The 514,544-nt window shown below is 41.0% G+C and overlaps 17 protein-coding genes, 1 long non-coding RNA gene and 24 other non-coding genes across 70 annotated transcripts; 31 read left to right on the forward strand and 11 right to left on the reverse strand.

The window, feature by feature from the left end:
• Positions 1–223: 223 nt before the first annotated feature.
• On the reverse strand, positions 224–6,212 carry puraa (purine-rich element binding protein Aa). The gene is made up of 2 exons (XM_049592374.1): positions 6,033–6,212; positions 224–1,215 (listed from the first exon to the last, which is right to left on the reverse strand). Exon 2 carries the CDS (start codon positions 1,133–1,135, stop codon positions 278–280), a length of 858 nt encoding a protein of 285 aa, XP_049448331.1. The 5' UTR covers positions 1,136–1,215; positions 6,033–6,212; the 3' UTR covers positions 224–277.
• Positions 6,213–8,223: 2,011 nt separating this feature from the next.
• Positions 8,224–94,743, forward strand: LOC125898908 (pro-neuregulin-2, membrane-bound isoform-like). 3 transcript variants are annotated; one of them, XM_049592963.1, is made up of 11 exons: positions 8,224–8,865; positions 46,337–46,502; positions 48,302–48,420; positions 74,630–74,750; positions 79,868–79,926; positions 85,548–85,571; positions 87,241–87,343; positions 88,265–88,388; positions 88,537–88,664; positions 88,902–89,123; positions 93,488–94,743. In XM_049592963.1, the coding sequence occupies exons 1-11, from the start codon at positions 8,457–8,459 to the stop codon at positions 94,140–94,142; spliced, it is 2,130 nt and encodes a 709-aa protein (XP_049448920.1). In that variant the 5' UTR covers positions 8,224–8,456; the 3' UTR covers positions 94,143–94,743. The 3 variants fall into 3 exon arrangements, with proteins under 3 accessions (XP_049448920.1, XP_049448921.1, XP_049448919.1); XM_049592962.1 differs by lacking the exon at positions 8,224–8,865 and adding an exon at positions 33,792–34,014; XM_049592964.1 differs by lacking the exons at positions 79,868–79,926; positions 85,548–85,571 and adding an exon at positions 79,361–79,437.
• A 6,318-nt stretch (positions 94,744–101,061) lies between these two features.
• On the reverse strand, positions 101,062–110,551 carry slc22a6l (solute carrier family 22 member 6, like). The gene is made up of 11 exons (XM_049592965.1): positions 110,121–110,551; positions 109,502–110,018; positions 109,316–109,419; positions 108,947–109,101; positions 108,668–108,836; positions 108,409–108,532; positions 108,198–108,313; positions 107,887–108,101; positions 105,471–105,579; positions 102,549–102,752; positions 101,062–101,563 (listed from the first exon to the last, which is right to left on the reverse strand). The coding sequence occupies exons 2-11, from the start codon at positions 109,904–109,906 to the stop codon at positions 101,476–101,478; spliced, it is 1,689 nt and encodes a 562-aa protein (XP_049448922.1). The 5' UTR covers positions 109,907–110,018; positions 110,121–110,551; the 3' UTR covers positions 101,062–101,475.
• Positions 110,552–122,283: 11,732 nt separating this feature from the next.
• pygma (phosphorylase, glycogen, muscle A) lies at positions 122,284–134,500 on the reverse strand. The gene is made up of 20 exons (XM_049592961.1): positions 134,142–134,500; positions 132,136–132,237; positions 131,946–132,024; positions 131,733–131,836; positions 131,389–131,520; positions 131,189–131,300; positions 131,013–131,095; positions 127,451–127,594; positions 127,136–127,228; positions 126,803–126,949; positions 125,852–126,015; positions 125,583–125,697; positions 125,399–125,500; positions 124,807–124,954; positions 124,593–124,651; positions 124,368–124,509; positions 124,044–124,251; positions 123,340–123,474; positions 123,024–123,090; positions 122,284–122,836 (listed from the first exon to the last, which is right to left on the reverse strand). Exons 1-20 carry the CDS (start codon positions 134,382–134,384, stop codon positions 122,687–122,689), a joined length of 2,529 nt encoding a protein of 842 aa, XP_049448918.1. The 5' UTR covers positions 134,385–134,500; the 3' UTR covers positions 122,284–122,686.
• On the forward strand, positions 129,010–328,578 carry nrxn2a (neurexin 2a). Of its 9 annotated transcripts, none has more exons than XM_049592953.1 (22): positions 129,010–129,523; positions 193,124–194,270; positions 196,219–196,239; positions 204,270–204,299; positions 204,537–204,548; positions 210,377–210,678; positions 218,651–218,812; positions 224,638–225,067; positions 225,759–226,142; positions 226,990–227,193; positions 231,753–231,779; positions 239,268–239,387; positions 239,473–239,854; positions 243,087–243,277; positions 245,026–245,199; positions 246,282–246,401; positions 300,298–300,479; positions 311,444–311,615; positions 316,274–316,363; positions 319,390–319,718; positions 322,963–323,047; positions 326,040–328,578. In XM_049592953.1, exons 2-22 carry the CDS (start codon positions 193,568–193,570, stop codon positions 326,840–326,842), a joined length of 4,923 nt encoding a protein of 1,640 aa, XP_049448910.1. In that variant the 5' UTR covers positions 129,010–129,523; positions 193,124–193,567; the 3' UTR covers positions 326,843–328,578. The 9 variants fall into 9 exon arrangements, with proteins under 9 accessions (XP_049448910.1, XP_049448909.1, XP_049448913.1 ...); XM_049592952.1 differs by lacking the exon at positions 129,010–129,523 and adding an exon at positions 153,373–153,759; XM_049592956.1 differs by lacking the exons at positions 129,010–129,523; positions 316,274–316,363 and adding an exon at positions 153,373–153,759.
• A 7,830-nt stretch (positions 328,579–336,408) lies between these two features.
• Positions 336,409–369,984, forward strand: LOC125898193 (pecanex-like protein 1). Of its 6 annotated transcripts, none has more exons than XM_049591915.1 (36): positions 336,409–336,791; positions 337,817–338,304; positions 340,267–340,475; positions 340,579–340,684; positions 340,837–340,876; positions 341,014–341,109; positions 341,382–343,127; positions 347,154–347,283; positions 347,655–347,824; positions 348,902–348,959; positions 349,077–349,224; positions 349,379–349,536; positions 349,752–349,905; positions 353,233–353,265; positions 353,368–353,539; positions 353,869–353,979; positions 356,045–356,136; positions 356,302–356,411; positions 357,641–357,746; positions 357,858–357,950; positions 358,057–358,207; positions 358,784–358,928; positions 359,336–359,513; positions 361,187–361,295; positions 361,402–361,531; positions 361,640–361,698; positions 361,796–362,011; positions 362,463–362,716; positions 363,077–363,307; positions 363,721–363,824; positions 363,917–364,064; positions 364,166–364,396; positions 365,766–366,040; positions 366,141–366,310; positions 367,806–368,212; positions 369,285–369,984. In XM_049591915.1, the coding sequence occupies exons 2-36, from the start codon at positions 338,152–338,154 to the stop codon at positions 369,435–369,437; spliced, it is 6,846 nt and encodes a 2,281-aa protein (XP_049447872.1). In that variant the 5' UTR covers positions 336,409–336,791; positions 337,817–338,151; the 3' UTR covers positions 369,438–369,984. The 6 variants fall into 6 exon arrangements, with proteins under 6 accessions (XP_049447872.1, XP_049447870.1, XP_049447874.1 ...); XM_049591913.1 differs by having other exon boundaries at positions 336,409–336,756; XM_049591917.1 differs by having other exon boundaries at positions 336,409–336,756; positions 359,339–359,513.
• A 6,812-nt stretch (positions 369,985–376,796) lies between these two features.
• On the reverse strand, positions 376,797–383,468 carry zgc:165604 (uncharacterized protein LOC792578 homolog). The gene is made up of 7 exons (XM_049592180.1): positions 383,355–383,468; positions 381,084–381,238; positions 380,738–380,804; positions 380,471–380,602; positions 378,136–378,291; positions 377,275–377,397; positions 376,797–377,173 (listed from the first exon to the last, which is right to left on the reverse strand). The coding sequence occupies exons 1-7, from the start codon at positions 383,416–383,418 to the stop codon at positions 376,968–376,970; spliced, it is 903 nt and encodes a 300-aa protein (XP_049448137.1). The 5' UTR covers positions 383,419–383,468; the 3' UTR covers positions 376,797–376,967.
• A 5,098-nt stretch (positions 383,469–388,566) lies between these two features.
• dlat (dihydrolipoamide S-acetyltransferase (E2 component of pyruvate dehydrogenase complex)) lies at positions 388,567–400,786 on the reverse strand. Its single transcript, XM_049592188.1, has 14 exons — positions 400,355–400,786; positions 398,008–398,109; positions 397,798–397,922; positions 397,134–397,299; positions 394,188–394,314; positions 393,792–393,985; positions 393,500–393,641; positions 391,947–392,014; positions 391,416–391,529; positions 390,976–391,083; positions 390,739–390,857; positions 390,023–390,185; positions 389,734–389,870; positions 388,567–389,649 (listed from the first exon to the last, which is right to left on the reverse strand). The coding sequence occupies exons 1-14, from the start codon at positions 400,607–400,609 to the stop codon at positions 389,520–389,522; spliced, it is 1,950 nt and encodes a 649-aa protein (XP_049448145.1). The 5' UTR covers positions 400,610–400,786; the 3' UTR covers positions 388,567–389,519.
• A 1,849-nt stretch (positions 400,787–402,635) lies between these two features.
• LOC125898146 (dixin-A-like) lies at positions 402,636–417,265 on the reverse strand. 5 transcript variants are annotated; one of them, XM_049591842.1, is made up of 20 exons: positions 417,003–417,265; positions 416,135–416,264; positions 414,827–414,952; positions 414,251–414,482; positions 413,902–414,003; positions 411,139–411,352; positions 409,680–409,763; positions 409,347–409,400; positions 409,156–409,206; positions 408,940–409,044; positions 408,754–408,807; positions 408,540–408,611; positions 408,223–408,264; positions 407,981–408,046; positions 406,813–406,962; positions 406,535–406,598; positions 406,354–406,453; positions 406,052–406,160; positions 405,285–405,364; positions 402,636–405,205 (listed from the first exon to the last, which is right to left on the reverse strand). In XM_049591842.1, the coding sequence occupies exons 1-20, from the start codon at positions 417,063–417,065 to the stop codon at positions 405,196–405,198; spliced, it is 1,908 nt and encodes a 635-aa protein (XP_049447799.1). In that variant the 5' UTR covers positions 417,066–417,265; the 3' UTR covers positions 402,636–405,195. The 5 variants fall into 5 exon arrangements, with proteins under 5 accessions (XP_049447799.1, XP_049447798.1, XP_049447797.1 ...); XM_049591841.1 differs by having other exon boundaries at positions 406,813–406,959; positions 411,139–411,358; XM_049591840.1 differs by having other exon boundaries at positions 411,139–411,358.
• A 1,691-nt stretch (positions 417,266–418,956) lies between these two features.
• On the reverse strand, positions 418,957–465,660 carry LOC125898144 (cilia- and flagella-associated protein 54-like). 7 transcript variants are annotated; one of them, XM_049591838.1, is made up of 58 exons: positions 464,815–465,656; positions 462,560–462,665; positions 462,116–462,265; positions 461,730–461,895; positions 461,179–461,237; positions 460,585–460,728; positions 460,101–460,214; positions 459,595–459,690; positions 459,309–459,501; positions 459,065–459,136; positions 458,814–458,926; positions 458,563–458,677; positions 458,059–458,144; positions 457,797–457,934; positions 457,037–457,178; positions 456,735–456,790; positions 456,404–456,532; positions 456,146–456,227; positions 455,981–456,046; positions 455,687–455,820; positions 455,350–455,547; positions 455,160–455,252; positions 454,867–455,055; positions 454,437–454,555; positions 454,189–454,336; positions 453,816–453,971; positions 453,551–453,673; positions 453,251–453,367; positions 452,890–452,998; positions 452,258–452,362; positions 452,046–452,172; positions 451,742–451,844; positions 451,180–451,271; positions 450,876–451,073; positions 450,400–450,569; positions 450,163–450,317; positions 449,151–449,360; positions 448,752–448,951; positions 448,000–448,135; positions 447,521–447,650; positions 447,152–447,313; positions 446,845–447,054; positions 446,204–446,291; positions 445,865–446,035; positions 445,696–445,762; positions 445,340–445,525; positions 445,161–445,247; positions 444,948–445,067; positions 444,543–444,590; positions 443,945–444,086; positions 442,627–442,790; positions 442,333–442,487; positions 442,115–442,238; positions 441,656–441,815; positions 441,078–441,235; positions 420,801–420,947; positions 420,584–420,695; positions 418,957–419,676 (listed from the first exon to the last, which is right to left on the reverse strand). In XM_049591838.1, exons 1-58 carry the CDS (start codon positions 464,958–464,960, stop codon positions 419,588–419,590), a joined length of 7,575 nt encoding a protein of 2,524 aa, XP_049447795.1. In that variant the 5' UTR covers positions 464,961–465,656; the 3' UTR covers positions 418,957–419,587. The 7 variants fall into 7 exon arrangements, with proteins under 7 accessions (XP_049447795.1, XP_049447794.1, XP_049447792.1 ...); XM_049591837.1 differs by having other exon boundaries at positions 450,163–450,314; positions 452,258–452,347; positions 455,981–456,227; positions 464,815–465,657; XM_049591835.1 differs by having other exon boundaries at positions 450,163–450,314; positions 455,981–456,227; positions 464,815–465,657.
• On the forward strand, positions 423,377–423,449 carry trnar-acg (transfer RNA arginine (anticodon ACG)). Its single transcript has one exon. It is a non-coding gene; the product is annotated as a tRNA-Arg (tRNA).
• LOC125898147 (uncharacterized) lies at positions 423,683–439,195 on the reverse strand. The gene is made up of 3 exons (XR_007450589.1): positions 439,109–439,195; positions 425,563–425,743; positions 423,683–423,735 (listed from the first exon to the last, which is right to left on the reverse strand). It is a non-coding gene; the product is annotated as an uncharacterized LOC125898147 (long non-coding RNA).
• On the forward strand, positions 425,204–425,276 carry trnar-acg (transfer RNA arginine (anticodon ACG)). Its single transcript has one exon. It is a non-coding gene; the product is annotated as a tRNA-Arg (tRNA).
• Positions 426,141–426,213, forward strand: trnar-acg (transfer RNA arginine (anticodon ACG)). Its single transcript has one exon. It is a non-coding gene; the product is annotated as a tRNA-Arg (tRNA).
• trnar-acg (transfer RNA arginine (anticodon ACG)) lies at positions 427,792–427,864 on the forward strand. The gene has a single exon. It is a non-coding gene; the product is annotated as a tRNA-Arg (tRNA).
• trnah-gug (transfer RNA histidin (anticodon GUG)) lies at positions 428,344–428,415 on the forward strand. Its single transcript has one exon. It is a non-coding gene; the product is annotated as a tRNA-His (tRNA).
• On the forward strand, positions 428,622–428,694 carry trnar-acg (transfer RNA arginine (anticodon ACG)). The gene has a single exon. It is a non-coding gene; the product is annotated as a tRNA-Arg (tRNA).
• Positions 429,355–429,426, forward strand: trnah-gug (transfer RNA histidin (anticodon GUG)). The gene has a single exon. It is a non-coding gene; the product is annotated as a tRNA-His (tRNA).
• Positions 430,180–430,251, forward strand: trnah-gug (transfer RNA histidin (anticodon GUG)). Its single transcript has one exon. It is a non-coding gene; the product is annotated as a tRNA-His (tRNA).
• On the forward strand, positions 431,283–431,355 carry trnar-acg (transfer RNA arginine (anticodon ACG)). The gene has a single exon. It is a non-coding gene; the product is annotated as a tRNA-Arg (tRNA).
• trnah-gug (transfer RNA histidin (anticodon GUG)) lies at positions 432,662–432,733 on the forward strand. Its single transcript has one exon. It is a non-coding gene; the product is annotated as a tRNA-His (tRNA).
• On the forward strand, positions 432,940–433,012 carry trnar-acg (transfer RNA arginine (anticodon ACG)). Its single transcript has one exon. It is a non-coding gene; the product is annotated as a tRNA-Arg (tRNA).
• On the forward strand, positions 433,492–433,563 carry trnah-gug (transfer RNA histidin (anticodon GUG)). The gene has a single exon. It is a non-coding gene; the product is annotated as a tRNA-His (tRNA).
• On the forward strand, positions 434,324–434,395 carry trnah-gug (transfer RNA histidin (anticodon GUG)). Its single transcript has one exon. It is a non-coding gene; the product is annotated as a tRNA-His (tRNA).
• trnah-gug (transfer RNA histidin (anticodon GUG)) lies at positions 435,153–435,224 on the forward strand. The gene has a single exon. It is a non-coding gene; the product is annotated as a tRNA-His (tRNA).
• Positions 435,431–435,503, forward strand: trnar-acg (transfer RNA arginine (anticodon ACG)). The gene has a single exon. It is a non-coding gene; the product is annotated as a tRNA-Arg (tRNA).
• Positions 435,983–436,054, forward strand: trnah-gug (transfer RNA histidin (anticodon GUG)). Its single transcript has one exon. It is a non-coding gene; the product is annotated as a tRNA-His (tRNA).
• On the forward strand, positions 436,261–436,333 carry trnar-acg (transfer RNA arginine (anticodon ACG)). The gene has a single exon. It is a non-coding gene; the product is annotated as a tRNA-Arg (tRNA).
• On the forward strand, positions 437,091–437,163 carry trnar-acg (transfer RNA arginine (anticodon ACG)). Its single transcript has one exon. It is a non-coding gene; the product is annotated as a tRNA-Arg (tRNA).
• On the forward strand, positions 437,642–437,713 carry trnah-gug (transfer RNA histidin (anticodon GUG)). Its single transcript has one exon. It is a non-coding gene; the product is annotated as a tRNA-His (tRNA).
• On the forward strand, positions 437,920–437,992 carry trnar-acg (transfer RNA arginine (anticodon ACG)). The gene has a single exon. It is a non-coding gene; the product is annotated as a tRNA-Arg (tRNA).
• Positions 438,750–438,822, forward strand: trnar-acg (transfer RNA arginine (anticodon ACG)). The gene has a single exon. It is a non-coding gene; the product is annotated as a tRNA-Arg (tRNA).
• Positions 439,577–439,649, forward strand: trnar-acg (transfer RNA arginine (anticodon ACG)). The gene has a single exon. It is a non-coding gene; the product is annotated as a tRNA-Arg (tRNA).
• On the forward strand, positions 440,408–440,480 carry trnar-acg (transfer RNA arginine (anticodon ACG)). The gene has a single exon. It is a non-coding gene; the product is annotated as a tRNA-Arg (tRNA).
• On the forward strand, positions 446,562–446,634 carry trnar-acg (transfer RNA arginine (anticodon ACG)). Its single transcript has one exon. It is a non-coding gene; the product is annotated as a tRNA-Arg (tRNA).
• Positions 465,661–466,684: 1,024 nt separating the features above from the next.
• On the forward strand, positions 466,685–467,947 carry LOC125898536 (alpha-crystallin A chain-like). Its single transcript, XM_049592365.1, has 3 exons — positions 466,685–466,979; positions 467,380–467,502; positions 467,600–467,947. The coding sequence occupies exons 1-3, from the start codon at positions 466,800–466,802 to the stop codon at positions 467,789–467,791; spliced, it is 495 nt and encodes a 164-aa protein (XP_049448322.1). The 5' UTR covers positions 466,685–466,799; the 3' UTR covers positions 467,792–467,947.
• A 1,289-nt stretch (positions 467,948–469,236) lies between these two features.
• mia (MIA SH3 domain containing) lies at positions 469,237–477,466 on the reverse strand. Of its 2 annotated transcripts, XM_049592367.1 has the most exons (5): positions 477,357–477,466; positions 470,777–470,896; positions 470,453–470,586; positions 470,214–470,324; positions 469,237–470,123 (listed from the first exon to the last, which is right to left on the reverse strand). In XM_049592367.1, the coding sequence occupies exons 2-5, from the start codon at positions 470,892–470,894 to the stop codon at positions 470,100–470,102; spliced, it is 387 nt and encodes a 128-aa protein (XP_049448324.1). In that variant the 5' UTR covers positions 470,895–470,896; positions 477,357–477,466; the 3' UTR covers positions 469,237–470,099. The 2 variants fall into 2 exon arrangements, with proteins under 2 accessions (XP_049448324.1, XP_049448323.1); XM_049592366.1 differs by lacking the exon at positions 477,357–477,466 and having other exon boundaries at positions 469,238–470,123; positions 470,777–471,276.
• Positions 471,420–479,446, forward strand: bicdl2 (BICD family like cargo adaptor 2). 2 transcript variants are annotated; one of them, XM_049592363.1, is made up of 10 exons: positions 471,422–471,554; positions 472,233–472,733; positions 474,569–474,784; positions 475,030–475,146; positions 476,503–476,649; positions 476,886–477,032; positions 477,399–477,473; positions 478,794–478,876; positions 478,964–479,078; positions 479,165–479,446. In XM_049592363.1, exons 2-10 carry the CDS (start codon positions 472,488–472,490, stop codon positions 479,327–479,329), a joined length of 1,311 nt encoding a protein of 436 aa, XP_049448320.1. In that variant the 5' UTR covers positions 471,422–471,554; positions 472,233–472,487; the 3' UTR covers positions 479,330–479,446. The 2 variants fall into 2 exon arrangements, with proteins under 2 accessions (XP_049448321.1, XP_049448320.1); XM_049592364.1 differs by lacking the exon at positions 476,886–477,032 and having other exon boundaries at positions 471,420–471,554.
• Positions 479,447–480,918: 1,472 nt separating this feature from the next.
• si:dkey-71l1.1 (uncharacterized protein LOC569883 homolog) lies at positions 480,919–485,810 on the reverse strand. 2 transcript variants are annotated; one of them, XM_049591966.1, is made up of 10 exons: positions 485,651–485,810; positions 484,984–485,183; positions 484,779–484,846; positions 484,565–484,657; positions 484,352–484,453; positions 484,121–484,226; positions 483,774–483,896; positions 483,610–483,686; positions 482,810–482,912; positions 480,919–482,711 (listed from the first exon to the last, which is right to left on the reverse strand). In XM_049591966.1, exons 2-10 carry the CDS (start codon positions 485,165–485,167, stop codon positions 482,572–482,574), a joined length of 996 nt encoding a protein of 331 aa, XP_049447923.1. In that variant the 5' UTR covers positions 485,168–485,183; positions 485,651–485,810; the 3' UTR covers positions 480,919–482,571. The 2 variants fall into 2 exon arrangements, with proteins under 2 accessions (XP_049447923.1, XP_049447922.1); XM_049591965.1 differs by having other exon boundaries at positions 480,920–482,711; positions 485,655–485,810.
• A 246-nt stretch (positions 485,811–486,056) lies between these two features.
• On the forward strand, positions 486,057–490,309 carry fdxacb1 (ferredoxin-fold anticodon binding domain containing 1). Its single transcript, XM_049591967.1, has 6 exons — positions 486,057–486,083; positions 486,392–486,580; positions 486,659–486,815; positions 488,226–488,429; positions 488,590–488,748; positions 488,844–490,309. The coding sequence occupies exons 2-6, from the start codon at positions 486,403–486,405 to the stop codon at positions 490,102–490,104; spliced, it is 1,959 nt and encodes a 652-aa protein (XP_049447924.1). The 5' UTR covers positions 486,057–486,083; positions 486,392–486,402; the 3' UTR covers positions 490,105–490,309.
• A 2,044-nt stretch (positions 490,310–492,353) lies between these two features.
• alg9 (ALG9 alpha-1,2-mannosyltransferase) lies at positions 492,354–501,009 on the forward strand. The gene is made up of 15 exons (XM_049592807.1): positions 492,354–492,501; positions 495,424–495,559; positions 495,691–495,825; positions 495,917–495,987; positions 496,137–496,225; positions 496,621–496,756; positions 496,866–496,953; positions 497,253–497,358; positions 498,378–498,500; positions 498,949–499,103; positions 499,205–499,334; positions 499,437–499,584; positions 499,702–499,831; positions 499,917–500,047; positions 500,267–501,009. Exons 1-15 carry the CDS (start codon positions 492,362–492,364, stop codon positions 500,388–500,390), a joined length of 1,842 nt encoding a protein of 613 aa, XP_049448764.1. The 5' UTR covers positions 492,354–492,361; the 3' UTR covers positions 500,391–501,009.
• A 2,529-nt stretch (positions 501,010–503,538) lies between these two features.
• layna (layilin a) lies at positions 503,539–509,210 on the reverse strand. The gene is made up of 8 exons (XM_049592181.1): positions 509,135–509,210; positions 508,996–509,016; positions 508,472–508,769; positions 506,474–506,631; positions 506,346–506,390; positions 506,173–506,235; positions 505,961–506,057; positions 503,539–504,259 (listed from the first exon to the last, which is right to left on the reverse strand). The coding sequence occupies exons 1-8, from the start codon at positions 509,208–509,210 to the stop codon at positions 503,539–503,541; spliced, it is 1,479 nt and encodes a 492-aa protein (XP_049448138.1).
• Between the last annotated feature and the right edge of the window lie 5,334 nt (positions 509,211–514,544).

A 514,544-nucleotide genomic window follows, 5' to 3' on the forward strand; every position in this document is an offset into this window, starting at 1 on the left:
TAGGAAACAATGTTCAAATATAATGTTATTACTTTGTTTAGCAGCCTGTTAACTGTATTAATGGTGGATAAGTGGGGTAACATCCAGCGATGAGTGACAACATGTCATAACTGTCAGGTTGTGGAGGTTTCTTATATTGTGGGTGATGCTCCCTTGGAGTTAAACCAATACAGTTAAATCTTTAGATTTCTTTCTTTATACAGTAGAGTTTTTAATTATATTTCTCTTGTTATTTTCATTACTCTTGCATGTTTTTTTTCTTTTTTTTTGCTATCTATCAATCCTCGTCTCCATCGTCCGCCTGCATCTCCTCTTGTTGCTGCAGCTCGCATGCCCTTTTCTCCCGCTGTTTCTCCTGGATCTTCTTCATCTCCTCGGCATATTTAGAGAAAGTATTCCCAAATTTGGACCACACTTTGTAGGGCACCGTAATTGAGTTGCGGTACGTTGGCTTCACCTCGCTTACCCTCATGAACACACCATACTTATTGGATCCGACGTCGAAGAAAAAACGTTTGTTGTCCACAGTCAATGATGACCCTTCGGGCAACTCTGCAGGTTCGTCCTCTACACCGTAATCGTCAATAAGTTTAGCCAAAGCGTCACGAAACTCAATAAGTCCCTGGGCAGGTAGAGCAATCGTCTGGCCTTGCGTGGATCCCAAACCGGGCCCCCGGTTAACGGTCTGTCGAATCCTCAGAAACCGTCCCCTCTGGTTCTCTTTCAGATCCATATAGTATTTCCGATTTTCTCGAACCAAGAACTCGCTTTTGAGTGCTCGCCGGGGCTCGTCTTGTACCAGTCCCGGGTTGCTCGGACCCAGCTGGGCATAATGTTCGATGAAGTCCCCCAAGTAGTCTCGGAACTCGACCGCCACGGACATGGAGAGAGTGAGGCGGCTCTTGTTTCCACCGGCCCCGACTTCTGCTATCTTTAAGAAGCGGCCTTTCGCGTTCTGCTTTACGTCCAAATAGAAGCGTTTGTTTTGGATGTCAACCCGCTTCGACGCCAGCTCCTGTGTCTCGTGCTGGAGCCCGGAAGCCGTGCCCGCCCCTCCTGTCGCTAGGTGCATGGAACCGAAGCCTGGGCCCGTGGCTGCTCCTCCCTGCTCACTACCACTGTCTCTGTCCGCCATGATGCTGCCTGCCTGCCTTCTCCCTCTGTCTGCTGCAAAGCCTCGGCCAGCCTGAGCGACCGCCGGAGCTCTCGCGAGATCTACACAGAGAGGTATAAAAAGGCAAGGGGAGGAGATGTTAATGCAGAGCGGGGACGCTGGGTTTTCTCCGACAAGGTGTAAACTTAATGTCAAGAGCTGTCATTGTGTTTTTGAAAGCGAAACCAACAGTTGTTTGGCAGAAACGCATCATCCGCAGCCTGGTTAGGTTTCGTTTTATCGAAACAGTCCCTAGAAATGACGTCTTCTTTTCCTGCCAGACTACCTGGAAAGACCCTAGCTTGCCCTCTGTTTAAAAGTAAGAAAAGAAAGTATTTCTTCCCAAGCTAGCCCTGGATACAAGTTTATCAGTTAACATTTAATATGCTAATGATTTTACAAACGATAAATTACATGTGGTGACCTGACACAGTAATTAACTGTTAATTTTAAGCTTCAGAGTTTAGTGTACGGATACCAAATTGGGCCAAACTCATTGATTTTCTTGCGACTCTGTTCACAACAAAATCTAGTCATAGGAATTAAGTCTCTAAAGTATAAATACTTAACCTTCCGTGCCCTTTGCAAGTCATTAGGCCTCATCACCAAATTAAATATATTTTCAAATATCTAAAGGCATTGTTTAATGAAATAATATTAAAAATCAGACTAAAAACAACGAGTGAATCGTTTTTTGCTCAATATCTGTACAGCCAAAGGATGCATAATAATTCCTGGTTTAACTAGTCCATCTTAACCTTTCTCAACTTTATGGCAGACGCATAAATAACATATGCAGAAATGACACAGCATTATTTTTAATGTATTTTTCTTACATTCCAAAACACTTGTGAATTATTATTCGTTTTTAAACATTTGGCTTCATTAAAATTTGTTCTCTCTCAGCTGAAATTAAAATGTGCTCTCCTGGCATGGCAATAAAGTGCAGCAATTATCGAAACGTGTCGGGGCAAGGTCCGATTAACTCTTAAGGAAAAATATTTAAGGATACAAAGCTCACCTCATGCCACTGTCTGTCATGAAAGCAAAGTGTGCCCATCCTTACCTCTCGTTAAGCGTTACAAATATCCACATTTGCGGTTTGAAAAGAGGGCGGGTAAAAGCTGCAGTATCTTCCGTTAATGAGCTGTAGCTGTGATCTGTGTTAATTAATTTAGTTAATTTGAAATGTAAAATTTTATTGAAGGAAAAATGCATCAAAAGACACTTTTAAAACGACTTCATCCGTATGCTCAGTAGGCCTATGGTGCACATACACAGTTGCGCCGACTTATGAAACACTATATGGGCCTTAACGTGCAGCATCCTGTGCCTGCAGACCACCAGCGCGCTCGCAAGAAGCACAAATGAACTAATAGTATTATTTGTAATCTTTGGCCCTGGGGCGACCATGAAGCCAAGTTATTTTTGATTCATTATCTTCAAGGACATCTGAGTTATAACAGTCATGAGGCTATTTTTCCAATGCGTCCTCACTCAGGTGTCCAAACTGTAGCAGTGGCGTGGCTATGCTGCTAGGCCCACTGCTTCATTATTTATCCGCACATTGTCTGCCAGGCTGACATGCTGCCAATCCATTTAGCGACAAGGGATGTTAACTGTGTCAGAGCTGGGTTTTTTTTTATCCTACACCAGCACAGTAAAATGTATAACCTTGATCTGTGTTGGATAAGCGTGCATAAAGTGCTCATAATGTGCTGTGCTCTTTCGTGAATATTCAGACGTGTGTGCTGCAGCATAGACTCTTACTAATAAACGAGCAAAACATGCATGTTTAAATGTAGACCCACGCATTCATGGGTTATTTTCACCTATTGGACCTTATTATAGAATATGATGTAGTCTGACTGTTGTTCATATCCAATGTGATTACAAAACGCACACACACCTGAACTATTTCTTGCCTGTTTAAAAGAAGAAAAAAAGTCAAGACATGTGAACACGCTTTAATAGTCTACACACAACATTTACCTGTTATTGGTCACATGTAAAAATACCGTTCCCATGCTGGCGAAATTTTCTCCACAGTTATTAATCTTCCTTCTTGTCCACCTGGAAACAAATTTATTGCGCAGACCTTCTTCACTTGAACCTTCTATATGCTATAGGCCTTTACAGAAAAAAAAAATAAAATAAAAAAATTAAAAAAAGAGGCTTGTTTATTTTTTGTGTCATTTTGCTTTGATTTTATAAGCGTTTTCATTCTGTGAAAAAAAACTTTGTAATTCCTGGTAAATCATATAAGAAAATAATAAAGTAGCTCAGGTTATTGCTTTATTTTGAAAACTGCTGAAAGACTGACGCCAGAGTTTAATATGAGGTCATTAAACCAACATTTTGTTATTTGTTTGCATGTGAAAAACAAACATATTTCTTATAATTCAGCCTGGCCTTTACATGCTATAGGTTATTAATTCCAGTCGATAAAGTCGAATTTAAATATTCACGAGAGAAACCGATAAAATGTCTACATTAATATATGAAAATGTCACGTGCATTTTATTCAGCCTATATAAAACAGCTTTTATAACTTTCCTGTACATGCAGGATTTTAACATTTTTGCAAAGCACGCATTTCTTCTCTCTTTGTAGGCTGATATGGAGAAGTTTGAGTGCGTAAAAGCGTTTATGTTGAAAAAAAAAATAAACGCGTATTCATAACTCTTTCAGTGAGTATTCGTTATGCACTTCAAAAATATGTACTTTAAAAGACTGAGCGTTGATCCTTAACATTTTATTCAGAATAAAACAAGTCGTTTATTATACTAATGATAGAAGGACAAAATCTGCCATATGATCAGATCTTTTCAAGATTTGTCATCTTAATGTTTAAAGATGCATATTATTTTAATTTTCTTCCTTAAAAAATAAATTAAATCCAGCTTATTGACATAATTCTTCATAATAAATAATAAAGGTTGACATTTCCTCCATGTAGGCTCCCACAGGCTGCCTGCAGGCCTGCATGGACTTCATGCATAGGGGAAATCCAAAAGCTAAAACACTTAAAATCTGTTTACATTTATAGATTCATTTTTATTTCTACTATATAATACAATAATAACTCTTGATTATTGTCATAAAGTCGAATATAACACACAGTGATTTATATTTATAATGATTTTATATGTCAAATGTTGCTTTGTAGGCTACTTATAAATACTAAATAACACAATAAATACAATCAAAACACTGAATAATCTTTTGTATATGATACAACTTGCCTTAATAAACCGAGTAAACACTGACATAATGGTAAAGTTAATGAGCCTATAATATAAAATAATATTAAGTGGGCTAGTATAGATTGTGATATCGAGTCAGAATGCTAAAGAAATGCAAAGTTTAACTATTTTTATTTATTTTATGCTCGCAATTGTCAAGTCAAAGCAATCACATATAAAGTAAAAACATTTATTTATTATATTAGAGATGTAAAAAAAAAAAATTATTGATAATATAGCAATCATTCGGCTTAAAACAATGTAATAAACATTCTTAAAAATAACTGCGTTAATTTATTGAAAAACCAGAAGTCAAAAATAAAGTTTGGGTTAAAACATGAAGCCCTCCCTGCTCAGTCAGTTCAACCTTCACGTGAGGCGACGTGAGCCTGCCGGCCTAAACCTTTACCTGCTTTTCTCTTATTTAACTTTCTTCTTTAACCTGCCTCTGCGTTTAGATTTGTTTTATAAAATTATTCACATTTGCCCTGCAAAGGTCGCAAGGCCTCCTGATGAGCTCTGCAGCAATCATCCCGCCCTGCCTGACAAAATCCAGTCATATTTAGAAAAGGAAAAAGTAAGTAAATTACTAGTGATCTGAATAAGATAAAAGGGCATTTAAATAAGCAAAAAGAAATTAGAATTAAATAAATAAATTTTAAAAGAGGGCAGTTAATATACCTTTTATCATTCTGATGGTCAGTATGATGCAGGCCTGCAGAGGCTCTGTATGCTGAAACGTATACATGCTACTCATTTGGTCTTTTATTCTCATCTCAACATATTAAACTGCCTTTACTTATGTTTTTCATTCTTTGCATTAATTTACTTATATTTTTATTGTTAAATCAAAGTTGCTGCTGGCCTTATTGTTCCAATCTTTTATAATGCGCCCTTTCTTTCTTCCTTTTTTTCTCAACAAGGTAAAATCCGAGTCTGGATGCAAAATAGGTAAGTAATCAATATAAATTATTATATTGACGCTCAGACGAGGTCTTGTTTAGGTATTCGATGTAGGCCTACATTTTCTCTGTGTCATGCGTACAATCTAATACCCCCCTTTCATCTCGGGCCTCATTGCTTATAAAATAAATCCCCAATTTAGAATTTCTTCCAACTTTCTAATCCAAAATCTCACCAAAGGGCATATTACATTTCTGTCTACTTACCTATAGACAATATAAACCCTGTTTCTGTGCCGTCGTGTCTCAGCTGCTCCGACACACCACAAACAACCTGTCAATTTAATTAATTTTTTCCCATCAATGAGTTTTCGACCAATTTTTTAATCATGAAAATGAGTCAGTAAAATCAGTTGAATTCGGATGTCTAGGCCACGTCCAACGCAGATTTCAGCCTCCGAAGGTGTCGTCGCAGTTTGAAAAAGGCAGCCTCACAAAGTTTTGCCCTACATCCCAACACCGGAATGCAGTGGCGCTGCTCCAAACGCAGCTCCATTATTATTTCAGACGCGCGGTCTTATGCTGTATACCATGCTTTCTGTCAACTCTGCGAGACAATGACACATGCTTGGCTGCACCTTAGGGCACTTAAAATGCTGCAGGACATTTAACAATCCGGATGACATGTAAATTAAAAGCGTCATTCCAACCAAGCGAGATCCCGTAACCTACCTTCCGCCGCTCAGTATGCAGACAGAGCGCTTTAAAGCCTCGACGGCGAGCTGCAGGAGACGAGACAAGGGAACAGACACATGTGAATGCGCTCGGAGCGGAGGCCTGTATGACAACACAGCGGGCTGCTGCTGCTGCTGCTGCTGTTGCTGCTGGCTTCACAAGATGGACAAGAAACGGCGAGTCGTGGCACGGAGAGCGACACACGCACAAGTTCAACGCCGCACGCCTCACCGCTGATGTCAACACGCACTGTGGGAAGATGGAGGACGAGCGCCTCCTTTTGGCGCTGGTGAGGTATTGCAGCTCTGCCTTGTGATGGTAACAGGTAGGGCAACAATTTTTGCAACTGTAATGGAGGGCAGCGTCTTAAAGAAGTAAGTGAGCATCAGTGTCAACACATCGGGCAATAATCAGTCCATATTATGACACGTGTCACTCTGCATGGTTGAATCCTTCAGGGGAAGAGCGCACAAACCCTGTGCTCCATTCTGTGATGATGTCACGAGTGTTTAAAATGCACACTGGTGGTTATTGTGCAGAAAAGAGAGCCTCACTTCACACAGCAATACATGGTTTTATTCCCATGTCTCACATCAGCACCCTATAGGCTTAATTTATAGGCCTTGCAGCATTTCAGCACCACGGAGAGCAGCCAGGTCTGTGTCAGGTCTGCAGGACATGCGCGTAAATGAAAACCTAACTAGATGAGTAAGTCTGAGTGTACTTTACAAATTTACTACACATTTTCTTTGCTCTGAGATTACCAGCTTTGAGTTTCAAACATATATTGACCCAAACTGTGTAGGCTGGGTGCTTATTTGAGTCCACACTGTGCGTATTTTATGGCACAGAATTCAAATCTGGCACCCTGCGTTCCCCCAGTTTACTACATTTGCTGTTTGATTTACAGCAGCATTTACAGCAAGTATGTGTCAAATAGCTCATAAATACACTGTGGTCAGCAGATGTCGCTCTTTGTGAATGCTGTCAGCACAACATCCTGTATCCGCATTCTATTTGGCGTTTGGGTTAAACCAAAGCACACCATTACAATCATAACTTGGCCTAAACATTGCCAGTCATGATATTCAAAGATGTTAATATTCTTATGTTAAAATATATGTATTATTTCGGTCTGGTCATGTGTTAAAGTGCTTCCTTCAGATGTATATATCATGTGAACACGTTAAATTATAATATTAAAAATGCAGGGAAGCTTACTTTGATAGATTTCCCCCTCTTCTGGAGTGATTATAATGTTTTTTCTCTGCTTTGGAGCCCAATATTGCAGCTGTTTTAGCTGTATGGATTTAATGCGGTGCTTCAACATCAGTTTTTTTAGAGGCAGAACAGCGAATGTGACCTGAATGCAGGGCATGACTTAATGGGATGAGACGCAAAACTCATTCAAAACAGTCTCTTGAAGAATCTGAAACGCTTTCGCAGCCTTAGTCATCGCAGCCATATGATTTTTTTCTGGGCCCGCCGGACTATATGCGGCTGCATTTTCCAGTGTGAATGTATTTGATTCTTTTTTTTTTTTTTTTTTTTTTTTTTTCCTTCGGAGGAGGAATGCCTTGGCTACAGTAAGATGCGATTTTGAGGAGGGACAGTCATGGATTTAGGATTCCGTTTGTTTCATTATAACGTGAGATCACCGCTGATAAAACACCATGGAGTGATTGACGTACAGTAACTGGGTTTTGGGAGAGAGGAGATCGACCCTTTGGTCCATCGGTTGCCTGTATCTCAGTGCTCCAATCCTGCGTTTTTGTTGACGGAGCCCCTTGGCAATCGGCATTATTTTCTCTCCGTCTGTGGCTAGTGGGGGAGGCGGAGAGAGAGCCACGGTGGAAGGCGCCGTTTTAGCGTTCTAGCTGCCGACCAGAAATAATGCTTTATTTTTTGGAATGAAACGTGGCTTATGTTTTGCGACCGGACTACCAAACTTGTGGTTCACTGCAGCATTTTGCGTCTTTTCCCTCCGCTGCAGATGATACAGAAAACCATCATAGCGGTACCCCACCACTGCAATTTTTGGGCAAAGATAAGAGTGGCGTCGTCTTGCAGTTAAGGCTACTATGGCAGCATAGGGGGCATCTTCTGGAGGGGAGAATCCGCCGATTCCTTGCTTAGCCTGTCTACAATGCCTTATTATTAGCAGAAAGCAGTGACTGGATCTGAAACCCAGCATCATCCACGCGGTCCCCCCGTTTCAAAGCTGCTGTTTACCCATTGAAAATCACTCGAAAAAGCAGCGGATCCCGATGGCATGGACACTTATGCAAGGTCTGCCGCGCTGCCGTGCTACTGGAGCCTACTTGCTGTCTCTTCATTCAACCCAGCTCCATCGCCATCGCCCTGCAGCCGAGAGAGCCCTGCCGCAACGCGACCAGCGACCACCGAGCCAAAGCAGGCGGCATGAGGCTTGATTCAGTACATTTATCCATGCTGGTCATCGGGGTCTCATTCGCCTGCTACTCCCCGAGTTTGAATTCCCTGCAGGACCAGGTTTACAAATCCGCCGTGGTGATCGAGGGCAAGGTGCAGTCTACGCCTGTGAACGTCTCCGCGGAGCCGTACCGTGTGAATGTCAAAGTGCTGGATGTTTGGCCCCAAAACAGCGGGGGTCTGGAGCGAGAACAGCTCGTCACCGTGGGGGAATTTGGATCTGAGGCTCCGTGCACCAAAGTGAAGAAGAACCACAAGTACATTTTTTTCATGGACCCCACTGACGAGCCCTTGGTTTTCAAGGCATCGTTTGCGCCTCGGGACACGAGTGTGAAGAACCTAAAAAAGGATGTTGGGAAGATCTTGTGTGAGGACTGCGGTAAGTTAATGTATTGTGGATTACCGGTGAAGTCCAACCCGGAAGAATGAACGGTCTGTTAACAGCCCCCCTGGCTGAGGGGCTTTTGGTAACAGGCACTCTGGTGAATTGTGGTTATTACGGGCACAGCATGGTTTGGAGTCAGTGGGTACCAGATAGGTGCCTAAGGGGCGTCTATGCAGCAATTTTCGACAACTCTCGCAGGCTCCCATAGCCCACATGATCAATCAAACTCTCTTTCTCTCTTTCTCTCTCCCATTCTCTCTCCCCTGAACTGCATCAGACATGCGCCTCGCACTGTTGCTTGTGAGGAATTGCAGTTTGTGTGTATTGAACTATCTGCATCCTGCAAACCCGCATTACACTTTAAACGTTTCAGGCACATTCTCATGCATATTCCACTTCATATGGTTCATGCACATATTTCTGTTTTGCAAAAATTATAGTGGCTTTTTATATGAAGATCGAGCCCATGCATTTAATGGACCCGGTACAATTTCAGGACCAGGGACAGCGGCCTGTATCACCGGCATCACGTGTGGAAAATCACGCTGCCCTAAGCAAATTGGTTCCTGGGCTATATTTAGGCTCACGCCCTGCTTTAATGCTTTAATACCTCACACTATGGCATAGCCTATCGTAGACCAAGTGCTGTGTGTGCACACATGCATCTTCAGTGCAAGCAGGAGGGTAGCAGTGTGGTTGTGGTGTAGTCCTAACTTGAACGATGGGGCTGTTGTTGGAAATATCACAATACCAACTTTACCAGCCTACACTTTAGGGTTTTCTCTTTTTTAGATTCATGAGTGGTTCAGGGATGGACTTTGGTCAGTAGATGTCGCCCTTAGGGAGTTATTTTAAAGTCACAGTAGGCATATTTTATATATAATAAGCCATTATTTATTTCTGTTTTAGTATATTGAAGTGTATTTCTATTATTTCAAAGAACAATGGTTTCTTTTTCTCTCTTAATCTCTGTCTGTCTTCCACAAATTAAAATCTAGGCTGCTAATTTTGTTTAGACTATGCAAGTTATTGATTAAGAACAATGCAGCATACAAGGCTGCGCACATTCATTGCCTTGCACGTGTACATGGATGCACACACACATTAGTGTTTAACAAGTGTGCAGATTTGCTAGAGCCACTTCTCAACAGCTCAAATGCCACATGTGTCTCTCCTGCTCTTCATCCAGGTAAAAGGAGTCTCCACTACTTTAATTATAAAGCAGCATCAGTGTCTGTAACTGGAGCTTAAACACAGTGCTTGTCAGGCATGCACTCCTTTACTTTGGTCTACAACTAATGTCCCATGCTGGTCAGCCTGCAGCACAACTTCAACATGTGAGGCAGCTCGTCCTCCATACTTTGAATGTTTTGAGTCGCTACACGTTTAATTTAAAAAAAAAAAAATCTCTTTTCGTGGCATCGTATGGTACACAAATTTGTACTTCCACTCAAGTGTTGTGGCCTAGAACATGATGTGTGCCCTGTGCCGCCGCCGTCTTAAATCCTCTTAGCCTGTACTCATGAGACACAAATGCTCCCCTCTGTTCTTGATTTTGCCACACTCACTCTGGCTTTTAAACTCATCATCCCATTAGAGAGGTAACACAAAATGGACCTTATTACCTCTCGAGTTCTTTAGACAGCCCAAACATCCCCCGTCAATTCTTCTGCCACTTAGCAAAGCTTGCCAGTGACGTGATCAAACTGGCACGGCCACCTTACTGTATTACCTGAGGGAGTTGCCACGCCCGCTTCCTGGGCCTCTGTAGATCTCTTTTATTTAGTTCAAAGCACCCAGCAACACAGCTGATGTTGCTGTGGTGGGTCATTGTAGTTGAGGGGCTTCTTACTCAGTGTAATAGATCTCATCACTGTGTCTTTACTGACCCCGCCTCCTCCCTAATCGTGTCATTTTAAACAGCCTTTCATACAGACAGATAAACAGTCAGTCCCTTGACATCTTGTCCCGCTGAGCTCCCTCCTCCATTCAGCAGGGACTCAAGATCAACAATGTTCTGTTGACTGCTTCTTTCCCTCCTATTAAGTCCCCTAACACCGAATCAGCGCATCCACATGTTAGGCAGTTACATCTTGGCCTTGAACCTTGAACTGCTGCATAAGCAGCTTTGTCCGGGCCCAAATATTGCCTCCAGGCCTGCTCAGCACACATCTCAAACTTGCCTCGAATCCCTCCCGTGGAGAGGCACACAAGCTCCCAAGTGTATGAGCAAGGGGACTGAATGTACATACTGTACAGCTCTCAAAGTGATGCAGTTGTTGTCTTCCTGCTGCCGGAAAAACAGGCTACCTACAGTGCTTGCCACCTGCACCCCTTCCTCAGGACTCAGTTGGGAGCGCTCGGTTCCTGCCAAAAAGAAACCCCCAAGAAACACTGTTGTTTTGATATAGATTACAACCAACATATGCAAACTCAGGCTCATGCTAAGCTATCAAATCTGTCTTCTCATGCTGGCTGCCAGTATCTCAAGCAGGTCATGTTGTATCTGAGTGGAACTGCAACATTGTCTCAGACATTATTGGAAAGAAACAAGAGAGACTGTAAACACCTCAGTCAAGATGTAGTGTGTCTTAACACATGGCAGCAAGTATTTCCTGGAAGTCCAGTGCTGCTTTGTGACAAATCAATGATGACAACAAAACATCATCACCTTTAAAAGAAAATGTGCACACATTTAATCCAGGCACAACATATTTGGCATATTTGTGTGATAGAATAAGGCAGTTTACACGCAGTAGACCATATGCTGTATGATTGCAGGCACCTGAGATGACATTACAAGGCCCTATGACCTATTTCTCAGTGCACACTTTGTATTCCCCCCCTTTTTACCTTGTTGAGTAGATGTTGGCAGGCTTGGTGTGGAAGTACTGAACCAGGGGCCAGCCAGTTAGCATATCATTATTATCTTCTATTACCAAACAATGTTGATCATGTGCTGTGTTATATACTGTTTTTTATCTACACAGAGTGTAAGATGAGTTGACAGTAAAAAAAAATAACAACTACCTTAGTGAGATATAGTGGATATGTACTAATATAGAACAGAGCAGAATTGTGGGACTCGAGTCACATGACTTGACTCCAGTCAGACTCGATTCACAAATATGAGGACTTAATGCTATCTTGACGAACACTAATTAAAGACTCCATGTTACTCTGACCTAGTATTCATGACCTGTGACTTGACTTAGACCTAAGACAGATGACTCGAAAGGACCTGACTTTTTAAAAAAAATAAATATTAATAATTTTTTAGATTCTGAGTTGTGTTTCTGAAACATGATTAAGTGATTTTTACTGCAGTGCATGCAAACCTGGCAACCTACTAGGCCACTACAAAAGCCACAAAGAAAGGTTCGTGAATGTGTCATTTTAGCTAACTTATTAGCTTATTGGCTAAATGTTAGCTAGTAAGCTAGCTACAAAGCTAACATTTGACCAGATCATCAGAATTTTATGCGACTTGACTTGTGACTTGGCATTTCCTGAACTTGACTTGTCTTGCTTGATTCTTACCACAGTAACTTGAGACATGAAGGTTAAGACTTGAGACTTGCACATAGGTGACTTCCTCCCACCTCTGGAACTGAGTCTGACATTGCTGTGTGTAGAACTGTGATTTCAAGCGTGGCACATCTGTGTCCATAGCTTTTCTTATTTAGCACAACAATAGTGTTTCTGTCCCTCATGGCTCAGTCTAAATCTGAAGTCTGTGTAATGAAACAAACGTGATAGGTGAGGTCCCTTGCTTTTTGTCTATCCATACGCCTCATGGAGGAGACCTACATCATTTGCATTTTGTGTGTGCATGCGTGTGGGCGTGTGCAGACTGGTGGGAGCATTGTATCAGTAAAAATCGGTGCAACACTTATGCACATAAAAAAGGTCATCTGAGTTGAGGAGTAACACATCGCCCTAAAACCGCCTTCATACCTCTCGCTCTTGTGAATTTATTAATTGCTCATTAAGCCTGTTTATTTCTCTGAGGTAAATGTAACAGTGTTGTTGTGAGTGCACACTAACACTAATCTGTCACCATGAAGTTGTACTGTATGCAGGCCGCAGCTGCTGCATTGAGGTGGTAGACAGGCAGAATTTTGCCCCGAGCTATGCATCTTTCTGTGAATTGTGAGACTTCCTTAGAAGAGCTAGACATAGAACATGAATGACAGCTGCTGATGGCTACTGGATTCTGCTGTTACGCCACAACTTCACCTGGAAGCAGTGAGAATCAACAAGCATCCACAGGCTGGTCATTACACCCTAATAGCGCACTCAAGGGCGATGTAGCAAACAGTTGTTGATTGTGACAAAGGTGCTCATTTACAGTATTTCACCACCAAGATTACTGTCGTGTACAGGATGTGTGTTTGTTTAGATAAGAATGATTGAAGTGTTTTCAACAGTCAATGGCGTAGTGTCTCCAGCCCAGGGCAGAGGCACAGACTAATGAGATTGACCAGCAGGAAGCATGGATTTGTTTCGACTGTATGTTTGTGGGGATTGTTCTCAATGTTCACTGGGTCATTTGTGTAGACTTTCTGCCCTGCTGAATCTCCGCTCGGCTACTCTACTCTGACAAGACAGCTTGATGTATATTTATAAGATGTATGAAAAAAGGGCATGGCCATTTTCAGTAATTGGCCACTCATTTTCTTGTCCTATTAGGCACTTTCTCACAATCACTCAGACTTTTACTCCACATTTCCAAAGACAGAATTTTACAAGCTATTATTATGACGGCGCGAGCATGGTCTCTATCTTTTGTGTCGACAAATGTCACAATTCTGCAGCGACAGAGCCGTTTTCATGGTAGAATTGAGGTGTACCGATTCAGGGTCTTGGTTGATACCTGTTTGCAGAGCACAGATTTGTGTGTGTGGTAGTAGTATTGTGTGAGCCAACACTTTGTCTCGTCCACTACAGTGTCAGTTGATTCATTGGATCTGTGAAGCATTGTGAAGCTCTTAAGAGTGATGCATGTTTGCTGAGGTTAGATGACTAATACAGGAGTGAGGATTTAAATTCCTGTTGTGCTCCAACTTTGGTCTTCTCAGCATTTACTTTGAAGCACTGTACATTCAGCAGTCCTCTCAGATTGCATCAGACTAAGCTTCATCATCCACCCAAAATTCCAGTGGAGTTTAACTCCATATAGTATAATGGTTGGTCTTAATATTTCATCCTCAAATTAGTTGTACTAAATACTATAGCATACAGTAATTGCTTTAGCATGTGTTCTACTGTGTGATTTTTCCTACTGTTCTTTGTATGTCACCAAATGCATAATGCTATATAGTCCCATTGTGCTCAGCTATGTTTGCAGCATCTACTGCTGCTTTATAGCTCGAACTAATACAGCCCTGCAATAATCAGGGTAAAGACATGGTGTGTGTTAAGAGGATCTAGTCTACTGTAGAGCTATGCATCTAGTTAAGCTGTTTTTCACTGTCAGAACACACTAATCAAAATGTTTTGCTGGCATCGCCCAGCATCAATTCATTTCTACACTTTCATGCAAAAGTACCATCAGTAGCTCAGAGTAGTTCCTACTGAAGTATTTGCTAAAAAATACTATTTTGTCAGAAATGTATGTTACTCTGTTCTGTTTACCCACACTCGATTTTGGAATTGTACTTGCAAAGCCATGCCTTACGTCAAACAAGTAGCTTATAACAATATGCTGATGAATGTTGCATGCTCACCTCATTTGTTTGATGTCACTGTATTTTTCAAAACAGTAAATGGCATCTTTGTAATATAAAAGTGAAAGCAAATAAAAAAATGTAAATTGTTTTAAAACATAGATAAAAATAGTACTGTTAAAGAGCTTTGGTCCAGGCTAACCAGTGGGTCTTCAGTTACAAGCCGTCTTAGCATTGTGCTAGCAAATAGCAAAAATACCAAAGCAAAGTTCCACAACTGCAGGGTGAGTGTTAGATTTAGAAATATAATTAGCATCAATATAACTTAGTACTAGAGGGTTTAAATTTATTTTAATAGGTCTTTTTTGGTGGCACAGTAGTACAGTGGTTAGCATTGTTGCCTCACAGCAAGAGGGTCCCCGGTTCAAACCCAGGGTGGGGGGGTTTGAACCCTGGGATGGGGGAGCCACTCTGTGCGGAGTTTGCATGTTCTCCTAGTGTCATTGTGGGTTTTCTCTGGGTACTCCAGCTTCCTCCCACAGTCCAAATACATGCAGGTTTAGTGGTGACTCTAAATTGGCCTTAGGTGTGAATGTGAGCGTGAATGGTTGTCTGTCTCTATAGGCTCGTTTCTACCACAGGAACTTCGGGGTAATTTTACGGGGCTGGGGCCGTTGGTGTGTGTCTCCACTACAGGAACCACCACCGAAGGACAGAGTTCCGGAACTTTTACAGGGGCTAAACAAGTCCCTGCCTCGGAGTAGGTACTCAGAACGGCCCTGAAAAACTCCTGGGTGGGGCTTGTGGTTTACTTGGTGCTGATTGGATATACTCAAGGTGGGATGTGACGTCAACAGAAAGCGACAAAATAGCTGCCATTTTTAAAACTCAGCAGACGAGGAGTCGCATTTTTAAAAGGAGTCGTAAGAAGAAAAGCAAGCTTTGTTTATTTCTTTGGTCGAGCAACGATTATGTCACATCCAGAGCCCGGTAACTTTACAGGAACCTTCCTCCTACTCCGCCCTCTCAGTGGAGACACGGCGGTCGACAGGGCCGAGCGAGAGGATGTTCCTGTAAAGTTCCTGCCCCCCAAATAGTACCAGGAACTTCTTCAGTGGAAACGGGCCTTATGAGTGAGCCCTGTGATAGTCTGGTGACCTGTCCAGGGTGTACCCCACCTCTCGCTGAGTGTCAACTGGGATAGGCTCCAGCCCCTGCGTGACCCCCTAACAGGATAAGCGGTTATGGAAAATGAATAAATGCATGTTATACTTCTTTGTCTTCCTAACCTTAACCAGTGATTCATTTCCACTGCATCCTTTGGCTAAACTTGACTCTCCTCCACTCATTTGTAGTACCAGGTGCTTTTCTCTGTTTTGTTTTCTACTGCAGATACTACCTGGTCAGTGTAGGCAGGACTCTTAGGTGACCTTCTTAGCAACACCATGTGAAACTACCATGACATCATCTCAACACAGCGCAGTACACGTTACAGGGTTGTCTCCCCTGCAACAGTCTGGCGACATAAACTTTGTTTAGCTATGTGTGAGCAAACAGTTGCCTTATACATCCAGCTAACATGCGGTAGTATCAGCATTTGTTTAAAGTCGTATTTCTATCCATTTGAATTTAAGTCCAATATTTGATCTCCTTGTTTGTTTGTTTTGGTCTCTACCCAATCTCAGAATGTATCCGCTTTCATATCATGACAATAAAGCCTCTGGGCATCAACGTCCAATATTTCAGGGCTTCCAGTGTAGCCAGTGGATATCTGGGTCAAGACTTCCTCTTTTGTGCGCTGGTCATTGTTTGCAGTTTTATTAGAAACTTCAGACAGGTGCATTTCGGTGATGTGTTCCACCTCTTTTATTCTCCACATGGACAGTTTACCTGCATGCAACCAAAGCCTGCTCAAACTTGATTGGTCAATGCTACACGGACGACGAACAAACTACAAACCAAAACCAGAACTCTTCTGATACCAAAATCTTGTGTCATTGCCTACAGATTCTGCATACATATGCAAATATATGTTTATAGAGATTAGTCTCTACCAAGCGCTGCAAAAAATACAGTATTTGGGTTTTTAGCTCGCTAGCTTGCTCTTCAGTAGTTATGTGCTAACTTTGTCTCCTGTTCGGTGCTGGGCAGGTGGAGTACATTGAGTGTGCTGAACCTTTTGCAGTAAGAATGTCTACGTCTACTGTTTGACTTGTCACACCAAGGCAAGCACAGGTGTAACAGTTAGCATTGATTGCCCTGAGCTAAATGTAATGCAGACATTATTAAGGTAGTTGTGCAAAATGTCTACCTCAAGAAGAACTCTGATGAATAGATACAAAATGTGATAACGTCACAGATAAGATCATGATTATAGGAGGGTGATGAGGATCCATAATTATCCTGCCACATGCTCATGTTTAAGTTAGAAATTTGAGATTCATCAGTATGTTTTGGGTTGCTGAAAAAGCACTTAAATTTGATTATACTCAGTTTTATTTCCCTTTCATTTTTATTTCAACATACGTTATGTTGCTCCAAAGTTCATATTGAGCTAATGGAATCCTAAGAACAGGAGCTGTTTGAGATTTGTGGAGATTTTCAGGATTACACTCCTAAAAGACTTACAAAAATTGAAGTGAGAACAAAGTAGTGTTTTGACAGACTACAGCAAGGCAAAAACCTCGGATTATACTGTACATACTCTTATCACAACAAAAGCTCCACATCTGATGAAAAATGACTCCATTTGATGAGCCACAGTGCTGTTTGCTTGTGAAAGCTCTGGACATGACACAAAACTCAGTTGTTATCACTTTCTAATTCTGCTCTAATGTGCCTCACCACAGAGCTGAAGCACTACCAGCCTTTATGAGTGGTTTAACATGAGTTTAGTTCTACATGAGTGGTTTAACCACTCTACTGTGACAGATATTTTCCACAGTTTTGAATGTCTGTTTAACATGCCCTTTGATTTCACACACACCAAAGCAATGCTTTGGATGATTATAAATTTCCATGCTGTAATACAGAATTATGTCTGGGCTCATGGAGAATAATGGGCTTACTCTAAGTTCAGCTGGATAAGAACTATGAGAACAAGTCTGCAGTGCCATGCAGTTTAAGGCTTGTAATGTTTTTAATCAAATTAATCATATGCTCCACAGAACTGCAAACGGCTTCAGTGAAATTTTCAAAGAATTTAAAATATTTGTTAGATGTTGAGACTTGGGCAGTAACAGCCAGCAAAAGGTCATGCCAGCAGAAGTGTTAAGAAGGGGGTGGATATGGCAAATATGCACTGTGCTTTTAAAATATGTTTTATCTCCTTATTGTGTTGTATTAATAATCAATAATAATCATTTTTCTGTCTATGTCAGGCTGATAATATATAGTTTTGTTCTATTTTTAAGGTTATTCTGAGGGTACGAGAAATAAAGCAAAGGAGGAAATATATGATGCATCTGCTAGTTGGACTGCTCCGGCTCTTCCTACCAGCTCTTCTCAGCGTGCATTACTTTAGAAAAAACCAACACTATTCTCTGTATGATTACAGAAACATTTGTGTTTTTTATAACACCTCGTTTCTAACATCACTGGTATTATCTAGAGTCCTGCTGCAACGCTGCAGCTTGCAAACAGCTGGCGGAAATCCGCCATCAGACAGAGGCGCAGGATTGGGTCGGCTGCTGGTGGTGTGAATGCAGATTAGTCTTACAGTTAGTACATAATGTCACAACCAATAATCTCCATTAATCTCTGGCTTGAATTTATAAAATGGAATAAAGCTGCTTTTGGAGCAGCAAAACTATTTAGAACAGAATTTCACTATTTTCAGAGAGGACACATAAATTCATGTCTGACGGGTTCGGTGGTAGAAATGCATTTGCTTTTCTCTTATGCTGTCTCTATTAAGCCATGTGATCATTTGGTATTTCTGTGCGATTTCACAGCTACATCCACAACACAGTCGCCAGGAGAAAGCGTTGTTATTGTATGTTTCTGCAACCACAGACACGTTACATTTGCATGTTTTATATGTAGCGTAACAACATGTATATGAGCTGCCATCAGGAGGTGTGAGGGATGGTGGATGGTGCGACACCTCGACAAGATGGCTGCCAAGTGAAAGATCACTGTTCAAGACCAGCAGCTAACAAAACTGCTTGTTGTTTAGCAAGACATCGGTGACTGTGGCACCAAAAGGGAGTGGTTTAAGCTATAACACATTTTTTGTGCCTAAACATAACCACGTTAACCCTAGCGCTGTTGAAACATAAAGAAACGTAAAATTTCAACATATCTGCTATACATGAAATGTGCACATGTAACATATCCGTGGTTTGCAGAAACACACAATGCCAACATTGCAGACATACACCCGATCTGAATGAAGTATATGCTTTACATCAAAGTAATGAACAGTGGGCCTGTAGCTGGACAGCAGTCAGTGGCTCTTTTTATGTTCACTTTAAGAGATGACCTTGATATGACTATATGAACACTTTGATGAAGATGGGGGTCATGTAAACATCTTAAAGCAATTATACCACCAGGATCTTAGTTATTTGTAAAATGATTATTATGGAGTTTAGATTCGTTATCGGATGGTTGTTTGGTCTTTTGATTCCTGCTGTGTGTTAGCCTTTCCATCACAGGTGTCACAAGTTGCATCGATTGCTAAATAACTTGAGGTGGATATGATATTTGTAGAGTGTCGGGAGCATCAAACTGTATTTACATCTAGCATGCAATCCTTAATGCTCATCATCAAATAAAATGTAGTCAAGGTTACAAATGAACTTGCAATCGGAATAAAATAACACTGTAATGATTGATGTTTTTGTAGTTGCAGAACTGAAATGACTGAATTCTTAACCCCTAATATAATTAGTTAATTTAACTATGTCCCTTTTGTATTACTGTAGGTTACTGTGACTGCCCAGCAGCAAGCAGTGGTAACAACTTTACTAGCTACAACTGTAATCTGAGACGACAAAGAATAATTTACAGTAAATTTCCTACTAAATAGAACAGCAGTCTAAAAAAAAGAAAGAAAAAAACATTACAGTATTTTGGCTTTAGCCTCTGTGACCACATCATACACTCTGCATCTCTGCTTCTCCAACAATTAGGACTCTGGATTTTTCAACCCACTGAAGAATGTTGCCTTCACCACAATGAGGCAGTATATGATCAGGATCAGGAAGCAGGAGAAACACCGAAAAGTTGAAAGGGATGAGTCCGCTGGGAATGTCACAGCAGTTGTTAGACTCCCTGCCCCTGCGGCTGGAGCTGTGTCAAAAAACACTCAAAAGCCCACAGTCACTGCGCAGCTTGTGAGATATGTACAGGATAACAACTGTGAAAGTCACTGCCATTTGGATTTTACTTTGTTCACAAAAGGAAGCCGTCTTTCTTTGCTGGTAATACTGTAGTCAGCTAGAAGCCAATGTGTTCTTTTGACTAAACTAACCGTAATGGTGTCCCTCAGGGAGAAGTCATCATGTACAGTGTTGGACTGAGGTCAGAAAGATGACCATTAATAAATCTGAGGAGTCGTGTATATAAAAAACATACATAGCTGCCCCCAGAGCTGGATATTACCCCAAAAAATAAAGTAACTTTTAAATACAGCAGCACCTCACAAACACAGTGTCCTGACACAGTTTCTCTACACTAAAAAATATAAGGAATGTGCCAATATTAAAATATCACTACAGGCGAATCACAAAAAATATAAGCATAAGCCAGCTTGATGATACGGCCTATTCATTTTCCCATCTGATACCACTGTTTAATGTGTTTATATTGGCCCACCCTTTACGTCTTGTATCCTACCGCTTTGTGAAGGCAGTTTAAGTTTACCCTGCCTTTTGAATCATTCAGTAATTTGCAGCTATCTTGGGCTGCAATACTCTTCCTTCACAGGCTGCAGCCAGTGCATGTAATTAAATATTTAAAACGTTTTTTTCTGCGCGCAGCATGAAAGGTTGTTGACAAAATTAACCCCTTAAAGTCACAAATAGTATCAGAATCAAACAAGGAAACAAGCGGCCAAAGTAAAGAAGAAAATACACGTCAATAATGAAACCTTAACATACACTGTGTACTGTACAGTGCATGAAGGTGTGCAGAATAGAAGCTGGCTCTGTCTTGTGCTATATTTAAGCATTTCTGCACCACGGATTTGTCATTTTGCAACCAGAAAAACAACAACGGATCCGAAAACAAATCAATCATTCACCACCATTAATAAAACATTATTGTCCGTCTGTTTTGGCATGGAGTCTGGAATGTGGTATCCTCAGAAAATAGTTTTAGGCCCTAAATCTGTACCACATATACGTGGCCAACAGATTCACTAATACCTGTGTAGATAAAGCTGCCAACAGTTTCGTGCAGGGCCGTTAACCTGCTTTCATATGCGTTTGGCTTTGTTTACATCTATCGGCAGCTCCATTATTAACCCTGTTTAGTCTGGTAATCCAGCTCTGGATCAATGCATGTAAATGGCATGACTCTGAAAAACCCAAGTAAGCTCATTTTTCAGTGATCTGAAACCTTATTAAGCTGCTTTGCTCCCTCTGATATTAAACTGGTTACTGTGGCATGTAAAATCTTTTTCTCTACCCACTTCTGGTGCTTGTTATCTCTGCAAACTCACACAGACACAGGGTTAGACTCACAGTTGATGGATACTTTTTATGAACAGTATAATTGGCCGTAACACCAGGCTTGTTGTCAGGAGTGTCAAGATCACACAAATTACTTGGTGAGATCAACATTGTTTTGGCATGCTGTAGAAGGAACCTACTATTGCTCCGTCCAAGGAGGGAGGGTGAAGCTGGCGGGCATAAATTTTTGTGTTCCTTCTCTTGTAGATCTTTCTAGCTGTGGGCGTTGCACCACTGAAAACACATTCCATAATATTCCATAAACTGGTTTATAGATGTCAGTAGTGATCCTCAATCGCAGGGTATCAAAGGTTTGTGTAAACAGCTTAAGGTCTTCAATGTCAACCCCGGCTTTGGTTTATTTATAGTGCAATGCCACACAAAATTTGAAATAATATGTGCATTGTCTTGGTGCCAGTGTCAGTGGAGGACACGAGTTAAAACTTGAGCAATGTTGCATTTTTTGGTATGGTACGTGTTTACATTTTTGACGTGCCTCTTTTTGCGTTGGGTCACAGATGCTTTCGTGAGTCTCATCGAAAGTGCATGTAAGTCAGTGCTGTTTAGAATATGCATGTAGAACTGATGCATTACAGTAGTTTGTACATGAAACACACTCGTCACTTATTAATTTGTAGCTCTGGGTGCTTCTTCATTGCAGCGTCTCCTCACTGAGGTGTCAGGTAGATTCACAGGAAGCAGCATGACACTGAAGGACAGTGCAGGAGATAACCTTTCACTGCCGACTTATACTCTGGCATTCATTTACCACAGGCCCCCCCCCCAGGCCACTGATTCACTGTAATCGTGCACCAGTTTCTGTGCCCTCTCCTGCTTTTCTCCGTAGATTTGAGCATGTTATGATACGTCATGATTTGGAAATGGCAGCAGTGTTTTTAGGTCATGGTATGGTAGTAAAGTTTGTTGTTCCACCACAGGAAACAGAGCATTTACTGAGACTGGCATGCCACTTATTCTCTGTTACAAAACTATGTTTACCCACGTATTCTAACTTTACAACCTTTTTAAAAACACACATAAACTAAAACTTGAAAGGTAGCCTCCTTCAATTCTGTCTGTCTGCATCAGGTTTAGCTTCAGAGGGTTTCATGAGTTATGCACGCAATTTAAGTACATTTCTTCCCAGGTCTGTGTAGACGCTTGCCAGTGCTTGGGTGTGTTATTCTCTGGGTAATTGTCTGAATTTCTGTAAAGTGCATTTGCTATAATTCAGTGTCGGCAAGCATATGCATGTTTTCCTGCGTCAGTTGTGAGATGGCTAGTTTGTCTACATTTGCGCAGTGATTCAAGCATAATCAGCGCCATGTAGTCCCGGAGAAAGTATCATACATCAGAGTGAGTCTTTGTCCAAAAGTGCAATATAACTGGCAGTTATAAATGTCCAGAGAAAGCTGACAGTGTCCATGACAGGAACTTCAACAAAACGATAGGGAACAAAAGGACCATGGGAAGGGCAACTGTGTTTGTGTGCAGCGTGCCGAAGTGTTGAAAAGAGGGGCTGCCGGCACTCCCGTTGGGCGCCTCCCGGTGTGTTTAAGGGACGTGTCCGGCCATGTTCACCCCACACACACAGCACATATCCTGAGAGAAGGTTTGTTTCCTCAGGTATGTTGTAGGTGTGGATTGATGTGTGTCTTAACATGAAAAGACTTTAAACAGAATGGAATGGCTTGTTAGCAGTGTTTGGAAGTGGACCAGGAGAAAAATCATGTTTCCTTCACCGGTGAAGGGGTCTCCTGCTTTGAGCCAGAGGTTTGTTTCAGCCGAGTTGAGAGAAAACATGCATTCATGGCAGAGCCGGGATGAATTGCCTAATCCTGTGGTCCGTGATTGAATGTGTCCGTTTCGAATGTAACACAGAGGAGGAGCTGATAAAAGATTATGACACTGCTGACTCACAGAATAACTTGTAAACAACTCGACACACACATTCCTGAGTATTTACACTATGTATGTGGATAGTCAGACACAACTCAACTCACCATCATCCCACTATGAGATGACCAAGCTACTTGACACCCACAGCTACTCATGCGTGCCGTCTGTGTTTCTAAAAACTGTGACGCCATCAAGTTGCAAATTTTGAAGCTTTTCCCGGAGAATGATTTGGGAAAGTTAGCAAAATCCCCACAGGGGTTTATCCATATTTATAAGGGACATTCTTAAACTTCACAAATAATACACCTGAATGGTGAAATTAACGTGCAAAGTACAAGGGACACAATATTGCTGCTAATTTAGACAATATTAAGTTCTGATAATTAAAGATAAAAGCATGCGTGTCTGTCTGTGATTACTCCGGCATGTACATGTGCGGGGGTGTGTGTTTTGGTAGTAGGCTGTTACTCTATCCTTTACCCTTGCTTTCTTCTGACCTTCCACCAGTGCTTCTGCTCATTATTGTGTTGCTCTAATCTGGAGGGGACAGGACTGGGTGCAGAAGTGTATTTATCTTCCTGCACAAATAGGACCTCTTTCCGTCTGGTCCCTGCTCAGCTTGTTGTTGAAAGATAGTGAGCAGCGTCGAGCAAGCTTCAGTATGCGTGTGTGTCTGTGTGTGTGTGGATGCGTGTGTGTGCACGGGTGAACTGAGATGTGTCCCAGCTGGCCCACAGACCAGCACACTAACCATCACCTCACTGCAGCAAATGCAGACAAAAGAGGAATATATCTCCCTTGTGATATTGATACCCCTTAACTCCAGGGGTGTTTTACCCTAAATGAGAAGGCAACATTCCACACAGAGGTCCTGTTGTACTTGTAAAAGCCAGTAAGATCAGTGTTACAGAAAGTCCCTGTAGTGTGAGCCCTGTAGCCCCGTTAACGCTTTTCCTCCATCACATCTGTTGGGATGTGTACTTTTGCTATGCATTGTCTAGGCATGTTTCTTTTCATTCCCTTGTTGTCTCCATGACATTAGGCTTGCAAGCCGGCAGTTATCATACAGCGAATGGCCATGGGCCAGGAAACCACTGTAAGTAAGCCAGCATTACAAAACAACACAAAATGTACCATGAAAAATAATACAGAGGATGTCTTCTCTTTCTGTCCTGTCAAAACGCTGCAGTGCCAGTCTGGTGAAACTACTGGTCAACAGTTTGAGCTTGGTTTTTGCGGTCAGTGAGTTTACTCTGACCTCTGCTCCCCTGTCTGCAAACATGGTTTAGTAGTATATTACTACATGGCTTTTTGAGCAATAATTAATACTCTGTTGGCTAAAACTCAACTATTAGATTTTAGGCTAAAGCTCTCTTACTGCTCCTCCATCACTAAGCTGCTCATACTGGCGACTGGTGGCTTGCCTATTTAGAACAATTACAGCTTTAGCTAGCTTTGACCTCCTTCTTAGTACTGGGGTTGTCAGTCACTGGTGCGCTTGGCGCTGAATTTAACTGCTTCAAGAGGACTGGAGAGGGTTTTGTGGGCCTGTGCAGTCATCCTGTCGCTCCAAGATGACCCAACCACAGTCCTGGCTTCCTGTCAGCCATGTCTGGCTTGCCAGAGCTCAGTGTGAGGCCATCCTGGCACCGTCAGCCGGGGCCACTCTCTTGCCCACTTATCAAGCTCACTCAGTTTGAGACCGCCTTGATCTGGGCTTATGCCGCCAAAGCGTGATCTAAGCTTACACATGCGTAGTGGCCTGTTTTCCAGGAAAAGCCTACATTGGCGAAAAACAAACAAAGAGATAAGACGGACTGATGATAAGCGCGAGCTCAGCCATGAGAGGAGAAAGGAGAAATGCAAATGATTTGACCAAGAGGCTGGTTTCACTCTGTGTGAAAACTCCTCACAGTGTCCTCATCGTGACATGTTTGTGCTGCTCTAAGAGCACATTCTGGAGATAAAGGACAAGTGCAGAGCGCAAAAGGAATTTGATTTGATGCGAAGAATGCAAAGCAGAGAGCGGATGCACGCATGTTTTTGAAGGGGGACGGTTGCTGATAAGAGCACAACCTTCCCTTGTTTTCCCCCGTGTAAATTTACATTTCTGCAGTTTGAAGTCATCTTTAAACATGCATAAAACATTGATTGATAGACTGCTTTTCAGTAAAGTGACATTTATGATTGATTTATTTCAATCTGCAGTTTAAAACTTTACTGCTGTAGTCAAAGGTTTGCTCAAAGCAACATGTGAAGGCTGGGGAATCATTTTCAATCTCTCCTGAGATTAAGATTGTGAATAATATGGCATCATCGTGTCCAAGTGTGCACGTACTGGCGACAAAAATGATAACATTCATGGCTATACTGACCTTTTAAGACTCATGAGTTTCCTGGACTTATATTCACACATGATGTGCAATGACGACATGTTAGATGTATTAGTCAGTTGGGTTTCCAGTGAAAAAAATGAGTGCGCAATGGAAAAAAACACACAACAAGCCTGGTGTTATGCTGTGATTCAGATGTAGTGTCTTAAAAGACTCTTTCGTAAATGAAATACAGGGGAATGGTTTGTATTAGGTACACTGTGAGTGGAAAACAGGTCCATTTTGAACGCATCAGTAACCCACGTTCTTCTTTTATTTACATGTGGATGCACCTGTGTGTTTGCATGCGTATGCGTACGTGCGTGTTTGAGGGGCTATGTTTGTATTTGAGTGTGACAGTGTATACTTTGTCGGCCCGAGGACACTTAGATTGAGTGTGTGTTGTTCTCTCTGGTGAGAGCACACATATGTGTTTGCATGAAGACCTGGTTCTATGTGGGTGTGTGTTTGATAAACTGTGAGAGCATGTGGGAGACTGTTTGTCTATTCATCTGGGTGAGAGCAGGAGAGAAAGAGCAGAATGAGGAGGTGGAAGAGATCTGCTTCCAGCCTCTATCTTCAAGTCAATCTGCTCACAGTCACACAAACCTCTTTATCTCTCTCCCTTAGACAGGAGGGAGGGAGACAGGCAGAGAGAGACAGACAGAGAGGGAGAAAAATAAATACGTTAAAAAAAAAATACAGAGAGATTCAATCAAGCAGCCTTAAGAAGATGGAGCGGATTTTTGTTTAAGAGGATCATCAAAGTCATGCACAGACAGCATCTGTCATTAAAAATATTTGTGCTATTTCTGTATCACCACAATGAGCTATTATTGTCCAATTGAGGAGCTCTTTGTTATCAGTGAAGAAAGATATATAGACAGTGAGGATGTCACACATCAACTTTGATACACACTTTTTTTTATCAGCAAGTGGAGAATTATTTTACAGTGTTCGCTACTTTAGCCACAGTGGAAGTTGAGTGGCAATTGACATCCTCTACAGCTTCGACTGTGTCCTCCTCACACACACACACACATACCATGCATACAGGGCACACACGAACTCTGTCTCCCTCTCACACTTCATCACATAACCATGACTGATGAAAAGAGGCGTCAATTTTCAGTCATGAAACCGAAAAGCACACAATTGTGTCTCAGCGTGGGTGTGTCTGTCTGTCTGCCCGCGGAACGAGCAGAAAGAGCAGAAAAAGGAGAAAAAATCAAATAAATCAACCTCTGCTTAATTGCAGGTCTGACACAAATGTATGGCTGTCATTTGCGGTGCAGCTCTGGCAGCCGTCCAGATAAGGAAGACGATCAGTAAGAGTTTGGAGTCACAGAGATCACATCTGGCTGCTTGTGTGTGTGTGTGTGCACGTGTGTGCGTGTGTGTGTGCGAGGCTGTCATGGTGGCTGGCCTGTTATTGCAGTATCATGCCCCATTGGCTGATGAGTTGCTATGCTCATCTCTTGTTCCTCTCAGCCCCAATCAAACCTGTCACAATATGAGTCAGCGTGGCCATAAGTGGGAAACATGCCTCTTACCATTAGATCAATCAGTTATCTGACACATCAGTCAGATTTTATCCAGCGTGGGGCCACATCTGAAGCACAGAGAGGCCCTGGTGTTGTGATGTGCTCATGAAAGCTGGATAGTGACAGATGGAGGCTGGAATAGAGCTGGAGAACTGAACAAACTGAGAGGCTAAAGAGCTGAAATCTCATTTTCTCAGTGGCCTTGAGAGTGGAGCATGCTCAGTGCTGATGTTTGTCATCTCTCCCTCTCTGAGATGCTACTGCAGTGCTTTCCCAGCAGGCTTGGCACAGGCTTACTCATGGACATCTCTCTTATGGAGCGATACAGTGGCCAGGCTGCAGCTGCTCAGTGGATCCCTCTCTCTCTCTGTGTTTCTTTGTTTCGCTCTCTGTTTCTCGGCTTTGCTCCGTCTCTCTTCGCCGCTTTCCTGTGTTACCTTTTCTTTTTTATTTCCGCCTCTCTCGCTCTTCCTCCCATTGTATTTCTTGCACATTATCTCCCACTTTCTCGCTTGCATCCTTTCTTGTCTCCCTCTCCCTGTCTCTCATCCTCACTCCGCCCTTCTACATCTCTCTCACATACTCTAGTTGCTACCCTTAAGACTGTGGTTACCATGGTGACAGCTATGTGCTGCGGAAACGTCAAAGAGCTGAATCCACCCAGGATCACTTCCTTGTTTTAACACTTAAAGTCTTTCTTGCTGTTTCCCTTTGATTTCTAAACACCTAGAACAGCCGTGCGTGATTTGAATTCACCCATCCATTTTGTACGCTGTAAATGAGGCAGTGAATGTGATATTTGGTCTCCCCCTGTGATCCTGATCTCAGCTGTTGCTGAGCAGAGTCATTAGTAACACTCAGATTTGGAATCTCTGTTGACCTTGGCACGACTGACCTTGAGAAAATAGCCCCTTCCTCGGGCCTCCAGATGTCACTGGCATTGATTTGTGTCGTGTCTGTCGTTAAGGGGGCTTCACCAGCACGCCCAGTGACATAAATCTTCAGCGTCTCCTCACATGCCTTCTCATCTTTTGCCTGTCATGCATACAGACAGCCTCTTGCACAGACACTCAGAGTGCATACATACAAATACATGTGGAAAGCAGCCAGACTGTGATCAACCAGATTATATTTATGTGTCGTACGCAATCTCCTTGGTCTGTACTCACGACAGATCCTGCTGCTTGATGAGCAAGGTTTTATTTCAATGATCAGGCAGCCACCTCAGTGCACGGTCAGCTGCAGAAGCAGATGCCTTGTTAAAAGGTGAATATCAGCAGGTGGGGCTTTTTTCCTGTCATCTGATGAATTATTTTCACTCCTAAATCTCTCTTTCACACTTTTACCTTCTGTCCTCCCCGTTCCTTCCCTCCTCTCTTTTTCCCGTCCTCTACATTTATCCTCTTTCGTCCCTGTTTGTCTTAGAGCTTGTGTCGTCCCCCCCCTCCCCCCACTGCCCTTGCCTCACCTCTGAGAGTCAAGACTATAGACATGTGTTAAAAGCAGGCACTATACCCTACTTTAAGCCCCCCACCCCAACACCCATATACACTTTGTTGGCAAAAAAGCAGACAGATGTAAACAACACAACCTAATGGCTGTTTAAAGCCATTATGTCTAAAAAGATAAACTCTGGTGCCTGTGAAAGGGCAGGAGTGCTGTTGAGCGGTATCAATGTGATGATGTGCAGGTATGCTGTTGTTAGGAGGGAGCTGCTCAGCTCCATCATACAGGAAAGCTGTCTCCCCTTTTTTGGGGGGCAGCGAGGAGGGATTAGGAGGCAGGCAGAGATGGGGCCTGTGGAGCATTTATGAGCAGGGCATACAAAGGATCCATGTCAGAACATTTAGGGGTTGGCTCCATTTTTTTTTTTTTTTTTTGAATTTGCTTTTCAAGTGATGCTCCTCCCACACTGGCCCACTGTGCCCCTCCACCTCCAGACCCTGATCCAAGGACGGCCCACGGCTGTTGAAAAACAGCAGATGCTTTCGAATCGACAAGGAAAAAAGAAAGATTTAGATGCACATGTCCATGACCATATTTGTGTCTGGGTGTGAAAACGGAGTTCATTTCTTGTTGTACTCCGCAAGCTCATAAAGCTCAACCTTGTCAGAGCTCTAAAACACAATCTCATGGAAAAAAAAAAAAAAAATCTAACCTAATTCTCTCACAGTGTGTATTCTACTATGACTCCATTTCCTTCCCCTTTCTTGTGTATGTGCATGCACTTTTTGCATATCCATGTTTTATGTAACTCTGCCAGGTGGGATACAGTTGTGGCAAGTCGTGATTGTGAAACTCGTCCATTTTTGTATCCATACTGCTGCATGATGCAAATTCTAGAATTTGTTCGCAGTTCAGCAGCAGCTCAGCAAGTTTGCTAGAAACTTTGAGACAAGAGCTACATATTGATGTCCACACTAACCCCGAGGTTAACGTGCTCCCAATGCTCCTACAGTACACCCTCATAACTCATGTCAGCTAATGTTACATTTCACTCATTTGCATCTTGTGTGGCTCTGTTGGAGACAATTGTGGGATCTTGAAGGAGCAGGTTGAGCAATGCTGTGATAGGCGGCACAGGCAATCTAAATCAACATCTCATCATCTTGAAAGTGGCGTTTCTTTTGTCCTGACGTCACAGATATTCGCATTTCTGACACATACATAAACCGCACGCCCACCCACAGACACACGGGCCTGGGAACGAGTCTCATCTTGTTGAATTGTAGAGGAGGAAGTGAGTGTTGAGGTTGGGGGTAGGAGGCAGGGGCAGCTCTTTTCTCTGACACACCGTAGCCCCTGCCAGTCCTCAGTTACCTCTGCTGACAGATTAGATCATCAAGAACAACCACTGGGAAGAGAGAGGAGAGGGGAGGAAAGAGCAATTCGTTTCTGAAGTAGGAAAAGCACTGTATTAGACCTGATTGGCATGTCAGACCTTGGCCTCGGTTTGACCCCTTTAGGTTTGTTGCCCACAGATGAGGTTTATGCTATTGAGTGCGCTGACCTGTTAAGACATGACCCTTCTGCTGCCCCCTTTTCAATCCCTGCTGCTGCCGCCTCCTCCCAAGAAACGTCAAGAGTCCTCTGAGGGCTGGACTGAGACAAACCCCGGGAGGGCCCCGCAGATGACTCATCTACAGATTTTTTTTAACATACCAGTTTCATTGAGAGGCACTCTGCTGTTATTTCGGGGGGTGTGTTGTTTTGGGTGTGTGTGTGTGTGTGTGTGTGTGTGTGTTTGTGTGTGGGTGTTTTGCCACTTAGTTCAGTCAGCATGAAATTAGAAAACCTTACTTTGATATAGCATCCTAAAATAATACTGTGATCACCATGTAGTCACAGTTTGGGCTATGTCAAATGAAGATACACAGATTAGCTGCAGCGTTGTTTTTGTTGTTGTCGTTGTTGTTTTTGCATTAGACATTGTTTTACACAAATCTGAGTGACATATCCTTTCCTATCAAAGGGGACCTACTATGCCTTTCCTTTTTTCTGTCATAAATATCTTACAATGTCAAAAATGTGGCCAAAGTTTAAAATAATGAGGTAAACATAAGTAAAAGTAATCCACATGAACAAAAACCTCAGACTTCAGACCGTTCTCAGTGCTTTCTTTCCAATGTTTTTTCTACTTTCAAGTCAAACTGACATCAGCTTGTGACCGATTTCTTTATATGGTCATTTCCAGGCACACTACTTCAGGTGTTTACATTGCGTAACCTAAATTCTAACATCAGAGAAACATGCAGTCTTGGTTGCTGACGTTAATTTCTCTACGATTTCTGATCATATTCCTGCTGCAACATATCCGGTTGTAAAGATTTTGGTTTAAAACTTTTATTGGTAATTTTTCATGGTAGAAAGTGTCGTTATGTTCTGTTACAGTCATTTCTTGGCCACAAGTACACTTCTACATGTAGCTACATGCCAAGTCAGAGAAACATGTAGCATTGGTTGCAGATGTTGTTAATCTAGCCCCGATTTTAGATCATAGTCCTGCTGGAACATGTTCAGTTGTGAAGATTTTGATTTAAAATGTTATTGGTAATTTTTCATGGTAGAAAGTGCCGTTATTCTCTGTTACAGTCATTTCTTGGCTTCAAGTTCACTGCTACATGTAGCTACATGCTAACATTTGGGAAACATGCGGTCTTGGTTGCAGATGTTGTGAATCACTCCCTGATTTTAATCATATTCCTGTTGAAACATATCAGTTTTGAGGGTTTTGTTTTAGAGGCCTTTCATGGTGAAAATGCTGCCATATCCTGTTACAGCCATTCCTTAGTTGCAAGTACATTGCTACATGCTAATATCATGTAAAAATGTAATCTTAGCTGCAGATGTTGTTAATTTCTCCCCGATTTTTGATCACATTCCTGCTGGAACGTGTCCGGTTGTGAAGATTTTAGGTTAAGGCTTTTATTGGTAATTTTTCATGGTAGAAAGTGCCATTATGTTACGTTACAGTCATTTCTTGGCTACAAGTACACTGCTACATGTAGCTACATGCTACATCAGGGAAACATGTAGCCTTGGTTGCACATGTTGTTAATCTCCTCCCCTTTTTTTCCTGCTGGGACATATCCAGTTATGAAGGTTTATTTCAGTGGCCTTTAATGTTCAAAATGCTGCTTTACTTACAGTTACAACCATTTCATGGCCGCAAGTACACTGCTATATGTAGCTACATGCTAACACTAGGGAAACACATAGTCTTGGTTGCAGAAGTTGTTAAGCTCTCGCTGATTTTAGATCATATTTCTGCTGGAACATGTCCAGTTGTGAAGATTTTAGTTTAAGGCTTTTATTGGTAATTTTTTAATGGTGGAAAATGTCGTTATACTCTGTTACAGCCATTCCTTAGCTGCAAGTACACTGCTACATGTAGCTACATGCTAACACTAGAGAAACATGTAGTCTTGGTTGCAGATGTTGCTAAACTCTCCCCAATTTCTGATCATAGTCCTGCTGGAACATGTCCAGTTGTGAAGATTTTTGTTTAAAGCTCTTATTGGTAATTTTTCATGGTAGAAAGTGCTCTTATACTCTTTCCTGTCTTTCCTTAGCTGCAAGTACACTGCAACATGTAGCTACATGCTAATGTTAGGGAAACATGTTGTCCTGGTCGCAGGTGTTGTTAATCTCTCTCTGATTTTAATCATATTCCTGCTGGAACGTATCCTGTTATGAATGTTTTGTTTTAGAGGCCTTTAATGGTGAAAATGCTGCTATACACCATTACAGCCATTCCTTAGCCGCAAATACACTGCTACATCTAGCTACATGCTATCATGTAAAAATCATGTAAAAATGTAATGTTCATTGCTGATGTTCTTTATATCTCCCCAGTTTTGGATTATAATCCGGCTGGAACATGTCTGGTGATGAAGACTTTTCTTTAGAAGTTTTAATTCGGCTGCAGTGACGATGCTGAAAGCGCAGATATGGAAAACACAGAAATGTTGACCAGTCACAGCAGTCTGGGCTTTTTTTGGGAGGGGGGCTTCAAGAGATAGGCACTAAAACAGAGTTTTCAGACAAAGGGTGAATAACGCAGGTGTTTCAGCACAGACAATATGAAAAAAACAGTTGTTATTTTTTTTAAACATGAAAGCATATAATTATGTTCAACTAGAGACCAAAAATATAAGTTTTAACCTGGAAATGAGCATCGCAGGTTCCCTTTAAAGTCAGACAAGGAGTCAATTGCCGCTTTTAGAAAGTTCTGTACTAAGACTCTTTTATCTAGAGCCACATATGTGCCCCTGCTGGCCTTCAACTCAGTCCTGCCCTACCTTTATATGTGTCTCTCCTTGCCCTATTTTCCTCTGTGCTTTCAGGCTGTCTAAGGTGAGATGCCCACTCACTGGATTTGACTTATTTGCAGAAAGCCAGGGTCTTATGCATAAAGGTCAGTTTTTAAAAGATACAAGCTTATTCTAAAGGTTCTAAATCCTACTGCTGCACGGACATTGATGACACCTCGCTAACAGCGACAGTGAAAGAGCGAGATACAACCACAGGCATGTCAGAACTCGCCTGTAGTACTGAGAGGGGGACTGACAGACGAGAGAGGTGAAGAAGGGGAGCAGCTAGGGAAGCCAGGGATGATTTTGTGTAATTTTGCAAGAAGCAGTCTGTCGCAGATTGTGATCTGACATTCGGCACCTCACACAGCGCTCTCTTTTACACATATCCACAGAATCTAGTGCTCAGCAAATCTGAACCAGATGTGAAGTGTTTTGGGACCCCAACATCAACCTGGCAAGGGCAGGTCTCCGCCTGAATTATCTGGGTGGGGTCAGCAGTGTAGAGGGGACAACTTAAGTGGTCTCGCTGCACTTTTGCACGGGTCATTAGAAAGGAGAAGATGCTCCCGAGGTAGGAACAGAGTTGGCTACAAGCAGGGCCATGGAGCATGAATGGGCAGACTTCAGATTTCTGTGGGGATTGCTCAGGACCGGGTCTCTCTCCGTCCTCAGTTGTGGCTGCAGGGCCTGGAAGAGCCACTGCTTATCTGATAGATCCAGTAAGGGAACAGTTGATTGCCTTAAAGCAATGGGAAATGCCTTCCTTGCTCCCTCCCTCTTTCTTCCCTCCCTCCCTCTGTATTCTCTCACTTTTCCCCTCTTAGTTTCTTGAGCAGTGCCTCTCTACCTTTCTCTTCCTATTTTTCTCCCCGCTCCCTCCCTCCCTCCCTCCCTCTCTCTCTCTCTCCCTCTGCCCTGCTGTGAGTAGGTGGTTCCTTGCTGTACTTGATTGGTGTGAGTCTATATAGGAGGAGAGACGCTCTAACAGGCTCAGAGTCTGGTGGTGCCCACTTGCCACACGTTCCCAGTAGGACTACCTGTTTTTTTTTCCTGAGAGGATTTACTTTCTTGTGACAGCATGACGGAGAGCAAGAGGAAAGATAAGAAAGGGAGAAAGAAGGGGGGTAAGAAAGGACAAAAGGAGAAAGAGGCCGATCCTGCTACAGGTAAAAAGAAATTAAAGGTGGTTTCTGTGTAACATTTTACGTATATCCATATGTATTTACGTGTGAGTGAGACAGAGAGAGACATGGAGAGAAAAATGTGTGAGACTGAGTTTGTGTTACTGTGTCACGGAAGTGTGGGATAAAATAAGTATCCTCTTGGCTTGTCAAAGCTTGCCGCTGAGTTGTCACATGGACTGGTCTCCTAATGTGGACAGCGTGTAGAGGCACATCTGGTTTTGGCAGCACTTTGGAGCTGTAGGGAAGTCAAATGATATGACTTGTGTACAAAATCAACTAAAGTTTCAGCTAAACCAGCTCTGGACCGCACAGAGCAAGTTGGATTCTCAGCTCTCTGAAAACGAACGACCGGCTATAACTGTGCATTAAAGATTTTTCGTTAATTCATTGCATGGTCACGTTTTCACAAATGCTCTGCCACATTTCACAGGTTTGAAAAAAGTCAGCTTTCTTTTTTCAAACCGTTTTATTATGAAGTGATGTTTGTATGAGAATACAATATTCCATTACGCACTTTTCCGACTGGGTTAATAACTCAACAGTTGCTACAGTTGCTTTCTCCTTAATTATGAGTATGTGGTGAGTCATCCTACATAAAAGCATGTGTGTATATTTGCTGGGAGCTACGTTGACATAGGAATAGTATGGGAGCTGCTCGTCTCTCGGAGTCACAAACGTAGCAATGTGCTTGCTCAGTGGTGGATCCTACAAGCTGCAGCATGTCACTGTAGTTTGACCTCAGGTCATGGGGGAAGCTCAACCCCCGTCTCAGTGACACTTTAAGGACAATATCATGATTATCACTGTGGCCATTCATTCTCGGTGTGATCAGATACTGTATCTTAGTCAGCTTTTCTTTTGATGCTGGTGGCCATTTTGTACCTGCTGATGTCACCTCTGTCAGCGTCCAACAGATAACCTCAAGACTGGGTTTAGCTCACATCTTCACATTTTCCTGTAGATAATTGTATGTGGGTCTTTTCTGTATTTGAATTCTGCCCCTTATCAGCTTCACTGTGCTACTGTAGTTGTTTTTGGCATGTGTGCTTAATTTTCTTGTTTTATTACCCATGAAAAGTTTAATATATGAGTAATTACTGGTCCACGTTCCAAGTTTGATTGTGATCTATAAACATGTGAGATAAACAGCTTCCCAAACTACACGGGAATGCAGAATATTTTTTGGCATCTTTGTTAATCTACAAGCACAGCTGCCGCACAGAGAGAGAGAGAGAAAGAGAGAGGAGCTAGTCGGGTTTATTTTTTCCACTTTTCACAAAATGACACAAATGAAAATAAACTGTTTATTGTTGAATTTTTATCAATATGAATTTTAACAGTGTAGCTGCTGTTGTCCGTGTGTCAGCTGGCACGGGTGATGTCAGCTTTAAATAAGAATCTGATCTTAAATCACATCATTGTCCTCGATGAAAATGCCGTTTATTCATCACAAAGCTGTGTAACCTGTGTGAAACTATGACCACACGCTCATGTCTGATGCCTGTTATGTCTGCTCTAATGGAAAACTTCACGCCCAACCACCTCAGGTGTGTTCTTGGCCTGCAGCTCCAAAATGGGTCATCCAAAATAAAAAGAGAGGAACCAAACACCACCTTTAAAGATGAATCCTTTATTCACTACGTCAACCTGATCTGGCTCTTTAATAAATGCTGCCAGCTTTGTAATTATCCACCAGTGACATCACTTTGTGGAGAATGCGGTTTATCAATAAGTCATGTTCAAAAGAAGTAATCATTTGCAAATCTGGAAACAAGTCTGCACAGCCAGAAGTGCAGCGATGCATGATATATCTACTAATTAAAAATTAATTAAATGAGTATACATGTATACAGCATCAGAACAGTATGCCAGCTTCCTATATCTACTATGCTTGTTGTCTGTGCCCACTTCAAAGGATAACCATAGATCTCTTAGTGAGCTAGCTTGATCTGTTGGCGTGTTGACTAAGCAGCACAGTTGCACCAAAATGTACTGAAATGTGCTCAGACAGGCCAATGGAGATTAGTGGCTGTTTTGCTGTGTTTGAGCTGAGTGGAGGTATTACATGGGGATTGCATGTCTACCAAAATATGGATATGGGCAGTTTCCCAGTTTGTCACACAAGTGCTGCCTGACAGTGACATTTAAGCATGTGACCGTCCATGTGAAGGAAAGACCAATAAAACAAGAATGTAAGATAATATTTTTGTGTTTAAGTAACTAAAAAGTCTTATTATCGATGTTAAAGTTTGCTGAATATCCACGGTTGGTCTCAGAGCTTCCAAAATAGATAGATAGAGATAGCTTGTTCATCACTGATTTTTCACAGGGTTTATCTGATGCCACATATTGATTTAGGTGCATTGTTGGAGAATACATACCGTTAGGTTATTCATTGCACCACACTCTCGGGGTGCAGAGCCCACTCTGGACACATACGGAGCAGCAGAACGCCAGACGCAGTGAAAGTTTGCTTTCACTCGCCTCTGCAATAGCTGCTCCTGTCATCCATCGATCTGATCTGATCAGCTCTGATCGGATTGACTGATCACTTAACAACCCTGCTAATCAAACTCCACAAACTGCTGCTGAGGGACCAAAAAAAACTGCGCTACATTCATGGACCCACAAAAATCTCTGAATCTAGGGAGGGGACACACAATGATATAAACAAACAGACAAAAAAAAAAAAACAAAAAACAAAATGTGTCGACCCCATCCCTGATACCTCCCTGCCCGACGGCATCAGCTACTACTACACATAGAGTCTAATTCTGTGGGAAACACATAAAGGTTTCCTTGTAGTCATGGCCAGTGACGCATATTCCTGTAGGCAACATCGTCAGCTGCCCAGAAAAAATGCTTTACATTTTTAAGTTTGTTTGAATGCTATTTATTTCAACTTCATCAAGATGCTATTTCACATCCACTTTTTAATCTCTGCAGCACCGTGCTGTGTTGTGCGTAATACGTTATACAAGTTCCTGTGTGGATGAGGTGTGTCAAAATATAATTGTATGTAATCCAGCCCATAAGCGCTCTGTGAAGGTTGTTAGACTGTCAGTCAGCCGTCACCGACATCCCAGGAACAAGACAGCATTGTCTCGTGTACCATACGTTCCCTGAGAACTTATTTTCCTCACATTTATTTAAGGAGATCACCTAACAGCAGGTACTTCTCAGCTATTATTGCCCCTTCACTGGCTATGACGTCTCCAGCATTTGGACCAGAAAGTATTCCAAAGTGTTGATTTATTGCACTCTGCTGCTGCAATGTTACATGACGATTTCCTCTCACGTCTCTTTTTTTGAACGGTATGCATATCGAGGCTGAAAGTTGACACTCTTCAAATAATGTTGCAGGACTTTTCTAATGAAACAGTCCCATGGTTAGAAAAGGAAAACTCCTGCAGACGCTAACAAAGACGTTTGTGCAAAAATGTTGGTCTTAACTGGAAAGAAAAGACCCCAGAGGGATGGAAAACTCTGCAACTTAGTTGTCTTTCTTATGAATAAGACAAGGAGAGCAAATGGCTGCAGGCATTTCATCAAATCTGTCATTAACAGAATGCAACGTGAATGCATGTCTCACTTTTTTTCATCCGTAGTTAGAAATCCCTGTACAGTCTGCCTGACCTGCATAAATATTCTCTTGGAAGTGATGATGTGGTAATCCAGAACTTCTGCCATCCATCTTGTATTATGTCAGGACAAAGCACAACAAGTTCCTTTCTGACTGGATTTGCGTGCATAGTCAGAGTGGTAATAATTAGTTATGGAAGTGAAGAGTTGGCTCCTTCATTTTGTGCCAGATGCGTTTTTCTCATGTACTAACACCTACCACACCTTCAGAATTCAAATTGAGCTACTGAAGTTATTCAGCAACAAAATGTTTTATAGAGACTAGTCGTCATATGAGGTGGCGGTGAAGCCTCAGACAACCTCAGCTTCCAATTCAGGTATGATCTTGCTTCATATAATTGCTCTTACAAAATTGCCCTGTAGTGTGCTCGTACAAACAACAACTGGAGAACGAATCACAAAGCCAGCGAATTCAACTTCAACTGACCATATAAACAGCATTATAGTGCCTATAAACACCTGGAAATCAGCGCAAGTAGAGATTTTTTTTTCGACGTCAGTAACAGTCTTAACATGGCTAATTAAAACCACAAATTAGTAAGCAAACAGAAGCCTCTTGATGGGCGGTTCTCAAAGAAAATATCTAGAGACAAATCATGACAAGCTTTTAATCTGAAAGCAATCTGCAGATGAAACTTAAGAAATTGCTGGTTTATTAAAGAGCTTCTGTGTAATGTTGTGAGCACTTAAGTTTGCTGTGATGTCACAGTGTTAACCATCTCCAGCAATTACTTTACAAGTGGCCTTATATATACACCAACAAAAAATATATATTCATACAAAATAAAAGCAAAAAATTACATCAAATGTAGCATCTTGGTTGTGCCCACTTGTGCATGATTCCCCTACCCCTCCATTGTTCTCTACCTCTAATTAACCTGTAAATAAATCATCATCCATCCATCCATCCATCCATTTTCATAACTGCTTATCCTCTTGAGGGCCGCGGGGGGCTGGAGCCTATCCCAGCTGATATTGGGCAAGAGGTGGGGTACACCCTGGACAGGTCAACAGACTATCACAGGGCTGACACATAGAGACAGACAACCATTGACACTCACATTCGCACCTACAGCCAATTTAGAGTCACCAATTAACTTGCACATCTTTGGACTGTAGGAGGAAGCCGAAGTACCTGGGGAAAACCCACGCTGACACAGGGAGAACACGTGAACTCCGCACATAAGAGCTCCCTCTTGGGATTGAACCAGTAACCCTCCTACCCACCCTAAATCATCAGTATTTAGTAAGATGTATTCAAATTAATGACTGTTGACCAATGTTAGGAGCCTGACAGGAGGACAGATGTGTCTGTCTGAAAGGGTATTACACATCTAGCAGAAACTGAGTAATCCCATTGGATTCCTCTCTAACTGTTGAAGTGTAATACAGTATTCGATCTGGTTTAATCTCCCAGCTCATGAGAAACATAACTCTTTGGCTTTTTTCACAAGCCCGTATTTAACATTGCCTCCTTCCAGTGTGTGTGAGTTCATGTGTTGGGAGCGTCTGTTCACAGTGTTGAATTGGGGAGTCGGTGAGAGCCAAAAGGAACCAACCATGGTGAAATGCCATGTAGAGCTTTATACTGGGGTGGTGATCGTCAGTGGAATCAGTAGTTTTAAGAACCTGTTCAATTTACAGGTAGTGATTTCATTAATGGTTACTGTAAAAAATAATAGTGGAACAAACACAGTTGCTAAAATTGGCCGTGTAACTTGCGCAACATGTTAATTTATTTGTACATCGTGTGGCTGCCAGTAAGAAGCAAATTTCAAGGAAGTGATCAGCGATGTACAGTATTTGCATGCAGCTGCTTGTAGCACAGTCAGGTCATTCAACACCACAGTGTACAAAAATAGTATGAAAATTTCCCGAACATAAAAGTCATTTAGTAGGCAGTCAAACCAGGACAGAGCAGGCAATGAGTTTCACATGACTTTTCTTCCCCAGTAATGCTTGGTTCTTTATGATAAGTCACAACAGTCATTATTGCAAAAGAGCAATGAAACACAGAGATCACAGACAAAGACGTGGGGGGGGTGGGGGGTGGGGGGGGGGGGACTGTCATAGATTTCTGAGAAAAAAACTTGAAATTCTCTGAGAAGTCACAAATTTACAAGAAAAATGCCCTCAGAGCCTTCTGCCAGAAAGTCAGGTGATGTAGCAAAGAGTGACAAAGTCCATGTAGGCGGGAGGAACAGCCATCGTGAGCAATATGGGGTTCAGTGTCTTACTCAAAGATACTTCAACATACGACTGGAGAAGCTGGTTTTTGAACCGCAGATCCTCTGGTTAGTGAAACTATAGTGGAACTGTTTTTAATGACAACAAGAGGTCTTGATTGGACGTTAAAACAACCATCAATCAATGTCTTACTGTTTCCTGGGATTCCGTCTTTACCAGTGGCGTCTGTGTTGTGATGAAGTCAATCCAACCGTGCAAAGTGAAGTGAACCCACAATTTTTCTTAGATTTTTTTCTCACACATTTTTTTCTGAATATTGCCCCCCTCCCTGGGACAATTTTTTTAAACCTACGATGACCCTAGTTCACCACTGTATTAAACAGTTTGCATTAAAATCTACTGTGTTGTGCTGAAATGATATCGCTGGAAAAGTATAGATATTGTGAAGCAGACTTCAGTTGTGAACTCATTATTTCCCATGACGGTGATTTAGGGCCGACTGTAAACAAAGATGTCCGCACTTTGGTAATAACAATAACTTGTTGTCATCCAGCGGTTATGTCCACCAGCTCTTTCACACAGTGAGCTATTGAGTGACACTTGTACACAATTTACACTCTTGTTTCAACTGTTGTCAGTAATCCAGTTTGAAATGTGGTCGATCTGAGAGTGCAAGGCCAAAAATTTATATCCTATTACAAAATCAAGTCGGTTAATTGGCAGCATGTCCTATTGCAGTGTACTGTATGCTATGGCACTGCAGATCTGGACAAGTAGCTCAGTTACCATATGCATGAAAGTAGAGGTTTATCTAAGCACCAAAAGTACTACACGTCTGTACATACTGTCTTGCAAAAACAATAAGTTAAAGTAATCTAATAATAACCAAATGTAGACGCAGTTTTGTGATCACTCAGTGTGGAGGAAGACCTACTCTCTAGAAGGGGTGGACAGAAACACAGCGATCGTGACCAGTTGAGAAAATGTTAGTTCCAATATGTTCAGGGCACCAAACTGTTAATGGAGACTAGTCCTGCTGCTTGTAAGCAAATACAGATGATTTGGCCTCTTCACATCTGGATACAACCAGGAGAAACCCTGGATAGTAGGTTAAAAGTTGAGCATTGATCAAATCAGAATAGCTGAGATGATTAAAAGTTAACAGGCAGTGTTGGTTTTCTTCATGTGTTTTACTGTCACAAAGAAACACAAAACATATGCTATTCATTTTAATAAAAGAAACACTATTAGTAGCATGTCCGAAGAGTTTAGTGAGAGAGAGGTAGAGTGTTTCGAGTCACATATAAACAATGTAGCAGATAATTATTTGGGGAAAGTGTATTGGTTGTGGTGGGAGGCTGTTGAAATGATCTCCTTGAACAGATGTTGTGTTACAGTGACTAGTGTGCGGTGTCTGAAGACCATTCCCACATGCAGAACCCATTTCTCTGGCCGTCTCACCATGTAATTTGTCTTTTGACAACGTGCAGCGAAGTGACATAACACCAGAGTAATCAGGGATACTTTGTCTAGAAGGGGAAACACAAAGGCATGCCTCGGATTCCTTTTCTAAGCTCCTGGAAGTAAAACAGAAATGTTAACTCAATAATATGAGCAATGCATTGTTAATTCATCAAGTGACTTTGTTTTTGAACCTCTCTCTCTGGGGCCGAGGTCTCCAACTGTTACCCAAGGCATGAGCTGTTGACACGCCGGTTAGGCTTCTATTCTCAAATTTGGTTTTTATAGTCCATGTCTGCAGCTGCCCCTCCGCTTCAAAAAGAGAGAATCAGGCTGTTGTTGAGGCGAGGGTTTATCATTGCTGCCTGACACTTTTTCCACTGGTGTAATGGAAAATGAGATAACCATTTGTCTCAAAGAAATGATTCTATTTCCAGTGATTATCAGCCTTTATTGTGTTGTCGGAAAACATTAATTGCACTTGGTAAAATTAACATGCTTTATGCTAAGCACCGTGAACTTGATTGTGCTATATTTAAGTTGTGTCCATCAAACTTTATAATGCTCTGCTTTTTTTCACATCTGTCATTCCAATCACGAGCGACTGCTGTGTATTGCTGACCAAGCCGACAAAGGATGTTCTTTTTTAATTTTTAGAAGTTTATGGATTTGTTGTGTTAAGTTTGTGTCACGCAGATTAAGCAGCTGGAAAGATACCATTAAAATTATTCATTAATGAAGACATAATTCAACATGGACATGAAGATTATTCTCCAGTGCGATATAATGTTAAACATCTGCATGTCGAGGCAAGAGCGTCTGATGGACTCCTGTGTCTTCATTAGAAGTGTATCCTGTAGATGGAGCAGACCCTCTCACACATCTGGCTCACTGTCTTGATGAGAAGTGCAGTCCTGTGTTTCTGTATCTTTTCCAGGCAAGGACAAAGCTTGTTTAATTTGCTTGGCAAGGACAGAACTGTGTCCAGGCAAAGTACTAAATATTCCTTCTTTATGGTGCAACCTCATTCCTGCTGTTCCCCGACTATGACTGACAAGGCTTTCCTCAGGCAGTGTGCTGGGTTTAGTCTGGCAGAGCACAGTGTGTATGGGAAGCATGTACATATGCAGACGAGAGAGCATAAGTACTTATTTATAGCAGTTTACTAATTAGAGTCAAATAAAAGTTTTTGTACCAAATTAAATTTTGTATCTTAAAGGGTTACTCTGGTGTTCAGCCTGGACCCTATTTTCCCATGTCTTTGTGTCTAAGTGACTAATGGGAACAACCATTTCTGAAACTGGTCCAGTATTGAGTGAGAGCGCTGCAGCCAGCAGCCGCAGAACAGGCTGCGATGTAACCACAGCATCCTTTTCGTAAGTCCACTAAAAGTGCTTGTTTTGCCACTGACAATCTTAGTGTGTTATTTTAAGTGTATGGAAAGGATCCCTACAGAGATAGACCTCTGTCACTGAGTAAGATCCTTTAGGTTTGACCAGACACAGCCCCGAAATTGCTGTCGCCAATGTCACCAGACTCCATTAAAATAAATAGTGATTTTAGTGTGTATAGAGTCAGCATATTTTCACATCTAACTGGGTGAATTAAGGGTTTATTTCAATCAAACCAGACTTGTTGATTGTTGGAACAGTGTAAAGACAAACCAAGACAGTATCTGTGGGTTTATTTTGTGTCTGCCGACTTGGAATGAAGTGTGTTTTTACAATGATAAAATTACTGTTTATTTGGATGGAGTCTGGTGGCTTTGGCAAAAGTGATTTTGGGGGCTGTTACTGGTTAAAAAAAAAAAAAGGATCCTACTCTTTTACAAAAGGTCTTTCTCTGTAGGTATCCTTTCCATAGTGTTGCCAGACACTTAGAATAATAATCTGAGCCTGTCAGTGACAAAAACAAGCACTTTTAGTGGATGCAAATGGATGGGGTGCATAGGCTCAGAGTGGTCATACCGCAGCCGTCTCGCTCAATACTGGACCGATTTCAAAAACTTTTGTTCCCATTAGTTACGAAAACATAGAAAAACAGGGTCCAGGTTAAAAAATACAGAAGTTGTCCTTTGAGAACAGCTAATGAAAATATGTGCTGAAGCCGGTCATCAAACATTCCACATGCATATATATTACAGTCATGTAGTTGCAAAACTCTGTGTCATTATGAACAGAATAAATGATTCAGTTCTGGTGAGTAGCCATTAGCCAGTGTAATGTGAAAATTAGGGAGATCAGTAGACCATAGAGCATTTTGCAGTCTGATCTTTATTTAACATCAAGTCTCATAAAGTACATTACATTTGTTAAATAACAGAAAATATTTAATGAAGAACATCTGGAGCATCAGGAGTCTCATGTTCAGTACATGGTCTTGCTGGAGGCTATCAGCAAAGGCACACTGCTTGCAGAGTTGATTTGAAATGGCGATACAAAGTATGTGTGCAGGCTGTGTAATGTTATGACTTTTTACAATTTCTTACTATCCCAAACCCTTTTGAGATGGTGAAATCTTAAGCTAACTGCTGGAGCAATCTTAGCACAAAGACCCATCCTGAGAATAAGCTCATTAAGGTTACTGAGTGCCACGGCACAAAGGCACGTCTCACTTGTGTTAGAATCTTTGTCTTTATTTTCCAAATGCCATGAATATCACCACTCACATCACTCACATTTTCCAGCAGGAAGCTGTTCACAGATAAAAGTCCACTGTCTCAGCAGCTTCAGAATAATTTTAGTAACAAATAGCTGCTATTGAACTAAGAATAGTTGTTTTTCCATTGATCTGAGCTGTTTGTGAGCTATTTTAAATTTGACATTTCACTATCTGTGATTCCAGTGGAAATCAGCACAAAGTGTACATCAGACAGAAAGCTCTTTTAGTGTACGGGGTATTCAGTATTGTAGAATGATCGTGCTTTTCTGTAATGTAAATTAACTTCGTATTTCATCTCATTTTTGCCTCTTAAATTGGACACATGCATGCTGCTTAAGTCATAGTTTTGAGAAATTATTATCATTAGTTTTGGTCTAAATGTCAGTAAACATCAAAGGTCTTCAGCGCTGTCAGTTATCACTCTACGATTACTTTTCCGATTAAGCTAATTCCATTAATATCATGTATTTCAAACAAAAAAAAAATCAAGACATCTCCTTCTATAGGCATCAGATTATTAGGTGAGACAAAACATAGATACACAAGGATGGATGGATTGTAGACTTTACTCAGCATCAACTGAGAAGTTTTTCAATGCCTGGTATCAAAGAGATCTATGGCTGATACTAAGAGCTGCGACCTCCGGCTCCTATCAGGAGTATTAGTGCCAAGTGACCAAAAGTGTCAGGGCGCACAAGACATACACGTGAGGTACTTGGTTGCTGTAGACAGAGCTCTTCAGTGTCCATCTCTAAAGCCCTACGTTTTGTTTCAACACTGAGACACTCATGAAATGGGGGATTTGGGGTTCCTTCGCTAGAAAATGTCTAGTGTCAGCGTTAATTTCCTGCATTCTGGTGAAATTTTTGCACCAGTTTGTGCTTTTTCCTCACCAATTTATGGTGTTTGCTACTTTCATGTTTTTATTGGGAGGGACAAATGCACATATTCTAAATAATGAGAGGGATGTGTCCCTTGTGTCACCCCCGCAATGTTCACATCTGCCAGGCTTGCAAAGCTGTCTGCGTGCGATCACCTGTGTATGTGGCTGATACGTTGAGCTGATTTAGGATTAATAATTAACAACAGGGACTTCTGCAGAATTTACATGGCCTTCAAAACACCACAAAAGAATACACAAACAATAACTATATAATTATATAATTGCAGGCACGTATCACACTGTCATCGACAGTGGCAAATCTGAAGTGTGAAATGTTGCTCTAGACCCAACCGTACCCTGAATCCATCACAACTGTCCACTTAAATCCACAAAGAAAATGAAAAATGCAGCATCATTAAGGTTTTTCTCTCTGTGCAGACATGTCGCCTTTACCAGGTCAGTGAAGTAGGACAGCCTCTCAAAAAAGAGGACGACAGGGGATAATTTTGGTGCACCTCTATTTCAATGTTTAATTGAAGTCATTACCTATGCATCCTTCACTTTGCTTGTCACGCTTTGTTTGTCTTCGTTCTGCCGTCATCCTTTGGAGGCGATGCACAGCAAACAGCCGTAATTTGCGGGACTGCTCAGTTTAGCATATGCATGAAATTGTAAATGTTACACATGGAGAGAGAGTGTTTGTGTGTAAGGCGGAGAGAGGGGGGGTAGCCCCTGGTTGACCCCTGTTCACCCCTTCTCTGTCACTCCGCCCTGGATGAGTCTTCTCCTAAACATGTGTGCAGCTGTCAGCTGGCAAGTGTTTGCGAGCGTGTGTGTTGTGTGTGCATGTATGTGTGCATTTGGACAAAGATCATTTTTCATATATCAATTAGATTTTTTCCGCCTGATAAAAAAAGTTACAAGAAATTACAGAATGTACCATCACACATATTAAATACCATGATACATCATGTTTGAACATAGCTTATATTTTTGCGAGGTAATGCAGCAGATGAAAGGGTTATGATAAAAGATTTTCTTTTTCATGATGTCATCACCACAAACTAGTTATTATAGTATCAAAGTTTTATTGGCTTTTCGTGTTTACCAGTTGCCGTTTATTGCACATGAGTTTGTGGCCGCAAATGTTCTTCATCAGCTTGTCCATGTTTGCTAAATATTGCTTCAGGTGTTTTTATAGCAGCAAAGCTGGAGTGAAACTCAGCCTGTTTATTAGTCTGAGGCAAAGTTGATAATGTCTCTAGTGACAACATCTGGTGGTCACATGAGAGAGTTGTTGGCTCGGTCCGTAGAGATGATGATCGGCTCTGCTGCTCTGTCCTTCTTTGTCTCCCTGTCTCTCCTAAAACACCAACACAATCATAAACCAACTGTGCAAACCAAAGTATAATCAAGCTCGAGTCCATGGCGGTTAATAACACTGAGTTTTTCTCTTTCTCTCCTGTTTAGCTGCGGCTCCAAAGTTAAAACCGATGAAGAATCCAATAATAGTGGATGAGGGGAGAAAGCTCATAGTAAAGTGTGAGGCCACAGGGAACCCTCTCCCCACCTACAGATGGTTCAAAGATGGCAACGAGCTGAAGAAAAGCAAAAAAGTCCGAATAAGGAACAGCCTGTGAGTACAAGTCATCCATGTCCCGCAAACCCAAAACAAACAGTGTCAGAAGAAAAGAGATGGAGGTGCTCCAAAGTCAAAGCAAGGTTGCCATTATCAGCAGACTGTGCTAATGCAGTTTTTCAGGAAACTGCAGTTTGAAGCTAATTTAAAAATCAATATCAATGTGGAAGTTGAATAAAAAAAACATTTATTCAATATTTGGAATTACAAAGACTTATTTCTGCATTGAAATGTAGTTTAATGATTTATACTAGATCAAGCCAATTTATCACCCCTGCTTATGGCTGCATGTTTTTCTCATACAGATAGAAAGTTACATTTAGAGGCAATAAAACATACCCACTCTCTATTCAGTACATTCACAAATTACCATGTTTGACTTGATGGAAAGCAACCAGTGGCTAATATCAACTTTAGCTAGACAAGACCCTGTATATAACTGATCTTTCAAGGTTCAATTACAAAAGTACAACAGGACAAAGGCCCACAGTACCCTGCACAATTGTTGTTTCCTGCTATGATCCTATTCCATGGATGTATTGTAAGAGCTGTGCACAATTCTCCATGATGGTGCCAGTTCGTTTGAATAAAAAATGCCCAGTCAAACAAATTTTCTCTCTGTCGTGCAGCTCACACTTCACATTAGACTGACACCACACATACAGATGAGCTCTTTTACACTTCAGCAAGAGTCATAATTGACATTGCATTGACTTTGACAGGTGTCCTGTCAAAAGTTTTACATATGTCTCTTTAATGATAGCGATCTGATGAGAAAAAATGCTTTTTAGGCTGCAGGGGATTTTTTTTGTTGCAGTTCCACAGTTGGCCACTGGGGCACATTTGCAGCATGGCTGACTGGCACCGCCATATCCAGCTCTCATGGTACCACTCCTATGATATGCCAATGTTTTCCGACTCATTTTGGCTCATTGCCAGGACAAATATATACAGATATTTTTGACGACTTCATTGTAGAGAACATCAAGTTATTCCTATAGTGAAGTAACATATTACTGTGCATACTCATATGATGGTCGACTGGCAGACGCAGACATAAAACACAATGCTTTTGAAAATTTGCACATTCCCAGGGGGAAAAAAAGACTACATGTAAAAATGTCATATTTGTTTTTATGTTGCATTTTCAAACAAAACTGTAAAATTCATTCTCCTTTTAGCCACAGCAAGAGCAAATTTGACCTATTTTGACAAATTAAAGTCGCAGAATGAAGGCATCATCTTATTGGCCTGTCACATCGGCAGAAATGCTTATTCTTGATATTATAATCCCAATTTTTGGCCTATGCGGGTATTTCATTTTAAGGCCTTTCTCCTGCCAAGGCCGATATCTTGCCAGTATTATCATGCATCCCTCCCTCATTATATGATGATATAATTAAGGCAACTGGTTTAAGAGAATATCTGAAAATATTTTATTGTTTGGTATATCTTAAGAAAGAATAAAAAAGCTTAAGTAGACAGTATTGTAATAAAACCTACCGATGTAAGGGTATTGACACGGGCTGTAAAACCAACAACCCTTTTTATAATACAGTATACTAGTGTTACACTTGCTTCTATGCTTTCCTATTGTAAGCAGTTTTTTCCCCCTCAAATTTGGCCCCAGACAAAGCGAGTCTGTATCCCTATCAAAGCAAAGAGCTGTTGCCATGCTGCTGCTTGCCCTGTTGTCTGCCTCTCTGTCCCCCATGTTTCCACTTGTTGCGTTTCCATGCTATTTCCTCCCTGCCCTGATTCCCCTGACTCAGCTGTGTGAGTGTTGTCTCCCACAGGAAAAACTCCAGAGTCCAGATCAGCAGAGCAAAACTGGAGGATTCTGGGAATTACACATGTGTGGTGGAGAACCCGCTGGGAAAGGACAACTCCACTGGCACTGTCAACGTCCAAAGCAGTGAGTACTGACTCCTAAGCAACAAGTGAAGTGGCACAGATGTACACTGTTGATGTTGTCATGACTGCTCTCTTGCCAAATGAGAGATGAAAAGGAGCCATCGCAAACAGGCATGTAACAATGGTAACATGCATGAAGAGCATCTGTCCACACATGTGGCTGTGGCCCATTAATCAGTGGGGCAGTATGTCGTATGTGGAGATGAATGGAATTTAAATGCAATGTATGGTGAGGTGTCTCAGTTTCTTATTCACTGCAGTCTGCCGGCAATGTGAAATCCCACAAAACTACACAGCACAGTGTCTTTGACCGTCACTAGCACACAAAAAAGCAGCAGACTATAGAGTGTAAAATGTAAAACACAGCTCGACAGAATATGAAAGTTGTAAGAGAAAAAAAAGTGTCTTCAGAGTGTGTGATAGAATCTAACAGGCTCCTTCAGTGGTGGTGTGTGTGCATTGCTGAGTTTTGCAAAGTACTGTAGCAGATGAAAGAGTTTTGATAACAGCTGCTTCCATTTGGTGGGGTGGTGAGTTTGTGTTTGTTCCAAGCAGTGCGGGTAGTGAGTGTGTGGCTGCTATGGGTAGCTTGTTGTCTGGGTGGATGGAGCCAGTATAAAAAATATATTTAAAGACCTTACAGAGCAGATACGATTCATGTAGCTGTGCCTCAGCCTCGATCAAGGGAGGACTTGATGATTATCTGGTTCTGGACTGACAGAGAACTATACGGCAGGTTGTCTGGCACAGTGAGTCAGAAACTAGATGTTCACCTGGATGAAAACGGCTACGTAATGTCTCAAGACTTTGATGCTGTGCAGACAAGGGGCTGTGATGTTGAGCAGAGTCAGTGCAGATTTTTTTCAAATCAAACTTAATATACGTGACAGCATGTCCTTACTATTGCAGCTGAACTGTGTCTGAGTCTCATATATTCATTATACTTTAACTGCAAGAACTAGAACTGAAACAGCCCAGGTGCAAGAATAAAACGTTGGCATTGAACATGTCTGCAAACCATGGGTATGTTACATGTGTGCATTTCATAGTATGATGCTCAGATTACATGTATATGAGCTAAGTTTCTCATCAGGAGGAGGGGATGGATGTAGTTAGTTAGTTAGACCAACAAAAACAGGTATTTTTTAATGACTGGCCAGGTTATTTCCAGCCATGTTTGTAGCATCAAAAGTAGGTATTTTTTTGGAAAATGTTTGGGACATTTCCAGCAGTGACAAAAGCAGGTATTTTTTAACGTGAGTTTGGGGCATTTCCAGCCGTGTTTGTAGCAACAAAAGCAGGTATTTTTTTTAATCATGTTTCGGGAAATTTCCACCCATGTTTGTAGCTACAAAAGTGGGTAATTTTGATAACCGGCTGGGACATTTCCAGCCATCTTTATAGCGACAAAAGCAGGTATCTTTTATTGGAGTTTGGGGCACTTCCAGCCGTGTTTGTGTTGACAAAAGTGAGTATGTTTTAATGAGAGGGCATGACATTTCCAGCCGTGTTTGTAGCCACAAAAGCGGGTATTTTTTAATGACAGACTGGTACATTTCCAGCAGTGTTTGTAGTGACAAAAGCAGGTACTTTTTAATACCAGGCTGGTAAATTCCCAGCCGCCTTTATAGCGACAAAAGCAGGTGTTTTTTATCAAGGGTTTGGGACATTTCCAGCCGTGTTTGTAGCTACAAAAGCGGGTATCTTTCATCAAGGATTTGGGACATTTTCAGCCATGTTTGTAGCTACAAAAAGGTATTTTTTAATGAGAGTTTGGGACATTTCCAGCCAAGTTTACAGCGACATAAGTGGGTGTTTTTTTAACATCATTCTGGTAAATTTCCAGCCGTGTTTGTAGCAACAAATGTGGGTATTTTTTAACAAGAGTTTTCCAGAGATTCCAGCAGTGTTTTCAGTGACAAAAGCAGGTTTTCCTTAAATGACAGGCCAAGATATTTCCAGCCATGTTTGTAGTGACAAAAGCAGAGATTTCTTTTAACAAGGGATCAGGACATTTCTTGTCATGTTTGTTTCAACAAAAGCGGGTACTTTTTTAACAAGGGTTTGAGACATTTCCAGTTGTGTTTGTATCAAAGAAACCAGTATTTTTCAATGCCAGGCTGGGACATTTCAGGCTGTGTTTGTAGTGACAAAAGCAGATATCTTTTAACTAGAGTTTAGGACATTCCCAGCCATGTTTGTGGGGACCAAATCTGGTATTAAAGCCAACATGATATTTGCATAGTTTGCAGAAACATACAATGCAAACATTTATCTGTAATGAAATAAAGTGATGCCATGGGAGGTTCCTAATCCTGCACCAGAGGGGAGATACTCTCATTCTCATTGCTGACCTTGACAACAGGAGGATTTCTGTAGACATCCCACATTGGCATGAGAGGTATAGCTGGTAGGAAAAGGGAAGGACTGGAGTTTAGCGATCACTCAGTGTGCTTGTATTCACATTCAGGCACAATAATCACTCCCCCTTCTCTCTTTATATTTGTCAAGGCCACCTTTTAGCGCTTTTGTTTACAGTTAGCAGACTTAAGCTGAGCTGCATTATTAGAGGAGCAGCTCTTTTCAGATAAAGAAAAGGCCCATTGTGTTTGAAAACACAGAGATTCTCAGTGGTTCCAACATGCAAGTTTGATTTCCAGCAAACAATTGTGCAGAAAAAGAAATCATCCATCTTGTATTTAAATGGAGCAGCACATCGCCTCTTTGTTTTTTTTCTTCTGACATCTAAAAAGCTTCAGTTGAGTTTTATAGTCGGATCGTATGACTTACAGTGTACTGTAAGCTTGTTATGACACCTGGCTTTATTCCAGTGCAATGATATATTCCTTTCTACTCATGAGCGTGTAATATTTAAAGGGTCAGTGATGCAAGATCCAAAGCCCCAGACATGCAGTGCTAACATTATGAAAAATTAAACGGTAATCACTGAGTAAGAATCATGTTTAATGGCAATTAAATAAAATAGGTTAAATCATGCTGTACATCACGCAAAGGTCGGGGGAATCCCTGGTGGTAGCACCTGTTTGCCTGAGTGTTTAATGAAGGCTTACGAACATGTGACTGGTGTCCCGTGAAACTCTATATGATGATCTTAGCAGGCAAAAGTGCTTGTAATGCAACGATATCAAAGAAAATATAATATTACAAAGCAGTGAACAAGTGGGCTGAGACCTACAGTAGCCACAATGGATAAAACATGACTGAGCAATGTTACGGTACTCTAGACAGTGTTTTTACTTAGAGCACACACTGTTTATAACATGATATCCCTACATCTGGTGCAAAACCTGGGGTACTTTTGATAAAGTGAGTGCTAATAACGAAAGCAGAGAGAAGAAAAAGCTTAAAAGAGTGTATGTTTATGCCCATTTCCCTGAATCTCATACACATTTCCTCACATATTTGTGTGTGTTTCTTTGCGTGGCCATCTGTCAGCACTGACACTTCCTTAAATCGCTCCTGGATACTCAAACAATGGCATCACTGTACGTCCTATCGTGCGGCGTGATCATTGGATGCCTGTCTCTGTGTGTTTTTGTTTGTGTTATGTGCGAATGTGCCTGTTCACTGTTCAATAAAGAAAAAAAAAAAAGTCCCATTGTGTTACAACAGCATGCCTAGTTCCATCATGCTTCAGGGGAGAAGGCAAGACAGGGCGAATCAGGGGTGGTATGTCCATGGCAGGGGGAGGGCTCCGCTGGAACTACATACGTCAATGAAAGGAAACGGCAGCAAACAGTGTATGTTTCTGTGATTGTCATATGCTGATGAGAGGCTGAAATCAGCAGATGTTGAGGGGAAAAAAAGACACGTTACGTTTCCAGAGAATGTTTGTGACAGTAATGCTCTCTCCTCCTATGAAACAGGTTGCATTTAAAATCATCTGTTTTGCTAAACGTGCTATTAGCTTGATTTTTGATGCAGAGGGCACATAATTCATTTAGACCAAGAGCAGCTTTTCATCCTAAGGTCATAAGAGAAATGGCTATTGTGCTGTACAGCTGCAGTGGAGTATGCTTGCCTGCTGCAGTATGTTGCCGAAGCAGCATGTAGCCGCAGTATTATCTGTGTATGTGTGCCTTCTAGGGAGGAAGAGAAAGGGGAGGGGTGCAGATGTAGATGGACAGAGAGAGCAAAAAAAAGAAGAAGAAGAGAGCGTGAATAAAGGGGGGGGGAAATACAAAATGAGGGAATGCATGACAGGAAGCAGACAAAGACATTAGGGCAGAGAACGAGAGGGGGATACAGCAAGAGAAAAGAGAGGCAGACAGTGAGGGAGAGAGGGAGAAAAGTATGAAGAGGAGGAAGACAAGAGCCCGCTGTGTTGCAGAGGAGACTTTCACACCCATTTTAGAATGCAGTTAGTGCTTTGCTAGCTTTGTACGAGCCACATACTGTATCTGTATGTCAGGTGCTGTGGAGCATGGGCTCTTTCTACCTGTGTTGTACCGAGCATGCTAACACAGCTCGAACCTGCCGTATCAGTGTGAAGTCTCCGAGGAAAACGCAGTCATTAGAAATATCGGCTTCCGTACCAACTTGCGCAGACAGAAAGTGAAAGCTAACGATGGTAGATGATGAAGTCAAAGCAGCAGCAGCATCCTAACCCTCACATCAAGAGGGAACGTAGCACATGGCTGTGTCTGTCTGTTGTCTGTTCTGGTGAAGGCAGACTTTGGGAAACCATCACTCAGCTCCACCACATGGTGAACACAGGCCACCACAAGCTCAGCAGCTCACACAGACTCCTGCACTGTGCCGGTCACTGATTTGACTTCTTGCTGTGTTTGTGTGAAGGAGGAGGGTGGATGTTCTTGATCATTTTTGTCATCATCATTATGATTAATTTATATGTTGATTTTTTCTTTAATTTCTTTCTTCATTGCTATTTTTCAGTGAATATAGGTCAGCTAATACATATTCCTGCTGCACACACCAAAACATTTAATCAGCGAGTTTAAACATACTTTGTGTTGATGTGCATTGCATCAATTACACAGGGAGTGCCAGAAAAACCTGACACGTAGCCCTGAGGTGTGATTAAAAAGGTGTTGCCCAAACATCCCTTTAACAAAAAGTGATAGCTCCACTTAATGCAAAACGTGTCACATAAAGGAGTATGTACTCTGGAGGGGAGGAAATCACTGCCACTTGCCATAAAAAGCAAAAACATATAAGCCCCTCATTACTGATACTACACATTACAGCTGGTCATTACTCAACCCAGCCAACCCATATCAATATTTGTGTAGCAAGACAAATGCGACACCCTTGTAACTCTGCAGCCCTGGATATGGAGCATGGTGTGCAAAATTGCCCTGGGCGAGAAAAAAATAACCAGCGTGTTCAAGGCTGAACCTAAACTCAAAGTGAACCCCGCGTGCATTTTATAGCATGCAGTACATTTTGGCTTCATGCCAGCCGCACAGTCCGCCAGTAACATTGAATGATTGGACCCGTGTGGGGATTTTACTCGTGTCTTTTTGTTTGACCAGTGGAAGAAAAACGCACACTGTCAGCTGACTGAGTGCCAGTTACTGTGCAGTTATTCAGCACAGATGGTTGGATGTTCTGCTGAGTTTAAGTTGCTTGTTATCAATGTTTCAGACTCATTTTCATACTCTCTCCTCCGTGGCTACATTTAAGCTGCTTTGGAAACATGATATCTATCAGCGGAGCAATTTTGACATTCTTTCCTGAATCCAGAGACTTTCCTCCCTGTTTTATTGTTTGTGTTTTGCCAACTTCGGCATTGTGACAGAATGCATAAGAACGCACAGCATGTGTGTGAGCGTGTGTCTCCTGGTGGTCTGGAATATCATATGTCCTTTTTGCAGTTTCTGTAACAATTGCTGCCTTTTCCAGAGTGGTGTTTCCAGCCTTATACCCAACCCCCAGTGTAGAGGACCAAGGACCATTTGTTGTCCATTTGGTCTGACCTCTACCCTGTAATCAGTCTGGCATGGGAAGACCTGCTGGCCTTCTGCAGAACGGTGTAGTATATCATCGACTGTTTTCTATAAGGCCAGTGTGAAGGAGCAACACCAGTCAAAGTTTGCTTGGCTCCACGTGGCTTCAGATTAAGGCCTCCCATTATCCTACAGGCTGCTGTGTTGTGATAAGCGCTTGTGAGGCAGCCATGTGTCTGCAGGCTGCAGGTCACATCCTTGGGGGGTGCTGCGCGCAGCTCCACTGAGAGAGTGTGTGAGCGTCCAGGAATGTGTTGATGGAAATCACAGCTGAACATATGATTGCTCCAACCTCAGCAGTCATGCTGGGGCCCACCAGCAACAATTTCGCGCATGCATGCACGCAGGCCCACACACACACACACACACATATACACACACACGCATACGTGTGCACACACCTTTACATGTTTTTACTCCCCATGCTGAAGCCAAACATAGTGCCCCCCCCCCCCCCCCCCGTCACAAAACTAATGCTGAACTAACTACAAGACACAACTTTTATAACTGAGTGGGTAATCACCATTGAAGAATCTCATCAACACATTGGTGTGATCAATTTGTGGAGATATGGGGCTCTAGTTTCCCAGCGCAGTGCAGGTGGGGCAGGGTGGCGAACCCCGCACAGAGCTAGTTTCGAGCAGCGCAACCCGAGGCGCGCTCAGTTTGGTAGTTTGGCAGACCGAGGTGCGCTGAGATGGGTGTGGCGGCGCAGCAGGGGGAGGTGTTGACAGATCCAGCTTGGCGCAGTGACAGTTTCGTGCCAAAAGGCTTTGCCCAAGGTGCGCTAAAAGCTCGCCATCTGAAACCAGGTCTACTGTCAGCGCAGGGGGAGCGCAGCCGGTGTAAGCCGAAGTTTGGCTGACCGGCAGACAGTGCGCACACATCACCAAAACCTCACAGGCAGGTTTCCAGAATATCAGGCACATTAACGATGCAATAAATAGCCACAAAACCACTATTCAATGCAACTATCTGCAAACAGCACATAAATGTATCTCTATATCAACTGTCCCGTCACATCTGATGTCAGATCAAAGGGGACTGGCACCGTTTGGCACGTTTGGCACGCGTAATGGAAACCCAACCTGATTTGATTAACACAGCTGCAAACGATTGAGTTCACATCCCTCTCAGCCAACCACAAACAGCCACAGCATCAGATAGGGAGTATATATTCAGCATCTGTCATCTTAGAAAAGTCAAAAGAAAAGAAACAGAGTGAGACTGCGAGAGAGAAAGAGAGAGAGCGCGCGTGCACGAGAGAAACGCAACATTGATTTACAATTGTGGTGACCTCTTCCCAGGCTACCTTTGCATCATCAGCCCGTGGAGGTCTGCTCGCAGTTCCGTATATTCGGACACTGCGAGCCTGGACCTCCCAGACCAAAACATCAGTTTCCTGCTGGGAGAAGTTTGGCTGACGCTGCTGCTCTCTTCTGCCATGGCGAATTGAGTAAACTCTCATTACACCTTTGCGCGGTGCATTTAAGGGCGAGGAGAGGGGCTCATTTGATTGGTGTGATGTGTGTAAAACCCACTCCACACCTTCTCTCCTCCCTCTTTCCAACTTGCGCCGATAGGAGGGACGGAGGTGGGAAAGAGGAGTAGCTGTGCCAGGCGCACGGTGTGCCAAACTTACAAAATCCGCCTGGCCACACCCAGTTGGCGAAGCGCAGGTGCGCTGCGCCTAACATGGATGGATCTTTGCCTCAAGCATAAGTTTGTTAAAGGGATAGTCCACACCAAAAACATACCTGTAGTGCTGTGTATCAGTCTAGATTGTTTTGGTGTGAGTTGCCAAGCGTGCCCTTCCATAATTCATGATGCGGTTACTCAAACAATCCACAGACCTTGTTGTGTGCAGTTTCATGCGGGAACTATTTTCTTTCTACCAAGCCAACTGTATGATTGCGCAGAGGGTAACATGTTTCTACTGCTATTTCACCTAGCACCACTGAGCTAGCTGACGTTACAGCTCAGCCGAGGAGGATGCTATTCATGTTTACATCTCGCACTGTCATGAGCACCAGCCTCTCGTCCATGAGTAGATGCACTCTTCCTTCTGTGGGGTGATACGTTTGGCAGCTGAAGCTCGGTAGAAAGAAAATACAGTAAAACTTTAATTAATAGCCCAGGCTATTATGTATTAAAACCACTGAAATCAACAGGCCTATATTTGGGACAGGCCTTTAATTCCTTCCACACAAAACTGTTGCACTGCAAAGATCGGGAAATATAGTCAAATTGTTTTTTAAACTACTATGAACAATATTTGTTTAAAAATTACACTTCAGATAATTCATCAATTATGAATTGTTCATTTGATCTAGCTCCAATAGACAGAGCATCAGAGAGACAGGATAAAGTGGCATAAAACCACTTTATCCTGTTAAAACAATACTCACAACTTCGATTGATTTTTATGGAAAATCCTTTTGATTCTTTTAATCTGAGGACCCTTATGGACAAAAGGAATATCAATAACTTACAGGGTAATCAAGCAATGGACACATAATTTGAGGAAAAAAATGAACTGCTTGGCAACCACACCAGGCGTCTAATTGAGACAGGCGTTTATATGTCAAAATGTGTAGCTACACGGGACTGGTTAAAGGGAGTGGGCCTTTAATTGAAGTTTTAGGGTAGCTCCTACATGAAACTGCCCACAACAAGGTCTGTGGATTATCTTGACTAACTGGGTCATGATTTCTGGAAAGAGACATTGCTGTTAAGTTTTTCAAATCTACTTTTTTGGCGCTTCGAGCACCACAAGCTGAGTGCCATCTAGTTCCATTACATAAAGAGAAGGCAGACATCCTACGGCCGAGATCTCCAACACTTGGTAACTCACACTAAAGCAAACTACACTGATAAATGGTACTGTGGGTAAGAGGAACAATATGTATTTTTGATTTTGGGGTGAACTCTCCCTTTAAGTATGTCCCTTCACATCCCATACATGCTGAATCTGACCTCAGTCCACTGCAAAAAGGTGAATTCACTCTCTCATGTCTCATTGCACACCATTCAGCTACAGAAAATCCACAAATTTCTCAACTAAAAGTTATTTGTTGATGTGTACAGCACCTTGAAAGAATAAAAGGATGATTCTGATTGGCAGTGATCTGGCACTACAGTATCACGCTGTCGAGTGTACGCCAGAAAACAAGACCAACAACAGACAAACATCTGAAAGTGATAAAGAATCAGAACATGTTGCACTTTTTGTGAGCAGTAAACTCATCATTTGGCCATTACCAAAAATTTCATAAAACTGTGCTGCACATACAGCTGCAACGACTCTGTAACTATGTAGTTCAGGCTAAGCTCAGTTGTTACAGCAGATGTTTTACACTCCAGGCATCCTTGAGTAAGAGATGAATTTTATTGTTATGATCATTTAAAACCAGTCAGTTTCTACTGTAATTATTTTTTAGTACAGTTTTAGTGGAAAATGAGGCTTTTATCAGCCGTAATTGTCTCTTCACAATTTAGACAGGTGAAATAATGTTTAATGTCCAATTATTGGCTTCATTCCTCATACATGCTGAAGACAGTCGCTGACACACATGAAGAAGTATCAACAGATATGAGGATTCACTTTGACCAATGTTTCATACAATGTGACTCAGAAAACCTTTTAGCCTTGAAATGAAAAGCCATTATTTTTCTTTCTTTTAATTAAAAGTAAATGTTACAGAGAACCTGAACTTACACAAACAAACACCAAACAAAAAAAAGTCCCTCCGCTTTTTCTCTTCCAGTAATTTGTCATATCTGTCCTACGTAAGCGAAGCATTACAGTAAGTACTGCTCTGAACAAGATAAACAACAACTTCCTTCGCTCCTTCTATGTCTCCACTCAGTCTGCGTAGTAAAAACAAAACTTACTCACTCTTACTACGCAAGCGACAAGATAAACTCATCTCTAATGACGCTAAAGGATGTTAGTTGTGGTCGTGGCTGAATGTGAAGTATCTGTACGCCAGTCAATTCTATTGATTGGTGTGGGTAAGCAGCAGCAGCAGCCGCAGCAGCCATGTCTGAGAGGAACAGGCCCTCACATCTGCCAAGCGTTCTGTATTTACAGGCCACGGGAGAACAGATTGTCGGGTTCTGTGGATCGAGCTGCCGTGCTATTAGTCATGCCCACTTTTTCAAAATTATCCTCAGTCCTGGGGTCTGGACAGGCATTCCTCCGTGGTGGCTGTCTGATTGCACCAAGAATCTAAGTTCTTGACAGTTGGCGGGTTTGACCACAAAATCAGGATCCAGTTTGTGCTCTGTGGAGCAAACAGGATGTTGTAATCTAAAAGACACACAGCATGCAAACCAGTTCTTGTTAGCATTGACACTGTGGTTTTGGAATGCTGCTGAATGTGTGCCATTTCAGAAGAACAATGATGCACTAAATTGATCCTGATCTTTGCATCTGGAAGCAAAACAACAACGTATCTCAATAAGCTGCAGTAAAATCCAATACAACAAAGATCTGCATAGTGTTTATAACAGCCTGCAGGCAAATTAGCAAAAGATGTTATCCAAGATATATATATTTAAAAAAAAAAACTAGAATCTATGTTGTGTTAAACGAGTGTTAAAAAATAGACTGTTTTTGTTTACACCAGCTTCACAAAGCACAAACAGGAAAATGAAGAAGTTGCAAATAATTGTGGTGTAAAGGTCAAATTTTAATATCTAAGAAAATGACCACAGAAAACTAACTAATTATTTTCACAACCCAAGCCCAAGCTCTTCATCAAGCGAAAGGAGAGTGTTTGTTATCGTGTCCGACATGACGTCTTACCTCACGACAGCTGCAGTGTGTCAGAGTTCCGACCTTGTTTTGATCTTCACCCACAATAATGTTTAGTTCTCGAGGCAGTCACAAAATCGTCACTTCGCCCACGCTGCATTTTGTTTTTGTTTATTGTTAGGGCCTTTCTGTATTAGTGGGCAGCAGCATCCGGCACAGTGGGAAGATCCAGAGTAGATGGAGTTTATGTCACGAGCGGATGAACACCCACAGTACGCACACTTAAGCACGCATTGTGCAGCATCACTGGGTTTAGTGTATACATACAGGAGGAGGACTTGAACCTCACACTTCATATCATCCAAAGGAATAATACAATAAGGAGAAATACTGATTCATGATTAATATCAACCAACTTATTAGGACACTACAGCTCGGTTGTTGCATGCTTGTAATGCTTGTAAGGAAAGAAACACTTGCATGTTTTGGCTGCTTTTTTGGCATCCAGGTATGCACATAACCATCAAGCCTGCGGCATGCGTGTGTGATTTGTTTATGCATGCAATATTCATGTTTGGTAACACTTTACATGTACGCCATGTTTCCTACACCCTTTTTCAAACCTTAGCATGTATCAGTTTTCAGATGTATTTTCTGACATAGCAACAGGAGCACTCCACAACCTCAAGCTAAGGTGGGAGAAGAGATGTTAGGTGGATGACACAAAACATAAATCAGCTCCATTATATGATGGTAATTCATTGCTTTTTGACAAGTGCTATGCACGGTGTGAGTTATTGGCTTTGTATGTGCTAATGTGTTGGAGAAGATGCAGCTGCTGAATCATATCATTATCAGAATCAGAGAAAAATTACTTTAAAAAAAAGTTATTAAATAAAACAACACAGGAAAGTTTCTCTAAGCATCATTACGTTTGGCTCGCTTTCCTAATTCACTTTAATCCCGTCGATGCGACGCGATAAGTGGCCGCCCCTCAATCAAATCTTTGCAAAAACAACTAAGTTATTGAAAATCAAAACGCATCTCACTCCGTAGGATATCCAGTAATCTGGCTGTGTTATGTGGGACAGTTAAGCCCTCAGTGTGAATGAGTGAGGATATTGCTATGTGTGTGGAAGGAAGCAGCTGTTACACTTGAAAAGCTGAGTGATGTGAGCAGGAGGTGACATGAGGTTTTGCTGTGTGCAGGGCTTTGTTAACTCTTCCAGCACCCGGGACCAAACTTATCTGAGACTTCATTTAATAGCAGTATAAAAGATTCCCTTTCAGGCCCCCCTCAGCTGTCCTGGTGGTCTTTCCCCGGATGGTGACCCCAACTGCGGGTGACTGTGCAGGATGCTGCTTCGACTTGCCAAATAACTAACAAGCACTGCGATGTTTGTTAATACTTTCAAAGGGGAAAAATTATTGCCTAAAAATGATCCATTGCATCATAAAGGCTTGCTTGTACTGACTAAGTAATAATTAGTAGTTTCTTGGAAGTCCAATGAACACAGCCAGCACGCTAAGAATGGGACTGTGAGTAAACTATTGTTCACCCAACATCAAACGAAATCCCTGCTCCTCCTATTCCTTTGCATTTTTCAGAATTAGACGTGAGCAATCCTGTGTGTCTTCACACTTTTTAAAGTTTTCTTTGAGCACAAGGGGAACATATACTTACCATTCCACTGCTTAAAGCTCAGGAGCATATAGTTTGGTTGCCACAGCTGTCTCTCATCCCTAAACCTCCCATTACTCCATCACGCTGCTTCCTTTTGTTGGCAACTGCATTTTGCAACTGTATTCATCACATCACGTCTGTTGGGGTGAGTAAGGCGAATCCCGGGGATTCTGTGTGAGGCACGGAGTGGAAGCCATTTCCTTTAGAGTGTGTAGGTGTGAACTGTGGATGGACAAGGCCTCACTTTAATCACAGATACACTCACAGTGAACTCATCCTTTAGTATACAGAGGGCCGACAGCCTATAACAAAACAGCAGTGCTCCGTTGCCCCGTTTTCAGGACGTACAGCGAGTGTGGGTGGTGTGTGTGTGTATACAAGTCAAGGAGCTCTGCGGCACACACACACATACACACACTCACACATACAAGCAGACTGTGTGCTTTCTGGCTTTCGGGGAATAGCAGAGGGGAAACCTTTAGTCCTAGCAGCTGGCCACTACTGTAGCTGTGAGCACAAGACCCAAATATGGAGCTGTGGTATATGTCTTCTGTATCTGGTACAAGGTTGCAAAGTCTGCCTTTCCTCAGAAATGAGGACCAGCTGTTGAAGATGAAGGGCAACGGAGAGATGTGGATGCTTCAAGTTTTGTCCTTTTAAAGTGTTGATTATGAAGAATAATTTTGCGAAACTAATATATTGTTTCCTTTTTTGGCAGTATATGGAAGTTGATGAAGTTTGGGTTTCTGCTTCTCATGTTCTAACTTTGTATGTAGATGACTCTGGGTTGTAGTTGGAAGTAGACATTACTACAGTGGCACCTTATAAACCTTTATTAGACTGTATGATGTGTGTAAGGATTTCATTTTGTGAGTGCCTTTCCCCAGAACTCTGTCCAGGAGATCCTGTAGAACCAGTTATATGTAGAGCTACAGTCATCAAATGTCATGTAGATAAAGGTTTAACTTCACTAAACTTAGACAGTTAAATTCATTTAAATCAAGTTAAATTCATACTATGGTCACCCATCTCCGTCAGTGTGATGAAACAAAAATAAAAATCTATAAACTTACTCATACTAAAAGACATTTTCTTAAAAAAATTAATTAATATCTCACAGAATAATGAGAAACAATATTAAATCATTGCATTTATTTTACCTGTATTTAACCAGGTAAGTCCCGCTGAGATCAACAATCTATTTTACAAGGGAGACCTGGCCAAGACAGCAACACACAAAAAGTTACAGCCAAACAACCACACAATAAAAACTTAAAAGATACACAATCACATGTTAGTTGACACTAACTCACAATTTCGAAAAAGCTTGTCATTGTTTTGAGGTAACTCATTATTTCAAGTCTCATCACAGTGACTTACAGGATGTTTCAATACACTGGTGCGAAAATTGGCTTCCATAAAATCAGACAAACTGATTTGTCATCTAATCATACATCAGTCAGACTCGGCATTTAGCCACTTAATGTAGTGTGTATACCCTCCATGATGAATCCTTGCGCCTCAAATATTACATTTTCTCCAGATTAAAATGTATGCCTCCTGTAGTTGGTCACTGAGCTGCTTCAGCTGAGCAACATTTTGCTAAATGACACTGCAGCAGCAACAGATGCTAGCAGAACAAAAGAGTGTGTTTTTTACCATAAGAACTTTGCTCAGATTCCTGAGATAATAATCTCCTGAATTCAGAAAAACAGGGCAATCATTTTTTTCTCAAGTGAATAAATTGCCCTTCCGTAGCTGTCTGTCAGATGACTTTAGACAAAAGATGGCACCAGGTTCAGTGGCTCTAAAGTGGATGACCATATGTAGCAGAAACGTGGTGAATTTTCCCTTTTTACCAGATGATTCTGTGATTTAAATCTTTGGCAGCTGAGCATTATTCGTGATGTATTTCTCAGCATACGTCCCCGCTCGGAGCTGTCGTCGAAAGTTTTCTGCAGAGGTGTCCTCTCGCTCCTCCTCACTTTGTGCTGCTCATGTGTGACTGCAGTGGCCTTACAGTTGAGATAGATGCGAGCGCAAGGATGCAGTAAACAAGAGCTTCTCAGGTCAGAGTGGGAAAATGAAAGCAACAGGCGTCCTCAGACTTAAAGCGAGGAAGCAACAGCAGCGGGAACACCACGCTGAGCTTGAGCTGTTTCTGAAAGGACAGAGCGGGGAAACAGCCCCCGTCTGGAACTGTGCCGCGGAAAACACCAGGTGTCACTTTGTTGCCAACTGCACACATACTGGTGCCCGCCAGTGGCCATACCAGCACACGTTTATGCGCCCGCACCATACCCTGCCCTTCCTAAGTGCACTTTACTTCGTTGCTGTGCATGAGCAGCTGTTGTGCAATCACACACTGGGCCTGCTCTTTGATTTCACTTCAGTGCTGAGACGATTGAGGCAGGCAAGACCAGGCATATCAGCTATGTGACTGAAAAATGGTAATAGGAGACAAGAATATAAAAGAAGACACACTGGTTGTGGCGGTGGCAGTGTTGCTGAAGAGTGGGTGGTAGATTAATGTTCCTGGCAGGCTCCATTTTGTTCATTTCTAAACATTCCTGTTTCATACTGAAGGTGTTTGAACTGTGGATAATTTTCTATTGAAAAAAAAAAAGCTTTAAGTGCACCCTCATTCATAATGGCTTCTTTCGTGTGTCCTACCTACAGTAAATAGTAATTTAATTCTTCCCGGGGTATTTGACATGAAATCTCTCTTGCTCATTTTCGACTCTGTTCAAAGTGCTGGAAGACACAGATGCTGGATATTGCCATTGATTGGGTGTGCCTACAGTATACTGTATGTGTGGAGGTCGGTGCGTGCTTGTTTTTTGTTGGCTTTGGCAGGCTGAAATATTTTCCAACTTAAGATCCTGTCGACAAACCTTCTTTTCTCAGCCCTCCTCTTCCCTGCATTACTCCTGTATCCATCTCTTTTTTCCTTTCTCCTCATTTGTTTCTCTTTTTTTCTTCTTTCATTGCTGCTACATTTGTCTGGACTTGAGTTTCTGTAAAAATATGTCGCAGTTCTAAATCTGAAAATGAATACATGCTTTGTGTTCCACTGATTATTAGATTTAGAAAATTCGAATGAAGTATCAAAAAGCACAGATCCTGCACATGCAATGTCTGCGAAAAAGTCCAGGTGTTTATTCTGCTTTGTTATTGGTGTAATTTGTCTCCACCTCCACTTTCTATAGAGCTATAATAACACCATTCAATACCACTATTCCTGCAATATAAAAAGCTAAAAACCACCGTCTCTCTCATGCATGCATCATCTTAACCCTCACTGCACATCCTCTTTCACCACATCAGGCCCGGCTGTCAACAACTTCTTATTGAACCAAAACCACACGTACCAATTTGGTCTTTTCTACTTTTTCCTTATCTGTTTATCTTATTTATTCATTCCATCTAGATAGGCAGTCTTTTTCGGATTGCAGAGAGGAACATAATGCAGTCCACACAAGTGTAGCAAGAATGCATGCAATATGAATTAGCCTCTAGTATAGAGATAAAAGATCTCGGTCCCAGCTGTAACAGGAGACATGTCAGACATTCCCTGCCAAGAGTCGGGGAGGTGGGGGGGGTGCTCCTAGCTTTTTTTTTCTGGTACATAAAACTGACTTGTGGAAAAGCATGTCTGGGTGGCAGAGCTATTACAGATATCGTCCTCTTTATGTGTCTCCTGAAGGGTCTGTACTTAAGACATTTATCAGTTTCTCATCCAACCCACACACCACTGCCTAGAACGCACTTTGTTTAATTGCCTTGGTTTGGTCAAGAATATGTTTCACTCAAAGATTTTTGCACGTATCTTAGGCCATAAAAAGTTACATTTGGAGTATAATTAAACATTTACTGATAGGTTCAAGATCTTTAAGGTAAAGTGTGTAAGATTTAGGGGGATTTAGTGGCATCTAGTGGTGACGATTGGAGATTGCAACCAGCTGAAACCTCTCCTGGTTAGAATTCCATCAGTGGTCGTTTTTGAGGAGGTTTTACCAGGAGCCAAATTATCCACAGAGGTCTCTTCCTCTCCAAACAACCCAGTAAAAGCACTGAAAAAATCAGTTTCATGTTACAAATCAGTGTATCTCTGGCGCTGTTTGACTGTCAGGGACGGACAGCTCGCCCACCACATGCTAATGTGTGCTAACCCATTTCATTTGTGCTCATCTTTTTTTCTGATCCAGACAATCAGGAGGTTTTTACCGGGAGCCGAATTATCCGAAACAAACGGACCGGGTGATTCAAACCAGTACAATCAGAGAATAAAGCAGTTTCATGTTACAAATCAGTGTGTTTTGTGATGCTGCTCAATGCAGATGGGCTTCTAACTATGGTGGCCGATGCCAAAATGCGGAAATATGAATGTCCCCATCGGAGCCAGTGTTAGGTTTGTCCATTCTGGGCTACTGTAGAAACATGGCGATCTCCGGTAATGGGGACCCACTCCCTATGTAGATCTTAATAGCTCATTCTAATATTATTTAATATATATAATATTATTTTCATTTCATATTATTCTCATTTCTTTAGTGATTATACACTGAAGAAAATAAAATATGCATTATATTATATTACATTTCTGCCATTATATCCCACTAAATCCTGCACTGGACCTGTAATATCAGGTATGGATTTCAGTTGTTGGACCCTCGTGTCCCGTTATCTTACTTGTTTCACTGCAGAAATGCAGTACTGGCAGAGACGGACCTGGTCTGCACACTGTTCCCACTCTCTGACACACTCCCAAATAGGCTACATAATTTATACTTTTTATCCTGATAACATTGCTTTTAAGAGTGAAAACACAAAGCCATAACAGAGTCCAGATGGAACCGATCCGCCGCTGCTTGAATAACTGCCTTGGCTTTCTCCCTGCGCGGAATCAGATTCGGCTTCGTGTTTTGCGATGCCTTTCTGTTCAATTGCAGTGCAGAAGTGAAACAGATTAAGCCAAGCTGTGGTAAATTATCAACATTTGTCATAAATTAGGGCGACATGTGTATAACTCTGCAGCATGGACAGACCAATTGAAAATGTATTTCGTTACACAATTCAGTGTTTCGGGGCTGGGTTGTGAGGTGCAGCGCAAGGGCTAGGATTCAGTGAGAGCGCTTTTCTGTTTGCTGCATATGCACACAGGGTGCCTCAAGAGGAAGAAAAAAAACTGTGCAATAGGGACCTCTCTTTTCATTTTTACGATTTTCCTAGAATCCTTTGGAGAGCGTGGAAAGACAGGCATGTTTATGAAGGTTTCCAGATGGTCCTGCCTGCACCCCCAGCTTTTCTTTTCAGTTCTTGGGCCATGAAGGATTAATCAAAGTCAGTGGCAAGGGGCTGATGGCTAAACACTGTGGCTCTCACTAACCTAGAGGAAACCCCTCTTCAACTCAGACTCAGATTCAGCCCCTGGGCTACAGGGGCGGATGAAAGTTGAAACCCGACGTTAAAGAAAATCAAGCGAGTTTAACTAAACTTTGGCCACATAAGTGCAGATAAATGAACTCTGTTTAGCAGCTGATGTCCTCCATGGGTTAAAGGAATTTGTTTCCAACATCAAGCCAGGAAAGCAGAGTCAACCTTGACGAGTACACCTGAACTCTGGTCCCCTCTGTGAGGTGGGGGATTGTGCTGCATGATATTTATGGATTCCCTGTTACATGTAAAGATTTTAACGGAGTTTGATGTCATTCCGGCCATGACTGGAATGCGTCCACAGTGATTGAATGCATTTGCACTGTAACGCAAGATGAGTATGAAACACCCAGATTGCTATGATCAGGGTACAGTCTCTCTTTTATCAACCATTTTTAGCCTCACCATTACCGTCTCGCCTCTTGGGGATAGATGCAGATAAAAGTCCCTGGAAAGACGATGACAACCTATAAAAAAGGTGTTAGAACAAACCTGTTAATTTCCAAATAAGACAAATCTATTTTTGTTAATAGTGCTGCCCACTGTTGTCCTTCCTTTAATTATCACTTCAAAGAGTAAAAACAGTCTTTGAGCTGACAGGACTAACTGGAGCAGGTGGAACAGAGGAGCGCTCAAGTGACGGAGTATGTGTCTTGATTAGTTCGTAAAATAAATTGTTTGAATTACACTGTGGCTTTTTGGAGGTTTGAGACCAATATATATAACACATGCATGACGGTTCAATGTACGTTCTTCATTAGACACATACAAGAATTACTGCCACTCTAACCGTGCTCAACAGCTGCTCCACATGGCAATGATGAACACGCACAGCATTCACTACACATGTTATTATACCAACTGTCAAAAGAAATTGTTGTTGTCTGTTCACAGCAGCCTCACTATATGATTACAAATGAATCATTCAACATCAGCCATTCAACAGTGTTCACATACAGTAACAATATAAAACCAAGGCAGAGCAGCATATAAAAGATGTGTTTGCACAATACTGTGTGGAGATTTTAGTCCAAAAAAAAAAAAAAAAAAAATCCTCCCGAGACAACAGTTGACTGATCTACAACTAATGCGATTAAATATTTAAAGGTCTCATGTGTAGGATTTAGTAGCATGTAGGGGTGAGGTTGCAGAACTGAAACTTTTCTCATGTGCCAAGCGTGAAGTATAACTACGGAGGCCAAAAATGCAAAAGGCCCTATCTCGAGCCAGTGTTTGAATTGTCCGCGCTGAGGTACTCTGTAGAAAAGGACCATCTCCGTATGCAGATATAAACGGCTCATTCTATGGTAACGATTCTTGGTGTCAGGTGATTACACGCTAATGAAAACATATTTATGAATGTTACATACCATTTTTGCCAATAGATGCCCCTAAATCCTACACCCTTTAAAACAAGTGCAATGAATTTTAAAGAAAAACAAATTGTTTTCTGAATCTGTGTTTGACCATAGAGACAACAGCTGACTCATCTACAACTAATGCGATTAAACATTTAAATGTCCAGTGTGCAGGATTTAGTGGCATGTAGTGGTGAGGCTGCAGAACTGAAACTCTTATGTGGCAAGCATGTAGGAGAAACATGGTGGCCAATGCAAAAATGCAAAAGGCCCTTTTTAGAGCCAGTGTTTGAATTGTCCGCTCTGAGCTACTGTAGAAACAACATGGCAGACTCTTAGTGTGTCTCAAATCACATACTTCCATTAGTACACTTTCATGTAGTATACTGTGTGCACTATGTACTTACTGGCATAGTGCGCAAATTTCAACAGGGTAGTGTTGTCTCAAACCAAACACGGCCGTTGTGCGCTTACCAGAAATGACGACCGCAAATTAGCTTTAGCATTAGCATTCACGTTATCGTTCGCAGTACCAAATCATTACAGACTGCTAAATTAACCCAATAAACATACTGCTGGCTTATATCCGACAACAGTATAGTGGTGCTTACTGCAAAAAACACATGCAGCAACGTTCACGGTCACACAGTCCTCAGCCGCCATTTCCAGTTTGAAAAGTGGTCCCTCCCCTTCTGCTACGTAGCCAAGATCTAAAAGAAAGAAGAAAATGGTGCAAAATAAAGCTTCTCAGTTGGCAAACACAGATTCAGAAAAAAAGACAAATAACTCTTTCAGAGATTGCAGTCCGTGGTTATGTATATAACCCAGGTTCTCTCGGGAAACAGCATAGAAATGTGATGTCATTTTCAGCTGGAGACAGCGTATCACCATGGGTCTAAAGTCATTTATAGAGCAAATGGATTCCCACCACTTCTTGCCAAAAGTTATCCGTTTTAAAACCCACACTAGTACAATAATTTAAATATAATTTTTCATCTACATCAGAAGCCCCTAAAATGAGATGTTTCTCTGTTGTTTGTGTTTGTATCTCTAACCATGTCAATAAATTTTTTGGCCTTGTCATTAGTTTTAATCTGGGGTAAACATGTGGTGCAGCCTGAGTAAACACTGTATTGGCTGAACCAGATCACCTCAGGAAAAAAAACAACACTGTTCTTGTTTCATAGTGGGGACGAGGTCTGTATGTACCTCTCCTTGTATGGCCTTTCCATAAGTGAGAAAACTACTACCGGAAAAATCTTTAATAATTTCTTATTTTCTGGTTTGTCTTGTTACAGTGTCAGACTCAAGTCAAGGGGCCAAACAAAGCTCTGTGGGTCACTCCAACTCTTGCTGTTCACCCATTGTCAGACATTCAGCTGTTTTATGTTAAAATATCAAAGGGGAAGAGAGACGGAGAAAACACTTGTGTTCACAATAAAAGTGCAAGTTTTCTCTCTTAAACTTTAAATGCACAAATTAGTTTTTCAGTCAGTAAATGCCCCTCCGTCTGATTTATTGCACAATAATTGCTGAATAAGGATTTTGCAACAGAATGTGCTTTATTGGTATTGCAAAACATTACTTGTTGGAGGAACACATTATATATGCCAGACTCTAGGAGGCACTTGGATAGTGCGTAATCCATGGATATCTCTCAAATCTAAATTTTGGCATCCTGAGTCCCTTGTGTGGTTATGTTTAGGGCAACAAAAGCACATTGGTTGGGCTAGGGAAAGAATGTGGATAAGGTTAAAAGTTACAGAATAAACTCAACACCTTGAAGTCTTTCAAGGTTTTTCGATATTTAATCCAGATCTTTTTTTTGTTTCGCAAACCTTAGCCAAAAGCTGTGAGCGCCTGAACATAACCATGAGAGAGTTTCATTGAGCAGATAAAGGTTAACAGGTTCAGCATCCTTCAGATGTGTCTCTTGTAACATTGCCACATCACAATCAAGGGATTTCAAATGAGTAATAATTGTATATCTTTTTGTTTTAGGCTAAGAAATAAACCTATAACCAGGAGATATCCATGTTCGGGTTGTTTGCGACAACAGATTCACTGGCTGGTCACAGCATTATTATGAAGACGCGGGCATTCACTCGCTGCAGTCATGGACTCTTGTACAGAAAAGTCAATGGTCACCAACATTTTACTGCTGCTCGGCAGGTGTCAATTGTCAAGTTTTAAGTTTATTCTAACACCTGAGGACGGTTCACATGTTTGATTTATAGATGCTTCGTGCACCCCCTTAGTTGCACTTCCTTTGCTTTGGCCTCTGGCTGTTGGATCAAACTGAAAACATCATAATCTGACTGTGTCACTAGGTTTGTGTGCGTCCGATATGTAGGCTACTCACATGGGAGGCGCCAGCCACAAATATGACGAATATCATCAGTATTTGATATTTGTACTGAATTCTGTTTACAGATTAGTTTTTTGTGTCCAGGCTCTGCACGCTGTCCCGCAGCTTGTATTATATGTGTTTGTGATCAATATATATATGCTTAGTAATTAAATATTTCTAAGGTTTGTTCTTTGTCTCCATGAGTCGTACTGAAACCACAACTTCTCCATGCTCCCCTGTGTGACAACGCCATGTCCACTATGGGGGAGTCATTGGAGGACACAAAGGAAAGAAGGGCAGATGGCAGAGAAAGAGGAAGAGCGGAGAAAATTGGAACACTGTGTAGTGTCATAGATTAGATGTCAGTTGATGACCGCAGGCAAATATTCTCAAATGGGTTGTCTTTGGGATTTGTGCCACTGAAAGATAGTTGAAGCAGTTAGCTGAATGCTTCCAAGTTGTGGGAAAACAATCTGAAAAATCCTTGTAAATATATAAAGCTGATTGATATATACTGTTTGGCATTTATCTGGGGATGTTATCAGGAGAACGTCACAGGTTGAGGTTTTTTCACCCTTCAGGGACTGAACCTAGTAACCCTTCACCAGTCTGACTTTTAAGCACTTGTGCAATGCCTTCATTGTTTGTAGTGCTGCTGAATCTTTTGTGAGATGTCTGTCGAGAAGATTTACAAATGAATAGGTTCAGATACTAACAATATGTCATGTCTCAAAAAGAAAGCAGCTCTCCAGGAAAAACTGGCAACACAAAACAAGACTCCGGTGACAGCTGTTTGGATCGAAATCCAAAGTTTTTCTTAGACTGTAGATATCAATCATATTTTGATTTGCAGAAGAACATGTCATCATCCAGACAAGGATTTAAGTATTTCTTTAAAGCGATGGAGAGGAATATGATGAATTTGCAAAATTAAGTTTAAAAATTTCACCACAAATACATTTTAAAATGCCTTCTTACTGAGTTTCACCAATGGCACCAATGTTGAGTCTTCCTCTGGACATGAAATATTAAAAATCAAACATATATTTTATATCTCTTAATGAAAGTATTGTACCGTAATGTGGTTTTGGATCATTTTAATCCCAAATTTCATGCAGAGCTGGCCGATGAAGTGCACTGGGTGGCCCGCTGAATATTTGATGAATCACAGAAATGTGATGGAGGTATCCGTGATCTTAATAGACAACAGAAGGTCGTGGTCAATTAGAATATATTTAAGCTTAAGCACTAGGTGATGTCGCTGTCCTCTGGTGACAGCAAAGTATCATTATGAGGTTCTGCAATAAGCTAATTTGGGGCAATAATCACCTAAACTAAAATGCGTTCTCCAGAAGCTCCAGATTACAGCAGTATCAGTATCTGTTTGACTGACAATGATGCGCCTGAGTGAAAAAGTAAGACTACAGTGAAACAGGTTTGGTGTGACCAGTAGCCAAATAAACTTGTCCAGGGTTCAGCGATCAGCCTTGATCCTTCCTGTGTGAAGTTTACATGTTCTCCACCTCCCTGTGTGGGTTTTTCTCCGGGTCGTCTGTTTTCCACCCACAGCCAGTCCACCCACATGTAAACCAGGTGGACTGGAGATTATGTGTGAGCATGATTGTCTGTGTGTTAACCCGCCCCTGCACAGGACTGATGATCTGTCCAGGACGTTCCCCTCCCTTCCACTGGTGCATTCTGGGATGGGCTGCTGCCCCAGATAGAGATTCACGCAGCTTGTTTTGCCGCCTTTGTGTTGCGTGTTTTAACAGTTGAAGACTGCACAAGGCTTCTATTTTGAGCGTAGGAGGGCCTTTTTTTTTTTTTTTTTTTACAATGTTTTGAGGTTCCTTCCTCCCCGACAGCTATGTCTGATCTTTTTTTATGAGGCGTTTTACACTCCTGTGCTCTGAGCGAGAGGTCAGGTGTGAAGATGAGGTAGTTCTGATTAACTGGCAAACCTGGAAATGTTCTTGGAAAAAAATTTTGAGGTGACAGTGGATGAGTGTTGTGTTGGAAACATTAAATCATCTTTAGTGAACTCTGGCTGAAGAATAACATGACAGCTTATGACTTCAACACAAATATACCCTTTTTATTCCAAAAATAAAAGGTCAGTTATAAATCACAACTCATATCAACGTGTCTCATCAGAAAACAGATTTATGATTTACAATTTATGACTTGGTTTGTTGTTTGGATGGATCTTATTAATAGGAAACCTTTATGTCTGCCAGAGCATGACAACCACCTGAATACAAGCCAACAATAACATTGAGAGGAAGTCGACATCCTAGTTCTGCATGAGTGATAACTAAATAATTAACATAACATTTTTAGTTTTAGTTATAATATTGTGTTTGGACTAAGTGAAGTGCTGACTTTGTTCTTTACTCGCGCACTCTGGCAAGTGAAGCGCAGACTGATGTCATCTGTTTGCTTTGTTTTGCTAACTAGCTTGGGAATTAACCTCTGTTGTTTTAGCTAAACCAGAAGTGTGCTTCTGAGCAACACAGAGCGCACTTCTCCAACCAGAGGAGAGAGTGTCAAACCGACTTCTTCAACTGTGTTACAAATTGGAGTTGTGAAATCTTGTCCCGGTGGCAAACAGCCTACTATATGTCAGAGCCAGTGGCCCAGTTGAGGAAAGATCCTTGTGCAATTTCTTGTCACAACACTCTGCAAGACACAAGCATCAGGCTGCTGAAGCCCATGCAGTTGTAAGGAAGGTCCTCCAATCAGAAAACTTCTGTGTTCCTACCAGCAAACTGTCACATTTTGCCAAGGTGCGAATAGCACCTGACAGCAGGTACACAGTTGCGATCACGTATCAACATCTGACACGAGATGCGCAGTTTTCCCTCCTCAAGCCCGATCCTGCCGCTGTACACCTCTCTCAGCACTCCCCTTCTTTCAAACGTCCCCTCTTTCGTCCCGATAAGCAGACATATTATATCTATTCAGTCAGGAGGGATTAAGTGCAGATACATGACATTTTGGGCCATTCCAAGGACCTGAGTCAACGTGTAAACAACTCCTACGCTGTGTCAGGGAAATATTTATCTTTGCTCATAGAACTTCTTGAGATAGTGTCAACACTGCTTAGAGGCACAATTACATTTGTGGATGGAGAACTAAGAGTTCTCGTGGAAATACAAGTGTATAATATGAGCAAGGCTGAGAACGCTTGTAGAGATGCAAGACTATCACACTGATAAAAATAACAAGGTTATTAAATCAAAATCCTGTGTGTAATCATGTATCATGATGCCTCCTTATTTTATTTTTGAAATAATCAAGTATGGAAGCCCTAAAAGGCAAGTTGGAAGTTTTCTCTCCTGTGTTCATGACTTAAAAACAGGTAAAAAAAAAAAAAGAAAAAAAAAAGGTTTAGAACAAAAGAGTGCTTCACACCTCTATTTCAAAACAGCTGCGTAGGAGAGGGACAAACAGGACACAGCTTGCACTAAAATTCCAGCACACTGTCCAACTTTGAAATATATTAAATTTATGAACAGTGTCGCATGCCTGATGAAGGTCTAGTTACCAAAATGTCGCCATAAACCTATTAATTTTGCAGGCTAGACAGTGTGTAGGAGTTTGTCTGCAAGTTATTAAAAAAAAGGGCGCCAGGGTGATCTTTCTAAGTTCCGTCATTTTTTTTGTTTGTTTTTAGGGCTAAAAGCAGTCATGTTTTCATCAAAACAAGTTTTATTGTCTCCATTCAATCTTAACACAAGATGCACTACATATATTGTGTGTTAGCAAGTTATGTAAAATTACTGCCATGCCTGTTTTTTGGCTAGAAATGTATTTTTATTGGCGCTAATCTGCCGTTAGCATCAGCTATAATGACACTGGCTGTTAGCCCATGAGCTAACAAGTGAAAAACACATTGTTCATGGCTAACCAGACGATTAAGTGGACCGCATAGCTAACATTAGTTTACTGTAACATTAGGCACAGTAATGGGGACACTTTACCCCTTATGAGTAGGATATACTGTGTGTACCTTTAGTTTAGAGTTCATGGAGAATTCAAAACCACCCTGGGAGAAAACGTGAATGTTTGTAGCCCTGTTGGGATTTTGGTGGACTTCACCTTCTTGTGGCTGAAATGATCCTGACAATAAACAAATATCACCTGCCAAAACTTCATTCAGCCGTTTGTACAGACGAAAAGCATAAACATAAACATCATAAACACAGGAGAGACAGCATTATAGATCAGTGGTTCCCAACTTGTGAGTAGTGGTCCAAAAGTGGGTCACAGGTCCATTCTAAATGGACCGCAAGTGACTTGCAAACTTATTAAGCTTGAAAAACCCACTTTATATTTAAGTATACTGAATTTTCGGCACAGAACTTTTATTTTAAGGTGCCGTTTCCTGCTGTAGGGTGAGTGACTAATGGACAGCTACTTGACCAAGACAGCAAACTAGTTCAACAACATGGCCGAACCCAAGTATGAAGCTGAATATATTAAACTGTGTGGACCTTGAACTAATGACAAAGGAGAAATCTGGACCCCGTGGCTGGACCAGTTGGGAACCACTGTTTCAGATCATACTTTGAAAATGGATAACCAGGATTTTTCAATCAATTAATGTGTTTTATCTCTTTGTTTTTCTCAGTAACCACAACGCCATCTCCAGGCTCAGGCCACGCCAGAAGATGCAACGACACAGAGAAGGCCTACTGTGTGAATGGCGGCGACTGTTACTTCATACATGGTATAAATCAGCTCTCCTGCAAGTGAGTTATCTCCTTTTTTGTTTTTGAGTTCACATTTAAAATGTTCCCTTGTCAACTCCCTTTCTTTCGCAGCCTTAATGAAAACTCCTTTCATAACGTTTGTGCTCCAGTAATATTCCTAACTACACATTTTTTATCCTGCTGTTTATTTTCCTGGTAGCACTTGATCCCCGCTCTTCTTTCTTTTCAGCAGCAGCAGTAACACATCACAGGGAAATGCTGCCAGTCTGCCTAACTACCCACCTGTTGTGTATTTTAACACTAATAATGGAGTGAGGCGGCGGTGTGCTCATCCTTTTAAGTCATGTTTAGTGTACAGGAGGGCTGCACATTAAAAGCCTTTTCAAAATGTCATGAGTCACTGGTTTAGTAGTGAGCAAATATTTATGCCTGTTAGAGGCCCCCAGTGAGGTAAATAGAATCATTGCTTACATTTGAGGTCCTTGGCAGAGGGGATCAAGACCCATGTGTAAAGTGCGCTGGAGGAACCATGTATCTCAGCTTTTCAGGAACAAACAGGTTGACATTATCACAGAAACAACTTTTTTTTTTTTGTACTTTGAGATTTACATTTTAGTTTGTATTGGACTCGAGGTCAAGAAACATTATTTGGCACGATGTCCAGGAGGAGTTATCATTTAAAATAAACAGTTTTGTCTCTTTTTTTTCTGTTTTTCAGAACACTGACTTCACTTTTACGTGAAGAGATGCAATTATTAGTCAACTGGCAGAAAATTATTTGCACCTATTTTGTTTTTTTAACAGAAATACAAAACATTCACAGCTTTTCAAATGTGAATGTTGTCTGGTTCCTTAGTTTTCTGTCATATTTAATCAAATATCTTTGGTGTTTTGACTAAAGGTTGAACAAAACAAGCAATTTAAATAAGTCAAATTTTGCTTTTGGAAATTGTGATAAACATTTTTAGATATTTTCTGACATTCTACAGACCCAAAGATATCAATAAATCAAGAGAATGATAAAAATCACTGTTAGATGCAGCCCTAATTGTGCTGTAATAGTGTACTTACAAAACAAAATTACATTATCTCTCTCATGGTTGTCAAATATTATGTTGCATGTTCTGTTTGACCATATGTCATCGCAGCACAAGTCCTCTGACTGGTTTGATATAGTGCTTCTGTGCCCAGTTGGCCCACGGAAGAATGCTCGACAAGCAACGAGGACATGGCTGCAACAGCCGTTCAATACGCTGTGTACAAATTGGAGGCAGCAATAACTCAATTGCTGCAGCTAATTCACTCACGGCCGGGGCATGGGTCCAGAAAAGTTGGATAATGCAGTGAAGGCCTGCAGGGATTTGTTGCCCCACAGCCATCTCATTCAATATAGGCCAGGCTTCAGTGGGCATTACTCACTGGCTAAACAAGTCCTGCAGACAGCTAGCCCTACTTTAATGCCCCGCTCCTTCACTTTGAGGCATAAACTTTGTTTTGGGGAGAGGTGAGGTTAATGAATGACCCACAGTAAGTAACTCACTGAGGTAGAGGATTTTTTTTGTCTGATAATTTCCTTTACATTAATTAATTGAAAAAAGGAATTTAGCCTCTTGAAAATATCAGTCATTAACAAATAATTGTCATTTTCACAAAAAGCATAAACTTTTTTTAAACGTCTTTTCGCATTTTAACATTTAATTAGACGTTTTTTATCTATTATATTTCTTTTTCTGTCTATATGGTGTGACAATAGCAGAATTTATAAGAATTAAATAAGATTTTAGTTTTCACTATTTTTTTCTAGGGGTCAATTGATTAATCATTTTAGTCTATGAAATTTTTTAAAAAGAGTGAAAAAATTAAATTGGAATTTCCTTAAGGTTTGGGTGATGCTTTGAATTGTTTGAAATTGATTGTTTTGTCTGACTGACACTCAAAAACTAGAAGATATTCAGTAAAAGAGAGAAAAGCTGTACATTTCACACCGTGAGAACCTGAAACTAGAGAATTTTTGTGGATTATTAAAATTATTGCAGATTAATTTTCTGTCAAACAATTTATCGATTGAACGACTGAATGTTTCAGCTCTGTAAAAATGTTAGAAGTACATTAGCAGTCTTTATTAAAAGGAAATTCATTGAAAGGAAAGCAGAATTCTCAGCAGCAAGAGTATGTAGACTTTAGATACAGTCCCTGCTTTTTGTCTCCTAACACATGGTAAAACTTTCTTTTTCTTCTCCCCTAAATGTTTATTTTTGATCACAGAATAATAAATAATGGTTCATTTATTTTAAACCAAAGATAAAACAGCGGTAATAGAGTTTGCAGCTGCACCACCGTGGACATTTGCACACTCATCTGATTTTTAAATTATGCAGTGACAGTTTATTTCTTTCATCTTTCAGCCAAGTTTCCTTGGTCTAGGTGGTGTTATCCCCCAGTTAAACACCATCACTCAGGATGAGTAATTTAATGCTGAATGTTATGGTGCTCCTGGGAGGCGTTGTGTGAGACCAGTAAATCACGAGCAATGACCTTTGTTGGACTGGTGGTCTAGTTGTGACTGCGAGTGGAATGTCGGTGCCCCTAAAAGACCAACTGCTCATCCTAATGGGATTATAATGAGGAAATATGGTTTGGCTCAACGCACTTGATGGTGATGATACAGTAGTCTGTTACACAGCTACACGAATATAGACCTACATGTCAGAAAATTTTCTCTTGACTCTGATTTATGTTTCATTCCAGACGTAAAGAGAGTTGTCCAGTCATGTTTTCCCACTGAGAACATCTCCATATTTAAATCATTCTTTTCAAACTGGACATTCAGGATTTTATTTCCTTTTGATTTGAGTACTTTACCTCCCTGTCCGATGATATCTGTTATAAAACTGTCACATTTGGAGGTTATGAACACACACCAGGCTCTGGACAGGCACCGAGAGAAGAAACCACATTACCCCATTTTCAGCTCCCCAGGATTGATTTATTGATCACGTACAAAGCAGTGCATGGCACATACCACCTTTTTGTCCATACACTCATAAACGTCCCTATTCTCTCATCCCTCAAAATACAGACTGAAGGCCCCAATGCACTGAAAGCGTCTGACGCACGCATTTTGAATTACACCAATTTTTTTTAAATGGCCAAAACATGCACAAAAAGCGTTTTGAGGCACATCAGACTGCTTTGACGCCCATACTCTGACTTTGTTTCGATTTTCGGGCGTCAAATTAGCACCCAGTGACCAAAGTCAGTGAGGCAGAGATAGAGGGACAGACATGTAGTGAGAGTGCATAGCAGTTTTGGGCAAGAGCTGACGTTAGCTCTGTTAGCTTAGCTTAAAACTTTATAAACAATGAAAACAACCACCATTGCCAACAGCTCTATTACTATCAGTCTTAACTACTGCGTTGTCACATGTCAGACACTAAAAATAAGAACAATAAAAGCTTAGATCCTTAGTCATTATGTTAGCTTAACAGACCTACCTTGAGTTGTCTACCATGACATGTATACTGACACCTACTGGTCATAAAACTTGCTACATAAACCTAACAACAGCATTTAATTAACTTGGTATAAAGTTATGATTAGAGAAAAAAAAAAGATGAAATAAGATGGCTGCACAAACCCAACAGTTCCTCTCCTGCCTTATGTAACATTAGTCTACTCAGATAGAGATATATGGAACATTAATGACAGCTTTAACACAGGTTTGTGCATGCCTACATAAAAATAGCGACCTTTTCCTAAAATGCTGCTGGTTCTTTGATGTTGTAATCTAAAATCCGATGCCTGCAGTGCGCCGCCATTAATCAACACGCGTCAATTATCAGTTATCGCTCTCAGTGTGTTTGGGCCTTGAGGTCAAAAAGACAAAAAGAAGGTGGGCCTTTGTTGTCAGAGCCCTTGGAGCCTATATACTGCCTTTTATATCCTCATCTGAAACCTGGTTTTGTTAACTTGCCTTTTATTTACTTTTTAAAATGTTTTTTTTAGTTTTATTTCTATTTTATTATCATATTTTGTAGTATACAAAATACTACCCTTACTTAGCAGATTTTATTTTTGTTACTTTTCTGGGTAAAACAATTCATTGTTGTGTCTTAACTTTATTTTAATTGATTTTTTAATGGGAATATGAGCAGGTGTCCACAGTCTTTACTACTGCTGGGTTACTTTTGGAAGTGATAAAGTTCCCTGTGTCTCTTTTTTCCCTTTCTTTATATTTTTATTTATTTGTTTATTTATTTAACGGGGACCAGAGTTAGCTGTAAGTAATTTTCATCCGTAGTCCCTGGGCAGGAAACAGAGAATAATAACTCTGCTAAAAGACACTATTATATAAAAAATTACAAATAGAACATACTCATGACACAACGGTTTCAACAATTACAATAGCAAGACAACACAACATTAACAATAGCTACAATAAAACTACAACATTAAGATATGACAAGATTTCATAATGTTAGATCAAGTGTTTGAGTTCATGTGTGATGGGATTTTTTCTTTTTGCTTTATCCATATGGCTTCACTGTGACCTTTAACAACATTTGTGAGGAGATCTAATCCCATAATATTTACAATGCACCTCACTTCCTGTGTTTTCCTTTTCATAACACCTGTCTGCTCCTTCCCAGATGTCCGGACGGATACTTCGGCCCACGATGCTTACAGACTGAGCCGCTGCGGTTGTACATGCCCAATCCTTTCAAAAGTATGTCCACTTGATATGAGCAGCTGAGAACAGAGACACAGTTGTCACTGGATTACCTCTGTGGACTCCTGCTGCCTCCCCCCCACCCTACCCCCACCCCAAGTTCTCTTCCTCTTTCTCCTCCTCTTTCTCTTCCTCAGGTCAACACGCAATGAGCTGTGCACTACACCATGCACACGGTGGTGTCATCCATGGGAACACTCTGCTTCTGCTGTCTGTAGTTGTGCTGTTGATCTAATTCTCTGTCTCTCTCTCTCTCTCCCTCCCTCCCTCCCTCCCTCTCTCCCTCTTCACTTTTTTCTTACGCATACTCTCCTTTTCACTCCACCCTCGCCCTCTCTCCCTCTTTCTGTTTTCTTTCTTCTTTCTCACTCACCCACCACCCTCTCTCTTCCCTCTCTCTTTTTGTGGCTTTGTTTCTTCCCATCAGGTGTCCAAATGACTTTACTGGTGATCGCTGTCAAACCTACGTTATGGCCAGTTTCTACCGTATGTCAATTTCCTCTTCTGTCACTCTGTCAGACTGTCCTCGTGTCATGCGTGCATGCTGGGTGTAGAGAGATTGCATTAATTTCCTGTTATTACCTAATAGTTGTGTCTGTGCCTCCTGCGATGACTCATTCACAAGCTGGCATAGTTTAGCAGAGTCTGTTATTGTGTTTGGTCTGCATGTAATCTTGTGTGCCCTTTAACTCGCAGTGTGTTGCATGCGCGCACCCCAAATACAAGCTGATAGTAAGTTAGAAAGCAACAAGTAGGCGGCTGAATTTAGATGCTTTGTGGAAGTTGATTTGCACAGAAAGTCAGCTGCATGTAACGACACGGTCTAATGGCAAAAAAAAACGATGACTAAAACCCTACCTTTATCTCACGTACTGATGATGCTTGTTTATGCAGTCAGCCGCAAACACAAGCATGTATGATTTACAGCTGATAGAGAGACAGGCCTGAACAATTACCATCAACTAATAGGCATGACAAATGATTGAATCTGTTAAGTGGTGCTCTGGCTTAACTGATAAAGAAATGTTTGTTGAGGGCTCAAAACTTAGTCTCTCTTTTTTAAGATCTAGGCATTTGATTACGTGTTCCCTCCAGACCAACAAGAAACATCATCAGTGTGAAATTGTGACCCCCGTTTAAAATGTGCATTCATCAGTACATAGGCCATACATGAGCCAACATGACAAAAATCCACTCATGTTACTCCAAACTAATTTGATTTGACTTTAAACATAATAGGGGATTTCCCAAAGCTCCAATTATTTACAGCAAATGTTTTAAATGTTAGTGTTCTCGCTCTGTGGATCACAGTTGCGACCAATTTTTTAAACTTTCAAATCAGCTGCACAACTCCCTTAAGACCTACGACCTGTAGCGAGACTCTAGTAAACATCAAACATTGTCACGTCCACACCAGAACGTTCAGCAAATTGCGTTTGTTGCTGGCGCTGCTTCAGCGACACAGTGGTGCTCTCGCAGCAGACGTCATCAACATCGAGTTCACACGCTTCCACTAGAGAGCCGTGTCAAACTTTGCTAGCCTGGGGTCAGAGACGCCAACCCGTCACCACGCCGCACGGCAACATCAGAAACACATCCATCAAGTGCGAAATTATGCCAAGATTAGATAAAGGGCTCTGGAGAGCTACGGTTTGATAGATCTCTGCCCTTGAGGTGTTTCGATGTGAAAACCACTGTTCAGCTGTTGGTTGCTGACTTGTAAAGTAGCTCATGTGATATTGAAAGGAGTGACCTGACAGGTATGAAACATAAACAACTGAGATCTCGTGTAGATTAGACCCACTGGAGAAAACATCAGCTTAAAGACAGAAATGTAAGAAATAATTGCGTGATATGATCTTTTGTGATACTGTTTTATTGATTTTTGATTAATAGTTGACATGCAGAGACTTGTGGCAGTGGTTCATTTTATGTTGCGTTTAAACCCCCCAATGCTAGACAGCAGTGTTGTAGTCTATCTTTGGCCATTTGACTCTTCCACTCCAACATAACAACACGTCGCTGGAGTAACCACAAAGAGCACAGGCCTGTGAAACAGGCAGAGTCATAAAGCTTAAACTGCTAACTTCTTAAATTAGATTGTAATAAATCACAATATATAGAGTATTGCAATGTATCGCAATATATTGGATCGTAACCACTGTACCATGATATGTATCTTATTGCCAGCTTCTTGCCAATAGCTTTTGTGCATATGACGTCATAAACTGTTGCACTGTCAGATGAAGGGCAGGCAACTGGATGCAGACTGCTAATACTGCACGTATGGCTATGCTTTGCGCTGTTTATGGCTCATCCAGTTGATCACATTGGGAAAACAAAAAGGCCACGTTAAGTCCTGAAAACAATAAGAAGTAAAGGGAAGAAGTAAATTAAAAAAGTGGATCAAAAACCTCCGTCTTCAGCCTGGAGGAGTGAAGTCAACTGACTTCGCTCCTCCAAACATTAACGCTTAACGTCAAAGCCTTGTGTTAAACATGCCTCGAGCTGGATGCAATTACAATGAGCTATGACAACTTCTCAGGTGTGTTTAGCCACTACCCAGATTTTTAACGGCGTTTCACCAGACCTCTGGAAACATTTGACCCTGTAAATACGGAAGAAAATAGGAGCTAAAGTTAGCTAACAAAAGCTAGTGAGTTGAAATATAAAGGACAGTTACACCCAAGCACATTTACTCATCTGGCCAAATACAAGATGGCAGTTGTTTCAGTCGTGGACCCAACCACATACAAAATAGTTATAGTCCACTAGACTCTTGTACGCTTTCATCAGCTCACCATGTAGCATTAGAAGCCTAATGTTAGGAGGACTGGAGGGCAAGGATATTTGTAACAAAGGTTGTGTCCTTACTAGGCAAAAATGATCTAGGTATCGGAAAAATCCCTTTTACTTTATTTTGTATGAATCGCATCTAGTGTGAGTTTTAATTTTCTGATGGTACCTGCTGCTGGCAGGTTCATCCAACCCTTTCATGTGGTCACCGCCCACTAGTTGCAATTTACGCAGTACATCGATTTATCACTTCCTGCCCTCCATCTGAATTTCGCGCATCATAATACTGACGTGATTGCAAACAAGCTGCACACAGCCCAGGTTAAAGATAGTGTATGATAATAATATAGAATTAAATACAAAGCCTGTAATTCATGTTAGATAATAGCAAAGAATCTCCTGGTATTTTGCTGCATATTTGTCAGCGTCATGTCTTTGCAAGCCCATGTGTTTTCAATTCAATGTAACTTTACAGTTAAATAACTAACTTCATCTGCTTTCTGGAGTTGCCTGATGTTGCCTACAGAGTCTCATCCCTGTAGTGTGACTTGCGAAGCTTACACACACACACTGTTTGTTGTATGTTTGGCTCAGAGTACAATGCAAAAAACCCCCTTCTTAACTACAAGTAATTTCATCTCGCATTAAGTCGTAGTGCACTGCGCTGAAATTACTTGTTTTTTTGGCAGAGTAGACCGTGTGTGTGGGAGCTCTTTTTCCTACACTGTTTTCTGCATCCTGTCTAACTTCAGTGCAGCTGTGCAACTGCATCAAGGACAGCGTTTAGTTTCTGTTCTCATCCAGACACATGAACACAGAGCAGGCTTTGATTACTCAGTTTACGTGCAAATCCGTTCAAATCAATAACCTGAAAAAAACATTCAGTGCTCCCTGTCCATGATGAAAGCATCATCTATCAAAAACTTGCGTGTACTTTGTAATTCTGTGTTTTATAGGCCTCACCTCTAAACTTAATTAAAGGCTGTTATTTCAAAAAGAAAAGATTAAGCCTCTACTCAGTCCAAGAGTATGATGTAACATCATCTCATTGGCTCCAAGATGCACATCTACAGTAGAAATCACTTTTATGAAAGCCACATTCAGACATGACAGATGCACTCGATGTAGCCTTTTAAAGTGAGCTTTGTTTTTTGGGAAACTACACAGCAATCACTAATGGCCCTTTCACATATTTCACATTTTCTCCAATCAATTAAGGAGAATACATCACATTTTCTCTCAGAGAGCAGGCACATGTGCATATACACACATCCATTCCGCACTTAAAGACCCCGCCTCCTGGAGGGGCGCCTCCCATCCCCAGGAGATACCAAAGAGAAGGAGGATGGCTTCTGCTCCTCAGCCATAAGAACTTGGCTTAACAAGAGCATGTTGTCATAAGAACAGCTGGGACTCGCTTCAACCCAAGTAAAGCAAGTGAGCTGCCAGAGATATGAACTCAGCTGGTTGGTGCAGCCTCCCTATGGCCTCGCTCTGCCATATATTATAAGGTCGAACTGTGATTTCTCTTATTCAGCATGATTATTCCGATGCTGTACAGATACACTCCTTTTAACTTGCCTGTTCATGTGATGGGTGTGTTCGGGAACTGACAATGTAGCGTTCCGAGAAAGCAGAAAACTGAAAGCACAGGTAATCTCAGTGGATGATGCATACTATGAGAGTGGCTAAGCGCCTAATATATTCCCATTAGGAGATTTTGTGTGGTTATGTAACGAAAAAGCACTCTCGGCAAGACTGAAACCAGTGGTGAAAGAAGTGCTCAGAACTTTTACATAAGTAAAAGTAGCAAAACTGCAGTGTAAAAATACTTAAATTGAAGTATAAAAGTATGAGCATTAAAAAGTACTTAAAGTACCAAAAGTAAAAGTACTCATGATGCAGAATGGCCTGTTTTAGAATCTTTTAAAATATTACTGGATTCCTGATTATGGATTTATGAATGTATTCATCAGGTTAATGTCACAACTGGTAAAGGTGGAGCTAATTGTAATCACTGTATGTACTGCTGGGTAGTTTAAACCAGTGGTTCCTAACTGGTTCAGCCCCAGGGTCCAGATTTCTTCTTAGTCATTAGTTCAAGGGCCACACAGTTTAATACATTAGGTGTCACACTTGGATTTGCCCTTATCGTCAAGCTAGTTTTCTGTCTATGTCAAGTAGCTGTCCATTAGTCACTCAATCTACAGCAGGAAATGGCACAAATGGCACTTCAAAATAAAAGCTCTGTGTCGGAAATTCACCGCACTTAAAAATAAAGTGTGTTTTTTACAAATATGACACTTTAGCAAGTCACTTGCGGTCCATTTAGAATGGACTTGCGACCCACCAGTGGGAACCACTGATTTAAACTACATAATATATCACACTTAATTAGTTGATTTATATTTTGAAAAACAAGGTAGAGACTCATGCAGAAGTAATCCCTCTCAATTGTCACTTATGACCCACTGGAAGTTTTCGGTGGTGGTGGAATTATGTGCAGAGACTCTGCCCTCTGCCTGTATTTTCTTATTTTCTTATGATTTTACTGTGTTCAGGATTTTCATTGGCATAGTAGCGACCAGATGCCATCAGCACAAATCCAAGAGAAAGTAACAAATATCGCGGACACAGTGACGAAAATACGCAAATAAAGCGAGGCGAATACCTAAGCAGACATTGTCAGTTTCGCCGGCGATAACGCTAAGAAACATTAACAGAACAACTAAAGTTATCAAATAAATGAAGCAGAGTAAAAAGTACAATATTTGCCTCCAAAATTAGAGTAGAAGTATAAAGGAGCATAAAATAAGAATATCCAGGTACAGTACAAGCACTTTGAAATCATACATGAGTACAGTACTTGAGTAAATGTACCTAGTTACATTTCCACTGCCAGGAGCCTCTGTCAAAAGTCACTTGTTAAATGTAGAAATGATGTGAAAGCAACAACATCAGACTGTGTTGAGACATACAGTACATAGAGGGGTGGAACAATAAGGAATGATGGAGCTTCATTAGAATATTTTAGACATAAAAATCATAAAAAAAGAACTGAAATTAAAATGTGTAGTCATGTAGTTGTATGTAGTGTGGTCTGAAGTGTGTGTTGCATGTTGTAAGTGTGTCCTCGTCTTTGCCCGCGTCATGCTGACAGTTACTGACCAGTGTTTGTTGTCTCAGTATCTGTAATGCCGATGTTTTGTTTGCTCCACCATATATTAGAAGGTGCCACTCTCCTAACCTGGTCTTTTGTTTCTTTTTTTTCTTTTTTTTTCTTCCAACTGTCCAACCCTCTGCAATGGCAGAGCATCTTGGGATTGAATTTATGGGTATGGAACAATCCATTTTGACTCTCAGTCCTAGCATAGCTACTAAATACTGTAGATGTCCTCAGTTCTGACTTGCTCCCGTTCCGTCTGTGGTGTGGACTGTTAATCATATCGTTTAACCAATCAATCAATTTAACAATCTCAACCGATTGTACCATAACTCATGATCATGACAAACCCTCAGCCGATGCAACTGATCCTCCATCAATCATTATTAACATGGATGTCATCACTTGCACCCCTCATACATGTGTAACGGAAAAAGTAGATCTATTAACTGAGTTTCCGTCTGACTCACAGTAGCATTTTTTTCCTTTTTGGACTGATTTTTGGTTCTTCATTTCATCTGTAACAAGCATGATGTATCATGTTTGTGGCTCCCAGATGCCTTTCCTCAATCTTCAACTCTGTCTGTCCAATCCTTTTGGTCCCAAGCCTCCACTGTCTGTCTGTTCCCTTTGACATGCCATCTCTTCCCTTTAATTTATGTGTGATCTTGTCCATGTTTCTTGCATCACCCCGTCGTTAGCATAGCTGAAATGTAACTTTGACGTATGAAATATAATACCCGTGTTACTGGTTTGAATTATCCTTCAAGGAGTAGATGCTGTGATGTGAGCATGCAATGCTATATTTAGAACCTACAGTCATGTGTTTTCTTCAACCTGCCGCTATTTCCATCCTCCTTCATTGTTAGCTCTTGTTTTCTGCTACCTTTTCCAGAGAAGCGCTTCAGTGGTTGAGAGTGTATAGTGGATGCTAAAGGGGTCTTTTCACAGGTCATGTAATTACACAAGTACATTTAAGTACTGGACCATGAGGACATTGTGTTGTTACACCAGCACCATTATCATGAGTATGATTTATTTACCGTGTCAGAAACTTGACACAAATTGGTATCCTGTTGTAAAACTGGGCTGCTTCAGATGGAGGGAGATGGACAAATTCAATTCATTTTTATTACATTATTTATCAGCGACCACGCTGCCTCTTTGCTCCATCATTTTCTCCAGAGACACAAAAAGTCTACCTCAACCTCGCACAAGCTCTTCTCTGGAAAAGCAAAAAGCATCAGTCGAGATTTCTCCAGTTTCATTTTTAATGATATTTCATTTCAAAATTCACTTGTTTCTTAAATTACTGTAAAATAAGATCTCATCATTGTGCTGACTGAACGCCTGAGCAGATGGAGACTTCTATAAGTGCATGTCAAACATTGCACATTTCCGAATCACATGTGCACTTGTGCTATACTGCACAATTTGCAGGTTCCGCTAGTCACCCATGAAAGGCCTGAACCATTATAGTATCATATATAATTTGAAATCACTTCAAGTTTTTAGAGAATACAGTTGCTTAATAGATCAATCTGAGTCCCTGCCCCCACCCACGCTGCCTTACCGCAGCACAGGCAGCAACAGCATCTGTTGTATTTGTGATTATGTGCGAGGAAAGGTTTGACTGTGAAGTGAGTTGTCAGAGGAAGATGAAGCTTCATACTGCTCAGGATTTAGTCCAAAAAGAGAAAGAAATGCAGATCTACAGTGGAAAAAAAAAAAGTGGGAACCTGCACCTTCAAGACACTAATTTTTTCCCCTGTTATTTCTCTCACTGTGTGCATGTGGTGTGTGTGGGTGCGTCTGTGTATTTGTGGGTGTGATGTTGACAGAGGCAGAGGAACTCTACCAGAAAAGAGTCCTGACAATCACGGGTATTTGTGTGGCTCTGTTGGTGGTGGGCATCGTGTGTGTGGTTGCCTACTGTAAAACCAAGTAAGTCCTGCTGATAAATGGATCAGCTCATGTCGTCTTTCCTTTCAGATTTCTATCATCAGCTACATTTTATTAAAAAAAAAGATAGACTCAGATTGATGACTGATGACTGTTTGCAGTGCCTGTAATTGGTAGCATGTGGGAATAATAGACATACTTACTATGTTTACTGTCTTAAAATGTAGTTTTTTTTTGTCTTGTTGACTGGTAAAGTAGTTAATTGAGCAAGTAAGACAAGAAAAATGTTAAGTTATTACTTAAAACATTACATATTTTCCCTCTTACCTGTAGTGGTATTCATCAGTCCAGATTGTTGGTGAGTGTTTGAGATGTCTGCCTTCTCTTGATCGTATTGGAACTTGATGGCACTCGGCTTGTGGTGCTCAAAGCGCCAAAAAATACATTTGAAGAACTCAACAGCAATGTCTCTTTCCATAAATCATGACCTGCTTACTTGAGTTTCATATGGGAGCTATGTTCTTTCTACTGAACTACACCTGCCACCCATATGCAAGATGTAAATATTAATGACGTCCTCATAGGCTGAGCTGTAACGTCAGCTAGCTCAGTGGTGCTAGGTGAGCTAGCAGTAGATGCAAGCTTCCTTCTGCGCTTTGATACAGTTGGCAGGTAGTTCGGTAGAAGGAAAATAGTTCCTACGTGAAACTGCCAACAACAAGGTCTGTTGTTTGTCTTGAGTATCTGGGTCATGATTTCTGCGAAGACATTTCTAAATATAATTTTTGGCAGACATCTCTGAGGCCAGTGTCTCCAACTCCCAGCAACTCACCAATCTGGTTTGATAAACAGCACTACAGGTAAAGGGAAAAATATGTATTTTTGATTTTGGGGTGAACTGTCCCTTTAAGGTATCTCAACAATAAAAAAAGAATGCGAGAATGACCAAGATTTACTCTACAGGAAACAAAGAAAGAAGATGCACAATCATCTGCGACAAAACATGTGTCCAGAACATCCCAATCGTAACCTTGCTAACGGACCCAATCACCCAGGACCAGGCCCAGAGGAAATCCCTATGGTAGATGTGAGTTTCTGAAAGAATTCCTAACATTATTAAAGTACACGCACACAGATGTACGCCAAATGGTTTTATGATTAGTTACATAATCAAAGCTTGTCTTTTTTTTGTCCACATTCTTCCCATCTGCCAAATCCATTTCTCCCCGACACAGTACATATCAAAGAACGTCCCTGCAACTGAACGAGTCATACGGCCTGCAACAGAGGGATCGTTCCCTGCCAGCCATGCCTCTTCCAGATCTCACAACTCTTCCACACGAGCCCATTCATCAACTCACAGGTGAGCATGCACCATATGGTATGTGTGTTGGCCCTCATGCCTTTCTCACATTCAGCACTATCCTCTTATATAAGTACAGAATCTCACACTAAGAGGTTGATTTATTCGAATTTGGCTAAATGCCCTTCCTCTGAACAGGTGCTTCTTTTTTAAAAGGCATACTTCTTTGGGGGAAAAAAAGAGAGTCATATTACACGCTGGGCTGTGTGCGTGTTAACACCTTTTTTTATTTGTCAGACATGAGGAACGGACATGGAGCCTGGAACATTCTGACAGCATCCTCTCTGACTCGCCGGGAATGATGTCATCATCCGTGGGGACCAGTAAATGCAGCAGTCCTGCGTGCATGGAGGCACGGGCCCGGCGCGCTGCACACTGTGGTTACTCTGACCCCCATCGGCCGGGCTTGCAGTACGGAGACTCCTTCGACTCGCTGGGAGACTCTCCGCACAGCGACAGGTGGGAAACAGGCCCGTGTGGCTGATGTGGCACTGGGTTTGTCGTGAACATTTTGAGAAGTTTCCTCTCTCTGCTGGTTCTCTCTCAGCCTCGAGAGGCCAGTCAGGGCACTCTGAGAGACTCAGTGGAAACTGGCATACAGCAGGCATGATGATGAAATACGCTAAGGTAGGCAAGAGTAAAAAACAGTGCTTATTTCAATGGGACCTCTGTGCATACAGCTACTGTAACATCACTCCCTGGCCAGTATTTAATTCTGATCGGCCAAAGCATTCCCTTTAATGTCCTCAAAGAACACTGTGACATTTTAGGAAATACACTTATTTCCATCTTTCCTAGAGAGACATAGGGATATCAGTTCCATCTTTGTGTCACAGAGAAAGGTCCATGATGAGTTTAGCCTAGCATAGCACAAAGAGTAGAAGCAAGAAGAAGCAGTTAGTCTGTCAGAAGTGAGGAAATATGCCTTTCAACAACTCCAAAGCTGACTATATTTATCCTGCACCTATTTCTGTACTGAAGGCACAGAGATATCAATTGTCCCATGTGACTCTGGGAAAGATGGCAAAGATGCATATTTCCCAAAAAGCTAGTGTGCTCCTTTAACATCAACCCCAACATGACAGCTCAAATGCAGTTGATTCACTCCAAATAACGCGCTTTCAGGTCTTCCACATGCTCTCTTTTTTAGTAGTTCTTAATGTCACCCATGGCCTGAACTTGAACTTGCTTTTTTAAATGCCTAAGGTACACCTCCGGATTTTGTTATAGGGCCCAACAGTGATCCTCCAAATCCCAAAATGCTCCTCCTGCTCACTGCTGATCTTTTGAATTCCAACACATTGCACTGCTAAGCATCCATCACTCAACAAGTCTGCGTTATCATTGAGCTGGGAGGAAATCTGGGGTTATGGGAACACAATTGGGCCCTTTACTAAAATTATGGAGTGTACGCTTAAGCAAAACAGTTGGTTAGGGTTTTTTCTGCTAAAAGTACAGATATTTTGTTAGGGACGGGAATGATGGCCCACTTATGAAGAGGAAGTCTGTCTTTGTTGACCCTGTAATTAAAGACCCTGTGTTTAAGGTTTGAAAAAACATGCTAAAGGTCGCTGTACATCTTCTTTTGTATAGCTGACACACAGAGCCTCATTCACCTTTGTTAAAACCTTCAGAATGACTATTATTAACCCTAATGTCTAACATTATGGAATTTTGATTATGCTCAGTCCACTTCAGATGAGTCACCTTAGAGTGAAGCCACACGAGTTTCTGTGGACAGGACAGTATGACATTCACAAAATCTGATCCAAGGTGGCCACAAAGCTGACATCCTTAACTGAGATTAATTCTTAACAAATCAAAAGGTGGTCACATTCTCAGACGAGTGGGACATTTGAAGTAATCAAACCCTTGCACAAGTTTGTCATTGCAAACAACTGATTAAGCAAGTGCAAAGCCAGGTCACAAGTATGAAGATGCCTTTCCGTCTCACAAACAAAAAACGGAACTGAAAAGATATCTAGGTCAAATTCATGTTGTGCAGTTTAGAAGCATCTACTGGATCCCAGATCATCTGCAGCGAAGGTGCAACTTGATGAGCCAAATGGTGCCTGCCTTCCTGCCGTTTGACTGCACCATACCATTACATATACTTTCTATTAGTACATAACATTCAGGCCAACCAAAGACATACTTACAACCAGATGTAGACCTTTCACACCTAGCGCATTAACTAATGCCTGTTATTGCTGCAAAATGCATACCTGAGGTGCTGAATGTGCAATTCTGCACATGTCCAGCCTCAGTCGTGCTAAAACAACTGAGCCAAACTAAAAATGTAAAGGAGCAAGGAGGTTCCCATTGTGTTCATAGCTGCATGTTTCTGTTAAGTATTATAACATTTCTAGAACTGACATGACTGACAGAGTGTCCAGCACCAGCTGCCTGCTGCAGCAAAACACAAATATGATATCAATCAAAAGAACCTGAAAAAGAAATTGAACTGTGCAGTGCTGGCAATTGTTCTCTGAAAAACAGTATTTAAATCAAATGGCCAGTACCTATAGCCTGTCAAAACCTAAACAGACGCGATGTGTCTTGCTTATATGCTTGAGCTGTAAGGTATCAACAATGTCAGCATACAACAAGTCTGTATACACGAATAGGGCCTTGGCCAATGAGTTGTTATGCAGAGCCAGATTGCATAACCAACATCCCCTCAGAGTCATTCCAGGTAACAAGCGCCTCTTCCATCATGGCGACAGCTCCTGCATCAGCTGAATCAGCACTGTTGTGGGAATATCTCAGGCTTGTGTCTCACACAGCATGTTGTAGTTCCCTAAAGGCATTGTGCATACCGTACAATCACTCTGATCCACAGTCGGTGAAATGTGAATTATGAGTTGCTTTTCAAATGTACTGACATAATGTTTAGTTTGGTTATGATTATGACTGCAGGAAAACATGTTACTAACAACACCAATAAGTTTCTGATGTTTTGACAATCCAGACAATACAAAATTTGGGAAATAGGGTTTTAGCTGAAGTGGAGGAGGATGAGAAAGCGACAACCATGACAACCGAGTATGAAGCACAGACTGTCAGTCAAGAAAACACACTCAAAAATGTACCTGTCTTTAAAGGTTAAAGGGGCTTTATGCGACGTTCAGAGCATTAATATAGCAGTTTGCTATGTAAAGATGTAGTGGAGTAATGGCGTCCTGGGCAGACAATCAAGTCACACTCCCTCTGTGTGTGTTGCACACACAGGGGTTCGTTTATGTTAGTGCATGCAAATCCCTTTGTGTGTATCGCATTGACTAGCCAGTGGCCGCCACTCTACACTGTGCTCGTACAGCTGTTACTGCTGGTAACACCATCCTGCCTCATGGTATCGTCGCAGAAGCGTAGTGCCCAAACTTCAGTTCTCCCCGGGCAACACGATTAGCTCTGTCTGCGCTGTTGCAGTCGTTAGCGCTGTTCATGCTGTTAGCTCTGTTAGCTGCCGGCCGCCTCCACATTGAGAGCCGTTCGCACACAACCTGAATCAAACTCTGAATCACAGATATGCTCTGAATGTTGTATACAGCTCCTTTAATATTGAGTTTCTACTTAGAGAGTCAGCCAAGTTTTAAGAGTCATAAGTGGTTCTGCATCTTTAAGAACCTCTACACTGACATAAGCATCCAGCCATGGTGCCCACACGACCATGGCACATGTTTGAACAAAGCTTCCCTGAAATGACAACAACAGTAACAAGAGTTCATCTGAGTGTAATATGGGGGTGAGGATTCAGGAGGTTGCATCAGGACACTATTCAATAGCTGACAGCTCTTTGTGCAGAGATATGGAGTTGGTTAGGGTATTGGAGAGGATTAGCAATAGTATGATCTGCATACCAATAAGCCTACACACTAACATGTGCTTAGAAAAAAGATAGAGTGGCTTAAGTGCTGCTTCAAAGCATGCTTGATATGAAAACAAGACCAGCAAAGTTTGAATCTTAGTTCCAAGTAACAGCTAGACATGAAAGGCTTGTTTTTGACTGTTCTAAAGTAGGACACTGGGTTGGCTGGGCGATCTTGTTGGGCAGGTTGGTCCAGAGCCCGGGGGTGCAGAGGATGACGGTTTACTCACTGTCAGTTTTCAGTAGAGTCTAAAGGGCAGCCAAAACAGCTGCTCCTGCCTGAGGACCTCAGGCTGGGCTTTGGTTTAAACTGTCTGAGGAGCTCAGATATAGGCAGGTGATCGTCGAAGAACTGCTGCAAATGCTGAGGAAAACTGTAAACCCTTTTGTTATGCAGAGCCGTGAAAACATGTCTGTTTCAACCCCAGTTCATGTCTGAAAGGTGAACATAAGTTTGAATACAAAAGGTTTACCAATATTAATGGGGATAATGATAATAATTGTACTTTTAATTAATAAAAGAAGTGGATCTAAAATAGATCCTTGTGGGACACCACATGGGCATGTTTTGCCATAAAAAGTAGAAGTGAGTATGCTTACCCACCTTACAGCAGTTCAGTTCAAAGGAAAATCTAGGTTAAATCTATGTATGGAAAAATATTTTTTATCCATTGAATATTTTAGTGCCCATTGACAGTTTGCCCTTGTAGGCCTTTTCCAAGAAAGCCTTTTCTGACAGAAATGTATTCATTTTAGCTCAAACCAGTACTTTTTTCCTAACCTTAAACAAGAGATCACTTTCTGGTAGAAAGCCCTCAAGGAGAATTTCTCCAACTGTGGTGCAATGTTCATTTAGTTAACAAAATGACTGAGTTCTGTACACGCCTCCTCTTTCTTACCTCTGTTCTTTACTCTTCTCTACTTAACTATTTACTTCATTCTGTATTTGCTACAGATATGTGTCAGCCCTGACGACACCAGCCCGCCTCTCGCCAGTGGATTTCCATTACTCATTGCCCTCGCAGGTGCCTACCTTCCAGATCACATCCCCCAATGCCAGCCACGCCATGTCTCTCCCTCCTGCTGTCCACAACCCGTACCCTCTGGAGGATGACCAGCCTCTGCTGCGCCGTTACCAGGTGCCCCTACACGATGCCCAGTGCCAGGAGCCCTACCGGCAGCAGCGTCGTACCTATCTAAATGACAGCAGGGGCAGCCTGCCCTCCAGCCCCTACCGGCTGGCTGAGGAAGAAGACTATGAGACCACCCAGGAGTATCTCTCCTCTCGGGAGCAACCAAAGAGAAGTGGGTCCAGTGGAACTGGTAGCCGGCGCTGGCGGAGATCCAGACTGAATGGCCACGTGGCCCCGCGTGGATACGAGGCATCTCGAGACTATGGGTCTCGAAGCTGCCTAACAGATAGTGAGTCAGAGGAGGACGGTGAGAGCACGCCCTTCCTCAGTATGCAGAACATGAATGCCGAGCCCTCCACCATCTACAGGCCGGTGGACAGTCGGACTTCTCACTCATCGGGGCGGCACAGTGGGCATGGGAACATGCATACAAGACTGACACACTCACGCTCCAAACCGGACAATACACCCCATTAAAGAGTGAAAATGAACCAACAAAAATCAATATAGTATAGACCTGCATCTATAAGAAATATTTTTATTTTATATAACTGACAGATATTCTAAACAAATGAAATATTTATTTTCATTTTAGCAAAAGTTGTCTACTAGTTAACAGCAAAGACTTTTTTATAGGGAAAACTCTATTTATATGTACATTTTGATTTACAGCATAAAAAGATGTGCCAGTTTTTTCACAACGTAAAAAATAGAGTAATATTGTGGTGCCTTTTGCTGTATGCCGATGCCAGAGGGCCAGTGGAGGTTTTTGTAGCCTTTCTTATATGGACGCCTCATTTTTTATACACGATTATGTTTTTTTTTTCTTCTCTGGTTTTGTTTTACTTTCTTTCCAAGTTGCATTTTTTGAGGAGTCTAACCCCACTGGAACATAACCCCTTCCATGTCACGCAATATAAACCACTTCAACATAAAGTGTATGTTTACATTAATATGATTCGCCTGTAGGGTTTATGATTTGGGATCTAATAGAACTTCTGATAAATACAGATACAGAAATATAGATCCTTTTTGCCCTCTGACTAATGTCTACAGAGAGAGAGAAAGAGAGAAAGAGAGAGTGAGAGACTGTGTGGTTGTGTATGTGTGTGTGTGTAACTGACCGTGTGTGAGTGTGTGTGTGTGTGTGTGTGTGTGTGTGCGCGCGCATGTCAGTTTGCTTGCATGTATTTGTGATTGTTAGATGAATTTCATTGTTTGTTGTGGTGACATCAAACATGTGGGTCTTCTGGTGTCACAGCAGAGCTGACAGAAGAGAGTGTGTCAGAGGTTCACAGAATAGTGCTTTATCAGAACAGTGACCCCCCCCCCCCCCCCCCAGTGTAGGTGGACAGGTAAGGCTGCTGTGTGTTATGCAGGTCATTGCTTGATGTGTTTACAGCTATTCTGCCCCTTTCCCCAGCCTACCCCAGTTAAGTCCCCTTTTATTTCCCCAGCAGGTTTTCCTCATGTTAGTCTGTTATGAGGCCAACAAAACACTGAGCCGCTTGGCACAGGGTGACCCCTGCCATCAGAGGTGATGGCAAAACAAAAAGATTGCATCTGTTTTCACTCAGCTCAGCCCCTAATCCCATGCCTCATCATCCTTCTGTGTCCATTCTGTTTTTGTGGCTCGTGTTAAAAGGCCACACAGTGTCTCAGGATTTCCACATGCCTCCCCCCAACTCCCTACCCCCTCCACCTTAAACCCTGCTCACCCTCTTCCTCAACTTAAGGTCTACCTAAGACTAAAGTTCTCAGATAATGAAGGCCTAAATGTTAACATACAGCCTACCAGTTCCCTGAACACTCCCATACAGAGAGAAGGAAAGTGGAAGCAGCTCGGCAGAGAACAGTGCAGAACACACTCGACAATAGAAATGAAATAGCTGTGAAACGTTGGAGGATCATACAATGCAAAAATATGCAAACTTTCTATTTTGCTGTTTGATTACATCATTTTCTAAGAGGTGACTGTAGTGTGTTGTGTGTGGGGAAAAAAAACGATGTGATGCCTATAGTGTAGAATGAAATAACATGATATAAATGCATATTTACATGAGTTAGTTTTTAAAGCCATTATGCAGCCATCTATAAAGTTGTCGGCCTTTCTTGTTCACATACTCATGTCCATCGAACGACTGTGTCCATGAATTGTTTTATCACTTGCTTTAGACCGCTCCACTTTACATGCACATTTCCAAGTAACGTCGAATAGCATCCAAATAGTGTCTCCTCCGATAGTACTGTGTACTGCTTTGTCTCGTTGACAGATCTAGTCATTTCAAATTTACTCCGTGAATGATGATAATTTTGAAATAAACAAAATCATTTAAGCCCCCCCGTCCTCCACTGAAGGAAAAGTAAATATTTCAAAGGTATTTCATGAAATGTCAAACCCAAATTGACTCAGTGAGAGGGAACAGTTGATGCTTCATCACTGTTGGTGTGTTTCTACTCCTCGTTTTAAAAAAAACAAATGTATGCTGAATTATGAAATGGTCTTAAAAAGATTGATCTGCAATCTAACTGCTATATGGTAAATGCACAGTGGTATTGTTATAGAGAAAGGTCTTTGGTCACACCTCACTTGCAGATATTTCATTGAGTTTCTCACCTCTGGGTCTAATTTTGTATGTCTAAAAAATGCAAAAGAAGACAGTGCTCCTCTAGTTTAAATGTGATACTCCCTTCACTTTGCCAGTCCTCTCACCAAAATGAGATGCTACCAGGCACGACCTGCCAGTCTCTTCTGTTTAATTTTATGACCCCACCCCACCCTAACCCCCGACCCCGAACCCCCTCACCTGACCCCACCCTCGCTTGAAATGTTTGAACACCTCTCCTCTGCATGTCCTTGTGGTCACGGTTAGATGGGTGCATGGTAAAAAAGCAGCAGACAATTCTTTTCCAGTCAGTGAAAGTGTATTTCATTTAACATTCAGCAATAAAAAAGAACCTTTCCCTCATGTCATTCCTGAAATATGCTAGAAAAAAAAAAGAAAAAAATGCGAGATTGTCATAGATTGTAAAATAAAATGAAAAATGAATCCACCTGTTCATATGAGAAAATAAATCTTTATTCATATCATTTTACGATGTAGTTATTTCTGTAGAAAGCTTTGCTCTGCATTTTGACTCATCTTTTATCGTGACTTAAGGTTTGACTCGTCTGACGTGATGCATACAACACACGCTGTGTCTCCAGAGTACACACATAAAATCCAATAGTGATATATGTTTAATCTGGTGATTGAAGGGTTATAGATTAAAAAAAAAACTGCTTCACGTGGCAGTGTGCTCAGTAAAGTCATAGCTCATACAGTGGCTTAAGTGCAAGGACAAACACAAGCAAATAAAAACACACAGCCTGTGTGAGAGATGAGCAGTGTGATACATTTTTAGAAGAAAAAAAGTATGGGGCACTTCTTGAAATTAAAAAAGAGGATAGCTCCACTGAAGTGCTTAATTTTTTAATCAATTTAAATCTTGATGTTTCTACAGCATTACTTTAATAAAAAAAACCCTATTGCATATATATATAAAGACGAATTTGGCCAACTGAATAAAAAGCCTTAATATATTAAATTCTTTAAGAACAGGTCAATATTTCATGATACATTTTAGCTTTTATTATGTAGGCTACAGATTCTCCAAGTGTATTTTCATTTAGCTTCTGCAGTAGCACAGATTTACCACTAGATGGTGTCACAACAGCAGGATTCATAAGTCACAGCAGAAGAGTTCAACGTTTGCAAGGCATGAGTGGGACTCTGCACTGTGTATAGTATAGTTCCTCATTTGATACAAACACAAATATTATTTTTATGCAATTATTATTTTTTTTTTTGCTTTTTTTTTTTTAGAACAACCAGGAAACAAGAAACATGGAGCATATACACTCTGAACCCACAACATCCAAACCCACACCCGCTCCCCAAGACTGGCCAGCACAGACAAACAAATCAACCCCACTAAATACACTTAATACACATGTGTGTATTTAGTGGGGTTGATTTGTTTGTATATTATACAAAATATACTGTCAAGATTGAGTGATGATAATAATCAGGTATGCCAAGTGAATTAACAGCAACAGAATGGACCTGATGGAATTCACTGACTGATCTTTGAGTGGTGTATCTGAGCTTTTCCACCTTCAAGTGAGCCATGACATCATCAACCCAGCGTCCAAACAGAGAGGTTAGACTTCCAGTTACACAGAATGAGACGGCTTGCTAGCAATGATGAAAAGGCCAAAGCACAGGTCTGGGCTTGGGAGAGACACAGATCGCTTTGGGCCACACCAAGTATTGCCAACTGCAGCTCTGGGTCTGTACGAAAATACCTCAAAAATCTTGTCCCAGAATTGTTCCATCCTTGGGTATGCCCAAAACATTGTGCTAAATATAGGCCTGATAATTAATAATTATTAATTTTGTGCCATAAGACTATGACATTGAAGTTGCATACAGTAGAAACTCAGTGTCATCGTATTTAAAGGGGAACACCATCTAAATTAAGAACTGCAATGTTATATCCACAGCTGAGGAAAGTTCAACTGATATTTGTGAACATGAGCAACTCTCTCTCAAAGCTAGAAACCAGAGAAGTAAGTCTCAACCTTCTGAAGTCATAAGGTAAAAAGTCTGGAGCTGCTCCACAGACAATGAATAGGAGACTGATTTTATGGACCCACAGGTTTTCTTTTTTTATACCCAAATGAGCTTTAGTCTTTTGTAGTGTTCTCAGTGCTGAAACAGAAAATATACCCATATACTCAGAACATTCCCCTGGGTGCTCTCAGTGTCATGTAGATCAGTCATTCCCAAGTGGTGGGGGTCCATTCAGAATGGACAAGCACAAACACGTCAAATGTGTAATAAAAAACACCTTATTTTTAAGTACAGTGAATTTCCGACACAAAGATATTGTTTTGAAGTGCTGTTTCCTGCTATAAAGGAAAGCTATCTGACAAATGCAGCAAATGAGCTTGACGATATGGCCAAACACGACTATGACGCTGAATATATTGAACTGTGTGGACCTTAAACTAACGACTAAAGAGTAAACTGGATCCTGTGGCTGGACCAGTTAGGAACCGCTGATCTAGAACATCCTCCCAGTTTGCCGTCTGTGGAGCAGCTCCAGACTTTATACTTGACAACATCTCAAGTTTGAGTTGTAGCACTCTAGATTTTACATTTGGGAGAGAGTTGTTCATGTTTACTAATATTTTTGTACTGTCTTAGTCAATAGGAATAACATGCATGTATACATTTTGAACGTGGGTATAGTTCCCTTTTATTTTTACATTAACCACTAGATGTTTATTTTATTCATGTACAGCATTTAAGGTAAATCTAGGCTACTGACCACCAGCAGTTTATCGGCTGCTGCATATTTTAGCTATATCAAACACACTTTCCATTTTCACAATAAAAAGAGGCAATGAGTGTGTTCTGAATCATATACTTTGTATTTTACTTTTAGTACTGCAGCTGCCCTTAAAAAACATGTACTGTTGCATGCTGTATGCACACAATTGGGACATACTACTTCCTCATGACATTATGCTCTGAACTTTGACCCTCTTACCCATATATCTATAGAGATAAAACAAAATGCGTTCACTTTTCCGGTGAGTTATAACTGCATACACTGTAGATTAGTAGTAGTAGATAGATAGTATTAAATACTAAAATAACATAGGCAATATATTTCTCTACCATTGTTATTCAATACTTATGACCTTTATAATTATTCTATTCAAGTAAACAATTAATAGTACTATTATCCATCCATCAATGAGACTTCTGACAGTCAATGTGAGGAAGCATGCTGGCTTGCACACTGCAAAATCAGACCAGAAGAAGGAGAACATCCTGATATTTTTTGGCATACTGCATTTGACACACTATGTATTGGGACATACTAAATGTTAATAGTAAGGTAGAATGGGTATTGGAACACACAGAATGTTTTGTAGGTGGCCCTGAGAGCTCAACACACTGTCAATTAGGGAAACACGTGCAAATAGACACAATGTAAGCAAATGAAGAAACATAAATGCGACAACACGTGAAGCATTGGGCCTACAAACATCAATTTGACGACATATTTGACGCAGCATTTAGAAAAAGCTGCCAAAATCTTACCAAAGAAGCTGTTTCCGGGGGACGATCAAAGGTGACGCACCGGCCTTTGTTTATGTTTGTGGCTTATGGAGTTAATGACGTCTGTCAGTGCTGCTGGATAATCACCAAAAATGTAAGTTTTCTTATTTGTTTGTTTTTAGTTTAGTTTAGTTTTGTTCTAATTTAACATTGCTAGCACGCTAGGTTAACAACAGGTATCTACTGTAACACCTGAGGATGACTGCAGGAACAGAGGAATGACGTTCAGAAACTTTTCTGCCATGACACTGCAGTGTTGTCAGAAGTAGAAAAAAATTAGATTAAAAATTGAAATATTAAATTTTGCCCACATGTATTCATTGACCAGAGATACCCACTCAGTTTGTCCATTAAAAGGCTTGCAGACATTATGTAGACTGTCTGTCAGACTGGAAAGTTTAATATTTAAAGAGGGACTAACTGGAGTAGTTCTAAGGGTGACTGTGTGATAGCTGAATCCTACTTTGCATGCTTTCTTTGGGGAAAAGCACGCAACACCAGGTAGGTTTCCAGGGTGTCTACGGGTCCCCAAAAAGTCATTTAATAGTCTTAAATTTAAATGTGTGAGGTCTTTACTACTACAAACATTTTATCTAATTGCATTTATCAACTTTGTTTTTTGTTTTTTGTTTTTGTGAAAATGAGTAAAGCCTTTCAATGTAAAAGTTCACATCTCTAATGTTAAAAATCTATATTGCTGCCATTTTACTTAATACTTGCACTTCCTGTTGGCAAAATGTAGATTGACTTAACTCACTCTAATATCCATATTCCTAAATTACACCTACTTCTGCACAAGACCACATATATGACTTGCCTGCAATGCTTACCTGTGATGCTTGAATAAGTAAAACATGATTTTGTTTAAAAAAAAATCTGTCCTAAATTTGGTTCAAATGTGTCTTTAATGGGTCTTTAAAAGCATTAAATTCAACTGTCTGATACCTGTAGGCACCCTGACTACTCATTGATTGATTTCTCAGTAACAGGCCCAGGCAGCAGACACAGATCAATGACCCTTTTTTTTTCCAGCTGTTGCTGTTGTATTTCTGCCTCCCATTGGGTGGCACTGTTTCCTGTGTATTCAAATTTAAATCCTTGATTTCTTGTCCAGGTCAAGCAGCTTCCTCACCTGACTTGTTTCAGTAACTTTAGCTGACAGTGGCTCAGTATTTGGGTTCAACAGGCCGTGAGAAAAGAAAAGACACACAAGACTTGAATGCATAGACGTTGATTTTAATGAAAATATTTTTTCTTCACAAATAAAGGATTGTATAATAAGAAGTTATAAAAATACCAGTGAAAGGAAAGCATAGAGTTTAACCTGTAGAAGGCTTATACATAGATGTTCTTTTTTAAAAACACAGACATGAAACATATAAAACATAATTGGCCCAAATTCAGATTAAAGCGACTGTATAACAAACATAGGTCTGATTTCTGTTTGTTTGTTTGCAGCTATTCATTTCACTGTATTGACCTATTCAAGAATAACATTGCAACTCCATTTGTCCAGCAGTCATACAACACAATAAACTCTTATGTGGAAATCAAAGACCTAAACAGGCTGGAGAAAAAGCAGTATCCACTCTACTTTCATTAACATGTCAGCAAAAACATCAATTCAGATGCCCTCAGGCAGCCTGCTTCAGGAGGTTCGCCTCAGTGTCTTGCAGGATTATCGCTTCCTTTGGTGGCTTTTTGGAGTTTCTCCCAGTTCCCCTGTGGTTAAAATAGAAAATGCAAATAGGCTATGGATAAATCTGTTTTCTCTTTCTCTCTGCCTGTCTTCCTCAAGTGTCTGCCTTTTTTCCTGAGTGAACCATGATGATGGACTTAGTGTAAATGCCTGACCTAGAACCCACCTGTGTACTGTTTCTAAAATGTATTGTCGGCTACAAAAGGAATGCTTAGGGTGCAGGTTTCAGGCTATGATTCCCTTAATTTAAAGGAATACTTGACCTGCAAAATTGTTATAGCTATATCAGTTACTTACCGCATTTTATCTTGAATTTACAAATTTGTTTTTCTCGCATGCCTCCAAGGTGATTGGAGAATCCAAAAAAGGCAAACATTCTTCATTAATGAAAGTAAACTGGGTCCATGTTTAATATCAGCAAAACTATATCAAAACATCCATTTACAAACTGTCACGCAACTTGTGCAGTAAAATCCAAGTTTCATTTATCCAGTTGTACACTCAGTACTTCTCAAACACATGCATTTTTGCCATAACATTAGCATTAACATTAAAAATATGTCTGTACAAACTTAATTCAGAGCCATCACACTCAGGTCTGCCACTCTCAGGCGAAAGTGTTTTATATCGCAACAAAAATGCATGTGTTTGGGAAGGACTGCCCGTACGACTGGTTAAATGAGACCTGGATTATACTGCATGAGTTGTGTCAGTGTTTGCACACAAATGCTTTAATTTAGTTTTACTGTTGTCAGACGCAATCCCCCTTTACATCAATTCCTGAAGGATGTTCACCTTTTTTGGATTCTCCTTTCAGAGTGGAGACGTGCAAGAAAAACAAAGTTTTCTTCACAAATTCATTATAAAACATGGTGAGTAAGTGGTCGTTTTTATGGGTTAAGTATTCTTTTAATCTACCATTAGCTCTAGTTCCTGATGGGCTGCGTATTATTTATGTTTTGATTTGGGGACAAGCAGAGAATATATGAAGAGGCACGTCAATCTTACCTCTCCTCCACGTCTTGTATTGTGTCAGGGAGGGGTGAGCCAAGTGTTTCAGGAAGAAACATTCCAGCCACTCCGCTGAGAATGGGAGCTCCTCCGTAGATTAAACCTGGTATCCAGGGTTGGTAGTCACCCATGAGAAGCACCATAGGGGCCACCATGGCTCCTACACGAGCCATCATGGATACCCAGCCCATGCCATTCTGACTGAAAGACATGACAAAAAAAAAAAAAACAGCCATAAGTACACTCATCCTTAAAAACAGTGATTGGTGGTGATTGTAGTGTAGTGTGAATACATAGGTAAACTGGTACAGGTTTAGAGAAGGGTTGGGAATCAGCAGAAGATACGATACGATATCATCACCTTACTTAATTCACGATACAATATTATCACAATTTTAAAAATGTGCTAAAACGTATCATATGCCCATCAAACACAATCATTTACATCAACTCACAAAAACAACTAGAATATGATTTGACCATTTTATTTCTGAGCTCTTCCAGATATCAGGCATTTAAATGAAAAACAGTATTATTCTGGAACAAAAAATAATAAAAAATAGACCTGTTCACTGAAATGGTGACACAGATGTGCTATGTGAATTTCAAAATAAAGGTGTATCTTTAAGATGACAATATGGATCGATGTTTTCATTTTGCATCGATGTAATTGGATCATTAATCAATGAATCGATGTGGATTGATGTACACCCGTATTTTTCATATGTAAATAATGTCTCCAAAGGAGACGTTAGACCTTTTTTTGCAACAAAATGTACCTAGTGGACTGAAAAAGCAATCAATTATATTATATTATTGGGCTACCTGAAGTTTAATTTGTATTGCTAATATTAATAATCTATATAATGTGTTACAATGCGATATTGCCAGACAAAAAATATCGCGATACTATGCTGTATCGATTTTTTTCCCCACCCCTAGTTTAGAGGCCCCTCTTTGATTTACTAAAACCATTGCTGAAGATGAACAGTAGATACCACATCAGAATGTTCAAAATTGGACATTCAGTCAAACTGAAACTTTTTTTAAACATTAAATTGAAAAACTCAAGTAGACGTTTCACAGAAAAAGCTAAAATGGTATAGCAAGCAAAGACATGCAGTCAGCAGCGTTTCTGCTGCAACACATTCTGTCAACGGGAGAGGACAGCAAATAATCGCCAGACATAGGGCTGGGCGGTATACCGGTTTGTACCAAAAAGAGGTATTTATTTTCGTTATAATATGAATTTTTCATATACCGCAATACCGGTGAATAGCCCAAACAACGTCCGGAACATGTGCGGCGGGAAAGTGTTTCAGCGGGGACCCATTTCACCGCTGCACACCACAGGCATGCTTGAGCGGGTGAGAGTGAGAGCATAGAAAAGTTTAGAGGCGAGAATGGCTGCCAGAGAGAGTCCTGAAAGTAAAGCAACTGTACACGATGACCCAGAAGAACTCATACCAAAAAGAGCAGTGTTTCCCCTATATGCAACTAGCAGCGGCGCACCGCCGTTTACAATTCTCCTCTGTCCTCTGTATCGCGCATGGCAGAGTTTCGCCCCGATGCACGCGCGCGCACGCACACACACACACACACACACACACACACAGACAAAGCGCACACACAGGTGAGCACACTAGAGCACGGCTTGGGCCGTATTTTCCTGACCGAAGACGACCAGTCCCGAGTCCGAGACAGTTACAGCCGGGCTCCACTGGGCACGTAAGCGGTGCGACACGTCTGCAGCACGAGTCCCATAACAGCTCGCCCCCCTGTTAATCAGCGGCTCCACCGACAACAGGAGCGGCGCGACAACCCCCGTCTGTCGCACGACAACTCTCTATTTTACGCGGCTGTTCTGTTTTTGTCGCGCTACGCTCCCCTACGTGAGCAGATAAAAACTACGTGAAATAGTGTGCTAAATGAGCACAATGTGTTTTTAAATGAATAAACCATTATCAGAGGTGATATGTGATGAATTTTTTTCACGCATTTACCCATGTTTATCCGTGACATTGTGTAAATGTCCGTGGCGGACATTTGAAAGCGAGTAGATGACAAACAATACAGTAAACTTGTAGATAACTCAAACATATGTAATAACTTGGGTGGGAAATGCTTTAACATTTCATGCAGCCTACATGCAGCCTCTTGGCTCGGGAAACCGTAAACAACCCCGCTGGCTTCTCTACGTGTCACTTCCCTATGCAGTCATGAGTCAATGGAGCGGAGCGTGTATTGTGTTCAGGCGTTGTCAGGTAAATAACAAATTCCGGCACTTGAATAGGCCATAGCACAACACAGCAGCATGCCAAGTTGGCCGAACCTGAGCAAAATACCGTGAAACCGATATGATTTTTTCTTAAAACCGTGATATGAAAATTTTGTCATACCGCCCAGCCCTAGCCAGACAATGTGTAAATAACAGCTAAGGGCCAAAGTGATATTGATCAGATAATGAGCAGAACACGATGAGCTGCTGCTGGTAGTAAAGTCCTAATAAATTCCACAAACACGAACTGAAAGACCTCAGATTTTTCGAAGACCTTGATATATTAGTCGTTTAAAGAACATTTGAAGGCAAAAAAGCATTTACGTGTTACAAAACAATCATTAGAAAGTGGTCAGCGAGTTTCTAATGGTATCAATGTTTAGCCATGACCAAATTTGGGTAGAAGGTCACTGTTTGACACCATTAATCTTTATCTACCCATCTGACCTCTGACAATGAACTACAGACTAACAAAACACACATCACACAGCCAACCTATTTCTGTCTCAACACAAAGTAAACTCAACTATGCCCCATGTATGTGGGCTATTTGTTGTCATTTGGACATTGACATCTGATTTCCTCAAACACAAACTCAAAACAAACTCACGGGCACTCATTTTTTGCCAAGTAAGACTTACCGAATGATGGTTGGGTACAGCTCTCCAGAGTAAAGGTAGCAGCAGTTGAAGGAGGCAGCGAGGCAACCTTTACCCATTACAGCCATACAGGTGCGCACAGTCTGTTTATCTGCACAGGAGTGGAACATGCATCAGATCACTGTGTTGTTTCAGCAGTATATTATTTAATTTGTATGCATGTGTTCTGGCAAGACTGTCCCCCCAAAAAACTGACCCCACAGGAGGTTTTTACAAGCAGCTGATTACAACCCATATTTACGTATATTGTTAGGCAGCGACCTTTAGTGGGTGAAATAATTATGATGGGGGCAAAAAAGCAAGTCAGGTGATGTGTATATAGTGTAAAGAGTGACAAAGTCTGGTTGTGGAGGAGGTCAGGGTGGATGGATTGGTCAAACAAACGCAGGACTTTGACTCAGGAAGACTGCTGTTTGTGTGCCAAAGAAAGCCAAAGTCAACATTCAGTGATTTTAACTTGTTTACATACGTTTATTTACGTAACCTACTTAAGTCTCATATGTAATGCAAGTTAACTTACGTACATAACTTAAGTTAAAAGATATACCTATTTTAACCCAAAGCATGATCTTTTCCTGAACCTAATTTTGGTGCCTAAACCTAATCAAACTGTGACACAACCTCAACCATGTATTTAAAACAGCAACAGATAGGGGCACTACTTTAGAAAATGCAACTGTGGGTCGTATGAAGACTCATTTATATGCCCTTTACGTATATGTTAATTTTAAATGTTGTAAATGTCACTGCCTCTTCCATGCGTACTTTATGTTGGCATATATGCATCGATTAGATGGCACAAGGGGGCAGAATCAAACATTTTTGACACCACAAACAAGGCGGCATTGCAGGAAGTTGTAATAATGTACCTTTTAACTCAGGCAGCGGTGAACCGTGAGGCCAAAATACATCGCGACATATGAGCTGTGTCTCAATTCAGGAGCTGCAGCCTTTGAAGGACACCACCTTTGCGGTTAAAGAAAATGGCCACTTTAGAATGAAAATAGAGACAGTCCTTACTGACCCTCATGCCGACAAGAAGTCCAGTGTAGTTTTTTAATCCACAAAACTCGTTTGGGGTATCAGGGGGTAACAGCTAGCTGGAATAACAGCTACACTTGAAGTGCACGGAACCCACACTTTGAAAATGTAAATAAAACTCTGCTAATGCATTTCAAAAACCTCATAACGGCTCGTCCGTCATAATCCAAGTGCCCTGAAGCCGTGGCATGCAAAATTGACTTGAAAAGACGTAATTTACTCAACTTTTATAGCATAAATTCTCGCCACGTGCTTTGAAGCCCGCATCAGCCAAACCGATCATTCTCTGAAATGGGATGGTCAGGTCTGCGGAGGATTTCCTGGTTGAATCACCAATTAGAGAGTAAGCTTTTTTTTGTCTCTTTCACGCCCTGACGAAGACCCTGTGTGGTCGAAACCGGTCGGCGTTTCGTAGTTATTTTATATTGACATGCCCTAATTAATAAAGGCATTTTATAATATCCTTGGCTCTGTCAGTGTGCCTGAAGCAAGCTTTGTGCTTTTTTGTTTTTCTATAATTGACTATTTTCAACTTCAAGAGCACCTGGCACTCATCTGGAGTCCACTACCTCTCACCTGTGAGCACTCGGTAATTTGTCGTTGTTTGCTCTTAGAGAGTAAGCTAGTAGGTTAGTTAGCCCCAAATCATGGTCCCAGAGATTGGTATTACATATATATTGTTTTATTTGATACTTGAGGAGATGATTCACCCCTGGAGACACCGCCGAAATAGTTCAGGCTGACGGAGGACTGTTTTCAGGTAAACTTATTAAATTAAGATTGTTTAGGCTGTCTGCTTTTAGCTAATAGCAATGTTACCAACAGTTAACCGTTAGCTAGCTACTTAACAGCTGTTAGTTAACTTAACTTAAATAGTGTATAATGCATCTTGGGACAGACTTGGCCACGAAGGATTAATTCGTTGCATCCTCCAAAGTCCGGGAAAGAATTTCTCGGCCTTTGAAATGGGACAGCCTTGGTTGTGCCAATGTGACGCAGTCAGTCTTCAGATGCAGGCTTTGAAGGCTGCAGCCACTGAATTGAGACACAGCTATGGACAGACAGTTCTTTTCACTATATTAAACATTCGGCCCATTGTCGTGTCCTATTGTCATATCTCACTTGAACTACACTATGCTGCCCCCACCATTTTCGGTGGTTCTACTTTGTTTTGTCCGTATCTGTAAGCTTTTAGAAAATGTGCACAAATATGGATGAATGAACGCAGAGTACAGACAGAAGGCTCCGTCTGTGTCCGTATACATATCTAATGCTGAGCATAAATGAACCCTAAGAGGGTAGGGACAAATGACCTATGCAGTTGTATGGGTTGGAGAATTTGTTAGTTTTAACATACCATTAGGTACCAGCAGGTTGATCAAAATAGTGATTCCAGCGATGATTAGAGCACCACATTGTGATGGACGCCGGCCAATAAAACTCATAGACACAGTTATAACGACTTTAGCAGGAATGTCAACAGCTCCGAAGATCACTTGGATTAAGTAGATGTCCACCCCAAACTTTTGCAGATCCATAGCAAGACCATAGTAGGCAAAGCTCGTCGATAGCCTAAGGTATGTTAAAAAAAAATATACGTGGTGTCACTGCAGTTTTATAGAAGGCACTTAAAACTGTCATTTGGTTTTTCAAGAGTGGGACATGTACCAGACAGCACTGAGGCAGACTGTCATAGTTCTCATTACGGGTGTGCGAAACAGATCCAGGACAGAGTAGGACCCTTGTGTACAGGACATCTCTTTCTTCATGGACTCATGTAGCATCTGTGTAAAAAGAGAGAGTTCTCTCAATTCAGATTTATTTTCTACAGTTATAAACCGAGATTGTGCAATGATACAAACCTGCCGTGTTCCCTTACTTTAATGTCGATTTTATCTCCCTCATCGCTCCGTCCGTTAAATTTGGCCACACTTTTAAGGTTCTTGATGGCTTGTTCAGGCTTATTACTCAGAGCCAACCATCTTGAAGACTCGTGAAACCACCTGTGTGAGATGTTTGTTTAGTTTATAAGTGCAATAACTATATCTACTACTGCTGTATCTACTAAAACTTTAAGCATTATTCAGTTCTGGTTGCAACCTTAACTTGTATATGCTTGTGAGTACTTGGCATCTCACCATGCAATGAGGAAGAAGACATAGAAGGGCAAAGACACAGCCAGGGTTAACCACCTCCAGTCCCGGATATAGTAGGCAATGACTGCCAGGAGCAACTGTCCCACTGTGTAACAGTAACCCGTTATTGTTCCCACCACAGTTCGCACACGAGTCGGAATCCACTCCACAACTTGAAATGAAAGGATCACAGAACAAGAGATATTTTATAGAATTTCATCAGCATGCATGCAGACTGCGTTGTTTCACACTGATTTTACGCTATCCAACTAAATATCTTACTGAGCGAGAAGGTGTTGAGGCCCAGGCCAGACAGAGCCATGCCACAACCAAAGCGGGACAGGCAGAAGAAGGTGAAGGAGGTCGAGAAAGCAGCACATGTTCCTGACACTGCCATCAGCAGGTTAGAAATGATCAGGAGCATGCGTCGACCATATCTAGGAGCCAGGTGGATTTGCAAAGAGTGACGTCAGACTATTGAATAAGTTAATATTTTTGAACAATACTGTATTAAGAAGAGGCAAGTTGTCTTATGAGATATTCTGTCATGTTTAAAAGTTACATAGATTACTGACTGCACCAGCTAATTGCCTTATTAGTGAAAAAATTCTACTATAACTGTAAAATTAGTTAGGGTAAGATGAACGTTACCGGTCTGCAAGACCTCCAAAGACAAGGGCTCCCACAAGCACACCTCCCATGTAGACCGTTTGTCCCATTTGTTTCAAAGGCCGCAGATCACACACCAAGTGCCACTGATAAAAATGTAATAGAATTTAACACACATGACAGGGAAAAATATACACATGTGAGAAGAAAAAAGATATGAAGTCCTACATCAGATATGATCGTGGAACTCATCGCAGTCATATTATAGGACCATCCATCTGTGCATCCCTGCAGGTGAGCATCCAAACCATCCTGAGTGTCTCCACCGGCCCCTGAACCAGAGGTCCCGTTCTTAGCCAGAAGGTGCCACTGTGGAGCAACGTAACGCTGGCACCTGTGGGGCTTCCCATTCTGGTCCAGCGGCACTGTGACCAGCAGCATTTCCTCTGGGCTCAGCTGGGTCTGGGAGAGGTTTGTGTGCGCGCTGCAGAAGTGAGGAGGCACCGAGGCTACAAAGTTCTGCAGCAGGTTGTGACTGGCCATCATCAGGACAGGCACGCAGAGAAGGAACACATGCAGGATCTGGAAGCGTCCTGTGCCCCCCACCTGCTCTAGGAGGTCACCAAATGCCATAGTTTTGCACAACCAGAACTCCACAAGGTGACTTGATGTTTATGGCACTAGATCCTGTTGTTTGGTTCCTTGATTCTTGGATGTGCAAAAACAAAAAGAGATGTTCTAGCCCCTGTTAAAATGTTGAAGAAAACATCAGTTGCAAAAAAAACTAAACAGTATTTTTGTAGTTAGAATTTAAAGGTGATAATAATACACAATTTGAAAGACTTACCTGCTGAATTAATCTTCTCTTATTTCATAAAATATCTACAAAATACAGTAAGAATGCTGGCTTGCAAAGTGTAGCACCTTCATTAAAGCAATTAAGATGATACCTTCAATTCAAATAAAATCCTGGCAAAGTGTTCCCAAAAGTGGTCCTTTTCAAAAAAGCACAACAACAAAAAAAAAAAAAATCAAGAAGTGAAAGTCATCTCGTTGCTGCAGTGTGTTAAAGTGAGTAATCGGCTCTCAAAATTCCAACGGCTTTTCAGAACTTTGGATTATTAGAAGTGCAATGTAACCTCTTGAGGTATTAGCAGCTCGTTCACTGAACACTGAGGTAGAATGCTGAGTCCTTACTGTGCAGGAACAATGTCTGGTTGAAGGGTTTCAGTGCAAGTGAGCTCCAGCATCAAGAGTGGGCACATAACTATGCTGAGCTCTTTCCCTCTTAGCACTGAGATGCACTCCCTGCCCTTTATTGGTTACTTAATATGAAGGACAGGGTGATATAGGGTCTGTGTGTGAGTGTGTGTGTGAGTGAGTGTGTATGTATTTGCATGCACACTTTTGCATACACATTTGAAGTCAGCCAAACTAAGTTGGTTTCATTAGTTTTCTTTGTCAGTTTTTGAATGTTTTATTTGTCCACAAATGAGTACAGATAGGTTTATTGGATTATTTTATTAATTTGCATTTTAACAAATAAGATTGTAATACTGGAGTTATGGATCATAACAAGAGAGAGATAGAGACGTAAATAAAAATTTAAAAACAAAATTAAAAGAAACATAAAAAGAGAAAAAAATTCAAATAACTAATCGCATAAATAATAGTTCATAGGATACAACTAATAACTGATAAGTTCAAGTCAGAGGATACATCATACTAACATAGGTAACAACACACACATACACACACACACACATTTCTCTTTACAATTAACACTTGAAATCATGAGGGCACTTTCAAATGTCAAGGTAGCCTCTGTGTTTACCGTGTTCACATCCAGCCATCAGTTGTACTTTACTGCAAACCAAGTTGGCCGTTAGCTGGCTCCCCCAGATAGTTAGCTAGCACTGTTGAGACGCAAGTAATGCAACAAAAAATTCCTTTGCATCCAATTTGAGCACACCACAACAGAAAGGTCAGTGGAAATATTGTATCTTGTATATACCCTTTTACTGTTAGTAAACAATATGGTGTTTTTTGGTGGGCGGGGCTTAGCTAGAAGCAAAACTGTTTTCCACAGACATCAGTTAGCACTAGCTAGCAAGTTCTGTTGGCTTGTTTTAGACAATGGAAGAAGATTAGAAAGTTAGCATTTCGGAGAAATCCAATATTTCCCTCAATACCTTCCCAATTTCTGATTAGGTGGACATGATAACCTTTAAAACACATAGCGTTTTTGTACAATAGTAAATACTTTTTCCGTAACCTGATATGAAGTGTGCACTGCACATGCGAGCATTTTCGATGATCACCTCCGTCCAGTCCTTTCGTCTTATCGCATTTAACTCATAGTGGTCCTCATTTTTGTTGATAGGCAGTTTGGAGTTTTCTTGTTATCTTCAATCAGTTCCTTGTTTTTTTGTTTAATTGATGCTTCCCTTATTACTTGGAGCAAGTGAGAACCTTTCCTCATGATCTCTTACTCGTACTGCAGTCAGACGAGGGGGGATTTAATTAGAGAAATGCCAAAAATATTTCTAATAGATTTTTTCCAGAAGCTTCTTATAGCTTAAGATCACTGGATTAAAGGTAAACGAGACATTCAGCCAATTAAAAACAAAAAACAAAAAACAAAGTAAGTGTTTAACACATAAATTGCAAAAGATGCTGATAAAAATTCACCATGAAATAACTCCATGACCTCCACGGCTCCTTGGTCACCTTTGTGAAGATTTTGCAGTAAATAAGTGACTATGTGACGACAGCTCAGTCATCAATAGCTGTAGGAGCTCTGGCTCAGTCACGTTTTCATTGCCTGAGCCTTATGAAACAGAGCCAAGAATAAATGGTAAAAGAAGTACAGCAGAGCACTCCAATTATTTTTATTTCACGTTTATAATGTGAGCACATGTAGCTAAAATCAGAGACCATTCTGCCTGGTTTTGTGTCCTGATGATTAGCTTTGAGGAATGTGCGCTTGTGTAATGATCAGCATGAGATGTCAGGCTGAATGAAGCTGCAGCTGCACCAAAGCACAACAATAAACTTTCAGTTTTTTCAGCTGCGAGACTCTGATCGAGGAAAGCTTTATCTTTTTAAAGTCGTCCGTCTTTAGGATGTTTTGTAGTTTGAGCCCTAAAAGTACGGGTATTTGACAAAATATATGAAAGACTGAAGTAAAGACACAGAATCACATACAGACCTTCAAAGGGCTCTGTTTTTTTGTTTGTTTTTTTTTGGTGAGATTTGTTCAACAGAGAAACAGTAAAGTTGAGGGTGAGTTCAATGTTTTACAGAGAAGGTCAAGACCATGACAATGCTCTGAAACCAGCTGATATTTGTCCATTCTGGATTTGAATGAGTAACCAAAAACAGGAGAGCAAACAAGATAGTACATCTAGTACTGAGATCAGGTGTTCTCTCATGTAGTGCTTTGTTTAGCTGTGAAAAAATCATGTAAGAGTAGCCGTGGCCAGAAATCAGAGTAGTTTTTAAATGGTCAAATTGACACCACTGGAATGGCATTGCTTCACTCATTAATTACCTGTAGTTGAACTGGTTTGGGTACAGAGACATGTGCATAACTCATGTTATCACATCATTACAGGAGGAACTCCTGTTAAATAGAGTTATACTGCAAAAGAGTAATTTAACACCAGGCTGAACGGATGGCTGTCACTTTAATTAATCTCAGCTCTTTCCTAAATGTTGCTTTCAGGAGCTTTGTGAACTGATCTTAAGAGAAAACTCTTAGTTCGGAGCTTTTAGCCCCATTTCGGCTTAGCCCTGACGTACACGGGTGTTTTTCAAAACATTTTTTCCTCCTTTGTTAAAAAAAGCATTGCTTTAAAAAAAAATCTCCATCCAAATGAAAACGCAAGAACACAGCTGAAGTGCTGTCAAAAGCACCTGAAACCAAACAGCTGCTATGTCCTCCTGAGACCTGAACTTTTGTTTGGTATGCATTTTTAATTTCTCCTAGCTGTTTGGAATTAGAAGGACTCGATAAGTGTATATGTATATATATATATATATATATATGTATATGTATAAAAACATTGTCCCAATATCCTCAAACGTGTACATCCTAAAAACAGCGTCTTATCTTGTTACTGCCATATTAAACTACAAACATTGTTAATCAAGAAACTGGTATCAATGATAAAATCTGATAAGAGTTTTTACTTTGCCCACTTTGTGTCAGGATTGGCTGCAGACTGACTTGGCAAAGATGGCTGCCATCCTGTTTATACATGAATTACTATATTGTGCTCCTACTACCACTAGGTGGCACAAAAAAGTGCCCACGAACAAGGACAACAGGTCTAAGTTAAGTAGAATGAATTCCAGCTCCTCCTGGGCGACCCCAAGGCGTTCCCAGGCCGGATGAGATATGTAGTCCCTCAAGTGTATCCTTACCCAGGGCCTCCTACGAATGGGACATGCCCAGAACACCTCTAACAGGAGGCATCCTGATCAGATGTCCGAACCATCTCAACTGACCCCTTTGGATGCAAAGGAGCAGCAGCTCTACTCTGAGCTCCCTCTGGATGTCCGAGCTCCTCACCCTATCTCTAAGGCTGAGCCCAGCCACCCCACGGAGGAAACTCATTTCGGCCTCTTGTATCCGCAGTCTCATTCTTTTCATTCTCTCATTCGCATTCAGTTGGAGTGCATGATGGTTGTGAAGCCATCTCTACTCCGAAAGTTCAAGGGCAACAAAGGCTTTCTTGCGGGCGTCCGTGTTTTTTTTCCGACTTGTCCACCATTGTCAACTAGAATGCAAAAACTGTTGTCAACTCAGAGGTGACGTCATTCCCACTTCCGACCTCTGAGTACAAAACGAACACTCCAGTTGATGGACCAGTAAATCAAAAGCTTTGCCTACCAGCTCAGCTCCCTCTCCACCATGACGCTCCGGTGCAGTGCCCGCATCACTGCAGAAGCCGCACCAAACCGCCGATCCATCTCTTGCTCCATCTCAAGTGAGGGAGCTCAAGTATCTCGGGGTTAGCATGCTAATATTTGTTATTCAGCACAAAACCCAGTACAACTAAAGGTGATGTGAATATCATTAGTTTTGCAGATATTTGGTCCTAAAACATAGTTTCAAAATGTGAATATATTAGAGGTGGGACGATTCATCAATGTCACCGATTACGGAAATACGTCGATTTGCAAAACCCATGTCGGCGCGCAGCAGTAAAGTAAGCTGGGGCCGATAAAAGCATGGATTCCTCCGGGGAACAAGCTGCAGCTAAAAATCACGCCTACAAAGTGAAAATTTCTTCTCATGGGAGTGTAAGTGTAGCGCACAGACACTTGAAGAGAAAGCATCTCAGAGCGCTTTGCTAAGATGGCAGCTAACAGCCCTGTCCTGTTTACATTTTGTTTCCATCCAGGCATGATATATTAGAATTATCAATATGCTGAATGTGTTTCTGTTTGTATCGCTCACTTAAACTTTCTGCACCGCTGCTAACCTTACACCAGGCATCATCTGACATTTGGATTTGTGTATTTTCTGTTTACTTCAACAGCCATACTGTTACAGACTGTGAATTGTTTCAGTGACTTTCCTTGCCCCACGCTGATGCAAATATACATCTGCCAGCTATTATCTCAACTGCATAATACAGTAGTGATCAAAGGAATCCATGTCATAAGCATTTAAAGTTTAAAATTAACACATAAAATCATTATTGATTATTGTTTATGTTATCACAGCACAATAGTGATGAGGAAAACAATATGCTACTATGGTAATTGTTTTAAAGAGAAGATGATTGAACAAAGTATTCAAATATGCATGAGACAAGTTTTTTGCTATTTATTTTAAGTGTTATATTAATCGAGTTGTTAAAAAAAAATCTTTAGAATAAACAATAAATGAAGTGTTTATTAGTCGGTTTCATTATTATTTAAGTCATTTATTTTGAATAGTCGACTTGTTGAAAAAAATAGTTCTATGATTAATCAATAAAAAATTAATCGTTAGATGCAGTCCTGTAACATATTGACCTGATGATGCAGCTGCTAGACAAGAAGTTAAGGGATCACCAATTTTTACCTATAATCTAGATAAACACAAAACTGGCGGAAAGAAAAGTCAATTTTTTGTTAATTTTTTTCCCACACCACCCACATCAGCACCAACATTTCCCTTCTGCTGGTGCCTACTGAGCTGCAGACAAACCCATGCAGCTACAGTATTTTAAATTTGCAAGGAAGGGCCCTGTCACCTCCATTTCTCCAGAACCTGAGCCCCCAGACGCCTCTGCGTTAAGTAGCTGTCGGGTACTGCGAATATTTTAGAGGTGAACTGCATTTTCCTGGCATACGTGGGCTCAGCTTACCAACACCCTCAACTCATAACATCGGACACATTCTTATGATAATGGACGTCAGTACCTCTTTTATCAACAGACAGCCGTGAAGTGAAAAAATTTGTTTGGTGTGCCTCCGTTACTAAATTTCAGCTCTCTAGAGACTGAATACTAAAAAGAGATTCCTTTAGGGATCCATTTACAGACTCACAAAGACTCTACAGTGCAGTGATGTGCTATTTAAACAATTGAAGGCTATGGCTTCTTTTACCTCTGCAGTTATCTAAAGATGTCAGATGTTTGATGCGAGTTTGGACTTTAAACTCGCTAAACTGTCAAACAGGCCCTGAGGAGTTATCTTACAGTTTATTACACCAGTAAACCCTCGGTTAAACACTGCAATCACGTTGAAAATAGTGAAACATTACAAACATCCTCTTGCTTCAACCCTCTTGCTCTGTTAATAGTTACAAACAAACACAAGTGAACACATAACACTTTGACCTTTTATCTCAAAGCAGAGGAATACTATAAATGTTGAGTTGGCAGTGCAGGTTCAAAAGTCTCTGTTAAATACCAAGAACTGTTTTGATGTTTATCCACAAGCTAGATATGTGATGCTTCATAATTTGCTACTGAAAGACAGTCTGCTTTAAGAGTCCGTCATTTATTTCTCAGTATTTGCAATCATTTACTTTAGTTCGAGTTTTCTTTGACGAAGCTTTGTGTCGTGCTGCATTCACGTGCTCCTCAGGTGGTCCCATCTCCTGAGTAGGGAAGTTGATCTTCCGACTTTCGTGTGTTCATGAGCTTTAAGTCATCAAGTGGAGACAACATGGAAGCTACAAAGAGGATGTGTTGTATTTTATTGCTCATAACAAGTTGAGAGCAGTTTAAAGCTGTAGATTATACAGTGACTTTGCCCCAGATTTGTTCTTGCACTACATCTCTATAACTAATAAAATATGGAGTTACCTGACCAATGCTGATATGTGACTTTTCTAACTAATCTTGGTCACTCTACGTGAACAGCAACTAATAATTACAACCTAATACCATGTTACAAATTATATGTGAGCAGAATTTTGACATGCAATATATGAATAATGAAACATTTTCATCCGCCATGTTTCTGCATATATGACGTCAACTCGCTGACTTTTCGCTGACTCCCAGAGTCTTTGTTTCAACTTGAGGGGGCATTTATGTGAACTAATTTTTCCCATTATTCCGACACCACAGGAATGCAGGGTTAGTTCAGGCAGAGCACCGAGGTCGCACTCATATTGGCTGTTCAGTCATACATGCTTTACAATCACTGGCTGGTTCTCAGCTGTGTGGCTAGCCATTCTAACCTGACACATCACACTTCATCTCCATTACTCTGCTCATTATCTCATGCCAACGCATTGTGTTGTTGACTTTATTAAGTCTATTAGGATTGATGTCATTGGGAGTTTTATAAGAGCTTAGTCATAAGAGCTCCACTTCTTGGCGAACACAAAGAATACAGTAGTTCTGTATTTGGTGTTATAACAAAAGTACATGCCAAGGGCAGAGATTTTGTTTCAACATGGCAGGGGCACATATGAAACAGAAAGTTTGGGGGTTCTCTGCAAAACAGCTAAACATTTTGAGGATTATTTTCCTGCATTCTGGTGAATGTTAATGCGCCAATTAACATATTCTCACTCTGACCTTGTCACATATCAACATTTGGTCACTTTCCACGCTGACATGTGATGTGCAAGGTACCCTGGGTGTGCTGGTTGTTGATGTTCTGGGACGCAGTGTCAACTTCAGCCTGTTATAAGCGTTGTCTGTTTTCAAAGAACACTTCCGTTTTCACAGGAAATGTACAGTTTGCATGCAGTCTCTTTCAAAATAAACACACTACATCAGTCCAACACCGTGAATTGGCGTGCTTTTCCCTTAACAACAAACGCACATGGTTACATTTCATCAACACACACACGTGGTTGAAAAAATGAGCATGTCCTTACCACAGCAGCTGCGGGTTTAAATCCAGCCTACGGCCCTTGCTACATGTCATCAGCTCTCTCCCCCTTTAAAGCTTAGACTGTGTTATCTAATAAAGCCAAAAAAAAATCTTAAAAAGAAGAGAAATAAAACAGAGTTTGGCTTTACAATCATACAGGAAGCTACCACCGGCTTCTTGGGTGAAAGCCGGTGGTTGTTGGATCCATCCACCGCCTCTCCCACTCGCCCTACTCAGACTTTTACCCCGTAACTTACATTGTGGCCCGCTGCATTTCCCCCTGATGCCGCCAGGTGCCGTTACACAGTAACAGTGTGAAAGGACAGCTTTTTTTGTCGTTGTCTGACACCGGAAGTCACTGCCCAAGCGCCGATACTCAGTGACTTCAGAGTGAGACTGAGTTGCAACAGTTTGTGCATTTACTGCATCATTTTTGTTGTATTTATTTTAAGTTTTGTCAAATAAAAGTCCTCTGATACTTCCATGTTTTTTTGTTTATGTTCTAAATATCGCATCCCCCCTGCCTGAAATCTGCGCCCATGGTTCATGCTCATTTCTGCAAGTCCAGCGTGTGTCAAAACAAAGGGGTTATCACTTCAATACTATCCTACATGTCTCCTATTTGCTATCTTTATTTGTTACTTTAGTTTAATTTATTTTTTTTTTGAAGGAAAATTGACAAAAATTAACAAATACAAAACAACACAAAAACAAAAATCAAAACAGCCCAGACTAAACAGAAGCACAGCGTCATCTCTGTGGTGGTCCTGAAATTAATGATTCAGAAGTCCATCAGCACAGCACACATTCTTAAAGTGTTTATCGAGTGGCCCGATCAAAAAGCAAATAAATTAGTCAAACATCCATTGTCTCGTTCCTATGACATGTTTACTCCTTTACACAAGACTAAAACTCATTCCAGATAAGTAAACGCGTATGTTGGCTACCATTAACTCAAATGACATATTCTCTGTCATCACCTACACCCATCTTAGATCTTATGTAAACATGATCTGGTCCCTGATAGATAAAGCTGAACTGATTCAGGTGCAGGTACACCCAACCACACATTGTTTTAATTATCTCTCTCCAGAAAGTCAGAAGTAGAGGGCAGGCCCACACTGCACACACAAAGGTGCCCTTATGCCTTTTACATCTCCAGAACAAATGATTTTCTAGTGAACCCATCGTATGAAGACAAAATGATATTGATGAATTATCTTATAGTGTGTGAATTTTCCCTGAGCTCCTCTTGTAACCCAGCCTGCACTCAAAAAGATCTTTTCCCAAGAGTCCTTATCAATGTTCAAATTCACATCCCTCCCGCCAGATAAGCCAGAGGTTCTCACAGTTGCCATATATTGCGTTAGCAGTTATCTTATAGCGTTTGCTATTATTATTATTATTATTATTATTATAAATTTTACACATACAGCAGTGCAGTCTGTGAGATCCCTAGCAATGAGGAAGAAAGCCAGTGTCAACAAAACATGAGGATTAAGAACTCACATTATTTCAGAAATTAAAGGTCAGTGTTTTTTTGGATAAAGTTCAATTTTATCCTTATTATCCTCAGTAAAGTGAATTTTAAAGTAAAGACTCTCTTTTTGTCTCTCTGTGGAGCTGTGATAGTAATACAAACTACAGGTTTGACCATTTCTAAACCCCCTTCTCCTATTTTTTTTCTTTTCTATATGTAAGACACATCTTCCAGAACCTTCCTGTATTACTCCAATGACGAAGTACCCTTCAATATATGGAATTCTGACTTGCAGATGTGGCTAGAGGGGGTGAGGAACGATTGGGAGAAGATTGCATGTCGTTTTGTGTTAAATTGATGCATCTGTTGTGCACTCCTGTGTGTATTTTGTTCACTTGTTTAAAACCTAATTACAATATTCTTGAGAAGAAAGAAATGCATTTTGGACTGCTTGTGTCCGCATTCTCTTTTAGTAGTATTTGCCCCACTGCTTTAGTCTTTTGAATGCAGATGCTTTTCTGCACTGGCTTGGGACAAACTTGATCTGTGAAAATATTTCCATCTTAAGAAGTACTTCTTCACATAGTTTCCATCATTATTAACAGGGAGACATTGTGTTTGTGTGTCATGACAATCATCTATGTTTTACTGTCACCAAAGGAACCACTGAAGCATGAAACTAAGTCACAGGGTAGCAGGGCAGAGTGTCACCAGGTCTGGTTGGTTTTGTTCCACCTGCCTAAGGCAGCAAGAGCTCCCCCAATGGGCGACTTAAAGAAGTTATCACTCAAGCTGCTTTCTATCTGCAGCACACATGGGAGTGTTTCATTTCAGTCACTGGAAAGATTTCAAGATCTCTCACTAGCAGATGTGTGTTTAAAAGTGTTTACAACAACTTCAGATAACCATAAATAATATCTGTATTACCATGAAAAATGTATTTTGCCAACCATGAATAACCTACTAGGTGACACTCGGGCTAATATGCACGTCATGATGCATTTTTCTGCCCCGATGACCCTGGCAAACATTTGTACAAAGAAAACATTTTCCATGTAATTTAACACAACGCCTGTTATTCATGGTGGTGTTGTGATTGATTGTTTTGGAGTGAAGTCTCCTGGGTGGATACTGTACTGCGACAAAATGTCTGTGTGTTATCTGGCCGTGGAAAGTCCATGACCAAATGTCGATATGTGACGAGGTCAGAGTGAGAATGTGTTGACATGTTGACCTTCCCAAGATTTCTTGCTGAATTTTTGCAACCTGTTAGCCAACAGTTCTCAGCTGGTTTCAGAGGAGGGGAAACCATGATGTCACAATCTGTAACTGACATGCAGATTATAACTGCATTTTCTGTGCACATCACATTTTAGGATTACTTTGGTTACTTAAGTTTATGATGCTAATTTATGTCTTTACAGGATACCGTAAAAAGATATGTATTAGTAGCAGACTTACAGTATTAAGTTGTGTTGCTACGTATTGTGATTAATCCATTATCATAAATATCCCTTGAACTATTGTTTTATTTATATATTTGCATGTGTAACATTTAAGTTACTACTCAATGTCCCCCATAATTATAGTTCCTACCTGTCATTGTTTGCAGGGACAGGTGTGAGCGTAGCAGTCACCTCAGTTGCACACTGTCTTGCTGTATAGGTGTGAATTAAAGAAGATTATCTAAACACAAGGGAAATTGTAGCCCACGTATTACCCACAGGCCAGGAGGGCTGGAGACTGAGAAAGTAGGGTTACAAGATAATGAGAAAAGGTTAATGTCTTACTTAGGCTTATATACATAAAATAGGTTGATCTGTATCTAAGGATTATGCAGATATGAAATGAGTGTTGACTTAACACTCAGCTCAGGCAGCCTGCAGCTTGGTCGCTGCTGTCTGCTGATCTCACCGCAGATTTTCTGCTTCTTGAATCTTGCAAATTTAATTTAATTCTAAATGAGATCATAAAAAAACAACAAAAAGCCTATCTTTGACTAACTGCATAATCACTTGCATTCGGGATAATTACAAATAATCGCTGATGAGGACGTGTTGCACAAGAGTAGTGAATTTGGCTTCACCTTGACAGATCATCCATCATCTGAGAACAGAGTCAACAACAACCCCACACATCAGAGCAAAACGTGGAGGTGTGCATTTGCACTGACGTCACTGTTTCCTCAAATTACAGGCTGACAGAGTGTATTCAAAAGTATATAATTACACTTTAAACATGTTATTTCCCCTTTTGATTTTTTTTTTCACCCATCTGTTGATGCCGTCATCAACCGGCACTGACAAATATTGACCTTCCAAATATGGTTAAAGACCTGATTCAGGTCCTTTGCAGAGTCCAGAAGTGTACTGTCCTCACACCATGGCATTAGCCCAGATAGGTTTTCCTTTATAGTCAATATACCCAGATTGGATTGCAAAAATATTAAAATCAAACTTTTGTTTGGTATGCATTTTCAGTTTTTCCTAGCTATTTGAGATTAGTAGGACCTAATAAGTATAAAAAAAACTAAATATTGTCAACGATAATAAGTAAATAAAGTCCCAATATCCTGAAACGAGACAACAATAAAGCCCTAATGTCCTCAAGGGAGAAGATGATAAAGTCCCAATGGCACTCACCTAGCTGATGAGAAATTCCCAATGTCTGCAAATGAGTATTTTCTTATTAACAGCATCTTACCTTTTTACTGTTGCTGTAAGTGGTCAAATGTATATGATCAGGTTTTGGACCAGGATCAGCTGCAGACTGACTTGGCAGAGATGGCTGCCTTCTTGTTTTTACATGGATGAATGTATTGTGGTCTTACTATCACTACTTGGCACAAAAAAAAAGTGTCCATGAAGGAGGATTAGAGGTCTGAATTGAGCAGAATGACGTATAAGGTCCAGTTCACCCAAAATGTAATGTCCTTATACGAGGACACAAGGTCTTTGGAAGTTAAATGTACGTTTGATTATCAGAGTGCACTGAAGAGGGTTTTCAGGCTGTAGTTCAAATGGCCATTACTTGAGTGTGATGATTGGAAGTGCAATTTTACCCAATAATAGTTTCATTTGCAACGGAATGTATTATGTGTATCTGTGTTCTACAATACTTTATTAAATGACCTGAAAATACCCGGCTATCCCTCAAATAGAACACGACCAGCTGGAAAAAGTCACCCAGGCTGTCATGGTATTTAAGATAGATTTTATGCAGAATGGGTCTGAGTGGAAATACAAGAGTTTCTGTTTTTTAATAAAAAAAAAATCACCAACAAATTCACAAAGCCCACCACAAAGCTCTTTTATCCACTTTATGGCAGCTACACAGCAGTTTCTAGTTGCAACAGCAGTTTTGTTAACACCAGTCTGTAACCTGGATAGTGTGAATCTGCAGGTATGAAGAATGTAAACTGTGCCGGAGCCAAGAGTGTGTGTGAGACACAATGTAGTCATACAGGAGGCATTTAATTCTAATCCCTTTTGGATGCAGGTTTGTGGGGGCTTTCACCAGACGTACATGGAGGTTCTTAAGGCATCCGTGTTATGATGGAAGCAGGGGAAGGCTTGGATGGTGGCTGTCATGTGGACAGTTTACAAGTGCCCGTCAGGGTTGGGGAGTTTCTCGAGCGTAGGCTCCATGCCCCAGATCTCACGAGCGTACTGGGCAATGGTGCGGTCACTGGAGAACTTGCCACATCCGGCGATGTTGTAGATCACCTTCTTGGTCCATTCCTTGGGGTTCTGAGGTGAAGATGAAAGTGATTGGTAAGTGAGTAATAAGATGTGTGATTAAAGGGATTAGCAGCACTGAGTCCCCTTCCATTAGCTGTGGTGCTCATAATATACCCACACTAATTAAGGTCTTACTATAAATGCAGGAGAGACTTCTATGAACCATGTGGCTTATGTGGCTCTTAAATGAACAAACCTTGTAAAGAGCGTTGACTTTCTCCTGGCATTTCATATAGTCTTCATAGTCAGCAAAGACCTTAAATCTGTGCAGACAAGAATGCAATTAACTCACTGAAAAAAAACAGCAGATTGTGCAGTGTGAATGCATCTGTGTTTGTAAGTGCATGCATGTGTGTATTCTTATACTGAATGTTGGTGTGCATGCAAAAGGCTGCCAGTTGTTTTCTTTTTTTTTTTTCCCCCACCCCAGCATGCAAGTTCATGCATGTTCTTATTTGTATGTGTGTACGCATGTGTGCGCCTCAGGCTGCTAATGTTAGATGTGTCTTTACCTGTCATGATGCATGAGCAAGTTGACAATTTCTTTAAACAGGTCAGGCTGCTTTGGGCTAAAGAAGCCTCCAGCAATCTGGTCAATAGCCTGTTTCAGCTCAGGCAGGCGGTTGTAGTAGTCCTCGGCGTGGTATCTAAGCAGGGCCGAAAATAAACAATACGCACGTTGAGAAAAAACAGAAGCACAAGGTTGTTGCTGTAGTAACTGGGTCATTAATAATGGAAGTGTAGTAGTCGGTGCCTGCACAGGTTCCCCAAGGCCACACCTTTTACTGTGGAAACCCTCAGCTTGAGTAAAAGAAAAAAAACAACAGCACTTGGGAGTGTTGAAGTGATCATTATTGTGAAAGAGTGAAAAGGTGCTGGATAGTGAGAGCGCATGGAGCACAGTGAAGTCTTGACAGTTGGACTGTCTTGGAGGTATTTCACCAAATGGATCTGACAATAGGTAACAGTGTGTTCTTATACGCAAAGACATTCCATACTGTAGTGGCACAAATAAAAAGGCAGGGATGAGCCTTTTTTCCCGTCTCTGCTCCCTTTCATGTCCCCCTAAGGGATCAAGGTCAAACTATTTCTGAGTTTGTGGAAAACATGTTTGGGGACTGTGGAAAACGTGTGGTACAGAGGTAATATCACTCATTTTACCTGCAACAGAGGAGAATATGTTCGAGGTAGAAGTGGAGATCAACTCAAGCCTTACCCGATCTTGTCCATTGCATCGACGTCATCCACCCTCATGCCGAAGATGAAAAGGTTGTCCTCGCCGGCTTCCTCTGCCATCTCAACGTTGGCTCCGTCCATGGTACCGATGGTAAGAGCACCGTTCAACATGAACTTCATGTTGCCGGTGCCAGAGGCCTCAGTGCCGGCTGTGGAGATCTGCTCTGACAGGTCAGCTGCGGGGATGGCTGAAAGATGACACAAGTAGAGGGTTGATGACTCTAATAAGCGTTTGTTGCATTTGTGTTTATGCTGCGTATGAAAAAAGTCCTTAACAGGATGAGAAATGTGATTTTGTAACTACCTCTCTCTGCCAGTGTGACTCTGTAGTTCTCCAAAAAGATAACTTTGAGGCGGTCTCCGACCACTGGATCATTGTTGACCACCTCTCCGATAGCAGTGATCAGCCGGATAATCATCTTGGCAGTGTGGTATCCAGGAGCAGCCTGCATGACAGGAGCAGTTTGAGAATGAGTTTGTGTTGTGATGGTGAATTTGCTTTTGAAGCCCAGATGCATAAACTACACACCTTTCCTCCAATCATGATAGTTCTTGGGGTCCACTGCTTGTTGGGCTCCTTCTTGATGCCTGGCAGAGATATGAAGAGATTACAAGACCGAATCCGTGTGTTTGTGTGTGTGTGTGTGTTCAGGCTCTGACACAAACACAATGTGCCCTGAAATCATCTCAGTATTTGAATTGGAGAAAACGTGTGAGGCAGAAGACTAAAAATGTGTTCTCACGGTTATAGTAGGTGATGATGTGCAGACAGTTCAGCAGCTGTCTCTTGTATTCGTGGATTCTCTTGACTTGAATGTCGAACATGGAGTTGGGGTTGATTTTCACCTTGTAGTGTTCCTCCAAGTGCATAGCAAACTTCATCTTGTTTTCCTACTTCATCAAAACATAGACTTAATTATATAAAAGTCAACAAGTTCTACTTCAGATTGTTGGTTATTTCTATATAAAACACTCAGAAATCTGATCAAACTCTTCTGTGAGATACAAAAGGAAAACACACAACGACACTAGGAATGAAAACAACATATGTCATGTGTCAGAGAAAATAAACTCCCTGACATTTTCATACAATCAGACTCCTGGTGCAGAGGCTGCAGTAAAAGCTGTTAATTGAGGTTGTGAAATTGATCACAGAGCCCTGCAGATTGGCTCTGCTGCCTGATAGTATGTGAAATATCTGTGAATGTTATCATTAAAAGATTGCTTTGTGCTATCACCAGCTACAATAAAGCCCGGTTATCTATTCACACGCATCTCCAAACTGACACATAACTGTAACTAAGTTGATATAAAGTAATGCACAAATTACTTCACCTGCTTCACTTTGGCAATATCACGAATGAAAGCGTCATCATTCACAAACTTGCGGAGGCCCTGCAGCTGGTCGAGGTCACGGATGAAGTCCTCACCAATCCTCTGATAGAAAAAAATGACAAAAAATAATTAAATAAAAGGTATTTACAACGATTTTTTGTGTGTGTGTTAAAACACAGCTAACCTCGGCGATGACCTCAGCCAGGCCGGGGTTGCACATGACCAGCCAGCGGCGAGGAGTGATGCCGTTGGTCTTGTTTTGGAACTTATGTGGCTCCATTTCATAGAAGTCCTTGAAACTGCAGGCAGAGTGAAGCATCACATGAAATCACAGAGGCTGGGTGTGTATGAAACAGACACTACTACATTTACTACACAAACATTTACTGTATTTTGGTGGTTTCACCACTGTAGAGTGTTACAGGCGAATGAGTGTTTATTTTAGGGACGTACACAGTAGCTTTGAGGATGTCAGAGTGTATCTGGGCCACTCCGTTGACAGCATGGGAACCCACAATACACAAATGGGCCATGTTGATCCTCTTCTGTCCTCCTTCCTCAATGAGGGACATGCGGCGCATGCGATCGACATCACCAGGATACTTGGCAGCAACTCTCTGCAAAGTGGAAAAAAAATCATGAGGCTAAAAATAGCTCATAAATTGGATTTTTTAAAAATCTTGCTGCTGAATTGTAGATTTCTCTTGTCACATATTAAAGTAGGCCAACACGGCGACTCTACAATCAATCAAATGAGCAGCAACAGGACAGTTTCCATGAGTATGTAGGTAGATAAATAAAACCCAAGTGTTTTATTGAGCTACAGCTCATATAACCCACCCATAATTTCACGTCAGGAATATTTCGCTTTCCATTCAGCAGGAACGTGGGCCATCATGGAACTTAGCTCTGACAGATGTTGCAATTAAAAGCCAATAAAAGCCATTTTGTTTATGACTTACAACATTTAGGTCCTCGTGCTGATCTCTAAAGTCATTCCATGCATTTTAATAGGTTTTTCTGTAGTCGCTTACCACAGTCACAGCAATCTAAACATATGACTTGTAATCAAAAAAACATCAAATATCTGATTTCTAATTATTGTGCTACTTCTATTTTTTTCTGCGTTTCTAGTCACATTTTTCTCTATACGTTTAAATGTAGTCCTCAACCAAATGCATTGATTGCACCAAGCTTTGACATCATCCACCTTCCTTAACCTACATTAAGAACCTTTATCTCAACCAGGCAAATAAAGGTACAGAAAGCTTTTCTATTCCAAGACTTATTTCTATATTGGCACTTAAATACAGGGAACAGTGTGTGCTTCCTCTGCTGCCATAAATACACATTGTAAGCAATGCATTATGGAAATGATTACATGTTGCAATGTGCAGTACCGACCTCCAGGTGGCGACGGTTGATCTCATAGACGATTTCCAAGTGACGAGGCAGCAGATGAGCAAACAGCTCGACTGGCCAGCGCTCCAGAGCTTCAGGAAGGACGGTGTGATTGGTGTAGGCACAGGTGCGCACACAGATGTCCCAGGCCTGGATACATATCAATATTTTAGCCTACTGTATGATGATGGTGGTAAATGGTTCAAGAAAATGATGATGTCACAATCAAAAACACTGCAGCAGGAAGTAAGAAATGGTTTTAAGCACTAGAATAATTTCTAGATTTGAAAAATAGGTCTCTGAAGCTATGCAAAATATAGTGCTGCTCTTCCTCACCTTGTCCCATTCAAGCTTCTCCTCATCAACCAGAACCCTCATCAGCTCAGGGATAGCCATGGCTGGGTGAGTGTCATTCAGCTGGATGGCAACCTGAACATGCAGAACATTAACAAGTCAGTACAGAATTAGAATACACCATATCGTTCTTTGTAGATACTGTTCATTTCAACTATTCTCCTAAGATACAATAAAACCCACCTACAACCTGTTCAACACACTGACAGAGGCAATTTAACAAAAGCACAGAGAGAACATCAGAGGGGAATCTTTTCATTTCTGACAGAAACTATTTTGTTGAGTTTTTCGCTTCACCTTGTCAGGCAGTTTGCTGAAGTCTGTGCGAGCAATCTCCCTGGAGCCAAACTTAGAGACCTTGAAACGACGGATGATGTCTTGCAGGGTGGCAGACACCACAAAGTACTCCTGCTTCAGACGGAGCTCCTTTCCTTCAAAGAACTGAGGGTAAAGACACATATTTGTCTGTTTCTGCACTGCAGGCAAACATGAAGGGCTGTTTTATTCATTAAACATAGCCTCTTGCATATTAGTGACTTGCTTTCATGCATGGACATCAGAAATCTTTCTACTGTATTTTACTAAAATAATCACCCAAACCTAATGGAACACAAAAATGGTGGCACCAGTAGCTTTATATATCTGTGGTATAATTATCATGCAATTCTGATCATTTTACTGTAGCATCAAACACCTGTATATGATATATAGCTGTATGCTAATACAGTTAATCAAAGTATTACATCTGTGCATTGAGTGAATGTTCCCACTAACATTTTTTTGAGATAATTATGGAAGTTGAATTTCCTGTTTGCACCAGAGTATCCTTAAAAATTCATGTTTTTTCCTCCCAAAAAAGTGATTTTTGTTTAAATTGTCATTTATTTAACCGCAAAAACAGTACAAGTGACCAGTGATATGTTGAAGACAATGTTTTGTTACCAATTAAGGTGATTTTTAAAAGACAGCTAAGGAAATATAACCTTTGCTCCGCCTACTGGCAACAGAAAAATTATTGTTTTACTGGTACGGAGTGATTTTTAGAAATTGATTTTCCAGATTTGGAGCAGTGGTACATTGTAATCATGACGTTTTTTTTTTTTTTTACCAAAGATTTGTGCAGTATATTAGCTATGACAATTTTATGACCGTATGATGACAACTAGCTAAAGCTTATGAGATTTTCCTCGCCTCATGCATTGCAGGGTCAATTTCCTGTTTGAATCTTGCCCTACCCACCTATGTAAAGTCACACCTTAGAGGGCATGCAATTTTGATTATGTGGTTTCACAGCGATGGCTTTTTGTTTTTTTACTCATCAGGTGAGAAAATAAAATCTGTAGTTCAACTGTCCCATTTGACCTTATGTCCCAGTCACCCTTAATTCACCCTCTATTTGTTGATCAAGGCAGTGGTTCTCAAATAGTGTGCCGTGGGATTCTGTGAACACCACACACTATTATTGCAATATTCAACTGGGCAAACTCTACCTAAAAAAATGTAATTTACTTTAATTCAAAATTCTTCACAGGGAGCCTACTTGTCACTGTTTGCAATTAAGAATTATGCGTGTGTGACCAATCACATTATCTCACATTATTTCCCATTTAAATTGATGTGTTATTGGTGCTTTGATGTAACTTTAAAAACTTTAAAATGAATTCTTGAACCATTTTGTTAAATATTTCACAAGTAATGTTTGGTTGTTATTCTATGTTAGTCAATAAAGACAAAGACTTCTGTTGTGATAAGAGTGATGACACACCTTCTAGGGGCTTTTGTGCACAGATATACAGGTGTGCACAGAAAGTTTGAAAACCATTGGATGAAGGTATGGTATATATATCTTTGGTTGCTGTTATTTATCATAACTCTATCATTTAAGGTCAGTGGTTGGATGTAAAAGTTTTGAAATAGGGTTTTTATTTGCCTCATCTTCATAGTGGCAAGTGTCCAGTGTGGGAAAACAACAGTGCGCATGCGTAAAGCCATTTGACGCCAGGTGTAACTGATTACCTGTTGCCCTGCTGCACTCTGATTGGCCATTTGCCAAGTCCTGATGTTACTGGCTCGTTGTTGGCGGAAGTTAGCGCGCTATTTATTTTAAAGATGATAATTGCAGTCGAGATGAAACCGACCACCGGATATTATTATAAACCAAACCTCTGTTAAAAATGATCCGATTTAATGAAGGGCAGTGCCAGCTCGCCAGAGAGGGCGCTTCCTGTGCGTCCCCTGTGTGTTATTTTTCGGTGGAGATGAAAAATAAAGACTGTCAGAAACTCGAGCATCTCTTTGAGAGGATGCAGCAGGACAACGCTGTGAAACTGGGCTTTTGGCAGCCATGTACAGGCAAGCTAAGGAAAACAGGTATGTGCTCTGTCACCTGTTTTCACCTGTGCAAAACTGCGTGGGACATGTGAAACAGCAGTCAACATTTGTATGTGGGACACACGTGTGCAGTTAACAGGCTAAAAATAGGCCCTGAATGGGACTGTTGCCAACCATGCCAACTGCCCACATGAGTAGGTTTACCCAAGTGGGCCCCTGGGAACATGCCCATTTTTGGCCCATACCCACTTGGTGCCCAGGTAGCCTTGGCATTACCATGTGGTGCCTGCTTGGGCAAAGCCATCAGTATGGACAACTGGCTTGAGCCCAATATGGAGCCCATGGGCACTCCCATATGCAGTAGGACCATTTACTACCCACACGGGCCCCATATGCAAGTGCTGGCTGGGGCATTATGTGAATAGAGTAGCAATAATCATAATGATAATTTTGTTTGCAGTACGCCTCTCTATAGTATCTGCCTTTGCAAGGCAACACTGTGTAAAGTGTTCTTACATTGTTTTTGATTATAAAACTACACACTATGTGCAATTATTCTGTACAGCTGTCAATATATACCCATACATATATTCAAATATACTTATTTTTTATATGTGCATAAGTGAAATGTGTATATAGTGTAAATAGTATTGAGTGTATAGTTGTGTCTTGATTTAGTGCTTTATATTTTTTCTAATTCTGATATATATCTTTTTGTATTTTATCTTTATTCTATAAGTAGCCTATTCTATTGCCGTTCAACTTGCTTTTCTATCTGTGCTATTTGAGCTGCTGTTACATGTGAATTTCATCATGAATTTATCAATTGGTTAGTTAAAGCAGTCTATTAAAATAAAATACATAATGGGAAATTAATCTGTTAAGTTACCAGACCTTGATTTGATGTCTTTAATGATGTTTAACAGAGAAAGGGCACATTAGAAAAAGTGAAACCTTCTGATTTTTATGAGTGAAATGTTTGTAGCCTATGTTGCATTTTGATGAGCTAATCACTCAATAGACTAACTGTTCAAGCATGTCTGTATTAATAGAAATACACAGTAGGATAGAGCAGCAGTGTGACACTGACTGAACCGAGTTCAAACAAAGCGGGAATATAAGGTCCACCGCTGCTCCTGCTCTCACTTGCTCAGACATAAATTACCAGGCCTGACGTGAGTTATAGCTGGAGCGAGATGGTTATCATCCAAATCCTCCTTCTTGAGCCTTCAGGGATTCAGCACATGGTGGGCAGTTCTTATGTCAGCTATAAAAGACAGCTTCAGAGGAAGCTGAAGGGGCACACAGTGGTTCTAGCTGAAGATAAAGGGCACTAGTTGGGGTCCAAATTATGGAAATCCATCTTGAGTTAAGACAAGCCCTTCAGGCATAGAGGAGCCATACAGTCCACAGCTCCTACATACCTTTCAACACTCAGGTATTTCCTCTAATCCAGGTTTACATGTACATGGCCGTCCTATGAGTGCAGTTCTGGTGGATTAAAAGATAATGTAGTCATTATTCTTACGTTGTCGTTGGGGTACAGCACACGGGAAATGTTCTCAGCCAAGTTTCTGTCCAGAACAGCCTGGATGTAGCCACCAACATTGACTGTAAGAGAAAAAAAAGACAATCTCCTTTCATTCGAAGTTATGTAGCAGCTGTTGCATGATTTCAAATGTTTGATCTGTGCCAGACACGTACAGTCTTTGAGGTTAAACTCGCAAGGCGCCTTCGCTGACCACAGCCTCATGGTGTTGACAACGTTGTTTCTGTATCCAGGGACAGGGGTGTCATATGGCAAAGCCAGCACTACCTGTCAGTACCATCACAGGGAGAGACGTTAATATATCATCTCAGGAAGCATATATTACTCTTCTTATTACTTTAAATCACATCTTCACCTGTGTGTCAACCCATTTGACACCATCGGGGTGATGCTCGGTCCTGCCATAGAAGTGCACTGGACGCATGTACTCAGGACGTGCCTTCTCCCAGGGGTTGCCAAAGCGCAGCCAATCATCAGCCTCCTCAACCTGGATAATGACACATATTTTATATGGAGAGGAAAAAACACTCATTACTGGCTTCTGTGCTGGTCTAGACATAGCGAAAAATAATGAACCTGAGATCAGGAAAATAAAGGAAACTTTTGCAGCAGGGGATTTAAGGTGAAAAGGAAATGGCAGCAGCTAGTCTTACTCACTGAGACAAGAACATAAAGCTTTACATTGTGTAAGTTTCTAACCTGCCAGCCGTTGATGATTTTCTGATTGAAGATACCGAATTCGTAGCGAATGCCGTAACCATAGGCAGCCAGACCCAGTGAAGCCATGGAGTCCAGGAAACAGGCTGAGAGAAATCAACGTTTGACAAGCTCTTGTGTAAAACGATGCATTATTTAAGTCAGGGGTAAACGTAATTCGAATTCAATGAATTTGACGGGTGGAAAGATGTTTACCGGCAAGACGTCCTAGGCCACCATTTCCCAAACCAGCGTCTTCTTCCATGTCCTCCAGTTCCTCCATGTCCAGGCCCAACTACAGAGGACAAACAGGAAACAGTCATTTTGAGATGCTGCCACTTTTACAGTAATTGGATAAGGAAACTTCACAGTTATAAGAGGAATGAATGAAGCGCCTTCGTCTCACCTGGTACGTGGCCTCATCACAGGCGTTCTCCAGAGCGAGGTTCACCATGGTGTTTTGGAGGGTGCGGCCCATGTAGAACTCAAGGGAGATGTAGTACACACGCTACAGTTGGGGATGAAGGGGCGAAATAATCAGTATCAGGCTTATACAGTCTTATGAAGACTATAACAGAGATATTTAAGGGTGTCATTGTGTGATTATTACAGACAGGTCCCCTGAAGTGTACAAATCTGTGACATCATACACCAGATGTCACACTAACATCCACCCCAGACTGTCAACGAATTCTTCAAGTTTAATTATTTAGCGTCATGGTTGGGAGCGCATAAAAATGTGCCACCTGAGCCTGTGTTTAGCCTTTGCCATTTAGTTGTTTTTTTCTCCGCTGACACGAAGGGGGCGGACACAGGCTGAGGAGGAGAGGCAGAGGAGAGGAGAGAGGAGAAGGGACTCGGGGACAGATTGCTTTGGGTGTTACATAACACCAACATTTTGGCCCGGGCAAAAATAGCTCCTGTAGAGGTCGCTGTAAAGGTCAGCCTGAGCCTGATACCCTTTCATTGTGGGGTTCATGTCTGGAGCGGAGTGGTTCAGATAGTGAAATAATAATGACTACAACTGACAGGGCCATATCACTGAGTAGCTAACAGGATCTCTTGAATTATATATGACTGCATGTTCCCAATCTTATCGGATTCAATCCTTCTTTTGTCTCATTATGCTGATTAGCTGTTTTTTTTATTCCGAGAATGCATATGAGCTATGTGGAAAATGAATCTTGTTGCAGTAACACTCACTTTGCAGTGTGTGATCTTACATTTCGTCCTGCCCTCAGATTTCTGTTCAGACCTTTAAGGGACTCACCTTTGACCTTTTCAGTCTGGAGCACCGGAACAAGGTGATAGAGTTAGGAGGTCATATGGTTTGTGAGTTAAAGGGTTGCAGCAAACCAACATCTGATCAAACAGTTTCTGTGAACGAGCTTAATGAGAGAAGTACACGTCCCCCTGCAGAGATTAATATGTAAGGGCTTTTGCACTTAAGTCACAGAACAATGACCCTTCGGAGTAAGCCGTAAGCGGAGTAAGCATGTTAAGAAAAGAAAAATCCTCCTCTTTATTCAGCAGAGTTATTAATGATCTTGCAGGGAACATTTTTCCTGCTAAGTAAATACAATTTTCCCTCTGCCTCTGAACTCTCTATCGTGATTACACACAGTTTTGTGTGACATTTCCAGGTGATAATGTGGTGTGGTTTGCTGCTTTAGTCTAGTGACGCCAGCCTCCCATTGTTGTTTTAAGGTTCTTTCTGTAGCTGTTGGTTAATAACGACGCAGTTGCTGAGATACGGCTTCTCTCATAGACTATGTGTCTGCTTATATATGAACTCGGACGCCCTCAGAGGCATGTGCTCCTATGACATACAGTAAGGGCTATGTGCTTTATGGTGATACGGGATGGGAACAGAAGGTCATGGGTAGGGGGTTAATGTTTCAACACACTATAAGAACGGCAGCATACCAGCAGAGTGCTAAGAAGCCCTGATGAAGTTTAAATGCCACGACCTTACACTGACATCAGGCTGTTCAAAGTACAGTGGAAGAATATAAATCCCTTGCTCTTATGAAAATAAGTCATGGCCTTTAGTCTAAAATGTGTCAGATGTGCTGAGTTAGTTCATGAAACCGTATAAGAGTCAGGTTATGGCACAGAATGCTAATGAAAACAATGACCACTGTGTAGTGCTGGGCAGGCAGGGAGTTCACAATGCAACAGGCATCCATAAATGTCACCATAAAGGTGTGAACCAGTTCTTAGATGAAATATAGTCGCCTGTATTCCCCCTGTGCTGTGTGTGTGTAAAACTGTGATGGAGTACAAAATGTACCTTGTATCACAAATGCAAGATGTGACACTGTTTATGCTGTTAACAGAATTGCACTTTAATTAATAAATCTATATATTCATAGAATTTCATATTACTGAAAATCTTTCACTTGCACTTACTTTGGGATCTTTCTCATAGTAGTGCTGCTGGGTTCTGATCCACCTGCCAATCAAGTGGTCCCGCACAGTGTGGGCAAGAGCAAAGTAGTAATCCCTTCTGGTAGCCACATTTCTGTCCTTGACCAGCGTAAAGTGGAGATGTCTGTTGAAATTCTGCTTCAACTCGGCAACGTTCTCAACGCCAGCAAGGCCTCGCACTGAAATCTGTTTCCTTCTGTCATGGTCAGACAAGGGCTTAGACATGGTGGCACGAGTTGTGGCAGCTCAGGGCTCCGACTCTGGCAGGATGTAAACAGTAAGACAGCAGGCACACACACACACCAGGCCCAGACACACAGCAGGAGAGGCGCCCACACAACAGGCTCGAGTTCAGCTTTTTAAAGGCACGACTATGAATATCAAGGAGAGGGTGGAGCAGGTTGTATATATTAGGCAAAGGGTGGGTCATGTGTGGAGGATAGAGGTTGCCACTTTTTAATTATGTAACTCGTGACTAGCTGAGGAGCCCATCTTGGATTGAAGATGTAAGTGACAGCACTACATGGCATCGTAGAGGATGATGGCGTCATTCAAAGTTTATGTATTCATCATTTTTCAGTCGTCACCTTTTGTGACCTGACCCACCAGTGGGGTCTGTGGGGAATTCAAAGAAAAGTATAAAGTGGCCATTTTAGAGCATTTTGAAACACAAATCTTAGATCTTGGCTTCTCAAAGTTGAAAAAAGTACTAGAGCCAGTGCTACTAATACTGGCAATTTCTTCAGTTTATTCATTTATTTTATATACAGTATGTTGGCTGCCGATGTGTGGTTGCCTTTCGTAACACAGCAAGAAAATAAATAATATTTTTTCCTAATAAGTGAGGGCATATTATATACTATATATTAATACATATAATATACCAGTACAATAATAAATGGCTGATCATTTCTAGCCAGCCTGATCAAAGCAGTGAGAACAATCTGTATCTTCTTACTCAGAAAATCTGTATTCTCTGCCACGCTTGTGTTTCACTGTTACATAAAGAATGAATGTGACATTTACCAAGCTGACAACCTACAATGATTTGAGTAATCCGGCATTATTCATTATCATCATTAAAATAATGGCATGACATAAAATCTTGCCCGGATGTGTAAAGCATTGTCTGATGTTGTAGAGAGAAACACATGCTGCTGATAATATCTGGCAGCTACAGTGGCTAACTTGTTTTTCTTCCCCGTACTTGGCAGGGGTGTCTTGGCCAGCAGATGGTAACACTGTATTAGATTTTTAAAAATTGTATTTTGTTGCACCTAAAAAGCAAAGCACTGCACACGTCAGCTAATTCCTATATTGCAGGATGACACGTTATTTATAAGTATCTGCATTAGAGGGCAGTTACAGGACGTATTTTGTTTTAGCGCTCCACACTGGATCAGGATGCACTTGTACCTTAGCCTGCTCTGAAACCCGAACAGCGGTACTGCAACGTTCCATGCTACTGTATCACTTTACAAGCACAGTAAGTAGCGGTAATGTAAGTAGTTATAAACCAGTGATCCAGAGTCTATGTAGATCACATCTGTTCAAGAGCCTGCAGCAATAACAGACACAAAAGCAGCTGCAGAAGAGCTACTTAAACCCGCTCTATTTTCAGTTATCACTGTAGCGAGCCAAACTATCATGAAGTCTTGACCTTCTATAAATAGTAACTCTGACCCAGTCCCAAAGGCCATGATATTTGAAAGGCATATCTTGTTAATGTCAGCAAGAGCCGGCAGACAACGCTAGTATATTACTATGAATCGGATGGCGGCATAAGGGAGAAGGCGGTGTTTGCTGAGCTGTTCTCAGTGGGATGCAGTGCTCCACGCTTATCATTAAATTGTTAAAAAGGGGGGTTGTGCTTTTGGACTAAAATTGGTTAAAAGCTGGATGAAAGAGTGACTGTTACTTTAATGCCAAGATGTACGAGATTGCACTGCACTTTGGATAAATGTTGACAGGAAAAGTACTGGGAGTAACATCATCACGTCTCTCTAACCATTTGCCACTTTGTTGTATGATTGAATAAGATGCAAAGAAGGGTGGGGTGGGTGCAGAGGGTGGGGGGCGGGGATGGAGGGACAAAAGATGCTACTGTCAAACACCACAAGAGCTAAATAGAAATCAAATTGCCAGTGGTGGTTGAAGTGGTTGGCAGCGCTTTGTGGCCGTTTCTGCATCATTTGAAGAATTTTTAGAACTTACACAGTATATAAATGCTGTCTACACCATTTCCTGTTATGTTTCCTTTTAATATTCCCGCATGCCAAATGACCCCCAGAACAGAGGAACCATCACACAACAGATGACAGAGATTGAAGCTGGCATGCCCCCGATTTGTCCATTATGATGAGCAAATTATGTTCTTACATGTCTACTGGCTGTTCTGTCAAATGGTACATCAAGCATTTCAAGACCACACTGAATGAATGCGCCGCCTGATGGAAACCGTGAGGGAAAAAAACAACAACAACAACAACAATAATATTCTTGATGTGGAGGCAAATTTTCAACAACAAATGGAGTTGTTACGACAGTCTAGCCACTGAGACATGTCCATGTGCCAGCACGCAACGTGACCAGCTTTTTCCTCTTTATTTTCTGTATCTGCAGTATGTGTCTGTCTCGTCAGCCAACGCAGTTATTTATGATCTCTCTATCATGTAATCATGAAGACGCATGGAAGTTTGATTAATTTCAATTTTAATTTTTACTCCTTGGAGAATATTAAGTCAATTAACTATGATGTTAATGAATGATCTGATTGCCCAACTGTAACCACAGTTATTAAGGCACCTGTGTTGTCAGGCAGGCATTACAAAAGGGTGTAGATGGCAATTGACTGATGCTGGCTGGTAAGAGCTTTGTAGGCTGGTGCACACTGGGATTTATGTGACTTACAGTTTCTCACTTTTTTTTACAGTTTCTCACTTTTTTCCCATCTTCAACATGTATGTTGTTTTGTGGCTATAAAAATAGATAGACAGTATGCATGTAAGCATAGCAGTGAAATATACAGAAGGAATAATGTGTTGATTGGTCTCTGTTGACATTTAAAGGGATAGTTCACCCCAAAATCGAAATACTTGTTCTTCCTCGTACCTGTAGTGTTATTTATCAATCTATATTGTTTTGGTTTTAGTATTCAAGATAATCCACCCTTTGCTAAGTCCCGCCCCTGGACGCAGACTGGCCAATCATAACATAGCATCGGGTCCAACAACAACACAGCTGTGCTCCATTGACTTTAATGCAATCTTTTCAGATTTCTTTCATGTTCGGGCTGGTTTTGTGGATTTGGAGCTAAATGTTGTGCCTGGGGCACATTGTGTATTAATGATACTCGTTACCTGGAGAAGTTGGAAAAAGATATACGTTTCTTCCCTGTTCCAAAACCAAAATCAAACCCTGAAAAGTGTAGGGTTAGCTAGCTAGTTACTGAAGATATAGCCTACTGAATGTATACACATGCTGCTTTTGCTTTTTAATGATTATAACAGTGAAAAAAAGACCGACCCTGCTGTACAGGAACCAGTGAAGCAGGGAAACTTTGCTGATATTCAACCAGCTGTGGGTCATCACATTGTGCGCAGATGAACGTTGTTTGACTTCCCCCAGAGATACCTGCCCGTCTGGTGGTGGAGGTCAGTGTGCCAAACTCCATTCATCTGCACACACTGTGATGCCACACGGCTGGTTCAATATCAGCAAAGTTTCCCTTTATATTCATTGTCTTCTGTGGCGATCAGCAGTGATGTGGTGGTTCACTTTTACACTGTGATCTGTAGCCTATAGTTCGGCTTTAGCTTCTAACTATCTTTGTCTTTTTAACCTGTTGTTGCTGCTGAGTCAGTTTGACATCCTGGATATATCCTTCAAACACAGACTGTAGACCCCTCTGTCTGCTTCTCTCTGGAATCACTGTTTCATTTTTCCAAAATTATGATATTTCTTCAGGGAGTGCAGTTAGTTACAGTGTGGGCTCCATGCTTACTCTGACATCTTGTCGGACCATCACAAAGGGGCGGGGCTTGGGCAAAAGGTCAATTCACAGAGTTTGTTTTGAGCAGTTTCAACGTAGGAACCATTACCTTTCTACTGAACTACCCCCACCAATCACAGCACAGGGCAGAAAGAAGCTGGCATCTACTGCTAGCTCACCTAGCACCTCTGAGCTAGTTAACATTACAGCCCAGCCGAGGAGGGCTCCATTAATTTTTACATCTCACACTGTCACGAGCACTAGCCTCTTGTCCATGAGTAGATGCACACCTCCTTCGACAGTATATTACACAGCATACTATGCTATGTTGTTATTAAAAGAAGTCAACGTTGAATTCAAGGCAAGAACATCGATCCCCTGGGTGAAAGTCCTGTGCTTGTTCAACCCATACACGATTTATACTCCGTCACCTTGCTTCCCCCTCTGCTTCTATAATAATTACAGCCATAAGAGTGCACTGCCTCACATAAACATAAGTATAGGTCGTAATCAGCTTCTTGCACAGTCGAGAGCGGCCTGGCTTCCTTCTGTGCAGTGATTCGGTTGGCGAGTGTAGTTCGTTAAAAAGAAAATAGTTCCTACATGAAACTGCTCACAACAAGGTCTGTAAATTATCTGAGGAAGTGAGTCCTGATTTATGTAAAGAGACACTGTTGTTGAGTGTTTAAAAGTTGATGGGTTTTTTTGGCATTTTGAGCAACACAAACAGAGTCATGCGGCTCCGTTATATTCAATAGAAGGCTGACGTCTCTACTGCTGTTATCTCCAGCACTCTGCAACTCACAGCAAAACAACCTAGACAGATGAGTCGCTCTACAGGTGAGAGGAAAAACATGTATTTTTGAGTTTGAGATAAACAGTCCCTTTAAAACATCAAGATTAAATGTGCGTTGTGCAGAGGCATCTGGATCTTTTATTGATGTTGGCCATATACTTAACTGAGCCTTTAAAGCGCATTTTAAAATATTTTTTGGGTTCTTTATTTATTGATCAGGCCCGTTGTCTTCTTTTCGCCACTGAACAACAAAAGCAGGGGAGATTTTTGTTCTTTTTCAATACTTCACTCTTCAGAATCTGAAGCTGACAGTACAGCAAAACCTCCCTTCACACAGCCATTAATGTATCTGAAAGCTGTCACGCAGAATAATGTGTTACATTTTCAGGTGCAATCTACGTCTGGCACCTCCATGTCCTAAACATCATGTTGCACTGCATCCTTTTCATAAGCATTCGATTTTTTCCTCATTGATTTCTTTTTTCTTTCTTTCTTCTTTTTTTTTGTCCTGCTCTCAGTTCTTTGGGATTCTTGCATCTGGCTAGGGGGTGAATTCAGCTCTTTCCAGGTGAAGAAAGGAATTAATTTTTCATCTCAACAACATCAGCATTCAGGAGTCATGGGATTGGCTCCAGAGGAAGCAATGCGTGAAAAAAATAGAAATGAGACTTGTCAGATTGATGTGAGATCCAGTAATAAACTAAAAGGTAGCACAGGACACGTGGTTCAGGGGAAACGTGACAACACACTCTGAATAAGGTCAGATGGATATACAGACTGTGTGCCGGAGCCAGTTCAAACGTCCCTTTTTTATTTTAAAGGTTTTTCTACATTCAGCAAAAACACCCCGCTGCTGTCCAAACATACACTGTACAGCAGCTAAGCAGACAAATAATTACATCTCAAGTTGATCTGGTTGTAATTTCTCTCTTGCCTCATTCACACATTGACTTCCAGGCATCCTCATTGTTACACACAGTCTGTTGGTTGGAAAGCTGTTTCGCCTCCATTGCCTGAAGGGAATGAGCATCTTTGTTTACATCTCACCAAAATTATGGACTTAAGGTATTACACCTACTACTTGGCACACATTCATTTTTGCACATGAGGCTGCAGCAAGCAATTGTTCCCCGGCCTGAGTGTGTTCTTATTATATTGTATTCCATTTAATTAAGTTACTAAGTTCAAAAATACGTTCTACTAAAGTGTAAAATCGGAACTTGCTGAATTAAATTTCATGCACTGTGAAATCATTTATCTCCAGTTTCCCAGCAATGATCTCTAATAGTGACAGACAAGATAAGTATTATTGTTTTTTTGTGTGTAATACAATTTTATCTCTGATGGTAGGAAAAAAAAGCATTTAATTGCATCCACACTGAACATTTCTGTTGTGTGGAGTTAAAAGGCTGCTGTGTTTGCAGAATACCAATCATCTGATTTGCATTGCCTTTCTTGATGGCAATGAATCACAGCACAGTTGGTTCAACGGGGACGCTGATAAGTTGCAGTTTACTCAGGTCATATGTTTTATTTTGCCTCCATGTGAACCTGTCAACACGGGGCCAACACAGGAGGAATACTGTCACCTGGTGGTACATCTGGTAACGTCACTGAAAACCACCAGCTTTGTTGTGCATCAAGTAGACTGGAGAAGAAAAACAGCACTAGCAACTGCACCTAATAAGGAGTGAGGATTGTTAGCTAATTAAATATTTTGACTAATTAACTCGAGATGTATTAACTAATTAATGAGGATTTTACACATTAAGTTCAGTTTACTCATCACAAGGGGTGCTCACTTAGCCTGTGAAAACAGATGTCGAATGTCGTCTGTGACTCCGATAATAAATGCTCTAATAAATAGTCCTAACGATGAATGAATTCCATTATAGGAAGTGTAAGATAGTTCAGGACTAAAGATCAGGGTATCTCGGCCTCTGTTGCTTCCATTTTGACCATGCTGTGTTTAATCTTTCTCCTGTGAGTCCCCCAAAGTTTTGAAAGTGCGATTTGAAATCGCTGGAGTACACCTTTAACACAGGGAGTTATCAGTGTATCTTGTATCATGATATTTTATAAAGCTTACCAGCAGTCAGTCGTGTTAGCAGATTTTTTTTCTCACTTTTGCAAAGAAAAAAAAATTGATTTTCCTCTCAGTTACAAATAATTCTCTCACACATTTTGTGATAAAATCAATTTTTGTAAAAGACACACAAGGAAAATGTTCATTTGATATGAAGGGAACGGGTGAGAATTTGCAGGAAAGCATCAGACATCACTCTTTGACACCTTTTCAGAAGCAGAATCACTTTAATTGGCCAAGTGTGTGTACACATAAAGAATTTGACTCAGTTAATTGCTTTACTAAGAGAATCACAGAGCACACTGACACACATTTTAACTTTTACCTGATTAGTCAGGACAGTGAGGATGTGTAGACTGTGCTCGATGGACAGCTCCCTCACTCACCTGTTGCACCTGTTAAGGCAAGACAAACTGTCTCCTAGAAAGGATGTGTGTATAAAAACGATTTAAAACAGCAAACACATTTTGGGGGAAATGTAATGTAGAGCAAATAATGTTTGCTATGAACACAATGAGGAAATGTTAACATACCTGGCACGTCGCAAAAATGTTACTTAACATATCAGCAAAATGTTCACAACATATTTCACTTGATTTCCACCAAAATAGGCAATTTTGCAGTACAGTGGTGACTCATAACTACAGCATTTTTTTAGTACCTTTTTGATTGACATTAACCAAAACCATGATCTTTCCCTAACCTTGACCAAATGCTTTTGTTGCCTAAGAGTCTTTGTTATTATGTTTTTAATTAAAGGTCCAGTGTGTAGGATTTAGGAGCATCTACTGGCAGAAATGGAATATAATATTTATAAGTTTGTTTGCCCCCTAAGTGCAGTTTGTTTGGACAGGTGTGAACACAGCAATGGCACTCGGGTGCGCACAAAAACAATTGGACCGGGACGTTCTTGAAGAGGTGGTTTCCCGAACTCTGGTGCGGTTTGTTTGTGGTGAGAACGTGTTCCGACCTCGATCCAAACCAACTGCAGTCACATGACGCATTGTTTGGGTTAAACATGAGCATGTTACAGTCCTGGAGGATTATTAATGTGCACCTCCTCCTGTACTGCCTTAATATGCACATTCAGCACATCCAATGCATCAAAACATTGTTTTCTAGTTGGAGCCGCGCCTCGTTTTCAAACTGTATGGTTTGACTAAAATGAACAATGACAGCAATATAGTCCACGATGAGCAGCACTAAAATCAACCTGCATAGTTGTCCCTCCATTGTGACATTAGAAAGTGTTGCATTTATCTTGTACGTGTACTCTTCTTCAACGTTTTGTTTACTTCCTGGATTTTTTCCGCATCGAAATTCTGACCAACAACAACATCTTTCTAGCGCTTGTAAATCCTGCCATGAGAACATGAACCAACTCTAGGCAATTATGCATCTGCGAAACAAAATTAGTCCCTGATTCGGACCAAAGCAAGCAAACTCTAGGTATGAAAGCAGCCTAGGATCATCTCAAGGCAATTGAATTGAACGCAACTGGACTTGGTTTTGTCTTAGAAGACTAGTCTGACTGATTCGTCAGACTAGTTCCAGCCTAGTCAGACAAGCATGAACTGATGAAGCCTCTTGGATAAGAGGTGAAACGTCTTCTAAGACAAAACCAAGTCCAGTTGCGTTCGATTCAATTGCCTTGAGATAACTATGGCCTGGATGAATGAGAATATCCACAGGCAGCCTAGGATCATGTTTTTCTTACCATAGAATGAGCCTTTTATATGTACGTATGGAGTGGGTTCTCTTCCACTGAGTCGGCCCAGAATGATCAAAACAAACACTGGCTTCACATAGGGCCATTTCAATTTTTGCATTTTGGTTCTGCAACCTCACCACTAGATGCCGCTAAATCCGACATTCTGGACCTTAAAGCCACAGTGTGTAGGAATTTCTCCCATCTAACGCTGAAATCATATATTGCATTCAAACAGATGGCGCACTCTAGCGCCTCACTGTTTCAAACACGTATTGCAACAACTGTAGCAGCTGTGTACCAAAAAGCTATGATAACACTGATGAAACCATGTCATCCGATACTACATGGAGTATTCATTCAGGCTCCTACACAGACACACGCGACGCGAGTTGACAAACCCCCTCCTCACCATGCTGGCTGTGTTTACAACGTAGGACGGTTGGGGCGGATGTAAATTGAAACAAACCAATCATGTCTTGTCCTTTGACAACTGACAAGTGGCTCAGCCTCACACACCTCATCTGGTAACAGCTGTTAGTGGCCAGTGGCACTACTGCCGCATAACAAAGTCCCACTCTTTGAGCATAATGCAGGATTATGTATTATGCAGCATCACGAGAGACGGAATCCTCGTCACCAACAAAGTGCAAAAGGGAATCAAAAAGGCAGCGTGACCGGCAAATTATAAAAACAAGGGTCAGCATTGAGGTTGCATTTCCCAGGTGGAGAGAGCTGCTGAAGGAAAAAGGTAATACAATCACAGGCCAGCGCTAACAGCGGCGCAGTGATGCGAGGAGAGGGATGAGGCTGTTAGCGACTGGCTGCTAACAGCGGCTAACAGCCAACAGCGGCGCTGGCCTGTGATTGCATTACCATTCTCCCTCAGCAGCTCTCTTTACCTGGAAAAGGCTACCCCGATGTGGGCCTTAGTTTTTTTAATTCGCCGGTCACGCTGCCTTTTCTAAAGATATTTTTTTTGGGGGGCATTTTTAAGCCTTTAATTGATAGGACAGACGAGTGTGAAAGGGGGAGAGAGAGAGGGAGGGACATGCAGCAAAGGGCCACAGGCTGGACTCGAACCCGGGCCGCCGCAGCAACAGCCCCGCACATGGGGCGCCTGCTCTACCACCAAGCCACCGACGCCCCACATGCTGCCTTTTCTATTCCCTTTTGCGCTTTCTTGGCGACAAGGATTCCGTCTCCCATGATGCTGCATATGCATGATCCTGCATTATGCTCAAAGAGTGGGACTTTGTTTCAAATTTGCCAGGGTAGTAGCGAAGCGCCTCTTGCTCCTCTCCTTCGGCTCCTCAGTCACGCAGTGTTGGCCTGGCTCTCAGGTGGTGCTGTATGTCCCTTGCTGGCGGGTGTATTCTCAAGATGGCGAAACGTAATGGAACCCCACAAACGACTTACCCGCACAATGTACAAACAAATCCGAAATTCTCCTTTTACGAGAATAAGTCAGATTATTGGGGGAGGTAATAGTACACCAGTGATGACATATTTATGAATACAGACATCAATTTTTGCCAATAAACAACTGAAAATGTTACACAATGTCCCTTTAAAAATGTAACCCAAATCGTGATCTTTCCTTAACCTTAACCAGAGTGATTTTGTTGCCTAAAAATCAGACAGGATTCTAAATTTAGATGTTACCCAGGGATTCTAGTGTTAAGGTCCTGCACTTTGTACGCCCACCATCCTTCATGCAAAGCCCACGCGGTACATGAAAACAGTGTTTTGTTCCCTGAAAGACACATCTCAGAACATAATCCAGGCATCAATTACATTGCTACAATAATGTTATTAAGAAAAACATTAAGTAATGTGCAAATTTAATTTCTAGAAGACAGGGCTGAGCAGGACAATATACATCTTCATCCCTGTATTTCCAACATAGCTCCACCCATCTCTAACCTGGGGAAAGTTTTAATCAACCAGAAGCCGGGCCTTTTTGCACATCACCAACATAGTCCACCAATAACACACACTACCTATAAAATATAATAAGGGGGCTTTCACACCTGAAAGTCTGGACCAAGGTCCATGTTTTTGCTACATTTTATACATTTGGTCTGGCTGGTTTGGTTTCACACTACATTAAGGCGACCGAACCAAATGACATATTGACGTTAACTACGTGGCCTCTAGTTTCGCAGACCGGGCGAGGGGGAGGCGCAGCGCACCTGCGCTTTGCCAACTAGGTGTTTTGTAAATTTGGCACACCGTGCGCCTGCCGCAGCTACTCCTCTATCCCACCTCCGTCCCTCCTACCTGCGCAAGTCAGAAAGAGGGAGGAGAGAAGGCGTGGAGTGGGTTTTACACAGCCGATTCACATCACACCAATCAAATGAGCCCCTCTCCTCGCCCTTAAATGCGCCGCGCAAAGGCGTAATGAGAGTTTACTCAATTCGCCATGGCAGAAGAGAGCAGCAGTGTCCTCCTCCTCCTCGCAATAATGTACTCCATCTTTGTAGATCACGTTAAGCAAGAACATTTTAACACTTGTATAGGCAATCACATGAAGCACGTAAACCCTTAAGACACCGAACATAACTTACAATTTGTTGACAGTGTTTCTCTCGTGTGCGCGCGCGCTCTCTCTCTTTCTCTCTCGCAGTCTCACTCTGTTTCTTTTCTTTTGACTTTTCTAAGATGACAGACGCTGAATATATACTCCCTATCTGATGCTGCGGCTGTTTGTGGTTGGCTGAGAGGGATGTGAACTCATTAGTTTGCAGCTGTGTTAATCAAATCAGGTTGGGTTTCCATTACGCGTGCCAAACGTGCCAAACAGTGCCATGCTGCAGCAGCAGGAGGAGGAGGATGAGCTGGGCGAGCTGGGCGAGCCAGGCGAGCCGGCCGCACAGCCAGGGGCACAGCCGGGAGCAGCTCCATTACACGTGCCAAACGGTGCCAATCCCCTTTGCTCTGACATCAGATGTGACGGGACAGTCGATATAGAGATACATTTATGTGCTGATTGCAGATAGTTGCATGAAATAGTGGTTTTTGTCTCTCTCAATGTATATGGTGACAACCGCCCTGTCATGCATGCATAATTAGGCTACAGTTGTCTGGATGCGCAAAGGCAGAAAGCTACTATTCCGCTGTTTCACGTGATATGCACATTGTTCTTGCTATGACACACAGTCGCAGAGAAAATCCACAGAGAAGAACAGGTGTGAATTTGGACGCCCTATGCATCATTCGGGCCCATAGGGTTAAAGGTTTTAAAATCCGAACTATCGAAAAATAAGCTTTCACACTGCAAAAGTCCGAACCATGATTTTGTTTGGTCCGGACCGAGACCACCTATTTTGGTCGGACCGAATTTTGGGTCTTTGGTCTGGACCGTGGTCCGGGGGAGCTTTCACACCTGTAAATTTGGTCCGGATCAAACGGAAAAGTCCTAAAGTCCGGACCAAACGAGGTAGGTGTGAAAGCACCCTAAGTTGCAACATTGGGGCCAGGTATACACTCTAGTATTTAAACTCTTGTATTGATTTTTGTTTTGCTCAATAGGCATTCCACAGCTGGTATTTTGACTATAGCATAGGTGCTACCAACAGCATTAAGCAGCTGTATGAAATTCAGCCAGCATGAATCTTATTATTTTCACTGGTGCTTTTCCTATGATGTTAAAATGTCCTCAGTGGAAACCGGCCTATTCTTTTTTTAATTTTCATTTGTCTATAATTAAGTCCTATTATTATCATATATCACTGTTAAATGTATTTTCAGTGCAATGAGAGGAGCCAGTGCGAATAGTAAAATGAAACCTCAATAATTAATGTTTGATTACGTGCCATGTTATTAAGAGCTACAAATATATTCATAGTATGAGCGATACTGTACATTGGTGAGACTTAAAACGTGATCTGCTACACAAATCCAACATTAACATGAATAAGTCATCAATATTCAACCCGTGTTCACCCATTCATCAATATTGCACGCTACTGCGAAGCAATTTATACAAACACAGATTAGCTTTTAGTCAGTTGGGTACTCCCAGACTTACTATGAGACCTTGTTTACTTGCACCGCACTTGTGCTGACTATATGTTATCTGGTTTGTTTTGAATATTAACTGCTTGATTATACTGAGCAAACTGCTTGAACTGCACAACAGAGCGTATCACAAGAAGTGCACAAGCCACAGGAATGTTGTGAGCCGGTGGACGAGTTATTCTTCAGACTCAAAAAGAATAACTTGCAGTTTGCTGCCGAATCCCAGAAAGCAGGTTCAATAACATGCATGCTTTACTTTAGTCCCCAGGGCTTTCTCATAATACGGATGTTGCTCAATATTTTATTGCAATTGTGGATGTGTATCTCGCCGCACAACAGATGAGCACCTCTATTTCCTCATGTAGGCCGCAGAGCTTCACTCTGCCTTAGACCAGAACAAAAATCAATAATTGCCTTAGACAGGTCACTAAAACACACACAACTGTTTGGTAAGGTGTTTTGGGGGCAGAAATACCACTGATGTTGACAATAAAAGCGTGTATTGGATGGAATATGATTGTATCCCAGAGGGAGGGACAAAAAGATAACAGCTCTGTGATATAATTATGATTTAGTGCATTGACGTAAAACACGCATTTCTCTTGTACTTGTATTCTCTTTTCATTTGATGATGCTGCATTGCACAATAGATCTGCTGTGCAGGTTTTGTTTAGAAACACAACATATAACCAAAGGCCTCATATGAAGTCATAAGCCTAAGAGTCTACAGACGTGCTCTGTAGGGTTGTAAGGCATGTTGTCTGATGCATGTTAGCATGCTACATTTGCTAATTAGACACAAAGTACAGCTGGGGCGGATGGGAATGTCATTAGTTTTGCAGCTATTTGGTCAAAAGCTGTAGTATTGAGCAAATTAAAATTTTAACGTGTCCTCATACAACAGTTTGAATGGTATCTAACGAATTAGTGCCTAATGAATGCCATCATCACGCTATTTACTTGACTTAAAGTTATGTACTTAACACAGAATTACTTACAGTAAAACTTCAACTACAAGCCTAGTCCTGATTAAATGCCTAGTCCCTGTTACTAGCCTGGTGTGGCTACACATTTTAACAATTAAACACCTGTGTCAATTAGAGGCCTGGTCTGGTTGCCAAGCAGTTCATTTTTTTATAGAAGGTCTTGGGATGTATGAAACCATGCTGTTGGCTATCTTGAATTATGTGTCCGTTCCTTGATTGCTCTGTAAGTTACTCATATTCCTTTAGTCCATAAGCGTCCTCATATTAAAACAGTCAAAAAGGTTTTATGTAAAAACTGTTTTAATAGGATAAAGTAGTGTCAAGTGGCGTTACTGTCTCTCTCTCGGATGCCTTGTCTGTCGGAGCAAGATCAAATGACTGATTTGTAATGGATTATATTATTTGAAGCCTAATTTTGATAGAAGTAATATTCATACTGGTTTGAATAAATAATTTGATTATATTTCCCGATCTTTGCTGAGCAACAGTTTTGTGTGAAGGGAAATAAAAGCCTGTCGCATATAGATGCCTGTCCCAAATATAAGCCTGTTGATTTCAGTGATTTAAGCAAATAATAGCCCGTGGTACTAATTGAAGTTTTACGGTAGGTTTGGTGTAGGCCAATAAAGTTACGTAGGTTATGCTTAGGAAAAGAAATATGGTGATGATATACCTTAAAATAATTAAAAGTTTACTTGGTTCCACATGGGACATGACCATCAGTCTCCTGGGGGAAAGTCCTGTGTTTGTTTGCCTTCTTATGTGGAGTTTTGCACTTTGTACTACTTCCTTTTTTACTACCATCAGTGCATTGGTTAGGTGATCACAGTCCTCCCAGCCTCAAAGTTTTTTCCCTGATGGGGGAAAAAGTGAGGACAGGAGAAAATTGAGGGACCACCAAAGGTACCAAGAATAATCCTCTGGGAAACATGAATGTCTGAACTAAATTCCATAGCAATCCATCCTGTAGTTGTTGAGCTATTTGGCTCCAAATGAAAAAAAAGTCAAGCTGTTAAGGGATTAGTAAAGTCAGTAGGAGTAATCCTCTGAGGACTATGAATGTCTGCACAAACTTTCACCCAATAATTGTTGAGATATTTCAGTCGGGACCAAAGTGGTGGACGAACTAATCATTAAACTCTTATAGAGCTGCATAGAGAGCTCCATAGACCTGCACTACTAGTTTGTCCAAAAAAGAGGGGACAGATGGCCAGAAAAGACAGAGTGCTTCACTTTTACATGAAGAGAAGTCTTTTAGAAAAAAGTTTCACTGTTCCCATATTGTGCATTGTTTTGTTTAACAGCTTGCTTAGGAAATCTACAAAAATACAGCAGAGGCTGTGTGTATAATTCATGCAAAGCCACATGCTTAGAAAACACACCCATATTAACACAGAAAGTCGCTTGTGTTTGGCACATTTTCCCTGCAACATGCTGTATATGTGATAATTGCATGCTAGGTGCAACAAAGTTGCTATAGCAGCTTTACCAATTTCAGAGGCCTATGTGTCAGAGGTGTGGCCCTGATTTCATCTTTAGACTCCATTGACGACTAGTAGAGAGAGAAAACATTTGAAAATGTAGCATAACTAACCTCAAACTTACAATTCAAAGTGTGTACTGTACAGTAACTGCATAACACATTCTCTGGAGTCTGCACTGTCAAATTGTAATACAGAGCCAACAGTCACAGCTGAATCATTGTACAGATATTGAAATGCAAAAGGCTGAGGAGGGAGGCTTAAGGTAAGATAAGATGACCACGATGAAGACAGGAAATTCATAACCACTCGACCTCTGTGCTAAGTAGCAGCAGCAAACCATCCACGGACAGTTAACCTCTAAAATGTGTATGAACTTTACTCTTCAGAGGAGGATTTGAAACAATCAGCTCTCTGATGAGGACATTGTTTGGATTTCAGTACACCGTCTCTGCTATGTGACCAGCAGGCAGATGGGCTGTGCACATGCTTTTAGTTTGGAAATTTCCTTTTGGGTGCTCGGCTGAATTTCTAATTTTGAGATTTTTGCTATTACTGTAATATTTTAGTTTTGAATATACCACAGAATAATGTTGAAATATTTCTACCCCTGTTTTCACAATATGCTCTTCTCTATCATATTGGAATGAAACACTTAAAATTCCCACCAGTGTTAAATTATAAACACTGGTGTTGATTTTTAGCAGTGAGGCTTTTGAAATGTGGCTGTAAAAGTATTCAACCCCATTTACTCGCTCAGGCTGAATTGTTTCACAGGCAAAAAACATTTCAGAACATTAATTTTTCATACCTCATCCTCAGATTCAAGATTGGTTTGATTTTATCTCTCTCGCGAGGAAGGCTTAGACCCATACTGGTTCACCTTAACAGGCTTTTAGAGGGTTTTGTACGGGTGAGTCAACTGTCACTGATAAGTCAAATATTCTACACTGACTGCACAGCGTATCCTACACACCAACATCCCTTTACCGCATCGACCTTGTACAGTATAAGACAGTGAATGTACAATGTTCTCAAAAGATAATACATTTGAAATGTTTCTGGATGGTTTAGTACCAAAATACATCAGTGACCGAACATCTCTCAGGGTTGTCTCAGGACATCTGGTAGAAGTCTGTTTCAGAGTCCAAACTAAACACTGAAAAGCAGCTCAGATATAAAGCTGGAACAATCATCCCTCCAAACACGACCAGGTTCTACACACCTTATCTTGAACTCTTTTATTTCTGCATTTTTATCTTGCACATTTCTTTTTGAAATTAGTTTCCATTCTTCCTTTTCTGTGTGTTTTAAATCTTGTTTCCCATTTTATGCATTGCCCTGTGTGAATGAAATGTACTATATAAACAACCTTCACTTGCTTCATGAATAACTTAGAGTTTGAGCATGATTTACAGGAATAACAAATTTGCAGCGATGTTTGTTTGGTCATAAAATTTTACCATTTCAGATTTTACATTTCTACACATCATTTATCATTTCAAAAATCCTAAACATTAATTAAATTAAATTAAAATAAATTAAATGGATACTTTGCCAATTTTCAACCAAGTTTATGTGACCGTGGTGTGGGAAATGTGTGCAGATGAATGGTGTTTGGCTTCCTCCCATGCTGGTGTTGATTTATGCTGCCTTGTCACACAATGCTACCGTAACAAAAATCGATAGTAGAGTCTCGCTGCTCGATTGAAAAATAATTTCAAATAGGGGTACACGTACTGTAAGAATGGAAAGCAGTGTTTACATTAGTGGACAAATGTCAGCTTTTTGCCAGTATCACATGTAGTAATTCACTGATAGCATATCAAATAGCGTAGTATTGTGTGCTATATATGTATATGTGCTATATGTTACCAAGACAACTTGAAAATAAATTCTTATTATGAAGACAGGATTTTAAGTACTGATGGATCTATTTATCCACCAAAGGCATACAGGCCCCGTCTCTTCAGAGCATAACCCACAACCATTACAGTCACGGTCTTCCTCTTAGCGTTCTCGATGCAGTTAGGTGACGCCATCATGGATCACATTCTCCAGGAAGACCTCCAACACACCACGGGTCTCCTCGTAGAACATACCAAAGATCAGCTTCACTCCACCACAGTGAACACAATGGTGGAGAGCGGGTTTGGTGATCTATGGTGACGCTTGGTACAGCAAGTGTTTTTCCTCCATTGACTGTACCACCAAAACTGTGATTCGTCACTCTGTTCAATAGACTGCTTTTTCATTTCCTTTTAATTTGAGGTGTTTTACTTCAGTTGAAACGTGGGCTTTTATATGGCTATTTATTTAAAACACGTGCAGTAGTTGTTCTAAATGTCAGCTATTCTAAATGTCTGGAATATTAACAGCTGTATTGGACATTAAGAAAAAAAAAGTGCAGCGTAAACACCGACTGGGAGCATATTTTGATACTTGAATATAATTACACCATTATTTGAGATTTCAGGTGTAGCATATTTTGATATCAATATCCTCTATTTAATAACGCTCCCATTACAGAATCATTTTATGTACACCACTACTCAGTCCATCTAAGAACGCACAGAACCATTGAGGAAGCACCTATCAACAAAATGGCAGCAGCGCTAGAAACTCAGACCCTGGCTGTGAGTAGAAATCTGCAGGATGACAGCAAACTGCTCATTTCGCATTTTCAGTGACGCATTTCGAATCATCTAGTAGATTGCGGCTGGGGGACAGATGGGGATCTCTAGGAACTGGCAGCACTGGGGCGCCTTAACACCATTCGTCTACACACACTGCCTACACCACAGTGACATAGACCTTGTTGTAAATTGGCAAAGTATCTCTTTAAGTGCTACAAATCTTAATGTCAGCATCATCCTTGATCCCTTTCCTGTCTTTATTGTGGTAGGTGAGACCCAGGGGTAGCTACACTTCCTGTCTTTGTAACTCTATGGGCCATTACAAATAGCACATCTCACTATTACAGTTATGTGATGCTCTAACAAATACAAATAACCTACATCACCTACCTGCTATTGGGATGATTGGAACTAGAGATACTATGTCATTTCTTTGTTAGAATTTCAAAGAATGTTCCAATGATATAGTTTCTGATGAAACTGATGTGGTTGTAATAAAGTTGAAACAAAAAACTTGAAAACAACACAAATTTTCCCCTTTTCAGTTACACCAAATGAATATGTAGGAACAGGGTGTCTACAGGTCCTTAAAAGGACTTAAATTGTCTTAAATTCAGGTTAAATATGTTCGGTCCCATTAAAATTTCTCCAGCCTGACAGACCCAATGACTGTTTACAATCATCGGACAGACTGAAGAATTGCAAGAACTGACAGCAATGAGATTTTGTTGGTGCCGGACACTATAGGACACCACCCAGAGGTCCTGTGTTCATGCCTTAACAGGTCAGAGCCAAGTGCGGTCCAAGGAGGACCCACCGTGGATCGGCGGTACCTCTGGGGCACCAGCACATCCCTCAAATGTTCGATCAGGTTGGGATCTGGGGTGTTTGGAGGTCAGGTCAACACCTTGAGCTCTTTGACACGTTCGTCGGGTCATTCCTGAGCAGTTTCTGTGGCGTGCCAGGACCCAACGTTTCTCGCTGGAATATTGCAAGACGCTCAATATTATTGACTTCACCCGCCAGTGGTTTTAATGTTTTGGCTGACTGGTGTAGCTAATAGATAGATGGATAGATAGATAGATGGATATCAGTAAGAATGCATAAAGGGCTCTACATCATGGAGACACACCTTGTGGAAAAGGTTACAATTACAATTCACTGTACAAAAGATCCAGCACTGTGAGTCACTGAAGCATAATGGACTTGTCTTCATAAACATGGGGAAGTTTTTGAACATTACCTCACATGCTCAAGGACACTTAGGCAGCATTAGGAGAGGGCAGGGTGGGGCTGATGAACCCGCGTCTGTGTTACCTCCAGGTCCCCTCTTCTATCCGCCTTTTAAATAAGACGCCACTCCTATGTTGAGATGCTCCTTATAATCTGATAGCAGGCTATATATACCTGCTTTACTACCAAAGGTTACGATTGTGTGGTTAAACGCCGTTTAATCCCCCATGGCAACGCTGCTGTTAGTTTGATGGGGAGCAGGATTGGTCAACGGCAGCTGACCGCGCCCTCAACCCATATAAGCTACCTACCAAACTATTACCATCAAGTGTCGGGGGAATGACGGCTCTGCTGCTGCTGCCGCTGCTGCTGCTGCTGCTGCTGCTCTCGGTGCGGCGGAGGAGAGAAAGCATCTTTGTCTGTACGGAGGAGCTGTGGGCTTCCCTGCCTGCCTGCCTCCATCGACACAGCAACATCTAAAAGATAAGAAGACTATCCTTTCTGAAGACAGAGGTCGCATATTCATCTGCCGCATTCATCTCTGCTCAATTTAGGATTTTTTTCCCCCCTCCTTCCTCTTTTGTGCTTGTGTTTGCCTGGCTGGAATAATCAAACCCCTTCGCGCCGTATCCATGTGTCGGATCGCTGGATGATGCACAGGTAAATGACACCGCACACCTCCTACACAGAAACGACCTTATGGATAAGGTAATTAGCTTTAAAGCGTGCTGCGGTAGAAAGCTACAAGATAAGCCGAGCCGTATCTGTGTGTGTGTGTGTGTGTGTGTGTGTGTGTGTGTTTTTCAATGTCAGTGGTCCGGGATTGTTTGTATTCCAATTCGGGGGATGTTGGAGCTGCTGCTCACCAATTATTGACACTTGTCTTGAGGTGTCTTTTGGAGATTTCACTCAATGCAGTCAGAGATAATCAGCTTTCAAACCAACCATCTTTGCTGTGAGTGTTTACAGTCAGTTGAGGTGGGTGGAGGAGAGGTATGGTTTCCAAATTCAACACGGTTGCGGATGAGGTCGCTTAATTGCGTGCCGGAAGACATGTCCTGTGGTTGGGGCTACAGCACCTACAGTGGTGGTTTTCCCTTTGAATAAAGGGCTGCAGCCCCGGCACAAATATGGAAACGAGACCTATTGTTTGATTCCGCCAGATGCCACATGCCGGCTCGGCTCTGGATTCATTTTTAATATATGTGAAAGTGAAGTTAAGGTGGTCTTTGAGTCATGCAGCATGCAGGGCCCTTGTCTCTGAGATGCTTGAGGTAGCCTATTTATTATTGAGAGGGATTTCATGTTCTGTGCCAAAGGATTGGGCAGTTTAAAGATAGGAGGCAGAGAGACAGACGCACAGAGGGAAACAGAAGCAGTAGTTGAGTCAAGCAGATGCCACATCGTCTTCAACAAAGGAGGCTTCGCTGTCTAAATATGATCCTTGAAATCAGGAGGGGGAAAGTTGTGACTGGGAAGGAAAAAGGTTTCCTACCTGTGTGATAAGATGATGCTTCTTAAAACCTGCAGCCCAGTCTCCACGCCCCCATAGGAAGCTGCTGCTGCCTCCATACAGCAGATTATCTGGCACCAGTTCAGCAGGGTTGACCACTGAGGAGGTGGTGTGGTTTAAATTAAAGCTCCAAAACACAAAATGTTTTGAAAGAGACACAAATATCAGTCAGTCCTTCACAATCATTTGTAACACTGCATATTTTAAGTGGAGGGATGTGAATGAACAGCCGTCTTCAATCATTGTCTATTGTTCATGGATTGCATAAACTGGCGTGGACTTTTTATTATCATAATATCATTCAATTGTGTGTTTTGTTATTGTTATTATTATCATTGACTCTGTCTTGTTTTGTTGCTTGAAATGGAAATGAGTCCATGGGGGGAGGTGCCCAAGATTCTGAGCTGCACCCCTGCACATTTCGCATACACACTGCTGCCCTTCCTGCACCTCCTGTAAACCTATTTGCTTTGCAAATTCTTCTCCAACAGTAACACCGCACGTTTTGTCACTGACTTCTCTGAGTAGGGAAACCTCTGCATTCACAGGCAAAAGCACTACCAGCTCAGATTTCCTGTTCACCTGAATTAGGTGGCTGCCTCTGCTTGGCTGTTGCTCGCTATCTTTCAGCACCCCACTTGTGGACAGCACACAAGTGTTGCGTCTCAGAGCCGTCGCACGTTCTCTCATTACCACTCGCTGTTTGGCTGCACTCTTAAATCCCCGCCGGTTCAGCTGACAGACTCATTTGAATGCTGTTGCATTCTTTGGTAAGCCACTTGGTTTCCTAAACGAGAGCCACATCGACAACACGGAAGTCGTGGCTCGCAATGCTTAAAACATTAACGATATACTCGTGCAATGCTGAGCAGGACTTTATGTGCATTATAGTGTTGTTATGGTGATATTTTTAGGCAGCAATACAACAGCAGGGTGTGTCACAGTCTTGGCTTTTTTTTATTTCTTTCTTTCTATACTGCATTTTATTTTCCCTCGGTCATGCTTCATTTATACGTGCAGCTGAGTGTAATTCACATGTTTATTTTTATTTCTCATCTGCTCTATTTTGACACAGGAAACGCCACTGCCAAGATTTTACTCACCACTTAGTATTTTTGGTGCCTTCAGTGCCATCTCCACCACACTCGTGTTGCTATGGTCTGACTCACAAGACATCTGTCTCCATCACTGCTTCCAGTGAGATTTAAGGGTTTGGGTAGAGTTAGCATTTCAAAAAAAGAAAATGGTGTCACAGCTGCCACAACAACAACAACAACAACTAATACATCACTACTAGTAATAAATAATATTACAAATAATTCTGTAGCTCTTACTAGAATGAAGCTGCATTACATTACTTTAATGATTGAAATTCTTTAAGCCTTTGTCTGGTAAAGCTGCACTTTTATATGAACCCTGCAGCTGCACAGAATGAAAAAGAAATAATATTTGGAATTAAGATATCTGGTACAAAGCACCAGCCAATATGCAAAGAGAGATGGATGATTGGATGACAGGAAGGCGGAGACTGCTTGAAATAACGACAGGGCAGGAGTTGACATGGTGTGTGTGTATGTGTGTCACAGCTCAATAGCTTCAGCATGCGTACTGGGGAAGTGGAAGGTTACAGATATTGTGTGGCATTGCGAATCGTGTCGCTTCCTCTCTATCATACCCCATCAAGGTCATATCCACAGACTGAAAGTGGTGGCCCTGGCCTTTTCCACTCCTGGCTCTGGCAGAGGAATGGGGCCCGCGGACCACTGCTGCTTCTAATCAGGGCTGACGCGTGACTCAGTTGCATGCCAGCTGCACAGCCAAACAGGGATTATGTCCCTGGATGGTGAAGAAAAAAAAAAAGGTCACTGTTGAGATCTTTGTCTCTCTACACCTTTGGCGAGTTTGGGTTATTTAATTATTTGTGCGTTGTTTCGAATGAAAACGAAATACTTAAATAACACACCATACCAGTCATATAGCTGGGAGCCTTATAGTCAGAGTTGTGGCACCAGCGGCACACTGTTGGTTAAGTTACAATCTGGGTCATTGTGCCACTTGTTTTGTAGAGTAGATAGAAGGTTGTAAAAGAGTGTTAAAGTCCAGATATGGGCACCCACAATTCTAGAACAAAAAATCTGCATATACAGTGGCAACAGTTTCGGAATGCTTGATTGATATTGTTATATATCTGTGAAATAATAGTCAGTAAAATTGCCAGTTATTTTCACCACAGGTGGTGCAGTAGGTGGAATGAAGCGGAAGGTGGTCTATAATTTTCTGTAAGCAGAATGCTACTCAGCATTCAGCGCAGGTTGCTACATTGGAGCCTGTCATACCGGGAGACACGGTGACAGAAATGTTCTTTGAAAAGCTCAGCTGTGATTTATTAAATATGTGCATGACAAAAAGGTACCAGATCAAATTTCAGCTTGAGACAATGAGCCATTATGAAGAACGAACAGAGTTACTTGTGTATTTCGTTCACAGTTTTTCGCTTAACTTTAAATATCCTTTGTTATTTCAGTGGAGCAGGACAGTTCAGGAAGTAGAGTGAGGAGAAGAATGAGGAAACGTCAAACCTGTGATATTATGATTTCTCACATAGGGCTGGGGGATAGGGAGAAAATAAAATATCACTGTATTTTTGACCAAATGCCTCGATATCAACATTGCAACGATATTGTAGGGTTGATTATTGGTGCTCTCACAAAATATTCACACGATGAGATTTTTGATAAATGATCATCAATAATGTGGATATAATGACTAAAGCCTTGTTCTTTTTAAGCCTTATCCAGATAGTATCCACATTGTTTTTAGGAGGTCTGGACAGCAAAAAAAGAACACATGAAATGTGATTTTTGAAAATCTGATCCAAACCACAGTCTGAGGTGGTCTGAAATGTGATTCCAGTCAGATTTCTAGATCAAGTTGTGTCTCAGTGCGGCTGCTTTGGCCGCTCAAATCGTATTTCAAAGTGTCTTTGAACACAACACACAATGACGACATCAAATCCAGAGTGACCGGCGTGCTGAGCAGATCCGTGCTGCTACGAGCAGAGCGCCAAATAAGACAACGTGATGAACAACAGTCTGTGGACAGACTCCAAAATAAATTGTTTGCAGGGCAAAATGATGGACCTCTCTTTCTTTTGTTTCGGTGTTGGAAAGCCCCGTCACAAGCTATGAGCTGATGCCTTTGTTGTTACCAGAGTAACCCATGCAGATACAGTGATGATGTCTGGACACACAAATCCAAACTGATTAACTGCAAAAAACAGTGTGCATAATCTGTCTATAAGATCTGATTTGAGAAACAATGCCTGCAGTCTGAGTGTAGCCTTAGTGGGTACGCCGCAAATCGCAACATCGGGGGCTGAAAAATGAAGCCGACACGGCAGTGCCTCATACTGCAGTTCCTTGAACAGCCACTTGAGGATGGCTCCAGAGGCGAGTCAATGCCGAAAGACCCTCCATGTTAAAATGCCCAACTTTACAGCCGACATACAAATGTTTACAGCCTGGTACAAAAAGGTTTTGGTGTCTATAGCTAATTTCTCCCTTCATGACAACTGTACAGAGGGTGAATTTTTATTTAACTCACCAGCTGACATTTTATTAAGGCTTAAAGTTATGCATAATTAAGGGTGAGTTACAGACTGTCTGCTGATAGTGTCTTCGGCTCCTCAGTCAGATCCACCCCTCGCTCCCCCACGGCACCAGCCTCTCGTCCAAATATGGTCACTTCTGGCTCCAAACAACCAAGATGGTGACGGCTGAATTGTGAAACTCGAGACTTCAAACGGGCGCCCATAAACCAGTGGGTGATGTCACAGTAGCTGCGTCCATTATTAGTTCACGGTAAAGCCAAATAAGACAAGAGCAGTCTGGCAAGCTCAGAAAATAACATCACTTTATTGTCATGCAGCCCATAAGACCTGAAAAAGACAACACTTACAAAAAATGATATTCAGAATCTAAGACCATGTCTAGTCTCATATCACATCACAATATAATATTGATATATTGCACAGCTCTACATATACTTGAGAGACTAGAGCATTAAGGGTCTTTCCATCAGGAATATTGGCATATTCTCTGCTGCTCAAGTGACTGTTACTATAGATAAAAGCTCATTTGGGTACAGCAGAAACAACAACTGATGGTGAACTCCTCAGTCTCCGAATAGCTTCTATATTTTATTAAAAGGATATTGTAGACCAGTAATAACAAAGGAAAACAGAAATGAAGAAATGTAAGTGTTCATAATCACACAGTTTAACGTTGCGCAGCTCTGTTGTAATTCGACCCAAATAGCATACAGAATAATGAGTTCTTAGAGTGCAGATAAAAGCCCCTGAAGGTGATATTTCTAATAAGCATTCACTATTAAACTTAAGATACGTGACCCAGCAGTTAAAGAAAGTGGGGTTGTCTTTCTGCTCCGTTCAGGTGTCTCACACACTCCGAAGTGTTGCATTGCATTGCAAATGTAAGTATTTCAGCTCATCCATTGTTGTTACCGTGTGACAGCATGGGAAAAGGAAGCTGAAACTGCACTGTTAACCAAAATATGCCCAGGCAGCATAATCAGTGCCCTTAGAGATATAAAACACAGTATCACCCTGTCAGGATATACATTATGCAGTTACAGTGCTCAGAAGACGGCAACGCAACGAGGCCCAAATCTTACAACACAGCACTGATAGGGAAAATCTGTACAACTCTGTGTGCTCTAGTTACTGTATCATCTTGAATCTGCATTTTTACTTCAATACAAGCAGAGCTAAGCGGCGTGCTGTAGGACTAGATACTGTCTGGGCTTCTGGTAGTGGTACAGTAACATCATGATATACTTTGTGTGTGTTTTTCTCATCCCAAAGGCTAAATTACAGCTAAGTGGCCCAAATTGGGGAGCTTAATTGACTGTGAAAGAACCAGTCTTTCCCAAAATATCACATTACTGTATACTGATATACTGTACAACAATATTTAAGCAGTTCAACACCAAGTGAAAAATACATGTTTTTACTCTTACCTGTTGTGCTATTTATCAGTCTTGATTATTGTGGTGTGAGTTGTCAAATGTTGGAGATATCGGCTGTAGAGATGTCTGCTTTCTCTCCAATGTAAGGGAACTAGATGGCACTCAGCTTGTGGTGCTCAAATCGGCAATAAAAACTCTGAAAACTGAAAAAAATGAAAAATGTCTCAGAAATCGTGACCTGGTTACTCAAGATACTCCCCAGACCTTGTTTCACGTAGGAACTATTTTCTTTCTACTGAACTACACCTGCCAACTGTATCACTGCACAGAAAGAAGTGTGCATCTACTGCTAGCTCACCGAGCAACACAGAGCTAGCAAATATTACATCTCAGCCAAAGAGGAAGCCATTAAAGTCGAGGTAAAGTAAAACCAGAGATTTCTTTCTTAACACATTTTACATGTAAGAAAAAACTGGGAACGATACAGCAGTGGTTCCCAACTGGTAGGTCACGGTCCGCAAGTGGGTCCCTGGTCCATGCTAAATGGACCACAAGTGACTCGCAAATGTGTCAAGTTTGTAAAAAGCACCCTTTATTTTGAAGTACAGTGAATATCTGGCACAAAGCTTTTATTTTGAAGTGTTGTTACCTGCTGTAGAGTGAGTGACTAACAGACAGCTACTCGACAGAGACAGCAAACTAGCTCGGCCAATCACAATTATGATCCTGTGTGGATCGTGAACTAATGACTAATGAGACATCTGGACCCTGAGGCTGGACCAGTTGGGAACGTCTGCTACACAGTATTGCTCACCATTTTCATGTGGGCAGGTTTTGGGCGGGCCTGAAATAATGGCTTGATGATGCATTGTCGCAATCCGTAACATAACCCCTCCAGAAACTAACGTTAGAGCGCATTGATAGCATCAGCGTCATTTTGTTCCGCCCCATGTTGGTAAGCAGTGAGTTTGGCATGTTCTACAAGCTCTTTAGGCTCTCTCAGGTGAATACATGAATAAACCACTCTGTTAAATGACATTGTTAAAAGAAGATGAGCAATGTAGCTGTCAGGAACATACCTTACAGTCTTTCAGCCCGGTCAGGCAGTTGCTGCTCACTGCTGTGGGTGTGAACTTTGTGCTAATGTTAGCTGATGAATGAGCTGCGCAGCACCTCACTAGTATAGGGGTGTGTGTGCTCTATGCCATTGGTTAAGCTGCTAATGAGAGTCTGTTGTTTTGCGCCATCAGTGGCACAGACCCCAACGTTTCAGAGCAAAGAATACTGCTTATGTTTCATGACTTTGAAACCTAATTTTATATAGGCTACTCAGTAATATTTTTAATTATTTCATTAGGCTTGGTGGTCAAAAACACACATTTTTGTGATTTTACAAACTCAGAACACATTTTTATTTTTGCTTCACCTGGAATATAATGTCTACATCGCACCCTGTCATGAGCATGAACCTCACGTTCATGAGTAGATGCACACTTCCTGCTGTGCTGTGATGCAGTTGGCAGCTGTAGCTCGACAGTTCCCACATTGAACCGCCAACAATAAGGTCTGTGGATTATCTTCAGTAACCAGGTCATGATTTTTGGAAAGAGACATTCCTGTTGAGTTTTTCAAATATATTTTTCGGGCGCTTTGATAAGCCGATGGGCATCTTGTTCCATTATGTTGTAGAGAAGGCAGACATCTTTACGGCTGATATCTCCAACACTCAGCAACTCACATCAACTCAACTAGGCTGATAAAAAGCACTACCGGTAAGAGGAAAAATGTGTCTGTTTGATTTTGGGGTTTCCTTTTAAGGTATTTGATGGAGAGTGCTGTGATACTTGGGTGTGTCTAGTTTCATATTTGGTTTTGCCATCCCTAAATGCAAGTTGTGCTTTAGTGTTCAATAACAAACTGGATCATACTGCAGTATTCATAACACCGCAATTAGCTTCTTTTACGGTGCATCAGTGTCATCTTTAAAGAAATGTGTGTATAAGCCGATTTCTTTTACTAAAACGCCGGTGACATAAGGAAGGTCAAACATTCACCTTGAGTGACTGTCAGCCTGATAATACGCTTTATCTACATCACCTCAGCAGCCGCCAACTTTGGAAAAAAAAAACCTCGACCACAGTTTGGCCAGTTGAAACGTTTTGATTGAACTTGCATCAGATCTGTTGCCAGGGACTTCTGACGAGGCTGCTGAGGTCTTACACTATCTTAGTTGCAGATCGCTCAATGAATCTTTCTCTTTCATTCCAGACGTTGCTCTCACCGGCGCAGGCATTCATCTTTTCGGCGGAAATATCCACGGGACTCTCACATGGGAGGTGTGTGAGGGTTCACGATGAAAGGTAGCTTGTGTGCAGGGGAAAAAATAAGAGCAAAAAAAACCTGGTCGGCCATTGTAAATTGTTGTAAGACTTGAGGTTAAAGGAGCCACAGTCCTGTGAGCATTCTCCCTTCTTATCTTGTCACATTAAGGCGGATGGCAGATTTACGTGGACGCGATTGATCAGTGAGTGGCATATCAGGCTGGGCGTGGATCAAGAGATTTTTACCAGCTGCCTGGCTGTCCATCCATCACGCTGATCTCTGCCGTGCCTGAACCGGGCCTGTCACACTTAGATGGCCAACTGAGTGCAGCATAGGGGGATGGTGCGGTAAACACTGGGACAGTCATTTATTTCAATTCACTCTGTGTCTGCAGGCATCTCTCATGGGGAACAGATTCATGCTAATTCGTTATAGTATGCATCGGAAATCTCATCTAATACTGCATTGCAAAATCAATCTTATCCTTGCCCGGGGCTGCTCCATCTATAAAGGCGTTTGTCTCGTGTGTCCTACCTGTGTGAGGAGGCTCCGTGCCGTATCAGTGTCAGCATTCATTGGGTCTTAGTGGAGCTCTCTGATCCCGGCCAAGGAGCTGTTACCCAAGATTAACCCAGGCTGTTCTGTTGCATAGCTGCTGAAGAGGAGCTGTGTGTGTGTATGTGTGTGTTGATGTGTATATGTGTGTGAAAAGAAGAGAATCAGAGAGAGTAGGATGCTTGCTCGCTCCCACTCTCCGTTTTGTCTGGTGGCATCCTCCTCAGGATGAGATGTGACAGCACTGGATGATCTAATCATGGATGTCATAGCATAGCTGCTTATTAACTGAGATTTCAAGGGCAAACATTTCCATCATTAGGAGTATACTGTATAGTTCTGAGTGATGGCTGCTGCTAATGTCACTGAAGCACAGGAGAGACTAGTTGTCTCATTAAATTTTTGGCGCATACATTTTCAGAAGTGCCTTTACGAGGAGCTAATTTACAGAACACACAGTGATACGTAGTGTTCAACTAGAGGACACAATCTTAGCTGCTATTTAAGCATTCTTTGAGAGTTGCGGTAGAGGGAACTGTCATTTGTAGTAAAGATCACTTGCTTTCATGATGGTTATGTTTTAGGGTATTTGCATATTCCAAATCCTGAAGAGGCAGTCTGAAAGATGTGCAAATTTATGAAGTTTCACAGTAACAGAGGGGCTTCATTGATCTTTGATATGTGTACTGTAAATGTTAACTCCCCGCCAGTGTATTTCCTCTTTATTGCTTTTGGATTAGTGTATGTTTTGACAGTTTAAATTCAAATATAAAGAAAACCAACAACCGCACATCTCCTTTTGGTGTGTGTGTGTGTGTGTGTGTGCGTGTGTGTGTGTGTGTATATGTAGTTGCTTGAGTTCATCTTTTAGAAGCTTCAGGGATCTCCCTGTGAGAATGTTATCCCACATTACCTCTCTGTGAGCCGCAGCATACTGGTGTGAACTGACTTAACGAGCTTAATAAATGCTCTCAATGTATTTGATTTTGTCTTCTGAAGTTTTTTATTTTTTCCTTTGGCACCATACGCTAACCTCTGTTACATGATAAATGAGAAGAGCAAGCTTGTAATAATTAAAAACCACCTATCAACAAGAATCTCATTAATTTTTTATAATCTTTGATGATAGAAATTCACTGTGCTGTCTTTTTTTTCCACAGGCGTTCTGGTATCATGGCTTTATAGAAATTACAGTCAGTCAATCTGTCGGTCCAACACTTCGGTTTGGAGAGAAATATCTCAAACAGTAAAGTCATTTTTCAAACACAAAGAGGGCAAAGAATAAGAGATAGTTTTATATTCTCAGATGTGGGATTTGCTGTTTTTTGTAGTCTAACATTCTAATAAATAAATAGGTGTTGGACTGATATTTAATCAAGTCTCTTTGGGCTCTAGGTTATTTTGTGATGGGATTTTTGCACTAATGCCGTTTTTTTTTTTTAAAGACAAATCAATTAAAAGCACAATATGTAATTTTCTGCTACAAGGGGTCTCAATAAAGAAACAAAAACAAGAGATGGAGCAATGCCATCATAAGTGTCAGTTTATACTGTTTAGAATTCCTTCAGTGTCAGTCGTTTAGGAGGTTTTTACTGAGAGCCGAATTATCTGCAGAGGTTTCCTCCTCTCCAAAACAAATGGATCAGGTGAATAAACACGGGTAAAAACACTGAATAAAGCAGTGTCAGGTTAAAAATGAGTGTTTCTCCGATGCTGTCCGGCTTGCCGCAGAGGGGCTGCTAGCAGCTTAGCTCATGTGTGCTCACCTTTTCTGTGATGACTTGAGACGTTCAAGAGGTTTTGGCTTGGACACAAATTATGTGCAAAGGTCTCTTCCTTTCTAAAACAAACAGACCAGGTGATTTAATTAACCAAAATCTCAAAAGTATACAATAAAAAAATCAACTTAAAACTGGATGAATAGTTAATTTATGAAAGCTTCAACCCTGACACATGCGCAAAGGGGATATGACACCACTGACAGGACACGACGACCAAATGACACAGACTTGGTTAAAACAACCGATTTTTCTGGGTTTGAACATTGTTGGAAATATTTGGGATAATGTAGGTACACAACTCAATATAATATATAAAATTGGTGTAGTCGCTTTAAGGCATTTTAAAATATGAAGTAACTGCAGCCATAATTCTGGCATGAAAAAAGGCGACCTCCTTATTCATTTCAGTGAGGCAAATCTGGCAGTGCAGTGGGGGTGCCAACGCAGAGGGGTCTAGCGTCAACGTCATCTAGGGCTGCCCCCCACCAAGAATTTCCCTTGTCGACCAATAGTCAGCATTTATTGCCATTAGTCATCTAGTCACCCGCATTTTTACCAAATTCATTTAATTATTTAATGATATATTTTGGGCGGGGCAACACAATGGTTTGATTTGAAGGTGTGAGAAAGAATAGTATCAGTAACATTGTTAACACTGTGCTACATTACAGAGAAATACAAAACCGTACTAATGAACCTTCATTAATATAGGCCTATATTTTATCTACAAGTGCACGTCACACACTGAGCGAGCCGCCTGTTAATGACGCTGTGGGCTAATGGGTATGTAGCTACTTCCATGTTTCAGATGATACGTCATGTTTGTAGTCGACCAATGAAGATGAGTTTACATATCACCTTGGGTTCGTCCTTCACCTTCTCAAAATGATCCCACACTTTGGATTTCCTGCCCGACGTGTTATTTACTAGCCTGTGGAATAACCGCAAATACCAGCCCTGGAAATTAGGGGCCGTACACATGTTGTCTTTAACCACCTGCAAAATGCAAGGTCGGGTGCTGGGTGCTACTGTTGTGCCTTTTTTGTGCCAGCTTTCAAGAGAGACGGACGGATATGCCTGAGGTTGCTAAGCAACCTCAACAAGCACTGTATAGCCTATTTACCTAAAATCCTGAGTGCAGAGCTGATCTTCTTCCAGGCGCTGTTTAGTGTGTAGACCTATTGTCCGTGGGACAGATGTAAAGCTCTGGGTAGCCCTGCACTAACATGATCAACTTTTCCGTGTTTATCAGACTGAGTATTTACAGAAGAAGGGAAAGATACATTTGGGCTGTGATTGGTTTGTAACCTGACTCCTGTCTGACTGCTGAGCGTGGCCTCTGCCTGTGTCCGTCCATTCAAATTAAATTCCCACATGGTCCAGTCATATAGGTTTTGATTTGTTTGACTAGGTGTAGCTCCTAATAGAGATTCACATTTGTTTGTTTTCACTTTCTGCAACTAAGCGACCAATGAAATCTTGCCGACTAATGACCTTTCTGGTCAGCTAACGTTTGGTCGACTTTTAGGGGGCAGCCCTAATTTATTCTAAGAAACGCTATCGATTTTTAATTTATAGTTTATAGCCAAAGATTTGTGGCAGTGATTCATGTGTTGTGTTAAATCTCCTAGTCGCTAGATGTTCTATGTTGTTGTAGAGGAGTTGTAATCTATCTTAAGCCATTTGACTCTTCCACTACCTCATAACAACATATCCTTAGCAGAAACACAAAGAAGATCAGCCTATCAGTCATAGTCATAGGACGCACCGCTAGCTTCTAAAATTACATTAAACAAGAGCAATACATCACCTTGCTTACAGTATCGCAATAGATTGAATTGTAGCCCCTGTATCGGGATTCGCATTGTATCGCCAGATTCTTGTCAATACTCAGCGCTACTAATAGCATTATATGCCACCGCACAGTGTTATCTGAAGAGCAACACACCCCCTACAGAGCAGCCCCATGTGTTGCGGGCTGATTTGGATCTGAACACCTGCAGAGACAGGAAGGATTTTCCTGACATATCAGCACACTATCATGAAAACATCAAATGCATTTATGAGGCTAAAAGATTTTCCCACTCATTCCTACTTTGGCTTACCTGTGTGAGATTGACAGCGTCTGACTTAATTGCGCTCCACGCCATCCTCTGCTCGTCCACACACATCACTCATGCCATTGTGTGCTGAAACAGAGTTGAGTGGGTGGCAAGCGGACAATGTCAGTCTTTTTTTTTTCTTTTTTCTTATATATATATATATATATATATATATATATATATATATGTATAGCCAAGACAAATAGTTCTGTTGAGTGGGGATCATGTTCTGTATGTAATAAAACACTGAAGCATGACTGAATAAATTCAGTGTTGACGGTAGATATGCCTGTGCTGAGCTCTGTCTAATGATGTTTGGGAGTCTTTGTGCCTCAGCTGAGCCCCTGATAGCCACCACCCGACCTCCACCTCTGAGTGTGATAAGGGTTGTGCTCTGATCCTGCCGGACTGGACGGAGACTTTGATTATGGCAGGTTCATTTTGCAGCGCCCGACCATGAATGCTGCCTGCTGTCTTGTCACTTAAATCACTATTTTTTTTTTAGCTGTGGGAACTCGACCAACTTGCATCTCTGAGGAAAGCATTTCAAATGGCATTACAGCCACAGCTATGTAGCAAACAGATGTGCATGCATTTCATCCTTTACTACGCCTACAGTACATTCACGTTTAACTAATGAGGGTACTGTTTGCAGCAGCATGTTTATGCTTGTAGCTAGTGTTACGTAGTTAGCTACCTAATTACCTGCTTGCTGGTTTGTGGAAAATGTCAGCTGTTACAGTGCCCTGTGTCACTGAGAAAATGGAAACTCCTGTTTTGTTGACATGCACTCACTGTTAGGTATAGTATAGATGCTTTAAATTGGTCGTTCCGCCTGAAGTTCACACCACAGCTGCATATCTGCTCATATTTATCACACTTAAATCTACAGGTGCAGTAAAACCACTGTTTTTCTCTATATCTGTGAGCTCTCTCTGCAAGACTAATTGGCAGTTTGTGAAGGAACAAACATAAATTCCATAAAAGCAGCACGACCATGACCACAAATGTTGCAAAAAACGGTTTACACAATTGTTATTGTTGAATATCTACAATTAAAACCAATAGCTTCAAAAAGGCTACTTTCATGTGACTGGTGAAAACAATTTGTGCAGCACACAGTGTGAAGAGAGTGCCAGTACAACATCTCATTTTCAGTACTACAGATATTGGAAGGGTTATACGTCTCTCTGTGTATTACGCAACGTATAAATCATCAGGAGAACAGCTGATGCAGAGATATGAGTTAACGGTCAAGGAGAGGATCAAGTGGATGATGAAGATGAGGATAATGTCGGCTGTGTGCTGATGATGAAGACTGCAGGCCTGATGGCAGGGGTGATGATGCTGCTGATGCAGATGTTGACGAGGCTGGTGATTATATCTCTTAAGCTTGCAGCTGAAATAAAAAGCATTCGACAAATCCAAACATGTGAAAATGATATGCAGAGAAAATCACGACTAAAAGCAAGTGTTTATAGCTAGGTAGGTATGATTTGTAATTTTACTGAGGCAAAGCTCTTGCTTCTGTGTGTGTTGGGGGGGGGGGTGTTTACATTACAAATTATACCTCATATTTTTTCTCATTAATATTAAACCATGTTGTTCATTTGTGAAAAATGATTAATCTTTTATTAAACAGATGTAGAAACATATGGCACTGACCATGGGGCAAGATCCCATCAGGGTAGCGTCAAATCTTTCATCTTCTGTTAGACAATGACAATGTCCAGCTGCAAAACCCCCTACTGTACTCTACTCCTACTGTATCAATTCATCATCACTGATGGAACAACTTGGCCAGCTCCCTCACCCCTACCTGCCAAAGACGGCACATTCACAACCAAAGAATAAATAGTAAATGCCATCTATGAGTAGTTAAAGTTTCAAGTCTCACACCAGCCACTATGCAGGAGTGCGTGCCCATCATAAAAGATTGAGCTATTCCAATGAAGCTGCCTCCAAAAAAAGACTGGGGACTGAGGAAAAAGTAGGAGCAGTAAAATGTAAGATTCATAAAGCCAGGAGAAGAAGAGTGTTGTTTGCAACATGACATACATTTGAAGTCGGGACACTGTAATGCACTGTGGAAAATACCTCACGACAGCCACAGAGAGCCTGAAACTGCGAGGCAGATGCCCGCAGGAATCCTGAAACAACATCAGCGTGTTCCAATTACGACCTCTACCAAATAATCACGCTTGCCTACATGTCAGGTGTAAAGGGGGTAGTGTTTACTAGGTGAATCACAGCATACAACAGAAGCTGTGTCACAAAAAGTCAAGGTGACACATGAGGAGGAGTAGCATCACCTTGGTGTTTCATGTGCACACGGCTGGAAGGAAAAGTGGATCTGATAATTGGGTTGATAATTAGAATCCAAATTAAAAGCTGGCAATGTTTACACTTGTGTTGCACTTAATGAATGTGAAATGTATCAGTGCGCTATTACCTTTGTTGTTGATAGCTAGACAGGAAGACAAGATGCTGAAATAGTCTTGTTTTGCCAGATCTATTTTAACAATTTATTTTAGAGCTGTACCAGCGCTGGAGAAAGGTCTGGCTGGGCTGTTTGTATATCTTCAAACCAATCACAATCGTCAGGGGTGGTGCTAAGCCCAGGATGCAGCAACTAAGCCCTTGCAAAATAATGTAGGGAGGGAACTAATTTTGATGGAAAATTTATACGTTGGGAGGGAGGCCCTAGCACTATTATGGCTAAATTTTCACAAAAGAAAACACCACATAAAACATTAAAACACCTTTTAGCCATAGACTGAACAAGAAATATTGGATGTAGCGACTGTGATGTCACCCCTTGGACCGTGGACACCCATTTTGAAGCCTTGATTTTGGCACTTTGACTGTCACCATCTTGGATTTTGGAGCCAGAGGTGACCATATCTGGATGAGAGAGTGGAGCTATGAAGGAGCAAGGGGTGGATCTGACTCACAAACTGTGGTGATGCCTTGCACACAGCCTGTCACTGAATGTAGCCATGCCCTTAGTTTGACTGTGAGCCCGAATAAAATTCAAACCTGTGGGTTATATAAAAATTTACCCCCTGTACTGTTGTCATGATTGTGGAAATTAGCTACAGAGACATAAAAAGAGTGATTTTTTTTGTACCAGGCTATGAACATGTTTATTTCTGCTATGAAGTTGGGCATTCCAACATGAAGGTCTAAAGGGACTGACTGACTTCTGGGCCTCAAGTGGTCGTTCAAGGAGCTGCAGATTCTGGCACTTCCACATTGGCTTCATTTTTCAGCCCCGGAGGTTCCTGCTTAATTTTAGCATGTAGGTTGCTAGTTTAGTGGTTGTAGATTCATATACAGCACTAAAATGAAGAGTGGAGTTTTTTCTTTTATTTTTTTATTTAACCAGAAAAATCTTGAGATTAAAAAGCTTTTTTTCAAGTGTCTTGGCCGAGACAGCAGCATCATACACAAAATAAGATTCCTAAAAAGAAAAGCCAAAAAGGATGTTAATATTAGAAGGGAACTCCACATATAAGGAGCTGCATACATAAATGCTTGTCTACCAAACTCCACAATGTACCCTTGATACAGACAATAAAAACATGTTCTGATAGATAGATTTGGCTATGGCATTTCTAATAACACGCAGAGAGCAGAAGGGTCGGAGAATTCCATCTGAAATAGGCCGCCAATGGCAGGGTAACATGCCCAGTCTACATCCTGTGAGTGAGACTAATAAAAACAACAATAAAACTTTCTCGGATTTAAGCTGTGCTTCAGACAAACTGGGGAATGATCATACAAACAGACTGTATTCAGACAGCTTGTCTTTTATTGATCAAAGAAGACATCCCTACAGAACTCCCAACCTGTGAGTGTGAGAGAAAAGAAACAAATCAACAAGCGACATCCTTGTCACATTACAGTTTAGCACAAATGACAAATAACCTGAACTTACTGTTGTACACAAATATTGCAAATTACTTTAAAATGACCTTTAAAAGAGAGTAGAACTGCTATTTACCATGAAATCAAGGCAGGGTTCGAGTCAAACAATAATTTATTAACACAAGCTTTGCCTTTATCTGGAGAGTTGAGTTTAAACAGATGATATTAAATTATAGTGGGTGTAATTACAAATGTCTCAAAAATGATAGTTTAGTTTAGTTAGTTTAGTTTATTTACTTTATTAATCCTCCTGAGGGGAAATTCAATGTTTTCACTCTTGCTTGTCAATTACATACAGGTCCGAAAGACACACACATGCACAAACAGGACCTATACATGCACAAAGCGTCTGACTTCCAGCAGACGGCGATACAGCCTCTGGGGGCAGACCCCTGACTTTTTGTATATATAAGTAAATATGCTGAACCATTGCGATGGATTCAGAGTTTGCAGTGACGCTAGTTATGTTCCGCCTCATTAGTTCACCGCACAGACTGTTTAATCTGGCAACAACTGCAGCTGGCTCAAATGTGATTGGTCAATATCACACGGACTACAAACAGCCTACAACCGGAAACCAGGGCTCTTCTGCTCTTCTTCCGGAGGCAACATCTCCGGGGTTTGCCTACAGACTCTACATTCACTGAATGTAGAGTCTGTATATAGAGACTAGGTCTAGACTGAAATAACTCCTTAGTTTTTGGATGGATTGCCATTAAATTCTGTACAGACATCCATGGTCTACAGAGGATGCTTCTGACTTTGGTGACTTTTCTCGTTGTGCCACCATGAGGGTGGCATTTGTGGGTGTTTTTTGTAGCTCGAAGAAACAAAGAACATCAGGTTGTCATGGGATACAGTGTCACACTCTTCTCAACGGCATTTCTACACAATCCACTTTTCCCAAAATGTGTACATTTTTCTAGGTCAAGCCTTAAAATAAAAGTCTTTCCATACAGTATATTTCGTTTATAATCCCCAGCCTTTGGGCCAGTGTTGCAGTCATTTGCGAGTTATGGCTTTCTTGCTACTTGTATCTTTGATAAATATGTACCTTTGTGTGGGGAAAAAAAGGCTTCAGGTATTTTTCCTGAGTATGATATGGAAGATGAGTAGGAAAAAAATCCATTCCAATTAAATGTCTCAGCTATTTGAGAGATTGCCATGTAATTTGGTTCAGACATCCACGTCCCCATAAGGATGAATTACTATCACTTTTGTGATGTCGTACCTTTATATCTAGAGCAATTATCAGGTCAGATATTTAATTTGCCCAATATTTAGTTTTTGACTCCCGTGGCAGTACCATCAGCCTCAGCTATATTGAGTTACTGTAGCCAGCATGCCAACACACGAAACTAAGATGATGAACATGGGAAACATTATACCTGTTTAACATCAGCATGTTACCGCTGTCACTGCGAGCATGTTTGCATGCTGACATTAGCATTTAGCTCAAATTACCACTGTGTTTAAGCACATCCTTGCAGAGCTGCTAGCATGGCTGTAGGCTCTTATCATGGCTGTTGATACATTAACATTAACAATATTGAAATATTTTGTTCAGCCTGGAAATAACTGCAGAGTCTACATGTTCTAATGATCTCTTAAATGTGGTAGGCGGTGGACGGCCACAATTCTTCACCTGCACACAGCATTACATTTTGCATGTAACAGCATGTATTCAAAATAAGGGCATCACAGACAGTGAGAACATGTAGAGATACTGGGTGTAACTTGAAAGAGAGCAGTGGTAACATTCATTATCCAAACTTTTCTTCTGGATTCTGATCACACTTTAAAACCCAGGTGTAAAGGCACTTTACCTTTCGTTCCGTTAACAGCTACATTTTTGTGATGGAAAATCTCAGCTTTCAAACACAGTGCAATACTTTACAGCTTCATGACGTCTCCCTTTTTAGACTCACTTTTATACCAACCTGTAAGATTTTCCTATCACTCAAGGAAAACATTTCAACAAAATTATCCGCAGAGTAACTTGAATGTTGTGTCCTCCAAATTTATAAGTCTTAAAAGCCTTGAGGCTGTATTCAGAGAAATCTGTGAAATTAGTCCACCTGGTTGATCTATCATGACGTATTCTGCCTTGAAACGTGGACTTGTAGATGAATTGTAGAGGAGTAAATCCTGAGATGTGATGCAGCTTGTAATAATGTAGAAGACAAATCAGTCCATTGAGTTCAATTTGTATTGTGCGGATAAGATTATGAAATTAAAACAAAACAAATAACAGCTTCTTGCAAGTATGCAAACAGAGCTGGACAAAAATGAAAAGTATCATTCAGTTTAATCATAACCCGATTTGATAATTATTTCTCAAAGATCTATCATCTAAATCACTGATTCCAAGCAAACTAATAAAAACTAGAGAAGTACACTCAGTAGAGTGCAGATCTCTACCAGGCATGGCGCGGCCACTCTAGACCAGTGGTTCCCAACTGGTCACCAGTCATGGGTTCCAGATTTTGCTCTAGTCATTAGTTTAAGGTATACACATTGAAATGCATTCAGTATTGTCAATCGTGCGTTTGTCCATGTGGTCAAGCCAGTTTGCTGTCTCTGTTAAGCACCTGTCTGTTATTCACTCATTCTACAGCAGGAAACAGCACTTCAAAATAAAAGCTCTGTGCTGGAAATTTACTGTACCTCAAAATAAAATGTGTTTTTTACAAACTTGAAACATTTGCCAGTCACTTGTGGTTCATTCAGAATGGACCCGTGACCTACTTTTGGACCACGACCCACCAGTTGGGAACCACTGCTGTAGAAAATGCACATGGAATTGTCCCTCCTGGCTTCCTTACACACAAGATAACGGTGAAGATAACAAAAAAAAATTGTATTTTTTCATCTTGTATTGTGCCTTACTTAAGTGGATCATAATATACCAGGTATTGAATTAATCTGCTGATTCCCTGGTTCAAAATTAGATCAAACTTTTCTGTGGATGTCAGTTTTTTAACCAATACATGGATCAATATGTTGCCTGCAACAGACAGCAAGACTTCTTGTTTTTAGTGGAGAAGCTTGCCAGAAATGCCTTTTGCTCTGTGCTTTTACTACATGACCTTGTTGATGACTTATGGACCTCACCAGCTGGTTAGGAGGAGCGACGAGTCAGCAGTTAGTGACGGTATAAAACAGTAAATAAAATAGGTTTTTCAAGAAGTGTGAAGCGCAGCAAACACAAGAGATCTTTCAACATACAGTCATACATGTGCACACAAAATATTAGGCTTATTGTTCCAGTAGTTTACAAGATTAAGTGGTGACAGACAGACAGACAGACACACACACACACACATAAGCACATACGCAGACACATAAGCAAATGCATGTTCCCCTCCAGGCTTATGCCTGGTGCATAACTAACAAAATTAGTTAAAGATGTATGAAGATATTTGTCTAATATGATTCATAACAGCTGAATGCCGTTTATTAGGCTACATCGCATTTTATATCTTGCATCCATCTGCTTATCTTGATATTTATTGATAGCAGAAAAACATAATTTTCTGTGCTGTGTTCACTCAGCCCAGTGTTCAAAGCATAACTTCAGCTCTGCTCTGGGTAAATTTACAGCCCTCATATTTTTTGCGTAATTTAGATGGTAGAGGGAAAATAAGAGGTTGAATTCAAGTCTTGAGATAGAATTGCATTTAAGAAAACCCCTCTTCCAGGCTGGATTCACTAAGGAGTCGCTGGCATGGAGAACACAGACAGAATTTATTCTGACCTAAAACCCAGCAACAACAGCTCACTGAGGCTGCTTTTATAGGCGCCTAGTAAACAGTGTAAGAAGCTTCAGCTGGGCCAGACTGAGGTAGCAGCTTGTTAGAGTGATCCCACACAGCTGAGCAGCCTTCTGTGGCTCCGTCCTGGGTGCTGCAGGGTGGAGGGCGGGTGCTGTCCTTGTAACGGTGCTGTAGATCCCCAGGCATTATCAGCGTCTGAGTGACAACCCCCTGCTGCCTTTCACTCGATTATATTTGCATGCATATCCTATTTATAAACCCTACTTTCAAGGCAGCAGAAATCATGCTTAAATTGTTATTTTTTCAACTGACCAGAGCCTCCCTGAGCTTGTATATATATTATTTGTGAAATAAATTACAGTCTCAGTCAACTGTTTTTTCTATTCATTGTACATGCATGGCATATTGTTTATCCTCATACATTTTTATGCAGTTGTGTTATTGCACACACATAAAAGATAGACATGCTTTTATTCTTTAAGATGTAGGTAATATTTTGCTAAAATCATCAGTGAATCTGCTGTTTAATTTCGTAATTCACTGCTTTGTCTATATAGTAAATAAATAGTGAAAACACTGCTTCCTTAAAGGAGCAGTTCATAAGATTTAGAGAGGTTTTTGTCATCTAGCAGTCATGATCACAGATTTCAACCAGCTGAACTTCTCCTGATTAGAATTCTTTCAGTGTTAATCATTCAGGAAGTTTTTACTAGGAGCTGAATTATCTGCAGAGGTCCTCTCTCCATAGCAAACAGATCATTTATTTATTTATAATTTCATTTTTACAGGAACAGTGCGCATTAATAGAGATTGCTGTGAACGTCCCACTGTTAGCCATTGGCTAATTTTCAACTGTGTTAAAATAGCCACTAAAACAGAAAGACATAAAAGCATGCAAACAATTAAAAGCATGAACAAAAACATGAATATGAAATAAGCAAACAGCATTTTAAAAGCACATGAAGCAGGCAATTCTACATGACAGATCATAGGCAATTAGCCAACAGACACAGTTATATACAAGATATAAAAATTTGCAGGCAAGAAACAGTTATGCACAAGACATAAACATTAACAAACAAAGCAATTAGACAACAAGACAGAAGCATTAGCAGACACCACACAGTCAGCAATAAAACAGTTTGAATTCATGCAATAAAATTATAAAGACAGGTATTAGAGCGAAGACTATACATAAACCTGACACACACAGCTAGTTAGACAGACAGATGAGGACAGACAATGAAGACATGTGGAGGCTGTGTATGATGACATGCGTGGTTGCTTATTAGCCAGGTTTTCAGATTGTCTGAGCTGTATGTGGTTCTACATCTTAAATGTACTGGAAGTGTGTTACACGTCTGGGAAGCGCTCACTGGAAAAGCTAACTGGCTGAATGAGCTTTTCCTCCTTAGGACCACAATGTCGCCAAGGGTTGTAGATCTGGTTAACCTGTCATTGTGAGTTTTACTGTATTATGTGCTAGACCATGAAGTGTTTTATAGATTAGGCAGGTGTCATGAAATTTAGACAAGTTTTCCCAGCTCAGGAGATCATACTTAGACAGTGCAATGATGACAGGTTTTAAGTTTGATATCTAAAACTTTAAGAGCCTGTTTATATACAGACTATAAGGATTTCAAGGTGGTATCACTGTTATGAGACCAGATAGTTGGACAGTATGTATTATGTGGATGAATTATGGCATGGAAATAGCAGCTTCAGATGTACGAATTGAATTTGACTTTTGCTAGAACATTTTTCACTTCCTTTTTTAAATGAGGGACGTGAATATGACATTATACCATGGTATTTGGGGACTACTTAAAGCGTCTCACCTGATAAATAGATAGAAAGTTTTGGAAAAGCAGTCACCCTTTTGGAACCACTTAGTGTCATGGACCATTGTTTCTGTAAGATCTGTGGCAGCCTCTTCAGTGTTTTTTTTTCCTGTACATATAGTACTGTGTCATCTGCATACATGTGTATGTTAACCCCAACATATGCTAATGGAAAAATCATTTATGTGCAAGCTAAAGAGGAGTCCCAGAATAGAGCCATGTGGCACACCAACATCACAATTGAGAGTGGGTGACAATTTACACACTGGGCTCTATTTTCAAAGTAGGATTTGAACCAGCATAAGGTGTCAGAAGAATTAAATTTTGCCATTTTTGTGATTAGTATAGAATGATTTACAGTATCAAAGGCTTTCCTTCAATCTAGAAATACAGCTCCAACAACTCCCCCTTACCCAGTTTGGCTTTGATATTTTCTGCAAGAAAACAGTTGGCTGTTGAGGTGGACTGATGGATTCTGAAACCAAACTGCATGAGGTGTAGTGTAAAGGGGCTGCTGTCAAAATGAGCAATTAGTTGTTCTGCCAGACATTTCTCAACGACCTTGGTCAGAATTGGGAGAATGTTTATTGGCCTGTAATTGTTGACGTTGGCAGTATCACCTGCCTTAAAGATGGGTGTAATCATGGCCATCTTCCAGACCCCAGGATGTCTCTTCTGATCATAAGACATATTAACGGTCTTGGTGATGGAATATGAAGGTGACTCTTTGAACTTCTTAAGGAACATAGAGTTTAATCCAAACACTTCTGAGGCTTTTGAGTTTTTAGAGAGCCTAATAAACTCACATGCAACTGTTTCTGAGATAGGTGTTGAGTTAATGTCTGGTGGGGCGTCGGTGGCTTAGTGGTAGAGCAGGCGCCCCATGTACAAGGCTGTTGCCGCAGCGGCCCGGGTTTGACACCACCCTGTGGCCATTTGCTGCATGTCACTCCCTCTCTCTCTCTCCCCCTTCACGCTTGTCTGTCCTGTCAAATAAAGGCTAAAAATGCCCAGAAAATATCTTAAAAAGTTAATGTATGGTTGTGCTTTACCCACAGATGGGCCCAGTGCTTACATTCTGAGTTAAAGACTTCACTGAATCAAAGCAATTTTCGTTGAGTCTCATGTAAAATTGCTTCTGCTTTATCATAAGTTTTCCCATAGGTTTTACCCTTTACTTATTTTGTAAATGAAAACATTGGCTTTGGCCTTTGTAATTTCTTGACCCTGCTCCTCAGCATAACAAACGTAAGTCGGTCAACAGCTAATTTAGACCTGATGGCAGTTTTGATTCTACTAACCTTTTCTTTCATGAATTTCCACATGTCCCTTTTGATGATTACAACATGTTAAAACACTGAATAAAGCAGTTTCACATTACAAATCAGTGTTTCTCCAATGCTGTTTGACATGTGTGAGACGGACGGCTAGCCTAGTATTTGCTAAAGTATGCTCGCTGTTTTTCTCTGATACCTTACCTTTCAGACATTCAGGAGATTTTACCAGGGGCAGAGTAATCCACAGAGGTCTCTTCTTCTCCAAAACAAATGGACAAGATGATTGAAACTGCTAAAAACCACTGAAACAGTTTCATGTTAAAAAATCAGTGTTTTTCTGACACTGCTAGTCATGGAGGGGATTCTTATTTTGGTGGCTGACACAAAAATGCAATCCGGTCAGGAACACTTTAGTAAAAGAAAACTTTATTTCCATTGGCAGTATTATATTTGGCAGTATGGCTCTGTTCTGGGACCCCTCTGTCTTTGCTCAGGCCTATGCAGAAAGCCTTATCCACGCACCTATGTGAAAAGCCCAAGGCAGAGAGAACACCTCTCCACCCTTCTGCGTGCCTACGTGGAAAGCCTGAGGCAGAGAAAGCACACCTCCCTGCCCTTCCATGCGACTATGTGGAAAGCCTAAGGCAGGGAGAGCAGCAGCAAAGACCCTCCAGGAACAGAACAGAACCAGCATCAATGACAAATAGAAATCACACTGATAAGTCAGACACAACATGAAAAGAAGGAGCTGGGGTGGAGACAGGTTGCAAAGCAGCTTGCAGAGGAAGCAGCAACAGTAGGCAGGCCAGAGCAGTGAATGAGATTTGCCAACTGGTTGCATAGAAAGGAATCATGTGATCTATCAGCTGACTCCCTTCCATCAATCAGCTGCTCCATCACTTGATCAGGCTGTTTGAGATCAGCTGATATAGCTGGGATTTGAGCTGAGCTTGACATCGTGTCCTGCCTCACCTAATGCTATGCTCAGTTTGGCCCTATCTTGGGCCAGTCTTTGTTTGCCTGCTCCCTTTGTAGATATAAATGGTTCATACCCCTTATTTCTAAGTGATTATACATTACAGAAAATGTATACTTATATTTAATTCCTGCCAATATATCACCCCTAAATCCTATACATAGGGCCTTTAAGCATAAGGCAATATCTCCAAATCGCTTGTTTTGACGAATCACCTGCCCAAAACCCAAAGAACGTTAGATTAACATCATATAAGACATTGACTTCCCTGAAAAAAAATACATAAATAAATAATTGGTGATCAAAATAGTTTTTTAGATAATCAATGAATGAACTTGTCTTTGCAGCTCCAGGGTATATGTGTAGTAGGCTGTTCTGCTTAGTCAGTACCTTGGCTCAAATCAATCTGTTAACTCCTTCAGAAATATTTTTAACTCCATCAGGCTGCTATATTGCTCCTCATTCCTTTCACTGATAACCAAATTATCATAGAATTGCATGCAAACTCCTGCTGGTTGTGTGACCTAGTGTGATGATAGAACATGATGGTGTAGGAGGAAAAAGAAGGTGGGGATTAGTGCAGTACCCAGAGAAGGCATATTTGGCACATCCCTTAAGGCAAACAAACTGTGACCTGCAAGTGAGATATCAGATCACATTTATGGCATCAAGCTGCTTCACCCTGATTTTATCTCTGTGTTGGTGTTGATGGCTTCAAAAGTCTTGATGGGCTTATACCAGGCATGTCTATCAATCTATTTATCAGTCTTTTTATCTAATAGTCCATCTGTCCATCTAGCTATCTGTGTGTCGATTGTATTTATCTAATCTGGGTACAGATCAACAATGCAATACACGTACAATCGACCATGATGAAAAAAGCATAGTCCGTCACTTTGAAAGGTGGTCGAAAAGATTATTGGCATTCTTGCTGTACTTCATTGCAGTTTCTGCAAAGTCTGAAATATGCAAATCTTTAATACAAGTGACAGTTTTTTCTATCGGAGGCCAAAATGTTTGGACTTACGGTTTGATGGAGCATTGAAAATCTCCTGGTCACTCCCTTTGTCTGCTATGCATCAGTGCCTCTCATTGTGCTGACCCAGGGTCTCCTGGAGGCGAACAACCTGAATAAACCAAGTGTTTACAGAGTTACTCAACTACATTCATAATAAATATCATTAGGTCTGTTATTCTAAATACACTGTATGTAATTTCTGCAGCTAGTGGTCTCTAAATCAAAACCATGGATGTATAAAGAGAACTTGGCACAACATGGGAGGTTGGGCCCCGTTCATTCCTATGAAAGTTGCTCATTGGTGCATGACGCCAAAAAAAGTTCAACTTCCAGAGTATAAAATTCCCTAGACCTTCTGCATATTGGGCCCACAGAGCAAGGGCACTAGAGACTTTGCCGGCTGAGCAGCTAAGGTCCAGTTTGGCGGTCCAATAACTTGAAAGAGAATAATTGAATCCTTTCAAAATATTATTTAACCAGATGGATCAAATCTCTCTGGTGAAATGAGTCATTTTGTTGGGCTTGTGATGCTCACAAAAATAATTCCAATGATTTACAGATGTCCATTTCACAGTGCAAGTCTATGGGGAAAAGTCTTTATGGGCCCCATGACGTCACAAGACAAGTTGTAATTCCACTGTTTGGCCAGTACGTCAAATTGGCATCAAAGCCCAGCACTGTCTCTGGGGGTGTGATCAACAAATGACAAAAGACGGACTCTGATGATGTTGTTAAGTTGCATGGGATCATGGGAGTTGGTGTTTTCGTTGTTAAACAACCACCACTGCTGATGATAATCATGTTTACAGATGAGTTAATACATTCAAGTTCTAGTCACGTTACATTTTGTTACCTTTTTTTGCGTTATTTGATTTCATTCTAATGAACGAGCTACAAGTAATGTTACCGTATGTAACCTTAACCTGCTAACTTGCCATTAGATGAAACGACCACAAATGCAGCTATGTAGCTAACGCTGTGGGGCACATTCAACCGTGGGGTAGCCCAGTGCTGTTATCTTTCAAAAACAATCAATCAATCAATCAATCAATTTTATTTATAAAGCCCAATATCACAAATCACAATTTGCCTCACAGGGCTTTACAGCATACAACATCCCTCTGTCCTTATGACCCTCACAGCGGATAAGGAAAAACTCCCCAAAAAAAACCCTTTAACGGGGGAAAGAAAAAAAAATGGTAAAAACCTCAGGAAGAGCAACTGAGGAGGGATCCCTCTTCCAGGATGGACAGACGTGCAATAGATGTCGTACAGAACAGATCAGCATAATAAATTAACAGTAATCTGTATGACACAATGAGACAGAGAGAGAGAGAGAGAGAGAGAGAGGGAGGGTGGGTGCCCGGTGTATTATAGGGGGTCCTCCGGCAGACTAGGCCTAAGTCAGCCTAACTAGGGGCTGGTACAGGGCAAGCTTGAGCCAGCCCTAACTATAAGCTTTATCAAAGAGGAAAGTCTTAAGTCTAGTCTTAAATGTGGAGACGGTGTCTGCCTCCCAGACCGTAACAGGAAGATGATTCCACAGGAGAGGAGCCTGATAGCTGAAGGCTCTGGCTCCTGATCTACTTTTGGAGACTTCAGGGACCACGAGTAACCCTGCATTCTCAGAGCGCAAAGTTCTGGTGGGATAATGTGGCACTATGAGCTCTCTAAGATATGATGGAGCTTGACCATTTAGAGCTTTATAAGTTAACAGTAGGATTTTAAATTCAGTTCTGGATTTTACAGGGAGCCAGTGCAGAGAAGCTAAAACAGGAGAAATATGATCTCATTTCTTAGTTCCTGTTAGTACACGTGCTGCTGCATTCTGAATTAGCTGGAGAGTTTTTAAGGACTTACCAGAGCTACCAGATAATAGAGAGTTACAGTAATCCAGCCTTGAGGTAACAATCATACCATAAATACAGTTACTGAGCATGTTGAATGTTGTTACATTAATGTTAACATGGGCATTGGTTTGATCAATATTGAAATGTCATATCAGAAAAATTAGGTCTCAGCTGGATTGCTGTGTTGCAAAATGGCATGCATTCACTCATTTTCTGCTTATCCTCTTGAGGGTCACAGGGGGGCTGGAGCCTATCCCAGATGACATTGGGTGAGAGGCGAGGTACACCCTGGACGGTCCCAGGGCTGACGTATAGCGACAGACAACCATTCACACTCACATTCACACCTACGGGCAATCTTAGAGTGCATGTCTTTGGACTGTGGGAGGAAGCCGGAGTACCCGAAGAAAACCCACGTTGACAGGGGGAGATCATGCAAACTCCGCAGTATAGGGCTCCCCCACCCCAGGGTTCGAACAAGGAACCCTCTTGCTGTGAGACAACAGTGCTAAACACTACACACACCATTGTGCTTCCTAAATGGCATGCAGTCAGTTAAAATAATATTCTGTGTGGCAGAAAAAATTAGGGGTCGGAATCACCAGAAAATCCACGATACGATATTATCACGATACTTAAGTCATGATTCAATATTATTGCGATTTTAAATATGTTGCAATATGGGGCGCTGGTGGCTTAGTGGTAGAGCAGGTGCCCCATGTACAAGGCTGTTGCTGCAGCAGCCTGGGTTTGACTCCAGCCTGTGGCCCTTTGCTGCATGTCACTCCCTCTCTCTCTCTCTCTCTCTCCCCCTTTCACACTTGTCTGTCCTGTCCATTAAAGGCTGAAAATGCCCCAAAAAATATTGATTATATTATTGTAGTAGGCTACCCAAAGTTTAATTTGTCTTGCTAATATTGATAATTTACTAATAAAAAAAATGACACTGGGCACTGTGTGACGATATGATATTGCCACACAAAAATATTGCAGTACTGTGCTGTGTTGATTTTTTTACCCCACACCCTAGAGAAAAAGCTGTATTACTGCTATTGAGTGAAATTCTGTGACATTGTATGATTAATAGTGACATATCATCTGGAGTTTTCCGTGTTTCCTGAGAAGTCAAAGCAACTAGAGGGAGTCAAGGTGATATGACACCATTGACAGGTTACCTTGAATAAAATTACAGATTTCACTGGGTTCGAACATTGTTGGAAGCATTTTGTATAATGTCAGTTCACAACCTAGTAAAGTATGTAATATAGGTCCATTCTTTTTTTAGAAATTTAAATGTGGAAATGTTATACTATACCCTTAAAGGTTTATGACTAACTATCTTTGTACTCTGTCCATAGAGCAGAAAAATGTGGATGTAGTTACTGGAAGTGAGATGTACCCTACTGTCTCCTGAGGAGCACAGATTAAACATGAAGTAAATAAATTCTGGACTGATTTGGAGCCAGGATCATGTTTCACAAGCCATCCTCTATTCTGAATTATCAGCAGGCCTCTGGACTCTCACATGCCCTTTACACTACACTACAAAATAAACACTCCAAAAAACCATGCATGTAAGTGTGGCTCTGGGTTATTTGAAGAAATCAATTCCCAGTTATGCTCCATAATTAGTGAAACATGCAACTAGACAGATTCATAAATGATTCATTATGAGCCCGCAAACAAAGCAAAACAGTTTTTTTTGTTTTGTTTTGTTTTTTTTGTCTTTGTCAGCTCCATCGTTAATGAAAGCATGAGCTTAAAAATGTTGAGGCAGTAAAAAGAGAAATTGATATTAAAAATTAGATTAAAAAGAAGCATTTGATCTCAGAGACAAAGTTCCAAGGCAGCAACCTTAACCATGATATCTTTAATCTCTAATCCAATATTTCCATCAAAGAAATCATGCCTTTGTATGTAGGGCATGACCATCTTTGTTCCATACAAGACCAAATTAGATTTAATTTTTAAGTGGCTAATTAAAAGTGTGTGTCAGTATTACAGTCATTGTTTCCATCTGTGATTAATATTAATGTCAAGTTCTTTTCTTATTTGACATGAGATATGTTTCAAAGATTCAACAGACTGTACTATTTGTCTGTGTTGTCTCACTCCTCTGTAAATGGCACAAAGAGCTGTGTTCTACAACAAGTACTATAAGCACATAAAGGTAAAGCACTACAGACTGTTTAAAGTTTACTGATTGGCCATGATGTCACAATCACGTCTGACCAAACAAATTCAAAAATAATTCAACGGCATAGTCTCACAGTAAAACCTGCATTAGGTCCTGATCACACAGAAAGCGTTTTAGCAGCTGGAGGCGCCATTTTGTTATTGTTTTTAATGAGAATTTTTTTTTGCCTGTGGGCTTTGCGTTGCCACGTGCCTCACATTTCTGCGTTCTAGGCGCATGGTGTTTTTGCCGGGGCACTCTGAACTCCTCGAGTTAAAAAAAAAAAACAAACTTCAACTCAAAGTGGAAAACTGCCCAATGTCATCTCTTTTTTTTTCATCATCTCTTTTCCCATTGTCCAATCGGATGATTTGAGAGGCGGGCCTTCTGTGGTTGTCACGACAGCAGGTTTACAGTTGGTGGTAGCAGTTGCCGGATACCCAGAGTTATATGGCCCAAGGATCGACAGCAGGTTGTCAAACTGCCCCTGAGTCATCCTAAAATTGGCCTGGAAACGACCATCATGGAGGAGAAGCTCATGGACCAAGTGGTGTTACTCCCTGTGATCCACCATCTTTATTAGAGTCTCATGCACCCACACAGATCTCAGTTTCCCTATGCCTGACAAACTATTTGCTGACAGCCTCTCACTCTCAACCAGAGCTACAGCAAGTTACCCTCTGCCATAACATTTGAGGAACTAGATACTAATTACTGTCAAACTGTTTACATGGGAAGGTTAGACTAAGGTCAGTCTGTGGTTGCCTGGCAACAATAAAAAGGCGCAGCAAGCATCTTTTTTTCACTAGTGGCACTCAACAACAAAAAAGGCAGCGTGGTGCACTTCAAGTTTTCTTTGTGATCGGGGCCTAAAGCAGTATTTATAATAAAGTGACATGAAATCAAATGTTTGCTGTGAGTGGTATGCTTGTATCGCTAAACCCAACAGAAATAATTGCCAAGTGCTGCAGCTCTCTGCAGTGTTTTCTGCTTTTATCTTATTGTTTTGAATAGTTGAGTCTCATTGCTCTCAGCACTCACCATGAACCTATAGACAAAGATTTTACTGAAACCCTAAACTTCAAAGTAAACCAGTTTAGAAAACCACTTTTCTTTAGTATATGTGGAAAATGTTTACCAATTGAGCTCAAAGTTAGTAAGATAGTGCATAAATTGTACACTGGGGAAAAACAAAAGTCAGTCCATAAGGCATCATAGAAAATTCAGGGGGAGATCAGAGCATTCTCAACAACAACAAAACTGGGACGGCTTTGCTTCTATAGGAAGTTTATTATAATTTTCAAGAGCTGTGTTTCACCGTAGAGGTGGACAGTAAAGGTTATTTCTGTATTATATCATAGATACATCAGTAGAGATGTGTACTCACCTTGGCAACTAACATCCCAAAACCATGGCCTGTTTTGCTTCCAGCATCCCTCAGACTGTGAGCATTAAGGCTGAGGGGGTAAAGGATTACAGACGTGAGGTGGGAAGTCGTTGCCTGCAGAACAACTTTTACTCAATGCACAGACCCATGACAAACTCATGCCTCAAGTAGATTGGGCGTGCATATTGAGCGCGGTTTTCCTTACGTTCCCTCCTATAGGCCTATTGGAATTGCTTTTATAGTCTTGCAGGCTCCATTTAGAGAATGATGAGGTATTCAACCTCCACTGGTCCTCTAATAGGAAAACTGATGAGTGGAAAGAATAGACCTAAACAGCTGGTGAACAGTAAGCATGTGGTACATTGGGTACAAATGCTGTATTTCTTTACAATGTAAGCCCAGAACCTGCAGAAACTGCTACAAGACAGAGGACCTTGAGCTTTGTCTCCTATACAGACTCAAACAGCACACTGCAAAATGCCTCTGCAACAAAACCTTAAAGACCTCATACATGATTTAATCCAGCAGGTATTATATTCAAACATAAGATGTGTACTGTAACTGCCACAGCAGCCATGGAAGAAGTATTCAGATCTTTGACTTAAGTCAAAATAGCATTACTACAGTGTAAAAATATTCTGTTACAAGTCCTCAATTCAACACCCTACTCAAGTAAAAGTACACAAGTATTATGATTAAAGTACTCAAAGCACCGCAAGTAAAAGTACTCATTATGCAGAATGGCCCATTTCAGATTTACATATATTATATAACTGGATTATAATTATTGATGCATGAATGTAGCCTTGGAAGCAGACGAATCTTTGAGCTCATGCTTAATTTACTCTGTCAGATGCGTCTGTCCTCCCTCCCGTTCACACAGAGCTCCAGCTGGCAGTTGGGCCAATCACAATCTTTCATTTAATATGGTACGTGTTTAAAACGATGATCAGCAACTTGCGGAGCCCTCACTGAAATGTAATGACGTCATTTTTGGCTCATGCGCCCTCATGCAGGGGACACTAGCATAAACCGATTGCTTAGTAAAGAGGGTCGCTGTTGAGCCATTTTCAAAAACAACCAAGATGGCCGCTGCAGATGATGTGGAACTTTCTGTTGAAGCACTCGTTTCAAATTCTGATGCCAAAAACGGCAGCACTCATTCACACACATATTGACGCTACACCATCACAGTTCATCTCTGCACGCTGTAGTCTGTTTACATTTGTCCATCGTTCAGTGCTACACCACGTTTCGTTGCTCTGATTGGTTGCGGGTCTATCCAAATTCATCCAGAGGCAATTTGATCTACACTGTTGATAACGCTCCTTGAAAACTGCAAATTAATCAAGAGGTTCCAAACTAATTTACATTGTGATTTGGTCTGGTGATGTCAGGCTACAGTGAATACATATGTTCATTACTTTAATGTTGCAGCTGATAAAGGCAGAGCTAATTTGAACTACTTCATATTCCGCTGGGTGTCTTTACCTATAATAATATATCATAAGTTATTAGCTGATTTTAATTTTGCATTAATAATCTGAATCTGCAAAGTAACTGAAGCTGTCAGATAAAAAAGGTACAATATTTGCCTCTAAAATGTAAGCATGGAAGTATAAAATAGCATAAATGGAAACACTCCTGTAAAAGTATCTCATAATTGTACTGTAAGAAGTATTGTACTGCTGTAAAGATGGCGCTTTCATAAAACCTGGCTGTCCATGCAGTAAAAAGCGGCAAATACTGTATAAACTGGTCCTACAGAACCAGAGGAAACAGAGGAAAAGAGCTGTGGCCTTTGCCTTTGCTCTGAAGGTAGGAAACCTTCAACTACCACAATGCACAGCCCTGTAGCAGATCAATGAACTCTCCCGCTGGTGGGTGATGTAGTGCAAACTCAACCATTTGACACAATGGTGACCAGCTGATAACAAAGGATCTTGTATTACAGTTAAATGATGAGCTAAAACAGTGGTTCTCAAATGGTGTGCAGTGGGATTCATGATAACCACACATTGTTATTACAATTTTCAACTGGGCCTATACAAAAAGTTATGAATGAATTTTAAATTGATTGAATCAGTATGCTGTGTGCTCTGACTATTTGTTTCTGTCCAGGCATGAGAGTTATAAGTGTGTGACACATCAATGGGGTGATAACATTTAAAAGGAGAAAGCTGTGAGTGGGACAATGGATCGCTTATTGTGCATAAATTACAGCAAAGCACAGCGAAGGCGACCTACCACTGTCAGCAGACAGTATCACGAAAGCTACCCGTCTTATTTTTCTTATTCCTATTGTCTAGTGTCATGATAGGAGTGATAGATAGTGATATCCCACTAACCCACATAGGAGCTACTGTGCACAGATATAAATACAGGTGTGCCTTGACATTTTAGCTCGCCCTTTAGTGTGCCCTGAACACAAAAAGTTGGTAAACCACTGAGCTAAAACATGTATCTGAAAACACTTCAGGCGAGAAATAGGCAATGCAGTACCACAATCTTGGTTTATATCTAATCAGCGCTGCCTAGTTTTAATGTTTGATTGGTGTTTGGTCTGAGTTTGAGAAAGAGACAGGTGGGTCTGTCTCTTGATCTGCCTCTATACTCTTTGTATATGTGGTGTCCATGGGTTGGGAGGGGAGCAGGGAGATCTTGGCACTTGTTAGATAGATGGAAGTTTACCATAGTTAATTTGCACATACTGCCCGCATTGTTATGACACAAAGCTGGTTGAAAATAGGTAAAGTATCCCTTTAAGTACAGCACTGGAGTAAATGTATGTAGTTACATTTTACCACTGTGCCGCAGTATCACATCCTGCAGAAACACTATCACTGTGATGCTGCATGCACAGTCCATTACAACAGTTCATTATTGCAAATATCTGTCAGATCTGTCAAGCGCTCTCGCCACAATCGAGTGAGTTTGTCATTTCATCCACAGTCCACTTCCTGTTTTGCTCCCTCACCTGTTTATCCGCTTGATTTTACCGAGCAATGCTTTAAGAACGCTCACTGTGTTCACTGAAACGTTGCTGAGTATCACACCATGATCCCTGTTGTTCGGCGTCAGCCATGGATTAAAGCGAAAAGTGTTCACTCCCATTTCCTGCAGCGTCGAGTCTGTGTGATTTCCTGCACATGCACAATCAGTAACTGTTGAACCTCCGGCCCCTCTGTCCGTCCCCAGGGTAGCAGGTTGGCTCTTAGGAGCTCATTCATGCTGAATCACTTCAGCAGGGTAATGCTGCTTCTGAACGGACAGATCCTGAAAATGTTCCATTTAAGAGAAAATATTGATTGAGCGCAGAAAGTTGGATGGTTGAAATGGTATTAGGTGGAGAGCCCTCCACTCTCACTTTTTCAGCGGCCAGTTGTTAAGGTTCCATATATTCAACTGTAAGGGCTATGCCTCCCTTTTGACACAGCACTTACTTGGAGCCGCTGTTCCTTGTAGAGGAGCAGTAGCTGTGACGTCCTCACATATCTTTCATAGATTAAACATTTCATATCTGATCCTCATGTTTTGTAATTAAATGTGTGTCCCTGAAGCACAGTTACCTAGTACTTACAGCAGCACTGGTATTCTGTGACGTGGCCAGTGCAGTTTTACTTAAAGAGGGAAATATCTTACCCTTGCCTCTGTTGCACTGGATACATAAAACTGTGTTGTTATTGTATCTGGGTGGTATTTTCACAATCACCAATATGCATTTCATTTTACAATACAAACCAGGGCTGCCCCCAAGCAAGAATTTTCCTAGTCCACCAATAGTCGTCATTTAGGGCCATTGTCGACTAGCCGCCCGCATGTTTACAATATTATGTTAATTATTAAGTTGTATATTTTGGGCGGGGCAACACAATGGTTTGAGTTGAAGGTGTGAGAAAGAATAGTATCAGTAACATTGTTAACACTGTGCTACATTACAGAGAAATACAAAACCGTACTAATAAGCTGTCGGCAAAGCAGTAATGATTGTGCTTACTTACGTAGAGTTTACGTATCACCTTTGGTTTGTCCTTTACCTTCTCAAAATGATCCCACACTTTGGATTTCCTGCCTGACATGTTGTTAACTAGCCTGTGGAATAACTGCAGGTACCAGCCCTGGAAATAAGGGGCTGCACACATGCTGCATCTTCAACAGCCTGGAAAACGTAAGGTCGGGCACTGGGTGCTACTCTTGTGCCTTTTTGTAACCGCTTTCAAGAGTGCGGCGGTAGGTTGCGGCTGAGGTTGCTAAGCAGTCTTAACAAGCACAGTATCACAACCTATTTACCTGAAATCCTGAGTACTGAGCTGATCTTCTTCCAGGCGCTGTTTATAAGTGTGTAGGTCTATCATCCGTGGGACAGATGTAAAGCTCTGGGTAGCCCTGCACTAACATGATCAACTTTTCTGTATTCATCAGACTGAATATTTACAGAAGAAGGGAATGATATCTGTCGGCTGTGATTGGTTTGTAACGCGACTCCTGTCTGACTGCTGAGCGTGGCCTCTTCCTGTGTCTGTCCCTTCAAATTAAATTCACACATGGTCCAGTCATATAGGTTTTGATTTATTTTGACAAGGGACAGCTCCTAATAGAGATTTACGTTTGTTTTTTCTGATTTTTTTTTTTTCATCAGCGACCAGTGAATTCTTGCCGAAGAATGACCTTTTTGGTCAACCAACGTTTTGTTGACTATTAATACAAACAACAAATCATAGTTCTCATATACGATATAAAGATTCATATATCTTGAATAGAGTAAAGAACATACAATGGCACTAGCTGAGATGTAAAAATACATGATGGTATAGCACTACAGTATGTGTCCTCTTGCAGGTGTATTGGTAATTGTGTCAACATTGTGCGGTGTCATTGTACTTGGTACATAACTATGATATGGGTATGTCATGTTATTTGTATGCCCATGTATGCAGCTGTTTACAGTCATAACACAATCTGCATTCTTGCAGTGTGTGATGTCACTGTACACCAATAGGCCTGAAAATTGCTGTATTAGGTAAACTACTGTATTTGTGTCATTTTTGTGGTATTAAGCAGATAAGGCAGTAAAATATGGGCCAAGCGAAAAATCTACTGCTGTGTTCTGCAGCGTTAAGCAACAACTAGGCCAACCGACCTGCTAAATTCATATTTTCAGGTCTTTCTCACTGGTAGAAGATACACAGCAGTGTGTAAGGAGAGGCTGGCGGGGTTGGAGCAGGCCCCCAGTGATATCAGATTAATTGGCCACCCCTGGTGTGTTCCCACACACCACCACCACCACCACCACCTTATTCTGACCATGATGGGTAATTGGCCTGTTGTTTGTAATGATGAAACAGCGTGTTACCTAGTGAGAAAAGCCATTAAACGTTGAGGAGACAGTGTTTTATTTTACAATAACAAGTGTAACTGTAAACACCTCACTTACAACTGTTTGATCAATGGTGAGTCCTGTGTGGAGAGGGGAGCAGCTGATGTAGGATCCACACACAGCAGAGGACCCCAGTTTGAGCTCTCTACCATATTTCGTTGGATTGTTGGTGCTAACTATTAAAGAAACGTAATGCATTATCATTTCAGTAAACCATCCCGTCAAAGCCTGAACACATCAAAATTGTTGTAGACAGTGCAACATTTTCCTTTTCCTTTCTGTGGTGATGGATTTCGGGTGGGCTTTGTAAGCTGCAAAATGTCAATTTCAACAGTGCAACTGCGATATAAATTCCCTATTACAGTCTGAATGTTAGGAGGGGTTAGAAGCCAACATTTCCTCCCAAAATCCCACGACAATGCCTACTTAAGCTCAAGATGTTTGCTGCATCAGGTTAAAGGTTTTTTACAAGTGCAGAGAAGCAACATTGCCCGAGTAGCATCACAATGCCTATTGGAAAACAGGCCTTTGTATGTTTAATCTTCCCTGCGTGTGTGTTAGCCTAATAGTCTAATAATATCTCTCTGAGATATTCAGAGAGTTAGTGAAACTGATATAAACAACAACATCAAAAAAGAAAAGCTACACCAGGAGTGGGTGATGACTACTGGAAACGTGGGGGATGTCAAAGACAAAAACAAAACAAATACAGAAGAATAAATGATACAAACAAAACACTAGAGTTTTCAGTGGATTTAATCAGTCTGTGTGGCCCCCTGGTCATCTACGCATTTTCTTGTTTTGGTAATTAGAACTTATTCATGTCGGCTTTTAAACAAATCCAGGCGGCAGGCTGTGCTGGGTCATGGATGCGTTGTTTAGCATTTAGGCTCGCTGACTCAGCATGTGGTTCATATGTCTGTGTAATAGTAAACATAAATGATAATACTGTATATTTCACACTTTGAAATGGGCCCTGTTTCATCTGGTGTCAGCTCATTGTGACCGAAAATAAACTTGACCTTAAGCTTTCCCAGCAATGCAAATCCAGTGACTGTAAATACGGTTGGCCATAACTTAGAGTATTCTTAGCATATTATAAGTGGTATAATATTAATCATTAGCAGTACAGTGCTGTTATAAGCACTCTCTTAATGAGCATCTCAATGGGAGTTTCTGCAAAACAGTTACCATGTGGTGAGGCCATGAAATTGAAAGCACTGCATGCCTCCCCGTCTTCTCACGTACAAAAATACTAATATTTCTTTTAAAATCTAAATGAAAGCGAGCTGAAGTCGACCACTTCTATCTACAGCTGCAACAACTTCTGAGAAGCATTTCACACACCGTACCTGACCCTGGCAAATTGCAATTCATCCTGTGAAGAGGGTGTCAGTTTTTTATGACCTTCCAGGATACAGCTATTCCCATGATAACCCCGTCTATCACGAGGGTTTTCTCCTAGCCTGGAGCTTTCTGATACTTTGAGGAGAAACTTTGATTTATTTGCTGTGATGCACTCTTTCTTGCGACATCTACCTTTTGCGAATAAACCCAACTGTGGCAGTCCCTCATCAGCAGGAGGCTGTAATTCCCTGCAGACTCAAACACATATTATATTTCTCTCTGTGGCAGAGATGAAATTGGGCCAAACTTGCATGAAATGCCTCTGCTCCTAGTTGAGAAAGGCCTATAAATGAGAGGGAACTCGGTGTAACGTAACATAAAGACTATTTCTTGCTTCCAGACAAATTAGCTCTCTTTTTTTGCAGGTTATTGCAAACCCCAGAGCTTTAACTTGACGTCGTATTTACAGCGGTGTGTATTTATTGTAGACTGAATGATTGAATCGGAGTGGATCAATACCTTGTATGTAAACTGCTACACTATCTGTATTCCTTTCTCTTTTCCAGGAGACGGGGTGACATTGGAACATTTTGTGAATGTTAACAGCAGAAAGCTCAACATTCACTGTATGTCCTCTGTTGTAAATCAAACATGTTGCGAGTTTGATCAGATGCATTGTACGCAGTATAAAGGCATCCCCGGGATTTACAGTATTGTTCCCACTCTTTTGTGCAAATTGGCTGTAATAGATTACAGCTGCTGATTTTGTTTCTGATCACTTAATTGGATCACACAATGGTATAGCTCTTTTATGTGTTTTTAATAGGTATTGGACGGTAGTGGAGTTCTTTGGCACAGAGGCGTAAGCTATAACAAGCTGTGGCTTTATAGACAGTATTGGTTTTGCTCTCTGGAGGGAAATTGTTGGTAATAATGTAAAGATAAATAAATGCCACCATCATCCTCCCAATACAAATTTTGTCCCTTAGAATATGTGTAGCTTCCACAGGATGAGTGGCCACCAGTTGTAGGTTGTAGCCTCTCTAAATGGTAATAATGAGCCTGGGCAGGTTCCCATTTCAGCCGAAGACTGATGCATAACTTTGTGTCCTCAGGGCCGGGAGGTGCACCCTCTTTTGTTATCACAAAGTATTGGATTTTCTGTTTGTTGTTTGTTTGTTTGTTTGTTTCTTACACAGACCTCTTCCTTTTCATCACTCCCAGCCTCTGGCCTGCATGTGTTGTTCAGCTGTAATGTCTTAGCTTGATCCCAGGGAGCGCGGAGGGCTTAAGGGGCTCAACATCACTGAAGTTAGTGAGGCCATGGATCGTACCAAAACATCTGTGGGGGTGCTTACGAATCACAGTTTTCCACCAGCTTTTGGAAAGCAGCGCCGGTCTCAGCACACCAGCGAGACCCTCTGTTTGCTTTTCTGCCTGGATGCTAAGACACGAGGTGGGGAGCCAGGATTGAGATGCTTCTTGGCCCGAGTATCGTGTCGAGGGCCTGTTGCTGGAATCTCCAGCCTGCAGCCAAGATCTTAATGATAAGCAGCAGTCAACAACAAGTTGCTGGAAATGACCTATAAAAATGTGAACTGCTGCTAACTGCTGAATTCCTCATAACAATTAAACCTCTAACATGCTCATTTCCATATTTCCCCCCTCTGACATTTTAATGATTTGTTCAATTTTGTAATTAATTTTCCAAGTCATTCATAATGACTGTAGATTATTTATCCTTTTTTGTACAATCAATTGTTGGTAATCTTTGCAGCTATTCATCACACACTCTTCTTTTATGTCGTAGGATGTTGGGAGGCTGAGAAGAATGGAGGCTGCACCTAAGCTGCGTGCCTAGCTAACCCATGGAGAACTGACAGGAACAGTGCTGGATGGAGGCCAAGACACTGGATGGCGAAGACGAGGAAGCACACAGTATTGTGGATCACTTGTGTCGTTTGTTCTCTTTTCTCAGCCGATCCAAAGTAGATGCAAAGTATTCTGCAATGTGCCTCATTTGTTCACTCTGTCACGTGTCGCCCATGGAGAGATGGCAAAAAGAATCAGGATAGACTGTCAAGGCTAAAGAAAATCATTTACTGCATGCAGGAGTTGCAGTCTTATCTCTGCAAATTTTAGGCTGATAACAAAAGAAGTGTAGACACTAGATAACGTTTCCTGCTCACAGCTCTGTTGGATTCATATGAATTAGAGACCACAGGGGAGACAGTTGTTGTAGATAGTAACCATCATGGGCAGGTGCAGAGGCAAGGCTTCCTGCTTACTGTTTTTAGCTGGGCTGGTGCTAACAGGAATAGCTTTGGAATATGAGGGGGTTCCTGGTCAGTGGACACGCTACGGCCAGTGGGATGCCAAAGCAACAGGTGAGCTCAGCTTTATTCTGAAAACCAACATCAGCAAAGCCCTGGTGCTCTATCTGGACGACGGAGGGAACTGCGACTTCCTGGAGCTCCTGATCGCAGACGGGAGGCTCCAAATGCGCTTCACCATCCACTGTGCCGAACCAGCCTCCCTGCACACAGAGACACGAGTCAACGACCTGCGCTGGCACAGAGTCCTTCTCACCCGAAATTACAGAGAGACCCGACTGGTGGTGGACAATGAGGAGAAAGTGGCCGAGGTGAAGTCCAAGAGAAAAGAGATGGTAGTGGCCAGTGACCTCTACGTCGGGGGAATTTCGCCGGATGTCCGTCTATCTGCCCTGACATCCAGCACTGTAAAATACGAGCCACCATTCCAGGGCCTTATAGCCAATTTGAAGCTGGGGGAGGCGCTACCGTTGCTGTTGGATGGCCAAGCTGTTCATAGTGATTTGGAGTACATATGTGACATACACTCTCCGTGCAGCAACAAAGGCCTGTGCTCTGTCAGCCAAGGAGAGGTCCTCTGTGACTGTATCAATACCAGCTACAGGGGAAGGTACTGCCATGAAGGTAAGAATCTATCCATCTGTTTGTAGCATTAGTATTTTTGCTGCATGACTTGGGGACAGAGACTTGATTTTAGTAGTTAAATGTGTTGCTTTCTGTTAATATAATTCACCGAATTCTCTCACCTTTTGTCACACTGGTGACAAAAGAGAATTGCGATACAGGATTTTCTTCAATTAACCTTGCTGTCCTCTATGAATTGTTCATCACATGGCTTTTTTTGTAATGCTAATATACTTCTGCTGAAAATATTTGCCCTCCTTATGAGCATTAGTGCACAAATGGTTAAAAGCCCTTATTAATATACCATTTTAAGCATATGGTCTAAACCCTCATTAGGCTCCAGAAAATAATCAATAAAGCCCACTTTAAAGCGATCCAGGTCAAAGTATACCACAGCAGTACTAAAAGGCTGCTTGGGTGTGTGAGTCCAGCTCTCTCAGCAATTATCTTCACGAGTCATAAAGGATAACAGCTTCCTAATGTGACAGATGTTTGCATGTTTTCAACACAGAGAAATTTAACGGGCTCCCAAATGGGTGTCATTTTCTATTTCTGGAGAGTCTAAATAACAGTAAGGACATAACTTGGCATTTTAAAGGGGACCTATTATGCTCATTTGAAAGGTTCATAGGCTGCTTGTATTTTGGGTTTCTACTGGAACATGTTTCTATGCTGTAATGGTCAAAAAAGGCTGCATCACCTGCATTTACCCTCTGTCTGAAATGCTCTGTTTTAGAGCCTGTCTCTTTAAGTCCCCTTCCTGAAAAAGCACAGTCTGCTCTGATTGGTCAGCGTTTCAGGGTCTTCCATGTCCAGATCTTCACAACAAGTCATGTTCCAGCAGGATTATGATCCAAAATCAGGGAGAAATTAACAGAAACATCAACAAACATGATTACACGTTTCCCTGAGGCAAGCGTGTAGCTACATGTAGCAGTGTCATTGCAATGACTTTTGCGATGTGTAGTGACACTTTCTACCGTGAAAAATCACCAATAAAACATGCAACATACAATCAAACGTGTCCCAGTAGGAATCTAATGCAAAATCCATAAGAAATAACCAACATCTGGGATCATGATTACATTTTTCCTTGAAGTTAGCATATAGCTACATGTAGCAGTGTAAGCTACATAAGGCACAGTGTGCCTGGAGCAATGGAGAAATCTGTCTTGAGCTGATGTCATCTTGTCTTTAAAATACAAAAAAACAGGTAGAATCAACATTCAGAAAGGTCTGAAGCCTGAGGTTTTGGCTCGCGGGGATTACGCTAGCTTTACCTCATTATTTGAAACTTTGGCCACATCCGATGTTCTAACATTATGACACAGAAAGCATGATAATTCCCCTTTGAAGTGAGCTTTGAAACTCCTTGTTTCGCATAAAAAAAATGGAAATAAATGATGAACTATAAATGTTTTACACTTTGCCAAAAGGTTTTCCTCTTATTATGACATGTTTGGTTTGGGAGCTTGACAGCTTGCCTCCATGAGGTCAGGGGGTTAAGGAGGTTATGTTCCTGGCCAAAAAGACACGGACATCCTGGCAGGAGTTCCTTCGTTTAAAAAGTGGACTCACAACCTGCAAGCCAAACGCTCTTTTTATTGCATGCATTAGAACAGCTTACTGCTGAGCCGTACATCATTAAATTAACCACTTATACAGTCTTAAATCAGAACCTGTGACCTTTAGTAAGTATGCCTTATTGCAAGGTAATGAATGCAAGCAACATTCAGTGACAAACCATTGAAAGATATCTAACATGCACTGGAGATTAACTGTGATACAATACCACTATGTTAATGCTACAGCTATACTGACACAGCAAATGACCGAACTCGCAGGATAATACCTGTGTCCGTCAGCGTGCATGTCTTGGCATGGAAAGAAGCAGCAAGGTCAAGCAAAGCAACATTAAATATGTCTGTTTGTCTTTATTCTCCTGCAGCTGTCCAGAAAGAAGTAGAAGGTAAGACAATGCATAATATGCTGAGCATAATGATGCTTATAGTTTGTATTTTCATGATGCTGTTATTTGCAAAGGCTATTACCACAGCATCAGTGTGTGTGTGTGTGTGCGTGTGAGAGTGTGTTTCGGTTATTATCAGGTTGTTATTGTCGGTTTGGACTGCAGTTCTGACATCCAACAAATTAAGCTGAAAGGAGATATACTATCACTGGTCACGAGGTCACTATGGGAAAAGCGCTTAATGTGCTGAATGCTCATTGTATATAAAGTCGGTGTGCACAAGGTGACTGGAGAGGTCTGCAGAGTGCGTGGGTGTTGCTCAATATGGGGAGCATTCATATATTGCATCACAGAAAAAAAATGACTGTACAGACATGCTTTGTTTCATTATTTATAACTCCTGTATTTTTCCTCTCTCTGAAGCGCACATTTTCCTCATCTAAACTACTGTTTAATGTTAAGGTTTACTAAGTCATCATGCCATTTTATGCCATTATGCTCTAAGGTCAATATGTGGATTACACTCAAACGTGGTGGCATCCTCTGGCATAACATGGCTGATTGCTGGGGCCTTGACATTCATTAAATTGCAATATTATTTGCACAACGATGTTCTTCTTTTATAGGTGCATTTAAAATTACTTTCTAAGGAGGAACAAATCTGCTTTGGCAGGAAAAGAGACATTTCTCTCGTTATTGGCAGCATTTTAAGGGACGGCGATTAAACGGGATTGGTTTCTAATGAGGTGCACATACTGAACGTGAAATGAAGATTGAAAGCAAGGAGGGAAATTTGTTTAGTCGGCATCAGAGCGAGACATCCATCTCCCCCAGTAAGGACTGCTGGTTCTGGTGAAAGGGCAGCCAACAGGCTCAGGAGACCAGCGCAATGTGCACTGAACCACTGCACATTATAAATCACTGTTACAGACTCAAAATGCACCGACCCATGCACACCTGCTCTGCGAAATCCTGCCTGTGACACCTACGTTTGGCATACGACAGCAAAAATACATATATTGCAAAATGTTATTGTCTTCATGTATAGAGCCTTTGCAGGGTGCAAGCAGAAAGAGCGGCTTTTATGACAGCGGAGAAAAAATTAACATCACTGGTTTACATGATATTACAGCAGCTGTAGTATTTTGTGAAAGATGACACATGTTCTTGGTATAGATTCTGTGTTTAAAACAGCACATAAGTAAGACTTAGTGACTGTGGTATATGGTTGTACGCTTCAGTAACAGTTAATAGGTTTCATCTCGGCACTATTTCCAAAAACAAGCATTAATCATTCTTAATAAGAGCAAAGATGGCATGGCTCTGCTCACAGTAAAAAGGCAGGCATTATTAAATGACATGCTGCAAAGAGAGCACATCAGAATGTTTATTGGATTAAAGCTTGACATGGAGACAATCCCCAATGCAGAACGCATGAAAACAACAATGACAACAGCAAAATCACTCTCACCAGATGCCTTTTTTTCCTATCCTTCATACAACTCCATGTGCTATTCGCCAGCAAGTCTTTGATGTCCTTGCAGCGACGGAAATAGACGAGTCTATGCGTTAGCTCCTCTCCCCAGAGAAGGCAAAGATGGTAACCCGTATGCTATATTTGGTTTTGGCTGTGGGTTTTAAGTGGTGCGGGAATTATCTTTATTTGTCTGAGGAACTGCTTTAAGGCAGTAAACCTCAGGAACAGCAGGTGAGTCTTCAGAGTTGTTCATCCACAGTATGCAGCACGTGGGCTCCCGGAGATCTGTGCGGACAAAGGCCATGGTGGGGCATGCTCTAATGCCAAAAGAGTGCAGCATCCTCTGATGTTTTGTGTGGAAAAAAAAACCAGGTCTGTGAAAGAGAGATAAGGACAGCCACCTCACAAGGATACAGAAAAGAGAGAAATATCTCCAACATATAGGAAAAACCTCACACAACACACACGTGTCGAGTGCAAACACATTGTTTTGTTGGTTCTTTTTCCTTCAGGTTTTCATGTGTAAGCACACAGCGATGACACACTAAGAAGTACAGGGATGACAAATAAGTATGGAAATCTTCCAAAGAAAGGACACAGCTGGTCCTGGTGGGCTTGCATCTTTCAGCAGCAGTGACCTTGGTCTAATCCCTCATTACAACAGGCTCCATAATACTGTACTTTTCACGGAAAAACAAATTTGGCAAATCCTAATCCTCGTGCAATGGCTCTTTCTTCTTAGATGCTCGCTAATTAATGTCACAATAATGACTGAGAGGTCCCTCCACATCTGCATTTGTGTTTTTTTCTCCCCACTATATTTGTTTAATTAAAGTTACTTAGATAGCAGTGTTTGCCTTGTTGGAAGTTCTTCCAAAAGTTCACACTGTCATAAGCGATTAGAAAAAATGAAATCAAGATGCATTTAGCTGCTTAAGTAGGCCCACTGACTCTCTTTCTCAATTTTATTCACAATAAATATTTGTACCATATAATTTTTATAAATCATGGTGGAGTTGCAGTGGCTATACTTTTAAAAAACTTAAGATAATTGTAAAAGGAAAAAATGATTTTAAACTTTGTAAGGTTTAAATCTGTGGATAAAAAGGAGGATAGGAGGTTAAAAAAGGTCAACTAGGGGTGTAACGGTTCTGAAAACGAGAGCTAAATTGTGATGCAATTGCCCATGTGTCGCGGTCCCGTCTTCCGTGTTGTGAATCCACCACCACCACTCTCACACACACACACACACACACACACACACACGTCACGAGACGGAGCTCTCACAGTGTTTGCCACACATTGAGCACCACATATTCATTTAGACATTTTTTCAACTATCTAAAATGGGAAAAATCGTATTCACCGGTTTTTCCAAATGAAACAAGCTGCGTTCTCATGGGAACTGCACTCATGCTGGTCTCGTGAAATATGACAGCTACAGTAGTTTGGAAAACAGTGGTATGTGGCACATTAATTGATAAATTAACTGTTTATCAGATCATACAACGGGCACTTTGAAATCAGTAGATGTTGGTTTAGTAAAACCCAGATTTTTTTTGCCCCGTTTTTCGTATTCAACCCCGTCACCCAAAAATAAAGAAAAAAAAACTAGGTATGAACCAAACTGTGAATATGGAGAATTGTTACACCCCTATCAACAAAATATCATGAGGAAACGCATGCTTTATTATTAATATAGTGCATTAATATAATACTTAAAACAACTAATTTAATTCATGCTGGCATGGCATTACTCTTAAGAATATTATCATTGTACTTAAATACTGTATTTGACTATAATCTCCATCATTCTGGTTTCAAACCAGCACCAGCATCATTATTCAGGCTGTTACCAGTACTGCAATATATTTAAAGGTTTGAAAACACAGAGTCAATTCATTATGGATTCACTTAATGTCAGCTGATGTACTGTAGAGGACTAAAGGCATATTTCAGCACAGCAAACAGATTACTATAAACGATTGCTGTTCTCAGTCCCTTACAGAGTATCATGCTGAAATGATCAATAACATCACATCCACAAGGTAAATCAGCCAATTTACACCTTCCAAAACGCTCCGGCTGGAACAGGGATTCATTTTTATTTATTCCAAAAACTGCTGGAATGTTAGATGAAGAGGCAAAAGGTTCATAAATGCAACATGCTTACATTTTAATAAAAAGAGCTTCCATCCACTGGTTATAATTTTTTCTTTGCACTGAAACCCTTCTTATACTGCCTCTTATCTAAAAATAGAAAACTGGTAGATTATAAGGCGGTTTAAATTCATACAGGCTCCCCGTTCCAATGGGACTCTACAGGTCTAGCCAGTTATCTCTGCATTTCCACACACTGAGATTTGGATGTAAGACTCGGCCAAGTAGGATGAGCACATTCAATGGGTGGCTGCCCCTATACAAGGGCAGCAGCAACACCACTCCTCATCCACTTTTCTTTAACTCCTCCAATGACAACTACATAGTCGCAGAAGTCTTTGTTGGATGAGGCACTTTTTAAGTGCTGCCTGCCCTCGCCTGTTTTGGTCACCAGCATCAGTCTCCATTAGTCAGGGATGGATTAGTCAGGATGCGGGTCAGTTTTTTCTCGCCCCAGTGCTCGACAAAAATCAGAAGTGTGTGGAGTCATCATAGCTGTGAATCCTTTGGGTCAAAGCTCCTTTCTGCGGCTCCACAGAAATCACCAGAGTGAAGGGTTAGGCCGGGCATTCCCCACTCGACAAAGCGATGGCCTCTGGCTTTGTGACCACTTCTTCTTATTAGTTGGATAATAGGAAACCTACCTCTCCACCTCCACACACAGAGAAAAGACAAAGAAATGGAAAAAGATTTTCGCAGATATTCCTCCTGCTGTCTCCGCTGGTGGTGGCTTACAGCTGCTGGGTGTTATCTTTGTCACTGTTAATGATAAACAAGCTTCCCTTTTAGCCACTTGCTGCTACTGCCATGTGATAGTTGTGCTGAGTGAGGTGCTGTGTCTTTCATAGCAGAGGGATGGGCAGAGGATAGAGATGCCAGAAGAAGGGGAGCTCAGGTCCAGGTCTGGAGAGAATGAAATCACCTCAGAGGTGATGAGTGGAAAGGAGATGTACCATAACACTGTTTATGCCTTGTTTATACATGTTCATATGTTGGCTTGTTGTGTAGAATGCAGAGCCACAGTGGGGGTGCACACAGCAGCTCTTTGTCTGCTGCGTAGACAGGGTTGTGGTTGAATCCTGTCTAAGCAGAGGCTCAGTCACAGGCTTTGCAATGACACACTGTATCAAAAGCCTACGTGTTGGCAGGCAAGGACCCTCCCAGGGGTAATCATGTCCATTCCACACTGAGAGCTGCAGCACGAACAGCCTTGTGCAACAGAACGTGTGGAGGAGATTTGTGTCGACCGGCTCCTTCGTAAGATTTTTACCTAATGACTGAATGGGGACTTGAACTGTGAGTAAGTGACTTGCTGCTGTATGAGTCTTAGAGTGCTGATGCACTGATGAGGGCTGTTTGTGTTGGCTGGCACAGTGGGGCTCATGTACTCAGCAGAAGTGTTGCATTGTGTCATCCCCATCTCCTTTTTGGCAAGAGGAACAGCTGAGGTATGCCATATAATTTCTGGCTGGACTATTGAGATATTTGTCTGTGTTTCTCTCTGTCTGTGCCGAGCACGGGACACACCGTAGGAGTGCGAGACTGAGGCTTTGATCGCTGCGCTGAGCGCAGGTCGTCACCTGCAACTGCTCAGCAATATCATGTGATTGATAGGCTGCAGTGTATTCTCAGTTTGCTTCTATAGATTTACACTCTTAGAAATAAAGGGGCTAACTACAACCATGTAGGCTTATAGGCACACCCTTTAGGGTTATACCTAAAACCATCTGTGAAAGGTTCCACCATGAACCCAAGGAAACTATGAAAGGTCATGACGTCAGTAACAGCAGTCGGATTTTACATTGTCGAAGACTTTGGTGACACTTCTGTTGGAGTTTCCAAACAGATCATGGCTCTGTCCGTCATTGTGGGAGAAGAATGGGATCGCAATCTCCGAGTTAGGAGATTTGTCACAAACAAAAGGGGTATGATGAATGACAGGTAACAGTGTGATTTGCCGTGCCTGACCCATTCACTTCAATGGAAGTGGCACCAAAGTCTGGCTCCAGTACAAAATTGGAACGCTGTCACTGATGTCATGACCTTTCCTTCAGGACCTTTCTACCTTCTAAGGCTTTTCAAAGCCCATAGATCTATCCCCCACTAATCATGGTTGTACACAGGTTAGCCTGTGGCCAAGAGAACCACATCAGCAGCCTTGGGCTTCACGAGGCTCTTTAATGGCCAGGGTTGATGTTTTTCCAGTGCATCCCACAACAGTCATGGATTACAATCAGGATTTTGGGTAACAGAGATTTTGGAAATCACTACTACTGCTACAGCCTTTACTATTTCAATGGTGCAGTAGGTTAAGGAACTGAAATTCAGTTCTAAAACAGAACTGGATACAAAAATGGGTCGTACTGGATACCATTAAAAAAGAATTTTAGCAGACCATTTGGTACTTTATGGCATGAAATGATGGTAAAGATATCACTATGGCAGAACACAAGTTAAGCCCAGCTCAGACCAATGATTTGCGATGAGACAAAACCATTTCAGAACGTAGCAGAGAGAAGTTGCAGCAGTGTGAACTGGCCATCTGAGCTCGACTCAAGCTGGCTGATGGTGTCACCTGCAACTCAGCTGGTCAAATCGCTGGCAGCTGGTTTTATAACGTGAAGCTGGTCACTTGTTTCTACAGCCAGTCAGCTTGTAGTGAAGTCCGCCAGTCAAGTCAAGATGACCGCTTGCTTGCTGCAGGGGTGCTCCGTCCCCATTGAGCCCTCTGTTTCCATCCTCACATGTGCTGGTGTCAGAAGGTGGGTTGCTATACACACACATTTTCATTGGCTAAATAATTGCAGCTGGTTATTAATATTATTGTGGCGTATAGCTTATGAATACAGTCCTTCTGATGCTCGTTTTGTTTATGTTATTCGCCATTTCATCTCTGCTACGAATGCAGCCACAAAATAAGCCTGAAAAGCTGCAAACAGAACGGAGGTACAGAGAGTTGTTGCATAGAGATGATGCGCCATCTCATCTAGTTGCATTGGTGTGAACCAGCAGGTTTTTAGAATGTTACAGAACAGCACATTGCAAGTAGTTGCATGTTTTAACTCATCGCAAATCTTTGGTCTGAACCCGGCTTTAAATGAATAAAGTGAAATGCTAGATATATCTACATTTAAAAAATACCATTTGAAACATGGGGAAATATCTGTCTATTTGATGGTGAGTTCTTTTAACACCCACGCTTTCAACAGTTCTTAAAGAAGTCTTTATTCCACAGAGGTTTCCTTGGAAGAAAAGGGTTCTTAAAGAAACCTCACAAAGAACCCTTTCTTCACAAAAGGGTTCTTCCGAAGCTTATGGTTCAAGGTACGACCTCAGCCGTTCAGAAAGAACCCTTTTGTAACCCTTATTTCTAAGAGTGTATTGTTGCTTTTCTTTTGGTTCCCAATATAAGTATTGCAATGCTGTATACTTATCAGCAGTCTAAGAATGCTTCAAGTTGCATTTAGTTTGGAGTACACTCTTTGTCTTGCTGTGTAAGAGTGTTACACCGTTAAGTCCTGCATGTGTTGGCCAGTGCAGTTAGCCTCTGTGTTCAGCACAGCAACCGCGGTGCCGCCCCAACAGAATATGGAGGTGGGATGTGGCATTTTTGTCTTGGCTGACCTGCTTTATGATAGCTTTTAGTCAGCAAGGCTTTAACGCAGTGCAGCACCAAGTTGCAGCTCCATTCTGCTTTTCTTTTTTTCTTTTTGAGAATTAAAGCGTTTAGGTACAGCAGATCATAAGTGGCTGGCCTGTTACATGATGTCATTACATCAGTGTTCCACCACCTAAACCTATTGAGCTCCATTAGATGGTGAATCCTCTGTGAAATGGAGTGATGGCTGCTAAAGATTAAGTGGATAAGGAATGGTGTAATTTCTGCCCTTTTATACAGTAAAGCGCTGCCATATTGAATGTTTAATAGGGTCAAAGGGATTGGCCGGACACTTACATGCAAATATCACTGCATAGAGATGAGTGGCTAAGCCTATAGAGTCCTTTAAAAGAACTAGTATTACCAACATACTTAAAAATGATTACATAAAGTAGGATTTCTGTATATCTGATACATCTCGAACGCTGTCTACATCAAGTAAACATACAGTATGTGTTCCATTTCGAAAAAAGCATCTTTGTGAGCAACTACCTATCAGGGTTGCACCGATCAAGATGTTTTTTTCTCTCCTTGCCTTCCCTTTCCTCCCTTGAGATGTTTGTCTGTTTTTAGTTTGATTTCCCCTTTATATTTAAGTTTGAACTTTGACATCCGTACCTTCCCCAGGATGTCTGTCACAAACTGCAGTCCAACATTGTGACAATGCTTTTGTTCTCCCGAACCTCTTTATGAACTTCCTGTTTTCGTATCCTTTTTTCTGTTCTTTCCCTCAAGGTCTGGCGCACCTGATGTTAAACCGCCAAGGTATGGGGTCTATTGGTTTTGCTTTTCCTTCCCAGCCACCTGATCATTTCCCCTTCCCCTGAAATCATTTTAGTTGACTGTGCTGCACTAATATTTCCTCTCCTCTTTTTCCATATACTTGCCTATTCGTTTTTGCTTCCTGTCATGTTATGCTCACTACTCACTCAATCTTTGTCCGTCAAACCCTTGTCCTGACCACTGACTGAGCTACTGGAACATCACCTTTGACCTCTGCAGTTTTTCGCCAAGGTAATGCATCTATGCTCATAGCATCTCTTCGGTTTGGTTTCATGGTGTTTTCAAAGGAAAAAAAACAACAGTTGTCAAAAATAAAGAATAAAGGTATTTAATGCCAAAGATGTCTCACAGGTCCGCACAGAGAGCAGTTTATTGGCTCTTCCTGTTAAAAAAATCAGGAGTGTACACAAACATCCTGGGTTATCAGAAGGATTTCTTTTTAATTTTTTTTTGCATTCTCAAGGCTGTTGTATACAAAACTTTGATTTTCATAAAGTTACATGATGATTTTTCAAATGTGTGATCATGTGGTTGCTTATAACCATTTATCAGCGTGCCGCAAATACCATTCCCTTGCAGTAATGTGTTGAATGTTCATATAAGCACCTATTCAAGAAAATACAAGGTTTTTGCCAGTAAACGAAGAAGAGTCATGAAGAGACACGACTGTGATGTTCTGTTCTTCAGAAAAAAGTCATTTTTGCACACTCTGTTTTAAACTCAAGTACTGGTGCTGAAAAACATCTGAATTATAGTCAAGCTGCATTAACGTGATGTAAAACCTTGGAGGAAAAACATTCAGTATTCTCCATGCAATAATAGGTAAAGCACTTGGACATTAGAGCAAAAGGGCATTTTGACTGGAAAGTACAGGTGCCACTGACCTGCATGAAGTCTGCTGTATTTATGCTCCCTGTTTTCTGCCACATTATTGTGAGATTCAGACAAAGGTTACCATCTTGTCTCCATGGCAATCAGTGTTGTCTCTAAACATACAGACTCGGCTTTAATGACCCACTCTGACGGCGTAATACACTGCACATCAGCAAAATGTTACTCGGAGTATTAGATGAAATATTTTCTCACATGAACATCTCACACTTTTTTCCATTAAACGACGGAACATATTTGTTTGTTTACAGCTCCTGTTTTAGTGACTTTAACAGGTTCATAGAAACTCATTCATGAGGAGATTCTGTTTTTATGTTCAACCCAGTCGTTGCTGAAAATGTTCTATATGTATTCCCATAAGACATCATTATAATTGCCCTGCTGATGTACAGTAAACAGGCTTTGTATATCAGAGTGTGTGGCAGTACCCTGGGTGTTCTCATACATGTCCTGGTGTAGTACTGATAACACTAATATTGGGGTCATTTACAGTAGATGAAAAGGCTTAAGCGAACACTTCACAGTATGATTACACCAGTTTTTCACCCACTATAAATGGTGCCGCTTGAGGCTATACGTGACTGTGACATCATAGATTAAGGTCTGGATTCTTCTGGCTTTGGGACAAACTTGTTCATGTACAGAAGTAGTAATCGGTCTTCACAAGGCTAAAAGATAATGTTCAATTTCAGCTCCTAGGTTAAATGATGGGTATGCTGACAGAACAGTGCAGTTGGATGCCGACACCGCCTCAGCAAAGACTGAGGTTGTCTGCTGTGTTAGAATAATGTTGCTGTATGAAATATTTAGTCATACAGTAACTGTGTCCCAGAGGCCAAACACAGTGTGATCTGTCATGAAATTAGGCCTAAATGTAATTGCTCCATTTCATGCATCAATAGGAAGAAGAAGTTGGTAATTGATTGTGGAATGAGGATTTATAGAAATAAGCCTCCGAGCAACACTCAGGCGTAACACAGTAACAATTAGTGACAAAGGAAAGTGCATCTGACTTCATGGGATATACATGAGGCATCAAAGTTTTATTCAGTGATGTTGTGACAAACGTTTTTTATTAACTTTGACAATATTCCAGCTTTAGCCTGAGGGGACACTCAGGGGAGTAGTCATCTGATTTGATCTGATTTATTTGGCCACAAATAATTCCCAATCAAACATACACCACAGTCGCCCTCCTCACACTTTATAAATGAATCAAAAGCTTTTCTCAGGAAATTCAGAAGTGGCTGCTTGTGTATGTGCTCCAGTCCTAGAATGCTTTGCTAGCGTGCACACACAGATGCGTAGTAAGCGGTGAGATTATTCAGGCACAGGTGTAGCTTCACTGACTGCTTAGAGTGCTTATGCACGTCCCTGCCTCCAGACCAATGGTAAACTGCTGCCCCGCTATCCACATGCCCACACTGCCTCGCTTATGTTTGGGTGCAACCAGCCGACAACTGACTCCTCCGCCCCTGAGCAGGAGACGGAGTCAGCAACTGCCATCTGGGCCCGGGGCTTTTGGACCACTAGAAATTAATCAGATGTAAAGCTTAATATTAATGAGCAATCCACATGTTGGCATTTTCATGAGGTGCAGCCACTGCAGCATAGCATAATTGCAACAGAGACTGGAACAGGTGGGCTAATACAAAGTAGTAGCAGATAATTTCTTCCCACCTGATGGCAAGACCCTCTTCCTCTACAGTGTTTGATGTGCATCATGCTGTGACACATAGCAGCTAATATATAGCTTTAAGCAGTACCTTTACAGATAATCCTGTTTGGACATGGGCATGGGGGTAACACTGGCTGCTGTAAGTTATTTTAAAGTTAACTTCTCCAATGTTCAAGTGGCACCCAGGATGCTGTAGATCCCTCCATATTTTGTATCCCTCCGTATTAGCTGCACACTTCATTGGATTGGCCATGAACAGAGCCCCAAGGACTCACCAGTATGAGTATCCTGGATTTAGAGGGATGGGGTGCAGATTGGATGATGTATAGAAAGACAGTGAGAGAGGGAGAGGAGGCACAGAGCAGCAGAATGTGACAATGAGAAGAGTAGCAGGAGAGGCATGCAGAGATTGTTGGCGCTGCCATTGTATTCTGCTGAGCTATCGTTTTCTGTCAATACGGGTGTATTTGCATGGAGAGATGGTTCAGCGCTATTGTCTTATAGCTGCAGCCAAGGTAGAAGGTTGATGGCTTTGCCCCCAGTCAGCTGCAACATGCATAAAGTGCTGAACTGCTCCAACAGCATCTCTTAGGTGGTGTACTGACTGTAGCCAGTGTCTCTGATGGCATTTCCTCTGAGTTAGAGCCAAAGTCTATCTGGTTTCAGAGCAAACACAGCCAGTATTGCCTCTTTCACAAGCTGGTAAACATTGTTGCTGCAGACAATGGGCCACCTCTTAGGTAAGCAGGAAAGCACAGATAGAGCCCACTGCCTTTCTAGCCACCCACACACTTCCAATCCACGCGTCTGCTAGTGACGTCTTCATTGAGGGCTGGGAATGACAGATGCACAGGATATGATGCAGATCCTCTGGACTGATATCTACTAAGAAAACTTCTTAGGGGTTGGGTTAAATGCTAGCTGTGCCTGTGATATTATTAACTGTACGTGTATTGTAAGCACTTCGCTAAATTAGGCCACAGTACTCCTGTTGCCCCACGATCATTTTTTTCTCTGCACTTGTGCTCGGGTTTACATTTCACCTACAACATCTGTCTAATGCCAAACATTCACATTTAGGCTCCATAACAGTAGCTGAACAAGTTGCTGTCTGCTCAGTAGTTGAGTAAGTACACTGCTCAAACAATAGAGACTAATGGGACCACTGATCCTGTTGGCTTAAATTGGCCCCGGAGTTCAAAAGCCGACATTTACTGTACAAACAAACATAGGCTTAAGGGACAGCTTATCCTTCCAGCTCAAAACAGCTTGTTCAGTAGCTTTGACGCTGTGTCTTGCAAACAAGCAAGGGAAGAGGCGCCTATACTGGCTTGAAACAGCACATACAAGAGTTCAAGAACCGTGTTATACAATAGTTAACATCACTCCTGTGGTTCAGTGTAAATGATCACAGCTACAGCACAGAAATCATGAAGTCTGCTGGATTTCAATATTGTTAAGTTGTTGTCAGAATGGGTTGAGTACATGTGTGCAAGGCCTCAGTGAAGTTTTATTATTCAGTATACAATAGGGCTGAGACAGATCCCACAGGACGAGTCTGCAAAATCACAATACAACATTTTACACAAAGCTGTATGACCTTTTGTCACTGTGGTGTCGGATTCAGTTTTTTAAGAGTGCTGCTTTCTCCACTCAGTCAAGATTTATAACTTTCTCTGAAATCTATCTATCTATCTATCTATCTATCTATCTATCTATCTATCTATCTACCTACTCATCTACCCTACCTATCTACTCTATCTACCCTATCTATCTACTTTATCTGCCCTATCTATTTACTCTATCTACCTTATCTACCTTACCTATCTACCCTACTTATCTACTCTATCTACCTTATCTACCCTAAATATCTACCCTACCTATCTACCCGATCTATCTACCCTATCTACCCTACCTATCTACCCTAAATATCTACCCTATCTACTCTATCTACCCTACCTATCTACCATATCTATCAATGAAAGTTGGGGAAACTGTTTGAGCCATCAGATATTTCCATTCATTTAACATCCTCACTGGAAATTCTTTGAACTGAGGGTGAGAATTAGAGGTTGACACATTTATATTGGTATTTTTGAAATGTCACTGTTGAATAAAGGATAAGGCTGGCATTATTCTATGCTTTTCTTATCGTCAACAAATCTTATGAAAACACCCAAAAAACAACGTATTAGCTTGTCTCTTAATGCTTTGCAACTTCCTTACTCTGTTTATGATCCATTTTTTTCTACTGAAGCTCTTTAACAACAGGTCCTGAATATATATTTTAAAATTTTAAAAGCCAAGTAATTCTTTAAACAGCTGGGCACTGTAGTTTTTATCAAACTTTACTCGAATAGGAGCAATTTGTGTATTTCTTGGGGACTCATTTCAGCTGCAGATTTGGCGTGCTAGTGAGCATAAACAGCACCAACACTAGTATGTGGGCTTGACTGACTACGGTGCTCATGTTCATCGTAATAACCTCGTGAGACCTGAACTTTTGTTTGCTATGCATCTTAAATTTCTCCTGGCTATTTGGGATTAGTAGTACCCGATAAGTATAAAAAACAAACATTGTCAACAGTAATTAAGTCCTAGTGTCCTCAAATGAGACAACAATAAAGTCCCAATGTCTTCAAAAGAGTACTTTCTAATTAACAGTGTCTTAGCTTGTTACTGTTGCTAAAATTGGTCAAATTTGTTGCCATATCAAAGTACAAACATTATTAATCACAAATAAATGAGGTTCAAAAACACAGTGTGACCAGGTCTTGGACCTTGTCCACCGCAGGGATCGGCTGCAGACTGATTTGGCAGAGATGGCCGCCATCTTATTTTTACATGAATTACTGTATTGTGCTCTCACTACCACTAGATGGCACAAAAAAGTGTCCACAGATAAGGACAACAGGTCTGAGTTGAGTAGAATGAAGTATAAGGTCAAGTAAACCCAAAATGTGATGTCCTCATATAAGGACACAAGGTCTCAGGAGGATATAGGAACGTGTCGCCCATTGTGATGTTGTGGATCACGCATATGATTTTATAGTGGTCTGCAGCAAACAGGAGGAAGCTACACAAGGCTCTCGCTGCACAGACAGTAGGATCAGTGTATTGTTGGTTTTGGTCTTTTCATGGGATTTGTTGACAATCAGAAAAATAAAGAATATCACTTGAATTATCCTTTGACGTGCAAACACGCAACATGCATCCTCCATTCGTCCATCAGAATGTACAGTGATTTTGTAGCATATGTGAATAGCTCCACAAATGCGTATCTGTTCTGTTCAAGATAGTTTTGGTGATAGACAAATATTTGTCAGAAAATACTGCACTGTCTTTTCTACTCATTTTAGTCTTGTTTTGCTCACCAAGGCCTTAGCTATCTCAACTTGTCACTAAAGAATTGGATATACTGCTGTAGATGAGTCAGACTTGGGCCTGAAGACTGACACAATTATCTAAGATGTTTCTCCTCCCCTCTTAGGGCAGGAGGAGTCAGTGGCCACCTTCAAAGGCAATGAGTTCTTCAGCTACAACCTGTCCCAGACTCCCATTCAGAGCAGTTTGGATGAGATCACACTGTCCTTTCGTACCCTGCAAAGGAACGGCCTGCTGCTTCACACGGGGAGGTCAGCTGATTATGTCAACCTGTCCCTAAGGAACGGGGCTCTGTGGCTGGTCATCAATCTGGGCTCCGGTGCTTTCGAGGCCCTGGTGGAACCGGCCAAAGGGAAGTTCAATGACAACGTCTGGCATGACGTTAGAGTGACGCGCAACCTCCGCCAGGTGTGTATACATCCACCAGCTGTGGCTTGCATGCATCTTGCTTGTATCTTTAAGATTCACTTAATGAATACATACATTTAAATCCAGGTAATACCAGTCTCACGCAAACAGGGTTTAGATACTTTATTCCACTATCAGTGTCAACACTAACAAAGCCTGTTGGCTTCTGTTGAATGTTTAATATTTCTGCTCTGCTGGACTCCCTATCTCCCATTTTCCACATTCTGATAGATATTACAAGCTCTTATTAGGTCATTGCCCTCTTTCTCATGAAATAGATTGCTTTGGTGGAAATCACTAAGTCCTTTTATAATAAGGCAAGTTAGTTTTTTCTGCACCCACAAGAATGCTGTAAAGGTCTTTATGCCTTATTGAAAGAAAGACTCAACTCATACAGCAATATCCATCACATTCATGTATCCTGCGGCACTGATGAAATCTCTGCAGTCTGGCCTTTTTTTCTACAGTAATTGTCACACAGATTTTAGATCATGATCGACTCCACTCAAACATAAAGCCAAAAACAAATGCAACTTTGCAGCAGTGTCAGAGAGGTCAGGGAAGGAATGAGCAGAGCGTTTATATAATGAATACAGTCATTCCATGTGTCCAATATTGTGCTGCTGTACCTACTGTACTGTGCTCTGGCCAAGTACATTTCAGCCCTAAGGTTTCATATTCATTAACGTTGTCCACTGGACAAAGCACAGTGCTGAATTCCCAAACTAATTTACAGGCTGCCAAGATGTGTCTGTGCTACATTAAATGTTACCCAGCTGGCACTCTTCTTTGACTGCAGTCATTCTGCAATTAGTCCAATAATACAGTACATTAAAGCTCCACTAATCAATGTTTTTTATATTAACACTGAATAAATGTGCATTGTGAAAGGAGGTGCTTGGATAAACCCACAGATAATTACTCTTATCTGCAGGTCTATGGAGTGTTTTAGCTCACAAATTTTGTTTTGTAATGTAGTTAAAGACACCTCCAAATACTAATGTTGCTCATTCTCATCTCAACTATTTGCCAGTGCCTGCCAGCTTGTAGTGGGGTTTATGCCACTTTAAACCTGCAATAAGCTACGTTTATCACCTGTTTAAGGGACAGTTCACCCCAAAATTGAAAATACGTACTTTTCCTTTTACCTGTGATGCTGTTTGTCAGTCTACTTTGGTTTGTTGTGAGTTGCTGAGTGTTGGATATATCGGCTGTAGAGATGTCTGCCTTTTCTCCAATATAATGGAACTAGATAGCACTCAGCTTGTGATGCTCAAAGTGCCAAAAAATACATTTCAAAAACTCAACAGCAATGTCCCTTTCCAGAAATCATGGCCCGGTTATATATAAGATAATCCACAGGCCTTGTTGTGAGCAGTAGGAACTATCTTTCTTTCTTTCTACAAGCCGAGTGCCATCAGTGGGACTTCTCAACAGTCGTGCTGGCTTGGCTTGGCTTGGCTTGGTTTGGCTTGGCTTGGCTTGGCTTGGTTTGGGCCGTCAGCCCAGCCCAGCAGGGATTTGCATTTCCATTTCAATAGGGCTACCTTGTTGTAGGTGTGTCTTTAGCTAATGATGGCTTGTCTTGAGTGATGACGCTAAAGTCCACTGTTAGTTTTGCTGCGTGTGTTTTTCCACAGAAGGGCAGGTCAAATAAGTTTACCTGTTGGAGGTGAGCTGTTTGCAGAGGTGCAGTTACAGCCTGTTGTCTGCAGCTCTTCATCATCATCTCACTGTGGCTAATTCTGCCTTTACTCTTCCTCCTTGCCGTATTATTAAATTTGTCTTTATTGAAGAGAAGCTGCTAACGAAGCTCCACTAATTCACATTATTATTCACACTGCATTTCCTGTAGATTCTTCACAATAAAAGTCCCCTGTTATTTTGTTGTGGAAGAACTTTTATTGTTAAGCAGCAAAATAAGGAGGTTTTCGAGCAGCAACTTCACACAACTTCTAATACGGCTGATAGCGAACATGAAACAGTAAAATAAAGCAGATATCTAAAGTAAAAACATGACACAGAACAGAAACTTAACTTCAAATCACAGAGATTTAGTTAGAAGCAACAAAAATACTGATAAATAACAAAAATACTCTCTAGCAGGGTCGTAGGCTGCAGTCAGCAAAACATCACCGCTACCCACTTTAGGGTGGCTACTTCGTAGGAGGTCCATATTTACTGTAGCACAGCTCAGTGTGACACGGCGTGTTTTAACTGATAATGGAATCGCAAATTGGTGCAGCATGGCTTGACTTGGCGCGGCCAAAAGTGACAGTGGAAAAGGCCCACTAATGCCGTTATATTTGAGAGCAGGCAGACATCCCTATGGCTAATATCATCAACACTCAGCAATTCGCACCAAAACAATCTAGACTGATAAAAAGCATCACGGGTAAGAGGAAAAATATGTATTTTTGATTGTGGGGTCACTTGTCAGTTTAGGTTGATATGGGAGAACAAATGCAGTTGCTTATTTACACATCCAGCAGTGTCAGAGCAACTCTATCCTTTGGAGTTGCGTCTCTGGCCATCTGAGAAATTTTTGGTCTCCTCCAACTCCTGAAAGAAAATATCTGTCTCTTTAGAAGCTAAATGCTCTGCTTTTGTAAGGTTTCCATACAAATGTTGCTTGAATTCTAACTTTTTTTTTCTTTCTTTCTTTTTTTTTTTTTTTTTTTGGAAAAAAAAAGTAAATGCAAATTTATGCACAGATTTCCATCTGTTGTTATGCTAATATTCAAAGCTGGATCTCTGAGATAAGCAGCAGGTAGCGCTAACTTTCCAGTAAGGTGCCATTATAGCACTGCAGAAGAGGGTGTGACAAGATGGCATAATTAAAAGAGTGTCAAATTGTGGAAGAAATGTAGAAAATGAGATAAAATTATGGTGTTAATGTTTGTTTCATGCATTAATTTGAACAACGTTATAGTGTTACGGCTCCAAACAGATCTGGTGTTTTCATCTGCTTCTGTTGTTTTTGTCACTTTAGTAGAGCAGAAGCTTCAGTGGCTGCTTAAATCACATGCCACATGTACATAATTAATTGGTTTGTTTGTATTGTACTTTGTTGCATTTTGCAATACAGAAACTTCACTAGACTGGCCAAGCGTTGAGGGTGTTTTTGTTTGTTGTTTTATTCCATGCTGCTTGCAAATTGGAAATGTGCTTAAAAACACATGGATGGAAATGCACCTTGTGTTGCAGCCCTGTCTATAACATTTGTATATTACTAAATAGCATTCATAATTACATTGTGGTGACAGTGTAATTGCAGGTTGGATTATGTTCACAAATAACATTTCTTTGAGTTAATATATGCCACATTTATGTAGCTAAAGCACTGGACTCGCAGGGAGGTGATTAGAGAGGATGTCGACATAGAACATCTGAGACACCAGATTCATGGGTTCATGCCCAGACTCCTGTCTTTGGTTAAGGCAACAAATGCATTGTGATTAAAGTTCAGAAAAGATTAAGATTCTGGTTAAATGTTAGTAGATTTTAGTGGAAAACAAAATATGTTGTCAGTGAACATTTTGCTGATAGATTCAGACCAAATTTGTGACTTGCCAGGTACATTAATTGGCAACATTTCCTCATTTTGCTACACCATTTTATTACTGCACTGCATTTCCCTCAAAAACAAATTTACTGCTGCAAATTAGTTGTATATAAATGTAATATCTAGGAGTCAGGGCAGTGTGTTCACCAGCTAGCTGCTCTCTGTGTCTGTTTGCTGTTTGGTGCTGAGCAGGTAGTGTACAGTGGCTTTTTAGAGTGTTTTTGCTGAAAACAGCAAACAACATTTTACCCCCTAATATCACTTCTCGAAAAAGTCACAAATTGGCACATACTGGGGGAGTGTGTACAATATGTTGAGGCACACAAATTGTATCAACTCAGGCAGAGCTCCTTTTAGCTGAGGTGCAATGTAATATTCTTACCTTAGAAGTGCATTTAAAAAAACACTACAGGAGACGAGTCATACCACTGAGCCCAACAAGATCCCTGTGGATCATTCCTAGCACTATATTGAAACCTTTCGGAAATTGGACTTCTGAAAGCAAAAAGGGTCCTCACAATTTTGTGCCAAATAAAGTGATCACTTAGTCAATTTACCTGAACCATAACTAAACTAAATATGTTTCTCTACAATGAGCTTTGCCACGCGCAATGCATTTTAATGTTTGATTTCTTTGCTAAAGTAGGACTCATTTTGTATCTAACTCTCTCATCATCACCAATATATTCTGAACCTGTCACATTAAGCTGCATATAAAGTTGCATCCTCCTCCACATCTATTTCCTTACCCCGGTTTCCAGAAGAGCGGCAATCCAATGCTTACAACGTCACTTATGCTTTCAGCCATGCATTTGATCCCTGTGTAAATTGCTTTCCCTTCAGATAAGTTACCCCACTGACATGTAGATAGGGGGAACTGTAACTCCCAAGAGAGTGCTGGTGGAAACATTTTATTAGATCCGGTGGTGCTTTTCAGGCTAGAATTCCTCCTATTACTATCTCCCCCTCCATCTATCGTTTCTGTTACTGTTGTGGGCAAGCTGATTGGTGCTTATTCTCTCGCCTTTTCTGACCCTTATTAATCACGCAGGCACCTATTCATGAGCCTGAACATACAATATACTCACATACATGCATATTCATCAACGTACGTATTTAGCTTCTCTAACATAATATATATGTCATAAATATATTTTCCCATTAGTCATCTCAGTGTAACAGCTGCTGTGTAGAAATCCAGGAGAAATTATGAGGAAAGGTCAGTCTCAAAATGTAGCAGCCCAGACTGGAACCTGAATATTATCCTGCTGTGTGCTTCTAATTACTGATGTTTTTGCCTAAATCACTAATTAGTATCACCTGGGATTTTGAAATGCCATTCAGGCAACTATCTGGGGTGTCATGATGTGGTGTAATGCTCATTATTAGAAGCTGGTGAGGCTTTTCTGGGTGTTGCAGAGTGGAAGAGAAGGCAGCATCAATCAGTTTTCAGGCATGAAAGCACTCTGGTTTTCTGATGTGCAGTATCATCAACCCACAGTCAAGCCCCGGTATTGTCCACTGTCTAAGCCAAAGATACTGAGGGCTTCACCACGAGATAGACAGAAATCAATACCTGCCAGTACTAGTGAATGGTGAGGCAGGACCTTGTTTTATAGATCTGACACCTGAACACACCCTGTCAGGTCATTCTTTTGTCTCTTATCCTTTCGCTTTCAGTATACCAGCCATTTTACAGAACAGACACCACACATTTCACAAAGTGAAGTTCCAGAGATATAGCTCAGGGATTTAAAAAATCAAATCGCTTGATCATAGCTCCCACATTTTTAATGATTTGTTTTGTGTATGCTACCTGAGACCTGGCAGGGTTGTTATGATCAGTATGTTCTGAACAAGGCCACACCATTTCACTGCTTTTACCTATAAGTATTTCACAGCTGGTAAGATGTTCTTTTTGTAAAACTGGGCTGTCTATGCAGTAGAGAGACACAAATACATTTGACGTTGGTGCTTCATGACCAGAGTCAAAGGGTTGTCACATTCGAGTTTGCTCAAGAGGTAGAACTACCAGAATGCACTGTGGCACACCAGACCAATAAACACTTCCGCTGGTGGGTGACCTAGTGCGAGCTTGTCCGTTTTGACACAGAAAACAATATGGCTGCTGGCTGGTAACAAACAAGTTAAACAGTAAGTTAAAATATGTTTCTGAAAACTTGGTTTTAGGTTACTCTAACTTGCTTGTAGGTAGGCTCCAGCTCTAGCACCCCCCGCGCAATCTTGAACCACAATACGCAGTTAAGGAGAATGAATGAATGCTTACTGTTTGATGGCAGTTTTTCAAAGTTCGTTTTTTCAATATAGGAAACAGTGTGGCGCCCATTTCCTGTTCACAAATTCTCGAATTACAGCCAAACAGTGCACTGAAATATATTTCTGAAGACAATTTAGGTTAGAAATTCTTGGTTTGTATTTGCTCAGCACTGCCTAGTTTTACATTTTGATCTGTGTTCAGTCTAAGTTTTAGAGACAGAAAGGCAACTCTCTGTCAATCCACATCTGTACTCTTTGTGCATGTGGTGGTGGGCATATGAAAATGCGGAGTTACAAGCTGTAGTTTGAGCAGCAGCCCTAGAGCCAGCGAAAATCCGCCGGATGATGCAAAACGATTTGAGCTGAGAGATGAGCAGGGAGATTCAGGCGATAATAAGATGGACGGGAAGTTTACCACACCACATTTCATTTACACATACCACCCACATTGATATCATACAAAGCTGGTTATAATCAGCAAAGTATCCCTTCAAGTACAGGTCTGTTGCATCAGGTGGTGATGGTAGTGCAGTTTTTATCCATACTTGAAATCTAGGTTAGTGTCTCCATCTTTATTTTCCTTCTCTTGCTATGTAATGATATAGTGGAGTAATGGCGTCCTGAGCAGCCAACGAAGTTACGCTTTCTCTGTGTGAGTTGTAATCTGAGCTTATCTGTTTTTTGTTGTGGCAGCCGGCTCGCACATGCATGTTAGTATGATTAACATAGCTAATCACTGCTGCCCTGCACTGTGCTCATACAGCAGTTACCGCTGCTAATGTTGTTTCAACCCACGGTGGCAGGACAGTATCCTCGTGGAAGTGTAACAGCCCCCACCACCACCATGTTAACGCTGTCAGCAACACTTAACATTGTCAGCAGTGTTAGCGCTGTTAGCACCATTAGCACGGCTAGCACTGTGAACCCCCAATTTCAGCCACTTTCATGTGTGCTTGTGACGTCAGAGGCTCTGAATGTCGTTTATACTGATAATAACAACAAATTTACAACAAAAATACAAAGTGCTTCACAATAGAAACAATATTAAAGCTAATAAACATGTTTAAGATATAGAACAGGATAAAATGGTATAAAAAGTCATAATAAATACCATGTAACACCTATTAATGCTCATTTTTCTTAATTTAATTCTCAAAAATGTCTTAATCAAAATTAAAATTCTAAATAAAAGATCTATATGTATCTGTATCAAACACTATTAATCATTAAATGTGTACTGTAAAAGACAGCTAAACTGTGTACTGAACATACAGGGGCTGTTTATTTGATAACTGAGAGTACTTTCCTCTCCCCTACATATGATTTGGTCTTTGATACATGACCATTGGCTTGATTTTGACAAAGTGTTTTATTAATGACATCTTTTCACTCAAGCTCTGCATTTATAAAATAATGTGTGTGACTGGCCTGAGACATGAGAACAATTAGTTGCAGTGTTGAACATGCATGTCCCCTGCCTCGTAGAAGCACTCATTTTTCAATTTAAGTCAATTCATCACAGGAAGTACAGTATATTAATTAGCTTTTCATAGCAGATTTTCTTAGAAAATGATTTTCTTTCCCATCACAAAGAAAGCATAATTGTTTTCACTTATTACCCCAAAGTGGGAGCTGGTACATTTGTGCAGGAATACATATTAACTGTAGGCTTATTGTCATGGCAACAAGCATATCATTTCTTCTCCTATAGCCCTATTCAGTCATTCATTTCCTTTGTCTCTGTGTACTGATGAGACTGATAGGAGAATAATCTTGTTTTGTTGCTGTCAATGCACAAGCATCGTGGCTTGCCATCTTGATATCTTTAATCTCAAATTAATTGAGTACACTGTAGCATTCATATTGCTTTGGAGCTGAAATATCAGTGGAAGGAATATTTATGGTATATTGACTCCACTGCAATCCTACTAATATATCAGAAACAGGGATCATCTGAGATTAGTGAACCCTTCAAAGCTGTTCTTGTAATTGCCTTCAAGAACCAACATTAAGGCAAGCTCAACTAGAATCAAGAAATGAGGCATGAAATAATTAGGACAGTTCTTTCTGTCTGACTTAAAAATCTCCATGTCTTGTCATTTATTTCCTCCCACAACGGCTCCTCTGTAGGTGACAATCTTGGTGGATGGAATTCTCACCACCACCGGCTACACTCAGGAGGACTACACCATGCTGGGCTCTGATGATCTCTTCTACATAGGGGGCAGCCTAAACACAGCTGACCTGCCAGGCTCCCCGGTCAGCAACAACTTCCTGGGCTGTCTAAAAGATGTGAGTACAGCTTGACCTCTGTCCCAGCAGAGGACTGGAAACACTATCCTACCCCTCTTAGATAGCACTCCCCTTTCCTATAAGCAGAGCATGTTCTGCGTATAGAAAATCACCCCTCACATTCGTATTGATTCTCCTGTTGTAGGATGTTTGAAGGAGAAACATTCAGCCGCGTATGTGCTGCTCACAGCATATGCATTTATAGATTCCTGTGGGAATCCCTTTGAGGGCGTAGCACTAATACACAGAAGAAACAGATGCATCTTCTTATGTTCATTCCTGAAACATAATCTGAACTTTTCATTGCTGTTTTCCAAATTTTTAAAGCTTTTTAACTCCGGCCTGTACCTGTCACACTGATTATCTCGAGCAAGCAAGTTAAGATCATGTACACAGCATTAGAATTAATATAGACAAAGCAGTGAATAATGGATTAATGCCCAATTTCAGCCTGGGCTTACAATTTTTTTATGAAGTGAGAATACTCATGAAAAGCAAATGACGTGCTATGTGCATTAAAAGTGAGAGGAATGCTTTCCCTCACCAAGGACAGATTAGGAGGAGACATGACTAAAACAGGCAGCAGAAAGTAGCATAAGCGTCAGGGCTGCAAATCGGTGTGTATATATTTTCTTGGGGTCAATACCCAGCTCAAACAAATGAGTTTTCTTCTGGCAGAGACACTTACGTCAAAGGATATAAGACCATTTATTCCATAAATGCTTATAAACTGTTATTAGGCTCCGCTCTTGATCCCCATTAAATCCAGCTGCATGGGATTCAGCAGGGAGTACAATGCACCAAGGACAGAACAGACACATCACTTAGAGGATACACAAAATGCACAAGGCAAATAGGGTGGAAATAGCCTGACTAAGCTAGTAACAGCAGCAATGAGATGGCGCAAAGTAGAGACAAGCAGCAGCTTCTTCACTGTATGTGTGAGAGTGAGAAATTGGCAGATTATAAATACTGACATATAGTCTTCTTTAAAGTAGATTAATGACTTATTTGAATATTGTTGGAGATTGTGTGCCTGACTTAAGTGCTCTGCCAGAACTATCATGAAAAGATTTGTTTTTCAGTTTCAAATTTTCTTGCTGGAGTCGGAAAAAAGCTCCTTCACTTGCCAAGTCCTAACCACAAAGCATCCAGTTTTTGCAGACACACAAAAACAGCATTTATGGTGAAGAGCTGAAATCTTCACACTGCTGTATTTGTGTCCACAACAAGTAATCTGTGTTTCAAAGTTAAGTCGTGTCTGATAAATAGAGACGTTACTGACAAACTCTTCCTCTGTGAGTTTTAGTTACGCTGGGCTTTGGGGATGGGAATGTCGTTCGGTCCACCACTTCGGTCCAGACTGAAATATCTCGGCAACTTTCAGAATGGATTGCCATGAAATTTGGACAAACATGAATGGTTCCCCAAGGATGAGTCATACAGACTTTGATCCCCTGAATGTTTCCTTTGGTTTATGTGTGCCAGATACCTGCAAAACCTGCTGTGCTTTATGTTAAGTTTTATTAACAACATGTAGCATGCTAACAGGCTAAACTAAGATAGTGGACCTGGCAAATATTACCTGCTAAACATTGGCAGGTTAGCATCAGTGGTGGGTAGAGTAAACAGAAAAGATACTTAAGTAAAAGTAGCATTACTTTATAACATCATTGACTCAAATAGAAGGAAAAGTAATCATAAAAGTAACAACAGCAGTAGGAGTAAAAAAAATATCTAATAAAAACTACTCAAGTAGTGAGTGACTTCATTAGATGCAATGTGTACCGTTCAAACAGGTCCCCAACGGGTAATAACTGATGTGAAGTGCATGTTATATGTCATGAAAGTGTATCCAGAACCAGATAAATGAGAAAATATATAGGGATGCACAATGATATCGGTACATCATCAGCATCGGCTGATTTCAGCTTTAAAATGAATCAACCAGGATGCTTTTTCTTATTTTGCACAATGAGTGAATATTACATACATTAAAAAATATTCTATTTCATGTCTCCATCTGCTGGTGAGCCATCAGGATAAGTGTATGCATCCATAATATGGTGTTAACTCCACTATAGAAGAGGAATGATGATCACTAAAATTGGGTCGGGGAAAAAAGTGAAGATATATCAATACCAGTATCAGTTATTACTTTGCCGTCAGACAGCAATTTCCATCGGGGAACTAAAGCTGTTTTATTGCTGTGTTCTAGCCACCAGACTCCATTGAGAAAAACAATAATTTAACATCTTTGAACACAGGAGCTGCTGGTCTACTGTTGTTTTGATCAGTGAGTTAGTTTGTGTTATTGTGTGACTGTGGTGTTAGTCTGGATTCACCAGAATCACACAACAGCGCAGACAAACTAAGTGATCGAGGCAGGGGTAGACCTGCAGCTCCAGTGTTCAGCAAGCTGAAATGACTGTTTTTTTAATGAAGTCTTGTGGCTTTGATGAGAGCATACATGAGGAACTGAAGCCACTAACAGCTTCCTGACATAATGGACTGTCTGTGTCACGGTGAAGTGGTGAAAATGTCTGATATATATCGAACACCTAAACTTTTGTTGTCTTTTTAAGTGAGTAAAACATGTTTGCAGCTGCCCTCGTCCACACCAGTGCACAAAAGCACCATATAAATGCAGTCCTTTAGTGTAGGCAATATACTGACTATGGATAAGAATCCAAACTATCCCTTTATCCTATTTAACTCCTATAAACAAAGCAGCAGGAAAAAAACTTTGTGTGTGTGTCTACATAAACCTCTGTTCCACCTGTGGTGCTATGATTGTCTAGTAGCTTATCTCTCGCTGTTGGACAGTCGCTGTCATGCGTGTCAGCTCAGCTGTATATTAAAATGATTTACCGCTAAGCGTTTCAGTAAAAGCAGCAAGATGTGTGTGGCCCTATGTGATAGAGTAGAATAAATACATATATTTTAGCGCAAATGTACTTGAGTAAGAATAAGAAGTATTCTGCAAAACAACTAGTGTCAGAAGTAAAATATAAGTAAATATGACATATCACCACTGGTGAGCATTGCCACTGTGAGCATGTTAGCACTCTGATATTAGCATTTTGCTCAAAGCACTGTGTGCCAAAGGACAGCCTCAGACAGCTGCTCCATGTTGTTTAAACAAGTTTAGGCTATTGATTTCCACTGTGAATCTCATAGTCCACACAGTCTACAGATGTGTAATTTTGTCCAATAACTTTGCAGTACAGGCACATTTAAACTGAACATGAATTTGTTGTAGTCTTAATAAAGTAGGCATGACATCAACATTTCAAAGCACTCAAGCATTAACTGAATGATTTTTAAATGGAGTGTCTCTGCAGTGTGAATACACTGAATTGAAAATTAGATGTTATTTATGGACAGGTTATTGTCCCAGCACCCTGCCAATGCTGCAGCCCCCACTCTGTGGGCGGTGCGGCTGGTGGTGGTGTTGAGACCTACTACTGCTGCGTGGAGTCGCACAGATGTACTGTAGGCATGCAGGGAGAGTGTGACGCGATAAAGAGTCATGAAGACGGAATCACAAACCCCGAAAAGTCCCAGTAATGAGGGCGAGCGGTGGCAGAGGCTGATCAAATGGGATCAGCCTCTGCCTGGAGATCCAGGAGGCAGGTTCACAGACGGGTCAGTCAAAGCCTGAGCTCTATAGTTTGATGATGAAGTGCAGGAACAAAGCTCTGCGGTGAATGGGAAGAATTCAAACATACATATTCATCTTAATCCATGCGGGAAAGAAAAGTAACTAAAATATTTATTGTATAAGCAGTGCATCTATTTAGGGGGATATCTGTCTTATTTTACTGAGTGTAGAGAGTTTGGGCCATGACTAATCTCTTAAGACATTACATGATAATAAATGTGAGTGCTGCTGGGGAGAGGCCATCAGGTTCATCAGGTACAGGAAAACTAATGGCCACTTGCAGACGGATGTCACGACTACAACAACTAGCAGGGAGAGATGAATTTGTCTTTGAAGTCACCGGCTTATTGGTCTGCAGCATGTGTGCCCACAGGATATCCCACACTGCATCATTAGGTCCCTCTAATGCTTCAAAGATTGTACCCAATTTGGTTATGAAGAATGTGCTCACACGGCTGTTAGCAGCAGAGAAGGTCTCCATTCTCAGTCTGCTGTTATTCTTCACCACTTGAGCATAAAAGACATGAGGGCTTTGTCAGTTGACACTGGGGGAGCTTTATTCTTGTGTTTCGGGATACTCTGTAATCCTTGTCACATACAACAGGCGTCTGAATTGGTGAAATAGGATTCCACTTCCTGTATTGTCCTTTGGCTTATGTAATAGCTCTGCAGAGGTCACAGTGTGCCTTTGGCGTTGCTAGTTGTAAACAATGTCCGTATATGACTGCTAACGCACCGTTCCCGCTTTGTGAACGTGTCCTGATTGACTGTCTTCCCGTTTAAAAATTGCCTGTTACACTCATTTCTCGATGGTCAGTTTCACCATCTGATTTCACTGCTTAATTAGTCACACTGAAGGCAGTGTGAAGTGTGATATTGGCTCAAATTGCCTCTCAGCTCTGCTGTTAGTCCTCTGTGCAGTGTGGTGTGTCACCTCAGGCAGTGACTGGTCGCAGAGTGATGTGGCAGATAACAGTGGGCTCGGGGTGACTTACAGCTGATACAGAATGAGACAAGGACTGTTGTCTCCCGCTGTGCATATTGATGAACCTGCACTGAAAGTAGAAAATAATACAATAACGGCGCAGAGCAGCCCTCACTGGCACGCTATTGAAGTACGCTCCTAGTATAAACAGGGTATATTGTGTGTAGTGTAAGTAAATATATTTGAAAAGGCTTTTGTACTTCTCTCTGTTTCCTGTGATTGAGCTGAAATCTCAAATCAATAGCCAGACATTCCTCAAAGACAGAGGGAGGTCTTTTGTATATTCACTGCAGCCGGAGAGTATAATCAGATTTTTCCACTGCTGTTTATCTGCATCATGAGCTCAGCACTCAAGTTTATGCCCTCTTACATTTACTATATTCACCTTTTTGAAATATAAATTGCATTTTTGTGTTTGTAAAAGATGGAGTCCGCCTCTCTCCACCACCCACCATCTCTGCTTGGACTTGATCTCTCTCACTTTACTTTGTATAAACACATATAATTGTCATTGTGTAGGTGCTGTGTCTGTGATTCCTCCCCCCTGAATTTAAGATTATTCCACTGTCAGACCCATTGTACGTTCCTTAGTGAGTCAGCTAAATGTCTAAAATGTAAATGTTTGCATTTGCATCTAAATCTAAATGCATTTACCAAATTTTTTTAAAAGCATCTCCGCTCCTGCTGCCTCCTTGGTTTTCTTTTTCACGACAGGTTTTGTAGTTAATGAAGTAATTTTATGGTAAACTCGAAAACATCCAGATCAAAAACCAGACAGTGTTGGTATGGTGAGCTTTTGATTTTGAGTACCTGTAAAACGCAGTGTGTTCAGTTGTACATATCTCCTCTGTATCTGCGTGGACACACGGTCAGGAACAATCTCAGGCAGACAAAGTGTGATTCATTTTCTTTTATTAATGCATCAAGCGCCTCTACATCCGTTTAATTAAAGGTGCCAGTTTATTGGAGCGGACTATGGAAATGAAATCATTGGGACATTTTCCATCAGAGTTTTGAGTTCAGGGATGATTCAACTTGTTTTCTGCAGCGTGTCCTCGCGATTATGCCGTGTCATATCGATTCTAATACTTATTGATGAGTAATATTCAACCCTTGCACCGAATTCATTGCTCTTCCCAGCTGTCACCTCACCGCAACATCTCTCTCATTTATTAGGTGGTCTACAAGAATAATGAGTTTAGACTGGAGCTGTCACGACTGGCTGAACAGCGAGACCCAAAGATCAGTATCCATGGTGACCTGATATTCAGCTGCGAGGATGTGGAAGCCCTGGAGCCGGTCACCTTTGACACGCCGTCTGCCTACTTGACATTGCCCAGGTGGAACACAAAGAAGACGGGCGCCATATCTTTTGACTTCCGCACCACAGAGCCCGTCGGCCTGCTGCTGTTCAGCCACGGCAGCCTGCAGGGCACGCAGCCCGACAGGAAGCCCAGGGCCGATTTCTTCGCCATAGAGCTGCTGGATGGGTTTCTCTACCTGGTCATGGATATGGGCTCTGGCAGCATCAAGATGAGAGCCAGTAACAAGAGGCTCGACGATGGCGAGTGGTGCCATGTGGACTTCCAGAGGAGAGGGCGCAACGGTAAGAGAATTATATTTGTGAAGGCAGGGGAAGCCTTCTGTCTGCTTCTGTTACTGTGCTCCTCCAGTTTTAGCTGTGAAGCAGAAAAGGTTCCAAGCTGTGAAACCACCATATGCCAGCATGGATTCAGTCACATTGGCACGCTCTTACGTTTTATTCACTGCAGTGAAACATGCATGCACATTAGGTTTTAATTACAATGATATTTTCCCTTGCTATAATCTATGTATGACATTTTGAAATCCGTGTTAACCTATTTCACAAGTGGCCAATTATACAGGCACCCACCTCAAATTGGGCCTTATTAGTACAATCCAAATGTCTGCCTTATTAGTAGAATCCAAAATATACACAGTTCCTTCTATTTCTTCCTACTCATTTCTATAAATAAATTTCCTTCCTTCTCAAGCAGGGCAATGTGACAATGCAGATTTGTCATTTGTAATTCTTCACTTTTCCAGAGCAAGTTTTAGTTTCGGCTCCTGCTTCTGCTCACACAGTCAACTCCTGAGGACTGGCAGTACAGTTTCTTAATCCACACTCTTTTAAAACAAGCGCAGACTAATGCCCACTCCCTCAATCTCACAGTTTGTTCTCACTTCTCACTTAGCACAGCCCACACACACCTGTCTTGATTTTCTGTAACAAAAACATTGTGCAAGTACAAATTGACTCACTGCCCGCCCTACAGGCTTTATCTCGGTGAACAGCCAGAGCATCCCCTTTTCTGCTAACGAGGGCAGTGAGATCCTTGACCTAGACGGAGACATGTATCTCGGAGGTTTACCTGAAGACCGCCAAGCCCTCATGCTCCCCCCTGAGGTATGGACCGCCTCCCTCAGCCTTGGCTACGTGGGCTGTGTGAGGGACCTCTTTATTGACGGGCAGAGCCGGAACCTGTGGAGGCTGGCCGAGGTTCAGAGCGCCACAGGTGTCAGCAGCTTCTGCACCAGGGAGACTCATGTCAGGTGCGCCAGAGACACGTGTGCCAACGGCGGACACTGCAGAGAAGGCTGGAACCGCCACATTTGTGACTGCAACGGTACTGGCTACCTCGGGCCCAGCTGCGAGAAGGGTAAGAGTCTCTGAAACAGATGATGGTGGATGGGGAGGATAAGTGATTTCAAAATGCTGCTGCAAAGCTTTTAACACACTTTGGCCTGTATTTTATTTATTAACTTAGCTGTGTAGTGGCTGGAAAGTGCCTGCACAGATGGGAAAAATGTAGATACAAAGAAAACTCATTATCAGACCCTACTGCTCAGCCCTTCCAAATAATAATAATTTGATTTGCAATAGCAGTATGATCATCTACATACTGTATAATGTCATACCTATTCAAATGAGTTCTCTCAAATCAGAGTAACCTTCCACGTCCACAAAGCAGTCTAGGTGACAGTCAAAGGACAAAATGCCTATTTTTTAATGTAAGCCATAGTAAATTACAGTATTTTCCTACAGTGTAGTGATTCATTAATGAATTGTCGGTATCATAAGGCCAGTGCTATGAGTGTTTCATTAGAAATGCAGTGCTGCCTCGGCACGGTGATTCGGCCTGAATCACTTTGCATTTACCATGCAGATGGTTTTCTCACAGAGAGGCCAAATTACGCAGATCCATTGGCAGCTAATAGTATGAGGGATATATGAAAATCCCTCTTGTATTGCACTATGATGGGTATAAATCCTTCAGAAATTTGATTGCTGCTGTAATCTCGCCGCTGTCTTTGCATGCTCCAGGCTTTTTCTGCCATCTGGTGCGACTGATGAAAACTGCAATCTAAAATGATATCATGCCGCACCTGAGATAAGCTCAAATAGATTTCAGGTTTCATTCCATAAATGCCACTTTTTGTTTTTAATTTAGTGTTGTTGAACCCCTCGGGGGTTCAATGTCTGCTTCCTCTTCCTGAAAACCACAGAGGCCACCATGGTGAGCTATGACGGCAGCATGTATCTGAAGGTGGTGCTGCCAAGGACGCTGCACACAGAGGCCGAGGACGTGTCCCTCCGCTTCATGTCCCAGAGGGCTTTTGGCCTGCTGATGGCCACCACGTCGCAGCAGTCGGCGGACACCCTGCGTCTGGAGCTGGACGGAGGCAGAGTGAAACTCACTGTGAACCTGGGTAATGCTGCTGCGGCAAATGCGAGCAGATAATACCAGTTGACCTTTCAGGATGTGTCACCAAGCTAGAGTTCTCATGACATTAGTTTTGTCTCAGACTCTCTCATTCCCATCTTCATACACTGTTACTACAGTTGCTTAAAATAATCATTGACTGCATGTTGCTATAATTTATTTGCAATTTTTCAGAGACCTGTGGTGTCAGATTATTTCAGTGTAGGTCAGTTTAACTGGATATTAGGGAATGCAATTATGAGTGGTCAGTTTCATAACATTTAAACAAATATTGTGATAACAATGAAATGTGGACATATGGAATGGTCCTGGATGAAGTTACAGAAAATCATTTTCAACAGTTTCTATTTTAGCCAAATATACTTTGGTTTGCTCAAAGCAGAAATGAAAGAACATCTTAATGAACTAACTGATGGTGTAAATCATCTTATCAGCTGTATTTTAGAAAGAGATCATTTGGAGTTTAAAAGCGCTTCATCTATGGATGGGATTTAAATTAATACTTTGACCTTTTAGGAAATGAGCTTTTTGACTTCCTGGCAGAGAGTTAGAGGAGGAGATCGACAAGACTGTTGTATCCATCAATAAAAGATAAGCCAGCAGAGAGTTAGCTTAGCACAAGGACTGGAAACCAGGCGAAACAGTGAGCCTGGCTCTGTCGTATGTTCACAAAACTCACCCACTGCTACACGTGACGCTTAGTAATTAATGTTCTTTTTCTGTACAAAAACTGAAGTGTAAAAATGACAATTCCTTCTTTTATGAGGGGTTATGTATCAGACAATTTCCTGGCCATGCACAGTAACTTCCTGGAATCTATGCTGGTTGCCTGGCAACCGCTCAGAGCCAAGAAATAGTTCAATACTTAGCCCCCTGTAATACAGCAAATTGGCATATTTACTCTCAGTAGCTGGCTGTGGCTCCATATTTGACGAACATCTGAGGGTGTTTTCACATATAGTCCTTTTTAAACAAACTGAACTCAGTCCTCTTAAAGTGCACCGAAAAGTGGACCAACAGAAAAAGGACTCAGTTCTCTTTCTGGTCAACTTCAGCTCTGATGGGGCCTCAGTCCTCTTTCTGTTCACACTTTATTGACACAGTTTTGTTTTTACTTTTAGCGCGGTTATGAAGCCCCTCACTTTTAAATGAACTTAAAATTGGAGCAAACCTTAGTGTTTCTGTGCTGTAGACTGTTGCCGTTTGATGTATTCCACATTCAACATCTGGAGACGTGCAGTATCTTCCATGTCCTGCGTCATTGCAAGCACTACAGGCCGACATGGTTTTGTCTGTTTTTTAGGCGTCCCAGTGCAACAGCGTGTGATCTAGAGGGCTAAATACAATGACAAAGAGCAAAGTGAACCTGGAGCGCTTTGTGTTCACAAGGCACAGGTCAATTTAACCCCACCATTGACTTGAGGGGAACCAAACTCAGACCACCTTGGGAGATGGTCTGAGTTCAGTTCGCTTCAGAGGGGTCTGAGATCTTGGAGTGTTCACCGTTCTGAGTCCATTTGAAACGGCTGAAAAGGACCAAGTGTGAAAACACCCTTACTCTCTTCCAGGGTTTACTGTAGACATTGTGTTTATGTAGTAACCTGTGTATCTTCACCACTCGCACACTTTTGCTTCTTGGGCATCACAAAATTTGTATATTTATACAATAAGAGACGTATCATCGTATCTTTTCAACATAATAGTACAAAACTGAACAACTGATGTGAAACAAATGAAGAACACTTCTTCTGAATTATAAAATCAATCTTTGAAAAACATTTTGGAGATTTTTTTTAAAAAGAAAAAGCAATGATAAAAGGGGTTTAAGCAACTGTAGATGTGTATGTATCTTCTGCCTCTCTCTTTCTCTTTCTCCTGCTCTCTCTCTCAGTTCATCCAGTGGTCAGGTCCCATCTGACCGTCTCGGCTCTTTCAGCCCTTCAATGGCTTGTCTGCAGTTCAAGGAGAAGGCAGTCAGAGACCAGATCCATCATTACGCTGAGATATTACCACTTAGACCGCTCACGCCGTAGATACGGCCATTGTCGTTCCCCCTCCCTCCACATTTACTGGCCTGTCCAGTTTAGAGCCGCTTCACTGAACAGGGGGTGCCAGTGATGGACACACTCGCACACATGCACACACCTGCAGCAGAAAGTCACTCTGGTCTCTGGCTGTCTGTATCCACTGCTCTGTGATGGTTGACAGCTTGAGAGCACTCCTCAGCCACATGACTTACACCAATATATTCATGGATGAAATTGGTTTCATTATTCAGGACATGCAAATGGTGAGCGGGTGAATCTATTCTGAGGCCGAAAATGTGAATACTGCAGATGGATTTAGGAGGTATTAGCATGATAAACAGTTAGCAAAGCATCACATTTGTGCTGGTGTCATTATTTTCACGGTGTAAGGTTCACTGTGGCTGCAGGTTGTGCAAATCGCCCTTTTCCTCTGGATTTAACTTGGAAAATAGTTTATTACCATCAGGCCAGCCTGCAGAACAAGCAGGAGGCCGGATCATTTCAGTTAACCGCACTCTGAGCTTAAGAGTGAAGACGGATCAAGGTTTGGGCTTTGGAGTAGAGGTGCATCAGTACAATAGGTCAAATTATTAAGTTTAACTCATACCACTAAAACTTATTATGTTACACATTCATGACCTTTTCAGTATTATTTAGTGAAATAAATCAATCACGTTAATGTCTTATCACTTATGAATGCATGCAGGCTCTCCCAAACATAAATTATACAAGAGGCTATACAGCTGAAGAAAACTGAGATGGTTTCATCTCACAGGAAATGAGGCGTTTATTGCAAATTCTGCATGATCCCAGTAACTGCTTGACCTTAAAACTGGGGTTAGCAGAAATCTGGAAAGGAAAATACAGGAATACACACCCTCCCCTGCAGCTCTCCCCTCTCTGTTCGAGCCCCTCCCACCAGGCGACCATCGCTATATGCACATGCTTCATACAGAAACTCAGGATTCCCCACACATTCATTTTTTAATCTTATTTCATTGTAGAGTTGTATGCAATGCATTCGCTCAGCCCCTCCTTGCCCCCCTTACTGTCTCTCTATTGGACTACATATATGACAAGAATTAGCTAGCTAGCCACCCTAGCATCCGTTTGCCTTGCTCCCAACTGCTGTGAACTCCAGCTTGGGGCTTGGAGCTTCAGTCAGCAGCTGTAGTAGCTCGAATTCAGCCATCACAAACCCCCCAGCGCCAGGAGTGACTGCAGGCTGCCTAGAAAACCGCAGCAACACAAAGTTTGCGGATCCAGCAGGGAGTCAGGGCTGCCTGGTCCCCAGAAGTTTGGGTTTGCACTACCTGGATTTGGGATGCTGCAGCTGCTGATTGGGGGTCCGTCTCCGGAGCTGCTGCCAGCTCTCCTCCCGGTAAGGTGGTCGGTAGCAGCGGGCAGAGAGGTGGACACACTGTGATTTGAGGTTCAAGCTAATGTTAGCTACATTAACATGAACTTAAATGACTGTATTATGAATTACCTGTGTTAAAGACGTGAGCTTTGGCTGCGCTTAGAAGTAGGCTAAACTATACTCATATTTTCAGTCCATCTCAGGCACTTTCATTGTCAGACTCTCTTATTGTTAAGGTCGTCTTCCCTTTTGGGGTTGCTTTGCAGCGTAGGCAGTTGTTGCCAATGCTGGAATAGCAACTTTCTCTGCAGGATTCTCAGCTATTGTATCAGGCTTTCACAGAAGGGGCTTGCACATGCATCTGCATTAGTAGAACAGCTAATAGGAACACCCTGGGAACACTCTGCTCCCAGGATTTTGGCCCTGTGACTGGCCAGAATCTCCCGTCATAGACTAGATTTTTGAAAGCCCAGTCTAGTGTCCTCTCAGACCACTTGAATTACAATACGCTCAAACTAAATTATGGGATTTTTGCCCAGTGATGCCGAAGTTAAACCGCCTACCCGAGCTTTAAACACTGCTCAGTAGCCACTCTAACTTGTTTTCTGAAGTTAATTCATTAGGCTCCTTTGGGTGATTAAGACGGTTTATTCTGTTTCACATGTTGAAATCTTCAACCGAATCAAGCACAGGTTCCTCTTTTGTTATCTGCTTCAGACAGTTTTCCTCACAGCGGTGCGTGTTTGCTGTATTACCCCAAAGCAGGTGTCAGTAAAACTATCAGTCCCAGTATCTGCAGACGGTTGAATGTAAGCAGCCGCATCCGAGCTGATACCGATGCTAAAAATAATACTGGTGCACCTCCACTTTTACGGTCAATAAAACTCTTATTGATCCCGACTTTGATCTGGTCTATTGTACTCCCAGCAGTGCCAGACACATGCTGATCCTTTCACTCACTGTTCCTTTTTCTAATGTTATGTACACTACAGGGAGGAAAGTGGCGGTTTAGACTCTCGAGGCTGTCCCCGGATGGTGGGCTCTGAAAAGCACTGAACTGTCTGCAGAATGTACCTTGAAGGATGTGAAATATTCTCCTCTTTTGTGCTGTTTCTTTTTTTTCTTTTAATCTCACCATCTCACTCTCTCTCTCACCAGATTGTATCAGGATAGACTGTAATCTCAGTAAGTGTCTCCTATGATTATTTACTGTACCATGATTTAGAGAACATGCACTGTGGTGTAATCATATGCCTCTTGCTCTATTCCCTTGTGAAACAGAACATAATTCATTTCTTCTGCCCCCCAATTCCCCGTGTTTACTATTGCTGTTATGCTGCTCACAAGCATCATTACAAAGATAAGACCAAGAATGAGACTTCACTGTGCAGTTGAATATAATTGGATCTTTTCCACACCCGTGAAGTCCGCGTTTTGGCAACAATTCAAATGACACATTTTCTCATTATTGCAATGTAATAATCTTGTAATCAAAAGTAGCTAGATCTGACGTACAGTCGCCGGCTGTTGTGCTGACAATGAGTCCGTCATTCATTTGCTTGTGACCAATTTGTTCACATCGGCTGATAATTGGGCACAGTTCAAGGACAATCAGCAATTATCTGCAATGAGAAAAGCAGCTCTCAGCCTCACTTTAGACAAATAAAAAAGTGCAATCTAGTTAGCCAGATATGCGATCAACAGATGAAACAGGACTGTTATCTATCAAGCAAATATGTTTGTGCTTAAATGTTAAAACAAGTTAGAGAGAGTACAGTTTGTTGCAGCTTTTTCATTTTAGGAGAGTACATTCGTTGGAACATTTCCTTTTTAATGTGAATTAAATCACCAGCTGTCAGTTTTTCATGGCAGTATTTCAATAAAATATGTGTCTGAGTGGAACTACTCATTATACATCAATAGACGTGATATTTTGCTTTGTGATACCCCCAAGATTTTAACTGTAAGAGAACTGCAAGGGTGTACATAAAAGAAAAAAAAAACATCCTTACTGCTTGTCCTAACTTAAGTTAAGTTTCAAAGAAAGAAAAAAACCCTATCTTCCTGTTACAGAAGCAATTCCTTAAGTCATGGCTGTGTCCTTTCTTATCTCATATGTCCTCGCATATCTTAACTTAATATGCCCTAACTATATAGTCTGTGTGGAGTTTGCATGTTCTCCCTGTGTCAGCGTGGGTTTTCTCTGGGTTCTCCAGCTTCCTCCCATAGTGCAAAGACATGCATGTTAGGTTGCTGGTGACTCTAAATTGGCCGTAGGTGTGAATGTGAGCATGAATGGTTGTCTGTTTCTCTCTGTGTCAGTAGAGGAGAGGAAGTTTAGTCGTTGTTTTATATATGTATACAGACAGACAGACAGACAGACATTTATTTTTTAGTGTCATCATATGGTTAGAATAGCCTTTCAATATTTATATTTCAGTGTTCATATTGTTCCCCATTTTCACTGTCATTGCTATACAGACCTAACAATAGTGCTGCTGCCTTTATTGGCAGCTATTCTGAATTTAGGACAGGGTCAGTGCCAGGGGTTAGCACCTCCATTTGTCCAAGGGCCAGACTTTTTCTAAGCAGACACGTTCAGGGCAGGACTTTCGATAAATATGGTAAGGTAAGTTAAGATAATACAATTATTTTAACGATAGATTAAAAATAAATGAAACAGTACACTAAATAAGAGCAGGTGAAAACATTTGAAGGCAATGTTAAATAAAAGCATGTTGAAAAAAGAAGTTAGATGAGAGCTTTGAGTTTGTGCCCATTGTTGCATGAAAATATGCAATTCATTTACAAAAGACAGAAATTGGTTTCTGCTTCACTTGTCTGATTTGTACTGCCCAACCAGCAAAAATATGGGTTAATCAACCACCTGAATCTGACCCGACCTGCAATCTGCCAGCGTTATGCGTAATAGTTGCACAATTGTCAGGACTGAGGAGTGACACAAGGACAGGGACACAGACTGAGCACTGTGGCATCTGTGTGTGTGAGAGAAAGAGGGAGAAAGTGACCAAGAGAGAGGGAGAGAAGATGGAAAGTGGACTATTGTGTGCAATGTTTCTGTAATAATTATTAACCTATGATATTTCCAAGTAATACCCAAACCCGCCCCGGGAGCTGTGGGTTGATAATAAGCTAATAATAAGCTAACAGGTGGATTTATAAAGCACCTGTAAATCAAATGCACATAGCCTGTTTCGGGTTTGTCAGTTGTTCCTTACAAAAATACTTCCCTCACAATTGTTTTGGGGGTTACTTCAATATAAGAAGAAGAAAAAAAATCTTGATATGATAAATCCCAGGGTGCAATTTTTCCTCCTCAGTTTTTATGAATTGATAATATTCTGACTTTGGTGGCCCTATGTGGCCTGCTGGCCGTTGGTTGTCGATCGCAGGTCTACATTACCCTAACTAAGGATTCCTTACTCAGGGAAATCCCTTAGGATGGTTCTGTAAAAGCTAAATTTCTGTTCTAAGACAAGATTTTTTCCTACATGCAGTTAGGAAACATGTTTTTGCAAAACAAAAAATCCTAGATGTCACCCTAAACTGAGATGAGATAGGATCTGCGACTGAGGAAGTTTCTGTAATGAGGCCTCTACACCATATGTGCTATACAATGCAGGCAGAACAAGCTGGATGACCCCGCTGTATAAAATCCCTCAACATGACAAACGACTTGATTTAAAAAATGACTGAGACGACAAATGATCAAATCCATCGTCGTGAGCCATGGGGTATTTAAATGAGCGAACATAATCCCATCGATTAAAAGGCCGATCTTTCTCTGTATCAACAGGATTGATTTTCTGGTGTTCTATACTCCTGTGAAATGAATCAGTACTTTAGGATTGTGCCGCGGTGTTGTTTGAATTCATGATGCAGATTGCTGCTCTCACCTGATAGTGAGAGACAGGCAATTTAAGTTTTGGTTCAGACTGAAGCAGTAGGAGAAATAGATAAAAGCTATTGGCAGTGGAGAGGTGAACGGCTCTCTGATATAGATCATCCAATACAGAGGAGGCTTATGAATGCTTATAAAAGTTATCACTATAATCGAGTGCCGGCTGAAAGCTTGTTTCCACCCCTCATGTATGAATAATTCCCGGGTTCTCTGAAATAAAACATTGAACTGTTCGTGTTCAATTTCTCTATGATTTGCAGCCTGAATATCAGTTATTATATTGTATTTATACTCACCTGACATGAAAGGAGCCCACTGCAACAACTGTTTGTGTACTCTCAAACATATTTTAACATTTAAGCGTGCACAATAGAAAAATCAATAACCTACAGTCTGTTCAGTAATTTTGTCTCATGTTAATGTACTGATCTGAGATGCTGATGTAATGGCTATACAGCAAAAGGGGACAGTTTTACTGTTGCAGCAGATTTACGGCACATGTGAGCCTAAGCAACAGTCCATTATATTTAATGGATTACATTGTTTTTCTCTGATCGAGGTGAGTAGTGTGTGTGTGTGTGTGCATTCATGGGTGTGTGGATGGTTGAAGTGGCAGGAGTGAGGTGTGCATGCACTGTGAATAGACTAGTCTTATGACCCACCTTGCAGGATGGCAATTTAAAGGCATTTTTAAAAGGTTTATAGAAAGTCAAATATGCAGGTAAACAATTATGGGACTAGCGAAGACAATATGTTGAACATGGCTGTGTATCCTTTATCGCCTCAGATATCTTCCCAAGTGTTCACCCTCTCCACCAGCAGATGGCATTGCATCACCATGCACAGCCCACAGAAATCATTTACTGTATGTGCATCTCTTTGTGTGCAAAATGAACCGTTTTCCTGATCAATTATGCTGTATGTATGCAACACCAGTGACCTCTGAAGAGCTTAATACTGCAGATGTGATGATGGATGGCTTCTTAATGGATTTCATGGTTGATAACAGACAGTGGAGCCAAATTTTAAATTGCAGAATTATCTGCCTAAATGATTTAAACGATCATCATTTAGTGAGCGATATCATTGGGTGGAATTACACTTTGCACTTTGTACTCATTGTGAATTTTAAATGTCCTTGTTCTTGACCACCTTAAAAGATTATCTTACAACTTGATTCAGATTTCTCAGGTGAGGGTTTTTGCCAGTATTTCTGAAGGAATCAAAGAGACAGCCCATCTGCAGCAGCTGCTTGGAAGCTGTCAGTGGGAGGGTAGTAGTTGCGAGAACAAATGTTGCTGCAGTGCTCTTGATTAATTCTTCCCGAATATGGGGAATAATGGTACACAACACACTTTTGAAATGAGGCATTTGTCCTACAAAATTACAGAATTACCATAACATGCTTTGATTAACACGCACATCCTGCGTTCAAAGTCTCGGCTCACTCATAATGCTGACCTGTATAACTGCACCATGCCTTTGAAGTTATCCTTGTTTGAAAATATGACTCAAATTCAATTTTAACTGAGGATCAAACTGGACAAAATAGACCCTTTACATGTGCGGCTTGCTCTCGAGCCTCTGGAAGCTGAGCTTGTGAAGCGAAGGCACTTTGAAAGGAGCCCACATTTCAAAGGGTTTACAGTCAGATGTCTGTGTGAATACATATTATATTCCACCATTTTACTACCCACTGCAGTGTTGGAGATAGATCACTATCACTGATATCAAACACAGGCTGCGCAGTCAGTTTTACTAGGTGTGCTTCATTTTTATTTACTGAGACAAAATTCTTCATGACCCCACTTTCAAATCAAATACTGCCACAACAAATAACACTATTACATGTACAGATAATAGTAGATGTTTTCATTAAAGGAGTACTGCACAGATTTAGCATCAGATTAGCAGAACCAGGGATATTTTCTCATTTATTCCACACATTGTCCTTTCTTATCAAAGCCTATATTACCCACAATGCAACTTGAAAGCCAGAAGTTAGGTCAGACATAAGCTTGGTTTCACAGATATACATGAAATGACCATAACCTTATAACACTGTATTACGTGATGGTGGCATGTAATGTTTTAAATTAATGTGCCAGCACCACGAAAACAGCGCCAACTGAAAGTCAATTAGGATTCTTTGTTGTGGTAAACACACGAATTCTGTGCTTTAACAACATCATGTAATGGGCAGTAGTTAATGTTACAACCCCACAGGTAGTATATAGAGTGAGAAAGTTTGCAAAGGAAGGTGGTCGGGGTGGTGTATGGTCGCAAGGTTTTTACTTCTGAGGACTGAAGGCAACAAGTACTAGCTAATTAGAGGGAGAGTAAGGTCAGTCATGCCTTCAGCGTACAAGTCAAACAAACACAAGACTTTCACCCACGAGACATGACATGGGGACCACTCATTGTTTAGACGGCCCAAAATTCCAAAGCCCCACTAGTCCAAAAGGTGGTTCTACAACAGCCCATTTTTCTGGACCTATAGCTCGGAAGTCCCGTACACACTCCCTACAATTAGACAATCCAATCGGCAAAAAAAATATTGCACTGTAAAACAACAGATTTTTGTAAAAACAGATACATTACATCTGTACATTACCACTATATGTAGAAATTTAACATTTGTCGACAACACTGTGGTTAACATGTGGTTAGGTTTAAGTAAAAAATAAAACACTTGGTAATAGAAAAAGATTATGTTTTGGCTTAAAACATCCCCGTTTGGTGGCGCAGTGCTGCTGGAAAATCAGGGACAGGCTCATAAGGAACACCCAGGTTCAGTGGCTCAATTGCTAATGACAAATGCCACAAATGATTGGTAAAACCTCCAGGGTCTGTAGCTCAAACGCCACTGGGAAATCTTGCGAAGGGTCAGTAGAAACATCAAGAATCTGTGGTTCAAACACTGCTGGGAAACTGAAACTAATTGCAATTTCAAAGCAGTGGGGGTTTGTTTTGGGAGAAACAGGCTGTCAGAGAAATGGGCTTTCAGTTCAATGGGTCGTTTTTCAGACAAATGGGGGCTTCCAATTTTGGACCTCTGGATGGCAATGGCATGGCACCCACAACATTAGGTTGTGTACTTGTGTCAAGTACATAATAAATGTACAGTTCATGCCACCACCACATATTATGGTGTTAAGAGGTCATGGTCCTTTCAGGTATTTCTTTGAGATCAGGTCGTCGAAGATTGATGTAGTGGCTAAGGTAGCCTTGAGTCGCTAGCCTCAAGCAGAGACTTAAACATTGCGTACACACAAAACAAGGCCTAAAAGAGGTGTACGCCACTTCACATGCAAAATTTGTGATTTATAAAACAGACTTAATGGAAGAAACTTTGTCCCATGCTTATGAACATTTTAGATATAGGAAATTGGTGACACAGATGGTGACATAGGAGCCTGATTATACAAATTGTCAGATAGTTTTTGGCACACACCATTTTTGGCTTTTGTCCGCACGTACATTTTTAGTATGGATACTACGCACTTCTTTTTGACTCCACAACCCCATTTTTTTTTGTTTTTTTTTCCCCCCAAACTTATAATCTTCAGAAACAACAGATGCTGACTCAAGTGACATCACCTGAGGCAAATTATAAGATTTGGCACAGCTCCCTCTGGAACCACAAAGCGTTATACACCTTTTTTGCCATGTGCAGTAACGTGAGTACTCCCCAGTCAGACCTGCAAACAGACTTTCAATGGCTGACATTAGATGGCAGGGAGCTCCCCTCTGAGAAGCACAGATAAGATGAATCGTCCTCTCTATCCGGCATTCCACTATCTCCGTTTTCATTACAGCAAATCTTGTCTGTACCTCTGTTTTGCGATAGAGATTTACAAGATAAACATTTCTGTTTTTGTGTTGGACATGACTCCAGCGAGCGGTTTGTTTTTCATTATCTAAGTTAATCCGTCAAATATAGAGGGAGCAGGATTTGATGCAATTGATCTGTCTGGTGTGTGTAGTCGATATTCAGCAGGTGGATGGTGGTATCATGCGGTGTGCTGTAAAGACACTTGATATGCAGCCCTGGACAAAGTCTCCAGTCGCAGTTTTATTTCCCTGAGGATGAAACAGTGCAGTGTTCGGAAACCAGTTGATGTTTTCCATTTATTGCCCTCTGTACGTCCCCTGTAATTCTCCTACACCCTGAGCTCAATTAGACAGACAAACCCCTAAAGGCGCAGTCAGCTTAGGCATGGCCAATTAGTTTCCCAAGCGATGTCAGAACTCCTTTGAACTGCCGTGTCGGCCTGTTGCATAGGCACTGATTTGGGATGACGGTGCTGCAGTGGCAAGCTTCTGCACTGTGACCTATTTTGAAACCAACGAAAAAGGCAGAGGATAGTGCAGAAATCCTGAAACTTGGAAGCTGTATGTTTGAGCCAAGCCTCTAGATAATACATGTTTCCCCAGTAGACATCAATCAAACGACCCGATGAAGAAAAAGCATGCGTCATGCTTTTTCAGTACAGAAATCATTTTACACATGTTGGCCATTCAACCTGCATAATAGGAGCTACCACTGCAGTTTCTTTGTTTCATTCCTCCTTTAACTGTGTGTTGAGTGAGAGCATGTTCCTGGTTGCAGGTAAATGTTGACAGCTGTGTGTGTGAGTGGTTTGGAAGTGAATGAATATATGCACCCTGAATAGAGAGAGCTTCATGTGAAAAGAGTGTACACTGAGCTGATGTGGTATGATTGTCACTTGACGCTTTCCTCCTCTTAGGCAAGGGACCAGAGGTACTCCTGGTAGGCGAGAAGCTGAATGATAATGAGTGGCACACAGTGAAGGTGGTGCGGCGTGGGAAGAATTTGCAGCTCTCTGTGGACAATGTGACAGTGGAAGGTACGTAGTAGGAATAAGGGAGCTTTGCTTACAAAGGTGATATTGAAAGGTTTTTGCAATTGAAGCTGCACGTTTTGTTCCTTAGGCCACATGACTGGCGCCCACACCCGCCTGGAATTCAATAACATCGAGACGGGGATCATGACAGAGCGGCGTTTCATCTCTGTGATGCCTTCCAACTTCATTGGCCATCTGCAAGCTCTCTCCTTCAACGGGATGCTATATCTCGACCAGTGCAAGAACGGAGACATCTCGTACTGCGAGCTAAATGCTCGATTCGGCATGAGGCACATTGTGGCCAATCCTGTAACTTTTCAAACCCAAGCCAGCTACTTGGCCTTCTCCACCTTGCAGGCTTACGCCTCCATGCACCTTTTCTTCCAGTTCAAGACCACCACTCCCGACGGCCTGATACTTTACAACTCTGGAGATGGTAGTGACTTCATTGTGGTGGAGCTGGTCAAAGGGTGAGTGCTGCGGTGTGTGGACTGAGCTGTAATCTGCATACAGGTCAAGGCTGAGGGAAGATAGAAGGGGCTATTTGGGACAGGAACAAACTATTTATATCTACTTAGTTTTGTACTGGTATAGCCATTTCTTTTAGTGTAACAACATTTGTCTTGAAAAGCTGAAGGCACAGTATGGTAGTCAGGATGGTTCAGTCAAACTGCATATCAGAAACACTTTGCAAATTCAACAAGCACAGGTGCATTAACAGAAAACACAAATGCAAATGCTGCAATGAAAGTGAGCATCAACAGATGTTGATTAAGAAATGGCCGACTATTGTTTCAATCAGGAGAGACAAGAGAGCGAATTGAAGATATTATTTAATACAGAATATGAGTGTACAGATTGACAGATGATTTGTGCTGATTAAGATTTAACAAAAGTCTTTGGCGTTTGGACAACAGAGGGAGATATTTTGTGATCGAGGGACATCTGAGCGGCAGCAGGATAAATCGCCCCATGGAGTCCAGACACTAGTGGTGGTGGTGGTGACTGATGACTCTGAGGCTGATGGCTGATGAGGTGTGTGAGGCTGATGAGTCTGTATAGACTAGGTGGTGATGAGGAGGTGGAGGGCGCGCATGACGACAGAGAAAGAACCATATTTAAAATGAGAAGCAGTAAGATGATAGGCTGACAGAGAAGGTGTGTCACTGTACTATTGGTTGATTGTAAAGTCTGAGTCAAGTGAGTCTTCAGTTCGCTAGAACTTTATTTCTGTGTTTTCATTGTTTTAACATTTCCATATCCATGTGTTCTGCCTTTCTATCCATGTATGGAGACGTAGCGATGTTAAGGCTGATTTATGGTCCTGTTTGGAGAAGTTTGCCTTTCTCTTCACATGACAAAATTCACAACTTAAATTCATTTTCATGAAAAACCATTTTGATTTTTTTGGTCAGTGGACCCTTACAGACTAAAGAAATATATATAATCGAGGAATGGAGATATTCTGACTTAAATGAGTGCTTCAGAGATAAAGGATTGAATCGCATACTTTTCTTTTCATTTTTAGTAGGTTCTGCGGCTGCCCTTAAAAATATGTACTGTTGCAAGCGGTATGCACACAATCGGGACAAACTACTTTATCATAACATTACATCCTGAACTTTGACCCTCTTGCTTTTATATTCGTTACCTTGGAAATAAAACAAATTCGCTAGAGATGGAGATCTACCTGGAGAGCTCTGCTGTTGTTACTTTGCAATGTATGTAGTTAAAGTAGATTGTAGATTCTAACATATTATATTTGCAACAGTAAAATTAAATCTGCATTTCTCTTTCACTCTCATTTTCATAGTTATGTCCTTGTGTTGTTTGAAATATTTATGAATATTTTGTTCACTTAAACAATCATTATTCTTATTATTACTATTCGACTGGTCATTAGTTACTTGAGTGCGTTGTCATCCATCATTGCAGCCTCTGACAGCTGTCAAGGTGACATCTGTTTGCAGCTCAGTCGATGTGATGTATTGTCCGCTGTGCAGAGGATTGTGGGTCAGAATAGCCAGAAAAGCATGCTGGCTTGCAGACTGCAAAATCAGACCGGATGTAGTAGAACATCCGGGTATTTTTGGCATACTGAATTTGACATGTTATGTATTGGGACATACTAAATCTTTTTCTGGCATATTAGATAGTATGGCAGTATGGGTGTTGGAAAGCACAGAAAGAGTCTCCATTTTTCTTGTTCACAATAACTGGTAGATTTGAATGGACTATACTTTGATGCTCATGTTTTCTGTAAAACTGCTGCTGCTCTCTCTACCTTAGGCTTTCCATGTAGGCACATGGAAGGGCAGGTAGGTTTGCATATCTGCCTCAGGCTAACCTCATTTGCACATGGAAGGGCAGAGAGATGTGTGGAAGAGGCTTTCTGCATAGGCCTGAGGAAAGACAGAGGGGCCCCAGAACAGAGCCATACCGCCAAATATAATTCAGCAAATGGAAAGCTTTCTGAAATTTGATTGTGGAGAATCTAACCGAGGTAATGATGTGTGGCATGTCCATAGTGACAAAAGTTAAAACATTTATATATGTAGACGCAATGCTAAGCTATTTAGAACTGGCTCAAGTGGATCACCGGTTCTCCAGTAGGTTTTAAGGGCCTATTGAATGTTAATATTTAATATTTTACTTGCATCTCAAACAGGCAAGAACTTTACTCTTCCATACATGTAGGTAAAGTAGTCCACTGGTCCTGTCATAGTAGTGGGCCCATTTCATTGTCAGCATCTGTTGGCGCTTCCTCAATTGTGGCTTTTGCATTTGTGTTTTCTGTCAATGCACTTGTCTTTTTCTAAATTTGCAGAGCGTTTTTTATATGCAGTGCATTATAGTTGTATCGGCCTCTGTAGAATGGTGCTTTTCTACTTTCTTTTTTCTTGGGCTCCAAATTACTTAATCATGATTCATATCTTCACTCCATCAGCCTGCGGCACTGTAGAGAGACACAAAATAGCTTTAAAATCATTTGTTCATCATAAATAATTTTGTAACAGGGAAAGGTGCAGATCAAGGAAGCACCAGCGCAAAAAACAATAGTTGCCCTTATCACAGTGCCAGTGCCATTCTCACCGTCAACAAACATGTTCCAAATCTTTTATTCATTGTAAATAATTTTTTGTTGCAGAGAGAATAGAAGAGAAAGGTTGTCGAAACAGAGCAAGCAAAGCAACGACTGTAGCTTCCCACTGTCAAACCTTGCACAGACTCTCTCTCAGTATAAGCAATTAGTCAGCAGGAGGCCTTGTTCAGCTCTGGAGCCTGCAGCAGAAGCTTGCACAGACAACACAGACGAAAAATGGCTTCCAACACTTCTGTCATAGTTTCCAGGCTGCTCAGTGTTTTGTGTGAAGTGTAGCAGCTTTGTCATGGATGGTGCTTAACTTTGATTCAGACTAGATTTAGTTTTTTTGGCAATGTGTGTTGATCAAGTTTAATTTCAACACGATGACTTGCCTCCAGCCTTGCCGTGTGTGTTTAAATTCATTCACTGTTATTTATTTGTACATCAGCAGAGTACATTTCTGACTATGAGCCTATCATAACACAGACTGATAGACAGCAGTGCACTTAGATACATGGGTAGAATAGTTTGAAACATGCGACAGTATAATCACATAACAGCATATGGTGCATTGAGATATGATATTATATAAGAGAAACATCTGCATTGTCCTGCAGGTACATTCATTATGTCTTTGACTTGGGAAATGGGCCGTCGCTTATGAAGGGGAACTCTGACAAGCCTCTTAGTGACAACCAGTGGCACAACGTGATGATCTCCCGTGACAACAACAATGTGCACATCCTTAAGATTGATTCCCGCACTGTCACCCAACACGCCAGTGGAGCACGCAACCTGGATTTAAAAGGTAACTTATCCTAGCAATTTGCACAATTTAATGTTCAACGTAAGGAGGAGGTGATGACCACAATATTTAATGATGAAAAAATACTCTTTATAGTAAATCTCAATCCTCTTTTGTTGTTTTGTTTGAATATAACAATAATGAGAAAACAGACCGTGCGTCGTCTATCTGCGAGAGTTCAAAGAGACAGTTCACCCCTATATCTAAAATACATATCTGCATCTATTCATGGACGACCGGCTCGTGCTCCTGGCAACACAAGAAATATGCATTAATGCTGCCTCCTCAGCTGAGCCTTAACATTAGCTACCTTATTGGTGCTAGGGGAGCGAGCTTCCTCTGTGCGGTGATACAGTTTGTGGGTGTAGTTTGGTAGAAAGAAAATAGTTCCCATGTGACACTGCTCACAACAAGGTCTGTGGATTATCTTGAGTAACCATCATGATTCCTGGATCGAGACACTGCTAGTCATCCAGTTTCATTATATTCAAAAGAAGGCAGACATCTCTACAGCAGGTATCTCCACCCTGGCAACTCACACCAAAACAATCTCGACTGATAAATAGAACTGCAGGTTATAGGAAAAATATGCATTTTGATTTTGGAGTGAACAGTCCCTTTCACATGTTTAGCATGCACCAAGAACCAGAATTGATAAGCGGGAAACAATCAGCAGCTTTTAAAATGGTGGAGTCGGTGTTATGATCTGGGGACTGATTTCTAAATTAAATCTTTGCGAAATTTATTTTTATAGACACATGTTATTTCCATTTTATGTCTGTTGAGGTCACTGGGGTACGTTATATACAGAGGTGTTTCCAACATGTTTGTCTTTCCCATAGATTAGGGGTTGAGAATACTAGACAACTCTGTGTATCATTCAGCCCGCTATAACACCACCACTAACGATGACCTCAGTGCTAAAACACATAATTGAATTAACACCTCTATGGCAGTGTTAATAACTGAACATTAAAGGCCTCATAAAAGTAGACTCTGTGGCAGAACAGTAGATAGCATTAGATAGGATGTTCCTAATAAAGAGTGTTTATGCTTACATTTGCACTACACCCTTATACATCCTCAGCACTTTGGAGTTGTTTTTGTTTCCAGCAATGTCTTAATTATAATTTTTTTTAATTACTTCCAATAACTAAAAAAAAAATGTTTGCTCCTCCAGAAGAATATCATAAAGATTGTTGTCGGACAATAAAATTAGGCTTTCCATTACACAAGAGACATTTGAAAGATAATAACAAAATGCGATGATAATAATAATAATAATAATAATAATAATAATAGAAATAATAATAGAAATAATAATGTTGTAAATGAATAAATTAAAAGTTAATTAATTAAAAAATAAAAAAAAGAATATTTATATAATTTTTTTATTAATAGAACTTAGAAATAATAATTAATAAAAAAAAGAATCATTAAAAATAAAATAAAATAAAATAAAGTCTATCTGTTTTTAAAGGGTTCCCATATATCCATGCCATACTTTAATTATTTCTACATTTAGTCAAACTCAAAAAGAACAATTAGGTATTGAAATGACAGGTAGTTGAGTCAACTGCAAAGGACCACTTAAATTTACACCCAGTTATTTATTCATTTACGGATTATTTTTGTCCTTCACCATGCTCAATCTCTGTGCAGCCAGCCTGTTTTAGAACATTCACCAACATGTGCTTGGTTGTGGCAAATGAAGTGATTATATCTTGATTGACATCTGTATTATCCCACAGGGGAACTGTACATTGGCGGCGTTGGGAAGAGCATGTACAGCAGCCTGCCCAGGTTAATAGCATCCCGAGAAGGATACAAGGGCTGCCTGGCATCCGTGGACCTGAACGGAAGACTCCCCGACCTGCTGGCTGATGCCCTCCACAAGGTTGGAGAGGTGGAGCACAGCTGTGGAGGTGAGGCCGGTAACACGCTGGGCAGTTATTAAAACACCTGTAATCTGATTTCCTTCCGTTTCCAACTGATGTCAGAGCAGAGACGAAACACAGAGGAGCTCAGTGAGTCACCGCTCACCGAAACTAATTACACCACATTTGTTACGGTATTAAACAGCTATATCAAATGCTCCATTGTGATTGGCTGGTGAACACAATCTGTGGTTTTATTATGTCTGATTATACATGCTAACATGTAATAACATCACTCTGCAGTCAAGAAGTCCAGCTGCTGGGGTGTCGGTAGCGTAAGTGGATAGTGCCGGCGCCCCATGTAAAGAGGTGATGCCTCGCTGCAGCGGTTGCGAGTTCGACTCCGGCTTGCAACCCTTTGCTGCATGTTGTCCCCCCACTCTCTCTCCCCCATTTTTCACACTGTCCTATCCATTAAAGGCAAAATGCCCAAAAAAATTATCTTTCAAAAAAAATGTCCAGCTACTTTTGTTGAGTTCTGTTCGAGCAAATAGGCACTCAGTAAAGCACAGAGTTTTGCCATGACTTAATAATCTCCCCAGGCAGCCATCGCTTCCCAGGAAACATTGCACAGGTTATGACAGAGTAGTTACATAAGTGCAAAGTTTGGCTTGAGGGTGACTCTTGGGTAAAGGTCATGGAGCCTCCACAATCAATAGATGTCTTCCTCTGTGGAACACGACTGAGCAAAGTCAACGAACGACACTATCAGTGAGGAGATTTGATGATCAGCAGAGGATTGCTGCCTGATAGTGTCTCCAAATGAATACAAAAACATATTAATAATTAGTAACCAGTAATCAGTTGCAAAATACAAAAGCTGGTTAAACAACTTTCTTAATTGCCTTGTTTAAATTGCTATTATTATCTTACTGAACCTCCTTTACTGAAAAGCTTGTAGGATACATTCACATACAAGTGATAAAATCAGTTCACATTAATATTTTCTGTCAATATCCGCAGTCTAATTCTGCAGTGATGACTCCATTTATTCGTTTTGGATGACAGTGGAGATGCATGAACAAAATGGTGAGAATGCACCTGGTAAATCTGTTGTCAACACCCTGCAGGTCCCAGCACCACCTGCACAGAGGACTCCTGCCTCCACCAGGGAGTGTGTCTGCAGCTGTGGGAGGGCTTCTCCTGTGACTGCACCATGACCACCTATGGGGGGCCGTTCTGCAGTGACCGTAAGTGCAGGTGTTTTACGCCTGAGTGGGCCGAATGGTGGGGGAAGTTTGAGTATTTGACTGCTCTCTACAGGGCAACTTATGATACTGATCGGATACAACAACCAAGTGACTGGTCGAAAACTGCAAAAATATCCATAAAATAAGATTTTTGTTTTGAACACCACAAGCTGAGTGCCATCAAGCAGCAACCTCTGAGGCTGAGAAATGAAGCCAATGTGCAAGTGCCAAAAGCTGTAGTTCATTAAATGGCCACTTGTGGCCGTCTCCAAAACAGAATAAATCCCCACAGATCCCCATGTTAAAATACCCAACTGTACAGCAGAAATAAACATGTTTATTGCCTGGTACAAAAACATTTTTGGTCTCTATAGCTAATTTCAGCATTCATGTGACCTGTGTGGAGGGTGATTTATTTTAGAACTCACCCATTCACTTTCTATTAAGGCCTAAAGTTAAGCATATTTAAGGACAAAGCCACTTGATTGAAAGGCTGTTTGTGAAGTGTTGCTAGAAGCACCCTCGCTCCTCCACGGCTCTACCCTCTCATCCAAATATGGTCACTTCTGGCTCCAAAAAAACCAAGACGGCAACAGACAAGATGCCAAACTCAAGGCTTCAGAATAGCAGTCCAAAAACCAATAGGTGACGACCCAGTAGCTGTATCCATTATTTATACTGTACAGTCTCTGAGTGCCACCTAGTTCTATTTTATTCAAGAGAAAGCAGACATCTCCACAGCCGGTATCTCCAACACTTGACAACTCACACCAAAAAAATCTAGACATAAAAACAGCACTACAGATAAGAGCAAAAATGTGTTGTTGATTTGGGGGTGAACTCTGTCTTTTTAAAGGCTGTATCAATGAGTGACAACAGATGTAATTGTGGGTGACACAAAATTGTGCCCTCTCAGAGTCATTCACAGTGGGTGTCTGCGCTCAGTGGTTACTGGTTCGCCAGTCTGTCACATGTGTTGGGGAAAGTAATGTATCCCCAAAAGTTGAACTGTGGGGAAAATAAGACAAAGTGCTTTAGTTTATCTTCAGAGAAATGCTTTTTTCAGCTTATCTAACTCTGTTGTTCCCGACCTTTTTGGCTTGTGGACGTCTGAAATAAAACAGTGTCAACTTGTGGCGTCCAAGAAAAACTTTTTTGTTCTTTGAATATTTCTTTTGAAGGATTTTAGAGTATTAGAGGGGTGAAGTTATGCAGTATTTTACAATCAAAAGTGGAAAAATATCAGAAAAAAAGATAAAAAATGTAAACAAAATTCCATGTACCTGAAATATGTCTTTCTTTCGTATTCCTTTAATCATCTGGTGGACGTTTCAGATGATCCCTTATAGCTACAAAACCACACAACAGTGACATAACTTGGGAGCGCACATAATGCTCTCTGTGATTGCAGTAAATGTTCTCAGTTTATTAAAATGAAACCAGTTGCTGCCTCAAAGGTAGGAAACCATTCTAAAGACTCATGGTTTGCTATGGAATATAATCGACTGTGATGCAACATAGAAAACATAGAAGTGTTTATAGACAATGGGGGAAGCATGCAAAAATTCTACTAAAGCAGTCCCTTAAAGCCAATGATAATAATACAAATCATTAATGACTTACTGCTGAGTGTGTGTGGTTTGACTGCCATCTTGTACTCAGAAACAAAGACTGAATATGATGGGAAATGTCTACCTGTCTTATCTGAGCCTTTCATTTTCAAATACTGACATAAATCATCTAAGAAGAGCATTTACATATATGTGAATACATGGTGATGTAATACATCTCCAACTTGAGGAATTAATTGCACGCTAATTGCGCATGACACGTTGATATCACCACAAAAAAAAACTCCCGTCTGATTGCTCCTTCTGCCATAAAGAGCCCTCCATGTCCAAAATAATAGACCCGACTTTTACCAGAAGCTTTTCACACTTATAATAGCAAGAGATTAACATTAAGCTTATTGGTCCAGTGGTCACGGCGAGTTAAGCTTCATTTGCTGCAGAGTCATTTAGAAGAACTGCAAGAATTGTGCCTTTGTGGTAATCATTATTGAAATGTGCTGTTATGCAGTATTGTTTTAAGAGAGTAAGGGGCATTAAACTCTGTGGGGGGGGGGGGGGCTATTTGAAGATAATTTGGTGCTAACAGTGTGTGTAAAAAGTCATGTTTGCAGAAAAAAAGATATCTGACATTTATTATAAAGTGTATGTATTTCCATATGTGAGGAGGATCTAAATATTTTAAGACAACACACCTCATCATTGAGCACTATGAGGACATTTATTTGGTTGTGAACACTGATTACAGTTAGATAATTCAGGAAGTTAAGACTCACAAAAAAAAGTACTTTCTAGATTAGATATACAGTATTTACTTGCCGGCAGTTAGCTTGTTATCAAAAAGCTGCTTTCCTCCTCCATTAGTTCCAACAAGTTAAGTCTCGTTAATCTGCTTGCTTCCGATGTTACAAGCTTACACACACAGCCAAATGTGCCTGCCGCTGTAATGTATTGATCTAACCTGAAAATCAATAGTTTGTCCTCTGTAGTCTTTATCTATTATGTCCCTTACTGTCCCGAGACTGTGCACACGGATAAAATGTACCATACGGTGTTCAAGCTGCCTTTAGCATTCTGCAAGAGCAGGAGGGCAATGCTATGGACGAAACAGGAGAGCTGCTCTAGTTTACAGTTCTAATAAATTCTGGTGATAACTTAGCTACTGCATCTCAAAAAAGGAAGAGTACAATATAATCTGGAGGAGTAAAAAGAAAATGCTACAGCAGAACTTTGTATCAGTGTAGATGGGATTAAGCAAATTACAATTTCAGAAAACTGTCCATGACAAGTAAACCCTGTTAGTGCTGCTCCAATAAAAACAAGCCACATACTTTAAGAGGTCTTCCAGTCTTGGATGATTCAATACATAGATTTTCAAAACTTTTCCCACTTTTTGATCACAAACATTTGCAGACACTGAGCTTTTTTTTTACACTGTTCATGTTTGTTTCCACACAGCAAATAATTCCTGTCAGCGGTGTTTTGTCAAAGCAAAACAAGAAACAAAAAACCATGCTGATTTTTATTAAACTTGATAATGGCTCTCCTTGAGAGAGATTACATGTTAGTATGCAGTTGTTCAACCCCAGTCCCATTTGATTTTCTATATTTTCTCTAATTGCCGCTAGTTTGATGCGCATCACATCATCTGAGCCTGAATTTCAAACGGCCGCCTAAGGCTAAACCTTCACAGCATGCTTCCTGACAAGTGTTGCAGACATGAATGTATGTACAGTAATATTTTGGTGCAAGATCTAGCTGTTTGAAGGATATTGAATACATATCTTGTCCATTTCGATGATGCAACGGGATGATTCCATCAACGCATGTTTTATATACCAACGTTTTAGAGAGGAGCTGCCAACAAATGTTTTTAAGTTTTCAGATTTTATGCCCTATAAATTATCTGTGTTCACTTACCAAAACACCCTAGGAAAGATACTTGTAAGATTGCAGGACCATGCTTTAGGAGCTGTATATGTCTTTCAGAACATTCATGTAGGAATTATTTACCATGTAAAGATATAATGGGTTAATGGCGTCCTGAGCAGAAAATGAAGTCACACTCCCTGTGTGTGGTGTAATCTGAGCTTCTCTGTTTGATGTTGTGGTAGCCGTTCCAGCTGTATGCATGTAAGTGCATGAGTGTATCCCACTGGCTAGCTCATCACTGCCACTCTGCACTGTGGGACAGTGGTGTCGCGGGTGTGTAGCATCCACCCTCCAGTTTCTTCCCTGGTTAACATTGTTAGCTCTGTTAGCACTGTTTATTGAGTTAGCACCGTTAGCTGCTAGCTGCCAGCGAGGCCACCTCCATGTTGAGAACGTGCAGACTATCCCGTCCCAGACCCTGAATGATTAAGCCATTCTCATCCCCTCAAATAAAACAAAACACTTTGTCACGCCTACACTGGTCTCTCATAGTGATGTCAAGGGCACCATTTAGCCTCTCTATAGCCCTGTTTCCACTGAGCAGTACGGTACGGTACAGTTCAGTGCGCTTTTTTTCCCATTTCCACTGTGAAAAGTTGTGGATGGTACCGATGGAACCGTTCCGTACCGTCCCCATTTTTGGTCCCCCCTCTGTTGGGGTACCTAGCACACAGATCTGGTACTGGTGGAGTTGTGAACACTTCAGTCCGTTGATGTGTCAGTAGAGGACGGCTCATGTAACCACTGTTAAGAGCATTATTAGTAAACTGTAACTATGTAATTCACTGGGCCGACTGCTGGCAACTTTTAAGGTCGAACGTTAACTTGTTATGTTACTCAATGCATGAGTTGACGATGTGAATCCATCAGCACACCTTAAATTTCACTGTGACCATTTTGATCATTACTTTAGTTAATATGTGACATACATTTTTAATAATGAGTGGATCTTGAAGTGTTTATATATATTAATTTCAACTGGGTTAGGTGAACTGCATATATTGTAATATGTATCTTTTCTGTGGGCTCCGGCAACACTAAACCCCCAAGTTTGTCCGAGAAGGACTAAATGCACAAACCCGCTATTTTTAAATATCCCATGGAGAGAGACTCACACTGCAGCCTGTTTTATTTTGTTCTGAAAATGTCGACGTGCAGCCTCGTTCCGTGGACAATAAACGAAGCACAGACTTCCATCTGTGTCACCAGTGATGAGGAAACACAGTGAGCGCTGGACGGAGCAGTGAGCGACAACAACTCTGCCCACATTTAAGAGAACTGTCTATGGTGGAAACACTAGGGTCTAGGTACCATGTCTGAGGGGTTACTTTTGGTTCCAAAGGTACCATACCAAAAGTGTTTGGTGGAAACGGGGCTTATGTGATGCACTGCTAAAAACACACATGGCTAATGTTGCGAAACGGTCACCGTTTGGTTTAGGCAACAAAACTACTTGGTTAGGTTTTGAAAAGGAGATCATCGACACTGATGTTTGGTTTCAACAAAGAGCACTAACTGCGGTCTTCTGGGAGAATGTCTTGTTTTCTTTGACCCATCCACCTCCCCTCCCTCGCACCTTAAGTGGACTTTCTCACTCTTTGTACTACATCAGTTGCTCTCACCTGCAGGGTGCCTTTAGATATTACAAGCCAAGGGGTGTGACAGAGCATTGGTTTTTGATGACCTGGGGATGTGAGCAGGCTGGAATCATAGCTCTGAATGTGCATACAGCTCCTTTAGAATAGAGTGATCTCCTCCCTTTCAAGCGTAGGGGGGACTCAGGGATGTATTCCTGCATTTACATGACTATTATTGAGCAATTAGCAGAAAAAAAATAACATTTTCATTAAATTCATTGCAGCATATTTGGTTTTCACCCAGCAGCATTCAGGAAGGACTCTCAATCACGCGGGTGGTAAATGGCATCGCCAGCCGATATCAAAGGTCAAACCAATACATCAGTCCAACGCGGAGGAAATAACAAACCTCATGCTTCACGTTGAGCCATCATCAAAGTCATTAAAACAAATGGAGAATGTGACAATAGTGTGAAAACACAAACAAATATGTAGGCAGGACAATGGTTTTGTAACCATCAGTATTAGTTGGTACAGCCTGTCTCATCCATGCCACAATCTGCTGCTTTGTTTTCCTCGCCAACACTAAAGCCTAACAAACAATCTATTCCTCCCACCTCTGTCTTCTTCTTTTATGTCTGTGTGCCAGTCCCGAAGGTCAGCCAAGTTTTCCAAGAATTAAAAAGAAAGGAGGTTGTTGTACTTTTGTGTTTTGACTGTCTGGCTATCGTTCAAAATCACAACCTTAGACGAAACAAAGCAGACGTGTGGAAGCTTATCAAGCAGCTGAGATTCCTCAGTTGGTTTGTTCCTCGGTACATTTATATTCATATACAGAAAGCAATTTACCAAGTATGCCACAAACATCTGTGCTAATTACCTGCAGGTCATCGTTTCATCACTAAAGTCACAGAGATATACTATAATGACATTCTGTGCTCAATTTTTAGCACTTCTTTTTGTAAACATATGGAGAGTGTAATTATTAGTTAACCTCTGCAGCTACAGATGATTATTTTGACATATTCATTATCTGCTTGTGTGTGTGTGTGTGTGTGTGTGTGTCTGTGTGTGTGTGTGTGTGGTTGCAAATGTGTATGTGTTGGTGTATCTTTCTGACTGTGTACGTATTTCCAAGCAAATGTCAATACTGTTCCTGTCATAACAAAATATACAACACGGCACGGCTATTTCACTTAACTCCCATTTAGCCCATAAAAAACAGCGACAACTGTGACAAATGTATTGCAACACAGTGCTAAAAGGCACAATGGGCAACCGCTGATTTTAACTGAATGTGACACAACTGCTCCCGCGTCTTTTTCTCGGCTCATCCTCTATGTCCTCCCACCCCATTCCGACCATGTGAGTCCACGTATGTGCCCCACACATTTGACAAACATATGAAATTCCACCTGACATGGCTCTACTTAACCACAGTGTTAACACCTATCAGCTATCTGCAGAGTGGAATCCACCGCCACCATCAATTTGTAAGTCAACATTTCCTTTGAATTGTTTAATACCCATGGAACTGAGGCAGACTGTAAATTGAGCCTGTAGCCTCCAGGCATGCAGGCAAGGTACGGTAACACGGCACTAGACAGCAGCTGTCTTCCCTTCTTGTTTTGTATGGCAGTTAGCAAGCATTGTATCTAGCTTTCATTTTATTTGTGCCAAAACTACAATGATTTTCCATTTCCTCAAAGGAGCTGGATGAAGTTTGTATTATCAAAGGATTCTACACTGTAAAACATGCAGAGGCTTTATGTAAACCTCTATCTGAACATTTGTCAGATAAAGCAAACTGTAGTCCACTTTTAGATATCTCCTCTGGGTTACAAAAATAAGAAAGTTTTAAAGGATAATTTTATTGTTTGTGGAAATATTACAGGTGCATCCTGTAGATCTACAACCAAGTCTGAATGTATCAAGTGCCTAAAAATGCCGACTGTTGTAATGTACTGTAGAGTGTGACAAAACTGAGCTCAATCAAATCCCAGTTTCCCTTTGACCTTCATTTCAGGTGGAGTCATTCACGATTAGGAGTGTGTCCCAAAGGCCACAAGGATAATCCAGGACAGAGGTTCAGACTTAATCTCGTGCCCCGGGATCGAGGCTCAAGAAAACATATTGCTGTTTGTAACATGGGGCGTGCCTGAGATAGACTTATGAGACACTTCTCAGTGTGGGCAGTATAAAGTCAATGGTCTGGAAGATTAACAGTATGGCAACCTAAATATATCTTTAGGAAAAAAAAGCAGGACCTCTTTGCATTTGTATCCACTCTCTGACATATTCAACAGATTGCAATTTGCTCTCATTTACATGTTAGCTGTGTATACAGATTTTGTAATCACAGCATATGCTTTGTTGCTTTGTAAATCCATTCAGTGCGAATAAATTGGGAGTCTTGCTGTGAACATGTGTAAGGATATATAACTGTATATATATGTAAGGATTTGTGATTAGGAATTGTTGCCATTAAAGAGGTCATATTGTGTCTGAAAGGTCATGTACGAAGGAGTGGAGGTGGAAGCAGGTGCCTCCCACAGCAGCATTCATTTCCCAGTCCCAACCACTCAAACATCAAATCCAAAGTTCACGCAAAATGGTCCGTTAATTGAGCCTTTGAAAACCTGGATGGCAGCCCGCAGTAATAATCATCTAAATTATTTGAGCCAAGCTTCTTGGTAATATTGAATGCTCAACAACTTAGGTCCTCAATATCTGAGCGCACTCCATGCATGCAGGAGTTCATCTCTGACCTTTTGTTGATTCTCTGCAATTAACTTCAGGGGGTTCAAGTCCAAGTCCTGACAGAGCTCGGCCGCTTGGATGCTTAATATCATATAATGTTTTCCCACCTATCACTACACTATATCCTGCACACCAGCTGCATATAGAACTGATTTATATTTCCATCAGCTGCTTAATGCAGGCAGAGAGTTATTGTTATCATGAGAAGGTCTACTTTAATGTTGGTGGCTCATTTCACCTTATTAACGCCCACTCTGAGGTGGCTTTAGTGCGCATCTGTAGCAACACCTCTGAGGGCAATTAAAATATTTTGTGACAGGCAGTGGTTGGTCCTGCTATTTTTCATGTCTTTTCAAACAAAGACATTGTAGGATCCCTGGCTCTTCCTGTTTAGGAAGCGACAAGCAGCTGAACCTCAGAGTCGTCTCTTGATAAGTGAAAATAGATAGACATTCATAGAGAGAAGCTTTCAGACTGATTACAGTAGTGGACTCCATCACGGTCAATTACCTTTAATAACTACGGGAAAGTGCCTCTAATTTATCTTCATGATTTCAGTCAACATGATTGCACCAGTGCTATATAATACTGAAGTAAATGAATGTATTCCATTTTGAGTCAGTATACAGACATTTTATGCTTTAGGTTAGCTCTGATTTCAAGTTGTGAGATCCACAGTAAATGCTGATCTTTGTACATGCAGCTACTTTTCAGTTTTTGTAATTTATTCTGGTCCATGTCATTGGTTCGACAGCCCATTGGTTCAACATCTCATTAGTCCGACTGTCCGCGGTGCTGAACGGCTTGCGGCGGGCATATGGTGCGCCGCGACCGGCTTGAGGCGGGGCAGGCTCACGGCTTATGTATTTGTCACTTTCTTTTTCATTTTAACCCACACCATGATCTTTTCCTGACCCTAACCAAGTGGTTTTTGTGCCTAAACCTAACCAGACCTTAACCACAGGGCATCATGATGATTTCAGAACAACAGGACTTCGGAACAATGAGTTTAATATGGTCGGAACAATGGGCTGTCGAACCAATGGGCTGTCGAACCAATGGGCTGTCGAACCAGTGGGCAGTTCCCATTTATTCAGAGTTAATGTTCTTGGTGAGATGTCTGTGCTAAAGAGTGAGGTAGATTCAAGCCCATTTAACAGCTTGTGGTAGACTCTCCAGGGAGTACAGAGCACTGCACACTGCATGCTGGGGTAAGCGATGGATAATCTCCAATCAACGGGACATGATTTGGTATCAGAGCATTCTGGTTTCCCTTTGTAGTCTGTTTACAGTCCAGGTAGTATTGACCAATCATGTCTGAGTGGGCTTTAGTTGCATGCAGGTAAACAGAGTTGGGCAATGTCCTCTGGAATGGCATATGACAATGTTCATGGTGAAACATGCTGCTGGACAATGACATCATTATATCCTGGCCTAAGTACTAACAACTTGGTCAGATCGCTGCTGAACCAGAACCCATATTTATATAACCTTACCAGTGCATTTAAAAAACAAAACAATGCAGTATGCCCAGCAAATGTAAGCAGCACAATTGTGGCAACAAACTTGGTTGCCAAACAGGGTACCACTTCACCTATCCTACAGCATACAAGTCATCTCAACACATTCTCACCCCAACCTTATCACGTACTGATGTTTTGTCATGGACTTTCCACGTCCAGATACGACATGAAAGGTACCCTGGGTGCGCTGGTTGTTGACATTCTGGGACACCATGTCAAGTTGTGCCTGTTACACGCGTTGTCTTCTTAAAAAATAAACTTTACGGTTTACACACAGTCTCTTTCAAAATAAATGTGCTACGTCAGTACAACAGTGAGAATTGATGTTTTTTATCCTCCAACAACTAACCCTTGGTTCGGTTTAAGCAACAAAATCATATGCTTGGGTTTAGGAAAAAAGAACAGGGTTTGGCTTTATAATCTTATGGAATCCAAACACCACTCTAACCGGTGAAGGTCAGTGTTTGTTGGACCCATCCACCATCACTCCCACCCGCACTAAATCCACGTTTGCTGCCTTAACTTTAGTTCTTGTCCTGCTGGATGTCCCCCTTACACCGCTGAGCACCATTACACTATAACGGCGACCAGCTGCGCATCATGCTGATGTTGAAGGACAGCCTTTTCCGTCAGTATCTGACGCCAGAAGTCACTGCCCAAGCATAGGATTTTGATGACATCAGAGTGAGACCGGGCTGTTCATCTAGTAGATAAATCAGAATTGTTACTTTTTAAGCATACATAGAATGCCATGTTGGTGTGCACCGGAGGGGCCGAGCTTTTAAACCATGATGTCGGGCTCAGCGGTCGATGAGTAGCATGATCCATCAGCCAGACCCTGGAAAACAGTCCGTGTGGACTGCAAAAGAGGGTGAGCACATTGGCTGAAATGCAATCTCAAAACCCATCGGCTGTTGTCTGACAATTTAGTAGCTTTAGCTTCCTTTTAGATGTTTCTGTCTCAAGTTGCTACGAAAGAGGCAGTGATGCCTGTATAACCCTTATCTGGATGGATGGATGGATGGATGGATGGATAGATGGATGGATACAGGGATGAATGGATACATGGATAGATACTACATGGATGGATACAATGATGGATGGATAACTCGAGATATAAAGCTGATTTTCTGTTCAAAACAATATTTGGCACAGTTACTTTATGCATTTAGAAATCCTCTATACACAGCACCATTTTCTAGACATCTTATGGAGCTAGCTGTTAGGATTTTCCATTAGTTGCCATCACCATCACCTCAGCCACCTGGCTTTGTCAGCTTTGTTCAACACAGAGACAGTGCATCCCAGAAATGATAATCTCTGCCAAATCTCTGCTCTGTGTGAGTCATATGGATACTCAGAGCCCAAAACTGCTGGCGCAGCTCCCCACTGCTACATCATGAAGGTAGAAAAGCTTGAGCACTGTGTAATTGACTGGTAGAGCTTACAGGGTGAATATAAAAGTGAACCAGTGATTTACGGGAAGCCTTGCTTTAATCTTTGTAATTCTTTGCAGAATAAAACTCGTGCAGACTTGCCCTCCTGTGAAATACACCACAGGTCAATGCCTGACCACGCACTGCCTTTTAACAGCTTTTTAGCCTTTTAGGCATGAGTGGAAAACTTTTGACATTTACATAGATGTGAAAAGAAGTCAAGCACCTGAGGGGATAATGCCCCCTTTGACTTATTTTGGCTCCTCTGTCCTCGCAGTTTCTCACATTAAAAAACGTCTTTGTTCTCTTATGTGTTGTGTATTGGGGGGTTTTAAGGGGTTTTCTCTGAAGGGCAGTATCATGCCATGTCAGGAATTACTGGGCAGATACCAAAAACACGAGTAACCAACAGGATGTTACCAGTTTTCACAGAAGGGCCATCAGCAATCAGACCAGATGAATTTTTCAATCTATTCAGCAATGTTTAATAGAATTTTTGAGAGACTCATAGTGACACTGACACACTGACTCATACTGTTTATTAAGCTGTTAAGGAATGAATGTAGTTGCATTTGCAGAGAAAAACTGACGATGCTGTTTTACCAACTGTGCGCATAAGAATTTGAATAGACGCTGAACAAGAGATTTGAGTTCATATGACCCAATTATTTTTGATAAATAGCAATGGTAGGTAGGGCACACTAACAGAGGATGGGATTACTGAAATAGCTTGCTTCCACCGATTGACTCAACGGAAACCATCACATATACTGCTATTTGTGGCTGGTATTTAACAGAGGGTAGATGTGCTAGCCGCTCAAACACAAGACAGTCAGAGAGGACAACACATTAGATCTCATCCACTTGAGAATTCTTCTCCTCCAAATGTCAGAGGATGGCATTAAAAGAAATGAGAAATGACTAGATCAAATAATCATTGCTAGATTAAATATGGAGTGTCACCTCAGACCATGTGAAGTCATGCAAAAAAATATGTGTTGCATAAACCTAATCACCAGAATAAATGTTTGTACGTTTCTGCAAACCACAGATGGAACGTTTCAGTTGTTGCTAGGGCAACAGCTTTGGTCCCTGTTTACTTCCTATCAGCTACTGCATTAACAAGCATTCCAACAGGAAATACACTTGGACCCATTTAGAATTTTTGACACTTTATGTTTCTTTTCATCTCCACAATGCTGTGGTTAACGTGTGGTTAGTTTTAGGCACAACAACCACTTGATCATGGTTAGACAAAGTCCTTGTATATAAATGACCACTTTTCATTGCACTATCCTGACAGGAAGGCGGAACGGTGCTGTAGTGATTAGCATTATTGCCTCACAAGAGGGTTTCTGACTCAGACCTTGGGATGGTGGAGCCCTTCTGTGCAGAGTTTGCATGTTCTCCCCGTGTCAGCGTGGGTTTCTCCAGGTGCTCCAGTTCCCCATAGGTGTGAATGTGAGTGTGAGTGGTTGTCTGTCTCTATGTGTCAGCCCTGCGATAGTCTGGCAACCTGTCCAGGGTGTACCCGGCCCCTTGCCCAATGTCAGCTGGGATAGGCTCCAGCCCCCCCATGACCCCCAACACAATGACTGGTTATCGAAAAGGAATGAATGATTGATTATCAGCAATGTCTCTGTAAAAAGCATCCACTGTTCAGGGACTATCCTGGCATGAAGGAGACATGGTAATGCAGTGGTTGGCATCGTCGCCTCACAACAGGGTCTCCGGTTTGAAACATATGGTGGGGGAGCCCCTCTGTGCACAGTCTGCATGTTCTCTCCATGTTAGCGTGGAGTTTTTTTCCAGGTACTCCGGTTTCCTCCCACAGTACAAAGACATGCAGGTTAACTGGTGATTCTAAATTGGCTGTAGGTGTGAATGTGAGTGTGAATGGTTGTCTGTCTCTATGTGTCAGCCCTGTGATAGTCTGGTGACCTGTCCAGGGTGTACCCTACCCCATGTCCAATGTCAGCTGGGATAGGCTGTAGCCCCCACATGACCCCCAACAGGATGAGTGGTTATGAAAAAGCAGCCGCTCTTCATGGCACTATCCTGTAAGGAAGTGTAGAAATGTGTCAGTAAAAAGCAACCATTTCTCATGGCACTATCCCTGGTGGAAACAGCAACTAGTAGCTAAAACACACCCACGTTTAGAGGCTAAAAAGCGATGACTCACTAAAAAAACAACCGGTTTTGTTGTTTGGTCTCAAACAGAGGTCTGCAGCTTGGCAGGCATCTCACCTAGGTGTCACACCATCCACCATCCCCTCCACTTCCAGATGACAAAGTCAGCTTGTGTACTACATTACTTTAGAAACATTGATATGAGACATATAAATCGTACAGATGTAACATATCCGTGGTTTGCACAAAACTACAATGCCAATTCCCATGCTGCTACCAGGGAATTTTGGCCATGGCTGAATTTTGCTGCTAATCTAATTCATGTTCTTCCTCCCTGTGAGTTCCTGAAATGAGTTTTATTTGCACTTGTCTGTGCGAAATTAGTAGTTTGGTTGATAGTAATTAATTATTGGTAAGATGGGGTAATCATAGCCATTCAAAGTTTCACTGTTTCATAATAAGAAATCATGAACAGAAATAAACAAGATGTCATTCTTTAATTATACCAGTGGCACTTTTTCCAGTTTTAGTATTCAGTATACATTATCTCTTCAGTGTGGAGATCAAACTGATATTACATATTTGACTTATATTGTTAATTTGATCAGTGATGTTGCAGCTGAGTAGCAGTAGTTGGTCCGATAGTATCTCGACACATTTTCTCTTTACTCAGATTTTGTTATCAGACTCAATGGCATGCGAAAGACACCAAGTTTCAGTTTCTACTTTTAGCTCCATTGGCGAAACACAGTGTCATAATCAGGGCAGAGGAAATACATGATTTGCCTTTTCAAAACCTGCGTGAGACTACCTCCGAGATGCAATTAGAGCCTTTCACACCACCAAGTATTCCTAATAGAGCCTTCACAAAGTCACTCACAGTGTGTGCACCGCCGTCTGATCGCAGTCTCTCCCATCCCCGATGTTTTGTTGTTTAGATAGCAATGTTCTCCTCTGTCGTTGCCCCACGGGTATTCCAAACAGAAAACTGTGACTGAATGGATTTCTGTTCAGCTGCAAATGTTTGAAGTGCTCATGTTTTTGATCACCTTAGTATATTATTGTTCAGAAAAATATTGCATATGTTACTTTGACACACTTAAGTGTTACACCCTACTGTTTTTGTGTTACACTGTGGGTTTCTTTTATATCACACTTTCTACCCCACATTAAAAAGTGGAAGCAAGACACTGGAGTCAGACATTACATCACTGCTTGTGTTGGAACAGTGTGCAGCAAGGTGAACATTTTCTAGAGAGCAGCAAAGACAAAATCAGTGAATGTTTTTTTTTTTTTACTTCCATGGGGTTAAAGCTGTGATGAGCGATTTTGACGTGCTGCTGTTCTGCTAAAAGCAGGTAATATAGCTGCATGAGGCTGCAAACAGGGCTGTTAATTCACAATGGGATCCATAGTAGTAGTAACCCATTTGATTGAGTTATCTGATACAGAGACTATAGAGACAGTCACACACTGAGAACCACGTCCACTGGGGGAGAAAAGAATCAGCGCCATAATGTGCAACCAACCATTATTGTTTTATTCTACTGATGTATATATTGTAGTTAAATGATCACACTTACAGCCTCAGCACAGTGACTATATATATATATATATATATATATATTTATTGATATATATTGATATATATTGATATCTTGTTTGTTTTAATCTTAAGTACTCGTGTTAAACACTGTAGCAAACTGCACATTTCATTTCTATTTTATTGCTTTATTTTTATTTCATACTCTTATTCTTACCTCTTATAGTTCTCTATTCTTTACATCGGAGCAGCTGTAACGAATCATAAGCCCTTTTTAAATAGGAATTGTGCAAATTTGCAGGAAAGCCCGATCAGTCTTCTTCCAGCATTGGCAGTATAAAAACAAAATCGGGGAGTGCAGCAAAATGCCGCTTGCCTACTTTTGTTCATACAAAATGTGCCTTTTTCGGGGCAATGGGGGGCGTGAGCAAGTAACAAAATGTGTAGCTCAGCGTGTGACATAAACAGTGACGTGGGAGGGAAGCCGCGGCTGTTGGCCCGTCCTTCACTGTTCCCGTCACTTGACGGTTAATGGCCTCTTCATTTGCAAGGACAAGGAGGGCGAGCAATTCCTTGTCTCCCCAGTTGCTCATCTTTACAGTGTCTGTCAGGTTTGCGTTTCCCTCTTGCTAATAGCTGCTCATTCCTGCTATCAGCTGTTTCCTGTTTATCCACTGCCAGTGGGTCACATGTGCGGCGTCATCACCAGCTACTCCCCCAAGTCATCAACAGCCCCTCCCGTGGCAGAAGGGCGCCTCGTTCTTTTTAAACCAATACGTCTACCCTGCGAGGTGGAAAATTGGGCACCTCAGATCAACTTGCCAATCCGGCTCTGTGTGTCTAAACACTCACAGCTTGCTAGCAAAACGGCCCAACATTCGCCGAAAATCTGGCAGTACTCGGGGATCAATAAAGTATATCCGATTCTGATTCTGATTAGTGAGCCAAGGGCTAAAATGCTAACAAAACATTAGATTTAAACGTGTCAAGGGATTATTTTAGCACCCTATGTCTGCCATAGTGGAAAAAGATATATCAACAAATTCAGTACTGTGAGTCTATGTCACCATCCCTTCTCCTCACCATGCTTATCATTTTATTTAAGCTAACAAAGATCAACACCAGGCCTTGCATAGTGTAGTTAGCATCAACCTCTACACTGTGTTTGGCCACATTAGCAGCTGTAACTTATTTATGAGTGTTAGGATCCCACAGGTTTCTGCATCCCACCCAGCAGCAGCTTTTAGGTATTTTTCTGTTGTTTGCTAGCAGATGGATGTGACAAGGAGGCACCTTCACGCAGTACAAAGTCATTGGCAAGCCTTGAATTGTTTTCCACTCTGGTGCGAACGGGACTTAATTACTCTCTGTCTCTATTGGAGCTTTAAAGTATGATAGGAGTAGTATTCCCCCATACATTTAAAATCGCATTTGTCAACATTAAGTGCCCATGTTTATCTCTTATAGTACATAGTACATTTGTTCAGTACAGTTGAAAATGAAACACAACCATATGACAACAAATATGGCACTGACATTAAAGGTTGTTGTGAACTTTGGTTTGTCACACATTGGTTAATCTGTCGAACAGTTTGTTTTTTATTTATAAGGAGCATTACTGTGCAGCTTCACAGAGCCGTTAGCGTGGCTGTTGACTCCTCTTCGTCTTGTTATTTTCAGGGTTAAGACTGAAGTTGTATCTTTGACTGCAAACAGGGTTAAGTACCCAGTGCTTTAATGCTCTCATTATTAGCCTCTTCACAAATAAACTCACTATTTAAAGCCACTAGACATTATTTCCCTGACCTCTCCCAACCTTTGGGTAAAGTGTCACGGATCAGGATAATTTAATGCAAGCTGATAGCTCATTAGAATGCAAACAGACACGGGCTGTGCTAAGCTATGCTTAACAGATTGGAAAATACAAGCCACACTGCCAGTTTCACTCAGACATGCGACAGGTTATTTCATGATTAGTTATGGTCTCTTATGACTCACCCTGCAAACACTGACTGCTGGAGAGGGAGTTCAATCTTCTGCCAATGTCACACTGACTAACAGAGTTAGGAGAAATATCCAAACCTTTTATAATACACACTTCCCTCACTCTGGCCCACCGAGGACTTCAAACCGCAGTTACATTGTCTGAGATTGGGAATTACAGGATGCAATCTAACATCACTGCAGCCATTTTTAGTTTCACAACAGCAGGTTGGCCACAGTTGTTTACTTGCACACTCATTTATGATATTGGCTTCTGTCTGTATCCTATTCTGGTGTGTGAACAATATTAACTCTTAAAGGAGCTCTATACAGTATTCACAGCATTAATATAGCAGCAAACAACTATTTGCTATGTAAAGATATAGTGGTGCAATGGCATCCTGAGCAGAGAATGAAGTTGCACGTCCTCTGTGTGACCTCTCAACTCATCAAAAACCGATCCTTAGTCAGTGGCTCTTATCATCAGACTAGATGCATAGAGGCACCCTTTAGTGGCGGTATGAGGCTCATCAAGCGGCGGCATTTTTTGGTCCTCCAAGTAAGTACCATAGTATCACGAGCAGGACAGTTTGCATAGGGTGAGGGGGAGGGGTAGTGGATGGGTCGAACAAACTGACTTTCACCTCACTTTTGAGCCCGCAGTTTGTGTCCCCATGCAAAACCAAAAGTCAGTTATTTGAATAACAGTATGGTGAACTAATATATGTAGCATGCTATGCTAGTGACATATGTCCCCTGACGTTACATTACAATAGTAGCAAACCTACTTATTTTAAGCCAGACCATGTTTGTTTTTTTCCAGAACCTAACCACTACCTAAACCGGAGGAAGTAAATCTAAAAACAAAGTGTTTTATCAACATTTTAAGTTTATTTACTTTTATTTTGAAAAGACACAATGCATGTTAAGAGTGTAAAGTGACATTCCATCCCTAAGTGTCCAGAATGAATGCAGGAGACGTACCTAGTACGTCATATTTTGACGTATAGGGCCACCAACCCGGTATTTGACGAGTTGGAAGTGAGAATGTGTTGGTGTAATCATCCGAGCTTCTCTGTTTTTTGTTGTGTCAGACGGTCTGGCAGACGGTTAATGCAGATGTGTCTCCTAATGGCTAGCTAATCGCCCCTGGTCTGCACTGCAATCTTATGGTGGTTACCACTAATATCTGGACATCATTGTCATGCAAGCTTAACACAGACCCTCCGGTCCCTACAGTTTACCATTAGCTTTGTCAGCACTGTTGCCATTGTTAGCACTGTTCAAGCTGTTAGCTCTGTTAGCTGCTAGCAGTGCCTCAGCCACCTCCATGTTGAGAGCAAGCCCCCAGGAACAGCGCCAGGCTATGAAGACAATTTTATATAGTGGCCAAAAGTGGAATTACAACACCCGGGTCCGTCAGGTGATGCCATGAGGCCCAAAAAGACTCTTTGCCATAGACTTACATTGGGAAAAAGATGTCTGTATATCAGTGAATAAATTTTTGTTAGCATCGCGACACCCGCAAAATGACCCCCTTCAGTACTGGGATGTCATTCATTCGGTCCAGTAACAATTCAGAAATATAGATTAGCCACATGATTAAATAATTTTACCCCCAAGTTAATAAAGCGCTAAAATGAATGTCAGCTGCTTGGTCGGGTGGAAGTTGATTGCTTGGCGGTTGTAGGTTTGTAGTGCGCTTGCTGTATTGGCCTCACAATGCGGAGGATCCAGGTAATTTCATACCATGGAAATAGAGCTTTTTTGGCTTCATGCACCACAAGGCAACTTTCCTGGAATGAACGGGGCCCCGCCTCCAAAGCTGTATCCAGGTCTCTTAATACATCATTGGCTTAGAGTCATGTGCAGACAAATGCTGAATCAAAGATGCACTCTGAATATTGTATAGAGCTCATTTAAATACTGTTTATCTCAGATGCCTGCTGCCAGATGCATAGGGGATTTCATTTACTCAAAGTATCGCTGAGCTAACAGCACATGGTAATTACACTGCCTACATTTTCTGCAGAGACACTCCATTACTGTATATACATCTAAGAGTTACAACCTGTCAGTCGGACTAACACTTTCCGCCATAACGGCAACCATTTCTCAGTTTTCTGTAAAGCATATGATGCTCATTTGGTGAAAGATCTTTCCGTAGTCTAAGATCGCAGTTCAGTATCAGTGGTTGTGTATTTATCTAATATATCCTGTCACTCCTAACATGAGAAATTCACCCACGGATGAATTATTGTTTTTATTCTTATCATAGACACACATATTGCCATAAGCAGGTAAATACAATAAGATTTAACTTTGGCTGTTGTTGGATACCCTAAGTGCGTTGGTATCCTTGTATGGATAAATAAAATATACTTGACTGTTCAGATAAATCAATCCTGTCCCTGGTCGAATTTTTCTATATATAAGGCTTTTTCAATAACACTAAAGCACTTCACCTAGGAGACTCCATCTCTGCCGAGCAGATGTTTTATTGCCATGAAACCGACACACTGAGTGAGAGCTCTCATTAAAGTCATATTCATTTTGTGCCTGTGATTTGAGTGTCATTTTCACACGTCATATTAAATGCCTACATTGTTAAAAGTAACTGACTCTATTCAGTTGTCAACATCTTCAACAGCTCCTTCAAGCAGAAAAGACTTATATTATGATCGCATTGCGCCAATGAGAATACCTCACAGCGCTTTTGCATTTAAACACAGCATCGTGCTTTCAGTGGGTTTCAGGGAGTTCTGTAATTATCAAGTGAAAACAGTAATCATAATCAAATTATAATTTAAAACTATACTGACACTCGACTTCCTTCTCTTATAAGCTCTGGATATAGTTGTGGAATTTTAAGTATGCATTAAACAATGTTAAGTCCGCAGCACTGCAACAACAGGGGTGCTATTCACATAAAAGTGAAAAAGCTCTTCTTCTCTCAAATTAGTTTTGTAATTTATAAAAAATATATACATATGCAAGCAATAGCAAGTTCATAACAAGACACGGCAATTTAGGCTACCGGCTCAGAGATGCCCCAGAAAAGATGTGCCTCTGGTTGGAAAGCGATTTTCACTATTTCCTAGCTGAGATTATGTGAATTAATAATGTAGAACTTGATTACTGGTTTATGACACAGTTACAGTAAGTCTTGGTTAGCCCATATGGTTTGTCGAGTATTTGCTATTTTCACCATTGTATACTAGTGTTCTATCTATCCATCTTTCTTTATATCTCTCTACCATTCTGTCCATACATCCAACTATGTATTCATATGTAAGGCAGTGGCTGTGGGAAAGTGGCAGCAAAAATTCCAAACAACTATAGTTTTATCCCAAACACAAATACAGACAGAGATATATTCTCCCAGCTTCGTATCACTTTATGTGTCAGAGGTAGATTGAGGGGAAAGCCTCTGTAGCAGCATCACAAGTGAACAATAAAAGTGAAAGATTCCCTTAAAAGAGCTACCAGAAAGGCTGTATACCAGCCTGAAATAGCCTTGGTGTGATGACCGATTTAAACAGCCATAGGCAGTTTCAGACTCCATAATAACAAAGATAAGAGCTGGTCAGAAGGCTGCATCTGCAGCAAGAACAGAGTCATATCCATAGAGGATCCATTTGCATCGGAGAGGGGAGTTTCTTTTTATAATAATAGGCAATTTGTTAAAGAGGATATTTAGAAATAATATTCATATGAATGCTATTTATTGAAAGAATGCAATTTTAAAATTGCTTTGTCACTAACTAAAGAAGTAACAGCAATCATAATATGCCTGCAGGTGAAATAACTAAGAGCACATATAATTACGGCAATAAATGGTGTAAAAGTGGGGTCAGAGCTCGCCAAGAGGCTCGGTGCTTCTGCACACAAGTGCTGTGGGTGTGTAGAGATGGAGATAAAGATAAAGTCTAAATTGTCTCACATTGGCAGTTAGTGCCTCTGTTCATTCTCTCATTTCCAGGATGATTTGTCTCTAAGGCACTGTCCAGTTTTGGGACTAACATTATGCAAGGCTTGATTACCAAGTGGACAGCTCCCACCCTGCTCTGACTGTCCCTCTGTGCCCCGCTCTGCATGGGAACATGGTGGGATTCACTTGACACCCAGACCACGCAGCAGCTGAGCCTCAGATGAATGCTAGTCTATGCCGGCTCCCGAGGGGGGGGTGCTGGGGCTTCCTAGTCCCTACTGCAGGGGCTGTGTGAGAGGAGAAAGGTTACATTCAGTTTACATCATAAAGGCTAGACGCACACACAGAGGCCTTCAGATTCAGAGACTGCCGTACTCTGGCTTCATTTCTGTTTTTCTGTCACCCTAACACTCACAGACACAGTGACACACTCACTTATACATCATTCACTCGCTGCAAAGTCACAGCATTCACTCTGTTCGGAGCGTTATAAAATTATAACCCACTGTAATGAAGAATTTAGGAAGAGAGAGTGCATGCAATGCGGCTATGTCATTGTGGTTGTCTACACAACAGTTTGGCAAGTCTGTGTCTACATCACTTCATTTTGAACTCAACATGACATCAACAACTGGCAGCATATATGTATTATATAGTATATAGTATTATATTTGGCGCTATGGCTCTGTTCTGGGGCCTCTCTGCCTTTCCTCAGGCCTATTCAGAAAACCTCTTCCACATGCCTACGTGGAAAGCCTGAAGCAGAGAGAGCACACACTCTGCCCTTCTATGTGCAAACGAGGGAAGCCTGTGGCAGAGAGAGCAAACCTCCCTGCCCTTCCATGCGCCTACATGGAAAGCCTTAGATAGGGGGAGCAGCAGCAAAGACCCCATGGGAACAGAAAAGAGCCAGCATCAATGACAAGCAATGACACTGATATGTGAGACACAGCATGAATGAGATTTGCCAATTGGTTGCATAGAAAGGAATCATATGATCTATCAGCTGACTCCCTTCCATCAATCAGCTGCTCCATCTATTCTTAATTTTTGTATAATTTGTCAGCTGTAAAACCGGTCAGGCCCTCAAGTTTTCTCTTTCTTTAAATCAGAATTAGGAAGTGAATGTTAATTGAGAAATGTAATGGCCATAGAATAATGACACCATTAGCATTTGGACTGGTTCCATATAAGCTTCACTTTCACTATGCAATTCTGTCTGCCAGCGGCTACGATCTCCTGGAAAGACAAAAAGGAAGTGCATCAAACACTCCACAACCAAAACAGGAAGAGGATAGTTTTGTTTTACATAGGAACTATTTGCAGCTATCTCCATTTACCAAGTATCAATGAGTTACTGTCCCCAGTAGTGGATATGGCGGATGGTGGAACAACCAAAGTACCTGATGTGGAAAACATAATGCAGCATGTCCTGTGTTGTTGGTAGTTGCTACACTCTTAGGACAGTGGAATCCAGGTGTGGTTACAACAGTTTTATTATTATAGGTTTTTTAGTTTGTTTGTTTGTTTGTTTGTTTGTTTTCAGTTCAGTTTAGTTTCAGTTAGATTCCAGAGACGGTTTGCTTGTTTCAGTTTCATTTTTATGTTTTAAAAATGTTTATTTTTCACTTACTTTTTGATTAGTTTCAGAAGTTTTATATTTATTTTATTATAATATGGAGGGTATTTGTCAAAGGCAAGATTTTAAAGGTTCAGAATAGGTATTGCAAAACAAACACACAACTTTGTGAAAGCAACTGACTCACAGTCATGTAGACATCTCAGCTGCAATAAACCTGTGCACCAGGGCCTCCTCATGCTTGCTGTGTTGACAAATTTAACCAAATTGTCAAAGATTAAAACTAAAGACACTTCCTGCATATTTTATTTTTAATTTTCCCTTGTTTTTTTCTGAAGTCTAGTCTAGACTTAAGACTGGGGGGCTGGGGAATTTAAAAATTAAAAGCCAGATCATCTGTACTAGCAGGGATGCACTGTCAGGAGAGGCAAACCAAGCAAATGTTTAGGGGCCCCACGGCATCATTTTGAAAAAAGGGACACTGATGGCCACTATTATGGCCACATTTTGCAAGTACAACTAGAAGCCCACTTAAACTTCACATAAAGGCACCATACAGTGCACTCGCTCTGCCCCAGAAAATGCCTAAAGGGCCCCTTCTACCATATGACAGCTGGATACCATTAGGACATTCAGCTATCTACCTGTAAATGTCATACATACAAAGTTAGGTTGAACCATCAGCGCAACCATTAGGGCCTCAATGGTCTTCTTTGCCTGGGGCCCCCCAGAATCTAGGATTGCCACTGTGCCACTTGCCTCACAGCAAGATGGTTCCTGGTTTGAACCCAAGGTGGGGGAGCCCTTCTGTGCGGAGTTTGCATGTTCTCCCTGTGTCAGTGGGGTTTTCTCCGGGTACTCCAGCTTCCTCCCACAGTCCAGAGACATGCAGGTTAACTGGTGGCTCTAAATTGGCTGTAGGTGTGAATGTGAGTGTGAATGGTTGTCTGTCTCTATGTGTCAGCCCTGTGATAGTCTGGTGACCTGTCCAGGGTGTATCCCAACAGGATTAGCGGTTAGGAAAAATGAATGACTGTAATGAAAACCAAACTGCATCACTAACAATGATCAAATTAAATCTAACAGAAAAATGACCAACACATTAAATACATACAGGGTTAATGTCTAATCAGCCAATTATAGCTCTCCTTTGTAGTGGCGATACTTTGCCATAGACATGTAATTAAAGTAATGCACTTATGTAAGTTATTTATATAAAGAAAAATGTTGTTACAATTGCGTGATGGTACATTTAGTACCATGAAGATTTGTTTTCGTGATGCGCCTGGTGCAAGTGTCACCTTGGATTATTGCTGTATGTACTGACTCACAAGCACAAAAACAGCCTCACATGCAGTCGATACGAAGGGCTTGGTATACCACGAACTGCAGACTATACATCACTCCAGATACACTTCATCATAAGATGGATTTCTATACTTGAGGTCACAACCGTCGTCTTTTCCCTCCAGCCACAGCAACTGGCTGCTGTCTTCAGCTGCTGAAGCTGCCTCTGTGGCCTGATAAAAGCCCAAGTACTAATCCTTCACTTTCCCCAGCCCACTTCTGTAACCTATTAAAACTCACGATCCATATGAAATTGACATTCAGCAGATTAGTTTATGGAAACAGGGCATAACAAGGCACTCAAACGACTGCAGTGTTGTGCATAACAGTAATAGTCAATGCCATTGTAACTAACACATGTAATTAGTAGACGTGTAGATAAATAAAGGGTTTTACATGCGTGACTAACAAGGTCCTTTAAGTGTGTGTGATGAGCCGACGCTGTTTGTTCCTTACACTGTTTACTTATGTGTAAATTCATTTTAAAAATTTAGCTTTTGATCTCAAATTCACAACTGAACTTGAAATAATTCTATTTATGTTCATTTCAGCAAATCCAAGGCAACAGAAGTTTATTTATATAGCACACACTTCACTACAAGTAAACTTAGGGTGCTTCACGTTAATGTGCCTGTGTAAAGACTCACCCACACAAAGGCATTCTGAGGCAATCTGGCCCAATATTACCACTTATTTATTATGATTTATTACTATTACTGCAACAAAAAGACCAAATATCCACCATCATGGGTCAGTAGGAAGTCAGTGTGTTTGTTAGTTTGTGTAATATTCTACAGTCAGTGTGCAGTAGTGCTCCCTCATGTAAGACTTGCAACCCCACTAACTGTATCTGCACGTACACAAGCTGGAGTTAATTTACAACCGAGTAATACTGTGTGTGGGCTGGATAATTTTTTTTCTTTGCATTTGATATATGTGCTTTTGCAAATGCGCTGGTGATCTCTCTCTGTTCCTATATCTCTCTCTCGCACACACGCTCACAAACAAACTCTTCACTCCCGGCCTTTTTATTTCTCTCTGTCTACCTCTTCTCTTTGTCACCTCCTCTCTATTCCTGGCTCACTCTGTGGTCATTGTACAACAAAGCACCCGTCTCTGCATGCTCAGCAAAAGAAAAACCTTTACATTTTCTTCTTTGCTCCCAATTCAATTTGATAGATTGTTCACTCACTTTGCTGTATGTTCAATGAATAATAAAAAGATCTGCTCGCTAAGGATCCTTCAGCGGAGTCACATACTGTCCCTTATACATTTTGCATCATGTGCAACTGTAAAGCAGATACTTATATATGAATGACACGTGTATGCATTTTTTCCCCATTTGATGTGAGTCTATATTCAGTCTTCAATACTCAGTGGGCCCTATTGTTGTTTGGGCAGTGATACAATACTTAAAGCTATCCTAAAGCCAGTTGGGTTCATGAACAGGATAGATAGCAGCTTTTATTAGCCAACAAAATCATTTATTCAGTAAATGCATCAGACCCCAGGAAGAATAGCTGCTGCAATGCAAAAGCTAATGGGCATCTGAATAAACAAACAAACAAAAATATTTAATGCCACATGACAGGTATAAAGGCTAGAGTCGGGGCTGTTTGTAAGTGTTTGGGAAAAAATCCCTTTTAAAATGTTCTTCTTTAGTAGCATAGATAATTTTGGTGCTGATGTGTTCAATGTCTGAAGTACTAACATGCACCTCTCACACACCTAACAGTGAGAAATATTACAGTAAGCTGATTTGTGCACATTGCAGTGAGACTCGACTATGAACTTAATATTTTACCATGCTAGGAAAAATCCTAAATTATTCTACCTTTTGTAGAAAGCAGTTACATATGTATGGCTCCTCTTTTGTGCTTGATCAATAAGCAAAAGTGACATGCAGTGACCGAAAGACTTTCACACCTCAACTCCGTGATTTGTTTGGTGAGTTAATTAACCATAGATCAGGATCAGCTCTCTGAAGCCGTCCCTCACCCAAAATAAACAGACACTGTGATACAAACAGTAAATAAACAATAAAACAGGTTAAATGTGCCGCACACACCTCTGCCAAGGCTGCATAATCCTTTAAATCTGTTATTAATATTAAACATGTTTGCTAATTTTCATCTGGAACCATATCTGCAGCAAAGGTTTTTGCTAGGTGGTTGCAAATGGTGTCAGGGGTGTTTGTCAGGGTAAGGCTTCATGGTTGCTAACTACATTCACTGGCCACTATATTAGGTACACCTTGCTAGTACTAGGTTGGACTTCCTTTGCCTTTAGAATTGCCTTAATTCTTGGTGGCATGGATTCAACAAGGTGCTGGAAACATTCCTCAGAGATTTTGGTCCATATTGACATGATAGCATCACACAGTCGCTGCAGATTTGTCGGCTGCACATCCATGATACTAATCTTCCGTTCCACCACATCCCAAAGGTGCTCTATTGGATTGAGATCTGGTGACTGTGGAGGCCACTGGAGTACAGTGAACTCATTGTCATGTTCAAGAAACCAGTTTGAGATGATTTGAGCTTTGTGACATGGTGCGTTATCCTGCTGGAAGTAGCCATCAGAAGATGGGTACACTGTGGTCATAAAGGGATGGACACGCTCAGCAACAATACTCAGGTAGGCTGTGGTGTTTAAACCATGCTCAGTTGGTACTAAGAGGCCCAAAGTGTGCCAAGAAAATATCCCCCAGACCATTACACCACCACCAGCAGCCTGAACCGTTGATACAAGGCAGGATGGATCCATGCTTTCAAGTTGTTTACACCAAATTCTGACCCTACCATCTGAATGTGGCAGCAGAAATCCAGACTCATCAGACCAGGCAACGTTTTTCCAAACTTCTATTGTCCAGTTTTGGTGAGCCTGTGTGAACTGTAGCCTCAGTTCCCTGTTGTTAGCTGACAGGAGTGGCACCTGGTGTGGTCTTCTGCTGCTGTAGCCCATCTGCTTCAAGGTTCAATGTGTTGTTGCTTCAGAGATGGTCTTGTGGTTATTTGAGTTACTGTTGCCTTTCTATCATCTTGAACCAGTCTGGCAATTCTTCTCTGACCTCTGGCATCAACAAGGCATTTTTGCCCAGGGAGCTGCCGCTCATTGGATATTTTCTCTTTTCTGGACCATCCTCTGTAAACCCTAGAGATGGTTGTGAAATACTCAGACCAGCCCGTCTGATACCAACAACCATGTTCAAAATCACTTAAATCACCTTTCTCTCTCATTCTGATGCTCACTTTGAACTTCAGCAGGTCGTCTTGACCATGTCTACATACCTAAATGCATTGAGTTGCTGCCACGTGACTGGCTGATTAGTTATTTGTGTTAACAAGCAGTTGAATAGGTGTACCTAATATAGTGACCAATGAATGTACGTTATGATTGTTTTTAGGTGGTTGCTAGAGTGTTTTTAGGGAATACTTTTAGAGAGAACTGTAGTTCATTTTCCCTCTTTAGTGTCAGCTTTGGGACAGCCCTTCATTTTTGCATACCCTACATGCAAACATGGAAAACGGTGAGGGTGGACAGGGTAAGGGTGGGCCGCTGGAATAAGACTCTGAACACTTCAGCACCACGGAGAGAGACTCACAGAGAGACTAGCAGTACATTTCAATAATAGTTTAATAAGCCATCATTTACTTCCCCTCTGCACTTCTGCTGGGGGGAAGTTAAGTGATGTTAAGTGAGATACAACTTATAATTACTGAAGACACTGATTAACTGACTCGATGATCACACATTGCAATCATTGATTCATAGTAACTGCAATGTCAGTTAGACAACGTTTTTCATGAGTCATCATTGCATAGTATTAGTGGAGTCTGCAGATAATGGCAGGTGGATCCATTTTTAATCTTCCACTCCCCTTGGACCATGTCTCCTTGCTCATTGAGTGGCTCCTCGCAAGAGCTATGGTGTTATGTAATATCAAGTGCTTAGGGGAAGTAGAGAAAGACATTACAAATCACTATTGAAATGCACCGTAGGGCTGTGTCCAAAATCGTCCCTTATTTGCTACCTATTGCACAACATTTACCCCCTGTGATTTTATTCAAGTGCACAATTTCTCAGTGTGACATTTTTTCTTGTGTCAGTGGCCACATGGACTTTCTGCTAACAATCCAATGCATCGCATTTGATGGATGCGAAATTTACAATTGTGTAACGTTACAGCGGTAAAGGATGATGCAAGATGACAAAGTTTCCACAAATCTCTATTTCCTGCCCATTTTACAGTAAACTACTGAGATTTTATGATTAAGGGGACATTGAAAGAGTGAAAACTTGGCAAACTTGGTTCAGAGCCAACTTCAGATAGACACTCTCATCAAGATGGATTGTAAGTTAATGAAACCAGAGGAAAATGTCCAGATAGTCAGTAAAGGACTAACAAATAAATTGCGTTGAGATAGGTATAGACGGGGGGTGGATGACGACCCATTCGTCATGCCTCAACCTGAAAAAAATTTTCAGGCTTAGGATTTTTTATTTGCTATCACCCCTGTTTGTAAACACAGCATCCAAACTTGGCCCTTCCACCCTACACTGCATGTACATACCAACCCATTCTCACTCCAACATCGTCACGTATCAACGTTTGGTCATTGACTTTTCACATCCAGATACAACTTGCAAGGTACCCTGAATGCGTTAGTTGTTGACCATCTCAGACACCATGTCAACTTCTGCCTGTTACATGCATTTTCTTCTTTCAAAATACACTTATGTTTTCACAGGAAATTTACCGTTTACATCCAGACTCTTTCGAAATATGTGGTTGGGTTTAGGCAACAAGAGCATGTGGTATAGGTTTAGGAAAAAGGGTTTGGCTTCATAATCTTAGGGGACACAAACACCGCTCTCCTGGTTGAAAGTCAGTGTTTGTTGGACCCATCCACCACCCCTCTACCAGCCCCACTCTGACTTTTGCTACCTTAGCTTTCATTCTTGTACCTTACCTTAACCTACCTGTCCAAAAGAAAAAAGGCCAACTCTGTGTTGCCCTTTATTTCCATCCTCTCCTTCACTCCTTTAGCGAAAGTGAAAATGAGAGCCAACCCAAGATTCAGTCTTGTTTTGGAACTTTGTCTGCTTGATGTTTTGTCTCATTATAGTTAAGTTTCTTCAGCGCTGTGTCTGCAATTTTTTTTAGCTACCTCTTAGATATATACTGCTTACGATCTCGTCGCTACCTTTTTCAAAAGTTCCAACCTCACTTGCATGCTGTTATTGACTGGGGGCAACACACCCATAAACATCGCAAAATAATAAGAAATTAAGAAAATACAGGTAAAGGGCAGAGTCTCCGCAGATAAATACACAATCAGATACTTCTAGTGGGTCATAAGTGATGATTGAGAAGAATCACTTTTGTATGAGTCCATGCATTTTTTTGTCTGATTTGTTTTGTTTTTAGAAAAAACCTTGAATTCTCACAGTTTATTACAGCAAAATACAAGGAACATCGTGTACAGTACTGAACCAAACCTAATTACATGTTCCACTGTCTGTGAACTCACTTTCCACCTTTCAGTGTTTTATGAGATATGCTGCTAACAAAACAGAACAAAAAACAAAACCTTGGCACAAGGACTAATAAAACAAGTTAATTTATATTACAGGAAAAATAGAAAATATCTATTCAGCTAATTAGTCATAATAAGGTCATTTATTGCAAAGCTCCCATTAACAGTTTGCTTGGGGGTAAAGCTAAACGGCCTTGTATAAATACAGTAAGGTGTGGGTACAGTAAGTATGCTGGGACGTCGTGTGCAGGTCCTTGTAAGTTATTTAAAAAAAAAGTCATTTTTTAAAAACTATTTCAAAACATGATTTGAGTAAGGAGTAAAAAAGAAAATTAAGTGTAGTATATTTGGACACGGCAATCAAAACAATTATTATTCACAATAGGCATCTGGCAAAAGATTGCTTTCATCCAGAAGTGATTTATGACATCATCAAGCATCTTCTTGTGACTTTTTTTTTTTTTTTTTCATCCTAAGTAGCTACTTCAGTGAGATGAGATGGCAACACAGCTTTTCACAGTGATGGCTGACCTACTGATTTCTAAAACCTCTAGTGTGAGAATATCACACATAATCATTCATGAGGGGAATCATTAATGTATGAAGTATCATTGTGTAGTGACTTGCGAGGAAAAGAGATTCTAGAAAGACATTAAAAAGGCAAGAACTCATGTGGTGCCCAAATTTCCATGAGAGTGGCAATAAAATCAAGGATCTGGATAGAGTGAATATAGAGTTAAATGTACACACAAATTAAATGTGTGCAAAACAAATGGTCAGTTTCTTAAAGGGATGCTTCGATGATTGTAAACCAGCTTTGTATCATAAGAATGTGGGTAATTGTGGTAAACTTCCCTTTGTCTTGCTAGCTCCCTGATCTCCACGCTCATCTCTCAGCACAGATCTACTGGATGATGTGGTTTGCGTTATCCAGTGGATTTTCGCTAGCTCTAGGGCTGTTGCTTGAACAATAGATTGCACTTCTGCCTTCATTTCCCACCATCACATTCACAAAGAGTGTAGACGAGGATCAAAAGAGAGACCTACCCCACTCGCTTTCTCTCAAACTCAGATCAAATCAGATCAAACTGTAAATCTAGGCAGTGCGGATCAAATATAAATATAGATTCTGTTACTGAGTTGCCTATTTCTTGCCTAAAATGTCTTCAGAAGCATATTTTAGTCCATATTTTAGTCCATATTTTACACTGTTTGGCTGTATTGCAAGAATTTGCAAACAGAAAATGGACGCCATACTGTTTCCTGCACAGTGAAACCAGAGGCTGAAAATACTGGGATCAAATGATAGCGCTGATCAAATATAAACCAAGATTCTGTTACGGAGTTGCCTATTTCTCACCTAAAATGTCTTCAGAAAAATATTTTAGTGCACTGTTTGGCTGTAATACAAGAATTTGCAAACAGAAAATGGACGCCATACTGTTTCCTATACAGTGAAACCAGAGGCTGAAAATACTGCGATCAAATGATAGCGCTGATCAAATGTGAACCAAGATTCCGTTACTGAGTTGCCTATTTCTCACCTAAAATGTCTTCAGAAACATATTTTAGTGCACTGTTTGGCTGTAATTCCAGATTGTTAGTCACCAGCTGTCCACTATATTGTTTCCTGTGTCAAAACGGACAGCATTTATTGGTTCCATGCAGTACAGTGCATTCTGGTAAGCAAAAGCAAATTCCACAGCCCTTTTCTCTGTTTTCTCTGGTCATGTAGCACCAATGTCTAAAGCATTTCTGTCTTTCTACTGCAGTAGAGAGTTCTAGTTTTAAGAACAGACCATCCTTCCAGCAGTGAAATATATAGTCACCTATAGCCTATAGTGAGGCATGTTTGCAAAGCTTGGTAATTGTAGCTCAGCATGAAATATCATCATTTTAAGGAGTTGAAGTCTTTAGTACAAATGCCCGTGACAATTTGCAGTCATAGCAACAGTAAAATCCATCTTGCATTTCTGCTGGTGCTTTCTTTAATGTTGAAATAATGAGCGAGACAAGCAGATCGACGCAGGCCAATAACAAAGACAGGGCTTCCTCTACAACCAACTGTCCTGCTGATGCTGTTTCAGGCTCATCAAAATTAGACTCCAGAGTGAAGAGAAGAAAACACCTCAGCCAAGCAAAAATTGTATTGTCCTGTGTGGTGACGGCCCACTGCCCTCTCAGCCCCTGGCTCAGGTGATTTTCCTTTATTTTCATGGCTAGACTGTGGACGGTGGGGGAGGTAGACAGTTCATGCTGCTCCTGTCACACACTCATGTCTTTTGCATCAGTCCAAAACCCAGAACATTCATAAATTGTAACTGTTCATATTCAGGAGCCTGTATTCCTCATGTTGGGGGGGCTTTCTCTGCATGGTAAGCATCGCTGCTGCTCTTTTTTTCCAGGAGACATGCTGAGGCTAGTAAGCTGAACTAAACAAGCAAATGGAATCTATTTTTGCCGGCGCCATGTGCAGCCAGCAATATGCAACCTACTGTCACATGCAGTGTCTTTTCAGTGGAGAGTGCACACAGGCTGCCAAGACACCCAAGTTGCTAAAAAGAAAAAAAAAAAAAGTGGAAAATCATGTTTAATCAAGGCGTGAATCTGGAGGAGAAAATGCTGTGTGAGTAAAGCATCCAGAGGCTCTCCTTTAACCACTGAACTCTGAACCTTTTTGTTTAGCTAGATGTGTGTGACCTCCTTTAGAAATCTGAAATCTTCATGAGTTTTATAACAGCTGTCAGCTCTACATGCAACATGATAATAACAATAAAAGCTGTTAAATATGTGAGCTCTTCTGCTTCTGCTTTTGTTCTGCTAAATCATTTTCTGATGATTCTACTAGCTATATAGTTTACACATACACTTCTATGTGTCGGTGGAGCCACTGTGCACTCAAGTGCCTTCATATTTTTCACTCTCTCCTTCCCCTCCACCGTCTAAGCCAGGCTTATTTTAGGTGTTGTCGTTTTTAGCCTAATGAAATCAACCAAACATCACAACTGCAGGCCATGCCTTTCAGAGGATGCTCGCATTATGAGTAATTAATCTGAAAGTGCTATGATTAATCCTGCTACTTTACCCCCTGGGGCGAGACTGGATGTCTGTGAAAAATCTTCTCTCACAAATCCTCCTGAGAACAAACAGTGCACATTTAGGTTTCTTAAGTCTTTAAAACGCTGTACACGTCTTCTCGCATCACATCAGTTGCAAGTTTGCAGGCCCCTTGACTTGAATTTTTTTTCCCCCCCTACAAAGAAATTTAAACATTTTCAGCTCATGGTTTCCAAACTATATATTATTCCATACATGCAAAATAATTTGATTATGCAAATGCATAGAGATCTGCCAAACTGAGTGGAGGAAAACGGTTTAAAATAGCCTGTAGGAAAATATAAAAATGCAAATCAAAGGTTTATTGGACTGGAACTGCAGGAGTAGCTGATATAGGACAGTTATTCTATGTTGAAAATGCAGGGGAAGCAAAGTGGAATTCAATTAAGACTACAGCTCATCCTCAAATATATCATCACACATCATCAAACGCGTATTTGATGTGTATCCTATGAGGTTTATCTAGGTGTGTGTTAACAGGGAAAGCTGCGTGGGATGTCAAAGTTACCGAATAACCAAGGACAACACAAGGTTACAATCCCCCAGCCTCCTCCCTCCGTGTTGTCCAGATAGCATGGCTTTCATCATGTCGAGCAACCCTCAAGCACGTAAATTGATTAATGCAAGCCTTTCATTCTAGACAGCTCACACCAAGATATCATCGCCGCCTAGAAAGATGCTCACATGCTGGAGAGCCTGACAGTCCAAGTCACCGGCGATAAATCATCCCACTCCTAACTTCTCGTATCCAGTTGTCACTTTGAATGAAATACGGTTCTATTTGGACGTGATTGTGTGTAAGTTAGAAAGGATTCCTAGTTTAAATTGTCATGACTGCCCTTATGTTCGCTGCGTAAAACTGGCTGCAGCTTTGACAGTGGAAATAAAACTGACTCTCCCCCCATTGGAGGATTATTCTCAGTGCTTGTCATTGCGTTTCCACACCAAATAATCATTACTGTAAATGTGTCTACGTGTTTTAGCCAGGAAGTGCTCTGCATCATCACTATGGTTTGTTTGATTAAGCTGGCGTGCACTTTCCCAGCATTGAGATTTACTGAGCAACATATAGAAGAGGAAACGCATAAAGGATTTAAATCTCCCTGTGACTCAGATTGGACAGACGCAGGGAAAAAAACACACAGCTTGTTCCGATTTATTTATGTTCATAACACCAGCAGATGAATGTCTACATGCTGTTAGGGCACTTGCCATTCCAGAGTCTTGTGCACTCACCCCTCCTCTGTTCTTTTTTGTTCAATCAGCCTCGCCCCCCCACTTCCATGCACCCTCCTCCCCCACCCCCACTTGAGTAATGGCCTGCGTCGCCTTCTTGTCACTATGAGAGGTGGTGCTGCGTGGCTTGCCTCTGTCCTCCTGTTTCCATGCGTGTCCTTTCAACCGACTAGGCAATCCCAGCTGATATCTCTATCGACCGCGATTTAGCTGATATCGCTGCAGTCTCTCCCTTCCTCTCCCTTTACTTCTCCCACCCTGCAATCCCTCTTCCCTCGCTGCTTCTCCCATCTCCCCTACCTCCAACCCCTCCCCACTTTCCATTTCTGATAATGTGTTCATCCTCTCAAGTGTCAATATACTCCCAATTCATCTTGCCATCACATTTCCCCACCCCAAAAACACGAGCAGCTCCGAAACTGTCAGAATACCTCTGAACTCCGATCAGTCATAGCTAGGAATAAGTTCTGCATGGTTAAGCAGCATGAGAGCAGAGAGAGCTCTCTAACAGAGGGGTGACTTGTATACAGATATGAGGTGAACACATCAGGCAGAGGGGGGAAATGATTTGTAGTGTTAAAATGGCAAAGGTGTGCAATGCAATGCTGGGGAAAAGAGGGGCTTTGGATGCAAGGCAAACTGGATTACACACCATGTAGCCTATAGCTTCCTCAGCCTAATGTAGTGAGCTATCATCTTGACAGGTATTTGTGTTTCTATCATTCAAGCCTATTGTAGCTCTCGAGTCTTTATGTTATAGAGCACGTCCATATCAATCCCCTCGTGTTCATTCTGTAACAGCTCTGACAGCTCACCTAAATCAGGCTCCTCCTCTGCAGTATGATTCCTACGTGTTACTGCCAGGACCTGCAAGCCAGTGCGCTGTGAATCTGTAGCATGTATTTATTCACACAACCCATTTTCTTGCCTCACTATATCCCTGTGTATTTGCGCCGTGGCTGCCTGTTTTCTCTTTCGCTGTCTCTTCCTGTCTCTCCCTCCCTCCTGCTATCGCTCACCCACCCTTTCTCCCCCCCTTCCCCACCCACCCTCACTCATTTGCTCACAGACTCTCTTTCTCAGACGCACACACACGCACACAAACACACACACAGGCACATGCTGTGCCTCGCTGGATCAGAGCCTCCTGACTACAGTATGCCTTCAGAAGAGCTCCTTTATCTCGCGTTCATTAGACCAAAACTCCAAACCGAGATTGCTGCTGCTGGGGTCCAGATTGTCCTGGAATTTCACCCTTCCGGGATTCATTATGATACGACGGTGCTTTTTAATTAGCATAATTTTTGCTGCAGCAGTCCAAGGCAACATCTCAGTGTCTGCCAGCCCAGCCATCTCATCTGAGGAGAATCACCTTCCCTCCTCCAGAGACAGACGCATGCAGCTGTCACGTTAACTGTCTCTCAGTCGGCGGCAGTACAGCAGATCTGGACGAGGTAACGGGAGAGGAGAAAGGAGGAGGAAAAAAAAGGAGCAGCAGTGAGGGGAATGCAGCAGTAGTCTTTACTGCATGAGACTGAGCAGGTGGAGCGGGAGGGAAGGATCATACGTTCATTTGAAATAGAAACACTCGTGTGGATCTCTGCCACGCCAGAGGTTGCCGTTCGCTGGATTTGCTGCGTCTGTGAGAGAGTGAATGAGGAGCTACTGAGAAATTATTTATTTATTTTCTGGAATTTCTCCTTTACCGCGCTGCTGCAGATACTGCTCCCTCTCTCCCCCTCCTTCTCTCCCTCTCTTTTGCTCTCTCTCTCACTCCCCCCCCCCCCCCCCTATCTCTGTTCTCTTCCCTTTCCCTGGCTAAAGGGGAACAAAAGCGCTGGTTCCTGCATCACCCTTTATCGCTGCATCTTCACTTGCGCGTATTTTTATCTCCTTGTCCTTTTTGCCTAATGAAATGATCCAGTTTCCCACGGAAGCGTGTTATGTCTTCTGCAGCGGTGGAGGGGCACTCTTCTTAGTGGGCAGGCTCAGCTGCCCTAAAGCTCTACCTGTGGGCGATGGAGACTCTTATCAGAATTCTTGTCACATGAAGCTCTGCCCTGCCACTTTTCATGCCTGAATATCATGGTTGAGCAGCATGCCTGCTTGAGATCACAGGTGGATTCATTCTCCATTCTTTATTTGGATGTGTATCTTTTCTGCATCTTGGATACACTCGGCTCACTTTCTGAAGAATGTGCTTTGGGATGGTTTTCAATGAGGTTTTAACACTGGCTTTTCTGTGCAGTAGACATCTTGTCATGGCAAAAAATAGATAAGTTGGTCGCTGTTCAGTTTCTTCCACAAGAACATTAATTGGATTTTGACTGCTTTCTCTAAATCCATTTTTTTTTTCTCACAAAGTCAAGGGATATTTTTCCATCATCAACCCAACTAAGGGATTATGAAAGAAATGGGCCCAGATTGTCACTGAAATGCCCTGTGGTCTTAAAGCTGAACTGTCAGAGACCAAAGCTCGGCCAAGTTGTCTGTCCTGGGCCCATGAGGATATAATATACATGGGTAGACTCTTTGCAGCCACCTCTGTGCTCGGACAGCGGAGCAGCTGGTCATGCTGTAGCCTAGGCATGGGCCTAAGTTATTGCTCGAGACTAGCCTTCTGGTTCGCCTTGCTTACTATACTCCCAATCCAGACTGGAACAGCACGTGTGTCTTCTAGTCTCAGCACCACGCACCATGTCCACCATTTTCACAATAAGCATGGCACGGTTCCTATTGCCATCAACAGGATGCCTTTTCTTACCAGAGGGGGCCATGGTAAGACAAATCCCTCCAAAATTCTCAACTTGCTGTTTGCTTTCTCCCTGATGCATCATTCTGCTCTGATTTTAAGAGTTTGGCATGAGCATGTTTTTGCTATTTGACATTTTAGAAGTAAAAGAGGATTTATTTGTTCCAGTATATTGGTGGCACCATTGGTGGCTCTCTTGTGACACACAGAGGGATAATGGGTCCCTCACTAACTCTGGATTTGCTGCAGCCCCTGTGCATCATTAAACTCCTTATCTAGTCATCAGCATCAGTAGTTGTTGCCCTTTCCCCATGCTCCTTTTCAAGACGCTCCAGCACCAGTGGAGCTGGGTTTGTTATTTTGCAAATGCACATCAATGCCGTGATGAATCATAATTGCAAATCTCTTAATCTTTTTCCACAAGGTTCTTGTTCATTTAAGCAGCGTAATGCACCCCCTGTAATGGAGCCGGTTTTGTGTCAAAGGTGATTGCTACAGTATCACTGTAATTAGTGGCGCGTCACAACAGGCGTAAAGCGATTACATGTACATAGAGTGAGAAATGAAAGACAGATCTCTTTTTCTGTTTTTCTTGGCTGCTTAAAATATTGAACAATCGTGACATGGTTTACAGCAGCAATTTTATTCAACTTCTTATAAAACCTGTCTTGATAATATGTTCTATATTGTGCAATATCAACTGAGGGATATAAAGTATTGACCCATCCTCAATAATCTACATCAAATTGGCCACGCTACTTGAATTGGCTCCCTCAAAGCGCTGACACCAAAGTCATTGCTGCTTTTTATTTGCACTTTGAAATTTCTGTCCAAAGACTCTTTTTTTATGCTCTATATAAAGAGGCCCAGTGGATTTGTAGTGTCTTTTTCACCGCAGCAGTTTTGTCAGTTGCAAAAGGGCTAAAAATGTGATGAATTACATCTGCGCTATTATAGCCATATCATTCTGGACCAGGCTTTTACAGGCACGGCACCGCCTGTGATCAAACAGACCTATAAAAAAAAAAAAAAAAAACAACACTTCAAAGAACTCGCTGATAAATTTTCAATTACCTCTACTGTAGATGTTGTACTGTAGGTTGTTCTGAAGTATATGCTTCAGAGCAAGAAATTCAATTTACTGGAACATAAATGAAACAGACAGTACTTAAGATTCACAAGTCATGTCCACACTGCCATAACGCTCTGTGTTGCATATGCAGAATGCTTAACATTGATTGACATAATGTTCTGAGTTGTGTAACCATTATCTCAGAAGCATAAACCATTTAAATGATAAATCCAGCTTTACTGAATTTATTGTCACAAACACCAAAAATCATGTCAACAGAACAGTTTTGGACACTTGCTTTAATACAACAGATAAGCGTGTGCATGTGTGTGTGTGTGTGTGTGTGTGTGCTGAGGCTAGCCAAAGACTTCTGGAGGCCCCTGGGCTATGGCTATTTATAGGCCACCTACCCTGCTGCAATGCCTCGCACTCCTCATCCTAAACACAGTTTATTGCATGTATTATTACAGTATACTGGTTACAGGAGAGGGCACGCTCTTAGAGAGGCTGGTGTAAATAATAAGCACAAAATAATCTCGGTATAGGATTGAAGAGTCATCCAGGTCATAGAACAGCAAGTAGTGAAATAACGGGATCACTCAGCGGTGATTTAGTGTTTAATTAGAGGTATTCAAGTTGTGAGAGAATGCCAGGTCTTTAGTAGCTGCAATGATTAGTTGATTCATTGATTAGTCAATTGCCGGAAAATGAATCAGCAAACATTTTGATTGCTTATTAATTGTTGAAAGGATTTTCAAGTAATTTTAAGTGAAAATGCCAACCATTCTCTGGTTTCTGCTTCTCCAGTGTGAATATTTGCTGATTTTTTTCAGTTTTATATCATTGTAAATATAATATCTTTGGGATCTTGACCATTAGTTGAACAAAACAAGCAGTTTGAGAACACTACCTTGGATTCTGAGGAAGTGAGATGGGCATTTTTTGCTACTTTTTGACATTTTGTATTAAATTTAAAAAAAAAAGAATAACTGAGAAAATGATCCGCAGATTAATTGAAAATGAAAGTAATTGTTTCAGCCCTACATTTTCTACAAGAAATTGCAATGCTACGGCGTCCAGGAAGGAGATTGACATGGAGGTGGAAAAAAATCAAAGGTTGAACAGAAATATTTACTTTTGTGCAATCTTGCAAAACATTTTCATTCAGGACATTGTACTTCAGGGTCAGTTCAGCACCATGGAAACAACCACAACAATGGAGTGCACACAAACATGTGAGAGGTTCATAGAATTTTATTTTGAGATCAGCCTCAATTATAAAGACAATAAATCTGTGTTTGGCAGTAGGCACAGTTTTAAGAGATGTGACAGACATCTGAGAGTATTTAGCCCAAGGTGACACTCTCATCACAAAGCGTTCTCTGACCTCGTGGTATCTGTTGTTTTTTAAACCTACTTTAGATAAAACTATGCCAAAGCAAACCCCAGCAGCGGGGGTCAGGGTGGGCTGTTGGCCTGCAGTAGCATTGGGTCAAACCTGTGTAAGGGCAGCAACAGAAAGTTTCCCCCTAACCTGAAAAAAAAATGCACATTTTTTTCTCAATCTTTAATGGTTTCCCCCCCTTTCATTTGCTATTGGTGCATAAAAATATATGAAAGTATACTTTTGTGTTATTTATTCTTCAGCATAATGACACATGACACATTTACTTTGTGTAAAAATAGTAATGACATAAGATTTCTGATGAAAATCACCTGAGGTCTGATGAAAAAAGCACCAAGTTTACATTTCATCATTACAGACTTCTATCGTAGCTCAAACTTTGACAGTTTAATGGAAAAATGTGTGCAGTAGCAACACACATCAAGATAATTGCTTCAAAATTCTACCCTGATCACAAAACCTGCAGCATGTTTTCAGTTAATTTTGCTCTACACAATTTAATCATTGTATCTGGGTTGTGATGAATAAGAAATGATGTTTTCGTGTGCCAAGCAAAATACCCTACATGGGTGCACCAGATATTAAAAAGACAATATTAAGAATGTTAACACATTGACTGAAGGATTTCTCCTATCAGGGGAAGCCAAATCCCAACTTGAGACTTATTATGTAACTAACATGCTTACTGTCTTCCTCAGTTCAAATTCCGACCCTGCAGTGCCTTGATAACTCGGAAGGGTTTTTGATTCTGTGTAACCTTCATTAACTAGTTGTGGACATGCTTCTTAGATGCAGTGTTGTTTTGAAGCATGTTTTATGCAGCGTTTTAAAAAAAAAAAACAAAAAAAAAAAACTAACCCTATAACAACTACACTGCAAGAGAGTTCGCCAATATTATGACCCTCAGTGCTAGAGACCTTGTATGCTCTCAGCTAGAATGCAAGGATTGCACTGAAGCTGACCCCTCATCACACCCGCATGTTCAACACACTCAGTGAAAATCTGCTGCACTTCATTCTCCAAGGCCCCCATGTTGGTGTAAGAACTGTCTGGCTGTGGCAAGGCAAAGAGCAGCTAATGCTTACAGAGGGATGTCTCAAGTGGAGGAAATGGTTTAGCGAGCTTCTTTCAAAGATGATATCTCTGGGCTCAATTCAATATTCATGTAGGGGAAAGCCTGCTATCCTAAGATCAATGCATTAAGTGTAAAATGCAGTGCTTGTCCAGCAGTTGGACAAAATGCAATGTTTATATCTCTGAGCTGCATGAGGAGAAAGCGAAAGGGACAGGGGCATCGAAAGGTCTATCAGAGAGGGCTCAATTCCTTCGAGGTCACATATTACATTACCCTCAAGGATGATAGTGAGGCAGGCCGGAATACACACCCATACACTTACACGTATAATTACATACAAGCAATAAAAACAAACTTAACAGAAATCTCTCTCCCATAGCATGCGGGTTTTGTTCAGGTTCTGCTTGTGAATTTGATAACTGATATTATTATATTATCATCACGGCTGTAACTGAATACAGATGTGTTGATTGCGGCTTGTCATTTTGAGGTTTTGCCAACGCGTTGAGGTTGAAACAAGTGGACAAGGCAAAGGACAGCATGTAAGAGCAGAAATCAGAGACCGATGTAACCACAGCTCCGCTCTAGATCTGCAGCAAAGCAGAACAAACAGGGGAATGGAAACTGGAGAGGAGAGAGCATTCGCTATAATAGATAAAAGATAAACTGAGACAGGAAGGAAATGCAAGGGCTGCATTTTTAGCAAAATAGCCAGTGGTGGAAGAAGTGCTCAGATCCATTACTCAAGTAAAAGCATAGGCGTAGATTTCGGGGGGAATGTATGGGACACATCCCTCTCAATATTTAGAATATGTGCATATGCCCCCAAATTAAACACATTTACACAATAAATCGATTCAGGAAAAGCACAAATTGGTGCATAAGAATTCACTAGAATGTAGACAATAAGTGTTTGATGCTTAAAATTTTCTGGTGGAGCACCTCAAACTGCTGTTTTATGTGTACCCCCCCGTAATGTTGAAAGGAAACCTACGCCAACAGAACTGTAAAACAAAAACTTTAATAGAAAATACTTGTTAAGTGAAAGTACAGGCGTTTTATCAAAATGTACTTAAGGTATTGAAAGTAAAATTACTTGTCATGCAAAAAAAAGTTCCCTTGTGATTTATATGTTAAAAGAACTCAACAAGGTCACAGAGAACAAAGTGGAGGTGCTCACCACTAGTTCAGTTCTGGAGGTGATGTTTTTATGTGTCACGATCATGAACAATCAGCACTTTAATTAGCGTAGTCTTCAGTATGGTTACAGATCTACCTAACCTGCAGTGTCATGTAAACCTTCCCACATGGAACATTTCAAAGAGACACAAAGCAGTCTTTAAATTAACATTAAAGGACCGATTCGGGGTTCATCGCATGAGGAATACATGGACACCAGCACAGAGAAGACTTTCATCGTGGTCTATTTAAAGAAGTACGGGCGTGTGACAGAGCGTCATGTTTTTTTCAGTAAGCACATTATAGAGTACATTGCCCCTGCTGTACCATTATACTGTATTGTAAGTCTCTGCTTCCATGTCAGACTTCTGGATATTATTCTGACTCTCTTGTGAAGGACTGCAGTAATCTCATTCTTCCCCATTTTAAGAGAATGTATTAAAGCTACAGTAGAGAGATTTTAATGTAAATTTGCAGCCATTTCACTATCATGAAGTGGGGCTGCAAGAGAGAACCTTCTACTATAAATATAACCTCATGTTTTTCATCAAATCCTGATGTCTCTGAGCAAAGAAAAGATGAACCAAGAGCAGAATGTATAAATGGCTTGTAAACAGAGCAGCAGAAGTGCTCCACCAACAATGATTGCACCTGCTGCAAAATGATTTCTAGGAATCGTCTATAGCCATTGGGAAGACAAAATGTAGGTCTGAGGATTATGCAGTGAAATCACTTTACAGTATTTTAGGGTATTGAAGGCCTCAAAGTTGGCAAGAAAATAATCCCTGGTTGTAATTTGGTTTTACCGGAATGCAGAACAGCATCAGGTGTGTTTCTTTGTTTCCAGTATTGAAGCAATGCAGAGGTGCCTATCACTGCACAGCATTGCATGTATTTTTCAGGATCTCAGAAGTCAGATATGTCATTGAATGTAAAGCCTTGTCAATATAAAAGCTGTAATCGTTAATATTTCAGTCCAAGAAGATCTTGCAACCCCTGTGGTTACCATGATAACAGCAAGTGCAGTTTAACATGACAGCAAACGCTCCTTGAGAAATTACCTTGTCAAAAACACAACAGAAGAACAATAGGTGTAACTGTTTACAGCCCAGTCAAACAAAATCACACATTGTTTTTTTTTATAGATGCATTTTTGATTAATTATTGTTTTAATGTGCAAGAGTAGAAAAATGCTCAGTCTGAATAAGAAGTAACAAAAGAAAACTCCACCATTTTCGCATAGCGCTCCTAAAACATTGCAAGGCTCATAATGAACCATTTTTAAAAGAATATCAAAATTTGATGTGGCAGAAGCAGAGATATCGTCTTTCTTATTCCACACATTTATCTTCTTTGTCAAAACCTGCTGCCAACACTACCCACAATGCAACTCTACCACCAAGTTAGCAGCAGCTAATGTAGCCTCAAGCCCCTAGCCCTAAGAAGAGATGAGGTGCCGGCGACAAAGTCCTGGTAAACTCGTTTCTTTCTGACTCCACACCCCCATATTTTTTTTTCATAAACTTGTAGTCTTCAGACTAAACTGATGTTTAATTTATCAGATTTCGCACAGCTCCCTCCGGAGCCACAAAAGGCTTCATACAGCTTTTAACATGCATAGTAGTACTTCACTGTAAACAGACTTTGATGTGTAAAATCTGTGTGTGAGTTGTGGTACGGCGGTAAGGAAATGACCAGTAAATAATGAGGCTGATATCAATGAGATAAAATTACACTGGATTACATGCTGCATCATTTCCTGTTAATTCCACAGGCGTGCAAAGACAACTTGAATCCAGAGCGGGAATGGCGGACCCCGCCACCAACAATGAAAACTACTATATATTGAGCTAGTCACTGAATGTAAATTAATTGAGTAGCTATTGAAGGAACAATGACAAGGACAGTATCAAAAACCGGGCTTCGTTTCATAAAAAAAATGTAATTTAATTTTTTAATTTTATATACTTTATTAATCCCCGAGGGGAAATTCAATTTTTTCACTCTATTGTCGATTGCACACAGGTCCGAACACACACATGCACAAAAAGGACCTATACATGCACCAAGTGGAGAGATGTCAGAGTGGGGCTGCCCATGACAGACACCCCAAGCGGTTGGGGGGTTCGGTGCCTTGCTCAAGGGCACCTCGGCAGTGCCCAGGAGGTGAACTGGCATGTCTCCAGCTACCAGTCCATGCTCCCCATTTTTTTTGATAAAAATCCTAAGGATTATAACTTTAAATGCAATTAATTTTTGTTATACAACTCTGTTTTTTTGCAGATGGGAATATAAAACAGACAGATTTTATCAAAGACACCTAACATTACCTTACAAATATTTCACTTTATAAAATCCGAAAAGATGTAAAAATGAAGGCCACGAGTATTTATTTATTTATTTGCATCCCCGTTAGTCACCACCAAGGTAGCAACTACTCTTCCTGGGGTCCATACAAGCAAACATTATATCTTAGAGGAAAACAAATATACAGTATAATTAAAAATTCAAGGCAAAAAGGAACAAAATACAACCAAAAAACAAGAAAACTACAAAACAAAAATTAACAAAACAAAACAAAAACAAACAGACAAAAACAAACAGATATGTCATGGAAGCTATTCTGGTGCATTTATGGGGAAAAATCTTTGCGACTTTCGCTATAGGAGGAAGCAATGCAGCATTTCAGAGGTGCATTTGAGTTCAGTTTCACCATGACCCAAATCATCTGAAAGTTGAGTGGGAGAAAACCTTAACATTATTATAGAAGGAGGGGGTCGTTTGAGGCGCTCTGAGCTGCAGACGTTCAATTTGAGAACTGACAGTCTGAATACGTCTTGCTGATCGGAGCAGAGACAGCAATTCAACCGTAATACAGCTGCAGTCTACATGCACCCGCTACATCTGCGGTTATTTAAGATTCACGAGATTCTCGGTCTGGCTTTTAATTGATCAAACTCAATTGATGTGATTGATTGCGCTGAGATATTGAGCACTAAGTATGTGATGCCACTTTTTAAGTTGACCAACATATTTTAACTTGAGGACCGTATGTCCTCTCTGTCAGGCTTTAGGCTGCACCATTCATTTTCATCATTTCACTGAGCTGCATTTAATAGACCATGGAAGAAGTGTGCCTCAGATGCCATAAGTCAGACGACAAATTCAGACTTAATATCTCTCCATAACTCTCCATTTCTGCAAAACTGCTCACACTGTTGAGATTTATGTGAGTTCATATTCTTAGCTAAACAGTTGAGTTTTTTCAGTAAAGTGTCCTTGCTGAACTGTATTTGCCTCCACAGCATATTGTATACTGTGCTGCCCTTAAATTCCTCTGTCAGAAATGTTGATTGACTGTGGAAAACCTTGTGTGTATACAAATATAGGTGCAATCAAACATAAATATGCATTTGCTCTGCTAATGTGGTTGATAATCACCAGAAATAGTGTTGAAATTGCTATAAGAGCATGAGTAATTGACAGTTTGTTCCACTGCTTTGTGTTCATAATGTAACAGCCGATACTAGTTGCCATTTGTGAGTCATGATTAGTAATAATATGAGAGCTAATACTCACTCACTCACTCAGGCCACAGGAATTGTCCGATTTCCTACGACAGGAAGCACAGGGGAGGGCGCGTTCACATCTAAACTGCTATGTTGTGATGCAAATCATCACCAGCGTCTCAGTGTATTTTGCAAGTCCTATGAGCATGTTGCCTCGTCTCTTGCGTATTCAGCTGGCTGAGAGCACAAATGAAAAGGACAGGATGTTTGAGTGGGTAGCATGCATCTTGGCACAAAGAATCTATACTGCTACATTTGTTGTGTAGAGATCTTAAGACACAACAGCCAATCATGGCCTCTCTATAGCAGTTTCTGAGCTGTATTTACCCCAACACAATGCCTGTAAAATGCACAGTATGATTCTGCTGACCTTTGTAATGTACTAAAGCAACAAAAAGCCTTTAATATGCTTACAGTTTATTTTTACAGTGAATATTCTATTGCACCGCCTATATAATATTCATGAATAATATGGTAATCAGAAGAGTATAACAATGCCTGTGTACAGTATAATTAATTATCAAGGTTCCTGACTAATGATGATGTGATATACAGCACACATTGCAGTTGAGAATCTCCAAGGGAGCCTTATTATTCGAGCACAGATGCATTGGATGGCCGTGAGAGACGGGCAGAGCGCTCCCGGGAGATTTTCGGCAGTGAGAAAGGAGAGCTGCTTCAAGGGAGAGGACCGTGATGTTTATAGTAATAATCTTAACAAGACTGATTTACTGCCTCCTTTATTTGACGCAGGTCTACCACAGAGAGACGAGCAGAGATAGCAGGAGACAGACGAGGGAGGCAGAAAGGTGTAATGAAATGCTTTAACGTTATGACTAATGCAGGAGTTACTGCCGTCTATAGACAGACGCTTGCGTGATTTCCTGCAGGTGCATTAGTACTCCATATTTCATGATGCACATAACGAGGGTGCGTGTAACCTCTTCTCCACCCTTTGCCTTTCTCTTTGTCTCCTCATATTCCCACGGCCCTGCACAAAGCATTACAGCTCACATGTTCATTAGCTGTGTGTAGGGAGGGGTTTCCTTGACGAGGGAAAATGTCATACATTGGAAGAAATCATTTTCTATATTCTCAACAGTGTTTACAGCCTGGTAATAACTGTCATAAAACAGTGTTTGGGCAATGGCCCTTGGCATCAGATACGGATACACAAATAGGGCTGTACCCAAATATATTTGAATATTCGTTTCTATGGGTAGGTATTTGTTATGAAAATTTAGTATTCGTTTTTTTATTTACTTAGTGACTTACTTTTTTTTTTTTTTTTTTTTTTTACATTTTTTTGGTGCTAAATGTAGTCTTTTTGTTGTTGGTAAATGTAGGTTATCAATACAAATTAGAACTTTTAAATTGCATTGTTAAAAATGTGAAAATATACTATCACCTACCAGCTGAGCTTGTGCTCACGGCACATCCACCTGAGGCTGCGCATCAATGCCAAGTTTTACCACTTTATCACTATTCCCTCTAACTTGTAGCTGTTTTTTCGTTATCTTTTGAATTTAATATGAATTATGGAACCCTTTTTTGTCAACATTTGTTTCCCCCCATTTTGTACAATAAATTATTGTTTAAAGTTTCAACAAGTTTCTTTTGGAGTGCATGACACAAGTGTGTTTTGAAAACAACCACGGACTGTCACCTGCTCAACACATCAGTACCTTCGGATGTCATGATAGTAATAGCCAATAATGTCAAAATATCATTTACAGACCGATTTAACAGACGATCCCGGCTGCCCGACCCGCAGGTCCATTTGAGGGTCCCGTGGATTACGGGTCGACCCACGCATCACTACTCAGCTCAGTCTATAAAGGCTGTACACAACAGTAAGGCTATAGACATTATATTCTATTCAGACCGGCAGAATCAGCAGTGCATCGGCTCTACAGTGCACAACACTGCTGATTAACCATTTTATTGCAGCACAGTGTCTGCCAGCAACCAATTACTTGCAGAGGTTTGAGAGCAAAGATCTGGTCGCCGCTGTGCAAAATACAATTAGGTCTGAAAAAACCCCAGATATTCATTATAAATTCTGCCAAAGGTCTGAATGTTAAAAAATGGTATTCGGGACAGCCCTACACACAAAGCACAGTTTAGCATCTGTATGAGATGCATCCACCTTTATCCAACTCCAATGTAAACACATCTGCGTTGTTAGTTAACATTCAGAGCAACAGATGTGGTTCAAAGAGCTACAGAGGCTGCTGCAAATGAGTGGGAGGGGAGGTGGATGGGTCCAACAAGCACAGGACTTTGACCCAGAAGACTGGTGTTTGTGTCCTGTAAAAAACTAAAAGTCAACATAGAGTTATTTTGTCATGTCAGTTGTAAGTCAACTGACGTGACTAATGTCAAGATCTTTTCCAAACTGTAACCAAGTAGTTTGGTTGCCTATCCACCTTATTCCTGAGGGCACTACTGTACAAATGAGTAAGCTAAGCTAGTTAGTCCCATATTCTGTCTGTGGTTAGTCCCAGTGGCTACTCTTGGTGGCTAACCGCCAATGCTGGTTCTTTTCAAAAGTAATTTGCCTTCAGTTTAGCAAATACTGATTTATTTTTTAACAAATATTTAACTAATGTTAACATAGCATTTTCTAAAATGTCTTTGCGGAGCTCAGGTACTTGTTGCAATAACTAATAACCAGTCTGAGCTATATTTTTTGTCTTCAGCAACTGTGTGTTGAACATGTAACCAGAATAAAAAGGGATTGTTCCTGTTGCCAAAGGTACCATTGATGTGAGAAATAAAACCACAAGAGTTTCACAAGACATAGCGAAAAAGTATTAAATCAGAATTTGCAGAAGAGAATGACACGTAGACTGAGAGGTCCGTCACTCATGTCAGTGCATGATATTCCTGTCTTTTCCCGTCTGACTTCATCGAAATTTGATGAGTAGGGAAGAAATCACATTAGAATTTATGCTGCATTCATGTTACATTAAAGTTACTGTAACTGCGAGTTTCCAACTTGTAAGTAAAGTTCACGCCACCTATAAATAGGAATTACAACTGAGACACTTTTTCAACAACTGGGAAAGATTTTAGTATGTACCAACATGAAAGTCCCTAAAAATCAATCAAATATTGTAAGCGCCATTTATCAGTGATAAGTTTGTTTATCGTTAGGTGGTATGACTTGCTACAATACAGAGAGAAATATATATTAGTGTAATATTAGAGAGGTTGTTGAATATGTGAGGTTACTTTGTTCCTGTATATTTTGACCTGATTTCCCGTTATGTGACAAATGAACAGGACGCCTTTATTGTGAAATGTTCAGGTTTGAGAAAAGAAACAAAAACGGCGGAGCAACATTTATAATGTAATCCAGTACATAGACTGATAGCCAAGGTCCCAGGTTCATACTTGTATTTTGGGTTCCTACTGGAACGTGTTTACGTTCTTTAAAGGTCCAGTGTGTAGGATTTAGGAGGATATATTTGCAGAAACTGAATATAAAAGAATAAGTGTGTTTTCTTTAGTGTATAATCACCTGAAAATAAGAATCACTGTGTTTTTCTTACCTTAGAATGAGCTGTTTATATCTACATAGGGAGCGCATCCTCATCTACGAACATTGCCATGTTGCATCATCATGTTTCTACAGTAGCCCGGAACAGACAACCCAAACACTGGCTCTAGATAGGGCCAATCACCTTTTTGCTCTGTAGTTAGCAGCCCCTACACAACGAGCCTCATCAGAAAAACAGATTTTTTTCACCTGAAACTTCTTTATTCAGTGCTTTTACAGGTTTTAATTACCAGGTCTGTTTGTTTTGGTAAAGACCTCCTGAACAATGAACACTGAAGGAATTCTAACTAGAAGTTTTAGCTGGTTGAAATCTGCAATCATGCCACTATATCCCCCTAAATTTTACACAATGGAGCTTTAATGGTTGTGGTTTTGTACCGTCCATGCACAGTATTTCAATCAGCACACAACCAACTCTGTAATCATACAACCATTTTGATAAAGTGAATGCTCACAAGTTGTTAATATGGGAATCTTTCCCATCTCTGCCATCCCTCTACAATGATGTGAACACATTATCACATGTGAAATCATGTGAAACAGATTTCATGACCTCGTTTTCCATATTTAACATGTTAAAAATTCATGTGTGCCTTTTTTTGTAACCTGCATGTCAATAGCTTAGTTACGGTCAAAATGATCCAGTTTTGACATTTTCCCTCACTGTGTTGCTGGATGAAATGTGTGTAATGATCTATCAGGACCAGGTTTCAGGCATCCAAAATTGGGCACAAAGAGTTCACAAGGTTTGAGTCTCCTGAGCATCCAATTTAAATTGGTGTTCCAAGGCTATATTGCACAGTGAAATTTGAAATGAGACCTGATGTAAAATTGGGCTTCCAAATGAGGTGATTGGCCACATCATGGCTTGCCTGCTTTTTTTTTTTTTTTTTTTTGGTTGGGTTTCACAAGAACAAACAAAGCTAGAAATCATGAAGGGCTGTACTGTATAATGAAATGCAGTGTTAAAGCCTGTGTGAAGCTTAATGTTTGTGGAGACTGTTGTAGTTTGTGATGTAGTGCTATATTAGAACATACATTATCAGCAGAAATGATAGTATGTGATACAAGAATTGATTAGATTGTACATGGGTTCATTATGTTGTGCCCAAAAATCCCTTACTCATCTGTGTAGAAAGCAAAGACATCAACTTTCTCAAACGGAAAGAAAAGTGATTTCATTGAGCTGAAATGAGGGCAGACTAAGGAGCCAGATGCAGATAACTTTTACTGAAAGGAAGAATAAAACCACTCACTGAGACTCCTTGATGTAATCACAGTAATGTCACCAACTCACATTTGACTACAAATCCCAGACATGAATTAGGATTACCTCGCTAGGAAATAATTTGAAACAAACGCTGTCCTTTTAATTAAAGTCATAGTCAGTACAAGGTGTTTCTAGGTCTTTCGAGTAAATGCTCCAGAAAGCATCCAGTCAGCAGTACGATCCCGTCAATAAGAAAACTGTGTGGTAAGTGCCCATTACACCGAGCAGAAGAGTACTCAAGTCTTCATACACAGGTGAAATTGAGGCTACAATTTTACCTCAAGTGTTTTTCTGTTCTTCACTTAAGAGATTCGGGTATTGAAAAATATCAGTTGTAAAACAACACTTAGGTTTCAGGTTCCCAGAATAACATGTTTTTGCAGTGTAGTATTAAAGGTAATTGTTGTTTCTTCTGTAACGTAATGGCTATGCATCTGTCGTGCCAAGATGTTTTCATCTGAGGCAGGCAGTTGGTTTCTCTATTTGCTGGTGTATAACAGCTGCAGTCTGAACTCCTCGAAAAGAGCATTCACCCCTGAGAAAACGAACGAAGATTTGACTCAACTTGAACTTGCACGGACTGTATGAAATGGATTATAGCTCTAAATTTTGCTGCTCTGGCACAAATGAAAGAATTTTGCTAATTCATATTTAATGAACAATCTGGGGTGACTGAGGGGTTAGGAAGAAATCATATCACATTGTGAAAGGTTGTGTGTGATTTACAAGCTGATCGGAAAATGGATTTTACAGCAAGCCTGCATGGATTTTCTCAGGTATCTCAGCAATTCCAGCAAGACTTGTACATGAAGAATTAACACCAACCTGCCTCATTTATCTCAAGGAGATCAGAATCTTTCAGAGGCCAGATGAATAACTTGCATAAATAAAAGTTTAACACTATTGCTTCGCTATTCACCTGCTAGATACTGTATGAGGGAGAATTTATTTTTAAATCGCCACTTAACATTAACAGCTCACCTTTTCACATTTATAATAAAGTGAATTGGACAGTCAAAGGTAACATCAATATGTATCCTATGTAGGGCTGGACAATATATCGATATTATACTGTTATCGTGATATGAGACTAGATATCGTCTAGGTTTTAAAAGCTGCATTACATTAAAGTGATTTGATTTTCGGATTTTACCAGACTGTTATGTCCTCCTGACACCCTGTGTCCTCATAGAAGGACATTGCATTTTGGGTTTACCAGACCTTATACTTCGTTCTACCTAACTTAGGCCTGTTGTCCTCATTCGTGGACACTTTTGCGTGCCATCTAGTGGCAGTAAGACCATAATACATCAATCTATGTAAAAACAAGATGGCAGCCATCTCTGCAAAGTCAGTCTGCAGCTGACCCTGACACAGACGTGGACAACGTACAAAACCTGATCACATTTGATGGCTGAAATGTGTTTGCGATTAATAATGTTTGCACGTTGTATGTTGTAGGTAGCTAAGCTAAGCTAAGACACTGTTAATTAGAAGACTCGTTTGAAGACATTGAGACTTTATGATAGTCTGACAGAGTTTATTATCATTATCATATTATATCATTATTATCATCACGTTTGAGGATATAGGGATTTAATTGTCAATTACAATGTTTAGTTTTTACCTTCATAGGTCCTACTGATCCCAAACAGCTAGGATAAATTAGAGATGCGAACCATACAAAAGTCCGGGTCTCAGGAGGCTGTTATATCCACATTACTAAAGTTACTTAAAAATGCCATTGTGTAAATATTTTGTGGAAGCACTAACAGTCAGTATTGTCCCAATATTGTTAGAGGTATTAGGTCAGAAATATCATGATACTTGAATTTCGCCATATTGGTCAGCCCTTATCCTGTGCATCTGTCACACAGATCATGCATCTGTATGTATCAGTGACAAGGAAGGTACAGGGTCAAGACATGTAAACAAATGCAATGGCGCAGCCAAGGGGTGGCCGGAGGGGGCCACAGCCACAGGTGTGGTGGTTAGCACTCTCGCCTCACAGCAAGAGGGTTGCCAGTTCGATCCCGGGCGTGGGAGCCCTTCTGTGCGGAGTTTGCATGTTCTCCCCATGTCAGCGTGGGTTCTCTCCGGGCACTCCGGCTTCCTCCCACAGTCCAAAGACATGCAGATTGGGGACTAGGTTAATTGGTAACTCTAAATTGTCCATAGGTGTGAATGTGAGCGTGAATGTTTGTCTGTCTCTATGTGTCAGCCCTGTGATAGTCTGGCAACCTGTCCAGGGTGTACCCTGCCTCGCGCCCGATGTCAGCTGGGATAGGCTCCAGCCCCCCCGCGACCCTCAAGAGGATGAAGCAGTTAGAAGATGAATGAATGAATGAATAAATTGTCCGTAGGTGTGAATGTGAGCGTGAATGGTTGTTTGTCTCTATGTGTCAGCCCTGCGATAGTCTGGCGACCTGTCTAGGGTGTACCCTGCCTCTCGCCCGAGGTCAGCTGGGATAGGCTCCAGCCCCCCCGCGACCCTCAATAGGATGAAGCGGTTAGAAGATGAATGAATGAATGAATGAATGAAAATAATTGGAGGCCTCTGTGTGCTGTTTTAAAATTAGAAACCAAAGTCTATCTGTATGGAATTCCTTAACTCTCATATTGACATAGTTTTCAACTAACCTACATACTTACACAGCGTAAACAAATTCCTTAAATTCAGTTATGACCTTTGGTTTTGGTGCCACCCCAAGATTGTCAGTAGCCCCATTAACCCATTTCTATTCCAAGGTCATCAAATACCAATGCATTGTCACGCACAGGACACATTTTTGTGTGTCTATGTAACACACAGATGAAACACATTGTAACTTCTGGTTAATGTTGTGTAATAGTCACAGTTAGGTTTAGGCAATAAAACTACTTGGTTAGGTTTAGGTTTGTTAGGTAATGTCACATAACAACACATCCTCACTCCAACCTCGTCACATATTGACGTGCTTGGTCATGGACTTTCTACATCCATATACAATGTGAAAGGTACCCTGTGTGTGTTGGTTTTTGACGTTCTGGGACACTGTGTCAAGTTGTCTTCCTTTAAAATACACTTACATTTTCACAGGAAATTTAACATATACATACAGTCTCTTTAAAAATAAATGCACTACGTTGGTACGACACCGCAAATTGACGTGTTTTTTTTTTCCTTCAACAACAAAAGCACGTGGTTAGGTTTAGGAAAGAAGAACAGGGTTTGGCTCTAGAATATTACGGGATGTGAACACCACTCTCTCGGGCGAAAGTCAGTACCCCTCCTACCTGCCCCACTAGGACTTTCACTGCCTTAATTTTTGTCCATGTCCCACTGTGTTTCCCCCTGACGCTGCAGGGCACTGTTAAACTATAACAGCAACCGGCCGCCTACTATGCTGATGTTAAAGGACGCCTTTTTTCGTCAGTGTCCGACACCGCTAGTCACTGCCCAAGTGCTGGATTTTAGCGACTTCTGAGTGAGACCAGGCTCCACGTAACGTAAATATGTCACGTGTGCGGCGTCAGTGTGCAACAGACTGTATGTAAATTGCATAATGTTACATTAAAATGACATTGACTTTTGGTTTCACATGGGATATGGTGAACACCCTGCACTTGTATAGCACTTTTCCGACCACTCAAAGGGCTTTAACACTACATGTCACTTTCACCATGGTTACTCAGTAACCATTCACTTGCACACTGATGGAACAGCCATCAGGAGCAATTCTGGGTTCAGTATCTTGCCCAGGAATTACTCGACATGTGGACTGGAGGAGCTTGGGATTGAACCACCAATCTTCCGATTCCAACCCACTCTGCCTCTGAGCCATAACCGATATGAGCTGTGAACTCCTGGATGAAAGTTTTGTTCTGTTTTGACACTTCCACCTCCCCTCCACTCTGCCCTACATGGACTTTCTCACTCTTTATACTACATCAGTTGTTCTCTGTGTTAAGTATTGCCATGGGTGGGTTTACACTGGAGTTAGTTGAACCCAGTGTGTCTTATAAAGATGCCAAAGGCTGCCTTTGGCATCAATATCACACACTGAGGGGTGTGACAAGGCGGTATTTGACACCCACAGAATGACAACAGGCTCGGCCACCCCTAGGAAAAATTCCTGGGGGTGCCACTAAACAAGTGTGGGCGCCCTCATAAAATGTAAAGTGCCAATACAATAGTTGAGTAAGTGCTGCAATTAAAGCAAATGTTTGATGTTGAGATGAAGTAAGTCGGATGAAGAGAGCGGGCGGATGATAATTTAAGTAAATGATAGAAACTCAAGTGCCTCGTCTTGATTTTGTAGTACATGTGACCCTCAAAGAGACGTACATGATGTGCTCATTGACCTGAGAGGAAAGCACCGGTGCTTTTTATGATGGGTAATGTAAAATCCTGTTGATAAAAAAAATACTGCACTTTTGCAAAGCACTTTTGCTCTGTTCTGTAAAAACATTGCAGGGCATAGTACTGCCCTCATTTTTGGATGTCCACAGTGTCGGGTCCAGCCTCAGTAATCTGCTGAGAGAGCCATATGGAGCTGTGATAAAACTGTTTACAGCTCTGTATGTAAAGATTCATCATACTTTGTAAATTAGGCTGCTTAACTGTGATTTAAGAGTAGAGCGGACCTCCTTAATAAATCTTCCCCCCTGCTTTCCTGGTTTCTCTCTGCCTATTGCATTATTTTGTAAAATGACTTACAGTGTCCGTGCATGGCAGTGGGAGGAATCTAAATCTCATCTCAGGGATGGTACTTAAAAAAACTAAAAATAACAATACATAATAAAGTCTTTCTGTCTCTGTTTCCAGCTGGGACCACGTACATTTTTGGGAAAGGGGGGGCTCTCATCACATTCACCTGGGCCCCCAATGAGAGGCCGAGCACTCGAGCCGACCGGTTAGCCGTGGGCTTCAGCACTCAGCAGAGGGATGCCATCTTGGTGCGAGTGGAGAGCACCCACGGGCTCGGAGACTATCTTCAGCTGCACATAGTGAGTATGGCAAGCAGAATTTGGGGCTTAAAGCATAAATGTCACTATTCATACGATCCAAGGCAGTCCTAATGTATGAATATCTGTGCTCATTCCTTTTCTGGTTTCCAAATCCAGTCACTGTGAAGCAGCCTACATTTCCAAAATTCAAAGGTGCATAGATGATAAATGTAAGACTGATGACAAAGAGAGATTGTCAGATATGTTTACATTCTGGTTTCTCGCTCACAATGGACTTATATAAACTGCATCCACAAGCTTAAAATCATGTTTTGAGCATCTGAAAGTAAACATCAGTCTCTATACAACAAGGCACAAATTGCCCTTAGTAGCACTTACAGTCAATCCTGTTGTGCTATATTACTCTCTGAATGTGAACCCAAAGAAGCATCATATTTATTATTGTAAACGCAGTTAAAAAAAAACCCAAACTTAGACCTCATAAAAATCAGGACAATATAAAGTGGGCAGCTAAGTGGAACAGGGGAAACTAGTCCAATCGTTCTGCAAACACAAGATAACAAACAGATCATTTTCTACCAATTGTTTAGTGAGCAACATTAATGAGCAACATTTTCCAGTGTCTGGAAGTCAGCAGCTGATGACAAACATGGAAAACTCTTTTTTTTTAAAAAAAATGGTGGAAACAAACAGCACAAATTTAAAAAAAAAAAAAAAAGAAAAGAAAAATAGAAAATACATGTCTTCAGTGATGTTCACATGGCTGCGTAGCAATTTGGGCTTGTACAACTAAAGCGGGATTTATAGTTGTGCGGCAGACCTTATGCTGTAGCCCACGCTGTGGTGAGCATTTATACTTGTGCGGTGGTGTGTCTGTGTCACTCTGCAGTTACAACTCTAAAGCACTGGTCGGTGGCAGGGTTTCTGTGACGTTGATTCAAAACACACCCAAAACACACTTTAAACATGGCTTAATAGAGACAATTTCAAACACAAGTACACAAATTGGCTTCACTATAACTCACAGCATTCACAGACCAACACTTGTCTTTATCCGGACACATTTTCCCCACAAATACAACAATACAAATACAACATTAGCACAAGCCTATGGCATTGTACATTGTATAAATTAGCCTAGCAGCTAGCAATCTTTTCCTCTTCTCATATAAAACCAGGGACAACAGCAACATTTAACAAAGGTAGCGGTAGATAGTTTGGCTCCATTACAACAAGGTTCACTGACAAAACAACTGTCTTATACTAACCACATTTTTCAAACAAATACAACATGCTAACGTTATTAGCACAAGCCTATGGCATTTTACATTGTGTAAATTAGCCTAGCAACGAGCGGAGATTTCCTCTACTCAAATGAAGCCAGGACAAATCCTGACGTATAAATCCTTGTGAATAAATCACACACAAGACTTAAAACACTATATTGTGGAGGCTTTATTGTCTTCACAATTTGAGGATATGTTCTCCAGAGATATACTGAAGCATATTTGCACAAAAAGGCTTGTTGGTAGAGTGCTGTTGCTCCAATCTTGATTAAATTAAATAAAAAAGACATGAATATAAATAAAGCTTTTATGGTCTATTTTTAAGTTAAGTTTTAACATTAACTGTGCCATTATTCTAAACTTGGCTTAGTGTTTGTCACAGCTTGTATGATTCACTGATTAATGGAATCTGAGTCCAAACACTGAGATAAAATAGGAACAAATAAATTGAGCCCACAAGAAGGAGATACAATAGAGCATGAGTCAGTAGGCTAAGAAATGCTTTCTGGTGATAAACACGTGTGTTTGTCGGTGGAACCAAGTGACTCCTCAGCAGCTGCCACTGTGTCTTTTCTAGAGGGAAATCAGCCTTTTTAGCATGTAGCCACAGGACAGATGTGCCATGATGAAGACCAGAGGGGAGATCTGTCAAACGTCTGCGTGTGGTGTAATAATTAAAATCACACCTGTTGTCAAAGCACAGGACAGAAATCGCAACTGGAGTTAGACCCTTATTCGCAGACACTTTGTTGTAACCACCAAAAAATGGTTCATGAATGAATCACAGATCCTGTCCTCAAAAGCAGAACATTTCCTGCAGATAATATTCATGAATTATTCCAAGCTGCACTGAAACATTCAACTATTTCAAAACCTCGTAATGGCATAAAGAGTTTTCCAAATGTATGTTGGGGAAATCTACTAAGAGTATATATTTTACACAGACTCACGCACAAACACACACACACACATACGTATCTGATAAAGAGGTGGTTCATCTCTTCATAATTGCTCTCATTACTTTTTATAGCACATTGGGTGTTGCTGTTGCCATGATGAATCAGATGGTTATTCAAATGTGTAAAACATAAAATTTTAACAAATCATTTATAATGTATTCCTGCCCAAACCAGTATGGATAGATAGATAGATAGATAGATAGATAGATAGATAGATAGATAGATAGATAGATATTAAAGGTCCCATATTAGGCTCATTTTCAGGTTCATACTTTTATTTTGGGTTTCTACTAGAACATGTTTAAATGCTTTAATGTTAAAAAAAACCCACATTATTTTCCTCATACTGTCTGCTTAAATATACCTGTATGCACCCTCTGTCTGAAATGCTTCGTTTTAGCACCTGTCTCTTTAAGCTCCTCTTCCGAAAAAGCCCTGTCTGCTCTGATTGGTCAGAGTTTCCAGGTCTTTCCACAGCTGCACTCTTGGCGTCTCTGCACTGACATTGAAGCCAGGGAAGTGACTGTAACAACACTGTAGTGGCACTTTCCATCATTGTAGATAGAATCACAGTGTCTGTTTGAATACTTTACCCGTCATGTACGGTGCTGAACTAACGCAATCTCATTTGTTTAGTTTTAGCCACCTAAACAAAGGCCCACTTAAAAAAAATCAATGTCACTTTAAGTGTACACTATATTTAGAATATTTTTACTGCTTTACCTTGCCATCAGACAGCCATTAACTTATGGGGAATTCATTCCAATATCTCAAAGCCACCAGACTCAGTTGACAAAAACAGTAATTTTACTTTACAGCATCAATCAGTTAGTGTGGTAGGTAAAGCAGTGGAAATATTCCAAATATAGCGTACACTTGGTTCCTTAGGTAGCTAAAATATGTTTTCCAGCGGCCCCTCACCACAACAGTAGATTGTTTTGCTTCTGTGCCAGTAGATTTGGGTATCAAAGACGCTAGCAGAGCAACACAGTACATAAGCACAGCAAAAATTTCAGACAGGTTGACCCACCAAACATTACATTTATAGGTGAAAATGTCAACAGAAATAAACAAGTTTTCTGATTTCTCATATCCCCGCAAAGGAAATCAATTGCGAGTTTTCTACCTGGAAGTGATTATTGTTGTTAGCGCCACGTCATAATGATTCAATCTACAGACAGTTTCACTGGAGCTGCACTGCTGGGCAAGAGATTGAGTCCATGCTTATTTATGTGTGCATATTATTCACATACACTGCAAAACATTTCAACAGGAAATACAAAGTGACCCACTGAGACTGTTAATGTTTCAAGTTTGAAATGGTGTATATTGTATACAAATCAGCAAATCCTAGGATAGCTAAAAGAATTACTTTCTCCACTCTCCCTGTGATTGGCTGATGCTCATTGCCTTTATTGGTTGGACTAGTTAGGGCTAGTCAAGGGGAGTGGGATTGGTCAGGGTTAGGGTAAGAATGTCAGGGTGAGCCAATCGGAGACAGAGTAAGGCAGGGTAAATCCTAATTTATACCTGGGCGCTTGGACACTTTTGAAGAGTGTTGCTCGACAGAAATGATGTATTTTTAACAGAAAAGGTGTCTTTTTTTTTGTTTGTTTTTTTTGATGTCACTGATATCATCATATTTTGTTGCGCAATGTGATGGGTAGTATCATTATTATCACCAAGGAGACAGTAGTTTTAAAGCCGCCGTGTCAGCAGCAGCCCCTGGGGAGCAGGGCCGGCCAAACTACCTTTGCAAGACCGACTGACAGCAAACATTTACTGAACCAAAATAGTTTTCATGTCAGTGTCATTGGAGGAAAACAACAGTGTTTGTATTTATTGAATCATTGATTCTAGTGAGTGAGGGGATTCTGTTGCTCACAGACAGACAGACAGACAGACAGGGGGCTGATCAATCAGTGAATATAAGGTTAACAAGATAACACACATATACAGCTGGATAATTTTGTGATTTAAACAACTGTCTGTGCAGTTCCAAACAGTGACAGAAATAGACTAAGACTATAAAAAAATACAGGGGGTCTTTGGTTACCATGGAGACAACTGAAACCTTTCACCCAAGCATAAATTGAAAACGCCACAGAACTGTCGAGTTTCTGTCAAGCGTCAATCTTCAGAAGCATCAAGCGCCCAAGCATAAATAACCCTTAAGGCAGGCAATTCCTTCGCTATCCCAGGATTCGCAAATTCGCAATTGCTATAGCTGTGACATCACAACATCTTGGACTTCCTGACGGCTCGTTTAAAGGCATAGTTGCTGTTGTATGAACGAAGACATGGACATTTGGCTTTTTATAGAATGAGACCTTTACCTAACATTCAGTTCATTGCGTTTACTATGTTAAGTTAGTGTTATGATAGTTAAGTGTGGCTTTCATGCTAAGGTAGTATGATATGGATACTAATATTCAGTTTTAAAACGGAAGGCTGAAACATATTGTGTAGTATTCAACAAGAACTGGTTGTATTTTTCTGAGAGTCTGGCTGCTGCATTTATCAGTCACTAGACATGTTTGGTACAAATATCCTCCCCTGGATGTTTTTCAAACTGTCTCATTTAAATTGTATTTCCAGTTTTTAAAGTGTGAAACTGACCTTGCCAGCTTTGGACTGTTGCTAGTAAATGCAAAGACTGCTGCCTGCGTGCAAAGCCAGCTGAAAAGATTTTTTTTTTCCAAGCATCTGCCAAGTCCTTGCACCCTGACAGATTGCTTACTTTGACACGTTATTACTGCTCAGCGGAGGGGAATCAAAAAGAGTTCAGAGGGTTTTGAGGTTGTCTTTTTTGGTCTCTCTAACTAAGCTTCATAAAACTGCACCTTCTTGTTTTGTGGAGACCCAAGTTGTCATTTCATGTAGTTCATTTGTGTGTATTATCAATTCCACATTTTATTAGTCCACTTCCTTCCTCTGCTCGCCCCGTTCAAGAAGAGAAAGGCTGTGAAAACTGGGTGAAGACAGAGAGAAGCGGTGCACTGGTCAAAATAACACCGGCCACAGGGGAGAGTTGAATATTGTGAAGGAAACAAATGATATATGAGTTTTATGTGCTACATGGATTTGGGGCTTTCAAGCGAGGAGCCTCAGAGCAGAATTCACTTCTTATAATCTTCCTTAGATATTAAGCTTTCTGCACAAAACCACAAGATAAGGAATGATCACAGTGGAGCTTCATTAAGCATCATGAATCATACAATTAAGGGATCAAACTCCTCCTTAACAAACTGCTTTAAAAGTCATAATAAATGTGGGCGCCTTGTAATCACACTTTCATTGCATATGAAATGCTCTTGATTAACACATATGACAATCAGTGTTTGATCAAAGTGCATTGTAGACCTAATCCCCATTTTTGAGGTATTGTATTTCCTTTATGTTCGCTCCATGCATAACGTCAAGTAATTGTATGGTATGGAAAAGAAGGTACAGTGGAATTAGATAATTGCGTAAGCACTCCGTTTGCCTTGCTCCATTAACATATTTGACGTAGCTTATCGCTTACAGTAAACATAAAATCCTTCTAAAAGATGACTTATGATTTCTTGTGACTCAGAAAGACACTGACTCATTCGGCAAACATTTAACATAAATCTATATTAATTTTAGCTCAGTGTAAAGTGACTACACATACCCATGATGCTCCGCTCGTCTGCCTGAATGCTGCATTTTTATTACTTCTGATTTATTAAATCCGAGCTCTACTGAGTGAAAAATGAAGCTGAATTTAGCAGAAGACCTCAGTCTTGTTAGTCATATAAAGTAGTAGTAATATGAATAACTCTATAGGCAGTCATTTTTATATGATATGAAAGAAATACAGTAAAACACTCTCAGCCTAATTTGATGTGTAAGCAAACCCTGCACCCAGACATCTGTGAGATATATGTGGGCTTTCAGGTGTGCACTTTTACCATGAACAAGATAGCATCAATAGAGTGTACAGCGATATCCAAGGACGAAGTTTAAGGCAGGACGGTGGGGTCAGCACTCCAGTGTTGTTAATAGATAACAGTTTAGCCAAAAATCGGTCCCTGGCGTCCTTGCTGAGTTTGTCTTGGAATAGTGTTTGCTCAGTTTGCTCCTGTTTCTGCAGTTTGATAATTTAATGGGTTGGATGACGTAGTTGTGCTGTCAACTGTACTGCTCACTGTAGCCACACCTTCAAAAGGGCGCCTCAGCAACGTCACATATAGTACACACATGCACTGATAATCAGCTTGCGGCCGGAAACTGATTCACACTGGAAATGGTTTTTTGTACTTTGCGGCACGGTGGTGCAGTAGTTCGCAGTGTTGCTTCACAGCAAAAGAGTTTCTTGTTCGAACCCAGGTTGGGGGATTCAAGTTTGCATGTTTTACCCATGTAAGCATGGGTTTTCTCTGGGTACTCCGGCTTCCTCCCACATTCCAAAAACATGCAGGCTAGGTTAACTGGTGACTCTAAATTGCCCGTAGGTGTGAATGTGAGCATGAATGGTTGTCTGTCTCTGTGTGTCAGCTCTGTGATAGTCTGGCGACCTGTCCAGCGTGTACCCCGCCTCTCGCCTGTCAGCTGGGATAGGCTCCAGCCCCCTGCGACCCCCAACAGAATAAGCAGCTATGGAAAATGAAATAAGAGTGCATAATAAGCATCAGAGCTTGTTTATATGTTAATTATTAATGGGTGGTTTTTTTTGTAGTTGTTGTTGTTTGGCCCCTGGCCTCCTGTCATTTTACAAAACTGGCCCCTAGTGCAAAGCAAGTTGAGCATCCCTGGATTAGAACAATCAAGATGAAAAGTCACATTAGTCCACCTCTCGATAGATCATTTAGAAAAGATTAAAGCTGCAAATGTAGCATCTGATCATTGCTACTTATAATGCTTCATTAAAACAGCAAAAAGAATAAACATCACTTGTACAGATTGCCGCATTAAAATGGTCACATGGATAATGGAAACTGTATCTTTGTGGATGGCACATACACGAGCTTCAAAGACCAATTACAGAAGAAACAAACCATATTCACCAGAGAGCACATTAGGCTAATGCTACTTTCAAATGGTTTAATGAGTGACTAAACAAAAACAGAAGATTCATCATACAAAAATGATGATTTGGCTGAACCTTGGTGATGCCATGGGTTGATTTCTAATGTGTTTTTTGAATAGGAAAGTCTTTTTAATAAATATTCAGCTTCATACTACACAAGAATGGAAATGCTTTACACAATATTCATAAATGTGTATATTTCAGCATGGCACTTTTTAAGGCAGAGCTCAACCTGCCTTCTGCATGTGCTCCTCCACACGCATGTGCATTCCTCATTACAAATTTATGATAGCTAAGTTAGGCACCAGACTGTGTGCTGTGGTTACTAAATATCATAACTATGAAAGAATGCTCATTTTGTGATTGCAATCAGCGTTTTTCCCACAGCTGAAATAAATTTAACTGTTCTAACTAGATACTTTCAGATAGAACTCATTTCAGAGAAAATAGGTGCCTTTGATCATTTGGGAAATGTGTAACGGTTCAAAGGAATTAGAAAACAGCTCACATTATGGAGCAGTTTGAAGTTTTTTTCCATTATTTATAACGATCTGTCATTTCCATCCAGTAATCTCCTTTTAAAGAAGAAAGCAATAGACGCTTGTTTCCAGCTCGGGATTAAAAAAGCACTTTACAGTTGTTTTTATTTACTAGGTTCCTTTTATGTTATGCAGTGCTGAGTGTGATGAAGAGGCACTTTATTGTATGGGAATAGGAAAGATAAGAAGTCGCTGAATTCCCAAGGAGATGCAAGCTCCCACCTGGGTCTGAGAAGGCTCCGATAAAGAGTCGAGTAAACCTATCCAATGCAGTGAAAGACAGTTTGGTGGCAACAAACTGAGACAGACGGATATGCTTGTCTTCTTAAAAGAATCATGATCTGTCCACTCTGTGCTCGCTTTAAAAATGTATCAGGTGGCAGCGTGTCCCATCATAGAGGAATCGTCACTTCCACAGTGCTTTTGATTTTCTTTTTCATCTCATCAAAATTTAATCCTGATATTAATGCATCCTTATAATAATCAATCCTTTCTCCTCGATATGAATTAGAGGAAGCTGCTGAGAATTGAGAGCCCACAGTGAAAGCTCCACTGGGAACAGAAAATGCATTCTCCATCAGAGCTGATGTCTAAACAGCTAGGTGGGCGACTGCGTTGCTTTTCATGAGGGTATGGCTGACTAGCTTTATACTCCAAACACATGGGCATTAAGAAAAAAGTGACCTGGAAAGGCCAAGCTTTTGTTTACTAAAACTGGGCTGCAGCAGTGTTGCTTTGCCAGCTGTCAGAAGGTGCTCTGGGGCTGTTTTGAAATCACGCTGTAAGACCGAGTAAGCAAAATAGAAGCAACTCTTTTGTTGAAGAGTGTTCTGGCCCTGGAGACGTTAATTGCTGTCCAGAGGACATGCGCTGTATTTGACCTGAGGCCGCATTACCCTGTAGTTGCCTAATAATTATTTCTTGGGGAAGGTGATTAAACCAAACTAATAGCGCTGCATGTGCAGAATATAAGTAAGAAAAGAACACAAGAGATTTCTAATGGACAATATAAGGAATATAATGTATATAAAAAGGTGATAATATATTTATTCTCGACATAGATTTGTATAATAAAATGTGACTTGGGAGTCTAACACCATGCTGGTTCCCACAAACCTTCACTAACACTGACTTTAATTAACTCAAAGCTCCATAGTGAGTAACTGTGAGTGGGTAGACATTTGTCATGAAGGGGTTTCATCTTCTTTTAGACTTGTGTGAATCTGATTATGTAGCCGTAGTTCATGCACCATAAATCAGTTGCACATTGCCTCCTCCTGGGTTCATGACAACATTCCGGTGATTACAGAATTTACAGACAATCCTGAAGAGCCATCGACCTGCCGCTGACCTTCAGTATAAAGGCTCTGTTTGCAGATAGAGCTCCTTTATATGAAATAAGTTGAAAGTTGATTTCTCAAGCTTAAAATTATATTATTAATGGTACGTTCAAGGTCATAGAGGACACTTCACACTTCGGTACTTAACACCAACTGTGTCAGCATGAATAATTATTTCACATACAAAAGGTTTCCAGAAGGATTTTACATATGATTAGGGGCTGAGAGCAAAGCTCTGAGACAGGTTTTACATACCACAATAGCAGCCACCATCAAGGGAAGAAAAGAAGCATTTCTGTCTACATATTTGAATTTCAGCTCTTTCACTCAGTAATGCAATATTAAAAGTATGAGAGAAAGGGAGCAATCAGTTATATTTAATAGCACAAGAAATGCGGCATTGAAATCAGTCGGTTCTGACAGGAAAGCCACGGAATCCAAAGGTAATGCAAGACCCACCTCGGGAGATATTTATGTCTGTAAGGCCAGTAAATATTATGTACACCGTGTGCCATGCAGGACCAGTAGTCTGCAGGATTTCATTTCAATAAAACACTATACCAGCCAATTTCATTGTTTACTTTCTCTCCCCTCTCCAGTTAAAGGTGTGATATAGTGCAGCCAGCTGCAGGAGGAGAGGTTGTCTGAAAAAAACCCTGCAGACTCCAGGCACAGCTGAATGATATGGGGGAGGCGACACAGCCTGAAAGTCGCTTATTATTAATATTATGTAATGGTAATGAAGTTTTACTGATGTGCACAAGGTGCTATTGTGCATGTGAGACATTCATTGCATAAGTATTTAACTGCCTGTTAAATCAGTGCCAATGAATAGGGCTGCAACAACAATTATTATCATTGTCAATTAATCTGTTGATTATTTTCTTGACTAATCATTTAGCTGTTTGGGCTGTAAAATGTCAGAAAACGGTGGCAATAATGTCAGTCAGCATTTCCCAAAGCCCGAGATGACGTCCTCAAATGTCTTGTTTTGTCTGCAACCCAAATATATTTAATTTGTTGTCATAGAAGAGTAAAGAAACCAGGACATATTCACATTTAAGAAGCTGGAATCAGATCATTTTGACTTTTTCCTTTAATCGTGCAGCTCTACTAATGAATTACCCTGTATTGTTGTTCGTCAACCTTTACTGTTATACCTAACCATCAGGCTGACAACATGTATTCAGTTTCACGCTGTAGTCACTGATGAGCCTTCCACACCATGTTGTTTGTTAAGTTATTATTGCAGTCTAACAGTTTGTAGTTACCAGAGTTAAAGTGTAATGTTGGGCTCCTCTGCAGATTCGTGTGCTGTTCTCCCAATGTCTCCACACATTAGCACTTTGACCTTGTGTTGAATTTAGAAAGTCTGCGGGGCAGCGAATGTACAAAGGCCAGACAGGCACAGAGACCACCACATGGTTTGTTTCCAATGTTTCTTATTAGTGCCACCCAAAGGCTGGCTCGAGATGCAGCTTTGATCTTTGAGGAAGGTTGGCAGGAGCAGGGAGAGGCTGACAGGAAGAGAAGTTGGTCAACTAAAAGAGAAGCAGAAGGATTCTGTCAGGAGTGATCCACATCAGGAAACCTGAGCCGACTGCTGAGGGAGAACGTTGCTGAAGCCTTAAGAAAGAACTAAACATACCGTCCGTGTCACAAAAGATCCACTTTTACCACTTAAGCGAGGTTTCCGACTCGACAGCCCTGAAGTAGACAGAAACTCTATACTCTGCGCACTTTGAGTGAATATAATATGAAATATTTTCAATTCACAACATTTGTCATCTGTTTAATGTGTCACGCGCGTTCTTTTTCACCTGCAGGATCAAGGAAAAATTGGTGTCATCTTCAATGTGGGGACGGATGACATCACCATCGATGAGCCTGCTGTCATAGTAAATGACGGCAAGTACCATGTAGTGCGCTTCACACGCAGTGGTGGCAATGCCACTCTCCAGGTGGACAACCATCCAGTCATTGAGCGTTATCCGCCAGGTAAGACTGATGGGGCAAACTATGTGGTCATATTATACGCAGGGAGATGGCATGGAGCATCTGGATTAGCGAGAGAGGATTGCATGTCTGCCTATCAAACATAAATCCTCGAATGAGCTCTTGTGAAATGTACTGTTTGCAAAAAAAAAAAAAAAACTGATTGGCAATTTACCCAGTGGCTCATTTTAATTCAGCTTCCCCGTCTAGTTATTTCATCGCTCTGTAAGCTATCTATTAAGTTGCCGCACACATACAACTGGACATGCCATATTGCATAAACAATATAATAATCTGAGATTGATACATTTGCCTCGAGCTGCCTCGCTGAGTATATCTAGCAATGAAAGAATTTTCATCAGCTGCTGTCCTTTTTTTGCAGTCAGTTTGGCAGACAGGTGGGGAAGGATGTGGCAGATGAGAGATCTTAATTTAGAGTAAATTAAAGCAGCATCTTTCTTCACAAATTGGCTTTTCATTTTCTAGACGTTTCCAAAAAGATGTAACACCTTAAGTATAAGTCTAAAATCATATTTATCTCTTTGTTATTTATCTGCCAACATCTGGTCCAGGTCATAAGAGACAGTGTTAACTAACTAGTGTGAATATGTTACTATAAATAGAGCATGTGATGTTGATGTCAGTGTTACATTTTTTGGACAGGGCCGCCATGTCCCAAGGATCGCGCTGTGTTAGTGCGCCTGCTACAGTGGTAAAGCAACAGTATTTGGAGAAGCTAATCATGATAAACAACATAGATCCATATGACTTGGCAGCTCGAGCCTGGATCACAGACACTGATGCACCACCTCCACTCACATACCTATACATTGGTGATACAGATAGCAGCACACATCCTTGGAACATGGCGGCCCGTCCCACATGGCGTGACGTCAGCTTCACATTCTCTATTCAGCCGATAAATTCTTGTTGACATTAACATTTTTGTAGTGAACGTGCTTACATTTACATTCATCTGTCCACTGGTGAACACTAACAAGGTGACCTTTCCATGATGTCTGTTTTGCATAAACAGATTGATGGATTTGGCTGAATTTACACTGTATTCAGTCTGCTGAAGGGCTCAGCTCTATAATGACAGATTCATATATGTGTTTTACATTTCAGTGTTATGTTGTGATCGGCGTCCAGGTCACTGTCAGATGCTATCACGTTCAATGATGCACATGGACATAAATATAATGAATCACCCCGCCTGAGGCTTAAAGTGTTACTGGCGGTATCTTGGTATATATTCCAGGTTTCATTACTTCCTGAGGAACATATGAAATTATCAATTCCATACTTGGAAATTGTGCTGATACGTTTTATCCTGACTTATAGCTTCAGATAATTCAAATACATTGGCATTTCATATTAAATGCTGATTAGGGCTGCATAGAAAGAAAGGTGGACAAACAAAATGAAGACTATACAAATACACAGGGAGAAGATGCATCTTGCACACACAGATTTTCACTGTCCACAAGGTTTAAAGTTCACCCACCTTTGTACACAAATGCCTAATATACACATAGACAACAAAAGTAAACATACATAATGTGATCACGACCGGCTGTGCTTTAACCTGCTCTGAACCAATCAACCAATTAACCTTATTTAGAACAGGTGCACCAGCTGGCGTAGCGGGAGGAAACCAAGTCCTCTCACTGCCTCCAGCTGGTGCTCAAAGCGCACAGGCGCATGCCATAGTCGCACATAAATCAAAAAACTGACGGCCATGTGTGTAGTGTATACACTCTATGTCGTCTTTGTTGACGAAAGCACAGCAGCCATCAGCTATAAAAGGGAGTGTATGTTGCGCAGGTGACAATAAAGAGTATAAGGAAACAAAGCTGATCTTTTTTCTTTAAAGGGACATCAAACATAGAAAATATAATATCCTCTGTGATTTGTTTGCGGCAAAAATACAAGGGCACTCTCAGCGGCTCTCCAAAGGCTCAATGAATGCTTCACTTATTTTAAAGCCTGCTGTATATTAAAGCTTACAGTAAATGCAGTCTCAGTAAGCTTCCCTTTAATTGTCATGCACCGTCATGTACTGTGGCTGCATTTCCATGTTGCGCTGTAATCCTAATCCTTTTTATCCATTCATTGTCCAACAACATGGTTCGCTTTCAACTGTTTTTTATTTCGTTATTCGTTCTTATGTATTTATTTACATTTTTTTGTTCATAAAATGTGGGTTAAAGCATGTTTTCAGATATACTACATGGCGTTCCATGCACCATACCCATGTAATTATTCATAAATAGTGTCAACAAGAATTTAGTAGTAAAGTCAGAACCTTGTGGCTGATGATTGACAGAATATCTTCAGTGCTAGATCGTTACAAGATCGAATGAAAAGTATTCATGGCATTAATATTAACTGGGCAATTCAAAGTGTTGGAGTTTGTATCAAACAGTATATTTCTCTTAGTAGTTTTCATAAATTACTCTTCTGTGTTTGCATGTGTTGAATAGAGAGTTGAAGTCCTGCCCCACGTGAGAGCAGCTGCTTTCCTATCAGTCCTGATTCCGCAATGTAGTTTTGCAGAGAAATGATCTTTCCAAAACCTGAAACGAGTTATTGGTGTCAGGTCTAAATGTTTATCAACTACATGACTTATTGATTAAGTGTGGAAATCTTGTATGAAGACAACTCCAGCTCCCATGAGTTTTTCATATAGACATGCAGTGCCACACCAAGCACATTTGGCACCCTAGGTAAGCCCCTGTTTCCACTGCAAACAGTACCCTTAAATGTGGGCGGGGTCGTTGTCACTCACTGAATTTCCTCATTACCGGTGACACAGATGGAAGTCTGCACCTAGGTTATCGTCCACGGAACGAGACTGCACGTCGACATTTTCAGAACAAAATAGATTAGGCTGCAGTGAGAGTCTCTCTCCATGGGATATTTAAAAATAGCGGGTTTGTGCATTTAGTCAGCTCAGGGGTTTAGTGTTGCTGGAGCCCAGTTCTTTGCAATGCTTTTTTTTTTTTTTTTTCTCCAAGTGAGGATTAGAATATATACAGTTCACATAACCCGACTGAAATTAGTATAAATAAACACTTGAAGATCCACTCATTACTAAAAGTGTATGTCATATAAAAACTAAAGTGATGGTCAAAGTTGTCACAGTGAAATTTAAGGTGTGCTGATGGATTCATGCATCAACTCATGCATTTAGTAACATAACAAGTTAGCATCCCACCTTAAAAGTTGCCGGCAGTCGGCCTAGTGAATTAAGTTTTTTTTTTCTCAGACTGCAGCTGCTGCAAGAGGCAGTAAAACATCCTTTCATTTTATAGTTACAGTAATAAAACTCTCCACAGTATGAACAGTGGCTCATGAGCTTCAAAACCAGCCACAACTCAGCCCTGAGCAGAGTGACCGTCCTCTACTGACCAATCAACAGACTGCAGTGTTCACAGCTCCACCTTTTAGTACCAGATCTGTGTGCTAGGTACCCCAACAGAGGGGGGACCAAAAATGGGGACGATACAGAACGGTTCCATTGGTGCCATCCACAACTTTTCACAGTGGAAAATATACCAAACTGAACTAAACCGTACCGTACTGCTTGGTGGAAATGGGGCTATAGACAACCATTCACACTCACATTCACACCTACGGGCAGTTTAGAGTAACCAATTAACCTGCATGTCTTTGGATTGTGGGAGAAAGCCGGAGTACCCGGAGAAAACCCATGCTTACACGGAGTGAACATGCAAACTCCGCACAGAGGGGCTCCCCAACCCCAGGGTTTGAGCCCCCCACCCCGGGTTAGAACCAGGAACTCTCTTGCTGTGAGGCAACAATGCTAACCACTGCACCACAGACAATAAGAGAATAAGATATGTGTAATTCTGAAAATTTCATCTTCTTGTTTTTGTACTGCACACTGGATGGATTTTGCCTTTTCATTTTTTCTTACAGTAATGCCATCCACATACACTCCACTACAAGGTTTCCCTTATGTTCAATGTTTTGAATGTCCAAAAAAAAAAAAAAACTAATCCCCTAGGCTGCTGACTGTGTTGCCTATAGGAAGATCTGCCGCTGTAGACATGCTGTCAATATCTCATGGGAGCTGCAGGGGAAAAAAGCACTATATATTTTTCAGTATGTTCTAAAAATACAGTGTTGAACAGAAGTGGGGTGAGACTTCGGCTCTCTATGATGACTCCAGTCAAATATAAAGGCTAATATCTGTTCTCTGCTGTAGATACAGAATGTGTATCACTGTCTAAATGCAACTGTTTTCCTGACTGTCTTTGTTGAAGTGGCTGATTTTCATAATGCTTTCTTGTGTTTACCTGAATTAACCTCTTTTTATACAGTGCATAAAATCATTTTTACATAACTGTAACACTTGTAATTGGAATTTCCTGAAGATTATGCTTTGCTTAAAAAATAGCTAAATAACTCTAACTAGTGTAGCACATTATAAATAGCCTAAACGTTACTCTAATTAACATTAACGCTGTAATAACTAGATGACACTAAGTAAAGCACAAGTTTCTTTTAACTCACAGCTGGGTTAAAATTGATAACTTGTTAAACCTGTTAGCCATTATAACTCTGTTTCTAACCATGTGATCTTTCAGCTTGCAGACTTTAACCTTTAATCTGTCTCTCCAAATTCTTTGAAGGACACTATGATAATGAACGACTGGCTATTGCTAGACAAAGAATCCCATACAGACTTGGTCGGGTAGTTGACGAGTGGCTACTCGATAAAGGTAAAAATTAATTGATTAATTAATTAATCCTTGAAATAACTAGTAAATAACCTCCCCCCATGAGAGGTGCAGTGCCAGAAGATAAGGGCGACAAGGAAGTTACCCACATGTATGCATCCGTTTTAATTGGTCTCTCTATCGGCTGTAAATTTTGACGAGTGCAGTAAAGCTTCAAGTGGAACTCAAATGAAGTGTCAAAGCAAACGGGTGTGGTGTCATTTATTCTTTGTCATCCTTACACCTTGTGGGAAAGCTGCACCTTAACAACGATTTTAAACCAATTCACTAAAAACACATAACCCTTGTCTAACCCTCTATCGTCCCTCTTAACCACTGTGTGTAATTAGATACTGTGTGTAATTATTCTTCATAAAATATCATTAAAATGCTGTGTAACATTTTCATAAACACCAATGAAACTAACATGTGACATAAGTTGACTCGGGTCTCGTTCCTCCTAAACTGAACATTTTAAAATATGTATGTGTGACCGCACCAAATTCCCTTTCCTGTTCCCTGCAACCTTGTACTGCCTTACAACGACCACGTCAGACTCCAGAGCTGAAGTTTTTTTTTTTGCTGCGACAAAACAGTCCTGACAGGCTGTTAAAGTAGATCACTGTTTGCAGCCAATAACTTTGCTAATAAGTATTCTCCAGAGATGGGCCCATTACTGCAGTCCTCCTCCTCTGATGTAACACTGCTTATCAGTGAGGCTGCTGACAATGGTGCTGTTAGATATCATTGCCCCTTTCAGGAGGTGAAACAATTAGAGCAGGAGAAGCCCAGAGCAGAACATGTATCAATGGACTAATGGCTGAAGAAGTCAGTGAAGGGAGGTGGTGTTTGGCTTTTATTGTCATTAAGCTTTACACAGTCTGAGGCATAGTCAGACTGCCATTTTAATAATTCGCCCATCTCTTCAAAAAGCAGCCATAAGATTCGCATCCTTGCACCATCTGCTCTGGAGTTAAGAGATAAATAAATATCCTGGAAAAACATCTGCTCATTTCTCCCCGCTGATGAATAAAGAAACACTCTCTGGTCAGTCTCTGTTGTTTTAGATGAATCTGTTTATTAAAGTACTTGTACCAGGACACAGGCTCCACGCATCAGATGCTGCACAGAGTGAGCTTGCTAAGCCCCCTCACCAGTAGCTTTGTTATACCATGGGCGGATTATGAGATAATGGGCCCCCTGGGCACAGACATATAAAAGGACCCACCACCTCTCCTCCACAGGACTGGAAACACACACAGACTTTATGGTGATTGGCTTCTTTTTTTGGTTGTAGTCATCTTGTGTCTTTTTTGGTCATTTTCGTAGTTATTTTGTGTCTTTTTGTTGTCAAGTTGTGTTTATGTGTGTTTGTCTGCTACTCTTGTAGTTATTTTGTGTCTCTTTGAGGTAAATTTGTGTCTTTTTTTGGTCATTTTGTGTCTCTGTTGTCATTTTGTGTCTGTTTGTGTTTGTTATGTCCTTTTGGGTTCATTTTTTCCTCTCTTCATAGTCATTTTGTTCCTTTTTTGTCATTTTGTGTCTCTGGTTGTTTTGTCCATTTTACAGTTGTTTCTCTTTGTTGTCCTGTAATTGTCCTTATGTGTCTATTTCTGGCAGTTTTGCCCATTTTGTAGTCATTTTGAGCCTCCTGATTGTCATTTTGTTATCTTTTTGTCGTTTTTGGTTGTTATGCCCCTTTTTGTAGATATTTTGTGTCTCTTTGGGGTCATTTTGTGTCTTTTTGGTAGTTTTGCATCTCTGTCATCATTTTGTGTCTCTTTGTGTTTGTTATGTCTCTTAATAGCCATTTTGTGTCTCTTTTGGTTGTTTTGTCCTTCTTTATAGTTATTTTGTATCTCTTCATGGTTGTTTTGTTTCTGTATGAGGTTATTGTGTGTTTTTTAAAGTATTTTTGTCTTTTTTGGTTGTTTTGCCCCTTTTTCTAAGCATTTTGTGTCTCCTCATAGTTATTTTGTTGTCTTTTTTTGGTTGTTTTGCATCTATCTTTGGTTGTTTCTTTCCTTTTGTAGTTATTTTCTGTCTCTTTTCGTGTCTACCTTAAGGTGATATTGTGGGGTTTTTTAAGTTAATTTTTTTGTCATTTATGGTTGTCTTGTGTGTCTTTGTAATCATTTTGGTTGTTTTGTTGTCTATTTTTGGTTGTTTTGCCCATTATTGTTATTTTGTGTCTCTCTGTCATCATTTTGTGTCTCGTTGTATTTGTTTTGCCCCTTTTGTAGTCATTTTGTGTCTTTGTAATCATTTTGTGTCTATTTTGGGTTGTTTTGCCCCTTTTGTGGTCTTTTTGTGTCTCTTCCTAGTCAGTACATGTTAATTTGAGTGACATTTTGCAGATAGAGGCCAGGGGTAGCCCTGACACTTTGGGCCCCTGGGTCTGTGCCCAGTAGGCCAGTTCATTAATCCATTCATGAGTTATACCAAAGCTGCCATGAGAACAAGGTTATACAGAGGGCTGTCTTCTTACCTATCTCGTCTTTCTGAAACAACAAAAAACAGTCAGAACTAGTTCCCAACAAGCATATCTCAAGAAACTGAGTCACCCCAGGGTCTTCTAATCTTAACGACTGGAGTCTGAACCGTCTCTCATGTCAAAGGTTGCTTTAGAGTTATTCAACACATGAATTAACAGTAATCCATCATATGCATTTCCGTAATTTTTTAGCACACTTATAGACAGTTTGCTAACCACAGTGATAATTCAAAATATCTCTGTCCTATAAAACACCTAAATAGGCACCTAAATATATAACCCTCCTCTGGTGGTTGTAATCTGCATGTTTAAAGTCTAAATCATAAAGTTGCTGCTAACTAACTTTCCCCCTTTTAAAGTCAACATCTAATTACGTTTAAATAAATTACTAAGTATTAATGTTATGATCACTAAAGCCCACCTGGTTCAAATGATGCCCCTGTGCAAGCTCTCCCATATGACTTCTGTATGTCTGCTCCACCATTCTCTCCCTTCTTCCGCCTCTTTCTTCCTCTTCGTCTCTGTCTAACTTTAGGGAGACAGTTGACCATCTTTAACAGCCAGGCAGCCATTAAAATTGGCGGTCATGACAAGGGTCGGCCCTTCCAGGGTCAGATTTCAGGGCTCTACTACAACGGTCTCCAGGTGCTCAAACTGGCAGCAGAAAATGATCCCAGCGTACAGGTGGAGGGGAACCTGCGTCTTGTCGGGGACTCGCTCTCCGTCTTGACCACCGACACCACCTCCGCCACCCCGCTGGCAGTGTCTGATATGTCTACCACAATAATGGAAACCACCACCACCATGGCCACCACCACCACCCGCAGGCAGCGGTCACCCAGCTTGAGGGAGAGCATCTCAAAGGTCAGAGAGAGTGTTAAGTTATATTTGAAGAGAACTGGATGCTAAGTTACTGACAGTGGGAGGTTAATTGGTTTAAAACTTAGATGAGGGTTGTTTCACTTTTCCAGGAGGTAGAAGTGATGGGATTTTAAAACAGTTAAGTAACAGAGAGTAAATACAACATCTAGTGTTAGCAATCAAAGTATATAACAAAGGTTACGATATTGTAACCCTAGTTCAATTGGCACAGGTGGAGCCCTCCTCTAGATTCTATTAATAATACTCACTCACCTACACCCACTGATATTTGCATAAATGCAGCTGGCCAATCAGGACATGCCTACCCAAATATGCGTGGTGCCCACAGTATAAAGGAGGCTAATGATGCTGTCAGCTGTACTACACCCTTTCCAGTGAGCAGTGTAAGGATGACACTCCCCCTAGGTAGAGGGCTCTACTTGTGCTGATAGAACAAAGGTTACAACATTGTAACCTTTGTTCTATCTCACACAGGCCCCGCCCTCTACTGGTCTTTAAGGGTACAGTGGCAGTGGGTGAATGAGCGCCCTGTCACGATATAACATCGACCCAGCCACACTGATCCTGACAGCTGCACCCTAGGCCGTCACATCGAAGAAGTAGAGAGGCCCAGCCAACCTAGGTGGTAGGCAACCGAACTGGGTGGAGCAATGGGCTAACTCTGCAGGGGTCGAAAGACAAGCAATAGACACCTTGCACACCACATTTCCTGAGTCATCAAGGAGCAGATGTATCAGTGGGCAAATCACTGTCAATGGAGAGATCAGGACAAGCAAGACAGCATCATACGCGTCTTTATATCCTATGAGCTCCACACGTCTTTGGGTAGGCACGCCCTAATTGGTTGGGTATGTTTATGCAGATTTCAGTGGGCAAATGCAATAATAAACAACAATAATCAAAAGAATTAAAATGCATTAAGAACTTAAGAAAAAGAGAAATTAAAAAAAAAATGCCACCTGTCTTTTTTTGTACAAACCATGCTAAATGTTTTAAATTTGAATTTGGTCGCAGCGGTCATGATCAGTGTGGCTAGGTTGATAGTATATAGCGACAGGGTGCTCATTCATCAGGCTCCACCCACTGTACCCTTAAAGACCAGTAGAGGCAGAGCCTGTGAGAGATAGAACAAAGGTTACGATATTGTAACCCTAGTTCTATTAGCACTGGTGGAACCCTCTACTTTGGGGCAGTGTCACCCTATTGTTGCTCGCTGAAGAGGTTGTAGGATAGCTGATGGCATCGTTAGCCTTGTTATACTGTGAGCGCCGTGCGTATTTTGGTTGGCATGTCCTCAATTTTATTTTTTTTTTAAATTCCTAAATGTGTTTACAGTGATCTATTGCTTGTATATTTTAGAGCACCCTTAATGGTCTCAACTGATATTCACCTTTTATTTATCAATTCAATTGTCATTCTCCTCAAAAGTACAAAATTGTGATTAATACAGAACAAAAATTGAATGATTTTTTTTTCTTTATGTGTATCTCACCAAAAAATTTGAACCCTGGGATTAGTTGCATACGTAGCACAATTTTCTCTTGTATTAAACTTTCTGTAGAGGTAATAACAAGCCTGGATCCCCGACGTTAATTCTGCCCCAGTGTCACTTTTCATATTCTACTCATAGTTGGATTTTTTACATTCATGTATTCATGTTGACACGAACAGTGAGATTGAACTACAGCCTATCACATAACCACAATCACACATCACATAACCAGAGACAATCAGAAAGAACTCTGATTCAAATGTTCCTCTTAACACAAGTAATGGCCATGGCCCCTTAACTTTGGAAAAAGGAAAACTTTTTATCAGAAGTAAAAAAAAAAAAAAAAAAAAATTTAAAAAAATCCTTGAATTAGCTTCTTTTTCTGATTTTGAATTTATTCAGATTTGAAAAGTGGAGACTCAGAGGAAAATCGAAACCTGATGTGTATTGTGCAGGGGCTGAAATGAACATGAGCACTCTTTGGAAGGAAAGTTATTTTATTTTATTTGTTAAATCAAGAAAGATGTTGCTGTTAAAGATTGAAATAAAAACCGACCACATGATCTCAAGCAGCAATTACCTCTTTAGATGCATATGATCACCACTGGAGACTGAAAGGATGATAGCTTTTAATTATATCTCTGTATAATGCATCAGATCTCAAGGGTCGAAATTTATGCTTATCATACAGTATGTGGTTCCTGTCAAATATACTTGTAAAAAGTGATGATGATGATAATAATACAATGAAACTATTAAAATCACATTCCTATTACTGACTATTGCATTATGCATATGTGAAATGTCACATGCTGTAATTGTCAGAATAAAATGTCACATAAATCCAATAAATAGTTTTAAGTATATCTTCTGACAACAGGTTTGGTCCTATGTATCTGATTTTGAATTCATCACATAATTCATTTTATTTGCTAGGATAATAATAACATTCATGCTTCAGTATATTTTTGAACTCGCACAGCTATGCAAAAAAGGCTTTTTATTGAATACATCTGAATTTCACACATCGAGCAGTCACAATACTGCATCCAGACTGGTGAACATTACCAGCCACCATTTCAAATGAGTTGATTTTAATCCAAACGCTGCAAAACTGCCAAATTGGCTGGATTTCAGCACTTGTACTCGGAGTCCTGAGGTTTCAAAGAAAAATCCCCCTGCCTCTCCTATTAAAAATACGGAGTGCATTTTTCATTACATTGTCTCTCGTCCAGTCCCCCTAAAATTGCCTTCTCTGTACTTTCAATTTATCCACGTAATCCATTTGTGAACCATGTATTCCCCGCTCTGCTCAGGTATTCTGAGTCCACTGCGCACCCTAAAATCCAATTTAAACATATTCACTGATTTAGCATATAAGAATTTGTTTTTGCAATATTAATATAAACAATTTGCAAAGAGCAAATTATATAGAATTAAATTAAAACATGTACAACATTTAGCCTGCTGAGAATTGCCTCTCCATCAGCAGCACTTTGTTTGTAAACACATAGTCAGCCACGGGGGTGAAGGATAAAAAGCAGCTGCATATGGGCACATTTTGGATATGTAGTCTTACGAGTGTTGCTCCGAGCAAAAACACTGAAATGGTACAGTGCTGCATGCTGCAGTTTTCCTCAAATAGGACAGTCAGCTATGGAAAAAAGAGCACAAATCTGCATGATAGAAATGTGTTGACTTTATATTTGTTCATCTTCTCCATTTTCCTTTCAGCCGCAGAACTCTGATGATATTTTGGTGGCCTCCGCTGAGTGTCCAAGTGATGATGAGGACCTGGAAGAGTGTGAGCCAGGAACAGGTGGGTCAGCCATGGCAAAAAAAAAAAAGATGGGAGTACAGCTCTCATCCTCCGAGACTATAGATAAAACACACCGACTTCAGGCAGCCATTTTCATATTTCCAATTCTCCCTTTTAAGTTCTTTGTCAAACAGCTGTCACCATTTGGATAGTTGTTACTCAACTAACGTCAGCTCACCCCATGTATTAGCTTTTAAGTCATGTCTGTAACTCAGCAAATTGGCTGGAAGAAAATCTTTGTGAGCAGTACCGCAGTCATTAGGCGTGGAACACAGTAGACAGTAGATCACGCTTGTGACAGAAACAAGCTGTGGAACTTAGGAAGGAGTCTGCCCTTATTATGGCTGCCTCAATTATTAATATGACCTTATCAGAATTGTTTGTTGTTGACTGGCCCTGCAAAGTGTGACTTAAATAATGATGAAAGAGAACCAACTGGCCATAAAAGAAGAAAGAAACTCTGCAGACTGAAATACTCCTCCACGACCAGGAGACATTCTGACCTCAGACTCAGATTAGAGTCAAATGTCAATGCATGGCATATACCAACCCTGTCTCCTAGAAATTATGTTTGTAGGTTACAAAACTGCTCTCTTAATTACATTGCTGTGGCAGAGTAATCGCTGCCTGGATTATTTTCAGAGGCAATGTTTCTCTCAGGTAATGAAACATGACATTCATGTAGAGGCTTCAGAGGGAGGTAGTTGGGGAAGATGGTGGGCGCAGACTCCTGTCTTTAGGCACCAAAAGCACTTTGGTTAAAGGGTAACTACACCCATTTTCAAAATTCATCCATGTTTTTTCTTTGGTCTAAAACCATCCAAACATATTATTAAACATAAACAGCTCCCAAATCCAAAAACTAGAGTGCTAAAACTCAAATTAGAAGTACAATGTCTGGAGCTGCTTCATAGAGAATGAGTGGTGAAAGATAGACAACACTGAGAGCACCCAGGGGAATGTTCTGAGTATATGGGTCCATTTTCTGTTTCAGCATTGAGAATGCTACAATAGAATAAAGCTCATTTAGGTATAAAAAAGAAAACAAACTGTGGGTCCATATAATCCATCTCCCATTCATTGTCTATGGAGCAGCTCCAGACTTTATAACCTATGACATCACAAGTTTGAGACTTCTTTCTCTGGTTTCTAGCTTTGAGAGAGTAACTCATGTTTACAACGTTTAATGGACCTTTTCTTGGTCATAGAAATAACATAATTGAATTTTTAATTTAGGTGGTGTTTGACCGTTCGCTAAGTCCCGCCTCCACACTCAGACTGGTTAATGATCACGTAGCATCAGCCGGCTCAGACCAGGATCCGACAACAACACAGCTGTGCTCCATTGACTCTAATGCAATCGTTTCAGATTTCCTTCATTATCAGGCTGGTTTTGTGGATTTGGAGCTAAAAGTTGTGCCTGGGGCACATCATATATTAATGATAGTGTAGGGTTAGCTAGCTAGCTACTGAAGATATAGTCTACTGAATGTATACACATGCTGCTTTTGCTTTCTAATGATTATAACAGTGAAAAAAAGACCGACCCTGCTGTACAGGAACCAGTGAAGGGAAGCAGGGAAACTTTGCTGATATTCAACCAGCTGTGGGTCATCGCAGTGTTCACTGCACACACTGCGATGCCACACAGCTGGTTGAATATCAGCAAAGTTTCCCTTTATATTCATTGTCTTCTGTGGCGATCAGCAGTGATGGGGTGGTTCACTTTTACACTGTGATCTGTAGCCTATAGTTCGGCTTTAGCTTCTAACTATCTTTGTCTTTTTAACCTGTTGTTGCTGCTGAGTCAGTTTGACATCCTGGATATATCCTTCAAACACAGACTGTAGACCCCTCTGTCTGCTTCTCTCTGGAATCACTGTTTTATTTTTCCAAAAATATGATAGTAATTCTTCAGGGAGTGTAGTTACAGCGAGGGCTCCATGCTTACTCTGACAGCTTGTCGAACTGTCTCAAAGGGAAGGGGCTTAGTGAAAGGTCAATTACATTGTAATAAAGAATGTATTAATAACAAAGACTCTTGTCTTAAGTTTAGGCAACAAATGCACTTTGGTTAAAGGTAGGGAAAGATCGTGATTTTGGTTATATGTTAATGAAAAGGTAATAATACTTAGTTGATACTTTAAGCATCAACATTTTTGCAACTTGCCAGGTACATTAATCAGCAACATTCCCCCTTTTTGTTAATGTAAATGTAATATCCCTGGGCTTTTGTTTCCCTCAAAATGTATCTGCTGTTTCAAATTAGTTTTGTATAGACGTTAAATCTAGGAGAGAGGGCTGCATATACAGGAGAATATATCATATATACAGTGAAATGTATTGGATGTTCATTTAGTGAGGAATCTATGTCCAAATAGAGATTAAGGATACACTGGACAAAACTGGTTGCTTTTAGTAAGCCACAGTATTTCATGTGTGACTCCTACATAAAATAACCTGTCTGTGATTTCTCTTGTCACCCCTCCACCCCTGCCTGCAGATGTGCATACAGCAGAATGGCTATTTAATTTACTGTTCTTTTGTTTGTTATGTGCTCTGTTTGTTATATGTTCTTCATTCAGCTGCCGCGTTTCATGGGTCACCTTGTATGTTTGTGTCTACATGTGAGCTCTTTAATGTTCTTGCTGTATTATATCTGAACAATATTACACATTCTTAGTGCGCACACCCACACACTGATTTCAGTCGAGAACGGCATTCGTCGTTCAAGAATGGTGGTTTTAATTTGTTTTGCTCTTCTTGTGCCAAATGTTGTAAATAATCTTGATTAAAGAAGTCGGCATAATATGTGTGATCACTCTGAATAATACCACTGATTATCCAGCTAATATTAGTTAAATTCCTCAGTAATATTCCACATAATGAGCAGATTGTGCCTCTATTTAAATCAGTGCAACTTTTCAGCCAGATTTCAAATTTCAGTGCTGTTCTAATTTAGGATCCCCTACCTTTTCTGTTTCCTTTCTAGGAGGTGAATTAGTGTTGCCTATTATAACAGTGGATTCCCTTGAGCCCCCATCCATCGCCACCCGTTACCCCGTCATCCCTCCTCCCCCAACCCTCCTATCCCCACTCGAAACCACCAAAGAGTCCCTGATACTCCCTTCTCACCCTTCCTGCCCCCCGGACCAGGAGGACTGCGGTGACCCTGTGGAGGTCTCGGCCTTCGGCTCTGGGGAGATGACGGAATCAGATGACGAGGACTTTTACAATAATAACTCCCCCATGGTCACTGACAGGACAGTCCTTCCTCCACCTCCCACCGATGGTGAGGGTGGAGTCCAGAAACCCCGCCCCCTACCTCCTTATGTTCCCACCACCAACCCTGACCAGCTCCACATCCCTGCAGGCAAAATGAACACCCGTGACCAGGTGCTTCTGCCCCCTGCTCCTCCATCCTCCCGAAACACACCAGGACTAACTTACCCCCCCAATTTTCCCCATGTGCCCACAGCCAACCCCACAGCCTCTGATGATAAGAGCCAACCCGGTGCCGTGGAGGTGATCAGGGAGTCCAGTAGCACCACGGGGATGGTGGTTGGTATTGTGGCTGCTGCTGCTCTCTGCATTCTTATCCTCCTCTATGCCATGTACAAGTACCGCAACCGGGACGAGGGCTCCTACCAGACAGACCAGAGCCACAATTTTGCCAACAATTCCACTGTGGAGGGCAACGGAGCAGTGGTCAAAGACAAAAGCACAGCAACGGCCTCTGTGGCTAAGGCAATCACAAAGGGCAAAAAGAACAAAGACAAGGAATATTATGTCTGAGAAGGAGGGAAGTGTGGACTGAGACAAGAGGATGCTTTCGTTTCGCTCTCCGATTTTGTCAGGTCGACCATCAGAGAAATCTCACAGGCCACAAAATAAACAACTGCACAAAGCAAAGCTTGCATTTAACGATTGCATTCTCCTCAAAAGTCAAGGTTGCCCAGCTCCTATTCGTGATAAAATCCTCATCTACAGCACAAGATCTGACTCATTCTGTGGGTCACGATGTGCACTCAGTCTGCATTCACCAATTCTTTGTTAGTGTGTCATTTTTTTATGTTTTCAACAAGCTAGGAAGAGGCATACACACTTTGGCTTTGTATATAGCATGGTACAGTGAAGGAAGTGCTGAGAACATCCGGACAGATTTGCCTAAATGTTTTCTTTGTACTTCTTTGTAACGCTCTATCTCAAGTCTCAATGTCCCCATTATGATATATGAGGCAGAACAGGCCAGTTATTGAATTTTTATGGTAGATAAGCAGAGAGCCACTCCAGTAATTCTGGCTACACTCGGAATGAAAGCCCTTATATTTGGATAAGACATCATCTCTGCAGCCACCATGTTACGTTATGTGGTTTTAAAACTCCTCAGTCACTCTGCCTCTGTCCACAAGAAATGGTATTATGTTGCCGGTGCAGCATCATGAATGAAGCATGAAATTTAGCTCTCCTGGAGAAAAAGACAGCAGTTTAAAGGGATTGTTAAATCACTCAACATACTCCAGCCAGTGAACCTTATAGTATGACGGATTTATGTGAGATATCACAATCAGTTGGCCATGCCATTCCAAGTAGGGGTAATTGTGAACAATCAGTCTACACCAGTGAAGGTATTTCTCTGTAAACATTGCTTGTATGTACATATAGAGGTTAGCAAGATTGAAAAAGCATTGTGTACACAGGGGAACAGGTATGGAGAAGAATAAACATCTGAGATGCTCTGCCCCCCCTCCCCAAACACACACACACGCACATTTTCACAACGACATCAAAACCGCTGCCGCCCGAACTTCACAGGAATTGGGGGGAACACAGAATCATATTTTGGGAAGTTTTTCTTCCTCGAGAGGGAGATACAACCCGCCTCACCAGAGGCTGGCTCACTCTTTTCTCAAAACTGTCATGGGATAATTCAAAAGCACACAGAAAATGTAAACATATCTTTGAGACATAGATATTCCTTGTAAAGCAGCCAAACATGTATTGTTTTTTTCTATCAGTTACTAAAAGACTATTCTATGAGATGAATAATTGAAGGTTTGTGAATTGTATTGATATTTCTCTGATATTTCGATGTATCTTGTTACCACTCCTCTTAACACGTTACATTTTAGATTGCCTTTTACTTAAATCCAGACAAAAAGCACACTTTCCTCCAATAGCCGCAAATATCTTTGAGTTTTTGCATTATTTACGGTTCCGATTATGCAGAGAAAACACAAGGATGGAACAAACAAATGTTTTTGTTTTGTTGCATTGTGCATTTTATATGTGCTGAATCTGTTACTCAATGGATCTGATAATATAAAGCCATTTTCTCTGTTGAGTTATGTCTACATTTACTTATTCATGCTCTGTGATTTCCTGTTATTTTTTTATGAAAGTGCCATTCAACATGAGCTGCTCAGCGCTCAGAAAATATTCCATTCCTCACTCATTGCTATTGTATAGTGTTCATGTGAAATGGATCTTAATATGTGTACAGAACGTGGATAAAGATGAAAATACACTTGATTATATACTTTGTACACACCTGTGTTGTGTGTTGCTTTTTGTAGATTCACAAAGGAAATGCACTTTATTTGCCATGTATTATAGAATACCAACATCATAGGGCAAACACACCGAAAATTATGTACACTGAACAAAAGTAGAACACTTTTGCTTTTGCTCACACTGTTCATGAGCCGAAATCAAAGATCTAGGACTTTTTTTGTGCACACAATAGGCTTACTACTCTCAAACGTGGTTCACAAATACATTGAAATCAGTGTCAGTGAGCATTTTGCCAGCATAATCAACAATCTATCCCCTTGAAAGTTGGGGTATATCGAGGTGCTGATTAAACAGCGTGATTACAGGTGTGCCTTTGGATGGTCACAATGAAAGACCGCTATAAAATGTGTGGTTTTTTTACTCATCTGAAGGCCACAGATGTTGCAAGTTTCAAGGGAGCAAGCCACTGGCGTGCTGATTGCAGAAATGTCCATCAGAGCTGGTTAATTCAATTTTCATTTCACTACCATAAGCCACCTCTAATGTAATTTCAGAGAATTTGGCAGTACATCCAACCGGTCCGGTGAGCCAGCCCAGGACCACCACATCTGTCTTCTTCATCTGCAAGATTGTTTGGGACCAGCTACTAAGATGAGCTTCCGTAAGATAAAGAAAAAAGAAAAATCTTTGGTTGTGAAAACCAGTTATTGCACCAGCTGTTCAGGTAGCTTGTCACAGATGATGTTGTAGGTGAAGAAGCCGGTGAGCCGATTAGATGTACTGCCAAACTCTCCAGAATGACACTGGAGATGGCTCACAAATTTGTTTAAATCCATGTTAGTGGGCACTTTGCCAGCATAATCCATCCACTTGACAGGTGTGGCATTTCAAGGTGCTGATTATAAAACATTATTATTGCACAGGTGTGCCTTGGGCCAGTCACAATTAAAGACCACTACAAAATGTAAAGCGTAATCACACAACACAATGCCACATTTGTCGCAAGTTTTGAGGGGGTGTGCTACTGGCATGCTGACTGCAGGGATGTCCACCAGAGCTGTTGCCTGTGAACTGAGTGTTCATTTCACTACCATAAGCCATCTCCAGTGTCATTCCTGAGAGTTTGGCAGTACATCCAATCGGCTCACCGGCTTCTTCACCTACAACATCATCTGAGACCAGCTGCCTGAACCAAAACACCAAAGATTTTCTGCACAAACTGTCAGACACCATCTCATTGGCTGGGCCCAAACAGTCTTGCAGGAGAAGAAGCCAGATGTGGAGGTCCTGGATGTACTGCCAAATTATCTGAAATGACATTGGGGATGGCGAATGGTAGTGATATGATCATTCAGTTCACAGGCAACAGCTCTGGTGGACATCCCTGCAATTGCATGCCAATGGCAAAATTTGTGACAAATGTTGGCATTGTGTTGTGTCATTAAACTTTACATTTCAAAGTGATATTTTATTGTGACTGGCCCAAGGCACATCTGTGCAATAATAATGGTATTTAATCAGCACTTTGAAATGTCACAAGTGTCAAGTGGATAGATTATGTTGGCAAAGTGCCCACTAACACGGATTTAAACAAATTTGCAAATCATATTTGTGAGAGCTAAACCTTTTGTGCGCACAGAAAAAGTCTTAGATCTTTTATTTTAATTCATAAAAATAACAGCAAAAACAGAGGTGTTGCATTTATTTTTTGTCCATTGTAGTTTCAAGGTCAGGGGAATTCAGAGTGAACTGATTTCATGTGACAATTATGATAAACTTCAGGGTGCACAGCCACAATTTTTCTAATATTAATGGATCGTACTAATCCATCTACCAGTGATTAAGCTTTGGGAGTTGTGAATCTTTTGGGATGAAAGACACACAGTGAACAACAAAGTCATTTTACAAAGGCCACACTTTGCTAACAAGATAAGTTAACATGTTTAACATGAAGAAGTGGCGTTTCACACAAATTGCAGGTCATGATGTGTTTTAAAAACGTGTCTTACACTTGAGTTTCATCATTATCTGCTCTCTCTCTTCTCCCTCTTTTTCTCGCTCAGGCACTGCGTAGTTCTGGTGTGTTAGTGATGCCTGGATGTCCATTATTTATCATAAAATGAAATGTTTAAGTGTTTTCTCTGCAGCTTACACCTCCTGCTGCTGTTTAGTTCGGGTATCTATTATGAATATGATGAATCCATCATTAAAATGACACAAAATGCTTAAAAAAAACACATATTAATCTATTTGAACCCTGTTATTAGTGGAAGTTAATGAGGTGGGTGTATCACTAAGTAAATGGGTTGTTGCCAAGGAGGAAGTGGGAATACTCCTCTATATATTCCAATGGCTTTCTGGCTGATAGGGGAGTATAATGTAAACTGCCATAAAAAGGTGGGTATACCTCATACCTGTGTATATTCTCAGCGACACCACTGCCTGTTAGAGCCACTGGTGATTCATACCAGAGTGTGATAGCTACAGCTCTAGCTCATGGCCTTTGTTGAAGGTGGCATCTCTGGAGTAGCTTGGCCTAGGCTTGGAAACTACAACTTTTCAACAGTGGTGTAGTTTAAATGATGTGGGCGTCTGCCAGGTAGAGAGTGTCTTAACGAAAGATGCTATCACATCGCATTATGGGAGGTGAAGGAGCCAGTGTTTTGGGGACTTGGTCCGTATTAAGAGACTAAAAATCAGGGTGTCTCTGCCTCTGCTGCACCAGTCTTGGTCATTCTATATTTTCCATCTGTGTCTTACAGATTTATTAAAGAGAAAAATGGTTGGAGTACTCTATTAATATGTAGAGCAAGTCTAGGTGCTGTACTGCATATTGAATACCAGCCATCACAGAGTGACATATGATTCGTTTAATGATGTCGATGGTGTTCTGTGTCAGTTTTTCCATAATTGTCGAGTACATGTTAACAGCATTTGCATTCTTAACAGCAGAAATTGTGTCAACTGTATGAATCAAGACACCATGATCTAATTATCCAGAAGTATTGATGTGAATTTATTAGTCCTGTCCTCTAGGTTGCTTTGCATCCTGATTATATCCAGTAAAAAAATAAGCATTCTGCATACCATCTTAAACTGTCTCTTGGATAAAAAAAAAACAATCATCTGTATGCTTGTCAGCAGAACACATTCTGTGTTGTGTGACTACCCCCTGCTGAGAACACAAGGAACTGAAAGACGAAGAGAAAGGTTAACTCAAGAGGTCCACACATCACTGAGCACCAGAGTGATGTGATGTATAGGCTCTAGTTGCCCTCACTAAAGTGGCCATCATTTATTCTGCAAGAGCAGATGAGGTTTATCACAAAAGACAAGAATTTAGAGGGATTGCATTTCAAGCCAGCAGGGTCACCCGTCCCATTAGCCTGTTTGTGTCGAGACTGATGGGGAACACTCCTGTGGGCTAAGTGAGGTGTGGTGTCAGTGCACGTCTAGAGTAGGTGACGTCTGATCTGTGCTGACATTGGGTATCAAGGAGGGTGGTTGCAGGATACGATAAGCCACTGCTGAGCATCGCTGAGATGTCATGAGCCTAATTCAACAAAACAGCTATGACAAGAGAAGCCCAAATGACAACCGCTATGTCACATCCACTCTGACATACCTCTGCTCCCCTAACATCCAAACCAGGTTTTCTTCACACTGTAAGTATTTGCCCTTAAGTTTGTCCTTATTTCTGAGGTTTTGCTCAACATCGCTATTTGTAAACTATGCTTCAGGTTCAATGTTGTCACAAATTAAAATACATGGTAACTCAAGATATTTACTCAAGTACTTAAGTGAAACTTTGTGGCACTCTACTTAAGTATTTCCATTTATGCTGCTTTATACTTCTACACTACATTCTATATGGAAATATTGTCGTATGTTTATTTGACAGCTTGCAGATGCAATTTGTTAATGCAAAATATCAATCTAACTAATTAATTATGATATATTGTTAGATTAGGCTACCCTATTTGAACTTAGCCCCATTTTAACCAGCTTCAAAATTGAAGTGATGGACAAACTAATGCAACAATTATTATTAAGTGATATTAATATATTTTTTTTGCACAATTGTTTTTGTTAGTTAAGTATATTTCGATGCTAATACATGTGTACTTTTGCATACGTATCAGAAATCAGCAATCAGAAATACTTTATTGATCCCAGAGAGGAAATTATGATTCATTACAGTTGTTCAGATGTAAAGAATGGAGAACTGTAAGAAGAAAGAATAAGAATATGAAATCAAAGTGTGTAAATATGAGGCAATAAAAGTAGAAATTAAATGTGTATTAAAATAAAAATAATAAAATGTGCATTATGCTACTGTGTTTAACACTAATAGTTAAGATATAAAAAATAATAAAAAAAAAAAAGAATATAAAAATATATATCATCATTGTGCTGAGGCTGTAAGTGTGAAAATTCAACTACAATATATACATCAATATATACATCGGTAGAATGAAATAACAATAGAATTAGAGTGACATAACAATTATGTGCACTTATGTGCATTGTATGTTGTATTAATATATACATTCAAGTAAGGTTTTGAATGTTTTACTTGGAGCAATATTCTTACACTGTGGTATGACTACTTTTATTTAACTAAAAGATCAGGATATATTCCCTGAACATTCAGTAACGACCTCCCAGCATCATGAAACCTATGCTGTGCTTTCAGTCAAGTTTTTGAGAACAGCATCTTTTTACTGTGTTTCACGGCTTCTCGTCTGATTCTGACTCTTGACTGCTGCTTCAGGAGAGAAGGAGAACGCTGTTAAGTTCCGACAGCTAAGAGGTCAGCTCATGTACTGCTTTCTTTTCTTTGTCCATACATCTCTACACGAATATAACAGAGAGGCCATACACACAGCATGCTGGAGAGCTTCAGCAGAAATGTGTCTCTCTGTTTGTCTGTGGTTTACACTTACCAAAGCTCAATGGGGAAATTTGGACTGGCTTACACAAAAAATGGGAAGTGTTGCACATGCCTTCGTAAGTCTGGTTTTTGTTTGAGTGAAAACAAGCAGCATAGCAACAACAAATAGTCTGAGTAAATGTTCTAATTTTATTATAATTCCTTCATCTGTGTAAAACTGTCAAAACCCAGAGGATGGGGCCAAGATGGTGAAGGCGGTTTGAGTTTGTCTGTGGTCAGTAACCCCCAGTTACACAAAGCTCAAGAGACTGGAGCTGCATACATTAACACAATGTCACTATCTTTGACACAATTTTATCTTTAAAATAACTGACTATATAAAAATAGTAAGTTATTATTGTTGCTCAATGATGCCTCACACAGGCAGGTCAGATTCTGGACACCTTGCATTTACACTGGCCTGGATTTTCAAAATATAATTTCCCACATGGTAAAGGGAGATTAACAAGGAACCCTGGACAATGCTTGATTTTCAAAGTAAATGTCCACAGTTTGTTATATTATCAGATTTAAAGTTGTTGTTTTTTTAAAATTGAAAACAGTCTTCAAATCTTTAATCCACTCCTCTTTGAAATTCTATTCGACATACTATTATTTACAGACTTCATTTAAGCTTTTAACAAGTTAAAAAAAAAGGTAAACTTCTAATTACACTTCCTGTACATTTTACAATCGACTACTACTTCTGTATAATTTCAGCTACCAAAACCATTCAAATAACAATATATTATGTTCTTAAGACATTTTTAGTTGTATTCAATTTATTACTTCAAATCGCAAAACATTTCGTATTCCAGCCTTTTCAGTTGATTTCAATCTTTGACAGTATTACAGTTAAGCTTCCAGCTTTTGTAGCAACATATTTCAGCTCGTAGCTTCTTTAGGTCATGCAGTTCAGCTTTCAGTTTAACAGTTTTACATTGTAGCTTCCAGGTTTGTCAGTATTGTCATCAGTGCATTCACGCTTTAAATCTTTCAGGCAAAATCTTGCATATCTCTGCATTTTCAGCAATACTTTCAGATTCTCTTCAGCTGTCAGCATCCACATGCATTTTCTGCAGGAAATTCTTGTTCTAGTTTATTTAATAGTTTCACATACTCTGAAGTTATTAAAGCAGCATTTTCTATAAAACATCTATGAACCAGATATGAATCTTGTCACAAGCAGGTCAGGGTCACATAATTCATAAAAACAGTCCTAGTTGTGCTGGACACCTTACATCTACACTGGCATGGATTTTCAAAATAAAAGCCCCCTGATGGTAAAAAGGTTGGATTTTCAAAATAAAAGCCCATAGATTGTAATATAATCAGATTTAAAGCTTTTTTTTAATTGAAAACAATCTTCTAATCTTAAATACATTCCACCAAAGCTCTACTACTCCTACATACTGTTATTTACAGACCTCATTCAAGCTTTAAACAGGAAAAAAAAATTCTACTTCTCTTGTACATTTTTCGATTGACTACTACCTCTGCATACTTTCTGCTACCAAAACCATTCAAATGTCAAAACATTGTGCTCTTAAAAGACATGGCTATTTGTATTCAACTTTTTTAAACTTTTTATGCAAAGCATGTCTTATTTCAGCCTTTTCGTTAATTTGAACCTTTGGCAGTATCACAGTTAAGCTTTCACCTTTTCTAGCAATGTATGACAGCTCTAGCTTCTTAAAGCAATGCAAGTCAGCTTCCATTTTAACAGTTTTACATTGTAGCCTCCAGATTTTTCATCATTTTAGCCAATGCATTCAAGTTTTCACATCTTATCTTAGTTTAGCTTTCATATCATATGACATTGAAATGTGCAGATTGTTGGATTTATTTATTTTTACATTGCTTAGTAACAGTTATTACAAAACTCAGCAGCACATGTGCTGATGAGGACCAGAGAGAGAGAGAGAGAGAGAGAGCACACATTACCCCCGTTTTAAGGTCTCTGCATTGGCTTCCTGTGTGCTTCAGAACTGATTTTAAGATCATTTTATTGGTTTATGAAGCTCTTCATGGTCTTAGTCCTACCTATTTATCAGATTTGCCTCCAGAACCCACAGGTCTTCTGGTAGTGGCTTTTAAAACAAATCCAAAGTTAGAACAAAAACCCACAGTAAGGCATCATTTCATAACTATGGTCCACATCTGTGGAACAGCCTGCTTGAAGACCTGAGGGCTGCAGAGAGTGTTGGTGCTTTTAAAAGCAAACTAAAGACCTATTGAACTTTATGTTTTTTATTTTGTATTTATTATTATTGTCTATTTATCTGTTTTCTAGCTGGCATATCCTTCTATTTTCTCACTGTTTTTATTTCTTTTAATTTATTTATCTACTTATTTATTGACTTTAAAACTGTTTTTATACTGCCTCTGGTATTTCCCCACTTATGACAGCGTTTCCTCAGTTTCTCAGCTAGTCTCTGCTTTATGTGTGAGTTTGTGTGTGTTTGTGTGTGTGTGTAAGGGTGGGGGCAGGGGTGGAAGGTATTGTTTTATTGTTTTTATTGTGTGAAGCACTTTGAGTTGCATTCTGTCTGTATGAAAAGGGCTATATTTAAATAAAGTTTGATTGATTGATTAAATGATATTTCAACTATAAGCATCCTGTTAGCATAATTCCTGCAGGAAATTCTTTTTCTAGTTTATTTGTTTATTTATTTTATTTTATTTTATTTAATAGTGTCACACACTCCGAAGTTATTTAAGCAGTATTTTCTTTAAAAGCATATATGAATCAGATATGAACCATGTTACAGAATAACTGGGATATTTTGATCCATTTTAAATAAAAGATGAAAAAACAAGCCCTCCCCATGACGTCATTGCACACGGCCAATCAGCGCCATGGGAATCTCTCTCTCCCTCGCTTGATCGCTCTTTGTGCGTGCGTGCATGCGTATGTCCGTGCGTGTGTGTCAACTAGTTGTTAGCTAGCGCTAGCTACCCAGTTAGCTAGCTTGTTGAAACATTTTAACATAGGCATCGTTTATGCCAACAAACAGCTGCCGTTCACCATGAGAGAGGGCCTCCGCTCCCGCTACATGCCTGGCAGCCTTTAACGCCAAAGAGGATGAAGGGACTGTGACAAAACAATGATAAGTTAGCCAACGCCAACAAAAAGTAAGCTACAGTTTTTGGACAGGCGCTTGCCTTGCTCGCTAGCATCCTGAGAAGGAAAGCTCTGAGATTTTGCAAGGACTGGATGCGGAAGGAGGATATGAGGCAAACTGGACAACTAATGCTAATTGTAAGCTCTGCTCCAAATGTGGAAAACATTTCACTGTGAGCACCATTATCAGATCTGTCAAGCTAACATTAGCCAGTGACGAGCAACTAACACTCACCTAGCTACCAACGGTTAAGCTAACTTGTTGTTGTAGGCTGGCGTTACATTTACCCAGCTAACGATAGGGACATTACCCAGCTTGAAATGCTGATATATGCGGCCTAGCATTAGCCGGTAACTAGCGTCAAACAGTCTAATGATGTTTAACGTTTGTCAGCCTGTTTGCTGTTGTGCGTTACTGCTGTCGATTATGTTTTTATATTCGCCGAGGTGATTGAAGGCGTTGGTGGTTGAACAGGTCGAATTTTGTGGATCATAAATGCACAGAGATATTCGTTAGCTAGGCTAAATGGTCTGCTAGCTTGCTAATGTCAATCGGAAAACTTAATCTAGCTGGCACAGCATTGGCTTGAACATGAGAATAGGTGGTTTTAAGCTCTGTCATTCTGTCGGTAGCCTGGTAGATATATCAACCATCTTATGTAGCTTCCCTGTGACTTTGGCTTGGTTAGGAGATAAACTTCACTCAATTCAATCACTGTCACGTTTGTGTCAGTTAAAGTCATTCTCACCTGAGCTGTTAGTGATCAGTTAAGAAGTCTACAACTCTACTGTGATAGCGGGTCAAATAATTATACTGGGAGCTAAAGTAATAGATATTAATGATAATGTTTGACTCAACATAAGTATAACCCCATTTACCTTGTGATCTGTTGCTAAATTAATTCATAATCAGCTAGAAATCAAGAGGAAACTACAGTTTCATAAGCATCATGTGGAATATAAGGAAGTACTTGAATCAAAACAAACTCAAAAGACACTTTAAGGTGCTTATCTCCACATAGATATGTGCATGTGGACAGCTGACAGATTTCTACCACAACATTCAGACTTAATGTGTGATTTACAGTGTAATTTCATGAATGGATTGTTGCTTAGCATTCCTTTTTTCCCCACGGAGTGCGATGTATTAAAATGTAGCTACATATGAGATACAAACCAGTTTTGATCTTTCTTACAGATGAATGTTTTTTCATACATTCAGTGGGTTACCAATGTGCCAAAAAGTCACTCTCCTGATTACCCAGCAAGGATTAGGCTAGAGTGTGGCAACGTCAGTGCAGGGAGAGAGCACGTACTGGCACAAGAATATGCAAGGACTTTTGACCTCAACTGAAGTGTGCATATCCAAGACACAGAACTATTGTCCTTGATGAAACAGTCTTGGTTAACCTGCCATCCCCAATGGAAGTGCCATCGTAGACACAAGTTACTGTGGCTCGAACTGCTGCACAGTTTTTTGAGCTACAGCCTTGAAGGAAGCATTTCAGCTTCTGGTTGAACTCGAAGGTGGAGATGGGTTCCCAAGCTCTTCAGATACTGCGGCAGGGTGTGTGGGCTTCGCTCACAGGAGGCTGGTATGTGGACCCACATCAGAGCACGTTCTCCAACTGCTTCCACCTCTACCTTTGGATATTTCTTCTGGCCTTCCCCTTTTTGCTGTACATGGTAAGCACGTTTTCACAGCAGGTTAATTGCAAGTTAACCACATAAATGAAGGAACCACTAAATTCAGGCACACATCCCTAAAAAAACAATTTTTGCACAGTACATAGTTGACACGTAGCATTACCTAATATTCAGTTCTCTTAACTATACAAACTGTACGAGGGAATACACAAACATTCAGAATCAAACACCTGCTCCAATACTGCAGCATTTAAAAAAGAAGTGACATTTAATGGAAAACTAAACAGTCTTGATGTTGTTTTTGTTGCCATCATTCCTATGAGTTGGGTCAACATTCAGCCATCAGCTTCACGATAAGATCTTGATGACAGCAGAACATAGGAATCCAATAGAGCAAGCAGCACAAGACAGGTTCAGAACACATCCCCAGTTAACCCAGTCAGTAGAAGTGAAAATGAAAGGGTGTGCATCAAAATGTACTTTTTAATGGTGTGCATGCAGAACAGCAGTAATTGAGGAAGATCATAGTAGTTGCACTAGGAAAGTCTGCAAGATCTTATGTACATTCACAGCTGACAGTGTGGTTAATAACTTCATCATTTGCCTCCTAGTAAAGTGTTAAAGTGTTTCAACCAATGTGGTAAAACTGTGAAGTTATTTAAAATCAGCTGAATATATGTGGTTTCCCTATGCAATCCACTGTGTTGCATAGTTGCTGTAGATAGGAATGGCCAAACTTCATTAGACCCTTGTTAATAAATATATATATATATATGTATGTGTGTGTGTGTGTGTGTATATATATATATGTATGTGTGTATATATATATATATATATATATATATTAACCTTTTAAAGTAATACTTCAACCCTCAAATGACCATTTCTATATAAATTACTGCCTGTGTGTCAAGTTGTTTTCATGATGAAAGCTTTGTTTTTCTCCCATGCCTCCATGGTGAACGTAGAATCCAAAAACAAAGAATAAAGTTCTTGACGAATTGAAGTCATAGAGGGTCCATGTTTAACAGCAGCAAAATTCTATCAAAACACCCATTTACAAACTCTCACACAATGCATGCAATATAATCCAAGTCTCATTTATCCAGTTGTATGCTCAGTCCCTCCCAAACTCATGCATTTGAACATAGGGCTGCCACGATTAGTTGACTAATCGATGACTAATCGACTATTAAAATAATCGGTGACTATTTTAGTAGTCGACTAATCGGTTTGAGTAATTTTTCATAGAAAAGTACTATAAAAGTACCCCAAAATACTCTTACTGCAGCTTCTTACATTCAAATATTGGCAGCTTTACACACTCTCCTGTGACGGGGAACTAAAACCCTTTGGCGTGAGTACGAAACAAGACATTAGATGACGTAATTTTGGGGTTAGGGCGAGACAGACTGACATTTTTCAACATTTTAACACATTTTTCAGACAGATTAGTCGACAATGAAAATAATCGTTAGTGGCACCCCTATTGAACATACTGTTCTGTGAAATGTATGTATACTCTCTTCAGAGCCAGACTTCATTGTCAAAAAGCAATTTTACCTCACAGAACAAGGGAGCAGCTTGTCTACTGCTGCCGCGATCAGTTACTTTGTTTTATTGTGTGACCTTGGTGTTTTAAAGGGTTAGTTTGGATTCACAAAGTCACACAATAACACAAACTACCAATTGAGACAGTGGTAGACTGGCAGCTCTCATTCTCAGCAGAGTAAAACCACTGTTTTTGTCAGTGGAGTTTGAAGAGGGCATAGCTAAGTTTCACTTTTACTTCATTTTAAATAGTAAGGTTTGAAAGGAAGTTTGCTTTCATTATACTTTGTACATAACACTGTGTTTAGTTTGATGTCTTTTCTGGGATTTTCTGGGTTTGCCAGCCATTCTGAAATAATTCCTGACACTCACTCCTTGAAGTGGACTGCAGTGTTTTATTTATGCATTTAGCCTCAGTTGCTGTCTTTGTCTTTTTCCACTCCCTCTCAGGCTCTTCCTCCTAGCTTGGTGGTTGCAGGCGTGTACTCTGCTGTAGTGGCAGTCTTCTTCACAGCCATTAAGGTGGTGAACTACCGGCTCCATGCTATGTTCGACCTTGGGGAGATTGTAGAGAAGAAGCAGGCCTCACTCACAGCCGAAGCCCCAAAGACAGAGGAGGGAGATGAAGGTTCAGGTGCCCATGATGGGAATCAGCACAGGTAAGAGAATGCTCTCTGGCAGATTTTGGAGCGCAGTTATGAACTCATAATGCTGCAACATGCTGAATCCTTTTCATTTTCTGTATGTGTCACTTCTTCACAGGGATAGTCATGTTGGTGTAGAGATGACAGTGTTTCGGAAGGTCAACTCAACACCCCCGGTGCGCTGTAGCTCCCAGCACTCTCTGTTTGGATTGAACCAGGTGTCGGTGAGGATTACCATATTTTGTAGTAGCATGCAGTCTTTGTTCTTCTCCCTCTATTGTTGTCATGGCCTTTAATATATATATTTATAATTTAACGGTTTTAATGCACTGACCAATTTTTTTTGTCTGTTTTTTAAATTGTCCTCATTATGAAGGAGTTCTTGCCCCAGCTGGAGGATTCAGGAGGCACTAAGGGTAAGTACTTTTTCATACTGCAACCCTGTATTGACAGGTTTTTACTGTCCTTACAAAATTAAAGTGCCAGTTTATTGATAGTTTAGCCTGTGTTAGAAATACACTGTGTTTGAGTGAATTCTTTTCTTTTACCTCAGATATCAAAGAGCTAATGCGAGAACAAGGAAGCAATAATGTGATTGTTACATCAGCTCACCGAGACATCCTACGCCAGAGGTCCCAGGACACCATCAGTAAGTTTGCTTCTAGTCAGAGACCAAAAAATCAGCGTCATAAACACTGAGCACTGTTTAATCCTACCTGTATGGAATTAAGTCACACTCAGGAGAAAAGACTACAATACTGTAGAAATTTCAATTGAAAGCAGGCTCTTAGTAATGTAGGATGAACGGTTGTGCATCCATTCCATACCAACAGCTGTTAGTCTGTGTTAAAGCCTTCCAAAGTGTATTTGAATCGAGCTTTGGTGCATTTTAATTTGATTTTTGTCTGTCTGTCTGTACAGGAGCTCCCAGTGTGGTCCAGTCCTGCATTGCTGCTGCTCTGGGAGGAGATTTCCCAGGTCTCATGGGAGTATCTGGAATGTCAGCTGGATTTGGAGAACCTGGAGACTGCTTGTCTATCCCCCCTTCACCCTCTAGTCAAGAAGATGGAGGCGAGAAAGAACAGTTGCAGGAAGTGGAGGAGTTACCAGAACAACTGTCTCAACAGAGTCCCAAGGACAATGGGTTGGGGGCTTATTCTCCCCTTGGCCCCTCTGCTGAGTCTGAGAGCCTTGGGGATACTCCCCTTAGCCCCCTTATAAAGAGCAGCTTAAGTGAGGAGCTGAGTGAAAATCTCCTGGGTTTGGGCCTTGACCCTGTGGCGTTTGCACCTGGGACTGAGCACCCAGGCAGCCGCAGTGGGGTAGCACTAGCTGCTGGATCCACGGACAGCTGTTTCAGTGCAGGTGGAGCCACCACAGACCGTGAGACGCTAAGCACGGTTAGCAGTTACCGCAGTGAAAAAACAGATTCCACTCAGCTGGAAAGTCCTTCATTCAGCCAGCCACGGCCTGCAGATGGACAGGCGCCTGCCTCAGCACCAGCGATAGGCTCTAACATCCCCGAGCCCTCAGAGGATCCAGCAGGACAGGGAGGCAGTGATACTGACAACCTGTCAGACAGTGTGCTACTGCGCTCCCCTTCCAAAGAATTCTCCCTCAGCCAGGGGCTAGACAGGACACTTGTTGAAGGAGAGGATTTGTCCCCTGTACCCTGTGATATTGCACAGCCCCGTCCTCTCCAGAACTCTTCCCCTTCGAGTAGTGGCCACTCAGAGGTTTGTGATTTAGACAGAAATGTCCAAGTTCCTCCTCTACCCCCACCTCGGCAGGCCAATTCAGTGCCCTCAGGGCTGGCCCTGGGTCTCGTTTGCTCTGAGCCTGCTTTGCCCATATCCTCTACCCCCTTTTTACTGTCTGACCAGCCTGCTCTACAAACCCAGCAGGTTGTGCGCCCTAAAGACTTAAAGCTGCTGCGGGCCAGCGGCAGTAGTGTGGGGCACAGGCCTGGCCGAAGGAAAGCACCACGACGGCGAGCTGGAGCGGGAAGTAGTAGTTTTGACTGTGGCTCTTACAGGCGTCACCACAATCATAGACAACACAGAGATTACATCCCAGTGCGCAACCGACTGGGCGCCAAGGCTTACAGTGAAAGTTTGTTTGAGGACTCCAGTGACGAGGACGATGGCAGTGACATGAGCGCTGGGTCCAGTCTGGGCTCTCAGCGCCGGTACAGCTCGGATGACGACGACGACGATGACGACTCAAGTTCCTCTACCTCCTGCTACTCCCCGGACCTCGCTAACACTGGCATTACATCCCCGCTCCCCCCTGCTGCTCAACTGCCCACTCCAAGGGAAGGGGATTTACCTGAAACTGCTGGCCCCTCTCATTCTCGCGCTGCTCAGCGCTCTTCTAGCACTGCGAGTGCTAAGACTCACGCAAGAGTGCTAAGTATGGACGGGGCAGGTGGAAGCCAGAGCAACACAGCGGCTTTGCCTTCTACTCTGCTTACAATGCCCTCCACCTCCACCCCTGCACCTCGCACTCTCACCATCTCTAAGTCTGATCTTGAAGCTCGCACCATCCATACTGACGGCTTCCCTGGAACTCATCATCATCGACTAGATTCTCTCGGGGGCTCTTGGACTGGCAACCAGATGGGCTGGAGGGCAGAGGAGCTGGTTGAAGAGGGAGCAGTGGGAGGAGGTGAGTTGGAAAAAAATCTTATAGTCAGTGTCTGTATTAACTTCTGAGTTTTCAGTGCATGTGATGGCAGAATCCTGCGATGTTTCCAGTATGCTCAGATAGTTAAGAAAAGTATCGAGGCTTAGGAGTCCCAAATATGAAGCCAAGATGTGAGGCATCCAGAGATAAGAGTCTGGCTGATATTGTTGACAGTGAATCATTTATTTTACATAATAGAATATTCCCTATTATTTTACTTTGCCTACAAACAAGTTTGTCTGCACATATTAATAGCTGAAAAGGGTTGACCATAAACACTTAAGCTTTAAGTTGGTAACGATTAATATCTAGTGAAAATTGTGATAAAACTGTTTCAAAATTCAAATTAAACACAAATTCAGTAGTGACAACTAAAAAAAAAAAAAAAAAGATCATATTTACAGAAGCATAAACATTGCTGACACAAAATCACACTGAATGGAATTCGCTGCATGACACAGACCTTGACTCTAAACAAATTAACAAGAGTGTGATTTAGCGTCAGTCTCCTTTCAAAGTTAGTCTGAGTCACAAACATGAAAGTAAACATTTCGCTGACTGACCTTAAATCAGCGCTGAATAACTTCCATGATTATGACTCATATTGGTAGTTCACCAAACCGATTAGATGGAGCTGCCTGCCTACTAAAATATTATTTTTTTTATTTTGTAATGTTTTGGCAACAGAGACAAACATTTCCTGTTACATCACAACATGCAAGCTTTCTGAGCCTTTTTGTCTGGAATGGTAGAGAACAGTGAATTTAACACACAATGCCAGAAAGAGCACTTTTAATTACTAAACAGCCTTGTAGATGTGGCCAAAAGCCGCATTAATGCCTCACTGTATAAACAAAAAAAAGCTGAAATGGTGACAGCCTTGAGAGGTTTGCTGTCTTTGGCAGAATTAGGGTGTTGCGTTGCTGAAGAGCGGTGCTGGGCAGTGAGCTTTGCTGTGCTGAATCAGACCATGTTTGGATTTAGTGTGAGAAAAAAGAAATCACAATTCTTTTGTCTACTGTCTTGACCTTACCACTGAACTGAAGGCAGGAGAAATAAAACTAACTAAGGCTGTGCCGCCAACACAATACAGGTAACTTTTTGTCCTGACCTTCCCCTTCAACCTCACCACCATGCTAGACTCTACCAGGAGCTTGCATTGCTCGGGGCGACGCTGCCTGTGATTTCCCTGGAACACAAGTCTTTGTAGTGATCCAAGCAAAGCACCATGTAGGAAGTCGTTTCTATGAACTATGACTTCTCCTGAGTGGTGCTTGTCCAATTATGTCTAATTAAGTCAGAATATGCTTCAAGAGTTGGCACAAGTGCCACTGCTCAGATAAGCAATAACCCTAATTTAAGCACCTATTGGCTTGTTTACAAGACAGACATTGTTTGTTGTGTAACAAATTGACTTTGCCCTCTAAGCCTCTGTTTGTTGTTGCTACTCTTGTAATGATGAATTGTGACATTCAAAGGTTTATTTTAATCGCTTTTCTGACAATTAGGAAAAGATAACAGATAAGTGCAAGTAAAAAAGATCAACTGGAAAAAATGCATACTGTAAAAAATGGATGTGTTATTGGTGCTTTGATGCAATTTAAAAAAAGTTTAAAATGAATTCTTGAATCATTTTGTAAAATATTTCATGAGTAATAGTTGGTTGTCAATTGTTGTTTGATATTAGTAAATAAAAAGAAATATTTACGTCATGTTAAGAGTAATAACACACCTCATAGAGGCGATTGTGCACAGATACAAATACAGGTGTGCCTTCAGATTTTGGCTTGCCCCTTGGTGTACCTTGGGCACAAAAAGTTTGAAACCACTGCTTTACAGTATTAGGCCTCAGATGACAGAGACATTAGGCGTTGTCGGACCACAGTATGTTCCTAGAAATACAAAAACAGTTCCTCCACTCCCGAAATGCCTTTTGGCCCAAATTAAGTCAATGGGACTCCTCCAGGATACAATGCAGATAATGAAAGTTACAGGAAACTTAATTTAGGATTTCTTTCATATCTATATGTAAGAATACATAAAACACATGCTATTGCATACAGCTGTGCGTTGGCTTTATAATCACATTCATAAACTAAGTACAGCACGTCCACTTTTTTTGCCACAATATTTTTATTTATTTTTCAACATTATAAGATACAGCCTCTTTTCATTCATACAGTGTTTGCAAACATAAAGGCCTGCTGCATTATCTAAAAAAAAAAACAACAAAAAAAAAACATACGTAACACACAAAAAAAACAGTCATGCTCCTGTTCAAGCCAGTAAAAATCTCCAAATGGCATGTCTCAAAATAGTACTCATAAAATGGAGTATATTTATTGTGTCATATTTTAAATCCAGATGTCTAGAAAAAAAATATTTGCAAAACAGAATGATTTGAAAAGAAATTATAAACTTGAAAACTGCATCGTCCATGGAACCTACTCACTCACGTCATCTGATAAATCTAAATCCTTTACATAATCTATGAAGGGTCCCCATATAAATTTAAACACATGCTGTTTGGCCTTTTTAATATGTAAATTATTCTCTCTAATGGGAGACTTGATAACATCTGTCTTGTCCATTGAGTAATACTTGGTCTATAAATCCCTTTCCATAATAATGCAATACATTTTTTTGCATTGAGCAAGCTGAGATCTATAAATGCTCGTTCATATTTACTGTAATTATATTTCTTTGGATATAAGCCCAAGAGGAAAAGTTTAGGATCCAGTAAAATTTGTTTTGAAATTACCTTCTCTATCACAACTCTTACCTCTTCCCAGAACATGTTACGTCCACTTTTAATTACCCATTTGAGCACAGACAGGGCAGAAACTGAAAATACGTTTGCTAATTCATCTTCATCTGTTTGTTTTGACAAAACATCAACCTGATATTTGCAGACAGGTGGCGAGGTAGAGTTAGCAATGCGACAGAATCCACACACTGTTCACTCAACTTCCACAGCTTTGCATCCTGTAGCCAGAAATCACATCTCTTCATAAACAAATGTGTTTTTTTCCAGTGTCTCACCCAGTCATACGCAATCTCTAAATTAGCTACAAGATAGTCAGAGCCAGCTAACCATCCCGAGTGACAACAGTCCTGTTAAGTGCCGTGAGTCTGTATAGATTTTTGCTATTCACATCACAGTTTACAGATAAAACACTGCATTCACATAACATTTGGCACAACTGTGTAAATTAATTAAAAAAGGCACAAATTTAGCTTTTTTTTTTTTTTTTTTTTAAAGCTTTCCTTCAAGGCCAGAATACAGAAAGACACTAAAACCAATGAACAACAAAATAGGGCCGTAAATAAATGTGTGTCCAACATCATAACAGTGTCAGAGCCCAGGATGATCGAACCAGAATAAAAATGTACCGAAATAAAACAGTAGAATAAATCAGATTTTAAAAATCCTTTAGAATCTGACTCTAAACCAAAACTGGACTATTTTTAAATTGCTTGATCAAAAGTGTATATATTCATGCCAGGGTTTCTAGCAGACACCACCTAAAATGAGAGGAAATAAATATTGATGAAAAATGATGTTAAGGTTTAAGGGCACTGCCACCTGCTGCCTCCACTTAACAGTTTCCTCGGAAAACCCTGAATATTTAAATAAATTCTTTTGTCTCTTCTAGCTTATTCTTTTTACAATGCAGCTGACCGTCAACATTAATGAATCATTAAGCCATATTCTTACAGTTAACAAGGACTTAGTGGGGGCTGCCACGCCTGGATAAATGTAGAGGAAGCAGAGTTTGATTAATAGTTTTCCTGAGTTTAGTACATAAAGTCACACAATGTCTCACTAATGAGTAATTCAGTGTGCTTGTTTATCAATGTCTGCTTTGCATAACTGCTTTCTAAAAGCACATGTTACTGTGGCTAAAGTAAAGTCCAGCAATGGGCAGGTGTCGGCTGGCTTGTGTCTTGTACATTGACACTGTAATGTAAACCATTGCATTGATGTAACTGATAACTCTTCTCCAGCCATGGCTCCGGAGGATGGGGGCAAACACGACTCGGTCAGCAGTGTTAAGAGGACCCAGGCCATCCGCAGGAGACACAATGCTGGGAGCAACCCTACACCGCCCCCGTCCACCATGGGATCCCCTCCCAGGTTAGTCCATTAAGCAGAAAGGGCTGATGCTTTGTCTTAACTGTGCCTTTATTTGCCCCAGTCTCTACCAAGTCTACAGTACTCCAGGCTATCAGCAACTTTACAGTATGATGAATGTAAGAATTAGTAATCCTAATTAAATTTGCTTCTGTGTTTTAGGGGAAATATTTCTTCGGATTTGCCATAAAATTAATATTCTCAGCAAGTTTTCGGAGTAATGAATAATAAAATATTAATTGAAACTACCACTAAGGGGCCGTGCCAGCCTCAGCAGGACTGATAGAGTGTAGGCTCAGCACTGGCAAAATTACATTTTAAAGCTAATGTTAAGACATTGTTATTCAACACGTTTTGTGGTTTTGTTCCTGTAGCCTTCAGGACCTCCAGCGGGCTCGGACCTCCTCTCATTCACGGACCCGCACACTTCCCTCAGCCTTCCAGTTCGCCTCCTCACTCCTACTGCCCCGCAGTGGCATTCATGAGGCCTCCACCTTCGACGACACATCAGAGGGGGCAGTGCACTATTTCTACGACGAGAGCGGTGAGTTAGTGGTGTTAAGAGTTCAACACACTGGGATGTACTTATTAACTTTGGCGTTTAGCGTTAAATAAAAAGGATGATACTTCTCTCATGTCTTTCCTTTAAATAAAGATGCAGCCAGGAAACTGTTAGTTTAGCTTAATGGCTGGACACTGGGAGAAATCGAACCTGGCTCTGTCCAAAGACTAGGGCTGGGTGTCATTTACGATACCAGTACCAATACCAGTTAACTTTTACCAATACCAATAGAGTACTTCACTTGATACCCATAATTAGAATGGAGTGTTGTGTAGAATTGCCATATTGCTAAACGTTTTGGTGGCGTCTCTGCACGCTGAGCTGCCAACTCCGTCAATACACTGCAGTCGACTTCACCACATGACAGACTGTATGGGTTGTAGCTGCTGCTGCTGTTGTGGGAGTTTAAGCTCTAAGTTGTGAGCGCCTGCCTGGCCGCACACACACAGTGACAGGTCTGTTAGCGTCACACAGCTACCCAACAGTTATTAATGGGTTTAACAACAGAGTCGAAATGTTTCTGGGCCAGAGTTAGGTTTTTGGGACAGTTAAATGGCTGGTTTTGGATGTTGGCGTTGCTGCTGTGTTAGCTTGTGCTAACTGGGCAGACTCGCAGTGACTTCTGGAATCTTGTCACCATAAGGTTGTCAGGCAACCAACCTACAAAAGTCAAGCTGTTCCTTTCAGTGACAATTGTCGGCATATGTGCAATGATAAAAATATGCTTACCTTTAAAAATAGGCTTTTACTATCGAAAGATGGGTGAAGTTTCTCACATCTTTTCAAACTACAGACATAATACAAAATCAGAAATTGAAACAAAATTCATGGGAAGATGCCAAATGCCTAAAATTAAAAGGACCAATTTGTTTTTATAATTTAATATTCAAGATTGCCCCTGTCTCCTGTTTTTAGTTTATTCTGTTATGTGTTGAGTTTATGCAGTCAAATTAAAATTGGTGAAGTGGACACAAATGTATCATTAGTTTTCCAAATGTGTCTGTGGAGTATTTCCTGTTGAAATGATTTCATTTCAGTTTTCTGTCTGTTGTGTAACAGGTGTGAAGAGGTCCTACACATTTGGACCTGCTGGAGGCGGTTATGAGGACCCAGTTCAGTAAGTTATAGTTTTTATTACTAGATGGCCCTTTTTTGTAGACTATACGAGTTAATTTATTGTCAGAAAGTGATGACTAAAAGCTGCAATTAATGTCATTATATTTCATGCTTGCAGGGAAAGGGAAAGAGAGAGACAGTCCCAGTCCTCGAGCTTCACCTCCACTGAGGTCCAGGAAGGGGCACCAGTCCTGTCCATGCTCCAGCCCAGACCTGTTGTTTTACAGGGCATGCAGGTGCGCAGGGTGCCTCTGGAAATGCCTGAGGTTAGCAGTCTTTGATGTTTGATGTGGCAGATTATTCCAAGCTTAATATCATGTAAATAGGTTGGGTCTCTCTTTACCTCAGAGGAAACTATCACAGATTGTTGTTGTTGTTTTTTCTTCTGAATTCATTTCTAACGGCTCACCTCCTCTCTAGTTCGATCTGGATCACGAGTCTCTACAAGAGTCCCAGGAAAACACTCTGATGATTGAGGAGAAAGCCAAACCTAAACAGTACTATCGCTTTTGGGTGCTGCCCGGGAAGTGGCTGAGGGTTCGATATGATCGATTGGCTCTTCTGGCCTTATTGGACAGGTACGCCAGCCTGTCGGAGTAGAGGAGAGCTGATATGCCTCTGTTGGTCCCTTGTTCTCTGAAACAAACCAAAGCTTTAAGTTATGTGTTTGCATGTCCAGTAGTTTGGCTATCTATATCAAACACTGTGATATTTATATAGAAAGCAGTGAAACGGTGGGGTTAAAACATTGTTGAGTTACGCAAATATCAATTTCTCTGCATTCTGTTGCCAGGAACCGCCGCGTGGGAGAGAACGTGTTTGCTGTAGTGCTGGCCAGTTTGGTGGCCTTCTTGGGGTTTCTATTGCTGCTCCAGGGCTTTTTCAGGGACATCTGGGTCTTCCAGTTCTGCCTGGTCATTGCCAGCTGCCAGTACTCTTTACTGAAGGTACTGTACCTCTTAAACATTATTTTATTGTTTATTGATCTTAAGCTGGGCAAAGACTGTACAGATTTATTGATTTTACTACATGTTTAAATCACCCATTGTTGTGCAACCAAAATATACAACTTCTGTGCTTACACTGTCTGGTTTGATCAAGGCTACAGTAGGCGCCACAGGTAACATACTGCTCCAATAATATTAACTTAGGGCTGCGATGATTTATCGACCGAACACTGGTATTGACTGATATTCACCTTGTTGACTGCCATCAGCCCGTCAACAAAAAAGATTACTTTCACCAATTGCAATGGCTGATGTGTTACTGTAATGTCACATCAGCCTTGTGCAGGTTAAAATACAGGGCTTGAAACTAACGGCATCCCAGCACCTCAGTGACAATAGAAAGCGTGTTTTGGACAAACAGAGATCTCAACGGGGACGCCTTTGGGACAGAAGAATGCAATGAACTCCATATCGACACATTGGGGGTTGCCCTGAGTTTCATTATGATGCGTTAAAGCTCTGTTCAGTGAGAGTATGTGGTGATGGTAAATTATGTTGTTTAAAGGAGAAATTTATTGGAACAGCAATATGAAATAGATATCACAGAGAGAGTTATGGTATATAAACATAGTGGAAAGGCTTTGTAAAGTTAAATGTAGTTCAACAAAGGTATACATAGTGTTGATAAAACACAGAACCAGTAAGGACAAAAAGACAACCCCACCTACCCATCAACACAGGGACAAACGGAGAAAGCCAGACCTGTCAAAGGAAATCTTATAGAGAAGAAAGAGGAAAAAATGGAAAATAAAAAAAATTAAAAAAGGGAAAAATTACAATTTTTCAGCTTCCATATTTGCCACAAAAGTTAAAAATGGTTGGGAAGTGGCAAAGAACCTTACAGTTGATCCTGAAATAAAACAACAGATTTTCTCCAATTGTAAATGATACATAACATCTAGAGCTGGGCGGTATGACCTAAAATTTATATCGCGGTATAAATCGAATCCCTTCACGGTAACGGTATATATGGCGGTATAAATTTAAGTGTAAAAGTTATAATAGAAGTGTTTCTGAATGGGTTTTGTAGTCCCTTAGCAAAGCTAAATTGATAAAAAAAAAAACAACAAAAGCAAAGATATAATGTATTTTTTAGAGCATTTATTGTGCAGAATGCAGATCTCAAAACTCAAAATTAAAACCCAGCACTCTATGGTGCAAAATGTCCCCTGGGATCTATATCAAAAGGTAATTTCCTTCTTTTAGCAAAATCCTAAATGACTGAGTTGTGTTTTTTCCACCTGGACCTTTATGCTCTGCCATTTCTCCTCTAATCATCACGCTGTAACCTGTGACAGGCTGCTATGATACCACAACTATCACACATTCACATATGGAGTTTTTTGTGGAGCCCCTAGCGTCACATAGGTTTACATTACCAAAGGTTTATGACAAACTCTCTTGCCAAAAACCAACTCTCGTGTGCGCACGGTGAGAGAGGAGAGGGAGAGACGCTGTGCTGCTGCCAGAGGAGACACTGAATGAGTTCCCTCTGAGCAGTAAGTCGCTAAAAGAGTCTGAGAAGTCCAGGGCTGTTCATAACTCACTCACTCACAAGTTCTCCAGCAACATATGTTGCACGTGCTACGCTAAATCACGGACGTGAACCAGCTCCTCTTGCTCCGCTGTCTATGTGCTCGCAGCCATTTTCACGCTGAGGCAGGTGCGATGACGTCATCGACGATAGGACGGTAGAGCGCAAATCTCTACCGTGGGCCAAATTTATATCATTTCTACCGTCTACCGCATATACTGTGCAGCCCTAATAACATCCTTGATCTAATGTCCATATGTTGGAGATGAAGAGTCCTTCCACTGACACAGGATGAGCCCTCTGGCCAGAAGCGATCAGAAAGGGACAGTGGCTACGGTTACATGATGGCTTCTCATTCGGAATGAAATAAATCTGAATGAAATCATTCGGAATTAAAGTGTTTCCAGGTAGTTTACATGGGAAATATTCATTCCGAATGAGGGTTTACATGGGAGATCAGTTCAATCGCGTTTATTCAGGTCTGCGCAAGGTTTGGGTCAGGGAAGGGTTCTGATTGGATAGGGGGCGGGGCGGATGTTACGTGTTTACGTTTACCGGAAGAAAACACTGTAGTCCTCGGTCCGGATAACAAGATGTTTGACGATGCCGTTCTTAGTGTGTTTTTCGGGCGTGTTTTGCTTATATTCTTGAAGCAGCAGTACGACAACAACCTTGTTCTGCTAATGCTTCATCTGTTGAGGAGGAGAAGGGAGGTAGAAGGTCGAAGAAGGGAGGTAGAAGACCGTGCTGTGGCGAATGGAAACCGGTGAGTGCAACAAGTCCGACTGCTCTATCTCAGCCTGTTGCTATGCAGCCCATTGCTATGCGCGCTATATACGTCATCGCGCCAGAAGGGCAAGGAAACGAGCATGCGCAGAAAGACCGGAATGAATTTAAAAGGAATGAGTGTATACATGAACACAAAATTCTTTCATTCGGAATGACAAACGGAATAAACCACCCCCTTTAATCGGATTAAATTTTCAATCGGAATGACCGTCTACATGACCACTTTTAATCGGAATGGCCTTTCACTCCGAAAAGTGGAATTAAACTGTGCATGTAAAAGTACTGAGTGTCTGCTCAGGCTCCACTTAAGTTAACATCTGTATGATTGAATGTCTGCTCATTCAAACATAGTGTAATGAAGCACGGGATGACATTAAAAGAGGTCACTTGTAGTTTGTAATGAAGATTTCTTTGTTTTCCTTTGCAAAAGGGGAAAAATAGCAACAAAAACAAAATAGACATCAACAAAAAAAAAAGTATCTCCTGTGGACAAATTTTTATTTTAAACATAGGTATTGGCCCAGAATATCACAATCTGTGCACCCCTATATTCAGTTTGGCTCACTTCAGTTTATAACAGATCCTCTGACGGTGGGAAATCTGAGTATGTATCTGCTCAAACTGTGGCCAAGCAAAATTCTGTATATGCCAGGAATCCATCTGATCACCCAACAGCCAGATTGTTTGAGTAATTAATCTGGCTTTGTTTGAACTGAACATCAAACTACAAACAATCTGTCTTAAATTCTGCTCCAATTAGTTTGAGACAAGCGATTCGAGGTTAATCCATACAGTCCTCCCAGCTTTAAAGAGTTAAATGTGTCTTTTCCATACAGTATTTCAGCCACACAGTATAAGAATGTGTCCAATACAATGTAGGCAACAATTTGTGTTGAGCATCTGTGAAACCTGTGAAGCTTAAATTCCCTGCCTCTTTGTTTCAGAGTGTACAACCAGATGCAGCCTCTCCCATGCACGTGAGTACTGGTTACACTTTTATCCACTAAATAACCCTCAAGCACACAGTCTTGTTATTGTTGTGTAATTGTGGCTCATCTTTTTGTTTCTTTTTTTAACAGGGCCATAACTGGATCATCGTGTACAGTCGGCCAGTCTACTTCTGCTTGTGTTGTGTGATGATCTGGATCTTTGACCTATCTGGGCGCTCTGGCAGCCTGCAACCCTTCTCCCTCTATGGTGTCACCTTCTTCTCTGCACATTTCCTGCTCTGCGTCAGGGATATGCTCATCGGTTAGTTTTTACACCTGACTCTTTACATCAGTACTGTACGAGGTGTTCAGGTCAACACAATACCTCTCTATATTTGATAGTGGAGTGGTAATTTCATAGAAGAATATTCCTGAACAGTAGTACATGTTCATTACAGCACTGCTAAAACTCCACAAAGTTTAAAACCACGAGTCCCTCGCATGCATACTGCAGACAGATTATTTTTTAAAGTTGACACAGTTAATGGATCCAGTTGTTTTGTGTGTGTGCGCTTTATTTCCAGCAGCTTCACATTTCCTTTTTAACTTTTTTTTTCTTTCTTTTTTTTTTGTGTCTTTTCTCTCCAACAGTGTTTGCCTTGTGTTTCCCGGTCATTTTCCTGTTTGGGTTGCTACCTCAGGTCAACACTTTTGTAATGTGTCTGCTGGAGCAGATCGACATGCACATTTTCGGTGGAACTGGTAAGAACACGTCTACACACACAGGTTAATGTGTTGAAAAGAGAGAGAAATGTTACAGCATCTTAAGGGAGTGTGTGTTTATAGTCTTTTTATTTGTCAGAAAAGGGATGGCACGGCGCTTTTTTTTTTCCCAGCACTGAGCGCTTGTTATGCCTCTGCGCAGGCAATAGCTGTCCTGGAGGCATTATGTTTACAGATTGTCCGTCTGTCCCTTTGTCGTGAACACGATATCTCAAGAGCGCCTTTAGGGAATTTCTTTAACCATGGCACAAACGTAAATTTGACATGAAATGTCTGCACTGTAGAGCCGATGCGCTGCTGGTTCTACCGGCCTGAAGAATATAATGTCTATAGCCTTACTGTTGTGTACAGCCTTTATAGACTGAGCTGAGTAGTGATGCGCGGGTCGACCTGTAACCTGCGGGACCCGCAAATGGACCTGCAGGTCGGGCAGCAATGATTGTCTGTTAAATTGGTCTGTAAATGATGTTTTGACATTATTATTATAATCTATTAATCTAGAATCTATTACTGTCATGGCATCCTAAGGTACTGATGCGTTGAGCAGGTGACAGTCCGCGGCCGTTTTCAAAACACACTTGTGTCACGCACTCCAAAAGAAACTTGTTGAAACTTTAAACAATAATTTATTGTACAAAACGGGGGAAACAAACGTTGACAAAAACGGTTCCATAATTCATATTAAATTCAAAAGATAACGAAAAAACAGCTACAAGTTAGAGGGAACAGTGATAAAGTGGTAAAACTTGGCATTGATGCACAGCCTCAGACAGATGCGCTCAAGCGTGCCGTGCGCACAAGCTCAGTTATAGGCTATACTATATTTTCACATTTTTAACAATGCAATTTAAAAGTTTTGATTTTTATTGATAACCTACATTTACCAACAACAAAAAGACTACATTTAGCACCAAAAAAATATGTAAAAAAATATTGAAATAAACAAATATTGAATACCAAATTTTTATAACGAATACCTACCCATAGAAACGAATATTCGAATATCCGAATATTTGGCTACAGCCCTAGAAATATCTTCAAGTTTTGCACGCACATCTACTTGGACTCATCATAATGTGGTGGTCAAAGGTCACTGTAACTTCACAAAACATGTTTTTGGCCACAGCTCAAGAATTCAAACGCTAATCATGAAAAAATTTCACACAAATGTCCAATAGGATAAAATGATGAAGTAACATGTTATATCAAAAATGTCAAAGGTCAGCTTCACTGTGACATCATAATATTCTGCAAAACACTTTTCTGGCCATTATTTAATGTCATATCTCAGGAACAGAAGGGGAGACATTTGATCACATACTGAAGTGGTGAAATTAATCTTGGGCGTCCACCTTGAAACTGTGCTGATTGTACAGATCTTCTGAGCTGCTGGGGAGGGGAGGATGTGTGTGATGCATCTATGTTTTACAGACATGAATGTAAACTGTAACCACAACCTGACGGGTTCACTGAAGCATACATCCATACTGCGGTAATTCTAGCTTGATAAGGCACTGCTCGTGGGTTTTGTTTCTGTGACAACAACATCTTGACATTAACATTAGCTCGGTATCTAATGTTAATGCTGCGTTTACTGCACAGCTTAGAACAAGCTCACAACACGTGCAGTGATAAAAGCACATCACTCACCAGCAACATTTAGTGTCCCGCTGGTCTGTGCCCACAAATGGGCTTCGCTGTCTTTGTTGTGAGAGTTTCCGAATGACATATACAGTGTGGGATAGAAAGTAAAGGAGCGACATTGATCACCCAGTGCCTTTAGGAAAACTTGACAGATTTTCAGCTAGAAGTGCTCAAAGCGGCCGCACAAAAAAGTCAAGTGCTCTCAAAAGGGACGGACGCTGGGTGTAGTGTCTTTTCTCAAGGCGTCCACACGCAGTCGCATACGCTCTCTCCTCATAGGCAACAATGGGAGAAAAGACACTGTGCCGTGTGGACACTTCCCCTCATAGTATTAGTTCAGAAACTGCACATGATTATTTATGTTTTGTTTCTAATCTTCTGTCTGTGTCTCTTTCTGCAGCCACTACCAGCCCCCTCTCATCTCTGTTCAGCCTCATACGCAGCATGTTGGTGGCTGCTCTGCTGTATGGATTTTGCCTCGGTGCCATCAACGTAAGTGCAACAGAGAAACTCTACATAAAAGTGGAGGTGTTTCACTTTTCTTTTTTTTTTTGTTGTTGTTTTTTTCTGTTTCAGTGATTCTGAATGGAGTAGGACTGATGTGTACAGACCTAAATTTAACTTTGTTTTGTTTGCTTTTATTTTATGTAACATTAGGCACCGTGGGGGGAAGCCCATGTGCCAGTACTGTTCTCTGTGTTTTGTGGCCTACTCCTGGCCTTATCCTACCACCTCAGCCGCCAAAGCAGCGACCCCACCATCCTGTGGTCAGTATTTTGTGTTTTACATTGTCAGTAATGGTCTTTGATATCACTGGAAATTAGTTTTTTATGCCCATGACAGATTGATAACAATTGCACATATCTGTAGGGATGGAGAAGCTAAATTATTATAGGCCCAGTATTGATAAACTCTAATATTACAGGTTCTGCTCTCAGTATTAGAGAAATAGAAATCAATCCTATTTATTTAGGTTACAAGAAAAGATGTCTGCCTCTCTAACCTGCACATGCACACACAGACACATACGCTGCTCTTAGTGTCAGTGACAGAGAAAACTAAATGCTCAGTTGTTTAGATACACTTCCCCAGAGTCGATGCTGTCAGTGGTCTTTGCCACAAGCGCAACAGGTCTTTTGCGTGTAAGGGCGGAAACACGAGCAGTCTTTCAAAACATCTAGTGAAAGTTCATCACATGCAGGTGGAGAAGTAGACAGTTTTTGTCTGCCTAGCTCTTAGTTTATCTGTTGTTGCTCCACCCCCTTCAGCTATTTTATGTATGCTAGCAGCCAGGAGCCCACACAGCATGAACTTAATTATCATTAGTTAACAATTAAAAATAACCATTTGCCAGCTATTTTTTAGCTCTAAATATGGGTTAATTAATAAATTCTGTTTAAAACTATCAATTAAATTAAAGAGTGCTCATATATTTATAGTTCATATGAGAAAATAAAGCAATGTCATATCTGTTCTTCATTGGTTTAGATTTTTTTCTCCTTAAAAAACTAAGAAAAAGAACCAATAAGAGCACTGGTAAAGTTCTGAATCGATAAGCAGTAAGAGTAGTATTACCATTAACATCCTAACAATACCACCCCCTATGTTTCTGTGTCAAGTCTATAAGCACACCTGCAGCTACAACTCCAAACATGAAATGCAGTATTACACACTTTGCTTCAATGTCTGATTAAGAGTCTGATATTTAATCTCAAGCCTGTTTTTGTTTTACTACATTTTCCTCCTTAATCTTGAAGTAGTGTCTCATGGCTTGTCAACACAGGAGGTTACTCTGCTGAGTTCTTTTAAATGTGTATCTTCAGTGATTATATAATTGGCTCTGAGCGCTGCCAAAACACCAGTGACCTACACACAGAAGTGTGCCTTCTGACAAGCTGCTTTCACTACGCAGCCTGCGAGGTCTTTGATGTTACACCTCAGCTTTTTGTTGCACCTCTCACGTTTCCTTTTTGCATTTTTTTACCTCTTACATCAGGTCACTCGTCCGGTCGAAATTATTCCCTGAGTTAGAGAACCGAATACCAGAAGAACCCCCTGTTGAGATCAAGGACCCTCTTCCTGAGAAGCTGCGTAACTCTGTGGTAAACATCACTGCTCACTTGCTCACGCAGACCTCAATTGGACACTTTCACTTTTGATTTCATGGTGTCAGTCATTTTACAGTCTTGTGCCTTCTTGCTGTCTCTTTGTAGAAAGAGATTCTTCATTCAGACCTCGTCATGTGTCCCCTCATGGCTGTGATTACCTTCGCCATCAGTGCCAGCACAGTGTTCATCGCTCTTCAAGTTAGTTGGCGCAGAGTTTATAATCCTGTTCTTACAGCACAGTTCTTATTTTAGCTATCAGGTTTTTCCTGCTAATTTTTCTCTCTTTTTTGCTCTTTATCCACAGCCTCCTCTCAGCTACGTCCTGTACATCCTGGCCGGAGTCGTAGGCTTCATTACACACTATCTCCTGCCTCAGCTCCGCAAGCAGCTGCCATGGTTCTGCCTGGCTCACCCTGTGCTCCGCTCCAGAGAGTACAGTCAGTTTGAGGTCCGAGGTGAGTTTCTGATTGCTCTTTTATCTTTGTTCACACAGACAGAAAGAAACACGGGGAAGTATCTTTAAAAGTGTAAGAAGGAAACCTTTTATATGAACAACTGGAACTTTGTAAGTATCTCCACTGGAAAAAGCTACAGAGTCAATTTAAAAACTATGATTTCTAGTCGAAATGCTCTAGAGAAAAACACCTCAGCCCTCTCTAGGTGAGCGATTAAAACTAAAAGAGCTACATTAGAGCTTTATTTATTTTATCTCAAGGCATTTTTGTGAGTGTTAAATAACTTCACACTACATACATGATAAATAGAAGGACATCCACCTGTACATCTTCCTTCCAGGCATCGTATTTTCAGCAGATCCATTTCCGGTACTTGAAATGCTGGGGATCTCAGAAATAGTACATCATAACCACCCGTTGTGTAAACATCTTGTAAAACATTTTCAGTTTATTTTCTGCTAGATTTATTTTACAGCTGCAAGAAGCTTAAGGGGAAACACAAGGGGAACGTGAGTGGTGGACTGTGGTTTTCCTCAACAAGTGTGTAAGATCGCTTTGTTTTCCATTCGCTTCCAGATGCTGCTCAGTTGATGTGGTTCGAGAAGCTGTATGCGTGGTTGCAGTGTGTGGAGAAATATTTCATCTACCCAGCCGTGGTGCTTAATTCGCTAACAACAGAAGCCCAAAGTGTTGGCCAGTACCATAAAGAGCGGGACATCTAGTAAGCTTTTTCCTCATTCTGTCTCCAAACTGTTTCACACCTATATATTATACTGTTCTCCATCTCTGCTCCTCGGGAATATGTGCTGTTAGCTGTGTGTGTTGGAACTGTGGAACGTAAAATTAATAGACACACTGAACCACTCCCAGGTGTATTGCTACCTGCAGGTTGTGCCCAGTAGCATCAGATACATATCATATATTCTCAGACTTTTAACTTGTAGTCCAGCCAGTCTGTACAGTAGTCTGTGTAAAGGCAAATACATTTTCAGTCAAACCAGCACATGCAGGCAGCTGTTAACATCTAGGCCTGGTGATCTCATGTCATCCTTTACTCTATGGTTTTAGCTGTTAATGTCAATATGGGTCACTGATTTCTTCTCTTTCTTGACCCCCCCACCCCCCCAGCAGCCGAGCCCTTTTCATCTCAGTAGCGGGCATGAAGTTGCTGCGTTCATCCTTCTGTGCCCCGTCGCAGCAGTACGTCACGCTGTGCTTCACCACGCTCTTCTTCCACTTTGACTACCCACACTTCTCGGAGACCTTCCTAATAGACTACTACTTCATGTCCATTCTCTTCAGCAAGGTTAGGATTGCACACCCTGTTATCTCAGAATTGTGATGTTAATAAATTATTCAGTTTTATTCTAGTCCAGCAGCAGCATTTTTTCACATTGGCTTAATGTAACTTAAGGGGAACTGTGGTCTTTTTCAACCTGGTCCTCATTAAACCGTGTTTTTGTGTCTACATGACTAATGGAATAACAAGTTTTTAAATTGCTCCAGCATTGAAAGAGAGCACTGCGGCCGAGAAATGGGCTGTAGTGTAATTGCTCGTCAATGTACAGCCATTAGCCAATTTTACTACTGACGGGCTCAGGTGTTATTTAAAGTGTCTGACAGCATTATGGAAAGGATTTTATTAAAAAAAAAATGAAATGTAAGGCTGGGCAATATGGAGGAAATCAAATATATTTTTGACCAAATACCTCTGTCAATATTTTGACAATATTGCAGGGTTGACTTTTTGTGCTTCACAACATCATATTATGATGAATACTCATCAGTAATGTGGGTATAATCACTAGGTGGATAAAAGAAATAATGGAACAGCTAGAACGGTCTGGTAAGTTTAGAAATTGACATCACTTTACTGTAATGCAGAATTTAAAACCAGGAGAAGGCACTCACAATATAACAAAATCTAAGACTGTATCTAATCTCATATCACAATTTTGAGAAAATATTGATCTGTTGCTCAGCTCAGATGCTTTTCTTGATCTTTTGCTTGTTTGAGGCTGTTTGTTCAGGGAGAAGTCTTGTTCTGAAATCTCACTGACTTTTTCCACATTATCAAAACCAGCTACATTTTCAGCCATGACACTCCAACACAACACACTCTTCCCATCACTCCCCTCTCAAACTCTCACTAACATTTGCTCCATTTTCTTCCTGCAACAAGTCACCTCTCGTGAGATTTCCAAACGATACTCCTCCTTGAATGAGACATGGTTAATGCAATAACAAACAGATCAGAACACGCGAAAGTAAAAGGAAAACACCTTATTCCTCTGTACAGTCCTTTCCATATTGCTGTCAGACACATATTATGATAATCTTAGCCTGTCACTGACTGGACGTACAATGAAGGTGCTCTATTATACCATGTGGCTACATTGCAGCCTGTTTCATGGCTGCCGGCTGAAGAACTCTCTCTAAATACTGGAGCATTTGTAAAAACATGGGAACAAAGGTTCCAGATTGAGACATATCAAAGTTTCCCATTAACACCAGAATGAAAAGCAGAATGTTACTGCTGTCTCTGGTTGAAAGACCACATAGTGTCTGTGTAGTGTTATGAATACAATTGTGGATGTGTTGTTGTGTTTTTTTGACCCTGTGAAACCTGCATTTATTATTCTTATAAAAACATGGGAAGAAGGCAATGGCCAACAAAGAAGAAATGACCCAAAAAATTAGCAAGAAATTACTATAATAGAAAATTATTTCATATAAATATGCTGTAGTTTTTCCTAGCTTTTTTTCTTTTCCTTTTTTTTTTTATAATTTTATTTTATTTTTTTATTTTATTTTTTTTTTGTGCAATTTGTGGGGCATTTTTTACAATCACAAATCGCACCAATTTGCTCAAGGTTCAAATGTTTAAATACTTGTGAAAGGCGTCTGAAAGCAGCACAAGAAAAGTGATGTCACTCCAGGTTTTTAAAGGGTTAATTTATTTGTCCTTTGACTTCTCAGATGTGGGACCTGCTGTACAAGCTGCGCTTTGTGTTGACTTACATCGCCCCGTGGCAGATCACCTGGGGCTCAGCCTTCCATGCCTTCGCTCAACCTTTTGCAGTGCCCCGTATCCTTCAGTGTCTTTGGTTTTTATGTCACTAATTATGTAGAGCTGACTTCACTGTATTACAGTCAAAAACAACAGACATATCCTTAACTTACTGATTCTTCAGACTCTGCTGTACTTTTTGTCCAGGCCATTTTTTCTGCCATCTTTTCCACCCCTCTCAATCCTGTCCTGGGCAGTGCTGTGTTCGTCACCTCGTACACCAGACCTGTAAAATTCTGGGAGAGAGACTACAAGTATGTGTTTGGGAAAAAAAATCTGTACAAAATGTGAAATTGCTTTTCATAAAGGCCAAATATAAAGTGTCTTCGTTCAGTTCTAATGCTAGTTTGTCATGTTTGCAGCACCAAGCGTGTCGATCATTCCAACACCAGACTTGCCACACAGTTAGACCGCAACCCAGGTATGCCATGACACTTTCTCACCATCTAATTATGTCCATTTGAATCATATTTATTTTTGATCCGTTGCTATGGTGACTGTCTTTTCTTCTCCTAAAGGTGCCGACGACAACAACCTGAACTCGATTTTCTACGAGCACCTGACACGCTCCCTGCAGCACAGCCTTTGTGGAGACCTGCTGCTCGGCCGCTGGGGCAACTACACCACAGGCGACTGCTTCATCCTCGCCTCAGACTACCTCAACGCTCTGGTGCACATCATCGAGATCGGCAACGGCCTGGTCACCTTCCAGCTGAGGGGTCTGGAGTTCAGAGGTCAGCAGCAGGGGACGATGGGGGCTGACAGTGTTTGCAGCTTATAGAAGGAGCTTAGTTTGAGGTGTTTACCTGCTGTTTTGAATGTGTCACTTGAGTACCTGTCAAGTGTTCTTGCAGAATAGCATTTATTTGTAGAGATCAGGCCGCTGCAGCTCAGTCAATAGTATTCATGTTCAAAGTGGCAGCTGGTAAGGTAAAGCTCCTGTACACCTTAAAAAACATGCCATAGAAATCTAACAACCCCTAACTGGTCATTTTTATTCAATGTTTTTTTGTGCCAGGTCTTACAGTGTATTTTTAGTCTTGTAAAGATAAAGACTAGTTTCATGGCTGCGGATTTAGTTAAAGGTTGTTTAAGGAAGATAGATGTGTCAATGTCTCATGTGTCAGAGATTGACAGGTACACACAGGAAAGCTCGTCATCCTCATCTGCTTCACGTCTGTTCAGGCACCTACTGTCAGCAGAGGGAGGTAGAGGCCATCACAGAGGGGGTCGAGGAGGACGAGGGCTGCTGCTGCTGTGAACCCGGTCACCTTCCTCACATGTTGTCGTTCAATGCTGCATTTGGGCAGCGCTGGCTGGCCTGGGAAGTGGCTGCCACCAAGTATGTACTAGAGGGCTACAGTATCAGCGACAACAATGCAGCGTCCATGTTGCAAGTATTCGACCTTCGCAAGATCCTCATCACATACTATGTCAAGGTAAGACATTGATCAAAGGAGTTCGTACTTTATAAGCCAACTTTTCTGTATGTCCACACTTTGAAAGTGTCTGTTTACATGTCCCATTGCTGTAATAATGTCCTGTTCGCATTGTTTTTACATAGACTGTAGCTTCATTTAGTTCAGGTCATGGTTTGATCAGTCACAGATGGACTGTGGACAACTTTCTAATTTTGAAGCTCCAATAGCAGCGTGAAATGTGCATTCACCTTGCTTCCAAGCCTTCTTTGCAGTCATACTGTGGTATTCAAAAGATAACTGCAGTTGTAGCCCGTGACCTTGACGTTAAAAGCGTGATGCAAGAATATTTTCGGGTCATGTGTTTGTGCCCTCGAACAGAGCATCATCTACTATGTGAGTCGATCTGCTAAAATGGAAGAGTGGCTGACTAATGAGACGATTCAGGAGGCTCTACGACCTTGTCTCGGGCCTAACTACGTAGACAGCGACCCTACCTTCAACCTCAACATCGACGAGGACTACGACCACAGGGCCTCCGGCATCACACTTTCCTCATTCTGCATGGTGTACCTCGACTGGATTCAGTATTGCAACAGCAGGCGTCAAACGGTTAGACTCTCCGCAACATTTATACTAGAATCCCTCATGGGTTGGGGTTGGCTCTGTTATCTTTCTTTGTCTCTACTAGCACATATCCATATTTTGATCCTTGGCTGAGCTGTAGCCAAAGTTAGCTTCCACTTATTTGTCAAAGAAAAGCAATTAAAAACCAAATACAACATTACTCTCGAAATGAAGAAACCAGTTGGAACCTTTTGAAACTGAATACAGAGAAGTGGGAATGTGAGAAAGGTAAAGAGAGAAATTTAGAGGCATTTCTCAACATCTATTGATGGAACTTTAAACGCTATTAAATTAAGGGCTTGTTATCAGAATCAGTATTTGAAACTTAAGAAGTCTTTTGTAGAACAAAAAATATACAATATGTCATCATTTATCCTAACTTTTCTTTTGTGTCGTAGCCGGTGACATGTGAAAGAGATTCTCCACTTGTCAACCTCTGTTTTGGGCTGTGCATCCTGGGAAGACGAGCTCTGGGCACGGCCTCCCACAGCATGTCTGCAAGGTAAGGCCATACTACCCTGTCTCTCACTGAAGCTAATACCACCCCGTCACCACCCAATATCCAGGAGTTGTTGTTGTTTGTCTGTTTGACAGCTTGGAGCCGTTTCTCTATGGCCTCCATGCACTCTTCAAGGGGGACTTTCGCATCACGTCTCCCAGAGATGAATGGGTGTTTGCAGATATGGACCTGCTGAACCGCGTTGTGGCACCAGGAGTGCGGATGTCCCTCAAATTACATCAGGTAGCACTTCTAACAGAAGAAGAAAACGAGCCCTGAGGTTAGGATAATGACAGTTTTTGTCCCTAAGCTGAGACCAACCCTGTATTCTCCGTTTCCTCCAGGACCACTTCACATCTCCGGATGAGTATGAGGACCCTATGGTTCTTTATGACGCCATCACTGCCAATGAGGAGAAGATGCTGATATCACACGAGGGCGACCCCGTTTGGCGCAGTGCTATTCTAGCAAACATGCCTTCACTGCTGGCGCTGCGGCACATCATGGATGACGGCAGTGACGAGTACAAGATCATCATGCTTAATAAGAGGTTCCTCAGCTTCAGAGTCATCAAGGTCACAGCTCTTACTCTTTATTAAGTATCTTCTCTGGCTTGTTTAGTTGATGATTTTTGTATTGGTTTATTTGTTGTTGAATCTATTAACATGCCGGTGACAGCCATTATGTTCCCAGGCTGTCTGTTCATCCCTCTGTCCCATTCTCATAAATGAAATATCTCAGAAATGTCTGGGGGGAATGTCTTTATACTTCCACAAACATGACCTTTGACTCCAGGAACTGATAGATTTTTGTGGTTAAAGGTTAACATGTATTCAGTCATAACTCAAGAATTGACACGCTAATTATAACAAAATTTTTACACAAATGTCTAATAGGATAAAATGATAAAGTGATGAAAAAATTTTATATCCAGTGTCACAGTGACAGCATAATGCCATTATTCAACATCAGGAACAGAAGGGGAGACATTTAGTCAGATATCTAATTGATTACTCTAATCTGGGCTGTCTACCTTTTAAACTACGCTGATTGTATAGGGCTCATGTGCTGGTGGGTTAAAGATGTGTTTGAAACATCCATGTTTCAGCAAAAAAATACACTTAATACCTTTTTGTTAAATTCCCTCAAAGTCTTCACTACATGTATTACATAAGTCTTGACAGACAGGGATGTAAACTGCAACTTGACTGTTTGGCAGAAGCATACAATCGCGAGGCAGTAATTCTAGTCTTTCCATGAAATTGTAGGGTTGTGCCCGACTCAGAATTATGTCAGTAGGATCACATTTGGTTGTTCCTTTTTTTCATGTAGAGTTTGAGAGTTTGAACGGGATTTGCACGACATTTAAGGGGACGGTGACGCTCGTGATGTAGTAAACATGCCGAGTTAGTCCTCTGAGCTAATGCATTCTAACTATGCTGACGACGGATCAGAAGTGTGATCAAACAAAAGCCAGAGACTGTATTGTATTAGGTAACTGTGACCTGTAAATTCGTCACTTCTAGGAGGCAGAAGGCAGATAGTAACGTTATCTCTAAGCCTGAGTGGGCAAAGCCTCTCTTCCTCCAGGCAGCTGCCTCCATCTCACACAGACTCCCCCTGGGTCTGGGTCCACAGCTGCCTGTACCAGAGAGCAGCGTGAAAGTGAGGAGTACTCACTCTGCAGCTAAATCTGGAGACCAAACCATCACCAGAAGTACACTGACTGACCAAAAAGACCCTAAAAATATGACTTTTTGACTTGAAGAATCTCATTTGACTGAGATGATGATTCGACTTGTTGACTTTCAGGGGGTCCTTTGAAATTCAGTTGCTTTATGTCCAGGATGCTTTTCCTACCCTGAACCAGATAAAAGCTACCTTGTTAATATTCAGCCTGCCCACCTCTGCACTGTACTGACCTCCTTGTGCTGCCCCCTACAGGTGAACAGAGAGTGTGTGCGTGGGCTGTGGGCGGGGCAACAGCAGGAGCTGGTTTTCCTGCGCAACCGTAACCCAGAGCGCGGCAGCATTCAAAACGCCAAACAGGCCCTGAGGAATATGATCAACTCCTCATGTGACCAGCCCATCGGCTACCCCATCTACGTGTCCCCTCTTACCACCTCATACGCCGGGGGGCACAGCCAGCTCCGGTCTGTGTGGGGAGGACCTGTCAGCCCACACAACATTTACACCTGGCTCATCAGCAGCTGGGACAGGTACACAGTCTAAACTTCACGTGATAAATGTGCACATAAGTCCTTCGGGGACAGTGATGCTAGTGTGATCATCATCAATCTAATATATGTGTCTCTGCAGGCTTCAGAAAGGTTGTGGTGCTGGCTGTAACAGCGGAGGAAACATTGAGGACTCAGACTGTGGAGGCGGCTCCGCCTCCATTTCCACCAACCCAGCCGTTCACACCACCCAGAGTACCCCAGCCTCCAGCCTCCCCCAACCACACATAACCACTGTCCAGCCCTCCATGGGTAAGACTGGAACCAACCACTGTTTGTGCTGTAACAAACCTTAATAGTGACAAAGTTATTCAAGATTGCTAAAATAGTTGGCGTGTCCTGTTGTTCTTTTGTTTTATGTTGATGTCATAATAGTCTGTTCAGAACATTCAACCGGACATTGGGCCTCATTCACTAATATCTGCGCAGAAATGTTCTTACTCTCCGCAAAAAATAAGTACTTGCGCAAAATCACCGTTGGATTCATGACACGTGCGTACCGGCCAATTTTGTTCTCACCACAGTGCGTATGTTAGTAAATCAGAACCATTCTAAATTGACAGGCGCGTGTCCGCGATCTGCAATCAGCATACTACCACGCCCCCATTTCTCCATATGAGGAAACCGCTTGCCTAGAGTTGATTCATGAATGAAGGAAGCGGTTATGCGAGGAGAGAAGTAGTAAATTTCACAGTTTGTTAGAAGCGATGGCGCCGGGTCTTACAGGAATGCCATGGGTCATTGTAAGATTGTGGAGGACACAGCATGCCAAGATGATCTTGCACACCTTCTCAGGGGTATAAAGTAGTTTGCCACCGGCCGTATCTGATCCACACACATCCAACGGCCCTTAAGCACGCCAAAAGTGTGCTCTACGGCGCGTGTGTGGGCATGTATGTTATTATAGCGCACCTCTTGAGGGGTTTCAGGGTTTGCGTATGGTGTCATCAGCCATGTTTTAAAGCCATATGCCCGGTCACCCAAACAATATAACATTTTAACATTAACGGAATAGAGACTTACTGAAAATACTAACTTAAAAGCAATTGAAATAAAAGACTAGAACAAAAGATGCTCACCAACAAGCCATCCACTTCTCACAGCCCCTGCCTCCAAACGCATTCCCACTGTACTGTTTTGCAAAATAAATGAGTCGTGGGTGCCTCCTGGCCAGCGGGCCACAGCCTTAAGGGTATGGCAGTCGGCATTACAGATCATCTGCATGCTGATGGAGTGATAGTTTTTCTGTTCATGTTATTGTTAATATTTGAATTGTCACAATGATGAGGGTGAACGTGTGTCAATTTCATGGTTATTTAATACATTTGGCCAATATATTAGTAAATTAATTATTATAAAAAATGTTAATTAAATCTCTTTTTCATGAATGTGGTTTTATAGACTCTGCATGTACTTAAAAGGTATGTTTGCATTTTCTAAGTCAGTTCGGCCTTCCTCATTTGTGCGTACGCATGGTCCAAGGCAGTTCTAAATGTGTTCGCAGAGTAAGAACAAATTCGGGTAAGAAAATATTGATGAAGCCCGGATTTGTGCGTCAAACGATCGTACGCAGATTTGTGCGTACGCACTGTTTGTGAATGAGGCCCATTGAGATTGTGTACATTTTTTAGGAGCAATTCATGCCTTGCCTTCGCATGGCTGGACTGTAAGCTGAGTAATTGTTTTTCTGACCTTTTTAATAATGTTAAAATGAATAAATAAGATGGCTTTCCTCCCTTCCTTCCAGGTACAGACAACCCTGTAGGTCCAACCCAGAGCTGGCCTCACCACCCCCAACCTCTCCCATTAGCTCTGCTCAGCCAATCAGAGGGCAGGATGGAGGCAGGATTGCTCACATCCCTACAGCGTACATCCTCCATCCAGGGGCTCCTGGGCCAACAGCTGTCCAGCTCCCAGCTTTCCTTCAGCGGCTCTGTGGCTCCACCTCCTCTGCCAGGCCCAGAGCGCTTCTGCCCAGCCAGCCTCTTGGAGAACTCGGGGCACAGAGCAGGCCAGCGGGCTGGCCTCGGACAGGGCGGCGGACTACACTATGAGAGCCACTTTGGCAAGTGGAGTTTTTCAGGCAGAAAGGGCTTTAACGGACCAGCTGCAGTGGAGGGGGAAGGATTAACAGTCCAGACCATACGCACACAGGTGAGGAGGCTGCCGGTATTTTATTTGATGACATTTTTTTAAGTCTTTATGGAAAGTATTTTTAGATGTTTAGACAAAACATAAACACCATAGAGAACACTGTGTGGGGGCACGCCGGTCGAGAATTCATGAGTCCAAATGTTAAATGTCCTTTTATTGTCCACAGACACTATTCTTCTGAAATAAAGACAGTCCATGTCATCCATTTTCTGAGGAATATTGCTCCTCTAGACCTCAGAGAAAAAGTCATATTTTCAATTATAAAGATCTCCTTGATTAAGTCCATCCATTCTTTAAGGCCTGGAGGCTCAGATTTGTACCAGTTCTCTGTAATCGCTTTCTTGCCGGCAATAAACAGTATTTTACACAGATACCAATCTTTTTTATTTATCACATCTGCCCTTACTAGTCTCTGTCCCTCTTATTAGTTGTGAAGCAAAAAATTAGAAAAAAAACCCCATAAAATATTCACATTCAAGAAGCTGGAATCAGAGAATTTAAATTTTAAAAAAAACTTTAACTGTTAAATCCATTGTCAAATTAGTTGGCGAGTCATTTATTAGTTGACAACTAGTCGTTTAATCGTTGCAGCTCTACCTCTGTTATATGGACAGTAACCAGCATTATTAATATCATACCTACTGAATTGTTAATGCATGTTTTATTTAAAGCAGTCAGCTGATTCATGATAAAACTGCAAGACAGCTTGCATGTGGTCTACATCATTTTGTTTCATTGACTCTTTATAAGCAGCATTAGGTGGGCTTTTCATTTCCTGTTTGGCCAGTAGAGACATGTTGGTTCTGACAAATTGTTGGAGGGATCACGTGTATGTATAACCAGTCAAAAATATGCAGGTGCAAGACAAACTATTTAACCGCAGGGCACAAAGGAGGTCTGCACGCTGTAAATAAATAGTTTATTACTCCTTCTCTTGCAAAGCAACGTCACGATCTACAACATCCTAGTCAGGCAAAAAAAACGGACAAATTGTTAGTCGTGTTTTTCAGAGGACGTGTTGATGTTCTTGGATAACCATTTTTTTTTTTTTTTTTCTTCAAATCTTTTCCAGCCTACTCCTCCTGCCCCCCTACAAGAGGTCAGTCTGACACAAGATCCTCTGGGAGCTACTCAGACGTTGGATCCCACCCTGCTGACCGCAGGGGACCCCCCCATTCCCCGAGAGGAATCCACAGAGCTGCCTTTACTTGAGCACCTGCGCTGAGTCTGCACTGGGAGACCCCGAGTGACACGCTCTGCAGTGAAAGCACACCGCGGTCGAATCTGGACCGGGCCCACCCCGCCCAGACCAGACTCATTCCACCTTCTGGACTCATTCCATCAACCCCTCATCTAACTAACTCAGTGCAAAGCTAGAACAGCCCACTGCAATACCGGATGGATTTGGTTATGTACACGTTACCCCCTCCTTCTCAGCCAAAGGAGTGAAACATCTGATAGCATGCTGAACTGATGCACGTCAGATCATTTAAATGATTTCAGCCAACCTGTTTATTCCAAAGTCAGCTTTCATCCCGTTGATAGACTCATTCTTAACTTTGTTTTCTGACAAAGGCACTCGGTGTCTCTATGGACAGCCTTTGGGTTGTACTGTAACAGTAGTGACAGGCCAGAAAGGCCAGTGCAATTATAAGGGATATTTTGCTTGAGGATTGATTATTTTTCTATACTGGAGAATAGAGAATTGCCTCTGACTTTCTCTCACTTGATATCTGCAGCAGCAGTTGTTGTTTTTTTTTTGTTTGTTTTTTGCATAACCAATCAAAAAAAAAAAAAAAAAAAGATCCTACAGTACGTTGCTGTATGTGCAGGGGAATGATTTGCGGAAACCATGAAAAGCCTTGTTTTATTTCTCCCCATTTTACCATCCTTACCGGACCTACAGTTACGTGTCAAACTATATTCAAAAAGTACATATTGACCAATTTTACGAGCCTCCGCTGCTTCTTCTTTTTCCCTGCACATTATACATATTCAAGTAAAACAAAACCACACCCCACCAAAACGTCATCTTTGTCCTCTGGCCTGTTTCCCTCAGAGGTGCCTGACTACATCAACACTCAACAGTTCTGTCTCGGAGCAAGTTTCAGGGAAAAAACAAACTCCCTTCCATCCCAGCCAACATGTGGTGCTTTAACCGCTAGTTTACAGTCTATTTAGGCCTGGACTCCTGAATCTGACTAGCAACACGGAGATGTGGGATGACTTCAGACAGAGCTGGCGGCCATGGATCAGGATCAAGTGGAGGGCGATTCCAATCTGTGAAAATTGTGTTGATCACAAACCTACAAACTGAGAGTGTTAGAGATTTAATGCCTTTTTTTTTTTTTTTTGGTGAGTGGAATGTCCTTTTTTTATTTGACTTGAAGAATCTCAAGTTCTTCGGTGTGTAAGGTGCACCAGGTTTTTCTTTGGATGACCGATCAACGATGCCCTCTCTGATCAGATCCACTCAGCTCATGACTTTCTCAATAGAAGGGACCCAGGCTGCTTTGTGTGGGGAGCTGTGTTTTCTTTGCCTGCAGTATGGCCCCTCCCGTTACTATACTACTGCTTCTGCATCTCCTGCTACTACTAATATACCCACTACTACTGCTGTTCCTACAACAGTCGAATCCAGCGTTTTAGTTGGAAACAAAGTTGAATAAATACTGAAAGCAAAGGTGGAATATTTATTTGATTAATATTGTCTTACAGATATCTTTAACGGGGTTTGTCAGTATGGTGTGATGATGTATCAAATTGGAAATCTGCCTTCTAACTGCACCCCCACCCCTCCCTCAATTTGTTTGGTGTCATCACATTTGTATCATCTCACCAATGTCTTTTTTTTTTTTTAAGTGAGTAATATAACTGGAAGTATTCCTGAGAAGTCACTTTAAGTTGGTTTCTTTCCCACTCCTGCACTCTCTCGTTTTTTTTCCACCACTGTGAAAATTAAAAACACTGATTGAGGGTTCAAGTAGATCACGTTCAAAAGAAGCTGGCATTCCGACCAAATTCAGCCCCGTACATGTTTCTGCAAGCCGAGTGGCTTTGTAACCACGTGCTGTCTGCGATGGTTGAATGATTCTGAAATAACCTTGTGCTACAGCGTTAGTCGTTGTGACTGGAGACTGCCTCGTATGCTAGTTTTCTCACCAAATTATTGCCGTGTTCCCCTTTAGGAAACTTGAAAGGAGGCCAGCGTTCTCAGGGTCTATAATGGGAAAGAAATTGACTTCTTCTTCTGCGGGAAGACTTTTTGTTGAAAAGGAAGAAACATGAAAAGGGGATACAAGAGTTAGTGTCACGGTGACGAGACATTTAGGGTCACACTGACGTTGCAAACGACGCCAGGGTTTTACAGCGTTCTGCTCTCTCTGGGTTAAACATGTTCTGCACACTGCATGCTGTTAAAGCCACATATTTGTGAAATCACTTTGTCTCTGCAGCGCTGTTTATTTTGTCCCCGTACAGCATCTGAGCAGTTTGAAGCTTTTTTTTTTTTTTTTTTCCTTTTTTAAAAATCTTTTGAGCAGCCCTGATGTTTCTGTCAGTCTTGGCTGCGAAGAAGCTGCGACAGGTGCAAAATGCGTCAGTATCCCTCTCAAAACACGTTGGTAACTCCCTCGACTCAGGAAAAACAGAGACTTTCTGATCAGTGCTGTTTTCTGTTTTTCTTTTCTCCTCATTCTTCTTGTATCCAAAGCAACAGGGAGTAATGTTTGTTTGTTTTTCTAGTTTTTCTTTGCTGGGAGTGTGGAAAGCACAAGTTAACGGACAGACCTGGGTGTCAATAAAAAAGGGATTTCTTAATCTCTGAAATTATGTACAGCATGTTTCGTATATAAATATATATTTAAAATATAAATCTATTTTATTATTATTGGATTTTGGGTTCTTTTACATTTAAGACACTATGTTGAGGTTTAGGGGAGGGACTCTTGTGTTTACCTATCAGAGGGGAGAGCTGAGTGAAGAGAGGCACTCTTCACGTTGAAATGTGCAGTTTGGGAAGAATCAATTAAAACTTCTTTTGCACAAGATGTATCATACACCATCCCACTTTGTTATTGTTTTATTATTTTAGTTATTTTGGGAGGGGGGTCTTTTATTTAAGAACTTTAAGTCAATGTTCAATGTTCTGTACAGTTTTTTATGTGATTTTTTTTTTTTTCTCCTCCTATTTAAATTAAAGGTTTTTGTGTCATCGTTTGCAAATCAACTGCTGTGAGTGTTTTCTTTCCCTTGTTTTATCTGATTATTATTGAGACTTGCATGGCTGGCATGAATTTGCACTTATTTTGAAATGATAAAAATTGCGATGTTAAACACTGCAGTTGTGCTGCAGTGTTGTATGCTCAAGACAGGAAGAAAAATCTGGTTAAAAGCCATGAAGTAGTTTAGCAAGCAATTAACCTTTCTTACCTCTGAGTTAACAGTAATTAGGCTGCCACTGATGTAGACATGCAAGCATTGAAATGCTTCCAGGGTGTCCGCAGGGTCTTAAAGTATGCAAATTTGATAACTCATGGAGTGAAAATTTAGGGCCTTAAAAAGTATTAAAGCTGTAAATGCCATTGTCTGAGGTAGTACATGTTGTAGCCTGTTTATAATATGTACAGTATATACATTTGTCCACACAGTCCAGCAATTAATCATTGTTGAAGCATGAAGTGGGATTCTGCTAAATTCTGAAAAGGAGAACTATTTAACCGCTGATTGACCTGCTAACTGACTGGTCCTTAACACCATGCTGCTGAAGTACTTAGATAATGGGAAAATGCATATGAGTTGTTCTACTGTGTCACAATAGCTGTTTTATTCAAATGATGAAGTGAACAAAATATTTTTGGGTCCTTTATGTGGCATCCTGTACTGTGACTTTTTCCATGACTTATTTTATGTCATTTTCATGGCATATTAAACTATAACGTATTTGATCATATTTTGGATGCCATACTATACTATGACATTTTTATTATATTTTCAATGCCATACTATAATCTTATATTTTTATAATATTTTCATATTTTGGATTTGATTTTTTGGTTTTTGGATGCCGTTTTCATGATTTTTTGAATGTCATACTATACAATGATGTTTTTATCATATTTTGGAGGCCATACTATACTATGACGTTTTAATCATATTTTGGAGGCCTTACTATACTATGACGTTTTTATCATATTTTGGAGGCCATGCTATACTGTGACGTTTTTATCATATTTTTCGAGGCCATACTATACTATGACGTTTTTATCATATTTTGGAGGTCATACTATACTATGACATTTTATCATATTTTGGAGGTCATACTATACTATGACGTTTTTATCATATTTTGGAGGCCATACTATACTATGACATTTTTTCATATTTTGGTGACCATACTATACTATGACATTTTTATCATATTTTGGAGGCCATACTATACTATGACATTTTTTCATATTTTGGAGGCCATACTATACTATGACATTTTATCATATTTTGGAGGTCATACTATACTATGACGTTTTTATCATATTTTGGAGGCCATGCTATACTATGACATTTTTATCATATTTTGGAGGTCATGCTATACTATGACGTTTTTATCATATTTTGGAGGCCATACTATACTATGACATTTTTTCATATTTTGGAGGCCATGCTATACCGTGACGTTTTAATCATATTTTGGTGACCATACTATACTATGACATTTTTTCATATTTTGGTGACCATACTATACTATGACATTTTTATCATATTTTGGAGGCCTTACTATACTATGACATTTTTATCATATTTTGGAGGCCATACTATACTATGACATTTTTTCATATTTTGGAGGCCATACTATACTATGACATTTTTATCATATTTTGGAGGTCATACTATACTATGACGTTTTAATCATATTTTGGAGGCCATACTATACTATGACATTTTTTCATATTTTGGTGACCATACTATACTATGACATTTTTATCATATTTTGGAGGTCATACTATACTATGACATTTTTATCATATTTTGGAGGCCATACTATACTATGACATTTTTATCATATTTTGGAGGCCATACTATACTATGACATTTTTTCATATTTTGGTGACCATACTATACTATGACATTTTTATCATATTTTGGAGGTCATACTATACTATGACGTTTTAATCATATTTTGGAGGCCTTACTATACTATGACATTTTCATCATATTTTGGAGGCCATACTATACTATGACGTTTTAATCATATTTTGGAGGCCTTACTATACTATGACATTTTCATCATATTTTGGAGGTCATACTATACTATGACGTTTTAATCATATTTTGGAGGCCTTACTATACTATGACATTTTCATCATATTTTGGAGGCCATACTATACTATGACATTTTTTCATATTTTGGAGGCCATGCTATACTGTGACGTTTTAATCATATTTTGGAGGCCTTACTATACTATGACGTTTTTATCATATTTTGGAGGCCATACTATACTATGACATTTTTATCATATTTTGGAGGCCATGCTATACTATGACATTTTTATCATATTTTGGAGGTCATGCTATACTATGACGTTTTTATCATATTTTGGAGGCCATACTATACTATGACATTTTTTCATATTTTGGAGGCCATGCTATACCGTGACGTTTTAATCATATTTTGGTGACCATACTATACTATGACATTTTTTCATATTTTGGTGACCATACTATACTATGACATTTTTATCATATTTTGGAGGCCATGCTATACTATGACATTTTTATCATATTTTGGAGGTCATACTATACTATGACATTTTTTCATATTTTGGAGGCCATACTATACTATGACATTTTTTCATATTTTGGTGACCATACTATACTATGACATTTTTATCATATTTTGGAGGTCATACTATACTATGACGTTTTAATCATATTTTGGAGGCCTTACTATACTATGACATTTTCATCATATTTTGGAGGCCATACTATACTATGACAATAAATGCAATTTTGGAGGCCATGCTATACTGTGACGTTTTAATCATATTTTGGAGGCCTTACTATACTATGACGTTTTTATCATATTTTGGAGGCCATACTATACTATGACATTTTTATCATATTTTGGAGGTCATACTATACTATGACGTTTTTATCATATTTTGGAGGCCATACTATACTATGACGTTTTTATCATATTTTGGAGGCCATACTATACTATGACATTTTTATCATATTTTGGATGCCATACTATACTATGACATTTTTATCATATTTTGGAGGCCTTACTATACTATGACGTTTTTATCATATTTTGGAGGCCATACTATACTATGACATTTTTATCATATTTTGGAGGCCATGCTATACTATGACATTTTTATCATATTTTGGATGCCATACTATACTGTGACGTTTTTATCATATTTTGGAGGCCATACTATACTATGACATTTTTTCATATTTTGGAGGCCATGCTATACCGTGACGTTTTAATCATATTTTGGTGACCATACTATACTATGACGTTTTTATCATATTTTGGAGGCCATACTATACTATGACGTTTTTATCATATTTTGGAGGCCTTACTATACTATGACGTTTTTATCATATTTTGGAGGTCATACTATACTGTGACATTTTTATCATATTTTGGATGCCATACTATACTGTGCCGTTTTTATGTTCTTTTAAATACCATACTATCCTATGACATTTTTGCATAGCATGTAATACTGTGGCCTAAATTTTTTTTCGAAAGGCATTAAATTTAAATTTGGGATTTCAGTATATATCTTTGATCCAGGAAACATCAATAAAGCAATGGCAGAAAGGCATAAAATGTTTAGTCTCACTTCTACAGATTTGTACTTTGTGCTGTTTTCTCTGGGTTGGCAGAAGGTTGTCTTCTGTCTCACAGTGAAAACAGACATGAGAGGCTTCTTCATTCTGTTCCTTCTTGACCTTAAGCTCTTTCTCCACAGCACGTCAGACTGATTCTGTGGGTCAGCAGCCTTATGCTTCACCTCACCAGCCTCAAGCTCCTTCCTGGTCTACTGTGTAGTTTTCTCTTCAGGCTGTACATCTGCAACAGCATTTATGGCTGTGCAGTTCTTGTGATCAAGATCCAGTACTAATTAATGTGCTGTCACAAGAGTGTGCTTATCCAGATAGGTATTTTATTTCAGATTTGAGATGTGAATACAACTATAGTAAACCACATTGTCCACTGGTTTGGACTGTTTGTGCTTCTTCAAATATAAAGATTATGTCTGATTTCTGACCAAAATGGACAGAGTATACATTGGAGATATTTTTCAGTTTTAAGATCAGATGAATTCAAAGTTGAAGTTAAGGTGCATGTATTAGGGTTTGATGTAAGGGTTTTTGTACTGATGTCTGATAAGGGCAGGATAATAAAAGTACACATGGAAGCTTGTGTTTCGGTGCATTTCTGGATAAATGATTGAAGCCAGGGAATCCCGAGTGGCCTGTTTTTATCATGAAAGTTTAATGGTCTCGCAATTCTGAGGAGGCAGCTTGAAAGTATAAATAAAACACCACACCTTTTTGAAACTTGGGCATTTATTTCAAAATGTGTGATGCTGTACAGTAGGTAGAGTAGTATGCAGGGAGCACTGGCTACACCATAAAAAAATCTGTTATCTAATTAAAACAAAGAGTCTTGGAGGTCTTTGTTTGAGACCCAAGTAGGAGCCTTTCTGTTTTTTTTAAAATTCCTGTAGATGTTGAGAAATCAAACAAACGAGCGCTTCATCAGAGACGGAGTATAGCGTATCTCATTGTAACACTCATCCTCATCATCTTCTTTCCCCTCCCTCCACCTCCCATCCTGTCCTGTGCGATGGAGCCACAGCACGAGGACCAGCAGCGCCAGCAGCACCAAGCTCATGGACAAGGTGAGCAGCACACCCTGCAGTATGCCTGAGGAACTGTCTGGGGCTGCAGAGGAAGACAAAACAGTCGTCATAAAATGAAGATCAATCATGTAGTTGCAGTGAAAAACAAACAAGAGGACTGCAGGTCAACAAAGAGGCACTTGCTGGAGTAGATGGACAGGTTGACGTAGCAGTTTTCTGTTCCCAGGAGGTTAGTGGCAGAGCAGCGATACAGGCCGGACGTCTGAGATGATACATTGACAATCTGGACAAAGCCTGACAGATCTCCTGAGAGAAAGAGGACACAGTCACATTAATCAGATGCTTTAAGGAGCAGTCCAACAATTTTATGCATGAAGTTCAGTTTATTCAGAACTTAGCCTGTATCATGTCTTCTGTGGTCCTGGCGAAGCTTTGTGAAGTTTAATAAAATAACCCTGATGATGTCATAGTGCTGTCACTGATGTTATCTTGGCTTGGGCTTGAGATTTTAACTATTTTTTAAGCCTGTTTTACAAATTGGAGATGTCGGGTTTTATAGATGTGGGCATTTAAGATATGTAGGCAGGGGATCAAATAAAATACTGTCCAGTTGCATTATGGGAAATGTAGGATCAGTTTTCTTTTGAGTTAATCCATTCAAGGGACTAAAGAATTCCAGGGTATCTCAGCTTCTGCTGCTGCAATTTTAACCATTCTTCTTAAAATAGAGTCTCTTGTGAGTCCCTTAATTTTAAAGAAGTAGTACAAACCTAAATTGCTGGAATGCCCCTTTAACCGTCTTTTGGACACTGCCACTATGGAATACTTACATTCCCAATATCCTCCTTGAATTTTTCCTTGAGTAGTTCTGTGTTTTATTGTCTTAAGTGATTAAGTCCTAGCGTGGTGAACACTTCTCTTCAGTAGCCTTCAAAAAATAACGACCTCCATGCAAGATGACTATGATTCTGTGAAAGGGTCCGTTGAGTGCAATAATGTGTGTGTGCGTGTGTGTGTGTGTGTGTGTGTGTGTGTGGCACTGACCCTCCATGTTGATGGGAAGTGCAATTTCCTCTGGATTCAGTTTATCCCAGCGGATCTCTGGAGTGGGGACGCCCTCCACCACCGAGCAGGACAGCGTGACACTTCCTCCTATATCGATATCTCCATCCCACTGACACACAGGCAGCGAAGGTGGTTCTGCAAAAATAATCAGTGAATGAGTTTGTAAAAGGATCTAACGCAGTTTACAAATAGATGCTAACATTTTGGTGTAAGGCCGACTTGCACATCAGACCAGAACTAAAAATTCAGCTCATAGTTTTTCCCATTAAAATGATGTTATGTCTTCAAAACTAGTCGTATTTCTCTACAAGTAGTTTTGAATTATGTGAGTAAGTCAGTTACATCTGGAAGGGAAGTTAATTGGAAAGATGGGATGTAAAGGTTAGCAGTGTATTTCATCCATGATGTAATGTTAGTTATGAGCTGTAGGGAAGGTTTTATGTACTGCTACTCAGGTAAGGATTACCAACAGGCCTGTAAATGTATATATTGGGAGACTCTCCGTGTTATTGGCCAATATTAAATTTAAAAAACAATGTCACATCTATCCATTATAATTTCAGTATTCAGCGAGTTTTGGAATTGGTATTTTTGTGAAATATTATTTGAGAGTGTGTCACTAAACTGTAAAATTAACAGAATAATACTAACAAAGTATTAACAAGACTAAGAGTCTACAGCGACTCTCTGAGGCTAACATCATGCTAACACTCACAATGGAAACATTAACATGGTGATGTTTAGCAGGTTTAATGCCTGCCATGTTCACAATTTTAGTGTAGAAAGTTAACATGCTAACATTTGCTAATTAGCACTAAAGTAAAGCTTAAACCAAAGCATTCGACCTGATGATGCACAGTTGTTGAAGAATTTTGCTCAAAAACACAAATCTTAACCTCATGGTGACACTAGAGGAAAAGTCAGAGGATCAAAAAAGTCAAAAATCATCAGAATACATCCTCTGAATGAATGTCTGCAAAAAAATTGTGGCAATCCATCCAATAGTTGTTGAAGAATTTTGTACCAAAGTTTTGAAACATTTTTACTATAATTAAGTCACACTGCTAGCATGGCTAAAACTAGGGGTGGGGGAGAAAAAACATACAGCATAGTACTGCAATACACAGAGGCCAAGGGTATAAATTACACATTTTTGCAAATACACATTTTAATTCAACTTTTGGTAATAGAATAATAAAATCAGTTGCTTTTTTGGCCCACTAGATGGTGCTGATGTTTTTTTTACTGGTGAGGTCAGCTGAGGTCTCAGTCAGCGACATTTGGCATTTGGCAAGTTCATTAAAACAGAGATGGAGGCACTGGAGAAAGAAATCAGAAATGTGCCCTCGGTGTTTACATTAAAAGTCTGGACTTATTTTGCATTTTTAACACGTAAGGAAATGAGGACTTGGATATGACACATGAGATTTGCAAGCAGTGTCATATGAGAATAAAATACAGGGAATACTATGAACATGAGGGCTCAAGTTAATTAATTAGGGCTGAAGTTGAGGAATTTCTGAGTACAGCAGGAAGGGTGGCATTAACTTCTGTCACCTGAAATTTAAAGTCAGTGGATTCAAACGTGACTATAGCAGCACATTAACTGGCGACTTCTGTTCTCCAAACTAGAGCACTACATGAAAGTCGCACTGGAACAACCATTGCAGACCTCCTACAAAATGCAGCACAAGAATAGAGGCTTCCTTTCAGTTAGCAGGATACCTCACGCTCTTAATCAGACCAAGCAGAGGGCATTAAATCTGCCAAAAGTTTGTCAGGTGTATGCAACATTTCTGACAGGTTTTATGATAGTGTTGGTCAGTCTGTCTGCTTTGCATCACATTTCATTGCAATAAAAAATGATTGAAGTCAGATAAACAGACTGAGAACTTTATCTTATGAGGTAAAACGGATGTTAAGAAAAGTTTTCCTCTGGGGAAATAATTTGCAGTTGGAAAAAAAGGTAATAAATTGCAATATATCACAATATAATTTATCGCAATACTCAGCATACAGCAATATATCGCAATGATATTGTGTTGTGACACAAGTATCATGATCATAACGTATCATGGGTCCTCTGGTGATTCCAACCCCGACTTTAACCTGCTTGATTATCTCAACCTGTTTGGCCTCAATTTGTTCTATAAAAATGCACACCAATAATGTCTGACACAGAAACATGAGTATCAGACTACAAAAAATATATTGATGCATCCCTAATTCACAGTATATTAAATGGTGATTGCTGCACATGTGCCACTTAACTGGCTTACTCTAACAGAGCTGGACATATACATATGTGACTAACCCAGAACACTGAGCTCCAGCTCTCCTATGCCGGGGTCTGCCGTCTCTGGTGGGTTATTGACCATGCAGCGGTAAGTGCCAGCATCTGATACACGTGTGTCATTCAGGACAATATCTGCACTCCAGGGAATACCTGCAGATGGTTAACATGAACAAATTGCTTTAATCCCAACTTCAATTTCTCAGTTAGAAAATAAATGACAAAAATACAGTTGTTTTTAAGAACTGTCCTCGAGAAGCAAATTAAAAATCATTTCACTGGTCTTACCTGTAAAACCCACTCTACCGATGAGGGAAGGGTCTTCAATCACCTGTCCATGATCGTACGTTATCACCTGCAAGAGAGAGCAGCCATTAATAAGTAGTTTGAGGCCATAAAAATATGGATATGCTTCAGATGCTATTACTTTTATCAGCACCTGTGATGATGTGTAAGTGGTAGAAGCGATTTTTAAAAATATATAAAGACCAAACTCTCCTTATTTCCATCGCAGCAGGTTTAATTTTTCAGAGCAGTGTGTTTGACCAGCTGAAATATCTAATTGATTTGTAAGGTTGCTGCTGGGTGACAAAGTCTGTCAGAGGTCTGTGTGTGCTGGTGTTTGGATTCAGACCTGTATTGGTGTTTCTGGACTGGAGGAGGGAGCCAGAGTCCAGATAACGTTGAGTCTGGAGAGAGGGCTGGAGGTGAAGAAGGAGCAGGGCAGGATGACAACATCCCCTCGAACCACCTCGAGAGTGGATTCCCTCATGGTTACTCTGAGTGCAACTGTGACGATTAACATGGTGGGAAAGGACAAACAAAAATGAGACAAGTCGTATCAGTCACATGATACAAGAGACATTTCATTTAGAATTGGAATTTTATTTCAGTCTGCAAATAGAAATAAGAACATCATGTATTAATCTACAAATTCTTTAACAAACTTTTAACATAAAGTCACCTCTCAAAGCATTTTGACTTTCTCTCTTTTGAAACAACTTTTGGAAACTTTCATGTAATAATTTTTTTTTTTTTTTGCTCCATGCATAATTTAAGATGTTTTAAAGCTGACTAAATCTTCAAATTTAAGAGTCTTTAGTTTAATAAATAATGATTTGTTGGTTCTCTGTATGAGGTTTTGCTCACAATTCTTATGGCTGTCTTTTGAAATATGAAATTTGTATTTTATTATATGTATTTCCCCACACTTCATCACAATAAGTATTGTATGGCAGAATAAACGAAGAGTATAAGATGTACAATGAGGCTTGATTTAGAGGATCTTTAACTTTATATAATATTGCAGTTGACTTTGAAATTTTGGCTTTGACATCATTTATGTACAGCTTCCAGTGTAGTTTATTATCTATTACAACGCATAGAAATTTCATTTCTGATCAATTTCAACTTTATTTATCACAGGTTTGCTGTTTGAGTTGGCTACACAATTACCAAAAACTATAAATTTGGTTTTACTTAAGTTCAGTGTATTAGAATTAGTTTTAAATTCTTATTATAAAATAATGTTGTGTCATCTGCAAATAATATAACTTAATACTTTGGAAACCCCACATATATTATTAATACACAAAACAAACAACAGTGGCCCCAAGAATGAGCCTTGGGGAACACCGCAGGTGATCTTTAATAGGTGAGAATTTATGTGTACATATGAAACCTGTTCTCCACGCAACTGCTTAATCAAGAAAGTACTACCCGTCTAATTCCATATTTTTGTAGTTTCTCTACTGATAAATTATGGTCGCTGTATCAAATGCTTTTTTTAAGATCCAAGAATACACCCACTGCATATTCTTTATTTTCTATTGCTGCTGCTATTCCCTCCAAACACTCCATAAGTGCAAAAGCAGTTGTTTAATTGCCTCTAAAACCAAATTGCAGTTCATGCAGCATCTTGTGTTTAGTGATAAAACCAAGTCTTTAAGGAGTTATGTCTTAATTCCTATCATATTTTATTCTGTTTTTCACTCTCTAGTTTCCCTGTTGACATGCAGACTGCCCTGCTCCTTCCCTCTTCTCCTTCATTACTGAAATAATGAACCCCACCCCACCCCTCCTCCTCTCCATCATCCCCAGGCCTTTTGTGTGTGTGTGTGTGTGTGTGTGTGTGTGTGTGTGTGTGTGTGTGTGGGAATTCAGTGTGCATATTAGTTTGTTAATTACACTTGACAGCTTTGAGGGTGAGCCAAACCGATCACAGACTGAGGGGAACAACAGCGCACTTCACGGGGATGTGTTCATGAACATACTGTCAATTCACCACATTGTCTCAATGTAGAGCACCAGCTTCCAAAACGTCAGTCCATAGAAACTCTTTCAAATCAAAGCTCACTCAGTATGAGAAACAGGCTTCATTTGATATTAGAAAAGAGCTGCTTTTTATTCTTTTGTTTTTAATTAAAAATTAAGGAATAAGTGCACTAAATACAAATGTGATCTTTAGTTAATAAGTTTGATGAAGCTCTTTAGTCTTTTATATGATTAAAGCCATTTTTGCTAGTTGGAAAAAACAGACTTTTACTTAAAAAAATAAATAAATAAATAACATAGGCAACCTCACAGTCAAAGTCATATCTGTCCAGAAACTCCTGGGTGTACAGTTAAATCATGTCACTGTACTTTTAACACCATATCTCAATACTGTAGGTCGACACTGTACACCTTAAGGGTCTGCCATCTCTGCATTTAAATTAAAATAACAAAATTAATGAGTGTACCCAAAGTCCAGTGAAGAATTACAGACATGAAGCAGCCATTCTTCTCACTTCTCAGATCCCCCAAACACTTGAAGCTACAGCAATGTGTACAAAATTACCAATATTTCTCATCTTGTCCTCCTGAATCTGTGTCACAGCTTCAGACGGCACACAGGCCTACTCACCATTCTCCAGAGCAATGAAACACACACACAGGGTCCAGAGCATCCATCTTCCAGAAGAGCCCATAGCTGAGAGGAAACACACAGAGGCAGCCCTCTCTCCCCCTGTGTACAAGCTGGTCGCCAGAAAAACTAGGCATGCATGATTAATCTATTGAGCGGTGCACCCAACCCCACCCGCCTCTGTTTTCACTCTCACTTTATTCTCTGGGTCTCGTCACCCCTTGTTGTTTGTTGGTTAAACTGAAGTTGTCAGATAAGGATTTTTTATTAGGTCCCATTAACTGCACAAGTCTGGACTCACTGTGGTGGGAGCCACACTGGGTCAGCTTGTAGTCTAATTACTTAGTCTAACGTAAATGACTGCAGCTGCTCCATAGAAAACATCACCTATCAAACATAAAGCCCATAATGCTGCAGGGTCTCTCAGTAGGTGGTGCACAGCAGCTAGCTTTGGTTGGAAAAAATGCATTTTACAGCATTTTCTTTAGTCAGTAAATTCTTTGACTGAAAGATAAAATAATTCAGATGTTTATCTGTGGCATATTAAAGGGACAGTTCACCCCAAATCAAATACATACATTTTTTCTCGTAACTGTAGTGCTGTTCATGAGTCAAGATTGTTTTGGTGTGAGTTGTCAAGTGTTGGAGATATCAGCCGTAAACATGCCTGCCTTCTCGCCAATATAATGGAACTAGATGGCGGGGGTAAATGAGGAAGTGGTCCCGAGCATTCTGTAAGGAGGCAGGTTGGAGTGGTGGATGGGTCACAAATCACAGGACTTGCCCTCAGAGATGGGTGTTTGGAACTGTGTGAACTTTGAGTCATTTTAAGGTACATCTTCACCATGTCTCTTTTCCCTAACCCCACCCACAGTAACTCTACTTGCCTAAATCTAACTTTATGTTAATTACATAACTCTACGTTAAGGATGTGACATCATTCGCAGGGCGCTAATTCATTCATACCAATATCATACAAACTGTTTTATGAGGATACCTTGCTCACCTAGCAACACTGAGCTAGCTAACATTACAGCTCATTAGAGGACGTCTCGAATTGTCACGAGCACCAGCTTCTCATCCATGAGTAGATGCACGCTTCCTTCTGCACAGTGATACAGTTGGCAGGTGTAGTTTGGTAGAAAGAAAACAGTTCCTACATGAAACTGCTCACAACAAGGTCTGTGGATTATTTTGAGTAACCAGGTCATGATTTCTGCAAAGAGACATTGCTGTTGAGTTTTTCAAATGTATTTTTTTGGCGCTTTGAGCACCACAAGCCAAGTGCCATCTAGTTCCATTATGTTGAAGAGAAGGCAGACATCTCTACAGCCGATATCTTCAACACTCTGCAACTCACACCAAAACAATCTAGACTGATAAATAGCACTACAGGTAACAGGCAAAATATGATTTTTTTAATTTGATTTTGGGGTTACTGTCTTTTTAAAATGTAGCGTAACAGTAGCACAGTAGAGAGGAGAGGCTGAGTGACGTCAGTTACATAGCAATATCTAAAGTTAACATTAGCCAGCATAAGCTTATGAATTCAACTTTTTTTTAAGAGGACAATTGTGTTATTTCTTTTTACAAAAGCTAAAGTATCTTGCTTCAAAGATGGGAATTATTTATGGACCAGTACAGAAAACTGACAGAAAAATGAATCTATAAAAAATTCATTGAACTGAGTAATTTGTTGTCATTGCTAAACATGTTCTGATTACAGCTTCTCAAGGATTTGATGCTTTCATCTATTTTATATCATTGTTAATTCAGTATCTTAGGCTTGTGACAGGCAATTGGTGCCCTCATCCTCTTTAAAAGGTATTCCATAGACTACACAACTAATCGTTTCGTACAAAAAAAAGTCACTGATTAGCCAATGAGGAATATGATGAATGTACTTATTTCTAGACAGTGTATTACCTTCAGCACATGAGAGTCAGCACGCCCCCAGTTTGGAATAGCAGGAGTCCCACCAGGGGACAACAGTATTATATTGCTATTGATGGGGGTTGAAAAATGTTTTTTAGCCACCTTAAAAGAGGCTCACCAAAAAAAACAACACAAAAACAACAACATCAGTCTAAGGGGACACTATATTGTGGGTGTTCTTCATGGCTTTACCTTGCCGTCACACAGCCCTTTTCTTTGGCACGACACTTTCTCAACTGTAACACTTCTGTATTACTGTGCCGCCGCTGCCACGCATTGTATTGCTCTGCAGCTCAGCTGTTTGGGTCAAGCTGTCAGCGGTTTATGGAAGAAAATGAGTGATTATGACAGCAGCAACAAAATGCCATTCACTGTGGACACAAGAGAATACCTTTATGAACCACAGTATATGGAGGAAAAACTTTTGCAGAGGGGGATTGAACAGTCAAAGACAGAGAGAGGAGTAACTTCTGTGGAAGCTGGAGGCCAATAAGAGCACAAGTTACCTGATGGTACAGATGTGTGAACTGTAAATGATGCTGATGGACCCAGAGAGCTGCTGCTGCCATTAGAGGGACTTGCTTGCAACACAACTTTCGGATCCTTCTGAATCAGAGGATGCCAGTCTGCACCACCAACCATCCTGAGTCCCCTGCCTCACTGAATGCCTTTGTCTTTTTTACCTTTCTTAATTTTCCAAAGACGATTTCCAATGACCATAAGTACCTGACGACAGGTTGTCTTCACAGTATGTTTTTTGGATGTCAGTACTTGTTATTGTATAATAACTGTTGATTAGACAAGTGTTTCACAGGCATATCAACATATTACTGTTAGCTGTGTGTAGAGGCAAAACTAAGCTGGAATAACAGCAAGAGGAGAATTGATGTCCAAATTGAGTGCAACTAGCCATAGCTGTGAAGATCAATGTCAAATGTCAACAGAATGTGGTGAAATGTTCGTGGTGAGTGGGGACTTTGTTTGTTTAAACAGCCTGTAAAAACACAAGCACGACCCATGTTTGAAATACTGGCATTAAGTAAAGTTTCTTTTACATCTGATGTTGCAACAGCACTTTCTGACCCATCCATCCGTTTTCATCCTCTTATCCAAGGCCAGGTCCCAGAGGCAGCAGGGCGAGCAAAGCACCCCAGATGTCCCTCTCCCCAGCAACACTTTCCAGCTTCTCCTGGGGGACCCCAAGGCATTCCCAGGCCAGATGAGATATGTAATCCCTCCAGTGTGTTCTGGGTCTGCCCCGGGTCCTCCTACCAGTTGGACGAGCCCGAAACACCTCCAGCAGGAGGCGCCCAGGACGCATCCTGATCAGAAGCCCGAACCACCTCAACTGCTCCCTTTCGAAGCAAAGGAGCAGCAGCTCTACTCCGAGCTTCCTCCAGATGTCCGAGCTCCTTACCCTACCTCTAAGGCTGAGCCCAGCCACGCCACGGAAGAAACTGATTTCGGCCGCTTGTATCCGCCATCTCATTCTTTCAGTCACTACCCAGAGCTCATGACCATAGTTGAGGGTTGGGACGTAGATGGACCAGTAAATCGAAAGCTTTGCCTTCCAGCTCAGCTCCCTCTTCACCACCATGGATGGGCGGAGCGCCTGCATCACTGCAGAAGCCACACCAAACCGCCGATCCATCTCACGCTCCATTCTACCCTGCCTCTGAGGGTAGAAAATGAAGTGCCAAAGAAAAGGGCTGTCTGACGGCGAGGTGAAGTGGTGAGAAAATCCTCAATGGAGCGTCCACTTAGACTGATGATTTTTTTTCTAATGATGTTTAGGTGTGCCTCTTTCAAAGTGGCTAAAAAACATTTTGATATCAACCCCCATCAATGGCAATGCAATGCTGTGCTTCCCTGGTGGGACTCCTGCCTGCTATTCCAAACCTGGGGCACGCAGACGTCATCTTCTGAAGGTAATACACTGACTTAATACAAGTACCTCATATGACCCCAACCTAACCCTTCAAGCCTTCATCTATCACTTCTAATTTTTTTCCTAAAATTTGTAGCCTGTGTCACCGAACCCTGTAGAGTCCCAGATCAGCTCTTTCGTTCTTGGAAAAAAAAAAGGTCGTTTGCACTTATCTTCTGCGAAGTGATTCATGGATTCAAGGCAGTTAGAGATTTGAGGTTGTCACTGGTGTGAGGAAATGTTCAAAGATTAGTTTCTGACACTTGCAGCAAGTCATCCGGTGATAAGGCCATCATCTAAGTTATGACCTATGGGCTAAACAAAATGCCGTCATGGCTTCTTTTTGATGGATTTGCATAAAATGTGTTAGTTATTCATGACCCACATAAGTCGATCTGTCTGCCAAGTCCTCCAGTGATCGCCCAAATATGTTCCAGTTTAGTGCTCTCCCACCAGTCTCAACCAAATGGCACATGCTGAAATTTCAGCCAGTGAACCTATAAAGCAGATTTAATGAGCCTCATACGGGGACACAAGGAAATCGTTTTACACAAATGAGCATTCTGATGATTTGGGGAGTTTCTTAATGACTGAACAGTCGTGGAGTTATACATGGCTTACTGGCAACTGTGGTCCACTAATGCTATTTACCCAACCAAATTAGTTCCTAATTAGATGAGTGCCAGAGCAGAAAGGCCAGGAAATAAAATATTTTTGACAGATAAAAATGGAAAAAAATTACACAGCTTAGGATGAAAAATAGACAAGAAGAAACGGTGAGGTGAGAGCCGCACAGCAACATGTGACCTTTTCAATTCTGACCTTTAATTATGACACCTCAATGAGGCTCGTTGTTTTGACTCCTGTCATCTTTATCTTTTCCGTCTTTAATTGTAAGCACACGTTACTATGGTGATTTTACATGCTGCCGATATGAAAAAGATTAACACAGTGCTTCCATGTGACAATTCTCAAACACGGAAATGTTAATGAATCTGGAGGCAGTCTGAGCCTATTTTCAGGTGCTGTGGATTTGTTATTGTGTGTGTGGGACTGCATGAATCAGCGGTGACAGCTCTCCAAGTTATTGGGGAAATACAAGGACAGGGAGGTTGTCTGCAGGCTCGGAGCTTTACTTAATCCATTTGGTACGCAGCACGAATCAAAACGTCTGGAACAGGTCAGTGGTTTATTTGACTTCTTTTTAAATATTTGTTTTTACAAATTTTCAAAAGGTTTCCTGTGATCACACTGTAAATTCTGTAGTTTCTGCTCCTAACTGCTTCAATTTGGGCTCTTACAATGAGCCAGATTATAAAAACCTAGACCAAAATACATACGGCACAAGACTGACTTCTCCCAATTTATTCAGATAACAAATAACATCCGGCACCAGCTTTGTGCGTTTCAGCAGTGAAATACAGAAAATTCCAAAGGTAAGTGTTTTACTCAGACTAAGAAATAAAACATCCTTGCCGAAGAGAGAGGATTGGCAAACCCGTTGAGTACTTGCTTTGAGAGTGTGTATCATCATTCAGGACTGTACAGATATTAAACTATACGGTGAGGTGTCATCACAGCTCGGTTATTTCAAACCAAACAGCTCACCACCATATACAGTATATACAGCACTGTGTTCATCCCACAGTGGAGGATGTACACACTGGAGCATCAACCCAGAGAAAACACACTGAATATTTCAATTTTGTGCGTGTGTGTGTGGCGACAAAACAGGGACAGGTTTGTGTGTGTAGATCTCAGTGTTTCAAAGTTGACTTACATCTACCTATTAACCCGTTATTTAAAAGACTGGAACCCAGAGATAGCTGCACGTCCTGTTCTCTTTATCTTATTCACACAAAATCACAGATTAGAGTGTGTAGAAACACACACAGAGACACACACACACACACACACACACACACACAAAGGTTTCGGGATAAATACGCTCGCTGGTTGGACTTGTAACACTTCCCTTTGTAAAACATTATTAATGTTTTAGTGACAAATGACTGATGTCTACTCTAGGATAAATTATACCTAATTCTGGTCTCTCGTGAGACGGGGCCTCAATAAATAGAGCATGAGTGAGACAGAGCGAGAGGAGAGAAAGACAGACGGGAGAGGCAGCGAGACAAACAGGTAAGCGGAGTGAGTTCTGCCTCCTCCCCTTCAGGGTAACTGGGAGTGACCTGGTGGCAGGCCGGCCAATCACAGGAGGATCCAGATCGGTTTACACCAATCAGATCACTTCAAGGAGAGACCTCTGCCTGTTGTTGCAGTTTTATGGCAGTAAAGTCCGATCACAACAGCATGGTGACAGGTTTCTCCAGGAACTTGCGGAACTCTGCGAGCCACTGCGCGCCGACCGCCCCGTCCACCACCCTGTGGTCGCAGCTCAGCGTAACCGACATCATGCTGGCTACGTCGAACCTGTAAAACCCAAACGCACAATGCATTAGAGTCAACAAAGGAAAGCTGTCTGACTTGTTGTAGCATTGTAGTCACGACACTGACCCTTTCTCATTATCAGCAGGCATCAGCCGTTTCTCTGAGCCGCCGACGGCGAGGATACAGGCCTGAGGGGGGTTGATTATCGCCGAGAAGTTCTTGATGCCAAACATCCCCAAATTAGAGATTGTGAATGTACCTCCCTGGTGGAAGAAAAACACACATTGAAGAGGACCGTTTCAATTTGCTGGTTGACTAGATAGATGAAATCTGCATAAAACTAATCATCCCACACCCCAAACTCCTGAAATTGAAAAACTGCATGCACCCACAGAATCGGATTATGTGTTTGTACCTGGAACTCGTGTGGCTGCAGTTTGCCTTCTCTCGCTTTGGCAGCGAGAGCCGACACATCGGAGCTGATGGCAGCCAGTCCTTTGGTGTGGGCGTTAAACACTATGGGCGTGATGAGACCGCTGGCTGTGCTCACTGCTACACTCAGGTCCACCACATGATTCCTGAAAACATTTAAATAAGTCAATACTGATGACAGCAAAAAAAAAAAAAAGAGAGAGAGAGAGAGAAGTGCCATCGTGACTTTGTGTCTCAACTGAGAGGAGCTGGAAAAATGGCTGTGCTTTGAGTGCCCCCTATTGGCACAATATGGCAGCTACACTTTCATAGACGAGTATCCAACACAAGAGGTCAGAGAATTGTTTTTCTGTTGTTCTGTTGTACCCCTCCTTTGTTGGTCTTTTCTGTCTTTAAATGACTAAGTGAAGTGTGGAACAATTCAAACATGCCTGTACACTGAAGCCACTTACACCGATGCATCCATTCATCTACATGTTACCATGGATATGACGGTAAATTTAGATTTGATGTCAGACAACATGTAAAGAAGTTAACAGCCAGGACAGGTTGACTAGATTAGAAGCCATTGGTAGATGAAGATAGATGGCTGATAACTTTGTGTAGCTAAAGACTCAGATCAACAAACCAAGAGAACATATTCCCTGTTTCCTGTATATCATACATGTGTTTGATACGCATGTTTATGTGTTTACTCACTGGCGAATGACCGTGTCCAACCAGGAGGAGTTGCACTCAGGAACCTTGAGGCAGGCGAGAGCGCTGGCTTTGATGATGAAGTCATTCACACTAAGCTTGATATTCTGGGCTTTCACCTCCTGCAGAGTGAAGGTGAGGTCGTTAAAGAAGCAGAAGAAATATTAATCGAAGTTTATGAAGAATAAAAATGTCCAATCTTTCAATCTGTCACACTTCTATTTACGAGCACAAACTCACTTCATTGAGTTCTTTCCGAAGCTCAAGCACTTGGTCCATGTTGACGTCTATAGACAGATAATAGTGGGGGATGGTTTGCTTGGACTGCATCAACCGCTGAGCGATGACCTGCAGGAGAGACGAATATCTGCACTTTAGCTTTGATCCATAATTCATCAGGACAGGACAGGAATGAAGGTGTGTTAGTGGAGTCTGTGTTGATAAATGTGCGAGCGCCTGTCTTCGGGGCGAAATGTGGAAGCACAGGTCAGAGATAACAGAGCTACACTGTGAAAGCCCCTCGGGTCATCTGCAGCATTCAATACACCAGCACCAAACGCCGCATAGAGGGAGCGTGTCATGAATTACACCAAACTGCTATCAGAGGAGTTTGGAGCTGGAGAGGAAGCCCTCCTCAGACACAATGGACCACCAGAAGTCCGGTGTGTGTTTGCCCTCACCTTGCGGATGTTGCTGATAGGGATGTCTGTGAAGGTCCCGGCTGGAGCAGCAGGAGCTGCGGCAGGTGCAGGAGCAGCTGGAGCTGCAGCTGGGGTGGGAGCAGCAGCTACAGCCTGCCAACGGAAATGATTCAATTTGCATTTAAAAGGAATTACGACAAAATCTTAAGGCCCACACAGTGTGACATGAAAATATCTGAGTGTTCAAAACTACAGTTAAATTTTTTAATTGTGATTATTGAGCCAGTGTGAATGACTCAAGGACCAAAACCTTTTAGCTTACTGTAACACGTTAATGACATACGGGCACAAAAAACCCTCTCTGAGATGTATTTGAAAGTGTTTTATGATTTCACACACCTAAAAGCTCAGCAGTCCAAAACCAAAAGAAATTCAATAATATAGAACAAGAAAAAATGAAAAAAGCATCAAATTTTTGCATTTTAGAAGCTACAAACACAGAACATTTGGCATTTTTGCTTCATAACATAATTAATCAATTAAACATCAAAGAGACTGAGCTTCACTTACAGGTGCAGCCTTTGGTGGAACAAAGCTGTCGATATCTTTCCTGGTGATGCGTCCATCAGGACCAGAGCCTGAACAGAAAACAGCACAATTTTCAGTGTGTATTAAAATATTACCCTTTTGTTTCTGTGGCAATTTTTTTCTTCTTCAGTAATGTAAATTCCTGTGAGATGGTGAATTATAGACGCATAAAATTTTCACCAATGATTAGAAGTTGTGTGTTAATGCTGCCCAAGAAGTATGACACCTGTCATACAGTAGACCTAATTCCACAACTGTTGGGCCGAGCATCGTGAGACTTACGCAACTATGTACACATAAGTAGGGCTGGGCAATATGGACAAAAATTCATATCTCATATTTGAGACGTCACAAGCACTTTTATAAAAAAAAAAAAAGGCTGTGATCAAAATAAAATGCAAAGATGGGGATTTTTTTTCCTTGTTTAAAAATATACAGCTGCACAACATATAAATGAAAAATGATATAAAATAAATAGCAGGGCTGTACATTAACATTTTTGCACGTAGCACTGGAGCTACAGAGGTTTAAAGGTTTGCAGTACAGGACACAAAACTATAACATGATTGTAAAAGTATGAAGTATGCCTAAATCCATTGTAGTTTGGAACAATTAAATATCTTTGATCTTTGTGCATCTTTGTTCTCCATGCCCTTTCAGATGAATCTAGAGCTGGAAAATTATTTTAATCTTTTTATTTATTAGGCTATTAATCTTATTTTTACACAGAGAATCAACAGAGAGACGGAGGGAGACCAATATCGCACTGTAGACTAATTAACAGACAGATTAAACAGAGCAGCAGCTCTGTGTCTCTCTGAGTGTTGCTGGAGAACTTGAGTGAGTGAGTGGGGCGAAGCTGTGGGGAGAGTGTGAGAGAGGAGAGATGAACACTGGTATGCATTATGTAACACAGCTCGAGCCTATATTGATATAAACAGTGTTGTCTAAATTTTTATCTTGCTTGAAAATATATTGATAATCGTACATAGCCGTTATATCGCCCAGCCCTACACATAAATATCTAAAACATTTTCTGAAAGGATATGTTTCATAACAATGTTGAACCATGTGTGTAAAATTATTTTGAAATCACTCAATCAGGGCTCAAACACTTTCAAACACTTTCACTGCCCTGGTCATAAATCAATCAACAGTTTGTCCCAAAAATCACCAAACTCAGTGGCTATTTTTAATAAAGCTGTTGAAGCATGTGCCCAAAATGTTTCTGTAAATGACCACTGCAGGGAGACAGTGTTGCCAATGAGGAGCGTGGCCCAGCAGAGGTTTTGGAAGTAAATGAATGAGAGTCTGTCCAATCGCCATAAAACCTGTTAGTTATCTTTAATACAGGTGTTATAAATGATCAAAGGTCTTTATCTTTCACAGCATTTAAATCCTAACGGTCCATACTGGCTTGAATCCCGGAAACGCTTGCAGTTGCTCTGTGTGGCACTGTATTTAGTATTTCACTAGAAATACATGATGTTCTACCAAAACAGACTGTAACAACTACCTGGGTCTGAGTTACTTACCGCTGACCTGTGCCAGGTCAATTCCTTTATCTGCAGCAAGTTTCTTGGCGAGTGGGCTGGCAAACACACGACCCTTCCTGGGAGCTGCTGGGGCAGCGGCTGCGGGAGCAGGACTGGGTGCAGCAGCAGCTGGAGCTACAGCCTGGAACATAAACACAATCAGTCACAAATCACAGTCATACCTGTACAAGTGATACTAATCTGAATTAAGGCCAAAGTCAGGATGTTTCTGTGAGTATGTGGGAACAATGTTCACTCATATCTGAAAGCAAAAGTTGCACATGTGTCTTACAGGTGCTGTTGCTGGTGTTGGAGCTGGAGGTGGAGTGGAAACTTCTGCCACTCCTGTCTCTACATAATCCTTAAAGGCAGCAATGTCACTTTCTTTCTCTACGATGATGCAAAGCGGGGTTCCCAGGGGAACGTCCCGAGTTCCCTCTGGCACCATGATTTTGGCCAAATAGCCCTCCTCCTGCACCTCAAAGCCTAAAACACATCAGAGGGACATGTGAGGTGAGGTCAGCTTTTCCTGTCGCCTGTAATTTAGGATTCAAGACGGTTGTAACTGTGATAGTTTACGATATGGGACTCCCACATCATATATGGCATGACATGTTAAATAACACTGTAATACTCAGTAGTGCACGGTGCATATATGTCAGGACTGAGGTGTTGGAGCCAGGTTTACCGATGGTCGCCTTGTCAGTCTCAATCTCAGCCAGCAGATCTCCTTCACTCAGCTTCTCTCCAACCTTCTTCTCCCAGCGCTGCACTGTTCCCATCGTCATGGTGGGAGACAGGGCAGGAAGTGTGATCTGTAACATAACAGAAGAGAAGAAATGACATAACTGTGACATCACTGATTCGAGGGGACATTTGTTAGAGCAGCTTCTAACAAATTGAAGCCTCTCCCCAGCTTCTGATAATAATCAGTCTCTCTGATTAAATGATAAGATCATCTTTTCAAGCCAAATATAATACTGACTTCAACTGATAACATGTGTTTTTATTCTCAGCAACGCCTGGACAGCTGGACTTGAGGTGACATGACATGGGAAGCCCTCGGGTATACAGGTCAAATGCAGAAAAAAAGAGACTTCCCGAAAGAGGCAACCACAAAACAATAGCAAATATTTCCACGTTTGCAAGCAAGCTGCCACAAATGGTCTTTTTTGCTGTTTAGATCACTGATGCACAACTACAAACAGGGTTTTGTCGTGACAGCATTTTTAATAATTGCAATTTCAGGATGAAGCTCATGTTTACGTTGTACCTAGCAGTAATGTGATAATTTCCTGAAAATGTAATGGTCACCTGAAATGTAATTAAATTTCCACTAAACCTGATCAAAAATGTAACAAACCCCACTAATGTTAGTCAGACTTTCACATATTTACCCAGACGTGAACCCCAGTCGTGAGGCTTCTCTTCTTCACATGCACTGGACGTGTCTGAGCCTTGAAAAATACCGAAAGGATGTTTTCCAAACCTTATCCTCAATCCTCAACTTTGACTTGCAACCCATCCCTCTGGTCGCCCTCTTTGGCACCACCACAGAGGATGATGTACCCGTGCCTGTCTGGCCTCTCTGCTGGCCAGACAGGCAGTTCCAATCAGATGGAGGGATGTTGCCATGCCCACTCCTGCCCAGTGGCTGAGGGACATTACATCCTGCCTTAATCTTGAAAAGAATAGCTACTCAATTTATAACTCAGATAAAAAATTCCAAAAAGTGTGGGGCCCCTTTCTGAAACACTTCCAGAGCTTTCTGTTAAAGTGAAGACAATATAATTTTGACAGGTAAAGTAATAAGTTTGAAAGTATGCTTTTTTTTCCCCCTGAAATGTACAGTGTGCAAGTATACAAAATCTTTGATGAGCCATGAAGACAAACAGTTCATTCAGTCTTCATAAAATGTTCTTCTCATTCTTCTCATCTGAGTCAACAGTGATTCTTATTGAATAAAGTGTCTCATTTGCCTCGCCTGATTCTATAAAGAGGGGAATTCACACATCCAAATATAAACCTAATAAAAACTAATAAATATCTTACATAAATAAACACATTCAAACAGTCCTCCTCAATAGTTCTGGGAGTGTTACAACATGCAGGAAGTGGGCAGAGGGGAGTTCAGTTGTACTGTTGAAATGTATTCATTTGCGATTTATTACCTAGTTATTTTATTATATTATAATTAACCTTTATTTTACTAGGAAGTCCCACTGAGATTAAAAATCTCTTACAAGAGAGACCTAGCCAGAGTAGCAGCCAATCAAAACACATTTAAAATGCATCAAATACAACATATAACACAAAAATCACAATAAAACAAAAACTATTCAAACATAAAAACAAGCACATGTCTCTATCACCACTTTCTTTATGTTCCACTTAAATTCATCAGTGTTTCTAATTTCAGATCTTTTAGAAGATTGTTTCACATCCAAGGTGCAGAGTAGGAGAACGCACTTTTCCCCACATCTGTTAAAACCCGGTGTTCATTAAAAAGCAATCACTTGGAGGAGAGGAGCTGGTAACTACCACAGCTGACACACACGAGGGCGCAGAGGTAGGCTGGAAGTTTGCCCAAAATTGCTTTATAGATAAAAATATACCAGTGCTGTTGTCTGCGATTGGTCAATGATGTCCAACCCACCAAAGCATCAAAACATAGAGATGCATGGTATACTGAATCAAGGCTATGTAAAATGATGGAGGTTGCATGCATATACAATATGCCACTGTAATCAATCACAGACTGTAAAGCAGCTTCCACAAATGTTTTCTTTTTAACTGGACATCTAGTACCGGCGACCTGTCGTTACACCTATATGGCTTTAATATGTGTTTTGGGTTGGGGTAATATATGTGATTTGGCTTAAGTTAACAGTACGGCTCTTTTGCAACGTCGTTACAACATCAGTCAGTACATTTTATAACATTATTGGTCAGGTTATTACATTATGGGGTTTGATTGCATTTTAAATCAAGTTAATTGCAAATTTCATTACGTTTTCAGATGTTATTACATTATTGGGAAAATCATTATATTACTGGGTGCTACACGCATCAATATTAAAAACCCTGACAGCATAACCTCAGTGAGAAAAAGTATGGAGCAGCAGTATTTGATTGCCTCCTTAAAACTTACAAAATCTACACGCATGATGGTCCAACCTGCTTTCTGAACTATTCCACACAGCTAACAGCTTGATACCAGCATCTAATGTTAGCTTCAAAGACTGGACGACACACAAATCACTTTCAACACACACTTGCAATTCAATATAAAACCTCTAAAGACTAATAAACGCACAAGGGATCATGAATTATGTTCAAACATTTTGGTTTCACTCATTAAATGTAAAGCCACTCTGTGCTGAATTTTTATGTGACTGTTACATCTTTCATTCTGATAGCATAAATCATGTCATCCCTGTGTTGCTTTCAGCCTGTTCACCTCACTGCTCTACACAGTGGTTTTACATTTTAAGATTAACCACTGAGAAACCAGACCGTCAGACTAAACAACCCTGATAAAACTACATCTGTAGCTACAGGACACTGTGACTGTAAACATCCTCTACACTACTCAAAATCTGACTGTGCTTTGTTTATGCAAGAACATGCCTACCTTCATGTGTGTGGGGTATGAGCTGCCTGGGGCTGCAGGAGGAGGAGGAGCAGCAGCAGCAGCTGCAGGAGGAGGAGGAGGAGGAGGAGCGGAGGCACCTGGTGAAGGACCGGCTGCTTGAATTGAGTCCAGTGTGACGTCCTTAAAAGCTGAGATGAGGTCAGGGCTGATAAGGGAAAATAGAAACGTACATATTAGACATATAATTACACAAAGCATGAACACATTTAGACTAAAGGACCAGAAATTGTGTGACATGTTGAAAACTATTTTGAAACTAAAACAAACGCTGAAAAAGTGAGGAAAAAAGGTGTTAAAAATTCAGTTACCAGCTGCCAACTCTCCAAACTACAGTTCTCTTAATGTGAAACCAACACGTGTAGGAGTTACACATAGTGCACGAGTACTGACGGTTATGTTTAAGCTAACATAATGAAAATAATTTGAGTGTGTGATTTTCTATCCAGCTTGTATCATCGCTGTGAAAGCAACAAAGTATAGAAACAGGTTTCCAGCACCTGATGATTAATGAAGTGACAGGAGAATTGTGATCCCATGCCTTCAAATGTAGTAGCGCACCATTGCAGACTGATTTGAATCAGATGCCTATTTTAGTCTTTTAATATTTACTTTTTTCAGCCTGTGTTTAAGAACAAAACCTTACTTGTCCACTGTGATGCAGATTACTGCTCCGACAGTGACATCTTTGGTGCCTTCAGGAACCAGGATCTTTGCCAGATAGCACTCCTCCAGCATCTCAAACCCTACAGTGGCCTTGTCAGTCTCCACCTATTAAGACAGAAAAAGCTGTTAAAGAAAGTGGACAGCGATGATTTCCTGCAATAATATCGGGAACAGACACACGGCTTCTTACCTCGGCTATAAGATCACCCTCGCTGATTTTGTCTCCCTCCTTCTTCTCCCAGCGAGCGATCGTTCCAGTCTGCATGGTGGGTGACAGTGCAGGAAGCTCCACCTGATGAAGACAAAACAAAATCCTGGAATTTTAAGAATTAAGGAGTCATTAGAAAGTGTTATATTCAACCTGGTGGCTAGCCAAATATCAAAGAAATATTAATCAAGAATGACAATTTTCATTTTACTCTATGCTGGAGCTTTGTGATTGGGCACTGCAAATACTGGCGACTGTCAAGTGTTGTAACTGAGGTTGCTACATCATCATCTTGCTCAATAAATGACCCACATACAGCTGCATTTCACCACATCTGTGATGTTTATAGTAGCTTCCAAGGTCCAGCGACATCTCATATTAGATAAACACAAGTGCCACCAGTAAAGAGACAAACATGGGCTTGTTTCATCTGTCCAATTAATTTGTGCATTGCATAATAGGACAATAGGGTACATCAACACAGTAACCACTTTTTAGGAATACTTAAATTTGTCGCTTTCTCCAAATGACCACACTAAAGACTCAAAAAACCTGTTTGAAATTCATATGCAGTGCGAAAATGACCCACAGAGCTCCACAAGTCTCTCGTGGAAATAACATCTGCAGCATGACCTACATATGAAGTATGGGGTTAAAAATCAGCGAGTTTTTAACCATGTTGAGTCCTAAAATTTCTACATCATGAACATCAGAGTTACAGCATCATTTCACAGTTTAGTTTGAGCATGTTTTGATGTTGCTGGTACAGGCTGAAATTCAAATTTTGTTTTCTTTTTGAAATAGACCTTTCTATTTGGACTGTGACCCCCGGTGGGACTCCACAATGCTGCACCACAGACATTGGATAATACTGATGTATAATAATGTATTAAATATGGCAGCACCCTTGGGGATTTTACTGGGATATGAGGTAACTCATAACAGAATGTGTTTAATGTAGGGCTGGGCGATATGGAGAAAATCAAATATCACATTATTTTTGACCAAATACCTCAATATCAGTATTGAAATGATATTGTTAGGTTAACTATTGGTGCGTTCACAAAATATTTACACAATGGGATTTTATAAAGAGAAATAAAGAGACAATGTTTGTCACTGATCTGGGTTTAAGTAGTGTTTCATTATGGTTCAACTGAACGAATTTATCCAGGTAAATCCTTTTGATGACAGATCAGTACTCTCCCAACAGAGCAGGGATCTCCATGCAGAGACCAGGAGTTGATCTTGTTCATTATGAGTAATGTGGATATAATGAGAAATGAGCAAAGGGAAATAACAGACCAGCTACAACAGTCTGGTAAGTTAAGAAAAATGCATTGATTAGTAGAATGCAGCCTTTAAAAAATAAGAAAAGACAACACTTACAATATCATACACCATATCATGATATCAGTACAATACGTTGCCCAGCCCTTGTTTAATTTATATAAAACTGATTTAAGGCCAGATGTTATGACGAAGTCCCAATGTACTTACTTTCAACGGTGTCACCTAATGACATAAATTCACATTTGATGTAGCTAAGATAACACTGTGTTTAAATGTACAATAATTGGTGCGATAATTCAACTGCAGCAATACTCAATATTCTACAGTATCCTTGTGTATCCTTACTAAAGCTGCTCCTGGATGTATATTAACATATGTTGCACATATCATTATTTCTTCATCTTATTTCTACTAATGCATATATTGTGCTGTACATCATAGCATTACACTAGGGTTGCAAGGATATGAGATTTTCACAGTCCAATAACCATCTCAGAAAATAATTGTGATTTCATATTATCACAGAATTTATAGAATTTATATTATCACTGTAATAATACTTGAAACCATTTTGTTAATGGAAGTATGTGTAAAAGGCCTCCCATTTTATATCACAGTGTACCTTAAAATGGGTATATCACTGCAACCCTACATTATTCAAATATTTGTTATATTTCTAAACTTTACACACTAGATTTCTGCATTTTAATGTAACATTAGGCACGTATTTTTATATTTTTTCACACTTTAAAAACTCAGCACGTCAGCCAGATTTTATATTTTTTAATATTTTACACACTTCTTATATACTTCAATAATTCTCTGTGTTTTACATCACAGTGACTGTAATGAATCACAGTATTAATGAGTCTGGTTTACAGTATTGACTTCAGAGTGTAAACCTGTATTTAACCTTTACATAGTGACAGTTAGCCTGGACATCACAGAGCTACCTGATGCTAACAGGGAGGTCATGCTAGCTGTAACCGTGAACGTTGGTGCTATAGCAACCCGACACCCGGTCAGGTAACGTTACCTTCTGGTGCGGCGGCAGACTGTAGTACCGTGTGCTCTGACAGCTACCTGTCAGCTGGGGACACCGCAGCAGACTTCCCCTGTGGCTGAAGCCGGACCCCATACACACAACCCGGGACCCTGCTACGCTGTGAAGCCGCCTCAGAGAACCGGTTCCGGGCACGGAGCGGGAGCTGAGCGTAGCAGGCCCCATCGGGAGGGCACGGGGACAGCGGAGCCCGGAGGACGGCCTGAGCCGCAGGATCAGACGAAGCATGTCGCAGCGGTTGAAATACTACACAGAGATGTTGAATAATGTATTTGTCTTACACCGGCATCAGATATATGCTGGTACCGGGTGTCTCTGTGCCTCAAGAACCGGCCCGTACTTACTCCTCACTTTCTAATGACCTCCTCCAGTCCAAAACACAACGCTTTACGGCTCCCCTCCCTGTCCTGCCGTAACTGCGACAGAGGTGTCGTAAACAGTGTCCATTCAAATTTCAATCACAGAATACCACATTAACACAACCAGGCTGAGTTAAGGCAAAACCTTAATGAAAACACAGTGTAATTTAAAAAAGAAGACGTTTATTCAAAGCCTGGCGGTTCAAACTCGACACTCTGACACACTTAGAGAGCTCTAAGGTTAGACTTCACTAATTTAAGGGACTGTTCTTTACTTGTCAGAGGAGGGGGCTGGGATGTGACTTTTTTTTTTACCCTCACCAAACCTACAAATATTTTTCCTTGAGCATTCCTACGTGACTTGGGGAAAAGCATGACCCTCCCTCCACAATAAATTAGTTATAACATTTTTAAAACTTACCCTTTGATGTTTAAAGTTAAAGATCAAATCCTAGAGTTGAAAAAAAAAACTCCTTGGGTGTTCATTCTTGTTGTGAATGCTGGTTATTTAGTGCAAACTGTTAAATCTTTGGCAAAAAAATTAAATGAGATATGTAGAAAAAAGTGATTTTGATGAAATGTCACTAATTTAAGCTCCGGATTTTTATTGTTTCCCACACAATTTGTTTAATGACCATCAGAAATGTGAAAATCCAACGATAATTTCTGTTTTTACAGTTTCATGCTGTGATAACCAAATGATAACTATGATTACAAGAATAAATCTTTATTTTATGATGATTGGTCAATAGCTGCCTTTTTTTATTACTTCCCCCCCTTTGTTGTTTAATATTACATTTCCATTCAAAACTATTTTTAATAATACTTTCTTAAAAAAATACTTAACTGCAATTATATCAGCCACCACACAGTGGCAGTGACATAAACTACCTCCTTAAAAACACATGAACAGTGACTGTGCACATTGTACAGTGGATGTAGCTGTATGTCATTAAATATAGTCTGTGCTGCATTGTCACTAAACATTTAATACCCAGTTTCACCCTTTAATTTCAGCTTAAGTAACTTTAAGGTTGGAAAAATCCTCCACACTGTCTAGTTTTTTATCCATAATTTCTCTTTTCACAGCTTCTGGCTTTGTTAAATGGTGTACTTTTGGTGATTTTTAGAGAAAACAAACCTTCCGAGCTTTTTTTTTTTTTTTTTAAAAATCTGTGGTAAGATAAACACACAATACAGCCATTTACGTTTCAATGCCCCTCCCCTAAGCCAAATAAAAAACATAGGTCTCTCCCCAGTCTTTAAAATATGATTTGACATGCCTCCCCCTTTTTATACCATCCCCTCCCTCTCATGAGTAATGAACAGACCCTTAGCCTTTTTTAAACTAGATATGTCCCATTGAGATCAGAGATCTCTTTTGCAAGGGCAACCTAGCAAAGAATAGCAGCAACACAGTTTTATCAACAACAAATAAAATGTACATAAAAGCACATTGACTAAAGTAACATTAAATGATTAAACTGTTCCCACACAAACAGCCTGGACTCAACAGATTTCATCATGGCTATAAAGTCATTCAAGGTCACCATGTTTTGAAGCTCACCATCATTGCGCACATCATTTCATGTTGTAGGTGCAGAGTACCTAAAAGATTTTTTTCCAAGTTCAGTTCTGACTTTGGGCACATTAATTTAAGACATACATACCAGGATCATCGGACTGTTGGTTGCCTGACATGTGGCATCTTTGTAAACTTTGGGGGCCAAGCTATCCATGGGAAGTGACAATAAATATATAAAAAACATTCATAAAAAGCAGCAGAGGGATGGCAGTTCCCATCCATGGTGAAATATCCCAAAGTGTAGCTGCAAATAGATGCATGTGATTTTTTAAAGACATGAGTAAAAACATCATAAACAACTGTATCTTTTTAAAAACAAGACTCATGTTTTATTTCAAAATATCCGTCTTTCTAACATTCAACATAACAAAGGCCATTTTTCATTTTAAACAGACAGTATCTATCTTTTGTAAAACATTTCAGTAAACAAAAGAAATGCTATATAACCATCTCACCAGCAGATTGTACATTTTATCGTACAGGCAGTTATGGCATTCAAACAGGTCTCATTAAAAGTAGGCTGATGCATATTTCAGTTGGCGTGTTAGTGAAGGCAAACACATTGATCCCAAATGGGAAGATAGAAACAGAGTGAAAGAAACCACGTCAAAGGTCCATCCTGATCTCACACACACACAGACACTCCCGCACACGCACATACACACAAACCATAAATAGTGGGATGGTCCATTGTTCCAGGACAAAAGTCTCCTTTAAATCTCATCTCCAGAAGCATTCCCATCTCACATAAATCTCTCTTCAAACAAATAAGAGTCATAAACTTCAAAAAAGTTCAGGATATGGTGAAAATATTTTTACACAAATGTACAAAACAATTTCATAAAGTAAACAAAACAACAGTGCTGTTCATCTGCATTTTTACACAAACATCAAACTTCCAGCATCATGTCTATTATCTGACGGCAGATCAGTCTGGGCATGTTGTGTATAAATGCATGCTGGTGACCACAGACTGACATTTAAACCGACATCTGGATTTGGGTCCATTTAGAATGTAATCAGTCTGAAACACATTCACACATTGAGGTGTTTGTTTTTTTTGTTTGTTTGTTTTTATGTAATAGATTTTTTGTCACCTTTCATCATTTTGTGTTATCTGTTAGTTGTATTAATACAAAACATATTAATACCAATAGAGGCTGGTATCTGGGCAGTGTATTTGTCAGAAGTAGGTCAGAATGCCAACAAACCTTTTGCTGCACTAAAACAAAATGAACTTGTGTGACTTTTTTCATTTCTATTTCATTTCTTATTACTTGCTATTGTAGATAATACTGTATATTCACTTTAAATTCACTAATAAGACTGAAATGTGCCTGGGCTAGAGAGAAATGGACAATATATACTGTATTTCTAACATGTAATCTATCAGATCTTTCAAAGATTTCATTGCTGCACAAGTACTGAAATACTGAACACTTCAAAAGCCCCGTTTCCATCGAACAGTATGATACAGTACAGTTCAGTTTGATACACTTCTTTTTCCTGTTTCCACTGTGAAAAGTTGTGGATGGTACCAATGGAACCGTTCTTTACCATCCCCATTTTTGGCCCCCCCTCTGTTGGGGTACCTAGTACACAGATCTGGTACCAAAAGGTGGAGCTGTGAACACTGCAGTCTGTTGATTGGTCGATAGCAGTTGGTCACTCTGAGTTGTGGCTGGTTTTGAGGCTCATGTAACCACTGATCATACTGTGGAGTTTTTATTAGTAAAATTTGACTATAGAAATTAAAGGATGTTTTGCTGCCTCTTGCAGCAGCTGGAGTCTGAGAAAAAAATAACTTAATTGACTGGGCCGACTGCCGGCAACTTTTAAGGTGGAACCTTAACTTGTAATGTTACTCAATGTATGACTTGACAACATGAATCCATCAACACACCTTAAATTTCACTGTAACAACTTTGACCATCACCTTAGTTTTTATATGACATACACTTTTAGAGATGAGTGGATCTTCAAGTGTTTATATAAATTAATTTTGAACGGGTTATGTGAACGGCATATATTCTAATCCTCATTCTGACAAAAGGAGCGTCACGGAGCATCATTCCTGTGGGCTCCAGCAACACTAAACCCCTGAGCTTGCCTGAGAAGGACTAAATGCACAAACTTGCTATTTTTAAATATCCCATGGAGAGAGACTCTCACTGCAGCCTGATCTATTTTGTTCTGAAAAATGTCAGTGTGCAACCTCGTTCTGTGGACAATAAACGAGGTGCAGACTTCCATCTGTGTCACCAGTGATGAGGAAATACAGTGAGTGCTGGATAAAGCAGTGAGTGACAACAACCCCGCCCACATTTAGAAGTATTGTTTGTGGTGGAAACGCTAGGGTCTAGGTACCATGTCTGAAGGGTTACTTTCAGTTCCAAAGGTACCATACCAAAAGTGTTTGGTGGAAATGGGGCTAAAATGACTTTGTAAATTTTTTCAAATACAGTACAAATCTCTGCATTCAAGCAGAGGAGAAACAACAACACAACTGCAGTTTTAGAAACAGTTAAAAACAAAATAATATTTGTCCAGTTGTGATAATACAGTTACAGCCTGGCGATAATAAGCACATGATGGAAAGAGCTTTCCTTTGTAAGGCACTGAGCTTTACGACATCCTAGACACCAGCTAGAGATCTACGCTGTTTCCAGAGTGACTAAGCGCTATCAGGGCTGTTTAGTACCAGCTGATCAACACAAATCTCTTGCTGACACGTCATACAGTATTTTGCTAATAAGTCGAATCTCAAAAAGTGTCCACATGTGCGTCTGTTGAACAGCTGTCTCGATGTGCCTCTGGGATCAGAGTGACCACGTGCAGAAAACAGAAAGTCATGGCCCCACAGCTTGAACCTACAACGGCCTACGACACAAAGGATAAGATGCTGTTTACTACTGAGAGTCAGGAGAATAAAAAAGGAGACACAGAATGAGCATGTTACCTTTCTTCACCACGGTCCTCTTCTACCCATGCTACTATTTTTCCTTCCCAGCCTGGAATAATTGCTCCATCCAGAAATACCTGCAAAGACATGTCATCTTCTGCTCTTATCTTACAACTATATATACATGTCATACAAATGTTAGAATGTACTTTTGTACAGACAAATTACGACCTCCATCTTTTAGAGTGTGGCACAAAGCAGGTAGCACAAAAGTTGGGAGTACTCAGTGTTATAAGTGAACAGTTTTACAGAGACTTCATTCTGACTAGTGTGCAGGCCTGCCGTCATGGGGGTCAAAGGTGCAGATGACCCTGGCCCAAGGTCAAGGGGGGGACCATGAAAAGGTCTATGGTTGACCTTTTAATTAAAGTACAACAATTTACTTACTGACTTATAAAACTGACAATACAATTTATATGTATTTACATGATAAACACATGTATTTTTATCATTAAAACACATTTCAACAATCCATCTGATCCCCCCCGCACGTATTGTGAAATGGTGCGGTCCATCTACCATGGGTCAGGTGCCCAATGCGGGTATCATATTAAATTACAGGACCTAAGGCATCCACTGGTATCAACCACGTTATGCTATCTTGTAAGAAAGGGGGCCAAATAATGCTCCAAGTTTAAGCAAAATTTTGGCAAGGGAAAAAGAAAGATTTTCCAAATTTCCCACTTTGGAATGGCCGGCCTGTTTGTGTGCAACAAGTTTATTATTAGTGGCCTATTATCTAAATATTCCAAGTTTTCTCTTACCTCCTCTTTCACAGTGCCAAACTCAGGGTCCAGGGCCTTGAAGTGGTATCTGTAGTTTCCCTCTCGATCCACAGCTGCCTTAACGTCCTTAAGAGTCACCTCACCGAGCCTGTATGATGTGTATAAGGAGACTCACTCGAACTGATAGTACTTGTGACATCATATATTTGTTCATTTAATTTTCTATCTACAAGCCTAAATGTATGTGTTGGGCTGTGTCTGTTACCAAATGTACTTTTTCTAAGTGAAGAATGCAAAAAAAACGGCGACATAAATGTTTCAGACAGAAAACACACACTGACCTTTTCGGTATATTGATCATGGAAGGTGTTGGGGATTTTCCAGTAAAATAAAGGATTTTAGTTGAGGCAGATGAGGAGCCACTGTGGGACTGAGACACCTCTGTAATGGACAACATTAACACAGTGAGTAAAAGCATAAATATTCTGTGTATGAATGCACATGTACTTTGGAACAGCTTACTTGTGCAGGGCCAGGTGTCGGAGTCTGTGTGTTGGCCTTTGCGTCTTGGAGATTTCCCTCTTCCCTGCAGTGTGTGGATAAACAGCCCTTCGTGATTTAAAAGCTCTACATTTTGCCCGAAGTAACCCTAGCTAATAAGATTTTAGATAATAAATGAACATTATAGCACACTCTTTCATTGCTGCTTCCTCATCAATTAATTCCACAGTCAAATCTGATTCTGAAGTGGCTATCTGCTGATCATTTAACAAGTCAGTCGTTTGTGTTTCTGTTCGTACCCTGTGTGTGTGCAGAACATGCAGTCTGTCGATGAGTGATACTATGCCCTGCTCCAGGGTGTCCAGTGTATGGTGCTGCGGGTCGTGGTCTCTGAAGTTGTTCCTCAAACTCCGAAGTGAATCTCTGAGTAGCTGAACCTCCTCTGCCTGCTAACAGAGCACAAACACAAAAACACAAACAGCTGTATGTTTAAAACACAGACTGTATAAATAATGGATGTAGCTTCTGTAATATCACTTGGTTTGTGGACTGCCATTTTGAAACTTCAAGTTTGGCACATGAATTTTACTAATACTAGATACCGGACCCAAAGATGGCACCTATTCATTCCAATGAATAGGCGCATAAGCCAAAAGAGTTTTCTAGCTTCCTGGTATAATTCTGTGAGTAAGCAGCCCACTGAATATGTTAGTGTTTCTCTCTCTGGCTCCACCCGCAAGTTGTTTAGTCACTTCTGCACTGGCTTCATTTTTCAGCCTCAGAGGTTGCCATCCGTTTGGTTCAGTGTCCACAACTGCAGTTCACTGAATGGCCGCTTGAGGCTGGCTCCAAAACAGAGTCAATCCCCATAGACTTACGTGTTAAAATGCTCATTTTACAGCAGAAATAAACATGTTTACAGCCTAGTACAAAAACTGTTTTGGTCTCTTTAGCTAATTTCAACATTTATGACAACTGTACAGGTGGTGAATTTTTATATACCTCACCCATTTACATTTTATTGAGGCTTAAAGTTACACATATTTAAGGGCAGGGCTGCTTGAGTGACAGGCTGTCTATGAGGCGTCACTACAGTCAGATCCACCCCTCAGTCCTCCACAGCTCCACCCTCTTGTTCAAATACGGTCACTTCTGGCTCCAAAGAAACCAAGATGGTAACAGCCGAAACATCAAACTAAGGCTTCAGAACAGGAGTCCACAAACAAATGGGTGACGTCACAGTAGCTACGTCCATTTTTTATAATGTAATTCATAGCTCATACGCACTGCTTTGACTTACTATATATGATAGCTAGAGTGGGGGTTCTGGTGTTTCATGTGGCCATGTTATAGTGTGTAACGTAATTACTTCAAGAGAATGTAAGCGTATAGTGATGCTTTGTTAGCAAGATATACTGTAAATATGCCCACTGACTGAGGAGCCTCATCAATAGAAACAATACTCACATCTGACAAAGAGGGGGCTGGATTTCCAGAGTAAGAATATCCATTGTTTTCTGTGCCGGGGGGAATCTTAGAAAAGAAAAGAAAAGAAAAGAAAAGAAAAGAAAAGAAAAGAAAAGAAAAGAGTCAGCTGTGTAATGTATATCTGAATTCATGACTGACTGGTGCAGGCTGAATATGAACCCTGAAACCAACTGTTTGTAGAGATGTTAGTGCAGAACAAGTCAGTAAACAAAGAGTAATACCTGCATGCTGTTTTTATGCTCCAACTCTCTTTGCAGTTCACTCTGCCAAAGACACATCAATTCATGCATTGTTAAAAAGCTGCTTGATCCTAAAACTTAAAATATTTTTGATTTGAGCATATTTTGCATTAATGTGCTGGGAAAAAAAAGTTAAAAAATTGCAAAGCAAGACCGTGACAGACATTTTAAAAGTAAGTTAATGACTAACCACTGGTCTGAGATTTTCCCACATAGCACTGAATTGGTCATAAGATTTTCAGCCCACTGTAGCTTGCTTATCATCATTTTAAAATCCCAAAACTGGCAAACAACAATACCTGCTTTTTCTGACTTTCATCGAGCTTGTGTTTGAGTTGCTGCAGCAGTCTGTCCTTCTGTCCTATCTCCTTCTGCACACAGCCAACCAAAGAGAAAAGGAGGGGCTCATTAGTTAGTCCAAACTCAATAAGCAGATGCTGTGAGACATAAAATCAGGACGATAAAACAAAGTTACAGAAAAACCATTAAAAGAGAGGGATCTGAGTACCTCACCTTGCATTCACCCCACAGCCTGTTGCATTCCTCCAGCTTCCACTGTAGCTCAGCCTAAAACATTCACAGAGGAGAGGAATTTGAAAAACACACTTAAAACACATAATATTGACTGGAAACTGTTGCAAACCACTTTAACGCACTGCTTTGAATTGACTGAATTGAATTAATTAATAGATTTCATACGTTCTGGTTGTTGAGGTCATCCTTCGTCATGCTGGCTCTGAGAAGTTCTTGCTTCATCTGTAGTATTGATGCCTCCTGCGTGCACAGCCTCTGCTGCTGGGCATCCTGCACATTTACAAACCAGCAGAAAGTCAATAACAACTCTTCTACAACACAACCAAAAATATATCTAACTACGTAATAAGATAACTGACTGCAGATCTGGCATTGTCTTACCTTGACTCCCTGCAGGTTTCTCATCTCCTGCTTACAGCGCAGCAGTTCCCTCTAAAGCAAACAGCAAACGACACACTCTGAATCAAATATTAATCACAGTGTGCATTCCAGAAGTTTATTCTCCCGGCAATAATTCAAATTGACTTTTGTCCTGACAAAAAGAAAAGAAAACAAATGATGTAATAATTTACCTTCAGCTCCTGAGCCTCCTCCATGCTCTGGTCCAAACGACTGCGAATGACCACCTGGAAAGAGAGACGAAAAAGGGATGTGTGTGAGAGCCACAATGGACTGAGAAAGAAGGGAAACTGATACCCGTGTCACCCTCTGACACACACATAACCACGCGCACACACACACACACACACACACACACACACACACACAGAGTAAAGAAAAAGAAATGTGATCTGTGCTGAACACAAAGAGCGGGTAAAACAAAGCACAGCAGAGTGTGGCACAGAGAAGAGCACAGAAGGGGGATAGGATGATAAACTAAAAATAAAAGGAAAGACTCTCTGTACCAGTTGCTGTTCAGCACTGCCTTGGTCCAAAATCAAAGACACATCCTGCTCGTCCTCAGGCAGTGAACCATGAAGCAGCAGGGCCTTAGAAACACAAAGGGTACAGCATGTGACACCGGTTCGTACTTTGGAGTGAGGGTGCTGTGTTCAGAGAGCTCGGGCCAGTTAAAGCAGCAGTCAGTATGTTTTCTGATGAATAACAGACACAGCAGTCACATAGCCTAAAAATACTGTATTAGAAATGTCAAAGTATCCGACCCCCTCTGCACAGGTGCTGCAACCGACCAGCAGGAGTCTTCAGTGGAGCAACACAGACATGATCTTGCACTGATTTCCATAACCCAAAAACACTGTGTGTTCTGGCCCAGTTAAAGATTCAGTTCAGCCCCAAATCAAAAATACATATTTTTCTTCTTACCTGTAGTGCTGTTAATCAATTCTAGATTGTTTTGGTGTGAGCCGTAGAGATGTCTGCCTTCTCTTGAATATAATGGAACTAGATGGCTCTTGGCCTCCTTCTGTGTGGTGATATAACTGGCGGGTGTAGCTCAGTAGAAAGAAAATAGTTCCTATGTAAAACTGCTCACAACAAGGTCTGTGGATTACCTTCAGTAACCGAGTCATGATTTCTGGAAAGAGACATTGCTGTTACTGGTCCATCTACGTCCCAACCCTCACCTATGGTCACGAGCTCTGGGTGGTAACCAAAAGAATGAGGTCACGGATACAAGCGGCCAAATTGAGTTTCCTCAGAAGGGTGTCTGGCCTCAGCCTTAGAGATAGGGTAAGGAGCTGGGACATGTGGAGGGAGCTCGGAGTAGAGCCACTGCTCCTTCGCGTCAAAAGGGGTCAGTTGAGGTGGTTCGGGCACCTGATTAGGACGCCTCCTAAGCGCCTCCCATTAGAGGTGTTCTGGGTACATCCAACTCGGAAGACCCAGAATACGCTGGAGGGATTACATATCTTGTCTGGCCTGGGAACGCCTCAGGGTCCCCCAGGAGGAGCTGGAAAGCGTTGCTGGGGAGGGGCGTCTGGAGTACTTTGCTCAGCCTGCTGCCCCCGTGATCCAGCATCAGAAAAGTGGTTGAAAATGGATGAATGGATGGATTTTTTGCCATCTAGTTCCATTATATTTGAGAGAAGGCAGACATCTCGACGGCTGATATTGCAACACTTGGCAAAATATGCATTTTTGATTTTGGGGTGAACTGAGCCATGGTCTCTATGATGCTTATCATGTAGTTCTTTTAAAGACATGTTTACTAAGCATACTAACATGAGGGAAATTATGTCAGTCAGTGATTCCTAATGTCCATATTGGTGTGTTTTCTAATCAGCTTTACATCTAATATCTTCAAACAAAACATGACAAAATACACAATAGGCACTCAGCACTTTTATTTCAATAAGGAAGTCAACAAAAAACAAAACACAGATTGTGACCTCAACATGCACATACCTGTAAAGCAGACACCATTTTACGTGTCTCCTGCACCTCCTTCTCCAAAGTTTCACTGAGAGAATCCTCCAACGCCGTCTCCACTCCAACGTGAGAGTTTGTGGTGGGACAGAACTCACCAACACCACCCTCCTGTTGTTGTTGGCCGTCCTCCTGCTGTCTGTCTGAGTGGCTGCTGAGTGGAGCTCTGGGAGATGACAGCGGACTGACGGAGCTGAGGCTCGAGGAAGACAAAATACTGATCAATCGATTTATTCCAGAAAAGCATGAGGGTGTATGAAAACAGTGTGTAAATACAGTATACTATAAGCTACCACACACTACTTTAACCTGGCTCTGTGACAACACAATTTGTTGTAATATATCTGTACTAACTCGTAAGTAATAAAACTGTCACTCTGACTACATGTCCCACTGAGGCATTGTCTGCGCTCTCAATAGTGATAGGAAACAAAGACACCGACCAAAATCAAAATGACACACTGTTTTCATAAGTAACATATTAGAAATGGAAACACAATGTGTCTCTTCGACAGCTCCTTGCAACTAAGGCTTGCTCTGCTGAAATTCTGACACATAATGTCTTTTAAGAGATGAGAGGAAAATGGGAAAGACAGAAACAGGCACCATGAGACTGGCACATATTTTCTAAAATCCAAACTTGCCAAGAGGAGCCCTTAATCCCTGCATGCCTTCGCAAATCAAAACATTAACAAACTCGACATTGCATACAGACACTACTCTTCATTTACAGTCTCTTCTCACATTACACTGTAGCACTGTCAGGTAAAAGAGACATAAACTCACACACACGTGCACAGGGATCCACACCCACACTGCCTCACAGTGTCTAGTCTTACCATTTAATCTGCGTCCCCCCCATTGTGGGCTACAAGTAGTCTTAACTCTACATATCACTTTAACAGAGCCTGAGTCCTACGTCTCTGGATTCAGCATCTCAACAAACTCATGACACTTAGTGATTCTCCTCACTCTGGCACGCCCCGCCCCTTGCCCTCCAGCTAGCCGTCATGGCAACCAACACAGCAGACACTGCATTTCATTAAACTATATACTGCATCAGCTCTTTAAAGCTCTGTTAAATCTCTGTCCCTGCAAACAAAACTGCATCATCACTCTACAAATAATCATGCACTTCTCCTTCTATCATTAGAAACAGGTACAAGCACACACATGTGCACTCACACTAACACACACACACACACACACACACACACACACAAGATATGATCGTCTAAAAGAGCACCACAGAGCATAACTAGACATGTGACTGGAGAAGATAAAGACCGGTTGTTTCTATTTTCTAACATCTGCGTGTGGTTTACACAGATGTCTATGACTTACACACACACTCACACACTGAAGAGTGAAGTTTGAAGTCATATGCTTTCCCAGGCAGAGACACACACACACGTACACACTCAAATAAATCACAGAATGAAGTCTTCTGTTTCCAAAGTATGGCAAAGTAGGTGTTAACGATGAGACATAACAGAGAACTCATAAATTTAACTACCCGAAAAAAGTTGAACTGAATTGGCACATTGGCACTGCATAGTATCGCAGTATAAAAAGCCACAAAGTGGAGTTTGTTTTCTCACACACTGAGTTGCACAGTCTAAAGTAAAAATACACTGAGCGAAAATCTATTTTTTGTTGAAAAAACTGGAACAAAAAGCAACTTTAATTACATAGCTATACCACTTGTCCTAAGGCAACTACACTGCAGCAACCTCCCTGCTAAATTTAGGCCAGTGATGCCAACATGCTTTCAAGGAAGGTTTTATCATTTCTTTAGCCTAACATCACAGCACTGCATTATCTGACACAACCTCAAAAATGATCCAACATATACTGAGTGAACAGAGTATGAACATGGTGTCACAGAAATGCTTTTTGACATCATACATCCTTATCCTTGTCTTTGAGATTGACCTTTGCCTCGAGACCGGCCTAAAGACCACTTTTTGAATGCCTCCATCTTGTCTTGGACCACAGTTTTACTCAAGTCTTGTCTCGATCTTGGACAAAGGGGACTCAAGATTTTATTTTAAGACCAGCCGAGCCCACATGTGAGGAGAAATCACTTCACTGCCTGTGCAAAAAATGTTGAAGTGTTGAATAAAGATGGTTACGTTGATTTCAGCTCTGCAGTGTTTGTTTGCTCATAGAGGGAAAACTCTGACACAAAAATCAACCCCGCAATACCTTCTGATTACTTTATCAAGACATTTCTCATGATATACATGCACACACATGTATAGTATGGCAATGAAAGAGATGGATGAATCCTCATTTGCCTTCTGTGAGTGTTTTCATTGGAATGTGGATCTTTCAGATCAATTTGAGCTGCGTGTAGGGTTTGCATGTTCCACATTTTACTGTCAGTCATGCCTGCCCTGGCCTGGGTCTTGACTCGGTCCCAACCCCTAATGTCTTGGTCTTGTCTCTGTCCCAACACACTCTGATCTTTGTCACAACTTGGCCTCTGTCCAGGTGGTCTTAACTACACTGCCTAACACAGCACTAAACAGGTTTCTAATTTTATATGTTCCATCTGAGAGCACTACGGGGCTAGTTATCTACTTTTCCTCTGAGAATATTATGTTCACTTGATTTAAAATCTCAAATCTGCCTTTTACAGAGACAAAAAAAAACCAGATTATGTGTGTTAATACCCTGTTTTACCTCACAGTGAAGGTGACATGCAGTAAGTGAATTTACTGTAGACCAGCTGATTACCTGTTGGAGTGAGAGCAGTCAGGCTCATCCGGGGCTCCTCTTTCATACTGCTCAACCAGTGCACGAACACACACAGCCTTATCCACATCCAATCCCCAGCCACTGATGACCAACAAAGCAGAGATTAGTTATTCATAAATAAGAATGGCATCAGTTATAACAAATATATTATACTAATATATAAACATATACGTTGTTTCAGCCAGTGTGATGAATGGTATTTCTGTGTTTGTCCACCAGAGGACAGCAAAGACTGCATGTTCATCAATCAAAGGATTGCTGTGGCAGAGAACATTTGAATATGACAGAAAGACACTGACAGGGGCTTGTGTTATTGCTGCCAGCTTACCTGTGGATACGTACGGAGCGCGCCGGCTGCGAGGCATCAAGTCGTGCTGATGCTAGTGCAGCAGCGGCACCTTGGGCTAGTGCAACAGTGGAGAGAGGGTTGTGGCTGGCAGAGCCTCTTGTTAAACTCTTCCTGTTTCCAGAAGCGGCCCTGTGATTGGCTGAGGGTTTGAAATGGGCAGCCAGTGCCAGAATTATCCTCATTACCGATTTCAGATTACCATCGACAATGTCTGCGGACAGAAAGGAAGCACATTATGTCACTCAATAATGCCCTACACATGTAGAGTATTTACAATACACAGTATTAATATGGGAGAACATAACAGCAGCTTTATGACAGAAAAATTGACATGAGAATCTTTTTAAGATAGCACATAATATTGTTTCCCTGGTCCACATAGAGAAATATGTATTTTTCACACTGAAAACTGCGTAAAAATAATAATTTTTATGTGTTTTAAGCTTTGGGGTTGATAAAATCTTCTACTTATAATAAGCGGAAAATTGTTGAGACCACTTCCTCTTGAAATTAAGAGAGAAAGAGTGAGAGAAAACAGAAGTTTCTGAGATTTACCTCTTGCAGATATGTGTGGCATGCGTATGTGTCTGGAGGAAATGAACTGCAAGACTTGCTCCACATTTTTCCTGCTTTCCTCTTTGTTTTGTGGAGCAACATACACTCCTTCCAGCGTTTCCCCAGCTGCCAACATGAATGAAATTTGAAAGAGAGAATTGGAAAACAATCAGTCATGTCCATCAGCAAAATATGAGCATGTCTACAGTACAATTTATGTATATATGAAACCATATTACACTTAAACATTTTTAGAGCAGTAATTTACTATGCAATTTCCCAGATGTCAGCTAGTATGTGTACATGCACATGTGATGTAGTCGGCATCACTACCATTTATCTTAAACCTGGCAAATTTTGGTTTGTAGTTGATCCGTTCATTTTTTTAACCAAGAATGGTGAAACAATATAACCTGCTCCAAGAAAACCCACACACATTTCTTGTGGAATTATCAACTAATACTGCATTGCACAATAATGAAGCATCAAAAACTGAGGAGAGTGATCAACAACCAGAATAATTTTAAAATAAATTTCTCTTTAAAATGTGTACTGATTATGGTGGATAATTGGTAATAGCAAGGGTTAAAATGCAGAACAAAAAAACCCTTCTGCCTTTAAATTATTGCATTTCATGCTAATCTTTATACTTAAATCTAAACGATTGCATTAAACAAGAGTACAAGAAACATTCTTTATGTTCACAGAATTAGATGAATATAGTGTCTCTGTTGTTTGCACTTTTATTTTCAGGCAATTGTTACAATAATTCTTACCACAGACTGTCAACTTAAAATAATCCAATATGCTGTGACCAGTCAAGGCACAAGTTTTGGTATCCTGCATTATGCTAATGCTATTCTGGGTATGCGAATATTTTAACGTGTATTTTTGAATAGAAATAATACCCAAGATGGAATCTGACATCTTGTTGTGCATGCACACACCTGAGATCACTTTTTGCCAAATCTTAAAAAAACTGTGAAGCTATAAGGTCATTTTGTTTTTTAATTAGAGAAGTAATTTTGAGGGAAAAGCATCTTATAGAGTCCTCACTGAAAGTTGAAACATCATTAATAAGCATCTAAAAAAAGGGTTTACTGGTTGTGCAATTACATACTGGTGACAAATACAAAATGTTTTAACTACGCACACATAAATAACATAATTTATAAGAATAACTTTATTCATCCCCAAGGGGAAATTCAGTGATGCCAACTGAATCCACAACTGTTTCCTTATTTTATCCCTAGTATTACTACACCATGTGAGTCATTTGTGTGTGTAAAAGTGCGTTTGTGTATTTACCAACTATCTCTATGAGCTGTGTGAGCACCACCCCATCCTGCAGATCATGCCTGAGGTTGGTGATAGGCTTCAGGCCTGGTTTCCTCTTCAGCTGAGAGTTCACCCAGGAAACATAGGCTGCCAGCTGCTGCTGCAATCCATCAATCAGATACACACAAATCCAATAAACCACAGAGGAACACACAAGCACAAAACACCCAGCTTAGAGTGGGGGCCCAAAAAGGCTGAGACCACGGCATAACAAATGAGTTCCTTTGTTTATTTATTGGGACAGGAGAGAGGGGGCAGGGTCAGTCTATTGTCCTACTGCCTGTTAAAGCGTATGTTTGTTGTGATGGTAAATCATATAATTTTATGTTCAGTGTACACTAACATGATTAATCATACTTCCCCTGTGTTGCACACGGTTACACCACCTTTACAGGTCCTGGTCAGTCACGTGACAGCCCGTCGTCCGGGATACAATAGAAAAACGCACCCCATTTAACACAACGGAGATAAAACACTTAACGGTCAACTTACTATGACTATACTATTACTATGGTTTGTTTAATACTTTTAAGTCTCATGCTGAAGCTATTTATCTCCTGACAACAATTAAACAATTGCTGGCGTTAACGTCAGCTAAGATTAAAAGCGTTAACTGAGTTAAATTGTGTTTTCTTCCCAACTACACATTAACGTCTACATTTTCAGTTGCAAACTGCACAAACTCGTTATTTCTACCTAAACTTCTAACGTTAGTAGTTTATTGTGTGTTTATTGGTTAACGTTAGACGGTTAGCACATTCAACTGGCTTCCGCTCGCTATATTACAGCTAACCTAACATAATACACATGAACGTTAGTGACGGTGGGTAACCGTTACCTCATTAAAGCCCCCATGAAGAACCTCGTCCAGCAAACTTCCTCTAGAAAGTGAGGCGATCATCTTTTGACTCTAAAACCCATTTAAGCTAACGTTAGCTCGTTTAGCTAGCTAGCTTCATTGACTCTGACACCACTCGGCTGAAACAACGGGCAGACCCCCGTTACTAGCTGCTGCAAGACTCCAGCAAACGTCAACAAACCGAAACAATTGAGAGATCGGAAGCGACAGCTACCGTTACTCTGGCTGGGAGACCGGGTCAAGTTACCGGGACACACTGACATACGTGACTTCCGGTTGCAGGCTTCAGAATAAAAGTGCACTTGATGAACACTTCCGGAATATGCACTATGCGTTCAGATCAGCTTGTCTAAAAACAATGTTAGGGACTGTTCTTTACTTATCAGAGGAGGGGAGTGGCTGGGGTGTGACTATGTTTAATTTTGGGGGTTTTTTTAGCCCTAACACAGCCATGCTGAATACAAGTAAGAAAAAACCTAATCAAAGTAAAATGTAATTTAAAAAGAGGACATTTATCCGAAGCTGTTGGTTCAAACTCGATTCTCTATTAAAGAGCTGCAAGGTTATACTTTACTTATTTTAGGGACTGTTCTTCTTGTCAGAGGATGGGGGTGGCTGGGGTGGCTCACTTTTTTTTTGTCCCTCCCTGAAGCTCCAAATATTTTACCTTGAGTGACTTGAGGAAAATGCATGACCCTCCCTCCGCAATAAATTACTTATTCAATTTTTAAAACTTACCCTTTGATGTGTAAAGGCAAAATCCTGGAGTTTGAAAAGACTAATTTTTTCACTGTTGTTGTTCATCCTGGTTATTTTTTGCATACGGTTTTTTAGGCAAAAACATTACATGATACTTGTAGAATACAGTGATTTTGATCAAATATCACTATTTAAACTTAGTGGGGTTTTTTTTGTTTGTTTTTTTTAGGGAAGCATTTGCCCCCACATAATGTGTTCAAGGACTGTCAGAAATCTGAAAATCCAACATTAATTTCTGTTAGTACAGTTTCTGGCTATGAGAAATAGCGTCATTTTTTAAATAGTAAAATAATCTAAAATACAGCCATTTACAATTGGATGCCTCTCCCCTAAGTCAAAATTCCCAAACCAGCGCTTAAAAAATATTTGAAATGCCTTCCACTTTTTGCACCACCCCTTCCCTTCTCATAAGTAACGAACCATTCCTTAGTTAAGCCTGTCACACAATTATGGTTTTAGGTTTTTTTCATTATAAAGGTAGTCTAAATGTATTAGTGAAAAGCCACCATTCCTATATATTTAGTTCTTATAACCTTCTAATTTTATGTCATCAAGAAAGAAGCATTTTAGGCTTCAGGTACAATCAAATATGTGAACAAATATTCAGCTCCACCACCCAAGTTACGTAACCTGGAATTTGTTTCACAGATCTTTGATACAAGTATGAACACTAGATGGCAGCTAAACCCACTTTTGTTATGTTTTCTTGTACTGTGAATGGTTTGTTTGCATCATGATGCCTGTACACACAAGTGAAATACTAGACAGCACCTAGTAACACAATTTAAACTGACCTTTTGATCTTACCCATAAACACGTTAAGTGCCTTACTCTTAATAACATGATGTAGCCCATATAGACAGTTTCAGACAAAGGATTCCTTATCTGACAGGATAATGCTGGGCACCTAAACTTGACTAAAATCACAATACATTCACTAGTTTGGATCACTGTAGGTATATTAACATATCCCACATTTTCATCACTAACTTTGTGTTTGTCTTGTCAGAGTTGTTTGACTCCCATTCTGCACTTTAAATCCATCAAATGCGGTTTGCTCCTTCCTTAATGATCTGTATTAACAGAGATGTTTTTTCACAGTTTATCATGTAGTTGGGATTTTTTAATGTTGTGGCTCATCAGTGTTTTTTGGCCCAAATGTGTACATATTACAGAGGTCCTAGTTTCCATATATGCTGTTTAAGGGCAAGTTGAATTTGCCCTGCAGTTCAACAGGTATCTGCAGAGTTGTTTATTCCCAATTCCTATTCTCCCTTTGACTCTGTTTACTGCCAACTTGCAGGTAAACATGCTGTGTGACGAGAGAATGAAAAATATTAATATAAAAAAACTGCACACATGTATACAGAATCAACATATCATTTTAAACCCTGGACAATGAAAACTCACTGTAACTGTCTTAATCCATTTCACAACATACATTCAGTAACAACAACATTGTTCAGCCCATTAAACTAGAGTAACTAGGTCCATTTATTATTAGTATTTATTTAATCCTGCAAAATTACACATATCTGTTGTACATAGCATGTCAACAAATGCAGTGCTTCAATTCTTAATGCGTCGTTACACCAGGTTATACACAACAGTCTTGTTGTTTCTAACAAAACAAAAACCCCAGGAACAAAATCACAGACCATGCATGTGGACCTCTACCAACTTAAGCATCCAGCTATGTCTTTCAGTAAGGACAGGACTGAGACAGAGCTGTGCAAACTGCAACATAATATGTGTATAATTCTACTTTGGCTATCTGGCTGAGCATGGGTGTCTTGCAGGGAGAGTCACTGAGAGTCTCTCTCAATCTGGCCAGATTGGTGTGAACCTTTCCTGGATGTAGATTGTGATGACTGAGCAGAGGCAGAGGTGTGACCTGTGGAAGCAGTGCAAGATAGAGTAATCTAAGAGTAACTGGGTGTTAAATATATGCACTAAACATATTTTTGCTTTCCTAACAAAACTGTAGAGATGAAACAATTATTACAGTTATTGGAATCATCAAATGGTAGAAAATTAGCCATCTATGTTAGTAAACTGAATATCTTTGGGTGTTGGACTGTCTGTCAGATAGAACTTGACATTTGAAGACCTGGGCTCTGGGAAATGTGAAAGGCACTTGTCACAAGTTTCTGACATATTATAGGCCAAACAATTGCTCACTTAATCATAAGGTTAATCAGTCATGAAATAATTGTTATTTGGACATCACGATTGTCCTTGATGTATTTAATGTAAATCACTGATTTAAATCATGAGGCTGGAGTCCATGTACCATACCTTTGGGATGGAGTCAATTAGGAGATAATTTTTAAGATTTTAACTATCAGACCATGTTGATTGTGTTGTGTCTTTAGTGGCATGGCTCAATGGATGTCAGTGTTGGCTGGTCAGTCCATCAATTTGGTCCCGACTGAAATATCTCAACAACTACTGGACGGATTGCCATGGAATTATATCAATCCAGATGACTGTGGTGTTAAGTGGCCTTTTGTATTAAGTGCTAAGTAGCAATTGTTTGCATGCTAAGCATGAATGGTGAACATGGTAAAAATTACCTGTTAAATATCAACATGTTAATATCATAATAAGGAGGGCTATTAGTGTTAACAAGTTTATTGCAATGCTAATAAAGTTAAAACAGAGCACTTTAAAAAAAAAAAGAAAAAAAAAGAAAAAAAGAATTGTGTTAATCACATGCTGCTATTTTGTCCTTTTGATCCACCTTACTTACAGTGCAAACTAAATTAAAATATCACCTAAGATCTTAGAGTTTAAGCTACCAGTGGTCAGATCCAGTAAGTTCAGGTGAGGAAGGTAGATGTTGTTGGGTCCAGGAGGAGAGAAACTGATTTTTCCATCATCCACCACCACACTCTGACCAAAAACACACAGCTGAAAGAAATGGAGAAAGAGCTCTTAGCTTTGCCTATTTCTTACATACTGATTAGAACAAGTATATCTGTGTGTGTGTATGCACATGTTTGTGTGTTTGTGCACCTGCTTTATCAGTAATTTCTGTGTCAGTTTGAGAAGTGTGGTGCTCTGCACTCCTCTCAGGTCACTAAGCAGCAAAGTGGCCCGAGCCAGAGTCACACTGGATCCTGGTGGCATGCATGTCCGTCCTGACAGCAGGGTCACTGCCTCCTACTCACATGTATTCACAGACAGAACAGAGAGGCACTGAAATTACTTCAACCATTATATTGTCATATAATTGATTGCCACATCACAACTTTGGTTTACTCTTTAGAGATCAAAATCAAACTTTTTATACAGAACAGCACTTAAAAGAAAAAGCAAATCAAATACAAACTAAAACAGAGTTAAAAATGTATGAACATATCACGAAATAAATTTAAAGGCGCTGTATGTAAGAATGTGGCCAAAACGGTTACTGCACTCAAATTCAAAATACTGCTGCGAGTCGTGTCCGCCCCCCTACAGATTCGAGGTTGCTGGACAGCGGCGCGCTGGAGACTGATTTGTTTGCCCACGGGCAGCTGCCGTGGCAGGGCCGCGTCGCCGCGTCTTTGATCTTTGGTTTTCCACCGGACCGTTTGAGCAAGCCCAGCTTCTCTGCTGCTAACGCTGCTGCCAGGATACAGCTCATGAGGAGCCGGCTGCTAATGCTATGTACCGGGACACTGCTAATGCTGCTTGCCGTGCTGCTATAGCTCAGTCGTAACTTTAACTGATGCTGAGACTCTACTGACTGCGTGACTGGTAGACAGCGGTGGGTGGCGCAACAGGCCAAAACACAAATTCAAAACATAAACATGATTTGCGGACCGTAATTTTTTTTTTTAAATGCGAATATTCTGGCCGTACTATTGTTGTCGGTGAGATCAGTATGTTATATGAACATTATTCCTTAGTCTCTCTGACATATTAGGAGGATTTTATGACTATTTGCTTTAGATTTCTTACATATAGCTCCTTTAAGGAAATGAAACAATTGCTGTCCAGCCCCATAGGTTACAATTAAACCAGTCATTTAACCAGCATTCTCCACATTTGTTTCCAGAATGAAGGTCCATAATTATTTCCATGAAATGCTCTAAGAACCAAGCTACTGCCACAGCTTGCTCCATGTAACGCTGTTGTCACAATGCATCTAACTAGGGATCAGAAGAGTCTAAGATCAACTCCTGTGTAGCTAAAACTCACCTTTCTCATGTAAATAACCAGTAACGCACACCTGGAAACATCCAATTGATGGGTAAACAGCCTTTCAACATGTACTCAAAAGGGTCTTAACCACTGAGTTTCAGTTAGTCATGGACGGCATGACACACTGATGTTTTATCAAGTGTTTCCAGATAATTATCTACATTTAAAATAATTTGTCGCACATCATTTAAGAAAAGCCATACTAACAGAGTGCAAGACCATTTGAAATTCACAGCACTCAATGGACAATCAAAACAAAGAGGCTTTTAGTAAACCAGGCAGCCGTGATCATAAAGTGGTAAGTACTCTTGAATTGTGGCTGCAACAACCCTGTTTCTATTCCCGGTGACGGCATCAGTGTTAAGCTGTACTTCGTATATGTTGGTGCTCAACTTACTCTTACCTCTGCTTGATTTTTACATGGTTTAGAATCAAACCCCTTAAGCTAAAATCCTGCATGAGGCCCAAAACCTTTACCATTTTCCACACTTGTTTTCCAAACTTGTCCACCAAGTAAATGACAAAAGCTTACATGCAATACTGTGATAATGAAGCTCTTCCCAATTTTGCCTATATGTAGGTCTATCTTTTAACTCCTGCAATTTGATATGTTTTATTTTATTTTACTTCATTCCTGTTTTTCAGCTTGTGCAAACCTTGAACTCATAACCACATGTTCCTCATTTCCAAAATTCCTCATCAACATACCATCAAAAGAAAATTGCAACTGAAAAGAGCCACATGATGGGTAAATGGCCTTTCACCATGTGCTAAAACAAAGGGCTGTGAACCATTGACACTCACTCACAATGAATGACAAGTCTGTCTACAGATCAGAAGATTCTAGTTTCCACTGCTGGCTAGCTCATAGAAATCTTTAACCCGGAATCACTTGTTCCTCATTTCCAGCGTTCCTCATCTACATACTACATACCTACCTGTGAACCTCTGGGTGTTTCTCCATGTCAAGGCAAGTTCCTCAAACAAACAAATTTTAAGGATGCTACAATTTTCATAGGTCACACATCATTTAGAAAAAAAACCCAGACTGATAATATAGTAGCAAGGTTTGGATTCAGACTTCCAAACAGACAGTCATAACAAGGAGGCACTCAATAAACCAAGAGGCCGTGATCGTATAGAGGTTAGTACTCTGCGTTGTGGCCACAGCAACCCCGGTTCGAATCTGGTCACGGCATCAGTGTGAAGCTGTGCTTAATTCATGTTGTTGCTTAACTTACTCCAATCTGGTCACATGGTTTAGAATTGGACATCTCAAGCTAAGATCCTGCGTGACACCCCAAATCTTGACCAACATTTCCACACTTGGCCACCAAGGAAAGAACAAAAGCTTCCATGCAATACTGTGAGAAATGAGCTGTTCCCAAATGTGGCTCAAAGTAGGGCTAGTGGCGCAATGGATAACGCGTCTGACTACGGATCAGAAGATTCTAGGTTCGACTCCTGGCTAGCTCGTTGAAACCTTTAACTCATAACAATTTGTTCCTCATTTCCAATCATCCTCATCAACATACCATCAAAGGAAAACTGACAACTGGAAAGAGCCACATGATGGGTAAATGGCCTTTCACCATGTGCTAAAACAAAGGGCTGTGAACCATTGACACTCACTCACAATGAATGACAAGTCTGTCTACAGATCAGAAGATTCTAGTTTCCACTGCTGGCTAGCTCATAGAAACCTTTAACCCGGAATCACTTGTTCCTCATTTCCAGTGTTCCTCATCTACATACTACATACCTACCTGTGAACCTCTGGGTGTTTCTCCATGTCAAGGAAAGTTCCTCGAACAAACAAATTTTAACAAGTCTGTCTACAGATCAGAAGATTCTAGTTTCCACTGGTGGCTAGCTCATAGAAACCTTTAACCCGGAATCACTTGTTCCTCATTTCCAGCGTTCCTCATCTACATACTACATACCTACCTGTGAACCTCTGGGTGTTTCTCCATGTCAAGGCAAGTTCCTCAAACAAACAAATTTTAAGGATGCTACAATTTTCATAGGTCACACATCATTTAGAAAAAAACCCCATACTGATAAAATAGTAGCAAGGTTTGGATTCAGACAAACAGACAGTCATAACAAGGAGGACTTAATAAACCAAGAGGCCGTGATCGATAGAGGTTAGTACTCTGCGTTGTGCAGCAACCCGGTTCGAATCCGGGTCACGGCATCAGTGTGAAGCTGTGCTTAATTCATGTTGTTGCTTAACTTACTCCAATCCGGTCACATGGTTTAGAATTGGACATCTCAAGCTAAGATCCTGCATGATGCCCCAAATCCTGACCAACATTTTCCACACTTGGCCACCAAGGAAAGAACAAAAGCTTCCATGCAATACTGTGAGAAATGAGCTGTTCCCAAATGTGGCTCAAAGTATGGCTAGTGGCGCAATGGATAACGCGTCTGACTACGGATCAGAAGATTCTAGGTTCGACTCCTGGCTAGCTCGTTGAAACCTTTAACTCATAACAACTTGTTCCTCATTTCCAATCATCCTCATCAACATACCATCAAAGGAAAACTGACAACTGGAAAGAGCCACATGATGGGTAAATGGCCTTTCACCATGTGCTAAAACAAAGGGCTGTGAACCATTGACACTCACTCACAATGAATGACAAGTCTGTCTACAGATCAGAAGATTCTAGTTTCCACTGGTGGCTAGCTCATAGAAATCTTTAACCCGGAATCACTTGTTCCTCATTTCCAGCGTTCCTCATCTACATACTACATACCTACCTGTGAACCTCTGGGTGTTTCTCCATGTCAAGGCAAGTTCCTCAAACAAACAAATTTTAAGGATGCTACAATTTTCATAGGTCACACATCATTTAGAAAAAAACCCCATACTGATAAAATAGTAGCAAGGTTTGGATTCAGACTTCCAAACAGACAGTCATAACAAGGAGGCACTCAATAAACCAAGAGGCCGTGATCGTATAGAGGTTAGTACTCTGCGTTGTGGCCGCAGCAACCCCGGTTCGAACTGGTCACGGCATCAGTGTGAAGCTGTGCTTAATTCATGTTGTTGCTTAACTTACTCCAATCTGGTCACATGGTTTAGAATTGGACATCTCAAGCTAAGATCCTGCGTGACGCCCAAATCTTGACCAACATTTTCCACACTTGGCCACCAAGGAAAGAACAAAAGCTTCCATGCAATACTGTGAGAAATGAGCTGTTCCCAAATGTGGCTCAAAGTAGGGCTAGTGGCGCAATGGATAACGCGTCTGACTACGGATCAGAAGATTCTAGGTTCGACTCCTGGCTAGCTCGTTGAAACCTTTAACTCATAACAATTTGTTCCTCATTTCCAATCATCCTCATCAACATACCATCAAAGGAAAACTGACAACTGGAAAGAGCCACATGATGGGTAAATGGCCTTTCACCATGTGCTAAAACAAAGGGCTGTGAACCATTGACACTCACTCACAATGAATGACAAGTCTGTCTACAGATCAGAAGATTCTAGTTTCCACTGCTGGCTAGCTCATAGAAACCTTTAACCCGTAATCACTTGTTCCTCATTTCCAGTGTTCCTCATCTACATACTACACACCTACCTGTGAACCTCTGGGTGTTTCTAAATGTCAAGGAAAGTTCCTCGAACAAACAAATTTTAACAAGTCTGTCTACAGATCAGAAGATTCTAGTTTCCACTGGTGGCTAGCTCATAGAAATCTTTAACCCGGAATCACTTGTTCCTCATTTCCAGCGTTCCTCATCTACATACTACATACCTACCTGTGAACCTCTGGGTGTTTCTCCATGTCAAGGCAAGTTCCTCAAACAAACAAATTTTAAGGATGCTACAATTTTCATAGGTCACACATCATTTAGAAAAAAAACCCATACTGATAATATAGTAGCAAGGTTTGGATTCAGACTTCCAGTTAGTCAGTCATAACAAGGAGGCACTCAATAAACCAAGAGGCCGTGATCGTATAGAGGTTAGTACTCTGCGTTGTGGCCACAGCAACCCCGGTTCGAATCCGGGTCACGGCATCAGTGTGAAGCTGTGCTTAATTATGCCCCAAATCCTGACCAACATTTTCCACACTTGGCCACCAAGGAAAGAACAAAAGCTTCCATTCAATACTGTTATAAATGAGCTGTTCCCAATTGTGGCTCAAAGTAGGGCTAGTGGCGCAATGGATAACGCGTCTGACTACGGATCAGAAGATTCTAGGTTCGACTCCTGGCTAGCTCGTTGAAACCTTTAACTCATAACAACTTGTTCCTCATTTCCAATCATCCTCATCAACATACCATCAAAGGAAAACTGACAACTGGAAAGAGCCACATGATGGGTAAATGGCCTTTCACCATGTGCTAAAACAAAGGGCTGTGAACCATTGACACTCACTCACAATGAATGACAAGTCTGTCTACAGATCAGAAGATTCTAGTTTCCACTGCTGGCTAGCTCATAGAAACCTTTAACCCGGAATCACTTGTTCCTCATTTCCAGCGTTCCTCATCTACATACTACATACCTACCTGTGAACCTCTGGGTGTTTCTAAATGTCAAGGAAAGTTCCTCGAACAAACAAATTTTAAGGATGCTACAATTTTCAGAGGTCACACATCATTTAGAAAAAAACCCATACTGATAATATAGTAGCAAGGTTTGGATTCAGACTTCCAAACAGACAGTCATAACAAGGAGGCACTCAATAAACCAAGAGGCCGTGATCGTATAGAGGTTAGTACTCTGCGTTGTGGCCGCAACCCCGGTTCAAATCCGGGTCACGGCATCAGTGTGAAGCTGTGCTTAATTCATGTTGTTGCTTAACTTACTCCAATCTGGTCACATGGTTTAGAATTGGACATCTCAAGCTAAGATCCTGCGTGACACCCCAAATCTTGACCAACATTTCCACACTTGGCCACCAAGGAAAGAACAAAAGCTTCCATGCAATACTGTGAGAAATGAGCTGTTCCCAAATGTGGCTCAAAGTAGGGCTAGTGGCGCAATGGATAACGCGTCTGACTACGGATCAGAAGATTCTAGGTTCGACTCTGGCTAGCTCGTTGAAACCTTTAACTCATAACAACTTGTTCCTCATTTCCAATCATCCTCATCAACATACCATCAAAGGAAAACTGACAACTGGAAAGAGCCACATGATGGGTAAATGGCCTTTCACCATGTGCTAAAACAAAGGGCTGTGAACCATTGACACTCACTCACAATGAATGACAAGTCTGTCTACAGATCAGAAGATTCTAGTTTCCACTGCTGGCTAGCTCATAGAAACCTTTAACCCGAATCACTTGTTCCTCATTTCCAGTGTTCTCATCTACATACTACATACCTACCTGTGAACCTCTGGGTGTTTCTAAATGTCAAGGAAAGTTCCTCAAACAAACAAATTTTAAGGACGCTACAATTTTCAGAGGTCACACATCATTTAAAGAAAAAACCCATACTGATAATATAGTAGCAAGATTTGGATTCAGACTTCCAATTAGACAGTCATAACAAGGAGGCACTCAATAAACCAAGAGGCCGTGATCGTATAGAGGTTAGTACTCTGCGTTGTGGCCACAGCAACCCCGGTTCGAATCCGGGTCACGGCATCAGTGTGAAGCTGTGCTTAATTCATGTTGTTGCTTAACTTACTCCAATCTGCTCAAATGGTTTAGAATTGGACATCTCAAGCTAAGATCCTGCATGATGCCCCAAATCTGACCAACATTTTCCACACTTGGCCACCAAGGAAATAACAAAAGCTTCCATGCAATACTGTGAGAAATGAGCTGTTCCCAAATGTGGCTCAAAGTAGGGCTAGTGGCGCAATGGATAACGCGTCTGACTACGGATCAGAAGATTCTAGGTTCGACTCCTGGCTAGCTCGTTGAAATCTTTAACTCATAACAACTTGTTCCTCATTTCCAATCATCCTCATCAACATACCATCAAAGGAAAACTGACAACTGGAAAGAGCCACATGATGGGTAAATGGCCTTTCACCATGTGCTAAAACAAAGGGCTGTGAACCATTGACACTCACTCACAATGAATGACAAGTCTGTCTACAGATCAGAAGATTCTAGTTTCCACTGCTGGCTAGCTCATAGAAACCTTTAACCCGTAATTACTTGTTCCTCATTTCCAGTGTTCCTCATCTACATACTACATACCTACCTGTGAACCTCTGGGTTTTTCTCCATGTCAGGGAAAGTTCCTCAAACAAACAAATTTTAAGGATGCTACAATTTTCATAGGTCACACATCATTTAGAGAAAAAACCCATACTGATAATATAGTAGCAAGGTTTGGATTCAGACTTCCAAACAGACAGTCATAACAAGGAGGCACTCAATAAACCAAGAGGCCGTGATCGTATAGAGGTTAGTACTCTGCGTTGTGGCCGCAGCAACCCCGGTTCGAATCCGGGTCACGGCATCAGTGTGAAGCTGTGCTTAATTCATGTTGTTGCTTAACTTACTCCAATCTGGTCACATGGTTTAGAATTGGACATCTCAAGCTAAGATCCTGCGTGACGCCCCAAATCTTGACCAACATTTTCCACACTTGGCCACCAAGGAAAGAACAAAAGCTTCCATGCAATACTGTGAGAAATGAGCTGTTCCCAAATGTGGCTCAAAGTAGGGCTAGTGGCGCAATGGATAACGCGTCTGACTACGGATCAGAAGATTCTAGGTTCGACTCCTGGCTAGCTCGTTGAAACCTTTAACTCATAACAACTTGTTCCTCATTTCCAATCATCCTCATCAACATACCATCAAAGGAAAACTGACAACTGGAAAGAGCCACATGATGGGTAAATGGCCTTTCACCATGTGCTAAAACAAAGGGCTGTGAACCATTGACACTCACTCACAATGAATGACAAGTCTGTCTACAGATCAGAAGATTCTAGTTTCCACTGCTGGCTAGCTCATAGAACCCTTTAACCCGTAATCACTTGTTCCTCATTTCCAGTGTTCCTCATCTACATACTACATACCTACCTGTGAACCTCTGGGTGTTTCTAAATGTCAAGGAAAGTTCCTCGAACAAACAAATTTTAACAAGTCTGTCTACAGATCAGACGATTCTAGTTTCCACTGGTGGCTAGCTCATAGAAATCTTTAACCCGGAATCACTTGTTCCTCATTTCCAGCGTTCCTCATCTACATACTACATACCTACCTGTGAACCTCTGGGTGTTTCTAAATGTCAAGGAAAGTTCCTCGAACAAACAAATTTTAAGGATGCTACAATTTTCATAGGTCACACATCATTTAGAAAAAAAACCCATACTGATAATATAGTAGCAAGGTTTGGATTCAGACTTCCAATTAGACAGTCATAACAAGGAGGAACTTAATAAACCAAGAGGCCGTGATCGTATAGAGGTTAGTACTCTGCGTTGTGGCCGCAGCAACCCCGGTTCGAATCCGGGTCACGGCATCAGTGTGAAGCTGTGCTTAATTCATGTTGTTGCTTAACTTACTCCAATCCGGTCACATGGTTTAGAATTGGACATCTCAAGCTAAGATCCTGCATGATGCCCCAAATCCTGACCAACATTTTCCACACTTGGCCACCAAGGAAAGAACAAAAGCTTCCATGCAATACTGTGAGAAATGAGCTGTTCCCAAATGTGGCTCAAAGTAGGGCTAGTGGCGCAATGGATAATGCGTCTGACTACGGATCAGAAGATTCTTGGTTCGACTCCTGGCTAGCTCGTTGAAACCTTTAACTCATAACAACTTGTTCCTCATTTCCAATCATCCTCATCAACATACCATCAAAGGAAAACTGACAACTGGAAAGAGCCACATGATGGGTAAATGGCCTTTCACCATGTGCTAAAACAAAGGGCTGTGAACCATTGACACTCACAATGAATGACAAGTCTGTCTACAGATCAGAAGATTCTAGTTTCCACTGCTGGCTAGCTCATAGAAACCTTTAACCCGTAATCACTTGTTCCTCATTTCCAGTGTTCCTCATCTACATACTACATACCTACCTGTGAACCTCTGGGTTTTTCTCCATGTCAAGGAAAGTTCCTCAAACAAACAAATTTTAAGGATGCTACAATTTTCAGAGGTCACACATCATTTAAAGAAAAAACCATACTGATAATATAGTAGCAAGGTTTGGATTCAGACTTCCAAACAGACAGTCATAACAAGGAGGCACTCAATAAACCAAGAGGCCGTGATCGTATAGAGGTTAGTACTCTGCGTTGTGGCCGCAGCAACCCCGGTTCGAATCCGGGTCACGGCATCAGTGTGAAGCTGTGCTTAATTCATGTTGTTGCTTAACTTACTCCAATCCGGTCACATGGTTTAGAATTGGACATCTCAAGCTAAGATCCTGCGTGATGCCCCAAATCTTGACCAACATTTTCCACACTTGGCCACCAAGGAAAGAACAAAAGCTTCCATGCAATACTGTGAGAAATGAGCTGTTCCCAAATGTGGCTCAAAATAGGGCTAGTGGCACAATGGATAACGCGTCTGACGACGGATCAGAAGATTCTAGGTTCGACTCCTGGCTAGCTCGTTGAAACTTTCAACTCATAACAACTTGTTCCTCATTTCCAATCATCCTCATCAACATACCATCAAAGGAAAACTGACAACTGGAAAGAGCCACATGATGGGTAAATGGCCTTTCACCATGTGCTAAAACAAAGGGCTGTGAACCATTGACACTCACTCACAATGAATGACAAGTCTGTCTACAGATCAGAAGATTCTAGTTTCCACTGCTGGCTAGCTCATAGAAACCTTTAACCCGGAATCACTTGTTCCTCATTTCCAGTGTTCCTCATCTACATACTACATACCTACCTGTGAACCTCTGGGTTTTTCTCCATGTCAAGGAAAGTTCCTCAAACAAACAAATTTTAAGGATGCTACAATTTTCAGAGGTCACACATCATTTAAAGAAAAAAACCATACTGATAATATAGTAGCAAGGTTTGGATTCAGACTTCCAAACAGACAGTCATAACAAGGAGGCACTCAATAAACCAAGAGGCCGTGATCGTATAGAGGTTAGTACTCTGCGTTGTGGCGCAGCAACCCCGGTTCGAATCGGGTCACGGCATCAGTGTGAAGCTGTGCTTAATTCATGTTGTTGCTTAACTTACTCCAATGGTCACATGGTTTAGAATTGGACATCTCAAGCTAAGATCCTGCGTGATGCCCAAATCTTGACCAACATTTTCCACACTTGGCCACCAAGGAAAGAACAAAAGCTTCCATGCAATACTGTGAGAAATGAGCTGTTCCCAAATGGGGCTCAAAGTAGGGCTAGTGGCGCAATGGATAACGCGTCTGACTACGGATCAGAAGATTCTAGGTTCGACTCCTGGCTAGCTCGTTGAAACCTTTAACTCATAACAACTTGTTCCTCATTTCCAATCATCCTCATCAACATACCATCAAAGGAAAACTGACAACTGGAAAGAGCCACATGATGGATAAATGGCCTTTCACCATGTGCTAAAACAAAGGGCTGTGAACCATTGACACTCACTCACAATGAATGACAAGTCTGTCTACAGATCAGAAGATTCTAGTTTCCACTGCTGGCTAGCTCATAGAAACCTTTAACCCGAATCACTTGTTCCTCATTTCCAGTGTTCCTCATCTACATACTACAGACCTACCTGTGAACCTCTGGGTTTTTCTCCATGTCAAGGAAAGTTCCTCAAACAAACAAATTTTAAGGATGCTACAATTTTCAGAGGTCACACATCATTTAAAGAAAAAACCCATACTGATAATATAGTAGCAAGGTTTGGATTCAGAACTCCAAACAGACAGTCATAACAAGGAGGCACTCAATAAACCAAGAGGCCGTGATCGTATAGAGGTTAGTACTCTGCGTTGTGGCGCAGCAACCCCGGTTCGAATCCGGGTCACGGCATCAGTGTGAAGCTGTGCTTAATTCATGTTGTTGCTTAACTTACTCCAATCTGGTCACATGGTTTAGAATTGGACATCTCAAGCTAAGATCCTGCGTGACGCCCCAAATCTTGACCAACATTTTCCACACTTGGCCACCAAGGAAAGAACAAAAGCTTCCATGCAATACTGTGAGAAATGAGCTGTTCCCAAATGTGGCTCAAAGTAGGGCTAGTGGCGCAATGGATAACGCGTCTGACTACGGATCAGAAGATTCTAGGTTCGACTCTGGCTAGCTCGTTGAAACCTTTAACTCATAACAACTTGTTCCTCATTTCCAATCATCCTCATCAACATACCATCAAAGGAAAACTGACAACTGGAAAGAGCCACATGATGGGTAAATGGCCTTTCACCATGTGCTAAAACAAAGGGCTGTGAACCATTGACACTCACTCACAATGAATGACAAGTCTGTCTACAGATCAGAAGATTCTAGTTTCCACTGCTGGCTAGCTCATAGAAACCTTTAACCCGGAATCACTTGTTCCTCATTTCCAGTGTTCCTCATCTACATACTACATACCTACCTGTGAACCTCTGGGTTTTTCTCCATGTCAGGGAAAGTTCCTCAAACAAACAAATTTTAAGGATGCTACAATTTTCAGAGGTCACACATCATTTAGAGAAAACACCCATACTGATAATATAGTAGCAAGGTTTGGATTCAGACTTCCAAACAGACAGTCATAACAAGGAGGCACTCAATAAACCAAGAGGCCGTGATCGTATAGAGGTTAGTACTCTGCGTTGTGGCCGCAGCAACCCCGGTTCGAATCCGGGTCACGGCATCAGTGTGAAGCTGTGCTTAATTCATGTTGTTGCTTAACTTACTCCAATCTGGTCACATGGTTTAGAATTGGACATCTCAAGCTAAGATCCTGCGTGATGCCCCAAATCTTGACCAACATTTTCCACACTTGGCCACCAAGGAAAGAACAAAAGCTTCCATGCAATACTGTGAGAAATGAGCTGTTCCCAAATGTGGCTCAAAGTAGGGCTAGTGGCGCAATGGATAACGCGTCTGACTACGGATCAGAAGATTCTAGGTTCGACTCCTGGCTAGCTCGTTGAAACCTTTAACTCATAACAACTTGTTCCTCATTTCCAATCATCCTCATCAACATACCATCAAAGGAAAACTGACAACTGGAAAGAGCCACATGATGGGTAAATGGCCTTTCACCATGTGCTAAAACAAAGGGCTGTGAACCATTGACACTCACTCACAATGAATGACAAGTCTGTCTACAGATCAGAAGATTCTAGTTTCCACTGCTGGCTAGCTCATAGAAACCTTTAACCCGTAATCACTTGTTCCTCATTTCCAGTGTTCCTCATCTACATACTACATACCTACCTGTGAACCTCTGGGTTTTTCTCCATGTCAAGGAAAGTTCCTCAAACAAACAAATTTTAAGGATGCTACAATTTTCAGAGGTCACACATCATTTAAAGAAAAAACCCATACTGATAATATAGTAGCAAGGTTTGGATTCAGACCTCCAAACAGACAGTCATAACAAGGAGGCACTCAATAAACCAGGAGGCCGTGATCGTATAGAGGTTAGTACTCTGCGTTGTGGCCGCAGCAACCCCGGTTCGAATCCGGGTCACGGCATCAGTGTGAAGCTGTGCTTAATTCATGTTGTTGCTTAACTTACTCCAATCTGGTCACATGGTTTAGAATTGGACATCTCAAGCTAAGATCCTGCGTGACACCCCAAATCTTGACCAACATTTTCCACACTTGGCCACCAAGGACAGACCAAAAGCTTCCAGGCAATACTGTGAGAAAGGAGCGGTTCCCACAGGTGGCTCAAAGTAGGGCGCGTGGCGCACTGGATAACGCGCGTCTGACTACGGATCAGAAGATTCTAGGTTCGACTCCTGGCTAGCTCGTTGAAACCTTGAACTCATAACAACTTGTTCCTCATTTCCAATCATCCTCATCAACATACCATCAAAGGAAAACTGACAACTGGAAAGAGCCACATGATGGGTAAATGGCCTTTCACCATGTGCTAAAACAAAGGGCTGTGAACCATTGACACTCACTCACAATGAATGACAAGTCTGTCTACAGATCAGAAGATTCTAGTTTCCACTGCTGGCTAGCTCATAGAAACCTTTAACCCGTAATCACTTGTTCCTCATTTCCAGTGTTCCTCATCTACATACTACATACCTACCTGTGAACCTCTGGGTTTTTCTCCATGTCAAGGAAAGTTCCTCAAACAAACAAATTTTAAGGATGCTACAATTTTCAGAGGTCACACATCATTTAAAGAAAAAACCCATACTGATAATATAGTAGCAAGGTTTGGATTCAGACTTCCAAACAGACAGTCATAACAAGGAGGCACTCAATAAACCAAGAGGCCGTGATCGTATAGAGGTTAGTACTCTGCGTTGTGGCCGCAGCAACCCCGGTTCGAATCCGGGTCACGGCATCAGTGTGAAGCTGTGCTTAATTCATGTTGTTGCTTAAATTAATCCAATCTGGTAACATGGTTTTGAATTGGACATCTCAAGCTAAGATCCTGCGTGAGCCCCAAATCTTGACCAACATTTTCCACACTTGGCCACCAAGGAAAGAACAAAAGCTTCCATGCAATACTGTGATAAATGAGCTGTTCCCAACTGTGGCTAAAACTAGTGCTAGGTGCGCAATGGATAACTCGTCTGTCTACGGATCAGAAGATTCTAGGTTCGACTCCTGGCTAGCTCGTTGAAACCTTTAACTCATAACAATTTGTTCCTCATTTCCAATCATCCTCATCAACATACCATCAAAGGAAAACTGACAACTGGAAAGAGCCACATGATGGATAAATGGCCTTTCACCATGTGCTAAAACAAAGGGCTGTGAACCATTGACACTCACTCACAATGAATGACAAGTCTGTCTACAGATCAGAAGATTCTAGTTTCCACTGCTGGCTAGCTCATAGAAACCTTTAACCCGTAATCACTTGTTCCTCATTTCCAGTGTTCCTCATCTACATACTACATACCTACCTGTGAACCTCTGGGTTTTTCTCCATGTCAAGGAAAGTTCCTCAAACAAACAAATTTTAAGGATGCTACAATTTTCAGAGGTCACACATCATTTAAAGAAAAAACCCATACTGATAATATAGTAGCAAGGTTTGGATTCAGACTTCCAAACAGACAGTCATAACAAGGAGGCACTCAATAAACCAAGAGGCCGTGATCGTATAGAGGTTAGTACTCTGCGTTGTGGCCGCAGCAACCCCGGTTCGAATCCGGGTCACGGCATCAGTGTGAAGCTGTGCTTAATTCATGTTGTTGCTTAACTTACTCCAATCTGGTCACATGGTTTAGAATTGGACATCTCAAGCTAAGATCCTGCGTGACGCCCCAAATCTTGACCAACATTTTCCCCATTTGGCCACCAAGGAAAGAACAAAAGCTTCCATGCAATACTGTGAGAAATGAGCTGTTCCCAAATGTGGCTCAAAGTAGGGCTAGTGGCGCAATGGATAACGCGTCTGACTACGGATCAGAAGATTCTAGGTTCGACTCCTGGCTAGCTCGTTGAAATCTTTAACTCATAACAACTTGTTCCTCATTTCCAATCATCCTCATCAACATACCATCAAAGGAAAACTGACAACTGGAAAGAGCCACATGATGGATAAATGGCCTTTCACCATGTGCTAAAACAAAGGGCTGTGAACCATTGACACTCACTCACAATGAATGACAAGTCTGTCTACAGATCAGAAGATTCTAGTTTCCACTGCTGGCTAGCTCATAGAAACCTTTAACCCGTAATCACTTGTTCCTCATTTCCAGTGTTCCTCATCTACATACTACATACCTACCTGTGAACCTCTGGGTTTTTCTCCATGTCAAGGAAAGTTCCTCAAACAAACAAATTTTAAGGATGCTACAATTTTCAGAGGTCACACATCATTTAAAGAAAAAACCCATACTGATAATATAGTAGCAAGGTTTGGATTCAGACTTCCAATTAGACAGTCATAACAAGGAGGCACTCAATAAACCAAGAGGCCGTGATCGTATAGAGGTTAGTACTCTGCGTTGTGGCCGCAGCAACCCCGGTTCGAATCCGGGTCACGGCATCAGTGTGAAGCTGTGCTTAATTCATGTTGTTGCTTAACTTACTCCAATCTGCTCAAATGGTTTAGAATTGGACATCTCAAGCTAAGATCCTGCGTGACGCCCCAAATCTTGACCAACATTTTCCACACTTGGCCACCAAGGAAAGAACAAAAGCTTCCATGCAATACTGTGAGAAATGAGCTGTTCCCAAATGTGGCTCAAAGTAGGGCTAGTGGCGCAATGGATAATGCGTCTGACTACGGATCAGAAGATTCTAGGTTCGACTCCTGGCTAGCTCGTTGAAATCTTTAACTCATAACAACTTGTTCCTCATTTCCAATCATCCTCATCAACATACCATCAAAGGAAAACTGACAACTGGAAAGAGCCACATGATGGGTAAATGGCCTTTCACCATGTGCTAAAACAAAGGGCTGTGAACCATTGACACTCACTCACAATGAATGACAAGTCTGTCTACAGATCAGAAGATTCTAGTTTCCACTGCTGGCTAGCTCATAGAAACCTTTAACCCGTAATCACTTGTTCCTCATTTCCAGTGTTCCTCATCTACATACTACATACCTACCTGTGAACCTCTGGGTGTTTCTAAATGTCAAGGAAAGTTCCTCAAACAAACAAATTTTAAGGATGCTACAATTTTCAGAGGTCACACATCATTTAGAAAAAAACCCCATACTGATAATATAGTAGCAAGGTTTGGATTCAGACTTCCAATTAGACAGTCATAACAAGGAGGCACTCAATAAACCAAGAGGCCGTGATCGTATAGAGGTTAGTACTCTGCATTGTGGCTGCAGCAACCCCGCTTCGAATCCGGGTCACGGCATCAGTGTGAAGCTGTGCTTAATTCATGTTGTTGCTTAACTTACTCCAATCTGGTCACATGGTTTAGAATTGGACATCTCAAGCTAAGATCCTGCGTGACGCCCCAAATCTTGACCAACATTTTCCACACTTGGCCACCAAGGAAAGAACAAAAGCTTCCATGCAATACTGTGAGAAATGAGCTGTTCCCAAATGTGGCTCAAAGTAGGGCTAGTGGCGCAATGGATAACGCGTCTGACTACGGATCAGAAGATTCTAGGTTCGACTCCTGGCTAGCTCGTTGAAACCTTTAACTCATAACAACTTGTTCCTCATTTCCAATCATCCTCATCAACATACCATCAAAGGAAAACTGACAACTGGAAAGAGCCACATGATGGATAAATGGCCTTTCACCATGTGCTAAAACAAAGGGCTGTGAACCATTGACACTCACTCACAATGAATGACAAGTCTGTCTACAGATCAGAAGATTCTAGTTTCCACTGCTGGCTAGCTCATAGAAACCTTTAACCCGTAATCACTTGTTCCTCATTTCCAGTGTTCCTCATCTACATACTACACACCTACCTGTGAACCTCTGGGTTTTCTCCATGTCAAGGAAAGTTCCTCAAACAAACAAATTTTAAGGATGCTACAATTTTCAGAGGTCACACATCATTTAAAGAAAAAACCCATACTGATAATATAGTAGCAAGGTTTGGATTCAGACTTCCAATTAGACAGTCATAACAAGGAGGCACTCAATAAACCAAGAGGCCGTGATCGTATAGAGGTTAGTACTCTGCGTTGTGGCCGCAGCAACCCCGGTTCGAATCCGGGTCACGGCATCAGTGTGATGCTGTGCTTATTTCATGTTGTTGGTTAAGTTACTCCTTTCTGGTCACTTGGTTTAGAATTGTACTTCTCAAGCTAAGATCCTGCGTGACACCCCAAATCCTGACCAACATTTTCCACACTTGGCCACCAAGGAAAGAACAAAAGCTTCCATGCAATACTGTGAGAAATGAGCTGTTCCCAAATGTGGCTCAAAGTAGGGCTAGTGGCGCAATGGATAACGCGTCTGACTACGGATCAGAAGATTCTAGGTTCGACTCCTGGCTAGCTCGTTGAAACCTTTAACTCATAACAACTTGTTCCTCATTTCCAATCATCCTCATCAACATACCATCAAAGGAAAACTGACAACTGGAAAGAGCCACATGATGGGTAAATGGCCTTTCACCATGTGCTAAAACAAAGGGCTGTGAACCATTGACACTCACTCACAATGAATGACAAGTCTGTCTACAGATCAGAAGATTCTAGTTTCCACTGCTGGCTAGCTCATAGAAACCTTTAACCCGGAATCACTTGTTCCTCATTTCCAGTGTTCCTCATCTACATACTACATACCTACCTGTGAACCTCTGGGTGTTTCTAAATGTCAAGGAAAGTTCCTCAAACAAACAAATTTTAAGGATGCTACAATTTTCATAGGTCACACATCATTTAGAAAAAAAACCCATACTGATAATATAGTAGCAAGGTTTGGATTCAGACTTCCAATTAGACAGTCATAACAAGGAGGCACTCACTAAACCAAGAGGCCGTGATCGTATAGAGGTTAGTACTCTGCGTTGTGGCCGCAGCAACCCCGGTTCGAACTGGGTCACGGCATCAGTGTGAAGCTGTGCTTAATTCATGTTGCTTAACTTACTCCAATCTGGTCACATGGTTTAGAATTGGACATCTCAAGCTAAGATCCTGCGTGATGATGCCCCAAATCCTTGACCAACATTTTCCACACTTGTCCACCAAGTAAAGAACAAAAGCTTCCATGCAATACTGTGAGAAATGAGCTGTTCCCAAATGTGGCTCAAAGTAGGGCTAGTGGCGCAATGGATAACGCGTCTGACTACGGATCAGAAGATTCTAGGTTCGACTCCTGGCTAGCTCGTTGAAACCTTTAACTCATAACAACTTGTTCCTCATTTCCAATCATCCTCATCAACATACCATCAAAGGAAAACTGACAACTGGAAAGAGCCACATGATGGGTAAATGGCCTTTCACCATGTGCTAAAACAAAGGGCTGTGAACCATTGACACTCACTCACAATGAATGACAAGTCTGTCTACAGATCAGAAGATTCTAGTTTCCACTGCTGGCTAGCTCATAGAAACCTTTAACCCGTAATCACTTGTTCCTCATTTCCAGTGTTCCTCATCTACATACTACATACCTACCTGTGAACCTCTGGGTGTTTCTAAATGTCAAGGAAAGTTCCTCGAACAAACAAATTTTAAGGATGCTACAATTTTCATAGGTCACACATCATTTAGAAAAAAAACCCATACTGATAATATAGTAGCAGGGTTTGGATTCAGACTTCCAAACAGACAGTCATAACAAGGAGGCACTCAATAAACCAAGAGGCCGTGATCGTATAGAGGTTAGTACTCTGCGTTGTGGCAGCAACCCCGGTTCGAATCCGTGTCACGGCATCAGTGTGAAGCTGTGCTTAATTCATGTTGTTGCTTAACTTACTCCAATCCGGTCACATGGTTTAGAATTGGACATCTCAAGCTAAGATCCTGCATGATGCCCCAAATCCTGACCAACATTTTCCACACTTGGCCACCAAGGAAAGAACAAAAGCTTCCATGCAATACTGTGAGAAATGAGCTGTTCCCAAATGTGGCTCAAAGTAGGGCTAGTGGCGCAATGGATAACGCGTCTGACTACGGATCAGAAGATTCTAGGTTCGACTCCTGGCTAGCTCATTGAAATCTTTAACTCATAACAACTTGTTCCTCATTTCCAATCATCCTCATCAACATACCATCAAAGGAAAACTGACAACTGGAAAGAGCCACATGATGGGTAAATGGCCTTTCACCATGTGCTAAAACAAAGGGCTGTGAACCATTGACACTCACTCACAATGAATGACAAGTCTGTCTACAGATCAGAAGATTCTAGTTTCCACTGCTGGCTAGCTCATAGAAACCTTTAACCCGTAATCACTTGTTCCTCATTTCCAGTGTTCCTCATCTACATACTACATACCTACCTGTGAACCTCTGGGTGTTTCTAAATGTCAAGGAAAGTTCCTCAAACAAACAAATTTTAAGGATGCTACAATTTTCAGAGGTCACACATCATTTAAAGAAAAAACCCATACTGATAATATAGTAGCAAGGTTTGGATTCAGACCTCCAAACAGACAGTCATAACAAGGAGGCACTCAATAAACCAAGAGGCCGTGATCGTATAGAGGTTAGTACTCTGCGTTGTGGCCGCAGCAACCCCGGTTCGAATCCGGGTCCGCGGCATCAGTGTGAAGCTGTGCTTAATTCATGTTGTTGCTTAACTTACTCCAATCTGGTCACATGGTTTAGAATTGGACATCTCAAGCTAAGATCCTGCGTGACGCCCCAAATCTTGACCAACATTTTCCACACTTGGCCACCAAGGAAAGAACAAAAGCTTCCATGCAATACTGTGAGAAATGAGCTGTTCCCAAATGTGGCTCAAAGTAGGGCTAGTGGCGCAATGGATAACGCGTCTAACTACGGATCAGAAGATTCTAGGTTCGACTCCTGGCTAGCTCATTGAAATCTTTAGCTCATAACAACTTGTTCCTCATTTCCAATCATCCTTATCAACATACCATCAAAGGAAAACTGACAACTGGAAAGAGCCACATGATGGATAAATGGCCTTTCACCATGTGCTAAAACAAAGGGCTGTGAACCATTGACACTCACTCACAATGAATGACAAGTCTGTCTACAGATCAGAAGATTCTAGTTTCCACTGCTGGCTAGCTCATAGAAACCTTTAACCCGTAATCACTTGTTCCTCATTTCCAGTGTTCCTCATCTACATACTACATACCTACCTGTGAACCTCTGGGTGTTTCTCAATGTAAAGGAAGGCTCCTCAAACTAACAAATTTCAAGAATGCTACAATTTTCACAGGTCACACATCATTTAGAAAAAACTCATACTGACATGTTAGTGTTCTTTTTCTTTCCCCTTTTGTGTAACTTGCTCATCATCTTTTTCCTTTAAACGAAAATTTGTCCCTGAACGGGTGTAAAAAGGCAACTACTGGTATCAAGTGTTGAACAACAACAAAGGAGGACAAATCTTTGTTTGAAAATAAAAAGTGACAAAAAAGGGTCTCTGTGCCTGTGTGTTGGTACCTGCAGCATTGCCATGCTGTCATCAGGCTTGCCTCTCTGTGCTTCCAGTTCTGCACCTTCGACCATCAAAAGGGCTTGAATATCCAGTTCTCCCCATCGTGCACATTCATGAAGACCCTCCTGCAACACCTGAGCTGCCTCCTCATTGATGTTCTTCCCTTGAAAATACAATCACGTTTGTCACACAGAGAGACTAAATATGCAATATTCAAAATCATATCACTAACCTATATGCAGCTAATGAAGTCTCTGGTTTTTTGTTTCATTAGTTAGCCATTTGACGTTACTGTAAACCCTTCGCTTTTTAATACTCTAATACTGTACTCAAATATTCTGGTAACACTGGGCACTCTGGGCATAATATACCAAACCTTGTTATGTGAAACAATGTAATGAAATAACGTAAAGTAGTCCTCCACGTATTTTTCAAGTGTACACCCAGTGCCAGTTTGCATATTAGGAAAATGTGTCTAACCCTTGTTTTCACATTTGTAATCCTTGTGACATTAGTCCAACTGTTTAAAACATACAATACATAAATCAGAAAAAAGTGAGAGCAGCACAAAGCATGATCAGACCTGAGACAAGAGCAGCAGCACCAGGGATTTGTGCAGCCAGGCTGCGGACCAGAGCCAGGCGGCACTGCAGCCACAGAGGAATTCCAATTCTCTCACCGGCCTCAACTGCTCTGGGACAGTCTCCATGAAAGGGGTTTGAAAAACCACAATCTTTAGTACCCTGTAGACAGGATATTACACATATTACCAAATGCATATTCATAAACCATGTACAATAAATCTCTATTCTACTGCCCCAGTTATGTTCATATTTCACATTAAATGAAAAAAGGTGACATTATCACATTTTGGCACTTTCAGATTGGTTTCTGCAGTTTCAATACATGTTCTACTTTTGGTTGTAATGTCGTCATGTTCTGTAATGCTGACAACACAATACACAGATAGGGATTTCATATGCTTGGATTTTGTTCCAAAAACAACTATTTAATTCTGCATCTATCTATACAAACATCCTACTCGTTCACTTCCAGTCCGGGCATGTAGGACCTCAGATGCAGGTTTCTGAGCGCCAGGTAAGATTCCTCTCATGATTACAGGAGACGTCTCCATCAGCACCAAGGATGAAATTGCCGTCTCAGAACTAAAGGAGGATGATAAAATAGTTAGGATGGTCAGGACATACAGACATGAGCATGTTAATACACGCACAGCACACATGAATAAGGCCAACGTACCTAAGTGCAGCACGTCCTTGTTGCAGGTATAGGTCTGCCTTTAGAAGATTGGACTCTATCACCAGTTCTAGGTTAACCACTTCATTACAGGACTGAGAAGTGAGCTGCTGAGAAATTGAGTGCAACAAGGAGGATGCTCCTTCTAGCAAAATGAACTACATCAGAGGAAATGACAGAAAGTCAACATAAAAAAGTTAGAATCAACAGTAAGAATAAAACAACTCAATGCTGATATTACAGTTAGTGGCAAGCCCATGAAGTAAAGATGTATTGAAAAATCCAAATAAATATTACCTTTATCCTTTCTGCTGTGAGCTTCTCCTCTGTATCAAAGGTCAACACTTTTGGCTTTTCTGTCTGTAGACAGGAGCCCTCAGTGTCCAGCCTGTCCTGTTCATGGGGTTCTGAGTCCACCAGACAAGTTGTTGAGCTGGCACAAGCTTCTCCTTCAGCATCATCTGAAAGACATTGAAAGAACAAAGCGAACACAAACCAATAGGACATGGCTAGGGCTGCCACTAACGATTATTTTCATTGTCGACTAATCTGTCGATTATTTCTTCGATTAGTTGACTAATCATTTCATCGAAAAATGTGTTAAAATGTTGAAAAATGTCGGTCTGTCTCGCCCAAACCCCAAAATTACGTCATCTAATGTCTTGTTTCATACTCATGCTGAAGGGTTTCAGTTCACTGTCATGGGAGAGTGTGTAAAGCTGCCAATATTTGAACGTAAGAAGCTGCAATAGGAGTATTTTGGGGTACTTTTATAGTACTTTTCTATGAAAAATTACTCAAACCGATTAGTCGACTACTAAAATAGTCACCGATTATTTTAATAGTCGATTAGTCATCGATTAGTCGACTAATCGTGGCAGCTCTAGACATGGCTAAAAGCAAAATAATAACCTTATGAACAAGTTTGTTTCGATCACACTCCCTCTTGACTTCAACCCTTTATTTACTTTTCTCACTTCCATTTCTCTTCTTGTGCACTAACCTGAACTGCCAATTAGAGTGATTTCATTCACCTACAGGCTCCATTGTCTCTGATGCCAATTCAACATTCTGAATCAGCTGAAAAAAAGTCAAAAAGGGCTGTCAAGGACTGTCAACGGCCGATGGGGGCCAACACAGCGGGAAACACCAGGGTGTCTAAGGCAACAGACAGTCACGGACGGCGCAACACTGACAGACTGCCGACTGTTGGCCTGGTGTGTCAGGGCCTTTACAGGCCAGTGCATATGCAGATGTAGTCTCACAATGCAGTGAAAGACTCTTATTTAGCCTTACAACACTAAAGGTGGTTACTCATATCCAAAAATTATAAATAACCTTTAACTATTTTACCTATTACATAACCATTCTTAGACATAAATTGGTTGATTTTTCATGTTTATTTAAAAAGATACACAGACCCTTTTGGATGCTGAACATCTGGTGAAATGAAGAACACAAAAGGTCATGTGGTTATTTATATTAGTTTAACAGTATGTATCTTACCCTATTGTCTGTTTATTAATATAACCTTATTTGGTTAAACATGTCACATGATGCAAATAATTAACCCAACATAAAAAACAGAGAGAAGAAAGTACACTTGCATACAGACCTGGAACAGAGGGGCTATGTACAGTGTTGCTGAGTGCCAGGATGAGTTGAACACGAGCAAGGTTGAATCGGAGGCACAATGTGGATCCATACAGGGTTTGGACCTCTGGAGCAAAGTCACAGTTCACAAGTTCCTCCAAAGCCTAACCACAAACCACAACCACACAAATTACATTAACAATATGTTAATGTGTCAAATATAATGCAGAAACAGCAGCACAGAGACAGTGAACAGGTCAGTCAAGCATTTTTGCCTACTTATGGAAGGATATGTAATTTTTTTTACATGTTTATGTGTGTGTGTATTTTTTGTCAGTGCATTCATGTGAGTGTGTTAGCTGACTGATGTTTTTGAATATGTCGCAAAGACCAAATGGCAGGGAGTGGGTTAGGGTTAGGAGGATGAGGTGATTCTGTTATATTATAAAAGCAAATAAAACTGCACCTGCACCATACAAAATGGGACAGTCTCGTTAGTCCTTTTAAAAATTATTTGTGCAACAATTCTTCCAACAAAAACAACAGGACATTTAATTTGAAATCTAAATAAGAATAATTCACTTTTCAGAAATCTACTGAAACCATATATAAAAAAGTACCTCAGAATTGTCCAGGAGAGACTTGTTGCTGTAGAACATCCTCACAGGCTGCAGAATAAGCACAATTTGTAATATAATCATACAAACAAGGAACCTAACAATACCTTTTATAGTGTGCAGAGACACCACTAGAACAAAAAAAAGTTTAATAGTTTTCCAGAAATACTGTACAGTCTTCCACTAATGTTTAAATTAGGTTGGAAATAGCAGGTACACATATCTCTCTAAGGGGGTGAAAGGTAAACAACCTTCACATATTCCATTAAAGATTCAGATTTACAGTATTATAAACACAAGGTCAACACTAAAAGTGTGCATAAGGTATGTTAATAACACCAAGATGCAACACTATCAAAGGTACAGTACCAGCTTGCACAGGCTAAGAGAAAACATATGTGTTTTTACTTGGAGATTGTCTTTGGCAATGTTGTAACCATGAGGCAGACGGACTCCTGTTCCTTGTGTGAGCTGAAGTGCCTCCTTTACAGCTTCAGTGAACAGACACAGTTCTGTGAGGGCACGCATCTGCAGAAAACAGCAACCCAGACTGAAAACTCCACCACAACCACGACAGGAAAACATTTACATGTACATATAGAAGCCAACTCAAATGCTGACCTTAAGTATTTTGCCCTCAACATAGCGTTGGAAATCTCTGCACACAGTCCCCACAAAATGAAGGTAAAGGGCGAGTATGGGTAGCAGCTGAAATAACAAAGATGATTTAACAAGTCAATTATTTATCTTGAGAATTGGAGTTCAAAATGGGGACAGACAGACAGTGTTTACGTGTTTACCGTGATATAGTAGCCTGTGGTGAAAAGCCAGTGGCAGACGAAGTTAAGGCTGGTTACAGTGGTGCTAAGGTGAACCCTGTGGGGTTCAGAGAACAGGTCAACTCCTGGGAGCAGTTCATCTTCGATGGTGTGAGAGGCGTACTGGAGGTCGGCCTGGGGCTGAGCCAGTGAGCAACACAGCACACACTGGAGAAGTGGTTTACACAAACACACACATGCATGTCAGACATAATAACTTACAGTATACAGTCATGAAAGCAAAAACTTCTCCTGTCATTGTTTCCTCAATGGTGCATTTAGCAACAAAAGTAAAAACCGTGTTTAAGAGAGAGATCAACATCCACTTTAAGTATTACCTTAAACAGGTGTGCAGACATTAGACAGCACTTGGTCCGTTGGCTGATATCAGACGTTAAGATATACCTGTAGTTAAAAACACGTCCCTCAGGAGCAGGTAGATTTAAAGGGATGCTTGCAACACAAACAAAACATATAAAATCAATTATGAACCTCGTTGAAACCTACTGTGCAATCTTGGCAGTGAGCCCAGCAGCCTGTAGACATCCCCACATGCCAGCCTGTTGCAGAGTTTGTTGTAGGGAGCCACCCCAAAATGACAGACCGTCCCATTTCTCTACAGCACCTGAGCACTGTAAGGCACAGTCTACAGCTTTACTCCAGTATGAGTGTGCAGCCCTGGGGATAAAAAAAAAACAGGCAGGAATTTAGTTATTATAAGATTGTAAGGAAAATGACGAAAAGCTCAACTCACAGACCTTTGTTGTGTAACTGTAGTTAAACGGCTGAAGGCTTAGATCAACACACCCACACACACACATTCCTACTCAGCAAACAGATTCTTACCGTGTGTTTCCACTGTAGAACTGTAGGTTTCCCATCTCATGTAGTGCCAGAACTCTGAGGGAGTCATGATTGTTGGCCTGGAGATACTCTGAAGAAAAGTTGGATGGAGATGAAGAAAAGTAAGACCTTTAGGACCCTGACAGCCAGACACGTCCAGATGTTTCATGTTATTATCTCGTCATGCAATTTGCTGGTAGTCTCTGTAACACGTCTAACTCAGTGTCCCACCTATTGACAATTTGACAATACATGTCTTCTTAACGTAAATGTTGTCCACACTTCCACACCAAAGTGAACAACAAAAGCTTACATGCAGTTTTGTGACGATGTAGCTGTTCCCAACTACAGCTGTACATAGGGGCTAGTGGCGCAATGGATAACGCGTCTGACTACGGATCAGAAGATTCTAGGTTCAACTCCTGGCTAGCTCGTATAAACTTTTAACCGGTAACTACTTGTTCCTCATCTACGGACCCTCAAAGGAAATTTACCACTGGAAAAAGCCACATGATGGATAAATGGCCTTTCGCCATGTGCTAAAAAGGGATTTGAACCATTGTGAAACCTCTGCTGTGGTCTCTAGTGTAACTTGCTAATCATTCTTCTGTGGGTTTTTAGTATTTAGTATTGTGTGCTCTTACTAATGGAGATGGAGTATGCAGCTTTGACAGTTGGCAAGTGGTCAGGGCCAATGGGAATGCTGTAAAGAGCATTTGGGGTACTGAAGTCCTCCTCGGTCAGGCTGCAAGGTTGGATGTTTGGAGTAGGCAAAACTAAGGGGCTGAAATCAACCAGGCTTGCTGAATGGCTGAGACTTCTGCTCTGACAGTGCTGCAACTGTGTCGCAAAGCCTGGAAAGAGGCACAAATTAATGCAAACAGTGAAGATTTCAAACAGCTGTTGTGTGAGTGAGTGTGTGTGTGTCAAATCAAAAAGCCCTGAACTCACAGGGATTTGTGTATGCAAGAAGTAGCAGCAGTAATGAGCGGCTATGCTGGAAGACATGCAGACAATGTGGTCTTCTCTCAAGAGCTTGACGGTAAGAGCTCAGCGTGTCTTCCACATCCAGAGGAACGCAAACAAGGGACATGGAGCGCTGTTTCTCTGAATCTTAGACACAGAACAAATATGCATGAAAACATTCTGCACAATTCATACCATAGTATCTCAACATTCCACCATTAACTATGTTTTTTTTTTAATATTTGGAACATTTCAATTATAAGGCAGCCATCACAATTTACAAAAGCCTACAGACTATTGTTTGTGTGATTAAAATATTTCGTCATGATAAGACACATGGCTGGCACTTCAAACCTTTAAGATCAACTACATCTGGTTGTGTAGAGTTTGTGAGTGCTGCTTTTTTGCGATTGGGCAGCTGCTGTGCAGGGTAAGGGCTCCGCCCAATGAGCAGCTGGGAGTCTGCGTAGCTTCTGTAAGTTACCTAAAATAAAGAAAAGAAAGCACCAAATATATATGCATACAGTACAATACACATAATGCATAAGTGTACACAAAAGAGATTAATGATTTAGTTATTACCCTTTCAATGACTGACTTTCTAGATTCTATGGAACTGAATGATAACTGTTTAAGCTCTCAAGACATTCTCAATCGAAAATGAAGAGGAAAAACCTGAAAATAATTTGGGTTTCTCTTTAATTTTGCAAAGTAATGAAATATCCCATGGCACTGGTTAAAAGGTATTTGTTTAATTGGCTTGCTTTTCATTGTTACCCTTTGATTTTGACTATCATACAGTTTTTAAGTGTGTGTGTGTGGGTATGTGCCACCTCCTTTCCAGTGGCCTTCTGTGTCTTGACATGGTGTGGTTGAGGAACTGGTGGTCCTCCAAAAGAACTAATTCTTTCGAGCAGCCTCCTCTGAGCATGGACTAGTAGAGGAGTTACGGTCAAGGCATAACGTTCTCTGCGACAGACATAAAGATACAGGCACACATAAACACACACACACACACACACACACACACACACAGAATCATGAGTATGTACTCTGAGACAGGTGACTCTGAAATTCTTTAAGCAGTTTTGCCTACATTTGACTAGGGACAGTGTAGAAATGCGTGAAAGAGAGAAAGAGGGGTGTGATGTGCAACAAAGGTCCCAAGGCTGGAATCAAACCTGGGACGTTGCAGTTATATTGTATGCTCTCTGACTACTTGGCTACCAAAAAGCTTCCATGATAGACTGACTCTCTGATTCAGGTTTTCAAAAAAATATGGCAATGTTAAATCCTAAAGAGACATTTTTTGTTTAATTCCACTTAAAATGTTTAAGTGTTTCTTGTAGGATTTCTGTATATTATGCTGTAGTGATTGTGTGCTATGTTATCTTGGTCCTTAAAGTATTGTATTTTAAAAGCTCCACACAAATCTCTCTTTAATGTTAACAACCTGCCCAAAACCTTTACTCCTTGCTCTTGAACGTTACTATACAGAACCATTTATTACTAAAACTACACTTGTAGATTTATGATTGCAATATAGTCTGTGTTTGGCGCAAAAAAAAAAAAAAGTCTTACTGACCGAGTGTGTGAGTTGAAAACTAAGGCAAAGTGGGCCAGGCTTTCCCATTTTTCACTGTAATGAAGACGCTCCAGAGTGTGCAGCACCAGGGTGCAGACCCAACGCAGGTCCACCAGTGTGCTGTTATCCAGAGGGGATGAGAAGTGGAGACTGGACTCTATCTCCTCCTCAGTCAGGTCACTGTCATACAAACTCCACAGCTAGCAGGGAAAAAGACGAAAGATGATGATGAAAGTCACAAACATGACTGTGTCATGTTCACTTTGTGGTTGTAAATGTGTTTTTGCTTTAGGCTGCTAAAGGTTTGCTTTTCATATTTTGGTAAAAAGGAACAATTATGTGTTTGAGTTGTTTTAAACCAGCAGCTACAGTATGTGTATAGCTGTATGTGACACTTACCTCAAGTCTCTTCATCATGTCCATGATTAGGTCAGTGGCCAGCACCAGTAGTGGGGTGAAGGTGGTGTGCAGTTGGTCTGCTGTGATTGGGGAGGGAGGTTCAAGTTGAGCAACTCCCTGTCCTAGGACATTGATTCTACAGCTTTGGTCCCACACAGTCTGACACACACGCTGCAGAGTGGTCCAGTGGCTGCCACGATGTGCCAACACCTGAAAAATATTAAATACAATACCAGGATTAAGACTGTATAGTCACATGTGATGTCCGCATTCCTGTACTTGTGTGTTAAGAGCTCTGATTCATTGCCAGAACCTGATTAGGCCCAACCAGGCCCGAACCAGGCAGGGCTGTAATTTCTCATTATTGCCCCCGGGCTTGAATCAGGCCAGATTCTCACCAATTTAGCTGTGTTATTTTATTTATTTATTTTTTTAATGTAACTGGCAGTTCTCATGCATAAATGACATGAGTTTTAATGGACTGAATCAAGAAGAAAAGAGGAAGAAAGAGGGGGGACTGTGACTGAGAGAGGGAAAGTGAGTGAATAATAGAGTAATATAGTTAAGAACCAGGGGACAAAGATAAAGCGCACATGAAAAAGAAACAGACTACAAGAGAAAGAGAGATAGAGAGGGACTGCAGGGGAAGCATTCCTTTGCCTCCCCAGCAGTGGGAGAGATGTGCGAAACATGCAGTGAAGAGCAGTGATCATCATCTGCGCGTCACATCGCCATGGATAGAACGTATCAGGCACCAGATGACAGACTATTAAATAAGGAAGAGAAGAAGGACAAGTGGTGCGAGGAAATACATCAGCCCTTTGCTTGTAATAAATGTTTTCATATAAAAAAATATAATTAATATTTCTTTTACAGTTGAAATTCAGGTTTTAATCAGGCTCAGGCCCAGAACAGATACTGGGTGGATTCATGTAGGGTCAAGCCTGATTTTTTGGGCCCATTCACACCTCTATTGTGTGTGAGAGCATGTCTGCCGTTGTGTGTGCACTACCATGGCCCTTCTGAGATGTAAAGCAGCTTTGTTAAGTGAGTCCAGCAGCGAGGCAGCAGTGACTCTGTGTGTCTCAATCTGCTCTTCCACAGTTCCAGAGGAGTCCTCTCCGTCCTCACAACTCTCTTCTGTGACAGAGTCATCCACTCTGACTGCTGGAGGAAAATATTGAAACAAGTGATAAAACACACACCAGGTGATAGTTTTTCTTCTAGATTTTTAAGGAGTTTTTCTCACCCTCCTTTGTGCTCCTCTCTTTGTGTAAAGCCACATATTCCCTCAGACCAGAGTGAGAGGGGTCTTGCTCTGAGCTAACCTCATATTTAGAGGACTGCTGTCGCTGTGACTTCCACACCAGGACACCAGAGTAGGCCAGAGAGAAACACAAGGGATTTAACTGACTGTAACTGAAACAAAGCACATACAGAACATAATATTATTGGCACGCACACAGGAATATACAATTTATGCAGGATTATCTATATTTTAAACAGTAATTATGGCAATAATGATGAGAACTACTACAATATCTGACTTCTGATACCAAAATCAAGACTAAATGTCTCCCACAAACAATGCAACCCTGCTAAAGGCCAATCAGCAACAATATGTCTCTTAGTGTAATTGCGGCAACCCCTCGGTGTAACCTGTCAATAGTTCCTAGAAAGCAACAGCAAAGGTGAAGTAAAGCAGCTGGTATCATGTAGGTGAACCTGTGCTGCAGGGCTCCTCCATACAGCTGGTCCAGACCCTGGTACAGCTGTGCTAAATGTGCCTCAGCCATGCTGTAATTGAGCTGAGACTTCCACACTCTCTCCTCGCAGCACATGTTCCTCAGCTTAAGATGGTTCTTGTGCCGTTGCACCACAGACGACATCATGCTCAGCAGGTTCTCCACAACCTGCATTTCTCTATATACACATGGAGAGACGTCCAGTGCACATGTGGTTATATGAACCTACATATACAAATTACACACAAACACAGGCAAATAAACACAACACACACATACTGTACCTGCTTGTCCTCAGTCTCTTAAGCATGCTTTGTGGCATATTCTGCTTTAGTTTCTTTCTTGCATCATCATGTGAAGGTGCTTTCTTGTTCTGCTACAAACAGCAGCACAAAGTATTTGGGGTTAAGGTACTGTATGTGCCTAATGTACTGCACTTACAGCTAACTGTGATGAGTGTTGACAGTATACATAAGGCACTAAAACTGAAAAAACAATGACCTTATGATATCAAAAACAAGAACACTTTATTCCGCATAATAATATTGGTTCTCTGTGAGTGGTCCTGTAAGGCAGTTTAAAATAAGCTAATTTACAGTATTTCTTAAAGCAAGTAAAAATAAATAATGTTAATTTGCATAGCTCATTTTGCTTGGCAAGGTCAGACTCAAATGATGCCAGAGGGGCATCGTCTGTACACAGGAGAGATGCTTCAGCTGCTTGGTAGATCATTGTCCATGAAATGTAATGCAAAAAAATCTTTGTTTAGCACAGATGCTCAGGATTTTGTATGTTCTTGTGTATTTACATGTATGTGTCGGGTATCTGTGTGCATATTTTTTTCACCTGTGCTGGTTCATTTCCTTTCTGTGCCTGAGCACTACTTTTTCTTTTACTCTGATTTTTTCCCTCTGAACATTTTGTGGACAGTCCCATCATGTGGTCACGCCTGACAGAGAGAGAACCATTAACATACTGTCAAGTCTTTATCAGTGTAGGCAAAACAGCTACTATCTGTAATCCAGTGGAGTGTGATCCATATGTAAGTGGACAGTGCTGCATTGTTTGATGTTTGACTATAACTGTATAAATTCGAATATTACCATTTCTTTATTTAGAATCAGCAAGGAGGTGAATAGTGAAAGCACACCTGGAAAGAAATTCAAATACGGCTTGCCCCCACTTTAACACAACGTCTGGGGGGCCTTCTTCCATGGCTCTCTGGAGGAGCAGTGCCGCATACTCAGTAAAATATGCCTTGTATCTGAGCTTAATCACTATAAATACGAACACACAAAAACAAAGGCGTCAATGACCAAAACTAATTATTCAATTAAAAAAAAAAGTATGTCAGTGTGTTACCATCTTGATAGGCATCCTCCAGTGAGCTGCTGGAAATCAGAGCATACAATTTGGTGGGATCCTCACAGCCTGTCAGTGGGCGTGCAGTCTCTACAGAAAAAAGAGCTTAGAGGAACATATTATATTGGTTGATGTGTAACTGTAATATAATGTAATATGCTTGACAAAGTCCAGAAACTGTTCACAGAACAATCACTAAGTTAACCAGCTGAGAGACTCAAAGAAATGTAATGAAATATTTAAAACTGAGCCTTTCTGATGTGTTACATGACGGTGTTACTTTTGGTAAAAAAGCTTCAAAAGTATTATCAAACAGTAGACTGAAAAGTTTATTATAAAAGATAATGTAAATGCCATAATATATTGTATATTAATTAATACTGTATTTCTTTTCTTACTGATAATTTTATCAAGTGTGTAATATCCTGTTGCTAACATGTTTAAACTAAAGCCGCCCTGGCATATTTTTACCAAACATGGTATAAATACTTATGAAAATGCAGACACTGTAAATGTCTTGCTATACACACCACCTTGTTTTCAACATTTTTGCATTTAAAATAAATTAAACTGGCTTGTGTGTGTGTGTGTGTGTGTGTGTGTGTGTGTGTGTGTGTGTTTATGTGTGCTACCATTGTCTGTGGTGAGAACTGCTTCAGATGTGATTCTTTTCTTGTTCTTCCGCTGCAGTGCCTTCAGCTGCAGCTCACCCTTGATTGTAGCATGATCTGTGGTCTTTGACTACACAAACACACACACAGAAACATATAAAAACTTTGGAACAGTGAAGCAAAATATTCTTCATTTGGTGTATTTTTAAAAATTATTTAATATTTTAATATTAAACATCACTAAAAATACTGCGACATTTTGTACGAATCTAAAATTATATTGGGTAATCCTATTACAGTTATTTCATGTTTTAAAGTCACTCTAAGAGTGAGGATGAGTCATGAAATACATCAACACTTTTACACTGTTCCTTTCACTCACAGCTTTACTGGCAAGTCTACTGATCTGCAGCTGGGCATCATAGACCTCTTGAAGCAGCCTTCGACCGCAGTCCATCAACATAGAGGCCATCTGATGCTCCCCGAGCACACGCGATGCCTGGTCAGGGAACATAATGGATAAGACATTACTTTGTTGTAAGGCTGTGGATTGGTTATCATTTTGGCATATCTGGTAAGTCACTGTGGATTAGTGTGGTATTAAGAAGGTGAATAGAGTATCTGCACACTTGATATTAATCACCACAAAATAAAATATACGGGTGTATATATGCAGACATACCTTGGACAGGTAGTAAGTGATGGAGGCTATCATGTGCATAAATGACTCTGTGGCGTTTCCTGACCATTTTTGTTTGAGAAGACCTAAATTCTCCTCCAAAACTATCAAGCACTTTTTTAGCACCTGCACAGCAGAACGGAGACAAAGGCATATACACACATAGTTATGAATTATTTACAGCTCTATTATGTGATGTTGTTAACAAAGTTAATTTGTAGCTTGTAGGACAGAATGTTGAGACTGAAATGGATGAGGTATTGCATACCTGAACAACAGGGTCGCAAGTGATCTGATGGAAGATTAGAGGTGCCAGGAGGCCGTAACAGCTAGCTACAGCTTGCAAGGCAGCGCTGCCGTCATTCAACCACATTGCCAGGTCCATGGCAACAAGCATTCGCTCACACTCTGCCAGTCTAGCTTCCTGCACACATACATGTGCACATATCATTTATAAATGTTCATGTTAATTTAAAATATCTAACCTTTGTTCACATCAATACAAGCAGAAAAAGGAGATAAAAATTCATATTGTGGTGCTGCTAACAATGATAATTACCCAACAATTTGTGAAGGTCATTTTATATTGAAAATAAATATTCAATGTGCATGTATACCTTTAAGCAGATTTTTTTTTTTACCTGTTCCCAAATAAATGGTCCACTGTCACTGAATGAGTCACAATAAAGCGATCCCTGCTGAATGTTGATCTCCGTCTCAATGAAGATGGAAGTGAAGAACAACTGTAATAGGTGAGTAGAGGAGCACTGCAGGGTCTGGACATGCAGCCTTCAGCGTGGTGAATGAGGACAGAGCAAAATGAGATTTGCAAATGCAAAGAAAAACAGACTGCTTGACTTGAACTGTGAGGATGTGTTTCCCTCCTCACCCTGTGACAGCGAGTCTATCCTGAGTGCTGGGGGACCCATCGTCGGTGTAGGTATAGTGGATCCACAGTTCACTGCAGGCTCTCTTTGCGATAGCATACTGCTCCGTTTGGAAAGCCACCTAAGGAAAGAGAAAAAAAATAAAACCATAACCCTGCTTTTTCTCTGGCTCAATGGGCAACAGTGTTAAGGTATCCATCAGTTTGGCACAGGCCAAAATACCATAAACAGTTGTCTGAGTCAGTGTTAATCATTGTAATGCCTACAGGCTCTCCATTCTACTCTACATCCAGATAAGGCAATGTGTACATGTATATTAAGGTGAAAAGGCACTGCTATTCTTCTCCAGGAGTTTTTCAGCACCTGGAAACCAGCAATGATGAGGGTAGTGAGGTGACAAAATAGAACCAAGTGTCTATTAGTTAAGCGTACCTGTGCCAAGTGAGTCCATGTAGAGAGCAGTGGTACCGGCAAGGATGCCAGCAGCGGGGCTGTTGACCCTCCTATGGTGTTGCCCAGTAGCTTGCCTTCACTGTTGTAGGCTCCTACAGCAAACACGTACTTCTGGTTGGGCTCCAGGCCTTCCACCTTCAGCACGCATTCACCAGATACTGCTGGTACCTGAAAACATACAAAGTAAGACCTAGTATTACACTAGATCATACAAGATGACAAAAGGTGTTCCACTAAACCTGACACTCTTCTGCTAAAGATAAAAACTGTACCATATTTCCAGTTCCTGGCAGGCTGCAGTCTGCGAGGCGGACTTTCTGGTTAATGCCGCCAACAGCACGGCCGCAGAGCTGGTACCAGCACACCTGAAAGGAAACAAGAAAGAACAGAGTGAGATAAAAAAAGAATAGAAGCTGTGTTAGATCATTTGCTACTTGTTAGATTAATAAATTAAAATCTCACTTGTCCCTTGAAGCCATAAGGTGCTGGGGCAAAGGTAAAGGAGTGGTCAGTGCGTGAGAGCAGGATGGGAGGTGGCGGAGGGCTTTCCTCTTTCTCATTTTTCCTTTCATCTTTGCTTTCAGCTGAAGTCTTAGGGGTGGTAGAGATGTACAGTCTTCTCTCTTCCACCCCAGCTTTCTCTATCAGGGTGGAGGCCTCCTGGCAAGAGTACACAGACAAACACACATTTGCAAATAAACCTACACATTTCTTTGCATGTGGAAATATCAGGTATTTGACATTACATGCGTAGTTGTGACTGCATCTAAGAAAAAGAGAAAGTTTGTGAAGCTGTAACCTCGAGCAGACTCTTGGTTTTGTTGCTGTTATTTGGCTCCGTGTTGTTGTACTCCAGCAAGGCTTTCTGGATCAGGAAAAGAGCTTTGGACACCTTGTTCTTCTTGATCCGATCCAACAGCACAGACTCTGTGACTAAACACAACCAACAAAGTCATACGATTTTCATATCAATATTGTTTCAGAACATTTACACTGACTAACCATGATTTATTGTAAGAGATTTCAACTTCTGTTTTGTATCAATGTAAAATTAAGCAGTAAGTAAATGTGTCACTGTAGCAGTGAGGCTGACCTGCATTTCGCTGCAGCAACTTGAGAGAAGCCCTGTGGTGGATGATGTCTAGCTCTAGATGAAGGTCTGTGGCCAGCAGAAACACATGTGTGGACTGAGTGTGTTGAGCACCTCTAATATCTGATTCTGATTCTGTCTTAGTTTCCACTTCTTTTTCCTTCTCACTTATTTCATCATCTTCATTTCCCTTTTCCGATGATGCTGGAGCCAACAGAGAGGGAGTCGATGGATGGAGGGGACCAAATTTCTATCAGAATAAGAGAACAACAGGTTTTAGTGACACTCACTCTCCTGGTTTGTTTGTTTTTAAAATGTTTCCATCCCACAATACAGTGTTGAGAACTTAACTCAAGGCAAGACCTGGCTTAGAATGGTGTAAATGAATAAATGTCAGATTGAGTGCTCGACAGGTTGCATGCTTACCTGCATGAAGGCAGAGTCAATGATTGCTGAGCAATCACGAGGCAGCAATGTAGCTGCACCCTTTGCTAGAGCTCCAATACCCCTCTCCGCCACCTCACACACCTTCTGAAGCAGCTCTGTACTTGAACTCTGCAAGCACGCACAAACACATACATTGGATGATGCTTCGTTTTTTAAATATTTCTGGAAAAAACACCTGCGACAGAATACAGCACATTGGCATATGTGTAACTGTATTTTTTCATCACATGCATATGTTTTTTATAACACTAAGTACTTGTATTATACAGAACTATAAGTTGATGCATGTAAAGACATTACATTTACATACCTTAAGTATAAAGAACGAGCTTGGTTTCACACCCTTACAGTCTGCTTCTCCAGCTCCTAGACACAAGACATGAGAATGATTATATTATCACAGCTATGATGAACATGATATGTAGCAGGTGTGTGTGTGTGTGTGTGTGTGTGTGTGTGTGTGTGTGTGTGTGTGTGGGTGTGGGTGAGTGAGAATTTACCCAGTATCAAATACCACAGTAGCATTCAATAAAACAACACAAGATGAAGTACAAAAGATGCATGATTTCAGCTGTCCTGAAGACTGTTAAATGGAGGAACCTAATTCCGTACCTGGACACTCACTACTGCATTCAGCTGCACTCTCCAGCAGTATGGCCAATGTGTATATCATCTCTGCTGCCATTATGCAGTCAACAGTTGCCAGGTCACAAGCAAAGGCCACCTCACACAGCACTGACAGACACCACAGCCACTGTGAACATGTTACATACACGTGAAGCACATACACATGAAAAAAAATAAGTAGGATTGCTACATGAAACATACAGTCAAAAATGTAAAATATGCCATACAGTAGTACACTCACTGAACTGCATCAATGTGCACTCACAGAGTCCTCCTTTGATTTAATTAAAGGATATTTAATTTTCAGTTGTGGACTCAGAATTTGAATTTTGTTTCTTCTGAATTATTGATGTTTGGTGTGTGAGATTTTGTGTTTGATTATTAACTTTGAATGGAGTGTATTTGGTTGAATACAAAGAGATTTAAGTGATGACTGAGATGATGGTTTTTGTAGCAGACGTTTGCTAGCTATCTGGGCTAACTCCCCAATGTTTTTAAATTAATATCTCTATAAAAGTGACAGGGTAGTATTTATTTTCCCATCTGGTGCCCAACTTGTATTTTGTTAATTTGGGGATAAACTTGTTTTATCATGTCTACATTAATGTCACAGTTCACTCAGTCCTAAACTTCAAAAATTCTATTCATAAAAAAATTCTTTGCTCACTATATATTTGACAATAACTTGTTCCTATCACCCTGAAAGTCAACACTTAGGGTAAAGCTTACCTTTTTAAATACATACCTTGTCGTAATTATCTATCTTCTCAAGGCAGTATATAATTTTTTGGTTCTGCAGCTGGTCCCTCTGGATCACCAGCTTCACTTTACCCCAAAGAAATAACAAAACATCCAAAACCAGGTCTCCATCTGGCTGCACCTCCTACACAAACACACACACACACACAGCATATGAAATGTCTGAGCTCTAACTCTTATTGTAATCTGAACCCTAGTCCTTGGCAGATCAACCCCAATACAAACACACACACAACATAGAAACTTACAGGAGCAGAGCGACAAACAGACTTGTGCAGGGTGTCTACCAGGACAAGGAACTCATCGCTCATTGAGAATGAAGACTTGTGTCTGTCTGTTGGAAATATCAAAGAACATGACCACATTATACTCAAAGATAACTTAAATCAGTGTTGGATATTTTGTGATCAAGTAACCCAGAGTTGAGCACCTGATTCATACCTAATCAATGCCAACTTATGAACATAAAATATCAAAGTGTGTCAACTAATATCTGACAGGAAGTAACTTGGTTAACATACTCATATATTTAACAGCAACATGGCAATACGGTGACACACACAATTAATCTCAGGGAATCAAGGAAAAGAAGCCAGAGGGCTGTTCAAGAATCAATGAAGTCTGGGCTCTAGCAATAAATTGCTCATGAGAATTCTTTGTGGACAGTTTCTATAAATCCATTTGTCTTCATAAAGGCTCAGAGCCCTGATGATATAAATCAGTCCATGTGTTGCACAATTTCCCTTTGCTACCATCAGTCATGTTGTCCTCTCTACGATGGCTCCTCTGGGAAGACAGCAGACTGTTGAAACTGTCAAGTAAAGCAAGCTCCAGCTCGGCCCTTCTGAATGACTGCCCCTCCACACCCTGACGCAGAGAGACACAAAAAGAAACACTCAAGATCACTCAGACACACAGCACACATTAAACTCAAATTGGAAACACAAGAATACACAAGTGGTTTCCTCTTTCCTGAGTACTGAGTTGCTTGTGTGTTACTCACAGACAAAACCTGCAGCATCTCTCTGGCAAGTTCAGTGAAAGCATCTGGCTGCTTGTACTGAAACAACATCTTAATAAACCTCACCGCAGACAAGATGGGTACTTTGTTTTCTCCTAGCAACACAACACATCACATTACTCCACAATAATTTCCATTTCACTGCACAAAACAAACACCTTGCAACACATGATAGTGTTATACATGCTGAATATAATGTGAGAAAAAAAATAAATAAGAAAGCAGTGACTAACCTGAAATGGCTAAATCCATTAGAGTGGCTGCTGGCGTCAGTGCACTAAGAGACTCACTAGAAGCTGTATCTCCTTCACAAACACAAACATACAGAAACATTACTAAATAAACACAGCGAGCATTCCCCACCCTAAACACCCAATTTCAATTTAAGCATTCTAAAGCACCTGCAGTACCTGAGGGTTTTCTGTTCATTGTGCACTTGTAATCACTGTTTTTCTGCTATGTGTTTGTTTTACTAACCAGACAATATACTGACGCCAGCAGACAGGAGCTCCAGGATCACCTCCTGCAGCTCTGGTTCATCTGGCATCTTCATCTGCAGTGGGCATCTGGTGCTGTCCCAGAGTGCTTCCAGAATGCTCAAGAACTGCGCTGCACTGCTGTCAAACAGGCCCATTAGCATGCGCTCTGTTGTGGTGCGGGGCCATGGCGCCTACAGTAAATACAGGCAGGCATACAGGGACACTTCAGGGGGGGATATTAAACATTAGGCACGATGATATGGCAGTACACTGGATGTTATTACATTGGGTATGTCCTTCAGGGTACTTTTGGTTTTGAATCTGTTTTTGGGTCTCCTTTTGACCTCATAGACTGCACGCTTGAATATCATGGCCTCCAGCTGAAAAAAAAGAAACAGTGTTGATAAAAAAAGACCAGCACATCAACACTGTAAAGGCAAACAAATAAACAGTTAACTTAGGCACAGGAAGTACCAAGAAAATTCCTACACCCTAGTGAAATTGTTACACACTGACAGTTTCCACTGAGTGATTTTATAAATGCAGAGCCACTGTTTGCTTATAAGGTGTGAGTTGAGAATTAAGAAATGAGACAGGACTTCACATGGCACTGAAACTGATTATATATGGAGATTGGAATGGTTTTATATTTGCATGTATAACAGCATTTGTTCCTTGCATCCTTTTGATGTTTGTAGGTGTCACTGAGTTGTGGGAATGATCTCTCCTCTCTAATATTTTATCGCAGTAACAGTATAAAGAGTAGATTTTGGTAAGAGGAGTCCCCTACCTTGATAGAGGCTTCTTTGAAAGCTCTCTGAGTCTCTCTGGTGGTGGGAACTTCATTCTGCACTTCCTGCTTTGCTAGCTCATTGATTTTTCCAAGGGCTCTCCTGGCAAATTCCTATAAGCATTTGAGGAAACACAAACCACTCCACAAACAAGGAGCAGGAGTTAAAAAAATAATTCAGCATTTCAGTTTATGAATCATTCTATGTGCATTAAATTCCATTCAGAAACATTTGTTTGGAAAACTGATATCTTGATACAGCATACAAATAGAAATCAAAACAGATTTTCATTATATAGTCCTGGGTAATTTTCTCTAAAGCACATTAAAACCAGGCAGACTGGCTAACAGAAAACTGCAAACAGTTCAACAACAGGTGACAGTTGGTATTCATGACTTATAAAGCAGCTTGTGAATCGTCTGCTAACATCACATTGACTGTGTGCTCGTAGGTGTCTGGATGCAGATGACGCGTGTTTTTCACCTCCGCCTGCACAGCAGCCTGGTTGTCATAGTAACAGTGGCAGACGGCACAGTAGAGAGTGACAATCCATGGCAGATACTCAGCGGTCATCAGAGGGATGGACAGCTCTAAACTGGCGCTTGCCCACAGAAGGTACTCCAATGCCTGGACAGGATCGTAAGAGGTGGTATAGAGGATCATGGCACCCAATTATATCAACATTATCAATTACACAATTTTATGGTTATATCATATCATTCATCAGGTAAAAGTACCACTCGGTTTTAAGAGTCTCATTGTCTACATTAGTCACAGTGCCCCAGAGGGAGGTTAAGGATACCAACTGATGCACATAAGAGAGTGAATCACTGAAAACTTACATAATTCGCACAAGCCACATTAATAAGTCAGTTATGGTTTTGCAGATCTCCCTGTGCTTTATTACTGCACACACTTACAACATTAAGAATTCAAGTCTGATCCATCTGTCACACACCATTTCTCACCCTTATCCATTTACCTTTTTCTTAAGAGTGTATCAGACATGGCGAAAACAATGTTTTGCATCTAGAATTACAGTAGTATAACTCCCAGCTATCATTTATCTTGAAGTACCTGTGCACTACAATTCATGGTCATCAGGTAACGGCAGATATTGAATATGTGTAATGAACCTGGAAAAGATTAGAAAGAAAAAGACAAAGAGGTTAGTTCTACAGTAAAATATCAAATACAGTAGAATCTCATACTCTCCCACTTTAAACAACAAATTACTGCAATTACCATTACTTAGATGATTGCCATTCTATACTTTTTTATAAAATTTTGCTTCTGAGAAGTTGTGTCAACATATTTCCAGGACTTAAGGCTGCTGTGAAACTGCGCCTACTTAGGGCAACAAATAAGTTTATCTTGGGTGCGTCGGTATTTCTTCTGCCATCCCTTCTTAATATATTTCCAGGAATCATCAGGTGCCATTGGGAGGTTATTACTTTGAGTATAGTAAGTCACATTGGCTTTGTGAATAAGACCCCTGCATCTAGGACCTCACAAACCCACCCTTTTGGGTACACGGTGAAATTGTCCTGTTTTAATTTATTCTTACAAAATGTACTATAAGACAAAAAGCAAGCACTGGACAAATTACATAAGTGTTACTAATATACCATTATATATTTGCCAGCAGAGGTGCTCATGTTGCTGAAATGCCTGCATCATGATCCTGATGAACTTCAGCAAATCCAGCAGTTTACAGAGTCCCTCCTGGCTGAGAACGCTGTGCTTTTTCTCCTGCTCAAATATACACAAGGCCCAGCCCTGCATGGCACGTATCTACAGACACAAACACGCACAGACACAATAAATATATTGTAGATATGTTCAAGGGTTCAAGGATAAACATTTCAAAATAACAATGAGCTTTCTTCACATGACAAAATTTCTTGGTAATATAAAACAACAAAGCACAACAAGCGTGCCCTGCTTACTGTGAATAGTCAAACATATCCCACACAGCAACTCAATGCTCACAAGCTCACACACTACAGTGTACCTTCATGGCAAAGGTATCTTGGTCTGTATCAAAACCATCAGGGAAGAAGCAGGCCATGAAGTGGTCCACATCTGTGATGTCAGTAATATTTACTGAGCTGAACTGCAGCAGGTGGAGACTGTAGCCCTGCCAAAGAGCGAGCTGGTACATCTACACACAAAGAGGGGAGGGAAGTAAGACATAATGCCAACAATATATGGGTGTTGTGCAGAAGACACCTGGGCAAATTGCTGCAGTCAGTTTTGGGAGAGTTAAATGATGAATGATGAATGCTGAGGACAGTGAAGAGGCAAGGCGTGGCAGAAGAGACAAGAGGTTGTTAATGACTGATAATATTATGAAGCTAGAATTAAACATTTTTGATGAAATGCAACTGGTAAAGCAATTAACTACAGCTGTGGAAACCAAATATTAGCAGATATTAGCAGTGCTACTGACAATTACCTTTATCCCAAAGAGAAAATCTGCAATCTGCAACATTCGCTCCTGGTACATCTTCGAAGGCAATCGATGTTTGTACTTTTTCCATATCTCCACCAAGACTTTAATCCTTCAGAATGAAAATCAAATTAAAAACAGGCAAATATTAAAGTTGATAATTAACCAGACTGACAAGACAATACTAATATGGCTGACTCACTATGTATGTAATATAAAATCTGCTCCAAAGTTACTGTAGCACCTGTTTTATTGCAGAATGTACACCTGATAGACCGCAAGTACTCTTAGCAATCATCTCGACAGATAATAAAAATTCAGAAAACAAATTTTTAAAAATGCTGCTTGCACAACTGGCCAAGAATGGGTGCTCCTACTGGAAAGGTGGTATTAAGGGTGACATAACTGAGGCACCCTGTTTATATAAAATGATTGTACAACCCAGATTCCAAAAAAGTTGGGACATTGTGTAAAACTTAAGAAACAGAATGCAATGATTTGTAAATCCTTTTCTATCTATATTAAATTGAATACAGTGCAAAGATGCAAAGACAAGACTTAATGTTTGAACTGATGAACTTAATTGTGTTTTGTGAAAATACACTTATTCAAAATTTGATGCCTGCAACACATTCTAAAAAATGTTGGGACAGTGGCAAAAAAGGACTTGGAAAGTTGAGAATGCTCAAAAAACACTCCACAGGGAAACAGGTTAATTGGTAACAGATTAAAGTATCATCAATGAGTATGAAAGGGGCATCCATGAAAGGCTCAGTTGTTCACAAGCAAGGAGCGTCACTTTGTGAAAAACTGCATGGGTAAACAGTCCAACAGTTTAAAAACAACCTTCCTCAACACACAATTGTGTTGTCAAAAAGCTTCAGAGAAATTTTTACATTGGGGGCAAGGCTGTAAAGTAACATTGAGTACCCATGACCTGCAGCCCCTCAGGCTGCACTGAATCTAAAACTGGCATGACTATATAAAGGACATTACTACACAGGCTCAGGAACTCTTTGGAAAACTACTGTCAGTAAGCACAGGTCATCACTGCATCTACAAAGGAAAATTAAGACGACGATGCACCGACTTCTCTGGGCCCAAGCTCATCTGAGGTAGACTCACACAAAGTGGAAAAGTGTGCTGTGGTCTGACAAGTCTACATTTCAAATTGTTTTTGGAAATCATGGATATTATGTCCACCAGGCTAAAGAGGACAAAGACCATCCAGACTGTTACCAGCTCAAAGTAAAAAAAACCCAGCATCTGTGATGGTATGAGGGTGTGTTAATGCCCATAGCAGCATGAGTAACCTGCTCATCTGTGAAGGCACCATGAATGATGACAGGAACATGCAGGTTTTAGAGCAACATGTACAAGTTTTTACCAACGACGTCCCTGCTTATTACAGCGAGACAATGTCAAACCACATTCTGTACATATTGCAACAGTGTGGCTTCATAGTAAAAGAGTGTGGGAACTAGACTAGCCTGCCTGCTGTCCAGACCTGTCTCCATCAATGTGTGCCACATTAGGAAGCACAAAATGCAGCAATGGAGACCCCAGACTGCTGAGCAACTTAAGTTGTACATCAAGCAAGAATAGGAAAGAACTTCACTTTCAAAATGTCAACAATTAGTGTCCTCGGTTCCCAAATGCTTTCTGAGTGTTGTTAAAGAAAAGGTGATGTTACACAGTGGTAAACATTCCCCTGTCCAAACTTTTTTGGAACATGTTGTGTGCATAAAATTCAGAATGAGTGTACATTTACCAAAAAATAATGAAGTTTATCAGTGTCAGCATTGAACATCTTGTCACTGGATTGTGCTTTACTGAATATAAGTCAACAAGGATTTGAAAATTATTGCATTGTTTTAATTGACATCTTACACAGCATCCCAACTTTTTTGGGGAATTGGGGTAGTATTAAAATGGGGGCCCACAGCAATGTTATGCTCTGGTGTTAGCTACGCACCTGTCCTCAACAGTGAAGCCTGCCCTTCCTGTTTGATAACTTATGACTAATAACCTAAACAAATTGCTTAATAGTGACTAAACAATGTTAGACTATGAATAACTTAGCTACAACTTTTTTTCTTCTGAGGTAAGTTACAGCTTCTTATAGTGTAGCTATGCTAACTGTTTCGTTCACTTTAAAGCTTAACTTAGTTTTACGGAGAATAAACTGCATTAAGCTAGCCGGCTAACCGTTACGTTAATTAGCAGCAAGCTAACGCCGCGCGTGCTCTTGATTATCTCACCCTTTAGCATAAGAGCCGTTGTCATGGCTGGTGGAAGAAGCGACCCGTCTCATCAGGGTTATAAACGAGTTAATGTCTCGTTCAGCGTTTACAACAACTGGGTTTCTTTTGTCAAGTTTCCCGTAATATGAAGCCGGTAGGTCCATTTCTGCGGCCACAGCGGCAACTTTAACTAACTAACGTTGACGCATTTCTACTAGCTAACGTATATCCCACAACAAACTGCTCGAGGCTGCTGGGGGCAAGGCGCATCACCATGGTAACGACTCTAAACAGACAGGAAGTAAAGTGACTCAATGACATAGTCTCACTAGGTACTAGAAAATAAGTGTTTACATTGATTTATCGTCTCATTTTAAGTGTAAATAGTCATAGGAGTTGCAATATGACATTTAAGTAGGGCAGATGATTGTAACTGAGGTCAAGCAGGAGTCCTGTTTTATGGAGGAAATTGTGATCAGGTTACCCAGCACATTCAGACACACCCAGTTATATAAAATTATAGACACACCCACAACTCAGAACTATTAACACTTAATACATTTTAATGAGAAAGCAGCGGAAAGCACCATGATTGTGGTGCCATAAGGGTTTAAAAGTTTATGTAGAAGCTCAGTGCTTGCATATAAAATATTTAATGTGTGCAGTTCTTTCACATTGGAGACTGTAAAAAAAAAAAGGATTCTGTGTGGTATCAAATAAGACCAGTTTAATTATGTAAGTCAGTAAGTGACATAATTAATAATGGGTACAGTATACCTACTCTACTAATTTGTTAACAGGAATAACTACAGCATAAAAAAAAAAAATAAAATAAACTCCTGCTTCCTCCCACAGTCCAAAGACATGCAGGTTAAGTTAACTGGTAACTCTAAAGTGCATGTTGATTTGAATGTGAGTGTGAATGGTTGTCTGTCTCTATGTGTCAGCCCTGTGATAGTCTGGTGACTTGTCCAGGGTGTACCCGACCTCTCGCCCCCTGGCGACCCTGAACCAGGATAAGCGGTTATGAAAAATGAACGGATGAAGGAAATATTGTCTCTTGTGTATGACCATTTTTCAAGTAAAGCTAACCTACTTATGAGTGATCAGTTAGTTAGGTAGGTGTTAGGTATTCTTCACCTAATAAGCTTTAGTGTGTCATAGCTGTTAAATTTAGTTTCTCTTAACTCAAGACATGAGATGAAATCTGCTCAGACAAACCGAGTGCAAATTGTTACTGCACATTTATTGAGTAGATTTCATAGGTGTATAAGTGAACACCACTGGGAGCATGAAGCAGAGACTGACAGAAATTTTGGTTTGGCACAACTGTTGGACAGTTGGAAAGGACTTCATATTTGACATCTGAGCTCATGGCAAAATGATACACGCTTAGAGCATCACCTAATGCTCTCCCATACAAACTCATCAGTTCCCATTCAACCTCACGTCCATTCTGCACACAAACCTAAAGCTTCTGGCACTGGGAGCACAGCAGGCTAATGCTCTGGCAGCTATTCCTTGAACAAACACACACACAATCACACACAGAGACACACACAGATCCAGACAGGGGCATTTCCTGGGAAATGAGTATGGGGGCATCAGCAGTACTCCGAGCCAGTGTTACCCCATGACTGGGAGCAGGGAGATACAGTGAGGCTGAGTTATGGAGAGAGAGAGGGAGAGAGAAAGAGAAAGAGAGACAGCCAGTCACAGTCAGACCGATGAAACAAAGAGGGTGATGGGGGGGATAAACAGTTGACATCATTGTTCCAGAAAGATCAGCCTGTTGGCAGAGTCACTATGCCAGTGTGCATGGAGGGTTACGGAGGGGAGGGGGATGCAGAGGACATGAACAGAGCCAAAGCTCGGGTGGGATGGGAGGGAAAGGCCTATAAATGCGGTGCAGGAGAGTTCAGTAGCACCCATCTCAGACCAAGTCCAAACCAAGAGGCCTCCTCTGTCTTACTCATCGTTTTTAACTCCTCTGGAATCTCATCATGGATATCCCCATCCAGTACCCCTGGTACCGCCGGGCCTTCCCACTTCGATTCTCTGACCTCCCTTTGGCAGAACCTCTCACCGATTGGCCACTATACTGGCCTTTTCCCTGGTCCTTCCCCTGGATGCGCCCTTCATTCCTGCGCTGGTTCAACTGGCCTGACAATGGACACAGTGAGGTAAAGTAAAATTCACCTGCGTCCTTGAATTAATCTGAAATATGGAGTTTACTGCTAACTGCAAAAAGTATCACCAATATCTCTTCTATTGCTACTTAAAATCATAATTAATATCTAATATACTTGAGTGTGTAGAGTGATGTGACAGGCCATTAGATGCACTCAAAGGCACAGAAAGATTTAATATGTAAGATTTGTCTCAGTGATTTTACATCACTGAGTCAAATATGCCACTGATAAATATCCTCTTGCACTAATGCCAGTGTCTGTATTATTTAGTACCTACTTGAGCCTTGCACTGAGATGAAAACAACAGCTATTTTGTTTTTTTGCACCCAGCCGCCTCCAGGCTGGAGGCATGCAACACAATGTGTTCCTAACTGCTGTATTGTCTGTATAGATGCGTATTGAAAAGGATCGCTACGTCATTTATCTGGATGTGAAGCACTTCTCACCCGAAGAGCTGTCTGTCAATGTCACCGACGAGTACATCATAATACACGGCAAACACGATGGCAGACAGGTCAGAGAGGCCACAGAGATCTGCAGAAATAGTCTAAACAAAGTTGACTTGGCGACAGTTTAGTCATATGATATGATGACTCTGATTCTGTTTCCAGGACGACCACGGCTTTGTGTCAAGGGAGTTTGAGAGGAAGTACAAGCTTCCTGCTGGCGTGTCATGTGCCGAAGTCACCTCCTGTCTGTCAGTCGATGGTATCCTTACAATCACTGCGCCTCGGTCATCCTCCACCCCAGAGCGCAATATTCCTATCTCCTGTGAAGATGGAACACCAAAACAGAAAATGTAGAGCAGAATCTGACGCTCCTCACACTGTTTCACTACTAACCCCCAGTGCTGCCTGTTTTTATATTTAACCTGTTACTATTATGTTGGCAGTTTAATTCATATATACAGTAGGTGGGGCATACAGGTCTAGATGTCTATAAGTGCAAGTGCCTTCTAATAAATCAGTATCTAATTCCTAACTCACTGTTATTCTGATGTCTCTGCAAGACAATGGTGCTTTAAAACCAAAGACTAATAAGTTGAGCTCATGTGGCAGAGTCTATCTGACAAGGTTTCGTATAGACACACTGGGGTGAGGCGCAGGATAATGAGCTTCTGAGAGTTAATGTCCCTATCACATGCCTCTCTGCCAAAGATATTTGCACCTCGGTGTATGTAAATGACACATTAGGGCACGTAATCATATATTGAAAGACATTTCCTCTCCTTCATTAGGCATTTCCGAATGTTAGAGTCTGTACTGGCCATGCAGTTAAGTGGAAAAATTGTTTTTATTAATTGAACCTAAAGCTGGGCAATACAGAGAAAATCAAATATCATATTTTTTTTTTTTTTACCAAATACCTCAATTTCGATATTGTGACAATATTGTAAGGTTAACAATTGGTGCTTTTACAAATAAATTGAATTTTCTGATAAATAATCTTTAGTAATGTGGATATAATGACCAAGTGGTTAAAGGCACAAAATAAAACAGCGACAACAGTCTGGTAAGTTCAGAAAATTACATCACTTTTCTGTAATTCAGCCTTTAAAACCAGAAAGAGACATCAGTAATGATATTACAATATCCAAAATCTAGTCTCATATAAAAATATTGATATAATATTGATATATTGCCCAGCCTTAAATGAACCCAAACCATTTTAACTTTAGATTGAAATGCTAAAAAGTCAATTTAAGGGTTTGGAATGTAAAGACATGTTCTTGAAACTGTCACTGAAGATGATTAAAATGAATTGTATCTACAGTACACAGTATTATCTGAGTGGGTATGAGTAGGATGCCAAATGTGCTTTGTTTGTTCATTAAGAATAGTTTCTATCGAGGAGGTGGGAGTTCTCTGGAGGCATATGCAGTCATTTTTAGTTTGTTCACTAAAAGAAAAAGCCACCAAAGGACTTGGGACCAGGTGTGTGCTTGTTGAGAGGACAGAATTTGGGTGAATGAGCAGGAGGGAAAGACGTGGACGAAAGAGAAACTGATGTTTGGAGACGGACAGTTTTTTTTTATCACTGGGCTCCTTTTCCGCTGGGGAGCATGGCCTCTGAGCTGCTAAGGAAAGTGTATGTGTGAACGTATCTGAGAGTGAGTGCACAATGTGCTTGTAGATGCAAAAGTTACAGCTCTATCATTCCTTCATATTGGCAACAACCCTCTGGCATATTAACACAGAAGCCAACAGATAGAATAAATGTTGAAATTTAATATCATAGACCTGCTGTGTGTTCTTTTTTTTTATGTCTGAAGTGTTTCTGATTTCAAGAGAACTTCACATAACAACACGCACTACACCTGGGAAGACACTGATGAATCATCCTTTTGTCTTTGACTTAAGACAACAACCATCACATATTACGCATGGAGGTTTGAGCATGATAATCATTCTTTCAAAAATAGATCCAGGTGCTTTATATCAGTGTCAATAAGAAAGAAAGAAAGAAAGAAAGAAAGAAAGAAAGACAGTGCAAGATTAGAAGATTTGTAAAATATTGAATTAGACCCTACTGCAGAAGTCACCTGTAGGGGAGAGTGGGGTTGATTGGGACAGCTTTGTATCGACACAAAATAACCTTCCATCAAGTTATTATGATTAAAAGCCTCTGTTTTATTGCTGCCAGGTTTGCTTTTAGTTATATTTTAATAAAGGTGACGATTTCTATACACCACAAATGAAAGGAACAGCTGACTTGCATACATTTCTCACCAAGAAAAAGGAGTAGCTGCTATTGTACAAATTGCTTGATCGGAGTAAAGGCATGCGTAGTTCACATTTGTCTCTTTTTAAAAAACATTATGTCACCTTTCTGCTAAACAAACAGTATGATGAAGTAGTACAGAGAATAAAACAGACACAAGTCAAATGTAGGGTGTTAAGCAACAATGGTCCTTCCTTCAGCACTTTAAAATCTGGTTACAATTTATAATCATATGTTGCTGTGCAGAGCTGTCGTCCTTATCTTCTAAAGTGCAGATTATCAACAGTGTGGATAAGCAAACCTACATATATGTTGTCAGCAATGTGTGTAAGATTGGCTTCTCTGATGTCTTAGACAAGAATGTCGTTCTCTTTATTGGTCGAGGCAACATCAGTTACAGTAGAAGTCCCATTTCTGTAAATAAGAAGAGAGGTAGAATTAGGGAGAAGCATTATATAATGCATACATGTGCGGAGGTGTGTGTGTGTGTGTGTGTTCACCTACAGTAGTCTTGACTTCAGTGTTGGCTGGCATGAGAGGATGAGTCTCCTCCACTACGCTGCTGGGGAAGTGGCCAATGCGAGCCTCCTGCTGTCCGTAATAGGAGTCTTGTACCTGCAAACAGACGATTAAAGACTACAGGTATTGACAACATCACTTTTGAGAGGAGAATGTGAGTGCTGCACCCACACAAGTGTTCTTGATGTCTTACAAAGATACACAAAAGCAATATTTTCACTCACACTGCCAGCCCAGAAGAGGTTCCCTCTGTCCTTAAGCATTGCATACACATAGATGAGCTGCCCCTGTCTGATGGGGATGAACCTGCAGTCTCCTGGGTAGTAGTCCTGCAGCGCACGAGCTATCAAGATAGGATCTGGGCAAGAATGTAGGAGACTGATGTGAGGTGGGAGGCTTCATATGGAGGACAGTTTATAATATTTGTCGTATCTATTCAGATTAAAAGCTCAACATGTGTAATATCATTTCTTTCCTACCTACAGTTGTGCAACATGATCACAACATAACGAAGCACAGCAGCAAAAGGAAGTTAGTGTGCTACTTACGACTGCATTCGGAGTCGGCGCAGAGTTTCTTGTCAGAAAGTTTTGGCATCTGCCTCCCAGCTTCAGAGGTTGGCAGCAGAAGCCACACCGAAAGAGCGAGCCAGAGTTTGCAAGGCATGTCTGTATGTGAACGCACCCAGTTATCCAACGGCCTTATTTTACGCTCAGTGAACGTCTTGAGGGCTTTTTGCTCCCTTTTGTCTGTTTGCCGTCTTTAAGAAGGAGGTGCACTGATGGCAGCCCCTTTTTCTACACTCCCTACCCCCCTGTCTCACACATGAACACACACACACAGAGAGCCTTTCAAATCCCACAAGCAGGTAAACAGGATGGGGGATGAGGAGGAGGAGGAGGGCCAGATTAGACAGACCCCTGCTTGTGTCCTGACCTTCCCCTCTCTCCATCTCTCACCCGGTGTCACCCTCGCTCAAGCAGCAGAGCGTTGGACTTTGCAGCAGCGCATTCCTCAGAGGTAATCTGTGTGTTTCCCTGCCCTTTTCAGCCACTAGATGTCACAGCATTTTACTGCTAACACACCAGTGTTGCCATCCTCCCTCCTCTGTCCGCCTCTGTTTGCTCTCTTTACCTTTCCAGCTCAGGAGGTGGAGCCACCGGCTGTATTTACATACTGTATGTTTCCACTGCCAAGGAAACCAGCTCAGCCTCTCTTGTGCAAACACTCCCCAACACACACACACACATACACATACACACACAAACACACTCACCAAACAGGAAGAGTGTACCTGTTTGGTATGAGTTGGCTGTGAACTGTCAGGTAAGACACACTTCATTTTTGTTCCTTGGAAGTCGAACATATTTTAATTTAGAGGTTCTGTTAGTTCTCACAGTGACAACAGATCATGCTAAAGTAGGAATGAGTTTTTGCTTTGAGATGATTTTAAAATAAGATGCAGCATGGTTTAATGGTAGCAGGTGAGATGGCAGATGGTGACGTCAGATTTACAGGCAGAAATGACAGGGCAGACTCAGACTTCTGAGGGTTGCTAAATGTGACCAAAATCTGGTTTATATAGACAGAATTTAGAGACATGATCCTGCTGTGACTGAAAATAACAATATGTGACAGCTGCATCTTTTCAAGCCTTATTTGTGGCTGTATTTGTTAAAGCAGCAGGTGGACAAGTGTGATGTGTCTTGTCGATTTGGTTAAAACTGATTACTTTAGAGACTGTTTTAGAAACGATCGAGACTTTGTTGTGTTTGTAGGAAATAGTGCCGCACAATGCCTCTGGAATTTAGGGAGGGGAGCAGGACAAAGATAAGCTGGTATTTCGGTCAGAGTAACAAAAGCACCTGTCAGACAAAAGACCTCCTTAAAGGCCATATGAGATTAGATTACTAGAAAACAACGGCTCTGATATTCACACATGCCATCATACGTGTCCTGAATTTCACATGTGTTTGGTGTGTTTTTTCGTGTGTGTTACTGAAGCTCTCACTCAGTGTTATCTGTGAAGAAGAGGAAAAAGGATTTGAATCATACCAGCAGTGGGACCACTGGCACCAAAGTGAAGAACAAGTTTGGCAGAGACACACTTTGGATTACAAAATAAACTCATCACACCCCTCCAGACCAGACCATCAAGAAGAATTCCTGATTTAAAAACCAGTCCACCTGCCGCCTGTGTGACTTTAAGTCCAAGACCTGGGACAATGCTTCTCTGACTGACACCTGCATCTATCAGCAATGTTCACCCCCAGGAAAGACAGTCTCCCGTCCCCTAGCTTGGAGGACTCCTTCTTCCCTCTCTCCTCGTCCTCCTCAGTGTCACTCTCCTTCGCTCTCCCGTCATCCACATCCTCTCTTGGTAGCAGTGACAGCGGAGGAGGGATTGAGACGGATCTGATACTAGCAGCGGAGCTGGGACAGGCTTTACTGGAGAAGAATGAGGAGCTGGCAGCCTCTCTGGAGCAGAGGGAGAGGGAGCTGGAGGTAAGGATGAAGCTGCTGGGGAAAAGTGTGTGTGCAAACTTTCGAACATTACTAAGAAATATACTGAGGTGTATACTTGTTAATCTATGCCACCAATCACAGTTCTCCCATCATACTTGACCAGCACTGATAACAAAAACATAGGATGCAAAAACCTGTTAAAAACATGCAAACAACATAACATATAATCCACAAGCAACACTATACAACAGAGCTTACAAGAGCCATGGTAACCCTCTGTCTTTGGACTCATCACTGCATTGCACTCTCAAACTCTAACGCCTTGACTACACAATTCATCTAGCCATTAAATTCTATTTTCAGATCCTAAACAACAATCCTACACTTACTGCTCTACTTCCAAGTCACAACACAAGACAGCAACACGTCACCAGATCAGTCTCGCATGCACTTATTCTTGTACCGCTGTACAAAAACAGCTATGGTCAGAGATCATTTTGTCACACTGACACTAAGATCTGGAACAAGATGCCACACCACATTAGAGCAATAACCTCTATTACACATTTCAAACACTATCTGATGGAAGGACAGACCTGCAACCACTGATTTAAATCCCATATCCCATTTTACTCACTCTTCATAGCTGCCTACGTTTTGTTGCTTTGCCTCTGTTGAGTGTTTCTGTTTTTATACTGTATTGTAATGTGTTATTGTTGCATGACAGGAACCTGCTGAAAACCAGTTCTTAACTGTAGCACACAAGGTTACTTTTAATTCCTTTCCTGTATAGATAAATTCAATTAAATACAAATGTCAAACATTGTGAAGAGAATAAATGCATTTACTTCCTATGTCAAATTTACATTTTTTTGTTTATGATTTTAGAATTGTTATATACTTGTCCCACATTTGCACATCTGCATATCACATAGACCAGGGACACTAATGGTGCTTGGATGACCCCGACAGAGAGCAATTCACAGTTCGCACCCTCTCTGACCTCCACGCTGCAAATTAAGTATCACTGACATAGGAACAAAACAATTAGACCACTGTTTTCCAGCTGGACCGGCCTCAGAGTCCAGATTTCTGCTTAGTCATTAGTTCAAGGTCCGCACAGTTTGATACATGCACAGTCATACTTACGTTTGGCCATGTTGTCAAGCTGATTTTCTGTCTCTGTTAAGTAGCTGTCCGTTAGTCACTCACTCTACAGCAGGAAATGGCACTCAAAAGTAAAAGTGTGTTTTTTACAAACTTGACACGTTAGCAAGTCGCTTGTGGTCCAATTTTGGATAGATAAATGTTTTTAGATATTATTCTCATTATTAAAAGTTGTAGAATAAAAATAATGGTAGCCGTAATGGTAGTATTTTTATCGTTGTTTTGAACACTGCTGGTTTTTCTGTAAGTAGTTTTCCTGTCCATTACACTGCAGGTATGAATCTGTCCCTGATGAGTAAAAGTAACAGCACAGGCCTTTATTAGTGAGGGCATTTTGACATGTCACAGGAGAAGCTCTGGTTTAAATAATAAAGTGATTGATGCCTAATTTCACATTCAGCAGCTTCAGTTTCAGGGTTCTGACACGACTAACTGCTTGAATAGAGCATTATGTCATTAGCAGCTCCTGTGCTTTCCCTACGATGACAGGTCAAATGGTCGGCTGTGAAAAGGACCTACTTTTGTTTACAAGAACCAACATCACTGAATCTAATCTTTTCTTCAAACACTTTAGCTTCCTGGAAAACGTGTACACTTGTTGTAACTTCACAAGTTACAAAAAAACAGACATAAAACAGTCCATGTGTTCCAGTATCTGATATTTTCATGTTGCATAAAGCCTGTTAATGTTGCGTTCAATGTCTCAGGCTGTACAGCAGGAGAAGCACGTCCTGCAGAGGAAGCTGGAGATGAACGAACTGGCATCTGGGCAGAGAGAGGCAGAGCTGACTGCAGATTTAGCTGCCTTGAGGGCTGAGCTGGAGCGACATCACAGCCAGGGCCGCAACCGGCGGAGGGACGAGAGTGAGCAGCTGACTCAGTTAGCCAATCATAACCAGCGCTTGGTGGAGCAGCTGGCAGAGGTTGGTGATACTACCAGTGAAAGGGCAGACTTAATCCTGCCTTAACAAGCCTCAGAAAACATCAATGCTATTAAAATTAACAGCATCTAGGTGTGTGTGTGGGGGGATTGTCTGCATATGTGTGATGTCATGTCACAGTCAGCAGACAGGAAAAGAATCCAGATGAGCAGGTTTAGGGAGTCCTAACTTTGTCACTCATTGAATGAATAGCCTTTTTTTAACTTTTCCATCCTCTACCCACTCAGGCTGTAACACTGGAACACACCTTGAGGACTGAGATTCGTTCCCTCAGAGAGGAGATGGAGGAATCATCTTTCAGCCGGAATATCAACTTCTCACAGCTAGACAACATTCAGGCAGAGGTATACCAACCAGTCACTTCTTAATATTCTGCACCAGCAAATCAATACCAAAATAACTGGCTCAGTTTTAGTGTGAGAGTCATAAACATATCCTGAATGCTGCAGGAGAGCAGGTGATGCACATAAAGCATTACATTTCAAACATGGCCAAACACTATGAAATTATGATAAAACATGAAAGTGAGGAGAGACGTTTTTAAGGGTGCTTTCACACTTGGTTCTTTTCATGCCTCTAAACGAACAGTGACTCAGCATTTTTTGTGCATATGTGAACATCCCAAGAGAACTCAGACTGCTCTGAAGCAAATCAAACTCAGACCATGTCAGGCGGTAGTCTGAAACTGGTTTGTTTCAAGTCTGCAGTGAGGTTCACTTAACCCTCTTTGCAGTTGGTTTGTTTGTCTTTGTAGTTGTTTTGTGTGACTTTGTAGCTGTTTTGTGACTCTTTAGAGTTGGTTTATGTATCATCGTAGTTGTTTTGTGTCTCTTTGTAGTTGTTTTGTGTCCCTATGTAGTCGTTTGTTGATCTTCGTAGTCATTTTGTTTCTCTTTGTAGTTGTTTTGTGTCTTTGTAGTTGTTTTGTCTCTTTGTAGTCGCTTTGTGTCTCTATGTAGTTGTTTGTTTCTCTTTGTAGTTGTTTTGTTTCTCTTTGTAGTCGTTTGTTTCTCTTTGTAGTTGTTTTGTTTCTCTTTGTAGTCGTTTGTTTCTCTTTGTAGTTGTTTTGTGTCTCTTTGTAGTGATTTTGTGTTTCTTTTTGGTTGTTTTGTGTGTCTTTTAGTCATTTTGCTCATTTTGTAGTTATTTTGTGCCTTTTTATGGTTCCTTTGCATTTCTTTGTGGTAACTTTGAGTCTCTTCCTGGTTGGTGCATGGGGACCCCCCAGCCTTTACCTGGTATGTCATTTGGTAGTCCAACCATTATTCACAGTATATATAGACACGTAAGTCCTTTCGAAGAATTGTGCCTAATAATTAAATATCCAAGGCCTGCATGTGGCTGTTGTAAATTTTATTGGTTTGGTACTTTGCCAAGTCGAAACCTGAGACTCAAACATTTTTAAGTCTCAAATTAGGTCAAGTCTGTAGGGAGTCACGTCTCCTGTAAGTCAAGTCGAAATCAGATCTCAGGTTCTCTTTTGGTCTCTTTGAATATGACTGGAGTCTAAGTCTCAAGTCCTCAGCTTTGTTGCTAAGCAGCGATGGACATATAAAGTTAACCCATAAAGATGGAATTGATTTGGGTATCCATATGTCAAAGCTTTAAAATCCAGGTATAAGTCTACTTTTTTTATCTCTCTCATCGCATCATTTAATCAGTATTTTGTGTTCATCCGTCTTTCCCCTCTCCTCTTACAGAACAGAGTTTTGCTGGAGCGGCTGTCGCACATGGAGGCACAACTAAAAGCCTCACAGGAGGACAGCGACAGACACCGCATGGAAAGAGAGAGACTGAGAGACAGAGTGTCAGAACTACAAACGAAACTGCGAGACAAAGAAGCAGAGGTGAGGATCGATGATCGACTGGTTTTAAAGATTAACAGTAGTGTTGAAAGATGAGGCCTGAGGGAACCGAAGGAAGAATGAGAGTGCTGCAGGAGATTTTTGCGCATCACTGACAGAAGTCACCAAAGAGACTGGTTTGAAGTTTATGATCTGTGTGTGTATGTGTGTGTGTGTGTGTGTGTGTGTGTGTTTGTGCCTGTATCTCACTGCGTGTGTGTTTGCGTGTGTGTGTGTAGATAGAGCAAGAGCAGGGAGTGGTGTTTGAGTTGCGAACTGTGAATCGCTCTCTACAGCAAAAAGCTCTGAACCTGGGGGAGGAGAGCATTCTGGACAGTACACAAACGCAACCTTTGTCTCTGCATAGTGAAATTCAGCAATCACAGGTATACAGACACACACACACACACACACACACACACACACACACACACACACACACTTTTGGGGAAAAGACTTACTTCTTTTCCTGAGACCACTACTTCCCTGACCCTAACCTTAAGCTAAACCTAACCTTGACTGTTGACCCAGAAATCAGCTTTTTCTCAAGTGGGGACTCAACTTTTATCCCCAGTTGGACAAGCTGTCCACTACTGACTTGTCTTCAGTCTGAAATGAGTCCCTGAAGTCATACCCACCCAAACATACACACATGCACACCCACATCTAAAGCACAAACACCGAATAATAACCTCTCTGATATTACTGACCTTTCTGTCTATTGCCCTCTGTGTATCTCTCCTGCTCTCCAGGCTAGAGAAGCTCTTCTAGCTCACTCCGAAGTCCTGAAAGCGAAAGATGAAGAGATACAAGCGCTCACAGAGGAGGTCTGTTGAACTGTACACAACCACACCCTCACTTTTCACAAATACATTTTAAATTTGTGAATGACCTCAGAAGAGGAAGTGCTGTTTGTTACTGATATGTTACAGGTTTCTATGAAAGCATAATCCATTCACTTGAGAAAAAAATCTGCTTTGTTTTCTGAATTAGCAAAATTATCTCAGGACTCAGAGAAAAGTTTTTATGAGAAAAAATGCTGTTCTTCTGAATTAACGAGATAATAATCTACTTAAGAGCCAGTCTGCGACACCAGGGAGCAGCACGCCTGGGTCCCCGCCCCTGCCTGCCGCCCGTCCCTGCAGGTGGTGGCTCCATGTTATTCATTTGGGCTGAGCCCAACCCGACCCCATGGCCCAAGGCCCGGCCAGAATCATGGGGACACTCAAACCCCTCCACCACGTTACATGGCGATTCCTGGAGAAGGGCATCTGATCAGGATGCCTCCTGGACGCCTCCTGTTAGAGGTGTTCCGGGCACGTCCCACTGGTAGGAGGCCCCGGGGCAGACCCAGAACACACTGGAGGAATCTTGTCTGGTCTAGAAATGCCTCAGGGTCGCCCAGGAGGAGCTGGAAAGCGTTGCTGGGCAGAGGGACGTGGAGAATACTTTGCTCAGCCCGTTGCCCCATTGACCCAGCTTCAGATAGGTGGTTGAAAATGGATGGATGAATCTTCTTAATTAAAAAAGAACAAGAGGAAATCTTTTCTGAGAGTTCTGGGATAACATTAATAATTCAGAAAAACTGGGCGAATCTAATTTTTCTGAAGTGAATGTTATACACTTTCAAAGGTTTCCATTTCAGTGGGTTGAGACTGTCTGAAATGGGTGAAATCCATTGCTACTATATATAGCAATATATTTGTCTAGAGTCTACAGTTACTTCATTTGACTATTGGCCTTCACTGTGCAGTATCAAATGTCTGTTTGATATTAGAAGGCTGTTTTCACATTCATCTGTTGAAGGAGGAAGTTTTCTTGGTGCTTTTGTTATATTAGAATTTGAGACATGTACATGTACGAGATTATTTTGTGACATCACAGTAGTTTGGAGCCAGTCGTGGTCCAATATACAACACAGTGCGCGTACACTAAGAATGGAGTTTTCAATGCAGTAGGAGACATCTTGTGTCCCTACTTAAACTTTTGGAATGAAAAATATTTGCATATTCAAAGATTCTGGATTTTTTTAAGGGAGAAGAAGTAGATACAAATTTAATATTTTCTAAACTAGATTATTAATTTTTTTGTGTGTGTTAAAGGAAAAATAAAATGTTATGATCGTTACAATATTTCAATATTTTCAGCTGCGATCTCAACAAGAAGAGTTGGAGTCTTTGAGGCAGGCAATCGAGCCATTTACAAGCAGTCCTGATAAGCCAAGCTACAGGTAATGTTTCACAACAACATATTTGTCATTTGATTTAATTTGAGCCCACAGCAACATATGTTTCACTAATCATCATATCATGTGCAGCTTCTTAGAGAATGAACTGGCCACAATCCGTCAGGAGAAAGAAACACTCACTCAGCAGCTTCTCAACACCATCAAACACAAGGTGAAGTTGTCTCAAGAGCTGGATGCCTGGCAGGTGAGTCTGTGTGCAGAGATAGAAAATTTCTAAATGTCTGAAATACTTTAATTTACAAGCAGAGCATTTCTTTCATCCTGTTGCAGGAGGACATGCGGCTGGTGATCAATCAGCAGGTTCAGCAAAGGCAGGAGGAGAGACTGAAGGAAACACAGCAAGAGAACGCAGTGGGACTCCAGAGAAGCAAGTCTTTAAGAATGAGGGGAGAAGGAGGGAAAGGATTCTTCTCGTCCTTATTCAAAGACAAATAACAGAGAGAAGTGGCGTCGGGTTAAACGGACAGAGTACCAGCCTTTATCTTTGCCACTGTGAACCTCTGCTGCAAGACACTGTACGCTGTAATGCATCATGAGCATCGACAACTAAAATGTTTACAGACCTCATATTTTAATCTATTTGTATATATGTATGTACAGTATATTATTTCAGAATTTAAGATTTTATATTAAAAATTTAAACCCACCTCTGTAATCTGTTGCTTGTTTTATTGTCTTGGTCTCTCTGACTTGTTTAGACAGAACGTTAGGAAAGTTTTAAAGGCGGTGCATTAACCAAATTTGGACAAATCATCTTTTTTTGTCGAAGCATGGTAAGTAGCATATATGTAGTGCTGTGTACAAGTAGGTTTTATGTAGAAATACAGTTGTTAGAATGAGTTAGGTTCATCTAAACTTAGCCAAAAGATATGTGCAAGTATAGAGTAAAAAGAAAGCTTCAGTGGTAGGTTTAAAGATTTGTAACATCAGAAATGTGAAATTCTACACAGAGGAGTTTGACTCATTTCGTCAAAAAGAAATTTAAAGATGGATAAATGAAATTAAATAAAATGTTAGTGGCAATTAAAACGTCACAAATTCAAATTTGAAACGATTTAATGACTTTTAAGGCCTAACATTTATAAATCTGAATTTAAGGAGACCCTGTTTCCACTTGAGCAAAACATTTGTGTGAATTCTGGGGCTTTATGAATCTGCTTCATGAATCCACAGGGGGAAGAGCAACTTACATGCATACATACAGCAAACATGGAGCAACATTAACATTAATTTGGAGTCTTTAGTGCTTCTGGACATCTTATAAATGCCCCATATCCACTCTCCTTTTAGCTTTGTTTTGGTCTCCAACAATTCCTGGGGAAATTATTTGGCTTTTTAGCTTTCTGGATGCTAAACTGTGAACATGGAACCAGAACAACGAGCTAAAAGGGGCGCTGAGTAGCTCACCTGGTAGAGCGGGCTCCCCCTATGCAAAGGCTATGTCCTTGCCGGGGCAGCCACAGGCTCGATTCCTGCAACCACTTGCTGCATGTTATCTCCATTCTCTCCCTCCTGATCAGATGCCTGAACCACCTCAACTGACTCCCTCTGATGCGGAGGAGCAGCGGCTCTACTTTGAGCTCCCTCCACTCTAAGGCTGAGCCCAGTCAATCCTCAGAGGAAACTCATTTCTGCCGCTTGTATCTGCAATCTCATTCTTTCCGTCATTACCCAGAGCTCATGACCATAGGTGAGCGTTGGGACGTAGATGAACCAGTGAATCGAAAGTTTCACCTTCCGGCTCAGCTCCCTCTTCACCACGACGGTCCGGCGTAGAGCCCGCATCACTGCAGAAGCTGCGCCAAACCACAGATCCGGTACAAATAGTTGATGCATAATTTGTTCTGCAGGTGAGTATTCTGCATTTTCACGTCCTTTTTAACTCATGCCCTTGGTGTGTAAAGGCCCTCAGGTAACTTTCTGTTGGTTTGTCACTATGAGTGACCCCTTTCATAGTACTTGTAGATATTTTATCCATAATTCAAACTAAAAATATTGATTAGAGGATCTTTAAAACACAATGTAGCTACAGAACCGCAATATATTACATAATAATGCTGAAAAAGAAAGAACAGTAACTATGATAGAAATAACATCTTTAATAAATTAAGTCCAAAAAGACAGTCACTCCCCTCCACTCATCTCTATGCTTATATAACATAAAGTAGAAATAATACATATGCAACATTTCTTATGTTTAACAGGACTGGAGCAGCCCTGAAGCAGCGTGAGTAGTGCAGGTTGCATACAGGTCAGTGTTTTCACATGCCTTCATCTACATACATACAGTACAGTCCTGGCTCAGTGGAGTCAGTGCATCGCCTTTCTCTCATCCCTCTGCAGGAGGTTAGTGTATATGGAGCAGCACCTTTGCTCTTACAGTCAACAGGCTGTTTGCTCATGTGAGGAATCTCACACTGGTTTATATGCTGGCGAAAGAAAAAAAGATGTGCATACAATCAGACACACACTTATTCATACACTCGATTTTAAGGATCACACTGGCATTTTAGCATGATTTTACCCATTTCACATTTCTGCTGACCACTTTGTTTTCCTATTGATCCTCCAGGCATGAGGGTTGGGTTAAAAACTGTAAGCCAATATGAACATTAAGAAATGAATAATATGAATTTGGTCATTTGTATCATCTACCCTACATGGGTTTCCTGTTTCTTTGGCTGTGTTCCGAATCACTTTTTCTTTTTCTTTTTCTTCTCAGTACACACTGCAGCTGCCCTGACAAAGTACGTACTGTTGCATAGAGTATGCATACAACTAGGACGTACTACTTCATCATAACATTGCGCCATGAGCTTTGACCCTCTTGCTCATGTAACTGTTGCAGTCCAGAGACAAAATTTGAAGTCAAAAGAAAAGTAAGTGATTTAGAGCACAGCCGTTATCTTGGAGATACAACAAACGCCATTTGCCCAGCTCACAAGAGACGGGAGTCACCCTGGAGAGCTCTGCTGTTGTTACTTAACAATGTATGTCATTTTACCTTCTAAGGTAACTTGCACACCTTATCGATTGTTTGCATACTGCCAACTGGATAGAGCAGGACATTCTGGTATTTTTTTGGTATATTGCATTTGACTTACTATGTGTTGGAACACACTCAATCTTTCTCTGTCATACTAAATAGTATGGATGTTGGAATGCATCGTACAAGCTAATTTTTCTTTAAAAAATGGTCAGCAGAGAGGTCAGGTAAACAAGAATGATAGTTAGTGGGTTAAAACATGAGAAACACAGTTATCTTTCAATATAATCTATATACATTAAGACTCTTTTTGACCATCTACAGTATAAAACCTTTAGTTATTTTCAGTTTACAGTACAGTACGCCTCCTGTCCTCACTGTTTCCATTGTCCAGAAGGTGATGTGCAGTCTGGTTTCAGGTGGACCAGTAACGCATCTCCAGTTGTTGAGTCCCACAAAATCTTCATCCATTTCTCCTGCTTAATCCAATCAGAAAACATCACCTCCATTTTGAGAGGTAGGTTGCAAGTCCCATGTTTGGGCTTCAACAATCAAAAAAATCCACGATATTCAGTTGGTTTGTAGGACGTGTTTTACCTTGAAAGATCAGGTCGTTATAAAGCCTCTGAAACAGGTCTCTGGATGGATGTCCTGACAGCAAGTTGTAACTCCAGCAGGGGTTTGTGGAGGATTATCCCACATTGACCCCGAGACCTACTTGCAGCTTGTCACCTCTGTGATTTACAAAGGCACCCATAATCAGGGTGGCAGGGAGCGGGGTCAGACGCTTCTCCAAAACACCTCCTATTATGCATCGACTGTTTATCATACCTGAATAAACACACAAAAAAGGTCTCATATACTGTACTCTTTTACTCTTTTTAGTAGTTTTCATTCAGCATGATGTTTGACTGAGAAAGAAAATTTACCTCGAAAGACCATATTGGCCTCTGGGAGTTCCATCTGGTACCCAAATGAGGTTGTGGTCTCCTGCGTCCTGGTACTGGCTTCAAACTCCACCCCGATTTGGATCTGGTGACACAAACACATGCAGACGCACATTTGCAATATGCACCTTAAGTAAATGGTGTGCATGACGAAAACTGACCTACATATCAATACATAAATAAAGTATTAATAAATACAGTGATTAAAAAATAAATACAAGAATAAATACAGAAATAAATATATAGAGAGAGGCTTAATTGAAAAAAATGGAAATATATAAATAAATGTATGAATAAATACAGGAGTAAATAAATAAATAACCTTTTTAAACTTTTTTTTTTTTTTAGATAAATGCAAAAAATAAGAATACATAAATGCCTAAATATATACAGAAACAAATAGATAAATAATATTTGAATAAATAAATGAATGTTAAAATCAATATGGAAATTAATACATAAATAAAAAATAATTAATAAATGTTGATAAATACATAGGTAATAAATAAATATCTTAAATTAATTTCTATATTTTTGTAAAACTATATTTATTTATTTATAAATTTTTGTTTGCATTTTAATGAGGAAGGAGGTCTCATCTTTTGCATGTATTTATTAATTTTAAAATTTATTTAAGCATTTATTTATTCTTTTCTGTATTTATTTATTTTTGTAATTCTATACTTATCGATTTATTCCTGTGTTTATTTATACGTTTATTTCATTTATTATTGATACTTATGTCATTTTTATCCTCCATAGTATGATGCCATTTACTGTACCTGTTTGTTGGCTCTATGATAGTAGCTAGCATGGGCCCCTCCTTTCCCAGCATTCAGCGTTGCCACCCAGTTTGGTCCTGCGTGGAGACATAGAAAAAAGATGAAACCACGGCTGCACAATCAAACAAAGCAGATCAGAAAGATACTGGGTCATGAAATCTCACTTGAGTACTGTCCAGCCAAAGTAAGAATTCCTCCTTCCTCTGCTCGGCCCCGATGGTAGACCAGCTCCCCTCCTAAAACCAACCCAGAGGACACACTCTGCAGGAAGTGTGCCACAAGGATAACTGTGCAGGAGGAACAAACACAGAAGCATAATAGATTAGATCATTAAAAATATCAACAACAATGTATCACGTTGACAGTTGTATATTCAGTGAAAAAAAAAACAAAACATCTGACTGATTGTAGTCGCGCTTTCCATAAGTGTCCATTGGACACTTATAGCATGCATGTCATCACTACTGACGGTAAAAATGTAAAAAGTGACGCTCACGGTGTCACTTCTCACCTGACTCTCTCAGGATGTCAGGGTTGGCTACCGTCACAGCAGCGGTGAAGTCATTCCCTCTGTACTCTGTTTCAAACTGCCATGTTACAAACTGGGACTGCTGGGTCTGAAACACAATCAACCAGTTTATACATGAAGTTGTCTGCAGCAAACTGCAGCGTTTATTTTGTGTTAAGTAAAGTGACTGTGCAGTGACAGCCATGTCGAAAGAGACAGACACTAGGATCTCACCTGAAACACTGTTCTGGCTCGTACGCGCTCAGTGAGATGCAGCAGAGCGTGAGCGTTCAGACTGCCTGAAGAGTCCATCTCGCCAATCAATGCTGGGGCATCCTGAAATGTGAGGAAGGACCAAGATGCAACCTGTCAACTCCCCAACGTTCTGAACAGCTAAGCACAGTAAGTAGTGGGAACATATTTATTATGAGTTGACTCGTGCTTGACCTTGTCCTTGCTGTAATCGTCAGACTGCAGATGCTCCACGTGGAATCGATAGTACGAAGGGCTAACAGCACTGAGGTGGAGAGTATGACTGACCTGGAAGCAAACACATGCATCATATTAAGCGTTATAACATTTTCAGATGTGAGAGATTTACACCCTTATATTCTTCACAACAAATTGTTTGAATGTGAATTAATGTGGTTGGAAGACTCACCTTAAAGAAACTACTCAGAGTTTTATTAAGGATCATCTTGACTCCCTCAATCTGCTGAGGAAACACATCTGGGGAGAAAAACAGTCAGATCACAACCATTACAACTTTATTACTTTTCTCTATGTATTTCCTGCCCTGTGGTCAGCAGCATCTCTTTAACCACGTTGCGTGAACTCGACATTGCTTATTTTTCAGCAAGAAATACCTTTGCAGCTCCTGTGGAGAGAGTGAAAGCTGCCAGGGTTGGGTAGGCGGCCATCTCTCCTCTCCCAGCGTGGTGGACTGTCCCAGTGAGCAGGATGTGCGTCCCAGCGAGAAGGAGGGGGGTCCGAAGAGAAAGGCCAGTTCTGATGGCCCGGACCGGAAGACAAAGCCAGAACGCTGCCCATGTGGGCGCAACACTTCCTATAAGACACAGAGAGTCAAAGGAGAGATTTATGATGATGCTGTGATCCATTTATTTTTTCCCACCTGCAGCCTGTACCTGCACTGTTTAAAGCCATACTCTGTCTTACATGAAGATGACAGATGCAAGCATGAACCATACCCTGAAATACAATTTAAAGAGAGAATAAAAGACATATTCCAGAGCAAAAATATATATATAATAGTCCATTATTGTACAAACACCAACACTCAGAGGTTAAAGATAGGCATAGAATCAAGAGTGTAACCTTACTTCTTTTTTTTTTATTTGCTAGTAATTTAAATTGGTTTATACTGGATTTAAGACTTTAATGGCAAGAGTGATGACGTTTATGTGCATCATGCAAGCCAATCTGCTGTTTTCATGTGCAGGTGCAGCAATACCGTTAGCTAGCATGACCTTAGCATCAGAAAAAACACAATCAGTGTGCTAGCTGTTGTACTACCTACTTCCGGTGTTAGCGAGAGACGTTAAAATCCCGAGCGGAACTGAAAATGACGCATCTGAAAAACTGTCAGGTGGAATTTTTCATGGATAAAACACTAAAACGCGAAGATAATTGATGCTGGGATAAACTGATGCTGCAAATAGCTCCCTCCTCCAGATGTGAGGTGTCACCCTGCAAATGTGTCCGACTGGAAACACGACGGCCGTTCTGGGGTCTCAGAAATTACGCTTTTACAATTATATGTATAAAACAGCCAACTCATTGGTAATATTGATAGAATAACAACTATACATTATAACAGCCTAAAATTAATTTAAAATATGTTAGGTTTGTTTTCTGACTGCTCGGGGAATCAGCGTAAAGTTCCTGAAATTTGTTTCTCATCGGACTACTGTATCTGTGACACAGCGCTCAGCGCAAGCTGCCACAGGTGAGATAATATTATTCGGCTTTCATGTACTGCAGCGCCGGGGAGCAGGAGAAGGTCACTGGCTCTAAACTACATCACAGTCCATTTATTCTTTGTTATTCAGTCGAGGCCGTCTCAGACACAAGATACGGACATTATTTACTAAAATATGCAATTATTACGATTAGGCTATATTAAACCGTGAAGAAGACTGGCGGTGTAACGTGGTCATTGACCCTCCTACGCGCTTCTCTTTCTTTCGCACTTAATGCGATAAAATTCAGCTTAACCTTCAGGGAATTGAGTTTTTGTGTGTCCTTCATTTCCAGTTGGACTGGACATGTCTCCTTCACGGTCCATATTGCTGGTGGGAGAAGGGAACTTCTCGTTTTCTGCCTCTGTGAGCCAGCAATACTCCGAGACAGAGACCAGCATTACGGCCACTTGCCTGCAGCATCAGGAGGAGGCACTGCGGCATGAGGGCGCAGCCAATAACATTAAGATCATCAAGGACTCTGGTACGGGTTTGTGAGTACTGTCATTTTGTGCTGAGCTGTATTTTGTGGCTCACTTTTATTTTCTCATGTGTTGAACAGGCGGAGTTGTGCTTTTCGAGGTGGACTGCACAAAGCTGGAGGAATGTGCGTCTCTTCAGGGTCGTCTATTTGACCGGGTGGTGTTTAACTTTCCTCATTGCGGGAGAAAAAGTGGGGTTAAAAAGAACAGAAAACTTCTCAAACGCTTCTTCCTCAGGTATGAATGTCAGAGATCTCTCTAAATTCCACCAAATAAATCGTGTTACACAGTGTCAGCAGATGTTAATGGAATTACAGTGTTGGAAAGGCTATTTTTGAAACATAATGGGTTACAGATCACTATTTAGCCAGTTAAAAATATAACGACTAATGTAACTACTTTAATTATTTCCTCAAAATTTTGTAAGTTATCATAATTGACTACTTTACCAACAAATGTTTTAAACTGGGTAATAAAGCCGAAAAGTGTCCAGAAATGGACTATGCCAAAAGAAGGCATTCCTGTATGGTGCAAAGATTCAGAGCAACAGAATGAATATTATATTTTATGAATAAATTTTATGCAGAAAAAAATATATTCAAATGTAACTCCTTTGTAATCACCAACCTTTTGATAAGTACCTGCAATTTCATTATATATTTTTTCTCAGCAACTGTAACTGATTACATTTAATTTGAAATTTAAGTAGTTACTCCTCAACACTAAAGAAATATAACATTAATTATTCAAGTTCATTTTACATCTTGAAATACTTAAACAAAAAAAAAGAAGGCTGGATCTTAATAGATTTTTCCCCCCCTTTTCACAGTGTTTCGTTTCCATCCAAACTTCCTTTTTTAAACCACTGATTTAAAATTTTACTCTGGTGCAGCACATTTATGACACTTCCTAATGCTGGTTTTGCAATATTTAGCTCAATAACTACAAATTATGAATAGAACCAGGTATCAGACCTGAGATTTGTTTCATTGTTCTGACTGAATTTTTCTGTAGTAGTGTTGTCACAAGACTGGAATTTCCATCTTTTATATAATACCTTGAAAAAAATGATATTAAATACTATTTTTTTTTATACCAAGGGCACTTACTTGACATTAAAGGCATACAATGTCAATTTTTTTTTAAAAGATAAATATAACAAGGCTACATCATAATGACAACGACTTATTTTCTTTGTTAGTAGCAGGACAGCAGAATGGCTGTAGTAAATATTAATCATAAGAAAGAGCGAGAAAGCGCAGCTGGTTCAGGTGTATAGATGCTAGTATTGAAAGCATTTAAAATATTCAGAATTGATATGACTGGATAAATTGATAGTCTGTAACACAAAGTATTGACAGCTGTCGAGTACTAAAAGATGGCATCAAATGTTATTTCTTTGATCAGACGGTTCTTGATTTATGTCCAGTTTGTCAGTTTGATTTATTTATTTAAGCTCTCTTATGGCTGTTTGAGTCTAGATATCAATCAACATTTCAGAAAAACACATTTATATTTCTCAAACTAAGGTATCCTAAAAAAAGATTCATTTTGGTATCTGCAATGAAACTCTGATTATTATAGTGGCTATTGATACCTTCTGTTTTCTGTGACGACACACTCATGTTTGTTTTTCTGTGCCTCCAGTTGTGTTCAAGTGTTGTCTGAAGACGGGGAGGTTCATGTGTCCTTGTGCAACGGACAGGGTGGGACACCAGCGGACCAGCCGAAGCGAGAGTGGCACAACAGCTGGCAGGTGGCTGCCATGGCAGCAGAGGCACACCTGATCCTCAGTGATGTCCATCCGTTTGAAAGTGAGAGATACCAGAGCTACAAGTGCACTGGATACAGGTAAGGAGTAAAGGTGAGTGTTACTGTGGTATAAATAGAAACAGCCCTGTGTGTGTGTGTGTGTGTGTGTGTGTGTGTGTGTGTGTGTGTGTGTGTGTGTGTGTGTGTGATGTGCGTTTGCATACTGCCACTCTCTAATGATGGTGCTGCTGTCATACAGGAGCCAGGATAAAGGCTTTCATGTGGAGAAAGGTTTGGTCCACGTGTTTACTCGCAGCCTCCCGTACACCCCTGCTCAGATATGTAAGGTGGAGGAGGTCGTTGAAGGGGACAAAGTTCAGTACAACATCCCAGCCGAGCTCAGTGATTACATATTCAGGTATGGTAACACAGAGTCTGTCGGGTTGTTTGAGTATAATAAACCTCAGATGCAAGGAAAAGTTACATAACCACATGTCTCTTCTCTTTGATCAGGGGATTTCTCTGCTCAGGTTCTGTCCACCCTGTCAGGTTGGTGCAAGATTTTCTTCTCAAAGGACTGGCGGAGAAGTGGTCTGTCTCCATGGCGACAGAGACCATTCCCTTCCTCCTCACGGCCAAACAGCTGCAGGCATGCTGCTGTGACGTCGACATTGCACACTGCTACTGGGTCCAGCCGCTTCAGAAGGACCTCAACTCTGATGCTCAAACCTTTACAGGCAAAGAAAAAGATCACCTGATGTGTTCGGACAGCCGGGGACACACAGACACACAAGACACTCTGTCGGCCACATGTGCTACCTCAGATAAAATGGACAAGGTGAGGAGCAAAGCAGCTGAGAGCTTACGGTCCACATGCTCTCTTGATGTTGATCCTGAAGGGGAAAGCGGTCTTTATATGCTGCGTCCAACACTGCTCCCTCAAATGGAAGAGCTTCTAACTAAAAAAGAGTTGATTAATGATGCAGAGAGTCACGGGGAGGATGAGGGAAATAATAAAAGTGTTGAAGTTGAAGGACATAAGAAGGACGGGCCGTCTGGGGGCTGTAATGGTGTCCCCAGCTTGTTATTTGGCATTAGTGGCCTGGTGTTCAGGAATGTGCCCGTCAACCACTGGGCTCTGCCTGCCTTTCACGAGCTTCTCTTCAGAGGTGATTTCATTTCAGAATGTGAGCCAATCAAATTGCTCGGGCAAAGGCTGGAAACACTGCTCGTTCCTTATGGGGTCTCCCTAGTCACAGAGCAGGGAGGTGTGCGTCTGATGGCACAGCCAATGGGTTTGGTTGGCAGGGTGTCAGCAAGCAATGAAAGTGACAACATCAAAGACGTCAGCGTCACCGTGTCCCTAAATTTGGACCTCCTCGCAGTGCTTCTGTTCTCACTCCCCGACTGGCGGCTGCTGTGGTCACACGACCCACGCTTTTTACAGCACTTTGCACTCTGCCCATCGCCAGGGAAACCTTTCCGCCCATTCTCCCTGTTCCCCGAGCACTTCAGCTTTGACATCAGCTTCTGGACAGGGCCGACGTGGGAGGAGAGGAAGTTCCATGCTGTGATCAGAGAGGCCAGTCATGGGACTGTGGAGCATGTCAAACTCATCGACATGTTCTCACATCCTGACCTTAGCCAGACTAGTTACTGTTACAGACTCACCTACCAGTCACACACACACGCTCTCTCACACACACAAGCCCTCAAGTTTCATAAAGACCTGGAATCCCTTCTTACGTCTAGGTTGCAAGTCACCATCAGGTAGCGACATTTGGATTCAGGAGGATCAGGGATTGAAACTCTTATTTTTTTCAGAGACATTATAACTACAAGTCAGTTTGTAACTGCAAGCAAATTATAAGCGTATAATCTGCAAAACTGTACATGAACAGTGTTTACAGTAGTTGAGGCATTGTGTGCTATATATATTTGAATTGTGATTGGCATTCTGTGTGTCTGTGTGTTTTCATTGTCATATAATAAACATGTTATTTAAAATAAAGTTGTGGTCTATCAAATATTGTAAAATTGTAAAAATCACATGGAGTACATGCTGTGACAAAGCACACAAGCAAATATTTTGCAATAAAACAGCCCTGAAATCAGTTAACTCTGTCAACAAGAAACAAGCAAAGCCAGTTTATCCCTCTGCAGTGGTGGAAGTACTCAGATCCTTCACTTAAGTAAAACTGGGTCCAATACCTCAGTGTAAAAATACTCTTTGATTCAAAATATGTAACCTGAAACTTCCCAAATCTGTTCACACAAGTTATTATTATCATGTGCAACAACACAAAAAATACATTTTTGTCATTTGTTAATCATCAATTTTTGTTGCGGGGCAATTTACAGCTCTATTATTCTTATAAGTACATGTCGACCTTACTATAAATCCCATTATAGCTTCATACAACTCCAACCTGAGTAGGTTTATTTGGGCAGCATAACTGAAAACACCTGTGAGGGTATGCATAACCTTAAATCTATAAAAACTGCATCATATGTAAGAAGTTGATCAAAATCAAAGTAACCAGCAAATATAGCAACTAAATAAATATAGTGAAGTACAAAGTACATTTCAGTATGAAATACAGTGAAGTAGAAGTATAAAGTAGTACAACCATACGAAGGGAGTTTACCCTGTATGGCTTTATAAATGAACAAACACCAGTGACTGAGCCTACAAAAGCTCAAAGATGGCCGACCTGCCCTGGAATAAAGCGTCCAGTGATGATAAGGACTTTACATTTTGTAACAAATCTTAATGCACCATGATATGCAGTATCTAACGTGCAAACAATGTGCAGATGCATTCATGTACAGCAAATCACCATGATCCAAACCTGGTGAAAATGTTGCAGTAACCACTCTTTTCTTAGCCTCACAGGAGAGACAGGATGTGTTTGTGAGTTGTGACCCAGATGATTATACACTGAAGAAACATACTTATTATATTATATGCAATTTCTGCAAACATAGCCCCCTAAATCTCACACATTGGACCTTTAAGTAAGTGCAACATTGTAGACTGTCCACCACTGTTCCTCTGATGTTATGTTTGAGGCTTTGGGTGACTAGGAATTCATGATTTCCTGCGTTTCCTGGAAAGAAAGTGCTGCTCTTACTAAAAGACTCTACACACTGTATTTTACCCAAAGTAATTAGTAGTACTTTCCAGGAAACTGACCAAGGGCTGTAAAGATACACGAGTAAGTGGCTGATGTTTATTAACATGTCATTTGTGGGGGTTACATATCCCTATTTCCTTGAGAGGTTGCTATTTTTTAAAACTCCATTCCTCAGTCAGGTGTATGGGTTTTTTACACATTCCTCTTAAAAATAAGGACAAAGAAAACGTTTGGGCATCACATAGTATTTTGAGATGTAATACCGATAGAGAGGTGCAATTTAAAACTCTACACAGGCTTCATTGTACACCATGACTGAGGGGTAGGATTGCACATATGCATACTCTTGCACAAAGCAAGGAGGACAATCCTCAGATTATTAACTCGAAGGAAGTCTCTGCAATGGACAACTGGTATGAGGAGGTACAGGGAACTATCCCTCTGGAAAAAATGACTTACACTCTTCATGACAATATTAGGGATTTATTAGAATATGGCAACCCGTCTTGGACACGGTGGACTCCTCTGAACTGGACTTGGCTAGTAATTTGTATGTGATTGTTTTGTTGGTGATGATGTTTATTATTATTATTATTATTACTATTATTATTGTTATTATTATTGGATTGTGATAGTAAGGTTGTTTGTCAGTGATGAAAAATGAAACTTTGGCTGAAACCTAATAAAAATAATCATAAAAAATAAATAAATAGATAAGGACAACAAAATATATCATAAGAATATATGATAAGAACAAGGTTAAAAGCTGAGTGCACCTGACAGAGGTTTCATCCTGAGACCACTACCATTCATTCACTGTGATGATGAGAGGTGTCAATAACCGGACAGCGGCGGAAATTACCGAAGTGTCACTCGGGTGCAGAATCGGAAAACATGGCGGCCAAGGCGCTTCGGCAGCGAACCAGGCGAGGCAGCAGACAAGATGCAAACAACGTGAACGTCCCCGCCGAGGCGCGGCCACCGAAAGAGGACAAGGGCGGTGATGACAGTAAAACCACAGAGACCCGACAAGAGTGAGTATGAGCCGGGAGAGGAGACGCCGGTGCTGCGGGCTCCATCCCCGGTCTGACTGACAGCTCGAGCGGGGGAAGCTAAGCTAGCTAGCTCCTTTGACACGTTAGGCAAGTTTGGATCACAACAACAAGATATCAACGGTTGATAACGTTCACCAAACAACATAGAGGACTATGAGTTTACAGCAGGGTGAAGTACAGTGGCTGTTAAGTTGTGTTTCCGCTTAGTTAGTTGCGTGTTTTATTAAAGTATGTTTATAATATAACGCAGTTGGGTTACCTGGTGTTCTTCATTCATCCCCTCCAGCTGTCACCCTGCCAGGTTTATGATATCTGACAACCAGTGGGTCAACTGGTGCTCAGCACGGGCATAAACGTTTATTTCAGATCAGTAATTGCTGTTGTTGATATTTGCTGAAATCCTTTAAATAACTGCTATCAGTCTATGGGATGACGTGTCATAACAAAACGTAACGTGAGGATCAATGCTAAGCTGCATCTGAGCCGGCTAATCTGATGAGGGGTGTGAACAGGAGGGAACACTGCCGGACACAAGGAGGAGTGGAGGTTATCACTGTTACCATACTGACATGCTTCTAGAGTAAGCATACAGCTGTCCACATCTGGGAGGTAGCCTAACTATAATGAGCACTGATAGGTAATGGAAATAAGTAAAGTGTGTTTCCACAGATAATGTGGTGTCTGACATCCTCAGCAATCTGCTCATTGTAAGCGCCCCACTAGAAACTACAAATGATGTAACTATAGGTTTCAGATTCCATGATTTAAAAGTTTGTCACATGCAGTACAGACAACATGTGTAGTGAAATACAATGTGGCATGCTTTTATGACTGTACTAAACGACTAGTGTGAAAACAGATACTCTGGCGACCTGTCCAGGGTGCACCCCGCCTGTCTCCCAGTGTCAGCTGGGATAGGCTCCAGCTCCCCTGCGACCCTTAACAAGATAAGTGGTTATGCAAATGAATGGATGAATTAAAGGTTTTAGATTCAACATCAAAATATATAAATATATGACATATAGAGATGCACGATGTTGGATTTTTTGCCGATATGTGATATGCCGATATGTAACAACTCATTTGACCGATAACCAAAACCAATATTGATATTTCCACTTTTTCCCCACCTAATATTAGTGATCTCCTCTGTAGTGGGATTAACATCATATTATGCATTAGAGGTGTGCCATATCATATTGTTCATGATAATACTGGTATAATTTATAATATATGAAAAATTTGTATCGTGATACCAACGATATTTAGACTTGTTGATATATTGATGTCATACTGTTGCGCACGGCAACAACAAGCGTGGCTGAAAGTGAAATTATGACTGACTCAGCTATGGTTCTAAAAAGAGGAGCAGCTTCAGCAGCGTGTCATAAACTGTGGCGTCTTAGACTCAGAGGGAACTCATTCAGCGGCTCCTCCGGCAGCAGCACAGTGTCTCTCCCTCTCCTCTCTCGCTGTGTGCACACTAGAGTCAGTGTCATCAAGTGATTTTGTCATAAATTATTGGTAATGTAAACCTATGTGACACTCGTGGCTCGACCAAAAACTACATATATGTGACTGTGCGATAGTTCTGGCATCATAACAGCCTGTCACAGGTTACAGCGTGATGATCAGAAGAGAAATGGCAGAGCATAAAGGTCCAGTTGAAAAAAAGAACAACTCAAACATTTAGGATTTTACTAAAAGAAGGAAATCACCTGTTGATTTATATATATAGATCCTAGGGTACTTGTTTTTGTATTTGGGAGCTGATTAAATGTGTAATTTCTGGTAGATTTTGTTTTGTTTAACCAATATTATTATAAACAGAATTTGAATCTCACTCTGAGTTACTGTTGTTGTTCACAATCTAAAGAAATGTTAATTTATGTTTAGTTTTTACTGAATATTTGACGGCAAACTGTTTATCAATTATTTTGTTGCCATTCAGTGTTGTTAGATTAATAATACATTTGTTCTACTATTTTTTATATCCTCAAGAATATCATTATCACAAAAATACCATGAAATATTGTGATATTATTTTATGGCCATATTGCCCACCCTGATTATGCATGCATACCCTTATCGTGATGACCCACCGGCAGATGGAGACATGAAATACAATACTTTCTAATGTATATAATATTCATTCGATGACATACTGATATTATCAGCATGTTTGCAGATTCCGATATTTAATTTTAAAGACAATATCGGCTGTAATCCCTAATTACATCTGTAAAATGTACACGTGCTCACACGACTTAAAACAGGGAAGAGCCAGGAGCTGAAAACAGACACCAAACAGGCCGCTAATTGTGAAAAACTGGAAAGCAGAGAGCAGTGGAGGACAGCTGTGCCACTGCATAACATATAATTAGTCTTAATAGGCCTTTTGATACAGTTGTGATATTGCTCAGACATAGTTCATTTGTGTTTTCTCTGTCTTTCAGTCCTCGGAGTAATACAGGTTTATCTGTCCTCCGCTGTGAGCTGACATTTACTTTGTGTTCCACCAAATGCTTAATTTTGTAATTAAGGGCATATTAAGTAGCCAGCTCTGAAATGATTACCATAATGGGGGCCTTTATTGGTGTTTTATTAAAAGCAGGTGCAGTGGAAACATCAATCAGTTAAGCCTGCATTATGTTAAAACACACAGAGAAGCATCAAAGGCCAGTGTACAGCTTCATTAGGTTGCTGTTGATGGCTAACGAGACTGGGTCATCTTCTATTAAATATGCACAAAGCAGACATGATAAACTATTGAAGTACATTTTGATGTTGTTAAATACATTTTGCTGAAACAGATTTTGATAATAATGCATGTATTATTCTGTGGTATTTTGCATTTTTACATCTGTGGGTTTTTTTTGTTGTTTTTTTTTTTTTAAATAGATCAATAAGTCGGGGAGGTCAGGTATGGGCTCCAGAAGGTTCGACTGCATTTAAATGCCTGCTCTCCGCACGCTTCTGCGCAGCTTTGCTCAGCAACATCTCAGACTGTGATGAGACGTTCAACTACTGGGAGCCTGTGAGTGCCACTCACTACTATCAGACATCCTCAAGTGCAGCTCGCTGTCATTTGTGGCAGGGATCTTCTTATATCTGTGTCAGAATCTCTTTGTTGTTCCAGTAATCTGCAATTGTTGACTGTTTTGACAGATGCACTACCTGCTGTACGGCACAGGGATGCAAACGTGGGAATATTCTCCATTGTACGCCATCAGGTCCTACACTTACCTGTGGTTACATGCTCTGCCTGCTTGTTTACACGCCCATGTTCTACAGACAAACAAGGTAAGTATTCCACTATTCTATTATAGAGACGTGTATGTCATAATGCTGGAGTATTTGCAGAGGTTTCAGGCTTGTGTTGTGACTCTTGCAGGTGTTGGTGTTCTACTTTGTACGATGTGTCTTAGCGTTCTCCTGCTGTGTCTGTGAGCTCTATTTCTACAAGTGAGTTTACGCTCCTCTTAAATAAATTAAAGTAGGCATCTTACTGTAAGCACTTTGGCTTAAGAGTTTTGTGGTGATTGACTAGATGTTTCTTTATAAATATCTATATATGATATGGAAGTTAACAGTTTGGTTTGTGTGTCTGACAGGGCAGTTTGTAAGAAGTTTGGTTTGCATGTGGGCCGTCTGATGTTGGCATTCCTTGTCCTGAGCACGGGAATGTTCTGCTCATCTGCAGGTTGGTCAGATTTATTCGCTTAGTTAATCCGTTTCCATCTCTGTTGTCATTTCTCACCATTCTGTATTTTTTACTCTTTTTCTACTCACTTTCATCTCTACTACGTTTCTAGGTTCTGTCTTTTCCAGGTGTTTGCCTTCCAGATTTTTCGAGTAACTTATTAAAGAGCTGTATTTGTCTGTCGTTTTTATTGCCAAATCAGCACACTGATCAAAAATATGGAGCAGAACTGCCACGTGTACAGTGTGCAGTATACATTTAAGAAGGAATATTTTTTGTTGTTGTGCTCAAATGAAAGTTGGATGAGTAAGGCTTTGCAGAGGTAACATATTGACTCAGGTTTGTGGCTTGCTGCTCATTTTTTGTGATCATCCTCTTATGTTCTTGCTCCTCAGCATTCCTGCCTTCCTCTTTCTGTATGTACACAACGCTGGTTGCCATGACGGGGTGGTTTCAGGACTCAACTCCGTTAGCCATCATGGGTGTGGCTGCTGGCGCCATCGTTGGATGGCCATTCTCCGCTCTGGTCGGGTAAGATAATACACTAAAATGCCTATTTGTCAGCTATACCTTTCCCCCTCCAGACAGGCTCGTCGAAATTTATTACTCTTAATGAAGCTATACTTTATTTTCCCTGCAGGATTCCGATCGCCTTCGACCTGCTGGTGTTAAAGAGGCAGTGGAAAAGTTTTATCACCTGGTCGGCTGTCGCTCTGCTTCTGCTGCTGGTGAGAATGTATTTTTAAAACTTTAAATTTGCATATTACAGGACAAAGGTGCCTGTATATGAGATTATTTGCAGTGTCACAGCTGCAGTGTGTGCAGGACAGTGTTGGAGAGTTAGTCATTAATATGTCATACAGAAAATAATATAACAAAGACATTGTCATGGTAAATATGCATACACTGTATATATTTGCGTGTGAAATTCTTCAAAAATTACACAATATCGTGTTTATGTTGTGAAAGGTAAATGTATAAGGGTCTATCACTTTTCCTCTGTGTTTATCCTGTGTGTGTTTCTCAGGTACCCCTCATGGCAGTAGACTCTTTCTTTTATGGCAAACTGGTCATTGCTCCGCTCAATATTCTGCTGTATAACGTCTTCACACCACACGGACCTGATCTGTATGGTAATATACAAAAAGCACACATCACTACTGTATCATTTTATATCTTGTTGGCAAAAAACAGAATCTGATGTTGCTCATTCAGCTCGGGAACACACGCTCCCTCTATTTTGTCATAAAGTGCTTTTTATTATGTTTCATTTTGTTGAAGAGAAACAACATTTTCATATTATCTAATTCTGCATATTACACGGAGCCATTTTCTAGGGCATGTGCTTTATTACAGCGACTGCAGAGCAAAGAGTCTGCATGATTAAAACTGCTTTGTGCCATACCAGGTTTTATTACAGCCACAAGCCAACAGCCCGTGATCGTTGTTTAATGTGCTGTGCGAAAATCAGAATCAGCATCCAATTTCCTTTCATTTCATTTTTTAGAAGTGGTAGTTTGTGCAGAAATGTGCACAACTGGCCAAGAGATGTGAAGAGATTCACAGTATGAAGTATAAACAAAATGCAATATATAAGCTCTAATCTTTTTTATAGGTGAACAATCTTAAATCACAGCAAGAAAACAGTAGGACTCTCCTAGAACTGATCAGTTAGACAGAGCATCAGAAATAGAATTCCTCAGCCAGCGACATTTCCATGAGTAGTGTTGTCAAGCAACAGTTAAATGCACCATTAACAGTTTGTTTTTTCTAAACAGTACTGGAAGTGAGGAGTCAGAATGGAGCGGATGGATCTTAAATTAAAAACCTGAAAAATTTAAAGCTGCACTGTTTATAGTGGACTGTAGAGGGCGCATCAACACTATCATATCAGATCTTTGACAGTGTGCCAGCAGGTTGTAAATAGACATAGGCTTAATTCACAGACAGTTACAAAATATGTAAAGGACCTCTGGGCTTGTGTCTCCACCATCATTAGTCAGTGTTTCACCTGTTATAACAAATTCTTTAACCGTCTCGTCTGTGGATTTTCTCGTTAAGTAACTCTTGCAGTAACTTTGTATTGTCTTTGTTGTGATTGTCTTTACATTATCTGTAATATTTTGCATGTTTTTCATTGTTTAATTTTCAGGTACAGAGCCGTGGCATTTCTACTTTGCAAATGGGATCCTGAACTTCAACCTGGTGTTTGCTCTGGCACTGTTCTCTCTGCCACTCACAGCTCTCATGGAGACACTGTTACACAGGTTCAATGGTGAGGACAATTCGTTTTTATACACCAGCACTAAAAAAAAGACTAACTGTTGTCATTGCCTGCCCTTTTTGGGGGACTGAAAGGTCATTAGGCGTCTGCCTCAGCAGAGCAGTATGTGTCATAATAATAAGAGGTGTGGGTGTGACGCACTTGGGTACTTTCCCCCATTGTTTCATGTATTTAACAAGTTATTCTGGGGAACATATTGAAAGCTTATGTGATGGTTCCTGTACCTATTAACTGATGCTATTACAAAACTGTTGTACCCTGCCATTAAAAATGTCCTGTACCTGAGTCCTGCTTAGTATTGGCATCATAAGTTTGCAGCAATAACTAGACATTAATCTAATCTAACACATGTTTAAAGAGTTTATTTGCTGTGTTGTAAATTCTTGAAGCAGCTTTTCGTGTAACTTCACATGCTTGTGCACACGTGTGTTTTCTGCAGTACAGAACCTGGGCCGTCCATACTGGCTGACTCTGTCTCCCATGTACCTGTGGATGTTGGTTTTCTTCACAAGACCTCATAAAGAGGAGCGTTTTCTGTTTCCCATCTACCCTCTCATCTGCCTCAGCGGAGCAGTAGCCCTCTCCTCTCTACAGGTATGTTTTTCCAATTTTGGTTCTAGTAGCAAAACTTCAGCAGACCCTTTTTTAGAATCTGTAAATACTGAGTTGTAACAGATTGATTTTATTTTTTGCAGAAATGCTACCACTTCCTGTTCCAGCGGTATCGACTGGAGCACTACACCGTCTCCTCCAACTGGTTGGCTCTAAGCGCAGTTGCGGTCTTCACAGTGCTGTCACTGTCTCGGTCTGTTGCTCTCTTCAGAGGTGTGTGTACACACAGACACTACTCTCAGTGTAAGGAACAGTGTCAGGCAACAAAAGCAACACTTCAAGATGGATGATATGAGATTTTTCCTCTGTCTACAGGCTACCACGCCCCTCTGGACCTGTACCCAGAGTTCCATCGCATCGCCAAGGATCCGACTCTTCACTCAGTCCCTGAAGGCAGACCTGTCAGTGTGTGTGTTGGCAAAGAGTGGTACCGCTTTCCAAGCAGCTTCCTGCTACCGCACAAGTCAGTATCCAAGATTCCTACGCAGCTATTCAATGTCTAATAAAGTATGGAAAGTGTATATGCCATTTCCAGATGTGACTGTGTCATCTGCTAATAGTTTCTGGTTCTAATCCCCAGCTGGCAACTGCACTTCATTCAGTCTGAGTTTAAAGGGCAGCTGCCTCAGCCGTACGCGTCTGGTCCTCTGGCCACACAGATCATCCCAGCGAATATGAACGACCAGAACCTGGAGGAGCCGACCAGATATGTAAGTTGCTCATACACGTGTTGACACATGGACACTGCACTCAATAGCAGTTGCATTTTAATTGTGAAATTTGTGCTCTGGGCAGGTGGATTTACGGCAGTGCCACTACTTAGTAGATCTGGACATAGATGAAGAGACGCCGCTGGAGCCACGTTATTCAGCCAACAAAGAGGAGTGGAACGTCATCGCCTATAAGCCTTTCCTTCAAGCCTCAAGGTATGTTCACAAATGCAGAATTTGCACAGAAATAATGGCTATCAAGTCTTCTGAAGTTCATACAAATATACATTTCTAAATTTATAAAAGGTTAAAGAAGGCCCAGAATACAGACTGGAAAGAATAAGAAGTATCTGCTTAATATTTAAATTTCTCCTCTGCACTAAGGCCTAAAAGAGGCTGATGCAAGTTTGTTAATAAGAAATACTTCTCTCTCAGGTCGTCTCCCCTCTTCAGAGCGTTCTACATCCCATTTATATCAGATCATCACACCACCTACAGGCGCTACGTCATCTTGAAACCGCGGCGGCAAAAGCAGCCTCGTAAGCGGACCCACGGCTGACCTTTAGACCTCAGCCTGGCCACAAGTACAAAATCCTGGAAATCAATCACTTCCCCTCAAAGCAGCTGGTGTTCGTGTGAATGATGTGTGGACGTGTATGCATGCATGTGTCTTGAAATATTTGTCTCATGTCTCATTTGAAGATATCAGACCCTTTAAGGACGTTATGGCTTGTGGGTGTGTGTGTGTGATTGACTGAAGAGAAAATGTTATGTATGTGTGCTTGGCAGGGATCAGCTGGACCTGTATGTGAAACGTTTTATCTCAGTTTGTGTGTGTGTGTGTGTGTGTGTGTGTGTGTGTGTGTGTGTGTGTGTGTGCGTGTAAATGAATGTCTTAGAGTGGATGCACACTACAAGATTTTTATATGTATTAAGCCCAGGACAGGCCGATACACACAGATAAGTGTTTTTTGTTTTCATACTTTGCTGAAAAACGTGGCCTGAATGGATGTGTTGTTTTTTTTCTAAATAATGAATCAAAGAAATCTTGTAGTGTTTGCTCACCTGAACTTGAACAGTATCTTACTGTGTGCTCTGTTGGATGTGAGTGGTAGAGATGAATGAAAGCGAGGGTGCGTTAGTAATTTAACTTGGAATGTTAATAAAAACTTGATTGACTGCGAATAAAACCCTCCTGTTTTTTTATTGGGTCAGTAAAATCACGTCATCACACAGACAGATTCAGTTGAATCACATTTTATTTGAAGATGTAACAAACATACAAACCACTCTCACTTACAGGAGAGACGTCAAGGCATTATACATTCTGAATAAATAATAATAACGATGCTATATTTAATCATTCTCTTCAATATCATGCCATTGCTGTGGTCAGGCTGCAGGCAACTCAAATTTACTGCAAGAGCCACCTTTCCACTCACTAGCATTGTTTTTGTCTTTGATTTCCTCAGTAGGAGACAGAACGCTGTTAATAAATTCGATGCAAGATCTGGACATCTCACAGTTTAAGGCCATGTCAAAACACTCTTGCAGTACATAGAAAATATCCAGCCTTCGCTCTCTCAAGCAGTGTTGGTTTATTGTGTCTTGATCTGTTTGAGGTAGCCGGTTTATATCAGGTAAACGTGGGTGAGGTTAAAAGTTTTCGAACAGGCACAGCAAACATAAGGGTCCAAGACCTTTGATAGTTATCCTACCAAGCAAGGGCAGCATGACAAGGCCATGCAAACAGGCTACTACACACACACACACACACACACACACACACACACACACTTCACTATCAAAGTCGCTCATAATCACCCAGTCACATCCGAGGTACTACATGCTATACTTGAGGTCTCACATGGCTTCTTTACTGGGCGTCCTCTCACCAAAGCTTAATCAGTCGCCTCTGAAGGCCCCCAGATTTCCTGTGTGCATTTGTTTGTAGTAATTTATCTAAAAGAAAATATGTTTGAGGTATGTACAGTGTAACTGCAGCATCAACTGAAATGATGGGCACCAATAGGGAGGTTCAGAGAAATGACCTAGTCGTAAGTCAAAGTCATGTAGAGGGAGCTTGTTAAGAGTATTCCACCAATTTGAAATTGCCCTATAACATTGCCAGACTCACAGACAGTTTTTAAAAAATGCATTCTTCTTTCTTGTCAAAACATGGCACCTACATTTCCCACAATGCAACTTGACCACCAACAGATTGCTCTGATGGTGTGTTCCACTTGCACTTGGAAGCCGGAGTGTCAGAGTTCCCGGTCGGAAATTTCAACTGGAATCCCCCCCCTCAAGTCGGATATCTGCCCTAAGGAAGTGCGCCGGGCTTTGACGACAATCTTTGTAGCGACCAAATAGTGGAGTTACCACTTTCAAGTCCATCCCATGATGCCATTGTGCCCAAAAAGACTTTTTAACATAGACTTAACATTGCGAAAGAGACATCTGAAAATCAGAGGACACATTGTTTTGAGCGTCACAACCCCTGCAAAGTCTAGAGTCTAGAAGAGCTGCACATTCAAATCATTTATCCCCACTGAAGTTAGCAGAGCACTGAACAGGAAGTAGCCGGCGTGGCAGGCAGAAGTCTCTCATGCGCTTGCTCTAAGGGCCAACTGATGCAGAAGCAGTGCCTATCATCTGGGTAATTTATACATGGCAGTTGTATGTTTTTGGCTTCATGCACCACCGAGCAACTTTCATTGAATTGAGTGCTATGTCCAGTTCTCTTTACACATTTATAGGAAAGTCGGAGGGACCTCACCAGCCCTGATATCAAAATCCAAGATGGCCGGTGCATCAACAGTAGTGAAAGCTGTGGTAATATGCTGTTTATTAGCACTTCTGCCTCACTTCTGCCTTGTGTCTCATCAAAACAGTCGTATATACAAGACTGTCCAACTCCACTGACATGTAGCTACGGTGTCTGTAGGGACAAAATTCAGCGTAATGCGTTTTTATCATCCAGTTTTGGTAGTAATGGCTAACCTGGATAGAACTGATACTGCAAACAACATCTTGGTTTTCCGACTTGTACTGGAATGTGATCAACTTGGGTGTGACCTCATTCCCAGTTCTGACTTCTGAGGTAAATAATACGCAGCATGAGATTCAGGTGTGTCATGCTAGGGGCGGCTAATCTAGCTTTGTAGCCACTGCTTGTAGCCTCAGGCAGAGTTGAGAGGTCTGCTAAACTCACGCTTCCCTGGTTGCTTTTTTCTCACACCTGGAGTCTCCAGCACCAACCGACGCTGACTCAAATGACATCACTTGATGCGATTTTTCAGATTTCATGCAGCTCCATCTGAAGCCACCTGCGCAGTAGTGCTCCCAACACCTGTAAACAGACTTTGATGTGTGAAATGAATGGAAACTGTTTTGTTTCATTTTGTTGTAATTTGTAAAAGCTGATCCTTCAATTTTAAGTTCATTTTCCTTAACAAATTTGTGTTTGATCATCACAAACGAATTGCCACACGGGCCTAGTCTACCCACGAGCTACAAATTGTGGGGTCAGTAACAAAATCTCATCTGAGCATGTCCTCATCTCATTTAAATCCCCTAAAAGGCTTCAGACACATACTATACAAACATTTACAACCATGTACGTGCACAGTTTTTTTTTCATCCTCTTGGTCCTGTACACAATTACACACACTGCTATACACACACTAAGGTAGCTGTTCAGAGGATCAGTAGTTTTCTCTGTTGATCCATTCTTGTTCATTGTAGTATCTCCTTCCGGCATCAAGATTCAGGCCGTTTCTGTAGCTGTCCAGGTTTGCTTGGTAGGATTTTCGGTTTCCAAAGGTTCCCAGGCTGGTCTGGTAAGTGTCATCCTTGCCGTTTGTGATGTATGTCTGATAGAGGTCAGCCTTCACTGTGTGACTTCCAGGCTTCAGTTTGGGATCATAGAGGTCGCTCCCTCCTCTGATGCTGCCATCATACAACACATGGTCCCCGTACACGCTGCTGCCGTAATGCTCGCTCTTTGTCGTACGACGACCTAGACTCCTGTCATAATACTCTCTGTGCCCAGTGGAGCCCAGACTGCTGTCATTCAAGTCCCTCAACTCCCTCTTTGCTGAGCGGCCCAAGCTGGTGTTGTAGAAGTCACGGTTGGTGCGACGCCCAAGGCTGAGGTCATTGAGGTCAAAGTTGAGGAAGCAGCTCTCTGTGCTGGCAAGCGTCACAAAGCCGCTCTCTGTGTCCCGCCCCCCCAGGTTGTCGTAGTCACCTGTGGGTGTGTCGGGGGAGGAGCATAAAAAGGAGGTGTTTTTGGTGTGCGGGCGAGTTGAAACCAGGTCATCCTCCTTCTGGGAGCGAATGACGTTGTAGACGTCAGTTGGAGCCGGGCTGGGGCAGAAGCTTGGGTCCGTCTGGCATACTTCTGATTTCTGTTGTTTCCTTCTCCTGTCTCAAACACAGAAGACAGCCATAAATATCAAGACACCTAAAACATACAATGAAGCCTACTTGACTGTGAATGAGGTTCACAAGCTCATGATCTTCATTTTATAATTCAAACTGAGGTGTGGATTTAACGTGACAATAGCTTTTGGGTCAGTGTCTGAGTGAACTGATCCTACTAACAACTATTGTGCAGGCTTTCCCACAGACAAGTTATCAGGCCAGGTGGCAAATATCTTTTAACGCAGTTGGCGACCCAGTGCTGCTTTTTTGACACGGACCAGCAACGGACTTTGATTTGACTTTGATTTAATTATGCAGCTAAGTCAAATTAAATTAAGTTTTTTATGTGTAAAAAGTAGCATTTTGTCATGTAATGTCATTTGTAATTTGTCGTTCATAAGTGATTGAAACTGGGGGTCAAAACAAGATTTTGCATAGGGCCCCACAAAACCAGGCCCAGTTCAGACCAAAGATTCACAAAGACTGTTTTAGAACACTGCAGAGAAAAGTTGCAACAGCGTGAACTTAAGCCAGCTAATGATGTCACCTGCTACTCAGCTGGTCAAATCACCGGCAGCTGGTTTTAGAACATAACGCACATCAACTGTTTCAACAGTCTATCAGCTTGTAGTGAAGTCCACTGTCAAGTCAAAATAACTGCAGATAGCGTGTTCACTTGCTGCGGCAGGTGCTCCATCTCCACCGAGCCCTATGTTTCCATCCTCACAGTGTGTCGGTGTCGGACAGCGGGTCGCTGCTGCTGCTCGCTGCTTGACTAAGTTGTTGGCGCCGGTTTCTTACATTATGATGGCATACTTATGGTCCATATGATGCTCATTTTATGATTTTCACCGTTTCATTACTACTATAAATGCAACTGTAGCCAGTATCACACTATCACTATCCTCATTCATATTTTAAGAAGCTACAAATTTTATTCAGCCACAAAATAAGCCTGAAAAGCTGCAAACAGAACTGAGGTACAGAGAGTTCTTGCATAGAGATGACACACCGTCTCATCTAGTTGCATTGGTGTGAACCGGCAGATTTTTAGAACGTTGCAGAACGGCGCATTGCAAGTAGTTGCATGTTTCAACTCGTCTCATCGCAATTAAAGACTTAAAATGCCTAAAAAAATATCTTAAAAAAAAAAGATTGTCAATGTTCATTCCTCTGTGACACAAACCTTCATTGTTATCAAAAGAACGATTAAAAATACATTCATGACCACCATTTCACTAGGCGACAGGTTCCTTTAATGCGATGAACACGGGCTCTGTATTTTATTTTGAAACAAATCCCAACTACTTCACCCTGCTTTTGTACTCATTAGCGTATATTAATCCGGAGTTGAAAATAGTCCCCACCGCTTCTTCCTCTTTGAGGAACGTTTGCTAAAAGCTTCAGTGCCAGCTGTCACAGGAAATGTTACAGCTTTTTTTAAAAAAATGAAACTGTATATTTGTGAGTCAGTAGGAAGAATGGGCTTGGAGCAGAGTGTCACAGACTAGGTAGGAAAGACTCAATAATAATGATTCTGGTAAGGATGTTAACAAAAGCAAATATAGGAAACATTTGCTAAAAAAAACTGTTTTCACATTGGGGTTTCATCTCTCAGATTTAGAACAATCTGCTCACTGATGACCACATCAGTGTTTAAGTTTCAGTAGATCAAAGTATTCATTGGCATTTGTTCCTCACCGTGCGGCCAGCAGTTTGAAGCAGCAGACTCCGATCGCTGTCAGTAACAGCAGAATCAGGGGGATGGTGGGAATGATGATGTAAATCAGATTCAGAGCTAAAAGAGACAACAGACAGAAAGATACACATTTAGTGACTGACATGTCAGCGTTTGGACTACTACATCAGAGAAGAAAAAATTATTTATCAATACGAGTCTTGGGTCAGTCAACCTGTATTGCTGCCCTGGTCGCGGTCATTTGGATTCCACGGCAGCACGGATGAGGGGAACACATCTGTAATGAAAAGCATCCATGATGTTCAAACTCACAGTATATTGATTACACTCACTGTCAAAGTATCTATAATGTGACATTTTTTAACAATCACACTGAGCACATTTTACTTGTTAGAGTAGAGTTGGGAGACGGGGACGGGTCCTGTGGCTTCTCTGTGGAAAAAATGAATCACAGTCAACAATGTTCAAGTATTTTCACAGTAACAGAGTACTGAATGCCATGGTAGCGGTACTACCTGCAGTGTATTTACAGATGAAGTTGTTCTTGGTTTCACAATTGTCGTCATTCCACTGGAACATATAGAGCCCACCCAGACCAGGAGGAGCGGACGGTTGGTGATACATTACCACACACACCTCATAGCCACATGATGGCTCATCCCAATGCCAGTTCCTACGACAAACACACACAAAGAAAGTACATGTAAAAGAGCGTTTTTTTTTTTCCTCAAAAGCTCTTTTACAAAGCGTACTTTAAATTAAAAAAAGGTTAAAAAAAAAAAGCTGAGACCAAGACCGAGAATCAAACCTTAATACTTTTTTGTACTGCCTGAAAAGTGGCTGTTACACCGGGTATCAAAAGTCGTTTAGTACTGAAAGCTGGCGTTGCATTTGTGGTCAGATTTTGTTATTGCTTTTAGTTATTCCTTGATTATATAGCTCCTATTTATTTGTGACTCAGCGCCAGCGATAGCCATGGCCGAAGGCATCGTGTTTTTGGGTTTTCGTCCATCCATGCGTCTGCCTGTCCGCCCATTCTCGTGAGAGCGATATCTCAAGAACACCTACCAGGAATTTTTTCAAATTTGGCACAAATTTCCACATGGACGCAACAATAACTCATTAGATTTTGGCCGTCAAAGGTCACTGTGACCTCAAAGAAAAGCTGCTTGTGTTTAGACAATACTGAAGGTAGTCCGATAAATCAGCCAGGCTATCCCATTGGTCTATATTAGCTTAATACAGATTCAGTATATCTGTATCTGTGTACACCGATCAGCCAAAACATTAAAACCACTGGCTGGTGAAGAAAATAACATTGATCATTTTGTTACAGGGCAATGTTCTTGTGAGGAACCCTGGGTCCTGCCATTCATTTAGATGTGACTTGACATGCTGCACCCACCCAAACGACATTACAATCCAACTACACCCCCCTACTGGCAACGGCACTCCCTGATGGAAGTGCGCCCCCGTGCAGTACAATGCACCATGCCACACCACAAAAAGTGCTTAGGAATGGCTCGGCACACGTGACTAAAATCAAGGCGTCAACCTGGCCTCCAATTTCTCCAAATCCCAATCCAATCCATTGAGCATGCCAGTACCTTATCTTGCAACCCACAGGACTAAAAGGATCGGTCAACAACGCCTTGGTGCCAGACAGCACAGGATACCCCCAGAGGTCCCGTGTCCATGCCTTGACAGGTCAGAGGTTGCACCGTAGATCGGAGTTGGCTCTGGCCTGTTGCGGCTTGGACAAAGGACCTCTGTGGTACCAGTTTGTCACAGATGCTCAATCAGATTGGGATCTGGAGAATTTGAAAGCTAGGTCGATGCCTTGAGCTCTTTGTCATGTTCCTTGGGCCATTCCTGAGCAGTTTTTGCGGTGTGGCATATTGCACTGCCTTGCTGAGGGGCTACTGCCATCGGGGGTACTGTTGCAATGAGCGGGGGTACTTGGTCTATAACAATGTGTAGGTAAGTGGAGTGCGTTAAGGGGCATTCACATGAATGCAAGGACCAAATGTTTCCCAGCAGAACACTGCATTGTAATGAAACGATCGATGGTATTCACTTCACCTGTCAGTTATTTTAATGTTTTGGCTGATTGGTGTATATCGGCTGACAAGTGATAAGACATTGCAGTACAAAAATGACAAAATATGTTATATGTAATTCAGAAACAGTGAAAAAAATCAGGGAATCCTTATCACAAATGTTTGTTTGTGTCACACGTAAAAAGACTGAGCTGATATATCATCAGATTTTTTAACTGGCCTATTTAAAAATGGTTTTCTAGAAAGAAAAACATTTTCAGAGGAAGTTTTTTTTTGTACTAAAACTCTGGTATCACATCAGGAAGAGTATCGCACAAATTCACTGTGATGGGACCAAACAAATGAGGACTATTTTTTCTTCAATACACAATCCGCATCCTATAATCAGCAGTGAAAATTAACCATTTGATATATCACTTCATGACTTTAAAATTCACTTTTGCCCCCACCCACCTATATGTGGACTTGCTGCCATCCAGCCAGTAGTACTGTGAGGAGCAGTCTGAGCTGCTGTTCTCGTCTCCATGGTTACGACGGAGACCGATCCAGAAATCTCCATCAGTTGGGCGGAGCTCTGTGATGAGCTGCTCTATGATCTTCTGCTCAGACTCCGACTCCACGCTCAGCAGCTGCCCCCCGTCCCGTCTGCAGGCGAACTCTGCATCTACGAAGTTCAGCCTACGCCGGAGCTCGGAGAAATAGGCCAGCTTGTAGCACGGCTTCCCTTTTCCTGCCTTGCACACACGTTGACCTGCACACACACACACACACACACACACACACTTGATTACACGTGCCAGATGTGCACTAAATTTTTTTAACATGCTCCCTCATATTTCACAAGCATCGTCTAAACAGTCTGCATTTGAATAAGAAAGGATCTTAATGTGGGAATATTGTACCCAGATCTGCACATCTGGATTAGTTGTGGAAGCCTTTATGCTTTAAAATTATAATTTTAAGAGTGTGTTGCCTACCTCTGGCTTCGAATATATCCGCTTCAAGTGCCAAACATTCAGCATAAAGTCAGGAAGGCAGGCCATGAAAAGAGAGATCCACAACTGAGTCAAGAGTTCATGTATTTGAGCTATGTTGTGTTTTCTGTGTGCAGCTTACCTGTGATGAGGCTTGTGGCCGCAGATGGATCAAAACATAAAAGCAGGAAGTGACAGAAGATTGCCAGCAGGTCCATTTTTGTCAGCTGTTCACCACCACCTCTTGTATTTCAGTTTAGTCTTTTTCATTCCGCTGTCTGTTCACCTGGTCGTCAGTGGAGCTCAGGTGAAACCAGAGAAACTCTACCTGAACCTGAAGACGTGAGCTGTTGCTTTTGGGAAGAATCCCTGAAAAGGACAAAATTCAAAAGGGAAGCTAAAGAAGTGCCAAAGAGGCAAACCCCCTGTTCTATCTGCTGAAAGAGAGAGTAAGTGAGACAGGAGGAGGAGCAGGAAGAGGAGGAGAAAAGGCTGCGCGTGTTTGGGAGGGGGCTGTAATCTGTTAAGAGCAGTCTTAATGATTGGGAGAAGAAGCTGCATCGATCGCAAGACATCTAATCATGCAAGTGCTTCTCATCGTAAACGCTGACAAGAGGCAGATTTCGCCTCTTCCTTTATTACTTAAGCTCTGGGTATTATCATTACAAAAGTGTTACATGAAAATGATCTGCTTTAACTCGATCAGGGATATTTTAAAATGTTTCTCTCAGGTCCGTCTTTAAGGTGTGTTGCAGGCAGTGATGTTCCATTATTGTGTGTCAGTACAAAGCAGGACAGATAGCCAACGCTACTGACATCTTCAAGAGGAGGATCAATCATTTTTCTTTCCTTTAAAATTGAAGGTTTCAAATCTTGGACCTGTATCTTTCTCTGCAACATAAAGCATTTTTTTAAAAATTGAATTAAGTTCAGACTGTAATCACTCTTTGATCTGAATGTTGATGAATCATAATTGCTGCATAAGTAAGGAAGCGTAATGCATTCACAAGAAAAAAGAAGCTTTTGAGCGTTTGAGCAGAATTTTTTTCCACAAACTTTTCTCAAAATTGTGAGGTTAATTTTTTTTCCCTAGTGGATACCTCATGCTTCTGTACATATGTATACCAAATGCACGACCTTTTCCAATCAAGTCCTGCCCAGTTCAAACATGAAAAATACACAGACCGAAACATAAATACAGAAAATTTGTGTCTTATAATAAGCAGAATTTTACTAGAAAATGTTGTGGAAGTTGTAGAATTGTGTAGTTGAAAGATAAATGTGTCCAATGAGTCAACATGTTGATCAAGAAAAAAAGTGTGACATAAAGTTTCACATGCATTCCTGTAGTACACAAGAAAATCATGTAAAATCCCTGCGCATAACTTTTTTTAAAAGATTAAACAATATATTTTTTAACTAGAAAACCCCCAAAACAAATAAAGGAATAATGCTGATTTGACATTTTGGGAAATGTTCACTTTCTTTTTAAGAGTTAGATTTTAGAGCGTCATGTCTGCACTGTAAATTCTGGTGGTTAGCTCACAATTAACCAATTGTATCTCTGATTAAACACTGACGGAGCCACCGTAAAGTCACCTATTGGTTTGTGCAATCCTGTTTTGAGCCTCAAATTCGACATTGCAGCAATCACCATCTTGTTTTTTGGAGCCAGAAGTGACCATATTTGTGCAGGAGGCTGGTGCTATGGAGGAGCAAGGCGCGGACTTGACTGAGAAGCCAAGGTTACTATCGGCAGACAGACTGTCACTCAAAGCAGCCTGCCTTAATTATGTGTAACTTTAAGCCTTAATAAAAATGTAAATGGATGAGTTTTATAAAAATTGGCCCCTGTACAAATGTCATGGAGAAGAAAATTAGCTACAGAGACTAAAACTGTTGTTTGCACCAGGTTGTAAACATGTTTATTTGGGCATTTTTACACTGGTTTCTATGAGGATTGAGTGGCTTCTTGAGCCAGCCTAGAGTGGACGTTCAAAGAATTGCAGTTTTTGGCACTTCCATGTTGGCTTCATTTTTCAGGCTTGGAGATTGCTGCGTGGATATAACATGATTTGATAACTCATGATAACATGAGTGAGCCCTGGAGGTGCTATTAGGTGCAGTTTTTAGCCAGACTAGAGCAGTTTCCTGCTGTTGTTGATCTTTGACCTAAGCTAAGATGACCACCTACTAACATAGCTTCATATCTATTGTAATCATAACTGTTGAACAGAGCCAGGCTAGCTGTTTCCTCTGTTTCCAGGCTTCATGTTAAGCTAAGTCAGCCAGTTGCTGGTGGTGGCGGCTTCATATTTACCATCCAAGCAGTGATAGTGCACCAGCTCTCAGTAGTAAGAAAGCAGATAAGCTTATTTTTCCACATTTGTAACTTTTTAAAATGATTTAGTGACAATAGAACGCAGGAGAAAATAGAATTTATTGACAAGTTAATCTAACTGCAGACACTCAGCTCAGACAGATGCCAAAGTATTCAAACAAATAGGCTATTCAACAGCACAGGCAAGAAACAAGGGAGTTTTCCATCAGTATAATGCCTCCTATATAATTTCATATTCAAGCGTCGGGATCAGCAGAAGCCACGGACGCATGTGAGCATGACCTGCTTCTCTGAGCACAAATGTGGGGAAAAGTGTATGTATGCAGTTCTTAATGGTAGTAATTTCTAAAATGGCCCATAAGGTTGATTTAGGGCTCGCAAAGAGACAGATCAGCCAGAGTTTAAACAGCAGGATGCTTCATCAGGAATATGCTGTGTGTGCTACTGTTGAATAGGGAGTGAGGGTGGGAGAGCAGTTGAGGGGCGAGGCTGCCCTGGATATACTGTCTGCATGCATGCAGCTCTATCCAAACACTGCTAATCTGTTTAGGTGTAACAGATTGATTCCAGTCAAAGGGTTCGTTTAAATTGAAGGCGGAGTAGTGGATGTTGTTGGCAGTAGCAGGTGATGCTCTGAAAAAAAGAGAGAAGACAGAGAAGCAACCGAGTCCTCCAGAGGGATTCAGTAAGGAATGGACCTCGTTTTAAATTTCCTCCTTGTTTACAGCATCTGAAACCAAGAGAGGATTTCATTCAATTAAGCCTCTCCCATTCGTTCCTCGTCCCACACAGTCTGTCTTCCTCCGTCTCTGCCTCCTCCTCTTATCCCACTGACCTCCTCCCTCTCTCCCAATTAGTTAAAGGGAAACCAGATGAATGTTCCCATGGGAAGCCAGTACATCACCCTAACGCACCACACACACACACATGCTCCTTCACATATGGGGGTAGGCGTTTCACCATGTCAGAGAAAGCTAACGTTGAGGTTGAAAATTCACCACTGCCCTCTGATGTTTGGACATTTAGCCAATATGCAACAGTAAGGAGAATTGCTCAATGTACATTTTCTCTGAGGCGAAGCCTGACAGCGTAATGGTCAACAGATCATAGTTAAAGAGTAAAATAACATTTGATTTGGAGCCATAAACTTGCTCTGACCACAACAAATCACCCGTAATGCAATGTCCCTGTTTGTTTGAGGGCTGTAAAGACACAGCAATGGCTGACAAACTCGGTTCATTCCCATCTCAAAGCCAGAAAGACAAAGAAAAAACTTAATTACTCACCGAAAAAAGAACTTAACTTTCCACTAAATCCAATTTGGATGATCTGAGCTGGCGTGCGGCCAGACTAAGTGTCCGCATTGCGTAGGCCTGCACAGAGTGCTGGAAGTGGGCCCTGAGTCACTGACCTGAGGGGGAGCTGGACGTCTATATCAGCAGAGCTGCTCTATAAAAGAGTTTTGATGAAACCTTTTAAGCACTGTAGTAATTCTTTAAGTCACATCTGTTTTATTGTATATAGAAGGAACGCGTTTAATAGCCTGTGATTGTGAATGCATGAACAGTGACACATGTAAATTATATTTATAATTCAAATTATATGATAGCATTATGAATGAAAATGATCTTTTCCTGCCTCATACAGTCAGAGCAATATTAAAATATCTTTAAAGCCAGCAGTGGAGACGACACACTGCACCCACCTATCAGTACATCTACAGTATTTGAGAACACTATCTCACTGACTGTTCTCCACACTTGTGCCAGTTCAGTTGGTGTCATTTACGGGAGCTGACATCTGGTTTGTGTATTTGTTTGGTCAGCTTGTGACCTGTGTCATCCGGTCAAAACGAAACTTAAAATAAGCTCCATGTTTGGTTTGGCTGTGATAGTCCAAGGCAGGGGCAACAGGCTATGAATGACATCTCTGTCACAGTAGCTTTTATCATATTAGGTAATTTTATTGGTATCATTTTGTTTTGGAGAATCTACTGAGGGACTATTTACGGGTAAAATAGACTGACAGGGATGTTAGTTGTGGCCAAGCGTCAGTCTACAGGGCTGAAAAATGGCACCAACTCACAAGTGCTGAAAAGTGTAATTCCTCTAATGGACACCTAAGGCTGGCTCCATAAGCAGGTCTATCCCCATAGACTCCCATTTTAAAACGGCCTATATTGCAGAAATAAACATGTTTACAGCCTGGTACAAAAACGGTTTTGGTTTCTATAGCTGATTTCAAGGAGGGGGTTATATAACTCACCTGTTTAAATTTGTGCAAATATGGCTACCTCTTTCTCCCATAATCCAGGATGAAGACAGCCAAAATGCCAAACTTGAGGCTTCAAAATGGGAGTCTACAAACCAATGGGTGACATCACTCTGGCCAGGGGTAGCCTACACACACGAGTAAAAACGTAGTTCTTTTCATGTTCCTTATTTTAAACTGGAGCTTACATTTAGTCTATACTCGTCTATTTTCGAGCCAGTAATCTACTGTTTACTTCACTACAATAACCATTTATACTTTTGTTATTTGTGTGCTCTAAATTCAAGAATAGAGTTCATAGACTGCATATGGACAAGAGTGTGTGAGGAGCACCTCTTCTGCAGATGCCAGTTTCCAGATGCCTTTAAGAAAACGAAGCACCACCTGTGTTTTGACAACAGTGATGATTTATACCAAACTCTTAAAAAGACATTTACATGAAGTACTCCTGACCTCTGCAAGCACGTTGCAGTTGCACATGAAAATCTTGCTATCTAGCTAATGTTAGCTATGATAATTTCTCGTGTGTAACATTAGTCTTTGAGGTTATGATAAGGAAGAGATGTAAAGAGTGGGAAATTGGGTCAGTGGTTCCCAACTGGTGCAGCCACAGGGTCCAGATTTCTCCTTAGTCATCAGCTCAAGGTCCCACAGCTTAATATATTCAGCATCATACTTGCGTTCATCATGTCATTGAGCTAGTTTGCTGTCTCTGTCAAATAGCTGTCCATTAGTCACTCACTCTACAGCAGGAAACTGCACTTCAAAATAAAGCTATGTGTCAGAAATTTAATGTTCTTAAAAATAAAGTGTTTTTTACAAACTTGACATATTTGCTATTCACTTGCAGTCCATTCAGAATGGACCCGTGACCCACTTTTGAACCTCGACCCACCAGTTGGGAACCACTGGTATAGGCTTACTATGTTTGATGAACTTA

The sequence above is a fragment of the Epinephelus fuscoguttatus genome, linkage group LG12 (assembly GCF_011397635.1).
Source record: "Epinephelus fuscoguttatus linkage group LG12, E.fuscoguttatus.final_Chr_v1".
Lineage (NCBI taxonomy): Eukaryota > Metazoa > Chordata > Actinopteri > Perciformes > Serranidae > Epinephelus > Epinephelus fuscoguttatus.

Excerpts from the sequence above, each read along its gene's own strand:
- puraa (XM_049592374.1), bottom strand. The coding sequence starts at position 1,135 with ATGGCGGACAGAGACAGTGGTAGTGAGCAGGGAGGAGCAGCCACGGGC.
- LOC125898908 (XM_049592963.1), top strand. The coding sequence starts at position 8,457 with ATGAGGCTTGATTCAGTACATTTATCCATGCTGGTCATCGGGGTCTCA. Across the intron at positions 88,389-88,536 it reads AGGAAATCCCTATGGTAGAT|TACATATCAAAGAACGTCCC; the intron begins GTGAGTTTCTGA and ends TCCCCGACACAG. Across the intron at positions 88,665-88,901 it reads GCCCATTCATCAACTCACAG|ACATGAGGAACGGACATGGA; the intron begins GTGAGCATGCAC and ends TTTATTTGTCAG.
- slc22a6l (XM_049592965.1), bottom strand. The coding sequence starts at position 109,906 with ATGGCATTTGGTGACCTCCTAGAGCAGGTGGGGGGCACAGGACGCTTC. Across the intron at positions 108,102-108,197 it reads GTCTGCCTCAGTGCTGTCTG|GCTATCGACGAGCTTTGCCT; the intron begins GTACATGTCCCA and ends AACATACCTTAG. Across the intron at positions 101,564-102,548 it reads ATACAAGACGTGGAGGAGAG|GGGAACTGGGAGAAACTCCA; the intron begins GTAAGATTGACG and ends TTTTAACCACAG.
- pygma (XM_049592961.1), bottom strand. The coding sequence starts at position 134,384 with ATGTCTAAGCCCTTGTCTGACCATGACAGAAGGAAACAGATTTCAGTG. Across the intron at positions 125,501-125,582 it reads TGGCTGAGGTCATCGCCGAG|AGGATTGGTGAGGACTTCAT; the intron begins GTTAGCTGTGTT and ends TTTTTCTATCAG. Across the intron at positions 124,955-125,398 it reads ATATTGCCAAAGTGAAGCAG|GAAAACAAGATGAAGTTTGC; the intron begins GTGAAGTAATTT and ends TTGATGAAGTAG.
- nrxn2a (XM_049592953.1), top strand. The coding sequence starts at position 193,568 with ATGGGCAGGTGCAGAGGCAAGGCTTCCTGCTTACTGTTTTTAGCTGGG. Across the intron at positions 210,679-218,650 it reads TGACGCGCAACCTCCGCCAG|GTGACAATCTTGGTGGATGG; the intron begins GTGTGTATACAT and ends GCTCCTCTGTAG. Across the intron at positions 311,616-316,273 it reads CATTGAGCGTTATCCGCCAG|GACACTATGATAATGAACGA; the intron begins GTAAGACTGATG and ends AATTCTTTGAAG.
- LOC125898193 (XM_049591914.1), top strand. The coding sequence starts at position 338,152 with ATGGGTTCCCAAGCTCTTCAGATACTGCGGCAGGGTGTGTGGGCTTCG. Across the intron at positions 349,225-349,378 it reads TGCCTCTGGAAATGCCTGAG|TTCGATCTGGATCACGAGTC; the intron begins GTTAGCAGTCTT and ends CCTCCTCTCTAG. Across the intron at positions 357,747-357,857 it reads AGAAGCTGCGTAACTCTGTG|AAAGAGATTCTTCATTCAGA; the intron begins GTAAACATCACT and ends GTCTCTTTGTAG.
- zgc:165604 (XM_049592180.1), bottom strand. The coding sequence starts at position 383,418 with ATGGGCTCTTCTGGAAGATGGATGCTCTGGACCCTGTGTGTGTGTTTC. Across the intron at positions 381,239-383,354 it reads TTTCATTGCTCTGGAGAATG|TTGCACTCAGAGTAACCATG; the intron begins GTGAGTAGGCCT and ends TAATCGTCACAG. Across the intron at positions 377,398-378,135 it reads ACTTCCCATCAACATGGAGG|GAGATCTGTCAGGCTTTGTC; the intron begins GTCAGTGCCACA and ends TCTTTCTCTCAG.
- dlat (XM_049592188.1), bottom strand. The coding sequence starts at position 400,609 with ATGCTTCGTCTGATCCTGCGGCTCAGGCCGTCCTCCGGGCTCCGCTGT. Across the intron at positions 392,015-393,499 it reads TGACCTGGCACAGGTCAGCG|GCTCTGGTCCTGATGGACGC; the intron begins GTAAGTAACTCA and ends TTTTCTGTTCAG. Across the intron at positions 389,650-389,733 it reads CCTGCTGATAATGAGAAAGG|GTTCGACGTAGCCAGCATGA; the intron begins GTCAGTGTCGTG and ends TGGGTTTTACAG.
- LOC125898146 (XM_049591840.1), bottom strand. The coding sequence starts at position 417,065 with ATGATCGCCTCACTTTCTAGAGGAAGTTTGCTGGACGAGGTTCTTCAT. Across the intron at positions 414,004-414,250 it reads CGCTCCGTACGTATCCACAG|TGGCTGGGGATTGGATGTGG; the intron begins GTAAGCTGGCAG and ends GTTGGTCATCAG. Across the intron at positions 406,161-406,353 it reads ATGATCAATATACCGAAAAG|GCTCGGTGAGGTGACTCTTA; the intron begins GTCAGTGTGTGT and ends CACATCATACAG.
- LOC125898144 (XM_049591832.1), bottom strand. The coding sequence starts at position 464,960 with ATGGACCTACCGGCTTCATATTACGGGAAACTTGACAAAAGAAACCCA. Across the intron at positions 460,729-461,178 it reads CCATGAATTGTAGTGCACAG|GCATTGGAGTACCTTCTGTG; the intron begins GTACTTCAAGAT and ends GATCCTGTCCAG. Across the intron at positions 449,361-450,162 it reads TACATCTCAGAAGGGCCATG|GTGTTGGCACATCGTGGCAG; the intron begins GTAGTGCACACA and ends AATATTTTTCAG.
- LOC125898536 (XM_049592365.1), top strand. The coding sequence starts at position 466,800 with ATGGATATCCCCATCCAGTACCCCTGGTACCGCCGGGCCTTCCCACTT. Across the intron at positions 466,980-467,379 it reads CTGACAATGGACACAGTGAG|ATGCGTATTGAAAAGGATCG; the intron begins GTAAAGTAAAAT and ends TTGTCTGTATAG. Across the intron at positions 467,503-467,599 it reads GCAAACACGATGGCAGACAG|GACGACCACGGCTTTGTGTC; the intron begins GTCAGAGAGGCC and ends TTCTGTTTCCAG.
- mia (XM_049592367.1), bottom strand. The coding sequence starts at position 470,894 with ATGCCTTGCAAACTCTGGCTCGCTCTTTCGGTGTGGCTTCTGCTGCCA. Across the intron at positions 470,325-470,452 it reads ACCTCTTCTGGGCTGGCAGT|GTACAAGACTCCTATTACGG; the intron begins GTGAGTGAAAAT and ends GTCTGTTTGCAG. Across the intron at positions 470,124-470,213 it reads ACACTGAAGTCAAGACTACT|AAATGGGACTTCTACTGTAA; the intron begins GTAGGTGAACAC and ends TCTTATTTACAG.
- bicdl2 (XM_049592363.1), top strand. The coding sequence starts at position 472,488 with ATGTTCACCCCCAGGAAAGACAGTCTCCCGTCCCCTAGCTTGGAGGAC. Across the intron at positions 475,147-476,502 it reads TAGACAACATTCAGGCAGAG|AACAGAGTTTTGCTGGAGCG; the intron begins GTATACCAACCA and ends CTCCTCTTACAG. Across the intron at positions 476,650-476,885 it reads TGCGAGACAAAGAAGCAGAG|ATAGAGCAAGAGCAGGGAGT; the intron begins GTGAGGATCGAT and ends GTGTGTGTGTAG.
- si:dkey-71l1.1 (XM_049591966.1), bottom strand. The coding sequence starts at position 485,167 with ATGGGCAGCGTTCTGGCTTTGTCTTCCGGTCCGGGCCATCAGAACTGG. Across the intron at positions 484,847-484,983 it reads TCTCCACAGGAGCTGCAAAG|ATGTGTTTCCTCAGCAGATT; the intron begins GTATTTCTTGCT and ends TTTTCTCCCCAG. Across the intron at positions 483,687-483,773 it reads TTTGGCTGGACAGTACTCAA|GACCAAACTGGGTGGCAACG; the intron begins GTGAGATTTCAT and ends GTCTCCACGCAG.
- fdxacb1 (XM_049591967.1), top strand. The coding sequence starts at position 486,403 with ATGTCTCCTTCACGGTCCATATTGCTGGTGGGAGAAGGGAACTTCTCG. Across the intron at positions 486,581-486,658 it reads TAAGATCATCAAGGACTCTG|GCGGAGTTGTGCTTTTCGAG; the intron begins GTACGGGTTTGT and ends TGTGTTGAACAG. Across the intron at positions 488,749-488,843 it reads CTCAGTGATTACATATTCAG|GGGATTTCTCTGCTCAGGTT; the intron begins GTATGGTAACAC and ends CTCTTTGATCAG.
- alg9 (XM_049592807.1), top strand. The coding sequence starts at position 492,362 with ATGGCGGCCAAGGCGCTTCGGCAGCGAACCAGGCGAGGCAGCAGACAA. Across the intron at positions 492,502-495,423 it reads ACCACAGAGACCCGACAAGA|ATCAATAAGTCGGGGAGGTC; the intron begins GTGAGTATGAGC and ends TTTTTTAAATAG. Across the intron at positions 499,104-499,204 it reads TAGCCCTCTCCTCTCTACAG|AAATGCTACCACTTCCTGTT; the intron begins GTATGTTTTTCC and ends TATTTTTTGCAG.
- layna (XM_049592181.1), bottom strand. The coding sequence starts at position 509,210 with ATGGACCTGCTGGCAATCTTCTGTCACTTCCTGCTTTTATGTTTTGAT. Across the intron at positions 506,632-508,471 it reads GGCAGCAAGTCCACATATAG|GAACTGGCATTGGGATGAGC; the intron begins GTGGGTGGGGGC and ends TGTTTGTCGTAG. Across the intron at positions 504,260-505,960 it reads TTCAAACTGCTGGCCGCACG|GAGAAGGAAACAACAGAAAT; the intron begins GTGAGGAACAAA and ends TGTTTGAGACAG.